General features: G+C 44.7%; 7 protein-coding genes, 1 long non-coding RNA gene and 1 other non-coding gene across 21 annotated transcripts; 6 read left to right on the top strand and 3 right to left on the bottom strand.

The window, feature by feature from the left end:
- Positions 1–100,868: 100,868 nt before the first annotated feature.
- TAF1B (TATA-box binding protein associated factor, RNA polymerase I subunit B) lies at positions 100,869–145,070 on the top strand. Of its 3 annotated transcripts, none has more exons than XM_048936205.1 (15): positions 100,869–101,036; positions 101,678–101,776; positions 102,100–102,187; positions 104,024–104,121; positions 104,434–104,529; positions 104,955–105,087; positions 108,275–108,431; positions 113,908–114,007; positions 132,125–132,272; positions 134,187–134,364; positions 134,663–134,709; positions 137,410–137,500; positions 137,949–138,019; positions 140,319–140,544; positions 144,420–145,070. In XM_048936205.1, the coding sequence occupies exons 1-15, from the start codon at positions 101,019–101,021 to the stop codon at positions 144,610–144,612; spliced, it is 1,743 nt and encodes a 580-aa protein (XP_048792162.1). In that variant the 5' UTR covers positions 100,869–101,018; the 3' UTR covers positions 144,613–145,070. The 3 variants fall into 3 exon arrangements, with proteins under 3 accessions (XP_048792162.1, XP_048792163.1, XP_048792161.1); XM_048936206.1 differs by lacking the exon at positions 144,420–145,070 and adding an exon at positions 143,876–144,401 and having other exon boundaries at positions 134,663–134,715; XM_048936204.1 differs by having other exon boundaries at positions 100,929–101,036; positions 134,663–134,715.
- A 6,517-nt stretch (positions 145,071–151,587) lies between these two features.
- GRHL1 (grainyhead like transcription factor 1) lies at positions 151,588–441,925 on the top strand. Of its 5 annotated transcripts, XR_007375442.1 has the most exons (17): positions 152,081–152,205; positions 154,613–154,799; positions 157,708–157,778; positions 159,231–159,621; positions 160,382–160,458; positions 161,246–161,402; positions 161,873–161,984; positions 162,952–163,046; positions 174,125–174,283; positions 179,094–179,181; positions 181,325–181,464; positions 182,857–182,894; positions 182,996–183,084; positions 184,831–184,916; positions 186,605–186,669; positions 187,894–188,184; positions 441,916–441,925. XR_007375442.1 is itself a non-coding variant. In XM_048937595.1 (16 exons), the coding sequence occupies exons 1-16, from the start codon at positions 151,695–151,697 to the stop codon at positions 188,006–188,008; spliced, it is 1,854 nt and encodes a 617-aa protein (XP_048793552.1). In that variant the 5' UTR covers positions 151,588–151,694; the 3' UTR covers positions 188,009–189,018. The 5 variants fall into 5 exon arrangements, 4 of the variants coding, with proteins under 4 accessions (XP_048793552.1, XP_048793550.1, XP_048793551.1 ...); XM_048937595.1 differs by lacking the exons at positions 152,081–152,205; positions 441,916–441,925 and adding an exon at positions 151,588–151,714 and having other exon boundaries at positions 179,094–179,145; positions 187,894–189,018; XM_048937593.1 differs by lacking the exons at positions 152,081–152,205; positions 441,916–441,925 and adding an exon at positions 151,588–151,714 and having other exon boundaries at positions 187,894–189,018.
- Positions 191,733–200,830, top strand: KLF11 (KLF transcription factor 11). The gene is made up of 4 exons (XM_048937596.1): positions 191,733–191,863; positions 193,196–193,450; positions 194,986–195,979; positions 197,810–200,830. Exons 1-4 carry the CDS (start codon positions 191,816–191,818, stop codon positions 198,112–198,114), a joined length of 1,602 nt encoding a protein of 533 aa, XP_048793553.1. The 5' UTR covers positions 191,733–191,815; the 3' UTR covers positions 198,115–200,830.
- LOC125690218 (cystin-1-like) lies at positions 202,625–209,811 on the bottom strand. The gene is made up of 3 exons (XM_048938393.1): positions 209,647–209,811; positions 207,148–207,200; positions 202,625–203,431 (listed from the first exon to the last, which is right to left on the bottom strand). Exons 1-3 carry the CDS (start codon positions 209,809–209,811, stop codon positions 203,326–203,328), a joined length of 324 nt encoding a protein of 107 aa, XP_048794350.1. The 3' UTR covers positions 202,625–203,325.
- RRM2 (ribonucleotide reductase regulatory subunit M2) lies at positions 221,858–226,779 on the top strand. Its single transcript, XM_048937601.1, has 10 exons — positions 221,858–221,990; positions 222,084–222,161; positions 222,294–222,431; positions 222,570–222,686; positions 223,258–223,391; positions 224,041–224,135; positions 224,847–224,980; positions 225,410–225,514; positions 225,649–225,762; positions 226,157–226,779. Exons 1-10 carry the CDS (start codon positions 221,898–221,900, stop codon positions 226,307–226,309), a joined length of 1,161 nt encoding a protein of 386 aa, XP_048793558.1. The 5' UTR covers positions 221,858–221,897; the 3' UTR covers positions 226,310–226,779.
- On the top strand, positions 263,463–263,534 carry TRNAM-CAU (transfer RNA methionine (anticodon CAU)). The gene has a single exon. It is a non-coding gene; the product is annotated as a tRNA-Met (tRNA).
- Positions 420,822–472,793, top strand: HPCAL1 (hippocalcin like 1). Of its 4 annotated transcripts, none has more exons than XM_048937610.1 (5): positions 420,822–421,071; positions 434,749–434,795; positions 468,762–469,161; positions 470,358–470,463; positions 471,567–472,793. In XM_048937610.1, exons 3-5 carry the CDS (start codon positions 468,784–468,786, stop codon positions 471,662–471,664), a joined length of 582 nt encoding a protein of 193 aa, XP_048793567.1. In that variant the 5' UTR covers positions 420,822–421,071; positions 434,749–434,795; positions 468,762–468,783; the 3' UTR covers positions 471,665–472,793. The 4 variants fall into 4 exon arrangements, with proteins under 4 accessions (XP_048793567.1, XP_048793566.1, XP_048793569.1 ...); XM_048937609.1 differs by having other exon boundaries at positions 468,759–469,161; XM_048937612.1 differs by lacking the exon at positions 434,749–434,795.
- Positions 472,794–481,316: 8,523 nt separating this feature from the next.
- Positions 481,317–490,136, bottom strand: ODC1 (ornithine decarboxylase 1). Of its 3 annotated transcripts, none has more exons than XM_048937597.1 (11): positions 489,908–490,136; positions 488,138–488,283; positions 487,798–487,971; positions 487,483–487,655; positions 487,079–487,213; positions 486,850–486,931; positions 486,452–486,535; positions 484,982–485,144; positions 484,781–484,893; positions 483,861–484,075; positions 481,317–481,962 (listed from the first exon to the last, which is right to left on the bottom strand). In XM_048937597.1, exons 2-11 carry the CDS (start codon positions 488,249–488,251, stop codon positions 481,821–481,823), a joined length of 1,395 nt encoding a protein of 464 aa, XP_048793554.1. In that variant the 5' UTR covers positions 488,252–488,283; positions 489,908–490,136; the 3' UTR covers positions 481,317–481,820. The 3 variants fall into 3 exon arrangements, with proteins under 3 accessions (XP_048793554.1, XP_048793555.1, XP_048793556.1); XM_048937598.1 differs by lacking the exon at positions 489,908–490,136 and adding an exon at positions 489,731–489,856; XM_048937599.1 differs by lacking the exon at positions 489,908–490,136 and adding an exon at positions 489,560–489,675.
- Positions 490,137–498,874: 8,738 nt separating this feature from the next.
- On the bottom strand, positions 498,875–539,916 carry LOC125689884 (uncharacterized). Of its 2 annotated transcripts, none has more exons than XR_007375444.1 (5): positions 539,805–539,916; positions 510,290–510,386; positions 508,548–509,038; positions 500,859–500,908; positions 498,875–500,498 (listed from the first exon to the last, which is right to left on the bottom strand). It is a non-coding gene; the product is annotated as an uncharacterized LOC125689884 (long non-coding RNA). The 2 variants fall into 2 exon arrangements; XR_007375443.1 differs by having other exon boundaries at positions 498,875–499,203.
- Between the last annotated feature and the right edge of the window lie 1,423 nt (positions 539,917–541,339).

The following is a 541,339-nucleotide window of genomic DNA, read 5'->3' as shown; positions in this document are numbered from 1 at the left end:
AAACAAGTCACTTCAGGGAGGGCAAGCCTCTAAAGGAAGTTGTTGAGTGTGTAGGCTTATAATGGGTGCAGTTTTTCTGCAAACTGTGTCCTCATGGGAGAAGAAAAATCACAACATGTCTGGGTTAGGAAGGTGAGCGTCAGTGTGGGGTGGTGGCATTGAATTTCGTGTCTACTGCTGTTCACCATTTGTCTGGTTTAGCTTGCTGCATGTTAAGTGTATCTGTGCTGAGAGTCATTTGTCTTTGCTGCTGAAGGATGATGCTGATGGTTATTGATACCTGCTGCTGGGGTAAATGCTGCTGTAGCCTGATAGACTGGAGCAGCTATTGATCATGGGTGGTAGTAAAATCTCAGTATTTGACACTTGCTTTTTCATACCATTGCAGTTGTTAATGTTAAATTCCACCTCTCTCTCTGGATGTGAAATTACTGTCACGTTATTGCATATAACTGTGTTTCTCTGCATCTTTTCCTTCTGTGTTGTGTGGTACAGAGGAGTGGAAGAAACTCTGGGGAGTGCAGTCAAATCTCTTTTATCCAAGTGAGCTGCCTACCTCCCTGCCGCAGGCCTGGGAGGATGCTGGCTGAACACAGAGCAGTTCCTCTTTGTGCTGTTTGGATAAGAACATAGGCCTGGCAGTGCTGGCCCCAAGCAGGTCCAAGGAACCTCTTGCAGAGTGGCTCTTAAGCCTTAGGGCCAGTCTAGGCTGCAGCTGCCAGGAGAGAGCTGTGAAGGAGTCCCAGAGGGGATTCCTCTCCTGAAATGCCATGCATGGGTCTAGCGAGGCCTAGGGACAAAACTTTTGTAGATATCCCTTGTGCCTCTTTTTGTTTTGCCTGTCCCAAAAACTGTGACTTGCAAGGGGAATGGCAGAGGAGCCAGCTGGGGCTAAATGACATCCATGAAAGTTGAGGTGTGTCTTTTTTTTATGGAAATGAAACAAACAGTCTTGTAATGGATTCTGTTCAGTTAAATGCAACTTGTTCTGCCAAAACATAATAAAGCGCCCGCTTTTGCATGAACAAACAGGAGTGGCAGAAGTCACAGAGACTGCCAAGTAAATGTTATCCTCCTGAAGCTTCTCCTATTGGGAGGTAACAATAGGACCCCTAGAATTAAGATAAATGCAGCTAATTTCCTCGTAATGGTGATTTGATTATTCTTTCTTTACAAGTAACTAGTTCCCTTTTCTAATTATATAGCTTGCTTTTATCCAAGAAAAATTACCCAATTTACGAGAGTGAACCATTAAAGTCACTCATCTGTGAAGAGCTTATTGTAGTGCCAGCTTCAGAAAACATCTATATTGCAAGGGATACGTATAGATTTTTGTATCTTCTGCTGTTTTGCTAACGGTCGTGACAAATGAGAAAGCAGATAGCAGGAATGGATGTGCAAGTGGAAATGAAATCACGGGGCTGGGAGCATAGACCCTTACACCCATGTAGCGTGTCTTTAAAGCAGGGAGAAGGTCTTGGAGGGAAAGGGGGTACGGAGGAACAAGACAGAAATGTGTGATGTTATGCTGGTGGTTGGCGACCCTGCACATAGCATGGGGGTTGAAACTAGACGACCATTATGGTCCTTTTCAATCCAGGCCATTCTGTGATTCTATGATTCCTTCTCTGGCAGCTGCTCTAGGGCTCTCCAAAGGGGGGATGGGACTTCACCCAACCCGACTGCACAGCGGGATGGGAGTGTTGGTGTGTAGCCAGGAGCATGGTGAGTTTGGGAGAGAGCTCAGGTTCCGCTGGTAGGCTGCTGCTGGCTGCTCTGATTAGTCTGGTTGTCCAAAACTGTGTAGTGAGGGATGTAAGTGACATAGCTGGTGCAGAGATGTACACCCTCCTACTAATGATATTAAATCAAACAACAGTTGCAAAATGTAGACAAGCATTTGATCCAAAAGCATCCATTCTCTGTATAAGTAAAACATAATCCTTTGCTCTATGATATTATCATATTAATGGTGATAGATATTGAAGGTCAAGAATTTGTCTGAATTGGGAAGCTGACTGTTAAAGAAATCAAAAAGAAGCATCTGTACAGTTATGTAAGCTGGGGTAATTCCCCATGTGAAAACTGTTCTAGAAAAAAGCCACTTTTATTCTGAAATGCTTCTGCTAAGGGATCAATAACAGCAGAACTGCAATTATCAGATTATTCTCAGTGTTGGCAAACCATAAGAACAAAGGATATAAGGGAGAGGACAGAAAAGATGGGGTAGGAAAGAAGGTAGAGAAGCAATGCCTGTGGGACAACTATCCAGACTCCTGTGAACTCTGCAAGCCAAAATAAAGGTTGTAGAAAGAATCAGAACAGAAGTTTGTTTCAAGGTAAGATACTTCTTTCAAACTCTGTTTTGAAGTGTTCCTGTGTTAGCTTCCCATGCCAATAGGATGTGTGCATACCGAACTTTTTCTTACAATCTGTAATGGAAAGAGTCTTGGTTATGAATTTATTTAGGACTCAATACAGCCTTCTTTGTATGCAGATCAGAAATCTGAAGACTATGACAAAGCATGTTAGGTCCCTACCTAGTTGTGATTGCATGCCCAGTACACAATAGTGATTTATATGCAGAATGAAATAATTTTTCAGTTGAAAAAGGGGATGACATGTGCATGTATGTGTGTATGCATATATGCATATTTTAGGCTTAAAGCTCTTTGATAAGCCAAGAACAGGACACTATGTCTGCATCTTTAATAATTGAGCTTCTTGTAGTGTTTAGCATACAACATCTTTGCTTTACTGAAATATTTTATCACGGTCATATACTGTGATTATAAGCAAGCTGCTTAATGATGACCCATGCTAATGCAAATTGTATCACTTAACTACTTGCATTAATATTGTAGGAAGCCTCAGATACATGGAATGAGCATCCATGGAGTAGCAAGCAAGAGAAAAGATTGAGACTAGTGAAAGAGGTCTCTAGGCAATGAGTTGTCTCCTACATTAGTGGGATGAGCTTACCTATGGGAAGTTTTCCCTTCTGGAGAAACCTAAGTGAGAGATACTCCCTCCACCCCTTTCTTCTCTTCCCATTCTGCTGCTAATGAGAGAGTAAAGCTTTCAGTTGAGGTAAACAGCTATGCCTACAATATGTAGCCCCTAAACATCAAGGTAACACATCCTGGTTTGCTGTGTTAGATAATGCTTTTTCTGTAGTGGGAGATACTTCTGAATAGAGAGACTTAAATGTGAGACTCATTCATGGATGAGTAGATGAGGGGTTTAGTGTGAGGGTACTACATGTTCACTATGGCAAACAGGGATACTGGGAGGAGTTTTTAGAACTAATTTCCATGTACTTAAACACTGGAGACTTTCAAACAGAATACACAACTGTAATTAAATTCTGATATTTATTTTGTTCTGTTTCTTTATAGGATTCCTCCTAGTGCAGCTAAATTGTTCTTGTTCTTCTCAAATTATTCTTGTTTGTGTAACTTTCAGTAAAGTGTTTTTCAGCGGTTAATACTTACTGATACACAGCTAGCATGCTCCCTCCTTGTTCTTACCAACAGGGAGTTCTGTGAATTCGTTTAATTTATGTAAGTTTGAGCACCATGTTTTTTATAAAACTGCCTATGCTTAGAAGTTATGCATGGATCATCAAAATGGTAAGATAATTAAGAGGAAAGCTTTAGTATAAAAGATTTCGTTAACTATATCAAGTGTTCCATAAATCTGTTTTTCTAACATCGTAGCAATCTTAGCTACTTTATTCAAAACTTTCCAAGTTTGATATTTTTTATTTCCTTTGGTTAATTTTAAATATAGAGTGATTTTCTTATATTTTCCTTATCTCCAGCATAAGAAACTTCTCAAAGCTGAAGTTTTATTGATCGTTACTTTTCCAGCAGCCCCTCCTTGTGTTTCAGCAGATAACACTGCATCAGAGCCAGAGCTGTTCCTGGCTTCATTCCAAACATTTCCCTGAAAATGAATACACAAACTGCCCATCCTTCCTAGACTATGGACTCAGTGTGCATAATACAGAAGAAACGTCTGGTTTTGTAATGTGATGCCAAAAACAAAGCTTTCATTACTCCTTGTGAATAGGTATTTCTTCTTAGTGTGCATAACTTAACAAATATGTCGTTGCTGTTATTGTGGCTGTCATACTATTCCATTCTGGAATCTGGAATATTATAAAAATGAAATACCATATGAGAAGTGAACCTTGACAGACATTTTCCTAGAACATGTCTGAAGCGACCTTTCTGGGAACAAATGAATAAAATTCATCCTTCTCAAAGCAACGGTCAATTTGTTCTTAAGAGCCATCAAATCTGTGGCTTGTACACATATTTTGTCCAGTGAAAAAGCATAATTTTCCTTTCTTCTTTTAGATGGAAAATGGCAATCAGTTATACCTCTCAAGTCTGGAAGGCCTTTCTGCTTGAAATGCTCTTCGAGTCTGGGTCATGACACAAAGTGCTGCGCGTTGGCGTTGGTGTAATGGGTTTTCTTTTTTGACCAGCACCCTGTTGTCTTCAGGTTTTTAAACTGTAAGACAGTTAAACCATTTTAAACAACTCATCCTGACTCCAAATATTTTTGTAAGAAAATAGTCCTTTGGTGAAGTTGACTAGATTGGCAGGTAGCCATCAATGAGGGCAGAAAACCGTTATGTACGTAGGAGAATATTGTAACCGTCTCTGCTAGGTAGCTGCCCAGGTACCATGCTGGCAGCAGTCTATGTAGACATGATGTGAAATAACAAAGACTTCACCTGGCCAGCAGTTGTTTGAGAAGTAATTAGTTCTCCAGTTTCATGAGTTTACAAAGGAGCTAAGAACCCATTTTGGAGTCTTGTGGAATAATTAGAATTTCCGCATCGAATTTTTGTTGAATATGTATTAACCCTTACAGATTAATAGGATGATGTATCCTGGAATATAAATGCTGTTTTACAGGATTTTGCTACGACACTCCCCAAAAAGACATGTGGGTTTCTCCCTTGTAGGTACAGTTCCAAGTTCCTGAAATTTTGAGCATGGAGGCCCTAGCATCTCTTTGTTGCCTGCGGAAGGCATTTCCAGAGGACAATTCTTCCCATCCCACTGAGACTCTGGAAAAGTCTCTTTCCAGATCCTTTAGCAGCTGCACTCCTAACAAGATGAAACTGGCTGAACGTAAGGCAAAGGCTAGCAATATGAGAGCAGTTTGATAAATATTCATCATGGCTGAAGTTTCCTCCTCATGGACCAAAACAGAGACTATATACTATTTGAGTGGAGGCTGAGTTCACTCAGGAGGTGCCCAAGTGGTGGTCAGGCCCTCACTGACACTGTATGTAGAGCTGAATTTCATATTGTTTAAAGCATCGTTTGTCAGGACCCTGATTTCTCTAGATTTTCTCCCTTTGTATCACACATACTTTCATTCAAAATCATACTTCCTTCAGGTGGAGAGGAATATTCTGCATTGCTGATGCAGTTGACTTTATGATTGTTGGCGCACAGCAGTTTAATAGGTTTGAGCAAACAGTAGTTGCAGAGCCCAGTAGATACAATGATTGTCATCAGGAGTCATTTAGTGCTTTCTTTTACAGGGCACAAACTCCCTGTGACTCACACTAACAGGATAAGGTCAGATTTTCATGTGGCGTAAATCAGAGGAAAACGTTGCCTGTGGTAATGTGTGCGTTTTCTGTATTAAATTAATTAAAGATTTTTTTCTTGTGTGCTCCTTGTAAGATTTATATAATCTGAGTCAGTCCAACCCTGCATCTGAAATTCTTCTGTTGTACTTTTCTGGACACTTTCTGTTTCACATGAATCTCTGTGATGGGAAACTTGGAACAGAACACCAACTGCAAGGTGAGACTGTATTGATTTAGACAGTGGTTTAATGCTTTCTTTTTTTCTCTGTCCAATACTTTCTCATACTTTGTCAGCTCTTTAGAGTGTTTCTGAACATTGTGCAAATGTTCTTATTTTGCTGACCACATCAATACTCAAATATTTTTTCCAAGGCTGTAGTTGATAACATGAAGTTTTCCTCGTTTTTTGTGTTGCCCACTCAACCAGTGTCTGTTAGATCTGTATGCAGTTTTTCACAGCCTTATCTCAGGCTTCTGTTTTGACTGTCAAATAACATCATGTCACTTGTGAATTCACCCTGCTCAATCACTTTTCCAGATCATTAGTCGAGACATTGAGCAGCACTCTGCATCTTTAGGCACTGTGCAGTTAATCTTTGGCCTCAGTGAAAGTAAAGCACATATTCCCACTTTTCTGTCTGCATTGGTGACAGCAGCAGACATTAATATGGCTGATAAGGCAACTAAAAAAAAATCTTTTCCTGTAGATCACAGCATTGGGTGAAGTTTGAGCCAGTTTGGATAAAAGATCACACTGTGAGCAGCTGTGTTGGCCTCAGAATCTCAGAGTGGTTCCAAGAAATCTGTAGGGGTTGCAGGAGTGGAGCCCACAGGTGAGTGTTTCCTCCTGCACACAGAGTCACGCAGTTGCTGTATCTGTAATCTAACCACCAAGGTGCCTCCAATGGGCAGATGAAGTCTTGAATGGGAGGTGAAGTGTGGGCTAAGGTGATAGATGCATGTTCTGTTCTCTAAGTACGCACAAGCCTCCCTGATGCATGGAGATGGTACAAAGTGGACCAGCCTGTGCTGGGATCAATGGCATTCTGTGCCATTTTTTCCTTTCTCCTGCCAGTCTTTCTGGCTGTTACCAGAAAGGGATATTTCTGCACATTGCTTGTCATTACTGTGGTTCATTCAACAAGCATGGAGGAGTATGGAAGTCTCACAATCCCTAGAAATTCAGCTCTTTTTTTGGATAATGTTACATTCCCAGAGATTCAACCTAGGATGACTAAGACTTGGCATCTCTCACATTCCCAAATGATTGCCTGGCCCCATGTCAGATATGGGCCTTCCACCGTTCTTGTGCTGCTGAAATATCAATGCTGTTCCATTGCAAAAGAGCTACTTAATGTCCATGTTTAAGCATAAGAGCGTTATGTGAGACATTCCCTTACTTAATTCATGTCATCCCTCAGATGTTCACAAGCAGCTTGTGGAAGGTATGGGTTGGGGTGTGAGGAGAAACGTGTGAGTGCATGGGGAAAATGGGATCAGATATCAAAATATCAGGAAAGAATTCCCTGCTGAGAAACTGGAGAAAAAAAGAGTCATTTCATTAGTTGGAACTAGATGGGTATGTCTAGTCCAATTTGGCAAGGAAGATCCACTTTTCAACACTTCACTAAGGCAGCTTCTGCAGGAGCCATTCGGGCAGGCCTCTCTTCTCTCAGGTTTGTCATTAATTACAAACAGTAGAATTATACTCTGGATGCCTTTGGGAAGGCAGTAAGAGGGACACTGGAAAGCCCTGTGCCGGCTCAGCGAAGCACAAGAGGAGATTCTGCACTCACGTCCAGGTGGGGGAATGCCTGGTTGACAGCTTCTGCTTCAAATAGCACAACCTTGTGATTCACTCAGACTGCTGTGCAAGTGTAGCCTAAACCTGTATGCTAGCCTGCATCTCCCTCCTTCTTTTTGCCAAAGCAGCCACAGCATCTCTTGAACTTGAACTTGTTTTTTTCAACAAAAAATGCCTGGCATCTTAGAGCATCCCAAAAAGACCTCAGTAGGACTTTCAGTGCTGACACATTCACTTTATTACTGGTAAAAATGAATCTTCTTATACCTCCTGGCATCACACTTCAGTTTCTCAGCCCTGCATCTCATCAGTAAGGAATTTTAACATTTTTTAGCTAGAAATATGAGGTGCTCCTATTTTGCTGCTAAATGATGGCCTTCACAAGGCCAATGATAGCAGAAATTCTGGTGTTAATCACTAAGTACATGACCTTATACTTTGTGATCTTCAGTTTTATCCTGCTTGTGTTACCTTTAGCCTGCCTGTTTAAAAAAAAATGATCTTCCTTTGCAATGACAGAGACTTAGAATGTAATGTGCTCTAGTTTCACTAGTATGTTTTCATTTTCTTGTGCCAAGGTCATTAATGAAAGTATTAAAGAAGACCTGTTGCAAGGTCCCAAGCTTGAAGAAGACCTAATTAGGTGTGCAGAGTGTGTTTGGAAGATAAACAAGGGATGCAGCACAAATCCTGCCAAGCAGCCTAATCCCAGTGACTTCTGTAGAGTTATCCTGGTTACTCGAAAGCTTCTCCTTCAGTTCAGTCTTTTGTTCTGTGCATAGATAGCAAAATAGTGCCCTCTGCCAAGGCCTAAGTAACTTTTTAAGGACAATTAAATAATTTGGAAGAAGCATGTTTAGACAGATAATACCACTGTTGAGGTGGAGATGGGACACAAATACTAGTGTCTTACTGCTGAGCGCATTTTGCAGCAACTTAGTAAGGACATAAACATAGAGAGCGTCCTGTGCAGATGTGGGAAGAGGCAGTGGATATAACAGCAGTCAGATAAGGAGCCCTCACAGAAATGCTGTGTGCTCTCAGGGGCACAGAATCAGAAATGGATTGTGCTCCTGGTGTGACTCAAACAGCCGCTTGTGAAAAATAGATATGCCTCTGTATAAGGCATTAGTCAAGCTTATTACATGTCTACTTGTGTTTGGGGTACTATTATCATGATTCATGTGCACATTTTACCTTATTCTATGTGAAGAATTAATCATACTTTCTGTGAAATTGAAAGATATTTTTTAGTGATTTTTGGTAAATAACGAGGAGTACATCGAGGTAAACATCGAGCAAAAATCAGCATTAAGCATTTGCAAAATGTTAGGAGTATCAAAGGCAGAGGGCTCCAGGGTGGTTATCTACCCCTGCACAACCCCAAGAGCTGTTTTGCTGCAGTGTATGAGCCCTTTTCCTGCCCTCCTCTTCTCCTGATTGTACTGATGCTTTGCACAAAAGAGAAGAATACGAAGTTGCTTTCCATCCTGTAGGGATCAGCTCAGTGCAGTTACCCTTTTGTCTTTTCCTCAAGTTTGCATCACCATACTCATATTCTTTCTAGACATAAACAAATCTGAAGTTACAAGGATTTTATCTTCCCAGCTTTTGCTGGCCCCCTGGGCCTGTTGTATTAAGGCAGTGCCTTGCTCTTCTGGCCATTTTTTAAAAATACCATGGATGTTTAGATATCCAGGGAAGGAGCAGAAGGCTAGAGGGCTGTTACCTGAGAGAGATTTTGGTGTGTGTGCGTGTCTCTGTTGGGTTGATGGCTGCTTTAAGTACAAGGTAGCAAGGTGCAAGAGAGTTAAATTAGTAAGTGGGCAGCTTTAGGGCTGTTGTCACTTTGAAGGATGTCATTGTCAAGCACATTGCCAGCAGTCAAGATCAGATTTTTTTTAATGATCTTGGGACAGAGTATGAAAATACATTCTGTTCCCCCAGAATATGTCCCCACACCAAAGACGAGCACATGTCCACCCAGTGTGAGCATCACCAGAGAGGTGGTCAGCACACAGCCTCCATGCTATCAGAGACCACCAGATTTGGCGTAAGCTCCTGTAAGTCCAGCAGGCCAGCATGAAGTACTGCAAAATGACAGGAAAGCTGCAGAGAAATCCCCTACAGCAACTCTCAGAATTGCTTTCTTTTGGCAAGTGTCTGCAATGCCTGAGCTCAGCAATTTCCCTCATCACAATAATTGATGCTGGCTCAAAGCTGAGGGCGTTAATTTAATTGTAAGCCAACAACATGTCTCTAGAAGTTGTTTTTTTGTTGTTGTTTTTTTGGGTTTTTTTTTCCCCTTGTTCAGTAAGCACTGTTAGGATAAAATAACTTTTCCCTTCAACTGATGTGGTTTTGCTTTAGCTGTCTCTGGCCTTTGGCCAACAAGGCAAGGGAGGTGATTCTACTCTGCTCTGCTCTGGTGAGACACCATGTGCAGTGCTGTATACAGCTCTGGGGCCCTCAGCACAAGAAGGACATGGTCCAGAAAGGGCTGGAGCACCTTTCCTGTGAATACAAGCTGAGAAAGTTGGGGTTATTTAGCTTGATGACAATGAGGCTCTGGGGAGACCTTATTGCAGTGTTTCAGTACTTTAAGGCTTGCAAGAAGACTGGAGAGAGACTTTTTACAAGGGCATATAGGGATAGGACAAGGCATAACGGCTTTAAACTGAAAGAGATTAGGTTTAGATTAGATATAAAGAAAAAAATGTCTTATTGCTCTTATTGCTGAGCACATTTTGCAGCAACTTAGTAAGGACATAAACATACAGAGCGTCCTGTGCAGATGTGGGAAGAGGCAGTGGATATAACAGCAGTCAGATAAGGAGCCCTCACAGAAATGCTGTGATGTGAGGAGGGAGGTGAGGTACTGGAACTGGTCACCCAGAGAAGCTGTAGGTGCCCATCTCTAGAAGGGACCAAGACCGTGTTGGATAGGCCCTGGGCAGCCTGATCTGGTGAGGGTTAATCAGCCTACGGCAGGGGTTGGAACTAGATGGGCTTTAAGGTTCCTTTCAGCCCAAGTCATCCTATGATTCTGTAGATTTCTTTGACTGATGTAATTCTCCGTCATCTAGGCAATCAGCTAAGTGAAGGAGGAAGCAACAAACATTGTGGTGGATGTGGAAGGACATTTTGGGGGGATGCAGAAGATTTCTTGTTGTCTGTGATCTTACTCGTTTTGAGGAGTTCTTTTTGTAGGCTCTGAACATTTGCTGTTTAATATATCATGTGACACCTTCTGGAATGATCCTTTCCCCTGTCTGCAGAGTGATGCCCAGCAGGGACTCAGAGAACCTGAGCAGTCAGGTCTTCAGACACAATGTGCAGTAGCAGGCCGTCTTTGCTTTTATTGATGCCTTGTTACCATTCTTGCACCCTAGCTCTATTTTCTTTATTTTTATTACCATTACTGGCTTTTTTTTTTTTTTCTGCATTGAGCACCAACTAGTGATGGAAACAAGAAGCAGTCTTTTCAAGAGGCCATAAACTCCAGACTTCAGTGTAGAGTGGCAGTGACAAATCAGCTTGCCTCCAGCTGGAATGCTGCAGAACAGCCCTCAGCTGTTTGCCACAGCACCCAACAGGCAGGTAGCAGCAAAAAATGGGTAGCTGGCAAATTAAGCTGGAGCATCAGTAAAAAAATAAGGGGCCATTTGAGAAGAAAGATACACCTCACAGAGTCACAGAATGGTCAGGGTTGGAAGGATCCTCAAGGATCATGAATCTCCAACCCCTCTGCTGCATGCAGGGCCACCAACCTCCACATTTAATACCAGACCAGGCTGCCCAGGGCCCCATCCAACCTGGCCTTGAACACCTCCAGGGACGGGGCATCTACAGCCTCTCTGGGCAGCCTGTTCCAGCACTTCACCACTCTCTCTGTAAAGAACTTCCACCTGACATTCAACCTAAATCTCCCCTCCCTCAACTTAAAACTATTTCCCCTTGTCCTGCAGTTATCTACCCTTTCAAAGAGTTGATTCCCCTCCTGTTTGTAGGCTCCCTTTAGGTATTGAAAGGCTGCAATGAGGTCACCTTGCAGCCTTCTTTTCTCCAGGCTGAACAAGCCCAGCTCCCTCAGCCTGTCCTTATAGGGGAGGTGCTCCAGTCCCCTGATCATCTTTGTGGCTCCTCTGGACCTCTCCAACAGCTTCCTGTCTTTTTTGTACTGGGGGCTCCAGACCTGGATGCAGTACTCCAGACTCCAGGGCCTCACAAGAGCAGAGTAGAGGGGGACAATCACCTCCCTGTCCCTGCTGGCCACCCCTCTTCTGATGGAGCCCAGGATACCATTTGCCTTCCGAGCCGCAAGAGCACATTGCTGGCTCATGTTAAGCTTTTCATCCATCAGGACCCTCAGGTCCTTTTCTGCAGGGCTGCTCTCAAGGACCACTCCTTCCAGTCTGTATGGATGCCTGAGATTCCTCCTGCCCAAGTGCAAAACTGTACTTCACTGTGTTGAACCTCACAGGTTCAGCCAGGCCCACCTTTCAGGCTGTTGAGGTCAAAACCTAATTTTATGCTGAATGGATTAGACTCCTCCAGCCATTTACCAGTCTGCCTCCAGACAGAGTTTAAACCTCGGTCAGTTTGGAATAAGTTACTTATTAGTTGAAGCAAGCCTAGTTAACAGTAGTTTACAAGCTCTCCCACAGGCATCCTTGGTGAAGACAAGGACAACATCCTTTCTTCAGTGACACTGATCTCTCTCTCAGTTCATAAGACCGAAAGGGAGGATGTGGATGTGCTTGTGCCTCCATTGCTTGAGCAGACATAAAGCTACATCTGAATATGCAGTGCTGCCCTTTTTCATTCCTGTGTTCATATTGAAGCTGTAGTTTCCACTGTTGTGACAGTCTTTAGGCTTAAGTGCAGAGCACAAGGGAAGGAATTACCATTCCCCACTGGACACCATTGTTGTTTATTGTGTATTGAGTATTAATCTCAGTGTTGTTAAACTCTGTGAGTTTGTGTACCATATATAACTCCTATGCCTCTGACATCACTCCAGCTGGAGTCAGGCATGGAAAGAGAAAGAAAGCAAGCTCGCTCTCTTGGCTCATCTATTACTGTAGGAGATCACTTTTGTTCCATTTCCCCACATTCTTTGCATTCTTTTGCAGTTAGGTCTGGGTCTGGAGCCAGCACCAGCCAGACTGTGAGCCTCCTGCAAAGCCACAGGCCTGAGGCACACAGACAAACCTTAAAATGTTCATCTGCAGGAGATGGGGAGTGTGCCCTTTGCAGCATCTCTCTTTTTGCACTCAGGGATTGAGGATCTGTATTTGCAAAGGAGAGGGTGCCTCGGGGACAAATATTTTCTGTTCAAGTCTATTCCCTTTCAGTTTCTCCTCTCAGGTAAAAATGGCTGGACCAGCAGTAGATTTGGACCCTGAATGCAAGACGTTGTATGACCTACCTTCCTATGTGAATTTTACCATACATATTCTCCAATGTCTGAGCAGAAGTTTCCTACCATACTTAAAGGAATATTTGCCACACATTTGAAGGTATGCTGTATATAGCACATATATACACATAAGGGGCTCATTCCCATTCAGGTTGGAAGCTTTCACTGCCAAATATTCAAGAGCATTTTAGTTCATATGGTAATGTAGGTATAGATATACAAGGGTGGATCTGCTTTCTGCAAGCATTTGCCTTTGAAGCATGTATACTAAGGGGACATTTCTTTTGAAGTTCCCGGTGAGGACAGCTTGAGAAGGCACAGCAACCTGCTCCAGGACAGCTTTTTAACTGAGAGAAGAAGTATGGCCAGAGCACTGCATCCTACCATTAGGGAAAATAAAGCTGGGAATGTTGCTTTTTTCCTGCTCAAAGAAAGCAAAGGGAAACAGAAGCCTCCCAGCCTTTCATAGCAACCTAATTGAACAGAGAAATGAAGGACATCAAGTAATCTGGACTTTATAGCTGAAATCTAATCTCTGTCAAAGCATTTCTAGGATGTGCATCATGCCTGTTAAAGCCATTATAATTCTGGTAGCAGAACTTGCACGCTAATTTGCACTGCCTTTGCCACAAAGTACCTTGGCGGTTTTTCTTCTTGTCCTCATTTTGCAGCGAGGCTGAATCCATGTTAAAACTGTAATTGCAGCAGTGAAAGTGTGTCTGCCTCGCCTGGATGTGTTGGTTTGCACTTAGGAGACATATAAACAGCTCAAAGGCAGTTATGTGAGGTGGAGCTGTTTGTGTTTTCAGGCATTGCTGTGCAACAGGCTCTGATGACCTGCCTGTGATATCTTTGGGAAGCTCCTATCACTTTGTCATCATGACTGTGCTTGGCATATCAGAGGGAGTAACGCTGTGCGCCTGTGATTACTCCTCTGTTTGTTTATTTAGTCACTTCCATACCTCAGTCTCAGCCCAGTCCTTCCCAGAGCTACAGGAGCTGCTGAGTGAGGACTCGAACAACTTTCTGATGAAGCAGCGTTGGGAGCATGAAAGAGGGCCGCGTTTGTGAGCACAGGAAATCTTTGCTCGCTCTTTGGCTGCAGAGCCGAGGAGGCTGTTTGCTGCAGCCCTGCTCTCATCAGCTGCCTCTGTGGAGATGTCAGCTATGTGCTGCTAATGTCCTCCAGCCCAGAGAAGTATCACATTTCTCTCACAGAATTTGTCAGGCTTTGTCTGATTCAAGAATTAGATTTAACCCCTGCTTCAAGCACTGTCTGAGAGCTTCTTAAAACTGCATGTTAAGCATCCAAGTTTTATTCCTACACTTCATTTAATATCTTTTTCCTTTTTTTTTTTCCTTTTTATTGCATTATCTTGCTTTTGTTTAAAGTCCACCTCACTGCCTAGCTTTTTATGCATACCAGCACAGTATCTAAATGATTTAGATTGTGGTATGACACATATTTAAGATATTTAATTGCAAGCCAAGGATTGCTTTATAACTCATCATTTTTACTAGCATCGTTGGGAACCCTGAAGAACTCTCTGAGTCTTAGGCCTGAAACACTGCTTAGTTCCTTTTTATGTTGCAGAAGATCTGCTTTGACCTGCAGAACTGAAGTTCCCAAATGTTAAAACTCCCTCAGTCTGTGAAAAAAATAGAGGTCACGTTAGCAGACATTACACAGTTCAGACCCTCAGTTGGGCTACAGAGGTTGGGAAGGCTCTGGAGGTGAGGTGTGTGAGGAGCAGCTGAGGCCCCTCAGTGCGCTCAGCCCAGAGCAGAGGAGCTAAGGGGAGGCCTGATGGCGGCTGCAGCTCCTCACAGGGAGCGGAGGGCAGCGCTGAGCTCTGTTCTGTGTGACAGCGACAGGGCCGAGGGAACGGCATGGAGCTGTGCCAGGGGAGGGCAGCTGGGGGTGAGGGAAAGGGTCTGCACCAGAGGGCAAAGGGCATGGAACAGGCTGCATTGGGCTGTGGGCATGGCCCCGAGTGCTGGAGTTCAAGGGCACCGCTCTCAGACACAGGGGTCTGGATTTGGGGTGGTGCTCTATGGAGCTGGGGATTGGACTGGGTGATCCTTGTGGGTCCCTCCTGACTTGGATGTCCTATGATTCTGTGACTCAATTCCTTGTTATTACCTGAACAGCATCCCTGAAGGCTGTGGGAGCCAGGCAGTTGGTATCTCTGAGCAGGCAGAAGGCCTCTGACACCAGGAGAGAGAGATATATAGAATAGGAGAGAGAGCCTATTCAAGCTGAAAGCAAAGCACGTTTCACCCTCCTGATACTTTTAGCAGGTCCTTTCCTAGGGCCCAAAGTGTTATTTACAACAGAGGAAATATTACAGTCGAAGCAGTCCCCGGGGAGCACTTCCCTGCCTGCTCTAGCTGGAGGAAATCTGGCCCACCTTGCATGTGACCCCAGCACTGCTTCCAACCTGCGCATAGGCCTGGGCCGGCAGGGATGCCAAAACCAGCACTCAGCTGCTGCTTTATCCTGTGCAAAGCTGCAGTGTTTCTAAATGCACACTGTCTCCCAGACACCAATTTGTGGACTGTCAGCTGGATGCTGAAATGCTTTTGAAGGCCATGCTGACCCTTTTCCAACGCAGAGGTCACAAATTGCTCTTGACATACCTTAGAGAAATAAGAAAAGCAATCCTCTGTGACAAGAGGGGGGTGGCACTGCCTGTTGGTACGGATACACTTGTCTAGTACAACACTGATTGTTTTCCACACTGGAAAATCAGAGCTCTGCATTGTTGGGACATCCTGGAAAGCTGTGGCTGCACTTGCACCTGGGACTGCTTATTGCCTCAGCAGTCTGCAAGAGCCGCATTCAATGGGAAAACAGTTATCTGTGTCACTCCAGACTATAGGTATGCTGTGTTCTTAGCTAAAATTGTTCAGAGTTGTGCTTGTCAGCATTTTATCAGCACAGCTATGTGAAGGCAACTAACATTTCAGAAGAGCTGAGAATCCATGATTCTTGGGCTTCTGGAACTCAGTTCTGAGTTTCAATTGATATAATTAACCATGATATTGTTATGAAAGCTGTGTAACATTTTTTAAGGAAGAAGGTGTCTTCCATCCTTCCTAAGATCATCAGTGCACTATCAGGCTTATGTGAAGACAAGAGGGGTCTCTGGCACTTCGGATTTTGGAGGCTGGTGGAGCCCACTGGCTGCAGGGGGTCTCTGGGCAAGATCTGCTGAGGATGCCACTGGCAGGTCAGGGATAACATAAGGCAAATATCAGGCATTTAACTCCTAAAATATTCTTGTAGAATAGTGCCCAGCTCTACAATCAGCACAGAGGAGAGGAAAACAACAGAAAAACTTGAGAAAAGACTGAGAACTCTTCAAGGTAATGGTTTAAATTCTGCCCTTATATAATTTGTTGAAGTCACCCAATATGAATTAGGTCCAGCAAACTCATTCATTTGCTTGTTCTATAAATAGTTTCCTCTCTCCAGCAGCATAAGTCTAGGGCTTAATAGTGGTTTGGCAATTTCCAGTTCTTACAGAGAAAAAGCTGCAGGGTTTGCCAGTTCTTGGCAAGGGAGGAGCAGAGGCGTGGTGAAACACCCTGCGACTCATTTCCATCTGAGCACACGGTGACTTAATGCTTGAACTTAACCCATCTGTGGGATTCAGCGTAGCTGATTGTTCATAAAACATCATAAAACCTAAAGCTCAGCAGAGGCTTCTTTCCCCAGCAGTGTGACTCAGCGCTGGAGCCTCCACAGCTCATGCTCATGCTTTGGCAGGACACCCCAGCTTCAGGCACACCTTTCACTGTGTGGCTTTTTCAGACTTCTGAGGAACAGGGGGAAGGCACCCTAAATGTGGTGGGCTTTGGCTTTTGTGATTGTCACTTATGACTTACTTTCCCTGCCCAGTTCTGTGTTGCAAATTGGGATTACAGAGTTAAAGAAGGCTATGCTGGAGTAATTTGAGAAGCCAGGCAGGAAAGAGAAAACAATAGCTTGGGTAAAAAGCAGCCCCAGTCATAATTGGATGACCAGGCTTAGAGGCTGGGGAGGGTGTTCTGAGCTCCAGTCCTGTGAAGGCAGGACAGACGTGGGGGAATAAAACCACACGAGTTTAACCCCGCAGCAAGGGAGGGAGCAGTGGAGGGCTGCTGGGCTGCAGCGGTGAGATGCTGGCAGACTGGGGAGGTTGTGATGGAGACGGAGGAGTCGGCTGTGAGCAATGCTGGCTGCTCCTGCGGCTTCCGAGGATGAGTGAATGGGATTTGCCAGGTCTGGGAAGAGAGTGGATGCATTTAGGTAAGGGAATATGGAGAAGTATATGTGTGCCTGGGGGGAGGGAGGAGGAGGTTACACCTTGACTGTCACCCTTTGATTTTTGTGAGGATGAGTGAAAGAGATTTCTTCTGTGATAGCTGCATCTGATTCATAGCAACCAACTGCTGTCACAGGCACATGGCAGAAAGCAAACCTTTCTCTGGGAGAGATGAAGTAGCTGCAGTTGGTTGCAGCATAGCATTAGCCTTGGCAAACCCCTCAGGAGAGAAGGGACACAAACCACTCTGCTCTCTGTCCAAAAGGCAGGACAGTGTATGTGGCCTAGCAGTCACAACAGGTCTGAGTTCTGATTTTCTGCTTGCTGTCATCACTCTTCAGTTCAAAAATCATACCAACGTATCAGAGTCAACTCTGTCCCTGCTGTGAGCATCCTCTGCTTGGAGGGCAGTAGGCTGGTTCCAGCTGCAGACCTGCTTCATGTCACTGGCACAACTGCATGCAAAGCCAGCACACGCACAGGGCTGTGCCTCTGCTGTGTTGCATGAGAGAGGCTGCAGCGCTGATGCTTCCAGCCACGGTCACAGGGACAACTTGCTCAAGTAGCACCACCTTGCCTCCAGCCCCTTTCTTTCAGAAGCATACCCCACTCAAACAAGGGAGGAATACCATAAAATCATGGAACCATTCCCTAACCCTGACCCTCCATGCCATTGCCTCCTCTGCTCCCTGTGAGGACTGTAGGCATCCAGACCTGTAGATGATCAAATGAGGAGAAAGAAACTCAGAAAAAAAATTAAATCTCAAGATGCTCCTTATATACCCTTACACAGGAAATCTCCTAATATAGACTTCCATGGATGTCCCCAGCTAGGACAAGAGTAGGGTTTCCATCTCAGAAAGTCACAGAGCTAACACTTCTTTCCCATAATTCTCTCTGAAATTGTCTGTGTCTTTATGTACTGGTAAGGACCAGGTGGTGTACATAAATGGCACAATGGGACATGATTTAGTAATGGAACTCCATAGATCAAGTTGATGGCTACATCTGGTGATCTTGAAGGTCTGTTCCAGCCTAAATGACTCCATGATTCTCCTGGCTCCTTCGTGCTTTCAAACATACTGTACCACTGAGTTTCAGCCCTCCTGTTCTTTTGCCCTAGGATTTCACCTTCTTTTAATAGTGTTCCATGGCAGGACATTGTCATGGTCATCTAGAATGCAGGTCCCTGTGTATCCTGGGGTACCTTCACAGGATCACTGGAAATGGGATTCACTGGCTTCTCAGCTGGCCCTGATTTTGCCTGTGATGTTGTGCCTGCTGTGGATACTCTGTGATCACCCATATTCTGTGTGAGGCTGTGCACAAAGAGCAGATCTTCCCCAAAGACTGTGTCTACATGGTGGAGACCTTGGCCAGGCATTTCCGCCTCATGCTGAAAGTAGAACCCCTGTTCTTCAATGTGTAAAACCATAAAGAGAGAGGTATTTTCCATTCATAAAGCCATCCAAGATGCTTCAACATCTGACTTCTCTCATTTTCATTCATTGTGCAGTCACCTTTTTATTTTTCTTTTTTTTAAGAAGGAGGATGGAAGTTGTTAACTAACAAATGTGTTAAATATTTCAGCAAGAAAAGTGGTTTAACAGGCACTCCTGGTTTCATGCACTAGTTACTTGCGATAGCTTAGGTGAAAAGTGTTGTTTGAGGGAAAAATGTGATGCATTTTTGCCAAGACAAAATTTCTCTCAGCCCAAATGATTGCATTTACTTGGTTATGGCCTTCATCAGGAGAGCAGTGAGAGTTTTTTAATTTGAGTTTTATATAGCAGGGGGTTTGGAACTAGATGAGGTCCAAAGGGTCTTAAGGGTCTTAAAGGTCCCTTCCAACTCAAACCATGCTATGATTCTGTGGTATCAGTGACCTAATGACAGACCAGGTCCTCAGACTTTAATGGCTGCCTGGCACTGTTTTGCAGAAGTTGTACTGTTAATGTTTCTATAATAGCCATATTTTTATGTGTAATTTCATGTTGCTACATGAACAGTCCCTTGAATGTGGAATGAAAGCTGGTTCTCCCAAAGACAGTGCTGAACTTCACAAACACGTGGGATTTGGTTCTCCTTTGGAGTATATTGCATCTGTTACACTGACTTCATGCCTGTAATTGATACGTCCGTATGGAAGTTAATGGTTGTTTGGGCTGTGCTTCGACGCAAGTTGTTCTACTTAGATACGGAGCACAGTCTATAGGAATATAGTTGACAGGATGTGATCTGTAGTTTGATAAATTGCCAATGTGCTCGTGAGTCTGATGCAATGTGCTTGTGATGAGGGACAGCTGATTTGGGGATTGGAAATGAGCTGTTACAGAAGATATCATCAAACCAGCCTTAGCCTGCATCGCTAACTTCTAACCTCTGATTCAGCGGGAAGAGGCGATCTCTCTTCTCTTGTATTTTAGTATTTAAAATGATTGCATTAGTGTAATAATGAGTGGAGAAAAAGAAAAAGAGAAAGAAAAAGCAATCTGTTTCTGTATTCTTTTTCAACCATAGATCAAATGGTATTTTGGGAATACTACAGTCCTATAAAGCAAGTGAATTTACATCAAATAATTTTGTTTCAAGTTGCGGAGCAAAAAGGGTAAAATGGAAATGTTTGATTTCTCATCTTTACCAAAATTTTTTCTTGACAATACGCAGAGGGAAATTAGAATCGTAGAAACACTGAATAATTAAGGTTGGAAAAGTCCACTATGATCACTAGTCCAACCATCACCCCATCCCCACCGTGCCCACTGACCGCGTCCCTCAGTGCCACATCTCCACGGTTCTTGAACGCTTCCAGGGACGGTGACTCCATCACCTCCCTGGGCAGCCTGTGCCACTGCCTCATCACTCTTTCTGAGAAGAAACGTTTCCTAATATCCAACCTGAGCCTCCCCTGGCTCAGCTTAAGGTGATTCCTCTTGTCCTGTCACAGTTACCTGGGAGAAGAGGCCAAACTCCACCTATTCAAACACAGTGGGCTTATTTCCCTCTCCCACACTGCAGCACAGATGAGGGCCAGCTCACATCTGCATATGAAGCCAGAGTGCCACAATTACAGATCTGTTGCTGCAGTTACACTGGTGCAGTCTCCCATGTGAATCTTCTTATTACAGGATAAAGAGATTTTTTTTCTTTCTCTTCAGAAACAACTGTGCTGAAATTGGCCACTACTTATATCAGAAGAGAAATGCTCCCATGGGGAATAAGGTTACCAGCATGATTAACTTCACACCTTCCTTTATCCTGGCATAGTTCCCCTCATCTGTGCTTTTGTCAGATTTGAGGCAGTGTTAGTCTCTCTTTCAGCCTGTTTCAACATCTGTTGGGAGTCTGCTGCTGATGAGCTGCCCAAGCAGAGTCCTACAGCTGGCATTGTAGCACCAGTATCCTCTCTGCTGTTCATCATGGTGGGCAAAAGCCAAAAGTCACTGATGTTATCATGTCCCTTGGGTCTCAAGGCAGTTGACTTTCTCCAGTGAATGTCTCCTTCCAGTTTTTCATCTTTTTTTGATACCTTTCACTTCCTAGCCCTGGCTCACCCCACTAAGTCATCACTTCAATGTATTAGAAGATCTTCTCCCATGGATTGGGTTAGTTTTAGTTTTATCAGTGCTGATTTCTATGGGACATGACTTTGTGCCCAGAACTTGCTCAGATCCCTGCACAAAGCTGTGCCAAGGCTGGCCAAAAAGCCACGGGCCTGTGGTATCCCGTTCTGCATGCTGGAGACATTTCTCCTACTTTATTGGTCATGTCTTGCTGCACCTCAGAAACCAGAACATCCCTTCTCCATTTCCCAATCTGACTGGCAAAAAGATGTGCAACTTCCAGGTACAAGAGTCAGCAGTTTCTGAGCCAGGAAGGCTTTTTTTCTTCAGCAAATCCACCCCAGCTGTGGGAAACAGCGTGCCATTGTCAGCTCTCGTATTGCGAGTTGGTGCTCTCTTACCCTGTTTGAAGGCAAATTGAAATAAAAAGGATATTTTTCATGTGGTTATTAAATACATGCCTTCTTGGCATTAATCCATTCCAAAGATTAAGTCCTGTGTTTTTATTTTACTGCATGCAAACCTTTGAAAAATACACTAAGTGTTTTAAAGCCCTTCTTTAACTACTGAAAACAATATAAGTAAAGGTAAACCAAGAAAGCCAGCTGGAAAGATTTGTGATGTACCCTTGCTGCTGTGAAGACTCATGGTGTCCTGGGTGGCATCAGGCCAAGCACTGCCAGCAACAGGTCAAGGGAGGTCTACTCAGCACTGGTGAGGCCCATCTGTGGCTGGTTCTGGGCTGCCCAATACAAGAGAGACCTGGATATAATGAGAAGAGTTCAGCAAAGGGCGGCCAAGATGGTGAAGGTTTTGGAGCACCTGTTTTATGAGGAGAGGCTGAAAAAGCTGGAGAAGAGGAGGCTCGGGGGGATCTCATCAGTGTCCATAAAGACCTGAGAGGAGAGTGCAGAGAGGATGGGGCCAGGACAAGAGGCAGTGGGTACAAACTGGAGCATGGAAGGTTCCTTCTGGGCACCAGGAGCACTTCCATGCAGTGCAGGTGACAGAGCACAGGCTGCCCAGTGGCTGCAGGGTCTGCTCCTTGCACTGGTCCATATACTGGTATATATATACTGGTACATGCACCATACCTCCTTCAAGTTTCTTATGCCACAAGATACATTTCCAGCTTTATGCACCACACACCAAGGCAGCTTCTGTGATCAAACTTGTGCTCTTTTCTCAGTCTTCAGTAATGTTAAAATTCTGTAAGAACTAAAATCCTGCAATGTGAGTCTGTAAATGGAGCCGAAAGGTCTTGCTGAGTGAGATCCACTCTGCAAACGTGGTGATGAATATTTATGGTGTAATACACATTCTTTAGCTGCAATTTTCCAGGAGCCAGCTCAGCATTGTGCAGCGAGCTATCCAGGATCTCAGCGGTGTGTCACACGTTACCCCTTTCTGCTCCAAATGCAAAGGAACTTCTTTCACCCCATCTTTTCTGATAGTGCAGGGACAGGAATTGACCTAAAGGCTGAGCATGTAGCACTCCTCCTGGAGAGAGGCATCCCATCTGGTGGGTGTTGGTGGCATCTGCAGAAGATTGGGATTGCAAATGGAATGTGAAAAGATGTACCTTTCCCTACAGTTTGTGTCCATTCCCTTTCCCTTGAGGGATCCTTATGCACTAGACTTGCTTCCTCAGTACTTTTTAGTCTCTGTTGACCTGATATGCTTGGCATGCAGAGGTGATGCTGCTGATATGAGTCACTCCTGTGGGATGAGGCAGTGCTGCTGATGGGTTCCCCACATGCTGGGGCATCTTCAACTGGTGTTCCCCATGGGGTTTGTGATCCAGAGTGGTGCAGCTGATCATTCCTCTTTCTACACCTCCCTCCTGCAGTAGACTGCTACACTATTCTTCATTGATTAACCCCAAACTGTACTTGCTCTCAGTTTGCTCACAGGTCATTGCTCTGTGTGCTCAATATACCTTTTTACCTGTGTTACCTCCTCCTCAAGTGCGTGTCTCCAGGTACAAGCAGATTTTCCTCCTGCACAGCAGTGTGCTTACACAGACAGCACATATCTAGGGGGGCAGTGCTCAGGCAGACCACCAAAGCATTAGTTTTTATTTATATTTAAATGTATATTTTGCATTTTTATCTCTTTACAAAGGCATAGTGTAGGCAACACTGAACCAAATAACCATTGTTTGTGAACAAGGCTGCAAACAGAAATAAAATAATTTGCTCCATCTAAATGGAGCTGAGCGCTTTGTAATACCTAAATGTAAAGGTTTCTGGGCTTGTAGGACAGACTGAGATCCCCATGTGTCCACGTGGGAATGCTCTGGGGCTTAATATTTCCCACTGAACTCAGGATCCAGCCTGCTATCAAGTGTGGGGTAAGTCTATGCCCAAGAACTGAGCTCGTCGTTCTCATGTCAGTGGAGAAGGTGGTTGGGGTTTGATCTGGTTTTGGCAGTGCTGATGTCATCTTTGCACAGACAGAGTAGCTTTGCAGTTTGAGGCATCCAGTGCCCTGCTCTGCATAGGCCCCATCACGTGCACCGGCAGCAGCAGAAGGGCTGTACAGTGGCACTGCAAGAATTGCCTGTACTGGAATTCCCAAGTCCATGGATGCATGGACAAGCTCTGGACTCTGCTGCTTTGGATTCAGTCTGCTGGATTCAGGTTTCTCACAGCTTACTGGTGAGTTACCTTGCTGCACTAGGGTTTCCCATAGGTGGGGTACTGTCTGCCTATGCCGCTCTAATTTAAGATCAGTTCTTATTTGCTCTCCCAAAGATAGCAGAAGCAACCATACAGCTATAAAATGAGTTTTTCAGAAGTTTCCCATCACTGCCAACAGCAATTTATCTCTATGAGCGTTGCCACTTTTGCATTCCTGATGCTGTTTAGCTGCCATTTGCCAGTGGTACTTTCAAAATAGGTTGACTTGACAGAAATTTGTGAGGATGCATATTCCCACAGACATATGTCTTCCAGTGCACAAACAAGGTAGGAGATGTTTTGAAGATTCTTTGAATGAAATAGATAGTGTCATGGACTCGGTGGAGATCCAGTTATGGGGTGCAAGTGATCTACAAAATAGCCCCATTCTTCCCAAACCATTCAGGCATCACCTGATAGATTTTATTACAGTGCTACAGAAGATGAAGCAGCACTCATTAGCCCATAACCCGGTGATTTAAGTGGAGAAGCACCCTGTGAAATACCAGATCTAGTTCTGAAACAGAAATACCTCCATTCAGCTGAGAGCAGTGTTGCTGCTGCCTGAAATCTTCAGCTTTTTTACGCATGCCGTGACATTTCCCTTCCTCTAATGGTGTTAATCCTACTCCAGGATTGCCTTGGTTGTTGCTGGGATGCTCTTCTGCCCAGATTTTTGCTACAGTTGAATAAATGAATACTTTGTAGTAAGCAAAATCTGCCATTTGGGTGTATTTTTTTTCCTGTGTGGTTCATCCCAAATTCCAGAGCCACTTTTGTCCTTCTCTCTTTTGTGCATCCCTTTCCCTGTAGCCAATCTGCATTTAGTCGGATGAGTGGGAACTGTGGGCACGCAGCAGTACATGATCCCCTAATTACATAATTAAATTGCCATTATATATATGACTTAGGAATACGTCTGAACAAGTTGCTATGAATCATACATTTTTCTGAAACTGCCCTATTTAGCTTTTATTAATCATTTCACTGTTCCTACATTGTGAAGGAAAGCTTCTCCTTGCTTTAAAGACAATAAAAATGCAAGGGTGAAACGCTTTTTGATCTCAGATATTCCCATGAAAAAGATAAACCACACCACGTGCAGCTAAGATCAGAATCTGGCAGATTATCTCTGTATTCCTGTGATAATAAAATATTTCTGTAGTCCCAAACTACTGAACTATCACCATTAGCATGCAAGTGGATAGGCATTGTTTTAATTCAACATACATTTTGTTGGGGTTTTTTTTGTTTTGTTTTGGTACAGATCTTCAGAGGTAGTGGTTTTCAAAAGCAAAAACAATACTTACATTGGTTGGTGTCTTCTCCTACCTGTGGCTAATTGATCCCTTCTTGTCTCTGGTAGGATCCTGCTATGAGCAAAACCAGTTTTGTGCTTATCAAGAGGTATGTCTGATTGGAGAGCAAGGATCCTGCCAAAAATATGGTAGAACTTTGGCTACAGAGAAATACAAGTCAGTGGCAAAGGGAAAAAAGGTCAATGTTTGCTTATTTCCTCTGTGCAAATCTCTGTCTTCACAGGAGTTAATTTCGCTTTCATTAAGTAACTCTGAGCAGAGCTTGGAACTCAAGTGTCTGAGCTTCTCCATCCTGGTCCAAGTGAATAAAAGGGATGGCCATCTTGCTGCATCTGGGGAGCAGGCATGAGTCAAAAGTGACACATCCTTCCAGATTAAAGAAATCTGCCTGGGAACAAGCCACATTACTGTGCAGGCAGCACTTGGCGAGTCAGCATCATGATGTCCTCATCCTGGGAGCTGCCTTGTCCTGGCCACCAGTGACAATGCCTCCCCTGTGCCTCAGTGGTGGGAGTGTTGCTGACGTTCCCCACAAAGCCCATACCAACAGGCAATGAGTGGTGGAGAACAGAACTCTCTTTACTGAGCATTTTGGCTATTCACAGTTTTTCTGTTGCTTTTGCACTATTTCTTCTGTGTCAAGTGACAAGATTGTGGTAGCACATAAATGACATCTTAGTACCGTGCAGTAACTGAAGTCCTGCTATGCAGTTCAGAGGCAAGTTTGCAAAATCACTGGTGAAGCAAAGGGACTGACTGCCATATGAAGGAACTGCAGGGACAGTCCTGCCCTGCAGAGGGGCAAGGTCCTGAATGCACATTTTGACGAGCTTTCCCCACACTGCAGCATGGAATCTGCATGAAATGAATAACAGATGCTGTGTGATTTCTTCTGATTTCACCAAGCAGAGAGAAGCAGTGGTTTGGAAGGGGAGGGGAGGGAGCTGTTGTGCAGATTAACGCAATTGCATTCATACATGTAGGGATTTTCTTAGTGCAGCCTGTGATTGTTCTGCAGCTTTTCTTAATTGTCTGGAAGATTCACCAATGTCAGTTCTATTTCCTTTTTAGTACAGGCATCTAGCATGAACTCACTTTCAGTTAAGGGCTCCCCAGTCCAGTAAACACAGGGAACTGCTGGAGAGAGCCCAGTGAAGGGGCACAAAGATGGTGAGGGCCTGGAGCATCTCCTGGATGAGGAGAGGCTGAGGGACCTGGGATTGTGAAACCTGGGGAAGAGAAGGCTGAAGGGGATCTTATCAGTGCCTGTAAATATCTAAAGGGAGGCAAGTGGATGAGGCTGGGCTCTTTTCAGTGGTGCCCCATGACAGAACAAGGGGCAATGGGCCCAAAGCTGAACTCAGGAAGTTCCATAGGAACACGAGGAAGAACTTCACTGTGAGAACATGTGAGAACTTCACCCTGCGACAGGCTGCCCAGAGAGGTGGTGGAGTTGCCTTCTCTGGAGATATTCAAAACCCACTAAACACATGCCTGGGCAACTTCTGTAGAGAACTGCTTTAGTAGGGGGCTGGAGTAGATGGTCTCCAGAAGTCCTTTTGAGCCCCTGGGATTCTGTGTCATTGAGACTGCATTAACTGCACAATGGCTTGATTTATAAAAGATCTGCTAGAGAGCACAACTAGAGGTGGTGTGAAAAGGGATGACAATATTTTCCTCTTCCCCAGCATGTGGTTACAATCTCTTGGTTGTAGGGTTGTAAGCATTAAACCCAAACACAATGCCCCAACTTTCAGACTGTCTTTACCAGGTATCAAAACCAGAAAATGTTCTTAGCTAACTCAAACTGGCCATAGAGGATACATACGTTGGTCCTTCTATTTATTTCCATGGAAACTGCAACTGATAAAGAGCACAATAAGACTGTATGATAAAGCAAATTCTCAGCTAAAGGCTATTTTTCGATATAGTCACCACCATTAGCTCTGCATTTTTGTCAGTGATGAATACGAGCCTGCATGCCACACTCATAACAGTCTGCACCAGCAGAGGACATCCACTATTTCACAGTATTTTACCACCTTTTGCTTCACTCTGCTCACACCCACTTTTGGTCTCGGTAAATGTTCAGCAAGCATCAATGAATGTCAGTAGGTGCAATATTTTTCTGCATGGGAGAATTCAAAGGCACACATTTTCTTCATAAACTCTTCCATGTCAGACAGCATTGTGTCAGAGTGCCCCTCTGCTGCCATGTGCACATGGCAACATGCAATGGGATATTGGTGGGAAGGCTCAAGCTTCCCACCCGCCACTGACGTCATGGGCCAGCATAATAAACTAGGAGGCGTTACTTTTGGAACAGCCTCCATAGATGTCCCTTGAGAACTGTAATACATTTACAATACGGGGGTTTTGCCCAAGCTATTTCTTCTGTACAGTTTTACAAATGATTTCAAAAGCGAGTCCATGATGTAGTTCTAAATGTGTACAGAATCACAGAAAACACTGTAACACCAACTGGCTCTGTAAGAAAGACGTTCATCTGCATCAGCAAAGCCTACAGCACAGTCACGTTTGAACAGAAGGGCCTTGATAGTTTTCTCTTTGTGGTGTGAAAGATAATGACTAATGCCATCTATTGGCAAACGTTATTGAATTATTATTATTATTATTTTGATAACTCCTTCAGTGGAGACCATGCAGGTGCCAGTCAAGGAGTGCGCCACGTCAGTGTGCCGAGATCATGAATTTAAAAATATTAAAAAAAAATATGTCTCTGGGTCTGTGCAGCTTTTGAGTAATTCAGAGAGGGTGTAAATGAGAAGAAATGACAGAAAATAAGAGCTAACATTCTCATTACTGCATAATTTTCAATTTTTAGAGCATTGGGTTGCCTCCTGAAAAAAGGATTCAAACAAGATGTGCAAGGAGGTGTGGTTGAAAGTGTATGGCATGAAGCTAAGTGCCCAAATCCTGATGTCAGAGGATTACTCTGAAATGCAGAACCTGGTTCCTGTAGCCTGTAGCAGGAAAACAGCCAAGCAGCCAGCCAAAGTCTCCAGCATCAGACAGCTCCAAACCTCAGAAAACTCAAGTCAAAATTACACTAATTCAAAAGGGATTTGTAGTCCACAATTTATTCTAGTCAATCGTTTCTTTAATTATTTCAAAGTATGTCTTTCTATTTTTGTCACTACAAGCAACCAAAACAAATCAATTTGTGTGCTGAATTCAATAATTTCCCATTGAATCAAATTAGTTTTAAGCACAAATCTCATTTTTAACTCCCAGCACAGCTAAAACACCTGCCTTGGTGCCAGTAATGGCTCCTTTTGCTTAATATGCACAGATGTCCTGGAATGAAAAAAGGATCAGGATTTGGGGAAACTTAATTCGTAGGTTCAAATAACAGTACTTTTACTTTTTTTTTTTACTTTTTTTTTTTTTTTCCATAACTGTAAATAATAGAAGTAACTCATGAAAGCATTTATGAGGCACTGGCACTGGCTGCCCAGAGAGGTGGTGGATCCCTTGTCCTGGGGGCATTCAGGGTCAGGCTGGATGTGGCTCTGAGCACTCGATGGAGCTGTGGGTGTCTCTGCTCATTGCAGGGCAGTTGGACTAGCTGGCCTTCAAGGCTTCCTTCCAACTCAACGCATCTCAGGCAACCTGTGCCAGTGCCTCAACACCCTTACTGCAAAAAATCTTTTTCCTTACGTATGGTCTAAATCTCCCCTCTTTTAGTTTGAAACCATTTCCCCTTATGCTATCACACCAGGCCTTGCTAAAGAGTCTGTCCCCTTTTTTCTTACAGCACTCCTTCAGATACTGTAAGGCCACTCTGAGGTCTGCCCAGAGCCTTCTCCTCTCCAGGCTGAACAGCCCTGGCTCTCTCAGCCTGTACTTAAGGGGAAACTGTTCCATCACGTGGATCATTGTTGTGGCCCTCCTCTGGACACACTCCACCAGGTCCATGTCTTTAGTACTGGTTTTCTTCACTTGGTGTGGCAGCAAGGATGGCGCACTGAGGTGGAAAATATTTAGAAGGGTTGTTCATAAAGATGTCAGCAAGTTCAGCAAATCCCCAGGCTTCTGTATGGGACACTTGCTAGCACTCTGCTGTCCCTGAAAGCCCTCTACAAGGTCTGTCACTGCTCTGCTGCACTGCCATACACGTGGGAGAATGGCTGTTTTGCTTGGATACAAAAAGAGAGAAGTTTCATTAAATCTGCTACCTGGGCAGCAAGCCTGCTGCTTTTTGAAACCTCACATATGCGACCAGCTCAGCCTCACAAGAGGCAGAGATGGAAGAAATCCAGCCTGAGGGATAACATGCTACAGGCAAACAAAAGGAAAGGAAAAAGATTACTTCTGTGTAAACTCATGCTAGGTATAAGACAGATGGTTTTCAGGGCCAAGAGCCAATAGTTATTGAAAGCTGGCCAGCATTGCAAGAAATCTTATTTATTTATCTAGTCTTAAAAAAAAAGTAATAGAAATAAACTCAACAATGTTCTTATTGCTCTAGTCATTATGTGAGGGTCTTAGAAGAGCAAGCAGCAGAAGGGCTCACATCCCTTCAACCACTGATCATTCAGGCATCCCACTTCCTATGGCTGAACCCTGCAGGAGTGGCCAGAAGATGTTCTGCTTATCACCACTCACCCCAGGTCAGGCAATGACCCAGGTTACTCCTGAGAGCAAGGACCTCTGCAAACCCAGGTTCCATGGAGGCTGTGGCTGTGTTTCTGCAACTGCTCACAATGCTCAGCGCTGGATCGAGGGTGACTGAGGAAGAGAGCAACGGAGATTATCTGATCCAAAGTGGTGACCTGCTCTTGTGTAGGTACTGTTTGTGCCATAACATCCTCACCAAACTGTGCAAGGTGTGCTAAGGCCCTCAAGACAAGTTTGCATACTAAAAAACATATATATGAAATCTATTCATCTCATGCTGTTAATCTCTTTAAAGTGTTGCCATATGCGGTCTGAAACACTGGTCTGGCACAGCACTGCACCACAACCAAAGGCAAGGATTGCCTGGGGGCAAGGTGACGAGGCAAGAAGTGGCAACAGGACTGCGCCTGGCGTAACGCAGTGCATGCAAGAGAGGGGACTGCTTTGTGTGGAGGTGTCTCCTACCTACATCATAGGCATGGGCCTGCAGAGGATCACACCTGGCTACAGCTGCCAGTCCCCCAGCTCAGAGGAGGTGAGGCCCTGGCACAGCTGCCCAGAGAGCTGTGGGTGCTCCATCCCTGCAGGCACTCAATGCCAGGTTGGGTGGGCCCTGGGCAGCCTGAGCTGGTGGGCATCCAGCCCATGGCAGGGGTTGGGTGGGTGGGCTGAGAGGTCCCTTCCAACCCAAGCCAACCATCCTGTGATTCTATGATCTCAGATATTTTTTTTTATTTTTTTATTTTTTAACAAAAGAGAGGTCTGGCTGTGTGATCCAATCACGTTGTTATTTACAATCCTCGGCTCCAAGTCACAGAATTTCCTCAAAGCAATCTACCTAGGGGTGGAATTTGGGTAGGCCAGAGAGTCTGTTAGCTTGCAGAGTTTTCATTCCTTCTGTTCAGTATAGTGAAAGTTATTTTGTAACACCTTAAGGGCGTTATTTAAGAGAAAGCCTCCTTGAAGAAGCTCTCTGTATTTATGTGCGCTTAGTGGTCTCAGATGAGGAGACAGCAGCAGGCATCTCCTGCTCCACACACAGATAAAATAACTGAAGTGTTGGAGATGCGAGTGACGAGGACCACAGCCTGCAGCCACAGCTGGAGCACAGGAACTGGCCAAGGATGCTGCAGAGGAAACCATGGGCCTTCACAAGAGCTGCAAAGAGAATTCATTAATGCTTTCTGAGTTCTGTCTAGAGGTCAGGCCACACATGTCTCCTTGAAGACACTCAAGACCAGGCCGGATGGGGCTCTGAGCAACCTGCTGTAGCTGTAGGTGCCCCTGTTCATTGCAGGGCAGTTGCACTAGATGGCCTTTTAAGGTCCCTTCTAACTGAAATGATTCTGTGATTCTATGATTACCACTACAGCTAAACGCTAAGCTGCAGCTATGTGTATGGATATGCACAGCAAGGAACACCGTAAGTCAAGGTTTCTTATCTGTTCTTTTTATAATTTATTTTTATTTTTCCATTTTCCCAGAAATGACCAACTGTTCCTAAATTCAAGGGGCGAGATTCAAAATTCACTGTATTGAATTGAGTGATTCCAGCATGCCAGGCTTCCACATTGTTCATCTTCCCTTGCTTTTTTTTAATAGAGAAACCCAAGAGCTGCTCTAGCAAAGGAGATGTCCCTGGCACTGTGCTGACCCTTGCAATGACAAGACTAAGCAAAGCTATACCCTTGTGATCTAGTTATAAGCTGCATAATTAGTTCTTGCCATAGTGTTCAATGCGAGGGCAATAGGGCTCCCTGTGTCCCTGTAGCACAATGTGAGTGTTGTCCACTCAGTCCCACCATAACATTTCCAATTCCTTTAGCCCACTTAAAAACATGAGGCACTGAAGGCAGAGTCCAGCCATAATCCAGTCCAGCCACAGTGAATCTCAGCCAGCTGGCTCATAAAACTGCAGTTCAGAGGTCAGAAAGTCTTGTTAGAAATAAATTAAGGTTATGGAAAGAGGGAGGTAAAGGAGAAGGAAGAAACCAAGCATGAAACATGAACTGCAAGAATGATTTTTCTTTTCTACCAAGCACACACTAATGTGTGCAAAGGAATGGAGGAGACCTCTTGGAAATCTGCATAATTTTGAGGGAATATAGAGCAGGAAATATTTTTTCTCTGTCTGTGTGCTTTATCACACAAGCCCATTTCAATTATCCTTGGATAGATTTTTATACTTCACAAATGTGCTTGATATTCAAATAATTTGGTCAACGTTTGAGTAAATGCATTTTCCTCCTAGAATCTGCCCCCATTCCCCAAGCTAATTCCTGGCTCACGCTGCAGGAAAAGTCACCCAACTCATACAATAGGATTTTTGCTTTCTGAGCTTATGACTGCCAGTTCATTTCAGTTTGGCCATGTGGCAATTCCCTGCAAGCCATGTGATCAATGCACATCTTCAAATGGTGCTTTGCCTATGGATGCTTTAGCAAAAACAAACAAACAAACAAGCAAACAAACTGTGGAAACACAAATGAAAAGAGAAAAAACATAGGAAAATGTAGAAATTTCCTAATGGAAAAGGATAGTGCTTCTCTGTGGTCAGAGGAAGGAAGGAGGGAAGGGCTCAGTCCCACTCTGTTGCATCAAAATGAAACAAGCAATCCAACAAACTGTAAGCAAGGGGTCCTACCAAGTCTCTTCCATAGAAAGCCTAGTGATGGAAAGAAGAATCCACGCTTCCTCCTCTTCAGAATGAAGATATGGTTGTGGTGTGCCAGCTAAAGAGTTGATTTTTTGCGAATGAGTTGGGAATATGAAAAGCCTGGTGCAAAAGTACTGCCTTAACAAGTCATTCCTCTTGCTCCTGGTGCAGACTGACTGTGGTGTGCCGCTGGGAGGCCAAGGTGCCACAACATGCAAATAATTATCACTCATATAAATAGTGTTTATGTTTCTTTGCACATAGTTTTAAATAAACTGCATTGAGTTTACTGATCCTTCCTACAGTTGCTTTTTTTGGGACGTGCTTTTCCTCTGTTATAATCATTTTATGGTAGTTAAACACACTGAAGGCCTTAAAGGTTAGGCCAAGTTCCAAAGACACTGCAAATCTAAGTGAAGTTTGATGGATACTTTGATGAAGTCTAATGATAAGCAGTAACTACTGTGAGTGAATCAAAGCTATTAATTTATATTGAGTTTAGTACAGTACATTGAGTTTAGACCTAATCAGAGGATCCACAGAAGGTATTGGGGGCCAATGCCACTTGTTTTCCTCTCTGTCCTGCTTGCATTGAACTGGATGAGGATCCTGGCAACGCCTTTGTGTCAGTTTGAACTTTCCAGCCCCCACTGGTACTAATTTACATATCAGAAAGCAATTTCTTTGTATTAAAAGGGACATTAAGGCAATGTTGTTGAAAATTGTTCTGTGCACTAAAATCTATGTAATTTGTTACTCTTAAGCAATTCTGCTCAACTTCCATTACTACAGACTGACAGCAACAAACCATTCTATCTTCCAGGCCTGTCAAATCAAGTATTTTTTAGAGCACTCTTATAACCTCATTTCTGAAAGTGACTGTGACAAACAGGAGGCTGCATTAGCCTCAGTGTCAATAGCAATCTGATTTTCTTCTCAGAAATTTCATTAGCCAGAAATAGATTAGAAAGTGACATGTGTACAGCATAAGAAGTTCAAAACCATTGAGAAATTAAATACTCTTTCCTTTGACAAAGCAGAGCACTTTCTTGTACATGCCCCAGCAGAAGCACTCCCATCCTCTGGCACTGCCTTAGTGGTGGCATTAATGCTGCCAGTCCTGCACTTTCTCCTTTTGCCTTGCCAAGCACATTGGATGGTCATGGTGCGTTGCACTGATAGCTTGATCAAGATGACTACAAATTTCTTCCAGAGTCATTTATTGTAAGATGCAGTTCACAAAGTCACAGAGTGATTGAGGTGGACAGCAACCTTTGGGTCTGTTGGGCCCAGCTCTGCTCCAACATGGACTCCCAGAGCAGGGTGCCCAGCACTGTGTCTAGGGGCATTTGGAGGACCCCAAGGAGCAGACCCCACAGCCACTGGGCTTCCTGTGCTCCATCACCTGCGCAGCACAGAATGCTCCTATTATTCAGAGGGAACCTCCTGTGCTCCATTTTGTGCCCATTGCTCCTCATGGCCATCTTCTCCAGGCTGAGCAGTCCCACCTCCCTCAGCCTCTCCTCAAAGGGGAGGTGCTCTATTCCCTCCATCATCTTGGTACCCTCCTTGGTACTCTCTCCATTATGTCCAGTTTGTCTTAGGGGATGGTCTACCTTGATTGGGTCAAGTATTATCTTTGTATTTGACTGCTTTCAAATGCCTTTCTTTTGGGAAGTCTCTGTTTGATATGTGATACAGATCCTTCTGTCCTGCTCAATATCTGCTGCATTTGAAATTTTATCAACAGTGATTTTGTGTCTTAAAGATAATGGAGAGGTGCCAAGCTCCTGCTGATCTTCCTAAGGTCCCATAGATAACAAATCTCTCTGATGAAGAAAATACATTTTGAGCTATTTATGACTCACTTCTTCATTCCCTTAATGTTTTATTAATATTGTATATTGATAATTTCTAATCAAAGTGCCAATATGAGTTTTAACAAAAAAAAAAATTGCAATGATCTGTTATGTCTTGGCAGTTATGAATCAAGCATATAATCTCCTCAAAGAATGAAATCTCTTTCTGGCAGCTCTCACCTTTCATGACTGTAATTCTACTCTTGTCTTTTACCAGCTTTTTAACTTTTTTTTTTTTCACCTGAAACCACAACTCACTCTCATCTCTCTCACCCTCCACCTCCAACTCAGTTGATGGGAAGTGCTAACCTGCTAGTTTTAAATTTGCCTCTACAACAACTCTCTCTTGGACTTCACAATTTGCTCAGTGGGCTGAAGCTCATTCAACAATCAATACCAGCAAAGTCCCACCTTTTTTTTTTGTCATCTGTCCTGCCAGCTGTGACTTACAGCTGTGATTCTACGTAGTTTGTTTCCTTTATGCATTTCCTTAAAGCCCCACTGCTTTAAAGTTTTCACATAAAACCACATGGTACAGGACATCCCCTTGGCCAGTTTAGATCAGCTGTCATGGTTCTGTTCCCTGCCAGCTGCTTACGTTCCCTCAGCCCCTCACTGGCAGAGCAGCACGAGGAGCTGAAACAGCCTTGGCTCTGTGCAGCACTGATTAGCAACAACTGAAGCACTGCTGTGCTATCAACACTGTTTTTCTCCTAAAACCAAAACACAGCATCATACCAGTTACTATGCTTTCCATCCAGCTGAAACCAGGACAATTTCCTACAACCGTTCCTTGTGTTCCAGATCATTTATGAAGATGTTGCTGCGTGATCCATATGATTCATATGATCTAAGCCCTGGGAGAGATACCTGTGGGATTTTGCTGATAATCCCACGTTTGAGAATGCTGTCTGCCTATTCCTACTTCATTTTTTCCAGACTTTTAATGGTGCTTTGCTCATGCAGTGTCCTTCCTTGTGAGTATGAGACAAAATGCACCTGTTCTGTGCTCCATAGAGACAAGAAATGGGTCAGCTATAAGGGCTATTACTCCTGCATTACACAGGCCACACTTCCTGCAGCAGAACATCACCGTGGGATAGAACAGCAGAGTGTACAAAGCTGGAGATCTTGAAGGATTTGGCATTTAACTGTTTGAATAGAACAAGATAACCATGAGATGCTTATGTCTGCTTGCTGGGGCTCTTCTGGCCCTCTTCTTGAATCTAAGGGCACTTGGTAGAAGAATGTTTAAATGCACATTGAACTCTTGCAGGCTGAGTCTGATCCCAACAGTGGGATGGGTGCCTGGGAAATTGCTGGGGCACCAAAGTTCCCAGTCAGAGAGGTTGTCCTTAATTTTTTCTTGATATGTCCAATTTTCTTCACACAGGTTGACTCACAGTGCATCTGTGGCCTTCTAAGAATGTGGAGAATATGTTCTATGAATACCTCTCACTAACAAACATAATCATTCGCCTGCAGTGAACAGTGAACAGTTCAGAAGTCTCTGAGTAAGTAATTCCATTATCTGGTGGTGACAGTGGATCATATTTATGAATGAAATCCTATTTGCTGATATGATACCTTCTGTTCCAGTCAGGCTCACATTCTGATCTAAGAAATTTACTGATGAGCACTAGCACAGAAATAAAGCAATCGTGACTATTAGAAAGTGATCAGATATTTCTCCTGTAAGAATAACATTATTTTAAATAATATAACAATGCAATGAAGACAGGACATTGAATTTTGTGATAATACATAGGCCTTTGTGAAGCAATTGGACTTAACTGTGCTGACACCCAAGCAGCGGGCAGATCTCTGCTCCAGCAGCCCTACCTGGCAGGCCTGTGGGGCTATGCCATGCCTTGTGGGTCAGGGCCCATAGTAGCCCAGCTCATGCGGATGTGCTGGCTTTTAGAGACCACCTAGCATCCCTACTGGAGAACAATTCCTGCCATCTGTGATATGTAAAACCATAGGATAGGTTAGACTGGAAGAGACATCAAAGCCCGAACAGCCCCAGCCTCCTGCCACGGGCTGGTTGCCACCCAGCAGATCGGGCTGCCCAGCACAGTGCCTTGAACATCTCCAGGGATGGGGTACCCACAGCTTCTCTAGGCACATCTGCTACTTGACCCCAAGTTTTCATCCCTAGAGCCCTCCAGATCCTTATTGCTAAAGTAGCTGACCTCCCTCACTCCAAATGGCAGACAGCTTCTCACTGCTCACCCTTTGGGATGGGAGAAACAAAACTCAGAGGACTTGGCCATTGGCCAGTTGTCCATATGTGTGGTTTGGCCAGCCAAACGGTGGGTGCTTTGTCACCAGCCAAGAGCCTGACTTTGGGTCCCCGTGCCTGATGGGCCACTTGGCTGCTCCCCTTGGCCTCTGGAGGGTCCGCATGGCTCCCACTCCCTCAGCAGCTGGGGGCCAAGCCCTCGCCCCATGGACCATATGCTGCACAGATTTTGTCCTAGTTTCTCTCTCTGGTGCTGCCTGATTGCTCTCTGTGAGAAGGCTGGATCTGCTCATGAATTTGTTGTGGTCCTTCTGGCAGAGGGAGGGTAAGATTTAATTTTTAAGAGTCCCATGGGATATATATCCTTGCAGAGGGATGCTAAGAAACAAAATGAAATTCATAATCTACTGCTGACAAACCTATAAGCTTTTCAGTAGAAAATAGCACTGCAGAGACAGTACAAACTTACACCTCCCCACCCCTTTTTTTGTATCCAAGAATTCCACAAAAATGGGCTATTTTTTTTCCTCCTTAATTTATCTTGCTGATTCTGAATAGTGAAAGAGCCTAGATCTTGGGAGGGGAAGAGGGGGGGAGGAATGTGCAAAGGAATAGATGACCCTTCATGAACAAAGCATTTTATTTTCAGGCAAATATCTGCAGTAAAGAGGAGGAGGGAACTGATACATAGGCAAACTTGTTTCAGCTTGGTATTTTTCATAAGACAGTAGCAGCTCTTAAGCACTGTTGATATGTAAATGGTGCTCTGCTGATGGTAAGTGCTATTTACCTCCCTGAAACCAAAGGGTTCTAACGTGAACTCGAGCAAAGAGCATGCATGAACTCCAACTTGGGCTTCAGGGCTGGGGATTTGCTCTGCTGTCAGGCAAGTGCAGGGAGCTCTGGCCGAGCTAAGAAGCAGGAATGTAGAAAAATAAAGTTTTCATTTGTGCGTTGGAGAACAGTCAGTGAGAAATTCCAACCTGCAGCTCCAGCCATTCAAAGGAAAACATTATATAAATATTTTTATCTAACAAGTCTGTAGCAAAAAGAATTCTTAGTTGATAGTTGAGCCTGTTTAAAATAAACTGAATTTCCCAATGCAGGATGGTTTGTGATCCCTACTACTCAGTACATCGTCCAGAGAAGGTAGATTCCCCTTATGACACAGCCAGAGGCAGCCAGATGCAAAGCATACGCAGAGTTTTCAAGCTGCAGAAGGCAGGCTGTGTAAAAATGTGTTCTGCAGGGAGAGAGGAGTTCAGATTCTAAGAGGCTGCAGACGTGAAGGATTTACTGCACTGACCTTCACCTCGTGATGCACCTGGCAGCTATGAACGCTGTGTGGGTGAATGGGCTAATTGTTTCCCCAAGGGAGGGCAATGCAAACACCTGGCTAAGGAGAAACATGGGGAAATGCCAGGGCTGAGCCCTGCCCAGCATGGGGTGGTTTTCTCCTCAGCTGCTCTGAGCACATGAAACAAATTTCCATCTTGAAACTTTCTCCTGGCTGTTGAGAGGGCGAGGTGGCTGTTGTCTCTGTAACCTTTGCTGATGAAAGCATTCAGCCAGTGCATGCTCTTCTTCACAGCTTTAGCTTTTCATATCCTGTCTTGGAAACTGCTTTGGGAATATCTGAAAAGTCACAGTTTTTCATTCCTTTATGACAAGCTGTTTTTTATTTTCAACACCAAAAAGATCTTTGTGCATGAACAATTTGCTCAGCAACTACCACTGCCAGGTGGTTCTGAGGAGGCTACCTTCAATAGAAAGCTATAGGGTAAGTGGGTGTAATAATCCTACAGCTGCTGAAAGTAAATTAAGTTAACTCCTAGTTGACACTGTGTGATATGCTGGGAAGGAGTCTGCACTAATTTCTCCTTCTCATTTTCCCCTGACTGCTGTTGGAGAATGGAGGTTAGACTGTGTGGGTCCTTGGTTTGTTCTAGGAAAGCAATTTTGGGGTTCTTCTTGGGCTTTTGATGAATACCGCACATCAAAGGCTCCCTTGTGATCCCAAGTTTTGAAAGGGCACTGAAGCTGTGAGTTCTGCTTCATAACAGCAGTTCAAAGCAGGGATCAAAAATGATGCCATGGATTTGAGTTCATTCCAAAAAAAGACCACTAGAACATGGAGCCTGAAGAGATCTCAGGATTTTCACTTAGAGGGTGGTGATGCAGTGGAACAGGTTGCCCAAGGAGGTTGTGGACGCCCCATCCCTGGAGGCATTCAAGGCCAGGCTGGATGTGGCTCTGGGCAGCCTGGTCTGCTGGTTGGCAACCCTGCACATAGCAGGGGGGTTGAAAGTTGATGACCATTGTGGTCCTTTTCAATCCGGGCCATTCTATGATTCTATGCTTTTTGGTCCACCATCCTCCTCCAAGGCAGGATCAGCTCTGCTTAACAGAGTATTGCCAAACATTTGAAAAGATTATTTGGGGCCAATTCTGCCCAATAAGGAACCAGACTTGGTTTGGATATACCATTGCTGATGTACAAGTTTAGAGTACATCTTAACTATCCACACTTCAGCACGGTGCGGTAAGAAACTGCTTTGGCAACCATCTCACTTGTTAAGGCAGAATGGTTACTTTGCTGTTAGGTTCAGATAAGGGCCCTCAGGTTGGTAATAATTTCCCAAGCACCATTTTTAGCGGTTTGTGCAAACACTGTGCCCTAGGGTGAGCAATGCTGACATGAATATAAATGTTCTGTGGAGGACTCTGGATGTTGTCACTAAAATGCTGCTGCTCAGACCTGAGCTGTGACCTTCATGTCCAGGAGGTGCCAGTGATGTCTGCTGCAGTGGCTGTGAAGCTACCCTGGGGTTGGCCTTTCAGGGGTGATCTGTGTCAGACAGAGCCTGGGAGCAAAGTCTGCTTCCAGCTGCCTCTGTTTCACCTTGCCCCCGTTTACATCTATCTCATTCTTGTCCCTCCCTTTATAGTATAATATTGCAGGTCAGCTGGCAAGACTTCAGATATTTCTTTAAGGAAAAGAAATATGTAGAACTAGAGAATCACAAAGATTGGAAAAGACCTTGAAGACCTTGACCTCTAGTCCAGCCTCCACCTCATCCCTACCTGCCCACTGACCACATCCTTCAGTGCCACATCTCCATGGCTCTTGAACACTTCCAGGGATGGTGACTCCACCACTTCCCTGGGCAGCCTGTGCCAGTGCCTCACCAGTTTTCTGAGAAGAAATGTTTCCTAATATCCAACCTGAACCTCCGCAGGTGCAACTTACAGCCATCATCTCTTGTCCTATCTCTGTTTCCTGGTAAAAGAGGCCAATCCCCATCTCATCACAACCTCCTTTCAGGTAGTTGTAGGGAGTTGTAAGGTCTCCTGAGGCTCCTCTTCTTCAGACTGAACAATCCCAGTTCCCTCAGCTGCTCCCCATAAAACTTGTGTTCCAGATCCCTCACAGCCTTGTTGCCCTTCTCTGGACATGCTCCAGAACTTCAGTACCTTCCTTATAAAGCATTGAATGTAAAGCCATGAGTGCAAAATCCCCTAGAAAGGATGCCAACTTATCACTGCACTGCTCAGAAAACAGTAGCATTCATATCACTGTGCTGCTGTATCTGCTGTCTGGCTCTCAGAGATGTTCTTGTGGAAATGGAAGTGGATCTCCCAAGTGGCACATAGCTGCTTCTCCAGGCAGTGTTCCACCACACTCCAGCACAGGAGCACCCAGCATGTAACCCTTGTGATCTGGAAATCAGGCTGCTCTCAAAGCAGCTGCATGCTTTCATCTGAGACTGTATGTGTGATTGATAATCTATGGCTTAAGGAGTCACACTAATGACTTATGATTCATCTCTGATGTATATGGAAGCACTCACACCCATGCAATGATGGGCTGGCTCGGTGACTCATGCATGATTGAATGTGTGTGCTATGTTCCCATGTGTGTCACTCAGCAAAACCCCAGGCTGTACCAATGTACCAAAGGGTCCCCACACCTGCAGCAGGAGCAGAGAGGTGGGGTGTCCTTGCCAGCACCCTGACCCTTGGCTTTGTTATGCAGGTAAGGGCTGCAGGCACAGCCTCATGGGGTTCTGATGTTGCAGTTACTCTTCTCCAACAAATAATCACTATGGCAACCTCGCTGTGTTGTATAATGTCTTCCTATTTATTCTAACGCACAAACTGCGACTGCTTCAAACACATTCTTAAGCCATTAGAGACTTTAGAAGAGAAAGAGTGGGCAGCAGCCGGTGCAGAGAAACGTGACCAGCCCAGAGCATGGTCTGAGCCTTGCAAGCCTTTGTTTACATGCAAGTTTCATATCCAAACTGTAGCCAGGAAATTGTTTTTGTGGATGCTGTGGCTTTCTGTCCAGATAGGTGGGCAGGTGTGTGGTGCCACATATGGGGAGGCAGAACGCTGAGCTGTCAGCCTCCCTCGTGGATACTGCACTATGCCAGGGCCAGGGCAGGTGGGTCTGCTGAAGTGAAACAGAATGCATTGCAGTTAAAAGAAATTAGTTCAGCAGGAGGGCTGAACTAAGGACAAAACAAAACAAACAGGAGAGAGCATGACTGCATCTCCCACGACCTACAGGGTTTGCCGCTAGACGCAGCCCCCGCTGCCCAGGGCCCATCAGGCTGCCAAGATGTCTGCATCTCCCCTTGTTTTTTGAGGGCCTAAAATGATCAGAATCATTCCATCATAGAATCACAGAATCGTAGGATCACAGTGTGGTTGAGTTGGAATGGAGCTCACAGCCCACCCAGCCCCAGTCCCTGCTCTGGGCTGTTGGCTACCCACCAGATCAGGCTGCCCAGGGCCCATCCAACCCAGCCTTGAGCACATCCAGGTATGGGCTGTCCATCACTAAGGAGCTTGGTGGTGTTTTTTTCAGCTGCTTATTGTTTTTACGACATTCTTATATGGGAATCTGAAGGAAGGATTCACCACAAGAATTTTCTGCAAATGGAACTCCTGAAGAGGCACCACTTACATGGTGCCTGCTTACATCCTGAATCACCAGCTTTCAGCCTTCATTTTCTGCTTGAAAGAACTGTTTGTGATGGGAGAAATGGTAACTGTGGTATTTATCAAATACCAGTGTTTCCTCAGTGCTTAGAGGTCCCTGCCCTGCCTTATCTCCTGGTACCATCTAAGTAATAGCCCTGGAAAGGGACATCTCACATCAGCTTCTGATCCAGCATTGATTGAAAACTGATCTTTTCCAGCCTGGCCAGCCTGCAAATCTCTAGATCTCAAATCTCTTTCTGGACCTGCCGCACAGGATGAATTAGGCAAAAGAATTTGTATTGCCTATGCCTGACCTTCCTTGTACGCAAAGTGAGGATAAGAGAAATTAATTTGTTGGGGCTTATGAGATTTGTTATAATCATCCTTTGAGATCTGACTAACAGGTCAAAGTTCAAGCATTTACTGCTTTTTAGCTCAGGTTGCTCTTTGTGAGTACAGCTGCAGTACTGTGCTGGGAAGCTGTTTGTGAGGGCTGGTGGAGATCCCTGGATGTGCCCTGGTAGGAAGTGAGGAGCTGTTGAAGGAAGCTGCTCACAGCACATGGGGAAGAGGCTTTCCTGCAGAGGTGACTCAGCCCCAGGGCAAAGGGTGGCTGCATCCAAAAATAACCAGCCCCCAAAACAGGCCCTCACTATGGCGTGCAGAGCAGCACCACCTGAGAAGGCAGAGGACTCATCTCTGAGTTTCTTCTCCTCTTTAATCACCCCGCTGGTTTCTTACCTGCACTGAATTCCACTAGACCTCTGTTAGTGTTTTTGGAGCACTCTTTAACCTGGCCTTTGGAAAAACACCCTGCCCATCTTCATCTCTGTGTCCCCAGGCAGTTCAGAGCAAACCCATGAAGGAATTTAACCCCAAGTGTCAGTTTCTATCTCCTCCTGTTTTTGAATGTGAATTGATAAACATGTGTTTGCTCCCAGGTTCAAGCAGTTCTCACTAATCAGATTCTTATGTTTAGGATCATTATACCCAACTCAGAATATCCTGCTCTGTGTTGTTCTTTGAATAATGTCAATAACAAGCATTTGTTCTTTAGTTTTCTATAACATAATTGCTGCTGGAGGGCAATAGTAAGTGAGGGTAGGCATAACAGAAATATTATCTGGAGTGATTAATCCCTAACAAATTAAAAGCAAAATTTCAACTACTGTTGAATGGAGAAGCAGATACCCTTAAAATCCAGATATTTTCTGTAGAGAAGGGTAGCAGTGTTACAAAGCTGGCATTTCAATTATCCTTTACAAGGGGAAATGGAGTAGAATCACGGAGTCATAGAATCATTAAGATTGGAAAAGAACTGTAAAATCATCTAGTCCAACCACCGTGCCCACTGACCACGTCCCTCTGCTCCACATCTCCACGGCTCTTGAGCACCTCCAGGGATGGTGACTCTACCACCTCCCTGGCAGCCTGTGCCAGCGCCTCACCACTCTTTCTGAGAAAAAATGTCTCCTAATATTCATCTTAAACCTCCTCTAGCACAATTTAAGGTCGTTCCCTCTCATCTTATCACAGTTACCTGAGAAAAAAGTGTGACTACCACCTCACTACAACCTCCTTTCAGGGAGCTGTGGAATGACGAGGTCTCCCCTGATCCTTCTGTAATAATAATAATACTCAGGATTGCCACCAGCATGAGATTATGGGAGGTGAGGAGAGTCAGACCTAACCTTTCATGCAGAGAACCTGGCATTTTACCTGTATCTATCTAGTGAAGGAAAGAAGAAAGAAAAGGAAGGAAGGAAATCTTCAGACAACGGAAAGCAAGGCCCAACTCAGCCCAAAAGAGTCCCCACCTCAATCTCTCCTGCAGCTGTGTCCTCACTCAGCACCCTCTGCAGGACTGAGCTATGCTCAGGTGAACCTGAGCTCTGATCCAGGCCACCACAGCTTCACAATCCATAACAGCACAACTTCTAACATTTACAAAAGCTTACAAACAGGACAAAATCTCATAAAAAATGGCAGAAAAGCTGATCAGCTCAGCCAGTGGGGTTTACACCATGCAGCTGCTTATGGACAGTTGTCTCTCATCTGATGTCTAATCATAGCAATTGCCTGCTGCACTGCAAATGCCCATTTAGAAAGGGACTGTAAGAGATGATTTCAGCATCAGATTAAGTGTAAACATGCTTTGCACACATTAACGTTTTATAAGTAGTTAAGTAGAGAAAAACACATACCAAGTATTTCCAGGCATCTTTCAAGTGAAGGCCTGTGCACTTTGAATTTTGCTGGAGATAATTTCATGAGCATCCCATTTTAACAAGGCATTTATCTGAGGGACATGTTTAGTGGACATAGTGGGGATGGGTTGACAGTTGCACTAGATGATCTTGGCGGTCTTTTCCAACAGTAATGATTCTATGATTATCAATTGGGAATAGCTAGTAATGACCTCAGTGAAAAAAAGATTGGCTTTGGTACTGCTCAGAGTTTAATGCTGAAACACATCTCTGCCTGACCCACACGATAAGTTTTGAACTCTTCCCTGACCTAGGATTGGTGGATTGTATTCTTGCCATTGATTTGACTTTTGTTTTGGTCATGCTTTCAGAGGGCCAGACAAGAGCCTTTCCTAACTTTCTTTAAGACAGATGCACCCTCATTGGATGGGAAGTGCTTGGTCTGAGATATCATTAGCTCATCCCACGTCTCATGCTGAGATGATTCCATAATGCAGTAGATAAAGTTAGATGGGGGACCAGAGAATGAACTGGAGAAGCCCAGTTGCTTGATTGGGGCACAATAAAGCAAGGATGGAGCCAGCCCTCATGCTGGAAATCCAGACAGCACCTTTGATTTCAGCAGTTTTATGTCAAATTCAAATAGCCAAAGCAGGTCTGCAGGTTGCTGCTGGAGGGCTTGTATGGACTGTGAGTGCTTACAACTCCATTGCAAGGTCTCAATAACTGTCCTGCAGAGGTCTGGCAGCAAAGCCCTGCAGGAGGCCACAGTCCATTCAGCGATGGTTTTGCAGATAAAAGCCCCTGTAAAATAACAAGTTAACTGTTCCATCACTGGCAATTCTTGAGATGCAAGGTGGAAGGGTCAAGTAAAGACCCTTCTGAGCTGCTTCTCCAAAACAATGTTAATCACACTGTAAAGCCACTCCTAGCCTGGGCTCAGTTTTCCACACTTTAATAACTGCTCTCCTACCGTGGTCGAATATGGGATTTTCCAGGCAGTGCAGCAGCATTGTGCTTTCTCAGGAATTTCTGACAAATAAGCTCAAAAGGAGTGAGGCCACATTCCCAGATAAACAAGAGGATTGTGGAGCAAAATGGTTTGTGGAGGAGATACCATCAATCTGGGTTAGTCTGCCTCGAATCCTATGCACCGAGAGCTGTGACCTGTTGGGGTTTTCCTGGCGCTACCACAGGGTAACAGCATGGCTGAGGTGGGCAGAAACCCCTGGGTCCATCAGGCTCAGCCCCTGCTCCAGCAAGGACACCCAGAGCAGGGTGCCCAGCACCACATCTAGGCAGCTTTTGGAGATCTCTTTCTGTAGACTCCATGTATTTTTCTTAGCTTCAGTACCTCAAAATAAAGTCAGCCCAAAGGGGGTGAATGCCCACTTTTGGGAAGAGACCGCAGTGCAAATTTCTGTCATATCAGACACCAGAGAACACACAGCGAGGCTGCTTATGGAGAAGGCCACCCAAAGGACAGCCCTGTGCAGCATCTTCCCAGAGCTGGGAATACATTCAATACATGCTCATCTCACACCAAAGTCACTCTGGACTTACCCTGAGAAACCTCTAGGATCTAACCCAAAGATCTAAACTCCTTTTCCTATGAAGTTTTTCATTTTGTTTCAATAAGTTTTCTCTGTATTTATCAGAAAAGCTCAGATCCCAGACTCAGCTGACTGCAAACAGAGTAATTCCTGGAAGTATCACTTCAAATTGCACGTTCTAAAAGCTGTTCTTGGAAACATATAATTCTGATATTGTGAAACTGTGAGGCATACAGGGCTCTGCATATACAGTGATGTTCATGCTGGAAATTTACCAGATGTCTTGTTATGAATGGTGCTTAGCATGCTATCTGGGGGAGGGCGGTGAAAGAAGAATGAAATCCTCTGATATTTCAAAAGCAGAGAAAGAACAAAAGCATGATATAGTCACACAAACAATTCTGACATCACACTTTGCTCATCTACTGACATAAAACGTATTCAGCGCAAATTTCCTTCTCTTCTAGCTGGTGCTCCGCCCATGGGCCAGCTCTGACTTTATAAATTGCAGTCACCAACCCTTGTCATGCAGATTGAATGAAGTGACAAATTTTTAGTCTCCCAGCTTTCCAAAGCTCTTGCATCAATGACACATATGGTAAGGCCAGTCCCTAGGACAGCAGTGCATTTACCTGCAGCTTAGCCTCTAGTATAGTCCCTATATTCTATATTCCCTAGTATTTTTGCAGTTATGAGAAGAAGATGAGGTCTAGATAAGCAGCAAATATGTGCTAAAATCAGTAAGCACCATGATTTGCAAACAAACACGACATTAATACCTAGCAGTTGTTTGAAAGGAAATAGTTCTGAGCAGCTTTCAGCCAAACCCTCTTTACTCTATAACTACTCTGCAGCAGCAGTTTACACAAAATGCATACTGATTCTGTACTTGCAAAGCTTTGACAGCATCCTAGGAGGGGAACCAGATATCTCTGCATCTCCCCAAGCCAAGAATGTGGATTTTCTTGCTGTTCATCCCCAATTCTCCCACATTATCTCGTGACTCAGCTGCCTGATGCAAAGGATTGTAATTACAGCTTTGCTGATGAGCTATGCCAGTTTGTGTGCCGTGGTTTCTAGGGCTTCATATGCAATTTTGATAAACGTTTGTATTTTGCAAATTCACTTTTGTAAATATGTATAGGCACTGTTCTGTCCTGTTTTGGTCGACAGCAAACTGTACATGAGTGTACATGAGCGTACAGTGTGCCCAGGCAGGAACGCCAGCTGGACTGAAGGCTGTCTTTAAGGGTTTCTTCCCTTTGGGATATTCTATAACTCTGTGATTCCATTTCATGGGTTTTCCTGCTGATAAACCCCAGCTGCCTGAACATGAAAGTCACAGGGAAGCCAGGGCACAAACCAGAAAGAGGCCCAACCAAGACTCGGCTCTCCTCTTAAAAACACTCTGTTGTTTGCTTAGTATAGCCAACAACCTCGAGGCAGAGAGGATCTCCACGCAGCCACCTCTGGACACCTCCTGGCTCCCAGCAGCTCACTGGAAGCAGCCCCATCCAGGTGCTGCCCACCAGGGGCTTCCTGCTGCGCCCATGAAGCCATAAGCAGACAGGAGAGGGAGGTTCCTCCTGCTTGTGCCTGCAATCAAAATAACTTCCCTCAGACCATGCCAGCTCAGCAGGAGGAAAGGCCTGGGGGCCTGGAATGGTTTCTGCTTCCTGTTTTTCCTCTTTGCAGGGTAAACGAGGTTCTGAAGTCTCCCGACACAGCCCTGAACCAAAGCCATCCTTGAACTTTTGGGAAGTTTGGGTTCAGCTCTGGATGCAGACATTGCAGCTTTGGTGCATTGTTATCTATATTTATCCCCACGAGGCACAGCAGTGGTACCTGTGAGCTAACGCTACGTGTTACACAGGCAGGAGGGATCACAGCTTGCCAACAACTTGTGCAATTATTACTTTTGCTATTGTTTGCCATTGTGCATTATATAAGCAAGTGTGTATGTGCACATGAGGTCTGTCACTGGCAAGCAGCAGCTTTGCCATTGGGTGTGCTAAGGAAGGAGCAGCTCCCTCCTGCCTCCTCTCTCTGATGCTGCTTCTGGCACAGGTGAGACACCAGTGATACATTTTAGCATCCAAACAAGTCCTTTGCCCTGAAAATCTTGTGTTTACTGAACTCCCATAAGTCTTCTGTCTCTAGTTTTAGGTGGTTGATTTAGAGGATACAAGTCTTTATAATGGTGTAAATCAGATTTAGCAGCCTGGTTTGAGACATTGGACAAAACTAGGAGGTTTTCTGTTAGTATTTGCCATTTTCCCAAGCAATGCTGCAAGTCTGATCATTCAGTCATGTACTGTAACTTCCCAGACAAAATTCCCATGGCTTTCAGCTAGCCTTTTGCTCCCAGCGATCATTGAATACTGATTATGGAAACATCAATGAAGAAATCAAATCACTATAATTATCCCCAGAACCTCGTGGAATAGGACCTCACTGATGAACCCACCCTCATTTTTCGAGCACTTTAGCCTGAGATGGCATTTTTTTTATTAGAAATTAAGGCCCAAGTAGCCCTTTTTATTTTGTTTTACTTTATTTTGTTTTATGAAGTGGCTGTGGGCTGAAGTGGTGAGGTTTGTGTATTTGCACTGCTAAGCAATCGCTACCACCTGTGCCATTGAGTGCACTCACATTTGTCCCATCGGGTGCTGCTGACGAGGAACATGAGACCCACAGAGTGGTGTGGGGCCTCCTGCTCACTGAGTCCCCAGGTGCAATCTCAGCAGCATTAAAGCAATGGCAATGCTCAGATCTTCACAGCACGTTCCTGCTGAGAAACATTGTCCTGAACTAAAAGGAAGTGGGGAGCTGGAGACACCATCCATGGCCCCCCCGACTAAGAAGGGCTTTCTACCTATTAAAGCACAAGTATCATCCCATTAAAGCAGAAGAGATTTCCTCCATCCACTAATGTGCTATTACTTATTAATGTAAAAACACCACTATTCTGTTTAGTGAGTTATATGTCTTCCTGCAACCTGTTTTTATCTGTCTCACAGGGTTTATATGTACTCTATGTTCTGTTGCCTGGGACCAAAGCTGATGCTGAAGGTGCAGTTGTGAGCAGTGCAACCCACAGGTGAGCACTGTGCTGCAGGGTAGGGCCGTGCAGGGCCAGGTCTGGACATCTCACCAATGCAACATGGATGAACAATGGAACCTGCACAGAGGACAACCAAAAATCACTTCTGGAAGCCTTAGGACAAATTATCTAGATCTTCCTCTCTTTTCACTGCACGCCCCATGTTGGTGTTGGATGTCCTTAGACAAACTACTGCTTTGGACATTGTGTTGAGGGACATGGTTTAATGAGAACTATTGGTGAGAGGTGGATGGTTGGACTGGGTGATCTTGTAGGTCTTTTCCAACCTTGGTGTTTCTGTGATTCTGTGCTGGTGAGCCCGTGCAGTGACCAAAGGCTCAGGAGATGGATGCTGTTCTCCATCCATGGCTCAACAGCTGCTGCAATCCAGGCTGATCCTCTCAGTCACTTACTCATCTCTATTAATTTCAACTCAAATGTCAGCTCTCCTCCCACTAAACATGCATGTTCTGGGATGTTCCTATACATCCCATTATATCTCTTGCCAGCATAAGGCAAGCAAAAGGAGTTTATGCATAAATGCAGACGGAGACATAAACATAAATACAGAAGCAGCAAAAAAAGTGAATATACTCAAGAAAAGGTGTTTAGATATAATTATCTATCTTAACTGCACTCTGGTGCAAGGTGGCATTTCCTCCTGGGCACAGGCTGGACCAAGCTCTGAGCAACCTGACTGAGTTGTAGATGTCCCTGTTCATTGCAGGGGAGTTGGATTAAATGGCCTTTAAAGTTCCCTTCCAACTCAAATGACTTTACGATTCTAAAGAAGGGGTAAGAGGGGCTCTTTTTTTCTTGTGCTTTGCGTGTTTACATGTGCTCATTTGGTATTCTGATTAATTACCCCTTGTGAAAAGGGGCTCATCCTCCCATCATTACTGGATCTAATAGCATCGGAAACAGAGAAGCTGCCTTCTGTGTAAGGGCATTAGGCAAGTGGATAATGGCTTTTAGCTTTCTGTTTCCCACATGCTCTGTCCCTGTGGGGTTGTCATGAATCGTGTTCTCCAGAGCTGCTATCAGGCCAATCCTTGCTGTCAGATGCGTGCAGTGCTCAAAAGCAACCCCCTTCCCCTCCCATAAATGCGCACCTCTGCTTGGCTGCCTTCCAGCCTCAGGGAAGTTTAGCAACAACTGAAAATAGCTGCTGAAGAATTCTGTGGGGCACTTCAGAAAGTTCATCATTACATTGATACATCCTCCTATAATGATGTATTCCTCCGTATGAATGATGCTAGCATCACTCTTCTTCGGACTTTTGGAATAAGTCTGTTCAAACAATCCTGCTCAGCTCTGGTAAAAATGGGGAAAAGTCAGGAAGGTTTCAATATTTGCACTGGTCATTGCAGAAAATGGTGTGAGGAGGTGGCCAGAAGAACTCTCTCCTGGTGCCAGGGAGCACAGAAACCCTGCTGCCGTGGAGGGCCAGCCTGATCCTGCAGACAGGAGTCTGCAGGGAAGCACATGTGTGCCAAGAGCCTGTGAGATGGAGAGAATGGTCTGGAAAAGGGAGCAGGAGGTGGTAGCCACCATATTCTGCCCGTGACAACCGTATTGCGTCTCTGAGGGGGAACTGCTTGAGTGACAGTCATGTCTGGAGCACAGCATTTTGGCAGCCATGCCATGCATTAGAGCAGATGCTGTGTCCATTCCATGCTTGCCCTTAACTGTGACACTGGAAGGAGCTGCTCGTGCCCTGATGTAGGTGCACACACAGGTTAAATGGAAACAGCTTGCTGAGGAATGGGAGTTTGTCCCTGATGTGTCATAGGAACACAGCAGCCTCCAGCCTCTCCTTTGCCTCTGCAGATTTGCTGTTTGTTTCCTGTTCTCCTCCAAACTTTTTCCACAGTCCTATTTCAACAACTGTGATTCCAAATTAACCAGGGTTTTGTCCTGTAAGTGCTCCTCGTTATTCCATAGCGATCGTAATCATTCACCTCACAAAGGTGATGTGAGGGTTAATTAGCCTGAACATGCCATTTATTTTGGAAATGGAGAATGTAAGAGCTAAATATCATTAACTGGAGTAATTGGAATGAGGCACCACTCTAGTAATTGGAACAAGGTACCAATTTCTTTCAAGTAACCAAGATAAACTGGATGATTTCTTGATCTATTGGCTGTGACTGCAGCAGAATTGGGATCCATGGTGGCAGTGCACTGCTGTGGCAGGAGCTCTACAGCCACATGTGGATGCTTCTGCCACCTCCCAGCTGGGTGCCACAGATTTCTAGAGGGCTGGAAATGGAGAAGACAACTGGCATCTGCTCCTTTCATGGTGCAGTGTTCCTAAAGTCCTTGCCAAGACAGAGCCATTTTCCTTTACCTACTCACTAATGAAGTGATTCTGCTGAAATAGTTCATTTAGAAATCTATTTTCCCCACTACTACTGTAAATGTTGAAGCTCCCCATTCCCACAGGTCTTCTCCATCAGCCTGAGCGGGCTGCAGCTGGCACAGGTGGGCTTCCCTTCCACCTGGGCTGATATTGCTGGCTCACCTGGGATGGGATGCCACCTCTGTGCATCGTGCCCTGTGTATAATCAATGAATATAAAGATGCTATAATTATGAAATAAACCAGAGTTTGGCTAAGCAGGTTATAATAACAAGAAGATAATAGATAGAATGCTTACCTGTGTCCTGGGCTCACTGCAGAACCCCAGAGGAGGGATCTCCAGAAGATTCCCCGCTGGCAGTCAGCTCTTACATGGCTCTAGGAGAGGTGCAGCCAGGCTCCACCTCTTCCTGCAGCACAGGTGAGTTGCCTCCACCTGTGCTCCCTTGGCTGACTCAGTGCTCGCCTCAGGTGATCAATCAGAGGTTCAGGCTGTGACTCAGCAGTTCCCATACACCCTGCAATGGCTGCATGGAATCATAGGAACCAAATCACAAATCCTCTTGAATGGAGACAGAAATACCTGTTTCATGCTGTTTTTAAAATGTTCAGTCATCAAATGACTCCTTTCCCAGTTCCTTCCTCTCTTTGGGTGATTTTCAGGCAGAGTACACTGTGCTGTAAACAACATGTTTTTCGGCATCAGCTGACTCCATAAATGGTTGTTCTGGCTGTACTCTGGCAGGTTTTATTGTGTAATTAGGCTGACAATGTGCTACTGCTCTGCCCCAGACCTTCCAAATTCCTCTAACAGAATTTACACATCTGAAAATAAAATAAAATAAACAACAAAACAAAACTAAAAACCTGAGGAAGTGCTTTCTGTACTGGAAATGTTGATTCATTGCCATGCCTCAGTTTGCAAGGTCACTCTCTGAACATTGCAGCCTTGGTCAGCTGCTGCTCGAGCATCTCATTAGCCATTTACCTGACCTTGAAGGTCTTTTCATGCACATCCAAGTGCTGAGGGCTGTCACTCAGCAAGACCAATGTGCAACACAGCTTCCCCTTTCCAGCCTGAGCAGGGATACGGCTGCTTTGCACCCCTTAGTCCTCAACGTGCCACAAAGACAGAGATGAGCTAAAGAATGCCGGTGTGTGGGCATCTCAACGTGAGTGCACCGGCTGGGTCTTTGCTCCTCTTTGTGTCCAGATGTCAGCTATTGTAGCTGAGGGCTGCTTCACCCATCTGTAGCATAAAGCCCAGAGGCACTTTATTTCAGCATGGCCATTCCCTACTGGCATTTGAACATGTGTCTGTGCTTGGGGGATGAGTGCTTTTAGCTGCACTGCTGCAGTCAGGGTTCCACCAACCTCGGGTATTGCTGGAAAGGTCCAGCATGAAACAGGAAGTTATGCCTACCTTTCCTCAGCAATAGGTGCTAGAATGACCATCACAGAAAACTAAAATTTCTTTTAAAAATGGAGAAAAAACAAATTTTCACCTTGCAAAACGTTTCTCCTACCTGTTGCCAGTGCAGGAAAAGTAGCACAGAGGAAGATAGAGACCTCCTCACCTGAGGGAGTGCAGACCTGGCATTAGTCTTTCCAATAGCAACTTTGTCTGAGGAGAGGAAATTGTTGGATATCTTTGTCACCATTAAAATGATCAAGCTGCTTCTCTTTTCTTAAAGAGCATCTCAGTCTCTCTCAGCAGCCTGTGGATGTGCAGGTCTGTGCACACCACCCATAATCTTCCTCACTGGGGGCTGTGGGGTGGGCAGAAGGATGCCCCAGAGTCTGAAGCTGGGATGTCCCCACGGATCAGTGCTTGCCACTGAGCTCCTGGGGGATGGGGGCACCTGGCAATGCCAGCAAATCCCCTTTGATGGAGAACAAAGTGCCTTTAAAGGTAGAAAACAAATCCACAGGCAAAGCACAACATCACGTCCTGTGAGATTCCGACTTAGCTGTTGACTTAATCATGACTTCAGGATGGGAACAGATCTACTAAGAAACAGCTTATTGCTTGTTATTACTGCTTCCCCACACACCTTGGGTGATGATCTTTCCTGACACTTTATTCTGGTGTTTACCTGCACGTATGCACAGATCTCACTGCAGCATCCCAACCACTTCTGGTAGGCACAAACTTGGGGGCTGCAGAAACATCCAGCAGCACCTGGAGCAGCCCAGCACCTTGTGACATTTCCTGATCCCATGAAATGAGACACGGAAGGGGACCGAGCTTTACCAGGGAAAAATTGGCACAAAACCACTGCTCAGAGCTGAATCTGAAAACCCAGCCATTTTTCAGCTCAAGTCAGTGGGAGTTGATACTTAGATAGGAACAGAAAATTACCAACGAAAACGTGCTGTTGAAAAGAAGCTGGAAAAAGAGAAAGTCATAACATTTTATTCAGGCAATTATTTCTACTTCTTTGAAATACCTCTACGAAAACATGCAGAAAACTAAACTAGCCAAACTAGACTGTAAATGTTCTTCAAAATTCTGTTCTTTTAGTAAACCTATTTAAGATGTGATCACCATTACTTTTCCTGTGAAGGCACAGTAGCTGTTACATGCGTGTTCCACCTTTTGCAGTGTATTTTTTCCCAAAATGACAAATGAATCTGAACGTGTGCACACAGCTATTCCCCTGCAGGTGTTAATGGTCATCATTAGGAAGGGTCCTCCAGCTGCAGCTGATCAATGCTTGATGGGTTGGTCCAAACCAGCAGAAGGGGTACCAACTGTCTTTAGGAATTAAAACCAGCTGCCAACAAGGATCTAATGAAGGTATTAGGCCACCTGGCTAGAGCAGAGAGAAATCGTGCAGATTTGGTTGGAAAAGAAATGCTACTGAAAGCTACATCATCTGTGGCTTCCCAGTATGCAGCTGGGGCTTCACGTGAGCCTGAGATGGGGGATGTAGAAGCTGCACCTCTTCAGATGTTACTATGTGTTGCAGTGTTTCACTGCTGTGCATTTTTCTGTTCCTCTCCAAATCCTGCACAACTGGCCTTTGGGTAACCAGGTAACTGCTGCACCGGAGTTTCTGAACTGATGTGTTGAAAATATTCCAAAAGGAGCCTTTCTGCAGTCCAGACAGTGGATTGTGATGCTTACTGCACAGTGCAATGCTTATTGGCACTGCTGAGGGGTGAGCTTAGCAGCTTGCCTGTGCCTCTTTCACACTTGGGTGATGATCTGTCAGAGCCCATGCCAGTGACGCTGCATCCCACTGCACTGCACTGTACTTCACGCCTGAGTGTATTGATGCTGCTGTTAGCATCAACCAAACTCCCTGCTGTGCTGCCTTGTGCTGGCTTCCACTGGCTCCCAAAGGAGATGCAATGACCCCAGGGGTCGTGCTGTGTCCTCACCTTCTTCATTATTGTGTAATGTTTATTATATGGCTGTTTTTTTCCTTCAGTAAAAGCCAAAGTTTGCGGTTGTGCTCAGCAACAAATGAGAATTTTTTCATGGTGATTTTCCTCTTCCTTCTGAGGACTGCCTGTCCCCCCCATGTTCCCCTGCACACAGGGACAGGCTCCTGAGCCTTACCAAAAGGTAAGGCTTCAGCTTTGCTTTTGGCTGCCCTGCTCAGTAGCCATGGAAACGAGGATGACTTTGCCATCCTTTCCTAGGGAGGGCTCGGCACTCGCTGCCATGTGTTCTGTTCTGCACAAATCTGGCAAAATGGATCCACAAAGGCATGAACCCTCTCCTTTCCAACAAGGAAAGAATGCATACTGCACGCTGATGTATTATGGTGTTTGGTAGAGCTGAGTACAACAGAAGTGATGCCGTGTTAAACACCTCCCCATCCTTTCCTCACTATTCACTGAAAGCAAAATCAATTTACATGGAATTTTCTTCTACGCTGCTTCTCCAAGCAGGATTTTGCACGCACCGTGCTCCTTTCCCTGCACTGACTGTGGAGCTCAGCACACAGCAGCACCCAAGGCCTCATTCAGTTTGATGATGGTTCAGAGCCCACAGAAACACACTGGAGGAGGTTTCCCCTGCCCAAAGCTCTACCTGATGGCGGGTCTCTGTCAGGCTGGCTGTGTGATGCCTCCTGCATTGTTATTTTGCAAAGCAGTCCAGCGTGCTCCCCTGAGCCCTGGAAATGAAACAAAAGCATCCCAACTATCTTTCTTGGCAGTTCTCGTTCCTCTGCAGCATTTGTGGTGATACTGAGTATGAGAAACCCTCATGCTACCCTTATGGGAACCAGTCAAAGGGGCAGATGATGAGAAAAGCTTTAGATGCATTTGGAGAGGGTGACATTTGGTTTCAAGGCTGAACCATTTTACCAAAATCTCAGCATCCAGTGCAATGTTATTAGTAGTTTTTGCTCCAGGTGCTGGAGAGCTTCATTGCAAGTCATTCCCACCACCTTCAAGTAGAAAATGGTAAAGAGATGTCTTCTGGTGGTGAGTAAGGACCAGCATGGCAGGGCTGGTGTGGTCTTGGGGGTATGCCACAGCATCACAGGGTCACAGCACAGCTGAGGTAGGCAGGGACCTCTGGGTTCCTGTAGCCCAACCCTGCCCCATCAGGGACACCCAGAGTAGGGTGCCCAGCACTGTGGCCAGGCAATATGAAGCACATGTGCTTTCCTTATTTGTTTTTTTCTGGTGATGGATTGGAGGGTCCATTTTGACTCTCAGTCTGCTTTCTTTCTACACGGAGAACTTTTCAGTTTATAAACAGTAAGAAATGTGCTTCAACTCGCAAGCTGCTGAGAAGACAATCCATCCCAAAATGAAATCTCCATTTCAGATCTTGCACAAGTTACAGAGAAAAGCATCTTGAAATGTTTTCCTCATCCTGCCAGTGCTGAGAGTGGCTTTCCTGCCTCTGAGGAGTAGGCAACAACCCTGACACAGCTTTACAAAGATGCTTGAGCTGTGGAGATGAAAAGTGCTATTTTGCCTTTGTTTTGACTTCTTGTTGTATTCACTTGCAAAACTCCTGTAATTATTTTGCTTTGTTTGTTTGTTTTATCAAGCAAAGGAACGACACCAAAGCCTAAATTTAGTGCCCTGTGTTTGTGAGCAATCTGCAATTAGCAAACAATGAATCTGTGTGTGTGATGGCAGCACAGAAAGGCGCTGCGCTAGGTAGGTGGTATTTTTTTCTCCTAAGTAAACAACTTGTAGGAAAATACAGCCAGGCTGCACGTTTCTGTCTGCTCCTTTCCTGCTGTGCACATGTCTGTTGATGCTGGGATATCGATGTGGGCTGTGTCTGAAGCGCTTCCCAGGTTTCAGCAAGCTGCTTCCACACAGAAAGCACTGAGCATTGTCACTCTCTTAAAGTATTCCCACTCTCTTTAACATGATGGTTGTGTTATCCCTACTGAACTGATTGTGTTTATGTGCGGCACCAGGTTTCCTCCCTTGCTCTGCTTCCCACAGGATGGATGGATGCCCCACTGTCTCTCTTCCCATTCCTCTGCCCTTTTCTGAGGATGTGTCCAGTGCTGAGTTCAGGTTTTGTTATTAGAGGTGGCTGCTGTGGTGCAGTCGCTTGGGAAGGGCTGGAATCTGCATTTAGCTCTGAGGAAGGAGATCTGCTGCCATCTGCACCTGGGGAAAGAAAGAGCTCCTCATCTGGAGGCAGGACAAACTCTCTGCCTGCAGCATGAGGCTCAGCTTGTGCTGGGTAGGAGTGGTGCAGTGATTTCATCATCTGGCAAAGTGGCTTTAACAACAGGATTCATTTGGATCGTGTGCAACTGGATCTAAGTATGACAGAGAATGGCCATGCACATGCAGAAAGACATTTTTCTCTAGTTTAGACATCAAGATCCCTGGGCTATTTATGCATGTGAATAGATACTGAAAAGCAGCACAACTCAGACTCACTGCAGAGCGGGATGAAACTTCAGGAAATTGGACACCAGGTACAGTCAGCCCTTTGTCAAGCCCAAGGCGCAGGGTGGCTAAAAGAAGAAAAAGAAAGAAAAGAAACCTGGAATGCCGTTTCCTTACTGCAGACAAAACACCCTGCGTAAAGTACAGGACTTCCCCAAGAGCAAAGTCTGGGACTGGGAGGGATTCGATAGCTGCTGACACTGTGAGCTAGCAGTGCTGCCACACTGACTCACCTCATCTGTTCAGTTAGCTAAGCATTCAGCTAATTGATTTTTCTAGAGATGAATGCTCTTGGGATGCAGCCAGCTGCTGCTCCAGATCCACGCAGGGGTGGCACACAGCTGTTGGGATGGCTCTGGTAGTCCCGCTTGCCCTACTCGTGCCCTGAGCATACTATGCTCCCCATCCAGATGCCTGCCTGCTGTTCTGGGGCTAAGTCTTGGATTAGCACAGATCTGCAGGGCCAGACAACAGCTGGGGCTGCCTTGTTAGCATGTTCATCCCCATAATGTGCTGATGCAAGGGCTGCCGTGTGCCTGTATGAATGGCCTCAGTTCCACTAGGTATCATGGGCATGAGGTGCTCGAGCTGCACAGATGGGTTCCTCACTCTGCGTCACCCCTCAAGCACATTGACACTGAGGGCACTTAATTCCCCTCCCTGTTTATTTTTCATGAGTCATTCCATAAGTGAGGACCCAAGGGAAATGCCCAGCTGGGGGGCTTCAGAGTGACTTCAGCCCTGCTCATCTGCAGGAGAAGCCTGCCAGAATTGATACAGGTAGACCTGATGGCAGTCTGTGGATCATAGAATCATAGAATGGCCTGGATGGAAAAGGACCACAATAATCATCTAGTTTCAATCCTCCTGCTATGTGCAGAATCATCAACCACCAGACCAGGCTGCCCAGAGCCACATCCAGCCTGGCCTTGAATGCCTCCAGGGATGGGGCATCCGCAACCTCCTTGGGCAACCTGTTCCAGTGTGTCACCACCCTGTAAGTGAAAAACTTCCTCCTGATATCTAACCTAGACAACCCCTGTCTCAGTTTGAAACCATTCCCCCTTGTCCTATCACTATCCACCCTTGTAAACAGCCGTTCCCACTCCAGTTGATATGCTCCCTTCAAGACAAGCTGATGCCACCAGCAGTGCAGTTGTTGGCTTCCTTGGACAAATACAAACAGGTGTGAGGGATCCTTCTGCATCAGGTGCCATCCTTCCACGTGTCTTTGTGAGGAGGCTTTGCATGCCAGAGGGGAGGAGATCAACCCATGCTGAGTTCCCGTGTCTCTTCTTCCTACGGCTGGCAATAGTGCCCACCATATGAAGAATCCCATAGGATCCTTCCATCCATTCCCAGATGCCTTGGGTGAGCCTGGCATGCAGGCAACCGGCGTGGGTAAGCCAGGCCCTCCTCCCCGACCTCTTCCCCTCTGTTCCTTCCTGTTGCTCAGAGCACGCTGCTGAGTCAGAGCCACTAATTTGGCCAGCGAGCAGGAAATTCTCAGCTTTGAGGGTGAGCTCAGGGTGTTGTGCTAAGCACAAGCAATTTATTTTGCTTTGCTGGCGATTTCAGCTGTGAGGCTGGGCACTGCGCCGGGCCTCCTCCCTGCACTGCTCACTATCGGCTCGCTGCTGTCACAGCACTGATAGCACGTTGCAGATACCATCACACCGGTCTCAGTGATGAAGTATTGCAGCACCGTGATGAAGTGGGAGTCGGATTATTAAGAACAGGTCATGAGAATTTTCCATGCCTGTTTTCACAGTAACTAATTATAAATACTCCATCCCATTCTCAGGACTCTGAATTGTAATTATATTAGAAATTATTGAGAAATGTTTAATGTGACACAAGAGAAAAAGTAAAGGGGGAAAAAAGCAGCATTCCTTCATCCAGCGACATTACAGTGGTTAACAGGATGTTCCTTTCAAATCCATTTTGTTGTAGAGGTTTCATTAGCAAAGAAAGTCTATTGAGACTATGTAAAGGGATGTAAGCATTGCTCTTAATTGCTTTTGCTCTGAGGGTTACACAGAGATACTTTCATGGGGCTGCAAATGACATTTCCCCTATAATGTGGAGGATGCCTTGTCGTCGTCTAAATGAAAAGCACAATTCTGTCGCCTGTCTTCATAAACGGTCCTTTCAGAAGGAGAGCTTGCATAGTCAAGCCCACAGATGGAAGAGCAAAACTGGATTCTCTAAGAGCCTCTCTAGGAGAGTGATGCTGGGACTTTCTAAGCTCTCAGCACAGAACAAGCTGCGTTGGCTGCGCCTGTTTTGACCAACAATGCAGTATTTCAGTATGCCACGGTTTTGCCCGATACACATTAACCTCCCTGCTCCATGTGGTACAAACCCCTAACAATCCACAGAGCCCACATGTTAGTTTATATTCATAACTAATAGCTGAAGTTTTTCTACAAAAATATTCCAACAAATATTTCCATTTTCAGCATCTGAAACCAGGAGATGTCGATCTAACTGTTTATAAACACCTAAAGAAGAAGCTGTGGAGCTTCCCATTTGATCACAAAAACATTCAGGGTTGGGATTCCAGACCTCTTGTGTGCAAAAAACCACCTGATGCCTCCCCAGCTCCTCCCTGTGCTCACGGAGCCATGCACCCTGGAGTGGAGGAGATATGGGAAGCAGCCTTGCAGGTGAAGGGACATGGAGGTGTCCGCGCAGGAAGGAGCTTGGCGTTGCCGGGGAGCAGGCAGTGCAGCTTAGGGTTGCTTTCTGGGGCCAGTGGTGGATGTCAGGACATGTGACTGCAGCCTGTTGAGCTGTTGGCCACCTACATGTTTCCATAGAGGTTTGGAGCAGGGATTCATTTAAGGTGAAGAATTACTGTGCATGGGAAAAAAAGAAGAAAAAAAAAAAAAAAAAAGCTTAACTAATAGGCAGTGTAATTAAATAGTGGGTAATTGACATTTTCATTTCCTGTACTCTGCCCTAGGAGGATAATGACAGGTTAGGCCATATCAAAGCGTTTCTGAATACCCCCAGTGACATGACAAGAGACATTACCTACAGAAATGTCTGCAAAGTGCTGGGGCCGGAAACAAGGTTAGGCACTGCGTGCTTTAGGCCTTGTTCTGCTGAGGCACAGCATGAGCACATTTACACAGCAGGCGGTTCCCATGCCATCCTTGTTTCCATATCCTTGCAGAAATACCAGGCAGCCCCTGCTCCTCTCCGTTATAAGAACAGTCCCATTCACAGAATGTCTCTTTCTGTGAAGAACTCCTCAGAACGAGGAGCAGGGGCTAAACAATGTGTTTTTCATAGGCAATGCAGAACAGATAGAAATAGGGTCAACTTCTCCATCAGTTTTATCCGGTGATAAAACAGGGCTGTGTGTAACATAACTGGCCAGTGAGGCAACAGTTATTTATAGAGCACCGTAGATGAGCATCACACTTCACGAGGGCTAAATCTCTTATGGGAAATGGAATTTGTTCCCTAAAGAAATCATATTTCAGAGCACTCCTATGAGAACAGTCTGGCCAGCAGCCTGTGGCCACGGCAAGCAAAACAAGTGCAGTCACCTCAGCTCTCCTCCCTCTGTGCCATGCCCTATCACTGTGGTGCTGATGCTGACCTGTGGTCCTGACATCTAAATACCATGCAAGAAGATAGAGAAGGAGCTCTCCTACCACAGCAGGCTAACAGATCTGTGTTTGCTACTGCATTCTTTGTCCTTCCACTGCATTATTCCAGCTCAGCAAGAATCACAAGAACAATTTATAATTCAAGAGAATGGCTGGGACATTTCCCCTCTTGTGGGAAAAATAAGCAAAAGTGTTGACTGTAGGTTCCTACTGACTCCTACTCACTTTGTGCCAGGTGCACTGGGAGTTGGAGTGCAGGTTAATAATAAATAAGGGCATGAATGCTGCATTAAGAGCATACAAGTTATTTTAGTTCTGTTTAGCTTACTGTGGAATAATGCAGCACCAGGGCTCTGTCTGTTCACTGTTACATGGATGGCAGCAAAGGACAAGCCTCCTTCAGGGTGGAAATGGATGGCTTGATGTTCGTAATGGGATGCTGATTATGTGCAAGTGTCACACAGGGTTGGTGGGAGTCACAGATGCTATGGGGGTCCCATGTTCAGTGGCCCAATGCAATGTGCCCAAGGAGAGGGGTACAAGCCCAAATGCCTTTCCCACCTCTGCAGCACTGTTGTACTTCAGTCTCTCCATCCCTGCTGGCAGCATCCAAAATAAGGGCAGATCTTGATTTTTTCTGGTCCTATAAGGGTTTGGCACTGAGCAATCCTTGGTGCCATGCGAAGCCAAGCAGCCACTCTTCATATGCTTGAATCCCAGGAGATAGTTAAGCAGCAAATGGTTGACCTGTTGGTACATCCACAACTCAGTCCTGCACTGACCACAGCTCAATGAATAACATTCCCACCAAAGTTTGCAGATACAGGTTTGGAAAGTGTCGTTGCTGCAGACATCCCTAGCAACGCTAAATCCTGCTTTTCATCACACCCTGCTGGCTTTTCAATGAATGCTTTGTATGGCACAGGAGCCCATGGCTTTGACCATTGCTCGTATATAATTTTCTGCTGCTGTTAAGGCAGCTTGTGCTGTGCTTGTTTGATAGCTCCTGCCTGTACACAGCACTGACTATTGCATCTATAAGGGCTGTTCAGGAGCAGGTCTGAAAAAAGTTCTGCAGAGCTGCAGGTATCTGCCAGGGGTTGCTGGCCCTGGCACACTGGCTGGCTGCATGCTGGTGGCCTGGCAGTGCCCCTGCTGCTCAAGTCTGGGTTTCCAGCACAGAGTAGAACATGCTGATGGATGAGGATTCCACCTCCCTCTTGATGTCTCCCCCTACCCAGTGTCCCTGCCTAAATGGGTCTCTGGGACAGGGAGCAGGACAAGCAGGACAAATTATCTGTGAAAAATCTATTAAAATAATGTTCTTGATAGCTGGCACATTTGCATGTGTAATGGCCAAGGTGTTTTCCCTGGATTATGCCACCACAAATTCAGGAATGGCCACGAGGCATGTCTGCCATGAGCTATAGTGAGCAATACTGGAAAGTGCTGGGTGGAGCAGGGAGGGGACAGCTGTTATGTGCACATGGTCATTACACATGTAAACACAATATTAAAAATAGAGCTGGCTGAATATTGCCAAGTATTTCTCGGACTACCCATTGGAATTAAAGAGAGACATAGGTTTGGCCAGGTCCCTGCCATTTTGTTCTGTGCTCCTGTGAACAGTGTGCAAGAAAATGCCTGCAGAAAATGGGTAATAAACTCGTGTGTGTGAGTATTTACATGAGAAAGTTGTGTGCCGTGTGGGGCAGGACAGCATTCAGCACAGCAGCAGAACAGGATTCCTGAAACCTCTTGCCAGGGATTTGCATCTCTGCCTCAATGCTGCAGGAGCTGCTGAGATGCGACTGCAGTACATGAAGACAAATGGTGCTGAAGAGCACCCAGGGGAGAGATCTATGGCAGGTGAAGAGTGAAGATCAGCAAAGGGACTCCAAACAAAAATGGAACCCTGAGATTTCACCCCCTGTCATGAGAAGCTTGCCAGCGCAGAGACAAAATCCAAAAAGTGGGAACTTTCTGACTTTAACTTATCAGACAGGAATGAGAAGTGAAAAGAGGCCAAACCCAAGGACCCTCCGGCTGAAAGGCTGAAATTGGTCCTGAACATGCAGAAGGGCTGAAGAGCCCCAGGAATGGCATGAAGGCCTGGAAAAAAGTCCTAATCCACGAGCAGATCAGACGGTTTGCTTTATGTTAAAGACTGAGAGATGATGTGACGAGGCTGTAAAGACAATTTCATAGACAGATAGCAGCGCATACTAAAAAGGCTTCACAACCAACACTTCAGCTTCTGCACAGATCTAAAATCTTTTTCATGCAAGCGGTGACAAGATGTAAACTTCTGTTCTGGTTGCCGGAACCAAGGGAAACAAAGCCAAACCCATCCCTTCCGTGCTCACACACACATAGAGGAGAACGGCTCGGATGGCTCGCACACAGCGTGCGATGCATCCTACAAGGTGTTTCTATTATTAGAAGCTGGCCTCGGCTTTGGGAATAACACACACAGATTGATAAAGCCGGTAGCGGGTCAGGCTCACTGGGACCGCAGGGGAGGCCGGTTTCTATGGCGATGGAGAGCAGCGCGATGGGAGGCATGGCGTGGGCAGCTGCAGCGGCTGCATCGCTCCCAGCACAGCGGTGAGTTGCTTTGGAGACAGGTGTGAGGTCTGAGAGAGTCATTTCAGGGGGAGGGAGGGGAGATGGGGGACTGGGAGGCCCAGCTGGGCTGGGTGTGGGCTCATGAGGGTGTAAAGAACCGAGGTGGTGTCAAACTGAAGCATTTCAGTTATTAAAAAGCTTTATGTGTGTTAAACACCAAAGTTATGAGTGTGCACTTTTGTTATGTGACCTGATAGAAGTCAACAGAGTCAGGCAAATGATGGGTCTAGTGTCACCGACACCCTTGAGAAGCTGGAAGGGGAGGGAAGCTGGTGGGACACCACGGTGCAAGTGTCTCAGTGAGCCTTTGGGCAGTGCAGTGCAGGAGGGAGACTGTGTGCAGTGCTGCTTGGGACCTGGAGCACTCATATATAGCACCATTGAACCACAGAATCATAGAATCATACAACAATTTGGGCTGAAGGGAGTCTTCAAAACCATCCAGGCAGAGACACCTTCCACTAGAGCTGGTTGCCTAAAGCCCCATCCAACCTGGACTTGAATGCTTCCACAGAGGGGACATCTCCTTCTGCACATGTGAAGGCAGCATCCAGGTGATGCAGAGCTCATAGTGAAAAGTTAACAAATTAAAGAAGTCAAGAAAGCACAAGTGATCAGAGGGATAAACATGACGTTTAAAAATCTGTAGGTCTAAGAACATGAGCTGGTCAAACCTCCAGGAGCTGCTTGTCCCAGCTGGACAGGCCCATGGGAGGATGTCAGCAGGAGGGACTGGTGTACGGCTTGTCTTTTCTTCCCGAGGCCAAACACAACACAAGCAAATTGGGGGTTGGACTCGATGATCTCTGGAGGTCCCTTCCAACCGCTACAATTCTGTGATTCTGTGAAATATTCAATCAGAAGTCTTCCTCTCTATTCAGAAAGGGTAACTTTGCACAGTAGAAATCATAAAAGGCAAATATGGTGACACAACTCATAAGGTGGAGGTGCGTTGTCTGACAATATGAGTTCAGTTGGTGTCTGAGGAAATAGTGGGACCATGTCCTTTAAAGAAAGGACAATGCTCTGTTTGAAAAACAAAAGTGTAAATGAGTGTCCCCTATTTACCCAAGCCTAAAGAGATCCTACCTTACCAAGGTTTGTACTTGAAGAAGTCAAAGGCTTTGCCAAGTCCAGAACCATAAGAGACATCTGAACTACAGTGTGCAGAGACGGGCTTATGGATCTCTACCAACACCTGCATGGCACTTCAGATGTTAGGGAGACCTGGGTGCCAATGTTTGAAGCTTGCTGTTAGGCACAAGCATGGACAGAAGTGTTCATGAGGAGAAAGGATGCCTGTCCTGCACTAACCAGGAGGCTGGGGGTGCTGGGGATTGCATGGGATGAGGGGTGGAGGCCAGGGACAAGGTTGCATACAGCCCAGAGGCACCAAATCGGAGCAGCGAGGCCAGACCTAGGCTCACCCCGTGCTCTTTATAGCTGCATACACACTAGCAGAGGGCCAAAGGCTGCAGCAGAGCTCCACCTCCACAAGGCAGCGTGGGAGTAGGAGGGGGAAGTGGGGGGGGGGGTGGCTGCTCCTTGCCCCCTGCCGGGCAACCAAGTGCCTCGTCAGTCAGCAGCAGTGCTGACACTGATCTGCAGCTTCCCCTGGCCTCGCATTAGTATCACCTTGCACACACAACCATTACAGCCGTTGCATTAGTGATAGATGAGTAATCTTAGATCCTCCTCCTGAATCACAGGGCTGGGCAGTGAGAACGAAGAGAAGGGATTGCTTTTTACCATAAAGGGATCAAAGGGTCCCTTCTCCATCCGTCCTGGAACGTTGTGCACTAACCTATTAGTAACTGGGCTTTGAGGAGCAGAAAAAGGCTTAAAAAAGTAATTCCATTATGAGAACTACAACTATAAATACAAGGTTTATTGTGCTCATGGGAATGCCATTCATATCCCTGCAAAGATAATATGGCATTCTCCAGTGAGGGTTGTTAATTTTTTTACTGGAAAAGTAGTTGTTTAATTGAAAAATGAAGAATTATAAAGATTTAACTAATTTAAACCTCTGAGCAAATTCACTGTACGATAGCTTGTGTATGCGCCTTTCTTGGCTAGCTGTGCTGAGGATGTGCTGTTGGTTTATCCCTGTGAAGCTGCTAACACTTATTTTTCTCCCTCACTTATAATGGGAAGGAAAAGGATTTGAAAAGTAGGCAGGTCCTCTGTTTTGAGCAGTTTCCTTGTAGTGTTTCAAGCACACATTGCAAATGAATCCTTTCTGCAGCAAGTTGTGTCTCAGGGAGCTGAGAGGAAATAACTGGATTATGATACAATCCCGGAGAATTTGTTGTAACGGTTACAAGGCAACTCTTTACCCATCAAAAAGGAGCTTCCTGGGAAAGTAAAGTTAAAATGATATTGCTCATGACCCTGAAAAGTTTCTGAGAGAGGAAATTAAAGGCGAATTCAGGTTTATGAGCAGTCATGGCTGTTAGTCATCTATCAGCACTGCTTCTTGTGAGTAAGCGAGAATGACTGTGGCTCTGCTTTATTCTGTGCTTTGTTTTCACAGACAGCCTTTTTTCTTGCAGAAGAGCGTGGATTTTGTATAGAGGATGGTTCTGAATGTCAAGACTGACGTTTTCTCAACCTGAACACAGCACTGCACACCGGCCCTGCTCTGCTTCCCACCGGTCCTGCTACACCACATCCCAGGTGCCACACACAAGCCAGAGACACGACCCAAGGACGAAGTAATGGGAGCTGACCTGCGGTGTGCAATGTGATCAGGGCAGCGCAGAGCAGCGTCGGGTGAATTTAAGACAGAGGGGTACGAGCAGAGCTCACCGTGCCCCGGGTTGCACCAGCCTTCCTGAGCCCTCCCTGCTGTTCCTCGAAAAACTCCTGGTCACATACTGGCATGAACTGATCCCATTCAATTCTTGGTGTTTAGCATGCTCACAGGCTGCAGTGATTCATAGAAAGCTCCTTGTTCTGGCCCTGGAATGAGCGTAAGTGTTTCAGAGCCTTTTTTTCATGCAGCTATGCTGCAGTCTCCTAAAAATGCGTGTGCAGGCAGATCGTTCTGCAAATCCTGTGGCAACGGGCGGCTGGCTGGCAGCGTGACAATGTGCAGGGCTTCTGCATGGAGAAATACCACGCTCACAGGGAGAAAACTTCCTAGGAATAGTAGTATTCAGCACCCACTATTGAGATACCATAGAAATCCAGCAAGATCTGACTGCTCAGAATTATTATTCACATACAGTGGAATATGTATTTTTTTAAGCAGCATTGTAAATTAATTCTAGCAAAATGTAATTTGTAATTTAAATGTAAATCAGAATTGACTAAGAATATAATTAAGCTCTGAATGCCTCAGTGGCATTTGCTAACCAGACTGTTTTGTGGTGCTTTTTTCACCAAGATGTTAAAGTTCATCCCGAACACCTGCAAATATATGATCTGTATACATGTGCAATAAATACGTAAATAATAACAAAAGCTCAGGTTATGCGCTGTTGAATTCTGGATTGATGCATATGACACATTTGATGTATTTCTGCCAAAGTGAAGGCTGCTTTGTACTCAGGATTAGATGATGGCTCACTTTTCCCATGCACTTTTTCAGCCGACTTTACATACGAAGGTACCTGGGCCCAAAGCCTGCTGCCAGACATGTGGCTCTGGTTCCCTTTGACAAGCAGAACTGAAATCATTGCTGACAGCTGAAATGAAGATTTTAATAATTACTCAAACTCTTTTTTGTATAGACCCAAGAGGAGCACATCCTACGATGAGTGGTGTGTCAGTCACATCAAAGTAAATGAAAGCTGAGGCTTTGCAGCACTGGAAGGATGTTCGGTAACTTTGAGCATGCTGCAGCCAAGTGGGTTTTCTTCATACAAATAGTGGGTATAGGTGCAGTGGAAACTTGCCCTTTCATGAAGGTGAGGACATACATACCTTAGCATTATGCAGAGTGTAAATGGTGTTAAACAGTGCTTAAATGTAACAAAGAAGGAAAATAGGGAACAAAGTGTTTCACCAGAGCATTAGAGGAATTAAGAGGAGTTCTCCTACCCCACACTTACCTACTGGTTTCACAACCAGAATGCTCCCTTCAGGTTTTGTAGCTGACCGCATGCTCCCTGAGCCCTTCAGCTCTGCTTTCATTTGGCTGCTAAGAAAAGAAAATGGTGCAGCTGTTACACACAGACAAGTCCCCATTCAGTTCTCCTCTTGCTCTGCGTGAGGGAAGCACAACCTCCATCACCTGGCCCTTGATGTGGAGAGCTCAGGCACTGCTGCCAGTAGAATGCCATCTTCTTTAAAGGATACAAAACAGTGAGAATAAGAAAGTCAAGTTAGGAGATTCTGGTGCTGCAGGGGTGGCAGGAGATTGGATAGGAGATGTACAGCCAAAGGGCCCTGGAGATGGGGTCTCCAGCTTTGGCTCTGATTCTCGTTCCTCGGGTTGCAAAAGCAAAGTCTCTTGACCAAGGCCATCATCTTGTGTCACTGATACATTCGGGCATCTGCTTGTTTTATCTCTGTCTCCAGAGCTGGATGCACTGGCTGGAAGGTTGTCAGCTCCTATGCATTGATCTGAAAATGTTCAGTTTTGAGCCTCAAACTTCAGTTTCTGCAGTTGCTTCAAGGAAAGCTTGGTTAAACTCATCTAGGATTTCCTAAAAACTTCCCCTACACTCTGAGTCATTCTGCATGATGAGGTGTGTTGGCTGGGGGGTCTGCTGCTGCCCCAAGTGGACTGGCCACTACAGCTGGGGCAAGGGGTAGAGCAAGGCAGCCACTGCTTTCCTTAGCTCAGTTTGGAAACCTTCAAGATGGAGGATTTCCAAGGACAGACCTCTCTCTCTCTGGATACCCAATCCCAGCTCTGTGGTACCCTCCTGGTGAAAGATAAATTCTGCCCACTCCGAGCTGGCAGTCTGTCTCCTTGTCCTACCAGCTGCCACTGCTGTGCAGGTTTTAAGACTGCTGACCTCTGAGATGGAGGTATCCTGGTGGGTATATGGGCCACTTCCACTGCTGCAGAGAAAGAGGAGACCTTCTACCAAGATAACTCAGCAGAGGCCATCAGTCACCTCATCGTGCACGCCTTGTCTTCATCAAATCTGCTGATTGGATATTTGTCACTATCCCACCAAATTTGACTCAGTGCAGCACATCTGCTGTGGTTTAACCTGGCAGGTGGCAAAGCACCACGCAGTCATTCTCTCACACACCCCCTCCCCAGTGGGATGGGGGAGAGAATCGGGAAAAATGTAGAACTCATGGGTAGAGATAAAAACTATTTACTAAGATAGGGAAAATGAAAAGTATAGTAGTTATTACTCTCTCTATATATGAACATATATAGCAAGTGATGCACAAACAATTGCTTACCAACCCCCAGTCAAAGCCCAACTAGCCCCTCAAGCACCAGAAGAGAGAGATGAACCCCCATCTCCTTCAAAACTCTTTCAGCAGGATGTCATATGGTATGGAATATCCCTTTGGCCACTTTGTCAGCTGTCCTAATTCTGCTCTCTCCCAGCTCCTTCGGCCCTCCACTGCAAATGGCCCCAGCTCTGTACAACACTGCTTAGCAGCAGCTATAAACATTGGTGTTGCCAACATTGTTTTTTCCTAACCAAAACGTAGCATCACACTCTGAAGAAAACAATTCCATCCCAGCTGAAACCAAGACGCATCTTATAATTTCTAAGAGGCTGTGACTTGATGATCTTTTGCTTGACAACTACAAAAAGTGCAGATGAATACTCATCCAGGCTATAGAAGTACTGAAGAAGGGGGAGTGCACTAGAAGACTGAAGGTTGGTTTTCCCACAAATTTGCAAGACATCTTCGTAGTGTACAGTGCCTAACTCTCTAAGTGCTGTATTTAAATTAAAAATATATATATATATATACACAAAATGTTATTGTTCATATGCAAAAACTCTTACGTGCAAATTCTAAATAATTTATTGCCATCAAAATCTTATCAGCTTATCTTAACCCTGGTACACGTTCAGTCCTGCGCACATTCAAATATCTTGTTTTTCTGCTGAAGCCACCTTCCATCCTTTGCCACCAGTAGTTCTCTACCAGTCCTGTCTTTCAAGAGCACAGCTCACTGCAGAGATTAATATTACTGACTGAATGAGGCAGGCAAAGGGCAGAAAGAATAATTTTTTCACTTCTATGAAATGTGTGATGAAAACTTTTCCATTGAAGACAGTCACCACTACACAGGAAAAAGGCTGGGAGATAGGATGTTTGGGCAATGGGGCTTGCATTATACACCAGAAGTCCCTGTTCATTGCAGGCCAGTTGGACTAGATGAGCTCTATGGGTCCCTTCCAACTCAACAATTCTGTGATTCTATGAGCTGCCAAATCAAAATTCACCTTTGGTGTACTTGCTAAACCATGTATCACCAACAGTTAATGTAAACTTAAACCTAAACGTGTCTTCTTACCAACCAGACCCTTAAGTCAGACAGAAAAACCCACTGCACTATTCTTAAATGAAATGATTTGTTTGAGTCCTTCAGTAGGGGACAAATTTTAAGACAGAGCTGTAAAAACATGTGAATGAGTGATTGTTTTCAACAGAACTGACTTAAGGAGCCCAAAGGCCTTTCTTTAATCTCATATCCTCTGTTTCAGTGGAAATATTATAATCAGAAGGATTTTAAAAGTGATTTGGGTTAATTCCCTACTTGGGAAAGGGGATTTTATGCAGTTATATCTCATGGAATAAAAAAAAGTAGAAATGTTGTCATTTGGGATATTTAAAATTGAATGGGCCAGAACTACCAAAACACAATCTAGACAGGAATCCAGCACTGGAAGGAGAAAATCAGCATGCAGCCAGACAGCCTTTTCAGCCCTCGTTCCTGCTCTGCCCGTGTTTTTCCCAGTGGTCTATTTATCTGAGCACACCGACTCCTCTCAAGATAAACAGAAAGGATTAATCTTTTGACAAAGAGACTCTGAGAGGCGGGGAACCACGAAGAAGGAAGAGGGGAGTAATGCAATTATTTTTGCGCTTTATAAATAATTTGTAACTGAAATAAGTAAAATTATACACAGCAGCATTTAGATATATTTTCCTCTCTACCCCAAGGGAATTAAATTGCAAGCACAGAGAAAGAGATACAGTGAAATTAATTCCTAGTGAGTAGTATTTGGAAGAACACTGTGCCTTTGGGCAAGAGGGAATGGGCTCATGCTGAGACAGAGGAGGTTCAGGTTGGGCATCAGGAAAAATCTCCCCTCAGAATGAGTGGTGAGGCACTGGCATAGGCTGCCCAGGGAGGTGGTGGAATTGCCATCCATGAAGTATTCAAGAAATGTAGAGATGTGGCACTGAGGGACGTGGTCTAGAGCAGCCACAGGCGTGGTCTGGTGGCTGGACTAGATGATCTGAGTGATCTTTCCAACCTTACTGGTTCTATGATTCTTGTGTACCTGCTCCTTCTCCCAGGACATGGCCCATTGGATGGACATGGCAGACTCCTCCCGCGTGGTCCTAGTGGCTTGCAGTGTGCTGGCAAACAGGAGCAGCTCAGATCTGTTAACTGGTTTTACTGTGAATAGTGATTTCCTTGTTGACCTGCTCAAGTCTGTGCACCACCTGGTGCAGAAATGCAAGGAGAAGGAAAAGCACAATGCTGAAAGTACACCAAAAGCTTATGAATATGCAGTGTGTTGGTACAGAAAATCATTTGCATTCTAGCAGGGCATTTTCCCCCTCTTCATTAGTGCGTGAGCTTCCAAGGCCTTGTTTCTAATGACGTGCTCCTTTCTGCTCCTCATGCAATCACAGTGCAGCTGAGGCTGATAGTGCTGTCTGGGTCCATTGTGTGCAGCCCTGCTCCAGCAGGGACATAAAGAGCAGGGTGCCCAGCACTACGTCCAGGGGCTTCTGGACCTCAGCCACCATTCAGATATCTTCTGAGTTCTCCAGCACATCACTACACATTTGCCCAAATGAGCTTCCATCAGACTTTACCAGGGAAGAAGACAGGGCACAGTGGGCAGCAGTGTTCCATGAGAGAGCTTCCCCATTTGGGTGGACACAACCTTTTGGCAAGGGGAAACTGCCTGGGGGAGAAATCAAGTATAACTGTGGTCAAAGGCATGACACTGTAGGTGATATAAAATTTTCAGTCTGTACCAACGTCACCAGCAGCCAAGTTTATAACAGCTTGATAGGCGACAATTCACGTTTACCTTTGTGGTCAGAAATAAATTACTAACTATAAACTATTTATAACACTAACATATTTTACAATGCATAAACATAAACAATAATTCACAAATACTAAAGATAGCATTTCACAGTGATTAAAAACGAGTTAATCCCTTTTACACAAGGAGCGAATTTGTTCACATAGGGGAAAGAATGCTGAGCTGCTGCAGAGCCTGTTTCTGTTGGTTCAGCTTCAACTCTAAGAAGTGCTGAAGAAAGAGGGGAGGTGGAACTGTTCAGAGGAACTGTGGTACCCCAGGGATGCTGTGCTGGGGCAGTTGGCTGTACGATGGGGTGATGTGTGCTTGCCCTGCACCCAATGTTTTTCATCTGCTTGGTCCTGTGGCTGGAGCTTCTATGACCATGTGGGCAGATGAAGAAACCAGTTCAGCTGAAAGCTGAAGCTTACTGGTTTTGGCCAAAGTTTGCTGTGCTTTTGGCAGTTGTGGCTGTTGCAGTTACAAAGCCAAGAAACTAATGGAAATACTAAATTCCAAATTATGCCTTTTTTTAGAAGTTTGCAGAGGGATATCTGATAACTTCACAGGGAATCAATAGGGTCTTGAGAAAGGTATTTAAATGGAATATAACACTGAGATGGAGAAAGAACTATGTTTGGAAAAACACACCAGTCAGACTCCCTGGGGACGTTCTTTGTTTCTTTTTCCTTTCTAATTTCAGAATATCAAATGCTACATAATCCCATAGTATATGCAGTGTGCAATAATATGCATTGATAATAAGCAACCTGTACAGTGCTTGACATCTTCACTAATTAATCTCTCAGCACCCCTGTGGGCTAAGCATGGTTACTCTTGCAGAAGCTGAAAGGTTAAAAGAGCTACTGCAGGGTGGGAACAGCAGAGGGCTGAGAGATCCAGCCCTGCACCTTCCCCCTGGTGGCCTTACACACCATGGACTATCACACAGGGGTAACAGGTAAGCAAAGTGTGAAGTTTTTCATTTGACACTTCTTTGGAACAGTAAGATGTTACTTATCATTTTGCCCTCTGGGAGAAAGATGACCCTAAAGTCAAATAAAAGACCCTAAAGTGACAACAAGCCATTCCCCTGCTCTATTCTATCATTAATATTACGCATTTGAATCAGGATGTGAACACTGTTGGTTCATATCCTGATTCAAATGCGTAATATTAATGATATCAGGATATGAACCACCAGCGTTCACATCCCACTCCAAAGCCTGGAGACCTGCTCTGGATGGGGTGCTCTGGGTTGTGCCCAATGTTAGAGAAGGTCTGAGCCCAGTTCACAGGGCTGGCCAGGGGGTGGCTCTGCACCTTCCATCCTGCTGGGCGCATCTCCACGTGTCTTCAGATATCTGTCAGTTGTGCTTGATGACAGATGGTGTTTGGTGGTCTTAGTCAAAACCTGATTGATGTGGGTAGACAAATTCAAGATTGTATTCTATGGGTGCCATTTGTACTTCTGATTTGGTGAATCGAAGGATTTAATATCACCACAATTGGAACAGCATAACTGAAATTTCCAACCAGAATGGTTTTACTTAAACTTTCCCTTCATAGTTATATTTGCAATTCAACCACCTGCCACAGAGCTGCTGCATACGGCCACTTGTCACCACCTGGGCTACCCGAGCAGGCCATGCAGCAGAACTGCAGCTCTGCACTGGGAGCTCCATGCCGTCGAACCAACCCACATGCTGTAGTTTTGACCAGCTTCCATTTTCTGGCTGATTTTGAAGAGTGGTGGGACTGAAGGACGCCCCGTTCCTTCGGATAATCAGCCAAAATATGTGCAGCAGAGGCAGAATTAAGGTGAGTAATGCATTCTTTTTTTCTGCCCTGGAGCGGGACCTACTCTGTCTGGGAGCAGAAGGTAGTTATAACCTACTGCTAATGATGCCGAATCCATCCATCGTGGTCGCCTCCTTCCCTCTGGCATGCAGGAAGTAGAGGACAAGGAAGTTGGAGCAGATAAGCACTGTGAGGTCTCCAGTTGAGCAAAACACTGAAATATCAGCATTTCAGTCTTGCTGAATTCAGCAAGTTTGCACAAGGCCTCATACACACAGCATCAGCAAAATGCTACTTTATTAAGATAACCAGGCCTGAGGGAAAAAAATATACAAAGTTCTTTCCCTTACTATATGTGTGTATTTGACTGATTACATGTGCAATCCCCCAGTGCCCTTTGGTTCCGCCTGTGCTCTCGTGCCCAGGCAACAGTGCCATGGTTCTGAGGACCCAACAGGTCTGGGCCTCATTTCATGTGAGATGGGCTGAGCTGACCGAGCTCTGCTCCAATAACACAACTTCTGCACGAGGTTTTATCATCAGCTTTTTATTAATTCTTGCTCTGTTTCAAATAATAAGGCTTCTCATTTTCTAGCCCACATGTTGAGTATCTGATGGACAGCCAGTGTTTTTCTTAACTACAGCCCACCAAATCTATCCTCAGGGTTACACTGCTCCAGGCAGCAGCTGAATCCCAGGAATTAGCTTAATCTGTTACCTTTGGTTTCGTTTTCCACAAAACATCTGTAGAGAAGACAAATAAGGACAAAGCAATGCGGTGATACAACCAGCACACAAGCAAAACTAAAAATAACGCGGCAAACCGTTCTCACTGGGCAGTATAAATATTCCCTTCAGGTTAAAAATATATCTTGGAGGATATAGAACCCTTAAAAAACATAATAGATTCCAGACAATGACACTTCCTCCCAGCCAGCCCAGGAGCGGGTGTTTGCCAGTAAAGGATGTGCTCTGCTCTGCTGAGGAAGCGGCGGTGGCCATCTCACCATGGAGACTTCAGTCCTGGCTATAAAAAGATCAGCTTATCTCCTGGCAAATGTCCTTACATGGGGAGTAACAGCAACCAACAGCAAAGGGGGGCTGGCACTGAGGTGTTCTGTTTGAAATTGGCAGAGGCGATTTTACACATTTCTCCCTCTTCCATTGGACACAGCCAAGATTGGACTTTCCTACTGTGTTAGGCTCTGCCACATCTCTGGATGATCCAAAGAGAAAAACAGCATGGGCTGAGGTGTCTGTCGCCTGCAATGAGGGACAGGCAGTGCTTAGGGAGAGGTAGAACTGGAGTGCCTGGTGCTGTTGCTGCAGGTGTCCCTGTTCATTGCAGGGAAGTTGCACTAGATGGCCTGTAAGTGTCCCTTCCAGCTCAAACAATTCTAGGATTCTATGATTAACCAAAAGGAAGCATCACTGCCCTTGGCTTTATTTTTCAGAAAATACAGAAGAAAGGATGTCTTTTTTCTATACGTAATAATAATAAAGTAAAAAATAATAGAAATATACAGAGTGAATAATTTAGAAGCATTTGGGATTGTTGAAAATAATTTGGAAAGTGCTTTAAGCTAATTTCATGAATCACAACAGAGCTGTAGCGGGTAGGAACACTCTTGCATCTCATTTCACCATCTTTGAGCACTGGGTTTGTCAGTGTGATCTCTCTCTGCAGCCTGCTCTGCACAACATGGCAGCCCCATGGTGCCTACCCTACCAGCCCTCCCCACACGTGGGTCTTGCTGTCCTGTGCTGGCATCATCACACAGCCCTGGTGTTCATCTGGATGTGCTTTAAAGTCAGCTCAGTACCAGCACCTTCATTGGAGCATAAGGGAATGATTTCCACCCCACATTTTTCCTTTTGTCTTAGACTTTCCTGCACGCCCTGGCACTGATTTCCTCAAAACTCACTGGCTTGGATGCCCTAGTGACCACAACTGGCTGCTGAGTTGGACTTTGGAATCAAAGGGTCACAGTGCTGCTGAAGCTGGCAGGGCCCTCTGGGTCCATCGAGCCCAACCCTGCTCCAGCAGGGACACCCAGAGCAGGATGCACCTCATTTGTGGGCTTCTGCAGAGCTCCAAGGAGGAGACCCCACAGCTCTAGGCAGCCTGTGCTCCATCACCTGCACTGCACAGAAATGCTCCCTGTGCTCAGAGAGAGGTTCCCTCTGTGTTCCTCCTGTGTTCCAATTTGTGCCCAGTGCCTCTTGTCCTGGTACTGGGCACCACTGACAGAGTCTGGCTCTGTCCTCTGCTCACTCTGTTCATGCATCTCTGGACATGGATAGGATTACCAGAGCCTCCTCTTCTCCAGGAGCCGTGCAGTCCCAGCTCTCTCAGCCTTTCCCCATAGGAAAGGTGCTCCAGTCCCCTTATCCCTGTGGGTCGCTTCCAACTCAGGATATCCTGTTCTATTAAAATCCCAGCCCTTCTCCTGCTCACTTTGCTGTTGCCCCCGGCTCAGAATACTTCTGATAACTTTGGCTGCTTCCAGTAACTTCTGCAACAGCAGCACTTGCCCGCCTGTGAGTCCTGGAGAGCTGAGCACCTCCAGAGGGAGCATTTGCCCCATCGTAGAGCTGCCACCCAAAGCAAACCTCCTCTCTCAGCTCAGCTTTCAGTAGTTAATAACAAGCAAAACGAATCCTACTTTAGCTTGCAGTTGCCACTACAGTGATACACCAGTCTATACACATCCTTCATACCAGTGATTTGCTGTTAATCTTCGAATGATATTTTACTACTCTAATTCCATCAAGTGTTACCCCTAGCTTCCTTTTTTCAGATGGAACTGTGTTCCTGGCATTTTGTGATTTACAGGAATAACTTTTTCACATTTATTATATGACATTTTACAGCTTGGTCTTCAGTAGAAGCGCTGTTGTTTTTGTTCCTTCATTTCTGCGTGTTCATTTTAGGTGCAAAAAAAGAAGACAAAATCCAGCCTAAGTCCTTCTGCACCCTGAGCTTCTAATTTCTGAAGCACAGAAGGCAAGTGAGCTGGACTTCTGTAGTTCTCTTTTTAGCAAGCTAGCTTAACTGAGGGAATGGTGGGAGTACCCACTTTCTAAAGAAGAGAAAGTTGGATGTTATACGGTAGGTCATCCTTTGCTATAGTAGCTGCTATCCAACAGAACATTAACAACAAAACTACAGAAACCAAGCTTTTGTATATTATTCCAAGACATATGGAAATTTTAATATGCTCTTCAATGTAGTAGAGAAAATACCTTGGCACAGCTGTCCAGAGAGCTGTGGGTGCCCCGTCCCCAGAGGCATGCAAGGCCAGGTTGGGTGGGCGCTGGGCAGCCTGAGCTGGTGGGGGGCAACCAGCCCATGGCAGGGGTTGGGGGGGTGGGCTGTGAGGTCCTTTCCAGCAAACCATCCTTTGATGCTATGATTCTGTTTGGGAGATGCAGTGATCTGCAGTCAGCTCTGGGGGACTCGTGCAAGGCAGTGTCACACCATGTCACACCACTTGTAAGAGCTCTCTGACGCTCCAAGAGAAAAATGCATTAAAATATCCCCGGGGTGTTGCTACAGAACAAACAGCAACCCTTCTTCCCTTCCTATTCCTGCAATCTGCACATTCACAGGTTTCTCTCGCTATCACGAAAAATCATAGATCTTTCTTATGGTTTCCAGTTTTGTTTTGTAGTCTAACTGGAAGAGATATAAGGGGCTCTGAGCACCTGATGGAGCTGTAGATGTCCCTGTTTGTTGCAGGGGAGTTGGACCAGATGGCCAAAGGTCCCTTCCAACTCAAGTATTTCTCTGATCCTATGATATCCTTCTTCAGACGCAGTTTGTTGTAGCAGGGTTGTTCAGAAATACCAGCTACACAAATGTTCTACAAATGTTGGTACAGAAATTCTGAGGCTTCTTCCACTGTTTTTTGAAGAAATCCTGAAGTTCCTACAGAAAGACATTTCCAGGCAACTGGAAAAAACAATACAATCTTGTAACTGGAAGACAAAATGCTGACCAAAGCCTCAGCTCTGCCTCCATGGCTGCTGTCATCGTGTTTCTTAACTGCAATGGAAGCAGCACAGCTGCCCCTTCAGCAGGGCTAGGATCTACATAACTTAGGAAATGTACCTAATTATTAACTTATATTTGTACTGAAGCTACTTCTGATAACATTGACATTGTTTTAAATCCTATTCTGATGACTTAGAAAATAGAAATCCCCGTGGATTTGGACACTTGTCCAGTAGGTGCACAGTGTGAGTAAATTATAACCTGCTGTCTCACCAGCGGTGCCTCTGCCCCGACCACTGCTCTGCAGCCCGTGCTGCACGCACCAATTTTCTGAACAAAGTGAATAAAGTGGCATAAGCCTCTCAGTGTGTTTCCACTGACTCCCATACTCAAATTAAACATGCAAATGAGAGCATTAAAAGGGATGACTTATTCATGTTCTTAGGCAAAGCATACATATTAAATCAATGTACGTGTCTCAAAGAAGGCATTAAATGCTGACTCTTGGAAAGCATTGTGTAGGAAACTGTAGTACAAACTGTTCACTTAATATTTTTTATTGTTTAATATGAAACTTGGGAAGGCAGAGTGTATTGATTCTATCATCTTAAATATATGACAACTTATAGTAACTCCTCATTTCTGAATGTATATTTAATGAAGCACACAGCATTTAAAGCAGGCATTAAGAGTGTAAGTTCCATCCTTTTAACATTTTAGGAGTACATGTCAGGCTAACAACTGAGCAAGGGAACAGCTCCTGCAGCACAGCACGTCGGGCAGCAAGTTGTGGCTGCTGTGAAGCGGCGGCATGGGATTGCATTCACAGAGCTTCAGAAGTGCAGAAGAGAACATTTATAAGGGTGACAGTTAGACTGGCTTAAACTTGTGTCTTTTTTTCTGAATCCAGCTTTTTTTTTGTTCACTGTTCTGCTGAAAATTATTTGCAGACGCGCTTTAAGTTCTCCTTATTTCAGGAGGGAAGGCAGGAAAAGCCATCAGTCAGCAATATTTTCTGTGAAATCACAAGGCATGAACCAGGGGGAATTAAGGCCCTGGCACAGCTGCCCAGAGAGCTGTGGGTGCCCCATCCCCACTGCTGCTCGGGTTGGGTGGACACCAGGCAAGCTGAGCTGGTAGGGTGCAGCCAGCCCATGGCAGGGGTTGCGTGGGTGATCTGTGAGGTCCCTTCTAAACCAACCATCCTTTGATTCTATCATTCTGTTTCAGGGCTGTAGCGATCTGTAGTTAGTGTCTCCACATTCCTATCAAGGAAAGGCAGAAAATATGTTGAGCTAACAAAGCCAACAGATAGCTCAAAGGTGGAGATAGGAAGAATGGTTTCTGCACATTCAGCTCCTGGAAAGCTTTTGCAGGGGAAAATTGAAGTGGTTGAACTGCATTTGTATATGGAGTGCAAAACTGCTGGGGTTAAGACTGGAAGAGACTCAAGTTACCTCGCCCCAGGTTGAAAGTTAGGAAAGGAAGATGCAAGAAGTGGGAAGAAAAAACAACAGTGTAACAAAGAGAGGAATCTGGAAAGCAAGGAGAAAACACAGGGGCACTAGTGGGAGGTAAGGGTGGCAATGGGTTGATGGCTAGATTAGATGATCCTAGAGGTCTTTTCCAACCTTAATGCTTCTATGATTCCATAGGTGACCAGGCAAACACAAGGCAGTGAGATTACTGTACTCATCTGGGAGCTGAGTGAGGCCGGGTTCCTGCAGCACGGCCACTGTGTAAGTCTTTGCAGTGGGTATTGGAGCCAAAAGTGTTAGTGTGGGTATACAGGGGTTGGCAGGCACCTGGTGACACGGCCTCTCTTTCTTCCAGAGGAGGGAAGGCATATTGCAATATTGCTAGGCAGGCAATGGGACCAATGAGAGACCTCTTGTTCCTACACACAGGTCAGAAAAAAAAAAGTATCAGTAATAAAGCTGAGGGTAGAATTGGTGCAAGAGCACAGATGTCAGTAGGTCTGGACCACTGGGAGAATTTTCTAACAAGATATGTACAAAGCCGGATGGAGGCAGTGCTAATTTAGACAGAGTGAGGGTGTTAGGGAAGAGGTGGCTGCAGAAAATAGAGCCTTGATCAAGCACATCGTAGTGGATTTTGATTAACCTGATTGGAAATATAAACACATCCGTGCTGTGTGTTCTGGGTTTTCATGTTTGGCTTTTTAAATTTCAAAGCAACAAATCCAACTGAACTGATGAAGTTGGGGACTTGACTGTAGAGGAGATTCCTGAAGTCAAAGACATAAAAAAAATGTATTTCAAGTTTGCATTTCAGAAAGGAGAACAAGCTCACAGAGAAGAACTACAGACCTAACTGATGACAATCCACCTTGAGAAGGATATGAGGAGTACACACAGGGCCTGTAATGGAAAAAAAGGGGGCTGATTAACGTGGAAAAGTACATCTTGCAGGTCAGAAAGTGTAGAGAGAAAGTGAGAACTGCCACAAGCTGAGCCGTGTTAGACCTAGCAAAGGAAATTAAAAACACGTTGTAAAATGTTCTCTAGCCATATAAATAAACAGAGAAAAAAAAACGATTTTGAGGCTGCTCTGTAGGTTGGGTGAGGATTAAAGATAACCTAGGCACGGGCCAAAAGCTAAATGAAAACTGCTTTAGTTTTCAATAAATGCTATGGCACATAGGGCAAAGATAGCATGGCTTGCGGAACAAGTGAGCATCTGAAGCAGAGACAGATATCAAAGAGCTTTTCAGATGGAGAGGACATCTTCTATCCAAACCGTGAAAGGATCAGCACATGAACCAGCCAAGTCACAGAATCACAGAATCACAGAATCACCCGGGTTGGAATGGACCCCAAGGATCATGTAGTTCCAACCCCCCTGCCTAGCAGGGCCACCAACATACATATTCAGATCAGGTTGCCCAGGACCCCGTCCAACCTGGCCTTAAACACGTCCAAGGACGGGGCATCCACAACCTCCCTGGGCAGCCCGTTCCAGGGCCTAACCACTCTCCTAGTAAAGAACTTCCCCCTAACATCTAACCTAAATCTTCCCTCCTTCAACTTAAAACCATTTCCCCTAGTCCTGCTGTTGTCAGCCCTTTTGAAGAGTTTACTCCCCTCCTGGGTGTAGGTTCCCTTCAGGTATTGATAGGCTGCAATGAGGTCACCCCGCAGCCTTCTCTTCTCCAGGCTGAACAAGCCCAACTCCCTCAGCCTGTCCTCATAGGGGAGGTGCTCCAGCCCCCTGATCATCTTAGTCGCCCTCCTCTGGACCCTTTCCAAAATCTCAATGTCTTTCTTGTACTGAGGGCTCCACACCTGGACACAGTACTCCAGATGGGGCCTCACAAGAGCCGAGTAGAGAGGGACAATCACCTCCCTGTCCCTGCTGGCCACCCCTCTCCTGATGGAGCCCAGGATCCCATTTGCCTTTCGAGCAGCCAGAGCGCACTGCTGGCTCATATTCAGTCTCTCGTCCATCAGGACCCCCAGGTCCTTCTCTGCCGAGCTGCTCTCAAGGACCACTCCTCCCAGCCTGTACAGGTGCCTGGGGTCCACACAGTTCACATAGTAGGTGCATTGACTCAATAGCGCACAACGAGAGAAGAACAAGAGTAGTTTCTGTATTGCAGAAATTGTGAAAATTCTGATATAGCTAAATACCATTGGGTTGATTTCAACCAATGAAGAGGCAAACACAAAGCACCACTTAGCACAGTCTGACCAAAGGTAGTTTACACAACGCTAACCTGATATCTTTCTTAGCAGGAAAATCCCCTAACTTTTTCTTATTTTATTTTCACTAAAACTTTTCACATTATGTCTCTTTGGAAACTGTTAATTAAATGAGAATATATCCATTGTGGGTGAAGAATTGGCTAAAGTGGAAATGGCTGATAAATAATGGTTTAGAAAAAGGCTATTTAGGCAGCTACTGAAGATTTAAACTTGGAATCCACTTAACTATTCTTATTAGTGAGCTTAACACACAAGTATGCCCGTATTAACCGCATTTACCGCTGATAAAGACAGAAAAATCAGAATACAGTTCAGAAAACCTGAGGTACTTAAAGGATCTTGAGAAGAAAAGGATGGACTTCACAGAATGGCTTGGATTGGAAGGGACTTCAGGGATCATCAAGTTCCAACCCCTGCCATAGGCAGGGCCACCAACCTCCAGATCTGGTACTAGATGAGGTTGCTCTGGGCCCCATCCAACCTGGCCTTGAACACCTCCAGGGATGGGGCATCCACAACCTCTCTGGGCAGCCTGTTCCAGCACCTCACCACTCTCTCTGTAAAGAACTTCCCCATGATATCCAATCTAAACCTTCCCTCCTTAAGCTTAAAACCACTCCCCCTTGGCTATCTACCCTTGCAAAAAGTTGATTTCCCTCCTTTTTGTAATCCCTTTTCAAACACTATAAGGCCGCTATAAGGTTTCCTCGTATCCTTCTCCACGTAGAACAAGCCCATCTCCCTCAGCCTGTCCTTGTAGGGAAGGTGCTCCAGCCCTCTGATTATCTTTGTGACCCTCCTCTGGACCCTCTCACACTGCTCCACACCTTTCCTGCATTGGTAACCCCAGACCTGGACACAGTACTCCAGATGGGGCCTCATGAATAGAGTAGAGAGGAACAATCACCTCCTTGTTCCTGCTGGCCATCCCTCATAGAATCATAGAATCATAGAATCATAGAATCATAGAATCATAGAATCATAGAATCATAGAATCATAGAATTGCTCAGGTTGGAAAAGACCTTAAAGATCATCAAGTCCAACCATGACCTAACCGTACTACCCTAACTCTCACAACCCTCTGCTAAATCATGTCCCTGAGCACCACATCCAAATGGTTTTTAAACACATCCAGGGATGGTGACTCAACCACCTCCCTGGGGAGCCTATTCCAGTGCTTAACAACCCTTTCTGTAAAGAAGTGTTTCCTGATATCCAACCTAAACTTACCCTGGCACAACTTATGGCCATTTCCCCTCGTCCTGTCACCACTGAGAAGAGACCAGCCCAGCTCTTGCTGTAAGCACCTTTCAGATACTGGGAGAGATCAATAAGGTTTCCCCTCAGCCTCCTTTTCCCCAGCTTATCAGCCCCAGTTCCTTCAGTCTCTCCTTGCAGACCATATTCTCCAAGCCTTTCCCAAGCCTTGTTGCCCTTCCATGGACATGTTCCAGCATCACAATGTCCTTTCTGTACTGAAGTGGCCAAAACTGAACACAGTACTCAAGGTGAGGCCTCGCCAATCCCAAGTACAGAGGCAGGATGACTTCCCAAGTGCTGCTCACCACTCCACTCCTGATACAAGCCAGGATGCCACTGGCATTCTTGGCCACCTGGGCACACTGCTAGCTCATATTCAGCCAACTGTCCATCAGTAACCCAAGATCCCTTTCCATCAGGCAGCTTTCCAGCCACCCTTCCCCAAACCTGTAGGTTTGCCTGGGGTGCCTGTATGGTTGCCCTTCATCTGATGGAGCCCAGGATACCATTACAGGATATACCAGTGTAGGATAGGGTCACGTATATTAAAAAAAAATGGCTTCTCCATAAGCTTGGAGTTAATCTTCTGACAGACAAAAGACCTGAGAATACTTGTGTCTTTAAAGCAGGCAGCTGTGGTAAAGGAAAATGCAATTCTGGTGTTTGTAACCTTAGGCTTCCTCTGTAGTCAGTGGGGAGAAAGAGGGCACTGTGATTTCCCATTTTAACAGAGACAAATGACCTGTGTAAGAGACTTATCTTAAACCTCCCTAAACTTTAAATGCCTCACTTAGCTTAGATGGACCTCCTTGAGAGATGCTGGCATGAAAGCCCTGCTCTGCACCCCATTTTGTCTTGTAGTGCTGCTGACTTCTGTTTGAAGCAGTCTATGGGAAGTAAGCACAGCTATGAAAGTCAGACACCTCAAATTTCAATTATTTCGGAAAGGACAGTGTGTCTCAACTCTACCTTTTGCAGCCTGCCTTTTGAAACTGCTGCTTGCAGTGAGCTCAGCTGCAGCAAAGTGCTGCTGTGGGCAGAGGCCTTCCTACAGCAATGTTCACTGGGTATCACCACAGATTCACAGTGGGAATTGCTGCCTCGTGCTCTGCCAATACTTGCAGCGACATCACCAGAGGATACAATGCTGAAGGTTGTATTTTTTGGTGCAATCTGTGAGCCTACTGGATTGCAGGATAACAAAGCCCGAGGTGCTGCTCTCAGCTCGAAGTCCACAGTTGGACACACAATGAAGATGGTGTCCCAGGTGCCTCAGGAGGTCATCCTTGGAGGTACTGTCCTGCGTATGGCTTGCAAAAATGCAAGATGCCGATGTGGAATTCCAGCAAAATGCTATTTCTCCTCTTGATTTTGGTTTATTTTCTGCTCTGTGCATTACAGTGCTGCATTTCTCACCCAGACTGTTGCTAGGAGACACAACGTGCTTCAGCATCACCTGGCTCCTGCATAGTGTGCTTGCACCTCCCATGCTCTATCAGAAACCTGACGGGAAACACTGCATTTCCTTATGCCTGCAGTAACTATAAGGAGCCATCCATGTGCCTGTGTAGGTGAGCGCACACTCTGCATGCTGCACAAGTCTTCATGCCAAAGTACAGAAGCAGTCGTCCCCCTGGCCATTGGGTTTGCTTCTGCTGACAGGCAGGGTGGAAATTACTCCATAGTATGGAAGAAAGCCACTCTCTATGTAGATTTCCCAGGGAGAAGCAATCAACCAAGGGAAAGAGGATGCAAAGTGGGAGTGCCTCCAGCCTTTCCCTCGTGAAATAGGGCCCCTGCTTTCACTGGGTGCTGCAGGGTGAGGTCAGGTATTAGGGAAATGTGTGGCACACCCCCTGGCAGGGTGAAAGTCCCATGGGGAATGCTCTGGGAAGTGTGAATTCTGGCTGTTGCAATAGGGTTTCCACTGCAAGCACCTGTGTGCACACCGTGTGATGAGGGGAGGGATTCTGTCACGCTCATCAGGCCCAGTGAGACCGACAGGGACAATTAGACACTGAGGGGAAAGATAAGGATCACTAATCAACTTGCAAATCATCTAATCAAACCACGCTCTTCACATCCCACTGTTCCAGTGGATTTATAACTGTAATTATCCTATTTAAATTTTTTCCCCAATCAATTCTACATGAGTATTTATCTTTGTGCACTAAACATATTGTCCTCCATAGATCCGAGGACTTTTTTATAGTCGTGCTTCTCAAGCAGGAACCTTGCATGGCAGCTCTTAACCTTGATGCATGTACAGAGGCAGAACAGTACTTCTGGGACACTGCTTTCGGCTGACATGCAGCATTTGATGGTACACAAACATATACTTTGCATTTATCTATAGAGTGTTTTTATTAGGGATTCTGTAGGAAATCTGAATCTTAGTGGATGATGTAGCTGAACTATTAAAGATTTGCAGAATTTTTTTTAGAACAGTTTGATTCTCAGAGCAACTCAGATCCTTACATCTTTGGTTTGACAGCAGGACTTGCCTCTTCACATCAGCTACACCCAATACATCACATATTGCAGGAAGAGCAGTCTCCTTAGGAAATACTTACATTCCCTAACATTATACATTTCAAGTGAAGTTTTTGAAGAGCTTTCTCCTTTCCATAAAACCCCAGTAGAAGTGCAGCGGCCACTTTTATGCCTCTGGTAGTATTCTGAAAAGCCTCTTTAGAGCCACTGACACCAAAAGTATCCAGGAGTCCTTGACTTACATTCCCCAGATGGGAGTCCCTCCACATCCACATCCACAGCATGGTGGAAACAACCATATGCAAGGACCTTATCCCTCTTCCCTTCCACTCCTGAAGGGGAGAGTGTGTTGGGAATGTGCTTCTCCAGTGAGGAGGTGCTAAGGGAGCTGAGACTGCCCAGCCTGAGAAGGGGAGGCTGTGAGGGATCCCATCCCGTGTCCATAAATACCTGAGAGGAGAGTGCAGAGAGAGCAAAGCCAGACTCAGTGCCCAGGGCCAGGACAAGAGGCAGTGGGCACAAACTGGAGCACAGGAGGTTCCCTCTGAGCACCAGGAGCGCATCTGTGCAGTGCAGGTAACGGAGCACAGGCAGCTTGGAGGATGTGTGATCACCTTCATGGAGCTTTTCAGAAGTCCCCAGATGCAGTGCTGGGCACCCTGCTCTGGGTGTCCCTGCGGGAGCAAGGCTGGGCCCGATGCACCCAGAGTGCCATCTAACCCCAACCTCTCTGTGATTCTGTGTAAAGCTGCAGCTTCTGGCGCAGATCTCTTCCGATAGGCTCTTTTAGATTTCTCGAGCTGTCAAATCAAATTCTTGGCAAGAAATTCAGAAGCTTCAAGGTCAAAAAAGTGATGGGACCCACTGCATTTGTGAATTATCCATGGAGAAAAATGTAGTCTTGCCCATGGTACCGAGCCAACGTGCTAAAGACAAAAATATAATTAAAAAATTATTTGTATAAGTAAAACTTACCCTAAATAATATTAATGACAGTGCTATTATCGGGATTGCAGAGTGTGTAAAGCCAGGGAAAATTTTAGTCATCTCAAAGCATAAATCTTTGGAGCAGGAAAAGGGATAGACCTTTGCCAGCTGTAAAAGAAACTGCATCTTCATGCTTCACTACTCAACTTGCTGTGGCAAATCCCACCAGATAAACCCTTTTACTGACCTAGGAATTTCAATCCCCTGCCATGGATTCCTCCATTGCAGTGAGAAGCAAAGCAGGGCTCATCACAGCAAGTGTATGTCACTCAGGAAATTGGAGAGCTTCAGTAAAAAGGAAACAAATCCCACCTCCTAAATCAAGAAGAATTTGTGGCCATTGATGCTTTCCATATGTGGTGATGCTGTGTGCTGAGCCAACAACATCTCTACATCTGCAGTCTCAGAGCTTAGAGGTGGCTGTAACACATCAAGTTCAGCCCTGTGTTGCTACTGGAATAACAGACTTCAACCAGTTGCCAAAATTAAAAATATAACAAGCCCCCTCTCTAAAATGTATTTATATATTTCAAATGGGAGGGGGAGATGACAAACCGTTGGTAAAAGCAGCAATTCATTGAATAAATAAATAAATAAGCTGCCTAAATTCCAGAAGAAGCGTTGAATGACATTTATTGAAACTGAAGCAGTTCCTTCAGTCATACATACAGCACATTTAAGGCAGTTCTGGGAAAGTTCAGGGAAAGTTGACCGGGAAGGAAAAGATCCCCAAAGAGATGCACAAGAGAAGAGAGCACCTTTCCAAGCCTGGCTTTATTGCTTGGTTTGGAGTTAATCCAGACTGGCTCCAGTAGAACAGTTTTTTCTGTCTGGGCTCCTCTGCCACAGTTTTACAAGCAGTGTGCTCAGAATTATAAAATAAATGTGCAGCTAAACAGCCCAGAGCTCTTGTTCTGGAGCAGCACAGCTCCCTGCTCCATAGGTTTTGTCGTGTCTGGATACGGCTGGCAGAGGCAGATCCACACAGCAGACAAGACTGGCCAGAAGGTATAGGAAATTTTTCACTCAGAGGGCAGTGAGGCCCTGGCACAGCTGCCCAGAGAGCTGTGGGTGCCCCATCCCCACAGCCGCTCAAGGCCGGGCTGGGGGGTCCTGAGCTGGTGAGGGGCAGCCAGCCCATGGCAGGAGGTGGGGTGGGTGGGCTCTGAGGTCCCTTCCAACCCAACTGTCCTGCGATTCTGTGATTCTGATTCAATGATACTATGATTCCATGATTCTATGGAGCGCTGATTTCGGGGCCGTGCCATCCAAACATCCCCACAGCACTCTCCAGGGTCAGCCGTGGGATGCTGGGCACACTGTGCCCTGCTGCTCATCGGCAGCTACATCACATTGAGCTCCTGCGCTGACAATGGGGCTATTAAATCTGCTCAGCAGTAACGTTTTGTAACTCTGGCCAGATGCAAGAGTAACAGTCTTTGCTCATCTCTCTGCACCAGATGGAAATACATCCTCCAGGTCCCGGCTGTCAGTGAGTTTGGCCAAGCTTTTCCCTAGCAGAACTGCTGTGGCCCCTCCTTGATGACTGCAGCAGGAAAACTGCGTGCAAGCTGGAAAGCATTAAAACTTCTGACACTTCCAAACTTTGAAAGCAAAACAATGAAATGAGTAAAAGTGGAAATCCTGGACTGATGAGAACTCTGGGAAGCCAAATATATTGCAGAAATGGATGCTTATAGCTCTGTGCTGAAGCAGAAGATACAACACCACATTTAAAATGTGTGATAAATTATCTACAGTGAGCCTCCATAGCACTACACCAATAAATCAGAGTTACATTTAATGGGATACTGGTGTGAAGGCAATATTGGGATTCAGATACAGAAAAAGCTAAGATGACAGTAGGGGATTACATTTCCACTCATGGTGCATTAATCAGTGATTTGGATATCCACCTGCATGCCAATAGGCCCCTGAGCTATTCATACATCAGAACACTGAACACTGAACACAGGGCTGCATATGTCTCTCCAAAAGTAATGCCTCCTATTTATTTCCCATCCACTATATCAGTGGATGTATATAGTGGAAACTACAACAGATACAATGAGCACAATAACTCTGTTTGGTAGAGCAAGTTCTCAACTACAAAAAACACTATTTTTCAACCACCATTAGGTCTGCATTTTTGCCAGTGATGAACAGGAGCCTGCAGTTCATACTCGTAACAATCTGCACCAGTGGAGTGACCCACTGACTGTTGCCACTGCAGAAACGCACCACTCACTGCCTCGCTGCGCTCACACCACTGCCTCACTGCGCTCACACCACTGCCTCACTGCACTCACACCACTGCCTCACTGTGCTCACACCACTGCCTCACTGCACTCACACCACTGCCTCACTGTGCTCACACCCACTGCTTGTTCTCCATAAATGCTCACAGGTGTCGATGGATGTCAGCGGGTGCCATTTCTTTGCATGGAGGAATTCATTGATACACCTTTTCTTCATACACACATCCATGCCCGACACCATTGTGTCAGAGAGCCCCTCTGCTGCCATCAGTCACACAGCAATGTGTAATGGGATATTGATGGGAAGGTTCAGCCTCTACTTCCATACTACCAACAACTGCCTCTGAAGTCATGGGCAAACATCATATAATAGGAGGCATTGCTTTTGGAGCTGCCCTCATAAAATATATAATGTAGTTAATATATATATACATAATAAAACATCTTAGTTTTTAATATTTTTTATTAAAACACAAAAAAGAGAGCAAGAAAACTCAAAACTAGTGGGATATGTGATTCTGTTTGGTGAAACAAATGCCTCAGGCTGGTTCTGGCAGTGGCTGCAATTTTCAGTGAGTTCTCAGGATGTTCATCAGAGATATTTGATGAAATTTTATTTTTCCTGTGCTTCACCCTTGAAAACAGTTGTTCACAAATGCATGTACTGCCAAAAATCCATGACATGAGTGAGGCATTACTGTGAATGAGGGATATGTCTCTCTGCTAGGATAGGGCTTATAAAAGTAAGGAGACACAGGCAGATTCTTGAGTTGAATGTCTGATTGCAACTCCATACACTCCATTTGAAAATTTGAGGGTAATGTACAGTTACTGCTAGTAAATGCCAAGTTCTGCAAGATGCTTCTTTTGTATTGTTACATAAAGATGTAAAGCATTTTTAAAACTCTGCTATTGTAAAGGGAGTGTTATAGACGATAGGAATTTAGGACTTGACTTCATTAGGAAGTGAAAGTCAGCCCTAATTCATCCATCCCAATAACTCAGCTTCTAGCAATAAACAGGGTTGCCACTTCTGTAGAGAAGTGGCTGGGTGTACAGACCCAAAGCGAGATGTCTGCCACCGTGTGCATGCTGTACGTCAGCCGTTCCAGCACAAGCCTGTGTCTGTGCAGCAATTAAGGAATGTGAATTGGCAGTGGCCATCTCTCACATCTCTCGGCTTTTCTGCAGCTTTCCCTTGTTGCTCAGCCATTTCCCACTGCCATACAAGTAGGCAAGCTGGGTGCTGTGGCACAGGACTACAACCTGCCCACAGGCTGGGTCCATGTGAGATGGAGCGGGCCCACAAGCAGCAGTGACTCCAGAAGCTGCAGTGTATTATTAGCCCTGTCAGTATTATAGCAGGATGTGTGTTTCTACGTCATGCTGCAATGCTTCACTCACAGATGCCCCCACCACCACCGTTAGCCCTGGGGCCAGGCTTTTTTTTCTGTATGGAAGGAATGATGTATGCTTCTTATTTTGCTTGTAGGGATGGGGCGAAACCAGGAGTAGATGCACACATACAGATGATGCTGTGCTGCTTCCAGTTCTCTGAATTACTTCTTTTCCTTCTTTTTCTTTTTCAAGCAAGCCCTCTGATCTCTCTTTGCCTTTTGCTTCAGCAGTGTCAGCACCAAGATTCCCTGGTTGTTATTTATACAGAGCCCAAAAGCCTGGGCTGTATTTCCAGCCCTGCAGCAGCCGATGGCCTGCAGCCAGCCTTGGAGCTCCATTCCAAGCTGAAGCTGCTGCGTGCAGCTGCACGGCCTGTGCAAAGCACAGCTATGTCAAAAGCTTGAAAATGACTCCACTGTTTGTGGGTTTTGGCTATGTTGACTTATTTGTAGTTTAGCAATAAAGTATATAAATACATAGAAGCATAGATTGTACTGGAAGGAAATCTGCATGAAACAGAAGGCGACATAACGAGTTGAGTATCTGTGTAATACAGCAGTGAAATCAGACTGATGCTATGGCCTAGAAAGCTGGTCTTTATTCTTTGGAGAAGTCAAAGCTCCTCTTGATTTAAAACGTACAGTGCATATCCATATCTGTGCTTTAAGAACAATAATATATGGCTGCATAAAGGAATTTTTTAGTGGTTTGCAAAAATGTGCACTGTTTCAGCAGCTCAGTGCTATGGGAGAAAGGTATGTTTATGACACTGCCTGCGTTTGGCATCTAACCCAAATACGATCCAAATAATGGAAATTAGGAGCCTGGCTGTATTGCAGAAGTTGAGCAAATTGAAATGGGAGGACTGGGGGACTCTTTCTGAGCTGAAAGCTGTTCCCAACATCAAAGTTTGGTGCCTCCACTGCAGAAACCCAAGCAGCAAGGCAGTACAAGTGAATTTGGACAGTCACACCACTGAGATCCTAAAGTCACCTGATATGACGTGAGGATGGCACTGCCTTGTCAGCCTCCTGCCATCCGTGTACACTGCCAGGTTTTCCCCAGCACTGGGACAGTGATGGCTGTCACTTCTTCTTATAGCCATGGATGCCCTCTCCATACAGCAACATCTGGGAAAAGAGCACAAGCAATAAGAGAAAGTTATGCAAAGTGTCATCAGCTGTTCCCAAAGGGTTGAAGAGCGAAAATCTGGAGTCAAGTGATGATTGTCTCCTTCAGATGTTTCACATTATGTGTTTAGGGTCTAAAAGCTACTGATAAAAGTGACCAGGAGAGACAGCAGTAGAGGACAGGAAGTGTGGACAGAAAAGATAAACTGGTTGGGTGTGTGTGTGTCACCAATGGCAGATCCCTGCCAGATCACCCGGTACTGACCAACGTGATTGTATCTCCAGAGACCTTCAGGCTCAGAATCTCATCTCTCTTCTTCTGGGGGTTGGTCTTGATGATCTCTAGAGGTCCCTTTCAACCCCTACAATTCTGTGATTCTGTGATTCTAGGCATGATCAACCAGGACTGAATGAAATCAGTCATTAATGTCATGATTCATTGATTGACAGTTGGAAAAAAAATAAAAGTAAAAAAAAAAAGGACAAATTTATTTTTCTGTATCTTTGTGCCTCAGATGAAGACTAAGAAAAACTGTTTGCATTTTCTGATTCTAGTGGGAGGAAGGGCCTTTGTGACACTTCTATGAGCGAGGATAGGAGAATATTTAAGCTGTGTATCAGCCATTTCTCGAGTCCTGCTTTTTAATGCAAGATATTCTCAGGAAGTGATGGTTGAGAGCTGTGAGAACTGCAACTAGTTATTAAATATACATATGCACATTAATAGTTAATTTTGCTTCTCCCCAGTCTCCTCACATATTACTTCAGCTTCCCAAATGATGAAGCCTTTGGAGCAGGGAAGCCATAACAGCATTTCAATGTTGGTCTGGAAAGTGCCCAACAAACCCAGAGAGAAGCTCCAGAGCAGCTCTGGCAACATGGGAATTCTAGCACCCATCTCCACAGGTGGCAGCAGGTGCTAAGCCCAGGATCATAGGTGCCATCTCTTTTTAGAGCCATCACATATCTGTGTGTGATTGATTTCCCTCAATGGTTGTGTCCTGTCCAAAGGGAGATGAAAATGCAGCACTGCAGGGTTCAGACTCCTTGGTCTGGCTGCAGGTCTCTGATCCAACTGCCAGGCTGGAGATTCTCTGCTGCCCAGCAGAGTGCACTTTTTCCATCTCAAGGATAATTCCAAGCCAGACTGTTTTGTTTCCCAATGTGCAGTTACAGAGCTGCTCAGCCAGGTATGTTTTCCTGTGTGGGTGGACGTAATCTATGCCTTTGCCAGCACCTTCTTAACTCTTTTGAAGCTAAGGGTCACATAGGAGTATTTTCTGTTGCTGTCCACCTATGCTTCAAAGTTATTTGAAGCTGGCTTTGTGAATGGATTATTTTAACATGCCTTATTATATACTCTTGAAAGAACCTTCTGCAAGTTTATAAATCACTCAGTTAATTAATCAACAGCATGGCATTTTTTTTCCTCATTGATCTGTGAGTAAATAAGTGGAAAGTGATTTTCACCTTAGATGTTAGTTCTGCAACAGTATTCATCTTGTCTGCAGACCCGTGTTTGCCAGGCAGATGGGTGCACGGGGCTACAGAAGAGAAGCAAATATAGATGCTTTCTTGCTACCTTACCAAAGCACAAGAGATGGCAGGCCAGTGGACCACACACCTCTGAAGGTCCCTTCCAGAAGAACTGTTCTATTCTAAATGCCAAGAATTATCTTCCTGAAATTTGCAAACACATGTGCCAGCCCTTAAACATCAGGTAACCCGCCCCATTCCTTTGGAAATGGAACTGTGGGGTTTGATTTGCCTCTTCATATTTCAAACTTCTTGTCCTTCTATGCTTGTATGGCAGAACTGTGGAACCAACAGAATTCCTTGCCTGTAGTCTCTGATGACAAAGTTCTCATCCTACATACGTTTCCCATTCCCATTCCCAGTCTTTGCAGCAGTCCTCCTCTCTACCCCCATCCCCTGGTGTGCTCCTCTGCCTGCTCCAAGTCTCTGTGTAACCTCAAAGTGGGGAGAATGCCATGGGCTTCCTTGTTTCACCTTCACTGGTCGGTCAGGTTTGACTTTTTGACAGGTTGAAGCATATGTTCTTTTCAGCTTTTTAGTTTGAAGATTTTTTCATTGTGGATTTTGAAAAGACACATTTCACACGAGATTTTTTCTTAAGCTTTTGTCATCACTTCTTTTTTTCTGTATCAGAAAACATACAACAAAGGGAAAACCATTCCCCTGCCACCACTGGCCAGCTCATTTATTCAAACCCTCACATATCTACCTCTGCCTTATCTCCTCTCCCCACTTCCCCACCTCCTGAGACGGAAATGCTGATCAGATGGGTTCACTCATCTGGGTTGAACTTTGCAGGGCTTCTCCCAATTTGGAGATCAGCTCCAGTCCCAGTAAAGTGCTATGAGCTACAAGGAAAAAAACAACCCGTCAACAAAATGTAGGCAAGACCACAAAGTACAGTGTGTCTGTAGGAGGAATATATTCTTAGGCTGGGGAAATACTGACTTTTCACAACATTGAAGCAGGTAATCTGGAGGAGGATGGAATTTTCTTCCTAGCACTCCCTAGTACAAATAAACAGTGCTGAGAAAACAAACTTGTTTAGGTGAGAGAGGGCTGAATTAAACAGCGGTATCCATTTGTGGTCACCTAAAGCTGCTTCTGTGCAGATCGCTTATCTTTGTTTACTGTTGTAAATTGCCTAAATGGTGTGAGCAATGCTGGGGATGGGTGGATGCTGTTTACGCCTTTGTCTGAGATTGCTTGCCCTTGTCATACAGACATGGATAAGATGAAAACAAGATTCCTAGCCTGAATGTAAGAGCTCCCTTTTCTTCCTTTCCTATGACTGTGTAGTACACTTCGAGTACATTAGGATTTACAACCATTAGAATTAATTAAATGATTCCTTCACTAACTTGAATATACTCTTGAATTAGCTTATAGTGTCTTACTTGCATGGCTAAGATGAGAAAAATGGAATAAATACTGGGAAAGAACCACTAATTTGGGCATGTGGTGTTTTTACCACACACTATTTTCATGTGAGAAAATAAGCATCTATTCAGCTATCATCAAAAAGCTCAAAGAAAACAAAACCGAAATCCCTAGGTGAAATCAAGCCCCAAACCCACGTTCTGTGAGGCCACATGAATTCACTCAGAATGTTCAGAGTGTGATCAGACCACTGCACAGAAGTGACTCTGTTACACACATAGGTGCAGGCTTTTCCTCACGGTGTGGGTGGGATCCCACGAGTTCTCTACACTCCGCAGATCTGCACCCCACCTTCCCAGCTTCCAGGACTCTTCTGAGGAGAGCTTACTTGAAGAGGTGCTGCAGGCAGGTAGCGTGGAGAGGGAAGTAGAGCTCATTATTTTTAAGCCTCTGTAGCCAACATGAAATCTTTTCAGTTAACCTGTGCGCAGGTCAACACAAGAAGTGGGGACATTAGAAACATCCATTAATTAGAAGCTTTTAATGTACCGGTAGTAAAGAAGGAGGGAAAAAATGAATAAACAAAGACAACAGGGAAAGAAATCCTTGATGCAATAGTAAGCAATCACTGCAGAAGGATGTGCCGTGGGATTACACACTGATCTGACTAAGGGAACTCGTGGTGTGTGGATCTACAAATGCATCTGTGAGTGGTGACAAGGATGCTTCAGTTTCCCAAGGGTGAGCTAAGGCTAAATACATTCAGCTCTGATAATTGCTACAGTACACAAACACACCCCTAGCCCAAGTCAGTGGCCAAGGGCATGATGCAAAAGCCACAGAAATGAGTGAAAATTTTTTCATTGTTTTTTTCCTAAAGGGCTCTGGAAGGGATCTTACTGAATGGTATGGAAACAACCAGATGGTTTTATATTTAAAACCAGGAAAACAACTATTCACGATGAATACTTTTAATGGCTTTAGAAGACAAGCAGGTGGACAATTTTCAATCACAATTAAATCACTGTCCTCAAGTCGTAACTGTGCTGTTTAAAAACTAGAGTCGTAAGATGAAGTATACCAATAAACTGCAAAAGAATGTGACTCATCCCTAATTCTCCTCTTGTCATCCTTATTGCAAAGAATGACTTAAAAATTCATGTCAGTGTTTTTCTTCTGATTATAACACTCAATCCCTCTGTTACTGCAAAATGCATCCCCCTTAAGTTATACCATTAAAACAGGACTGGGCTTGAATTCACTGTACTAAAATGAATCCTCACAGAGTCTCAGTTACATCTCAGCTCTGGTCAGAGCCTGTCTGCTGTGCTTGCAGAACTGACATCCAAACCAAAGACTTTGACACTGTAGGTGCAAAGCTTTTCCCTGCTACCTACAGGTTTTAAGGATAATGTGTAGGGGTAAGGGAAAGAGGAACCATCATGGCTCTGCCCCCTTTCCACAGTGTATTTAATAACCATCCCACCACAAATACTGCAGTGTGCAGATGAGCTCAAAACACCGTTGAACCTTGCTGAGGTGTAATAAGTCACAGGTTCTCCCCAAGCTGGTGTGAAGCTGTTTGCGTCCAGTGGCACAATGCAATTTACAGGCTTAATCAAGCTATGAATAGTAATGGGGATCTTTTCTTGCTTCAGAGAGGACAGATAAAACAGATGGTAAGAAAAGGAGAGCAAAAGCCGCTGGGGAAATGAGATTGTAAGCCAAAGCAAAACTATGCCTCTATTTTATTATGTTTTTCATTATTGTCATAATAGGGGTCATAACTGCTTTTTATAGCCCTTCTCTTTAAAAAGTCATCCTAGAAACTTTATTGAATTTTTCACTGTTTTTTTTTTTTTAGTTAGAGCAAAAGGTTTGTACTTTTAAGCTCTCATTTTAAGCTCTCCAACCCTGCATAAGCACATACAATAACAACTCTTATAAAAGTTGCATATAAAGGTTGAGAATAGAAAATTGACAAAGCGTTGTGGTTTTTATTTCTTTTTCCAGGACCACGTGTAGGTCATTTCTTTTTCCAGGTACATTTCTTTTTCCAGGACCATGTGTAGGTCAGAAGGATACCTACCAAACCTTTGTCACCTTGAACATGCTTGTCAGCACTGAAGAGTGCTGCATCCAGGGGAAGGTGCTCCTACCAGTTCTTCTGGATTCTCATGAACTCTGCCGTGTTCTCCTCTTGGCAGAGGCAGCTTGGGAAGTCCAGATTAGAGTCCAAAGCTTGGGAGCGTTCTGAAAACAGAAGTTTGTATTCTGCTGGCTTCTATTTCACCTGGATTTGTCTGTCCTTCACCTCAGTGTATTCTAATGTAGAATGAAGTATCATGTTTTAGAACAAACAGTGGAAAACTGCTGTGGGTCCACGCATGGTGGCCTCTTGGAAAGCACGATGGAATGAAATATCATAGGAAAAGGTGCAGGTCTTCTCTGAAATTCCTACTTTTTCAAACCAGAAAACAAGCTGGTGGTTTCTTGCCATAACTTAGTTCAGTATCTTTTTACAAATTTTCTCCTGCTACCACATAACATCTGACATGATTTCATTTAAACTAGTCTGAATTGACCACTAAGGATAGCAAAAGATAGATATCTTCTGTTTGGCAAAACAGTGTTTGAAAAAGAAGGAAAACTAAACTCTGTTAATCACAAAGCTTATGTTGGGTTTGTCTGCTAAGAGTAGGCCTGAGAAGAATGACTTCTCAGGTTGCTTTCTCATGCTGCTGGCTTTGTAGCATGTTGTGGGATATTAATGATTGTTTGCTTAACAAGAACTCTGAATGTGGTATCTCTTCTGAAATGTAATTTAACTTGGAGCTCCACTAGTGTGTAACTAATTAGAAAAGCTTCTGGAGCTGAAACATAAATTACTGGAAGATGGGTAAAAGCATGTCAGTCTGCTTAGTATGCAGGTCTTGCTCTGAAACTCTGCTGTGTTGTGACTCAATAACCAGGCTGATCACCAGTCGATCACCATCGCTCCCACTTATCTCAGCAGTGGCTTCTCTGGCACCTGGAGAATGGTTCGAGCATCATGGTTCTTTTTTTGTTTTTGTTTCTTGTCTGATCTATTCTAGATATTTAGAGAGATTTTTTTTTAAATTGTGCTTAAGACACCATCTCATGACACTATGTGCTGAAAATAAAGTTTCTGCTGCATCAGGTTAGATATTAGGAAAAAATTCTTCTCCAAAAGAGTGGTCAGGAGCTGGAACAGACTGCCCAGGGAGCTGGGGGAGTCACTGTCCCCGGAGGTCTTCAAGAAACATTATACTGAGGGACGTGGTTTAGTGGGGAATATAGGTGATAGGTTGGACTGCATAATCTTAAAGGTCTTTTCCAACCTTAGTGATTCTATTCTAAATGTGATGGAAGAGAAAAAGAAATGCTTTACAGGTCCTATTGCAAACTCTGTGCCAAGACTGCTTATTATTATTAAAGGGTGGTGACACACTGGAACAGGTTGCCCAAGGAGGTTGTGGATGCCCCATCCCTGGAGGCATTCAAGGCCAGGCTGGATGTGGCTCTGGGCAGCCTGGTCTGCTGGTTGGCGACCCTGCACATAGCAGGGGGTTGAAACCAGGTGATCGTTGTGGTCCTTTTCAACCCAGGCCATTCTATGATTCTATGATAATTTCTCTGCAGGAACAATGACCACTGAATTTTTTCAGTTATGGATTACGTCCACCAGTGATTTCATCTTTGCTGTACATTATGTTACATGTGGCAAGTTTTCAGACCTGGCAGTCATAATTCTTGATGCTAATAGCTGAATGCTGGACTAAATATGCCTACAGCAGATATCTATAGAGAACAATCCCAAAACTTATCAGCACTTTTGAGTACTTAATTACTTACATGGTGAAATATGCCCCATGAACAACATAAAAAAACCCTTCAAACCCTACTATGGCTTTGCAAAATATGATGGACACATTACTTTGCTTCCTCGGTTTTGCTGCTTTCTGCACTTCTCCATCTCTTACATCCCTGCCTCCCACTGCCCATGTATATTTATTTCTTTGCTGTCCAGCATTAATCAGCAGAAGAGAGGTGTGATGCAATGTGCATTTATTGCGTGTGTGCAGATATGCATCCTGTTGGGTTTGGATTCCTCACCGTGAGCAGCTGTTCCCAGCAGTGTTATTCACAGCCCCTTCAAGAATCCCAGCTCCACAAGGTGGCTCTCGATTACTTTGAAATTGCCACTGTGTTTGTAGATGAATTGCATCTCCAGAGCTCCACAGATGCACAGTGATATAGTGGAAAGCGAGATTTCCTTTAGCATGCTGCATATTCTTCTTTCAGTAAAGCTGGAAACGATGCAAAATCTAATACAATTAAAAGTATTAAAATGTTTTGTGTTAGCTATTTAATAAAATCTGAAATAGGAGAAAACAAAGGCATTGTACATGCCTGTGATGTACGATGGAATATTCGAACACTCACTGCTTACTCTGTGCCTTTGTGGCTGCTAAGACCACTTTAGAAGTGGCCTACCCCTGCCCTGTTGCTCTGTAGAATGTGATGAACACAGTCACCCATTTAGGGGGAAGGGGGTGTGTGAAATCTCTACTGGTATGGACAGAAAGAAGGCAGGTGCTCCTCAGGAAAGACAACTTGCCTTTGAAGGCTGGGACCCACAGTGAGATCTTTCCTTCCTTCCAGACAGGACTCTGGAATTCCCAAGGCAGACCTCACAGCTAAGTTCACAACTGACCACAATTTAGCATGGCTTCGGATCACATGAGGTGGCTGAACCTGAAGAGCTTTGCTTCTTAGATCAGCTCATGCAAACATGAAGCCCTTCCCTGAGGTGTGCATCTCCAAGGCAGATGGTTCAATGGCTGCAGATAAACATCAGCTCTCCTTTGTGTGGGGTCACATATAAAGCTGGAGCAAACCCATGGCCCTGCAAAGTAACTCTGTGAGATGGGCTGGGCTGCATCTGAGTACGTAGAACTTCATACTCAGCACATGACCGGATATGTCTGCCCTCACTTGTGTTAGTAGTATTGGTAGTATTGCTGCTTTCACCACTCAAAAATTCAACTTCATGCTGCTCACATCTTAAGTACAGCACAAGAAAACCTGAGTAATCTCTGAAAAAAAATGTTACGTGCTTTCTGTTGTTTGGGACATTCAAGGTCACATGTTCAGGTTTTCCACATCAGGGCTAGAAACACATTTAAAAAATAACATTTGAAAGCTGAAGCTGTACAATAAACACTAAATATCACAAGGCAATTCTGGGTGTGCCTGAGCAGTAATGTTAAAATCATTCTTCTTGTCTCTTCCTTCAAAGCTCCACTCAGCTCAGCCCCTCCCTGGTTATCCTCCCTGCCAGGCTGCCTGCAACCTCTACACTCCATCAGCGTTCCCACCTCTGTCCATTCCTGTGTTTGCTTCTTGCACAACTGCTCTCCCCACAGCTTTGTCTCCGCTGCACTTCTGCTTAGCACAGCTTTTCCCCTTGACCCTTTTATATTGTGATCACTTTTAGAGATTGGTTAGACTAAATCCATACAGTTCAGATAAAAGCACCTCTGTCTTGTTTTTCTAATTTCCCTATGTTTTCTGTTTCCTTTTTCGAAGGTACAAAAACCAAATTGCGTGTGCTAATAACAATGTATATCTGCTATAAAGTAGAATCTGGTAGAATGTGCCCAGTGTAAATCTTTACAATCTTTAGAGCAGCCGGGGTTGTGTTTCTGCTCCAGCTCTTTGTAGTAGGTGTCTGATAATGGGTAAAGTCTATATAGGACTCCTGGGAGAATCTGTGATGCAGAATTTTTATCCTGGAGCCAATAAAATTTCATAAGCAATATCCTGAAGGATAGGCCAAAGGACACGTCTTTCGGTTCAAGATGTAGTTTTTGTGCCTTCACGTACAGAAAGTCTGCACTCGAGAGCCAGAAATGTGGTATCAGCAGTGGAATCCAGTTCATTAAAAATTCAATTCAATGGAAACAACAGGACATATTATTTATCTAAGCCTTGAATCAATCTGACTACTATGCATAATGATTTTAATTAGAAAAGTGAGCTGAAGCAGGAAGACAGTCTGTCTCCTGGCTTTGAAATTATCATATGCCTATCTGTATGCTTGGGTAACTTGTAATTAGGGACAAAGGTTACACATAATTTTATATGCTGAAAAACCGGTTTTAAGCATGTCATCTCAAAAAAAAAAAATATTAAGAAATAGATATAAGTCTTGCTACCCCTATTACACTTTGAATTTTTGCTACCAGATTACTAGTTAGTTGATGGTCTTAGAAAATACTAATGGAAGATTTGCACCCATATAAAGCCTGAATACGTAACTAGAACCACCAACACTAGTCTTTGTACAACTTTTTGTCTGAAGTTTGGTAGCTTTTCGTATCTTCACCTCACCTGCATGGAAAACACAGCTCAGAAAAGCTGAGCAGGTTGTCCAAAAGCACAGAACCAGTGCTTACCCACTTAAAAACTTCACTAGGCTGTCAAACCAGTATGCTCAGAATTTCACCAATATCGGTCCCCATGCAGTCCCTCAAACTTTTCTTCTTTTGTTCTCTGCAGCTCCTACCACTGACAATGAAGTGCTCTGGTTTTGATGAATTAGCAATGTTCTGTCACTACGCTTCCTTCAACACTGTTTTGCCCAGGTGTAATTAGCAAGCAGAAGTCCTACCGCTGAGGCCCTGCCTCATCCAAGCAGTCATTCCATGCTTAATTTAAGCAAGTTCTTTGGTTGAGTTAAATCCATGGAGCGGCCTGCTCATTCACACAGTGACTCCAAACCCAAGCCCAGCTCCTAGCAGGAGGAAGGCCACCTCTTCTAACCAGGACACAGCCCTTCCTGGTTTACCATATACAGAGCTGCTCTGCTTTTTTTTCAAGATGGCATTTCATCTTAGAAACTCATTACAAAGAGATCAAACTCTATCACACGAAAAGGTCTTGCTTTCCCAGAACTGTATTTTCGCAAACAAAAATTATGGAAATTAATATAACAAGTAGGATCTGTTTCATCAGAGTGTTAGCCGCATTTCTGTGAGGCTGACGATCACCTTTTTACCATGTCAGGAATTATATGCATAATTCCCTCTAATGGGTGTTACAAATGTTCATCCCACACTGAAAAAAGATCACAGTTGGTATGAGTAATAACTTTTTTTTCATGAACATAAACAGTTCCCCTCTAGCTCTGTACATATCCTCCAACATCAATGTAACCACAGCTGTCAAGGGAGCCTCACCTCTTTCCGTGTATATTTTAGCTTTAATTTTTTCCCATGCTTTCACTCAGTGGAATTTTTTTTTTTTTTTTTTTTTAAAGGGGTCTAAACCTAAACCTGTTCTCCAATTTTGTGGGCAAATTCATTGCAATAACAGATCTCTGTGTTTAGACATCATTATTAGTATAGCAGAAATTAGAGACCTACATCAAGATCTGGAGGTTTGGTGTTTTGTTTTGTTGTTTTGTTGTTTTTTTTTAACTGAAAGCGAATTTCAGATCATCGTTTCCCTCATTCAAGGATCCGCAAGTGCTTTACGTAGTTAAATGAGTTTTGCTCTCCTTTTGCGAGGGCAGCAATAGTCCCCCTCCAACATCTTTGGCAGGGTGTCAGGTGGGGCACTGGCATGGCCAGGGTGATCTGAGGATGCTCAGCAGAGAGGCATGGTGGTGGAGGGGCACACATCCCCTCTGGGACCATGTGCCTTCAGAGGTGAAGCCCCTTGGTGAAGCTCCCTGTGATCCATCAGGGGTGAAGCCTCCATGTGACTAACCTCTGTGATGCTCCTGCGTCCCCTCAGAGGTGAAACCTCATTGCTCCCATAGTGAAGCTCCCACGTCTCCCCAAAAATGAAACATCCATGCCCTCTTTGTGAAGTTCCCCATGTTTCCCCAGAAATTAGACTTGATATTAGGAAACATTTGTTCACAGAAAGAGCGGTGAGGCAGTGGCACAGGCTGCCCGGGGAGGTGGTGGAGTCACCATCCCTGGTGGCGCTCAAGGGATGTGGAGATGTGGCACTGAGGACGCGGTCAGTGGGCACGGTGGGGATGGGTTGTGGTTGCACGAGATCATCTCAGTGGTCTCTACCAACGTGAGCGATTCTGTGACTCTATGAAGCCCCCACGTCCACTCAGTGAAGAAGCCCCACGTGCCCCCCTCCCGTCTCCGTCCCGGCCCAGCGCTGACGGGCCGGGGAGGCCGCGTGCCCCGAGAGGCCGCCCGAGGCCGCCGGGCAGGGCCGGAACGCAAGCGCCGGGGCTGCCGTTTCCGGGCCGACCGACGGCGCGGGCGCTCGGCACGGCTGCGGCGGTGGGATCCCCGGAGCGGCCGCCCGGCGCTCAGCAGCATGGACGAGGAGGACGCGGTGCGGAGCGGGCGGCTCCGGGAGCGGCCGGTTTCGCCGAGCTGGAACGCGGCCGCGTGGGCGGCGCTGCCCCGCGGGGCGTTCGGTGGCCGCGGGCGGGGGGCGGGCTGCGGGCTCCGGCGCTGGGGCGGGAGAGGCCCCGGCGGCGTTCCCGGCTCGGTGTCGGGGTTGGGGCCCGGCCTGAGCGCGGAGCTGCCCGGCAGGCCCGTGGGGCTGTGGAAGCGCTCCCCTTCCTGCTGCTTCTGTGGGTTTCCCTCTTCTCTCCTCCCCCCTCGGATTTCCCCAGGCACGGCTCTCCGTGCGTTGTGTAGGCTTCTTCCACGTGTTTTGCGCCGTTCTGGAGATTCGTTCTTTCACCTCCAGGCCTCTATCCCCCTTCCTATTTCTGATGGGTGGATTACTGGGGCACTGACTTAGTTACCAGCTTCCCGTTATACTGAAGTTCGCGTGCTGGCGCTTGCCAGCTTGCACGTTGTTGTCTGGGACGAGCTAACAGCAAACACTGCCACTACCCGTTGTCTGCATCAACTCACCTCAGGGACATGCGTTTGCTGTAGCTAATCCTGAAAGCTGTGCAGTAGCCTGGCTGGGGGTTATCTGCTGTACTTGAGCCTGTGAAACTGTTTGTTTTCTCCTTTCAGGGAGGTTTTGATGAGCGCTGTGCACAGTGTTCAGAAGTAAACTGGGGTCTCACTGATGGAGGCAGATTTTACTGCAGAACTTGCCACAATGTTATTGAGGTAAAAAGCGGAGCTGTTGGCCTTCAGATTGCTTTACTTTGATTATGCCTGGTTTTTAGGTTATAAAAATGCTATATGGCGTGACCTGGGTGTCCTAACACTACTGCCTGGATATTGCTGTGCTGCAGCACGGCACCACTGTGACACGCTGACAAGTGACAGCTGTATGTCCAGGACCGTAATAGCCAATTTTTGCTAATTCTGAATGAAATATTTGTCTGTTTTAAGAAAACAGAACAAGTAATTCCATTACGTTTTATTATGGGGCGATTGATGCAAATTAGGTCTGGCATTTTTCTTGCTAAGATGTTACTGTTCTGCAGAGAACTCGAGAAGTTGTAAGCACCGATGTTATCCCTAATGCAAGAATCCAGACAATCTCCAAAGGCTCTAGAAGTCAGAAAAAAACTGGTACGTACAGAAAACTCTGTGTTCTGCATGAGTGGATGCACTGATTCACTGAGCACATTGTCTTCAACTGTGGATGAAAGCAGATATCTAAAAAGGACCAAGAACAGGAATGTAATGCATCCCCAGACACTGACAGAGCCTTAAGCAGCCCCAGCCTCAGTGAGTTCCAGAGACACAGGTGGCCTCCATGAAGTTTGTGGATGTTGTGCATTAGGCTTGGTGTTTCTGCCACTTGGATTTGTGCAGGCTGCGGCTCACTGAAGATGGTGCATAGTGTTCATCCAGATGTGGTGATCCCTCTGTTCCTTCTTTGTGGTGACTGTCACAAAAGAGCAGTGTGTGTGTCTAAATGAAATGTGGCAATGGTCCCACTCTCAAAATGTGTGCCCAGCTTGCCCTGTGCGCACTTGACCCTGCAACCTACACAGAGATTTAAGTGGATGGGATTTTGTGCAGTTAGAATAGCTAGTCTGAAGTAGTTTGGTAATACATATTTTATCCCAAGTCACTCTGCATTAATTTCATGATTCGAAAGAGCAGTGGCCGTTATATATGGTGATATGCTATGCGTGTTATAGTAGAGTTGCTGCTGGAGCTGTGTGTGTGTACTCTCATGGCTGGAGAGTTGTTTTGCTGTTGTGGCCACTTTCAAAAAGCAAAAATGCATTACAGTGCTACATGAAGCACGGAGCTATCTTTGTCTCTGATAGGCTGACCTATCTTCACTGTACTGCAGTGGCAGGAGATGACTGCATTCCTTTGAAAAGAGCAATTGTGGGAAGTTGAAGGGAGGAGTGAAGAAGGGCCTTAACACCTCCACCTGCCTTTCTCCTGCATTGCTCCAAAAGTCAGTGCTGAGACTTCGTGCCTTTTACTTTTCATGTTGGGCTTGTCATCAGCAATCCCCCCATGCTTCTTAGCTTCATACGGTCCCTTCTGCAAGTGCAGTTGCACGAGGCTATGACAGTTTATTTTCATACGTGTGTAGGGTTAAGCTGTATCTGTGGTTAACGGGTAAAGCCAGCATCCTTAATGCTGGGGATTAACTTGGGGCAGATAACTTTTAAGATGATGAGATGCAAGGTGTGATTGGAAGGAAAAATAATGAATAACAGCGATGGAGTGAAAACAAAGAGAGTTGGGAGCTACAGAGACTTTTTTTTAAGACCAAGAGCATGTGGAAAGGATTTGTAAATATGGTATGGCGAGAGGTATGGCGGAAAGTAAATGTAATGCTGTCTGAGGAAATAGTGAATAGATTAGAGCAGGCCTTAGGAAATTCATCATATGCTGAGGTATGATAAAAGCTCTGAATGTCTGAGAAACTTTCAGTTAAACCTGTATGATCCCATGAGAGACACTGGTGAAGAACACGGTGATTTATATATATATATATGTATATGTATATATATATATATATATATATATATATATATATATATTTTAATATCTGCCTGATGAAGTACTGCAATGCAGTGTGTTTCAGCTTTTCATGCTCAAGATAGGGAAGAAAAGACATCTCATTTTTTCAACAGCAGGTCCTACTTTAAAATCGGTCACTAGGCAACTCTCTCCTCATTTACAAATGCTGTGTTAGAAATGATAGTGAAATATATTAGTATTTGGAAATGTGGTTAGAACATCACTTGTTCAGTAATATTTCTTCTTTCTGAAGCCTGTGAGTAAGTGGAAATTAATGGAATATTCAGTGTAATGGTCTTTGCTCTCGTATCTGAACTTATTTCATAGAGATATGTCTCTGTCCTGGTACAAGATAACAGAATATTAAGTGAAAATACCATGCTTAAGGTTTAAAAAACACTTTCTTTTTAATAGATGAAGGCTGGGAGTGGTATGTTTGTGAAGGCTTTCAGCTGGTACTAAAGCAACAAGCTGAAGCTTTGGAAGCATTAGGAGTGTGCCCACAAATGAAGGTATGTAGAGATCCTACAAACTGTGAGTTGTGCACACTGTGAGTGTGCAGCAGGGGTGTTATTTAAGGATACTGTAATTTTTTGGGTAAATCAAGTCTCTCTCTTAAAAAATATATATATACTGAGTGCATGTAATCAAACTTAATTTTCCTCATAGTTATAAAACGTGAATTAAAAACTGGAGGTAATGAAATCAGAGCTGGAATATTGTTGAGGTTCCTGAGTTAGCAATTCTGTTAGGTTCTGTTTTCTCAGAACGTAACGTTGTCTCTGTAAACCTTGTACGAATCGCTGTCCATTTGTATTTACCAGGATGAAATTCTGTGCAATTTTTGGAGGCGTTACCTTCAGAAGAGCCAACAGGCATATTGCAACAGACCAGCTGGTGAAACTATCAAGGCATTATCAGTAAGTGAAAAGCTCAGATCCTATGAGATGTTGGTTATCTTTCTTAAAGAGTAACAACAAAAAACTTTCTTTAAGCTGCATACCTAACTCACATTAATCTCACTTCAGTGAGAATGTCTTCTAAATGGAATACCACAGTCCCTGAAGTTGCCCAGTCTCCTGAAGTTACTTATTTCATTAAGCTTTGCTTCTATAAATTACCTCCTCTCTGGTCATTGTAGGCAATTGGGATGTAACAGAATCACAAAGAAAATTTTTTTTCAAGGTTTCTTTACATACTGGTGGTTCATAGAGCAGGTAAATATGTGAACAGCTTGGGTTTCAACTTCATGTACTAGATCTTCTATCTGTTGTGCTTTATTTGGTTTATTCAGATTAAACAGTTACTAACAGTAGATAATACTATGTCATATTTACAAAAACAGGTATGTGATAGCAGTACAGATATGGACAGTGAACCAGAGCAACCTAGCCTGCTTCATTTTTTATCTGTCTCTGAAAGTGACGGGGATCTACAGACAGATTGCAGCTATGCCTCATCAGTTGGCAAGGTCTCAGGTAGGAGCAATGAAGTGAAGTATCTGGAAACCATTCTTGTAATGACTTGGGTGTATTTGTGTGGAATTAATTGGAAGGACTTTTTGATGTGTAGCTGGAAAGTGTAGAGTTTTCAATCCTATTTGCTACGGAGGTATTTTATATTCTATCTGTAGCAGAAGACTTTTTTTTTCCCCTCTAAAGTTGAATGTGATCTAGAAATACAGAGGGAAGTTGTATTTTTTAGCCGTGTTGCCCCATGCATCCTGTCTGGAACGTAGAAAGAAAAAGCTATTTTGTCTGCAAAGCTACGTGTTCCTAACAAGTCCTGACTTCTTTGTTTAAAAAAAAGTTGATTCTCTTGTTTCCTTTATGTTCTTCATGTTATGTGTTGTTTTTTTTTCTCTGTCCCATATGTATTTTTCTTTTTTTTTTTTTTAACAGTGTTTTTGGTACTTCTGTATCCCTTGTCCTGCATTATGTTTACTACCCTTATAGCCTTTTTCATCCAAAATCTTGTATCATTCCTTCAGATTCTCCTTTCTGTTCACAAATGAGCTTGAAAACATCGACAGAATTCTAAACATTTTGATTAAAAAAAGAAAAGACTCCATAAAATTGGAGTCTTTGGTGTTAGTGGGCAAGTATAATCTCAGGCAGTGCTGTGATGTCTGATGATGGAAATACAACTCAAAGCATATTTGAACGTTTTTGCTTGCACTTTGAGTTTCTGATTGTTCTTTTAAGCTTGATTCTTTGTCTTTTCCTTCTTTGTCTGTTTCAGTGTTTACTGTTCCCACGTTAAAAGGTCCTCTTTATGTTCTACTTCTGTTTTTCTGCGATATTGTCCATCTACCATCCAAGTAATATAATTTTGTCCTTCTATATTTTTATTTCATACAATCCAGAAATGAAAACAGAATGAGAAACTTGAGCTACAGCAATTAGAAATATTAAGAAACTAAAAGTCTTGAACAGGATTAGAAAGGGGGAAATAGGGCAAAAATAGCAACATAAACTTTTGAGAACATAATGCAAGCACTTTTCATTCTAATATACTAAAATGTTAAGATTTGCAGGTAAAAAGTCTCTGTGTGTTCATACACAGCAGATTCAGGGCATTTTACAAATACGTTTTACAAATTCTTTCCTTAAGTAGGAAAGAACACAGTGAAAAAATTCTAGTGCAAATACTCAGTTGAATTCTTCCCTTTTAGATGTCTAAAGGAGCTCCTTTCTTTTTTAGGAGTTGTGCCTCCTATATGTATCTAAAAGTCAGCATTAAGACAGGCCGTAATGTAATGTGTTCTCCTTGGTCTGTTGTTGTGGAGAACAGATTAACCTTTAAGTAGTCCTACCTATTTCACTAAAAGCCTTTGAAGTAGATAAGAGCTCAGTGACAGTAAAAGCATATTTTGGAGCAATCAAAGAAGCACAGCGATTATTTACTATATTGAAATTTGATACAAATAATACTAGATGTGTTCTGGTAGACCATAAATGGTGGTGAAGATTGATTCATTTCCTCCTAGTGCCATTTCTACTGAGTTGTTATTGCTACAGACTGGAAACCTCAACACTCTCCTAAGAGGCTGCTCCAACATGCAATTGTTGTGGGTTTTTTTTGTTTTATTATTTTTTGGTTATTTTTGTATGGGGATAATAGCAAATTCCACTGAGTGTAGTGCTGAGATATTGCTAGGGAAGCCTATTAAACTCTTAAATTATTAGATGTGTGTAATTGTATGTTGTCATGTCTTGCGTAAGCTACAAGAAATAAAAGGAAATTGTGTGCTATCATTAAAGCCACAAATATAATGAGGATTATTCTAAATTGAGTTGAATGTGAAATTAATAATGAAGCTTCAGTCGTGAAGCTGCCTAAGCACATGTATCCATGTAAAAGGTGAAACTGTTGACTAAAAGGATTAACTGAAGGCTGCTGCCTTTATTCCCCAGCACACCTATGCGCAACAGCCATCTCAGGATCCTCTCATGTAGTCTGTGTCCCCTGCGTGCCGTCTCCTCTTTTGAGGAGCCAGTAGGTGGCATCAAAGACTAATTCTGACCCAGAAACACAACGCTTGCAGTTCTGCCTGCCAGTGTGTCAGTGGGTGCCAGACCTCTGCCCGCTGCCACCTCACAGACCTGGGTTTCACCTACCGCCTTAACCACGGCGCTGCCCAGCTCCCCGCTCAGGCTGCTCGCTGTGACCCTGCAGCTCCCAGGTTGGGAGCTGTGTGTCAGTCTTCACACTTTCTGCCCAGTCTGGGGAACTGTGGAGAAGGCACTACAGAGTCAGAGTTGATGTTTTGTGTTGGCGTGCTTTAGAAACAAAACATTTTCGTTTATCCTGGCGTATTCATGATGTAGGGAAGAAGAACTTTTCAGTTTTTGTTCCTCCTTCCCTGAACTCCGAGGTTTCACTGCTGAAAAGGTTCTTAATTCAAAGTCTATCCCATAAATTAAGTTTCTCATTGCTGCTTCTCTCTGGTGATTCATCTCAGTGAGAGTATAGGAAGGTTTGGTTGTTTTGTGGTTCGTTTTGGTTTTCTTTAACCTTCTTTACCATTTGATACTTCTGTGTTCTCAAGTTCTTTTTTTTTTTTTTATTGAATTTAAATGAAAAATATCCAACAACCTACTTTATGGCAGATGGATACACACCTTAACTTCAGTAAAGTCTCTGCAGTGTAGATTGTGTTCTTGTCAAAGCTCTGACAGTGCAGAAGCTTAAAACTATGTTTTAATCCCCATCTCCAAGGTGTTGGTTTAAGCACATAGAATTTTTCCCCATTTCTCCACTGCTTCCTTATCTGTCAAATGGAAAATAGTATTTCCAGCTCACGACTGTGGTTAAACTCAGACTTCTGAAAAGCTGGAAAGTGTTGCTCCCACCAAAAGGTCCAGAGACCAAAGGGTTCTGTTTTTATGGGTTCCTGAATGAGGTCTCTTTTCATGTGATTCAATGTTTCAATTGAGATAGCTGTTTAGGGGACAGGTTATTACATAATGGCAAATGAATAAACTAGAGTGAAGCTGAAGTACCTTGACTATCAGACAACTGCAGAGTAATGATTTGGAAATGTTATTAGTTGCTGAACAAGAGTACTTGTATGTTCCTTTGTCTTGTTTTCTGTACCCTATGGATTGTGTGTATGTTGTATCAATTACTTTTTTTCTCTTCTGTTTTTAACATAAACCAAAGAAAGCACCTCTGTATGCTCTGGGTCAGTAGATGGTAGCTTGTACGTAAGGAAGAACCGAAAGGACAAATTGAGGATGTCAATGCCAATGACCCTTTCGTTTTGTTACATGGCATTACTCTGGCTGAAAGAACCGATGACGTTATCTGAGCTCTTAAGGTATGAATGGTCTCTGCTGAGATGGCTGTTGCTTTTGTAACTAATATATATATTTTTAGTGGGATCTTTACTGTTACCTTGTTACTAATTTGTTCAGTGAGTTACCTTATGTTTAATATCCATAACTATGCGGTGACACAAGAATTTGTGCAGCTGCTTCAAGAGAACGTTCTCTTCCGTTGTTTGCACTGAAACTCAAAGACCTGCAAGGCAGAAGGTTTAGCAGCTAAAGAAGCTTTTAGTCCTTCTCCTTTGAAATTTCTTTAGATTCACTGGAGCAATAGGCATGGTTGCATTTTTGCTATTTTTGCTGTTGTCAGCAAGCCAAAACTAAATGAGTAAATGTTCCCTGGGACTTGCGTCAGTGTCATCATGCAAACAATGCCAGCAGTATACAGAGATCTGGAAGGTAACTAAGTAGCTTCACGTAATGGAGTGGGGCTCAGAAATTGATATAGTGAGTTCTTCTTTGTCTTTATGACTTTGTATCTGTAATCATCAGAGTTCAGAATAAAGAGCTTTTAATAGGGTAGATATAAAACAATGTAACGATATAGTTTGATGCTAAATATGGGGATTGTCAAGCTATTACTGACAATGTAGTTCTTTTCTCCCCCCTATGATTTGGGTACGAATATATTCCTTGTTTTCTTAAGGGATTAAGCTGTCAACTTTTTTCTGTTGTTAGCAATAAATATTTTAAATCAGACCAAAGCAGCTTACATTCAGAAATGCTTAGGGCTGCTCTGTAAAACCTTTCGTATGCTGATATTTTTTTTAACCGTCGTTGAAATAGTGTCCATTTCTAGAAATATGGGGAAAATGTCTTTTTCTTCTTGCCAAAATGATCAGGTAATTGTAGGCGGGCAGATCAAATTGCACTTGGACAGAATAAGGAAAAACTGATTCAAGATTCAGTTGATAAGATAGGCTTCAGTTGTTGAATTTTTTTTTCCAAGTATATAACCTGTGGACTAGAAGGCAAGGCAATACTTGTGATGGATGTAACTTGTATTGCTGCTGAAGGTTTAATGCAAGGTGAGTTTATCCCAGTCCCTGATGTGCCTCTCTGGATGCCAAACCCCCTGCACTTGCTAGCTTTGTACAAGCTTTCTGAGAGCGATGAAAAGTACTTTTGTGGCAGGAGAGGTTTGTATGTCTTGAACTAACTATAGCAATTAATACTGGGTACACTAAACTGGTTAAACTAATGTTTAATCCTTTGATTTAAGTTCAGGGGATGGCTGTTGCCTTCATCAATCACAAACTGTTGCATGTTTGCATAACTGTATATGCTGTTGTGTAAAAGATGCTTCTAAAATGTTCAGCAACATGCCATGGCATTCAGAATTCAGAGTAAGTATCCTGCAGTACAGAAGTAAATACTGAGTAGGTTAATAAACAGCGGAAATCAAAACCAACTTTCAGTAAGAAGGCAAAAACAAAAAGCTATGAAAGTCAGTTTAGGTCAGAATAGAATGCAGTAGTGAGATGGACTGTGTTGATTCCATATTAATGGTGTATTGTTGTGTTTGAGTCTTCAAAATCTGGAGACTGCAAAAACAATCCAGGAAAATTCAGAACCTGGAGAGCATCCTTTGTCTTTGTAAAAAAATAAAAATCAGGTACCAAATACAGCAGAGAAAAGCATAATCAGAAACTAATAACTGGAAACTGAATTAAGATGATTTGAAAGAATGTATCATTTAATTAGGGACGTTGTATGGGTTTAATAGACACTATATAAGGCCATGAATCCAGTGGGGGATCGGAATGATTCAGTGACTTTAAATGCACTGAACATAAGTGAATTAAATGCAAAAAGTGATGTTTAAAAGACTGCCGTTTGTATTGCAGAGTTTTACGATAGTTGTAGGAGACTGTAATTACATTATCATGTTTCCCTCCCTACCCTTAAGTTCCTTTCACAAGCTTGATGAAGAAGGGCAGAGAATTCTAAACTGCGTGAACTATCATCAAACTCTTGTTTTCTGACGGCTGAATATTTAAGCTCAAAATTCAGACAACGTTAACATTTTTGCATGTGTTGAGATACAGATCAAAATAGCGACAGAGCAGAGATGGAAACATGAAATATTCAGCGTTACCTTTAAAATCTTTGTAAGCAAATTGTGTTATTTAAACCATCTGAATTACAGTTGTGCTTCAAAGTTCTGCCTTGTTTTTTGTCCTCAGTTGGTTTTCTCCCTGCCTGCAGTCAGCTGACTCCCGCTCCTCCCTTGTGACACATGCTTAGGCACCACACTGCGGCAGCCTGCCAAGTTTTAAAGGATTTACTACACCAAAAATACACTCCTCCTTGCTACTTGACACACTTAGCAGAAAAACACTACAATTACCTCCTCTGAAAGAGACGTTTTTGGTTTAAAAATAACATTTTAACAACCTTCTGCTCTAGTCTGCGTAATAGTAAATCCTTTTCCACTGTGAGTCATCTCACAACGCTCTCTCTACATGCAGTGCATTCTGTAACTAATTAATAAAATGGGGGTTTTGTGGAGGGAGAAGAAGATCGAGGTGCTAGGCTTCGAGAGGCTGACAACTACTGCTTCTCAAATGAGGTTATACCCGGCTACTCCGGCAAGACTGAACTTGTAATCAGTTTGTGGCATTGCTGTGTGGCTTTAACAGATGCATCGTTTCCTTGTAGTATGCAGGATTTTCTTTGCACTTAGCCCTGACTAATGTATGCTGCTGCTGTAATTAAAAGCACATATGCTGTGTGCTGTATGGGCCATTCAGGCACTTCACTGATACAACTTTGTGCTGTGAGTGTTTTGATCACCCATCTGTTAAATGAGAGGGCTGGAAGAAGAGCAGGCAGTTAAACTATTTTCAATTCCATTCCAAATCCAGGCTTTTAGAGTAAGTGTTAAAATCCTGAATCATTGGCATGTTGCATTCATAGCAGAGTATTTATGCTGTTTCAGGGATTTTTGAAACATAGAAGCAGCTTTCCACCTGAGAGAAGAGCATGTTTTTTGCACAGAGACAGTAATTTCAGGCTAGGATAGGTGTCGTCATTGTTTTTTCAGCAGTTGCAATGCTTTGACGTGGTAAAGCCAAGTTAGTGAGAACTTTTAAGAGCAAAAAACCAAAAACACACAACCACCACTTTTGTAGGCGTTGTTTGTCTTTTGTGCATAGATACTGCTTGTTTTCTCTTGTGCTGGGCACTAGCATTCACCTAGCTGTTGATACATTAGCTGAAAGCAGAGCAGAAAACTAAATTTGCAGAAGAAAGTTTCAGTGGGCGTTTTAGTGCCGTGTAATTTGCTTCAACATGATCCCTTACCACGTTGTGCTGGCAGTAATGTCAGCAGTCTGGAAATCTGTCTGTTTTAAGTCAAACCCTAGAAAACAAAAGACTGTTTTCAGTCTAATCCTCAGTAGAAGAGACACAAGTGCTTTTGTCAGCAGGGAGGAGACAGGAGTGTGATGCAGAGGGCAGTGGGGAGGGTGGGATTTCCCATTTGGGAGGCAGCAAGCTGTTACGGGTGGTTTAGCTGCAATCGAGGCCACACCACACCCTGTGCCTTGATTGTTTGTCCTCCAGCTGGTGCTGTGCTTGCTCAGGAGTTGCTGCTCTCAGTTTCTTGGAGCCACCTTTCAGATCTGGCAGCTAATTTTGTGAGTGCTCCTTACCAGAAGTCAGGCAGCACTTGCAATCAGCTGAGCCGCTTGTGTGCTTCCCTCTTCCTGGCACTGCTAAGCCAGTTGTGGCACTTGTGAGCAGCCTGTTAGCCTCTGATTGTTAGATGACAGCAGATAAACCCTTCTTTCCTTCTGATAGTAGGGTCACAGGGACGCTTTTGCTGCTTCTGTGAGTTAAATTTGTAGAAGAGAATGGTAAGCTCCAGGAGCACACAGCCAGAACAGGAGGAGGGAAGTACAGCCAATTATGGTTTTGGTTGTTTCAGTCCATCTTGTCGAACCATTCCTCAGGCTGAAATTGTTCAGTTTATTGCAATTTGGTTGCACAGAGCTGCCGGGCAGCTGCTCAGCACATCGGGCAGGGTGGCAAGCACACAGCGGGTGCTGGGTCTGCCTGGTAACCTCAGCAAGCATGTGGGGCAGCACACATTGCCAGTTGCAGTAACTGGCTCTTAAAACAGAATTTTAATCAGTTTTCCTACACGTACTCTGTAATACCCAGCTAGGGGTGATGGAGGTGCTGTAGTGGAAAAGAAGAGGTGGGTTTGTGCCCTGCTGTGTGTGAGGGGAGAAGTGAGCGCTCTGTCAGGGAAGGCATTCTTCTGCCTTGGTCTTGTTTTGTTCTCCAGACACGATGTGAGTGGCAGTGACAGATGGCTGTGTGCTATGAGGAACTTGGTCAGCTGCTAGGAGGGGACCTCTCCGGTGATCAGGGCGTGCAGGTCCTGTCCTCTGCTGGGAGCAGATGCAGAGCCTGGCTTTACCAATACTGTAGGAGTTTGTAGACCTTGCCAGTCTGTGTAGCAAGATCAGAGGGATGTTGTGCAGAAAGAAGGCACAGCTGGCACAGGGGAGAAAATTGTTTTCAGATCTGATACCATTTAAAGAACGGTCTGATCTGTTTGAAGTGCTAACTTAGTCCGATCTAAATTATTACTCAAATTCTGAAGAAAAGTAATCCAGGAAGGCAGTTCTGAGCCCTATGAAGGCTGTTAGTAGGCTTTAATCTGGAACGAGAGCAGTGCCCATTCTGTCATGAAGATCCAGGCTTGTTCAGTGCTTGCTTTGCCTGTTGTGGGCATCAGTATTGGATAAGCCTAGGGTTTGGAGGTGCTGGTGTCTTGTTATTGGTAGATGTTGCTGAATCCCACAATAAGGATCTGGAAGAAAAAAAAAATCCAAAATACTACTGTAAACTACAAGTCAGTTTTTAGTGAAAAATGCATTGTTTGGGTGCAAATTCAAAATAAATGATTTTGGATTTTATTAGCATGCAAAATAATTGCTCACTGAAATTGTATTTTTTTTGTATTTTTTTTTACCTTAATCAGACTACAGAATGTAATTATCAGAGTTGTGGTTCTGGGTGTGTGCTCATAATTCTCTGACTCCCCCCCTCCCCCCCATTGCCTCACTCACAACAGAAGGTGTTTCATCTTCATTTTGTAAAATTTACTTATAGCATTAACGTTTAGAAAGAAAGACAAGAAAGAAAGCAGTTTCAAAAACACAGGAGCTGAAGAATGTGCAGAACAAACTGTATGCAAGCCTGCTGATTGTAAGCATGCTGTGGTAACATCACCATTCGTCAGTCATAGCTGAGCTTGAATTTAAAGGCCCGTTAAAAGGATGGAACTGATGTTCATCCTGTGGAGCATTTAGGGGTGTGGAATTCAGATAGTATTGCTTAGGCAGTATAATACAGATGTTGTTTTGAACCAGAAATTGATACATGGATTAATTGTAGAACAAACATGCTTTTGTTGTGCTAACTGCTGTTTGTGTTCGCTTTTTTACGCAGGTTTGTTGTTGAAGGTCATATTCCATATTTCAATGCTTATCAGCACTTTCCAGAGAAGATGAAGTTATATGGCCTTGATCTTAGGATCTTTTGTGTGGAGGTAATTTTTTTTTTCTTTGAATAATAGATTAAAAAAAAAAACCAACCAGCTAATTTATCTTGTGGTATTTTAATTTTTGATTAATGCACTAATAAATTGATTAAATCTATTCTTACACTGTAGAATTCAGGTTTCACATTATTGGAGTCTGTGCAGAACACAGTTCACTCAGAGACCTTCCGTGCTTTAATTGTTAACCAGTCTAATTAGGCTGATTACCTAAGTTAAAACAAGTTCAGTAAGTACTTGTTGAGAAAAAAGTATTCTGAACTGCTGTTGGAATGTTCAGAAATAGGATTTGGTTTTGTGTCTGAGGGCTATGTGATATTTGTGTAAAACTACCAAAAAACCTTTGTCTTCATCCTTTGGATTTGTGCCTCTCAACGTGGTTACACAGAACTTGAGTTTTGGCCCCAGCTAAATCAAAAACAAACAAAAATCCCAATTGAAGTTTTTGCGTGAGCTGTAGCTTGTACCACACCTCAGAATATGAGGTCTGGTTTGCAGAAAGGAGATCACAGTTGCCCAGGGAGGATCCCAGACGTTTTTGACTACGTGATTGGGTTGAAAATTGCAGAAGAAAACATCAAGGTGTTTCCTAGATCTTATGTTTCAGAACGATCTTACTTCTCATTGCAACACAGAGATTGCCAATCGTTTATCCACCTGTATCCAGTTTTGACATCTGAGTTTTGAGATATTCAGGAGACCAGGTGGTTGTCCTGGAGCAGGAAGTCAGATTGTGCAATACTCTATCCTCAAAGCACAGCCTATGTTTTTTTCTCCTTGGTGTTCTGTATATGGTATTCTGTAGACAGTTGTGCTCCATGTCTTCTCTGATAGTGACAGGACAAGAGGGAATGGCTTTAAACTAGCAGAAGGGAGATTTAAGTTAGATGTTAAGAGGAAGTAATCTACTCAGAGCGCGGTGAGGCTCTGGCACAGCTGCCCAAGAGCTGTGGGTGCCCCATCCCTGCAGGCACTCAAGGCCGGGTTGGGTGGGCCCTGGGCAACCTGAGCTGATGGGGGGCAGCCAGCCCATGGCAGGGGTTGGGTGGGCGGGCTGTGAGGTCCCTTCCAACCCAACCATTCTCTGATTCTGTGGAAAAACTTTTTATCAAATTATGGTCATTAAAGCATCTTACACGCCCTCTTACATGCCTTGTTTTTCATGTCATTATTTGTTGCATTTCAAGTCTGGTGAATGCAAACTGATAATATTTTCAAAAACAGCTGTTTCACTAGGTTATTCGGTAGTTGTTTGGGTTTTTTTAATTATTTTCTTAACCATTTTGTTAGTAAATTTAATTGTTTCCTGTGCTGGCTGACTGCAACCCAAATTTTAATCAAGTAGTAGCTACATGGTTGCTTAAGATACAAAATCATAGTAAGCTACTGTCTTATCAGTTAAACATAGATGAATTATAACTCAGTAAGAGTCACCATAGGTATAAGTGCTCTCAGTGGCTTAAAAAACTATTTTCAGTAACAATTTTCCAGGTATCCAGCATAAAGATTCCAGAATTTGTGCAAGGTTGAAGTTATTACAGCTTTAAAAAATAAATGCAATAGTTACTACAAGGTGAGTTGCATCTACTTTCTATCTACACAGTTGTGTGTGTGTGTCCAACATTTTTTACTCTTACTGTTATTCAGTTGGTGGAACTGAATGCATGTAGCTTTCCTTAGCATTTCCAGCCAATCAGTGTCAGTGCTGTGTGTAACGCAGGGAGTGAGTCTATATCACTGATGGCATTTCGTTGTCTTGCTTGCAATTTAGAAGTTGGAGGTGCTGAAAGAACGTCGTATCTGTCATGGGAAGAGAGGCTGAGGGAGCTGAGTTTTTTTTTTATCCCTGAGCAGGGGCTTCATTGCAGTAAAATGAGTAAGTGCTCAATAGGAAGGAGCGCAGATGGAGTCAGACTCCTTTCACTGAACATCAGAAACAGTGGGCAAGACTCAGTGGGCACATTTTGGAAAAACAGGAGCTTTAATTTAAACATAAGATTTTCTAATTTATTTATTTATTTTTACATACTGCAAGGGTGACTGAACACTGGAACAGGCTGCCCAAAATTACTGTGAAGCCTCCATCTCTGGAAATGCTCAAAGCCTGAGTGGACATGGTCCTGAGCAACCTGCTGTAGTTGGCCCTGCTTTGAGCAGGGGATGGGCTCAGTGATCTCCAGGGATCCCTTCTGATCTCCAGTGTGCTGTGATCTTCATGGTGTAGCATGCCTTGTATTCTCTGTCACATCTTCAGTGTAGGTGGCAATTAAATTATGCAGGATTTAGTAATGGAACAGCTAATAAGAAGGGTGTTTTCTGTATTTTTGCATTCTGTACAGGGTGAGCTTTGCTTAAAACCATCCATGAAGGTTTTTTTTGGACACCTTTAGACAAATGTGTCAGGCTATAAGAGGAGATAAGCACTATGTGACGAGTATTTTATGAAGGATAAAAGTTCTTCATTCAAGAGCTTTGTGTAAAATGGGAAATGAGTTATTTATTTTCCATACGTATTCATTTTTCCCAATGCTCTCCTTTTTAAGCCTTCATTTCATCGCACATCCTGTGCTTACCCCTTCCTCTATTAAAATCATGCGTGTTAAAAGTTAGCATTTGAGAAGTGGGTTTTATCTAAAAGTACGTTCATGGGGCAAACAGCAGCAGTAGCAGGATGCTTCTGAGTTCTTAATTTGGAATTTCTAAATTCCCAAGACAGCAGAAGAAAAGGAAATGTTCATCTTCTGCTGTGGGGGGGGAAAAGCTTTTTGCTAAAGCAGACTAATAGCAGTCTCCATAATACTTGTTTTTTTTCTTTCTTGATGACTTTTTTTATAGAGGAGATCAAGGTTTTTTCTTCCTATTTGCAATTCAGTTAACTACAGTTAATCCCTCTTAATCTGAAGGCATTTGCCAGTAGTTAATGCATCTTTGATGAACAGTCATCTCTTTTAGGTGGAAATCATTTTTGTTTCCTTATTGCAGAGGTTATTTACCTTTAAAAGCCTGCTAGTGTAGGACTTAAAACTAGCTTGTGTATCAGTAGTAGTCCATATAAAGCTCTGTGGCAAATTTGATTTCAGCTTTTTTTTTTTTTTTTGATAGCATTTGTCCTCTGGTGAAGCACCACACCAATTTTTTTTTTTTTTTCCTCCATTCCTGCCTGATTGCAGGTTGATATTTTATTATTATTTTGTGTGTCTGGGAATGATTTTTGGTTTGATTCTCAGGTTATTGACGCGCACGCAAACTTACATGTCTATAGGTAAGCAGATGACTCCCATGACTGTTGTGCAACTTGATTTACCAAAGTATTGAAGATAACAGACACGTCAGTTTGTAGTGTGTGCTGTGTGGAACAGGATAGGTGTAGCCTCATAAATAGCTTTCAGGTCCGGTTGTTCTGAAGAGCTCCTGGAATGGCCTTCATTTTAGACGCACGAGTATCCAGGCATGGCGAGGAGCCAGATGTGTGACCTTGGTGAAGTTCCCTTCCTTCAGTCTCACCTGTGGCATTCAAATAGCTCTTTTCTTCCTGAACCTGTTAAGAACAGGGTTTTTTCCTAAGGGGTGAAGGACTAGGAGAGCATGGATGGTCAGTGAATGTTGGTCAGTCCTGTTCAGAGGGCCACTGAACACTTCACTTTACAGAATAGTGTTGATACGCTTTGTGGCCTAGGACTCTTCAAATCAGTTTATTTTCTGGTTGGTTTTAAATTTATTCTTAATTGTCTTCACCTGCTTTCAGCCTTGATTTCTTCATCATTGCTTCCTGTACTATACTGAGTTGCTGTGATTTGTTCTGTGTCAGTAATTCTGGGCAGTACTCCATTGTGTTCGGTTTAATAAAAATTTTGATTTGTATTTATGGTCTGATGTTGGCTTTGATAGGAAAAAGAAGAGCTTGAAAAGCGGTGCATATATTTGGTGCCCTAAGAAAAGGTGTCATTCATCCCGAGTCTTCCTTTCCCTCAAGTATGGAGTGCTGGTGTTGGAATAGGCGCCATAGTGTATTCTCAAGTGTGGTGGAAGACTCTTCAGCTCTTCTCAGAATGTGCTTCTTCGGTGCAGAGAGTTTTATTCTGTGATTCTATGATTATTTTTTTTGAGTTAGAGGAGTGCATATCTTGCACACCTGCACGCACACATCCTCTCTAGCTTCGATTATTATGTTTCTGTCTGCTTTTGATTGTGAAAGGCTTGCTGTAAGCAATGGCAGGCAAACTTCTCTACACGGAAACTCTTTGAGTCTTGCTTTCTTCTTTTATAGCAGTCCATAGATTGCATTGTCTTGCTGTTCTTATGATTTTATTTACTTTTATTTTTTTAATTCTTAGCAGTACTTTTGTATCTATGTGTGTCCATTATATTAAAGACAGTTGTGTTTTGCTTCTTTGTTTTGCATGTGTTTTTTTTTTTTTTTTCAGTGGAGCAGCTGTTTTTGTGTTTGAGGTGTTATCATGAGTCCCCCAGTGGATTTCTGCTGCCTTTTTATTTATTGGCTCCCCTTGTATCAGCTAGCTTTCCATAAACAAGGAGAATGCTCTTTTCAGAGAAGCAGCACCTGTAGATCTCCTTGTTGGAGCTGAAGCTTCCGCTGGCTCTCTCCTTGTATGACCTTATGAAGGTTATTTGACTGACAGGGTATTTTTAGCTCCCATTTTTCCCATTGTCATTGTACTGTTTTCTTCAGAATCCATGCCAGGCTAATCATTGTAGAGTTCCTGCATCTTCCCGTTTACATTTTTTAATATTAATTTTCTGTGTCCTTTGATCTTCAGAATTTCTTAAGATATTTAAAAAAACAACATTTGTGTTTCAGAGAACTCCTGAGCTCCTCGGTTATTTCCTTGAAGCTTCTTGTGTGTAAATTTCCTAGGCCTATCCTTTGTGAAATACTTCATTTTATCAGATACTGCTTTACTTTTTTACAGGCATAAATTTTCTCTGCCTTCCATATTATTTTAACAAGATGGATTCTTGTTCTTCTTCCAGATACAGAACAAACTTTCTATTTATTCCTATTTGTTTCATGGCTTGCCTATTTACCTTGAAATTAAAGGTTCTTTTGGTGATGGTGGATATTTTTTTTTGTCTACCTTCTTTGCTTTGTATGGTTTAGTTGCCTTCACCTTTCATTTCATTGCAGAATATCTACAATGCTGTTTCTTGCCTCTTTTATCCAGGAGATTGTTGTTGAGTTGTGCACCTCCTGTTACATTCTCCCATTATCTAAAAAACCAAGAGCTGTCAGGCAGTGACCAACCGATGCTGCGTTTGGAGAGGCCTAAAGTACATCCTTTTAAGGCAGGAGCTGGGGATTTTGGTATATTTTACTGTTATAACTGAGAACAAGCTTTAAATTTGGAATTTGTATCCTTGTGCTGCTCAGTGTTGGACCCCTTTGCTTCCAAGTTTGTGATGATTCCATAATGATAATCTCTTGTCTTACAGTGTGGCTACGTGTTGCTGACTTTTACCGTGATGGCAGATGTCAAACCTCAGATTTTGCCCTTATTTCTAATTATTGTGATTATAGGCAAAATTATAATGGGAATGCAGTTGTTAATACTTGTAACCTGTAGACATTTTTTGCCTTGTGACCATCTAATAATTTAGTTGCTCAGTAAGAGCTGTTTTGAATAAAATAGGGTTGCACCACACATTTGAATCAACTCAGCATTGTTCAAGCATAGTAAAATCAGTTTTGTTTTGTAAATTTAGCTGATGAGTTTAAGAAGTTTAATACGCCTCCTGGTTTTGATTTCCCTGTGAATATTGGGGGCAGAAGAACTGACGATTAGCCTGGAGGAAAGTATAAAATAGGAGGATTTCTCATGGGTTAAGAAAAGAAAATTGCTAAAAACTTTGATGGTTACCTTCTGTATGCAACAAAAACTAGAATTTGGCTGTAGTCTTGAGGCTTTAAGGATAATGGCTCAATCTTAGAACTCATTTAACATTTATTCCTCATTAATTTCTAATAATCTTTGTCAAAGTGTAAAGGAGTTAGTGTAATTTATGCTATTAGGATTGATTGAATAAAGAAGGTATGCTATGACCAGAGGTAGAATCACCATTACAGGTTTCTTAAAAACTAGTTTTTTGTGTTTATGGTACTGAATGGAGAACGTTGATCACTTAGATATCGAACTTAGTCTATTGCTCAGCTTATTAATGCTGGAAACAGTTGTTTGCATTTACTTGTAACATACTTTGAGCTCCTTCTGTTTTCTTTCTTGAAATCGGGAGTGTATCACACATTGGTGAAATATTTTCCTGTGTTTGAAGTGCCTAAACCTAGACAGATAGCATCTGCTTTTGGAGGCTTTGGAAAGCAAGTACCTCTCTCACTTACATTCTCATTAGGTAGAATAAATGTAGTTTCTTGATGTACATCACATGGAACATAGGAGAGAAACTGTTACTAGAGCATTCATTCTTCTCTCTTTGCAGACACTCAGCCCATCTCCTCAAGGGCTGGACAAGCTTGTGGAGCTGGTGTGCTTATTTTGCTCATGTGGGTCGTTCTTCCCACGTGTGCTAAGAACAAAGATCAAGTTATTTTTCATTGTTCTTTTAAATACAGTAAAAAGAAGTGGGTTACTTCTCACATAGCAAAGTAGCTGAGCAGTATTGTCACACGGGAGATGAGGTCTGTACTCAAACCCCAAGAGCACAGAGAATGATGCATTGTCTGTGAGCACTCTTAGTGGGAATGGCTGCAGAGCACACTGCTGCACCTGCCGTGCTTGGAGCCAGGGGGTTGATGTTCTGGGTGAACTGTAGTGGTGGCATAAACTCATACAAAGCCAAACTGACCACTGAAGAGCCTTAGAAATCTCATGGTGATCATTTTTAATATCATTAGGAACTAAGGGTATTTATCCAGCCCTTCAGGCTAATTCCTCCACGCTCGTTTTGTTCCTTGATTTGTACCCTAAGCTGGATGTAGCATAACCGAGCAAATGATATTTCATACTTTGGGATTGTTTGATATCAAAGATGCTATTTCTGGATCTACAATTTCATCAGCTTAAAAGCAGATGGATTAACATTTGCTTCATTACAGAGTTTCTGTATGTTAATAGAAGTTTATAAACTTGACAGTGTTTCTTAAGTGCTCGTGTTTCTTTAGTTGTGGGTGTAGATTGAGTCTCCTAATTATAGTACTCTTCTAGGAGGGGTAGATGAAGTGAATCACTGTTTTAGGGCTTTATGATTTCTGTCCCAATGTCTAAGGAGGAGTGAAATTCCTCTGCCTACTTCTGTATTCTGAGTATTTTATGAGGTCACTCAACAGAAATTCTTGCTGAGGAAATCACAGGGGTTGGAAGGGGCCTACGGAGATCTAATCCAACCCCCTGCTAAAGCAGATTTCCTGCAGTAGGTTACACAGAAAAGCATCCAGACAAGTTTTTAGTGTCTCCAGAGAACGAGACTCCACAGCCTCTCTGGGCAGCCTGTTCTGGTGCTTCGCTATCCTTATCATCCTCAGGCACCTCTCCCATTCCCCAAGACCTTTCAAAGGTGATAGAAAGCTTCTTGGCAGCTCAGCACTTTTGGGTGCATGCCATTGGGACCCATAGATTTGTGTGTCTCAGATTTGCCTAGATGATCTCTGATCGGATCCTCCTCAACAAAGAAGTCTTCCTTTCTACAGACTCTCTCTTATCTCCAGGGTCTGGGATTCCTCAAGGGCAGTCCTAACAGCAAAGACTGAAGCAGAGAAGGCATTCAGTAACTGTGCCTTCCTTCTCAGTGTCCTCTGTTAACAAGACATCCACTTCATTCAGCAGCAGACCAACAATTTTCATAGTCTTCCTTTTGCTATTGACATACTTACAGAAGCCTTCCTTGTTGTCCTTGACCTTCCTAGTCAGTTTTATTTCCAAGGCGGTCTTAGCCTTCCTCACTGTATCCCTGCGTGCCTTGACATCATTCCTATGTTACTTCCAAGAGACCAGACCTCTTTTCTGCTGTCCATGGACTTTCTTCTTCCATATGAATTTTTCCATGAGCTGCTAGCTCGTTCATGTGGGTCTCCTCCCACCTTTACCTGATTTCTTACTCTTAGGGATGCACCAATCTTGAGCTTGGAGGAAGTGATGCTTGGATGTCAGCCAACTCTCTTGGACCCCATTACCTTCCAACGCTGAAACTCATGGGATGCCTCCAAGTAGGTCCTTGAAGAAGTCAGGGTTGGCTCTCCTGAAATCTTGGTTGGCAATGCTATGTATTGCCTTGCTTCTTCCATGCAAGGTCACAGAATCACAGAATGGCCAGGGTTGGAAGGGACCTCAAGGATCATGAATCTCCAACCCCCCTGCCACATGCAGGGCCACTAACCTCCACATTCAGTACTAGACCAGGCTGCCCAGGGCCCCATCCAATCTGGCCTTGAACACCTCCAGGGACAGGGCACTTGATTTCATCATTGATGTCATTGATAAAGATCCTGAATTCTACTGACTCGTAGTCACTGCATCCAAGGATGCCCTCAGCCTTCATGTACCCAACCAGACCTTTCCTGTTTTTAAGGAGGTCCAGCAGCACTCCTTTCCACCACTTGTGTCAGAAGGTTACCTTCCATGCACTGCAGGAAACTCCAGGACCATGTGTGCCTGATAATGTTGCTCTTCTGGTAAATATCAAAGTGATCGAAGTCCCTCATGAGAACGAGACCCTGTGATTGTGAGCCTACTTTCTGCTGTCTGTAGTAGGCCTACCATTTGGTGACTGATTTGGCATTGTTAATTTGATGGGTGATAACAGTGCATTCTCTAAGTTGACATTGACATCTGAATTAATTTGACATTGCCATTTGGAAGTTTATTGATTAAAATGAGAATGTTGATAAATTAAGCCATTGTCTACTCTGAAGATGGTTTTTAAAATAAAACAGTCTGCTGAGCATTTTTAGAGAGTTAGACTTGTAGAAAAATTGTGTTATGGAGGCAAGTAACTTCTTCTGTGTTGCAAACAGCTTTGAATGAGTTGGGAAAAAAACAACAAAACCTGCTGCCTTCTTAACCAGATTTCTTATGCAAGAAAACTGCTCCCTTCTGCATCTACTGAAATACATAATCTTTCAGCTTGATTGTTACGAGAATATAGATAAAGCAAATACAGTTCTTCTTCAGCTTCTAAGGTTTTCATCCTATCCAGCAGTTGATGGATTTTGAGCTGATGTTATTTTGAGACTACTGGGAGAGAAGAGTAGGAAATAAAGACATTATGTGGGAAGGAGAAAAACTTAAAAAGACAGATACAGTACAAGCTTTGGTTTTTTTGTGTGGCATCATTATAGTGGGTAAAGATCACAGTGGGCAAGCATTGCATTTAATTTTTGCTCTTCTTTAAGAAAAGACTGATTCATTGACCCACAAGCTTCAATTAAATAGAAATGTATTTTTTTCACCAATATCTGCTTTGTGTCCAAGTACACCCATAAGGTGTATCTGAATCAACAGAAATGCCCATTAAGTCTGTCTAATAGGAAGTGATTTTTTTTCAAGTAGAAATGTTTTAATGTTCTCTGGAAGCTGATATGATCAATGTTATGTTCATGTACCAACCTTAATTTAAATATCTGCATGATCTTAATTATACGGGTTTCTACAATTTCTTCATGGTGTTTTCAAGCATGCAGCTGTTTTAGTCCAGCTATATTAGAATTATTTTCTAGTAATTCCTGACTTCTAATAAGGAACTGTAGAATGAAGCATTGTTAATGTATAAATCCATCATACTCCTCACGCTATGGAATTCTGGTTGGATTGATTTGTTGGTTGCTTTTTGTTTTTTTTTTGCTGCTGTTGGTTTTGGGGTGTTTTCTGATTTGTTTGGTTGGTTTCTTTTGTTGTTTTTTTTTCTTCTTTTTGTTTTGGTTGTTTTGTTTTTCTTACCCTCTCTCTCAAAAAAAAAAAAAAAATCGATTTGTGGAGTGACAAGGATGATCAAAAGCAGATACAGGTTTCCTAGGCAAGAAACAATTCAGTGTATCTATTTACCTTTCAAGTTAAAGAATGGTGATGGTTTATTTTGTTCAGACGGCAGCCATTCTGATTCTCTCCCAGTATCGCTTCTTGGGAAGCACCAGACAAAATTTGCTGGTCTGCTGGTTCAGAATCAAACAGCAGAGAATTTTTCTTTGTGTATCTTGTGGATAATTGGTGGAACTTATTGCTGTCAGACATTCTGGGTGCTAGTAGGGTCAGAGAGTGACTGGACAAGGCCCACAGAAGAAAAGGCATGCAGAACTATAAGTGTTGGCTCAGCCACAAACTGTGTGAAGCTGGACAAAAAATTGGGAAGGTGTCCTTGTGGCTTACTTGGCTCTTAAATTCCTTCCCACTCATCTCTCTCGCTTGCTGCTGGACACAAGGCTAAACAGATCTTGGATAGAAGTGGTACAGCCACTTTTTGTTGCTGTTCTGGGATTAAAGTTAGGGTTTCAATTTGTGGGTTTTGTGCTCTGGAGAAACTTTTTTGGGATGGTGAAACTTTGTGAGATAATTAATGAAAACCAGCTACTTTTCTTCCCAACGCTAGGAGCAGGAAAGAACAATGGCACAAAGTCTGACCTAAAAATGTGGCAAGGTAGAAGTGAAAAAGATAAGGTAAAAGAGAAAAAGTGAGGGTAAATAGTGGGTCTTCTGGGAGACAGGTGTTTTTACACGTTACTGGTAATACTTCTAAACAACCTTCTGTTTGTTTCTTTTTGGTTTTTAAGATAAGCATAGGTCTTGGATTTGTGAACAGATTACACTAATACAGTCTTACTTTCACGTCTTTGAATTGTGACTAAGATTATAAAGTTGAGTGTGCAGATTTTAGGAATTACTGAAGGTATTTGCAAAGTGTGTTAGGGTGTAGCTATTAATCATTTAATCGCTTACTGTTTCTATAACAAGATAGCGTTGCAGTTTAATGCACAAAGTCATGAGCTGCTTGTCTGTCTTTTCCTTTTCTTCATCTAACGTGGGAGTTTAAGCCTGCTTTAGCACGTGCTAGGTAAAGCCAGCACAGCTGCAGAGCATTTGCTCTGTTTTGTGCTTGGGTGCCCATCAGGTGCTGTGGTGGCTGTTCTGCTCAGGCTGGGGGTAACGGGGCACTGCTGCTCCCTTACTGTTGGGACCCCCGGATGGAGAGACTTCCCCAAGGCACCACTGTGCACCTGGGGTACTGCCATGAGTAACCCTCAAGATTTCCTAAACCCTGTGGAGCTGTCACCTTGTTTAATAAGTTTTTCTTTCACGCTGCCTATTCAAAAGGATTTCGTACCACTTCATAATCTGATCCTGGCTAATACCCATGACTTCAAGTCATCACACATCTCTGAGGAAACCACTGCCCTTGGGATTGTTTTGCAGCCTGGATTTTGGTGCACTGTGTGTTTATATTTTAGTTTGAGTCTGAGTCAAACTGAGGAATTGCTGATGAAATCGATGAATTAACTCATGAATGCAGGTCAGTACGTTCGTTCTGTTTTCTTCCAGAGTGTTCAGTCATAATGACAGCAGCTTTCTGCTTCTGGGATGTGCACCTCCTAGGCTTGTTTGTAGCTGAGCTAAAACTATTTACTGAGGTCCTTTTGCAAAATCCCATTTTGTCTGATGTGGAAGGATCCCCATTCTCCCAGTTGAAATTTGAATGAGCCCTCTGATTTTTGTTTTTAATGGCAGCTCTTGAAGGAATTCAAATTGACACAGAAGCCAGTCATTCTTGTTTATTTTTAAAAATCTTCTAAGAGGTGGAGAATTCCAGCCATACAAATTCTGCTAATCAGCCATGCTGCTTTTGCTTTCCAAAACAAGCAGCAATTCCTGCTTTGGTCTGCAGTGCTTTTGCCATACTCTGTAATCTTAATTTGGGGGGTTCCTTCTCTCTGTTATTTGTTCCCTTTCTTTCTTTCTTTGTAATTTTGTATTCTTGTTCACTTTTAGCAGGTGCATGTACTACTCGTTCACAAAAAAGAGAATAGTGCAGAATGGAAAGAATCAAGGGCGAGGCTTTTATTTAAAAAAAAAAAAGCTGAGGAGGAAGTTCACTGCTGAAAGGGTTATTGTAATCAAGTTTATCACGGGAGCTTGCTGTTGTGTAACAGAAACTCTAGCTTGTCCATACCTGCCTTCAAGCATTACTTAATGAAGAAAGAAAACAAACCTACTAAAATATTTATGAAATTCAATAAAATCTGTTCCTGAAGTCCTGTAGCTCAATATGTTTATGACAGTTCAGTTCCCTGCTGGATTGCTCTCTCCATTTATAGAAAGACCACATTTTTTAGAAGAATATTGGTTGCTCAGATTTAACTTGAGCATGAGCAGAGCAGCATTCATGCACGTCTCCCTGTTGGTTTAATAATATTGAAACTCATTTATTCAAAAACCACTTTAGCCAGGAACTGCCTAATGAACAAGGCAAAAGTAGGATATTAAAAAGCCTGCAATAGAGCCAAACAACTTTTTTTTTTCAGTAAAGGTACACTGTTGGGGGTTAGACTAGATGATCTCCAGCCCCTATGTTTGTGTGGTTTCATGATCTGTGCTGAATGCTCAGTTAGCTCTTTCTCTTGCATGTAGGTTGCTGGCTCATCATTCACGTACCGTTCCTTGATTAAAAACTGCCTGCGTCAATCCCATGCAGTCAAATATCCTAGCACGCCTAGAATTAATTCTCTCAATGTGTAAACATTGTTTATTGAGCCCTCTTCTAAAATGGATCTTTTCTCTACAACAATCCTCAGTACCAACTTCAAGCATATCCTATGTCTCTTGCCTTTCCTAGCAGAACTCTTGCACGCGATGTATTTTTCAGCAGTTGCACGAATGGAGCTGTAGCAGTTTCACCTGCCTTTGTTCTTCCTGTCATTGGGTTCCCTTTTAATAATTCCAGGCACACCCTTTGCTGTTACATCAGCATCTGTATATGATTCATGGATATCAGTGTTTGAAGAACTGCATCTGCTCCTTTCATCCACACTAAAATGGTGGTACCAAGCCATGCTCAGTGCCAATTGAACCTGGTCCTCTGCTTCCGATGATGACCTAGGGAGGGATGGGGGAGCAGTGGTTCTCCCCGGAATCCTTACACGTGCACCAGCAATTTGAGACTGAGACAGTTTTGTACAGCAGTGGTAATGGTCCCCATCCTCTAAATGGCCTTTGTCTCTGGTATATACCCTGTACTCCAGCAAAGAAACTGTTCATACAGAATTTAGCTTTACTCTGCGTGGAGTCTAACTGCAACACAGCTCTCTACCTTAGTTTGGCCATCTCACTTAGGTGGGAAAAGAATGTTATCTATTTCTGAAGGTTTTATTAGTGGTAAAACATTAAAGTGCACTTAATTTGCGTGTGATGGTTATTGCAGTAATTTCATGCTGCTGCAGGTGGGGTGATGATGAGGCAGATAGATGTTATGCAGAAGGGGGAAAAAAAGACACAAAAAATATCCATCAGTAAGATTTGTTGGTGCGTATTTGAGTGGGGCAGCCAGATTAGTACAAGTGCACAAGAATAGTGGATTGGTGAGGGCAGGACCCCAGCATGGGGAAATGAACTTCAGTCATCTTAGGAGTTTGGGCTTTCCGATCACATTAGGTATCACATAACAATTAGGTCACAAGGTCATTCAGCATTAAATACTAGTTTGGGTGTACATTTCACAGCTGATTTGTTTATTGCCTTTATTGGCAGTTCTTTGTGCAACCTCGTGGGCTGTATCCTACCCAAGGAGGGGAGGACAGCTTTCTGCTCCAGAGAACGAATGCAGCTTAGCTGAAGTAGCTGAGTAGCAGAAGCAAAGCACAGTGTGCCAGGCTCTGCAGAGCACTTGATTGACTGCTGTGATAGCTCATTTTACCTTAGCTAGTTCTAAAGCTAGCTTGGTTCCTGGCAGCGTATGTCTCAACGCAGGCTTTGTTCAGAGGTGTTTACACACATTAGAGTACCCTCTTGGAGTACCCATTTGTAGTACTCTGATGGGCTTATTAACTTCTAACTAAATATCTTCTGTTTTATGGACGTGCCTTGCTTTAGTGAACCGGCTTCTGGGTTCTGTTGCATACACTCTTATCCAAGCTTCATAACTGGGTGTTTTCCAAATCTTCAGGTTAAACCCCTTTCTTAGTCCATTTCTTGAGAAATTTGACACAGTTTTTCAAATTCAGGCTAGACTGACTCGGTCTTCTTGAAAGTGATGAGGTTTGCTGATATTCAGATAATTCCAAGCGTATGTAGACTACATTTCAGAGATCCCCAACAACCTATAAAAAGCCAATAATTAAAAGGGAAGTAGATTCCAGAATTAAATGGCTGTTAAAGGAATCTCGTAGAAGGATGTCTGCTACTGAATGCAAGCAGCACAGGTGAAGGTAGAGCCTCAGAAAACATGCAGGTATGGGAAGGAAAGAATCTTTGGGAAATTTGTGATTAAATGGATGATGAAGGGAACTGTACTAGGGAAAAGTACTGGAAAGGAGTGCAATAGGGAAAAAGAAAAAGATATAAAAGATTTGAAACAGCTCTTCAATTCTTTTCAGAAAGATAGAACATATTCACAATAATATAAACAGAACTGTGAATATGTAAGTAATTACTCCTGGTTTCTTGTCCTGATACAGGAGGCGAAAACTGTCTATACAGTCATCTAAGAAGAAAGTCAGTTAGACCACATTTGAAACAAGAAGCTGTGGAGCCTGCAAGTGAATCTAGAAAGTCAGCCACTTGTATACTGTTTTCTACTTGTTGATCAGCAACATCCTGATACTGTCCAAACAAGTAGGAGAGGCTGCAATCTTGGCTCACCCAAAACAATTACCTGCTGCTGTGATCTGATTATCATGTTAATAGTTTGGCTCACCTGCTTCTGAAAACCGGGTGGTTCTTTTCTAACATGGGTGAAAAATTTCATGTAATTTTGAACGATAAATGCAACTAATTTAAATAGTGTAATGAGTGTATATTATAATGAAAATCTTATACTAGATACATCTTTACCAACTAAACATTATGTATTCTTCTTCCTATGCAAAGCTGGAGTTGGGCAGAGAGAAAAAAGAAAACCATAAAGTAGTAGTAATCTTCCACGCTGCTTTCTGTAGAAGACCTGAAGTTACCTTGTTTGTCATGTGTGAGAATGAGGTACAAAAGATTTTCAAGACAATGCTGTTAAGAGAAGTTCTCAGTAACCTCTGTACCCATTCTGGACGAGTTATGGGCTCTGTCAGCATTGTTGATCAGTCTTGAAGAAATTCCAGCTTGCGAAACACCTGAAAGGGCTATCAGATGGCATGACTTTAAAAGGGTTTTCTGTCAGTCTTCCTGAAATTATTAAGTGCCCTCAAGGGTTTGTAACTGAGTTTTATATGTGGAGTGTTTCCCAGGTTCTCGAAACAAAGTGAGAGCTTAGTAATTCCATGTGCTGATGGACTGGGGAGTTGTCCTAATATTTAACACAGAAACACAACTGCAAATAAGTAATGCAAAATCTTTTAATTTGTGATTGGGTATGTGAAAGTTGTACTTCGAGAATGTGTGGTGTGTGGTCTAATACCCTCTTGTCCAAGGACTCCCACCTTGGGGTTTAACCAGGAGTGCTGGAGGCTGTGCTTTCACTGAAAGGAAGCCCCAGCTCTGAAACTTGCTTTCCTGGTTGATTTGTTGTTTTGGGTTGTTTTTGTTGGTTTTTTTTTGCAGCTTGTTTTATCACTTTGTTCGTTTGTTTTTGGTGGAAAAGATGCATAGCTAGGTAGAAAGTGATAAAATTTATCAATTTGGAGGCTACCTGGGTGTAGGCCTGGGCAACTTGCTCTAGGTTGGACCCAGTTGGTCCACAATTGAACCAGATGACTTCCTTGGCTCCCTTTGAGCCTCAGCTATGGTGTTGGTCTGTGGCTCTGACGGCTGCTGCTTTGCTGTATTTTGCTTTTTCCTAGTATCGTTCTGGTATTTACTGTGCTTGTTGTGTGGAATTTGGGTGTTCTGTTTGTTTTAACCCTCCCAGTTCATACAAGATTTTGCAGCATAAGGGATTTTCTGTATGAAATCAGACCTCCTTCAGAATTAGGCAGGTGTATGTGGTGACAGATAAGAATTTCCAGGGCTAGAAATGCTCTCTGGTCTCTTCAGTCCTAACCTTCAAGCCTTCCAGCTCTTTGCTGTGATGTGTCTTGCTGGGATGTGATCTGTTAGGTTCAGCTTACACCTACAGCCCAAAGCTCAGGCGATGGCTGTGTGTTCCTGGAAGCACAGGGTTCCATTCATCTGACTTTGTTGTAACTCAGCTCTGCATTGTAGAGGCACGAGTTGTGCAGTTGTGCATGTGGAGCTTGAGAGCTGAGCCTTGGGAAGCAGTAATTGATTTGGTTGGTCTCTGTGGTGGATTAGTGTGTCCTAGAGCCACGTGTCCCAGTTGTGTTCACATCTCTTTATGAACATAAATTGATAACTGTCTGTTTGTTTACACCCTTTTAAAATGAACCAAATGGCTCTTGATGTCCCTGGGACCTGGAACCTAGGGCTGCCTCCTTAGCCTGATGTGGTGAGAAAAGCTCATAAAAAGTGATAGGACCTCAAATTAAGAGCTATGCACCTTAAAGCAGCTCTTGGTTAATTTAGGCTTCGGATAACCTCACTGTTCAGTGTTTGAGAATGGGAATGCTTCAAATGGCTGAATTCTCGGTGTCTTTATTGTCATCTGTGCTGTGCTATTAAGGAGCTACTAATTCAGCTGCTGTTCATCCAATGCATTTCCTTTGTATCTAATTAGGAGCATTACTTATGCGATGCTTTTATTTGAATCGCCTGGGACTTTCATTTTTTTTCCAAATACACTGGAGAAAGGCGAAATCGGCTTCAGGTTTTGTTTTGGTATTCAATTAACGGCTGCTCTTTTAAGAGGAAGGGAAGCACGGTGAGCCGGAGCTTTTGCAGAGGTCCGGCAATGCGTGTTTTTCTTGTTTCTCAAGATAGTCATGTAGAAGCCTAAGCCACTTTTTAACACCGTTTAGAAAATCTAATGAACAACTTCCTAACTGTTACAAGAAGTTGGCATGTGCAATAGTGACAGCAGGGTTATTCGTTTACTTAAGCATTTATTAATGCAATTAAGCAAGTCTTAACTGCAGTCTGGGGGGAGAGCACTTAAAAAAAAAGTATGGTAACACTCCAAAACTATAAAATGTGAACATTGGCTACATAGCTTATATTAAAAGAAAGGAAACCAAATGATTGGATAAAAAGACATTACTTCAGTCTTACTGTTGTCATAAACATGATTGCTCTGATCTCAGTCTGGTCTATAAAATCCAGAATTCATATAAAACCCTGAATTCATTATTGATCAAGGAAGTTCTGAATCTGTGTGCGACGTGTAAGCCTCTGCTAAATTCCAATTAAAGGAAAGTACTTAGTTGCTCTGAAAGTAATGCCTCCTATTTATTTCTGTGGAAATTGCAGTGGAGCATAGTAACACAGATAAAGTAGATGCTCAGTTACAAAATACTATTTTTCAACATAGTCATCACTATTAGCTATTAAATTCCATTTAATGATAAGAAATATATATATTGTTTTCTTCAGTGCAGGTAGTGAACCACTGGAATAGCAGGTCAGCCACGCAGTTGTAGGTAGTTGTCATCTTTGGAAATGCTCAGAATCCAACGGGACACGGTCCTGGCCAACCTGCTGTAGCTGAGCTGAGCAGGGTGCTGGGATCAGAGTCTCCCTCCCAGCCTCACCCATTCTGATTCTGTTATCTCTTACCTCTTGAGATATTTCACCTTCTATTTAATTATTGTTTTTAAATGCATTTTCAGTCTTGGAGTGTCTGGAAATGTATTGATCCCTTCACTAAGAGGGCAGTGGCTTGGCAGCAGTCTGAACAGCAATGTTTTATTGGTATTATATGCATTTTATGGGCTTTAAAAGTAGCCAGTGTTTCTCTTTGCAGTACTGCAGTCTGGCTCCATTCTCGCACATGTGTTCAGTCATGCAGAGTGCTGGAAGAATGCAGTGTTTCTGTATTAAAATAGAAAATTCATTATTAAAATTAATAACAAATAGACCAACACAAATACATAACACTCTTAACTCTGTTTTGCAGTCATGGCCTGTATATGAAGAAGTCTACAACAAAATGGTCGAACTTGCAGCTTTTTTAGACCTGCCTCGTTTTCCAGATATAACAGACAACTGCTTTCTGCATCCAAATGTGTTGTGCATGAAGTACTTGATGGAAGCTAATTTACCTGGTAAATATTTTCCTTAACCTGAACCAATAAGTTTTTCTTCAGTTTATTAAATCCCAGCAAAAAGACTTAAATTACTCCTCTTAAAAGTGCCTCCTCTTTTCCTTTTAGTTTATACATGCTTAAGCTTGAACTGAAAGGTAATTTCTATAGGAAGTGCCTCCATCAAACATCCAAGTAGGTACTGAAGGCCCAGATATGCAGTGCTCTCTGGTGCTAACTCTCTGAGGCTGTTGAGTGGATGCTTTGCTTCACATCTTTCAGTAGTGATGTGAACTAAGAGGTCCTAGTGGAAGTCACCTGGTTTAGTAACTCTAGATCAGGGATTCATGAAGTTCAGCACTGAATGGAAGCATAATATGCAATATTGAACACGTGTTCTGGATACTGTGTATCAGCAATAATTTTAGTACTAACGAGTGATGCTGTGTGAGAAAACAGCTTGTCTCGGTTGGTTGGTTGGTCTGGTTTAGGTTTGACAGAACGTACTGCGTAAGTATGAAGTATTTTTCTTTATTCTAAAATGAAGTATTGAATATTGACCTACCAAAGAAAGACCAATGACTGCCAGTCCATGAGCAGCATCTGCTGAAATGCCCTGCTCTTGTCTCTGGAGATGACTTCTGCAGACAAATAGCCTGTAAATGGAGATTTTTTTCCTAAAAAGCATTCTGACAATTAATAGTTTGGGGATTTCATTTTAGAAAAGAGAGGCTAAAAATTTGGCATTTCCAGGTAAATTACAGAGAAATAAGGTTCTCAGTACCCTTTGGAAGTTAGTAGAAGAGAAGAATCTATTGTCCTTTACTCTTTCCTTGCTTACTGAACTTTTTGTCACATAGAAGTATCTTTTTGTTTTGGTTGTTACTTTCTGTGTGTGAATGGTTTGTGTTTCTCTTTTATAAATGGAAAAAAAGATGATTGTTGCTGTTTCAACTCCTAAAATGAATTGGCGTTGCTTCTCAGGACAGTGAATAACAGTGAAAATGTAGGCTAAATGATTGAAAGTACAAGAAAGTGTATCAGCAGCTGTCACAAGAAGGTTTGTTTTGGAAGTGCTTTTATACTTTTCAGATTTTACTTACCTTCCACTGTTATGTATGAGAGGATTAAATACTGGTTTGTAGTGAGCTCTTTGTAAGCAGCAAGAGAATACAAAGTAGAGATGGATTAAGATTGTACTTAGTCATACGTTGCTAACCTTTGTGGAATCCAACGGTGATGTAATCGCCACCTGTATTTCTTGCTGAACAGGAATGGTGAGAAATTTGGGGGATTTGTATCTGTGAAAAATAAGCGTGGAGTAACACAGGGCTGTATGGACAGCGTGCTGCTGCTTTCGGAGCCGCAGCTGTATAGGTTTGCTACAAACCATGGCAGCAGGTGCAATTAGCTCTTACAGGGTCAGCTCCAGGTTGAACGTCTGCTTTGTGCCCGGTGCCCAGAAGCTTCTTTAAGCAGCCCCTGGTTCTCCTGGTGCTGCTATGGCCTGGCTCCGATCCCACATTTGTTTAAAGCTGACAGACAGAAAAAAAAGGGGGTTGACAGATTTTTGGCTTTGGGTTTGTTGTTTTTTTAAAAATTAGAGTTTAAGGGTTATTAGGTATATAGATTTAAGATTTACTTTCCCGGAACAAAGGATGACATAATGCCATCTTTTGAATAACATTAGACAATATTTTAAAAGTTTATTCTTTTTTCCTGTGAATGTATGTCAATCATTTTTATTTTAATTACAACAAAGATTACCTACCATCTATGAAAACATCTCGAAATGCTGCTCAGCCTGAGAAAGACGGCTAATTGTTCCAAAAGACAGGAGCAGTGTTTTCCTCTAATGACCACTATTTTGCACTGCAGAAGTATTTTTAGCTTCTTTCAACGTACTCCTCTTATATTCTGCTTTGTATTGACTAGATGAATTGCACAACTGGACTTGTCGCGTGGTCAAAAAGACTTCCATGGGAGAGGCGGATTTCCTGACTCTCACGCCTGGAAATAAATCAACAAGGAAAGTGAAATATGATGTCCTTGCAGCAGCAGTTATTGTGGTGGTTCTAAAGTTACTGTTTTTATTAGATGATCACTACGAGTGGTAAGTATGTAGGCAGCTCTCTAACAAAGCCCAAACTTTCCTGTAGTGTAAATAACTCTTTGATGAGCCTTTCTTCAATAATGTTGAAATTGTAGTATTTTGTTCAGTAGGATGAAATGTGAACTTGAGGGCATTTTAGACTTTGAATGTTACTTATTCTTACAAATCAGCAGTTTGAAGCTGAAACCTGGAAGGAGAACTGGGGTGTGTTTTTGTCAGCCGCATTTGAAATTCATGTGAAAATTGCAGCATTTGGGTCTATGAAAGGATCTGAGCTTTATTCCTTTCTTTCTTCCAGGTTGCTCTCAGACTTCTCTTCAGAAAGAAAGAAAAATAACAAAGAAGGTGAAGGTACATAAATATTGTAGTAGAAGCAGCCTTAGGATTTTCTAAACCAAATAACTTTGTAATCAGGCTTGGAAAGCCTTAATCCTACTGACTGTTGAAGAGTGATTTTGTAATTTATTCTTTTCAGGCAGTTCTTTAAAGACAATGGGATTTTATTCACATAAAATTGTTTCGGCTTACTTGCTTAATTCTGAGAGTGATACCTAAGAATAATACAAGGATAGGGAAGTTTGTACATACTTTACTGGATATGTTTCTGCTTTTCCCTGCTCTCCTCTCCTTTTTGTGCATGTTAGGTGAAGGTGAATGGTTACCTCGTAAAGTGGGAATGCACTTTGATCATAAATAGCAGATACTTATTAGGGGCATCCAACCACATTTATGATAAAATCCAAACTTGTTTAGTCTTGTTAAATAAAATGTCTTAGTGTGTAACATATTTGAGATGTAATCTATTTTCTTCTTCCAAATAATCCTGAGAGAGTGTGGAAAAGCTAGCAGCAATTAAGATAGAAAAGATAATGGTGTGAACGTAGTTCTTTGAGGGCAGAAAGACCAAATCAAAGATTAGAAATCCTCAGGAAGATCCTCTGTGACCTTATCCAGATCACAGCTGAAGACAAGATCAAAGATGTGTTGCAGTGATTTATGTTTTAAGCCTCACATCCTTTTTTTTTTTTTTTTTTTTGGTTCATTTTTGCCCTTCTGTTACATTTATGTCAATAACAAAAATGACCATTAGTCATACATGAATGCATCATCATCTCTGTATCTAGAGACAGTCCCCACTGACAACTAAAACGTGTAATTCTCATTTTAAGTGGATATTCCAACTTACTTCAGATCTTATTATTTCGTTTTTATTTCCCTTGAAAACTTCTGCAGCAGTGACCCGAGTAGAAGTTGCACAACTGCTTGCAAGCTGAGGCTCAAAGCTATTAATGTCTTAATAGGGTTTCTCTCTTATTAATAAGTCTCGTTGCCTTTAGCAATTAACAGCTCACTCTTTGCCCACTTTTTCTCCTTTGAAATCTGCTGGTGCAAAACAATTCATGTGCTGTGTTCTGTTGTCCCCATTCTTCAGCTGTTGGAGTGGCAGCAGGCAGCTGATGTGAGAGTGTTCTGTTTGGGCACTGATCAGTGCCAGAGCTCAGCACTGCCCCGGCACTTTTGCAAGCTTAGTGTGCTCAGATAAATAATGGCTGATGCTGCATTGTAAAGATCCAGGGTGTGCTAACTGTACTTTCAGTACAACTATCCTCTCTCTAGAATTTTTTTTTTCACTATATAAAATATTTCAGCTCCTACAGTTTTTCAAGACAGCCTGGAAGCTGTGCAGTAGGTGGTTGTAGCTTCCTCGTGTGTGTGTGAGTATACGTTCTGCAGACTGCACACATACACGATGCTGTTTACGCTCAAGTAAAATGTGATTGAGGCATGTGTGTATGTGTGAGTGCATTGCAGAGCTGTGTGTTTGCCAGTTGACTCAGCCATGTGAATGCAGGACTAGCAGTACCAGCCAGGTGAACGTTAGTGTCATGTCCCTGACAGCAGGCTTCCTTGCAACAGATGTTGAATAATTTGTATTAAAGTAAATACAAAAATTCTTTTCTTCCCATGGACCAACCTCCCAGCACCCTCTGTGTAGGGAGTTTGAAACAGAATTTTATCCATTGCATTTTAATAACTACTGAAGGATCTTTCTTACCTTTGTTTGTCCATTTGAGGCCACCTATAGCTCTAGTTTGTAAGGCCTCTCATGGCAGGATAACTTGCATAGCAAAAACACAGAAAATGTACAGAACTTTGCTTATAAGAACAACATATTCACCTTCAGAACAGTTTGCCAGCTAGCTCTTTAGAAATGAACGTGATGCAAGCATCCATGCGGTGCAGCTGGGGTGATGGGGAAATGCAAAGCCTGGTTAATTCACGATGCAGATAATACACCTACGGATAATAAGAGTTGGTTATTTAAATGTACCCTGTGCCATAGTTCTGTTTGCAGTTCTTACACTTATTGTACCCTGTTGATCTACTTCAATCCTGTGCCTCTTTGGAGTATCAATGGTAAACGCGCTGCTGGAAGGCCTTGTGCCTTAACATTTTTGCATGCACTGGTATGTATTTGTTCGCATATCAGTGTGTGAGAATCCTGTGCTCAAAATATGTGGGACACTGATACGCAGTGAATACAATTGTCTGAATAATGCTTCTTGCCTTGCATCATCTCATGGGCAGCAGGATGGATGGTGGGGGATTGACACAGTTTCACCTCCTACATCTGAGCTTCAGAACTTGTTTAAAACTAAGCTTCTACAGTTTCATTAATTCCTTGAAGTCAGATTTCAAACAGAGGAAGGCCAGTTAGTGTTGTGGAGATTTAGTTCAGGTAGTAATTACACTTAACTTTCAGAAAGGAGGGAGAAGGACTGACTTGTCTAAAACTAGGAAACATATTCTGAGCAGAGGCGTTTCATCCCACCTGTTATGCTGTTCCTTTCCTGCATTTCTGCTTTTCATTTTCTCTATCTTACAGAAATGTTGGATTCAGTATGTTTTCTATAAGCAGATGGAATTTAAGATTTGCCTGCAGACGGGAGATGCGGAGTCCAACTGCATGATGACCACATTCTGTGTATCACATTTCTTTCACTGCTTCACAACCTAAAATTAAAACATGAATGTTTTATTCAGGTGGTCCATATTTCGAGTTCAAAAAGTGGTACAAGGTTATAAAATGTACCTTGGATGTGGAGCAAAAAAAACTGGATGAAGAAAAAGCCAAGTAAGAGATTTTTAAGTACTTGGTAGTGATAATAATAATATTAAGGTAGATGATTTTAAGTGAAATCCTGACCCCTACAGAAGATAAAAAAGTTTAGAATTTGCTCCATGTTTCCATTCAGCACTCTTAGGTGAACAAAGCGATTTCATCCATATCTTAATTTTCTAATTACAGACATGATATTTATCCAACATATTAATTAAACACTTTCTGTGACAAAGTAGCTTATACAACTGAACAATTAACTGATTACAGTAAATCTGGGCTTACGTGCCTCCATTTATCTATGCAGAAAGAGACTGCCCTATGTGTTGGAGGTGGCTTTTAACGGTGTTAACAACAGATGATTTTGTTCTTATTTTAATAGCTCCATTTAATCAAGAAATTATTATTTTACATGGTTTCTCCAGCTCTTTTTCGTAACAGTTTTTATTTCTCTTTCTTGTAGGTATCTGTGGAAATGTGAGAAGCCGCTGTTTTATTCAGTCAAGAAGAAATCTAAAATCCTTAGGAGAAGACGTGAGTACACTCCGCCTCTTTCTGCCAGCACAGAAGTCTGCTCCAACTTTTCCCATCATAGAAATTCTGACTGTAATAATATTTACATCTTAAAATACTTTCCCTTCAGTCTTTCATCTCTGGGCAAAATGAATGTAATACTATTTTACAACCCATGGCTGGAATTCTTCAATCAGACGTTTTCCTCCTGCTTAACTGAAATTGCAGCCTTCATAGTGACCTACTTAACGCAATCTCAGAATTGGCACTTTGTCCTCATCTCACTCATCTGTCAGCTGCCTTTAACTGTGCTCTTCATCATTTTTTGTTGTCCATTTTAATACATATGGAAGTACCTGTAAGAAATTAGGGAATGACTTGGTTTGGAAGAGACCTTAAAGATCATCTAGTCCAAACTCACTGCAATGGGCAGGGCTGCACCCACCAGACCAGGCTGCCCAGTGATTGGGTTTTACTTTTCTTTTTAAAACAAAGAAGCAAAAATCCACCAAACAGAAACAAACAAAACCAACAGAAACTGCAACACAAAAGCAGGAATTTTATTTGCCTAAATAAAAGCTGAGTTTCTTCAATCAGTATTTGATAGTAATAAGCAACAGGAACTTGGAGAGAGATGTTAGTGTGGCAAGTGATGTTTTTCTCCTTATATACTCTCCAGTTTCTGGAAGTGACTGATATAGGAGCTTCGAAGCTGATTATATACTCCTGCTTAGTTTGAGTAACTCATGTTAGACTTACTGTGCAAGAGTGCATTGGGTTTTTAGTCATGTTTTTATGCTTCGAAATTCTGTAGGGGTGATGATGCTGCAGTTAAGTCGCATTCTGTGTAAAAACATTCTTAGGTCTGTTTTTTATTCTGAAATGGTTTCCTCTGGAGCCCTTTAGTTCCCCTATCAATAAGAAAAATGAAAAATCAGTTGTTGTTCATTAATTCTGTGCCACTTTAGATTCTCCTTCTGGATCTTTTCTTTGAGATAGGAAAGGACTAACTGGATTACTGAGCTATTGCAGGCAGGAATCCCACATCATGTCATTTCAACAAGGCAAAATTCATCTGAAAACAAATTTCAAACAGTAGAGACAAAGAATGCCTATACAAAGAATGCCCTAAACCACTCTTGTTCTGGTGCTAATGCAGTTTGTACTTTTGGCTTGTTATTTCTGGACAGTTTTCCTATTCTTGTTCTTTACCTGTGATAGCTTTTTGCCCTTTCTATCATTTGACATATGTGTATATTTAAGATACAGGTTACGAAAACCTTCCTCAGCTTTGATTTTTGTGGTTGATTTTATTGAAACCATCATCTTTACTCTTGAAAGATAGGCATCCCTTTCCCTGGATCACTTCAAGATATCTTCCTTGCCTTTTTCCAATTTATGAATGATTGTTAGATACAGGTCATAAAAAGAAGCTGGAGCTCTAGGAAGGCTGTTTTCTAGCTGGCTTTTTATGCTGGGGAAGCAAGGCTTGGTGGCTTTGTGTGTGGTTTGGTGTTGTGTGTGCTGATCTGTCACCTCACCATCTTTCCCTTCTGTCCATCAGCATCAGTTAAGTATGAAAGTTTGTCATTCTGACTCACATTTGACATGGAGGGGTTAGGAGTCCCAAGGGTGTTCCCAGGGGCTTCTGAAAGGGTGGGAGTGAAAAATAGAGAAACCCTATAAAATCCTTATTAAGAAGAAGAAAAACTTTGATTGTTTTTTCTTAACTCATGTATTATAATTTCTTTTTAGTATTTCTCTAGCTGTGGAGAAAGGTGGTGTGGCTTTTGGTTTGTTCTGTCTGTTTTTAAATTCTGCTTCCAATTGAAATCTGCACTGCCAAAATCTTCAGCTTAAGTTTGTATTTGAAACTTTGTGAATGCTGATAGGTGAGGAACTACTCATTGTATCTGGGCTGAGTGATAGCACGTGGCCAGATAAATACAGCAGGAGGCATCCAGGCGTATGTGTTCTGTAGGAACAAAATTATCAGCAGTATCAGATGGATTTTTCTGGCTTTATTCAGGGAATGCTTTTGTGGTACTCCAATACTATTGGCATTGGGTACTGTGGCATTTTGAATGGTTTTTCAAAATTTTCTTCAAAAATATATGACAAAAATGAATGCTAAATACAGTGGGAGAAAGCACAGAACTTTAAGCTTTCTCAGGATTCCTTGCAGGGGATTAAAAAAAAAAAGTAAAGGACGCAAATACCGTATTATTTCTTTGCAAATCAGCTCAGAAAAATGTTCCAAAACTTAATGTTTCTGCCTTGTGGGATTATTATCTTTTTTGTCTCATTTCTATTTGTACAGAAATGGTTGAGAACTTGCAAAATCAGTTTGGCAAGTTGTCTGGTTCGGTGCGACCTGCAGGAAGGCCAAATCCGTCAAGTTTTCAGTTAAGCTGGTCTGAAGAAAACACAGATGGGTCTTGTTTTCATGGGCATAGCCTGAAGGGAATTTTGCAAGAAAAACATGGTTTACTTACAGCCATCAACACAGACTATTGGCTTTGTACAGATAAACTGTGTAATGAGAAGTAAGTATTACATTTCTGTTAATTGCATTTTGTAAAATCCTCTCGATGGTGGAGCACAGTGTGTGTATATACATAGATCTCTCTTTTTTCCTTTACAAATGACATGTGGGGTGTGTACACAGCTATGTGTTCACGTACAGTTGAAATCATTTGTAGAAGGGGGTGTGTGCAGAGTGCTTGGGCTTGGATTGGGAGTAGGCATTGTAATACAAAGAGTGATTAAAGAGAGCTTTTGAGAAGAGAGGAGATGAGACTGTCAACAACTAGAGTCACATGGCAAGAGCAGCAGCTAGGTAGAAATATTCACTCCACTTCCTTCTTCACAGTACTTCAGGAGCTATTACATTTAAGAGAATGAGAAAACATCCATTCCTCTCTCCTCTAAGTCACAAAAAAGTGTTGAAAATTTAGTTTTAAATCACCGTGCTGCTTTTCTCGTGGCTTTAATCCACATTAGCAGTTAGATTTCAAGACAGCAGTTAATGCCTCCAAAGTCTACTTCAGAATGAAGTAATTGGGTGAGAAATGGGCTCAAACGCTATTACATGAGTTATCTTTGCAAGCAGCCTGGAAAAGCAACATAAGAAATCTGGGAACAGGAAAGCTCTTGTGCTCTTGAAGTTGTTTAGTGGCTTTCTGTACTAGAGAAATGTGCCCAAATCCTGACTTCACAGGTGTTACAGAATTTTTTTTCACCTAAGCGCTTATCAGAACAATCGTGCCATTTCTTAGTACAGTTATTTACTTCCAAGGACCTAAACAGCAAGGACAGTGATAGGCCAGGTGATGTAGCCTTCCTTCTGAAGGTTGAGGTACCTTAATGTGAAATGAGTTTTCATTTGTGTGCTGTTGAATAAGCGTTGAATGACATCCTAAGTCTTTATCTGAACGTGCGTCTAAACGTCACGCTTAGGAGAGCAGTAGTCCCTACAAAATCTCAGTGATACATTCCTGATTTTTAAAAGATTAAATATTACCCTTGAAAATAACTGCCTTTTACATGTGTGCAGCCTTTTGTTGTTTTTTAGTGGATTTATTTGCTTATCTTTATTTTCCTTTTCACATTGCCTTTCACATATCCACCGTGACAGAAATGGGTTGGAATAATGTAAACACAGTGTTGTATTACAAGAGCCTTGGTTGTATGGATTCATTCTTTTGTATGAATAAGAAGCTTTTTCTGCCTTTTTTTTTTAAGGGAGGGGATGTAATAATCCTTTTACCACAGATTTGCGTAAATCTTACAGACCCACTGAATGAGAGGATATTTCAGTGTGTGTTTGCGTGAATAATCTTTTCATGCAAAGTCTGTTTTTAAGCCTACATTTTCATATGTAATGTATTAAAATGATGATGGCGAACTGTCTTAGCCTTCACGAAACGAGATTTGAATTTAAACTCTTACCGGTTAAATTTCCCATTGTATCATTTGCAATGCAAGTAATTAATTATACATCTGACACTCACTTAACTTTGGAGAATGACATCTACTCCCTCAGACATGAGGTTCTATCCCATGCAAGCGTATGTATGTATAACAGAACTAAAAACAGACTTACAGGCTCTCTAAAAATCAGCGTGGTTTAACTGGGACTGCTGGAGTGCTTCAGTGGTAGGACTGAAGTATTTCAGTGGGCAAAACTGAGAGCGGTTATCTGGTTGGTAACGTGTTTCTTTTATTTAAAACTTTTATTTTTAAGCTGAGTTCTAAATCAGGTATATAGCTGTGTATGATGCTCCAAAAGTAACACCTCCTATTTATTTCTATGGAAACTCCAACAGATACAAAGAATGCAAATAACGCTATTTGAACCGATTCTCAGCTCCAAACCCTGGTTTTCAAAATAGTCACCACCACCAGCCATGTATTTTCACCAGCAAAGAACAAGAGGCTGCATGCCACGTTCATAAAACTCTACGCCAGTGGAGCTGACTCACTGTTTCATAGCTGCTATGACAGCATTGTTACTAGGAAAATGTTGCCCATGCGGTCCATCTTTCATTGGCCCAAGCAGATGGTCAGTGGTACCACTCCAACCAAGACTGGTGATGTGCTTCATGGTCTTCGAACTGGTGTGGGGCCTGGAGTTACTGCGTTGCAAGAAAAAGGTTGCCTTCTTTGGTTTGACTCTGGTAGTTTGAACTTTCTGCTCATCAGCCTTGCGATGTAGCAGTCAGAGGTGATGGTTTGTCCAAGTTCCAGGAAACCCAGAAGGATCACTGCTTTCCTATCCCAATAGACAGTGCACATCACTTGACCTGCTGAGAGATGTGTCTTTAACTTTTTCCTCATATGGAAAATTCATATTGCCACTCCATGGACTGCCATTTTGACTCTGGCACATTGTGTTGACACTACATCTCCTCACTAGTAATTGTGTGAGGCAGGAAACTGTCGACTTCAGCCTCATATTGGTCCCATAGGTCCTGAGAAACTTTCATACTATGTTCTTTATGTTCTTTTGTGAGCATTTATACCCTCCTGGTGTAAATTCTGCAATATTCCATCATTGCCACTTATTGTTTCCAGAGCATTGAAGCCAACGTTAAGCTTGGAACACATTTCCCTGGTCAGAATCCACCAGATGAGCTGTTTGTTAGAGACGCTCTTCGTTTCATGGTGTGACAGCTGTTCACGGCCTTCCAGAGCAGGGCTTGTCTTTCTTGTCACTGTTGCTACTGCTGAAACATACCAGCATTCACTGTACTCACATCCGGTGTTTGATCTCCCTTGTTATTTTGAGATGATAAAGTAGTGTGTGTGAGGAATGTTAAGAAAAACAGATGAATCTTTCCCTTACTTTCCAGAGATTAAAATGTATTGGAAATTTTGTAGCTCTTTAGAGATGCTCGTAGTGTAAATAGCACAAAATGGGACAGTGGTGTGTTTATGGTTGTGTTTTGGGACTCTTGTGAAAAGTGTAACTCCGATTAATCAGATAGGTGCTTTATAATGTTGATGTAATTACACGTTGCCTGAAAATATCCAGTACAATTTCCCTGCCCTCCCAGTGAAAACTGAGCTCAGACAACTAGACTGCCCTAAAAGCTGTAGTTGCTGAAACTCAGGGTTAAGACTGGAGCGTCACAAAAGATTTGAATTCCTGTTAGCCAAAAAATGCAGGTTTGGTTCAACCAACAGCACCTATAAATGAAGCTCAAACTTAACAAACACTTAGTGTGGGTTGTGGAGTCAGCTGGTTTCTTCTGACACTGCTGAAATGAGCGGTTTAACTTGGGTTTTGCAAGCTGGTGGCTTTCAGGTAGTGTGAGGACTGTGCAGGACAGGCTTTGGTGTGAGTGACCTACATTCAGATTTCTAATCTGCCAGGCTTCAGGAGGATTTAAACTGCGACTTTGCATCCTGAAGTGCGACTCCCATGGCTTTCGTGGCACTCCAGAATAGTGTATCTGTTCCTCCAGTTTGAGGTAAAATGTAAATGGGTGTTGGGCCAGAGGGAGTGAGCAAATGACTCTATAGTCTAGTAATTAGCACACTTGCCCATAAATTGGGACAGACGGGTTCCAGTCCTTGTTCTGGTGAATATTTAAGACCGCTGCTCTGAATCAGACAGAGGGGCAATGGAAGCTCTGCTTCTCCACATCCCAGGGCAACACCTTGTAAGTGAGAGGATGCATAGGGTTTAGGCAGGGAACAGCATCTGAGTCTTCATATGAATATAAAGGGTTTTTTAATTGAAGCAGCTGGGTTTTTTTAGGACAGAACTGACATGGTAGATCAGAATTGGGGTTTAGACACCTGATGAAATGTTGATATTTTCCTCTAATTGCAACTGTGTATGTAAATGTTTGCAAAATGCTAACTAAATACACTTGTAACTCAGGGCTTTCTTTTTTCCTTTCTTTCTTTTCAGATTGTGCGGTCATCTGGCTCACTACAGAGAAGAGGACTTTCCCAAGAGCTACCATTTTGTACTGAGACTTTTCTCCTTTCTTCTGAGGATACAGCCTTCCTCCATCCATGAAGAGGTGTGTGTGATAGAACACAAACTTTTTAACAAAAAACTCTATAAAAAGCCAAAATACAGCAGGAGCCTAAGGAAGTAAAAGACCTAAATATTGTAGTATTAAAGCTGTGTGAATTGGTTTGATCCCAAACCGTGCTATTCAAACTGATAGTGATCCTTTTGCCTGCATAGAAATCTTCTGTTAAGGTTTTAGTGCTGACATCTACTACTGCAGTTATCTGTGGTGTCATGTTATCCATAATTTAAGTTGCTGGTTTCCAGCTGTGAGCTACCCAGGAAACTGTTTACCAAGATTTATTTCCTCACTTTGTAGCAGGGCCGACAGGAAGCTATGAAATTACCATTTTTTCACATAATTGTACATGCTTTGAATGTACTGGATGGCATGTTGGCATCTAATTGCATTGCAAGGCTTTGCAATTAAAATGCTTTTTATTTTTTTACTGACTTGTATGACAGCAACTTCATTTCTAGAAAGTAATGTTTACTTTGTTTTGAAAGAGTGTGTTAATAAATAAAAGGAGCAGGTGGACAATGTTTTCTGTGCAGTGAGCTGTTCAGCTTTCGTTTCTTAGCTGTCTGTTGTGGCAATTCTGGCACTGCTTTCAACATTTCCTTGCATCCCGAGTATCTCCTTGTCTCTTCTTAAGCCTGGGCCTCTTGTTGAAGTGTACACCTTTTGGGTCCGTGTTCCACTCCGGGCTCCACAGCTCCTATAGCTTCTTTTATACCTGGAACCCTCCATCCTGTTTTCTGCACAGCGGTGCCTTCCAGGTCCTCCTGACACTCTTCTTTCACAGCACTGCTCTCTTTTGAGTTGTACTTCATTTCTTCTGATCACTTTGTATCATAGCACCTTCGCCAGTTGTGCCTCAGCCATTCTCCCAGTTTCTCATGCTCAATCTTATTTATGCACCATGTTTTTATTCTGTCCCAGACAACAAGTAAATGAAGTTGGGTGCTACCACTACATGAAAGGCACCATAACATATGTGTATGTTGAACAGAGATGTTGAGTAGATATACAGATGAGTAATACTGCTTTCAGTGGAATGAAATAAAATTCAGTAGCTCCATCTGTCAGTACGAAGTACAGAAGTTGCCAAATGCACTTGATCAGTAACACAATCAGCAGCTGTCCCTAGGTGGTTATGGACAAAATTGTCTGTGGACTTTTTAAGTGATCGCTTCCTTCCTGAAGGAGGCTTGGGCTGTGGTGAGGTGTAATCAGAGAAGGCAATCTGTTCAGACTGAGTATGGTGGAAGGGGTTTCAGATCTCTAGCAGTGGAGCTGCTGTCTAAAAATTGGGAACAAGCGAATGAATGATAGGATGTACCACCCTGCCTGTCTGAAAGTAAGTGGTAAAGCAGTATTTAAGCAGAGGTGGAGCAGGCAGGGATGTGTAGCAGGGAGGGAGGGAGGCAGGCTACCGGAGGTAAGCTATTTAGTAATACTGACAAGCAGGGGGGCTTCACAAACTCCGTAGAGGCAGGGGTAGGACATAGTGTACTGATTTAAGGTTTGGGGGAAAGTTTTTACTTTTCTTAACATTTTAAATAGCTCTTGGGATTTAGATGCAGCGGTCCCTTAATGTGGTTGTGATGCTCAGATGGGAAAGTACTGTTTTAGCAATGCAGAGGCAAATTTTGTGATGGAAAGAGCAGAGTGAGCTGTTACTTGTGTTAAGTGTTTCCTAAGCGGTGTGGTCAGTGTGTCTAACCACACAGCCGTGTCGTGTGTGTGTACCAACTGAATTGGACGTTGTTCTGGTGTCTGTATTTTAGAATTAGCTATTTGTTGTTATGTTTGACCTCACCTGAGTGAATTGCTGAAGTCTGTCAATATTGTGAAGAGCCATCTTTCGTTCTTCTCTGTATTTCTATCAGTTAGAAACCTACAGTAGCATTAATGCTTTCAACAGTGCTTGCTCCAACCACTGATCATATCTCATTTGCTTTACTGTAGTGTTGTTGAAGTTTGGAATTAGCTGTCTAAAAGACACTTTATTTTACATAAGGGATTAATTTAATTCAGAAGTCGTTATTTGAAAGACTTACACACTTAATTACAGGTACATGCTTATTTTAAAACTACTGTAGTAGTAAAATCTCAGCTTCATAAATTGAAAATCCTGTACTCGTTACATCGTTACAAATGTAACAAAGCTCCCTTAGATGTTAGAATAAATTAAAGTTGTACTTTAATAAACTGGAATAAAGCTTCCAATTAAGCATCAGGAGCCATGTGCCTCCTGGACACATAGGTTAAGAGTCAGATTTAAAAATAAAGGGTGTGCCTCTCAAATACTGAATGTTAGTTCTACCCAGTTTAATCAATCGATGCTCACGCCGGAGTAATGGTGTTTAAGAAGCTGATGCACCACAGGAGTGCCTTATCTTCAGCGGAGTGTAGCTGAGCTCTCCTGGGACAGCTGCTTTGGGTCCATTGAGTGTAACCCTGGGGAGGAGGCGTTGAGCAGCTGCAGGCAGTGGCTGCAGGGCAGGGTGGCTGCCACAGCCCATTCCAGCCGCCTCTTCCTCCTGCCTGGAAGTACGGCTCCTTTCTGTAGCTCTTTGCTGACAGTTCTCCTTGGGCTTTCTGACATGTATGTTTTTGTATTTCTTCCCTTGGAATTTCAGGTCTCCAAGTGAGGAGGTTTGGTTTGTTTTTTTTTTTAACGCTAGATGTCAAATGTTCTTACATAGATTAAAGCTAAGTGGGGTTTTTTTTAAGCTTAGATTAAATGCTATTTTCTATCATTCAGAGTACAAACGCAACCATACTTTCAGACTTTTCTTAAATAAAGCAACCTTTCTATTGATTCTGTGGAAAACTATCAGACGTAATTTTCTTTGGAAGTTAGTGCCAATAGTATTGGAATTTTTCCTGACTACTTTTTCACTGCCTCTCTGTGTTTGCATTCTTAGACCAACTTAATCTGTCATGTACTTTTTTCTTTCTCAAGTTGTACCATTTTCCAGACATGAAGCAGAGATGTTTGGCTTTCTCCTCTTTTGCTGAGGGCCCTGAACTTGATTTAACAAGAGAGTGAGCATCAGCAAAGTCCCGTGCCTGTAGGCAGCACTAGTCTAATTTATTGTCAATAATGTGTTATACGGGCTCTGCTGTAATTACATCTTTCCTAACCTATTTGTAGCACGTCCCTTGAAACAGCTGTGTTTGGAAGATTTGGCAGAGCTTCACGCAGTGTTGCAGGCAACACAATGAGTAACTCACTTGCTTGTAACTTCCTGGGAAGCTTAGTGTTCCTTCCCCTGAATGCTTAATGCAGAGTTTTCTTCCTGGCTGGATAAATAAGACTCCTGCTGAAATGTTATTTTAGACTATGGGATGTAGTCAAAAGGATGCTTTTGTAGAGGTCCTGGACCCACAGGCCTTTTGGGAAAGGTAAAGACTTACCAAATGTGAAGTCCTGGATAGATGTCTGCTTCATGACTAATCCATCCCTTTCCTATTCGGGCTGAGATGTTGTGTGCTGCACCAGAGGTATGGGAGAGTCAGAATAACTTTGTTCGAGGAATTTCACATTTTGGTCCAAAAGGAAATGGGCTTCCCAGTATATTATGTAGATTGGCCAAAGCAGCACGTCTCAGTGCTCTGTCTTCGCACTAAGAGCAGAATGCTTACTTTCACCATCTCCTCCAGGGTTACTGGTCTCATTGCTGCGAAGCTGCTTTGCTCCTGGCCTGGTTGTGTGCGGGAAGGCATGAAGGGGATGCCAAGGTGTGGGAGCAGGCATAAATGAAAGAGCTTTCCTCAGCACTGCATGTGCTAAACAAGAGACTGAGTAAGGTTTGGCAGAACACGGGATGATGAGTGCTCATGTCCTCACAAGAGGTTACAGCTGTGCTTGTACAACTGCTACTGGCAGTACTTTGAGAGCCAGAGTGCTCCTCCCTGCTGCCCGGCAGCTGCAGCCTGCCTCCAGCAGTACCTCGGGTGCTTTGGAAAGAAAATACAAGCCAGTTCTCCTGATAATCTCACGTTGCTGCTCTGTACTGGGAAAGCATTCCTTATCTGCTCAGAGACCTCCTTGCTGTCCTAGTGGTGGCTTTGCTCATCAGTGGCAGATGCTGCCATCGCCTAGTGAGAACATCAGCCTCTGTGTCTATGTTGTGACCAAAAAACTGGAACAGGGAATGCTTTTGTGCTGCCTTTTCCTGGAGGACATCTGCATGGGCCGTGTGCTTGAGCACTGCCTGCCCCCAACAGGGCTCCTGAGGGCTGTGGGTAGGGGCTGCAGAGAGGCTGGTTGCTGAGGTTCTCAGCAGGACTCTGCATCTCATCAGCTCAGTGAGGTGTGCCATTTCAATACAAGACTGCAACAAAACACTTTGTTTACTGAAGGGTGGCTCATCTCTGTGATCTCTGTGGTGTTTGTAACTCCTGCCTGTGCAGCTGAGTGCTTTCTGTGCTGTGGAGCAAAGCAGATTAGGCAGAGAACAGCATGCAGGGAAAGAACTGCACGCGCTGTTCTGTAGCTACAGCACTGTCACCCCACGTACAAGGAAGCCTAATCCAAAGGAAATGCTGTTAGAGATGAAAAATGTTCAGTGAGGCTGGTTATCATGGTAAAGGTGTTGTTGATACAAAGTTCTAGACTTTGGGTTCACTTCTTTTTATATGTAGGCTGTGGTAAAATTGATTGATTTTTGTCATTGTCAAAGGAGTAACAGGAGTAACAGGAGTAACATCTCCTGAACAGTCTGCGGTCTCTGAACAGTTTCTACGTTATCTTTAGGGCTAAATACAGAATGAAAAGGGGAAATCTGATTTTTAAAGAGTGCTTGCAAGATGTAACTGAAACGCAGTCTGATTCACTTTCTTTTTTATTGCACACAATTGGTCTTCATTAATTTCTTTACAGTTTTTCTCCACTTTTTCCCTAGAAGGCATTCCAGCATCCCTTGCCACTGTCACTTGTCTGCTTCTTTCTTCCCATTGTGTCTGCTTTTACCTCACTTCCTATTGAGCTCCTGAACTTCTGCCTGGGCTTTTCTCCTTTTTTCAGCCCTTTGGTGCCTTCAGGTTAATGCTGCAGGAGTCAGTGTGATCACTTGAGGCTTACTTTTCTGTCTCTATGGTCGGAAACCACCTGGCCTAATGCAGATGTACTGTGTAATGAAGTACAGAAAATTCAATACTTATTACAGCCAGTTCTGCAGCTTGGCCCTAACATCTTAGCGGTTCAAATTAAATAGAAAAAGATCTTGTTTTGACCACTTGTTTCAAAAATACTGTTACAAATTTGATGCAACTTGTTTGTTACACAGGTGTGAACGGCTGGTGCACGTAGATGGTAATTATCTTGTGTGAAATTTTAAAACCTTGTTGGGTAAGTCAGAACAGTAGCTAATCCTCATGCAGAATAATTCCTAGTTTCTCTAGATGATGATGTCAAAGACAGAATCGGAAAAGAAATCAGCGCGCTGAGATGGTGCTTGACCAGGGGGTGGCAAACAGTACGTGGCTCCTGATGGGTTCTTTATGTGCTCTGAGTGGGATTCACTTAAAAGGAAGTGGAAGTGTGAAGGAGGGAAGGAGAACAACAAAGGCAGGACTGAGGAAGAGTTGTAAAGGAAAGGGATAAGAGTGGAGGAGAGCAGTGACGTTGAGTGACATTGAAAGGCCTGAATAAGGGAAGAAGTTGAAGTGAACACCAACCAGCACACGGCAAGGAAAGTCCTGCCAGTGTGCTGCTGCATCACGCCGGCATGGCTTTGTGCCCAAGCTCTCCTAAATCCCTTTGTGGTGCTTGCCTGATTTTATCCACTGATGATGCAATCAGGTGAATGACATCACAGAAATACACCTACCTGTGGTGTTACAGTCTAGATTGTGACCGGCAGATTAGTCAGTGGTGTCACAATCCATGTTTGTATCATTGTCTCCTGAATGTGGAAGTGATTGCTGCATCGACAGCTGAAGTTTTCATCAGTGAATCAGGCAGTTAGGAAGAGCAGTCCTTTCACAGAGGCAACAGCTTTGACTTATCTGGAATAGAACCTCGGTGTATTTTAGCAAAGCACAAGTGCCAAGTGTGGTATGCTACTGAGATTTCAGCAATTCGGGTGTGATGTAAAGAGGTGACTGAGCTTCAACACGTGCAGAACCTGGCCCGCTGGGAGCTGCGTGCTGTATTTGGTTGTTCATGAAAAGTGTGCACGCGTGCCAGATGATGGTGTGTACACATCCCAGAGCTCCAAGAACAGAAGTGGAGAGTGTAAGGAACAAATGGCACCAGAGGAAGGTGGCAGTGCTTTCCAACAGTTCTGCCACAGAGAGCCACCAAGCTGAGTTCATTTCAGTTCAGAGCACGGCCCTCCACCGATCTGCCTTTTGCCTGCCGATGGCGACGTGTGCAGATCCAAGCAAAGCGTTCTGCTTCTTGGACGCCAGCTGTAATCTGGTCCAACGATGTTACCCAAGGTCCACAATTAGCCCCTGGGTGAAAGTTTGTTCCCTCTTTTCTGCGTGTGCCTGGGCTGGCCTGAAAGCCCTGCTGTTGCTTTGTGTGCCCTGTACCGAGCGGGAAGAGCTGCTGACCCAGGAGAGCTCCGTTACTGTGCCCGCTTTTGTCTGCAGCATCCGGGCATGTGACAGACGGCACTGCTGCTGCTCGGGGTTCGATTCAACTCATTACCTGAACGGCAGCCTCCCACCCGTATTTCCCAGGGAGAGACCCACATTCTTCCGATTGCTGCGCGTGGCGTCGCCCCTCCACGCTCCGTGCCCCATAGCAGGTGCAGCGAACAGCGGGCGGCCGTTTTTTGCCTCGGCGCAGCAGCTGACCCGGCCGGACCCGGAGCTCCCGCCCGCGCGGGGCGAAGCGTTACCCGCAGCCCCGTCCCTCTCCGCTCCGACAGCCGCTTCAGCGCCGCGACCCCGCGCGGCCGCGGGCCCCGCCCTCTCCTGCCCGACCGCCCAATGGGGCGCGGCGGCCCCGCCCCTTCGCCGCCGGCAGCCAATGGGAGGCGTCCCTCGGCGGCCGTCCACCTGCGGCTGCGGGAGCCACCTGAGCGGGCGAGAAAAGCCGCCAGAACCCGTCGGTGCGGCGGGCTGCGCGCTGCTCTCTCCGTTCGCCCCCGCGTCCTCCCGACCCGCCGGGCCAGTTCCGACGCCCGCTGCCTCCGCCAGACATGACACAAGACTACGACAAGTGAGCTGCGCGGGGCGGGGAGGGCTGGAGCCGCGTCCGGTCCGACCGGCGCCGCCTACGGGGGTCGGGGGGTGGCGGAGCCGGGGAAGAGCTGTTGCGCGGGGGGTTCTAGGGGCCGTCCCTCCGTCGCCTCGGGGGGGCGGCGCGACGCGGCGGGAGGGGGGCGGTGGCGCGACCCCTGCGGCCATCCCGCCCCTCTCCCTCCGCCCTTATCATCGGCGGCGAGCGGCGGGGCAGGGCCGCTTTGAAACTCGACACCGCCGCCGGGCGTGGGGCAGCGCCGCCGCCGTCCGCCTCCCGCCCCCTACCGCGCCTTAAAGGCGGGCGGCGGCCCCGGGCCGGCACTGCTCGGTGCGGTGCGGCGGGGCGGGAGCCGCCGCCTGAGCCCCTGACGGCTCGCCCCGCCTGGGCTCCGCGCGCGGCGGAGGGCGCTGGAGCGGCCCCATGGATTTCTACGAGGCGCACCCCTCCGGCAAGGTGGATTTCGGCAGGTAACGGCCGCGCCTCGGGGGGCCGGGGCTGCTGTCGCGTCGGGCAGAGAGCGGCGTTCCTGCTGTTGGCCACATCCGTGTGTGCTCGGAGCTTATCGGCGATAGCTCGACCGGCAGGGAGCCGCGCGTCCGTCGCTGTGACCGGCGCTAACGCGGTGGCCCCGAAGTCACCGGCGTCTGGAACGGGGCTCTGGTTTCTGTGTCGGGCTGCATCGGGCCCTGGGCGAGCCGGTCTGGCCGCGGTGGCCCGGTTGGACGAGATGGCCCTTAGCGGTCCGTTCCGACTCCGAGGATTCTGTGACTCCTTGAGAAGGCGTTGGGCTCTCTGCGGAGCTCGGCGCCTCTCTGTGGAACGCCGGCTCTACAGCCCTTCGCCTGGGCGCCGTGGCACCTCTTCTATTTGCGGTGCCGCTCCGCAGATGAGGACGGAACGACGTCCGGGCAGCCCTGAGCGACTTACCGTGCCGTGCCGGGGACACCTGCGGCTCGGGAGCAGCTGCGCGTGCTGCCGTGTCCAAACCAGCGCCGTGAGAAGGACGAGCTGCTTTATTCTCGTTGATACGTTCGCGTTTACCTAAAAGAACTGTGGTTCTGTTGTGGCACTGCCAAGCTCTGTTCTTTCCCCCTCTTTGAAGGGGTCGGTTGCCTTCAGGGCAACGAGTGTGTGGCAATTGGCACGGAAACGCGTCGTTCTGGGATCTGGAGCTCGTGGCTGTGGCAGCGCTGAGCCTTGGGTTCCCTCTGATTCCCAGTGATGCCGTGGCCCTCAGACGTGGCCCTGTGTGCGCGCTGCTGCTGTCAGCTTTTCTTTGCAAGCGACTTTGCTTGAGGACTTCCCCATTTGCTACAGGTGTTTGAGTTTTCTTTCATTGTGAAGTGTAAGAACAGGAACTTGTGCTGTATTCCTAAAGAAAGCTCACCTTGTCTTCTGTTGTCCAGTCTGTGGTAGAATGTGGATGTCCCAGGTACTGGCAGAATCTGTGTTTCAGTGGGAGGGTGTCAGGGTAAAGCCGCACAAACACCTCGAGAAGTGTTGGGAGAGATTGGCTTCTCTGTTTGCTTTTTCCCCTGCTCTGATGCTGCTTTATAGGTACAAAGTGCTCATATAAACCCTGGCAACTTCCCCTCGCTCCAGCTGCTGAAGCCCAGCCGGGTGTCCCATTGAGGCTGGTGAGACCACTTGTGTAACCAATGGGACGCATCATTTACAAAGTGCTTGGCAATCTTTTTGGTGGAAGGTGGTGATAAATGCAGGATCCTGTTAAGCTGATTATAGTGATTAGAGTATTTCACAACTTTGTGTTTCACAACTTTTTGTATTTGTATTATATTTTGGTCTCTGAATGCATCCCAGTAAAGAGCAGATAAAAAGAATCCTGTTCTGGGGAAGGGGTACGGTGGTGGTGAGGGTGGGGTGGCTTTGGTGGTGGTGGCCTTTTCTTTTTTGTTTGCTTTTTTTAAACAGTAACTATTACCAATCCATTAAACATTCAAGTTTTTAATTATTTTAGAAGATGAAAAAATGTCCCCTGTTCGACCCAATCTAGGAAATGGATGTTGTGCTTGCACTAGGAAGAAAACTGAGCTTGATTAAAAGCCAGCTCTGACCTTTTTCTTGGGCTGACCTTAAAGCTGGAGCACTTGTCCCACCAACAAAACCAGAGCATGTGCTGTGGCCTGAGCTGGTGGGGCAGCATGCTCTGCATAGGTCCCATTTTCACTTCTTGGCAGCAATCACAAAACAGAGTAGGTCCAGGTTCTCAATGTGCTACATCAGCAGGTCTGTAGTGTGTTGGTTTGTTTTTGTTTTTTTTTTTTTTTTCCCCCCAGTTGATGCTGTTTAAAACTAGGGTCACAGATGCTTCAGTGATAAGCAGGCAGTAGATCTTCACTTGCCAGAAGCAGTGAGTGCTGCACTGACTTGGTTTCCCCATGCAGTCTGTAGCTCGCTGGCAGCTGCTGGCTGCTGCCTTCGCAAAGCTCTGGGAGAAAGATGTTAGGTTAATTTGCACTTCCTAGTCCCACATGGGAGCTAGAGCAGGTCATGGCTCGCTAGCGTTATGTAGGTGTGCTGGAGGTTTGGTAGGTGGCAGGTCAGTGAGCACGTATGGCTTGTGGGTTGGATTCAGAGTGTTGGCGGGTCAGTGGTGCTCTGAGGCAGTGCTGTGATTGTGTGCAGGCTGGTGTAACCCAGCTGAGTTTGGTCCAAGTAATCCCGATGTATGCAGAGCGTGAGTGAGATCAGAATTAGGTTTCTGGGCTTTTTGTGTTGACTAATCCTTGCCGTGCACTGAATCAGAACCTGAACCCTGTGAAACTGGGGCAGGTAACACTGAAGAACTTGAAGAATGTTTTTCATGTGTTCTAACAGGTGTGGGTTTTTTCTTTTTCTTTTTCATGATTCAAGTAAAAGACCCGTGTTGGTTCTTCAGAATGACTCTCTCTACTCCCAGAGACGTCCTTACACCAGTGAAGATGAGGCCTGGAAATCCTTTCTTGAAAACCCCCTTACAGCAGCCACCAAAGCTATGATGAGCATCAATGGCGATGAGGACAGCGCAGCCGCCCTCGGACTGCTGTATGATTACTACAAGGTGGGTTGGCAGGGGTGGGCTCTGACACTGCCTGTGCAAAGGATTTTTGTAGAAGCCATGAATGGGGAATTGAATCTGTATGTTTTACAAATTTAATTTAAAAAAAAAATTAAGTTTTTCCTGAAAATTGATTTCTCTTTAACAAAGTAAGTTTGTCTAGATCTTGCAGTGGGGGGGTCAAAAGCCTCAGTAGTAGGGCTTTGCCTTTTGGTTGACTCTGGGTTCTGGAGGAGACAATGTATCGTTCGTAATAGTGGAGAATGAGACTTCAGAGCTGTCTGTCTTGAGTACAAATACGCATTTCTTTTTGCTTTGTGATGCCTGTTCTGGTGGGACTGACAGCTGGCTTTTGCTGGGGCTGTTATGTTCTGCTGTGGCATCAATTGAAGCTACAGATAACAGATTTCTGTTGTGTGTGGGGTTGTCATTCCAAAGAGCTTATTGCCTGTGTCCCTCTAACTTTTGGTGAGCTTCTGCTGCCATAATCTATTAGTCCTCAGACAACCATGGTCATCTTCTGTAGCATTCAGGGTCTTCTCAGAGGCATTTACCCTACTATATTCTCACGGATAACCTGATTGGCCTGGAACATGCTTCATTTCTTCCCTACATATTAGACATGTAAGATGGGGTGGTTTTATTCACCCCAGAGTTCAAGTGAGTGGAGAGCAGCAGGCAGTTGCATGCAGAGGGTGACCTGCTTGTGCACAGCGGCCTGGCTCAGCGCGTGGAGATGCCTGTCTGCTCTTTGCTGAGCAGGCAAGGACGCCAGAAGGCTGCCTTGGTTCTGCTGCCTGATGTTGTGGTTAGTGCCTCTGAAGAGTCGTGAGCGTGCCTGCCAGCCTTGGTATGTTCCTCAAATCATGGGAGAGGTTGCTTTATTTGTATGGTCTAGTATTAAATGTGGACGTTGGTGGCCCTGCATGTGGCAGAGGGATTGGAGATTCATGATCCTTGAGGTCCCTTCCGATCCTGGCCATTCTGTGATTCTGTATTGTGTTCTTGCTTAGAAAAGAGAATTGCATATGCCTTAAATATCAAAATATTCTTGTAATGTTTAATATGGAGATTAGTGCTCTACGCGCACGACAAAATGCCACAAACTCATTGGTGTGAATGTTATCCAGCCAGTTTTGTGAGAAAGTTTTTGTGCTTCTGCTTTGTGCTTGTGCTTTTTATGCTCTTGAGGAGGGGGGAAAAAACTCACAATAATCCCCCCCCCCCCCCCCCCCGAGTTCCCCCCCAAATACCAGAACAACTTTAATCCACAAAGTCTACTTTGATATCAAAATCTGTATGTTACAAAGAGAGTGTCAGCATTGCTTCACGCTTAGCAAAGCAGTAGGGATTTGCTCCACATTCGTGTCTAGTTGTCTAGTTTTGGGTTTCTTCATGTTTGGATACCAGTAGGTGTGTAGAAAAATCAGTGGAAAAACAGGTATTTGGCAGACTTGTGTGAGGCAGAATGGCTGGAGGTTGAAAGATTTATTGTTATGAAGTAATGCTGGAGGGACAGCGTCTAGGCATTCCGAATACGCCTCCTCTTCTTTGCAATATTAAAAGCAGCTGATGAGATCACCTTTGAATGTCTTATATTTAAAATAAAAACTAACAAACCACTGGAAAGCAAACATTCACAAAAAAGATCTAAATGCACAAAAAAAGCAAACAACTGGGCTTAAATTGACTTCCATTTGACTAATGGGCTGCTGTGATAGTTCTGTTGGTGCCTCACAGGAAATAAATGCTTGGTCAAAACCTGGATTCTGCAGGTCTAGACTTTTGTCCAAAGGCAATTTGGAAGAGCTTTGTTTTTACAATAAATAGTTATCATCAGTACTCTTCATTCAGAGGTTCTCAAAATTCTGCAGTTGACTGTGGCATAACCAATTCTGGTGTTGGTAGAGATTTCATGTTATGTGGAACAGCTGGGGTTTAGGCTTTAGTCGGGGCTATTAAGAGAAGTATGCTTTTCATGCAGTTATGTCACCAGCATTAGAGTTAATTAGCAGTAAAGTGGTGATTCTTCACATTGCACCTGAGCTAGCAAACACAAGCAGCGACCAAACGCGCTTGTAATACAGGCTTCAGGAAGGGAAAAAGTTGGGTTTGCTCCCCCTTGCACAGGAAGATGTTTGTTTTAATCATTCAGGTGGTACACTGAGGGTTGCAAAGGCCCTGACCGCCATGTGTATGTTTGTGGAGGGACTTATGTGGGTTTAACCATGCAGCAGAGGGGGCGAGCCAGCCTGTTCTGCCCTGTGGCTGTTCGGCTGTGCTCAGGGTCAGCCTGTCACCAATGGCTGTGGGGTGAGTTGCACTGAAAACCACCACAAAATGAGCATGTGTCCAAGGCTCTGCTTTCTGCTCCGAAATGTCCCCATAGTTTCTCTGAGCAGAGGCTGTGGGGGCAATCTCTTTGGGGCAGGGCTGGGGATGCCTGCCCCATTGGAAGGTGCTGCTGAGCCAAGAAATGAGTTTGCTGCTACTGGGAGCACCATTTGAGCCCCCCACATTCCAGGTCCTCAAGGAAGAAGCGAAGCCTTAGGTGGTTTTGGGAACTTAAGGATTTACCTTCTGGTCCACTTCAGCTCTGTGCTGGTGTCCAGCTCCTGAGTGCCACTTTTCCTTTGGTTTTAGCACAATCTAATGCTGGCTGGGTTGCTGACAGCAGCATCTGCTGAGCAGCACATGGGATGGGCCTGGTGTTCCAAAGCAGCTGTGTTTCCATCAGTCAGGCTGTAATGTAGTAATGACTGGTATCAAAGAGTGATGCTTTCTTAATTTGACCAAACAAGGGGAAGAGCTTTAATGGCTGTGTTTGAAGGTGCTCTTTTTTTTTTTTTTTTTTTTTTAAATATATATATGGAAGGAAGAATGCAATTATAGCTCGTGCTGTATTTCCCAGGTTCCAAGGGAGAGGAGATCTTCAACAGCTAAACCAGAGGTAGAACATCCTGACCAAGATCATAGCAAAAGGTATCAGTTTTTAGTACTGTGTGTCTGCTTATCCCCCTTTCCACCAAAGCTTCTGAAGGAACGTTACCTTGTCTGCACTAGGAATGGGAAGGGAGCGCACCAAGTTGTGGAGAGCTGAGACCCTAACTGCTTTTCATTGCCATCCGTCTGCTTTCTGTCTACTTGTCTCATGATCTGCTTGGCAAAAGCTGCTTTCCTGAAATTTGGGCACCATCTGGTAACACAGGTTCCCTTCCCAAGGCTCACAGAGGTGACTGATGACCCTTTTGTTTTTGCATGTGGTTTCCTCAGCTCTGCACTGGGAGTGTTGGTGTCGGGCAACAGCAGTGTTGCTCCCTTATGCATGGACTGATAGGGAGGGATTTCGGAGTGCTTGGGATTTAGTTTGGTTTTGTGCTGGTTGTGGACTTCTCTTGTATCCTCTGAAACTGCTTTCTTTCTTCATCTTCCCGCTTTCTCTGTCTTGTGCCTCTCTACTTGAAGCAGATGATACTGGTTAGGTAAATACTGTGCACGTGAAGTTCATTCAAGCTTCCTCTCCCACCATCCTTTCCTTTGGACCGATTAGAAGATAAGAACGTCTTCAGGACCTGTGGTGAGGCTTTGTGATCTGGCTGAGCTGATAGAATGACTTTTTGTTGAGAAGAGCAGTCTAGTTCCCAGCCATGTGTTCCCGCTGCTCCCCTAGCATGAGATGTAGTCTTCTACTGACCCATAACCTAGCAGGAGAAAAAAGTGATTAGCTTGCTGTCAGTTGAACAAGCCAAACTGGCTCACCAAGAGGATGGGGGAGTGTCTGATTGGTGCTTTGGAGAGGGCAGGACCACATTGTTGGGAGGGAGAAAGGAAGGGAGGGCTGACTCTTAGTGGCTGCTAGCTGTGAGGTCAGCTCACCACAGATGTAAATGGCATCCTGGCAGCAATGAGAGTGTGAAGCTACGTAAACCATTCCGGGGAGTTTTGATGTGGATTTTCTTGAGGGGCTGTATGTGAAAGAGGGCTGTAATTTCCCTTTGAACTCTTCTTCAGTGGCAGACAATCCTATGGCAAAGGAACTGCTACTTTACTCTCAATCCCCCTTCATCCCCCAGAGAGCAGTTTCATGCAGCCTGGTGTGAGGCTGCACGTGCTGATGTGAGGTGAGAGAAGCCTCAGTGCTTGGGTTTGGACTGCTGTTTTCCAGACAGTGAGAATCTGGGCAGTGAATCCTCCCTCACTCTTTGCTCCAGGGTAATTCATCTCCAGGGTGGAGTTGTTAGCAGTGGGTGAGGATTTCTTTTTCTTTTTTTCTTTTTTTCTCCATTTTTCAGGTTAGGGTGGAGCCGTTCTTTGCAAACACCAGAGTTTGTATCAGCTGTCCTTGTCCAAAAGACTGGAAAGTATTTCTGGTTATTGTGGAATGAGAAAACGAGCTGTAAAATTAATGTGCTTTTTCCTCCTTGTTTTTTAAAGGAACAGCATCCCAAACGTGACAGAGCAGTCACTGATTTCCACTGGAGAAAACAGAGTCCAAGTTCTGAAAAATGTACCTTTCAATATTGTCCTTCCTCATACGCCCCAGATGGGCATGGACAAGAGAGGCCACCTCACAACCCCTGACACCACGGTCACTGTCTCGATTGCGACGATGCCCACGCATTCCATCAAAACGGAGACGCAGCCCCACGGCTTTGCAGTGGGCATCCCTCCGAGCGTCTACCACCCCGAGCCCCCCGAGCGGGTGGTGGTGTTCGACAGGAACCTCACTCCTGACCAGTTCAATTCCAACACCCAGCCACAGAACTCCCAGAGGCGAACGCCGGACTCTACCTTTTCAGAGACCTTCAAGGAAGGCGTGCAAGAGGTACCGAGAGGAGCTCTGTGTGTGTTTTGATCTATCTGTAGAATCCAGTTCTGTCTTTATCATTTTTGTTATGTAGGGCAGGAATGTGCCTAGTGATTTAGAAATAGGAAATCTTCTCGGAGGGGTGCATAGGTATTACCTCGTATGTAAAACCCATACAACATGAAATCATTATCAAAAGCAAATGACTAATCCTGTGGATGACAGAGCTGTTGGCTTGCAGAGTGTGGAAATAGTTATCTTGATCCACAGTACTGGGCTCGGTTTTGCAAGAAAGAGTTCAATGCTCGGCAGGGCCTGTGCAGATACCAAGCTGAAGGGACTGCTTATAAGCTCCATCACTGCTAGTTTCTAGGTGTAGTGTATGGAAAACAGCAGTAAGGGCCTTGACTGTGAGGTAAAGTTGGATGAAAATCCACGTGTTTTGTTTTGTCTTACCAACCGACAAGAGATTTGTCTTGATTTGTTTTGATTTTATTTATTTTAAAGACATGCACTGAGGACATAGCTGTGCTCTTTCTTTGAGATTTGGAGAAGCTTTAAAACGTTGCCATAATCTGACTAAGAAGATGTGTGAGACGTTGTGCTTATCTGGCACCCAAAAGTTTTTGATTGAAATCCTGCTCCAGCATCCTGTTTTCACAGACCAGGCATCAATTGTTACCTGGTGATCAGTTCTGTCTGTGATAACACCTATCTGTATAATCGTGAATTTTGTTGTTGCTGCTGTGTTAGTTGTTTTGTTTTTTGTCTACCCCAGGTTTTCTTTCCTGCTGAATTGAATCTACGGATGGCCAACATGAACTCAGAAGATTATGTTTTTGACAGTATTTCTGGGTAATGCTTCAAGCCTCCCTCTCAGTCCTTTCCTTATTGCTTTCCTTGTTGTTTTCTTAGCATTGGTTTGGCCAAGCTCACTCCCTTCTGCACCGAATCTCTGTCAGGCACTGGGGACTGTAGAATTCAGAAGCACACACAGTACTTGCTTGTTTCATAGTTCAAAATTGTGCCTACATCTTTAATTAAAAATACCTGTGGGATTGGAAACAGCACCCTGTTTCAGTTGCTGTCCTTGTAAGGACTTCCTATTCTATAAGGAGGTGCAGCGCTGTCTTGTCAGTTTGGCAATGATCTCAGCTGGCTTCCATGCACTTCCTTGCCTTCTTGCTTTCCTCTCTCCCTGCTGGAAACCTGCAGCAGAAGTAGGAAGCATGAAACTTTTGTGTACTTTGGTGAAGGAGAATAACATAGTTGTTAGGTTAGTTGCAGTTGATCAAGAGAGAAGAGGAGACTGTGGCCACTGAAGAGCTTGTTAGCTTGTGAATCAATTGCTAGTAGTTTCCTTTTCCATGAGAGCAGCTTACTGCTCTGAGATGGAATAAGGAGTTTCCAGACTTGCCTCCTGCTGTGACTTGGGATTTAGCTTGCAAAGAATTTCTCTTTAAATCTTCATTCATGAAGGACATAGTTTAAGAAGGGGCTCATCCTGTTTTCCAGCCTCCTTGCCTGTTGATGGCTTAGTGAGTCAACTAATGACTTTGGAATTTCTCCAAATTAAACGTAGAACATTTAATCAGCTTTCCAGGAAAGTGCCTTACCAATCACTGCCATCTTTGCTTTGCAGGAATAACTTTGAATATACTCTGGAAGCCTCCAAGTCCCTCCGACAGAAGCCTGGGGACAGCACGATGACTTACCTAAATAAGGGTCAGTTTTATCCAATCACACTCAAAGAAGTCAGCAGCAGTGAAGGAATCCATCACCCCATCAGTAAAGTCCGTGTGAGTGGCAGTTCTTGTGGTTTCTTGGGAAAGAGGGGTGTGTGTGTTGGTAGCCTTAAACTCTCCCAAAGCGCTGTAATCTAAACCAGAGTATCAGCACTAAGGGCAGCTTACCAGCTCTGTTACGTCAATGTTCGTTCCTTTGCTGTCCACCTACTTCCAGGCCAACCTATCTTGGCTTAGTCTGCTAAGAAGCGTTGTCAGCACTTGTGTAAAAGTGATGCAACACCTGGAATGAGATTCATGAACTCCAGTTAGGAGGGCAGTTCTGCTCATCTGTTTATGACCCAGAAAACGCTGCTGTCTGCCTTCCTGTTGCGTGTCAGGTGTACTGCACTGCATTACTTTGGAAAGCCTAATGCGGAAAACTTGATACCAAGGAGAACTTCCAAAACAAATGTACTCTGTGGCCTTTTCTCTCTTGTGTGTTTGTGTTTTATTTTCTTTAATCTTCTGCCCTCTCCTTTTAGAGTGTCATTATGGTAGTGTTTGCTGAAGACAAAACAAGAGAAGATCAGCTCCGGCACTGGAAATACTGGCACTCAAGACAACACACAGCCAAACAAAGATGCATTGACATAGGTAAAGGAACACTTCTTGCTGATGTCAAACTCCAAACTTAATTCGTTGGCATGGATTTTCTGCTAAAGCTTTGTTACTTGCATTATGCCTTCAATTCTGTAACTTTTCTGAAGGACTGGAGGGTGCTTCTAATTGAGTTAATGTGGTTTTTAGGATTCCTTACAGAGACTGGGTTTCTGGAAGGTTCTTTTTGGTTCATGAATGAGTTGAGTTTGAAGACCTGTGTTGGGTGATCTGATGACTCTCTCCAGATTACAGTTGCTTTTGGCATGGATCTTGGTAGCTGTAGCTAGATTACATCTTACAGACTCTGTGGCTGTCCTAGATGTTGTATTTCTTCAAAGGGTAAAGATCCTTGTAGAGAAGTACCTCAACTCTAGTGAGATTTGCTCACAACTGGCCTTTGGTTCATGGACAAAAAAGGAAAATGCTGCAAATTTCCTCTTGCCTCTAGATAAGGCTGTGGTTGGCCACCTTCCAAACTTCTCTGGCAGAAAGCTGGGTTGTTCTGAGTCTTCCTTCTGTGAATAAAAGCAGGGATTAATCACTTGGCACTTATAGCAGACATACATGCAAATCTTTGTTTGTTATTGGATGAGTTTTATTGAGAGCTTTTACCATTGCTGTCCAGAGTTTCCCCTATGTAGCAGCTTATGACTCAGGACGTGCAATATCAATGATGTCTGCCTTTCTCACTGGAGTTTCTAGTTAGGATTTTCTGTGAGTGCCCCGTTTTCCAACCTGCGTAGGGTTTTGGTTTTATGTTGGTTATTTTTTTTTGTTTGGTTGGTTTTTGGTCTGAGAGTCATTTCCTGACTTCTAGTGATCCATTCTTAAATACAATTCACCTTCCTTTGCCCCCAAGGTGTTGCTGAGGAGGTGCAGCTTTTTGCTGCTGTGTATGTGTTAAGAACTCCCGGCGGTATCACCTCTTCTTCTCCCTCACCCTTCATTTTTGTTCTAATAGCTGACTACAAGGAGAGCTTCAACACCATCAGTAACATTGAAGAGATCGCATACAATGCCATCTCCTTCACTTGGGACATCAACGAGGAAGCAAAGGTATGTGACCATGGTTTTATTTCCTGTCCTTTCAGGAGATTCACGGCGTGGGGGGAGGAGAAGGGTGTGTGGCCTACCCAGTGATTAGCATGTAACAAGTTTGTTTACGCTCTTATATTAGGCAAAACCTCCTGGCTGTTTCTTAAGAGGGTTTCTATGTGCAACTGCGGAGAGCTTTGCAACTGCTCTAAGATTCTTGGCAGAATTGTCTGCTGAAAGACAAGTACTGACAAAAGGAAGCACTGAACTTTTCCAGAGCAGATGAAATGGTACCAGGGGTGGGATTGAGTGTAACTGGACTCGGGGGCAGTCCATGCCCTTGGTAGGAAGCAGGGAAGATGATTTCTCAGGAGTTAAGGCTGTGATGATGGGCTCGTATTGAAGGAGTAGCTGCTGTTGTTGAGCTAACAGCATGTGTTGCTGAGAGCACAGATTCCAATGCACCGTGACCTATTTAAAGTTAGAGCAGCCTCCCAGTGAACTTTGTTTTCATCTTTATGCCAAACTTTGGGCACTACAGTAGATGTGTACAGGCAGCTTTCCTAGTTTGTAGAGAACTGTGGCTGTATGAAGCCGTTCCATTATTTGGAAGGGACTCATGTCTTCTGGCTGGCATGATAGCAGGTAAGAGAGAATGCAGTATCCTCAGTTTCCAAGTCATTTTGTGCACTTTGTTGCTGGAGTTGAGTACAGAAGTCGTCTTTGGAGAATTTCTTTACTGCCTGGGCTGACAGTACAGGGTTTTCTTCAAAATGTCAAAATGTGGGAAATGTATCCTTTGTTTTTAGTGGACTGACTGTTCTCTTGCTAGTATCTTGTGCTAGTTGCCATCATTGTGAGGAGAGCTGCTGGGGGCAGGGGTGCCGTGTGTAGGGAAAGCCCTACTACGGGGCACCTTGGAGCTCTTGGCAGCAAATGCAAAGGTCTTTCTAGAGCTGTGTGTGCTGCTGTGCTCTGCAAGAGGCACGAAATGTTGCTGCACTGAGCTTGTTGCTATTGCAAGCTTTACTCTATGCTGCACAAGAGCATAACAAGAGCAGGGCATAGAACTGATGCTGGGTGGCCATCCTGAGGAAAGCTATCCTGTCCCACCAGCTGACAGCCTAGTAATTATCTTCTGATTTTACCCCTCAGGGCAGTCCTAGCAAACTGGCAATGAGCAGATCAATGTAGATGCTCAGCATTCGGTGTTTTCTCTGTGATCAGAGGAGCAAACTGTTCAACAGCTCCACTGTGTCATCCTTGGCATGTCCAGGCAGAGTCTCTGGTTTTAGTGGGCACAGCAGTATTCATCGAGGTGAACCAAAAGATGAACCAAACCTTTTAAACAGGTTTGTCAGCACGTAACTGATGAATTTGAGTGTATCTATTTTGAAGCTGGTGCAGGTGTTTATTGCCCAGCTGCTCTACAGGCACCTGAATGAGTAGCTTAGTTATTGCAGGCTCATAGTGAAATTGCCAATAACACCTTGAAAATGTCTGAGGATCCTCAAAGTTGCATTTCATGTCATGGCTAATATTTATGGGATTAATTGGTATGGGAACTATGGCTCTGTAAGACAAATTTCCTTCCTTCCAGCACAATATCCGTGTGCTTTCTGTGCTGGTTTGTGTGAATATGGAGAAGGCACCATTGATACCTCCTGGAATCTGGATCTTAAGACAAATACTCTGGACCCAAGTCTCATTTTTAACAAGCGTTCTGTGTGTTTAAATGTCTATTCAGCTTTTTTCCCTTAGCGGATGCATTTTGTCAGTGGTTGGATTTCTCATCCATGAGCTGCAGCTCTTTCTCAACTCCTCTGATCTTATCAAGAGATGCCTGAGCCAATTTCAACAATCTTTATTGCATGGTTCATTTACCTTGCATACACGTGTGCTCTTTCTCGCACTCTCCCAATCTCCTTTCTTTTTTTTCTTCCTCAAACAACAGTCTTAAAGCATATGAGGAACAGAGAATAAAGTGAGCTGAATTTCTGATGCTGCAGAAAGTCTTTTGCAGTAATAAATACTGTCTTGTGTTTAATAACAGCAGTGTTGCATAGAGAGTATGTTTAACCAGCCTTGATTATTAGAAACTTGTTTCCTGAGCCCTGGAGTTACCTGGGCTAGAGCCAGAAGATTCTTTTGGAGTTGCTGATTCTCTCCTTTCCTTCTTGCTCTTGATTCCAGTTTGCTGTAGGAAGGATCTGGTCCTGTACAGCACAGTACAGTGGTGCAGGGCTGTGCATCTGAGGTTTCTGATGCAATTACTCATATAGGGACCCAGGACTCTGGGTGCATGTCAAAAAGTCCTAAGGCAGAAATGTGTATCTTCTCAAGAAATTGTCCCTAGCAGCTCTGGGACCAGAGTCTTACAAGAATTTGCCTTTTTTTCTTGTGCTAACCCTTGCTGTGTGGGGCTCTGCAGGAGCATCAGGTCTCTACCACCGCTTTATCCATGCTCTCTGTCACCTTGCTCCTTAGGAGAATGGTTTGCTGATCCCCTGAGGACACTGACGAGTTGGTAATGCACAACTTCCTGGTGAAAAAAACACTGTTTTCAAGTAGTAATAACTGTGTTCACTCTGTATGAAGGAAGATGTGCAGATGCGTTGCTGGAGGCTGGAAGCACTCATCAGTGAGTGTTTCTCACCAGGAAAGAGTATTTCCCAGTTCGGAAAGCTAAGTGCGATTCCAGGGCACTGGACATGAGCTGCAGCAGGCAGGTCCTGCTTGAAGCAATTGAAGTTATGTACCTGGCTGCATCTGTGTACTCTTAAGTCATCCCATGTGTGCGGGGACAGGAGTATTTCACATACAACAGGCTTTTCCCACTCTGGGATCTCAGTCTCTGGATTTCAAGGATGTTCTGTACTTCTTTTTAGTGGCTCCTCTCTGCCCTCTTCTGTTCCTTCAGGACAGCACAGAAGTCGCTGGAAATGGCCAGCCTGTGGAATAGCAGTGCAGTAAGTGCTCTGTGGCTTTTGCAAATGTGTTTGAACTGGAAAAGGGCCCGGGATCTGAAGTTTCCCTGCTCTGAGGCGGTGAAGGGAGCTGAGGGTGTGGAGAAGATGACCAGGTTTCAAAAGGGGATATAGCTGACAAAGTGGTGAACTGTTGAATTGGGTATTTAGGAAAGTCAGCACAGCTTCTGGGGAGCAGTCCCAGTTGGGTGGAAGCGTAGTCTGATGAGTCTGACAAAGATGTGTAGCTGATACACTCGCTGCTTGCACGCAACAGGTAATGCTGGAGTTACCCTGAGGCTTTCGGAGACTTCAAACAGCTTCCCACCCTATCCTGGGCCTCTGCCTCTCTGGCCAGACAGGGCAGAGTTATTTTTCTGCTAACAGCTTTTAGGTGTCTGAACACAAGCCTGTTGCCTTTTTCTTCTGTCCCTTTGTTAAGGATGGGGTGTCTAGAGCTGGAATGGAGCTTTCTGTGGAGGTGTCTGCCATTCCCCATTGATTGGACAGTCTTTGAAGTCAGCTTCTTAAGTTAGGGAAGAGGAATCCTGTCCTTGCTGCTCTTTTTGTTGCTCTTTTTTTGTGTCTTTGACTCCATCTGGCAGCCAGGAAAAGTAGTTGTAGATCCAGACTGTAAGTTTTTGAGACTGAGAACCATCTCTTCTCAAGATTACACAGCGTGCCTGATTCTCCTTTTGGTTGGTACCCAGCAGCAGTCTTGCCCAGGGAGGTGGTGGAGTTTCTGTCCCTGGAGATTTTCCTGAAAAAGTTGTATGTAGCACTTAGAATCACAGAATCATAGAATGGCCTGGGTTGAAAAGGACCACAATGATCATCCAGTTTCAACCCCCTGCTATGTGCAGGGTCACCAACCAGCAGACCAGGCTGCCCAGAGCCACATCCAGCCTGGCCTTGAATGCCTCCAGGGATAGGGCATCCACAGCCTCCTTGGGCAACCTGTTCCAGTGAACACTTAGGGATGTTGTCTGTGGGCTTGGTGCTGGGTTGATCGTTGGACTGGTTGATCTTAGTGGTCTTCTCCAATCTTAATGATTCTAGAGAATTGTCAATGTGTGTGTGGGTAAATGTACAGCACAGTACAGTGGTGCAGGGCTGTGCATCTGAGCATTTCCTGCAAGTCCTTCGCTTGCACTTCATTTCCTGCTGCTCTGTCCTTCACATTGGCCATTCTGTTCTGTTAGCCGTTAGGCTGTGCAACATTTTCTCTCCCTTAACCTTGGCCTGGAGACATGGCCTGCTCTCAAGGCAGTGACAGTTGAACAATCTGGACAGATCGGTTTCCCCAGGGTTAACTGGCTTTGCTGGATCCAGCTTGGCTCGGGTGCTGTCTGAGCTCCTGCCCTGTGTCTGCCCCAGGCAAGGCAGCGTGCTGTGCTCTGGGCTGGGGGCTCTGCAGAGGGGCTCAGCCGCACAGTTGAGCACTGATCTGGCTCGCTCCAGGCTCTGCTCCTAACCTGTTTGGCTGAAAGCCCAAGAGCTGTAACTCGGCAGAAGAGCACTGGGCAGAGCACAGTAAAGCAAGCAGGTGTCTTCGTGGCAGTCGTGTCTTTGACAGGTTATGTGAACCGCAGGTCCCTGCTGGTGTTGGAGGCAGCCTTCCATGCTTGCCGTGGCTCCTTCTGAAAGTCAGTGGCTCCTGAGCAGGGCCCTGTGGAGGGCTTCTGTCTGCTGGTTTTAGGCTGGATGGTAGGACTGCAGCCAAAAGTGATGTCACTGCACATTAAGGGCCCTATTGTCCTCCCACTCCTTCCCTCCAAAAACAAAAAAAGGCATTGTAAGCAGTCTCTGTGTGTGAAAGACCCTTTCTACTGAAATGAGGTACTTAGTCAGGGTGTAACAGCAACTTTAGGGCTGGAGAACTGTGGTAAAGCTTTTGGCTCTTTTCACTAAAGGGTAGATGCTGTGCTTTCTCTAAAGTGACGCTCTGAATTACAATTAAAAATTACAAATCTGATTAAACTGCTTTTTTTTTTTCTTTTTTTGTCCACGAAATGTGGAAAAGTCTATAAGGTAATTGGAAGCTAATTGGAGTCAGCCTTTAAAAATAGTAGTTTGCTCACTGAGGATGGTCTTTCAGCAGGTCCTCGTGCACGTCAACTGCAGCTCTTGGGCAAGTTTCTGTTAGGTTGAGCCCACTTCTTGGAGAGGGTGGGTCTTTTGCTGTAACATGCAGTAAGGCAGGGGTGTACTCTGCTGGTTTATTTTAAGAGTTTATTCTAGCACAATCTTCACTTAGTGTTCACCACAGAAAAAAAATTCAACTTTTTTGATTGATGAATATTGCATGTATTTATATGGATGCCATTATAATGAAACAGCAGTCATATGCCTCATTAAAGAAGGTGTTGCCACCTTCAGCAGCATTGGGGAGGTACAGGTTTGGTTAGTTGGAAATGAAACTATGAAATGTGTTGAGTCAGACATACTTAAAGGAAAGGTATTGGTTTGAAGCCAAGGCTGCAGACCACAAGTACTTTGGTGCACAAGTACATACAGCTTTAGGAGCAGGGATGTAGGAAAGTCACAGCCAGCCTTGCCTGCCTGCCTGCCTGCTAACACAGCTCTCCGTTCTCTGTGCTGAAACCAAGTGTCTGTTGCTCTTTATTTTAAACACTGCACATCAGGAGCAGTTCTTCAGCTAAGAGTCGTTCCTCCAGAACTTGGCATCTTGCACTCCACCATCTTTCCAACATGGAGCTCACAGCATGTCTCTTAACGCCAAAGCAGAAACCTTTCTGCAGTAGTTTTTTCTGTGGACAGAACTGGGTGGTGATGATTTTAACTCCATTCCTTTCATACCTGATTGCAAAACTTCCTCTTCAGCCATCTTTTGCCATAGTAGACTTCATTCTTCCAGATTTTTTTAAAAACATATTGCTTTATTTTTTTTTATTTTTATTCTTTCCTTTGCCAAACTGCTGCTTTTATTTTCTTTCCACCCACTCCAATGAGAGCAACACCTGGGCTGCATCTTTATCTTGTCAGAGTATGGGGTGAGGGGAGTACTGTAGGAATGGGAACCTCTATCCCTGGTTTTCCCATGTGTTGTGAGTATTTCCTTGCTCCAGAACATGTTGGAATAGCAATCAGTGTTGCTCTTTGTGAGCAGGAATATGTATTTTCCTTTCATTACTATGCAATTTCATTCTGTTGACGGAACAAGCTTGCAAGGAGGATGTTCTTTCATCTGGGACCGGGTGATGTTTCCCACTCCGCCTTGCTTGGCAGGGTGTGGGACCCACACTGTGTGTTGTGCCAGTGGCTGGGATTGGGCTTTGGAGGCTTTGAGCACAAGCAAATTCCTTGGACTCCCAGCAGGACGGCGCTGGGTCTCAGGGAGCCGCAGCGGATGCGGCCCTATCGCAGATCTGCCAGACAACCCTTATTTGGAGCGTCCGATCCTGAAGGCAGGAGGTGGCTGGGGAGCCCACAGGTGCATGAGTTGCCCAATTTTTATCTCTGTCTTGGCTCTCACCCTGCTGATGCAAAACCTGTGGTGCATGTGGGAGGTGAAGAAACAAATGTGAGAGCAGCAAGATTAGCGACCTCTCAGGTGATCGGTACCAAGCGTTTCTTTTTTCTCTTCCTCCTTCTTTGAAAGGCAGAGCAGCCTTCCCAGCACTGCTTTCCTGGGCTGTACTTTCATGGATGTGTGCAGGCAGAGACCCATGCTTGCCCTGCTTGTGCTGCCAGCTGCCTGGCCACGGCCCAGCTCCACTCCTGGAAGCCACATGGCCACGTTAGCATGGCACTCTGCCTCTTGGGGCTGCACTGGTGTCATTTATAAGGCTCCGGGGCTAGGAAAGGTTTGTATCCAGCTCAACAGGATTGAGCACTTTAAGGTCTATCCTGCATACATCCATGTGCTTGTCTCTCTAGGAAAGACCCCTTTGTCTTTCTCATTCACATGTGTATTTAGCAAAGCCTTTAGAGAACCCATGTGCTTTCGGCCATCAGCACTTAAATATTGACCTTTGAGCTTCTGGGTAATTTTTCTTTGGTGGATGGCTGATAAATGAGCTGTCTGTGGAATTTGGGCCTAAGGCTGTTCCTCCAGCTATTCAGCAAGAGTACAGTGACCATGTGGTTGCATGCATCTGTGGGTCACTGTGCAAAGCAGCTCTCAGGCCTGGAACTGACATTCCCAGAGCTCCTGCTGGCAGGCAGGTTCAAATCCGCTGGTCCAAACCACACTCTTTTATTTAGGTTAGATGCATCCTTTGCCTTATTTGTTCCCCTGGTTTTTAATCTTGTGTGGAAGCCTCAAAGGTTCCTCTTCAGGTTAGTTCAGTTGAGGGGTTCCGTGGCTCTCTGTTCTACAAAAAGTGAAATTGACACAGAGATAAAGTCAACTGTACAGCAACTTCCCTGCTGCCTTCCCCAGCCAGAGACCACAGGAATGAGCTTGCTGCACCGAGAGAAAGCGGAGTGCAATGCAGCATGGTCCCAGTGGGTCCTGTTGGGTGAGGTCTGTGAGGCCCCAGGCTGGTTCTGGGAGCAGGGAGTCTGGTGAGGCATCTGCAGCAAGACTGTGCCTTGGTGTGATGGAAATGGGATACAATGGAATCCCCTTGCCTGCTGCATTTTGGGCAGAACGCTGGAACTAGTGGGCCATCAGCACTTAAGGTCAAGAAGAATGGTTTATACTGCCTTCCTGAGGAAGCAGCTTAACCTGTCCCTATTGGGTATGTTGTAGACTCCGGGCTTTGTGTTTTCTCCACATACAGTGAACCAAAGTCTCAAGCATCCAGATAGGTTCAAGTTCAGTATAACATTAAAATAAGAGGCTTTTGCCTACCTAAATGTGCTAGAGAAAAGCTGATTTTTTATTATTTATTTTTTTCTGAATTCAGAAAAGAAATGGCCAATGGACTTGGATTATTGAGCAGTGATTTTATCTTCTGATTACAAAAACATAATGGAGCGTAAATAGGAGTTGAATGCAATTTAGCTATGTTCTGCTTAAAAAAGCTAAGTTGCAGGGAGGAAGGCAATCAGACGAGGATGGTCCCAGGCCCATCTGTCTAGGGCTATATTCAGAAGGAAATCCGTGGCATGAGTGGAGGTCTGTTATGTGACCTTAGTGCAGGTTCTACCACATGTGGTGCTGGGAACTGGGCAGAGCTGATTCCCATCCACACAGCCTGCCTTTACCTGGGCCAGCCCCAGGATCCCTTTCAGCTTTGCAGCGGGTAAGAGGAGGCTGTGCAAAGTGACATCTCATCTAAAGCTTCTGCATATGCAACCTTTGGACTAAGCAAAATTGCTGGTGCTTCTTGTGTGACCGAAGAGCTCCCCGCGTCCAAGATAAACCAGGGAGAGGAGATGTAGGTATGCAGGCCTTCATGTTATAAAGACATCTTTCATCTCGCTGACAGCGAGGTTCCTGCAGTGCTTTGATTGCCCTTTAATTACGCCTGTTTTTCCTGGTTTGTTTGAAAGGCAGATCTTGTTAGGAAAAAGGTGCTGCGTGGAAAGAACCTGGCTGTCTGTGCTGCCCTTCCTTGAGGGCGTGCAGCAGAGCAGATTAGGTTTTTCTGCAGAGTTAAAGCTGAAGATCATTTCTTGCAGATCTGACCATAGGCACAGTGTGTTCCTTCGTAGCTGTGAGCAGTCAGGTGGTTAGATGGCTCATGAAGCCAAGAAGGTCAATGCTCTTCCTATGCCACCTTCCAGCTTGATCTCAAAGCAGCTGTTTTCATCCCTGTGTCTCCGTTTGTTCCTTCTGCAGGACTGGGCTGCTGCTCACCTGTCCTGTGGCTGCACGGTGCTGACCGTGGCCATGGGAGGTCTGGAGTGCACTGAGGTGAATGTCACCGAATGTGGAGTTATAGCATCGTGTCCTGGCTTGCAGGCTTTGTTGTTTGGTGTTCCATCTCAAACACTGCTGTGCAGAGCTATTTGTCAGCTTTCATTAATAACAACAACAGAAAATGAAGTCTGGCAAAGCCTGGAAATATGATTCAGTATACACCACGGGTTTAACTGCCAAGCAAGCAAAATAAAACTCGGGAACAGGTTTCTGATCCTTTTCCAGATCTTTAAAGAAAATCTGCGTAACTTTTGAGGGCTTGACTCACGCTCGTAAGTGCTTGGGCTTGACAGCACTCTATTTTTAAGTGCCGGCTTTATGTTGAATCTTGGGAGGTGAGATGAAAATGTGTTTTTTTTTTTTATTTTTTTTCAAAGTAACAGCAAATCTTAATATAGCTGAGAATGCGGAACTGCCCTTAGGAAAATAGGTTGGACACATGAAAAGGAATCTTGCTCAGCAGGCTGAAGACGTGGAGCAACTTCTGCGGTTACATTTTTCTTTCTTCTGGCAGTTGTGGGGTGGGGATGGAGCTGGCTCACAGAGCTGGTTCACTCACCCAGCCCTGCGTTTCTCTCTGAGCACAGTCACATCTTCCTGAGCAAAGCACTGGGCTGAGGCTGTGATAGCTCAACCTAGAAAAGCAGTTCTCTGAAGTGCCCCTTTTGTGGAATTTGAAGCAACTTCAAACTTACAATGGGGCTCAGAGTTGCAGGATGGGTTGGGAGAAGCAGATGGATCCATTTTAACTGAGGTGGTTTGGTACAAATGGGCAAAGGCGCAAGAAAGTTTGGGTTGTCGTCTCCCGCCTAGAGTCCTGAAGACTTAAATGGCATTGAAATGAAGTCAACTCTTCAAAGCCAGAACTAATCAAATGAGGAGAATTTCAAGTAGGAGGATAATCTTTGTCATCTGACAGCCGATCCCAGGTTCCCATGAGATCCCCACACAGTTGTGCTGCAGCAGCACGTAGCTCTTGTGCCAAGGCTGCCGCCTTTTGCCTGGAGTGCTGTGCGTGCTTTGCATGGCTGGTAAGGCTGGGCCTGGGGGCCTCTTCCAGTGGAGTGCCCCGTACTTAGACCTGAATTTGCCAGAGAAGATGTGACACCATTTTGTGGGTGCTCGATCTCTTGGGGTGCAGCAGTGTGGGACTTCAGGAGGGGTTTTGCAGGAATGTTGGGGCTGTGGGAGACGTGGAGCAGCTGCTGGTGCCTGTTTCCTTGCAGCATGCAGTCATCTTTCCCATGCAGACAGAAGAGCTGCATGTGAATATTCATCATGGGTCTGTATATTTAAAATTGAAAAGATGTAAAAGTATGCAGACAGCAGAGTTAAGGCTCTCTTACAAACAAGACCAGTGCTCAGGGAGCACAATTACCCAGGCTGCGCATGCGGCTGATTACACAGTCCCAGAGCAGCTGAGAGCATCTCTTCAGGCTCCTTGGAGCAATTGCTCACCCTGGTAGTGCTGCCAGCACCCTCCCTCTGCCCATTCCGGGCCCTGGAGCTCAACATGCAGGTGGTTGTGGATTGCTGATGTTTACTGGAAATACTTTCCACATGTCTCAGTTTCTCTGTAGGAGTGAGACCTGGCGGGGTGTTGGCAAAGTCCTGCAGAAGGGGCTGTAGCTGTTTGCTGGGCTGTTGTGCCAGGGGTTGTGCTCAGCAGTGCTCGACTGGGCAGCCAGCCTCCCTGTTTGGTTTTTCTTTTTAGATTTTTATTGCACTGTTTTATATGAGAATAAGAACTCGTATCCTAATCTGTTGATAGGTATTGCATTTCCATTTCCCCATTGTGTCAGAACTTGAGAAGGCTGTTGCAGAACCTGTGCAAAGAAGCCTTTGATAAGCACTTTGCAAAATCACGGTTCCTGATCAAACCCATCCACTACTTGCAAATGAGCAAGGGATTTTGCAATGCTGAGAGGCTCCGGAAGGTGGCACTAACTCTCTGTACATATCTCCAGCAACTTCTGAGATGTGCCAATAATGAGCATTGTGTCTGAAGAGAGGCCTGGTGTAAATGTCTGGGAAAGGTGGATGGAGATCTCATAAAGCTTGAGAATTTACTGAAATTGACTCTTACTGAAGTGACTTTGCCCCTGTTGTGATTTGGATAAAGAATTAGGATTGCAGTGATGTCTCTCATGCATTTTTACCTGAAATCTCTGAAGATAGAGAGCGCTGCATGTAGGGGTGGAGAGCAGCATCTAGATCTCCACTTGTCATGCAGTCTGTTGCTCAGTGGCCAGTGAGCAATCTGTGACACTGCTGATGAGTACTGTTTTCTTCTTCTGCAGGTTTTCATCTCTGTGAACTGCCTCAGCACAGATTTTTCCTCTCAGAAAGGAGTTAAAGGCCTGCCCCTGAATCTTCAGATCGACACCTACAGCTACAACAACAGGAGTAACAAACCTGTGCACCGTGCCTACTGCCAGATTAAAGTCTTCTGTGACAAGGTAAGGTTGGGTCAATGTGCAGATGATACTTTGGGAAAGGCTGCTCCTCAGCTTAGGGGGCTTTTGTTTGAACAGTGCAATTGATATGGACAAGTGAAGGTGTTCATTTTTGCCTAAGTTGCACCATGTCATCCCTTGTAAATATCTTTGTGTTTTCTTATTATGCTTTTCTTTTGTTGTCAAGTTGACCCTTCTTTGAGCATAAAATGGAGCTGCTCTCGTTGTGCCCTTATGGGATACAGCAGTGTAGTCTGTTTACAGGGTGGATAGATGCTGTAATTTGACTGCTCTGCCTCATGCATTTAACACCTCAAGAACTAACACCTTTCCCAGTCATGGATCACCTGAAAGAGTGAGGGAAGCTACAGGAGCTGAGCTGAAAGCAGTTGTAAGAGCTTCTCTGGGTTTGTGAAGAAAGACTTCTCAGTTTTTTTAACCTGCTCCCATCTGAACAATCTTTCAAGGGAGAAATGGTAGCAGGCGATATGCAGTGTTACTGTTTCCAGAGCGACCAAGAGCTCTCCTGGCTGGCAGGAGTGCTGCATGACTTCCCCAGTCCCTCTGTCCATCACTGGGAGCCATACTGAACTTCTGCCTTGCTGGCACCATACTTGGCTGGGGCCTCTCTTCACATCTAGCCCCTCTTCATCAGAAGGACTGTTTGCGAGCGAGATCTCGCACACCTCTGCAGTCCCAGGTCTGAGAATAGGTTCACACCCTCCCTCTGGAGGCCTGAGCTATCAGGCATTGATCTCATCATGTGCAGTCTTTGCTTGGCATGCTGCTGGAATATGAGTGTCCCATTTCATTTTTTTTCTGCCCCACCACCTCCCCATATCTATGGAGCCCTCTAATCTGCCTCTGCTAATAGCGCCCTAGTAATAACCTGCCATGTTTTATTGTTCATTTTTGGTTTTAAACAGAATCATGGAATCATTAACATTGGAAAAGACCACTAAGATAATCTCATCCCCCCACTGATCCATCCCCAGCATGGCCCTTAGCCACGTCCTTCAGTGCCCCATCTCCACGGTTCTTGAACACCTCCAGGGACGGTGACTCCACCACCTCCCTGGGCAGCCTGTGCCAATGACTGACCACTCTTTCTGAGAAGAAATGTTTCCTCATATTCAACCTGATGAAGTAACTGGTAATGAAGGCCTCTCTGCTTTCCTGCATATTAGGAGAAGCTGCTTGCAGTTATCAGTATAAAGTTGTTTATTTGTCTTCCTTCGTGTGCCTCTTGGGAAGAGTTTTGTTTTCCTTCCTGGGAAGACTGTTGTGATGATGATGAACTTATGAGAGAATTAATGAATGTTCTCAGGGCTACTTCCTCTGCAGATAACTGTGTCATCTGCATGTATCACTGTCCTTACTGTGTTTGTTGCCACCTTTTACCTGCAGGTGTGCTGTTACCCATTTTCTTCTTGGGGAACCAATTCTACACTGTGAAGATCTTTTTTTGGGGGGGAAGAAAAAAAAACAGCACAAAATAGCCTTGCTGTGGCCAACCAACTGCTCTGTAGACCCCCTAATTCCACCTAAGGCCTGCCTGACCTTACATCAAACCTAGGTACTGGCATGGCAGTGCTCTGCTGTTTTATGTGTATGAATTCATAGATTTTCTATGGAAGGCCAAGCAGTTGTGTTAATGCTGTGCGATCGCCTTTGCACAGGAAGGGAGGAACCTGTGGGGCAGGGGAAGCTGCTGCTGCTTGGTTCTGGTTTTTGGTTGCTGCCTGTGAGATGAAGTTTCTTCTGGTGTTTCTGCTCTTCGTGTTCCGTGTGGAAGGAGCCCAAAGGTGCCCACCATGCTTGGATTGCATCTTATCTCCCATGTGGCTTCAGGAGCTGAACAGAGATTGCTGCCATTCTGTAGTGCATCATAGTGCAGGCTTCCTTCAGGCTTGTCACGGAAGTGCTTGGGCTACCAGGGATGGGGGTGGTCTGTCAGAGAGAGAACTCTGGGACACAGCTGAGTGCTGCATGACAATTAAATGCATGCTCTCACAAACTATTGCTGACGGTGTCCTTTGGGAGCTGCCATTGCTGTGCAGTGAGAGGGTTTTTGTGGGGTACTGAAACCAGTGAGATGTTGAAAGAAGAGGTCATGGAGGTGATGCAGCTGGCTGAAGAACAGGCTGTGCTGGTGCAGAGTGCTTGAGAGGGAATAATGCTTTCTGCCTCTGTCCCAGCCCAGTAAATCCCCCCCCCACCCCGCCTCCTCCAGAATTTCTAATGCTTCTGCAGTGAGCAGCTTCCCCTCCTATTAGATCTCTTCTTCTCTGACCTACTTCATGAACCCAGAAGCAAGGAGATGAGAGATGCCAAGGGCCAGCCCCGAGGACCTGTTAGAAGTGTTATTTCTGCAACCCCCCCTGCATGCCATGGGTCACAGCTTGAGCCTCCAGCTGGCTTTCAACAGTGATGTGCTGTCATTAGACCCCTTTGGCTCAGCATCCCTTGTGCTCTCACGTCTCCACGTCCCTTTGCCCTAGTTTCCATGAACAAGAGAGTAGCAGAAGTCCCTTGTAGTGACATTTCTCCATCAGGCAAGCATCCTCACTACATTGTCAGATGTGGGGACATGCCAGGCACGTGGGCAGGATGCCCAGCTGTTGGCTGGAGTGAGCCTGTCCCACAGGGAAGCTCCTCTGCATTGCGCGCAGGCTGCCAGAGCCCTACCTAAACAAGAGGGGCTGGGGACATCTCAGAGCATGTCTGTTGTACCCAGCACGTGGGCAGGAGCCAGGCAGCCCAGCAGTGTCCTGAAGACTGTGCCATTTTGACCGTGTCACAGCTTTGCACCTGTGCAGCTGTTGTTTATCATGTAAGTTGTGTTTTGCTGCAGGAGGGAGGAATGATGGCTCTCCAGAGCACAGCTTCCCTTTGACAGCCCAAGAACCCATTACATGAGGGAGGAGAAACAACACAGAAAAATCCTGCAGCCTTTAACATGTTGGCAAGAGTGTGAAATGTTGCATTTCAGCATTTCAGGCTGGTGAGGAAAGTTGGGAAGATCTTTTTCTTGTGAGCATACTTACTCCATAACTGCAGAATATGGGATTCCAGTATCTTTGTTGGTTTGTTTGTTTTTTTTTTTTTTTTCCTTCCCCTTGCTCTTAGTAACAAGCTGACAAACAGAAGAGCCTGTCATTTAAGCAGCTGAGGTGATGCAGGGACCCAGGGAGAACCCAGCTGACTGTGTATAACAGAGCTCTGTGACCGTGCAGTAAGGGAGAGGTCAAAGGAGGTTTCCTCAAAATGCATACAAATCCTGTCAGTGGATCTGTATGTTCTTGGCACTGAAGACCGTGCTGTTCTATAGCATAAAGTCTGAGGAGCAGAACTTCAGTAATTGCACATGAAAGGTGCAGAACACAGGGCTGGAGCCAAATCTTTCTGCCACCAACTTCTGCTGTTGAGCTGAGATGCTGCAACCCCTCTGGTGACAGAAGGCACAAAGAGGAAGTGGGTCCATCTGGAGTTGGGGTGGGTGTCCTCACTGTCCTGGTGGAGCCTTTGTTGTTGTTATGGGGCCAGCTGCAGCCAGCAGCAGGCTTGTCTTTATCAGCAACTTTCTTGGCTTTTTTTCCACAACAGCTGTCATGAAACTACTTGTGTCCCTGCTGCCAGCGGGGCGAAGAGGAGGTATGTGTTGGTGCACATCAAACGTGGAGGTGAATCTTCCCTTTAGTTGCTAGTGCAGACATGCCTGCTGCAACCTTGCAGGTGTTAGTGTGGTGTTGCACATAGAGTGTGGGTTTACTGCGTGGTTAGGAGGGCTGTTGCCTTTCTCACATGCGTGTATTAGGTACTGTTAGGTACTATTTCACACCTTACTGCCGTGTGTTTTTTGATACTGTCTGCTATAGCTAATCTGTTCTTCCTCTGCTCTGCACAGCGATGTGGGAGTGTTACTGGCAGCTCTGCAGGGCTAGAAAGAAGCAGTGATGGCATTCTGTAATTCCTCTGTGGCCAGATAACTGTTACTCTGTTTTACAGGAGGGCAGAGCTTGTGCACTCCATCTGGGGCAGTGGTCTGATGGCAGCACCCCAACTGAGTCTTGGGTAGCTACTTTGGGCCGGTCGCTTCCTGCAGCTGGCTGTGTGACATCCCTGCCCTAACCCACAGTCACGTGGGATTGTGTTCAGAGCTGGAGGAATGGAAGTGATTCTCTGTTGTAGCTGTCTGCATCTACCTTGACTTTGCGTCCCCACTGCTGCTTGGGGTGAAGTGCCAGGAGCTATGTGGGCAGCAACCCAGCTTGGTCTCTGTGGCTTCCACCACAGCCCAGTGCTGATGCAAGGGAAAGAAAGAAATAATGCCTATATTAAAGCAGTGAATGTCTACAGCTTTAGACTGTAGAGGCTTCCATAGCTGCTGCTGACTCCACATGCAGCATGCAGGAAGGTATCTTGGTGATCCGAGCGTGGCTTGACGTTATAGATCAATGCTCACTAATTATCTTATGAACTCTTAAATTGGGAGGAATTGAAAGTTTCTAGTGTTTCAAACACTTCAGGTGTATCTTGTTGTGCTTCATACAGTTGTTATTTCTATCTGACTTGAAAGAAAAGGAAGTAATGGCACCTTCTGTGTGGTTGCTGGAGTTCATTAGATGATAGGATTTGAAAGTAAATGCTGGGAGATCTCAGTGTTGGCATACAGGTGGAGTTGCATCTCAGGTACCCTGGATCTGACCTCTGCAAGCACAGCTCTGGAAGAATCTGTTCCTGCTTTTGCAGCTAAAAAAAACAACGAACTGAGAAACCTTCCTCACTTCTACTTCCCTTAATCTCTTGGCAGGGAGCAGAAAGGAAGATCAGGGATGAAGAAAGAAAGCAAAGCAAAAGAAAAGGCAAGTGCACTGACCCCAGCTCTCAGTTGAATGCCTGTAAGTAGAAATTATTCCACGAGTATTTTAAATATTAGATCTCATTTTGTTTACGAATAGTTTATGCAGTAGTACTCTTGAGTCAACTCCTCTGTGGAGTTGGTTTTGTTTTAAGCTGTTGTTTACGGATCATTAATTGCATTTAACAAGTTACTGAGTCATTTAGGACTTTATGTAATTTTTCCTGTCCAAGACAGGATCCTGGTGCACATTTACCAGCAGTTGAAGTGACGAGGTGTGTGTGATGTTTGGATGCTTGCTGCAGCCCCTGTAGATTCAGGTGTCCACAAGAACTGGAGCTGTTCTTAACATTTCCAACTTGATCTTAAACTTAAGCTTTAGCGTATGTTGGAAGGTGCTTACAGCTGTGCAGCAAGATGGTGGCAGGCTTGAATCTGTGCCTTCCAGCCCTGTGCTCATTCTTCCAGAGCGAAGCCATCCTTATTTAGCATTTTCAGTAGAAATTGTTTCCATATGTATGAGTGATGTGAAGATCTGTGTTCTCAGTGCACAAAAGGCTGCACAGCTGCCTCCTGCTAAGTATCTTCCCCTTGGCTGCTGCAGGTGAGGTTTATGTATCTTGACTGCAACAGATCCTATGTTTTGGTGGCTTGTTATTGGCTAACAGAGCTGCTCAGAGAACACATCTCCCAATGCTCCCTTTAATGGGGCAGGTGTGTGCTCTCCTTTGCTTATCAGAGCTGTGCTGTGAGCAGTCCGACTAGTTGGACAGGCAGGCATCTCACAGCTTGTTGGGCAGGATTTTCCTGACACAGCAGGTATGGGCTGCTGGAGCAGCTTCAGAAGAAGGTAATGCTCTGAGGGAACCCTTTTGCTCAAGGGCCAGCGTTGAAGGGATCTGTTTTGATTTGTTTTCCCCTACGTAAAAGGCAGCTTTAGCACACTGCTAGCATTTCACAAATGTGGTTGCCTCATTGGCTGTCAAAAGACTGCTGGAAGGTGAAAACTCAGTTTCAATACCAATTTCCAGGATCTTGTGATTGTACAGAAGCTTTCTAGTGAGAATTAACCTGGAGAGACCTTGATTTTCCTGGAAAGTGCAATGTGTTGCTGTTGAGTTTTTATGTTAGGAGTTTTTAATTGCTCTAAGACAAAAGCTGTTGTACCCACCTCTGGGATTACTGATACCGTATGCAAGCGGACTTAGCAACAGCAGAAATGTTGACTTTTGGTCAAAACAATTATTTTACAGGGATTGAGCAGTCTTTGAAAATTCAGTTTTACAAGGCAAAAAAGGTTTATTTCTGATTGGACACATGAGAGGTGAAGTGCTTTGCTATACACTCAAAGTGTAAGAGTTTCCACGTGGTAGTTAAGTGGAAATCTGTGGTTCTGACATGACCAGATATCAGAATCTGGTCATATCAGAACAGCAATTTGAGGCACCTCCTGCCTCACTCTGTCACAAATGGGCTTTTGTGAATGAACGCTGTGCTTTGTGTCACTGAACTGGTGTGTGGTGAGAGCTGAAGTCCTCTGTGGGAGATGGTGCTGGTGGGGGATGACGTGGGGTCTGGCAGCCTGGGGGTGACCAGGGCGAATGATGAGATGAAGAATATAAATTGAGAAGTATGAAATGCAACTCGTGAGCAGATTTGTGCATCTCTTTAGAGCAAACATGCTGCTTAATACAGACTTTGGAGAGGTGCCCAGCTGTGTGGGTGGCAGTCTGTTTCCTTCTTTCTCTTCTTTCCACCGTTCTGGTGTGGGAAATTCAGCAGCCCACTGTGGGGGATTGGTTAAGCAGAAGGGCAGGGGAGGCTTTAAACAGCTTTTGTTCTCTGTTCCACTTGATATATGGAAGACCTAGGTTTTTCTGTTGGGGTTAGTGGTCAGACCACCCTGCAGCCTAGCTTAATACTCAGATGGAGTCAGACAGTTCACTTAAATGGAATTCATTCTCTGCCGTCCTGCTGGAGTCCAGGCCCCCTTGCCCAAGACAACCCAGGTTCAAACTCCTCTATTACAGAAGCTTCTCCCTTTGACCCTGACTGTTGGGTACTCTTGTTCAGCAGCCTGTGTGTGCCTTTTAAATGATGTGGGAGAGCTTTGGCCTCCTCACTGCCTGCACCGTTCTCGCTGTCTGTGCTGTCCTCTGACCCAGCCTTTGGTCTCTCTCCAGTTTCTGATGTCAAAGTGCCAATGCTTCCCTCGCATAAGCGGACGGACATCACTATCTTCAAGCCCTTCATGGATTTAGACACTCAGCCAGTCCTCTTCATTCCTGATGTTCACTTTGCAAATCTGCAGCGTGGTGCTCACGTAAGTAAAGCCGTGGGTGTGGGAGTGATGAGTGCTGTGGGGTGTATTTGCAAGAAGTCTAGGATGCTGTGTGTTTCTGTTAAATATGAAATACCAGACTGTCTGCGCTGATGCTGTAAACAAACAGGCTGAGTCTTACATGAGCAAGAGACATTGCTCCTAGACGTGTTGGCTGGACTTAACTGGGGATGTTTTCTGAATAAATTATTTTCCTGTGAGCTACTGTTGTGAAGAACCTGAAATGATTTTTCCAAAGCATTTCCAGCTGAGAGTTCACAGAAGGAACTGCAGGCTGGTTTTCTCTTGTAAAGTCTGCTGGCTTTCTGCTGTGCTGCTGTAGACTTCAGGCTTCTGCAGCCTGCTGCTGCAGAGTGAAAAGCTGTTTTGTGGAGCTGGCAAGCGTGTCAGCTGTGTGATCTGCTGCCAGATCACCCTGCCTCAGCATTCCTGGAAAGTCCCAGCTGACAGGAAGCTGGAAGGGAAAAAATGAGTGCAACCAAATTTCAGAATCTTCAGTCTTCCTGTGTTTAGAGTTCTGGCATGCTCTAATAGAATATCAATGCTACTTTTTTAAGACAGTGACCTCAATTCCTAACGGAGAATCGAAATAAACTTGTCTCTATAAGCTGTAGTTTTAAGTACTGTTGGAAGACTACGTTAGCCTAGACAGAGAACTAGTTAGCTCTTATGCATTTCCATCCCTAGCATTTGAGATCCTTCAATTTCTCTGTAGGGAAAGTGATAAAGAAGGTACTTAACTGCCTTTTGAAAGATTGAGTCTAAGTGTTGTTCGATACAGAGTTGAAAGATAAAGAGGAAATGAATTCCTGTTCTGGATAAAGCTTCCACAACCCTAAGCAAAAGTACTGTCTGTTTATTAAAATGAAGGTGATGTTTTTTTGCTTGGATCAAAGGATCTTACTTGTAGTAGTGAAGGTGCGTCTGGCTGCCTTCTTGACAGCCTCTGTTTCCCCTGTAGCCTGTACTGCTGTGTTTATCAGTCAGTTGAGCAAGAGAGCTGGCTGCCTATCCCCTGCATTTCCTACTGTGGGTTTAGGGGTTCTCTCTGCTAGAACAAAAACGTGTCACTGTTGGACCTTTGCTTGTGTGGAATACAGCAGAATTGCTCAGTGGCAATGACTCTTTGATGTAAGCAGAACTATTGCAGAGTTGCTGTTTGCAGTTAGTGCTTGAAGGGATGGGAAGTGTATTGCTGGCAGGACCGTGTAATGCCAGCCAAATGGTATGTCTTCGTGTGGCTTTGTTTTGTGGAGTTCAGACTACTACGTAGTTTTCTCAGAGGACAGAATATGCTCTTAGGCTCTCACTAGCTAGTCAAATCACCATATGTTTTTCTGCATATTTCAAGACAATATTTCTTTGTTTTAAAAGGTGCTTCCTGTTGCTTCTGAAGAGCTAGAAGGTGAAAGGTAAGAGCTGTGCTTTTTCAGACTCCTGAAACTTTGCCCTTGGAAAGGAGGTAAGCCCCTGTAATTGGGCTGTGGCTGACATCTTGCTCTGTCAATGACAGTTCCAACCTGAAGAGAGGAGGTTACATTGGTGAAGAGGACTTCATTGCTACTCCAAACAAAATGGCCAGAATAGAAGAACCAAAAAGAGGTATTACTTTCTCCTTCCAAAGACTGCATTATCGGAGTGCTTGTCCATCAGGATAAAGAGAAGCCCCTGAGATTGTTTCATTTTGTAGTATGCTTTATCCTGACCTTCTTGTTTTGACTAATAATGGAAAGTACACGTGTGGCAGATTGTAATTCAGTTTCACAAATCTTTTTGCCGTGGGAGAATTTTGGGGCTTTTCTGCCAGCTCACACACTGCCTGCTTTTGAATTTTGTGTAAGGAAAGGTGCAGAGATATTGAGCAGTTTTACCAGTTTTTTGAGCAGAAAGTTTACCAGATAATCAATTACAAAATACCAGAAACTCTTTTGTGGGGGTTTGACATTTCAGTGCCAAGAGCTGCTTCTGGATATTGTTGCATCTTCCATGGTGCTGGAAGATGGGCTGTTCACCACTAGGAAGCAAAACGAGAGCATATTTGGTTGATTTTAAACCTGTTTTATATCTTTGAACTTTGTGGAATTGGACATTAATGTGGTGTCGTGGCAGAAAATGAGAGATCCTTTTTGGAGGAGGCATAGAGGAGGATTGCCTGCCTGATGAAAGCTGTGTATGGAAAGACCATGACAAGTCTTAAAGGATTAAAAGATGAAGATTGAAGTTGCGAGGTTTAACCTTTTCCACCTCACAAGTTTGACCCAAATGTGGCTGTACTTTAGTAGTCTGTGTAAACTAATTGGAAATGATGGATTTTATAAAAGGAAGTGTGACCTCTTGGTATCTCTTGACTGTGTGCAATAAAATGAGATCCATGGCAATATCTCTATGTTGACTGCTCTAATGTCCTACCTGTGCTGTTACTGAGAGTGTTCACGCTCTCTTCATTTAAAAATCTACAGTTCTTGTTTTGAATCTTCCTCTAGCAGAGGAAATCAAGGTGTTGTGCTGTCCTTAGCTCACCTTGGTCAACTTAGACCAGTAATTGTGCTGTATTGCAGGCGTGTCAAAGGCGTGTAGTTAATGAACCCTTGTAAACAATCCAGCTTGCAATACCTAGTCATTAGAAGATGGATTAAAGGCAGCAAAGCTGTTCAAGTCCAAGCTATTTTGCTCTTATGCCTTATTCCTCAGCCTTAATGCAGTTTTTAATGAGGCTGATGCTACATACAATGACTCTGCTGGCTTGAGAACGCTAGAGATACTTACCTAATTGGGTTTGTTATTCTTTGGTTCCCATCCTAGCAGGAAAGAGAGCCTGTAGTGTGTCAGCTGAGCTGGAGTGGGGATTCCTCAAATATGGCGTGGAGAGGGGAAGCAGAGGAGATGGTGTAGGAGGAGGGGGGTGTGTACAGATAAATAATTATAAAATGAGGAGCTGACCAAGTTGGCTTCACCTGCTGTGATGGTGGCTGTCAAACTGGTTAACTGAAAAATCTTACGGTAGGTAACTTGTGGGACATGAGGGGATGCTGGATTCTCGAAACTCCCATGTTTTGCATTCCTCCTTTCTGTGTTTTAATCTTTCAAAAAATAGAGAAAATATCAGCTGGTGAAAAATCTGAATTTTGAGAATGAAGGTGTTTGACATGTAAGCATGCAGTTTTTCTGGGCATGAAGGGTGCCTTTTGAGCTAACCTAGCTGTACAGCTTCAGTGTACGGTAGGTGTATGTATGTACCTCTCTTCATGAGACCCTTAGTCCACACTGCTCCGTATTTGGCCACTGTCATATATACAGCTCTTTGATGAGGATCAACTGCAGTTAACTCCTCTCTGATTTGCTTTTCAGTGTTGCTTTATGTCCGAAAAGAGTCAGAGGAAGTCTTTGATGCACTGATGTTAAAGACACCATCTCTGAAAGGCCTAATGGAAGCTGTAAGTATGAAGGCTGATTTGTAGTCCTTGCCTCCTGCTTGAGGAAAGAGCAAGTGGCCCAGTCAGTGTGTGAAGGACAATCGTAGGATTTAGAATGCTGGTTGCAGTTTGTGTCCATGTATCTCTGCTGCTTCTGGAAAAGATGCAGAAGGCCAATGCTCTTTCAGTAAAGGGGAAATTAATGTAAATAATGCTTTAGTTTATTGTTGAAGGGGGTTTTGGAAGCTTCCTGTTATGTGTCTTATTCCACACGCATGAGATCTGGGTGTAAGAAGGTGGTTCTTAACAGTCTTTGAAAATCTCAGCTTAAGAGTCACAAGCTGCTAGGCAGTGCTCTGGGCTTGTTATTTATGCGGGCTCTTTTGTGGGCACGCAGCAGCAGCAAGCAGTTTGTAGGTCTTTTCCTTGAGGGAAAAAAAAGGCAGTGGGTTCCCACTTGGAATGACTTTTGTGGCAGAGATAAGAGCTGAATTAGGAGGTGAAGCAATTTCCAGAGCGTGTTCAATGGCTTGGGTTTATTTCTGTGTGAAAGCTCCATTTGGGGGCCTTCCTTCCCCTCTGCTAGGGAGGAGCTCTTTCTGAGCCCCTGCTTAGAACAGGGCAATGTGCTTGGACAGTTTTATGTGTCTGTGCACACAAGCGTGAAATTATTCTCTGGTGCTTGACTTCCAAAATAGCCTTCCACTTACTCCTGCTGCTGTAGTGCTGCAAGAGAAGTACAGAGCTTAACTCTGGGGAATGATGTCATGCTTGGCACTAGCTCAGAATTGCCATTTCTAGCCGTCATTCTGTGACTAATGCCTCGTGGAAGCTTGGAAGACAGAGGCCTTGGGGCTGTACAGCCAGGTATTGCCTTCTCTTTGGGACCAGGGGATGGCTCTATAACATGAGACCCTTTCCTGCCTGAGATGTTTTGGAGTGTGATGTTCTTGGTCTGTTCTCCTCTCCAAATCTGGATGAGGAATATCAGGCAGAAGAGGAATTTTACTGATGGCTAATTGTGGGAGCAGCTTGAGCTGCTGTGTGCTGGGGCACAGAGGCTTTGCCAGCACACAGGCTGGAGAGTGGCTGACAGGTAGAGGGAGTGAAGGCTGTGGGGTCCTCCCTTACCCAGGGGCCCTGAAGTAAAACTGAACCTCTGCTGTTTCACTGGGACTTCCCATAACAGGGAATCAAAAGCTTGTAAATACAGTTTGGAGAACCCATCACATGCTGTTGTGCCCTGAAAGAGCACATTGGTTTGGTGCTTGCTGTTGATTCAATAGAGCAATTTGCCAAAGTAAATCAGACGTGGTTGCCTTTGTGTATTTGTATGATGACAAGCCATGCTTTGAGGCTGTGGACACTCAAATGGCTAAGGCAGAAATTTGTGATCATTTTGTCTTCAGCACAGTTGTTTGTTTTGTTGCTCTTTCTTCCTTTATCGGCCACTGTGATGAGTAGTTTTTAACCTCATCTCTCTGATACTGACTTTACAAATGGCTTTCAATACAGTGAGAGACCAGAGAGCCCAGGGAGGGTGCAGTGTTGTTGTTCTCTCTGTGCAGGCTCCTTGTTGAGTCAGCAGGGAGTTGCTAGATCGAGAATCGGTGCCCAGGTTTAGATCACAGTTGAGTGTTTTGCACTGAAGTGAGAGGCAGTCTTAGCAGCCTCCTTGCTTTACGGATGTTTTCTTTCTTTTGTTCTAGATATCTGACAAGTACGATGTTCCTTTTGATAAAATAGGAAAAATCTTCAAAAAATGTAAAAAAGGGTGAGTATGTATCCTTGGGGCAGCTCTGAGAACATGAGCTCCTCTCTTTCAAACCTGTAGGCAAATCTGCTGCAACTCTTTCTGTGCACTGCATGTATGCAAATGTCACAAGTGTGTGTGTGTGTGTGTTCAGGCCCTGAACTAATCCTGTTGCAATGTAACCCATAGAGCAGTAAAGCATAAGGGTCCTGTAGAGCTAAACACTTGGACTGACTTACTCTATAAATGCCAGTAACTGCACTTGCATTGGTCTTGGAATTGACTGCTATTTGAATCAGACTTGATCATGCCAGATCAGAGTTCAGTTTGTTTAAAGGCTCCAAGTGACAAAGAACCTACTTGAACCCATGCTAAATTATTTGAATGGTTAACTGTGCTCACTGTCTGTATTTGGCTAGAATTACTAAAGCTGGGTGGCTTGTTGTTATTTTGTGTGTGTGCTACATTGAGAAGACCCCCACTTGTGAAATACCTGTTCCCTGCAAAGGCCACGATCCTTGAGTTCGCACTTGAGTTTATGAACGTGCCTTTATTTTTCCTTTTAATCTTTTAGTAATTTTCTTGGTCCTTCTCCAAAATCACTTCAGTTTCTTAGCTTCTTCCCCAAAGCCCCTCTGCCCAGAAAAATTAATTTACCAGAAGAATTTAATCGCCTTTGGAATGTAATTTCAAATAGTAGTGGTGCTTTTCTAGCAGCATTGCCACGCCAGAATAACTGTGAGAGTTTGGAATTGATGGCAGCTGCATCACTGCTGAGGACAGTTCTGTGTGTTTCAGTGTGTGAAATGCCTGTATGCACACACACACACACAAACACACAGCTATTCTCACAAATAAAAGAAGTGGCCACATGTCAGTGTTTTTTTGCTGTGAACTCTGCAGGGGTTATTTGTAACTGCTGATTAGTTATAACTGTCAGACAAGCCAGTTCACAGCCCCAGGGCTGCTAAAGTTCAGCATCTGATGGGATTTGTGCCATTTCTGAGATCTCCTTCCCTCCCAGTTCAGGAGCTACACTTCGTGCTTTCCTTCAGCTGAGAAGTGTGGCTGCAACCCTTGTTGGCAGCTCTGGGTGACAGCAGCTAGATTTGCTATGGCAGGTGGAGATTCAGTGCAGATGGGCAGGAATCAGCTTACCTCTGGACAGTCTCAGATTTGAGTCTGCCTTTGCTGTCTTTGGCATGTAGAACTCTAATATTTCCCCAACTTATCTTATTTTTCCAGAATTCTGGTCAACATGGATGATAACATTGTGAAACACTATTCTAATGAAGATACCTTCCAGCTGCAGATTGAAGAAGTTGGAGGATCTTACAAGCTGACTCTCACTGAGATCTAAGATCACGGATCCTCTGTGGATTTTAAGCACAGATCTCGAGTGATCATTTTCCCATCATATAGTGTGTCGGGTAAAACACTAATCACCTTCTCCAGGAGCAAGTCAGGTGTTGACTTGTTCTGGGGATCAGAGAGGTGTTTTTGCTTGATACCTTTGTCTGTTCTTTCTAGAGAACTGTAATGCTCATGACCTTATTTGCACTTGAAACCAGTGAGCAAAGAACAGCAATTAAATAGAGCATGTATAAAAGACTAGTAGGTAAGGGAGGGGAAACCCTTGGAAGGTGGCCTTTTAGAGTGGTGATGTCTTATTTATCTATTCGGTACCCACGATTGAGCCTGTTATCAGCTAATAGCGTTTTACTGGACTGTTTTCTGTTAGGTAGAGCTGCAAAACTACTGACTGAAACTGGTAGGAATTGCGTGCAGGTTGGAGAAAAGTCATCATAATGTTTACTCTTTATCAGGGCAGGTTGTTGAAATCACTTGTGTCATGGGGGGGAATGTAATACTGCCTTGCTTATGAAGAACTCGCCTTAGTAACTGTGTGAACTCTCATCAGATGAAGCTATATTGTATATAAGTGCAATATATTTTTGAAGGTTTGTAAATGTGTACATACAAGTGATATATAATATATATAAAATATGGTGTTTGTGTATATACCATGAATATATGCAAAGAAGCCCATCTAAAAGGATGCCATATACAGAGAAAACAGATATTTAACGTAGCTATTTAAAAAAGGACAAAGCCTTAACATGCACCAAAGGTGAGCACACATTGGTACGTTCGTAGAGTGCGCAGAGACCTTGTTCAGCATGCATTCTCCTGTGTGGAGGGAAGGGTAGCAGCTCTCCTCAACCTCTCTGGACAGCAAGGCACTGGCAGCTCCGTCTCCTGACTGTCCTGGCTCTGAGCAGGGTGGTCTGCGCTGAGGCAGAGAGGCTGTGCCCAAGAAACGCTGAGCACATTCAGGTTCCTTGAAACCTCACTTGGAGGGGTCAGGAAGTCTCCTGCAGGGTGGATTTCTGTCTGACAGTATGCTTAGGGTTCCCCCAGCCCTCTGCCAAGCCCTGTGGCAGTGGCTCGGTCTGGGGAAGTCCAGTGCTTGGCAAGGTGTTGGGTGGTGCAGCAGGGAACCGGGGCCCTGGACCAACGAGGGCAGCTGGTAGCAGCAGTCAGTCTGGTCCCAGCTGCCAGAAACCTCCAAAAAACCTCCAAAACCAGCCACTGCAGTAAGCTCTATAGTGCTTACTCATTGTGCCTTTGTGCTTAGGAAGGGAAAGTGCCTCTGGTTAGCAGCAAGGAAGAGGTACACAGTAGGAGCTCCAGCCACCTGCACTGCAGGCTGGGATGCGAGCGGGTAGGAAGTTCTGGGACTGGTGCTGATGGCAGTGGTCTGTGTTAATGGGAGGTTTGCAGCACAAAGTTGGGGGGGTTGGACGTGCATTGCCCTGGGTTGACCCGGGTAGGCTGGAGAAGCAGGCTGGCAAAGTAGGACGTGATTCTGCTGAATGGTTTGTGTGTCCCCTGAGCCATCAGTGAGTGGTAACCCAGTGCTGTCCAGCTGCATCATGCTGCTGTTTGGAAAAGGGACGTAGATGCCACACTGAGTTTCACAAACAGAAGCACAGGCTGCAGAATGCCTGAGCCTCGCCTGGTGTCCCACTGGGCTCTCAGGGAGCCTCAGCCACAGCACCGTGCCCTGCTCAGGGCTGGCCCTTGCCACTGTTGTGCTGCCAGGAGCCCAGGGCTGAGGGAGCAGAGTCTCCAAACGTGTTGATGTGTGCTCCCACTCCTTGTGCTGGGCTTACGTTGCAGAAATTCAGGTTGCAGATGGAGAAGGTTGCCCAGGGAGGGCTGTGGCCTTTGTCATCAGAGCTCTCCAGAGCCAGGCTGGATAACGTACCCTGGTGGCTGTGGGTACAGTTAGTCCTGTCCTGGTGCTGGGGTGAGGTTTCCAACCTGAAATCCCTCCCCGCCATATATTTTATTGTTTTATGACTTAGGTGGACTGTGGTATTTTGGGATTTATGCTCGGGCTGACCCTGGGCAGGCTCTCAGAGCGTCCCATTCCCCCTCCTTTCCTCTCAGCACCACGTGCCCACCTGCTAACATCCTGCTTGGGCCCTGAGTGAGCTGGCATGGCCCTGCCCTCCATTGGGCTTCCCTTGCGAGTTATGGGCACTGCTGCAAGGGGGTTTTTTAAACCTGGTATATAGAATCCCTAGCTGTTGACACATTTGTATCAAAAATGGAAGTTCTAGTACAGAATCTCAGTCTGGGGTCAGGGGAGTAGTTTAGGGTCTCTGTAGGGGTAGGGTTGACACAACTGTTATTTCTTTTTTACTGTGTAATGAAGTATGTGAACTAAATCTGCCGGTTGTTTTCCTCTAAGGCTCTCTGGGACACGGGTCTTCTCTCTGTAGCAGCAACCTCATATATGTGTTATGGAACTGATTTTTTTGGTTTTGCCTGCTGTTTTTTAATTGAAAACGTATTTTAAACCAAGCTATTAAATTTTATATGTTCATTTCTAACGCTGAGTCCTCTGTGCAGTGAGCACGGCTGCCTTTCCTGGCCTCTGCGACAGCGACAGGGCCCGAGGGAACGGCGCGGGGCTGGCGGGGCGGCGAAGGGGGGGTTAGGGACGGGCTGCCTAGGGCCCGAGCGGCTGCACTGTAAGGCGTTTGAACGGCGCTCTCAGAGCTGGGCTTTGGGTTCAGGGCGGTGCTGCGCGGAGCCGGGGCTGTCCTTGCCGACTCGGGACGCCGTATGAGTCACTGCCAGCAGCGCGCAGTGCGGCGCTCCGCTCTCGCAGTCCGGGCTTGAGCTGCGGCGTGGGGCTGGGAGCCTCGTGTCCCCGCGTGCGCCCGGCCCTCCCTCCCCGTCGGCAGCCTTCTGGAGCCCCGGCTTGCAGGGACGGGCCCCGTTTAGGTGTGACGCGGCGTGGGTGGGCGGGCTGCAGGGCAGGGCCGGGCGCGGAGCACAGCTCGTGCTTTATCCGTTCATCGCCGGCCCATAACGGGGCTGCCCCGGGGCAGCACGTGGGTGGGTGTGCGCGGGGACCGCTCCTCCCGTAAGCGTATATGTAATGAGGAAACGGGCGTTCTACGTGAGCGGGTAGGGGCAGGAGAACGGCTTTAACCTAAAAGGGGGAGATTTAAGTTAAAAGGGAGGAGGAAACGCCGCACTCGGAGCGCGGTGGGAGCCCCATCCCGAGGCGGTGCATCCGAGCCGGAGCCGTGCAGCCGGAGCCGTGCCCGCAGCCCTGCCCGCCGCACGCGGACGGCCCTCCCCTCCCCCCCGCCGTCCCGCCGTCCACGTGCAGCGCGGCACGCACTCGGGGGGAGGGGAGTTCCTGCCCGGCCCCGCCCCCTCCCCGCCCCGCCACACCCCCGGGCATTCCCGGCCGCCACCCCGCCCCCCGTTCCGCCCCCCGCCCGACCTTTCCCCCAGTTTCCAGCTCCTCTCCCCCGCCCCCTGGCGCGCCGCCTTCCCGCCCGCCGCCGCGGGCCGCGCCCACGCGCCGCCCCCCCCTCCGGCAGCGCCCCTGCACGCCGCGATCACGCCGCCCGCCGCCTCCCATTGGCCGCGCGCGGTTCGCGCCGGGCGCCGATTGGCGGAGAGCCTCCGCCCCGCCCGCGCCGTCTGGCGCGCGGAGCTCTCGGCGGCTCGCGGCGCGCGGGACCGTCGGTGCCGGCCCCGCGGGCGGGGAAGAAGGGGCGGGGACGGTGCCCGCCGCCGTGCTGCGCCCTGCCGTCCGCCGCGCCGCCTCCCGCCTTCCCGCTCGCGTCGACGCGCCATGCACGGCTCGGGTTCGCCCTGCCCGGAGATGGGAGATGCGGCCGCGGTGAGCGACGCGGGGACCGTTACCCCGAGGGGGGCGGCCGGGGCCGGTGCCTAACGGGATTGGGGCGGGGGGCCGTCGGGGCCGTTAGCTGCGGGGATGGGGCGCTCGGGGCCGGGATCTGAGGGGCTCCGTCCTGGCAGCGCGGCGGCCCCCTTACCCGGCTGCCGCCGACGCCGCGCCGGGCGGGGTGAGACGGGGACACGCGTCCCGGCCGCGAGCCGCTGCGCGGATCTCCGGCGCTGACGAGCTGCCCGTGCCCGTAGCGGCGGCGATGTCGCGCATCCGTACGTCCGTGACGCCGCGGAGCCCCGCTCCGTGAGTCAGTCCCAGAACTGCGGGCCACGAGAGCCCCGATGACATCACCCAGGAAGCGCGGTTCCCTCGGCTCCGGAGGCCGTGGCAGCGGCGTGGCACTGCCTGCTTTTTTTAGTTCCCCTTTTCTTTTTGCGGCAGGGCTGCAGCGCTCGTCCTGCGCCTCCAGTCCCGGTGCCGGCAGGGCGCGGAGCAGCCGCGATGCCGTGTGCTGCCGGAGCTCTGCCACGCTCGGGTTTCCTGTGCGGGAAGGCTGGGTGTTGCCTCGCGTGTGGCTGCGCACCCCTATCCGTGCCGCTCACCGATAGCGTTCCTGCCCGTTGCCTTCGTGCTGCTCTTTGGGATACCCGGCACCTGTGCTGTACCGTACGTTTCTTAGCACAGTTTTTCGAAGTGCTGCATACGAAGAAGCCCTGCTGTGCTCCGGAAGCTCCTTGCCTTCCTTTTTCCCCACTAGCTAAAAATAAAATGGAAATGCTTTGCACAGCATGGTACCCCCAGGCTCAGAGCATCGTGCTGTCAGCCTCAAGTGTGTTTTCCATGCGCTCCGGCAATGAGATTAGTGCTAATGAGCAGCCATCTTCTGGGGCCAGGAGACAGCCTTGTCTAAACAAGGTTGGAAGTTCATCCCTTCTTTCTGCTTGTATACAGACAAGGAACGTGTTTATTCAGAGCAGTGCTATCCAGGAAAAGAACTCTGGAAACCTGAGCTCCACGTTAAACCTATCGATTCCTTTTCTGTGAGGGTGGCTTTTTGGTCTTGCTTGGTTGATTTTATTTATTTATTATTTATTTATTTGTGATCTTTTTTGTTTTCCCCCTTTTTTTTTCCTTTAGAAGGGTAACAGGGTGGGGAGACGAGCTGGCAGGGGGAGGGTGAGAAAGGAGCTGATGGGTAAAAGTCCTGCTGCAGGCATGGGATCTGTTTCAGATGACCTTCATGGTGAGCAGACAGCATGTGGGTGGTGTCAGCTTTGTATTCTGACTCGTGCTAATAGCCAGTAATCCGATTACATCCAGGTTGACATTGTGGATATCTATGAGTCCATCCGGGAGCGGCAGCGCCACGACAGCGAGCGTTCCACCTGCAGCACCTTGGAGCAGAATGACATCGAAGCCGTTGAGGCACTTGTTTGTATGAGCTCCTGGGGGCAAAGATTGCAGAAAGGTGACATATTAAAGATAAGGCCTCTCACGCCCTTCTCGGATTCTGGAGATTTCACAATGCACGCTGAGGCTACTTCTGAATTACCAAAGGATTATTTATCTACGCTGGTAAGGAAGGCGTGACTGCAAAATAAGCGTGTGTGACACCTGGCTGGTACATCTCTGCCGTGTTTTGGCTTAGCTGAGGAAGATACCTCGCTTGTGTGACCGTGCATAGAACAGTGGCAGTGTGACTCGTGCTGTGTGTGTACATGCAAATCAGCAGCGTGGGGTTTCCTGCTGTTTCTGGGATGGCGAATGTAGGAGTTTGGTCTCCTGTTAAATCTTGGTATAAAAGCTCCTGCTGTCAGGAGCAGCACAGAGGAAGGCTGTTTCGGTGGTTGGATGTTTGAGAGAATCACAGAGGGGCTGAGGTGGGCAGGGCCATCTGGGTGCATCAAGCACAGTCCTGCTGCAGCAGGGACACCCAGAGCGGGGTGCACAGCACCGCATCTGAGGGTCCCCGAGGAGGAGATCCCGCAGCTCTGGGCAGCCTGTGCTCCATCACCTGCACTGCACAGAAGTGCTGCCTGGTTCTTGGAGCATTTGGAGTACAAAAGGCAGATTGAGCCTCAGTGATTCAGTGCTGACTTATCTGGAAGGCCTTTAGGAGGAAGGTTCTTGACGACATTTGGCTTCACGCTGATCTCTAGTACAGCTTACCATTATGAAACAGCAAATTTAATTGGTTTTTATGCTGTGTGTTTCTACACGCAGTTTATTTTTCCAGAGCATTGGCCTTCTCTGACTGATTAATGTCAGTTGAATCACAATTTTTTTTTTGTTTCAACCTATGTTGCAATAGAAGTAGATTTAAAAAAAATAAAAAATAAAAGACTTGTCATTTGTGTTTTAGAAGGCTAAGACCTATTTCAGCCAGCTGGCTTTTAGTATGAAGTTACGTCACAAAAAGAGAATAGGAGAGGCAGATAGGCTGGGATGATACAGCAACTGGCTGGTAGGCCTCTTCTGTTATACTCCTGCCACTCAGTTCTGGAACTCTGGAGCTGCCCAGCAGACAGGCATGGGTTGGGATTTCAGTGTTAAGAGGGGCAGGAGAGGTGGCAGCAGCAGGAAGGCACAGGGGTGGGTGGGTGCGTGGGCTATAGGGAAGAGCAGTTCCATTTGTGTTTGTCTTGGGAATAGCCACCAGCTGCTGGAGAGGTCATTATTTGAAGATCTTAAATAATTAAAGTATCATTTATTATTAAATTAAAGATAAAAATATCGAAGTCTTACTGGAATATTGAAGTTCACGTGGTACAGTTCTGCTATCATTGCTCTGTCTCTGTGATCAGCAGAGCGCTCATAGCCTCTTATATCTGCACCCATTGCTGGGAGAAGAAATGAGGGAGTTTCTGTAGTGCACTGAGTAGACACGCACCATCTTACGTGGGTTTGCAATCTGCCCCATCGCCTTCCTTTTATTAATTAGCACCCTTCTGAGCCTCTTCTGAATGACCATCAGATGAGGCAATGCAAGCTTTAATTGCTTTCCCCAAGCAGCGGTTTCTGAGGTTCTGAGGAGCAGGTGTGATTTGATTTTTGCACTAAGGACTGTGCTCCGGGTAGCAGCGCTGTATAACAGTGCTTTCTTTCCGCAGTGCATGACCCCCCCGCACAGCCCCGACCTTGTGGAGATGTCTGCCGCCGTGCTGCTCCCCTCGCAGGTCACTTACTCCAAGCCCAGGACCGTCATGGCAAGCACGGCTGCCTGCTTGGTCACATCCACTACCGACTCGACTCCCGCGGCCAAGCCATCCATCCTGAGCGTGGAGAGGCAGTGTGAGCAGAGGGCGGCCCTTGCGGAGGCCTCTGCCCCTCAGCCTTGCCGGGCCATGGCGACGAGCGTCATACGGCACACGGGTGACAGCTCTGCTTACCACCAGGGTCCTGCTGCGCGAGAGAAAGCAAAGGCAGCTTCGGGCTGCGGCACTTCTGGAGGCCGGAGTGGAGCAGAGGACCGAAGACATTCCAGCCTGCCGCAGGACACGTGTGCTGCCGATGCTTTAGTTAACAAAGCCTCTCCGGTACGCCAGCCGTGTGCTGGTGACCGCAGTGATGTTGTGCCCAGCCAGGGACAGCTTCCTGTCCGACCTGTATCTCCACAGACCCACTTACCAAAGAGTTGCGAGGACGACTTGCAAAAAAGAGCTACCCCAGTGCCACCCGTCCCCGTGTCAAGCCCCCAGGTTCTGTGTCAAATGATCCCTTTGAATGGCCAGAGCGGTGTGATTAATGCCTACGTCAAGCCTTCAGCTCCAACCGTCTCAGCTCCGATGAAACCCATTTTACCGCAGACAGCTCCGCTCTCTCAGCCTGTGCTCGTGGGATCTTCCGTGCCTCAGGGGGCCGTCATGTTGGTGCTTCCACAGACTGCTGTCGCGCCGACGCCGCAGTGCCCACAAACAGTAATGACTGTTGGGAACACCAAGCTGCTGCCCCTTGCTCCTGCCCCCGTGTTCATCGCTTCTGGTCAAAGCTGCGCCCCCCAGATGGACTTCTCGAGACGGAGGAATTATGTTTGCACCTTCCCCGGGTGCAAGAAAACCTATTTCAAGAGCTCCCACCTCAAAGCCCACCTTCGTACCCACACTGGTGTGTAACGTGGGGTGAGCTGTCATTGGGGTGTTGAAGGGTGCGTGGCAGCGGGTGGGAAAGGGAAGGGGCAGGTGGTCAGGGGTCTTGTGCTCATCTTGGAGAGGAGAAGAATGCTCATTCTCCATGGGCAAGCAAACAAAACAGACTTTGTTCTGAGACCTCAGCCGACCCTGTAGCGTTGGTTGAGTTTCACATGCTTTAGTCGGAGCAAAGCTTTGCCCTCTGTGTGCATGTGTTTAGATTTGAGTGGAATTCTGCCAGCTGGACTGGATTGCAGTGAATTGTGCAAGTCTTTATTTTGAGTATGGAGGGGTCTGGTGTAAGCAGTCCATAGTACAGGTAGTTGTTCTTAATTTGTACGTGAATGAAGGAAAAGAGACATTCCAGTACTACTAATACTACTATGTTTAGAATTCCTGGAGTTTTGGCTAGGCTAAATAGGTGTGCGTTAAGATTTTGGGTTGGAGTGTTAGGAAGCAGAGCTGCAGGAATATAATTGGTTTTATGTTAAGTAATTGTAAATTAGTTACAATTAATATGATTTGTTCCATAACATCTGGTTAGTGTAGAGGCAGTGTAAACGTGTTCTACCTATTCTCTTTTTAACTCTCAGATCCTGTTAAGTCAAAACTAAGTGTTGAGTTCTTGGAAGGGACTATTTCTGATGTTGAGGAACAAGCATATCGGGTGATTGATAAAGAAGAGTTCATTTAAATGTTTGTCTAAATTTTTTTTCCTTTGCTTATTTCTGCCACCCTCTGTGGTTCCAAGGCAGGATGTGCATTAGTTTGCCAGCTTGTCTGCCCAATTCCTATGAGAACAGAGCTTAAGCCCCGTATGAAGCTGATAATCTCCGTAAACTGGAGCTCAGAGACAGAATGATGGTTCTGCTTCTGGTCTGTGGCAGCAAACCTCTCCCTTGGCACGTACCACCACGGACCCACGAGGGAAGCTGTGTCTGCTGTGATGTTAAGATGAGCACCCGTGGCTGGGGAAGCACACAGTCCCATCACTTGCCACCCTGCTGTGCAGCATCAGTGGGCAGAGCAGCAGCAGCTTGCTTTTCCTGCTTCATCCCACTCACTGAGCAGCTAGGTGGGCATCATGCACACCGAGCTTCACTTGCCTTCTGCAGTAAGAACACAGCTGCTGTGGTGCATCTTTTCTGCTGGACTTCTTGCTCCGCTCCAAAGAGTTCCCCAGATTTGTGGTGAAGGGTAGATGTTTATCTTGTTTATCCTGAGGTCTATGAGGGCTGCAGGCAGCAGGGCACATTGTTTAGGATGGGTGTGATGTTAAGCAGTCACCCAGCATGAGAAACTTCTGTTGAAAGCCTTCCTGGCTGCTATCTTTCCCTGGCATCCAGAGCTCCTGTAGGAGTCTGGGTCTCCGGGCACGTGGGCCGTCAGAGCACAGTGCTCCCTGATGTGCTGCATCGGCGTGTGGTCACTTCAGCAGGACTGGGAGCGTGAACCCCATGTTTTCTTGTTGCCCACAGCATTTGCTAGTGATGCATAGTGGTTGTAGGGCTGTGGCCGCATAGGAGGGATGGGCTCAGGGATTTGCTTTTGGTTAAGTCTGTAGTTAACATAGCTTCTCTTTAAACAAATGGACTCTATTAAAGAATGTTTGAAGAGATGTGAGGAAATAAGGGGAAAGGAGACCTTCGCTTTTTCTCTGCAAGTCAAATTCAGCTTGTACTCGAGCTAGCGGTGGCTGCACAGATGGGCAGTTTTGGAAGCTGTCGGATTCTGCAAAGTAGGGTATGACACAGCTCTTTGGTAAAACAGAGCTTAATGAAAGTTATCTTTCTTTTACGTTCTGCAGGAGAAAAGCCCTTCAGCTGCAACTGGGAAGGCTGCGACAAGAAGTTTGCCCGCTCAGATGAACTGTCACGCCACCGCAGAACTCACACGGGAGAGAAGAAGTTTGCCTGCCCCGTGTGTGAGCGTCGCTTCATGCGCAGCGATCACTTGACGAAGCACACGCGGCGCCACATGGCCACCAAGAAGATCCCCAGCTGGCAGACAGAGGTGGGCAAACTGAACAGAATTGCCACAGCGGAGAAACCGAAAAGCAGCAGTGCTCTGAGTATGCTCATCCCCGTGCCACCGTCTGTCTGTCAGGGCTAGTGGGACAAGGCACCTTCTCTGAAACTGTCTGTAAACCGTGAAGAGCTCTGCTGGCTACAACAGGACTGACAGCATGCCCCTCTTCACCCCTCGGCGTGTTTGTTTGTACATACTTCAGTTCCCTTCATTTTAGGTCTTCTGTTAATAATGCTAGGTGAGAAATCTATCCTGTTTCCTCATCCTATTTGTTTGTTCAATATTTGGGCAGATGCAATCACCAGCACTTCAGGAAAGCGGGACTCTTTTGAAATGATGTTGGCAATAGGTTTAAACGAGTCATTGCTTGCTGTTAATATTTTGATGGACAGTGAAACAGGGTGATTTTTAATTTTTTATACTAGTGTTTTCTATACCAAATATATTTTGTATTTATTCCTTTGGATCTTCGTATGCAGGCTTACTTGACCTGCGTTAGTAGAGGTGTGCAGGATGAAACCCAGGGCTTTGGAAACTACTTTCCTGTGAGCCTAAGCAAATGCATTCAGAGCATTCTGTATGTAATGTTTGAAAATTTGGTGTTTGGGATTTTCACACTTCTGGGTTCTGATCCTCCAACAGACTGGTGCTGTTAGAGCCTCCTTGTGCAGGTGACATTGGAGGTTGGAGAGTCTGAGGTCTAAGCCTGTCATTGTTCATAAACAAAACAAAAGCCAGCTAAAAACCAACCCAACAAAACCATCCTAGAATGACTTTCAGAAAAGAAGTGTTGAAATCCTCAGCACCCCATCAGTTCATATTCTTTGCAAGTGGAAGCTGTTGTGACTTTTAGTAAAGCTTGACACACTGGGTGTTCCTGGGTCCCCACTCTGCCTGAGCAGAGCACTGGGAGCCAGGCTGCTCTGCTGGATGTAGAAGCACAAACACTGTTCAGAAGCTTTGACACTAGAAACGATGCTTTACTTTCAGCCCTACTAAATCAGCGTATTAAAGTCTACTGAAAAATCGCAAAAATGGCAAGATAACCTGTGAGTGATTAGCTGGGTCTCTGTTTGCATATATATTTTTTTTAATACAGCAGAAATATAAAATTAAGTTTACGCATTGTGGATGCTTATGCACCTTATAGAAAATTGTTCCAGACTTTTGATGACCTGTATCAAAGCACCAGGAGAAATGCTAGTCATGTCTTAACAAACAGCCACCTTTGTCAACGCAAGGATGCTCTTCACGTGGCCTTATACTTCTCCACAGTACTTTGTATCGCATCACCCTTTTCTATTAAACGAGATACTCTCCCCGTTGGTTGGATTTTCTTTCACACCCCATGTAAATGTGACTGAGGAGTGGAACGGCTGGCTGCAGGGCACTGTGCTGTGCTGGCCTGCTGTGAGCAATGAGATGCAACACCCCTCCTGTGGCCAGTTTGTACAGGAGGGTACCTGTGTGCTGTGTGCTGAGAAGTGCCAGCTGCTGTTTCGCTGGCTGAAGCTCACCTGTTGTGAAGTATTTCTATAGTGTTCACCCTCCAGGGCTCCTATCTTCAACCATTCCTATACTGAGCTCATTTGAGTGCTGGAGAGCACTTTTTTTAATTTATTTTTTACCTGGATGTGAAAATGCAGGTACATAGGAATGCGCTGCATCCTGCACGGCTTTGTTCTAAACACGTGGTCTTGTTTCTCAGCATGGGCAAAGTGCTGCTCTCATTTAAGCAGACTTGCTGATCTCAGCACTCCCCTGAAATCAGCAGAGGCCTTTTTCAGTTGAAAGCTGAATCTGTCATTATTTTTACACTTCGCTCTATAGTTATAATTACTGGTAACAAGCTTCCAGCCTGCACAAGAGCGTTGTGCTGGGTGTATTGAAGTGCTGTGCCTCACCTTTAAAACGCCCACACCCTGCTTGTGTGCTGCACCATCATCCCACGGGCAGCACACATGTTGGGGAGTGTGTGCACATGCAGCTTTGTGCTTCCCCCTTGTAGTGAATGTTTGCACTTTGTGTGGTGTAGAAAGAAAGACTTTGCTCTGTTTTGCTCAGAAGTTCCCTAGATTAGGAAGTTTGACTTTTGGTTGCCACTGTAACACACTTATAACCTGGGAGAAGGTTGGCCTGTCTCAGTCTGCCGGCCCATTTAGTCCTGAGCAAAGCCATCTGGGGACTCACATCTCCCTCCCTCTTAGTTTTTTTGTGGCCAGTGGTGATTCCTGCAGCTCCTGGGAGGTGTGGAAGCCCATGTGTGGCCTCCCACCTCCTGCGTCCTGTGAGTGTTCCCAAACAGCTGGGCCATGCTGTGGCTGCTGGCTCTGTTTGCTCTGCTCCTTCCTGCTGTATAAGCGTTATTTATGGATTACACGTGATGGGGGGCACTGCTCTCACTCACTGCCTGAATGACACCCTCCAGTCTCTTCGAGTCTGCATTTTAAAGAAGTGGAATTCTGGTTTTGTATCTGTTTTTTAGCTTCTACTGAAGGAATTGTGTGACGTGACTGTTTTTAAATCATTAAAAGGTGTGAATTTTCAGATTTCCTATAAATATCTGCTCCAGAACTATGTAAAAAAAAATAATATGGATTATGTTATCTATTAAGCCAGTGGAAGACTCACTGGTTTACCTACCATCAAATGAAAGACCTTTTTGGTTCTTCTGTATTTACGTGTACATCATCACCGTGGTGTGGGGTTTCCGCATGCTGCCTGAAAACAGGAGTCTCGGGGCTCAGAACTGTGTTCTCCTAGCATGGCTTCTAGAAGCAGCATGAAAGGTGCAAATAAAGAAGAGATAAGAATGTGACTCAAGTATGGCTGCGTTAGCCCTGCTTCTTCCCATTCCTGTGCGCTCTGGGTGTGACCCGCAGGTCTCAGCTGGGAAGGATGTGGCCGGGAGGATGCCAGCACACTAACTCCTTGTTTACACTTTCAAGCATCTCTGCCGTTCCTTTCCCTCTGGCTGGTTCCCGGATTGCAGCAGTATTTATTTCTAGCAGGGCTGTGTTTCTAAATGGCAGGTTCTGGTTTCCACTACATCAGTGCCATGGGAATGGGGTGGGCGCATAAGGGAAGTGGAATTGGGAGAAAAGAGGAAGGGGTGTAATGAAACCGACTTTGTCACAGCTGCTCGCAGCAAGGTGACCCACTCCCAAGGTCAGAGCCCCCGGAGCTAGCTGGGAGCGAGGCCTCAGGGCAGAACAGCTGGGTACTCACACTTTGGCATACAGCTCACCCTTAGGCTACAGCTCAGGCTCCTGCTTCAGCGGTTGAGACTGTGCTGAGAGTGCAGGAGGTGGCATTTGGTGGCTTCCCCTCATGGCTGTGCAGACTCCTGCATGGCAGCATCTGACACGTGGGGCTGCTGGGTGCATCTCCCAGTTCCATCTGTGAGCCCATATGGCTGCTGCCTTCCAATCATGGCTGGCGAGGCAGCTTGAGGCAGGCAGGTTGTGGCCACGAAAAGGCAAACTCACACATGCAGGAACAGCAAATGATGACTCAGAAAATGGCAGCGCATGGGCTGAGGAGGCTGCAAGATGGCTGAGGAGGATGCCGTGACACCTCAACTGCACTCAGCCATTGCAGTGCGCTCTGTGGGATCGCTCCTCCGCGGGGTGTGTTGGCACTGAAGCAGTTTCTTTCATGATCAGTTTCTTCCTCCAGCAAACGCAGCCTCCTTCAGTTTCTGCCTCAGTCCTGGAGCGTGGGAGAAGGAAATTGGGTAATGCTCACTTCCTGATGCGTACAGATGGCCACGAGCGCATCTCATGAATGCAGACAGCCTCAGCAGGCCAGAGCATGCCCTTTCCTGGAAGAGCTTTTTTTTAGATGAGAAGAATACTTCAGATTTCATTTTCTCCCTTGTGATCTCTCTTGAGTTCACAGCAGCTCTTTGTTTCTCAGCGCAGAGCCTGAGAAACCATTGCACAGCTTGCAGCCGCTTCTTCCGACCCCACCTTTCCTTCTCCCGGGAGCATGGACTGTCCCAGCTCACTGCACTCCCCTCCTCCTGCAGCTCCTCCTCTCGTGGTAGCACTGAGGTTTGCCGTGAATGAAACCTGCCGCCCCCAATCCTGGGAGCAGACGCGTGGTTGTTCCTTCACTGTCCTACCAGCTTCTTTCACGGAGAAGCTCAGGGGTTTGCTGCATTGCAAGAGAAATTTCCTGCAGCCTAACAGGAATACACTCCATTTAGAAATATTTGTGCCTTCTAAAATTACTCAATTTCTGCAGAATTGTTGAAGTACAGACTTTATTTTAGGAGAGACTGAAATGGGTTGTAAGGATACACCTGGCCTAGTTAGCGACTGCAGCCACAGAGAGAGGCTGGAAGTGACATGAAAGCTGGGCAGGGCACAGAGCCCCAAGGCCACCTGCAGAGCTGCAGTCAGGAGGCCTCCAGTGTTTTCCCGGCACACATCTGTTCTGCTTGCCACAGGAGGTCTTTGAGAGCTGCCAAAAGCTAACACAAGCGGCAGGAGATCCAATGGATGTGCTGCAGAGCAGTGGCTCGGCAGCCATGGGTCTAAACCTAAATATTTCTGCTCCCCACAAAAAGTGCTGGCGTTCAAAACAGGATTTTTTCCAGGAGACTCTGCTTCAAAACCACTGTTGCCTTTATTGAAAGGTACATAGAATACAGATGCATATATTTCTCTTTCACAAATACCTGCAATGACGAAGACATCATAATACAGCATCTTAAGATGTGTCCTGCTGTTTCCTCTTGCATTCACACTGTATTTCATCTGATATCTTGAATACTTCAGCTAAAGATAGAAATTAGGTATTTTTCTACTTCTGTTAAGAAGCAGCTACTCATGATACATTAAGATGCAGATAAAACAAAGGCAGAAACCCTACAACACAAGGTTTCCCTATTGGGGAGCACAGAAAACATTATTTTCTTCAGAGATCCACAGCCTTTCTGTTTTACTTTGGATCAGCTAAGGATATAACACAGTGATTTTTCTGCCACGGAGCAGAAATGCATCAGAGCTTGCTGCATTTCACAGCACACTCCCAAACTCAGATCTTTATCGAATGATTTTGCTGCACTTTATTACTGCCAGGACAAAGCAAAGGTCTTCTTCCCTAAAGCACCACATCTCAAAAAGCTAGTAAATCTGGTAAAAAGGCCATTTCAAGAGGAGCTTTGAGATACTGATTCACAAGGTGTGCTTTTTCTGGTCTTTCTCCTTGCACTCCTCCTCACCATCCCAGGCATTGCATTCTCCTGCTGGCAGCTCTGCTGCTCCAGCCATGCCCCGTGTGTGGAGCTCAGCAGCCGTACTCCCGCTCGATGCTGGCCATCAGTTCCTCTTCTGAGCCATGGTACAAGATGGCCGGGCACCCCACTGACTGCTTGCTGCCCTGTGATGGGCACCTGCAGGTGGAGGGAGCAGGTTATTGAATCATAGAATCACAGAATCACAGAATGGCCTGGGTTGAAAAGGACCACAATGATCATCTAGTTTCAACCCCCCTGCTATGTGCAGGGTCACCAACCAGCAGACCAGGCTGCCCAGAGCCACATCCAGCCTGGCCTTGAATGCCTCCTATTCTAGTCAGTGAGATTGTTACAGTGAAATCTGTACAGTACTCAAACTCCTGTGCTCCATAATGCTTGGTAAGCTACGGCCATGGCCCAGCCAATACGCTGCATATCCTTTAACACCAGCTGCTAGTTACAAGGTTTCATCCAGAAAGGAGCTTTTTGTTATTATCCGACCACCATGTGCATGCCCTGTGGCCTTTGTCCTTTTTAAGGGAGGTGGATGTTGCCAATAAGAATGATCACATTGGTATTTTTGTGCTTCTGCTTTTGAGAGATGAAAGGTAAAAGGTAATGCTATAAAACACCAAGCCCCAAAAAGCGAGGTACTGATGGAGAACATGTGCAAGGTTCTTCCATGGGAACCTCTGCAGCACTACGGGGCTTGGCTGGCTTTCCTTTGTGTTCCAACCAAAGTAAGAGCTCAACTCCCTCCAACTGCTCCTATGGTTTAGTTATTTCTCTCTCACACAAGTGATGTCTGATGTACCATCGGTAGGGGACTGGCCCAGGTGTTATTGGCACTGTAGAAATCACATCCAACAGCACATATCTGGCTCTGCCATTATTTAGCAACCACTGACCCACTGCTTCTCTAAGGATGAGGCCCAGCACAGCTGGGTTGAACTTGGTCATTAGCATCCCCACATCTTGCCTGTGTGCTGACTTCCAGGCAGGAGAGAAAGTCTCCAGGTAAAATTCAGGTTCAGTGACACACAGAGGGGCTTTCAAACAGACAGAAGCAACCCACTATCATGCAAAAGGAAAGCAAGCTGCTGCTTGGGTCCTTTCTGCTGTTGTGGCAGTTATCCATCACTTAATGTGGAAAAACTGAAATAAACCAAAAACAGAGATATCCCACCTGCATAAAAGAAGAAACCCCTCCAGAAGGAAGCCTGCAGCTGTGCATGCTGCATCACTGAGCCTTTTCAGGGCCAGGCCAGACAGGACCCTGCACTGAGGTGGCTTTGAGCAGGAGGTCAGTCCGAGGTCTCCAAGGCCCCCCAGCCTGAGCCTTCATCTCAAGGAATTAAGCTGGGGCTGAGAAACGAGAGCAATGGGGGTGCCACACGGCTGCCAGGACTGGACATTGGACCTGCAGCATCACGGTGCTGCCTGCTGAGTCCTGCTGAGAGCTGCTGGACTTGGTGACTTGAAAATTGGAGGTTGGGATGTTGGGAGGGAATTGTTCAAACCCAGCAGCCCTCAGGGAGCCAGAGGCATGAGAAGCAATGGGGGAGGACAGCATGGGAAACACAACCCATCAAGATCACTGCAGAGACTTTTGAGTAAAATACTGGAGTTACTAACAGCTTAGAAAGCAGCAGTAAGAGTGATCAGAGAGGCTAAAGCAGTTTAGAAAAGGAGAAAGCAAGGAATGTGCTCCATTTCAGCCACTAGACTCTCTGTGTTCAAATATGGTTAAGGGAAGGGGGAATACTTTTAATGGAAAGACAGTGAACTTTGCAATGAGGAGAAGGAAACACAAAGGGCAGGATTAGCTCAAAAGTGAGCTATGGGGTCTGCTGACAGTGTCCTTCATGAGTGGTAACCTCCTAGGTAGGAACCCCAGGATCACAGAATGGTGATGGGAGGGACCTCTGGTGGTCATCTGGCCAAGTTAAGCAAGTCAGCCCCAGTTAAGAGCCTGAAAATCACAGAATATCTCCAGTGAGAAAGGATTCACATGGATCCCCAGGTCCAACCCCTGGCTCCACACAGGAGCACCCAAGATCCAAACCCTGTTTCTGAGAGTGATACCCAAACGTTCCTTGAACTCCGGCACTCGGGGCCATACCCACTGCCCTGGGCAGCCTGCTCCATGCCCACCGCCCTCTGGGGCAGAGCCTTTCCCTAACCCCTGAATGAGTCCAATCAGAATGAGATGGGATGAATCTAGGCCACTGTTTTTTATCTTTCTGCTGAGGATGGGAAAGTACAGGATTAATCATTAAAATGCCCTCTGCAAGACCTAGCAGCTGAAAAAATGGGTCAAAGCCACGCTTGGATAACACTGCACATGACACAGGGGTTGAAAGCAATTATAAGATTGTTGTGACATTCCTGAGCCATGTCATTCAATTGGTGGACTGCCACTGGTCGTGTGGGAAAAAAAGAGGTAATGTGATACAGCAAAGAACACATACAGATCCCGCTTGGAGGGTGTTCATTAGTGTCTGATTTAGGGGGTTATTTGGTGTCACATTTCCAGCCTCTATCTCATTGGGCTGCTCTTCTAGGTGACAGCAGGAGGTGCTGGCACCCTGCTCTGGGTGTCCCTGCTGGAGCAGGGGCTGGGCCCGATGGACCCAGAGAGTTCTGCCACCCCCACCATGCTGTGGTTCTGTGAAGTCTCCTTACCTCTTTTTTTTCCTCCCTGCCTTTTTCTCCCTGATTTTCAGATTAACACATACCTCAAGGGCAGAGGGGCTGTGTGACAACCCAGCACTGAAAAGAGTCTCTCCTTAGTGCAAGGAGATGGTTTTCCAGTCCTTTTAGTTTCTTCTCAGTTTCTCTAACACATGCATGAAACTGCTCCCACTGCTGCTGGCAGACCTGGGGACACAGTCAACATTGCTGTTCGTGAAAGTAAGAGTTAGGGTTTTGGTTGTTGGATGCCCAGAGCAGCAGGTCTTCACCAGGCATCCATACAGACTGGAAGGAGCAGTCCTTGAGAGCAGCCCTGTGGAGAAGGACCTGGGGGTCCTGATGGATGAAAAGCTTAACATGAGCCAGCAATGTGCTCTTGCAGCTCGGAAGGCAAATGGTATCCTGGGCTCCATCAGAAGAGGGGTGGCCAGCAGGGACAGGGAGGTGATTGTCCCCCTCTACTCTGCTCTTGTGAGGCCCTGGAGTCTGGAGTACTGCATCCAGGTCTGGAGCCCCCAGTACAAAAAAGGCAGGGAGCTGTTGGAGAGGGTCCAGAGGAGCCACAAAGATGATCAGGGGGCTGGAGCACCTCCCCTATGAGTACAGGTTGAGGGAGCTGGGCTTGTTCAGCCTGGAGAAAAGAAGGCTGCATTGTGACCTCATTCCAGTACCTAAAGGGAGCCTACAAACAGGAGGGGAATCAATTCTTTGAAAGGGTTGATGACTGCAGGACAAGGGGAAATGGCTTTAAGTTGAGGGAGGGGAGATTTAGGTTGGATGTCAGGTGGAAGTTCTTTACAGAGAGAGTGGTGAGGTGCTGGAACAGGCTGCTCAGAGAGGTTGTGGATGCCCCGTGCCTGGAGGTGTTCAAGGCCAGGTTGGATGGGGCCCTGGGCAGCCTGGTCTGGTATTAAATGGGGAGGTTGGTGGCCCTGCATGCAGCAGGGGAGTTGGAGATTCATGATCATTGAGGTCCCTTCCAACCCTGACCATTCTGTGATTCTGAGATCTGTGTCTCTAACTGCTGCAGCATGGGAGCCTCTCATGGATTTTTAGGGTTCCCGGGGAGGAAGGACTTGTGATCCACTCCACCCACGCTGCACAGCCCATGGAAGGCCCAGGTGGCCATGATGGCAACAAAACACACAGCAGGGGAAAGGGAGGCAGGGGCTACTCACTCATTGCTGATGTTGTTGTTCTCTGGGTCTGAGGGGCGTCGTGGAGACGAGGCCTTGAAAAGAATAAACGTCAAATGTTTCAGTTACAACAATACAAAGCTGTCTTTGTGTCTCATCGGCCACGTTTGCACCCACCTCTGGGAGGATGGTACACGGGCCAGAGCACCTCCTAGGAATGAAAATACCTGCTAATGAAAATACCTGCTGATGAAGGAAGTGACAAAGAGAACCCCCTGCAGGCAGGCTGGGTGCTGCAGGAAGAACCAAACTTCCATATTTCTCCTCTTTACTGTACTGCCCCACAGAAAGTGGAGGGGGACAAAGGCAGATTCTGGCTTGAGACAGACTCAGACTCAGTCAGCTTGGTGACTGCTTTCTCTAAGCTGAAGCTGGTGGTTCACACGAGCTATCCTGCTGCTCCCAACAGCACCAACAGAGGTTAAACAGGCACAGTGCAGAGCCAGTGTAAGGACCCAGCCCCTAGAAAGCAGGAACAAAGCAGCTCCTTTCTGTGCCCAGAAGAATGCTCAGCCCTGCAGCTTTGTCTCGGCAATTCCCACCCTGAGAACCCATTCCCAGCACTTCTGGGCAAAGGATGGGCTTGGAAGACAGGCGGTTGCCTCTTTTTCCCTTTGTGGCTGACTCCTCTGTGTTACGAGCTGTACGTGGTGTGTGGGTGGAAGACAGAATCAATTAGTCATCAGGATGGAGCAGCTTTGGTTAGCAAAATTTGCTTCCCTCTGCAAAACCAGCTCCCACCTTCTCTGAGGGATCTGTCAGCAGCAGTACCTATTTCCCAAAGGAGCACTGCCGGCATTTCACTTGGAGCTTTGAGATCTGTGGGGAAGTGAAAGAAAATGGCCCCCCAGCCCCTCCTGAGCCCCAAAGCCCCCAGTGCTGGGCCAGGCACAGTGGGGCTGTGGTGACACTGTGACTGCAGGCACACCCCAAAACCAAGAGTTATTTGGGGTCCACAGGCTGGCCCAAGTCAAAACGGTGACAGGGGTCATTCCAGCCGTGCCTGTGCAGTGAGCAGCAGCACCCTCCAGCGACATAAGAAATGCCACGGGTGGCCGGGCCAGTGAATGCTGCCAAAACCAACTCCTGGTGAACACAGAGCTTGAGCTGCCACGGGCAGGGATCCTATCCTGCTGATGTGCAGAGGGGTGGGAGGCAGCATCCTGCAGGGAAGGCAGGCAGTGCCACGCTTCTCCAGGCTTCCAGAGCTAACAGCAGCCCCTGACTGTCTTGTGCAAGCCTGGTGCTTGCTCTTGGTCAGGGATATGCCAGGGATGGGCAGGAGGTGGTGCCAGGGATCTGCTAGGGATGTGCCCGGGATGGTGTCAAGGATGTGTTAGGGATGTGTTAAGGATGTGGCAGGGATGAGCCAGCAATTGCGTCAGGGACGGTGCTGGGGATGTGTCAGTGATGTGCCAGGGATGTGCCAGGTCAAAGAGGGGCTGTGCTCAGCTGAGTGGTGCTGTGGGGAAAACAGCAAAGGAGGGGTGGCTTTGGGAGCACAGCTGCAGCACAGCTGCGAGGGTGTGACCGAGGGGACTGACACTGGCCAAGGGGATGGCGCAGCTCACTGCTGAATTTTAAAGACATGCAGCACTGAACGGAGAGACAATGCTGGTCCTGCAGGCAGTGAGTGCACCTCTGCCTAATGAGCCACTGCGCTCTGTGCTGCAACGGTCCTGGCAAAAGCACGGGTGGGTTTTTCCTGTGCTGAGCAATATTTATCTCTGTTGGTAAACCGCAGAATCACGGGATGTTTTATGATGAAAAAGATTCAGAAGATGAGTCCAAGCACTGCCCTGCACTGCCGGGTCCATTGCTGCACCACGTCCTGATGCACCACGGCCACACGCCTCCGAAATACCTCCAGGAACGCATTACTTCAATGCATTACACCACGCCCGCGACTTCTGTGCGTCTGCTCGGGGCAGCATTTGCCCGACGAACAGCACGCGACCCCATAGCTGTGCTCGGACCGACGGTGCTGCCCGGCTCCGCTGCATCGCCACGGAACGGACCCGCACGACCACGGCACAGCCCGAGTCGGTACGGACTTGCACGGATCAACCCCGGGCTTCACACAGCATCACCCAAAACCAAACCCTGTGTCTGAGAGCGGCGCCCAAACGCTCCTTGAACTCCGGCACTCGGGGCCGTGCCCACAGCCCTGGGCAGCCCGTTCCGTGCCCACCGCCCTCTGGTGCACAGCCTGTCCCTGTCCCCCAGCTGCCCCTCCCTGACAGCCCCACGCCACAGAGACTCGGCTGTTATTTTTGGGCAGGGAAATAAATAAATAAACAGATCTCCTCTTTCCCCAGAAGAACATCCGGAAAACCGGAACGGTTCGGCGAGAACGGCGAGAACGGCGAACCGAGCGCGGTGACAGAGCGGTCGCTGAGCTTCGAGGCGGCGCCGCGCTCCGGCCCCGGGCTCCCCCCGCCCCCAGCGCGGACCGAACCGGCCCGGCCTCGCGGCACTCACCTCCGGCGCGGGCTGGGCGGGGCCGGGCGGGGCCGCTTCCAGCGCCGTCCCCGGCGCCCGCCGCTCCTCCGCGGCTGGGAGCGGACCCGCCACCGCCTCCGCCTGCGCCGTCCCGCGCGGGGCGCCGCCGGCACGGCCCCACCGCCGGCTGCTGCCGCTGCCCATGGCCGCCGCGCCCGAGCCGGGGCCGGAGCCGGGGCCGCCGCCAAGGGCCGCCTCGCCGCGGGGCGGCCCTGAGCCGGGCCGGGGGGGGCCGAGCCCAAGGGTGGCGAGGGGCGAAGATGCGGGAAAGAGGCGGCGGTGGGCCGCCTGGTGACTTTTTTTTACAGCAGACTAGTCGCTGTTCAAAGCAGCTTGGCCGCTCTCCAGGAGCGAGGGCGGAGGTATGCGGTGAGCCCGGAGCGGTGCCGGGGGACGGTGCTGCACCGAGGCAGGCGGGCTCCTCGCCTCCGTCTGGGGAAGGAGATGTACCTCGTGTCTGAAACACTGCCAACCTCTGCTGGGCAGCGCTCTTCAAACCCAGCAGTCATTTCTTCTAATAAATAATGAGCCACGCGGACATATATATATGTATACACAGACATCTCCATATACAGGTATGTACATAGGAATACCCCAAAATTGCCCAACCCTTCGCATTTCTTGATACACTCGACTTGTTACTGTGTGACTGCTATGAAAGGAGGTCGTGGTGAGGTGGCCTCTTCTCCCAGTAGCAGCTATAGGACAAGAGGTAATAGCCTGACATTAGACCGAGGAAGCTTCAGGTTGAATATTAGGAAACATTTCTTAAGAAATTTTGTCAGAAAGATCGGTGAGGCATGGCACACCATGCTGCCCAGGGAGGCGGAGGAGTCACCAACCCTGGAGGTGCTCAAGAACTGTGGACATGTGGCACTGAGGGACGTGGTCAGTGGGCACAGTGGGGCTGGGCTGACGGTTGGACTCTATGATCTTGGACATCTTTCCCTACCTTAATGATTCCGTGACTCTGTGATTCTATGACCCACTGAAACCACCAGCACTGGATTGCCTCATTGTGGCATCTGGCTGTTCTTTATGGCACTTCCAAGACCAATGGCCAAGGTGGAGTCAAGAAACACAATTGCTTGGACAAAATCTTGCTATCTGATCTCATTTTCGGGTTGCTCATTTCCTGACCATGACAGTATAGAGGCTGGCTGTCCCAACCCATGTCAAGAAGTGTTGGTGGCAATGTGAGGGCAAGGAGGGTGTGGGTGATGGGGCATGGCAACGGCTGCCACGGAACCAATGTCATCACCTTCATTGCTGGAGGGCCAGAGAGCAAGGAAGGAGCTCACTCGCAGGATAAGAGGAATAACAGGATCCTTTCTCTGTAAGAACCCAAACAGAGCCTGCAGAGTTCTATTTTCTCAGGCTTCTGTTCCCACCAGAACTTCTCTAGGGCAGTTACAGACAGTACATTGAGGAAGCTGATCTTGTGACAATAAACACTGCACCATGTGTTTAAGTTTTGCCTTCTTTCCTGATACTTGCTGGGTTTTCTGTGAATCTTCAACAGAGACAGATGCATTCCTGTGTTATAGGAGCTCTAGAAAGCCATATCAATGACAAAAAGGATTAAAATTCAAAGTTGAAATATGTATCACGTCAGGGCAGTCTCTCCCTTTTGCTCGCTGGTGGTTTCTCCTGTGGCATGCCAAGGTGCAAGCCCACAGATTTTGGCATGTCTTTCATGGATTTGTTTGAAGAATGAATGTCACTGAGAAGGCAGTGTGATTCCAAACCAGCTTTCCTGGCTTCTGCTATATTCTAAAAAGAAAGAAAAACTATAAGGTGTGGTCTCTACAGAGGGAGCAGAGAAGGCTGAATCTTTCCCATGGCAAACTGCTGTGGCGGCATCACACCTCAGTGAGCAGGATTAGTTATTAATCTGCCTTTTAGCATTAACTGGCGCGCAGCAGAAGGGCTGTGTGCATTGCTCACATCGCAGTGCCTCTATCACACAACACTACTGCTGCCCTCACTTCCAAAGCCTTTTCCCAGCTGTTGCCTGCAGCTGCGTTTTCTGGCCCCAAACATCCTACAAAACGTAATGGTGATGACTCTTTGGGGTTGGTGTGGGGTCACATCCTGTGCCTCTGACCCTGTCCCAGTGTGACATGGAAGGAGCTTCAAGGCCATGCTGGATGTGGCTCTGGGCAGCCTGGTCTAGTGGTTGGCAACCTTACACATAGCAAGGGGGTTGAAACTAAATGCTCTTTGAGGTCCTTTTCAACCCAGGCCATTCTATGATTATGTAATTATGTGATTCTATGATTCTATGATTCTGTGATCCGGGCTGGGGAGCACAGGACCAGCAATTTCTGCCCAAGGGTGGCTTTACTGCTCCAGGGAAAACAGCCATGAGATGGAGGCCAGTGAACCCCAGGGAGCCGTCCTGCACAGGATGGAGCCTGGGATGTGGTGGGGAAACCACGGGTGGAGGAGGGACTGAGGCTGCCCCTATGAAATTGGTGGAGCTGGGCCTTGGCCCAGTGCTGGAGTTTGACTCATCCAATTTGCAAAAGAACTGCTGAGAACACATCTTTAAATCTAAAAGCCTGTTTTTTAAGAGTGTTCTTTCAACACATCTTGGATTTTACTGCACCCTAAGCATTGTCAGCAAAAGGGTTTTTTCATTCTGCAACCCAGGTGTGAAGGGAAAGGCAGGGGAGCTGAAGAGCTCTGTGGAGACACTGTGGGTGTATGAAAGCAACCAGCAGGAGATGAACCTTAGAGGTGAACCTCCCCTTCCCAACAGAAACCATGTTCTCTTTCTAGTCTTCTGAGCTTGTTTCTCCCCTTCAGTGTGGGCAAGGCTGAAGTCTATGAAGGCTGGCTGATTGTAGAAAGCCTAAAATCCCCAGTCTAAGGCAGGCTGTGGGATTTCAGCTAGCAAGGCTCTATGTCCCATACTTCAGCAGGGCCAAATGTGCTGTTAGGTCTGCTGGGTCTGGACCTCAGGTCCCTCAGCTGGGTGACCACGTCACTCTCAACCTCTGCGCCCATACTTGAGCTCTGTATGAATACCTGCTGGAAGAAAAGATTTGGCAATACCTTTATTTATTTAACAGGCTTCCTAGAGAGGTGCTTGGTGCTCCACGCCTGTTGAGGCTAATGCCCTCAATAATATGCTTTAACTCTTGATTAGCCCTGAAATGATCAGGAAGTTGGACTTGGTGATCTTTGAAGATACCTTCAAAGCTGTTCCATTCTACTCTACTCTACTCTACTCTACTCTACTCTACTCTACTCTACTCTACTCTACTCTACTCTACTCTACTCTACTCTACTTTACCCTACCCTACCCTACCCTACCCTACCCTACCCTACCCTATCCTATACTACCTTTTGAGTATGCCTGGTTTCAGACCTTTGGTTACCAACCAGCTGCCTCCCTAGCCGTGATTCCTGGGTGGAACATGTGCTGCTGTCTCCTCCAGGAGCACCCACAGCACCGATTCACCTGTTGCAGTTGCGAGCAAGCCCTGCCTTAGCTGCACCTCATCCTAACACCACTAAAACATGTTGACATCTTGTGCAGTGGGACAAGCCGCAGCCTTGAACAAAGCTGTGTGGCACCAGACAGCATTGAGTGGGCTAGCAAGTGGTACCAGGCTTGGTTTCCCAAGGCAGAAGCTGTTACGCTTCTTGGACAGCATCTGATTTGTTTCTCCAGTTGCACAGAGGAAAAAATAGCCAAGGTTAATATTTTACCAGCAGGCAATAAAGCTGACCTGGAATTCAGACATCTACATGAGCTGACAGGGCTGTCACCTGGCAGCAGGGCTATGCAGGCTGTCCCTGTATGCCCCCGGCCCGCTGCAGGCTGCAGCCAGGGCAGTGTCCCACACATGAGCTGGTTAGAGGCATGCCCTGGAATAATGTCAGGGGCTCCAGTCCTGGAATAACTTGCTGAGAGGCTGTAACGTGATCATGCCTGATCTCTTTGTGGTATGGACGAACTGTTTTGGTGCTAGAAAGCCTGTGTCTGCTAGACAGACTCAGGGATTATAGGGGTTTGTAACAGATGCCAAAGCTGGCTCTGATAGAATGAGGTGGAGGAGCACCACTAAGTGGTGAGGCAGGGCAGGAGCTCCCAGGTCTTTATCTGGGAAGGGCGGTGTGAATGGGATTGCTGGGAACATCAGCTGTGAACAAACCCTCCTTTAATCTATCTCAGCTTTAAAGTGCAAAATGATGTGCTTCTACCTGGGGGGAAGTGTTGGCATTTTTCTAGTTGAAAGAACCTGTACAACTTTTGGTATTTCACATTTGAAGAGTCTAATAGTAGGGAAGATTTTAAAAGCATTTCCTTTCTAAAAGTCAACCCATACAGCATGTAGCTAATGTACAATATGCCTTTCAGCATGCAGCTAACTACATCAAGCTGTGCTGTTCTGGAACACAGGGCTGAGGTTTTGGAGCACAGGGATTTGCACTGCACTTACTCTTTTGCTGCTGGGAGGTTACAAAAGGGAAGGAGGAGAGGGAGGACCACTCCCCTGACTTCCCCAAAATATGGGTCAGAGATCCAAAGCTTAGACTGTAAACTCAGTGATCGCATCTTCTCTGAATGGCAGATCTGGATACAGAGTAGCTTGACTGGGAATGGAGATGGGAAAATCAGTAGTGCTGGCAAGGAATGTTTTCTCTTTTCCAGTTCATGAAGGGGCAGAGACTCCAGCAGAATGGATGAACCTCCCCATGGAAGCATGCAGGTGTTCCAGATGCCCTGGAGGTGGCTTGCCTGGCCTTCAGCCACATCTTCAAAAAGCGTGAGGTCTCTATAGGCCACAGAATCACAGAATAATAAAATAATTCAGGTTGTATGGGACATCCATAGGTCTCAGTCCAACCCTCTAAGCAGGGCCGTCTAGCACACAGCTCAGGGCCTCACACAGTGTTGAGTATCTTCAAGGATGGAGACTCTGGGGAACTTGCTCCAGCACTTAACCATTTTCTTAGTAAAACGATTTTTTTCCCATGCACACAGCCAGAATTTCTCTTGTTCCAGCTTGTGACCGTTGCCTTCTGTCCTGTTGCTGAGCATCTCTGAGTCACAGATGTCACAAATACAGCAGAGCATTGACAACAGCTTATATTTGGGCAATCAAATTCTATTTGGGGTTTATTTTAGTGAATGAACATGCAACTTGTCTGCATGGGGGAAGAAAGTAGCATCTGGCTCAGCTTCTGACCTGTGTAAACAATTGGAAAAAATGATGACATTTGCTTATTTACTTTTCCCACAGATAAATGAGCTCACAGCTTTCATTAGGCTACTGAAAACTTAGTATTCTTTGCTCAGGATTATTCCAAACATTCGCATGTCCACCAGTTATTGTTTGTAGTGTAGATGGAGCTAGACTAGCACCGAACAGCAAGAGGCTAAATTCCCATCAAACATGAGGAAAAGTTCTTCACCCTGAGGGTGGTGAAGCACTGAGCAGGTTGCTTAAAGAGGCTGGGGCTCTCCGTCCCGTCAGAACTTGCCTGGCCCAGGGCAAACTGCTCTGACTTGGCAGCAGGCCCTGCGGGCAGGTAACTGTGATGAGGCCCATCCCATCCAAATGTTTGGGTTTGCCAGGGTGTTGTGTCAGCTGGAGGAACACGGAGCTGTTGGTCCTGCTGGCAAAGACCATCCCAGTGGGAAAAGGAGAAAGGGGAAGAGGCTGGAATGGTCAGAATGCCCACCTGTGGCCTGGAGGTCGAGCCCCGTGCAGCCTAGCCAAGGGGCTCAGAGACTTTGGGGGAGAGGCCACCAGGCCGCCCTGCCACTGCCATGGTTTGTGTGTAGCCCTCCAGTTTTGGTGAGGGTGAGAGACCGGAGCAGTAGAGAGGCAGCCAGGTTGTGTCAGAAAGCCTCTGGGTCATGCACAAGCCCTGGCCAGCCTTATTTACCGCACAGATGGATCCTCTGAAGCTACATTTGTTTGCAAAGAAGGCTGAAGTCCAGTTCTCTGGGTGGCATTGCTGGCTGGGTCCCAACCAGTGACCAGCATCACACCAGGCCAATGGGATCACAGGCTGTAAATGCTTATCTGCACATCATGCTGTCATTAATGGATGAAAACAAAGCAGCTTGGCAGAGTAAGTCACCCCTCGAGTAGTTGGCCCTGGATGTTCTGCTACTGAGCACACTGAATATGGTGAACCAAGGCTTGTTGCCTCTGCTTGTATGGAGATTTAAGCATCGAAGGGGTGGTGCACAGGAGGGAAATGTCTGTTGTGAAGCCAAAGGAAAGCTGATGGTAGGTATGTGTGTATGTATTCAGTCTTAGTGGATTTGACAGCTCTGTTTGTCTGAAGATGGAAAATCTGAGCAGAAGAATTGGAAAAGCAGAGTACCTCATGGGGGCAGGCCCCAGGGAGCAAAGATGCTCTGCTTTGAGAAGTAATTTGAAACAGATCTATGGGATCTGTGATATTACTTATTCATTTCCTTTAATCTCACATGGTATTCTTCTGCTGTTACTCTGCTTTTCTACAGGCCTGAGCTGTTCATTACCATCACACCAAGCATGACTGTAAATGACCAGCTGCAGCCTTGATTGTACCTTCTGCGTACAATAAATACCGCCTGGACATCACCTCTGCAAAAATTTCCCCTTTTCTTCCCCTGGAGCTCTTGTCAGCTCCAGGATGATAGGAAATATCTGTATCAGTTCCCAGCAACACTTCAGTGGTGCTTGCTTGCAGACAAATTTGTGTTTCCCAAAGATGGGAAGAAATTCCCAGAAGAAGAAGGTCAACAGCCTCGGGTACTTCTAGAGATCAGCACTCAAATGGAATCCACCAGTGATCAAAAGGAAGCATGGTTTAGTCCAAGAGATAAGCAAGGGTAGCCTTTGGAAAAGCAACATATTCTGGTGGGCTTGGCAATCTACCTACAGTAACACCACCAGCTCAGCTTGTGCTTATTGAAATGAAGTATTACATGTTAGCTGGAATCAGCAACAAAAGATGGGTGATAGAAAATGTATCAGCTTTTAGCCCAAAATGCACCAAATCATTTTTTTTTCCTCCATCCCTATGTTCAGATAGCCATCTGAGCTGGGCTCATGTTGAATACATGAAGAACATCCCTTTGTTACTTTTTCTCAGCTGTGTAGTGCTCAGAGACAGTTAGTTAAAGCAGATGACTTCATGTCACTGAGTCATGAGCAAGTCAAACTTTTGCCTACTGCCTGCTTCTTCTGAGGCATGTCGGGGCTTCTACAGGAGCACACTTACATAGGAATAATAGGTTGCTTAATAACAGGGATTTTGGTGCTGAGCTTTGTAAAATGTCCCTTACACAGATTGGGTGTTAAAGTTCTGGAGACACTGACACTGTTTATTACAAAACGAAGCTGTAAACACAAGATTTCCCTGTGAAAGCATTGTGTAACTATTAGTTAATTAAGCTTCCCCGCCTCTGTTCAGGTGGATGTGGTTACCTCTGCTCTGCGAAGGACAGAACAGAGCACAGCAGAGGGTTTGTTGGCTGTTATAAATTACTCCCATATCCTCAGGAGAACCAGTGCTGAACGTCCTGATAATGGGGGTAGGTTTTTGAAGTATTTAATTAGAAGGTTCTTTCTTATTTTAAAACCACAGCTAAAAGGGCCATGGAAGAGTCCCTTGGACACTTCTATTGGCTGACAACATGTTGATGCATGTTAGTGACTTGATAGGGAGCTCTTGCTTTGTGGGGTCTGCTGGAGGATGTCCTTGGTGCTTCAGTGCAGCATGGGCACAGTGAGTCTCTCCAACAGCATGCCATTGTGGGTTTGGCAGGATAGCTGCAAGGCTTTCAAAGCCTGAGTGCCTGGGTGGTGTTTCTGATGGCATCCACGATGTGTCCTCTGGTAGAGGAATGAACAGAGCTACTAACCACTGACCCTTGCAAACCTGCCAGAGGTAAAAAATAAAATAAAATAGGAAAGAAAAAAGGCAGCAGAGCAGGGCCACACTATTTCTAGCATCTCAGAGCTCTGAGCAAGAGATGGACAGGTGAGGAATTCATTGCACTGGGGCAGGCTGCGGTATCATGCAGGTCTGTGTGGTCTGCCTGCTGTGGAGCGGGGTGTGGGGCTGCACGCCAGCATGCCCATTAGTGTGCTAACTGTTGCCGTTTAATCTCCAGCATCTTGTTTGACGCCTTGGTGTCATAATGATGGCAATAATAAATGGTGTGCTACAAAGCTGTGTGCGTGGACTCGCTTTGTGCTGACAGTGGTGCTTTGCTCCCGGCACAGCTTGGTGCCAGCCTGCTTCCAGCTGAGTCAGTTGGAGCAGGCAAAGCCCCGACTCAACAGCTGGCACCGTTTCAGGGGCCATTGTGCTGGGTGCAGCAGAGCTCAACGCGCCCTTCTGCTCTGAGGGTCCCCAGGGGGCAGTTATCTCAGAGGTGTGGGTCTCAGTCTCCTGGGACGGCAGGTTTTGGGGCTTTTGCAGAACTATTGAAGCAGCACAGAGACTGCTTGAGGTTGTGACCTGCGCCATCTGCTGCTCCTGAGACAGAGAAGTCCTCAGTTAGGACTGCAGGGTCACACCGGGAGCAGGGCACGTTCTTGCAGTGCTTTGCATTCCTCTGCAGGGGGTTACTCACACGTCCTGTAACCCATTAACGTCAACCCATCGAGTGTTGTGCCGAGGTTACCTCGATCTGGTCGCCCTCAGGAATGTTGTAATGACTTCTAGAGTGTGTTGCTGATACAGGTGTAGCCTGAAATTGTCCTTTTCAAACATCAGGGGAACAAAGCTCTTCCAATAAGGGTGCTGAGGCACTGGCACAGGTTGCCCAGAGAGGTGTTGGATGCCCCATCCCTCGGGACACCTGAGCTGAGGCTAGATGGGGCTCTGAGCACCTGATGGATCTGTGGATGTCCCTGTTCATTGCAGGGGAGTTGGACCAGATGGCCTTCAAGGGTCCCTTCCAACTGAAACGGTTCTCTGATTCTGTGACTTTTAACGCCTATCATCCGGAGGGACATGAGCACTTCTCAGTGCTTTGATTTGTTACTTAACTTTCTTCAGCTTTTTTGCAGCGTCCAGATTTCTGTATGAATTTCATACACGAGTTTCATAACCTTTATTTTAATCATGCTAGAAATGTCATGCACTGTGCTACAAACACAGGCTGGTAGTGAGAGGCATCCCGCTGAGATTTCTATTGTGCTCCCAGCAAGCAGAATACATGGCTCTTCCCAGCACAGTGCATAACCACAGCAGCCAAGGTCTGCTGGGGAAAGAAGGATAAGGTTTCTTCTTCCTTTTCTTTTTCTAATTTTTTTTTTTTTTTAAAGTTTGCTTTTACACCACTTCCAGAAGAACTTCCTATAAGGAGGTTATTTAAGTTTCAAATGACACTTTTCTTGAGAGCGCTGCAAGTGGGAGACTCTTTGCCCTTCCCTTGGTGAACAAAACACAGCTGGTAAAATGCTGAGCTGTGACCAGGGAGCTTTCCTGGATCAGAAAGCTGTTTGCCTGAGCTCACTGCTTAAAGGTCTTCAGGTCCAAAAAACTCCAAACCCACCCCAAAGCCCAACCTCACCATATTTTTGCTCTCTAAACTCCAATCGTCAGTCTTTTCTCTTCACAGTGCTAAATGTAAATCAACCATGACAGGTTGTACAATGTTACAGCAGCTTGAACAGGTGTGAACAAACAGTGAGAAGAATCTAGCTAAAAGCATGCTCCTGAAACATCACTGCTGGAGGCACGTGGAAAGGAGATAAGTGAAAGAACAACAAAACATTTGTCCAGTTTGGTGAGAGGAGTCACTGCTGTCTATCACACCTGTAAATACTGATATTTATGAGTACCTCTCAAATAATGAGCACTAAACACTTTACCTTTAGGAGTCAGGAATTGATGCCATGGGCCTATTTGGATTGCTCAAAGGCTGTGAGGTCTCCTGCTTGGAGATCTTCAGAAACCACCTGGACGATGTGCTGGGCACCCAGGTCTGGGTGTTCCTGCTGGAGCAGGGGTGAGTGCCAGGAAAACCAGTATTTATTACTCAGAGGAGTATCCAGGCTGGATGCAACCTGGCATAGGAATTACAGCAAAAGGGAAGGCTTCTGCTGGGGGTGTTGGCTGCAGCCACCTGGTTTTAGGGCTGAGGAAGGCTGTATCTCCCCCAGCAGCTCACTGCCTCTTGGTGCTGCAGCTGCAGGGTTATGTCCCTGGAGATGATGTAGCCCATCCTTCTTGGAGACCATGAGTAGGCAATGGCCAAGTCATGTGGTTCTTGTTCAGATAAAAACATCTCCATGAAACCAGAGGAGGGTCCAGCATTTGCAGGTGTGTGATGTCCTTTGAACAGAATTAAAAAATCATTAAAGTGGAAAAGACCTCTAAGATCATCTCGTGCAACCACCAACCCATCCCCACCATACCCACTGACCACATCCCTCAGTTCCACATCTCCAGTTCTTGAACACCTCCAGGGATGGTGACTCCACCACCTCCCTGGGCAGTCCGTGCCAGTGCCTCACCAGTCTTTCTGAGAAGAAGTGTTTCCTAATATCCAGCCTGAATAGAATCATAGGATCATTAAGGTTGGAAATGAATACTAAGATTATCTAATCCAACTCTGTGAGGTCCTTCTGGGTTTATGGCATCCCAGGTACTGCAGCACAGGGAGAAAAGGACAGGGCCAGAACTACTTAATAGAGGTTTCTTTGCCACAACATGGGGTTATTTTCTCTGTTGGTTTGGGACTCTTCTATAACGGGAGGTCTTTCAAAGTGCTCCAGATGTGCTCCCACTGCTTCCCAGCTGAACACATTTTCGGGATGTGGAGAGGCGTTTTGTGTAAGCGGTGGGACAGGACAGAAGCTGGGAGTTACCAGCAGGACATTCACCCTAAGATTGCTCATTTGCTTCCCAGCTCGGAGCCGTTCGGAGGCCGCGGGCTCCCTCTCCCGTCCCCGCCGGGTTACGGCCGCCGGGGGGCGGATGGCGGTCACACAGCGCTGGGCTGTATCTTGCAGTAGTGCGGCTCGTAGTTGTTCTGCAGACACAACAGGCTGGATTTTGGGGGCCAAAAGCCGATGCTGCAGCAGCAGTTGATGAGGTGCACCAGAGCTGTGCTGTGCCGCAGCTCTGCTTAGCGTGAGCAACCTTTGGTGCTCGGGAAGGAGGGAGCTGGAGTTGCCTTCCGGCACACACAGCTTCATGTGAGTAAATGCAGAGGAATGTAACCCAAAGGAACGTTCAGTATTCGTTTTTTGATTGTGATTGACGGGCTCTGTGAGTGGGGACGGCCAGTAATTTTCCACCTGCGCCAAGAGGGAGTTGAGATGCACGCTTGCTCTAGTTAGGCCATATCTCCTATGTCGGTTCTGCTTAAGAAGCTGACGGTAGAAGTGGTATGGAGGAGTGATGCTCTTTAAGTGCCTGGTCTCACTGGCCCAGCTGCCATGCACACAGGGATGCTGAGGAAGGCACCCAGATCAACGTTGCTGTCGTGAACTGCTTTGACGATAACAGGGGAGTGGAATTGGAGGCATTACCTCCACGTACCGCCTGCCTGGTGACCAGGCTGGTAAGGACACTGTTCTCACTTCCAGATTGATGGACCACGGTGACAAATACCATGCTCAGCCTGGGGCAGTCTGCCATACAGTCAGTTTGGGCTGCTGCTCTGGGGCTGCTGGGCAAATGCCTGCGGTGTTCCATATTTTTTTACCCTCAGTAAGTCTGCAGATGACACCAAGCTGGGAAGAAACGTCGATCTGCCTGGGGATAGGAAGGGCCTACGGAGGGATCTGGACAGGCTGGATCACTGGGCTGAGGCCAGCGGGATGAAGACCAACAAGACCAGGTGCCGGGTCCTGTGCTTTGGCCACAACAACCCCAGGTCGCGCTGCAGGCTTGGGGCTGAGCGGCTGGAAAGTTGCATGGAGAAGAAGGATTCCCCTCCCCACAGCCCTGGACAGGGCAAACGCCGCAGTTCCGGCCATGGCCGGCCGTAGGGGCGGGGCCTCCTCAGTTTCCCGCGTTTTTGCTCCCCAAGGCTGCCCAAGTGCCGGGCGGCTCCTTCCTCCCGCCTTCGCCACTAGAATGGAAGGCGGGGTCCCGGCCGGCATTCCAGCCAATACGCGTTGGGGGGTGGGCGGCCGCGGGCTCGGCGTGCGTTGTGATTGGCAGCCGAGTGTTCTGGCGCCAAGTTCGAAGAGGATATAAAGAAGCGCGCGGCCAACCCCTGCTTACTCTCTTCCCGCGCTGCCGCCATGCTGTCCACTCGCGTCCCGCTCGCCGCCCTCCAGGAGCAGCCCCGGCTGTCCCCCCTGAAGAACTTAGCGCTGAGCGACAAGGAGAACACGGTGAGCGTCCTCCCTTTCTCCCTTCTTCCTTTTCTCCTGCCGCTCGCCCGGTATGACGGAGATCTCACCGCTCCCGCGCCTCTCTCCTCCCAGCCGCCCGCGCTCAACAGCAGCCGCGTCCTGGCGAGCAAGACAGCGCGCAAGATCTTCCGGGAGAGCGAAGAGAAGCCGGTGAGTGCTCGCGGCCCCGCGCCCCCCGCCGCCACCTTCCCCTGAGAACCGCTTTCCCCCCGCGCTGCCCCCGCTCCCTCGCCGCCTCCCTGCGGCGCGGTGCCGTCCCGAGCCGCTCTGTGCTCCCCGCAGGTGGCGCTGGGCGCGGAGCAAGAGGAGGAACCGCTGCTGCGGGAGAACCCCCGGCGGTTCGTCATTTTCCCCATCCAGTACCATGACATCTGGCGGATGTACAAGAAGGCCGAGGCTTCCTTCTGGACGGCGGAGGAGGTGAGGTGTCTCGCGGCTCCGGTGCATCTCCGCCGGCTTTTTCACGGCGCGCTCTTGCGTCGCTCCCCTCGGCCGTGCCTCAGTGCGGGGCGGCCCTGGGCCCAGGCACACATCTCAGCGGCCCTTATTCGTGTGTAGGTGGATCTGTCCAAAGATCTGCAGCATTGGGAGTCCCTGAAGCCTGAGGAGAAGTACTTCATCTCTCATGTCCTTGCCTTCTTTGCTGCCAGCGATGGCATCGTAAACGAGAACTTGGTGAGTGTGTGGAAAGAGCCTGATGGGAGCATCACTGCCCTTAGTAATGTGTTCAGCTTGCCTGGAGAGGTGGTAGATGCCTGTCCTTGGAGACACCCAAGGTCAGGCTGGATGGGGCTCTGTGCGTTTGATGGAGCTGTAGGTGTCCCTTCTCATTGCAGGGAGATAGCTTTTAAGGGTCCTTTCCCTTAAAAGGTCCCTGGGCTCTGGAATGGACTGCCCAGTGAAGTGGTGGAATTGCAGTCCCTGGCAGTGTTCAGAGGTGTCTGGATGAGGAGCTACAAAATAGGGTTTAATGCTTGTGGTAGTAATGGTAGTAGGAGGACAGATTAGATGATCTTGCAGGTCCTTTCCAATCTTGTGATTCTATGATTCCAATGCAAATGATTCTATGGGTCTGTGACTTGTAACTGTGAGGGGCTACTACTGCTCTTTATGTTGAAGCCCATGCACCTGGAGTTAATCTACAGAGTTCTGTGGGCTGAGCAGTGGTGGTTGCAGGCAGCATCAATGCCTCTGACCTGCAGCTTGGTTATAAACATGTTCACAAATGCTCATTTGTTTCCTCTAGGTGGAGCGGTTCAGTCAAGAAGTGCAAATCACAGAAGCACGTTGTTTCTATGGCTTCCAGATTGCCATGGAAAATATACATTCAGAAATGTACAGTCTTCTCATTGACACGTACATTAAAGATTCTAGAGAGAGGTTGGTATTGCCTTGTAATGAGAGGTTTGAAGCTCTTAATTGTTGAGATGTGTTGCCTATAAGTTACTGCGAAGTGGAAACTGGTTTTTGGGTTTCAACAAGACATAAAATACTGCTAAAAGGGTGCTTAGGTGCAACTTTAGTAAAAAATATCTGCTCTTATGTGTGAAACTTCACTCAAGTGAAATGAAACTACAGTCACAACACTGGAACTAAGGAATGTAATTATAAAAGACAGAAGACAAGATTGTGTATAAAACTACAGTAAGCCCTCATGGTGGGTCCACCGAACCTAACAGGTGGCTTTATAGTATTGTTTTTGAGTCTTAGCACTTTGATCACTGAAGACTGGAAGCTGATTAGTTTGTAGTTTAGAAAGCCTTGTTCAAGTATCACACTTTGTAAAACAGTATTCTCCTGGATGTTGTCATAGGAATTCATGTGAACTGGTGTTGGCCTGACAGGGAAAGTGTTGTAAACAGAGTAGATGGACATAAATGGAGCTCAACTGGTGCAAAATAAAATGGAAAGATGCTGAAGTATTGGGGTGAGGCTGCAGACCACTTGTAAGAGAACAAGACCATCTATGGCTATGAATGTTGAGTTTGTTGTACTCATGTCTCATACTGATGAGTTTTCTGCTTTTCAGGGAATTCCTTTTTAATGCTATTGAAACATTACCATGTGTTAAGAAGAAGGCTGACTGGGCCATACGCTGGATTGGGGACAAGAAAGCAACATATGGTGAGTACATCTATTGGAAGCAAAGTGAAATTCCTCCCCTAGCAGAAGAGGAACCACTATTTCTCTAGACTTCACAGGGATTGTTTTTGTCACAAGATGGATGAATAAATGCTCTTCAGTGTAATTATGGAGATAAAGAAAATTTTAATCTTGCAAATGGGTTTGAATGTTTGTAAAACTGTTGGTGTTCTGAATGATGATAATGTATGTGGCAGTCACCATTCCTTTGGCTGCCTGCTGCTGAGCAAACTGCTGAAGTGACCAGAACAGTGTTGGCCATTCTCTACCAGGGGACTCTTGACAGTTGTAGGCTGTGGCTCCTTGGTGATTCTTGATGCCTCATTTCAAAGGTGGGATCACAGAGGTTATTATTTTATTAGTAATAAAGCATCCTTTGTGGCCAGTGTCCCTTTTAATGGAGGGATGAACAGATAGTGACTTCAATTTGCTGCTGAAGTGACTACTTTGTGCAGGTTCACCTAGGAGAAGGATTTTTGGCTTCAGCTACTCTATTTTTGCTATTTATGATGCTTTCAAACTTAACTTAGTAACTGGAAACCTCTACTATAATAATTTTCAGGATGAGCTGTAGCATACTTCAATAGAAACTTCTTCATTCCTCTTTGGAGGACTGCTTGCTGCTCGTATCACAACTTCTGAGTATTAATCCTAGTATGTTTTTATGATTGATATCAATCTGTCTTTTAACAGGAGAACGTGTAGTAGCATTTGCAGCAGTGGAAGGAATCTTCTTTTCTGGCTCTTTTGCATCAATTTTTTGGCTGAAGAAAAGAGGCTTAATGCCTGGACTCACTTTTTCTAATGAGCTCATCAGTAGAGATGAGGTAAGAATCAAGTTCCAGCAGTTAAGATGGTAATGTGCCACATAGCTTGTTAGAGCCTCTATTTTACAGCAGGAATACATTTAGAAATGGGTGGTCTGTGAAGCTCACTAAAAAGGTTTAAATATGTGGCACTGTGGATGGATCTTACAGCAGCGAATGAATGCAAGCACCATTTCACAACTGAAGTAGTGTCAAGTTTCTCACCAGCTCTTGCTCTCAGTGTACCTTGCTGTGGGAACACGTGCAGTTGGTATGGCCTGAATTCACGTGTGCTTCTTTCTGGTTAGGCAGAAAGCTTTGTGTAGATAGCAGCTCTGTAGCAAGTACCAAGATGGTGCTTAGACTTCAGGCTCTATGTTCTGTGCTACTGAGCGGAGCAGTTCTTTTAAATCTGTATTCCTGAAAGACCTTTCTGATATTTCCTTCAAGGGTTTGCACTGTGACTTTGCCTGCCTCATGTTCAAGCACTTGATACGCAAACCGTCGGAGGAAAGAGTAAAGGAAATCATCATGAATGCAGTTCTCATAGAACAGGTAATTGTCTGCTCCTGTTTGGGAACTTGATCACAATTAAGTGCAAAGCTATGGAGCTGTTGGGTATAACATTACCCCAGACAGCTCAGAATGAATGCCGGCTTCTGTACACGATGTGCTTCTATTATCTGCAGGAATTCTTGACGGAGGCACTGCCTGTTAAGTTGATTGGCATGAACTGCACTTTAATGAAACAGTACATAGAGTTTGTAGCAGACCGGCTGATGCTGGAACTGGGATTTAGAAAGGTAAGGCTAATACACAGACTCTGTCATGGGGGGAAAAGATCATATTAAGTTTAATTTCTTCCAGAAACCCAAAGCCTAAAATGGCAGCAGCATTATTGATATAAACTCAGTTAGTAGTCCCACAGTTAAAAACTGTTTGGACAGCCAGAGGAAAAAAAAAATCAAAGGATGCTGATGAAAACAATGTAGGAGTTGCTGTGCTTCTCCACCAAATAAGCTGTGGTTTAAAGACAGACATGAACATAGTAGAAAAGGCTTGGGATCAAAACTGGTTTACTTAGCTAATAAGCCCACTAATAGCATCATTGCACACCTCTTCTTTACCACTTTTAGTGTTTTCTTGTATTGAAGATTTGGGAATTGTAGTGACTATAGAATTGCCTTTGCATTTCAGATATACAAGGTGGAGAATCCTTTTGATTTCATGGAGAACATCTCTCTGGAAGGCAAGACCAATTTCTTTGAGAAGCGAGTAGGTGAATATCAGAGGATGGGAGTCATGTCAAAGCCCACAGACAACTCTTTCACCCTGGATGCAGAATTTTAAAAGGACTGAGACATGAGTTAGTGTGCATGCTCCCCTCTTTGTAAGGAAACGTCAGGCATATTGAGTCAGCATGCCTTGATTTTTGTTTTAAAATGCCATTCTTGAGCAGTGTGGTGATATTGGTACTTCTAAGGATGCTAGTGTAGCTCTGACAGCAAGATTCCTTTTTATTAGGTTTTGCCAAGGGCGTTAATTAGAATGCTTAGGTGAAACATGTTACTCTTATGAAATGTGGGCATCATCCTTCTGCTAGATGGGGGGTAATGGGCAACTTACCACTGGCTTCTCTAACTGCATAAAGAAGCAGTTGAGAATTTCTGATCTTAAACTCACTGAATACCCTGGAGGCAACAGCATTGACATCACTGCTTTCTTAGCAGGTTCTAAGTTTACTTTTTTAACTATTATTTTAATAGTTTGTACATAAATCAGGCACTTTATTTTTCAAAATAAAGAATTGTCTTGAAATACTCTAATGGGTAAAATGCAAGTCTTGAGAATTTTGGAGCCTTAAATGTTGTGACTTGTGCTTCTCCTGGTGTGTAAGATAAATGAATGGTGCTACAAAACAGTGATATTTAAGTCTGTTGAGCATAAAGGAACTTGGCGTGGCAGGTGAACAAATGGATCAGTTGTTACTCTGTGTATTGAAAAATAACATGCCACTGGCTTGTGGGCTTATTTGCTTTTTTTGATGTCTGGTAACATTATTTAGTAATAAAGAGCTGGTTGGATTTGAAGCTGTTCTGGCTTCAGTACTCCAATGGGCAAAGCTGCGTGTTGATTTCCTTCTGCATTGTGGACTTCCTGAGGAAATGCAAGTTCTGCAGGAAAGAACTCCTACTGTCTGGTTGGCAGATGCTGAATTAAATGATTGTGCCTAACTAGAAGTCTACAGCTGTAAGTAGGTGGTGGTTCAGGGTAAAGCCAGTGAATTGGCTGGGGCAACATCCTCTGATTCTGCATCTTATTGTTAGGTTGGTTTTAATGTTTAGTATTGAATGAAGAGAACACAGAATGCTACTCAATGACAAGAAGTATGCTTAATACAGCTATGGTAATGGCGTGTGGAATGTGGAGGAATTTCCTACGGTGTCAGGTTGCACTGTTGTGAATGAGTTGCAGTGAAACCACATTAATTCCTGCTGAGACTGAAAGTAACTGAAGTACAGACTTCCATGATAGGACACCTCAGTAACAAGGTCTGCCCTGCAGGCGTGCCTTCTGTCGCCTTTTTGGTTGGTACTTTACAGAACTTACAGCATTTCCATAAACTGAAAAAGTGAGTTGGTGTCTTCCTGCCAAAGCGTTCCCTCTTTGAAGTTATATATAATGTACACATTGTTTCTTTGAGAGATGCTGTCTTGGCAGAGAATGAGCCGATTTGCTGGTCTTTGCTCTTTCCCTTGAGCTCACTGAGGCTGATGGTGTGTGACTGCTCTTCCCCTGAGCCTGAAGCATCAGGACACATGTGTTTCTAAGGCTATATTAGGGAACAAAATGAAATTATTTTTAAAACCCAGCCCCAAAGCCTGGCATGCAAGGCAGAAGATAGAAGACTTTTAACAGATGGCTCTAAAACGCCCTTGTAGCACTGATGTTGGTAACAGGTCAGTGATTACCACAGGCTGAGAACATATTGGTAACTCAGGTAGGGGCATGTTACATCGACTGGCCAGGCACACCGTTTTGAAGCACTGAAACTCAATGCTTGTTTTTAAAGTTATTAAGCAGCTTTCCTGCTAAATACCAGCGTATTTCTTCAGCAAATTGGATTTTGTGCTCTATCGTTGCTTGTCTCAGTTAAAGCTTTGATCAAATTGATTTAAAGCATCAGAACTCATGGTGTTATTTGGAGCGTGAGACTAGCGGGAGGTGAATATGAAATGTTTAGCTGTGTCATAGTTATCTTTTCCTAATTGATTCTTATGTACTTAGAGGATCACTAGATTGAAATGATTGGAATGGAAGGCTTTAATTTGTTATCCCTAATTCAGGAGATAGTATGTTGAAAATTCAGTTCTACTTCCTATCAGGGCAATTTGAAATGGATGTGTGGCCAAGCAAGATTCCTGTAATGGCAGACAGGAGGAAAGTCTTTTAGCTAAGTGTGCTTATAGGGTAATAGATACCATAGACATAGAATCATGGGTGTGTTAGAGATGGATTAGATAAGAATTAGAAGTGATTCAATGAGAGAACAAGGCTTGCTGTGGCTGGTATTAATCTTATTCTGGTGTCGCTGGTGTGTAAATGCCTGCTTAGTTTTGGTTATGAACTCACCATAATGCAAATAGCTTCTTGCTATGTAGCCTGGGGAAAAGCTATGCATATAATATTCTTTATTTCTATGCTTTATGCTCTGTACTGTGAAGGTGGTGGAGCTGGAACAGGCTGCCCAGAAAGGTTGTGGATACCCCATCCCTGGAGGTGTTCAAGGCCAGGTGGGGCCCTGGGCAGCCTGGTCTGGTATTAAATGGGGAGGTTGGTGGCCCTGCCTGTGGCAGGGGGGTTGGAGATTCATGATCCTTGAGGTCCCTTCCAACCCTGACCATTCTGTGATACAATCCTGCCTTTATTTCCCAGTTTTCACAAGGAGAATTGCACGTTTTAGTCTTGGTTAGTTGTACATAGATCATGTCCAAGTCTTGATAAAGTACTTAGTTACTGGAAAATGCTTACTTCCTAATTCAATGGAGGTGTCATTTGTTTGACACTTGATCCTCTTAAACACTGAGAATGAAATCTGACAGTTAAAAAAAAAAAAAGACGAATAGACAAGAAATAAAGGAAAAACATACTCTGAAATGCATACAGGAGCTGAGTTTGAAGAACTAGTAGATATTTGAAGTGAACTGATGAAAGTGCTGATTTCTTTACACATTTCTGAATGAGAACAGCTGTCTGCTGGGGGTTCTGGCACAGTAATTGCTGCGAGTGGAAGGCGATTAGGATAGTAGAGGAAAAATACTGAGGGGTAAGTGAAAGCAGTTGTGCCTGGTGCAATGCTCTGCCTGTCAGTTAATTTATGCAGAACTGATCCCTAACTATTCCCCCACGTGTTTTACTGTTGTTAATTTTAACAGCTTTTAATAGCACCAGACAAAATGGAAGAACAGTGACTGAGCATTTCTTTTCTAAAATTTATTTCCAACTGTGACTGTAATGGGGAAAAAAAACAACAACAAAAACAAAACAAAACCAAAAAAAAACAACCCAACATGGCTTCAGGTAAGAAAGCTCCCAGGTAAGAAAACTCTTTACTGGTGCATTTTTTTTCTTTTGAATTACATGTCAGACATAAAATCTTAAGCAACATGGAGGAGTAAGGGCAGCAGCCACTTCTGTCTTGTGCTCAGGAAGCAACTGCAACATTAGAATGTAGCGACAAAGAAAATCCCCAGATTTCTCAAATTTCCTGGAGTGATTACAGCAATTTGTGCCCAGAAGAGGTCAGAGAACAGTTTCTGCTGCTCGTGCCTGCAGCAGGGCACAGCCAGCCTGCAGATCTGAAGGAATATTCACAATCTGGTGCAATACCCAAAGGGTAACCGCTTCCTCTACACCAGTGAGAAGTCAAACTTTGCCCGGCGGAAAGCAGTAAATGAGCAGAGTTCTTCTGTCAAAGCCTACTTCTCAGTCAGGAACAGCCCCTTTTATTTTAAGCTGTTGATTACATCTTAACACTTTGGCCTCTTTTTTTGCCTAATTAATTGTAAGAAGTAAATGCTTTTGTCAGAAGAGATTTGAGAGTTAGAGTTCAGTCTCATGCCCTGCTTGCTGATGCAAAGCTATTGTTTTTCGTTAGGGATTTGCCCGTGGGAGGGAGAATTACTGATATCCAATGATATATCAGACAGTCGTTTGATTTCTGAAGAAAAACAGCCTTCAAATGCAGAATGACCAAAAGATTAAGCTAACAAAATGTGTGGTAGGTCTTTGTGCCACAGACATCCATTTTTAAGAATTTTTATTGCTTCTGCCTGAGCCTGCAGAGTAACTGGGAAATTTATCCCTTTGGAGAGTATTGTGTACTTAAAGGATGAGATTTTTTGCTGGTGACATCTTCAGCAACGATTTCACTGATCCTCAGACAAGGTGGGGCTCTTGGTTAAATGGAAGATAAGTATGGGATGGGATAAAACAGGAACACCAGTTCTCAATCCCACATGCAAGCATCAGCTGAGAAATACCTGCTACTGTCACCAACCAGAGTGAGCAGCAAACCCAGGGCGCTGCTGGTCACCAGAGCTGTCTGACTCTTGATCATAGCCTGCATAACCACCACTATGTGCTTCTGAATCTACAGGGGGGAGATGCTCTAAGAGAGGGCTGCACGTGGCAGAAGAAAGGGCTGTGTCAGAATCCCCTCCTGCTGTGGATGCTTATATTCTGAAAGCAGGAATTCTGAGATGCATCAAAGGGAGAATGGATTTAAAATGAATACCTTTTCTTCCCCGTGCTGTTATTCACTGCTTTGAGACTTCAGATATCAAGAGATAAATACCTTAATGGAATGGCTTTGTAATAATTAGTAACCCAGTGACCAAAGCCACCTTCTTCTTCTTTCCATGTAATGTAGTGTGCTGCTCATGCCACAGGCAGCACTGCTTTGCTTGACAGTGAATGACGGGGAGGTGCTTATGCCATACAGCACTTGGCTGATGCTGAACACCTGTGTCTGCAGTTTTTTCTCCTGACCATGGAGTGTTCTGTGTTGAATGCACACTTGTTGGATACCCCCGATGCTTCTCAGGCAGGGGGGGGAGCATCCCAGACCAGTTCCTGCTGTCAGTTATCAGTAAGTAATTTGTACTTCCAAGTTTTGTAGGATTTGACTTGGTGTGAGAGATTCAGTTCTTGTGTATCTGCAGCTTGGGGGAGCTGAGCTTCCAAAAAAAATGGTCTTCTCAGTTGTTCCCGTTCTTGGGACTATAGGGGGTGCTGCTGTTCCTGTTACACCCTCCAGAACTGTTGAGGGCTGCTGGTAAAATCCAGGATGGGCCTTGTGGTCTTTACTTCCTCTAGTGCAGTATACTAGAGTTAAACCCTTTTTCCCCCTAGGAGCTCATTGTAGTAACTGGGCCAGCTGGGTAGTGAAGTCTGCTAAGGGAATTGATTAAAGGCTGAACTCTTACTGAGAGAAAGGGGGGTTGCAGGTATTTCTGTAGCTGGACAAGTCTTCAGGCAAGCCAGTTCTTGCAGTGCACACATACCCTGTTTCTTTCTTGTGACTTTCTCACTCGCTTTGTGCTGTTTTATGTAATGTTTAGTTTTTCTGTTATCCAGAAGCTTTCAGTATGTGTATTTGTGTCAATGCTTCAGAACTCATGTCCATCCTCCCACCCTGAATCACTGCTCTGCAAGACACTGACATGTGTTTTCCAGCCCAAGACACAACTGAACAGCAGGCTCAGGTTGCCACGCACTTCAGTTTTAGCTGGGTTCTGTACACAGCACTGACAGCCAGATTCCATGCACCTCTCTCCTGGTATTTAATTAAATGATTTATCTCCTCTATGAATTTACTTTTGGAGTAGTGTGGGGCAGGGAGGCAGGGAGTTGTCATTAGGTAACTTCAGCTCACTGCCTAAGAACAACACTGGAGATGAGCATGGCAAACAGAGATGCTGGCAGGGCTAAGTGTTCTTATTTGCAGATGACTGTTTTGGTTGTGAATTTCTGTGATGCCACTTAAATGCTATCTCAGCTATAAGGAGGGCTAAATACAATTCAGTTCTAAAAGGAATTGAAGTATTCATTGTGTATTGAATTCTGTAGCAGCTTCAAACAAAACATGTTCAAGGCTTAACAGTAACTTTACAGTTTCAATTACTGCTTCTGGAAACTGTATGTTCTATTGATATAATATCACATTTGCACTAGATAGTGCTGTAAATGTATGTAGATAGAGGGGAAAAAAACAAGACTGGATTTATTGCTGTGTATGAACTAAAACTGGTATGGAGGACATAACAGAGTTCGTTCTTAATGCTCTTCTATAAAATGCTTATCCCTCTTTAAATTGAGAAGCTGTTTACTATGTCGAGTAGGCTAACTTCATGAGAAGGTTTTAATCTTGCTGCTTTTTCATTACTTAACTATGATACTGCACTTTCCACCACTAAATCCCAGCTTTACTTGTGAAAGAACAGAATGGCTGGGATACATTGAGAATCACAGAATCATAGAATCACCAAGGTTGGAAAAGACCTTCAAGATCATCCAGTCCAACTGTTCACCTATTCCCAGTAGCTCCCACATTTTAAATTGATTAAAGCAAAAATAGTGTTTCAAATGAAATGTTAAATATTGTTGTATAGATATTTAGGCAGCAGATGGATTTCACTGCTTACGTCTCTAAATAAGACAAGAAAAAGGATTTTAATATGCTCATAAACTTGAGCAGAGCTGTTAGAGCTGTTCAGGCTCTGGGGAGGAGGGGGGGTTTGCCCTGCTTAGGAGAGAAGTTGTTTGCAACGATGAAGAAATTCTGCTCGAAGAGAGCTGTCTAGAGATGGGCTTCTCCATTACCAATGTAGAACTGGTCCCTGGGGTTGTGATGACATGAGCCTGTGGAGGTTTGTTGGATGGATGCTGCTGTGCCTGGGGGATTGCACATCTGGTTGGGGATCTCCTCCACATCTGAGCCTCCTGCAGCAGCTGTCCCCTCACTGCTGCAGGTGGGGGGGGTTGGGCTTTCTTCTAGCTCCTACCCCTGTGCATGCACTCTGCTAACTCAAACATTATTTCTCTTTGAGTTAGGATCTGCCATAGTAGTTAATCCAAGGTTTAAGGAGAAGAAGACAAGATTTAAGGAGAAGGCTGACAATCTTTTTGTCTCTGTCTTCCTTGGAAAGGAAGTCTCAGCACACAGCCTTCAGACTTTTGGTTTGGTAAGAGTGGATTGGGGAAGCAATATCCCTCTCACTGTGAGGAACCTGAACATCCGCAAGTCTATGGGTTCTGATGAGATGCATCCCAGAGCCTTAAGGGAATTGGGGAGTGCCTGCCAAGCTACTCTCTATGATATTTCAAAAGTTGTGGCAATCAGGTGAAGTCCTTAGTGACTGGTAAAAAAAGGAAACATATCCATCTTTAAAAAGGGTAAAAAAAGATGACTCTGGGAACTACTGACCTATCAGACTCACCTCTGCTGGGAAAGATCATAGAACAGATCCTGCTGGAAGCTATGCTAAGGCACATGGAAGACAGGGGCTGATAAGAGAGAACAGCATGGCTTCACTAAGGGCAAATCCTGCTTGACCAACCTGGTGGCTTTTTGTGATGGTGTCACTGCATCAAAGGACAAAGGAAAAACTACTGATGTCATCTATCTGTGATATCATCATCATATGTGATTCAGTAAGGCCTTTGACATGGTACCCCACAAGATCCTTCCCTCCAGACTGGAAAGATATGGATTCGATGGGTGGACTCTTTGGATGAAGAATTGGCTGCAGGGTCGAGTCCAGACGGTGGTGAATCTCTCAATGTCTGGGAAGAGATTGATAGCAAGCAGTGTCCCCCAGGGGTCGCTGCTGGGGCCGATAGTCTAATATCTTCATTAGTGACATTGACTGTGGTCGAGTGCACCCTCAGCAAGTTAGCTGATGACACCAAGCTGTGAAATGTGGTTGACTCACTAGAGGGAAGGGGTGCTATTCAGTGGGTCCTAGACAGGCTTGAGCAGTGGGCAAAGGTAAACCTCACGAGGTTCAACAAATCCAAATGCAAGGTCTTGCAACTGGGTTGAGGCAACCCCCATTACCAAGGATTGAGAGCAGCCCTGCTGAAAAAAGACCTGGGGGTAATGATGGATGGCAAGCTGGACATGAGCCAGCAATGTGCCCTCACAGCCCAGAAAGCCAACTGTACTCTGGGCTGCTTCAAAAGATGTGTGACTAGCAGGTTGAGGGAAGTGATCCTGCCTCTCTACTCTGCACTGGTGAGACCTCACCTGGAGTACTGCATCCAGATGTGGAGTCCACAGTACAGGAGAAATATGGATCTGGTGGAGTGTGTCCAGAGAAGGGCCACAAAAATGATCCTGGGGATGGAATGCATCTCCTATGAGGTCACACTGAGAGAGCTGGGGCTGTCCAGCCCTGAGAAGGCTGTGAGCTGACTTGAGGGTGGCCTTTCCTTATCTAAAGGGGAGCTACAAGAAAGAAGGGGACAGACACTTTAGCAGGGTCTGCTGTGATAGAACAAGGGGAAATGGCTTCAAGCTCAGTGAGGGGGTAGATTTAGGTTAGGTATAGGGAAAAGTCTTTTGCAGTGAGGGTGGGGAGGCACTGGATCAGGTTGCCCAGAGCTGTGGTTGATGCCCTGTCTCTGGAGATTTTCAAGGCGAGGCTGGATCAGGCCGTAGACAACCTAATCTAGCTATGGTTTCCCTGTTCACCTCAGGGGAGTTGGACTAGATGGCTCTAGGAGGTGCCTTACAACTCGAAGGATTCTATGATCGTGCTTTGTGATGCTCTGTGTCTGCCTGCAGGTTCCCTGTAGCAAGCATTGCATTTGGCTATCAGTAGGGGGCTGCTGTGTAAGGATCTTAGCTGATCACCCTACCCTGCCTGCTCTCCTTTAGTGCTGGATGAGCGTCACATCTGGGTGAGAGCTGGGCTGCTGGAGCTTCCCTTCTGGAAAGACATGGAATGTATTCCTATACTTGAATACAAGACATCCTGTTTACTTGCTGAGTGCAGGATTAGAGTACGTGCACAAATCATGCTCTGCACAAGATTTCACAGCAGGCTGTGTAGTCTGTATTGCTGGGATTTTTTGGGGGGCTGTCTGTTCTGCAATATGAGTGCTTCTCCTGCAGCCAGTGCAAACATGCCACATACAGTGCACTCACAGATCTGTCACCATGCAACACAACTGAAAATGGGAATGCTTATAAATGATCGACTTACTAATACTTCCTTTTGCTCGTTGTTCTGCCCTTTCCTAGGCATCACAAGTCAATTCTGTAGCTCCTGGGGAGACCAAATTCCCATGGTGCTGTCTTGAGACCCCTCAGAAAGGGAGAACCTGATGCCTGTTAATTTAGAGTTTTCCTGCATCTATTAGGGTTATGCCTCTCTTTTCAGCCTTCTGTGGAATAAAATGAATCCAAACAGGAAGGTGGATTTGATATTAGAAATCCTGGGGTGAATGGGAGGGTGCAGCAATGAGAAGGTAGCAGAGGTGAGTTCTTCATTTTGTCATCTAAAACCTCCTCTCAGGATGGTGTCAGTATAGCAAAAGCTTGCATCAGGTTCAATTGCACAGTAAGTCTGGGGTGAGGTGTTAATGGTGGGTTTAGCAGGTCTGAACATACACGCCTGCCCTCTCCCTGCTGCTAACTGAAGCACTAGCTTGTATTTAACCCAGGTGGAAGGCAGCTCTTGTTTTGAGTGGCTTCACCTGGAGAGCACATTTGACTTACTGAGAAAACTATGTATTGCTGAGCTTGGTGGCTCGCTTAAAGCACTGAACTATGAATGGAGCTGTCAAAATTGAGGGCTCACCATGGAGCAGCTCATGGGACAGGTGTGATAGAGCGCTGCTGTCCTGCACAACTCCTGTGCCTTGCTCTTTATGCTGCTCCCATGGTGGGGTAGAGCAGGCCCTCGTTAGCAGCATCTGTCTCAGCACAGCTAATCAGCAGCTTGGTGCTGCTTTGTGGCTGCTCAGGTCTGGGGAAAGCTTTCCAGCAACTATGGTGTTTGGAGCTGCTGCAAGCAGCCTGCTTTGAAAATGCTTCTACAGCCTTAAGGGTGCTCCTTTCACCATTTCATTGGGACAATTTACGCCTTGCTTCCCACATGTTAAAAGCATAAAACGTCTATCTGGTGTTAGCTCATCCCATGTGTGCTGACTGGCAGAGCCAACCAGAAGCCCTATGGAAACAGTGGAGAACAGTGCAGTGCTGCAGGTGCTGGGCTTGTAGCTACCAGTTGTTGGCAAAGCTGGGGCTGCAGGCTGCCTCTCAAATACTTACCAGAAAATTTACTTGGAATTTGTGACTATCAACTATTACATGGTACAATTAAAAATAGAGTTCTTGCCGGTAATCTGTCTTTGTTTTCACAGCGTGCAGCATGCTTTTCAGAAGAGCTGTACGTTTATGTTTTCCCCAAATTCTGCTGCAGCAGTTTTGCTAATCAGGGCCTTTTGTGCTTCCAAACATCAGGTTCTTAAGTAGAACAGAGATGCGAGAGGCTCACCAAGAGGGACAAGCAGGCTGTGGTGAGCTGTGAGCAACTTGGTGCTGTCTTTGCTGGAGTGAGTGGCGCTGCTCAGCGGGCCCTGTAATGAGGGTGAGGGCAGGCTGCGAGGCCCTTACAAACCTGCTCTAATTAATGAGCTGCCTTCATGCTTCCCTGCAGCGCGGGGTGCCACCCTGCTGGTTCAGGCCTAAGGCTTCGCTGATCCTGTGCCAGGCCTCCCCAGAGGCAAGTTAAAAACGTCATGTTCTTGTTTAGAGGAGAACAAACCCTTTCTCATGAGGGCCCTGAGAGCCTGGCGGTAAAGGGCCGACTGAACTGATGCAGCTTTTGCTCTGGACCTACGGACAAGCACCTTGTCCCATGGGGAGCTTCAGGCAGTGGAGGTTCGTGCTGTGGCAGTGCCTGCAGCCCCAGGGCACCAGGCTTTGAGACAGCACCAACTTAAAGGAAAACTAAAGCACATATGATAGGTGAAAAAGGCCTTCTAAGCTACTGACCCCATAAGAAAGGCCTGGAAGTGAGGGAGCTGGGATTGTTCAGTCTGGAGAAGAGGAGGCTTGAGGGAGGTCCTGTCACTCTCTATGATCACCTAAAAGGAGGTTGTGGTGAGATGGGGTTGGCCTCTTCTCCCAGGTAACTGTGACAGGATGACAAATAATGGTTTTAAGCTATACCAGGGGAAGTTAAGATTGGATATTAAGGGAAATTTCTTCTCCGAGAGTGGTGAGGCAGTGGCATGGACTGCCCAGGGAGGTGGTGGAGTCACTGTCCCTGGAAGTGTTCAAGAGCCATGGAGATGTGGCACTGAGGGATGTGGTCAGTGGGCACGGTGGGGATGGTTGGTGCTTGGGCTAGACGGTCTCACACGCTTTTTCCAACATTAATAATTCTATGATTCCTCATTAGCATCTAACTAGTAATGGTCTATTTGTCCCTGTTGTCCCTAATCCTGCTGGATACAGATATGGATGAGTGGTAAAGCTCTTCTGCATGAGGGATGGATGCTTTATCACTCTCTTTGAGGTAATACATGTCGTAATAAGTATTCTCAAGTAGAAAGTAGTGTTTTTCTCTGCATGTAGCTATTTATTTTGATGATGTTTCAGTAACTGTGAAATGCCAGGTACTCTTTCAAAACAATAGTTTCTTTAATTATTTATACCTTCAGGATCAAAAAAGCTTTTATTTTGCCTGGTTACAGTAACAGCTAGGTGAGTCAGAAGTGTAATTACTAGTGCTATCAGAGGAACTTTGATATTTCTAACAGGAAGTTTAATTATAAACCGAATCACCATTGTGTCCTTTGTTACCCAGGCCCATGCTTCCCAATGATATTTTTAGGCTCGTTGTGCATTACAGGTCTGTGGTTCCCTCTACAGAGCAAAGGGTTCCTAATGCGTGGTACTGTTGGTGGCTCTGCTTGCCCATTGGAGAAGAGTGTCAGACATGGGAGCAGAGGGTTGGCAAGATGTTAGATGTCCTTACTGTGCTTCCAGCGTGGCAATGCCCTGCCTCTGCAGGGTGCTTCTGTTGCACTCACAACAAAGTGTTTTGGGTACAGATTCCTGAAACTAGATTGTTTTCTCTTTGAAACACATAACCATCATAACGCCTGCGCCCTGACTCCCTGGTATCTTCTTGACCTTATCTCCAAGTGCCCAATTATGAGAATAGTCACGACTTTTCTTTCAGTGCTGCCTGCAAGATGAGTAATTTCCCACAGGGCAGCCACATTTCCTTGTTGTTGATCTTGATTAGGACAGGTGTATGACAAATAATGCTGCCCTTAAAGCTTATTGAATAATCTCCCCAAGCAGTTGTTAATTATTACATAAAGCCATTACCCTCAGTTTTCCATTGACGTGGTGCTGAAGATGTTTAATTTTAATTATCAAATTGTCAAAGGGATATTTATTCATCTTGGACAAAGAGCTGCTGGCACAGAACTGGCATGTGGCAGCATGACAAGCAAGTGTCACGTGTGTTGTCCTGGGATTAATTTCATTTCACTAATGTTTCCATGCCTATGGCAGAGAAATCTGTACCTGGAGTGGTAACCCCAGGCTCTGGTTAATGAAGGGGAAGGGGCAGCTTGTGGCAGCTCATCAGGCTGGCACAGATATCAGCTTCCAGTGGGACAGATAGAAGATGTCTGCCAAGTGCCCGTTTCTCTCTTTGAATGGTGCAGGTGATGCTGGTGATTAACTCTGATGTTGACATTCACATCTAGTCAGATGAACTCTAGCCTTATGGAGATGCTGTGTAGGATTCCTGATGCATTTGGAGCCTGTGAGCTTGGGATGTCTCACGTTGGTCCCTAGCCCCTTGCTGGGGTCCTGTCTATTCTCCATTTTGCACTTCCTTATTGTTCTGTCCTTTGCCAAACCTGTTCTGAGCAGGTGCTCAGTTCTCTGTCTAATCCCTGGGGTTACGACTGCCAAAGAACCCAAGGAGGGCAGCTTACAGCCATGTGCAGCACTGTGAGCAGGAGCGCTGCAAGCCAGCGTGGCTAAATCCAGGAGTGCCCATCTGTCAGTGCTGCTCTCAGCAGACACAGCTGATTGCTGCGTTCTGAATGGCTGCCTGCTGTCCCAGGCTGGGAGCCTTATTTCAGCAGAGGCAGATAAAGAGGAGCAATGAAGGCATTCATGCAACAGCCATTTTGATAGGAACGAGAGCATCATCATATCTACTGAAACCCAGTAGTACACAGTGCATCGCATCACTTCACCTGTCAAGTTTGCTGGTGCCTGTCTCCTGAATTTGCTTCTTTTGTTCTTGATCTCTTCTGTTGTGGCTTTTGTTTTGCATTTTTATTTCTGCTTTGCATGACCTGTTTTCCTTCTCTCCCTGTGCTTGCTCCCTCCTGCCTTGCCCTGATGTTCTGCCTGATGTGGCATCAAGGTGGTTGGAATAGTGCAGACACATTGTGTCTGTGCTGATTTTTCCATGGAATGCTTGCATCTGCAAAGTGGCTGAAAAGGAAAGGTAAAAAGGAGCTGGATGTTCCTGCACAGGTGACAGTGGGCAGCCCAGGGTTCATGTGGAGTGGATTCCTGGGATGTCTGCAGTTTCCCATGATTGTGCCTGAGCTGTGTGTCTGCACACAGCCTTTCTCCTGCACCAGTGCACAAGGAACAGGGCAAAATTTAGGTCATGCTTAATCTGTACTGAAGATTAATATGTCCATGTCATGGATGTGAGGAGCATGTAATGAAATCAGATTAAAACAGTAGTTATTGTGGACATTATTTACACATCAGCATATCTATTTGTGAAGACAGGGAGGTTGCTCCAGAAGTATTCCTTCCTATTTCTTTTCCATGAATTTCTATTACCATGAAAACGTCAACAGGTACAAAGACCACAATAAGACTATTTAATAGAGCAAATTCTCAGCTACAAAACATTGTTTTTCAACATGCTCACCATCACTGGCTGTGAATTTTCACCAGTGGTGAACAAAAGCCTGTATGCTGTGCTCGTAAAACGTCTGCACTGCCATGTGGAATGTGGCTTGTCTCTTGTGTTGCTGTCACCAGTGCTGAATTGTAGATGTTTGGTTTCCATAAGCGTTCAGCAAGCATTGAGAAGAGACATTACTTTCAGAGCAGCCCTTGCACATAGCCATTTAGGTATTCTGTAATTATTATTAACCCATTACATGGAGTCACTGAGCAGAACCTTCATACAAACAATTCCTGAAGTCTAAAAGTGAGCTGTTGCTCACGTGAAACTGTATTTTTTTTTTTTCTGCAGTAAAAATGTAGTCCTGTCAGTCATCCTCTGCTTTTGCTGTTTTTCTGATTCCTCGCTCATTTTGATGACAAGTACTCAAACGGAGAATTCCCTTTGTTGCTTGGCTGCTAATGTGTTTGACAGATCCTCAGAGGAAAGAAACCAGAATTTATGGTATTTTTCCCCCCTTTCTGCTGAAAGGGCCAGCGCTGAGGGCAAAGCCTGCCTCTGTAATTCCATCAGCTGTTCAGAGCTGCACTCCCATAACCAGGCTTCCTTTGTGCTTTTCTTCACCAGCTGGAGCTGGTGCAGCTGGGACCATGTGCTAGTAAGCCTGGTGTGTTACATGGGTGCAAGCTGTGGAACAGCCTCCTCCACGAGGTGTGATGGGGTTTGGGAAACCTTGTCCTCAACTACTTGACATGGAGAGGGAGCAGTGATCTGCAGACATTAAGGATCTGAAATGTGAGATGCAAGGATCTACTATCAGGCTGTTCCTTGCAGTGACTTTTTGGAAGGGTGAAGAAATAATGAAGATTTTGGTAAGCTGATGCTTAAGCTTTTGAAGAAACAGGATGGTGATATTCAGCCTTCCCTTGATGGGAGTGAGAAAACCAATAGAACACATCTTTAATTCTGCAGGAGAGAAGAAATGTTCTTCCCTCATAGCCTTAAGGAACAAAACTCTGAGGTTCCCTCCAGGTGCACAGGGTTGGATGCAGCAGTTGTTTGGTTTTGGTGGGTTATCCCACTCCTCCCTTCCTCAGTTTGCCTGCTCTTATTATAGGGTGCAGACCACGTGTTCCAAGGGATTTTGTCTTCCGCAGGTCAATGCTGTTCACTCTTAGGGTAAATAACCTGCTGTAGGGAGTAGGACAAGAGCCTCTGAATGGGAACATGGACTCTTCAGCTTTCTAAGGTTTGCAATGTGGATTTTGTAGCTTGGCTTCTTGGAAATAGAAAGAAGCCCGGAGGGACCCTGGAGTTAATTTAAGTGACTGAATTAAGAAGCTAGCTTGAATGCCTGAGGCAACTGAAAGAATCGGACCAGACTTTTCTGTTCCTGATAAAGCTTCCAGTTTCTGCTCTGCAGGGCACCTCCTCCCTCACCTATGGCAGATAGGAACATTTAAGGTATGTGTTCCTTTACTTGGTGCTTGCTTTATTTAGAGCCTTCCATATGTTCAATCAGTGCTCTGTCACACCGTTATCCTTGGACAACCATGCTCAGCCAGAATCATTAAGATTGGAAAAGGTCTGTAAGATCATCTAGTCCAACTGCCCACCCTGATGAACAGAAGCAATTGGGTTTAGGTGCAGTAAATAATAAAATAACAGCAACAAAATGAATAATAATAAAAAAAGCACTTGAATGTGTGATCAATAGTGAGATGCTTTAAAAGGCAGAAGTCAAGTTACCCTGGAGGACAAACATCCCACAATCTTCATCTATATTTTACTGAATTTTCCTTTGAGATTTGCACAGAAGCCAGCTACAGTGAATGAGATATGCAGAGCAAACAGACACAGGTCATGTTTTATTCAGCTTAAGGAAAGGCAAAATTTGAATTACACAGACTCAAATTCTGAATCTGAACCTGGGAGCTGCAGGTTCTAAGGATGGTGTGATTTAATAGTTATTGACATTTACTGATATTTCAGTGCTTTCAGACCACAGGCAGCAGTTTTAATTGCATTTCAAAACTAATTCAGATTTTACGAGTCATCTTCATCAGGAAATAGTCAAATCCCATAGTGGGGGGACCTTAATGTTTTGATTGTTTTGGGTAGATGTAGATATTATATAGTGTGTATATATATATATATACTTATATATCTGTTTTTGAAATAAGCTATTTAAAGTGTGAGTGATCAGAAAGATTTTTTAAAAGACATAAATACAGCTATTATTTGGCTTCATGGAAGTAGAATATGTTATTATAGTTTCTAGCAATGCAGTTTCTGTTTTAGCTTCTGCCTCTTAATGATTGGTTTTCATTTCTGTAGACAGTTTGTTGAGCACTTTCCCTTAAGATGCTTGCTGATTTCCCTGTTATGCTCCAGAACTTGAGATTCATGGAGACTTGGGTGGTCCAGGGGTTTCCTCAAGTTGCACCTGATCAGGGGGCTCACAGGAGCAAGGTTTGTGTGTGCCTGTCACTGAATGCTGTCACTGAATGTTATGCTTGCCTCTTTACGTGGAGGTGTTGTGCTGGAGGAAGCAATTAAACTCCATTAGAAACTGATGGTCAAGCTGCTCACAACTTATGTATTTAGTTATATAGAATCATAAGATTGTACACCTCAAATTGCTGTTTTAATTCCAAGCCCACTGGTATCCATTCAGCATTTTCAATGAAGAGAAATTTCTAACGCCTATTTAAAGCCGTAACTTCACGCCTCTGAGTCTGAAATGCGATACCAGCCTTTTACCTTTTGTGATTTCTCCCAGAAGGGTCGCGCAAATCTTTCCTTCCTCTTGCTTTTGAAACTGCTGCTCTCGTGAAAGCAGTGCAAGTGGAGCCTCATTGACTTTTATTCTCACTGTCTTCTTTAAACCCTTGTACGTGTACAGTGAGTGGAGCCTGCATTTCATTTAGGGCTTATTTGGGCTTATAGAGGGAACTGCTTTAGTAAGAGCTTTATCTGAAGTTACAGGCCATAGCTACATCCCAAACAACCAGTTAACCTTCCATGGCTTTAGTTTTGCATGTTGCAGGCTGCTTTCAAGGTACCCACTATCAGTGCTGTGTGCACCCCACTCTCCTCTGAGCAACATTATGGGGGTTGGTCTCCTATGGCCTGTCTGGGTATATCAAGGGGGCATTTCTAAATATGTTGTGACCTCGCTGGACTTTCTGTGGTTGATGACTGAACTGCACACTGGCCTGAAATTGCACCAGGAGTGTTTCAGCTTGGATATGAGGGAAACAATTATTCTCAGAAGGACTGGTGAGGTGTTGGAACAGCCTGCCTGAGGGAGGTGGTGAAATCACCATCCCTGGAGGTGTTCAAAAAACGTGGAGATTGTGGCACTGAGGGACGTGGTTAGTGGGCATGGTGGGAATGGGTCAGTGTTTGGACTAGGTGACCTTCGAGGTCTTTTCCAATCTTAACAATTCTGTCATTCCACGATATCTTAAGTTTTGTCATTCCAGGGGAGACCATGCCTCTCCATGTGGCAGCTCTGGCTGGAATCACCCCAGGTGGATATATGTTTGCCTTCTCTTCAGGCCCACCAGGCTTTTGTGTGTTTTCAGTGAGTCTCTGCCTCACATTTCCTCTGGGAATTTGTTTATACACTTTGCATCAGTGTCATCCTTACCTTCTCATGGATTTGGGACCTCTCATTTTGGACGCAGGTTGGAGCAGCAGTAAGTAGTGGATGGAGCTGGGGAGAAGGCTGTAGGTTTATGCTGCTGGGGGGAGATGTTGAGTCTGTGCCATCCATAGCCTTTCATGCAGAAACAGTCTCTGACTGCTATACGTGTGGTTTCCTTTTCCAGCTTTTGCAAGCTTCTTTTTATGCCTTTCAAGCAAAACTTAGATCCTGATAAGTATGCTGGAGTTCAGACAGGTGCATTTAGCACTGCTGGCTGCAGGGAAGAAACGATATTGTTATTTAAAAAGTAACAGGACAAAAAGAATGAAAGAAACACACAAACTGCTCTACTAGTTCGGATTAAAACCCTGACAAAAGACTTTTGCTTTTTGTCTGAGCTACTTGCTGGAAGGACTCTGTAGGGAGAGGAAGAAAAAGTTGCTGGTAATATGATTCTGAAACAGCAGTCCCGACTTGTTAAAATTTCACACTGCACTAAGCCTGAGTAAATCACACATCATTTCCTAATTAAAAACTGACTTTTTTTTTTTTTTTTTTCTGCAGTGGCAGCACCTGGCACAGACAGGCAGTGTGCTCCAGGCTGCTGCAGCCCCTGTACCATCGGCCACATCTGCCTGCCGCCTGGCCCTGCTTCCTTCTAGGAGGCAGCCTTGTCAGAGACAGGTTAAACACACAGCCAGTTTTTATTGCTGCCAAGGGCAAGTTGGATGACTGATGATTAAAAAAATGACAAACAGAAAAGTGCATTTTCTGTGTGGTAAGCCATGATTTTGAATTGAAGACTGGGGCATAACTGGACTGCTACAAGAATGCTGAAGAAATTGATGGGCTTTCTGGTTTTAAGGTATTTTACCTGTGCCACTTGCTTTAGTGAAGACCTGGATTTAATATCTATGAAGTGTCTTTGTGGGCATATCTGACATGGAAATGTTTAGAAGTGTGTTTTCTGTGCAACTCTAGTCCATGGATGGGGATAGACAATTTACAGTACTGTGGAACAGTGCTCACAACCTTTCCAAGTAGATTTTAGGTGTTTGTGTCTTAGGTCCTTGGAAAGCATTTCAAATAGTGACTGCTTTGTGCAATTTTGCTGCGTTTTTTTATCTTGTTCACAAAGTAATGAGTGTTGCTTTAGCTATCTTGCTGTGACCAGCAAGCCACTTGGGGCAGAATTAGCAGTGGTATGAGCTAGTAGATGTCTAACAGAGACATTTTTCAGTGCACAACAAAAGATAAAGGTGTAAGTGGACCAAGCACAGTACAAGCAGCTGGAGCCTTCTATGAGGTCTGCCTCTCTCAGGGACCTTTGTATCCCAGAGCTGCATGTGCTGCCTGACAGTGCTCGGTCAATTTCTTTCCAATAAATAAGTCAATGAGTGGACATGTTCCTGTCTGGATGCCCAGCTGTGTAACCTGCTGTAGGGAACCTGCTTTAGCAGAGGGATTGGACTCTGTGATCTCCAGATGTCCCTTCCAACCCTTGCAGTTCTATCAGGTTTGGCCACTGCTGATGTTGAGAAATCGGCCGGTGCCTTTCCTTACTGACCTGCAGCACAGTAAGCAAAAGGAGCAACTCTTCCATTCCCCTGGATGCTTCTGAGCATCTGGTGTGTTTTTTTGGTCAGCCAGGCAAAGGCCATCCTCAGATGTTCAAGAAGCATTTTGATGTTGTACTGAGGGACATGGTTTAGTGGAAAATACTGGTGACAGGTGGGCAGTTGGTCTGGATAGTCTCAAAGGTCTTTTCCAACCTTGGAGATTTATAATTCTGTGTGTTGGAGTTCTTTTTGGAGTATGCCATCCTGGTGTAGTCTTGAGTTCTTTTTGGAGTATGGTGAGGACTGCTCAGTCTTTGGAAATGCTAATTTCCAAGGTGACTCAGAGCAGACATAGTTCTGCTCTCCTCCAGGCCAGACCAGCTAAGTCTTTTCTGCTTTGTGGCTCTTTATATTTATTTATTTATTTATTTATTTATTTATTTACATCTTTAAAAAGGATTACCAAGACTCTTCTCAGCTCCCTCTTCCCTAACCTGCCTACGCCCCCCCAGCTAAGCCAGTCTTTCCTCAAAGGGCTGATCCCTGGGTCACCAGTCATTCTGTCTATCCGCATCTGAAAACCACTGCTTACAGCTACATGCGAATATCCTGCGGAGAGCTTAGAGCTGAGAAACCCTGACAATTGCTTGGCGCTTTTCATCTCCTGCACTCCTAGGTGTCAGCTTGTGCTTGGCTGTTTGTTCATATTGCGCTGTGAGCCTGCAGACCACTTGTGTGGCACTGCTGACTCGTGGTGCATGGTAATGCTCTGTTTCTTTTCTGTTCGTTTGCCGCCTACCATCTCCTTCTCATGCTGTATTTTTCCACTGTCCTTTTGAATTGTGTCCAATTTGTTTCTAGCTTAACTTTAGAATTTATTTTTCTTGCTTTGCTTTTTTTTTCTCATCTAAAAATATAAGTTACATAGCCTGAAAATATATAGTTATGCTTCATGTAAGGAAAGAATAACACCTTACACGTCACATTTACCTTTCAACAGAAACAGATAACTGCCTGTCTTCTCAGAGGTTGCATGATATTGCTGTTAACCATGTGGAATATTCCATCAAAACGGTGCCAATTTCCTTCTGCAGCCTCTCAGAATAGCTGCCTTACAATACTGGGTAATTAAGTTGCATTTCTGCTGTCCTTTTAACCAAGGGTATCATAACCTTGCTTTAAACTGCGCATTCACAAGGAAAGCTTATACCTGTGTCTTGGCCCAGCAGGGTCCCAGGCAGGTGCTGTCCCACAGAGCACAGGCCAGGAATACTGTTCTTGCTGGGGGGAGAGGAAAAAGGGGTAAGGGGGAGGAAGAGCCATAGGAAACTCAGACGAACAAACTTGGGCTGTGCATCATGCGAGAGGGAGAAGCGTATCACATGGTGGTGTCTTTCTGGTGCAGTGTTTGGACTGCTCCAGCGGTGGTGACATCTCTGCTGGCATGGGGTGCAGCTGTGTATGGCTGGCAAAGGAGCTGCTGGGGTGTTCTTGGAGAGGAATTGTGTTAACTGGGGCTTTGTTCCAGGGAAGGCACCAAAGCAACTATCACAGAAACAGAACTGTAGGGGCTGGAAGGGACCTTGGGAGATCAAGTCCAACTCCCCTGCTAAAGCAGGTTCCCTACAGTAGGTTGCAAAGGGAAGTCTCCAGGTGGGTGGGTCTTTAATATCTCCAAAGGAGACTCCACAACATCTCTGGGCAGCCTGTTCCAGTGCTCTGTCACCCACGCATCGAATTCGTTTTTCCTTGTGTTTCTTGTACCTCATTCATTATTTTGAGGTTGTGCGAATGCTGCCTCACTCCTGCCTCAGTTTCTCAAGCAAGTGCATTTCCTGGTGGTGTGGAGAGACCCAAGTGCTATAAACATCCACAGTACTACAAACAGAGTTGGGATTCAAGGGATGTCTGTTCAGCAGAGTATGGGGCTTGACAGGATGCAAAGAAATGGTAGTTTTAATTACGAATGAATTTATAATGTAATTTGCACTTAATGTGTCTGGCATAATATTTTTCTATGGGAACCTCTAGGATGGTATGTTGAACAAACTGAGTGCAGCTTTTGCAAAGTTGCATTAAGTTGCTCTAAACAATTGCATTAGTAATTCAGCAAACTCCTGACCTTTGCTCGGTGAATAAATTAGGACTGTAAAATGATCATGTACACAGAGATGCTTTTTGCTTGACATTTAGGTACCGTTAATGACCATGATGAAAGAACAAAATTCTAACAAACACTGCCTACTTCAATAACTGGAACAGTAATGATTCAAATTTAATTGTGTATTTACAAGCTAATCATTCATGTGAAGCTTCCTAATGAAAGCCACATTGCCAGGCACCAAATTAAAAGTAGCAGAGTCCCTTTTCTGTAAGGGACACTGCAAATAAAGGAGGATTTTATAGCCAGGTTTCCGGGCTCCCCACTGAGCCACCGAATTCCAGATCAGATCGATGAGGTCTGCTTCCCTGCCTCTGGGTTCAGATTCAATTCTGTCTGCAGCTGCTCACAATGGCTGGATTTGGGCTGGGAGTGCTCTTGGCTGCATGACCGGTCAAATGGCAGAGCTTGAGATCATGCATCATCTCGGAGGTCACTCAGTTGAGGTCAGGGACTCTTTCAGATTGCTTTACTACCTATCGACCCACAGAGAAGTACTCGGTGTTTGCTGATTGAATTTTATTTCATTTATTTAGATGGATGAAAGGTGGAAAAGATGCTTCGCATTCAGAACCCATCTCTTCAACACCTCCTCTCGTAAAAAGCTAAGCTGTTACACAGGGTAGGATTTCAGGGAAAGATGTTTTATCCAGATCATCCCTCTAGAGCTCATATAACTCCAGCAGGATACGGTGATTTTTCTTGCTGAATCTGCTTAGTTTCAATTAGGAACTCATTTGCTGCTGGAAAAAGCTGATAATGTTAATTATAAGGACGTGAACAAAAAAGGGAGGAAGCAAGCTCACCTGTTTATCGTAGCAGATAAAAGGGTGAAGTAGATGGAGAGAGAAGTGCTTGTGTCAGTAAATAACTTCATTGCCTGTAAAAATTCACAAGCTGGTGATACTTAATTGGTTTTGAAAGGTAAGTTGGAAGCCCAGGGGAGAATGAGCTTTCTCCTGTGGATGTGGGTGGAGCTGAGACTTGTGTATGCCATTACTTGACCAGCTACCCTGTGACAGGGAATCCTTCCTCAGCTCCCCCTCAAAGATGAGAGCTAACATCTTTTATGAGCCATGCGCCATGGCTAACATCAACGTCTCAGCCAAAATGCAGTTGAGCTCCTCCAATGAGGTTGAGGCTGTCTTTGGGGATGGTGCCTCTGTATGCAGACTCTGGTCCCATTGGAAGTCACTGCCATCATTTAGTGCTGGCTGTCGCATTGGATTTTGCTGAATGAGTCTTGTTCTGGACTTTGCTTTTCCCTGGCCTAAGTTAGGTCTGTGCCCAGACTCCCCTGGGGTTTACTTGACGGGAAGTCATTCAGGAGTTGTGACCGGGTCCCACTGCCTTGGAAGGAAATGACTCCAGCTCCTGCCAATCTAAACATCAGCTTGAGTTTAAAGGCTTGTTACAGACAGCAGGGTGAAGTGAGGAGTTTTTGTCCAAAATGGTGATGCTTTGTGGAACAGAGGACTATGGATATGCAAGTTTGTGAGGGGTTTTGGTGACTTGCAGGGAGGTATGTCTGCACCTGAACACTGTGGTGTAGAGGCAGTGTTTGGGGAGCTCAGCCACCGTCATAGAAGCCCAATTCTGGCACGTGGAGTGTACACCACAGAGAGCTGCAGAAATGAATGGTTGTTTACTGTTAGATGCAAACAAAACATCACTTGTGAAAGATTTCATATAAGGGCAATTACAAAGTTTTTTTCTGCAAATTTGGAGCCTGGTAACTGTCAGACAGCCACCCCTTCCAGATTGGCTTTATTTGTAAACTTCTCCCATTCCTGAACTGTAAAGCTCCTTGCTGCTTTGGCTGCATGTGGCCGTCACCTTTCGATTGTTCAGTCAATATGCAGCAAAAGCATGGCCTTCCTGTGCTGGCTGCTAACAAGCACGGAGGATGATCTTGCAAGGTCTCCTCATTGAATTGTGCTTACAACACAGCAGTCAACCACCTGGCTGCATTAGCTATAAATTGTCCCTGTGTCTTTTTGTGTGACACTCTGTGGAATGTCCCACGGATATGGAAGTACGTGTGGTAAAGCAGTGCCCTTGTATCTGCAGTGTGAAAGAACAGCTCTCAGGTGAAAGAATCCTAGCTGGATAAATGAACTCTGAAACGTCCTTCATAAAAAAAGTCTGGCTGGGTTGAATAGGAATGAAAGTAATGGTGAAACTAACATAACATTCTGCAATGATTTTATGTTTTGTATGCGTTTGCTACCTCATTCTAAAGAGGAAACGATTCTCAGCTAAAATCTGAAGGCTGTATGGATTAGATGTGGTGCATAACAGTTTGCCCAAGGAGGTTGTGGATGGATGTGGAATCCCTGGAAGCATTCAAGGTTGGGCTGGATGTGGCTCTGGGCAGCCTGGTCTGGGGGCTGGTGACCCTGCACATAGCAGGGGGGTTGAAACTAGATGAGCATTATGGTCCTTTTCAACTCAGGCTGTTCTGTGATGTAGGCTACTGGCAGCTCTCCTGCAGAATCCTGGAGGCGTGAAGCAGAGCTGGACACTTCCCCAACCTGCAAGGATGTGTTTTAAAGCAGCTCTGGGTGTGAGGAGCAGGTTTGATCTGAGTTGATTGCTTCCTAATCCCTTCAAATACTACAGTTTATTTGTTGTGAACTGTAGTGACTCTCCTAATGCACAAAGCTGAACATCCGTAAGGGCTCCAGGGTGTGATATCTGTTGGGGTTTAGGCTTCTAGGAGAGGGAGGGATTCTGTTATCTCACTGTGCCTCTCATGTTCTTGGTACACACAGGGTGGAGGCTGGTATAAAAATGCAGATGGCAAGTTTCTGTCCATAGTATGACTTGGTTTTAGTCAACTTTTCACTTAAATATACCAAGAGTTGACTCCCTAAAACTGGTTTTCATCGCTTATCCAACTAAATATCTGGAAAATCCAGCATGTGCCAGGTTCTATCAGAACAAGCTACACAGAAATTGTTTAGTTTTCCTAATATAATGTGAACTAGATTGAAACACCTGAATGCTTACTTAAAAGCTTATACTTTAGCTTTGTGATAACAAAGACTCCTGCTCTAATTTTAGCAAGTGGAGCCCACAGTAGGCACTGTCACTTCCTTGCAGCCTCTGGGTCACGCTGCCCAATTTGTACCAAGGTGGCCTTCCAGAAGCATCCAAATATTTGAAAATCCCCACAAATGTTCTATTTCATAGCACAGTTGCTTTTCATTAAATATTCTTTCCTAAGGTAGCACTGATGAGGGGAAAAGGCTTCTCCAGTGTTGCTTGTAATTAAATACAGTGTCAGGCACAGCTCTTGCAAATTGCAATCCCAGTCCTTTAATCTAGTCTGGCCTTAAACCTGTTTTAGCAGAAATCAATGAAAGCCAAAACAAACAGTGACTAATTAACAGCATCTAACACAACTATGTTGGTGTGCTGCATCTGAGACTCTTGTGGCCCCAGATCTCGGCAGGGACTGCTGATGTGCTCCCAGCTGTCCTTGTGCATGTCTTTGTTGTCCTACCAGCTGTGCCCATCTACTTGCATGTGTGATTATCCAGCAGCCTAATGTGGTCACAGTGAGTTGGTTTAGAGGGAAAAAAAACCACATACCAGAACACTGTAATTATTATTATTTTTTTTTAAGCTAATACTGCTTCATTACTTGACTAAACCACTTTAGGGACTGCTGACAGGAGCTCTCATGCCAATGGATTGGAGGCAACCAGTCATCTTCAGAGGGGTAAAGGGAGGGCTGAGGGCGATGTTCATGGAGGTGGCTATGGCTGGATTGAGAGGCAGAGAGGCTGGAGACCTCTCCACAGTCTCGCCATGTCACCGAGATCTGTGGGCAGCATGGACAGAAGCAGCTTTGCTCCTTGATGCCTGCTGCCGTGGGTGTGGATTGCTGCTGGTGTCTGCCAGCTCTGATGTAATGAGGCTGTGCTCTGAGGCAGGATTTGACCTTCCTACTGCCTGCTCTGCTCACTGAGGGAGCGGCAGAAGTAATCTGATGAGCAGCTGGGACTGATAATCTGCTGTCAGAGCTATTAGAGCCAGAAGAGGACAATGCTAAATCTCTTTAAAAGCTGGTTGTGGAAAACCTGAGTGTTCATCCCTTTCTATGTATTTGTCAATATCTAAGCCTTCCTTCCTCACCTCACCAGCTTTCCCATGTCTTTACTCGAGCCAAATGCCTCCTTTGTTTACAGAAAATGCCATTGTCTTACCTGGGTTTGGAAGAAGGCATGAAAGCATTTGTTGTGTGGATGCTGCTCCCTGAGACAAGCAGGTTACCAACCACAGGAACTCTCCAGCTTTCTGCTGTGACTGCCATCCTTCATTCTGCTTTAGACACTCAGAAATGCATAGATCTGAACATCTCAATGAGACCCTCCCATATGTACCTATTGTGAATGTGCTTTCTGTTACTCACGTGTGTCTCAAGGAGAATCTAGATGCTGCTCTGCCTTTGTTTTTGGATGAATCAGTCTTTTCCACTGTTTGAATAAGCCTTATCCACATTTGCTTTGGGAAGCTGCTGTGGGGTTATCTGAGCAGAGCAGCCACGCCATTACTGCTTTATCTAGGAGTGAGATTTAAAAACAGGATTTAGGTAATAAATATAGGCTTTGTGCTAGTTATTAAAGCAAATAGAGTAGCAAAGATAAGCCTGCTGCATTTATTCATGGATAAGAAGGTAATACAGAGGAACCCAGCAGTACTTTGTCAGACGCATTCTGCCCCTTTTGTGGGTAATGCTTAACTGTGATTGCCTGGAGGGACTCAGGCCCCATTTGTGATGTGCTTCAGAGAAGTGGAAGAAGGTTTGTGGCATCTTTGAGCTGCAGTCAGGAGCTCAGACTCAAGGTGCTGCATGATGATTGGCTGTTCTTTATCCACTGGTATAGAATCATAGAATCACAAGGTTGGAAAAGACCTATAAGATCATCTAGTCCTGGTATCTGGTTATATGTTTGATTTTAGCCGTGGCAAATGTAAGCTACTTCAGATTAGTTTAGAGATCAGAAGTCTACAGTTGCCCCCACGTTTCCCAGAGGCTTGGAATGCACACACTGCCCATCTCTGGGTGTGGAAGGATCAAGTCCATGGCCATAATGTTTGGTATAAGGTGAGAAATGACAGGTCAACCTAGCAAAACCGCAGTGCAAGACAGAACTGATGTGATGGGGGTTAGAAACTTCAAAAGGTAATCTATGTTTGCCTGAAATATCATAGAATCCTTAAGAATTGAAATGCACCTGTGAGGGCCATCTAGTCCAACTCCCCTGCAGTGAACAGGGACACCACAGCTAGATCAGATTGCCCAGGGCCTGATCCAGCCTTGCTCTGAAAGCCTCTGGGGATGGGGCATCCACCACATCTCTGGGCAACCTGTTCCAGTGCCTCACCGCCCTCAGTGTAAGAGACTTTTTCCTTATATCTAAACTACATCTACCTTCTCTTTAAGTTTGAAGCCATTTCCCCTCCCCTTTACATACTGAAAGGCTGCTATCAAGTCACCTTGGAGCCTTCTCTTCTCCAGGCTGAACAGCCCTGGCTCTCTCAGCTGTTTCTCACAGGAGAGGTGTTCCATCCCATGGATCACTTTGTGGCCTTTCTCTGGATGCTCTCCAACAGATCCCTGTCTGTCCTGTACTGGGGACTCCACATCTGGATGCGGTATTCCAGGTGATGTCTCACCAGTGCAGAGTAGAAGGGCAGGATCACCTCCATTTGAAATTCCAAGATTTCTAAGAATCAACTGGTGGGTGCTAGTAAAAATCTGAAAAGTATAAAGTGTTACAGATCATTTGTGTGGCAATTCCTGTGATCTCCTCTGTGGCAGCACCTTGGGGCTCTGTCATAAGCATCGCTGTGTGAGATGCTGTATAAGTGAAGAATAGAAAGAAGACCTTGCAATGAAGGTATCAACATGAGTTTCCTTTGCAAAGATAAGGAGAATGTGAGACGTGCTTGGTAGTCTTTTGTATTTCATGCAGATGCTGAAATAAGCAGTGCTTCATTGCTGGCATAGAAACAGTGAGCTGTCAGTCACTATTTGATTTAGTGCTGCTTTCAAGAGTTCATTTCAACACTCACATGCATATGTATATTTTTGCTGAAGTGGGCTGTTAAACTGATATTCTTAAGGTCAGTGATTTGAGTTTAATAAGATAGCACTGTAAAAGAAAGGCGCTTAACTGAAACAGTTTATTTTTTTGCTATGCTTTATGTCCCATGTCCCAATAACTCAAGTCTGCCCAGTTTCATCTTATTAAGAAATTGGGGTAAGGAAAAAAAATAAAAAAGGCAGCATGAAAGAGATCTCCTTTGCTTGGGAAGCAGAGGTAAAGGTTGTTTTGGAAAGTAAACATGTGAAATTCTGTCTTGGACTGAAATTTCCTCTTATAGCCAAAACAAGTTCAGAGCATTGTCTAAGCTTATTACAAACTTCTCTGGTCTCAACTCTTATTACAGTGCTTCCAGCAGAGGGAAGATCAGTAAAGCAGGATAGCTATAACAGCTAGGTGAGATGGTTTTGGCAAAAGACACAGTCTCAGCACTGTGAGCTTTTGAAAGCAGCTGCTCTGATCTCTGTAAGTACACAAAATGCTTGAGGGATATTCAGCCTTTGGCTTTGATGGAAACAGATGGAAGATGTGTAGGAAAAACAACCAGGATGTCTGGGATGGGTGCTCCCTAAATGCCCACTCCAAAGGGCAGGCATGAGGGGAAGGAAGCCTCTCCTCTGCTGCCAGCACCACCTGCTGATTTGTATACTTCAGAGTCCCTACCTAGAGGTGTCCTCACAGACCTGTCAAAGGTTGGTTTTTTGTCTCTCTTATGGCAATTTCAGTGCTTTTACTATGCTTTTTAATAAGCTAAACTTTGGCTGGAGGAAGGGAGATGGTTAAAGATGGTTTCTGAAAGAGAAGATGGCTCCTCTAGCACTGTGGTCAGGGGAGGAAAAGGACAGATGTGGCCAGATTACAGGGTAGCACAACAGAGTACTGCTTTTGTTGCTGTGTCATGTCCTTCTAGAGGGATGTGAGCCTAAAAGCTTTGCTTTGGGTTCTCATGAACTCTGAAGGTGTGAAGAGTTTGTATTTGGTACCTATAACGAAGGAGTCCAAATAATTAATGCAAGTTCTTCTGTTGCCTTCATCTTATCATCTTGTTACTGCCAGCTGATGCTGAAGATTAGATGTAAATACGATGAAAAACTAGTTGGACTTATTTGGAAAGATCAGTTCTGATGGAAGTCGGTGCATTACATTGACCTGTTGCTAGTTATCACTTGCCCTTTCCTGCATTTCAATGTGCTGGTGCTTAGGGCTGTTTAATTGATCTCCAGTTGCTATTCAGTGCTTATGTATCATTCATTTATGCCTATTAAAAATATTTCTCACAGCTAAGGACTGGCAGGCTGGAGAACTGGGCTGATATGAAAAGAGAGAATGATGGAGAAAATAATGGAAGAAAACACAGATGCTAAGCATGTAAGTCCTTTTCTGCAGTGAAGATGGAAAGCCGGTTTTTCACTCCTTTTTTAGTGCTGCTCATCAAGTTGAAATGAAGGACTGGAAGCAGAGAAAAGAACAACTGAATTGAAGAAATGCTTTCACGTAATTGCAATTTGACCTTGTGCCAGTGGAGCTCACTCATGAACTAGTGGATTGTCTGAAATGACTTCTCTGAATCACTGGAATCATATCTAAAATGGCAGCTTGATTTTCTTCTTTGTACTATGCCTGTTGTCAGCTTTCCTTGGACTCTGCAGCTAAGCCTTAGTGCTGTGTCTGTGTGCAGGACATGATGTCCTGCTGCCATCACTAAGCTGCCCACGGTTGGTTGGGATGGATTCAGACTTTCTGTTACCAAAAAGCACAACAGAAATAGGATGAGGCGTGCTCCTGTGGCTGATGCAACAGTGGGGTATATGTGAAGAGTGGCTGGGGCTCTCTGGTTTGTGGAGAAACTTGTTGGGACCAAGGAGTAGAAATACCAATTGGAGGCACAGAAGGTCATTTCGGTGTTCTTTGCCCATTCTCCTAATCCAAAAGCAGGGGAAATTCAGTGAAAACGGGAGATAATAAATAAAACATTAATGGAGGGGGAAGGGGTTTGTTAGCTCTGTTTACTGTCTGTCTGCAAGACTTCACTGAGGATGGGATCTTAGTGCAGTCTAAAATAACAGATAACCACACAGGCGTAGAAAGCCCTGGTTTCAGGGCAGACAAAGGTGATATAAAACGGTATATCTTATTTCATAGCAAATGTCAGCAAGGACAGATGCTTCCCTCGTTGCACACTGTCTGACAGGCACTGATCTGAGTTGGCTCTTGAATCTACATGTGATCCCTCAAGACACTTTTAAACCCATAGGAAGCAGAGCAATTGTTTGGGGACTTATTTTGTGAGCTGGATGGATGAAAGAAGATTTCTGTGGTACCAGATCCCTCTCTCCTGGCTTAAGAGAGAGGATGTGCAGGGGGACGTCCCTTTCCTGGGATGCTCGGGACGCATTGAAGAGCATGGGGCACAATTGTCCGAAGCTGGCTGAAAGCTTTTCTGAGCAGAACGTCCTTTGCCAATTCAGCCTCTGTGTGTGGAGGAACCACACCAATAGCCTCGAGTGGGAGTTTGGCTGTGGCAGACTGAGCTGTGGGAAGGAAGCTCTGCTGCAGCCTGTCCCTCCACCAGCCCATCTCACAGCAGACAGCCCCTGAGGGCACCTGTAACAGATGGCTAAGCAGCAGCCTTGTTGGAATTCGGTTAAAAATCAGTGCCATTTTGTAGAAAATCAGGCTTTCTTAGATGGGGAATGGTTTTCTTTTTCTTGTCCTCTCCTCGTATTTCACATATTTCTGTTGGAAAAGAGAAGATGATACAAAAATTATTTTTTTTCTTAAGGAAAAATATTTCCTTTCTGAAGTATAGAGGAAAGTAAGTGTTTCCACTAACTTCATTGAATGATGTGATCCTGAAAACTTTTAATGTTTTCTCAGTCTGTCACAGTCTTTATTTATTTGAGCCAGGGAAGAGGAATTTTAGTCCTTTAGTTCTTCAGTTCTTTAGTCCTGATGAATCTGCCAGTGTGGTTCCCACTATTTTCTCTCCTTGATAGAAGCAATTGGTGTGTTGCTTTCTACCCTAGGAAGCCTCAACTGCCACAAAAGGCCACAGTCTGATGGGATGTCAAACTGCATAGCACTTGTTAAGCTCCCATGGCTGGCAGCATCTGTGCATTTGCAATGACAATTCTAAATCCATCCAGGATACAAAAGTACTCTAAAATTGTAGCCTTTGTGTGTGTATGTGCTATATGTTTTATTTATAAAGCTTTTAGAGATAGCAGTTTGTTCTCTAATTTATTTTGGGTTGGTGAGGAGGAGGAAATCTCATCAGCAAGATAGGGAATTTGCAATCTGAATGTAAAAGGAATATGGAAAAAAGAGGAATAATAATTAAAAAAAAAGTCCAGAGTTCTGGGACACGTTTGCATGAATAATAAAGCTTCCAAAATGATAATGGATTGTGTGTCATCCATTTGTGGAACTGTAGAAGCTGCTATGATAAATAAAACGATACGTCAGATTTTAAACAGCATGGGGCCTGCGTGTGTCACTCATCAGGTACAATTAAATAGAATAATTGGCTGCCTGCTAAATGAAAAGCTGCACTATTCTGGTTGCATTCTCAGCTTTCAATTGCATAAGGGACAGCTGCTCTGGACGTCCTTTTCAGGGCTGGCCCATGTTTGATGGGGGGTTGTGAAACTGAAGATGGGTGGATGTTTGCAAAACCCTGTGAGGAGTCAAAGCTCTGCTCTTCTGGTTCAGTGTTCAAAACTTCCATTATGTTTTTGTAGGGGCTTGACCATGACTGGCACTGCTGGTTACTTTTCCCCACTGGCTGCAGGAAGTACTTGCAGCAGCACACCTGCAATTGTTTCTGAGCCTCAAAACCACTTCACAGCAGAAGCGTGTGTTGAGTCTCTCCAGCCTGGCCATAGCTCTTGGAGGATGTCTGAGTTCAGCAGAGGAAGAAGCTCCCACAGGCACCACTGCTGGGAATGCAGCAGAACAACTTATTATTCAGCTCTGGCCTGTTTCTTTTGCTACTTTTTGTTTCCAATTATTTCCATGTGTTGGCACTAAAATAAGAACTTTTAATTGCCATCTACTCATTAGCTCATTATGAGCACCATCTTAGAAGCGATAATGGACAGGTGCATACTAACTATTCCAGGTAGCACTGTCTGCAAATGCTTTACTGGAGGCAACAAAGACTTCCAGGAAATTATTTGCAAATGGCTTTTGGGATCCTAGTTGCTGTATATTGAAGGAGGTATTTCTCCTTCCCTCCCCTTCCCTCCTCCACCCTTCTGACCATGTGTTTGTTGCTTTTAAGTTTTCCTGCAGGCTTTCAGCACCTCCTGTCCCGAGTCTGTCTTTAGGCCAGGTTTGTGTAACACAAAGGCTTCCTACTTCACAAAGAACAAGTGAAAAATAATGGTAAGACCATAAATCTGCTTTTGTCATTTCAGGACTTTGAAGTAAACTTTTTTGCTTCAGGAGCATGTCTCCTTGCTTTCATCTAATGGCAGCTTCCACTTGCTGTCAGATATGTAGTAAACCACCACTCAAGGTGGATATTGACAAGAGGGTATTGACACTCATATGTTACCAGTGAGACTATTAAAATATGAAGAAATCTAATACACTCGCTTTTCATGCCTGTGCTATTCTGCAAAGTGCAGAAACAGACATAAGATGCTGAGTTCTTTGTTCAGAAGCCAGGCTGACTGTGGACAGGACAGTCAATTAGTGTTATTCTCCTCTCTTGCCTGTCCTTTCTAGGCTGCAAGCTTCCCGGAGGGCTAGTTTCTTATGTCCACCAGTGTACGCTTACAGTGCTCTTAGACCCTACCAGGACACAAACCCACAACAGCTGTGTGTAAGTGAACTGCTGCCAGAGGTTAGGCTGATGGTATCAATGACAGTAACCTTCATTGTACGAGCCTTCCTCCCAACAAGGCTTCCTACCATTTAAATATACTGTTGACAGGAAAGCTATTTAGTTCAGTACCCTGCCTGAGCGTTATGAAGGGTAGAAAAATGGTTGGGAGCACTGAGTCGGTGCAGATCCTCTGGTCTTTTTGCCAGTGTACCTGGAAACATGCTGCTGGTGCCCAAAAGCTGGCAGCAGTGTTGAGCTTTACTAGGCTGTGAGAAGCATCCTGATCTCACAGTAGGAGGTCTCTCTTGGATCTGTTTCCACAGCTGATTCTGGAGTTATGATTGGCTGACCAGCAATGCCAGCAGTTTTGCTAGCAATGCTTATCAACCCAAGATCTGGCTTTAAGAGTACAAATGCAAACATCTTCAATGTAGACAAAGCCATTAGCTTTAAAGGTCAACACTGAAGCCTTCTGTATACACTGTACAGAGGCTATCTGTGTTAGAAAGTCCTTGTAAAATTAGAGGGTAAAAAAACATGACCATTAGCACAGGAGCAGACGGACTGCATTCAGCAAAACAGAGCTGAGACTTGTCTGAGCCCAGCCATTGTGTGCTGTTGGGCTGCTCTCTGTCTGCCAGCCCTGTGTCTCCTTCTTCTCATGTGCAGGACACAGGATGACTTGCCTTGAGCCCTCTCAGGCTCTGCTCTGCCTAGAGTCCATGTTGTTTGTGTGCAGCAGTTCAGGAATGTGTTGGTAGCCGTGGGCTGACTTGACTGTGGCAATTGCTCTTTAAAGGAGGCTTCTTTTGGTCCTGCTCAGGCTCATTAGGGGTTGCTGAATGTGAGCACATCTGTGTGCTGGGGAGAGCTCAAAGTGACCAGGGTCTCCCGGTTCAACTTACGGGAAAATGGGGATGAGCTCATTGGGCTGATCCTGGCTGCCCACTGTGCTGGCTGAGGCAGCATCATCTTTCTGTGGATGGCCACAATGTGAGCTGTTCCATACAAGAATTTAATTAATTTTTCTACAGAAACAAAAGTTAGATTTGTAGTCTGTGTGTAATCATCTGTCTTCATGCTTGTTACTCCATGAACAGTGAACTCAGTTCCAGCAGATGCTTGCAGAGGCAGAGTTGTCTCAAAGATGTGATGTTCTAATAGGTAGATAAGGAAAGAAGCTACAATTGCAGCCCAGATATCCTGGATTGCATCAAGAGAAGCATGACCAGCAGGTTGAGGAAGGTGATTCTGCTCTTCTGCTCTGCTGTAGTGAGACCTATGAAGATAAGAGCACAATGAGAGTCCTACAGGATAACCAAGAGGGATATTCAGTGAGCTCACGTTAGAATGCCAGGCAGCATCTCTTAACACCAGTTTGTGCTTTTGTGCTGTTCTCAGCAAACAGTACTCCTGAGCTAAACTTAGCGTGGTTTGGGCAGATGGAACCCAACTACAGTCTAACAGCTGTGGGTATGAAGTTCATCTATCAACATTTTTGTGAGGAAGTGAAAACTGGTGGAGTGAATTTTTGCCAGCCTCATGGGGTTTTTCAGCCTCATGTTTATTGTGTTTAGTTGTGAGACTTCATATTAAGAGCCCTAAAAGCCAGTTTTACTTGATAATTGATAGAGCAAGGTCTTCACTGTAATTATGAAAGAAGATTTAAGTACTTTAACCATTTTGATACTTTAAAATGTTATGTCCTGTTACTCTGTGATTTTGATAAACCTGATCAGTCATTGGAAAACTGAATTGTTTATGAACGTATCTGAACTTGAAAAAAGGCCCTCTTTTTTTTTTTTTTTTGCTTCAAGAAAGGCTGGAGGCAGGGAGGAAAATCATGAAATATTAACAAACACTGCTTTTAATGCTGATACAATTGCCCCCACACAGCTCTGTACACTGCACTTTGAAAGCCTTGTGGTGCACTGGGAATTACCATGTGCTTTGTGAGAGGGGAAGCCAAATGAGCCTGCTTTTCTTCTTGACATTGCCAATGATCTTCAGAAATGGATGCCATGGAATACGGATTTGGGGCGTCCTCATTGCAGACTAAATAAACAGGGATTGGAGCTTTATCGGGGGACATGGACTGATGACCAAGGAGATCATGGCCAGAAAAACTGGCAGGGTCTTCCAACATAGGCAGAGTCCTTTGTGCTGGGGCTGCCGGGCAAATGTGTCTGCAGCTGTGTGCAAATGCTGAATTTCCCTTTGGTTATCTGTGGGCAGACTGTCCTGGGTGCAAATCCATCTTTAAAGGCAGAGCTGTACTAAGGGGAATTTTGGCCAGAAATCATTCAGAGATAAGTATTTTTGTTAAATGTTAGTTGTAGTTAGCATAATAATGTCTTTGTGACAAGGCATTGGCTCGATTTATGAATAAATGAAAGCTGTTGCATTAAGCAAAGAGGAAAATAAGAGAGAAGCAAAGAAACACAACGCTCATCATACCTTTCAGCTGTCAGAAATGTTTTCTTCTGGTTTGGATGAAGGGAAATTTGAAGCAGTGTTTATTCATGAGGCTCTGCATAGCCCGGTGTGGTTTTTTACTTGCACGTCCTGCAGCAGGAATGTCAGAGAACATGGCACATATTTTATTTGATGGAGATCAAACCGAGTCATATTTGAAACACTGTATGAAGATGAAGGTGTTCAGAATTAAAGAGCTGGATTAGGTATGGGTCTTCATGTCACGTTATTTCTCTGAATGTTTTCATGTCAGCAGAAAAAACAAGAACAAGGCTTTCTGACCTTGAAAAGAAATGCCTGAGGGAAAGACTCCTCATGCAATTTTTAATACTTTTCCTAGCAACTTTTTTTTAACTGCTGTAGCACGATACAGGTTTGAACTAATGAATGTCACGCTCATATGGGGCAGATCCAAAAATGAAAGACCTTGAGTGACTTAACGCTATTATTGCACTGTATGATGATGTTATCAACATTACCTACATTTCTGACTTTCAAGTGTCTTGGTATCTTACAGTTAGCTTTTCTCCTGAACAAGAGACACACTCAGTACTTAGTTTCAAAGCAATCATATATATATATATTTTTTTTTAATATGTAGAAGAGATAATTACATACAGATTATTTTTTAACTTTCATTAGCCCATCTGCTTCATTTAAAGTGGTATTTACTAAAGGCTGCTTTTAGCTCAACTCCTCCTCCCATATACTGGGAAAAGAGGGCATCGCTTCCAAGTCCTTTCAAAGATTGTTTTGCTTGCAGGTCTTTGAAAGACATGAATGGGATTGTGGTTGTGGTAAAACCTTGGCTGCATTTTAGCAAGGCACCTCAATTATACTGCTGGTTCTCTCTTGATGGGACTGAAGTACTTATATCCAGTGTCCTTGGGCAGAAGAATGGGTTAAATCATTTTACAATGGCACAACTCCCTGTGCTAAAAAAATTTAAACCGTAGGACTGGGCTTTGGCACTCAGAGCAGCACTATGACACAATAATCTTGGGTAATCTCTGCTCCCTCCAAAATAGTGTCTCCATTTAGAGTGCCCGGGTAGGAATGGTTCCTGAGCAGTGTGAAATCCTGAGATACGTCCTCTGGAGCTTCCTGGCCAGTCCATCCAGGGCAGCACTGTCTCTGACACAGCTTCCCAAGATGCAATTAGCATTTGGTAGGTGGAGATGACAGAGCTTCAGCCGTGCTTCCTGGCACTGCAGGTATTCCAGCCTGACCATAGTAGAACAAACTGAGGGCCAAAAGTGCCACTCACATTGCTATAACTTCTCTGCCATCAAGGCAGGTGTTAGGGACAGAGTTTGGGTCCCCATTGCAGTCAGTGATAAAAATTTCCCCTAATTTCAGTGAAAGCAGTTTTCCTTCTTCCTGGTTTGGGCAGCAGCTGGAGGATGTTAGACATTGTCTTCCAAATCCAGCAGATTCACTCTGCATGGTAGTGAGTTGGGACCAGGAAGATTTAGTCCTGATTTCACTACTGGACGTTGAAATTAAGGTACGGTACTTATTTCTGTATCAGTTTTTCCAGTAAAAATATTTGTCAGTGTTGAGATTCAGCCATAGTTACTAATTATAGAGTTTTCCCTACTCGTGCTAAGTTTTTCTTCCACTGCCTCATTTCTTTCACAAAGGTTCCATTAGCTGTGGCTCTTTTCAGTCTTTTGTATTTCTCTGGCTGTTCTTGTCTCGAAGGTGTGCAGAACTTCTCTTTACTAAAGTTAATTTCTTATCTCCAAATCCATTTCTCTGCTGCTTCTCTGGTTAGCAAAGCTTTTCATGGTTTTTAGTCAGAACTTCAAAAGCTGTAGGGGTACATGTCTTGGCTGAGAGGTGCTTAGAAAAAAGAAGGGTTTTGCAGGAACGAATCTCTCAATGCAGCACTCTCAGGTCAAAAGTCACTCTGGTTCACCAAGGTAGAAGCACATATCAGTTGTGGGGAGCTATTTTGGTGAGGAGCTGTGTGACTCCTGGGTGCTTGTATTAACAGAAGTGTTGGCTTGCAGAGTGCAGTGAAGTGTCTCATCTAATTCAGGTGCTTGTTTGGCATGGTTTCAGGGCTTTTTGTTTTGAGTTTGCTTCAAGTTTAACTTGCACTTCTACAGTGATGTGAATAAATCACACAACCACAGATTTGCACTACAGAAGAACAAGTTCTGAAGACTTTTGTCTCTTTAACAGGCATGCATATGTCAAGAGACAATAACACCCGCAACACCACAGGTTTCACAGTCATGAACATACTCTGGCCTTGGGAGAAGAGATGTTTAACCTAGCTTAGCAAGCAAAAACAGAAAGAATCACCTCCATGTAGGGGGTGTGGGCAGGGCTGGGCTGCCTATGTTCATAAAGTTGCAGAGTAGTTGAGGTTGGAACGGACATCTGCAAGTCTTTTGGTCCAAGCCCCCGTCTCTTCCGTATGTTGTAGATCCTTCTGTACGTTGTGGATCCTTCCATGAATAATTCCTTTGTGGTCTCTTATGGTATAACCTGACAAACAAGGAGAGGGAGTTGTTGGATATGCATGGGCTTTTGGTGCTTGGAGCATTATTCCAAGGAGATGGGATTTAGCAGAAAGCTGCACCTGGATCTTTGTGGCCCAGTGGCACTGCTGTTGGAGCCTGGCTTAAGGTCTGCAGCCTGCAGCCATGCAGCAGGTCCCTCCTGCTACACAGCCTCCTGTGGCTCCAGTAGAAGCCAGAGAGAGTCTCATTCCCACAGCAGAGTGGCGCAGCGGAAGCGTGCTGGGCCCATAACCCAGAGGTCGATGGATCGAAACCATCCTCTGCTATGTTCTCATTTTTACTTTGGAATGAACCATGTCTTCCATGTCATTCACATGAACCATGTGAATGGCTGTGAGCAACCTGGTCTAGAGGGAAGCGTCCCTGCCTATACGAGGGGGTTGGAGCTAGATAATTTTACAGGTCCCTACCATCCCAAATCGTTGCATGATTCTGTCATGGAGAAATGAAAAGGCCTTGGATTTTTCTCGGCAACACATCACGTAAGAGCTAGTGAGTGTTGTCAAACTGCACCAACAGCCTTGTTTTCTTTGTGTGTCTGCTTGATGAGATGTCCCTGCGAGGTCTGGCAGAGTCAGGAGATTTTCCACTGACTGTGGCCTAAAGGTATTGCAATTGGAACTGGAAAAGTGAAGGAAAACAATAAATCAACTATGTAAAACAACAGGTTGTTTTTTTTTTTCACTTGGCAAGGCAGTTTTTATGATGTGAGTCTCCAGCTTTGTGTTCCATTCTATTTCCCTTTGCTGTGCCTTTCCTGCACCGTCTTGCTTTAGTCCAGCATAAGCAATGTTCCAGGCTGGGGTAGGTTGTCACGGTTTAAGCAGAACTGAGACAAGAACTGAAGGTTGAGGCTGATGAGGCAGAGCTAGAAGAGGTGCCTGTTTGCCTTGGACGTCACCACCAAGGACATGTCCCAGTCCCATGTTCTGATGGGAGCCTTGCAAACATTTTCTTGGTCCTCACTGACCGCACCAGGGTTTTGTGTTTTTACTTCAGTCCTCCCCATGACCTGCAACTCAGAGGGGTCTGTCCATGGGTACAGAGGTTCTGTTGCTTTGTTGTCTTCAAACAAAAAGCTCTTCAAAGATAAAACAGAAATTTAAGGGGAAAAAAAGCAAAAAATCTAGTACTATTACATCTTTCCTCTTTCTAAAGCTTTCCCTGAATAGCTCTGGCAAAGGTTTAATTTTGAAATGTGCAAGCTACTGTTTTGAGTAGAAAGTATAACCCAGCAACGACAAAAAATGTCCAATAATTCTGTTTTAAAATAGACACAGAGAATGGTTATGCCTGGATTATTTTAGACAATATTTTTCACACATTTTGCAGTGACAGAAGAAAATACAGCCTGTAATTCTATGATGATTTTTTTTCATCAGAACATTTCTCATTTATTGCAGATTTCTCAGAAGAAATACAGCCTTCATTAAATTGAAAGACTGGGCTAGAAATAAATAATATTGTCAGAAATGAAGAAAAATTCAATAGTTAAAGGACTTCCCTAGCAGAAAGAATGTTTTACGGAATACAAAATAGTACCTACTTTCTTTTTTATAAAAAAGGAAAAATATTAGGTAAATATTAGGTACTCTGATATAAAAATATCCCTATATTTGCAAATGTATTTTCTTCATTAGATCCACCGTGCTAGGAATTTGGTTCTCTGTCCCAGCTATGCTCTCTCATGCCTCACCATTCTAGTCCAGAACTCATGCTGCTAGTAGTAAAGTAGCACTGGAGGTCTCAAGAATCATGATATTAAATTTTACAATATACTTCATACTTGAATAATCTTCTGTGGATGGAATATCAGCCTTTGATTTGTCCTACAGAGTAGGTCAATAGAGCAGTTGCTCTAAAGGAAGAGAAGAGAAACTTATCACTGAGTAGTTACTAATTTTTTGGGGGTGCAAGTACCTCAGTTTTGTACATTTTGTGTAAGCAAGAAGAATGTCCAACAAGCATCTGCATCTCCTAGGTGCATGGTAAATTACGTTTTTCAGAGAAGCAAAACTAATAAGGAAAAGAGATGGTATTTTGCTCATTAATGAAAGGAAGATTGGTAAAACAAAACAAGAAGTGGTTCTGGTTAAGAAAATTTCTGTAAACAAATCAATATTTAATAAAGGTGAAAGGGGCATTGATGGATTACCTGGATACAAGGAAATGCAGGCAGCTATTGAGGCACAATGAAAACATGAGTTAATGAATAAGGAGCTGGCTGCCCTATTCAGGGAACACTCGTAGATGGAAACCTGATTAAATAGCAGATCCAAAAATATCTATTATCAGTCTACAGCAGTGAACAGCAAAGATATGATTTGTTCTTGCCCGAGAGTTAGTCAAGATTTGTATCTATGAACTCAGAGATACTACTTTTGCTGATATTATTTGTCCATAATTAAAACACTGAGTGATAATTTATTAAGATTGGTCATTAGCACAGTCAGCACGAATTGCACAGGATGTGTTCTTAGCTGGGAATGAGATTCTCACTATGTTTCTAGAAGAAAATTTCTCTATTCCTCAAAAAAAAGCAACCATAGAAACAAAGGTGTCTGCTGTATTCGAGTTAAGTCGTCATTTCCTCTGTGTGAAACCAGCTTGCAACAGGCTGCCTTGCACCCTGTGTGCTCCAGGTCCCCAAGCAAGCTGCAGAAAAGCTGTTTTGAACAGTGAAGAGCTATGGGAATTTATTCCACTACCAAAAAGTCTGTCTTGGAACAACTTCACCGAGCGGCGGACTTTTTGGAGTATCTGTGCATAGAGGACAGCTGGTCTTGTGCTTAACTATCTTCTGCTTAACCAATCTCCATGTTTTCCTAGAGTTCACACGTTCCACTGGAAACTTGCAGGGGCAAGTCCGTATGTGTATGTGCATGTGGAGAGAGAAGTGGTGTTTAACATTCTCCAGCCTTCAGCTTCATGTTACAGTAAAGCAAATCCCCAAATCATTTATCACTGGGCTTCCGCCTAGATTCCCAGAGTTTTGATTTAATCTTCAAATATTTTAATCATTTCCTTGGCAAGTGACACTGAAATTGGACAGATGGTTTAAACTTAGCTCTCTTCCCTGGAGAAAAGCTGCTCAATTAAAACAACTGCAGCTTTCACACATTCAATTCATTCTTATCAGCCTGCCCCAATTAATTCTCTTAAGTGCAGCGTTACATAACATGGGATCCTCTCTCCCTCGTTTACTTTTCCATCTTGTTTCCTGTGTGTTTGCTTACCTGCATGGTATCACAGGCACTCAAAACAAAGACCTGCTGTTCTCCCCGCAGTGATGTGGGAGAGGTGTGGGCGATGCCCAAGTCATGTCTAGTAGGGATGTAGACAGCCATACTTACACTTTCACCCCTTGATTTTATCCTTCTCCACAGAGGAACGATCTCTCAAATCCTTAAAACAGCAAAATTAATTTTCTATTACATCGATTTCTGCAGTGCTAGAGACAATCCCTTCCTGCCTCTCGTGCTGGAATTGCTTGGCTTATGTGGGACTTACAGCATGTGGAGGTGTGCTGCTGCATGTGTTGGGGGTGTGCAGTTTGTTTTGCTGCAGAAAGGAAAAAGAATCAGATATATGCTCAACGAGACAGAGTAAATGGTCATGAGAAATCCCACTGGAGGCTGGGAGATCTAATACTGTTAGCCTCTCCTTTTGCAGCGCTGTCTGCATTGTTACACTGTGCTGCAGTTTTAAGAATGTCATTTTGGATGTAAAAGGCCTCAAAACCTATCAGTGAAAGCACGTAACTTGGGAGAAATTCAAAATTCCTGAAAACTGTGGGATATAATGGCGTTTCATAGTTTGTTTCTGGAACATCTGTGCTGGAAAATGAGTGACTTGGAGGTCGTGGCTGACATTTCCTCCATTAATCATAGAATCATAGAATCATAGAATCATAGAATCATAGAATCACTAAGGTTGGAAAAGACCTAAAAGATCACCCAGTCCAACCGTTCACCTATTACCAATAGCTCCTACTAAACCATGTCCCTCAACGCAACATCCAGTCTTTCCTTGAACACCCCCAGGGTCGGTGATTAAGGAGTATTGCAACCAGCCCACAGAAGATGAAGTCACTTTTATGAGGATACTGTTGTGGCTGCAGAAGCTTTGACCAGTTTGGGGAAGATTCATGCCACAGTTTTTTTTGAGCAGTGTAAGGAAAAGGCTCTGCCCCAGAGGGTGGTGAGCATGGCCCCAAGTGCCGTGGCGCATTCAGGGAGCTCTGGGGCACCAAACAGGGTTTGGGTTTGGGTAGTCCTGTGTGGAGCCAGGGACTGGACTCGGCAATCCTTGTGGATCTTTTCCAACTTGAGATTTTCTATGATTCCATGACTCCATGGTTCATGTCTTGGATGGATTCATTTAATCTATGTTCAGGCTGTAATGGAAATGGTCAGTGCTGGTCTCTGGGATCTGCCAGGGAGGAGAAACCATCCCCTTTGGATGCTGGACCTAAATTTACCTGTTGTAAAAGGGATGCCCAAGTAGGATGGATGTCTTACTGGGCGGGGGCTTCTTCCACCATACTTGTCAGGCTATGGCTGAGCCCTTCTGCAAACGTGGCCTGAGCAGATGACCATGCAGCCAATGGAGACTGCCTTAAAATACTGACTTCAGCCATGCTGGCTCTGCTCCAGGTGTTACAGATGGGGTGTCATGTATTCATTATCTCCTACTGCTCCAGGTGTGATATATAAGGCAATAAAACCTTATATATGAAGGACTTTGGAACTGGTCCTGCTTTGAGCAGGAGATTGGAGTGGGGACTGCAGTGAAGTCTCTTCCAGGTTAAATTTGTTTTGTGACTCTGCAGACAGAAAATATTAAATTCAAAGGCCCCTTTAACATTTGCATCAACAAGGACAATCATTGGGAAATGCCAAACAAACTCCACTGGATTTTTCCTCTAAAGAAGTAAACAGAGTAAGACAATCTGTTTTCCATATTTACTTAAAGGCCTTAGTGGAGTAGTGTTCTGTTTTGGTTTTGTTTTCTGAACGATTCCTTTGGCTGCTGACTGCTGAGCCGTTGGCTGTATGGAAAGAAGAAAAAAAAAATCTATTAACATCTGGAATTTTCTGTGAATTCCACTGTAATTACAATTTTGCTAGTTTCCTGGAGAAACGCTCTTTTTCTTTCTCTGAAGCACTATTTAATTTAATGTCAGTGGAGCGTATATTTGAATGTTGAGCAGAAGATGAATATTCTGTTTGAAATTGAAGCAGTATTTGTGGGCCCACTAAAAAGCAGCAATTCGTGTAGCTCTTTTACTCAATCTCTATTCCAAAATGAAAAACTTGTCTATTAATCCTGGGAGCTACAAACAGAAAGAATTTATTGACAGGGCAGGATTTTTTTTTTTTTTTAACTGCTGTTTGTTTTTCCAGTACTACATCCAAGGCAGCGATTTAATTGGGAAAGTAATGGCAGACTGCTTACTTGGAGAACTATTCCACTGCTTCGTCCTCCAGGAATTCTTCTGGGTATTCGGGGAAATTTCAGGATCTCTTAATTCCTGATATTTCCAAATTTATTTCTATGTATTGCGTGCTACATCGTTTATATCCCTAAATGGCACTTGAAGAAAAACCAGACCAGAACTCCATCTGTAGGTTTTTCTGGGACTTTTGCAAATAGATGTTATCTGGAGGGCTCTACTCACCGATCCTCCACAAATCCAAGTATGCATACGATATTTATTTGTAATAAAAAGTCTGATTCCATTACTTCTAGGTAATATGCCAGCACAATAAGTATCTTTATCTCTAAAAATAAGGAATTGTAAAAATATAGATGTCTTACTTCTATCATTCTTATAGATTATTATAACAGCAGCAAGTCAAAACACCCACTTTTGTTTTTCAGTCTACTCACCTATAGAGAAATTGCATTCTGGCTAATGAGTAGTATTGAGAAATTAATGTTATTTAAATTCAACAAAGACTCCAGTGTCCCCTGTGACAAAGTGTTTTGAAAGTATAAAGCATTTTTTCTGCCATGAGGATAACGAATTCACAAATATTTGTAAATAAGTGAAAGAAAATGGAAACTCCCATAAGACCCTGATTGTTTCATTCTAAGCAGCCAACTCCAAACGCCCCTAATTTGTGGAAATTAATTATAAAACACAACCATATGTCCCTGTAATTACAGGAAAATAGATGGAAGCTGAGGAGCTGGGCTGCAACCATATATGAATAAATCTCCTCAGAGTTACCAACTCTAGTCTGTTCTTCAGGGAACTCAATCAAGTCACGCCCTTGGGGACTCCCTGAGTAGGATCCAGCCATGCTGTTCAGCATCAGCATACCACAAAACTAGCTTCCATTAATAAGCTGCTGAGACTAGCTCAGAAGTAGAGGCATGAGAGCTGGAAGTGTGTCAAACCAAGACTGTTAGCGTGACTGTTAGCTCTGAAGCCCAAATCATCTCCTTTACATGGGGGCAGTGAGGATTACCCCCAGGATGGTTTACCCCTGGCCCTGCTGCCTGGTAGCAGGACAGACTGGGAGGGGCATGCACAGGATGCATCAAATCTGTTCTAAAGTGTTTGGGCTGAGGAGGGGAAGCTCAGCACTGTCTTGGTATGGGGATGGCATTGAGGAGAAGGCAGCTGCTCAGGCCGTTGCTGCCAGCAGGCCCTGGCACTTGTTACTTCATTAACCAGGGAGATGCTGCTTCTCTTCTGCACTGATGAGGCAAGAACAAAGCTCGGTATGACTCTTGGTGAAGGTCAGATAGAGGGGGACCCTACCTGGAGCGACCTGAAGGTTTATCACAGTGTGACAGCAATTTTCTTTAACTGACTGTGCTGGGAGAGCAGCAAGGATGTGATCTTCAAAGTCCGAGACAACGAGAAGGCCTAATGACTAATCCTGGCCTCAACAAAGGTGTGTGTGAAACTCTTTCAAACTTTTATTTGATCTCTGGGAGATGATCCCTGGCTATTGAACTTCTGTCATCATCCTGCCCTCCCTATGACACTGCTGCCAGTCTTTACAGCTTTGAGCTCTTGGCTAAAAGTGCCTGGCAAGGAGAAAGGGATAGGAGGAAGCCTGCGTTACTCACGGTGGCATCAGTATTGCAGCATCCTCTACAGACTGTCATCATCCTGCACAGAGCCTTTGTTATTAGAGGTGAGTCCCTGTGACATGCTGTGATTTAAAGATTATTGCACAGACTGACATTGCCGTGTGCATCTTTCACGCGGCTATCCATCCATCTCTCACAGAGGCAGCTCAATAAATGGATGTGCGTGAATGTGAACATATACAAGTCTTACACCCAATAATTTTATTTAAAAAGCTGTGTATCAAGCTCAGCTGCCTTGCTGTTCTTTGCTGCTTGGGGCTTTTTTTTTTAAAGTGTATAGTAATGGAAATAATGTGCACCTTACTGATTCGATTAATGGTTAAATATTCATTCACGTTCTTAAGACTTTGACTGTAATTACATGACTGCTGTCAGCCGCCTTTCCTTTCCAGCACACAGGCTAAACAGATGTGACACCAGGTGTGCCTGCCATGCACAGACCTGAGGCTCAGAATTGAGTCTGTAAAGTGTCCTAGAAAATGTGCCGGGAACAAAGGAAACTTGTGGTCCTGTCGTGCTTGACTAGCAGAAATTCAGCTGAGGAAATACTTGGTGTAAGCATCAAAAAGCACGAGCAGATTGTTTTGTTTCTTCTCAGGAATGCCTGCTAACCTCATGACAGCCCAGTTTCAACTTTTTATTCCGCTGGACCCCTTTGACACCTTGCATCCAGAGATCAGGACATTTCATCTCGTGTGTCGATAGCAGTTTGGTTTTCTTTGGTGTCAAATTGAAAAATTCAGCTGACAGATCCAATACTTATGACTCAAATATGCCATAAATGTGAGCTGAACAGTTATTTCAGGTGACTTGTCAAGATATTGAAGTTCTCGGGTCAATTTATGAAAAGGCTGTTAATATATATAAGCGGGAAACTATCGTTGACGAGGCAGTATACCTTTAAATAGGATGCAGAAGGGCAAAGACTGATGTGTTTGGAAATATTTTATGATGAGTAGAGCAAGCTGAATGCTAAATGCATAGCCCTTGTTTTGTGAGTGTTTTTTTGTTTATTTTATACATTTTATTTTGAGAAGTATCGTAGGGAGTCCGCAATCCCAGAGGAATGCCTGCTTATGTTTGCCAGCAGTCAATCTTGATTTTTGTATTTAATCCTACAGCTCAGTTTCTCCATTTAATTATAAAAACCATTTGTTTAGAGATTGGGCACAGTACTATGCAAACCCAATAGCTCAAGAGCAGCCCACTGAAAGAGTAAGTATTGTAAGGAATTCCAACATCGTATAATTTGCATCTGTCATTAATTATGTTGGAAAAAAGTTGGAATTTTTAAATGTTTTGTGGAACAGAAAAGCTGAAACATTTCTAGTTGCAAACAAAAGACAGATTTCTTGAAGTGCAACATTTCAGTGGTGTCAAACTGTGCCATGAATGCCAGGCAATTTCATCTAATAAGTTGAAAACCATATTCTGTCCTGTTCCATTCTGTTCTATTGCAAATGCTATTATATTTCAATGAAAAGAATGAAGGGGGGCTTGAAATGTAACAGGACCACAGATTTTGATTTTGAATTATTCAGAAACATTTTCCAAGGAAAATATCCAATGGGACCTCTTCCTGGGAAGCAGCACTTCTTTACATGGTGACGTCCTCCACCTGGTTTAACAACAGCAGATGAAATACAGCATGTTTCTAGGCTGCTTCTGCCAACTACAGGGGGAAGGAAATAGTTTTTTGTAAGAACTAGTTTTCAAAGCTATACAGAAAGCAAAAGGGACTTTGTGGGATTGCTGTATGCGCTGAAGTACCTGACTTGGGTATTAATGAGAGTTGATCTCAACTTGATACTGGGAAATCCTGCTAGCTGCTGCCCTGCCCCTTTGGGAGGCATATGTGAAAAATGTGAAAACATGCAGTCAGTGCAATCAGCACAGAGTGCCAGTGGGCACAGACTATTACTAACTTTGAAGGTGGACCTTCCATTCCGCTCTTCCAGTCTAAAAGATCTTAAGGGCATTTATCTCTGGCTCTGTTCTCTCTGAGTGTGTAGGCATGCGCCAGCATTTGTCTGTGGAGTTTAAAATGAGAGAGCTATTCAAGTGTTTTAATTGTAACATAAGTCGTGTGGAATTTGGAATATTGTCTTTTTAATGAATTGCATTCAGGAAGACTAATTAGTATTCTGATGAAGTGCTGTTTGTGTGTGTGCCTATCTGCCACGCAATATACCGCAACCAAAGAACAGCGCTCACATCTGTCCAAGATATTAATCATTCTTCAATGGGTGAAAATACCTCATCTTAATTGCTGTGCTGTTTTACACATCCCACTAATTAATATTCATTAAGCACCCAGAGAGTGTTTGGTGCTGTGTGGCGCAGAGCTTCCAGGCTGGTCTTGCATGCCTCCCACGAAAAAGGCCACACATAGTGGTGGCCCCCCAAAGCAGGCTGTGGGTCCAGGTGGGGAAGGGAACTGAAGCTCCCTGCTTAGAGAAGAGAAGGACTAAGAGGTGTTTTTGTGGACCTGGTGAATTCTTGTTAGCTGAGCATGTAAATGTGGTTGAAAGGCAGGAGCCCTCTTTGTGGGATATTAGGATGCAGCAGTGTAATCTTGGGGGGCATTTTGAACAGGCTGGAGAAGCACTGTGTCACGATGAATGTATGTGGAGAAGTCCATCACACACAGTAATAAATGACAAATTCTAAACACTCCAGTGCAGCACTGCAGGAGAAGTTCCTATTTCCAGCTTTCCCGTCAGCCACCCAGGACTGCCTCCAGAGATACGGGGTTCTTCAGAGCAGCTCCTCCTTCCATGTAGGCACTCATTAATGACTGACATCAGATGAAATAATTGGATTTCATTGATATTTGTAAATAACCACTGCTTATCAGTTTTCCTGGAAGGTGATGATAGTAAGGGACAAGCACTCTGGTCACGTGCCATCAGCTGAGCAAGTGCAATCATTTCAAAGTAGATCAGACTTGTTCAGAAGGAGAGACTGCAGTGTGGGTGGATTGCATGGGTCTTATAACAACATAGGAAAGCCTTGTCTGGAAGGGGGTCTTGAGGGGTCTGGAGCGGCTGAGGGAGCTGGGATTGTTCAGTCTGGAGAAAAGGAGGCTCAGGGGAGACCGCATTGCACTCTACAACTTCCTGAAGGGAGGCTGTGGTGAGGAGGGGTTTGGCCTCTTCTCCCAGGCAACGAGCAGAACACGGGGTAATGGCCACAAGTTGTATCAGAGGAGGTTTAGGTTGGACATGAGGAAGAACTTTTTCTCTCAGAGAGTGGTCAGGCACTGGAATGGCTGCCCAGGGAGGTGGTGGAGTCGCCGTCCCTGGCAGTGTTCAAGAGGCGTCTGGATGAGGAGCTGCATGATATGGTTTAGTGCTTGTGGTGGCAATGGTGATGAGGAGACGGTTGGACTGGATGATCTTATAGGTTGTTTCCAACCTTGTGATTCTATGATTCCATGATTCTATGATTCTATGATTCTATGAAGGGGACCTAGAGAGGTCATCAGGTCCCACCTTTCATGGGAAAAGGGAGCCTGGGTGAGATTATCCATTATCCCTGTCCAATGGCACCTTGACAGCCTTTAGCAGTGGGGATTTTATCATGTCCCTATGAAGGTTGTTCCTAAGATGGATTGTGTTTGCTGTAAAAATAATTATTTCTTATATCAAGGTAAAACCTCTCCTGGTGTACCTTGTACCCACTGCCCCTTACCTTTTCTCTGAGGCTCCTTGTGAAGGGAGAACTTCTGTCCTATTTGTAACCATCCTTTGAGTACTGTGATGTTTTAGTCTCAAATTCAGAATTAATAATGGGGATAATTTTTATACACTGAAGGTGAAGATCAGTTTTTATTCTTTTAAAAGCTGTTTGCTTGGCAGGGAACTACCCCCATCAATGAACAGTTTAAAAGCTCAGATCAAAAGTGTGGCAAACCTCTCACTCACCTTGCTTTAGACTGCTCTACAATTGCTGCTGTGCTACTGGGGACAGATGTAGGGCACTGCTGCAGCAGCATTGTCTCTGGAGGGGATCAGCTGAAGCATGTTGCATGGTGCAGCACAGCCTTCGGCTTTGGCTTTGGACTTGAGCTCCTGCATTAACAGGGCAGCAGGTTAGTATCCCCCTGCACAAGCACTGTGCTCATTTGCTTCTGAAGGAGAATATTAATATTAATACAGCATTTATTTATCTTGTGCTCTTGACATACAAAAAAGTGAGAGAGGAATATATAGAGGTCAAAGTTAGTCAGCCTTGCCATTTCAGAGAGAACAGCAGTATTTACCTGGAAGGAGATGAAGAAAGAATAGCTGTCTTCTGTGAGCTCAATATTTCCGTAAAGGGTATTTCTGACGTATACTTTTTATCACCCAGGGTGATTTCTAGGCGTTGCCATATGTATCTACACACACACACGTGTACGTAGCAGTATGACTCTAGATGCTATCTTGTTTGATTTGCAGTTCTACATTCATGCACAGAGGAAAAATTTTTCTTCTACTTACTTGACCAAGAGACCAAGTAACAATCACTAGTAGGAGTATACACCTAACTGACTGAAAGATCCTAAAATGATAAATCTCCCCCCCACCCATAGGAATGGGACATTTAATCATTTAATTTTGGCTGAACAATCTTCAACAAATTTTGGTTCCTAATGAAGCATTTGTAGGATATAAATCAATTTTTGCATCTCCTTTTGGTGGAGATGTAGAATTCATTTCCTGCTGGAAAGGCTACTAGAATAATGCACAGGTGGCTTGAGAGCTAGCATAAATATATTATGCCTTGGTATGTCTCATCTATTATGTAAATATGCAGTATGCTCTGCAGAGAAGGAGTGGAGTGATGCTATATTGGGGTCACACGCTGTCTAGCAGAGGTTTGTGATGGTGTCCAACCATGCAAATCAAGCATTGTGACCGTAGGAGCTGTGGTTTCCAAGGGGATGTGCTCCCCAAGGGAGGTGAGGATACAAACCTTGTCTCCTCATTTTGTTTTCATGGCAAATGACCCATTTACCATTTACAGTCCCTGGAGGTTTTCAAGAAAAGGGTTGATGTGGCACTGAGGAAAATGGTGAGTGGGCACGGTGCTGATGGGCTGATGGTTGGACTGGATGACCTGAGTGGTCTTTTTCAACATCAGTGACTCTGCGATTCTGTAATTCAGTGGTGCTTGCGAGTGGTGAGTGAAATGCATAGGAAAGGATGCAAGAGCTCTGCTACTGCCAGGGCTGTCATGGCTTTGGATGGCTGTTGTTCTTGGAAAGACCCTTTGTCCCTTGCTTTTCTATGGAAGCCCTCACCTGCTAACCTTGGAGGAGTAAGGAATCTTTGGAGTGCCACAATTCTGCACCCAGATTAGCATCTGGGCATTTGAGAGAGCAGAGAGCTAGCAGCTCACCCATCATGTGACCTTCCAGGTGCTTTTGTGAGAAGGCTTTAAGTGGCCTTTCTCAGCTTGATGGGTGTATTTTGGGATAGAGATTCTCATGGTTGAGGGAACCGGACCCAAAGAAATTCTAGCTCCTGCCTGAAGGGTTTGAAGAGAAGGTCTGTGATAATTGTCCTAAGACTGTTGCTTCAGAGGGACTGTCCTCAAGTCCACTATCTTACAGCTGTTTTACATGTCCATAGCAGATGGTTTCCCAGTCATTTTAGATAGACATAGCAATAAACCAGGCACTTTCATAACAGTTTCTTTTTGCACAGTGCTTAAGAACACTACACAACACTGCTCAGTGTGATCCTCTCTTCTCTCCTTTCCTTTCCCTCTGCTTCGCATTCAGCTATGTGCAAGGAAAACAGCTGAGGGAAATCTGCTGCTGCTGCTCACTTCAGTGTGATCTGTAAAACAGCTCGGAGCCCAGCATTTGTTACACAAATTGGGACTGAGTGCTCAAGCAAAAATGAAATGCAAACAAAATGCAGCACACTGTTGCACTCTGTGCCTTTCCATGAAACTCAAGCCAGGCTGGAGAAGAGATGTTTGCTTCTGCTTTCCCTGGGAAAGCACGAGTTGCTAGATGCTTTCCTTGTTGATGGAGCGGAAGAGCCCAGGTGAGGCTTATGCCCACAGGTGGCAAAGTACATCCCGCAAGGGCAGAGGTTGGCATCATTAGAGCTGGCTCCTGGCATTTCTCCTCTGTTTGCATTTGACAAGGTGCTATAGATTAAGCTGCGTATGTGCCTAAAGCTCTGAATGGATCCATAAATAAATATTCCTTTGCATTAAAAAAAAAAGACAAAGCTTCCAGACATCAAGAATTGCTGACATGAGTGGAGATGCTCTGAATACATGCGAGAAGGGCAGGATGGGGTCATGTGATGAACAGATGGGGGATTGTTATTACAGTGCCCTTATCTCCTTTATTCTTAACAAAAAAAAAGTTTCCAACAAGCATCTCTTCTCTTGCATGCCATGGAAACAGTTGTATCTGCCAGAACAAACACTGTGCAACCTAATGACCATTCTCTTGAAAATATCCCTATAAAAAATTCAGCACCTGTGAGCAGTTTATGAAGTCCTGGAACAGTCTGACCTAAAAAGTCACATCAAAATAGCGTTTTTGCCTATTCACTTTGACTGAAAGGCTGACGCACAGTTGGGAACTGGGTAAATTTTCAGCTCATTTAGCTTATGACTGAACCCCCAAATAGTCAAATGACTGTTTGAGTCAAATGACACAAGCCATGAGCATCTTTGGACAGGTTTAATGTTGGTGAAGAGAAATCCTTGCTCTTTCATGGCTGGCATCAGCTGGAGTTTTTTGGGGGGAAAACTCCCTGGAAATGCCATTCACAGTGAAACTCCTGCTTTCATTTTGCAGCACTCTGCCCTTGTGGTTGGGTAGTAGAAACACAAAGTAAGCAGTGCAGGAAGAAGAGGGAGCTTACTGGTTTCTGGTGGATTGCATCCAAAAAGGGCCACGTGGGTACATGTTACAACAGCCCCTGTGGCTGCCTATCTGTGGGCAGAAACAACAGGTGATACAGAGCAAAAAGCACAGAATCACAGAACATCCAGGCAGAAGGGACCCACCAGGATTGCCAGGTCCAACTCCTGGCTCCACATTGGGCCACCCAAAGTTCAAACTGTATTTCTGACAGTGTTGCATGATATTTGCAGAAGGTGGCTGACTACCTTATGCAGCTCTTCACTTGCTGCTTTTGTGCCTGCTTTTGATCAGCTTTTTCTCTGTGAAATGCTCTGCTTAAGTACTGTTGTACTGGAAAGCTCATGTTGGGATATAAGAATTTATTGTGGTAGGATAAAGATTGTTCTTTAAGTCCCTGTTGATTAAGTTGTCATTTAAAGAAAGACGAGAATATAATATTATCAGTAATCCCCTTATTCCTTTTTTACATTTATGCCCTGATCTTCTTGGAACTGTCTGGAAACACTAACATTCAGGAGGGAATCTGTCCTTGTGATACTTTTGCAAGTTTGTACAGACATGGTTGATGTATAAAAAAGATACCATTCCCTCTTCAGTTTTCAATGGGAAAGGCATCTAAACATTGTCTCTCAGTGAGCTTTTGCATTTTGAAAATGCTGGTGTTTGGAGAGGAGTGTGTGCAAGTGCAGTTTTCAAATTAACCTGTATCTTTCAACAGGACAGAGAGCAAGATTTATTCATGAGTTTATAATAATCATTCATGCTTCTCATCAGTGCTTCTCTGGTGGCCTTCTTTCATCCATCTGCAGACAACAGTTGAGCAGAAAGTGCTATTACTGCACACTAGCTTTCTATTAATAATGCATATGTTAAAAGTACTTTTCCTAGGCTCTGCATGCTTTTTCTGTACAGAAGAAGGGTGATGACAAATACGGTTTATATTTGCCCTTCTAAACCTTCATTCTGTCCAGTGTCTGGGAATTGCCAGTGCTCCCCATGCAGCCTGATGGGTGTGGGGATGGTGATGCTTGCTCATCTGCCACTGGTCTCAAAGCATCTCTCAGTCTTTTTGTGAGAGTTTTGGAGGGAATGGATAGGACTTGAATAATTTAGTTGTACACAGGAGGAAAAAGCAGCTGATGGAGCCAGCAGGCAAGCCTTTCACTGAGCCCTACTGCTACCAGCAGACATTGGTGTTAAAGGAGTGAATAGTAAAGCAATGAGTGCACTTTAATCATGGCTGATGGCCCCACCTGTGTTGATGCTTTTTTTTTTTTTTGGTCCCCATTTCAGGGCATCCCTACAGCTCAGAATCTCTGTGTTATCACATTTTCTTTTGCGATATGGTTGGCTTAGAAAAAGATTTTGTTGCCACAGAAAGTTGCAACTTTGGAGAAAAACAAAACAAGAAATATTTCAAATAAAAGCAGTTCATTTCCAGACCTAACAAGGATGAGAAAATCCAATCCCCCACTAAGGAACAGGCTAGATTTGTTTCCCCAAATGTAGCACTTTCTCTGGAGAGAATGTGGGGAGATGTGCGGCGTATTGAGGGGTATCAGGACTGCAGCAGGTCCAGACTGTAACTTTCACATGGCATAGCAGTGCTGTCATGGTGACTGGGAGAGGTTTCTGAAGAGCAAATGTCGCTCCTGCCTTCAAGAAGGGAAAGAATAAAGGTCCAGGGGGCTGCGAGCCACTGAGCCTCACATCAATCCTAGCAAAGGTAAAGGAGAAATTGCTCCTGGAAAGCAGTTAGAATTTTTTCCAAATCTAAAGGTCCCTGCCAACCTCGACTGCTCAGAGACTCTGATATTTCAGTTGTGAACATTTGCTTATGTCTGATAAGTAAAAAAAATGCTTTCAGGGAAATTATGGCTTTAGGCAAAAAAAGATGGAATAGAGATAAGGCACTTAAAGTGCCCCCAACATATTGCTCCCGTACTCATGTGCCAGTTTCTAGCATTTTTTTAAATTGCCACCTGGCAGATAGCAGTATTTGTCAGAAGGGCTTTTTGTGTTGTTTACACTGTGGTAAATGGAAGTCTGACATACCTCCACATGCAATGGAATGTGTTATTTCCCAGACAAAATGCCTGTCCTGGTTATTTTCGGAAAGCAGCACATGGCAGGCATCTATATGCAAAGCTTAGGAGACAAAGGAATTTTTCTGACTGTTTGTCAAGAACCACCTTGCTTCTACCACATTATAAATGAACAAACTTGTCACCGGGCTGAGAGAAACTGCTTGATGTTCCTGGGAACTTATTACTGGCAGCTCTTGCTTCACCAATCTGACCCTCCCTTATTAGAGATTTCTTGTGTATCTGCGGCATGCCGTGCTGAACGCCTGCCTTGATTGCTTCTCTGTGTGCTGCTATGGAAAGCTAGGAGCTGAATGCCATTTTTCTCCTTCCAGCTTGCATCTGAGAGATGGGTAGCTGTATAAACACGATAGTTGCTTAATAGATTGACTTTGCTGTTTCCACCTGTATGAGGTGTCTTTTTACTCCCCCTCCACCTTACTGCAGTCTATAGTAGTTTCCAATATAACATGGATCACTGGTAGTCATGTTTTAATTCTCAGTGTCAGTTGTTACATCACCCAGCCTGGGAAGCATCGAAGCACTTGCTCTTTACTATTTTATTTTATTTTATTTTATTTTATTTTATTTTATTTTATTTTATTTTATTTTATTTTATTTTATTTTACTTTATTCCATTCCATTCCATTCCATTCCATTCCATTCCATTCCATTTTTTCTCCTGCAGTTGTTCATGAAACCATACAAGTTATAAGGATTATGCACCAACTACATTAGCTGTAGAGGCATTATTTCTTAAGCCCCAGTCTTGCCAGAATAATTATCGGAGGAGTATTGGCACCTTCCTGTTGCCTCCTTTGAAATACAGGTGTGCAGTGTTAGCAGAAGACGACCTTCGTGTTTATTAGTCTGCAGAGGACAAGTCTCACATTTTCAGTTCAGTGAGGCTGACTCACATATCTGCAAGATGCCTCATGCTGCCCAGAGTGGAGCAGCAACAACCGCACGGGTCAGTGGAGAATAGAAACAGGATATTAGAAGAGCCCAAGTCCAGTCTTTGAAGGTGAAAGGGGCTGTTCAGCACTCAGCTCTCGGCCTCAGTTAGCCTCGGAGATGATTAGATCACCTTTGGAAATGGAATGCAGGTGTTGAAAGAGCAGATATGTTGTTGAAAATATGTCTGTTGGTGTTTAAAGGAGATTCCTCCTATTCTTAGCTGCAAAGTGTACAGGTCAACCAAGTCAATACACCCTTATACATTCAGTGTTGTGCTCACTGCTCCAGTGCAAATGAATTTTCTTAATTATTTTCATGGATACATTCTGAAGATGAAACTCAGGCATCTCTAGTTTTGAAAATTTGCCCCAGCTCATTGTAATATGAGGAGTCTCCCATTCTCCTTTTAAAAGGCTAAATTATATTTTAAGCCAATTAATCTTCCTTCTCATTTCTCAAAAAACCTACCCCAGATGCTATTTCAAAATCCATCCCACCATTCAAAGCCTGCTTTCACCTTTAAACATCACATTTCTGCTTTCAAACTGTTACATACACAACCTTTATGAAGGCCACACAGTGCCTTGCACTTGAGGGCAGCAGAGCCAGCTGGTGCATCTTGCAAATACCATCAATACACCTACAACTGTTTGATGAGATTTTGTACTGCATATTTTTTCTCTGTTATTGATCAGAAGGCACAATAACCTCTGAACAGTTCAGTAAAACTCACTATTATTGGTACTGGAAAGGGGAGACTTTCAGACAGTGTGATGGGCATCCACATGTCTGGATCATTTTGGAAGTCGGTGAGAGTGGAGGACTGACTATCTCTGCAATCCCTTTGGTCATGGCTCTCTGTTTCAAAAGCTGTCCTGGCTCCACTGGACCATGCTCACGTGAATATCCTCGGAAAGCTATTTGGCTATTTGTGTCCCTGACTTCTCCAGAGGCTCTAGCCAGCCAATAGAGTCCTCTGGGCATTGTTTCTGTCTACTTTCCTGGCAGCAAAGTGCATCAAGAAACATCTGATGGGTAAAGCCACTTTTTGCTTCTGCCCCTTGGCCATGCTGTAATGTGTCTCACTCCAGGAATGGTCGGTAGGTGGCTGTGGGAGGAGAAGCCTTTGGTCTGCATGGAGCAGACCACTCTGTTTCATCCTTGTGGTGCATGGCAGGACACGAAAGCAAGGCCAGGGAGAGGGCAGTGGCCTGGAATGGCTGTTGACAACTGCTGCCTTCACCTACTTCTGAGGCGCTTGTGGGGCACCAAGAGCAGCGGGTTGCACAGCGTGGTGGTTGGTTGCCCTTCCTGGAGCGCCTTGCTCTCCAGGCTGAAAGAAAGAGTGCAAGCAGATAACTGATCTCTCTCTAAAACCAAGTCACCTAGAAGGACTGACCCATCCCATGAATTTCCTATGATTAATACTGCTGTTTCCATAGAGATCCTCAATTTCACATCTCGGTGATGCTTGAAAAATCAGAAATTGCTAGATTGCATTGTGCATTGCAGACCTTTCATCACTTGGTAAAACTGAATGCTGCTATTGAGATTCTGTATATTACAAGGGGACAATCTCAGCTGTGAACTTCTCATGGTCTGACTGGCACAGAGCAATTTCCAGGACACTGATGCTTGTGATGAAGCAGCTTCTGTCTCTTTCCCCAGAAGGGTCTGCAGTTTGTTAGTTTGGCATACTGGCACCTTGGTACCACTCTCTGCACCCCATAAGCAGGAAACTGTCTAATTCTGTGCTGATGGCACTCTGACATAGCACCCCCCGATTTGGTGATACATCATGGGGTTTCCTGACTCCACCAAATCCATGGCATCTTCTGGGGAAGACTGGGAGCTTATGAAGGGGGTTCACAGGATGCCTGCAGGTTAAAACCACACCTTGACCTATGGCTGGTGGGTGATCCTGCCAGCTGCCCTGCATGCTCGGTGGCCATGTCACCAGCCAACACTGATAGCTATGCTGGCACACTGAAGGTCTCAGTCAGATAAACTGGCCAGGCCCTTGGGAAAAATCCCATAAGATGATAAACTTCTCCTCTATTAATAAATGCCAGGTGACAGCTAGGTAGCTAGACAGAAGCTTGTTAAATGTGTTGCTTAGGTTTCCTCTTACAGCTTCTTCTTTATCTTGCAAAAGCAACCATGAACTGAAGGTTAAGGCACCCAATGAAATTTCTTTGTTCATTTTCCTTGGTTTAGGGTGAATGCTAACCTGGAAACGCTCAGATTTAATTAATTAGAAGTGCCGTGTAGGGTGTGGGAGAGCTGGAACTGGAGCACTCTGGAGCCCAAGCCAGCTCCTTGCTCTGCCCAGGCTCCCACCTCTGAGCAGCAGGCAGATGGGATCCCCTTCTCCACCATCTCCCTGCTCTCCCTTATCGGCTGCAGGCCAGGGGACATCTCTGCATGCCCAGGGCTCTGAGTGGAAGCAGCTATCTCTCTTCCCAGCTTAGCTCCTAAGCCCATGGAGATGGAAGGAAATTTCTGATGTGGGCAAGGGTTTTAGACCAAGCATAAGACCAGAAGTTCTGACAGCTGGGAGGAAAGAAAGGTACATTTTCCCAAATCCTGTGAAGTGCTGTGGCACTCTGCATCCTCTGCCTTTACTGCAGCTGGCACCAGACTTAATTTTCTCTCTGGTATAGAGAAAAATGGGAACTTCAGTAGGAAAATGAACATTCTGGTCTTTGTTTTTCCTTGGTATGGAAAATTCTGAAATCCTGAGAGAAACTTTTATGTGTTTTTTTTTTCTTCTTCTCTCTGAATTAACAGAGGAAAGGTTTCATTTCTTTTCCCTGTTGCTAATATGTATTTCAGAACTTCTTACAGTAGTTAATTACAGTCTCTATAGACATAACCTTCCTTTTGCTTAAATGTCATTTATTTTCAGAATTTTAATTTGTGTTCCACATATTAAAGATATATCAGGAGGCAAAAATGCTTTTGATCTGTGTGCAGTGTAGCTTCCTCCCTACTAAACAGCAATTCAAGACATTCAGCAAGATTATTTAAAATTAAAGAAAGCGTTTTTTTTCATTTATTTTATAATATTCTTAGCGTTATTTTCTACCAACCACAAGTTCTTTATTACTTCAGCCTATGTGAGAGCTAAAACAACTGCCACAACATTAATAGGGCACAAGATACGGTAGAAATACATGGTGGTGTTGGAGCACGAGATGTCCAGTGTTTGGAGGCTTTCCTGTAATTGGACAGCTCTTCTCTCCTGCCTGAACTCCTGTGGTTTTTCCAGTCCTTGCTGTCAGATTTCAGGACCTTGGTGCACGCTGGAGCACAAGCGCAGATTTATTGAGTGTATTACCAAGCTGAAACAGAACCTGTCAGAAAATGTTTGTGCTGTGGCATTTATGAAACATGGATAATCTTAAAACCTCATGAATTGTCTTGCCATCCTCAGTGCTTTAGTGAAACACATCTTCAATTTAATTGATATGCTGCTGTATTTACCATATGCTCTCCTTATAAACTAGTCTGTCATCACCATAACGTCCTATAATTGCATGATCTAGTGATACAGCAGCATTCTGGAAATGCCAAGTAATAACTAAGTTTTATAGGGAAGCAAATCTTTGCATTCACAGAGACCACGGTCTGCCATTTGAGTAACTCAAATATTTGGAGCTGAAAAATGGAGCAGCGTGTGATGATATTCTTTATGATACCTCAGGGAGAAATTTTAAATTATGTTTTGCCTGCGACATAGCAAGTATTAGAGCTGGTTGGGAAAAGAATCTTTCCCCCACCATGAAATTTCTGTCTCAAACTTTTCTTTAGCTGAAATGTGTACGTAGTCAACTATTTTTTTCACTGAAAAATGTCATCAGGAGAATCTCTACTGTGAATGATGACACCGATCATGAACAAGGCAGCTCTGGACCTAAACAGTGCCTTGAGCTGAATGAAAGGATTATGATGTACATGCATCTGTTGCATGCACAGGTAAGTGTGTAAAGATTTTTGCACATTTAGGATGGAAAATTTGTTATTATTTGTTATTATTTTTGTACACTGAAATTACCATGTGTAGTCCTGCAGCCTAACAGTCAGCAAGGAAGGGATGAGGTCCATCAGTAAAACTAAGGAGTAACTTGTGTATTTCTACTTCTTTTCATGTTAATGAACCTTGTTGATTCTGCTAACCTGAGATATCCATCACAGGAGGCAATGGTGGTGATCGACATATTCTCATTATGCCAGCATGGCACCTAAGGGCACAACAGGGAGATGGCTTCCTTGTGGAGTGGTTTCCAAGCTAAATCACATTCCAGAGGGCCCATCTTTCCCCACTGACCAGAAGGAATTATTTAGGAGAAATATCTAACGAGTTGAGCTTGTCAAATCAGGCTGTGCTGGCTGACTGGGATGAAAATCTTTTTCTTCCTTTTTCCTCAATTCTGCAGTTCTCCCTAGCAAGCTGATTGAAAGGTCATTGCATCTGAGAAGCAGCTGTGAATCCCATTCTCAGGGAAGGAGGGGAAGAATCTCACCCATTGTCTTTGACTGCCCTGCAAGTGCTGTCACAGTGTCCTCTTCCTCTGCTGCAACAGTGAGCATTTTAGAGAAAGAGAGATGTCCTGGTAATGGATTTCTTATCTTTAATAATAATAATAATATCTTCGTATGATAATATAACACAGGGCTTATGCTGTCCTTCGGAGAGGACAATAACTTGCCTCATGAGTACAAAGGACCTTTTAGGGTAGCTAGATGGGTAACCTGGGGACAATCAGCAGTTATGTTCTGTGTGGAGTCCAGTCACATGTGGAAGCATGGGAGCTATGCTCTAGAGGCTAAATGCAAGTGCTGGGAAGGAGGCTGGAATCCACAACCTCCGTGCAGTGTTGGCTGAGAGACAGGCAGATTTCCAACATCCCACTGAGTGAATGAGACAGTGATGCAGAGATGAGAGAAATAGGATGTAAAGGAATCTGTGGAGTGAGAAGAAGGTTGCACAGGAAGGTTTGGCCATACCTTACAATGGCACTGAGAAGTGAAAGCCACTCTAGAAGCTGTAGGAAAGCTGATGGGCACAGAAGAACCTGGACTGATGTGTGCTCCACGGTGAAGATAGCCAATGTTCCTTTAAGTGAACCTCAGAGGAGACCATGAGGGACATAAACAGTGTAACAGATACAGATAAGGGAGAGCAATTATTGCATGTCTGCAGTGCTAAATGATTGAGGACACGGTTTCCAAGTCTTTTTATACCAGTGCTAGAAGTCTGAAAACATAAGATGAAAGAACTAAAACAATGCTGTCATCCCCTGATGCTGTGGGGATTTCAGGGATGTGATGGAAGGAGAGGAAAAAAAAGAAGTTGAAACAGAGATTCTCAAGCTGTAAGGCTTAACAGAAATGTTAGAATTAAATGTATAAGTGAAGGAGTGGTATACTATGTGGAGGTATATGTGGTATACAAAGTGAAACACCATGAAATTAGTGTTGCAAAAGAAGCCAACCATCTGGATTTGGTCTACAGTAGTGCACAGGGTCTAACCTGGGAGTCATTAGTGGGAGAAAGAATCTATACAGCAACCACAACACAAATAACACTGTGGTGGCAGAGAACAGATCAAATTAATGCAGCATGTAGATATGAAATCCAGAAACTGGGAGCAACATTAAAAGGAGGTAATTAGTTAAAGAAGACACACAGAACAATCTGAAATAAATAGTCTGAGAAGCTAAAGGCCCAGGTGAAATATGTGCTACAAATAAAAAAGAAACCGAAGTAGTCCAATAAAGCACAGCATGGTCTTTTATACAGCACTTCTATAAGTTCAGGGTGACTTTCTGAAGGAAAAGATGAGTGTTTAAAAAGAACAGAGCCATTTTACAAAAAAAGTGTAGTAGCAAGGCCCATAGAGTATGTGAGTCTGAATGCAAAGCAGGAAAATAAGAGGTTTGAAAAAAGAATTTGGAGAACACCTCAGGAAGGATGCTCAAGAGCAAAAATTTCATTAAGTATGTCAAAAGGTACCAAGAGAAGAATTAGTGGGAAAGTATACTTGGGCCTCAGGGATAGGAAGGCATAGCTGAATGGCTAAATGAATTCCTGATGAAGTGACTGCTGAGAATGCTGGAGACATTCCCACATCAGATGCACTCTTTAGGACCCTTGCGTCAGAGGAGTGAAATCAATGTCAAGTTAATACATTGCAAATATTAGATCAAATAGATGAGTTATAAACTGCTGGCCAAGGTCTGTTTATAAACTACCATCTTGCCAGATAACTTCTGAACTGCCTGTTTAATTCCCAGCCACCCAAGAAGCTGTAAAGATGCTCTTGGATATGACAAACCAGTGAGACTGACTTCCATTCCTTGTAAGATGGTGGACTCCATAACAAAGAGTACGTTTTCTGAGTACTCCTCAGTAATCAGAACAGGGAAGGGAGTTCCGCTGCTTTCTGGAAAGGGAACTTCTGCTCCACCATCCTGCTTTGGAAAGTAGCAGAAAGTATGTGGATAGTGGGGATTGTCACGTCCTGCCCAGGAAGGGAGGGAGAGGTGATTGATTTGCAAATCCTCCCCTGGTTAGATTAAGGTGAAACTCACACTCAAGGTCACCCACAGATGAGCTTTTCTAATGCTGCTGAGGGCAGGCCATCCATCAAATCTTGAGAGAGCCCTTTCTGGATTCCTTCAGTCCATTACAGAGATCTCCTTGCCCCCAGGGCTTGGGGAGGATGATTGTTCCCATTCTTCTGCCTTAGTTTTTCCTGTCTCCTTCAGCTAGTTTGTAGGGCCAGCGCATCCCACAAATGATCTTGTAACTGAACTGCATATAACTTCAATGAGATCCTGGGTCAAGGTGGGTCATTCTATTAGGGGTGGCTATTAATAACATAGGAGAAGGCTGTTGCCTGATTGATAGATGTTTATCTATCATATATCAGCTGGAGACAAGAATCCTTCTGCACATTTTCTGTGAAATGATTTACAGTTGGGATCTCAATACAAATTGGATTTTTCCTTTCCAAGAGAGCCAGGTCTCCAGCCCAATAAGCAGCCCCTTGAGGCTTCTGGTTCTTAACTTCTGGTCTGCTGAACGATTGGTAGTCAAGAGTACTCCAAGCTCCCAGTATCCTCATACTTCATCTTCTGATTACAAAACTCAATCTCTGCCAGCCAGAAATACCCTACTTAAATATTCTGTCTCAGCACACTCTGTGGCTTTTCCTTTTCCCAGCTACATTCTCCACTCCTTAGCAAGGGTTGTAATTCTTTCTACATTGGGATGGTGCCAATTGTCCCCAGTGATCTGCAGTGTGGAAGGGCTTGCCTTATATATCTTCAACTTCTCAATAACAGCAGAACAGTCAAGCACTATCATTTCCCAGGCAGTCACTGCTGATACCTCTCTTGCCTTATAGCCTTTGTGGTGTATAGCTGAGAGGTAGCCTCCAGACCTTTCAACACTGATGGGATCCTGCTGACTACACCAAATTAAGATGTCAGGTCCCACCCCTGAAGGAAGGAAGGGGTGGCCAGAATCACAGATCCCTCTGGTTAGATTAAGGTGAAGCTGATACTCAAGGTCCAAACACAATCATCAGTTTTAATGAGAATTTCTGTACTACAATTATCCTCAAAGTATTGGCATTCTTACAATTATATTTATTTAAGCTGTGAAGCTAAATTATGTGATTTTATAAGAACTCAAATTAAGTCTTGCTTTACTTAATAACTTTATGAGGGAAAAAGAAAGAAGAGAGAGAGATGGACAGGGAAAGAGATCACTGGTTTGGGTTCCAGCCTTGGTTCCTAGTCTGTGAGAGCACTCATCCAGAAGTTCCAAAGTACTGAAGTCTCAAAGCTCCCCTGAACTTCTCTTGGGCATTTTTTTACACTGATGTTGTTTCATGATTCATGATGTTGTTAACAAATGAGCTGTAAATAAGTTCGCAGTCAAAACTTCTGCAGCAGACAGGAGTTTTGGACAGAACAAGGCTGTCTGTCATCACAAGTCTCCCTGCTCCAACCATATCTTCAGCCTTCAGCCAGTTGTCATGGTGATGGCCTTATCTTGCAAGAGTTTGAGACAATTCCAGGTATACAACAGATGAAGTGTTTTTTGATGGTCTGCTGCAAGGCTCCAGTGCGTATCATGCACTTAGGTTGGATAGATACTTGGATGACCACCATATGTTGTTCTGAGGAGGTAATTCCTGTTACGGACTGAAAACTGGTTAGCCAACAGGAAGAAGAGGCCAGGTCTTTGTAGCCGTTATTCAAGTGGGAGAAGGTTTAGCACTGGGCAGCAAAAAGGGCAGGGATAAAGTGAAGGTAGAGCTACCATTAACCAGATCTATCAGCAAATAGCTGACACTCAGTGGGGTAGGTAGTATGAAATCCCTAACACAGCATTTGTGAATGCTGAGGGTTGTGTGAGCAAAATGAATCAGAGAAAGCTGCAAGACCTGCATGTTGTCCCTAAGCATCATATCCTACTGGAGCCACTGTTCTGACCCAGCTGGGCCCCTCTGCTCCTTTGCAATGCCTGAAGACAGGGACACGAGGAATAAGGCATTTCTGGGTCTATCTGGGCTTTTGCACTCTTTGTCAGTCACTGAGCTGGACACCTCCTGGCTAGGGAGAGAATATGGTGGAGAAAAGAGCCCAGAGTGGAGCTCCCAAGCTGGAGATGTTGCTGTGTTGGAGCACTGGATGTCTCACCCCCTTGCCACAGTTCAGGCCTGGGGCACTGCATCTGTGTAGAGGAGGGTGCCAGAAGCCTTATTTACCATAGTGAAACAAGAATGAATTTGTTCTAGAAATATTAGCAAGATGGAGGACTGTGGGGTGGGGGAATGCAAGTGCAGCTCCCTTCAGGGTTATAAACAGGGCTCTGTGGTGCTACAGGTGGATAGACAACAAATTACAGATCTGCCCAGCCTCTGCTGGATGCACAAAGCAGGAGTGTGGAGTATCTGGAATGCTTGTATTTGTATAACACTGTGTGTCTAACAGAGATTCATTCAAAAAAGGCCATTTGTGTGCATGCTGTGTGCCATGAACTGCATATTCTGTTCATTTACCTCTCAGACCGGCAGTGCTGGGTGAGGAGCTCACACAGCTCACCTTTAACAATGGCTAATGACAAATTTATAAGCTTGCGGCACTCAGTTTTCTCATCTGAGGGGGAAACAATAAGGATGAACTTCATCCTGACATTTAATCTATTACCTTGTTTGCAGCAGTTCAGAGGCTAGACTAATAAATCTGAGCATGCTCATGAGGGACTTTTGGCTGATATCATTTATTTGGTATGTGTGCTGGCATCCTTGGAGATAGAGCTTCAGGTTTTAATGGAAGGTCCAAGGAAATCATGTACAGTTATGCTCCTGGTAATGTACTGAATTCTTCCAGCTGGAAATAAATCATCTATTTTTCTTCATTTAAAGCAAGTGGAGAAGGAGAGGTGTGAGATACTAGTCAGAAGAGTGCAGAAACCTTATTATAATAAGGTGTAGAAATTAATGATGATGTAGTTTTTAAAAGTTTGGTAGATGTTGGTTTCATGTGTCAAGGAGACATGCAAGTGGTTTCAGGACATGCACAACGTCATGCTAGAAATGACCCTTTTAGCATCACTGTTTGGCAGAGAAGGGATAATTTTTGTTACTACTTTTAAATAGTTAAAAGTATGACAGCAAGAATTGGTATGCACTATATAGTGCTTAAGATTCAGCTTCTGAAATGGATTCCTGTTGTTTTTTACCATATGAGCACAGTGTCTAGAGGTAGCTTTTTTGATATTGAGCAGATAACTGTGGGTTGTGTGTGAAACTCATTTCTTTTGCTATGTACTGTAAATACACCCATTGGACTTCTAATTGGAAAAACTCTGAGCACCTTGTCCCTTGGCAACGACTGCATCCTGCTCTTCAGCGAGCTCCTTTCTTAATGGTATCGCAACAAACTGCATAGGAGTCTGCAATAAAAGGAGTTAATGTGTTTGCAGAAGGTGTGAGGCTATGTGCTTGGTATCAGAAAAAGGGTCAGCCTGAAGTAGGAACTGCTGTACCATTTTGTTTCCAAATACTTGTTAATGACTTATGGACAAACAAACAAGTCAATGTTCTGTGTGTTCGCACTCAAATTAGCAGAGGAAAAGGCCTAAGCTACCAATTAATTGTACATATTCCAATAAATCAGCTTCTTTACCAGTAATGAGATATTTTTGTTTATATTCACTGAAGAATTGTGTTCTTAAACAATTTCTTAAAGGAAGTACTGCAGTGGTTTTACAGAAGAAGAAACAATCCAAGTAAACAGAACAGTTCTGCAGCCCTAAGCCTGACATCTGGTATAACTGAAGCCACTGAAACTCAGACCAGAGCACCATCAGGATCACTTCACCTTGTCAAGACCCTCTATGAGAACTAAATGCAAATGGGATTTGATTTAGCTTGTGGCCTTATCTGTTGTGTAAGGACATTAAACATCCAACTTTGGGCTTTCAGCTCTGTCCCCCACCTACCCCACCACCTTCCTCCCCTGTGTGGAATGGGCACAACAGAGCTCCACGAATGCACATCAGCACTGCTCCTGACATGCAGCACTGCATTCCAAATTCGTGGAAAATAGTAGCTACGTGCAGAATGTAAACCAGCCCTGGCCACGGTCAGCCCTGAGGTCCTGATCTCTCAATCATTTGTATCAGTATGTTGTCTAAACCATGTCCGTATGAACTGATTTTCCTCCCATCGAAGCCTGCTCATGGGAGGGTGATTCATAGCCCTTTGTATTTCATCCTGATGCCAGGTTGGGATGCAGAGAGGTCCATGGGTTTTGCTGCTCACAGCCTGTGGAGCTTCCCAATGACTGATGGCTCTCGGGTCAGGACCCTGATTTTAACAGCACTCTGGGATGAAAAGATCGTGTCAAATGGAAAGCTGTCAGCTGTGGCTGTAGGTTCTCACTCTTGCAGAAAGGAGCTGGTATTAATAGCTCTGCTGTGTACATCACCTGCACTTAAGGTTTTGTACAACATAATCTGAATAGTGCTAAATGCTATTAGGGAAGATATCAGGGAGAGAGAGGAAATGGTAGGAAATGCTCCTAAATGTAATGATTAATGCAGTGCAGAAGTTTTAAGGTGGTTTGAGGGACTCTGTGTGGCTGGGAAATGCATCTCGGTATTGCCAAGTGTTGTTAGGTGTTTGAAAGATGAACTGCCTAATTAACGCTGCTGGACACAAGGGTCAGAGCATTTTAGTAATGGTCTGAATTGCCTTAATGGCATTAAAAGACAAAGATCTCTAAGAAGACCTCTTCCTCAAAGATGATCTCTTAAAATGAAGGAGTTCAGCTCCTGATCCCATATTAGGATAGTTCAGTAAAACTTCTTCTTTCAAAGAGACAGTTCATCTAAAACCATGAATAATGCTTTGGAGATTCAAAATATTTATCATTTTTCAAGGCAGAAGGGAAGTTACACGTTAAGTGTTTTTTTTCAGTTGACCTTACAGTTCTTTTGTCACAAAGATCAAGATAAGCATTTTATTGCAATTCTGAGACAGATGTGTGCTGTGAATCTTTAAGTAAGTCAGATTAAGAACAGCCCTCAAACTAACCCTGGAGCTTGTCCTTTAGAGCCATTTAAATCAGTGGAATTAGAAGCTGCTTTGTCCATGTGAGAGCATATTACAATACATTTTCTGACATCTACTCTTTCTTCCAGAGCCTCCTCTCCTCTCCTCTCCTCTCCTCTCCTCTCCTCTCCTCTCCTCTCCTCTCCTCTCCTCTCCTCTCCTCTCCTCTCCTCTCCTCTCCTCTCCTCTCCTCTCCTCTCCTCTCCTCTCCTCTCCTCTCCTCTCCTCTCCTCTCCTCTCCTCTCCTCTCCTCTCCTCTCCTCTCCTCTCCTCTCCTCTCCTCTCCTCTCCTCTCCTCTCCTCTCCTCTCCTCTCCTCTCCTCTCCTCTCCTCTCCTCTCCTCTCCTCTCCTCTCCCTAGTGTATTCATATGAAGGATGCATTCTCAGGTATTTCTCCAGACTCACATTTCCCAACTCTCCAGTGTACTCCTTGGTTGAATTTGGCATACAGGTTACCTAAGACCCACTTCTCACCCAAACCTCTGGCACCTGTTGCTGAGCTCTTCTATCTTCATTTCCTATAGAGTAATGGGGAAAAATGTAAGTATAGCTCCCTTGAGATCACACTACAGTGAGTGCTTAACACTAGAGCATCCTGCAAGCTGCCCAGAGTGCTGCAATTGCTCTTCATGTCTGCCTCTGGTGCTGATGGGTCCCATGATTGCTGGAGCACAGAAATGTCAGTGATTTCATGTCTTTGGTGGCTTCTGACAGCGATGACCCTTCGAGCAGCTGGTGCCCAGGAAAGAGACGTGTGAGATGGCTGTCTGGGTTTGGGATGTGAATGTCTTTTCTATCACACGATGGTTTGAAAATGTCAGCTGTAATTGAAACTTAATCTTCTAACAAGTTTTAGCTGGCTGCTATTTGCAGACAATGCGAGTGTTGCATTTTAGTAAATGGCATCTGAATTGAAAGGTTCTGTCGATTCATCCCATCTTTTTTTTTTATCCAAAAGGACACTGGGAGCTAGGGTTTGGGTCCTAGATTATCACTAATGAGGCACTTCCTGTTTTCCAAATATTATATTTTTAAAAATAGGCTGTATAGCAAGAAAACAACACTCCGAAACTGTGAGCTGCCCCAGCAGGACCTGCAGTACTGCTGCTATTTGGGAACTGGCAGAGCTGAAGTGTTCAAGCTAAAAGGTGAATCTAAACCTGTATTTGCAGCTAGCAGCTAGTGGGTGGGTAGTATATAAAAGCAAGAAGCAAGTAAATTTAGGTCAATACAGCCAGCATTTATCCAACACCTAGCTATGAGAGAAATAAAACGTGTTTCAAGATGAAAGCCTACAACCAGAAGAGGCTGTGATACCTTGCTTAAGGGGTTTTGGGAAGCCTTTGATCATACATGCTTATTGATAAGGACAGAGACACCTCCTTTCCCTTCCTCCATCCCTGCAAACTGAACCTGACCTGTTTGGGGAGCCATGAGGGTTTGGTTTGCTCCAGGTCTGTCAGACCCCAGCAGGTGTGGATGCAGCCCACTTCCTGCAGCAGGTCTTCACAAATGTAATGGTTTGGGCTCTGTCACCAGTTCTGCAGCCAGTCATGAGCAAGAGCTGTTCAAATACGGGGGACTTTCTGTGAAGTTGAACAGGCTTTGTGTGAAATTTCCACTCACTGTGGTTACAGTGGTAGATGAAGCGGGTGTCTCAGCATGCATGGTTTCTTCTCACGTTGCAAACACGTGGAGGATGCACACATTCAGGGTGCACAGAGCCACCACAGAGCCAAAAAAAAAAAAGGAAGAAATCAGCAGAGCTATCAGTGGATCTGGTTTCTGTGGTCCCAGATCCTCAGTAATGGAATCTGAGCTCTGCAGCCTGTCCTCTCCACTGTGTGAAGTTTGCTTAGAAAGAATCCATCTCAAAAAGAAAAGCATGTCAGAGATGGAGACTTTGGAGTTAGGCTTTCAAATCTTCTCTTTATAATGTGGTCTCTGAATTGTGCCCATGGAAAAATGTACATGCACACATTGGACTGCAGTTAACACTTGGAGTATGAGCCCTGTTTTGAGCTTGAAAACTCAGCTGCATTCAAGCCTCCCTTAATATGTTGTGTTTTATAGTTTATTTAACCAGAGAGGAAAAGACAACAACCCGAACTGTCACTCTACATTAGAAATCCGTGAGATGCTGACGTCCTGGATATTGTGTACATTGTCACTTCATTTTGGAAAACAGCTCTGGTCCAACATGATAAGTTTCAGAGAAGAGTGTTTATCTGAAACGTGAAACCACATCCATATCAGGATGTACTGAACAGATCAGACTTTGAGCACCAAAAGGAGATGACTGAGGGGTGATGTCAGATGGTCAGAGAGGAAGGAAACAGAGGACAGTTATTCACTACCTTTCATAATACAGGTGTCATCAGAATATAAGGCATTAGTAGAAGGAAATTTCAAATGAGTAACAGAAAGAACTTATCATACATACGTGTGATTAAACTATAGAACTCATGATAAAACAATGTGGAGGTAAAAAGCGAAGAGAGGCTGGAAGATATGGTCAGCTGTGTCAATGAAGCGTGAAAGTCAGGTGTATCCCCCAACTCAAGACATCTCCATACTGCTGATTGCAAGGAGCCAGGAAGGGGTGGGAGGGATGAGCATCATATACTTCCCACATTCCTTATGCATTTTCATTGCTGCCTATTGCTGGTTAGCATTAGGGACTTATATGGCAGCTTTGCACTTGATAGTAAGATTTGGCTTTAATTGTATTTTGAGTAGCATCCATGGAAGGGCTTCTCTGGTCATCTTAGCAAGGATCCCACCACTCTGAACCCCATCCAAATCTCAGACAAGTCCATCCATCTGCTTTCCAGGGCTGCTTTCCAGGCACATCTCCATGCTCAGCCTTGGGTCTTCCTGGTTAATAATGCATTTCCTCAGCTGTACAAAGGTGTGCCTGTCCCTAGGAAGTTCTTGTAGTCTACGCCTGGGCAGAGTCACCTGAACTTCACCCCTGTGAAGGAAGATGGCCTTGGCTCTTCTGCTGCCCACCTCTACCCCTGAGGAGAGCTGGGTCTTGCAAGGACTATGTTGTCCACTTATTGCTGGTGGCATCTTTCTCCTTGACCTGCTGGCTTGTGGAGTGTCAGGACTGTGTCCCTGCCCCATGCATCCTTTGTACATCTTCAGCAGCATCCACACATCTCCACTAACTGTAAAGAAGACTCCACAGGGTATTTACGGCTGCTAGAATGCTCTATTCCTCTCCCAGATGCCTAAAATTGCAATGGAGCTTTGCCTAAATGAGACTGACTGGAGTCTGTCCAATGTGTCTGCTCTAATGGGTGGTTTTATTGCCTCAGCTACAATTGTTTTGGAATGTGCTTTGTTTATAGCAATAATTGATCATGTCTTTGTTAGCAGTGAATTAGTGGCAGCTGGAAGATCTAAACTCTAATTTTCCTTCAAATAGGAAGACATAACTTTCATTGCTCATATATGAGATTATTTTTTTTTTCCTTCTTCTTTTCCTTTTTTTTCCCCTCTTCTTTCCATGATTTTGGAAATGTTTTTCTAAATGTGCAACTCACAACTGGGGCTCATCTTTTTGGTATAAAAAGATTGCTTGATATTGCCCTTTGTTAGAGAGAATCTAACAGAATGCTTTACAAATATTAATCCAACATAATCCAGCTTTCATAAGGAACCTAAAAAGGAGCATTTCTGGGTTCCACAAGAATAGAAATGTCTGAGCTCATTACCATTAGCTAGGGCAATTTGGTATGCACAGAGAATACATGGACGAGGGGACCAGGAGGCATGATCTACCTTAAGCATACCCACTTGGGCTCAGCAAGGTCTGCAAGATAGGTGGAATTTCTGTGAGATGAATGAAAACCTCTGAATAACAAGACCCTGACATTTGGAATGGAATGTTTTAATACTGGCTTCCAATTGTCACAGAAAGCAAAATTAGCAGTCCAGCTAAGTACTGCGGCATTTTAAAAGCCCACTCCAGGCTGTGTGTGGAGCTGCTGCAATTCTCTGGCAACCACAGGCTCTGGCAGCAAGCAGGGCCCTTGGTTAAGCACCTTGTCCACCTCTGACTGCCTGCATGATGATGGGTGATCCATCTCTCAGGAGAGATGCATTGTGCTGTTGATTTCTCTGTTTCTCTGCACTCCTTAGAGAAGGCAACAAGGAATGGTGGGATGGGACTGGGGCAACCATCTCCATGGGCTCTGGGGTAGCTGTTTGGCTTTCCTCTCTTTGTTTTGCTGCTTAGGAACATAGCTAAACAACAAAAAATAATGGCTGCAGAACTCTGCTGTGAAGATTAGAGTATATGCAGAGGGCTTAGGCAGAGAATGTGATTTAAACTACAGCCAGGTTGCAGAGCACTGGCTGATTTTTCTAGTAATGAGGGATATTCACTTTGATTCAGGAAAGTCAGCTGAAACCTGATTTTAAGTTTGAATTGATTCCTCCTCCTATGCTCTCATAAAAGAAACTTGTTTTGCTGGGCTGGAGCAGGAAATGAGCAGAAGCCAATAACAACACAAACCAACCTGCAGTTTCCATCAGCTATGGGCAATGAGCAGGTGTCATGTACTTCCTGCTCTTTGATCCCTTTACTCTGAATACTTCACAGAAAAAAAAAAAAAAAAAAAAGTAAAAAAAAGCTAAAAAGCTGCTGAAGACTTGAGCTGTGTTACATAGTATGCCAGGACACAATGCTGCTATGCTCTTCTCTGCTTGAAGTCAAATACTGGGCAGAGCAGCTGTTCCAGTGCCCATTACTCCGAGTTCAAAAACATTGTGTTGGCTCGTTTGTCATCTTACACTCTCATCATACTTTTGTTTGCAGAGACAGGAGTTAACAAGCTTGATGGAGATTATTTTTTATTTTATTCATAAAGCCATAGATTCAAACGCATCACTCAAAGTTACTGAAAAAAGTCTTTTCCAACGCAGAGATTTTGCAGGTTCTGGGCAGTCCCCTCCACTGTCTGTTTTCATGTGCTTCATGGACAGCTTCTCCAGAAACCAGGGCTGTTGTTTCAGGCACCTCTCTCTGTGTCTCAAAGCCTCAAAAGGCCCAAGCTTTGGTGCCTCTCCTGGCTGGAGGCCCAGGCCACAGGTAACTGTGCTCCCCAGCAATGTAAGGTGAGGAACAACTTGCAGCTGTCAGCATCCAGCCTCATGCACTGAGCTCTTTTGAAATGGGGCTCTTATTTTTTAGTAACCTTTTAAGAAGAGTCGAGGGCTCTTGGAAGGCTTAGAGACAAGATCCATTTGAAAATTGGTATTTTGTTACAAAACATCTGAACTAAAATTTCTGCCACCTCTGTTCACAAGTCCCCAGAGAGCTGGCCATGTGCTCCTGTAATTATTGATCCCAGCTGGAAGAGCTTAGTGCCTCCGGTGGGGGTATTTACACAGCTAGATGAGGACAGCCTCAGACCTTTGGTGCCCATCAGGGAAAGGAAGAGCCTTGGGATGCTAGAGAGCATCGGTCTGGGTTCTGAATGGTTATGCTGAGATGTTCTCCTCCTACTGTTCACCATTTGAAACCTGGTGTGGCTGGTTGGGAAGACTTGTTGAGCTGTCCTGCTTGCTTCAAAGGTATCAATGTCCTTAATTACTCTGCAGTGGGTTCTTCCTCACCTTTGCAGTTGGGACTAGATTAAATGAAAGAAACAGTACTTTAACCTTGAAAAACTAGAGACTATTGCTGATTTTGAAAAATGAGTCCTTTGCATTTCATTGATAGACTTTAAATTCAAGTTTAACAAAGGTGAGAGGAAGAGCTCTGAAAAATGCATCCATCCATGACAAAACATATAGAGTCCCTTGGAAGCTGGAGGCTAGTGTCTGTAGGCTGGAGTCCCACTGTGTGGTGGTGTATAGGCAATGCCAAAGAATTTTGTCTGTACTGGCAGGTCAGAGAACAGACTTAAGCCTTTCAGAGTGGGTGCTGATGTTCTGAAGCCACATCTGTTCTTTAAAAACTTCACTACTGTTAAATTTCTCCAATTCTAGAGGCAGCAGGGCTGCATTGCTGGAGTCTGGAAATGCTCTGCTGCCTCTGACAGCACTGTTTGAGTGCTGCTGTTGGAGCATCCTGCTGTTTGTGTTGAAGGGAGAGGGGTTAAGATGTGTTGGGCTTTCGCTGTCAGGGTATGGTGTTCCCATCTCCTTTGTTGCTCCAGCACACTGTGAGATGGCTGCTTGCTGACCACCGGGTGAGATTCTAGTAGCTTGAATCTTGTCTAGACAGAGAAAATGGGCAGGGTACAATGTTGCTCTGAAGCTCACAGGTGAAACAAAAATGTGTTGGCTGTGTGGGCACATCTGTGAAAGTGCTTGTGCTTGAATCATGCTCTAATTGCAATGTGTAACATCAGGCCAAGGCTTGTTGTGGCTAACTCTAGGATCTCAGCGCGCTCATGTCCTGTGGCAGTAGGCACCTGCATATAGGCACTGGAATTAAGAGTGGGAATTCTCTTTCTGAGCTGATTTTGACTTTAGGGACAGGTCCTTCCAGCATCTCGTGCTGGACAGTCCAAGTCCCTGTTGCTCCCTGTTGCTATGAAGGGAGCTCATGGTGACTGCTGTAGGAGGCAGTGCCTGGGCAGCTGGGTCTCAGCACTGTGGGATTCCTGTTCCCCTGCACCACCTGGGACCTTGCTGGACCAAGGGATGCTGTTGTTCCCTGTTGTAGCTTTGCCTTTCAGCAGCTCAGGAGTTTGAACTTCTTATATGAGTGAATGATAGTAACAAAAACAGACAACAAAGGAGTGAAATGGCAGGATTTATGTGATACGTGTGAAAAGTCCCTGGAGTGTGTCCCTTAAAAACATTTCATATCCTACGCAGAGAAAGCCAGGCATCTTTCCAGACAGCTTGCTTTGGAAAAGCTGTGCTGCTGCTTACATGGCAAGTGGCACAGGGTTTCTAGCACACCACTATAGCATGTGTTCTATTTTAAAGCTGGCCCAATGACCCCTTGTCCAGGTGGACTGGGGTGATGCCACCTCTTTCCTGGATGTTCTCTTGTTCCCTGTATGGAAACCTTTCCCAGTAGGTCTTGCCCTGTGGTGCTGCAATGGCACAGCCCTCTGGCCCTGAGGCCTGCCCCATCCTCATAACAAAAACTGTGCAGCAGTGTGGGTGCTGTGCCTTGCTTGCATGATGCAGCAGCATCACCCTGACCTGGGGTGCTGCAAAACACTACATGGGACATGGCTACTGCTGTGACTGGGACTGCAACCAACGTATTGCAGTCAGAGCTTTGTGTTCATCAGCATTAGATCCTTTGTACCCCAAATCTGAATACAGGCTTCTACTTTGGCGCTTGTAAGATGCTTCTTAATTAGCTGCTTAATGCCCCTCTGCAACACCCATTAATTTAGGATCTTGTATCTGGCTCGTGTCAGGCTACCCCTGTGACTGGGAACTGTGCATTTGCTTTGTCTTATTTGAAAAGTTATCTTTGTAAGGAAATGTAGGGTTTCCTCTATTCCTGAGTGTATTTCTCAAAAAGTAACACCATTGTTTATATACTTCGTGCTGCATTTCCCACCATGATCTTATCAAGCCTCAGGCTGGAGGGAAAGGAAGCAGCCACAGGCAGCAGAGCAGCACAACCCAGCAATAGAGCCTCACTTTGAAAAATATCCTGGCTCTTGGTAGGGTTTTGGCTATTTGCAGCGCTGTGTAATGAGTTGCCAGAGGTGGTTGTGGTCACTTTTAAGCACGGTTGGTTTCCAAAGCATCAGGAGCTCTCTTACTTACTTTTCCTGAACATCCATCATAGAAGTTCCTGGAAAATGTGGTTTGTGCCTGTACTAGAGTTGTGTTTCAGCATAAAATTGGAGCATGGAACACTGAGGTGAAATGGTGAACAAGGATAACATTGTGGCTGAGCTGTTGAGCCTGAAGGATGCTTTGCTGAATCACAGCTCTGGGGCACTTTGGGCTGTTCTGCATGTAGATCTAGGAAGAATACCACTTCACACTTCTCACCAAATAAGAGGAGATAAGCAAACAGAAAGTCAAAGTTGATTTTCAGACCTACATCAAAATGTTTTCTTCCAACTGTGGATAAAAAAAAGCCCAGGAAATTCCAATTGAACTTTCTTACTTTACTGACCATTTTTCACAGAAGCTCCCTCATGTCTTCATCTCAGAAGGTACAGCTTGTCAGAGAGATTTTTGGCAGGGCACCAGGCTAGCCAAGCTTGGTACCTCTACTGCCAAACAGCAGTGTGTGCCTCCCTGCAATACGGAGTGCTGTTACTGGGTGTCTGATGCAGGTCTGTACACAGTCTTGCATTTTCGTTCTTTCTGAGCATTTAGATCACCAGTATTATAGTTTCCTATTCATTTTCTACAATGAAATGCAGGAATCTTTTTGCTGTTACAAGGTATCTTTTCAGGGTCAGTGATAGGATTTTTTTTTTTTAATTAATATAGCACTTCATTTTGGCTTTCCTAACAATTTAAAAGCAACTAATGAGAATCTGCTTTGCTGGATGTGATAGGTAGGCTCTGTTCTTGAGAAATGGATTTCAACTTGTGTTCAGCCATTTGTGTCTCTAAGAAAGAAAATAATATACTTTTCTACTAAATTCAGGATTTTTGTTTGTTTGTTTTTGTTCTGAGCCAGGAGTAGTTTTGGGTACTCTCTATGGATACATTTGTACTGGTTAATGACAGAGCTGAGGGCTGATTGCAGGGTGTGAGGCCAAGGAGTGTGGGCTGGCTCATGTCATTCTGCTCCCTCTGAAGCAGGCTGCTTGCATCTCCACGCAACAGTACTTGGCCCTGGGTCTGCACTGGGACTCATGGGGAGAGATTTTGGCCATAAAAACATGATTATTACTTTTTATTGTGTTTTTCCAGTTCTACATGTCTGAAGGCAAATGAGTGAAGAGTTGCAGTGGGCTGCAGCAGTGGTTTCTTCACATGATTCCGGTGATGTGTTTTGCTTATACTTTGCACAAGGGCATACGAGGTTGCAAAACCACTTGGGAGAGTGCTGGAGTGGAACAGAGGGAAGCAACCACAGCACAGTCTGATCTAGTGAGACTAATGGTCACGTTAGGGGAAAAATCCTGCTGTGACCCAGCCTCAGTGTGCATGGCCAAGCCCTGAGCAGGCAGCTGCTGGGAAAGGTCCAGGGTAGAATCAGAAGTGAGCTGCCCTGTGGTAGCAAAGCTGTGCTGAGTAGTTGAGATTTAGAGCTGGACTTTCTCCCCATCTTCTTTACTTAAGATGCCAATGTATCCTGTATGCAAAGGAATTTGCCAGGGGGTTCACCTTGCTGCAGCCTGCACTTGTGTCCATGCTCTGTGGTTTGTGGTTGAGATGAATGCTTTGGCAATTGCCCTTCAGGGCTGCTAGAACCCTGGGAGCCATCTTATAGCCACACGAGAGCCATCTCAACAGGATGTGCTCTCCAGCTTCCAGGACCCCCAGGATGCATCCCTCTTGCCAATGAGATCCTTACTTCTGTGGCTGATGGGCTCTGGGTGAACCCAGTCTGGAGAAGGGCTGCTGTCTCACCTTTCTCTAGCAACTGTGATGGGATGAGCTCCCCTCCCACTAATAAGCAGCAGCTGCAGAGAGAGGGAGTAAAGACATGGCTGGGGCAGCCCAGAGGCATTGGCAGAGCTCTGCTCTTGCTATGGGTGTAGGGCTACAGCCTTCTAGGTGGATTTTTCCCAGTGCAAACCAATGCCAAAGCAGTGCTGCAAGTGGCAAGGGCTTGGATGCAGTGCAGCTGTAAGGAATAACTAAGCTGTGTATGTAAATCTATTATTTTTGCAGATATTGTGGCTTCTGCTTTGTCTCCATTATCTGAGAAGGCAACTCCTGGCATTCTAATAAAACTATGGAGTTAATTTTAATTACTGACATCTGCAGCTTGGGTTGCTATAGAAACACAGAGAACTACCACTTCTACAAGTTTCATCTGTAACTTGCTGTCTGGAAATGTATGGGGTCTGATTCTTCGCTCCCATCTCACAGTAGCAAAGCAGGGATGGCTGCTGCATCAGTCAACTGTAAATGCTGCACAGTGAGTGTAGCTGAGAGGAAAATCTCCATCTTATCTGTGCCATTTCTCTAATTGTCAAATAAAATCAGTATGTTCCCAGTTTCCTAATGACTTTAAAAACAGTCCCCAGTCAGTTGATGAAGGAAACTAGAGCACAAAATCGTTGATACTAGAGTTGAAAAGCAGCTATTAGGTCATGCAGTCCCCGTGCAAAATTGTTCCTATGCTATTTTTTCCTACTACTTTTCACTGTCTAATTATAAATGCAGCTGCATTTGTAGTAAAATCCCCTTCAGTTTTAGTTTTAGGGCCAGAATATTGTACCTAGAGCACGAGTTATTGGACAAAAGAGGTTATCCAAGTGTTTCCGTTCTGAACTCCCTTTTCAGTTTGTGGCTACCCTTGTAGTCTGCGGTTTTTAAGTTTTTATTCTTTTGTCTGGGAATTAATACATAGATCGCTCTGAAAGTAATGCTTCCTATTTATTCCCATGGAAACTACAACAGATGCAAAGAGAGCAATATACAATAACACAATTGTATAGAGCAAATTCTCAGGTACAAAACACTACTTCTCAGTATAGTAACCTTTATAAGCTCTATATTTTTGCCAGTAATGAACGAGAGCCTGCATGCTGTGCTTGTAAAATCAGCACCAGCACAGGTGACTCCCTGTCACCACTGCTGAACGTACCACCCATTGCCTCGCTGTGCTCACATCCGTTGTTTGGTCTCTGTAACATTTAGCAAGTGTCCATGAATGTCAGTGGGTGCAGTAGACTTTTGGAGTAGCCCTTGTTCATCAGTATCTGCTTTTCACAAACCTACTGTGCTGAGTGCTAAAGAGATCATTGAGATAGGTGAAGAGGTCTAGCTTGTTTAGGGCCTTTAGCAACATAGATACTTGGCATGATTTTTAACAGTATTGCACTTGTGAAAGGCCAAAGGAATACGTGCTGTTAATGAGTGTAACTCTGCTAACTTCGATAAAATTTCAGTGCTAACTCTAAAACTTGGTTCATCACCCTGGTTGCAGAAATAAGCCTTTTTTTTTTTTTTTTATTATTGTTATTTTTTTTTTTTATAGCTGTTAGGCAGATGAACCAGTCAAGTCCCAGCTTTCCAAAGTTACAAGTACTTTTTAAAAAGGATTGCAAGTAGGATTAGAATTGTCTTCAGCTTTCTCGTAATAAATATATTACAGGTTTCTGCTACATCTATAATGTTTCATCACAGCACTGTTGTGCTCGAGTACAATTCCTACTGATTTCAACTGATTGTCCCATTTTCGATAGCCAAGTGCAAGCTTTCTCTCATACTGACCTGAAGAACTATATGTCAATTATGCTTCACTTATATTTCTATGCAGGAACATAGACCTGGTTTTACATCACTAGCAATGCTTTTATCGTGATCTTGTGAACCATTTAGAAATGCAGTTAGCTCTACTTCCATTGAGGTTTGGAAGCTCTTTCCTAGCAAGGCAGTATTTGGTGGTACTGTATAACATGACTGCAAAGTGGTCTTGAGATAAAGGAAGAATCACAGATCAGCTGTCTGTGGCAAAGTAATTTAAATATGATACGTGTTTCACAGTTTTTAATCCTTGTATGGTCTGGGATAATGAGCAGATAGTTTGAAAATGAGGTAGAAAATGCACCCTGATTTTTCATAAGCCTTCAATTATTTTATTTTTTTTTTTATTGCTAAGGTCTCATCTTGTAGGAGTCACTCTCATGCCGGGTTTTCAGAGCTTTACTTGGGAGAAAGTGAATCTTCAGCTTGGTGAAGCTGTCAGGGAACATCTGGCAAGTGTGGGAGGACAGGATGAAGACCAATGCTGATGGGATCGCTTAACCACACCATAGTGCTGGCTTCTAATGTCCTTACGCACCACATTGATTAGTTCCGTGTTTGGACACCCGTGGTTGTATTCAGTGGATTTCAGTAGTAGCTGAAAAGCCCTAGGACATCCTGTTTAGCCTCCAGCTGCCTCTCCAGGTATTCAAGGATCTTCTGTATGTTCTGAGTCAGGCGTGCCATCTCATTAACATGATACACCTTTCCTCAAGTGTCTAATTTGTTACGATGGGCAGTAGCTGCCTGGGAAAGCTGAAGATCTGTGCCCTTGGAAGTGCTCAGCAATCAGTTGATGAGGCCCTGTGTAGCTTGCTTTCTCTACCCTGTATCTAAGCAGAAGGCCTGAACTAGGTGGCCTCCAGAGGTCCCCTCTACCAAGGGGCATTTTTATGATTCAGTAACTCCAATGGAGAGAGAGAGAGAGAGTAGTTCCTACTGCAGACTTGAGAAAGTGGCTTAGTTAGTCAAACATACATATGGGATTGTACTCTACCCCAGGATGGGCTGGATTCTTCTCAACGCTCTACTGACTGCATGTGCTGAATTGACTCAGGAGCACAGTCACCTCCAACCCTGTGGGGCAAAGGGTCATAAACGCTGACTTTGTTCCTTGATTTATTTAGACTTCAAATTGTAGGATGTATAACTGATGCTGTGGACAGAAACTTTAGAGGTCTCTGGGACATTGAAGACCAGGGAAACAGCCTGAGTGGGTGTTCAGGGGAGACAGAGCAGGGTCTCAGGATTACCTCAAAGAGAGAATAAGTCTTGTTTTGTGTTTTACATTGTGTACTACTCTGAACTGGTGGTAGAGGTATTCAGAGCAATGCATGGCAATTAATTAAAGTTCAGTTATATCTGGGACTTCCCTTTAGTTTGTCAAAATAGGCAGAAAGTCTTAATAAATGAAAAAATTGGGTCTGACACCTCTCTACTGCTACAGTTGGAGGACTGATAAAAAACACAGACTCCGTGGTAACTTCTGTGGAAAGCCTTCATAAGGCTGACAACTCACATATGAGCTGATGAATGACTCAAATAAGAGCTTAGCTCTCGATCTTGCAGCTGTCACCCACGAGGAATGTGATTTCAGGCGTGTTCTTTGTGATCAAGAAATCTATAGCGTGCTCCGGTTCTGAGCTGTTGGCAGACCATAGGGAGATGTAAGCACGCCTCCCCAGAAAGACACTGCTGGCTTTTGAGGGGATGTGTTTTCAGGAAAGGGGTGATGGGGCAGGCACCAGGCAGATTCATTTTTGTGCTGCCTGCAGGCTCTACTTCTGCCTCAGGGTCTGAATGGCAGCTTTTCCTGAGGAGCCAGGAATGACAGAAGGAGATGCCAAGTATTGCCTTGACTGAGTTGAGTTGTCATGGCTGGGAAAGGCTCCCACAGCTTTGCTTTCTACAGCTCAAGGTCCACAGCCTGTCTGTTGGCTTCTTCGGGGAATCTTTTTTTACCTGAGCAGTGTCTGCCTGTGCACTACTGTAGTCTAAGATTGCCTAACTGCCAAAGCTCAGTGCTTGCTATCTGCTTGAGTGTGAGATGGCTTGAGGCTTCCTCTGGTGATGAAGGAGAACTGTGCAGGGATTGGACACGGTTCACTTCTCAGCTTCTTCAAGTGGTCTGAGGTTGCGATGGCTGCTCCTCCCCTCTGACAAGATGAGTGATCTCATCAGCTTATTTGGGTTTCTGAGTGTTCCTCTAGGTATCTTGAAGACAAAGCTCTTTGTTGTCTACTTCTTGACTTTCTTTTCATAGAATCACGGAATGGTTTGTGTTGAAAGAAACCTTTAAAGATAAATTGATCAATTCCATTCCCTCCCTACTTGCCATGGGTAGGGACACCTTCCACTAGACCAGGTTGCTCAACATCCTACCTAACCTGAGCATGAACGCATCCATGAATGGAACTTCTTTGGGCCATTGTCTTACTACCAACATAGTGAAGTTTCTAAATAAGTTTGTAAATGTATACAGTCTTCCTCACTGGGATATCAAAGGCTGTTATGATTATAGCTACTTGTACAACTTGAGGTTTTTGTTGTCAGAACTGTGGGGTAATAGAGGTGAACTTCTACCTGTAGAACCAGATGTGGTTGTTTTCCAGCAGAACAAATCACACAGCTGTAGCATGTTCTTTCCCTTCAGTTTTGCTGTTTTCTAGTCTCTTAAATTGCTTGCTCCAGGCCTGCTTAAAGTGAAGATGTCAAACTAAACGAAGCTGCTTTTGCCTGCATGGTTTTTCATACGAATACTATTTTCACACAGCCTGAGTTATTTCTGGATAGAATTTACAACTGGTTTTTGCTCCGCTCTCATCTGTGCTATTATGAAGCCAGCCAACTTTTTCACATGACCACAAAGATGGTAAGAGGCAGGCTAGGTTTTGTAGTACTTGCAAAAGAAAGATCATCACAGGAAGTTCATAATGAAATACTAAATTAGCATGGTTTTTTTGCTAATCAAGCACTTTCATTGCAACACCCTTAAAGTGAACATGTAAAAAATATTCGCTTAAGTGAGGAAGTTGACTAGCAAACAAGCAAGAAAAACATGATCCTGAATTCTATAACTAGAGGGGGGAAAAAATCCTGAGCAATTTCTCAGTCTGATTACAAAAAAAAAAAAAAAAAAGCCTTTTTCAGTCTTAGGATAAATAACAGCTGTCTGTAACAAATGGTGTGTGATGCACAGCGACAAGAATAGGTCATGAATTGCACTGAATTGTGCTACGTAACCATACCTCAGTGGACGTAGCTATGCTAGCAATGGAAGATTGCGTGGGGTGTGATTTCACGTGCTTTGACTGCTTCATGCTTTGTTCTGTTGTTCTCAGGACCAGCTCCCCAGGCTGCCTGCTCTTCCGCACCCAAAATTCTTAATCAAAGGGAGAAGAAATATCAGCACTGCCCCTCGCTCCCTTTGAGGAGTTGCTGCCGCCATGAGGCCTCCCCTTAGCTCCTCTGCTCTGGGCTGCACAAGCCCAGGGGACCTCAGCCACAACACATTTATTGCCCTCCATACCCTTCCCTATCTTTGTAGCACCCCCCTTTGGACACACTTGTATGCCATTTGTGTACTTTGACCCCCACCCTGCACCCGGTACAGGAGGTGAAGCATGGAGCACAGTGGGACAACGCTTCCCCTCACCTATGGGCAATGCTGGGCGCAGCACACCCCAGGGTATGGCTGGACCTTTTGAGGGCTGTATGTGAAATTTGCAGTCAACTCTTTCTCCAGAAGGATCTTCAAATGGAGGCATTCCATATTCTTTTCTTGTACCGAGTGAGGCCAGATTGTATGCCTGGTTGAGGTCTCCAGACCAGTGTGTTGTCGGCAACTGCGAGACCCCCCCCCCCCCCACAGGATGTGAGACGTGATAGGCCCTCTCCCTGCTCTATGATTGATGTGTGGCACGTGCCCTTAGGGGTGTAGACGAAGCACATAGGTTATATAAGCTAGAGTTCACGTGTAATAAACGCCATTTTGCTGTTCATCATATTCGTGTGTACGTGCAGTCATTTGGTCCTGGCCTGGTTTTAGGTCAGTACCGTAGGAGGCAATGCAACACCAGTACTCCTGTCTGCCCTGATGGGCATCAGAAAGTGCAGAGCAGCAGTGTAAAATTCTCTTCTTTGGTAGAATATGGGCTATACTTAAAGAGTTTAGTTACTGCAGTAGTTTTGTTTACCTACTGGATTTATCCCTCCCGAAAACCAAGACACAGAGCAGATAGAAAAATGTCCCCATGTTTCTTCCTTCCTACCCAGGTAGGGGTCTTCTCCAGGGAGGTGTCATTGCCCCTATCACCTTCTCACTGTGCCCTCTCTCTCATACCAAAGAGACAGAGTTCTGCAGTTGTCATGCATCAGAAACTTCTTTCCTTCTCTCTTTGAGTTTTGTGTTTGCAGCTTCTCTTTGCACTTCATGGTACATTTTGTGCTCATTTCCGTGCCGAGATGACTCGTGATAGAACGTCATGTTTCCCAGTGAGTGATGAAAGTAACTGAATAATTGTAATGCTTCTGAATGCCACATTCTCTCAAGCAGGTTTCTGTTTTGTGTGCAGGTTCCAAGTAGACTCTAATCTGGATTTTTTTTTTCTTAATTCATGCTAGAATCTCTTCAGCCTTTTCATTGAGCCTTAAGTTTGAATTGTGATACGCTTTAAAAATTCAGCTTCAGTTGCTTATTTTTTTCTGCTTTCCCCCTGGAGCTTATAATGCTTCAGATATGTTTGAGTGATGATTTATTTAGTAATAGTACACCTTCATATTTAAAATGTCATGCGTGCATTTTAGGATATTATATAAAAACCAATATATTCTTAAACTACATTCCATGTGTAAGAAGCCTTCTGTCTCTGTTTTCCCTCTGTATGGGAGCTATTCAATACAGTGTCTCTATTCTTTTCGTGGTTTACACGATGCTTAAGAAGTTCATAGAAGAAGAAGCTGTCCGTGTTTTGTAAGATTCTATCATTTAATTCTGTACCAGTAAATACTCTCAAAAATAGGTGTAAAGTAGCATGGGAGATGAATTCAAGTTAGATTCTTTCTCACAGTTGTACTTGACAGCTTTGAAACGTTCAGCCCATCATTTCACATTTCTGAACTAATGAGAAACTTCTAAATTGAGTTTGTCCAAAGCAATTCCACTGAGTCAGTGCCTTTAATGTATCTTGAATGGCTTGTCAGGAAAGTAGGGGCACAGGCAGGCAGCAGTCTGAGGGGTATTGCACCATTTACTTTGAACATCCACCTGTCAGTGTCTGGGCCAGTCATAAGGTCTTTGTGTCATGAAGAAAGAATCAGCCTTCTCTAGGCAGTGATTAAAAAAAATATAAAATACAGACTGAGTTTCTGCCCAGCCGTGTCGTAGAATAAGGCTGGAAAAGACCTCTAAGATCACCCAGTCCAACCACCCACCTACCATCAATATTGTCCACTAAACCATGTCCCTAATCCTACATCTATGCATTTCTTGAACACCTCCAGGGACAGTGACTCCACCGTTTCCCTGGGCAGTCTCTTCCAGTGCCTGACTGCTGTTTCAGAAGAGAAGTTTTTCTTCATATCCAACTTGAACCTCCCCTGTCCTGTGCTTGCAAGGGAGAGAATGCTGGAGGAAAATACACTACAGCCACCTCTGCTGTCTTCTGCCTTCTCACTTTGTCCTTTCTTCTTGGGAGACTCTGCTTTGTTCAGGCTCTGCAGGTGGAGAGGATGCTGTTCAGGCTTATGCTTATCTACTTACTTTTATTTCTGTATCCTTTTTGAGAATTTTTAAGCATTGCTCCCATTACTGAATCCATTACACCTTACTCCTATTCTGAATCCAAGTAAAACCTGTGTTTTACTGAAATTCACCATTTTAGACAGGACGTCACAAAATTGAGAATTAATATAAACCTTGCTTGCTAAACCTTCTTCTTCCCTTTTTCTCTTTCATGTTCCTTAATTTCTTCTATTTTTTTTTTTTTCATCCTCCATCCTCCCTTTTCTTTTGCTTGCCTGTCTTGCTTTTTGTTGGATGCGAGCAATCACAGATGAACATCAAACAGATTTATGAGTTCTAGTAACTGTTTTTTATCTCTGGAGATTTAAAACATTGTCAGAATATCCTGATAATACACTGATTGAAATTCCCCTCTGGAGTCTCAATTTAATACATACTGTTGTTTCCACTGTACCTCTCTGCAGACAGACATTTAGTGATGTTTTTGTTTAACCTCTGGAGAAGACACAAAATGGAAAACAAGCGGGTAACAAGCATTTCCAAATCCCAGTGCTATAAATCTGTTTTGTTTCCCTTCTGTTTGCGAAAGTAGGAAATTATTTATTTTATTATCTGATATCACACCAATAACAAGGGGAGTTTGTTCTATGTAGCCCAATTATGAAAAATTGCCTGGGATAAAATGACTCACAATGGACCTGTTTTTCATGGCCCTGTTATAAAGAAATATTTACCTGCTTGAAATTAGGAGAATTTACATTTGTGCTTGCAGCCAAAAAGCATTCAATCAGAAAAAAATACTGTCAGATGAAATGTTTGTCAGTCCCAGTTGTTTAGATCGTTTTGCTCACACATGAAGTCTGGTTTGACCCCCAGGCATCAAAGTTTGCCAGTGTTGGCCAGTGGAGGATGTTGGGCCATTGGGATGGGTTAGAGGACCCCCTGAAGTTCTCTCCAAACTGCTTTTCTGAAAGGCTGCATGTTGGCTTGTTCATGCTGAGCCACATGTAGGAGGAAAGCATTAGTGATATATGTCAGCAACAAGCTTGGTTCCTGACTTATTTTATTCAGTCATAGCCGTCTCCAGAGGATCAGATGCCCCTTTGTGCAGAAAGTCAAAATGCAAGTAGGTGGTAGAGGTAGAGGTCAAATTGAGATTTTACAGAGGATTAGAATTTTTCTGTGTTATCACCAGAAATAGCTAGTACCTTGATGCCTGTTTGAAAAGTACAGCCTGATAAGCCTTCAGCTACACCTCCTGCAAGCTTCAGGGCTGCATTTTGTCCATCCTGCTGGCTGCTGGGTGGACACTTGTGGCCATGTTGGCTGGGCATCCTGTGCAGGTGCCCCAAATCTGCAGCCTGTGCCATCATTTAGGGCCTGACCTGAAGCTTGTTGAGCTGAAGAATACTTCAACAGTCCAGAAAGGCTTTATTGAGATTTAGCGCTCAGTCACTGAGGGAACAGTATGTTTGTTTTCTTCATCGTATGAATGTGACACGTGGGGTAAGGTTCTTATTTTAGATGAAGGACAAGTGCATGGGTTTTCTATTTACCTGATGGCACACACAATCAGCCCTGAGGGTGCTGTACATTATCTTCCATTTCCCATCCTCACCCAACAGCCTCAGTGCCTCTGCACCTGTTTCAGCAGTGAGCTTGAAGAGGGAGCAAGCCCTGCACATTGTTGGGGTCTTGCTAACAGGTAAAGCAAGTTCTGCATGGTGTTTTTTCTCCTCTTTGTCAGTTAGCATGCTCTTGGGAGAAAAAGTGCTTTACTTCCAGCTTAAGTGGTTAACACTGATGATTAATAGCAGAGGAATATGACTGTGGTTTACCAGGATGGGCTTCTGGCTTGATTAGTAATGGAGAGGGCTTTGGCAGAAGATTAGCAGTGGGAATCATACATACATATCTGCCTGTTCATACATGCTATATTTATATATGTCTGTGTGTGCACATGTTGCTGGAAGGTTACACTAAAAATGTCTGTAATGGTCTTATTTGAAATCAGAAAATTGCCTTTTTGTCTCCTTTGTATCTTCAAGAACAGCGATGGATAAATCTTACCCTCCTGAAAAATTTATGTTTACTCTGGGGATTTCTTTGGCCTTGGGGGATCACATTTAGAAATGTACTTTTATAAGAAAAGTGAGACAGATGTGCTGAGCCTTGCTCAAGCTCCTGGCCTGAGCTGATCCTTTTCCCTCGGCTTACTGCTATAAGCTGAGACTTCCTGTTCCATGCAAGCCAGCATTTGCCTGTCCTTATGGAAAAAAGCCTGGATGATCAATGCAGCCAGGTTGGACTGCTTTGCTATGTGCTGTGGTTTGCTATACATGTTATGGTATCTCTTTGAGATTCAACTGATGTGAGATGAGGAATTCAGTTTCTGGTAGCCACAGGGATCGGTGGATCCTGTCCCTGGAGGCATTCAGGGTCAGGCTACGAGCTGTAAGTATCCCTGTTCACTGCAGAGAGTTGGACCAGATGACCCTTGAAGGTCCCTTATATCTCAAACAATTCTGTGGATTATGCTGCCGTGGGCAGGTCAATGTCTTCTTCCATACTGCACCTGCATGAGCTCATAACAAGGCCATTAGAGACACAAATGGAGATTATTTTCCCTTTTTTGGTGCATGAGAAAAAACTTCTCTAAGGAAAGTTACCATCTCCTGTAATAAAGGCTCTCTCCAACCCAAGGTGTTGGAATAACAGTCTGACAACTTCAGCTACCAGGGTATTTTGAATAGGAGTTCTTGTGTGCTACCTCCCATCACTTTGGTTTTCAAAGACAATGGGACCTCACAGTTTCTGTGTCCTTTTTTTTTTTTTTTTTTCCTTTTTTGTGTTTTTCCATCTTTTGCCCTCTTTTCCCCACAGAAGTTCAATTCTGATGGAGGGATCTTAAAGATGATGTATTTGTACGGGTATCATGACAGTTGCTCTCTAGATGAGGAAAGACGTCAATTAATGTCTCTGCACAGTGACAGATTGCAGTGTGAGCACAGATATATTTGTTGCTTGGAGCCAGGTTGGCCTTACTGTCCTTTCTTCTGCTGGTGTGACCAGGATATTTGGGTGCTGCTGGGAGCATGGTGGTGGTGAGCTTGTTGGAGAGTACTGAGAGGTGGGGAACTTCGCTATAGAAGCTTCTTACTGAACAGCTAATGGGTGAATTTTACTCTCTCAAAAAAAAAAAAAGTTAATTTAAAAAAAAGTTTATATATAATAACAAGAATATTGTATGTTTGTAGCTAAGCTATTAACAAGAAATGCACAAAGCTGTTTTTTTCTTGGAAACCACAAACTATTAGGTGCTGCATTAATTATTAACCTACTCTTTTCCCTTCAAAAAGGGCTTAATAAGAGAGGAGAGTGTGCTCCCTTCTTTGCTTTACTCAGGTGGCCAAAAAAAGCCAGAAGCAGCATGTGAAAAGCTTCATGTTTCCATCAAGGGACAGCTCCATTTCCATCTAGATGCTTTGGTGCTTTGGCTGAAGACAGGGAGAAGTTGTGCTGACTTTCCAGTGGGGTAGAGAGCTCTGAAACCTGCATTTTTCCTAGCAGGATAATACACAGGGAAAGGGGGACCTGCTCTGGTTCTCCATTTGGGGTGACTTTTGGATGCTTCTAGGTTGGCTGAGCAGCATTGGGTGGGTGCCATCCTGGTGGGACACGACTGTGGTCCCAAGTGTCAGCCCCATCCTATCCACCTTCTCTGAAGAGTGGTGAATCTGGCTGGCTCTGGGTCATGACTTACAAAATGAGTAACCCATGCAGTGAAAAAGAAATGCACTCTGCCTCTTTATGCAGAGGAGCAGATATACTCCCAAATGGCCCTTCGAAATGCTCTTGTGACACTGCCAAGGTCTGTTAAGTAGAGCTGTCAGAAAAGGGTGAAATGCGAGGTGAGGATTATCGTGTTTGAATGGCAAGGGTTTCATGCACAGTGCCTGGGACACTGCAATCCACTCCTGGGAGTATATGTATGGAGGTAAATTGTTGCTTGGTTTATGAAACTCCTATTCAGTAATGCTTCAGATGGCACAGGAATCCTCCAGCTGTATGGTTCTGAACTGCCTTTGGTGGAAAAACAAGTCACTGAGAGAAAATTGTCTGTATGAAAGTGAACCCTTTTATATTGACTCCAAAACTGCTGTTGCTCTTTCCCTAGACTACTGCTTTCTTGGTACCTAAGAGTTTGTGTATGAGAAGTTTTAGCTTTTCATGGCGTCATGCCCCTGGCATAAGGTTGTGCTGTCCTAATAATCACAGCAGTTGCATAGACCTACTATGTTTATTTTTATCTAGATAGTTGGATACTGTTGTCATGAAACTCATGCAAGGTGTAGCCAGCAAGCTTCTAACCCTGCAGCTCCACAGCTGGCTCCCAATAAGCCATTTCAGTGCTGCTGCTCAAAGGGCTTTCTTGGCCACTGGTGTCAGTGGTGCAGCTGCTGAGTGGGACAGTCTGGTGAGCTGGCTCAAAACTGCCTTGAAGTCCAGTTTCCTTGCAAACAGGACTGGTTGGCCCCATGGGCTGTGACTGGCAGCACTGTGCAACAGAAGTAGGGGGCATACCCAACAGGGTCAAAGCAGCCATAGCAACTATGCCACCATCCTACCCTGGCTTATTCTGCCTGTGACACCACACTTGATGTATTTCTCTAGACTTTGTTGTCTTAGTTCTGCCCTGCCACAGCTGCAGCATTAATATCAAACTTGCTTGTGTTAGGGCAGGCTGGGCTGCAGGTCATGCTGAGGCTGCAATTACAGCTGAGCTATGTGGGCACACCACTGCTGCTGTCCGCTCTTTGCATCTGTGCTCACTGTCTTTCCTGGCTCTTCCTATTTTTCCCCATGCGTTTTCTGCATTAAGTACTCATTATTCCTGGCTATGATGTCTGGGGAGATGGCTTTGTCAGGTCGGAAGGTTGTTGTTTCTCATTTGAATATATGTAAAGATCAAATCCAGATACAAATAAAACAATTAGAACGTTCTTGGTTCCTCAAGCAGGAGAAGCACAGGCTTAAACAAATACAAAAAGCAGTGCATCCTGACCCTGATTGGGTTTGACCAGGAGTTTGTCCAAGGCAGCGTTCTTTTGAAGATCAGCGGGCTGACACATTGGAAGCCTTGCACAGAGTGCTGTGGCCATGCTCTCCAATGTTCCCACAAACAGCTCTGTGTATGAGCAGTGCTGGTTGTGATGAGTGCAGCCTGATTCCTGTCTGGCTCGTTTCCTCCTTTGTGTAAATTTTGCTTTCCACAAATCCTCATGAGTTTCCAAAGTTTGTTTTCTGTGAGAATCTGTGTGATCAGAGCTGGGTTATTTGCCTAAGAGAAGCAAACGCAGCTGGAGCAAGTTCATTTTTCAAATCAGAATGAATATTTGTGAAAATAATTTTGGTCATGCTCCCTCTGGTCTGCCTTTTCTGGCTGATCCTTTTGCAGAACTATGGAAAAATTACTTTTCATTCCTTCGATAGGGCTACTACATGCCTGAGCTTCTAATTGTGATAAAAGATGTCCTTTGACAAGCCTGCCAATTTAAGTCAGCCTCAGCTTATTGAAATGAAAGAAAAGAATTGAACTTCAGCTCTCCCAGAGAATCATTTTTCTCATATCCCAAGCACACGTTAACTCTGGGTCTCTGTGGAATACAATAGGAGAGAGGTGATTGAATTGAAGTTTCAAGCACAGAAGCGGATCTCTGGCCAATTACATTTTGCCGGGGTTGAAACTGGACGAGTCAAAAATAGGTATCAAGCTGCAAACCAAAGCAGTATGAATCAAACGTCTTCTGAGATGAAATGCTTCTTTGAAAGGACGAGGGAACTGATGCTGTACTTTTGTCTTTAATACCTGTCTGCTCGTCATGCCTTCTGCCTGACTTTGTCTCCTTTTTCTACCATAATCCCTATTGTATGGCTGTTTAGAATTCAGCGATAATACTGAGCATTTGATGTCAGTGGGAAAACGTCAGAGCACTTTTCCTTATAATTACTAGGCTTGATGATGGTGTGCTGAGCAGCTCATAGAAATGTCCAACACATGTGCTGCTTCAGGATCTCATGAGATCAGCCCCAAGCAGTTGCCAGCATAGAATATGAGAGCAGAGGTTGCATGTCACACGTCCCACTGGTTGCAGTAAGACCAAGTTTTGTGACCAACAGATACCAAGCTGCTGCTGACTCTTTGTTGCACTCCCATTCCTGCTGGAAGAGGACTTATGCTCTATGCTAACTGCGTTGAGCCATGACTTCCTTCAAACATTTGATTTGGTGTTTAACTACGTCTGCTTCCCTTCCCCATCATACGTCCCCTCAGGCATGCTGTGCACCTCTGCACAAGGAGCACATGCACTGTTTGTGGGCAGTCTGTAGGTGGTCATGGAACCCGTGGGTATAGCTGTTAGCTTCAAGATGCCAATGCCTGCATTAATCATCAGATTGACTCCCTTGTGCTTCATTTTGTAAGAAAGTCTGAATTGCTTAATTTGTATCATTATTTGCAATCCTATTTATATCAAGTTTTCTTACATAAATTATTTCTTCTGATGCAAAGTAAATGACTCAGTTTTCGCAGACATTTGTGTCTGGTGCCATCTGTGTTTCTGTTATCTCAGAAACTGTCATTCTTTGATTCCATTCATGCACACAACACAAATGTGAAATATGTGATGCAAGGAGTCATCATTGGGTCGAAAGTACCAAGATACAGACAACCTCAGTATGCTGAGATAACGTGTTCTAAAAAAAATGACTCGATGCCTTGCAGAAATGTCTGTAGCTTCAGAGAGTGTATTTCTGCTCTGTATTCTTAGGCAATGGACAATTCAGATAGTACAGGCTGTCTGGAAATACTGTTTGTTTATTCAGATAATTGAGATACAAGGCTGATATGTCAGGCCAATTTAAACACTGGTTGAAAAATTGATTTCAAGGTTAATGTTCCAGGAACATTAATTGATTTTGGAGGGACCTGAAGCAGAGGGCCCAGTGTTCACACTATGGGCAGTTCAAGGAGGTTTGCTTTCATGTGGCACTATTCTCTTCTCTTGGATACAAATGCCATTAGTAGCTGAAGCCCACCTTCTGGTTTCGCTTGATCGATAAGGAGGCTGGTGTGCATGGTTCAATATCACCCAGTGAATCAAAGCATGGTTAACTAGAGGCCATTAGGAGATTTTGGTCTAAAAATGGACCCTTGATCTGAACTAAGATGTTCCTGTAATGCACCTTAATATTTCTTGTGATGACAACTGGAAGAAAATTTTCTGTCAAAATGATTTCTTCATGGAATATAGGAATTCAGACCAAATTAAATTATTTAGCAAAAGTGTCTCTTTTCCACAGGAGTGATTCCTCTTTTCTGTCAAAAGTTTTAAATTTATACTGAAAATCTTCAAGCCATACCTCTTCCAGCAGTCCTAACCCAGGATGTCGGGCAGCTCTGTGGGGGTGTGGAGAGACCAAGGCTGGGTTGGATGTCAGGATTAGGCCTGGGCTTGGATGTAGCAAAGCTGCAAAGTAGCTCAGGCAAGGACGCATGGTAAGAGTCTGGCTCCAGGGCTGCCCAGAGAAGAGGAGTGACCTTGGGCCAGCTTCTGCAGTCCTTTTACTAAGGCCTCTGGCTGCCCTATGGCTCATCCAGCCCATAGCAAGGGGAAAAGTGCTAAGAAGCAAGGGGAAAAGTGCTTAGCACCCTAACACAGTGATACTATTTCAAAAATCAATTGTAAAAATCAAATACTGTGCTTACACAGAGAAGTGAGGTGAGATTTTCAAAATGATGACAGGGTACTGGGGTTCTCACTTGGTAGCTTTCTACATTATTACCTTAATCTGGACAGATTTTAACTGCAGTGGAACAGATGTTGCATTCTAATATGCTTTCTTAAGCAAAGGTCCCACTTTGGGAATCTTTGGAAATACTGGAGACTACAGCCTTGACAGGTGGAGTTTCTTTGGGGATGTAGTAGTAAAATAGGATGGTAGCAGGCTCAACTTTTTCTGTAGTTTTGAACTGAAACAGTAAGAAGAGTGGGCTGATAGGCTCCAAAGAAGGTGGCAAGGATGTGATTTGGATTTACTGCTTTCTGTGGATTGAGTTACTGTTACTGTTTTAGATGGAAAATTACTTGCCTGGGGCATACAGAGAATCTTAAAAGTCAGGGATCGATGGGAGTAATTGCTCACACATTTGGTTAACTGAGATGTTTCCCATGATTTCTAAAAAGGAAAATAAAACTGATCTTCTGTACCACTTTAGTTAGCTGGGAAAGCAGTTGATTGAGACTGGTTGCAAAAAAACAGGGAATTAACAGGGCAGAAAAAGGAAAGTGCCAAAATGCTGAAGTGGTAGTCAGAACCCAATATGCAGAATCCTTTCAAAAATAACGCTTACTGTAATATTTGCAATTAAGTTGTGAGAAGTAGAAATGATGGACAAAGAAATAGGATGTGGTGTTCTCCTAAACTAGCTCAACTCCCCTGCATTAGATCACAAGTCTTTACCATCAGCTATTAGCAGGAATAATCAGGATAAATGAAGCGTGTTTATTTCTTTCTATCTCTTAATTAGTTACGATGCCTCCTTTCCTAAAGACACTGCAGGATCCAAAACAGCCTCTGAGGTAGGAAACGTGTTATCTCATATCCTGGATCCCTGGAGCAGGATGCTGAGCAGATTCATTCAGTGCAGTGTTAAATGTGGCACATCCTTGTTTATTCTGTTGGCTTTTACAGTGCTGGTGGGCACACACACACAAATTTTTCTAACACTTAGGAAGAGCTGATGGAGAACCTTCAGTCTGAAGTCTTAGGAAAAAGTGCTGGCTTTGGATATCATCAGAACAAGGGATCTCCTCTTCCCCGTGCAGGGAATGATCAGTGGAGTGGCAGCACTCCATTGGGTGTGTGGAAAAACCTCAGGGAAAAGGCAGGTACATCTATATGGCTTTTTTAAAAGGAGCAGCACATTTGGTTCTGAGTAGACATCCCATAGAATGGGCCATTCCTGGCTCCATCCGGAAAGGCAGAGCTGTGCAGTCAATATCTTTAACAGCTCAAGAGGATTAAAATGAACTTATTGGATTTGTCACTTTCAGAGCTTTAGCCAGAAGTCACATTTAATTTCCAAGCTCTCAATGCTTGTAACCTAATTTCTACATCTGTACAGGGTGTGTGCTCCCTGTTGAGGGGGGGAGCATCAGGCTCAGGAAGACCCACTGTCATTTGAAACATCACTCAAGCTCCTGAGGCCAAAAAACAGGACAGGGCAGTGCATCAGACCAGCTGGGTGCTACCAGGACGGCCAGCACCCCACACTGTTTGGCACGACCTGCTCTCCTTGTTTCATTTGCTTTCACAAGTGAAGGTTGAGCTGCTGTCTCATCTGTTGCCCAATGTTCCTACCTCAGGTAACGTTGTCTGTGCTTGCAGAAGTGTGGGCTCCCTGCCTCACCTGAGGTTTACCATCACCCTGATCTCAGCCCTGCCATGTCTCCCAGCTCCATTTGCATGCCCATGCCCCCATATATTTATTCCCTTGAGAATTAAGCCTTTTGAATTCATGGAAGTACTTCTGTTCTCCACAGTTACCTCTTAGCCAAGTCGTACAGATTTAATTCTTCAACTCCTTCCAGCCCCTCAAGTCCTTGATCTTTAAATGCTTATTGTTATTACACATTCCAATTTCATTTTGTATTGGAGTCGTGTTTTGAGACCTCAGGGATGGTGAAGATTTCTCTGGTCTTGCAGGTAGACATCATGGTCAGCACAGATGACACTTGGTGATTCCCCCCTGAGCCCAACAGTGTGTGTGAATGGGTCAAAGCTAAAGAAAAGCTTGAACTAGATTATCCCCACACAGGGTGTTTTTTGAGATCTAATGAGTGTTCTCAGCTCCTGATGACATTGGGATCAACATCTAAGGCTGCCATTGCTCCATGTGCTGATGCTGGGAAGTGCTTTAGTGAAAGTTTTGAACCATCTTTTCCCATGTTGTGCCATATCTTATGGGCTTTTGAAATCTTCAGCCCCAGAGCCATGTTATTTGTTTGGGGTTCGGGTCTTGTTTCTAGTTCTTGGAGTTGTGTTAAACATCTTGAAAGTAGTGATGAATGCTCCAAGATGAGTGCTTGGCTTCAGAAACTCTCCCTGGTTTGAAACCAACCTCTGAGGCTTCCCAGAGAACAAGAAAACAATAGGGGTTTCCTTGTCGATGCTCCCCAAGTTGCTGGGCAGTTGGCAGTTCCAGCCAATATAGCGAGGATGGGATCACTTAATGTGTAGCAAGAGGCACGTGTATGAGAACAGGGAGGAAATGGAGTGAGCACTTCTTTTTCCATATTTCTTTCCTTCCATCTTTTAATTTATTAAATATTAATATTTTATTGCATCTAGAAATCAACATTAGGTAGAAGAAATAGAATCAATTTTTAATAAATATGAGCAATAAATAAAACATTTCATAAATTATGCATAGCAAAAGATTACTGAAAGATTAAATAATGATCTTGTATAAATACTCAAGCTATTATTTATTAACAGCTTTTTTTCAGTACCGCATTCATGACTCTCAGGGAAAGTACAGTTTCACCTGAAAGTAAGCCAGGACAGAGAGGAGCTACAAAGTTTCTATCTTTGCTTTCAGATCAAATGTCTCAGCTCCATGAGGAAAGAATATATTTCCTTCCCCTCATCTCAGCCCTGGAAACTCCATGGGCCCCCAACTCCAGCTTCTCCCTTTTCCCTCCTCAGAACCTGACAGCGTCTGGTTTCTGAGGGCTAACCCTAGCTTTCCTGTTATTCCCTCCCAAAACATGTAACATGGAAAAATTCAAGAAAGCCTAATGAAAAAGCCCTGACAGTCAATGTATTACCCGGGATCTGTTTTTAGCTCTACAGATACGCTACTTCTTCTGATACCACCTTTTCATGCCCAAGGAGGCAGGTGGTGGCAACAAACAATTTATGTCAGATGTGGTTCCCCCTGGGCCGTGCTGTCACAAGGCAGTAGATTCACTAATGTATGATCAATGTGTTTGCTGACCAATGTCAGCAATGACAACTGAACTTCTTTCCCTCTGCAACATTTTGGCTTTCAGCAAATGCAGTTCAGCAGAAAACCAAAACCGAAAACGCTTTGTCTTCTGAAAAGTCAGTTTTATATCAGATTTATAAATGTATTAATGAATATCTGATACACGGTCAATTTTCCTAAAAAATTAGTTCTAACATATGTAGGCTGCGTGTTTCCAGCAGTGACCAAAGGAGTGGGAGTAAAACATCCAATTGATTTTTTTTATTATTATGATTTTTATTTTTTTTTTACTTCTTTCAGGAGAAATTGTGTATCAAGATACTGTGTATCCTTTTAACGATTTTTCCGTATTCAAACTGCTCAACTGCGTGCCTCCTTCCTTGTCTCGCTGTGGTGCTCAGCACTGGCAGAACAGTCTGCAGCAGCAGATTGAGACCCATTTGGGGCCTCCTGGAAAGTTGCTGTGTCTGCTGGCAGTCTGGCACCTCCTTTCCTTCAGAATTAGCCCCGGTGATAAATATAACTACTAATTATATTTTAACCTACATCTTTTTTTTTTTTCTCCTTTCCCTTTATGTATTCCTCATTAGAATGTTTAATTGCTAGTAGGAGACTTAAAGGTTTTCTTTTTTTTTTTCTCTAATATATAGTCTAAGATTAAGCTCCCAGTGATCAGTGACAGAACCTTGATATTTCAGTAAAAATGAAAAGTTAAATAATGCAAGGGCAGCTGGTGATCAAACCTGAGCTGCCCATTGGCAAAGGACAGCAAGCCAGGCACTGTGTGCTGCTCAGATGAAAGCTTGTCCTCCTGCCCCAAGGAGGGCTCTACTTCAGTCCTATTCCAAACAGAATACAGAGGGCGTGATCCCACTCTGCCCATTCTCATGTACACTTCAGTTCCAGTGTGATGCAAATGAGTGTACAGGTCAGTTTCTTCTTCCAAATAACTGTGATAGGATAAGAGGGAATGGCTCTGGACCAAGTCCCTCAGTGCCACACCTACCCTTTTCTTGAAAACCTCCAGGATGGTGACTACCCCTTCCCCAGGCAGTCTGTTCCAGTGCCTCCCCACTCTCCGAGAAGAATTTTTTCCTAATGTCCTAACTGAACACTGGCACAACTTAAGGCTATTACCTCTCTTGCCCTATTACAGTTACATGGGAGAAGATGCTGGCCCCTACTTTGCCTCAGTTCCTTGCGGGGAGCTGTAGAGAACAAATAAAGTCTGCCTTGAACCCCCTCTTCTCCAGACTAAACTATCCCAGTTAAAGCCACAGTCCAGCAGCTCACACCAGGAAGCTTCAGTGCAACTACTTCAAGGGGCACAGAAGGTGAAGGTGCACCACTATGCATGGTGGGTTTTTTTTTCTTCAGTGCTATTCACGCACAGCACAGATCCATCCCCAGCAGGTGCCTGACAGCACAGAATGTATGTGATGGATACAGCAATAGCATTTTACTTGAGTCTGCCTGTGGATTTCTTCATCCTATAAGATTTAGTATCTGCTGTGTGAGCAAGCCAAATGCAAGTCTTAAGAACCATCTTCTTGATCTTGAGACAGCCTTTGTCTGTACCTCAGTGTGAATTTTGTCAATTAGATTTACATTTATTATGGCTGAGTCCCAGCTCCTATGAAGTGTAGAAAGGACTGGACAGCCTCCTCCACCCATCTGGACTGCTTTGTGTGCCTTCTCTTACCTTGGGAGATGTAGAAGATGAAGGGAGCTCAGCACTTGAAACCTAGTTTTTGGATAGAAATGGTGTCATATCCTGACCTGATTCTTGTGGTCAGGGCAACTCAGAATCTGTATTTCTTAAGGAGATTGCCCTTAGCACCTCCTCCTTCATACAACTGTGTAAGAACCAAGAGAGCAAAGTGAGAGAGAACAAGTGTGGGCTCTGAAGCACATCTCAGGCTATACAAAGATCTGGGCTCAGCTTCACAACACCAGGATTACTCCAGAGCCAACAAGAGGTGGCACGCATATGAGGTTGGACTCCAAGCTTCACAGGGTGATGCTCCCCTCCACCTTTTGATAGGGTTTCCATTCAGGGAAAACAGGTCTTTCTTTGTAACACAGACACAGTTCAATTTCCTAATCTGCCTTCTGGGCTGCTTTATGTGCCATTTAATTAGGGAGGGTTTCAGAGGATGTGAGGTTGGGAAAATTGAAAGAACCTGACGGTTTGCAAGCCCCATTCAGTTTTAAGGGAGCTTGACAGGGGTTTACCTTGACAGCTGGAGGTTTCCTCTGGGAATGGTGGTGTTATTAGGTTGTAAACGTATGTTGCAGGTGACATTTAGAGGAGAAATGGAAGGGAAGGTACTTAAAAACCCTCTTGCAATTTTTGCTTTTTCCCAGTTACATGTGAAAGAATTGTATATTGATGCAAAGGGAGATGCAGGGGAAATAATAAAGCTGGCACCTCCGCATTGATCATTTAGATTATCAAGTTTTGGCAGCACAAGGTATCATCTTGCAGTGCATATAATATAATAGCGAATTCCCCAAAGAGGGATCTTTCGGTAGGAAGTACCGAAAAATGCAAAAGCTGAGATAATAACATTTCCTAAGACTTTACCTTCTTACCGGCTAAAACAGAAGTTAAAAGGGTGCTGTGGGAGAGCATAAACAAGTGCGTTTATTTGTGCCTGTGAAGATTCAAAGAGAGTGGAGGCAGTAGCTGTGTGTGAGAGCTGCTTCAAAACATAGGATGAAATGTTACCCTTAGTGAAGGCAATGGGCTCTCTGACGAGAACTGGACAAGAACGTTGCTGCTGGTGCTAATTAGATCACTAGAGAGAGAGGGAATTGTGTTTGCCTTTACTTGCCGGCCTGTTCCAACAGGAAAGCAAATTTCCCCTAGTACTCAGGGTCCAATGGTAGTAACTTCTTTTACTGTTCAAAAGATTTATTTTAAGATTACTGGCTATGGTAACTTTGCAAAACAGTGCAATTCTTGATGAGTGTTCTATTTTAAAAGCAAGGAAGTAAACAAAAAAATGCACATGAGTGTAGTTTAGGTTTGAGTCTCAGTGAACAACACTGGATGTAGAAAGCTCAAGAATGAAACAAACTTGACAAATTTTGCATGAAAGGATTGAATTATTCATACACTGAGTCAGTAAATGAGGTTGCAGTGCCAGGAGTGCACTGGCCCTCACGCAATAAATATAATCAGTGGGTGTTACCATTTTTGCTGGGTTTGTTCAAGGGTAAACAACTCAGCAGCATTCTAAAACTAAAGCTTTTGTGATGAGATGCTAAAGCTTGCCCTACTGGTAGCTACCAAACAGTCATGCAGTGATCTGGAAAGCGTTCAGAGGTGATGGATTGTTATGACACATTATTTTCTGTGGCTCAGGGAACTGATACTGGGAAAGATCCAATGTTTTCCAGAAACCAGGGATATTAAGTGCACCCATACACTTCTCTGATTGTGTACACAGCATAGGTGTGACTAGGCTATGCATGCATTTGAGAGCTTTTGAGTGTCTCTATTTGATGGAAAACCATGGCCAGAAATCCCTTATGTCTAAGCCTGGGGATCCAACCAGTTTTAGTGACTGGTCATGGAAAGTTATCATCAGGGAAGTGGTTCCAAGCACACAGGTGAATAGAGCAGTGTTGTGCCTGGTGAAGGGGCAGGGTGGTATGCTGTCATTTAGTTAATGCTACTATTGCTTTGCCAGGCAGTGCTAATAGGAAGGAGATGAGCCTTTTTTGTTTTCCTTCCTTTTGTTTGTAGGTCTAGCCTTGGTGACTTGCATAAACTTCACTTTGTGATGGTTCAAGTGTCCACTGGATGCGAGCAGCAGAGAGGAGTAGAGGAGTGGTCTGTTTCTAATGAATCAGCATATTTTGGTTTCTGTTTGTCTTTCTTGTTTTCCTTTGTTTTGAATTCTTTTTTTTTTTTTTTTTTTTTTGGGATGCCATCACAGAATCTTCATTCAGGTCCGGATCAGGAATGTCTGTGTCCCACCACAGGGAGTTCAGCCTGGCTCATGCCATCGTGCCATGGTTCCATGGTTTCCCCTTGGTGATTAGCAGTTGTATGAGAGGAGCAAATTAGGGAAACTAAAGGTATCTGATATATTCAGATAGGCTATGGCTGTGGAGGTAGGTGCCAGGGCTGCTGGTGCAGGTGCAGGATTTTTCACCAGAAGCTCAATTCTTGAGGGGAAAACTACAATAGATATCAGTGAGCAGGAAATGTGATTATTTGTATTTGCATTTTGGAATGAAAACTTAGAGAGTTCTGTAGGCAATTCTCATTTCTGGATCTTCTGAATAGTTATAGCTGTATTTATACAGTGACACAGAGGGCTTGCGTATTGGAAGGCAAAACGTGTGCAAATACACATTGCTGTTCCCATTTGAGACCACTAAGTCCATTAGATAACACTGTTGCTGCAATAAGCCCTCATCAGCCAGCTGTGATTTAAGGAGCTTTACTCTCCTTTTGCTGTAACTACAGCTGGTGGGTGGAAGCCTTGCCTTTCCCTGGAAGAGTGCGTGGGAATGGTGAGTTGATCCAGCAGTGCTGACATATGCAGCTGGAATCCCAGCTAACGGTGGTGTTTGTGTGCTTGCTGTGCTTTGCCTGCATCATCATGGTGGTGATTTCTTCCATTTCCTTTTTTTTAAGGTAAAACATTAAATGTTTTTGTGCTGTGAGCGGCAACTTCTCTGGCTGTTCTATTTGTAGCACTGAGGTGGACACCCTTAAATTACAAAATAGTCAAAGTTTACAAGTGGAAGGACTTACAGTGTGCTAAGAGAAAGGCACTTTGTTGGTAACAGTTTTGAAGAGCCTACCACTCGTCTGAGTTACATGGAGAAAAATATATTGCTGCTGCAAAACATGGAAGGTTAAAAGGTTCTTTTTCTCTAGAAATCAGATTCGCATAAGGGGATATTATGCTTCAGCTGGCTGTGCCAAGTTTTTGTCCTCAGATTCCTTTTACTGAGAGACGAAGCATTAGCTGGGCCTGGATCTGAGCCTGGAGACGTTGCCAGTCTGATCCAGGAACAGCAGCAGATACAATGGGATGACACCAACTCAGCTGTTTGCAGGCACCTGAGCTGGTCTTTAGATGGGGTTGATTGGGAGCCTGTGTGTGGATGGGATGCCCCTATGGAGTACCCCCACAATGGTTTGTGGGAGCCCAGTGAGTGAATCACTGAGTGAATTTTGATTCTGTTTGCATATTGGCATCAGCTCATGTTGGTTTTCACCAGTTTGGGGTGGTCTGTTTGCTTTCTTTTCCCTTAAATCTTCTTACCTTAAGAAAGAAAAAAAAAAAGCTGAAATACGAACATCTTGGAAGAGGTTTTAAATGAAGAGGGAATTAATAGCTGAGTAAGTCCATGAATAATTATACGTAGCAATTCCAACACGCAGCTACCCTTGGGAATTAGGTAACACCATCTGTGGGAGGGAGAGAGGGCTGAGGGGAACAGAAGACAGACACACAGTCAGGCAGGAATTTAGACAGTGGATGAGACAGTTCTGCTGAAATCAGGTAGTATCAGTCAAAATACTTCCAAAAGCTCCAGTGAAGTCAGTTGGTGTGATTCACAGTTGATGAAGACAGAGCTGAGGCCGAGGTGCCAGCCCATCCTCTCTGCTAATGCACTGCTCAGCTGAAGGCAGCACATGTTGCACACCTGTTTTTTGCCTTTAAGCATCAGGAATACACTTAGGAGCGGCTATATGAAAGTGTCTCATTTTTCTGGCAATGAGTATACAGGCAGGAAAAATAGAAAGGGAGAGGAGGTATGGAACGTGTTATTTTGAAAAGCTTCTCAAACACCTTAGATGTCTGCAGCTTACATGCGAGTACTTATCTTTTATTCTACTGGGTTTGGTAAATGTTGACCTGAAATGGCTGTGCTTCCAACTCCAAAGAAGTGCTCAATAGTGGTGAAGCATGCACTTCAATTATCTGCCTCAGAGGAAGCTGAAGAAATAGCTCTGGGTACAAAACCAACGTCGCACCATCAGTGACAGTGATTGCAAGTGGTAAGTAGAATGAAAGGACATAAAAATCCTGAAGAAAAGGATGGAAACTCAGGAGCTGTGCAGAGCTCTTCAAAATGCTTCCAAGCTTTTCAAAAGTGCTTCAGGAGACTGACAGTTTCAACAAACATGCTGTGTTTGGTTTTTATTTTTTTATTATTCAGAAGCTGTGATCAACACTGGAGAAATACAAAAGATGCTCCATCTTTAATGTTGTTCATAGATAGACTGGCCAGGCTGAAGAAGTAGGCATAAGAGCTAATTTGTTTGTTAACCTTGGCTTCGACGTGAGGCTGATACATCATTCTTCTTCTGAACCCCCATCATCACAACATCCAAGCGTCCCTGAAGCAAGCTTTAGTGAATGCATCTGCAAAGCAGCACTCTAATCATCCACTGCACATGGGGAGCTGAAAGGAAGAGACTCAGTGATTTAACAAAGGTCATGGAGACAGCTGATTTAAATCCTGGTACTGAAGCTTAGGTTGACTAAGAACTGTTAATGATCTACGTTATCATGTTAGCTCAACTGAGAAGTACGCTTCAGAGTGAATCTCCTGTTTGTTCCCACCTCTGGGGACTTGGCTGCAGTTGATGGATAATGCTGGATCACATGAACTGCCCTTCTTTTGCATTGACCTAACCCAGGAGTGGGTTTCCAGTCCTCAGAAACAAAATAAAACCCCTCAAATGTGAATGTGCTCTTCCTGTGCTTGCACTGCTTGCTAATGAAGATAGCCCCAGTGGCCCACAGTGCCAACTCCGTAAGTGCAAGCTGTCTTTGAGGATGAAAAGCAATCCAGACATAATGAAATCACTGTGAAATACACCAGTTCTGCCTCAACTAACAGCTGGTTGTTGGAAGCACAGCATGTTCCACGCCTTTGATCTTGCTGAGGGATCACCAGCAAGCAAGTCCATGTTCAGTGAGTGCCAGGGCTGCTCCTGGCAGAGCGTGGGTTTCGTGTTAACAGTGATGCAGAGCCAGTGATCTGGTGAATTTGCTCGAGCAGAGCCTAAACCACAAAGCACATAAATGAAATTAGCGTATGTTTCCTGGATAAATGCCGTTTAATCAATATGGAAACCAAAGCTCTGCCAATTTAATGGGATTCATAAAGCTGATTTGCTTTGTGTAGCTTGGAGCTGAAGTCAGGATGTCTGGGCTTTAGTATGTTTTTGACAGTGAATATGTGGTCAAAAGAAACCAAACCAAATTCAATTGATACATTTTTGAGTATTTTTGCAAGTTGTACCCAGATATGATATGCTAGACACACACAGCATGACAGATCTCTGAGAAAGGCAAAGGGTAGTATTTCCCCATCTCCTTGACACTGCTTATGTTGTATAATTCTTAGATCCTTTTGAATGGTAAATAACAAACCTTGATTACAGAATCAGACTGTGATGTTGCAGTGCTGTTAGATACCATCATAGAGCATGATGCAGCTCTAATTTACAAAGTCTGTGAGCAAGTTGTGGGGGCGTAAGGGAGCACAATCAGCTGCCATTGGACTGGATTTGAAATCTTCCAGGAGCAGAGGCTTTACTTGTCTAGCTCACCAAGTTTTCTCCTTTTATAATGGGACTTTGTGATCAGGGAAATGGCTGATGTGCTTTTGCTAGGCAGCAACTACAAAGAAATGTAATAGGCTGCCTAGGGCCAAAGTGACAGTTTGCTCTGGCTAAAATGCCAGCGTAACAAAGGGATCAACATTTCCAAAGTCAGACTGTGAAATTAAGGTCTCATGATGTCCTTGGCAAGTTTCCTGATGACTTCAAGAAAACTGAATTTCACCCAAATCTTTCAGTACAAATGGGAACTTCTTGAGCAAAGAGTGTTTAATACTGTCTGTGCCTGTGCTGAGTGGACTTTTAGATCATGAGATTATGTTCTTTATTTGTCTGTCAGCAGCTGCATAATTTATGTTCACACCTTCAATTTTATTGTGACTTAAGCCTGTCTATGCAGCAGTGTTAATAGCACTGATGGGAGCAAGGCCATAATAAGTACATTTGCCCAAAAGGCTCCTCATGGTACCTATAGCCATAGCTGATGTGCAAGGCAGCACTCAGAGCTTTTCTTTTCTCTTCTTTCTCCTTTTCCTTTTCTTTGCTACCACTAACAGCAGTTTCGGACTTCGTTCCCACAGTATGTTCTCAACAAATTGTCCTCAAGTGGTAGTCCTATTGAATTTCTATGAGAATTTAACATTAAGACATTAGATTTTTCTGTCCTCTCTGTTGCTTTCTTGTCCCTGCACAGAGGTGAGTTTGCAGTCAGATCCAGTGCACAAACAAATTGTTGCTTTACCCCTGAATAAGTGTACACACCGCCTGACTAGAGGAGAGGACAGATGTGCCCATTTGTTTTTGCTTTAGGTTTTGCTGCCAGTCAAAGCTAATCTAGTTTGCAGAAGCCTGCTGATGCAAAGGTGTGCATGACTGTAGGGCCTGAAAGTTATTACTCCAGCATTTCCAGCACTACCTCTGGAATCATCTTGAATTACAAGCTGTCTTTTGTATGTGATGAGTAGCATATTCCACAGAACCTTTTCAAGTGAGGGAGCATTCCTTTACGTATTGACAAATGGGTAGGAAGGAAGTGCAAAAATGTTGTCTAGAACTTCTTGAAGTTATCCTTAGTTACAAGTGTTATAATAACGTGACAAGAAAGCACAAAATATTTAGTCAGTGCTCATGTCCAAGTACCACAGCATGTTAAAGCTCTTGGGATTGCCCAGTGAGAATATACTTAAGGAAGTGACAAATGATGGAGGCAACACACTCTCACTGTGGAGTTCGTGTAGTGTTTTCATTAGGTACATAGCAAATGGCTTCTCTGCAGAATCCTGAATGGGTATGGAATTGCACTGTGAGTTACTCTCAAGGTGTCTTGCCATTTCAGAATCACAGAATCATAGGGGATGGAAGGGACCTCTGGACATCCTCTAGTCCAACCCCCTACTAAAGCAGTTCCCTATAGTAGGTTACACAGGAAAGCATCCAGGTGGGCTTTGAATCCTTCCAGAGAAGGAGTCTCCACAACCTCTTTGGGCAGCCTGTACCAGTCACTGTCACTTCACAGTGAATAAGTTTTTCCTCCAGTCTTCACCAGTGAGCATGTGTGTATATGAGTAAATCATACTTTGATAGTTATTGCCATTTAACTCAGAGAGGGTTTCTCTGCTGTCATATCTGGAGCAAGGAGGATAAACTGTAAAGTTCAGTGAGTTACAGGATGTCCTGTGGCATAACAAGCCAGAAACCACCAGACTGATGTGCTCCTCCCACCTGCATTCACAGTGATTCACCTCTCAAGGGTTGTAGGGGAAGAGCACTGCTCACCATAGCAATGGTCTTGTATGTTGATAGTTCCCATCTGTCACCAAGTGGTACACAGGAACAAATCTGCATGCATTTCATCCGCAAGTTGGGCTGTGAGGGTTAACACAGGCGTGCTGCAAGACATTTCTAACAGAAGTAAATTGCTTTTCTGAAGTCAGAAAGATTGTTTTTGAAGATTTCAAGCATAAAATGCCAAGGATTTTATCCTCCCCGCTAGTTCTTGCAATACCAGCACAAGGCCAGACAAAGTTTAGGTAGAATGATTAAGATGATTCATTGGTAAAGGCATTGGCAACCACCTAATTTTGCATCTCCCTCCTGCAAGTTTCAAATTATGTATTCTGAGACATTCACATCACTAATTAGTCTTACAAATATTGTGTAAATTAAAAGCTTACAAAATTATATTATTTACTTACAATGGTATTCATATTTCCTTTAAGCTTCTTGAAAATTAGCCTGCATTTTGAGGAGAAATTGTGAAATTGTACTTATTTTCACTTGAAAAATAGGATCCTTTAAAAACATTGATTGCCTCATTTTCATTCAAAAATGGCTCTCTCTGTGAATGAAAGCCAGTTTTAAATGGAGTGTTCTGAAACATTAGAGTAATTATTGACACGAGAAAATAAATATTCGCATATTGAAATGCAAACATAAAAGAGGAACATTCATTCCTTCCCATGAAATAATTTAGCACATTCTTGCATGCTAATTGGCTGCACCAGCCCATGGTAAGACCACACACACTGAGATTCATCTCTGCAGAAGGGTTTTTAAAACCTCCAGCTCCGTAGCAAACTCAGAAGTGCAGGGTGTGGAGTGAGGGAGGGGTGGGTTCATGAAGACAGCGTGTACACAGGGTGTATTTTTGCCTCTGTGCAGGAGCTCTGGAGCATGTGTTCAGTGGGCTGCAAAATCACTCAACAAAAACATTTTCCTTCTTACATTTTGGGAAGCAACATTACTCCCTTCTAGTCTGAATGCGGAAACTGTGCTTATCCTACTGAAATTGTACTTTTTAGACCTTTGAAATGCATGAATCATATCCACATATGGGGTTTCTGCCTCAGCACAGCGTTTCACTTCATTAATAGCTCAGTTATCTTGCTAGCGTGTAGACTTTTTTCAATGTTAAAGCGGGTCAGGAGTCAGTGTTCTTCTGTCAACCCATTGGAGGTCTGTGCTCTGCCTGAGTCATTCACTCATTCACTCCCAGGATGGCATAGACCCAGGACAGAGGGGGTCAAGAATGGAATTAATCACAGATCAGCTGGAGCTGTCCCTTACTCAGCCAAAGGAAAGGATGCCATACGGAGGTGCTCCTGCAGGTCCCCTGCAGCCAGAGAGGGCTTTACTGTTACTATTACCTAAGACCAATATGCAGTGGTTCTTTGCTAAAAAATTGCTTTGTTATGGTTTGTGCGTTTTTTTTTAGAAGAGGATTCAGTAGGAAATGTTCTGTCTGGTCAAAACAAAGCCATCTTGCAGAACTGTGCAAACCTTGATTTAAACTTCTGGGGTCCAGAGCACGGTTTCTGCTGGAGACAGGGAAAGCCTTGTGGTGAGGGATTTCTGACTCAAGTTTATGCTTTAACCTGTTGATGACTGTCACCTGTTGATGATCTGAATCTAAATCTTCCATGTATTGGACTGTTTGTCCCAGTGTGGAAGATGTCCATTGAAGTTAATAACTGCTAAATCTAAGGTCTAGAATTCATTTGACCAGGGTGTTTTAAATCAATTTAAAAAAAAAACCAACAACTTTAGTACAAAGGTAGCTTTTCATCACTTTATGTCACAAAAAATTCAATGTCAGGATACTCCACAACAGAACATACTGAGACACTTGTCTCCTAGGAGAGAGATTTTCTACTGTATCTTCCTATTCCTGCTGGACCCCTGGCAAACTGGCCTGTTAGCTCTGCAGTCCAGTAACCTCATTGGCAGTTGCAGCTGAGTTGCCTGCAGTGGCATACAGCAAGCACCAGCATTAGTCTTACAGACACGCTTGGAAAAACACCTTGAAAGTTCCAGGGGCCTTCCCTAAAACTTTTGCAGCTCACAGAGCTGGGAAGACAAAACCCAGATAAGTTACATATATATATATATGTACATATATTTTGCAATCACTTGGCAATATTACTATGGTGTATCACCCAGGGACACCAGCAGTGGTGGTCTGTCTTCTCCAGCTGGCTCCTGTAGCCCTCAGTCTCTCAAAAGAACTGCTTAGCAACTCAACAGATGGTTGTCACACAATTAATTAGGCACAGACATGGGAAGATGGGGGTCTGGCAGGAGCCAGCACTGCCAGCATTTCCTCTCATGAGCACTTGTTTAACAACAACTCAAGTTGTTTTCTCACGAGATGAGAACTGGTGTGGCTGTGGGTAGGCTGGGTTTGGGCAGTCTTGCAGTAAAACTTTTCACATGTTTTAAACACTCTGTTTGGGACAAGCTGAAACCGCTTGAAGTCCCCAGGCGTGGGTGGGTTGGCAGGGCCCTTACTTTGTTGACACATTGGATTATATAAGCAGCCGGCAGCTTCCTTGAGTGTGCATGGGTGTGTGTGTGCATGTGTAGGAGAAGAATAGTGATGGTCCAGACCAGAGACCGTGATGCATATGCATCCCATAATAACTGCCATACGCTGAACTGTCATGTTTAACTGTATGAGACGGGGGGGCGGAGGAGGGAGGCACAGCTTGATTTTTACCTCCAGCAAAATTCCACACTGGTGTGTGTGGGTGGACCTGCCATTTAGTTGAATGCAACAGGGTTGTACTCGTTTCCCTCGGTTCCTGGGTGGTATCTCACTGGCTGGTCCTGGTGATAACGCTGAATGGGAATAGGTTTAATACCAACTGAACCAGAAAATAAGCTTCAGAAATTGTGCTTCTTATCCACATCAGTGGGATTTTAAAGTAAGCACAGGAGGCAATTCCCATCTGAGTGACTAAAGGCGAGGGAGAGCCTACTAAGCTGTGTCTCCATGCCCATGGGGTATGGAGTGTCTGGGTTAGACTCAGCACCTGAACCTGATGATGGACACAATACTTAGAGGTGCTTTGTCAGATGAGGCCTCACATATTACAGGGTCACAGATTGTGGGTGCCCCATTTTAGGCAACTGGGCCTTGTTTTCATTGCAGGTATGGGCACAGCCTGAGTTGGAGGTGAGAGGATGTTCAGCCAGGGACTTGGCACTGCCAAGCAGTGGTCTCAGCACTGATGGAAATGAGAGGCTGCTGTGGAGAATTCTGCCCTTAAACTTCTTGGGCTCAAATACTTTGAGCTTAAGTGAGGATTTTTTTTCACCTACCTGCCAGGTTCATTGTGATTAAATGGTTTTGAAGGTGTTTAAGGGATTAGAGCATTTTCAAGGTGAAAACCACCAGGCTTCATTACTTTTCTGACAAAATCTTTGAGGATCAAGTGTGAGAATAACATGGGATTTTGCTGCAATGCTCTAAGAAGCAAAACAAAGCAACGAGTCAAAAGCCTGGAAATTTAAGATGAATGTAATATTTGGAAAGTACCTTGTGGGGAAACCACTCAGATCTTCTGTGGCAGTGAAAGAAACCTAAGGGATGATGTCCCCACACGTCCCCACGGACATGATCATATGGATGGGTAATGCATTCTCAGGTAACAGTATGTCCTGGTAGAGCAGCTCTCTTTTGGCTCCTGTTTCATGGCCAGTGGATGTGCATCTAGAATCTGAGTTTCAGAGCTGGGATCAATCACAGATGTAGTTCACAACAGGGGTACCCACCCCTGAAAACCAAGCCCTTGGCAGCTGAGCCCAGTGTACCTGGGGTTTGCTGGTGACTGCAATGAGTCTTGGATGTGAATCTGTCTAAGGTAAACTAAAAAAATGTGCTTACCTGAGAACTGCCTCTGTTTGGCAATCTCAGCACTGGAGCATGAAATCATCATGGCAGAACCCTCCTGGAAGATAAAGGTATGCCTTTTTCTTGCCATTTTTAGATTGACTGAGATAGATAGAAACCTCCTGAGAGTAATTCATCATGTACTAGGAGAAACATCTCAAACAGTTGATCATATTGCCCGATTTTCTCTCTACTACTGTGGAAGAAGCCTAGATGAACAGTTCAGGCTGCAGAAGCAGCTTTTTAGTACAGAACTATCTCAGATGAGCATCTGAAATCCTGGCCCTGAGACTGTTCATGTTGATAAGAGGTTCATTTAGATAACAGGTAGCAGAAGAATCTTCAGCAAGTTTAAGATCTTTGCCAGCACTCTCAGACTGTCCTTGAGTGTATTACTGGCCCACTGATAAATGTTTTGCTTGGATTCATATTGATCACTGTGACAATTCTTGGGCTCCGTGAAACACAGAAAGCAGAAGATGATTTGAAGGCCTTCTACAAGCTTGTGTAGAGGAACCTTACTTGTATAGCTTGACTTTCTGTTTGTAAAATATCTACAGTATTTGTTCACAAGAGAGGAGGAACTTGGGAGAAGAAAAGTTCTGTGTGGTGATATTACTCATACACATTTCTCATGGACTTCTTAATTTAAAAAAAGCTACTAAAGGTATTTTAGGTTACTCATCTCAGGAGGTGTGGGGAGGAGGTGTACAGCTATCCGGGTTACAGGCCCCTCACACAGTGACAGTGCCAGTATCTGGAAAAACAAGTTTAAAATCTCCTCTTCTACTTTGCCCTGCCACACAAGTCAGAGAAACACCAAAGTTTTTTGGCTTCCCTCCTGCTGGTCTGCACTTGTTATAACTGTGATTTTTATGGAGGTGGCTGGTTATAGAGATTTTTTTGTCATTCTTTCTAATTCAAGCCAACAATAAAGCCTTGAGAGAGACTCAGTCTTGAGTTGATTGAAGAAATTGTATTTATTCATAATCAGCCCTAAGGTCTTCTTCAGCTTTCTCAACCCCTCATTATGAAATAGGCATTGTGAGAAACTCAGAGTCTAGGAAAGCCCCCATAATTGTTTTATACTAAAGAGATGTACAGCAGACATTTGCTAGCTTACATACCCCACATCATATTCAGAAGAGATGCTACATCCCTCTGCAACTCAGTGTCGTTTTAGATTGTGGTTGGTATTGATTATATTTCACATCATGTTCTACTTTAATAATCCTCTTTCTTTGGGATCTTGTGATTATACAATAGCAGAGTTTATCCAGTCCTTTTTTTTTTTTTTTTTTTTTTTTCAGCACAGAACAGGGATTTTCTTGTCATATTACACTGTGCTTAAGAGAGCTGAGCAAATGGATCTCATCTCCATAACATTAATTTTTCTGCACATTGAGGAAACAAAGCAACAATAAATCTGCACATCCGAGTTTTTGTTTAGTTTGATTTTTTTCTTCTGTTTAGATATCCCAATTTATGTAGGAATTCCTGGGCAGGGGGAGGAGTGATGCAGCCAAAGGTCTCTAGTTAACTATGAGTCATAATATATTTAGCAAGGGATAATGCAAATGCTGAAAAAATAGAGGAAGGGAGAAGAGGGAGAAAAGTGCTTTTCCTGATAGGAAAGCTATTAATCATTTAGCTCAAGAGACATTATGGTTTGTACACCCTCCCTGGACTTTCCTTTGTAAGGAAGAGCTCTGGAAGATTCAGGGTAAGAGAAGAGGGGATCATTAGGAGGATGCTAAAGGCTTGGAAGGTGGTGGACCTGTTTGAAGTCTAGATATCAAACTGAATGCACATGTGTGTCTGAGGGAGCAATGCTTGGGAGCAGAGCACCCTTTCCCATTCAGTGCAAAACTTGTTTTCCAGACCTTTTCTGATGAGAAAAGTTGCTGCTCCTGATTCTTCAAGCAAACCTTTCCTTACTGGAGGGAAAGGAAGGTGGCAGCTGCTGCCTGGGTGCATGCCAGGAACTGAATCAGGGACCAATGGAGCTGAAAGCATCAGTGCTTAGAGGCTGTGCTAATTGTGTTTTCCTGTCTCATTCCCTGTGGTACAGACGAGGCCAGACACACACAACCCAGCCCAAGCACTGCACTGGCCACACATCGCCATCCTAGAAGCGATGTGACTGCAAGGACACTGTGTGCACTTGGTCTGCTCCGTGTCCCTGTGCTGCCCCCACTGGCCATGTCTGCTGGGCTGAAGGTCACCCTGACTCTGCCTGCACTGCCCGTGTGATTTTTTTTCTTCTTTTTCCTTTACTGTAATTGTATTTCCATATAATACCTTTGCCATATCTAACTTGTCTGCTATCCAAACAATGGATCCTAGAAGCCCCAAAGGACAAGGAGGCAGAGCTGTGGTGCAGGCCTGGGAACAGTGTCAGTCCCTTAGTCACCCTAGGACAGGTCACCCAGGAGTGTGAGCCACAGTCTGGGATTGATGGCATGCCTCTTCTTAGGAGTGCGGCATCTGTGTACTCTCCCCAGCCAGGGCTGAGCTCAGCATGCAGGCAGCTTGATCCTGCATCCCTTATCTGCTCTGTCAGGTGGTCATGTACCCACTGGGGGATGTCTTCTGAGGAAATCCAGCAGCAAAGCTCGGGCCTCTGTGTCCCAGAGGAGCAGTCAATGCTTGCTTGCTTGCTCTTCTGGGCATCTCTTGAGTATGAGGGGTGTACGGGGACACATGCTGTATTTTTCTGGGGCATAGCAGGGAAACTGAGTGCCCAAGGGAGGTGCTGCTGCTTCTAGAATTGTTGCTGTATCTCACAATAGGGTTAACAGGACACAGACTCGTTTCCAAGGGCTAAGAGCTGAGAATAAACTCCTGAAAAGATCTGCAGATGAGGCTTAATGTGGTTGTGGATGCTGTGATTAATAATGCAGGAGAGAGAGACGGAGCTGAGACATCTGAAGGAAAGCTACTGAGACAGGCTTATGGCTGTGTGAGCAGAGTCACCATCCGATTGCTGCCCAGCTGTGGGCCAGCACCACTGCCCTGCTTTGCACTGCAGGATGGCCATGAGGGGCTCAACAAGAACAGTCTCAGTGTCCTAAAGCAGGTATCTTAAAAAAAAAAATCATGTCATGACATTCACATTACTCTAAATATTTCTTCTGCTGTCCTGCGTATGTATATCCTACATATATTTCCATTTTGCCATTTTTCTAGTTTTCTTGTTTGCCCAGTATTGCTTTCACGTTCTCTGCTCTGCAGATGTTCTTCAGCCCATTGCTGATGCCTTTCTCTCATTCCTCTCCTGCCTCCAGGCACAAACTGCTTAGCTGTGCTTGGTATAGAGGAGTCTCCATTGAGACTCAATAGGTTGAAGGTGGTTCTGGTGTCTCCTGTAAGCTTAGACCACAAAGTGAGGAGTTGAAGAGGGAGATTTTCTTGCTGCTATGCTGCTCCATGAAATGCCATTATGTTATCTGTCCATTCCATTGCTTACATTTGTCCTTTCTTCAGCCCTGCTGCCTTTCAGATATTTCCTCCTAATCCTTGTTAGAGCAACCTCTCTGAGCTGCTTTGAGTAATGGTGACTTCATTTTCATCTCAATTATTAAAATTTTTCTAAATAATCTACCAACTCTGCTTCCTTGAAGCATTAAAAACTTCTTCATGTCTTCTTGAAATTCTTTGATGCTGTGTAATGATGATATTTATCAAACTGGTGTAAACAGAGTAAAACTGAGATTAAACCAACAGTTAATCTGCAATTACAGTAAAAGCAAAATTTGCCGTTCTCTTTGGCTGACACTGAAGACAACATTTGGACAAAAGCTAAGCTATGTTAGGCAATCCTTACATCCCTCCTGAGCCAAAGAGATCTGCACCAGCACAGATCAGAAGGCGGAACAGAGTGGCAGCTTTGAGGAGCTGCTTTAATTACTCAGGGATTACACAGCTGTGCTGAAATAACAGGGGATGGATGTCCACAGAAATGATCCTGGATTGCTTTCAGTATAGCTTGTTCAGAAGTCAGATAGGCAGCGTCTTTTTTTCTTGGCTTCAGAATGGAAAAACTGCAGTTTGAAGGAGGTGCCACCTCAGTGTAGCAGAACCTGATTAATTGGGAAAGGCACATCTGTCCTTCATTTCTGTCTCTCTTACAACAAGTCCCTGATGTCTTTATGGAGACCTGAACAATGGAAACGTATATTCATTTCTTTGCTTCCTTTTCTCTTTCCCACCTCCCTCTGCTGTTGCATCCAGCCCTGACTTCATTGGGCACCTCAGTGGCCTCTTACTGAACCCAGCAGTTTGGGCCCAGCTTGTTTGGGTGTGCCCTGTGTCCTGCAGAGGACACTTGGTCCCCAACTGTCTTGGAACTGCCAAGTGTCTCTAGTTGCACGGTGATGATTGGAGACAAGCCCACCCAAAATGGGTCATATCACCACTCTCGTTTATTGCTGTGCAGGGGTTTGATATTCTTTGGAGAAAAGGGGATATATGAAAATAGCTTGCATGGGGGGGTGATAATTCACCTGGGGACAACACCTCCGCAACTGTCGTAGATCTGAGCCAACAGCCTGACATGGGCTTCATTCCATGGAGTGGCTGGGGATGGGACTTGCAAGAAGACAAGTTCAGCTCAAACTTTAAATATGACTGTGGATGTTATAGGAAAACATATTTTTTAAAAGCATGAACATTTCCTTACTTATTTCAGCGTTGTGATCTTTGAGGACAGGAAGATTAATCTAATTTCTGGGACACAGAGACAAGAGCTAGATGTTATTCCCAGCAGCCAAGGATGAAATATCAGGAGCTATCAACAGCTGAACAGAGCTTGAAGAGATGATGGAAGACCTGTGGTAGGATATGGGCAGCCTAGGCAGAACGATATGAATTGGTTCTGCACTTCTGAGATGGCTAGAAAGCTTGGAGACATTAGGACCTTGGAGACATTAGGACACTGCTGGAATGAGTTTGTCTGCATACTTTGCTTTGTCAAACACAAGGATGTAAAAAGACTGTATCCCACCTGAAAGCTGCCTTGTTTCAGAGTCACATCCAGCATTACTGCAAGCATCTTAAAACTGTGAAGAAGTGAATGAAGTCTGTAGCAACAAAGCAATTGTTAAGGGAGAACTATTGTTACTGAATAGAATCTGCATTTGTGGAACGGAGTTAGGAGGCTCTTTCTTTAAATAAATTAAGAGGAGCTGTTCACAGGAGACTGCATACAGAGCACAAGCAAGCTAGGCTGGGAGTTCATGGTAATACTAAATACCTTGCAGTACATGAGCTGTTTTTCACCAGGGAGACTAGAATCCCTGATCAGTATTAAGAGTCTGTTGTCCTTAGGAAAATACAGAGCAAACACAGATAGCAGGTAGCCAGCCCTGGAAAATGTTTGTTTATTCTGATACAGTGAGAGATTTATACATAATTTGTGGACCTGTACTTAATCAAATCACATGAACATGTAGGCAAACATGTGTGGCCATGCTTGTGTCTTTCATCAAATGTGGTTGATAAAGAATTAGTGTAAGGATTTGCATTGTTGGAGGGTATCGTGAGCCAAACCTCTATCGTCACAGTGAGCAGAGTTCCAGTAATTGTGTTTTAAGGAGTAATAATTGACATTTCAGGTACAAGAAGTGAAGAGCCTGGCTCAATTGTAGAGTATATACCTCTAGAGAATGACACAGAAACGTCATGAATACTAAGGACTGTGAACAAAACCTACTCCCATAACTGACAGCAAATGTTTGGCATCTTTCACCTTTCAGGGGACAGCAGATCAACACAGCTTTCACAATGTTCTCCATTTGTGATGACTTCATTCTTCCATTTATAGTCTTCCATGGTGACGGAGCCCACAAACTCTGTTCCACAAACTCTGTTCCATGTTCTTTGACTCCACCTATGGGCAGCATGGATGGTGAATGCTTCCTGATGGCATCCTCACCCAATTGCAGGAAGCCTGCTGCTTAGCAGCTGGAGGTGAAGCACAGATCTTCCTTCATGGCATGAAACTGGCTGCACGGAATGTGAGGGAGGACACAAGCACCTCATGCAGTGCATGGCAGGACTGTTCAGCCTTCCCCATTGTCCTGTAAACAAATCTACTCCCAGAGTAGAGAACCTGAATGAGACCTAGGGCAGCTTTTGACACAGTCATACTTTATGCTCTACCATATCTCTGCTGGCAAGGCACCCAGCAGCTTGGTTTGGCAGCGAGAGTCTCAATTGCTGTGCTGGAGAAAGCCAGAGCTGTCACAGAAGTTGATGGTTTTCCTTGGTATTTGGGTTTCCTTGGCTAGTGACAGGCAAGTGCTTGACAATGTGCTGCGCCTGCTCCAGTGCTCTGCTCTTTGCTGCTTTGGCTCTCTGTGGAGCAGCCAAACCCACTCCCAGCATAAACCAGGAGGGTACCATTGCTGGGCAATCAGGCATAGACAAAAACAGTCATCTGTGCTATCTACAGGTCTAGAACCAGAACAAGGCTCCAAACCCTTGGCAGCCTGAGATTGCTGGTAATAGTGAGGCTAGAAAAGCCCTGGCTTAACCTGAAAAGCTGTGCTAAACACCAGCAAGATCATATATGTCTCTGAATCAGAGCCTAATTCTTGTTGTTGTTCTCTCGCAGGCATGAGGATCTCAGTGATGCTCTGGGCTTCCACTCTTGACAATTTAGATGTCGGATGAAATTTTCATGAGCATCCATTATAGATTTACAGTAGGAAACCAAACATATATTCAGGCATCGAGATCCACTGGCACACTCACACTGTCAAAATTCTGCCTTCAGAATAGGAAGACTGTATCCAGAGTGCCTAGTGCAGCAGCCTCTGTTCTGTGCTAACAACTACTCTGTTCTGGTAGCAGTTCTAATAAGCATTATAGACCTATGTAAGCTGCAACTATACCAGGGCTCTTCTAACAGATTGAGAGTACAGATTATTGATTTCCAGCATCTACCTGCATTGCTTGATTTATTGGTAGAGAAGTCTGTGTGAATTCTGAGCCTGAATCCAAATTAAAAAACAGAATTATGTCCGCATCCCGAGTGGTCCCAGAAGAGCTGGAAGAACACTGTCAGTGCAGCAGTCCTGACATGAATTGTCCAGAACAGCTAACTTGCCTGAGTATAGTATCTTCAGCTAGAGTTGTATTTATCAGCCAGCTCCAGTCTTCAAGGACTTGGTTCTTAAAGAATCCTGAATTGATCAGTTGCCCACCTAAACAGAATTTAAATTCCAGATGGGCTCCTTTATTCAAATGACAGAGGATCATTATATGCTAGGATTATTACCATGTCCCCCATATATGCCTCCAAGTGAATCAGTGGAATAGTGATCACATTTATAAGAAAATTTGCTCCTACAAACTCCTCTAATTTAATGCCATAGTCAGGGATCCAGATTGAGTTACATTCCTACACCTACCTGAAGATATGCAGACTTCCAGCCTCACCACCAGACACATTCATATTTCATGTATAATATTCTTCCTTGATTCCTATTTGTTTTAACTTCCATTGCTGAAGGTTTATTGTTGTAAGATATATACTCATGAGGGGCCTGAGTTCAGGGACAGAACTCCAAGCAAACGCAGAGTGTTGTAGGATATAGGAATGTTCTTTTAACAGGCAATTCTTCCATCACAGTTGCTGTGTTTCAGTAGAGTGGAATGCTCTGCTGCAGTCTGTGCGTTTCTGATAAGCTGGAGAACTAAATTCTGACTAAATGTGGTCGTAAATGATTCCATGACACTTCTACAATTGCTCTCTGCTAATGTAGCTTTCTGCTCAAGCTCCAGCCTGTGAATACTATTCTCCATCCACAGCACTTGCAATTGCAGATGTAAAGAAGATTGTTCAGTTACTGCTCTCACTTGCTGTGTAGGGCTATCGGTCCTGTTAAATCACTGCTTAATATTTCTAAGTGCAGATTCAAGCCAACTGCATTCACATAATCTGTACACAGGTTTCATCACTCATCCTTACTAATGCCCTTGGCTCTAACAATATGATTTTTTACTTTTCTAACCACTGCTGAAAATTCTTTCAGCATATGAGGTCTGGGCATGTGGATGACACCCTAAAACTCATTTTCCCATGTGACCTTTTGGGCTGGAAAACATCTTGCTGAAATGAAAAATTAATGCATGGCTGAACCTCCAACATATTTTCTGTGACACCAAAGTATATTATTGAGTTGATTTTCTTGACCTCTTTTCATAGGTAGTCTTCACAAAAGCATGACACTGTAACAGTGTAATTTTCCTCTTGCCAAATCAAACCTGTGGCTGAATTGTGTTGCTTTTATCTACTGCTCGTTTTCCCTGATATTTCACTCCTGGGCTCTCTGGGGGAAACAGCTAGGAATAGAAGTTGCAGTTTGCAAAGACAAGAGCTTAGAGGCAAGAACTAAAAACATGGCTGACCTTCCGACTGAGTATTGCATCCTGAGGCTTGTGGATTTATCAGTTATATCTGTGAAGGCCGATGTGATCTGCAAAGCCAACACATTCATGTGCTATCGTCACAACTTTTTGTTGTGTAATTGTCTCAGTTGTGAAGACACCCCCCTGCCAGCATTGACTTTTAGCCAATTTCCCTTTGCTTTTGTATTCCCAGGCCCTTCTGGTCTTATTTATTCCTTTCTGATAGGTAGAGTGGGAGAGAGATGAAAAAGAGTATATTCCAGAATAGTGTACAGTAGGTGTCCCATGATGAATCATCCTTCCTGCCTATCTACCTCTCCTAAAGTGAGTCATTAGGAGAAGAACACGAGCCCTCTTAAGAGCTAGGCTTTTCTTAGTAAGCCAATCACTTGCTCTCATGTATAAAATCCATTCTTTTTAAGCTGTTATTGTGCCAACATGAAATAATTGCTGAGATATTTCAGGTTTTCGTCTAGTGCAAATATAAGAAAGATCCATAGTGTTGATGCCCTGAAAGGAGGCTTATGACTTAGAAAAGAAACCATCAATTTATTCAATAGCCCAAGCTTCGTTTGGTTGTTTATTTCTTAAGAAGCATTCTGTTTTGTCCATAGTTGCACATGTGAAAAATAACTGATGACTGGCCTTCCACTGAGATCCTGGTGGGGAGGACTTCTGGTCACACTGACAGCTTCCTAATAGCATTTGTGTCCAAATAAAGCGGCAGAGGGTGTTGTACCTGTCTCTGAGTGGCAGCATTTGTGCTGCTTTCCTTACTGCTCAGAAAAATCTAGAGCTATGTTCCTGTCCTCTGAGAGCCTGGCTGTGCCACCATAGCAGCTAGTGATATGATGTCTTGAATGCAATGAGCCTTTCACAGCATTTTAGATGCCAGAATGGCAGATCCTTACACAGTCAATAGAGAAAAAGCATCACAGTTCTTATATTCCCTAGCTGAGGTCATGGATGTGGCCCCGTTGTGGAATTACTTCCACCTTTTCTCCTTGTTTCTTTTGGACTTTCATGTAAAAGTCAATGATTCCCTGCTGTTCTTATGTCTTCTTCAAAATGCAATCACAAATATATGGTATCTTGAAAAATATTTGAAGCAAGGGAAGGTTTACAGTTCAAAGAGCATCAGTGGTAAATAAACAAACTGTTGTGAAATAACTGACTTGAAAGGTGAGAACAGACCTTGTAGAGAGTGAGGAACTGCATGGTGGCACCTTTAAGACTTTGCCTTCCCTTTCTTTCTTTCTCTAGCTGTTACAATAATCAGAAGCTAAATCCATTTTCATAAATACATCATGGTATCATGTGCAATGCATTCATTACAGTGAAATGACATACTCTTGAAGGAACTCAGACGAGAAATGAGAATTCTTAATGAGCTGATCCCTTTCATTCCACAAGTCCCAGCCATGATGGCTCTGAGCATTGCGGTGTGGCTGCAGGAGATCAGTACTGCACAGATGAGCTAGCAAGGCTGAAGATCTGGGTAAAATTTTACTTCAAGCCTTGTTTTATTTATTTATTATTTATTACTCCACCAACAGCCTCCTGTTTAATTTTGTTCTCCCTGCAGGTAAAGCTTGAAATGCCCCACTGAATGGTGAAGTTGTACAATGATGGCATTCTGTAGCAAGTATGTTAAATGGGAAGCTTTCAGTGTGTTTATTGAGCTTTTCATGATAAAGGTATCTGATGCATCCAAAAACTGTTTTAGCTCTTCATCCTTCTTCAAGATAGTCTTACTGAACTTTAAAGAAAACTGTGTGATGTTTATTTTTTTGTCAAATTTCTGTGGTAATACTGCATGCTACTGCAGCAGGCAGTGAGGGGAATATTAAAATGTTTTTCCAGTCCACTGCCCAAAATCTCTAAATCCCAGAGGTATTGCCAGCTTTTGGCAGAGTAGAGGCTGGCGTGAAAAGCTGTGGACATTCCACCTACAGCAACAGAGCTCTAGAAAAGGAATTTGAAGGCTGGAAACTGCACACGTGGAGGAGCAGATACGGGTCACCATACGGGTCCTCAGTCATTGGCTCCATCGTCGCTGTTTGTAGCAAGAGTCAGAGCCAAGCTCTCCATGATGCGTCTCCTTTTCCACATCCATCTTTGCTAACTCCTCTATGTTTCTCTTTCTACAGAGGGAACAGTGCACTTCTGCTTAACAATGTGGCACTGTGGTTTAGTGAGCATAGTGGTGGTGGTTGGACTAGATGATTTTAGCGGTCTTTTCCAACCTAAATAATTCTCTGATCTCTTCCATAGGGCAGCAGAACTCACTTTTCCTGCTCTTGAAAAGACTTGGGAGTTGGCTCTGGCCAAAAGCCTGGCTTGCATTTACATTGCAGCCCTGTTTTGTTTGCTTGGCTTTCACGCTTCTATGACCCACCCACAACAACAGAGCAGTACCAGCCTGGTTATTAGGAACCATATTGTACAGCTGTATCCACATTTTTCAAGGTTTTATCACTTGTGGAATTCTTCCAAAGAAACATGGAAAAAAGAACAACAACAACAGAAAACCCACAAGCCACATGATAGGATCACGCATCAGTAGATCTAACCTTCATTGGAGTTTGTTGTTCAGTTTATGATTATTCTGTATACAGGACAGATTATAAAATGTTCCCTTGACATCTCGATGACAATCTGGTTTGAAGTAAAGAAAGATTTTAATGGAAAAATATCCAAACACCTCTTGAAAACATCTTTGACTCTTGTCCAAAATCCGTGGGGTAGAAAATGTTGCTATTTGCAGTTTTTGGATACCATAATCTGGTTGATTTCTTTTTATAACCAAAATAATTGTATGTCTGATTTGCCAAGAATTTAAAAAATTCCAGGCAGCTCTCAGTATTTATGTCACCATAGCACCAGTTGTCCTGGCAGGGGTTGGAGATTTTTACAGTGCATGCTGTACAAGCAAAGCCTTCAAAAAGGATCTGCGTTAGAACTTGATTCTTTATTTCTGCAACCCATTTCTGCCATTCATTTCATTCACAATGAGAAAATGATAGGTACTGAGACAGATACCAACACTCAATTAGTGAAGACTAGTATTAGATCACCAGCTGAAAGTACATCTTGTCCTGTTACACTAAGGTAAAGCTAACAGGATCTTTCTGCTGGGATTATATGCGGAGATAGGATGGTTCCTGACGATAGCTGCTGATATAAATATAACACTTCTCAAGTACAAATGTAGAAGCAGTGTGATTCCTTAGGAGAAGAACCACTGTCATGCAAAGTTGAACCAGTTGGTGGATGCTGGGGTAATGAGAGATGACAACATCTAGGCAGGAGATTAAATGTTTTGTTGAGGCAGTTCAATGTTAGATTCATAGCAAGCTTTGGAACTCTCTCCATTTATCCACATCTTCCACAAGCTTCACTTTGAAAAAAGAAATATGCTACAAAAGTAGTACTTCAGCACCTCGATATCAGTGCAAGGAGGACCCAGCAAAAGGGCATGCTGATACCCCTCTTTGTCCCAGCTGGACTTCTCACCATCAGTCAATGAAATGACACAGATGAATTCCCTGGTGCCTGTAGAGTGCAAAATGTCATCATAGTGCTGTATTTTATCCGGTTGCTGTGGTTTGGTTCTCTCCCTTCAAGTCTTCTTAAAGATGCCAACCAGCACATGAAGGGCAAAATACCATCCCCTTTTCCCCAGTACCATGGCCTAATTTCTAACATAGTGTTTTTGGCAACTTTCAGTGCCAGACTCCTTGTTTGGTATTACTGAAATCTTTCCATTTGAATTAATTTGGTTGATGTTTAACTTTGCCTCATATGCTTAAGAAACAGCTGAGCAGAACGCTTGTTACCTTGGGCAACACAAGGCTGACTGCTGGTAATTTGGTTTTATTTGTTGGCAATTTGTTCCTAAACAGAACTAGACAAACAATTAGTAGGAGACAATTCATCCATTTAATTTATCCCTTTCATTTTTTTTCTTTCTATTTTCAGGTTCCTTTTTATACAATCTTGGATTAGATTCTCAGTTGGTCTAAATTGCTGATGGAACTATATAGATTAAACTCACCTAGACTAGACTTTCTGACTTTTACTAATACATTAATTGCCCAGGAAAGTTCAGTGTCCACAACAGCAAACATCTGTATCTACGAGCCGATTAGGATCTCTTCCTTTCATTTCCAGCTGTGACTCTCCCTTATTTTCTCACGTTGCATGTGAATGGTCAGTTGAATCATGCAGCATTGTTTCTGCTCCTGGCTGGATGTCTGCAGCTGTGCAAGCCAGAGGGCTGAATCTTCTGGTGCCAGTTGTAGTATATGGACATTTCTTGCATATTCCTTTTGTGCAGGAGCACATACCTGGTCTCCGGTCACATCCTTCCTGCAGAGATGCTATGGCATCAGGAAAATGTGATGCTCAGTTTTCCCTGATGAGATAGTGCAGAGATGGCAACCCTTTGGCTTGTCTGGGCTGCATTGGGTGAAGTGGGACTGTCTTGGGCTGCATATACATAAGGTTGCTCCAAAAGTAATGCCTCTTATTCATTCTCATAGAAACAGCAACAGATACAATGAGCATATTAACACTGTTTGATTGAACAAATTCTCAGCTACAAAGCACTATTTTTCAACATAGTCGTCACTGTTAGCTTTGCATTTTTGCTGGTGATGAACAAGAGCCTGCTTTCTGCACTCACAACAACCTGTACCAGAGGAGGTGACCCACTGTCACTGTTACCACTGCTGAAGTGCACCACCCACCACCTCACTGTGCTCACATCCACTGTTTGGTCTCTACAAACATTCAATTAAGTGTTGATGAACGTCAATGAATGCCATTTTTTCCACACTGAGTAATTCATTTCCACACATCTGTGTCAGATGCCGTTGTGTCAGAGTGCCCCTCTGCTGCCATCTGTCACACAGCAACAAAACGTAATGGGGTACTGGTGGGAAGGTTCAACTTCTGCTGCCATTACCACCAACACCTGCCTCTGAAGTCATGGACCAACATCCTAAAGTAGGAGGCATTGCTTTTGGAGCAGCCCTCATAAAAGATATAATATAGTCAATGTATATAAAGTAACAAAACTTAGTTTAATTTTTAGTGCTTTTTATTAAAAATGTATACAAAAGAGAGCTATAAAAACACAGAACTGGTGGGTTATGTGACCCTGTTCTTGTGAAACCAATGCATCAGGCTGGTTCAATGTCTGTGGATGCAATTCTCAGTGAGCTCTCAGGGTGTTCAGTAGAGACTTTTGATGAAATTTTACTTCTCCTGTACTTCATCCTTCAATATAGTTGTTCACAACGTATGTACAGCCAAAAGTGATGACACAAATAAGGCGCAGTTGTGAAGTGAGGGATACGTCTCTCTGGCAAGAGAGGTCTTACAAAAGTCTGGTAAAGAGACATGGTCAGATTTTTAATTGCAACTCCATACATTCAGTTTGAAAATTCACAAGTAAGATATTTATACTGACTGAAAATGGAGTCACAAATAAACTTAAAAATTGATGATTTTTTTGTCAATCTCGAAACCTATTCTCAAATTCCATTAAGAAAACAGAAAGCAGGACTTCATTTTCTTTGCTGTTCACAGGACTGTTTTTAGCCAGTGTATCAAAGTCCATAAACTTATGTGCTGTTGCTTGATCTGGCACTGCACTGCACCCCGTGCCCTGGATTCAGCCCAGATGAGGTTAATGGTGCACTGATGTCCACTGGTGCTGAGGGGCTGGGCTCCTGGACAGGAAGAGCTGCCATTCCCCTTCTCCTCGCGCACAGCAGCCATTGCTTGCTCAATAGAACACAAAGAAATAGAAATGAAGCTGGAGAAAATCTCAACTTCAACTGTTCAACTAAACCCTATTTATTAAAAATAAATGAGAAAAAAAATATTAAAAGTTTACTTACCGAAATTCTCTAAATCTCCTTCAGAACTGCCAGTCATTAACCATTTACCTGGGACTTAACAACACTATTTACTAATCAATAGTGAGAACCATGGTAACCTTGGCTCTATAGAGAGGTATGCTAAAGAAACACCAGAGAACCATGCTAAAGAAACACCAATTCCTAATCTTTCATACCTGGTTCTTTTCTGCAAGATTTCAGAGAAAGGTAAATTTTCTGTTTTCCATGTTAATAATCTCCTTTAAAGAATAAATTTGCTTTTCACCACCTTATTATTTTTTTTTTTATTATTTTTTCCCTTTCTCTTTTAACAGCTGTGGTGTGGCAGGACGGGCACAGTACAGATGGAGCAGAAGAATGATGCAAGGTGCGGTGACTGTAGGGTCATTGGGCTGCACCTGTATCTCTGTAGCATTATGGCCTAGGAATCCAACCTAGTACAGCATAAAAACACTACATTTATTCTTCCAGGAGTCTATAGGTTCTCCTCCAACCCATTTATTTCTTAGGAAGAAAGTATAAAAATAAAAGATCAGGCCGTCTGCCCCACTAGTAAAGCCTCTACTGTAGGTTTAGGGTTGTCATTCAGCATCGGAAATGGCTTTAGAGGCATTTGCTTTTATTTCAACGAAAATTTCTGTGAAAAACATCTGCTTATCATTGTGTCTCTGAGTCACATACCAGTTTTCATTAGCTGAGAGTTTTGATGGAAAATTTTCAACCAGCCTTAATCATACCTACCAGCAGGTCTATAAGGATCTGCCTGAGAGTTTGTGCCAGACCGTCATTTTAATACCAGGAAACTGACTGAAATGCTAACTAAAAATAGAATAATAAAATGTTCAAGTACAAGTGCTGTAAGGACTGGGCAGAAAGGCTTTTGCAAAGAAAATCATGGCTTAGTAGTCTATCTAAAATTCCATCAGCATATTAATGAAGTGAGAGCTGAAGCAGGACTGGGTGATGTCATTTGTTTGGCGGTCCAAGAACCATTTGACAAAATCCTTCATGATTTTACCATTAAAATTACAGGCAATTGGAAGAATGCCAGCTGAAGGGTATTTTGGCTGAAATTACAAAGGCTTAACTGAGATTAATTGCTTGAATTTCCCAATTGTCTTAGGTGAAATGCAATTATGAAGGCAATAGGTTGAATCTTGCTCCCAGGTTTGTCAAGAAAGTGGATGGCTGGTAAAAGGCCACCTTACAGGAGTTTCTGGTCCCTCTCTGATGCCCTGGCAGGAAGTGTGCTCACCTAGGCTATAGGGGAGGGGAAGATATGAATGGGAAGAAACTGCTGTTCAGACACAGAGTTCTGGGAGTTTCTTCTTCCACCCTGTTTAGGAGGAGGTGTCTGATGAGGCAGAAAAAAACCTGATCTTTAAATGCAGATGAACCCCCCACAGTGATAGCTGAAATGGAGGGGAGGTCAGTGGGGATGCTGTATCACCTGACACATCTGCTGCTGATAGACCTGCTAGGAGATGGAGAGTTGTGAGCAAGGTTTGAACCCTTAGGCTTTACTAAGGAGTAGCAAATACAGCATGGAAGCTTGATGAGGTCCAACAGGGTGGGAGGCAGGTAAAATTACTGCAGATGAAGTTGTCAAGTAAACTCTATCTTAAGACTTTAAGAAGAAATTGTAAAATGGGCTTAACAGTGCTCTTTCTCACAAATGTGGTGAGCCTGTGGAAATTGCTGCCTCCATCTATGGCTGGGCTTGAATCATGTCAAAACATGTCTGCGAATAATAACATGCCATTACAAATCCAAGTCTTACAGGGACACAAGTAACTCCTTTTAGGAATGTGGTTTAGTGTAGAAAATTGGCTGCAGGTGGGTGGCTGGGCTAGATGATCATAGACGTCTTTTCCAACCTTAATGATTGTATGATTCTCCCATGCGTCTGAGCGGGGTGACTTTATACCATAAAATAACCTCTCAGAAATGGAAATAGGGAAGAAAATTTAATTCTGTCTTAATTCCTGCAACTTTTCTTTTTGGTATCTGGGTGCTGACAGCAACCTTCAGAATCCAGCCCGAGGGAGCTACAGCTGAAGTTTTGATTCATCAGGGAAATGATCAGTGTTTGTGGGCTGGTATTTGCTTATTGAGGTGTGTAGCCATTTCCCACAAGCCCACTATCAACTATCCCTATGGGCTGAGTGTAAATGGTAGAAAATGCTAAAGTGAGGCCTATCAAGACTGAGGTGCTTATCTATACCTGACTTTTGGTAACTCAAGGAGCATACAGACCCATGTAGAAGGAAATGCCTGCAAGTGTGACATGCAGGGACCTGCCATTTGAGCCAGCTGGAAGAAAGACCTAGGAATGGTTACTGATTATATGCTGCCACAGCAGTGGGGCATAAAAATAACATTTTTAAATCTCTCCATGTGTTTACATGGGAGAAATGGATACTCACCTCCACCCTAAATGGATTTATCAGAGAAATGTCTCAAAGCCCAATCTCAAACTACATGTAACCTAAGGTTAGGGTGGATGTAAGCGAGGCAGGTGAAGGGGAAAAAATGATAATAGGTTTTGTAGCTCCCTGGAAAATGGCCTAGTAAAAGCCCAGCAAGGCCTAGAGTTGGTCAAGAGGTCTACCAAATTCCTGAGAGGCCCTTGTTTGGCCCAAACACTGGGCTTCAAAGGCAGGATCTTTGCTCTGAATGCGGACAGTCTTCTACTGCTAGTTTAGGCAGTTCCCTTGCAGTTGGTCATCTTGTTCTCTAGCTCCTAACTCTCTGCCTTCATTGCACAGAGGAGCCCCAGTTCCTGACCTAATGGAAAAATGTCAAGCTGTGAAGCTATGTGAAGCTTCAGCTTCAGATACAACACAAAAATAACTTTTTCTCTGATCCAGTAACTGAAGAGTTACTTTCTCGCCTTCCCAGTTAGCTAGCTGATTAACATGGGTAACATTTTTTGGAATTAAGTTCTAAATGTTGGTCTGTTCATTCATAATGTAGCTCATTTTGCTGCCAAACGTTGCTAGAGATGTTTGGCAATGATCTGGCTGTCTAGAAAAACTTGATTCTTTTTTTCTTTAAAAGAAAGAAAACAAGTATTTGTGAGTTTTAAATGAGCACATACAAGTAGCAGTGTTTTTGCAGTGTTACAATGAAAAAATCATACTTTTGATAGAAGTGGTTGTTCTTATATATACATTTTTTTCAACCAGTCCTAATTAGCCTATCAACAAGGATGAGCTAATTATCAGAAGTCATTTCATCCTACAAAAGTAGGATAAGAAAATAAATTAGCAGTGCCACTGAAATTAATGTAACAGGGGAATTTGATAGAGGAAAAGTCTGGAAGAACATTTTATTATGTCAGTAAGCCAGGAATCTTGATAACACATTTTTATTTTTTTTTTGAGATTTTAGATATTTAACAACAGTGTGAACTTTTATTACTTTTAATGTGTTGTGCTTAGACTTTTGCCAGTGAGTGAATCTGATCCCTCAGCTCAAGCTAAAATACTTATCTCCCACAGCACTCAGTTCTCCAGTAGCTCACTTTACAACTTACTGCTGAATTAAAAGCAAACTGCAGTGTGAACTATGCTCATAGATTAATGTACTGAGACTGGATATGTTATGACATTTCTGAATATTTAGCCCTTACATATGTGAATTCAAAGTATAGGTTTTACATAATTAGATGTAATTATTTTCTCTCTACCTGGTACCTGCTGTTTCCAGTGCTCTGCTATCTATAGGACATTGGTGAGGATAACTCACCCTCGGCTGTAATTTATAACAGAATATGGAACAAAAGTATGTCTGGATATGTGATTGAACTGTGTTTGGAAAGTAAAAAAGCAATAACAACAACGAAGTGTATCAATCAGAGAACTGACTGAAATTATGTGTCATTAATTTGGATTTTAAATGATGGTAGCTTCTATAAATGCAAGGTCTATTCTGCAGAGAGATATATAGAAACACCTGAATTCAACTCTGTTACTTGAAGATGCAAATACAATCATCAAGATATAGCTGCATACTTTTTTTAACCTACTTTTTCAAGAAGGCACAGATTTGGGGGAAAAGATTGTCTTCTTGTTTCATTTCTTTCATTTCTAGAAAGCTAGAATGTTTAACTTTCTAACTTGCAGCCCCTTTGCATGGCAGTGATCTGCAAGATGAACAGAGATGAAATAGTTGATCACTGTGTCCTTGTTATAAAAATTCAAAAGCATGGGGAAAAGTAGAAAGAGTGAAATACTGCAAAAGAGTGAAAACAAAACACCCACAAAGCAACAGCATTAAAGCTCGAGAAATAGATGATGTCCCTGTCTCTAATTTTGAGAGAAGTGGAATTGATGGATGAACCAGGGCGTGAATAAGGAATTAGCTGGACGATCTCACTCAGAGAGTTACAGACATGGCTTGATATCCAAATGGGGGCCAGTAACGAATGATATTGGGACTGGCACTATTCAACTTCTTTGTTGTGACATGGACGGTGGGATTGAATGCACTCATTAGCAAGTTTGCTGACACGAGGCTGTGTAGCACTGTTGATATGCTGGAAGGAAGGGATACTGTCCGGAAGGACCTTGACAGGACTATGAGCTGGGGCTGTGTGAACCTCATGAAGTTCAACGTGGCCAAAGATAGGGTCCTGCACCTGAGTTGTATCAATCCCAAGCACAAATACGGTACGGGTGGAGAATGAATTGAGAGTAGCTCTGAGGGGAAGAACTTTGTATTGAGAAGCTCAGCATGAACTGGTAACATGCAATTGCATCCCAGAAGGCCAACCATATCCTAGACTGCATTAAAAGAAGTATGGTCAGTCAGCAGGGAGAGGGAGGTGATTCTTCCCTTCTGCTCCACTCTTGTGAGACCCCTCCAGTAGTACTGAATTCAGTTCTGGGGCCCCCAGTGTAAGAAGGACATGACCTGTGGGATCAAGTCTGGAGGAGGGCACAAAGATGCTCAGAGGGCTGGAACACCTCTCCTACAGAGAGAGGCTGTGGGTGCTGGGCTTGTTCAGCCTGGAGAAGAGGAAGGTCTCCCGGGAGACTTTATAGTGGCTTTCCAATATCTAAATGGCAGCTTCAGGAAATATAGGGAGGGCTATCAAGGGATATAGGGAGAGGACAAGGAGTAAGTAACAGTTTTAAACTAAAAGAGGGAAATTTAGGTTGGATACAAGGAAAACGTTCTTAACCATGAGAGTGATGAGGCCCTGACACAGGCTGCCCAGAGAAGCTGTGGATGCCCCATCCCTAGAAGTGTTCAAGGCCAGGTAAGGTGGGCAACCTCATATAGAGGAATGTGTCCTTTCTCATGGCAGAAGGCTTGGAGCTGAATGTTCTTCAAGGTTCCTTAACCCAAACCAGTCTATGTTTCTATAAAAAGGCAGAACACATACAATAATGCTCCTTTTTTAAAAGTAATGAATGATGCCTGTTTACATTCATGCTATACTAGGAAGAAATAAATTTGCATGAAGTAAATTCTCACATAATCATGGTCCAAATTCCTACATTATGTTGTTCATTCTTAAAATTTTATTCAGAGCTTCACCTAAGTACCAGGTGTCTGAAAAACTGTGTCTGAGAAATCAGTAACTGTTGGCTCTTTATGGCTGTGAGGGAGAATCTCCAAGGTGATGTTTAATTTATATGGCAGCTACCCCCATAATGTCTAAACATTAACTTAGTCTTTCATAGTTTCACCCACAGAAGTAGCACTTTGTGGTAGAACTTGCATTCACTTTCTCCTTTGTTTAAGAGTTTTGACTGCTGGATTTGTTGTCTGTGAAAACATTAGTAGTTTCCAGTTCCTCTGTGGAAGAAATGATGTGATGGATGCACATGCAGCAGCAAAATACCCTGGCCAAGATTTCACCCAAGAAGTTCTGGCCCCCATCCATTTTAGATGAATGGTTTGTTTCCAGTAAATAAATGCAATCTGGAAGCCATCTGTCCTCTTAAAATGAGCCTTTATTAGCTCCTGGGTCCAAGTGACTCTTTGGTATTAGAAAAAAACATCCCTTAGTAAACTCCTTCAAGCAATGAAGTTTCCCAATGTTTAGAATCTTAGAGAGATATAAGTGAGACATGGAAACCATGGAAAAAGAATGCAAGCAGAAAGATGTCTTGTTTACACACGTATGTGTATGGCAGCTTGATGGCTGTCTATCTGATTAGCATAGCATGTGTGGTCTGGCTGTACATGGCACTGTTGGCCTAGCAGGGTATATTGCTGCTGTACCACATGAGGTCTAATACACATGCACAGGTGATCCCAGCTTGCCTGGATACTGCCTGGCGAGGAGGTCAGGCAGGACAGATCTGTACATAAGTAGGATAGGAGAAAAATACCTCAGGCTTTGGAGGCATGAATGCAAGGGAAGACCCTCACCAGACTGCGTTGCATGATGTGATGTGGTTGGAGCCCACATGCCAGGATCCAGGTACATCCACAGCATTGCTGCCCAAATCAGAGAAAGGTGGGCACAGAAACCCCCCTGGGAAAAGGGTTACTTGGGAGTTGCTGGCTCTTGCATCTGTATGTTTAAGGTTTAGCAAGGCATTTAAAGAAATTAAGTAATATAAAACATAAACCAGGGGTGTGTTTTATTCCTGAGTGCTTGGTTTTTACTTTTTTTTTTTTTTTACCTAAGAATACACATCACTCTGTCTTACCGTTTCCTCCAGTTTTGCTGTGAAATCTATCTGATATAGCACAAGAAGAATCTGACAGAAATGTCAAAGTTCAAGTTAGACTCAGGTGCTGTTTTTTAGGGATCTAGGGAGGAGTAAACGTATTCTGCCTGTCATTGGAGAGTAAGTTCTGATGCTTGTGCTGACAGGTGCTGACTTTTGAACGGGAGTAGATGGCAGAGAGACATTCAGCAGATCTCATTAAACCTTGAGTCATCACAGTAGCAATGAAGGAAATGTGTTGAAGTCCAGCTCTGTCACACTTGGAAGAAGTTCTGCTAGGGTTGCTTGGAGCCCTGGAGAAAAAAAGTGAATTGTTACTATTTATTTTATTCAGTTCTGTGTCTTTTCAGGAGTGTCAGTGAGGAGGTTAGCATCTCTAATGCACACTCATCTGTGCCTTCTCCTTCATTCAGAATGGGAAGGTTTTGTGGCCATTAACAGCTGAAGGGTGCAGGAGACAGGAGATGCAAGTTGCTAAACTATGCCGTGCTGGATAGGAAGATGCCTTGTGCAGTGATCGATGGTTTAGACCTCATCCTCTGTTATCTTCTCTTTTCTCTCTTTTCTATTCTTTTTTTTCTCGTTTATCTTTCTTTCCATTTCCCATTCTTCCCCTTTCTTTTCCCTTTCTTTTCTCTTGCACTTTCACTAAAGCCATGTGTGGTCAACAAGTTACTACCTCTGCTCTTTCTCTGCATTATGAACACAAGAAAATCAAATTGTTTAAAAGTCTCATTTTCCAAGTGACACACTGTGAATGCTTGGAAAATGCTAATTGCTGAATGATAAAAAGGGTTTGCATAAATTATATGGTGTTTTTTTTTCCCTAGGAAAATCTAGCTTTTGTTCAAATCTTCTTTATTTTCTTTGAAGCTGCAAACCACTAGGCACGTATTTGGATAGTGCATATAGATATTGTACTTATAACCAAAATATAATGATTAAAACAGCACTTACTAAACAAAACTTGAAGCTTTTGATATAAAAACCATTCGGATCACACACATGCACAAGCACCAATTCTCAATGTGGTAGGATAATGAGCAATCTAAGGCACACAGTAAAGTGCAGATAATGAGACTCCTACTTATTCACATTTCATTAGGAGTATAAAGGATCTAAATCAGCTCTGTTGCTACTCATTCTATAAAGCATTGTCATCACTTTCATTTTAAAAAGATCTTAGTTCACTATAATTACTGTATAAAAGCCCCAGATATTGTTTCCAACAGATCAGGTTTACTTTCCTGAACAAAAATTGGTTTGGGCATCATAATGAGCTACATATCACCTAGTCAGGTTTATTCACCCCCTACAATGGCTCATCTTACCCTGAAGATAAAGGAACTGCTGGCTGACCTCGTGCTTAAGAGTTCATGGGCAGGGAGCCACTTTTGGAGGATGGTTGACCTACACCTTGGAGAGACAGCATCTGTTAGCATCAGGCAAAATACAACCGTTCAGATAGGTGTCTCCATGGCTGAGCAGTTCTTGGGGATGGGAAGGCCCCATGAAGTGCTGGGAGTGTGAGGAAAAGGAGGTCTTCACCTCCCTCAGATGTTACTTTGTGTGCTGAGACACTTGTGCCCAGCAGAGTGCCTGTGATACCACTTTTGTGCATTGTGATGCACTGCGGGCCTGATCCAGAACTGCCTGGTTGGTGCCTTAAGTCAATGCCTTGCAGTGCAGCTCAGTTACAGGGAGCCCAAGGCAGATAGAGGATCTCTTGGTAGCACTCAAAATTCAGGGAAGGTTTAGTTCAGCAAGGCTCTGTGTCAGGAGGTCTCAGCAGCACTCTCAGATAAAAAACAGCGCTGACAGCTCGGTATGTCCTGGAAATTAACTAGCCAGGCCTTGTGAATCTAACCCATGCACCTTACCAATAAGAGAAAGCAGAATGCTACATGTAAGGGAGTGATTATCACATCGTATACATTTTTAATTAATGAAGTACACAAGAGGTCAAGCACACAGCTATGAGCAACATTGGGAGTTCAGTTCATGCTGTGTGTATTTAACTTCTTTGAAGGTCTTTTCCAAATGAACTATTCTGTTGAGTTTTGAGCTGCCAGGAATCAAATATTGATCAGTGTGACTTCTCAATGCAGTATCCCTAATGTCGTCTGTCAACTCCTGTTAGTTCCTGTTATGGTTTAGTAGCTTGTGGTACTAATAGGAATGGGAGGGTGGTTGGACTAGATGATCTTGCAGGTCGTTTCCAACCTTGCGATTCTGTGATTCTGTGATTCCTCAATGAATTACAGACGCATGCTACTATTTGAGACAATTAGGAAAACATTATTCTCAGAAAGAGTGGTGAGGCACTGGCACAGGCTGCCCAGGGAGGTGGTGGAGTCACCATCCATGGTGGTGTTCAAGAACCATGGAGATGTGGCACTGAGGGACGTGGTCCCTGGGCACAGTGGGGCTGATGGTTGTATTAGATGATCTTAGTGGTCTCTTCCAAACGTAACGATTCTGTGAATTATCTGTTGTGTACACCTACATCAGCTGCTGAGATTTAAAAAAAATAGGCATCCTAGTTTTATGTTCACAAAGGTTACAGAAAGTAACTTGCTGTGTCTCTGGTGTCCATTTCCCTTTTGTACAGGGAAGTCACAGCCATTCTGGTTTTGCCATCCTAAAGAAATCAAATGGAAATAACCCAGAGGATGAAATAGTTGCTGTGTGAGATGCTCTGGTACAAGATCAGAATCCAGGAGCTCCATGTCCTGCGTAGATTCTCTCGTGATGCAGAATGGGGCACGTAAGGGCTTGAGTGATTGTTACATTAGATGTCATAATATCTAATGCAACAAATATTTGTACCCTTCTACTGAGCACTTATGTTGGCCCCTTTGCTGACTCTTTTCTGCTGTGAGTATTAATGGTTTGTCCCAGAAGCTTGTTCTTCCTATGTCATGATTGCCTATCTTCACTTTCAGGCTCTGTAATATTTACATAAATGTAACCTTGTTGTTTCATTTCCATCTTTCATCAGACCCATACTTCTCAAGTCTTCTGAGTATAAAAATCTAGAGCAGACTCTTCTGAACGCTGCTACCTGACATTTAATAACTTTTATATACTTTCCTGGCTAGATATGCTCTACTTAAAAGCAGGATACCTCTCGCTTATTTTCATTCAGCATGATAGCCAATTAATACTGGTTCATTGGTACTGTTCATCTTGAACCCGCATGAACGGCATGAATTACTGAGCTTCACTGCATCTATGTGAGAGACATACTCGAAGAGTGGCAACTTTACTTCTGCATGAAGGTCATTCAAAGCAGTGAGTGAAGGAGAGCATTGCCCAGTGTCTCACAGAAGATCCTTGGCTGCTGAAATTCACTAAATTGATCAGTAGAACACTGTGCAGAGAGATGAATTCACAACTTTTCTTGGAAATCGTTCATCATAGCTGAATAATTGCTTTACAATACAGAAGAAATGCGTAAGAAATTATATAAGGACCACTTTGGTATAGCATTATTTAACCATCTCATTATTAAGAAATAGGACATTTTGGGATTTTAATGGCATAATGTGGGAGAGGGAAAAGGCTTTTTCTTTACATTACTACCAGTCCATTTTAAAATTTAATTTAATTTTGTTTTGTTTTGACTGGATTAAAAATTCATCCTTGTATCAGTGCATCCAAGTAGAACATGAAAATATTTGGGTCATGATCCTTGCAACATACCTTCATAGACTTCACTGACCCTACAAGACAGGTTGGATGAGCTGGCAGCTTTAGTCAAAGAAGCTTTGGTAAAATGCTGTTGATTCTTCAAAATATGCTGTGAATGAAACTGATGGTCAGAGTCCAGCTTATTCAAGAATACAGACATTTCCTTTAATGTGTGTCTTTAGAGAAATTAGCATCAGAGAGCGTTAAAAATCCTTTATGAACACACTTTTTGGATATTGAAGAGCTGTATCTAAATATTTCTTTTTTTTTCTTTTTTCTCCAGGGAGGAAAACAGGAGTCCTTCCTCCTATGCTTTGCCATTTAACCCTGTAAACCTCTGTAAAAACAGACACAAAATGCTGATGGATCTACATGGGAGGATTTTTTTCTTTCCCTCCTGCTTTGTACCACTCATAATGGCTTCTCCAAATGTTGCCATCAGATTTGTTCTATATTCCTGTCTTCAAAGCCAAGTTTCAATCATGAAACAAATGTTTGCATCCAGTCAAATAAGGAAAAAGCAGCTTGATTTTTGCAACACTGCTTCCACTGAGCTTATTACATCAACGTTCAGTGCAGTTTCTGAGCAGTCTCCAATGGCAGCATGCCAGATGGAGTTCTCTTCTTCCAAGCTGCAGGCTGGCTGATCAGGTTGGTAGGGATGTGTTAAGGGGGTCTCAGAAAGGAAAATGCTGCTGATTGCTGCTGTTCCCCTTCCCTGTAAGCTCCCAGCTCTCCCATTCAGACTCAGATGTTCACTCACTTTTGACACCCCAGGACTGCATACTGCCAATGTGTCTTACACTGTCTAGTCATGCTGAGATCAGATTGACTCATACAATATCAATATGCCTTGACTTCTTGCATATCTATGCTGGAAATTGGTATGAACAGATATAGGAGCAGAACGTGCTGCAAATTATAGTGATGATCCTGGGTATGCACTAAAAGCATTTCAGTGTGTTTTTCTGAGGCTTACTCTATCCTGGTCCTGCACACTCAACACCTGCAATGCTGCTTCTTGTTCAGTTTTGTCCAAAACTGGTCCAGCTTGGCACTCAAGATCAGTATCAGTGCAGTAAGTGGAAGTGACTGAGAAACTCCATTCGAAGGCACACTTGTGATACAAGCTAAAACATTACAGCACAATGCACTGACATGGGCAGAAATTTCAAGAGGGAAAATTCTGGTCCAAGGGAAACTAATGGCAAAAAATGATGATGGCTTCAGAAGCCCAAGGATTTTTCTGAGGTTGCTCTTCAGAGGGAAGAAAGGAATAACTCAGGGCCAGGAATGCAAGAAAAATTAAATGAGAAGACACTGATATTTCGGAGAAGTAGATGGATAACAACAGCAAAACTGAGTGGAAGAGCTCCCAGGGTAGTTATGCTTTTATTTGCTGGTTTGACTTATAAAATAGATGTCAAGGAGAAATGATAACTGGCAAGCTAGGAAGCAGACTCTTTGGAAAGCTAGCTTACTATTCTTTTGTGCTCAGCAAAACCCCATTGAAAAGAGAAGAGCTGATCCACTGGATTTTGTGTCAAATGCAAACTCGGTATTTAGACAACGGACTTTAGAAATGCTGTCTACACATGAGTTACAGTAATGACCAGTGCTTGGCATGATGTGCGTGCTTCTTAGTCCCTTAGGATTTTCAGAGAAACACACTTCCCAAATTACCTTCTCATGCCTCCCCTGGTTTCCAGGCATCACAGTAAGCAGGAAAACAGCAAGTCATTATCATCTGTTTGGGTGGAGAAATGATGTGTGATGATACTTACACCATGCCCATGAAATTCAGAATGAACCATCCCTATGCTCTGAAAAGACTACAGTAAAGCAAAGGAAAAAATGCAACCAGATATTTAAACAAATGTACATTACAGCTTCATAGCCTTTATAGTCTGTTTAGAAGCTTCTTGCCAGACATAACATGTTTAATTTCCATACCAATGTCAGCTTTAGATAACATCTCTTCTGCTTGATGCCCTGAGATGATATTAATTGCTGTCTGAATGCTCATCTCTATTCAGCTGTTTGGAGACAAGGCAGTGTATCATTCAGAGATTTTCAATCAATTCACATAAATACAAACTAAATGTTATTGCAGGAAACCTCTATAGCAGGCATGGATGTGGGTTTAAAGTGTGCTGGGAAGATAGTACAGTTGTCCCTTCTACTGTGCGAGACTGAGTATGGATCAGAATCTGAAGTAAATTTACATGCTTATTGTTATTCTGAGTACTTACATAGTTGGTAAGTCATGTTAATTCATTGGTAGACAATGAATGAAAAAACATAATTTCCATTTTTACCATTTAAAGATAGTATCAATACTTCTCTTTTTAGCTTATTCTAGTTATTACCTATTAATCTCTGCTTTTCCTAGTAAGTTATAATTGCTCTTTTCAAATCCTTACTTGCTTATCAGCTAATTTTTAAGAGTGAGTAATGCTAGCAAGGTCAGATTCCAGCAAATTCTTTACTGAAGCTTTCAATTCGACTTATGTTTTCTTCTGATGGATTGATTATTATGCTTGCATACCTAGTGAAAACTTCAAAGCCTGCTGCTTCTTTCTGAAAGAAATTACAAACAGAAATATCCAAACAACAATGAAAATCATTGCTTCGTATTCCATTTCTCTGACTTCACTTGATCTTTCTTGCTTATGCTAAATAATGGCTTTTTACCAAGGATTAGGAAAAATGTTTTCTAGGTCTGAATATATTCTTTTATAGTCATCTGATGACTCCAATTCTGAAATCTTGAAGTGCATCTTAGCCTTAAAAGGTGCACTGATTAGAGTGCTCTTTCTTTTGTTTGCAGTCAGCCTGTGTTTTGTTCCCTGAACTTCAAAGAGTTGGTTTTATTGTGTCCTGGCTTCTTCTGGGTCTGGATTTTGATCTTGCTGATAATGGCGTAAATAGGAAAAATTTGCCTGAAATCATTGTGTCCTGTCAACAAAAATAAGATCTGACTTGGATTTTATTAAAAGAACTATATTTGCTCTGGGCCTCACACTCCAATTCTCCATCTGACTGCTCCCAGATCCCCTTGAGGAGTGTCCATCTAGCAAACTGCCTGTGAGGGCTAAAGCTTAGCTCTAAGTCTTATATTTTTTGCGCTCATAGCTTTTGTTTCTAGGCTTGCTCTCTCACCTTTCCATGCCTCTTAGGTTTTTCACTATCACATCTCAATAGGAACTGCTGAGTCACAGCCTGAACCTCTGATTGATCACCTGAGGCGAGCACTGAGTCAGCCAAGGGAGCACAGGTGGAGGCAACTCACCTGTGCTGCAGGAAGAGGTGGAGCCTGGCTGCACCTCTCCTAGAGCCATGTAAGAGCTGACTGCCAGCGGGGAATCTTCTGGAGATCCCTCCTCTGGGGTTCTGCAGTGAGCCCAGGACACAGGTAAGCATTCTATCTATTCTCTTTTTGTTATTATAACCTGCTTAGCCAAACTCTGGTTTATTTCATAATTATAGCATCTTTATATTCATTTATTATACAACATCTTGTTTGTCCCTTCATCACACATATCTCTGACTTGAGCTACTCAGCTCCTTCAGCTGTTTGATTCTCTAGAAATGACTCTGGACTGCATCCATCCTTCTCTTGTAGCACTGAGCCTTCTTACTGTGACTAATCAGGACATTATCCATCACATGAAAAGATGGCTTGCAATCTGTGCTTCCCCATGGATCGTAGCAGAGGACAAATAATATTCCAGAGGCAGTGATAGACTTTCTTCTTGTTCACTCTACTTTTATCTTTTTGACATCCTGCAGGAAGAAACAACACCAGGGTTTTTATGAAGGCGAAATGACCTTTGTTAAGCTTCACAGGCAAGTGAGATAACATCTGTATAAAGCCTTTTTCTTGATATTATTTTGTATTTGTGAACTTGGTGCCCATAAGCACTATGTGACCAGCTTATACCATGGGGCTTAGGTGTTTCATGATTTTGTTCTCCTGACTGCTTTGTGAACAACTTCAACCTGTAATGCAAGTAGATCTCTGCTGAATTTGATGTGGCCTTAACCTTTGGCAGAGCTCAATGAGATTTTGGTGAGACTTTTTTGAAGTATCTGGGTAAAAATGTGGCAATGGCCAGGGAAGGTTCAGGCTGAATGTTAGGAAAAATTTATTCTTAGAAAGAAGGATGAGGCACTGGCACAGGCTGCCCAGGGAGGTGGTGGAGTCACCGTCCCTGGAGGTGCTCAAGAGCCATAGAGATGTGGTCTGTGGGGATGAGTGATGGTTGGACTGGATGATCTTAATGGTCTTTTCCAACCTTAATGATTCTGTGTTTCTCCTGTGAATCTTTATTTATCATGACGATAACCAAATAATCTTCTCCTAGGAAGAACAGCACTATGCTTTGTTACAGAAACACTGGTCTCAAAATTCTCCCCTCACCTCAGAGTCCACCTGCTCAGCACCCCCCAGCACAGCTGACTTCCTGCTGGCCAGTCACTGCAAGTGTCTGTGCAGAAAGACCACATCAATATAAACTTTTTTGTTGTTGTTGACTCTTCATGATATTTCTCAACTGAAAATGAGAAGGAATGTCTGTCTCTGTGAGACTAAGTAGCAAGAGGAAGAGACAGATGAAAACTTAGGAGAAACTGAGCCCAGAACAATGTGGAACAAAGCATTTATTTCCTGGAGACACTTCTCTAATGAAAAAGTGTTATGAGAAAAATTCCATCATCTAGAGAATGAGAAATCATTCAGAGAAAATGGATTAATGCAGTTTTCCTATGTTTTTTTAAAAGAAGCGAGCAGTGGAAACATTTCATTATCTCCATGAGAGATTCAAATGCATTTGTGTGTGCTGCAGGGATAATGGCATTTCCTGGGACCCTGAAGGTATTTGGTCTCATCCCATGCCTTGCTATCGGTAGAAGCTTTCAATTATCCAAGCACAAGGGAAACGTTTTCTAAATAAAAATCAGGCCAATTCTGTGGAGAAACCTTGCAAGATTTTTTTTACTTATTAATGGTATTCAGCTTTGACATTCAGCTGTCGGCCTTGTGAGGCAGCAGATGCTTGGGACATGTTTTCACCTGCTGATGCTGGAGGTGAGAAAGAGCTTTGAAAGGACTGCTGGCAAAACTAGTGTCTGAGTTTTGAAGTTCTGTATGTACCCTGAATATTACCCCATGCAGCTTGAAATCTCAAAGAAAAGTGAAAAATGCTATCGTTATTGACCAATGGGACTGTATTTACAAGTTTTGTGTTCTCATTTTCCTGGAAAAATGGCAGTAAAAATCACAGAATCTCAGAATGGTTTAGGTTGGAAAGGATCTTAAAGCCTGCCCAGCCCTGACCCTGGCCATGGGCTGGTTGCCACCCACCAGATCAAGCTGCTCAGGGTGCATCCAACTCAGCTTTGATTGCCTGCAGGGAAGCTCTTGGAAAACCCTCTAAGGGAAGTTCTGTTATCACTGAAGGAGATGGGAGTCCTCCCAGTGCGTTACCTTCATGGTGGGATGGTATCTTCTCTAACATCTGTGGTGTGAAAGCCTGGTGTTGTAGTCCCTCAAGATCTATTTTATATACCTCTCTGCAGTGTGGACTGAATGCCCAGAGAACTGCACATCCTCCCACTGGATGCAGAGGGCCTGCTCTGCAGAGCAGACTGGGTGCCTAACATTGAAATGGTGGATGGGTGAGGAGCCCTGCTTTCACCAGCTGGTGAACAAATCAAATCTTCAAGAACTGTTCTTGGGGGAGCTTCGCAGGGGTGAAAAAACCTGTGCTATTTGGAAGCTTAAGAACTTGCATATCTTCTTTTGAAAATTCACTGATTTCCAGTCAGTGCTACATGGGTATAACAGATCTGTTGTTGAACTCTTTCAAATTAGTCTGGTTTAGAATTCCACCCATGAAGCAGAAGATAATACTTCATCTCAGTGAATTTATCCCAAATTCCATTAATATTAGGACCCCCTCTGCATGGTTATTTGCCTTGCTATGAGCCGATCTCTGGTGTATTGATTGTTTCTAGACTGGGAAGCACAACATAAATCAGAGAAAATTCCAAAAGGAATTAATGTTTGAATTTTCTGGAGAAGTGAGGAGAATTCTCTATGCTTATTCTTATGTGTTTTGTCAGACTAACTTGACACTGGGGACCCTTCCCAAAAAACAAACAAAAAAAACACAACCCAAACCACAAAAAACTGAACTAATTCCATTGCACTAATTCCAATTGTTGACGCCTCAGCCATAAACTGAACAAATTCAGAGAGAAAATGTTCCTTACTTCCCACAGCAGCAGCGGAGGAGTCAGGCAGGGTCAGAGCACGGTGGGATTCTTTATAAGGATAAGATCACCTGGGGTTCTCTACACAAAGCTGTGAAAGGTGCATATGAGGGGATATTGATTTGTGCTATGCAAAGCTGTTGCCCATAATTTGCTTCCTGATACTGACCAACACAGTGATTCAATAGGACTTGGGTGATCAGAGGGCAAATTGTTCAGTCTTTTATGAAGCAGAAATATGAGTCCCACTGACTTCTGATAAGGATTCAGTTCTAAGTTTGCAATCTGTAATATGAGAGGAGTACAGAGTAAATATTCACATCTAAACTTTTCCTCAGTCATTCCGAATTCCCTCCAGAAAACTGGAGAGGAAAAATCATTTTTTTAATGTGAGAGAAATGAGGATCTTTCCTTCTGAGGAAGACCACCCCAGATGAATGATTCCTATTGCTGATTATAGCCTCCCCACAGCTAACTGGGGTGTAGAGGCAGTCATGCCCAGATGACAGACTCCTGAATATCTTGTATTTTTTTGAAACTGGTGACTGGGTTACCTGAGGAACATAGCAAGACTGGGGACATCTGGTTTGAGGATGAAAGGAAGAAGAATTTTTCATAGCTGTTCCTAACCATACGTATCCTATGCGTAATATCCTTCCTTGGCTTTCTAATTTGTAACAACTCCAGGCCTCTAACAGGAAGTCTTCATTAAGGGAAATGAAGTAGTCCTAAGCTGTAGGAAGGACAGAAGCAAAGTGCAGAGTAACAGTGTCCTTTGCAACTCCCTTTATTGCCATATATCATTTTCTGTTAGCACTTTGGAGATCACAGAATCACTGAATCATTTGGTTTGGAAGGGACCAACTGGTCCAACTCTCCTGCAGTGAACAGGGACACCCACAGCTCCATCAGGTGCTCAGAGCCCTGTCCAGCCTGACCTTGAGTGTCCCCAGGGATGGCCATCCACCACCTTTCTGGGCAACCTGTGCCAATGCCTCACCACCACTATCATAAAAAAAAACTTACATCCAATCGAAATCTCCCCTCTTTTACTTTGAAACTGTTCCCTTTTTCCTATCATGATAGACTCTATGAAAGAATTTGTACCTTTCCTTCTTATGACCCCTCCTTTAGATACTGATGTTGTTCTTTCTTAAATACACAACTTTAATACACTAATGAAGAGGATTTCAAGCATGTTATTTTTCATACAGCATGCATAGAGGCTCACCACCGCATCTTGGTGAGGAAAGCAGCTATGGTAGGATTTCCTGCAGCATCACCAGTGCTGCCATAAGCACAGGTTTCATCTCATTGGCTTTGCCTGCATCCATCTGTGTTGCTGTCTGAGTACCAAGCACTGTGCTCAGCCCCAGCAGGGACAGCTGAGGTCAAGCTCTTTGTGGTCTCTGAATGCGAGGCAGCATCGTCTAAATGCAGAAAGCTGAGGCTAGGAGCCATTTCATCTTCAATTCCTACTGGATCTCCTCTGACTTTACTCAGTGCCTGAGAGTCTGTCCAGTAAGAACCAGATTTCCTGATCTGCATGATTACTGGGTAAGAAAAGACCTTTTCTGAAACTGCTCATCTTTCTGTTGTCTGTATGTGAGCCAACAGCTGATCTGCAATCCTCATTTATGTATCTGAACACTATGTTGCATGAACTCAGACCTGACTTGTGTTAGTTTCCCCTCTAAGGAACAAAAGGTTTTGCTGTACTACAGTGCTAATTCTGCAGCACTTCTTTTCGGAGGAGATGAAAGAAGAGGAGAATAACAGTGATCAGAAAAGGAAAATGGAAAGCATTGTTGCTAACAACAGAAAAACAACTTCACCTCTGCACCCAGGGCTGTCAGCACGCTCCTGTGCTCCCTACCCCTCCCAGACCAGGGAGTGGTTTCCCCCCCCCACACACTTTATATTTTCTTTATTATTTTATTTTTTCCCCAGGAGGGCTATAGAAATCAATCCAAGTGAGAAAAGGAAGAGAGCTAACAAAATGATGAAGAGACATTGGCAATAGTCAAAAGGTAGGAGAGAAAGTGTGGGAGTGAATGCTGGAATGATGAAAAGGGAGATCTTGCCTTTTGGAAACAGGGCAGTGCTGATAAATAGCCCTGCGTAAGACCGTGGTGAGAAGAGGAAAGAACAGTGTGGAGATGGATAGCACAGATCAAATGCAGAAGGAAATCAATGCAAATGAAGAATGAATAAGGAGAGTAAGGAAAGAAAACTGAGTTTGGATAAGTTAATTTTATTTATACTCTTTTTAAATATACAGAAGTCTTTCCCGGGAGACATTGTACATCACAGCTGAAAACAAAAAAGAAAACAGGGATGTTGATCAGATAAGGATGACAACTCCCACTGCTTGCTTTCAGTCCTCAGGACAAACATATGCAAACAGCTGTAAGCCTGGAAATCCTGCTGCAGAAATCCACTCCTGCCAGAAGCCCTGCAGGTGCAGCAACCAGACTGCAGCACCAATAAACAACTCTGCCAGGCCTGCGGGGTGTGTGTCCTGCTCCATCTTGTGCCACTGCCTCCTAATCCAGTTAGGCCTATAGAAATGTTTCACAGGAAGATGAGGGAAGATATAAACAAAAGAAGCCCCTTCTTTAAGAGAAAGTGATGGCTTATGGATGGGTATGTTTCTCCCAGTTCCCCAGCTCTTTCCTCCTCCTGCTCTGTCCCTATTGTACTGTTGCTTTTCCCTTGAATTGGATATGCTAAACTGCTGCTACCTTTATTTTTAAACATTGATATGAAGCATCCTGCCTCTATCACAGTTGCTTAGTTTATGCTTTTCCTAGGACCCTTCAAATTAGCCTGAGCAGGTCCGGCTGGGGCTTAGCAGCAATTACTCTGAGTGAAGGAGTGATTGCTTCCTCAATCTTCCGTCAAACCAAATCAAGCTGGGCAGGGGAAAGAGAGGCTATTTTCTCATCAGGTAACAGTGGTTGGCTGAAGATAAGTGGAAACAATCAAAACTAAGCTATAGCTTTTCTGCTTCCTGAACAGAAAGTGGTCTTTCCTACCAATTTTTATTAAGTTGCAGGAGTTCTGCTCCATGCAATTATCTCCTTCCTTACTTGTTTCACAGAGACTGTGGGCATCTGCACATCCCATGAATAAGGGAAATAGTGGCAGGGAAGGGAGTGGGATGTTACACCCACTTTCCTCTGGAAAAAGGGGCAGAATTTTGCAAGCATTGATAGGTTTAGAAAACAGGAAAACTAAATACCACCTGTAAAAGAAGGCAAGGCAAGTTTAGAAGCACAACTTCATAATTAAATGGCCCTGATCTTGCCAGCTGCTCTCCATTATGTATGCCATTGGGCAAACACCATCAGCAGATGATGAACTTCTCTGAGGTATGTCCCTGTTGGCTTTCCTGTAGTATCGAGCTGATGGCTGTGGGGGTGCAACCTGATGGCAGTGTGTTAAAGCAACTGTTCTTGCCCTGGGTAAGAAGCATGCAGTGTAGGCTGGTAAGTTGTAGCTGACTCTGCACAATGAAGTAGAATCCCCATAGCTCTGAGCAGAGACTGCATGGTATTGATGGCACTCCAGCATGCTTTGCTGCTAGCCTGGAAGATGTTGGGTAGGGCAGGTCACCACCCAGGTTCTGTTGACTTCAGTGTGTGGTCATCCTTGTGGCATATTAAATAGTGTGTGTTCCATTAATTATAAGTCAAGCCCCCAAAAGGTTCATGTTTAACCACTAGATTCTCCTCCTCTCCATATTCTACTGTTTTGTTGAAGAGGCTGTCTCCGTACCTTTTGACTCAGGCTGGTGAGCTGATGCTGGGAAGAGTGCAACTCCTAACTATAATTACTTTTTGGTGTGACTGATTAATGCCTTGCCAGAGTGATGGGGAGCTCAGATTTGCTGTGATAAGGATGAGAGCATATTGTCAAGATCCTTGCACTTGGCTTCAGTCTTGTCTCTCACGGTAATCGTGTGTTACAGTCAAGTTGTTGCTAAAGTTCTCCGTGGAGGAGAGGAGAGTTGGAGGCTTGGCGTCCTGGATTTGGGCAGGTGTGCTCAGCATAGACAAACCGCACAAAGAGGATGGTCTGTAGGTCGTTGTGAAGTAAAGTGTGAAATCAAGCAAGTGCCAGCACTACGCCTGGCAGAAACCTGCTATTCTGGAATTCCCAGATGCTCATTTTGTGGGACAGAATTCTCTGAAAATATCCTCACAGTCCGTGCTGATGCCATATTGATGCAGGCGGGAAGGACTCTGCTGTTTAGCTTCATAGCTCAGCATATCGAGTGTGGTGTAGGCTACACAGACCGGGGAGACAGACATGGTCTTATTTTGTTCCTTCTCTTTTTTTTCTTTTTTTCTTTTTTTTTTTTTTTTTTTCCCACTTATGAAAGAGGATTCTTTACCTGGCTTAGCTGCAGTTATTGCCTTTGCTTTTCACTGTCCCTCGTGTCTTATGCCTTTCTCTGTAAGAAGCCATGAAGACAACCAGCTAATGCTGTCTTTTAATTTCATAAACCATAGAATCATAGAATAGCTTTGGTTGGAAGGGACCTCAAGGATCATGAAGCTCCAACTGCCCTGCTGCAGGCAGGGCCTCCAACCTCAATGTTTAATACTAGACCAGGCTGCCCAGGGCCCCATCCAACTTGGCCTTGAACCACGGATATTCTTGTATCCATCCACTCCTTTGGACCATGCTGTAGATATTTTGTACCTAGCCACATTTCTTCAATTTCTTATGGTTCCTCTAGTCTTTATTTTTGTCTTCTTCAGTGAGGACGGGCAGCAAGCCCTTCTGGTGTATCTGGGTTTGTGCTGCACAAAACTTCTTTGTGACAGTCTCTACTTTCACTTCATTGTATCATGTACGCTGTTTACCTGATTTTTCTCCCAGTTGCGGTTTGTACTGCATTCCTTCAGGTTGCTGGTTTGTGTGTGAAGAGAAAGAGCTGTGTACGTTATTCTAGACACTGGTTATCACTGTTTTTCTGACTGCGGATGGTTGAATAGGAGATTTCCTTAGAGATTGCTTCAGCAAACTTTCAATGTGGTCTGTGGTGACACTGAAGAAGATGCAGACAACATAATGAGCTCTAACAGTGTTGCTGCAGCTTCTGCTGTTGCAATTAAGTAGTCTCAGTTTGTTATTCACTGTAAACAAGGTGAGCTAGGTGCGGATAAGACTCAAGTAAGCCTAACTTCTAATTGGTTTGCATAAGCGCACCGAGTTCTTATTGTTGGAAATATCCAAATAATACATTATCATATAGGCTCCTACCATTTAGGAGGAACTGAAGCTGCTGACAGTGAATCTAATCGCCTGAAGACTGATAACTGTGGATGTGGATACAGTTAGATATTACAAATGTTGGCTTCAGAGGTGATGCTAAAGGCTGAGATGCAAAGCCCTGAGCTTTTGCAAACAGTCTGTGGTATGAGACTCCATCAGAAGAGGGGTGGCCACCAGGGACAGGGAGGTGATTGTCCTTCTCTACTCTGCTCTTGTGAGGCACCATCTGGAGTACTGCATTCAGGTCTGGAGCCCCCAGTACAAGAAAGACGGGGAGCTTTTGAAGAAGGTCCAAAGGAGAGCCACAAAGATGATCAAAAGGCTGAATCACCTTCCCGTTGAAGACAGGCTGAGAGGGCTGGGCTTGTTCAGCCTGGAGAAAAGATGGCTGTGGGGTGACCTCATTGCAGCCTTCTAGTACCTAAAGGGAGCCTACAAACAGGAGGGGAATCAACTCTTTGAAAGGGTAGATAATGGCGGGGAAAGGGGAAATGGTTTGAAGTTGAAGGAAGGAAGATTTAGGTTGGATGTTAGGGGGAAGATCTTAACTATGAGAGTAGTGAGGTGCTGGAACAGGCTGCCCAGAGAGGTTGTGGATGCCTCGTCCCTGCTCTGCTGCTGTACTCTTTGGAAGTACCCTGCTCAGGTACCTGTTCTTCTGGAGGTACAACAAACCAACGGGGTGGAAAACTCATGTCATTTTCCTTGTGAAGGTCAAGAAAAGTCACTCCTGAGAAACTGCAGAATGGGCAATAATGAAAAGAATAAAAGTAATGAAAAGAAAAACAAGCAAGTAGAGCAGGTGCTTATGAAACAAGAATGCTTTACCCTATGCCATCAGAAGAACCAAACATCTTTTGTCTAATAATGCAGTGACAAACTGGCACTGGTAGGAAATGGTGTTTCCTTCCCCGTTGCTTGATGTGGGGATGGGGGGAGTGGGGGAGGGGAGGTACAGGGTAAGATGACCTGGTGGGGGAAGGTCTTGAGCCCACACAGTGCAGTGGTCTTCACCTTATATCACTGTTTGCTCCACTCAGCATCTGGGTTTCCAAAAATTGGAAGCTGTAGTCAAAGTACTGAAAGAGGCTGCACAAAGATATCGAGTAACTGTGCTGGCTAAGCATAGATACGTAGTGCAGGAACATCTGCTGCTGTGGATTGCCGGCTGGGATTCTGTCTGGTGCACTGCAGCTGGGCTGCTTACAGATGAGAGTTACAGTACAGACAGGTGTACAGTAGGACTGTGTGGGTGCAGCTGTTGTTCATTGTTTGGTTCTGCTACAACCCATCATTTCTGCCAGGCACTAAAGCTAACAGCAGAGAAACAAAGTAAAAAATGTGGCTGGCGTATTTCCTAATCCCTCCCTCTGCCTGTAACTCATTTTGACTGTAATTTGGGACAGTATTTCTTGTTGAAAATCTGCTCTGTTGTTTGCTTTAGGGCTTTGACCCGTTACTTGAAAAGCAGGAACCTTGGTACACTACTTGTTTGTACATGGCAGGCAGTTGATGAAGAGTTCTCCAAACAAAACTCTTGTTCCTCCATAGACAAATGAAGAAGTCCACTTAAATCCTTTCCTGCTGTACCTCTTCTTCTTCTTCTTCTTCTTTTTTTTGACAAAGTTTCTTTAAAATATAGAATTTATTAAAATCATTGAATGATTACGCTTGGAAAAGACCACTAAGATCATGTGGTCCAATGTCAGCTCATCACCCTATAAAATGCAGTGGGTCCTCCCCTCTCCTTTTTCTTTTTTTTTTCCTGGAAGCATTATGCAAATTCTGCCTAGACATTATTTTTTTTTTCTCAGTTTCTCCAATTTTTTTCACCACTTCTGTCCATAGATTGCTGCACTCTACAGCAACTGTTGCATTTCACTCCAGGTGGTTGCAACAAGTGCCTGAAAGCCTATAGGAGAAATATTTGTGCTTCAGTGAACTTGATTGCTGTTCAAACATCAACCAACCACGCTGTTTGTTTTAAGACACTATTGTTAGCATGACGCCATTAGCTACAAATGTGCCTGTTATGTTCTCAGAAATCTGAACGATCATCAAGGGGAGGTCATGAACTCTGGAGAAATTTATCTTCTTCATGTAGAATAGGGAGAGAAAACTGGTTTGGCAGGGAGAGCCGCAGTACCCCAGGTGATGTCGGGATGTGGCTCTGGGCAGCCTGGTCTGGTAGTTGGTGACCCTGCACGTAGCAGGGGGGGTTGAAACTAGATGATCATTGTGGTCCTTTTCAACCCAGGCCGTTTTATGATTTATGATTTTATGAAATCGTAAGGAAAATATCCTGTCTTAAGAAGAGATGGGGTCAGGGGTATCCATCTTGTGAAAATTTGGCTGTAAATGGTTAAAGGTAGGAAGGAGCAAGCTTCCTTTGTTCCTGCTCTTTACTGAAAACAGTTGCAGTGCAAGACAATAAACATGACTGAAAAAGGCAGGAATACTTTCATTAAAGCTATTTTTGTTAGAACTTATTTTTCTGAAAATCCTGACCTGTACAGTTGGTGGGTGGTAGAAAACCAAAAAGGCTTCTCCCCATCTCACCAAAGCACTACCTAACACACTCAGTGTTTTGGAAAGCAGTAGTGGTGGGGATGTCAATGTGGTCATAATACACATCACCCAGATGGGTCTGTTTAAACATGATTATATTGCATGCATCGCTGGAGCAGTCACACATGTTCTGATTCTGCTCTGGATGTGTTCATGCTCTGCAGCTCCTCATAATATTTGGGACTGTGTTAAGTGGTGGGACTGACGTTCATCACACGCTGCTTGTTAGTCTGTTCCTTTCTATGCCAAGATAATTAGATGCAGGAGGTTTTCACATACATGTCACATACATAACTAGAGGTCATTGGAAAGCCTTTTACAGGTTGAAATGAATGATTACAGTTTCTTTTTTTCTTCTTTCCAGAAAATACTGTAGCCTAAATGAAGTTCTGTTGCAGTCTGTGTTATAGCAAAAAATAACTGTGCTGTAGACACAGTTGAAAGACATCCCTAGTTGACTACAGTAAAGCACCTGCATAAATCTATCCAGATTATTTACTGAGATACTGTGCAGCCTCAGAAGGAGATTTGTTATGATCTTTCAGCATCACTTTATCTGGGCTGTCTATTCTTTACAGTCTTGCAGTTTTTCCTCTGCTGTTGTATGTATCTGTGTAAACTGCTACACTATGGAGTGCCTGGAATGATAATGCCATGAATAAATTAACAGAGTTTTCATGAAAATACGCAAGGAGAGGTTTTTATGGCAAACTTGCTCTGCACTTACAAAAAAATGACATAGAACATGGTATGGCTGGAGAAAACAAGGTGCTGGTAGTGTAGCCAGCAAGCCCAGTTTGGATCTAGTTTTGTTTTTTGGGGGGGTTGAGAGGTGGGTACAAAAGCTGTGCTGTGGAGGTGGTTTGGCTTGGCAACATGTGTTGTCATCATATAGGCCCGTGCTAGGCATATCACTGCTCTGTGTAAGGCATTTCTTCTTACCCCTCAAACTTTGTCAAATATGACAAATTTAGAGCTGAGTCCAAACTAACCATTTTGCTTCGTTTCTATGAAGGCACGGATTTCATTGCCTCAAAAGAAATGTAAAAGAAACTGAACTTCATTTTGGAAATATATAATCTACATGTCTTAAAGACCCTTCTTCTCTTTAGGACCAAGTGCCACACTTATCCCTTTTTTTTTCATTTCCCAGCTGAGCATGTCACTGAAACAGTCTGAATGAGGTGGTGTTCTCACTTTTTTTTGCCAAATATTTAATCCAACCTTGACTTTCGTAGAGCACCCATATGTTAATGATACTGACTTTGCATTTCTGTGAGTCTATTGCATTAAGTAACACGTTATGGGATTTTGAAGGTTCTTGCTTTAAGATGTCTCCCCAGAACTCCATCTCTGGCTTGGAGCTGATCAACGAATGTTAGTGGTATAGGTGGAAGGAATCCAAATGTTTTATCTGATCTTCTTGGTTCACCTGAATAGTTAACTATCTGTTCTGCAGCATTTAAAGGATTTTCACAGTTCACTTCTAAGCATACCCAGTCCCTTTTTTTTTTTTTAATCTTTATACAGCAGTAGTAATAAATTGTCAGATCAATAAAAGGGGATTTTGAAAAAGGGTGAAAATAAATGTCATACTTCATAATTTCTTTCAAGACACCACTATCTTTATTATTGTCTGTCACACCTACGCTTTGCTAAAAATAAGCACAGGTTAGAAGCTGGAGTAAAATTCATTTTCTGAAATGTCCTTTCCATGTGATCTCAAAGAAATATCTGAGACTGATATGCATCACTGCTGTGCCAAGTTATGTATCTTCAGAATCTCGGAGGAGATGAATCTTGTCCAGGCTTCCAGCCCGAAGGGATCGTGACATTGTCACTCACTGTGAAAACGTCTGTAAACCTTTCATGAACTCATATCCTCCCAGCAGAGGAACAGTTGCCTGATTGTGAATTTTGGGGGTGAAATTTCTAGCGTCTCTCTTGGATTTCCATCTATACAAATACCTGCTGGGGAGGAAGAGAGGAGTATAGAAGAGAAAACCGGATTCTTTTCAGTAGTGCCCAGTGACAGGACAAGAGGCAATGGGTGTGAGTTAAAACACATAAAATTCCACCTGAACGTATTTGTTTTGTAAGGTAAGGGTGGTGAAACATTGGAGCACATTGTCCTGGCAGGTCATGGAGTCACCGTCAGTGAAGGTACTCAAAACCTGACTGGACACTTCCCTGGACAACCTGCTCTGAAAAGGTGGGGTTGGAAGAGATGGTCTCCAGCAGAGTCTCAGTTGTAATGGCTGAGCACCTAGGAAATGTGTATGCATTGCAGTGCTTTAGTACACTGACATGTATAACACATTTCAGCATCTCTAAAGTTGTGTTATTGCTGCCTTGGAAGAAAAGTTCACATCTGCCTGGGAGTCTCACAATTGCTCGTGGAATTTTTTTCCTATGAAAGATGCTGTGTATCTACCTTAAAGCTCACATTGCTCATACTTGAATAGACAAATATAAAGAAAGAAGAGGAATTCTTGCTGAGCTGCAAGCTTTATTGTGAGTAATAGTATCCTGCAGTGGTTAATGAAAGTAGAGGCAAGCCTCTTCCTGTCATGAATTACCAGGTTGAACCCTTCATCTGTAAAGAGTAAAGTTGTAAAGAGAACCTGCAGAGGTTATATTAGAGTTATAAATTGAAATCCCTCATGTGACAGCTTGGTGTCTTTCAGTTTACAAGGGCATCTAATTTATTGCATCAGGATGACATTCCTTTGAATGGCTGTGATCCAGCTGTTGAGAAGTAGTGCAAATGTGTGCTTTAAAATGTTGTATGAAAGGTCTCACCTAATTTAAGTGCTCTCTTGATATTAGTTCTGTCTTTTAGGAAGGATAGGTTACTGTTTGTATGTGGATGACTTTCTAAGTACCCTTGCTATACTTCTTCACAGGGTATTTTACATGTGGTGGGGTAAATTAAAGTCTGATCAGTCTAAAGGAAAAACGAAGGCTACAGAAATAGCACTTACTGGTCCCTCCTTTATGGGTTCATGCCTGCAGTCTCTCTAGGGACACTCCTGTGTTTTATAGCCTCAAGGGACAGTTCCAAACCAGACCCTGCTTTTGCAAGTACTGGGATGATGGGGATGCAGGGTGTGACTTGGAAATGCCTAGGGAACTCTAACCAGGAGAGAGGAAGTCAGAAATGGGGAAGCGAGTGGGGGTTCAGGGACAGAGAGACTGCATGGGGAGGATGCACCAAAGTGAACCTTTGCCACCCGTGCTGTCAGATTATTTGTTGTAAGGAGAGGCTGGATTTCAGCATGCATTAAAGCACAATAGACCTGTCCACCTCAACAAAGAGCTCTGCTGTCTTAGATAGAGGAAGCTGAGGGAATTTGGCATGTAGCAAAAGAGGGACTTTGAGATGTCAGTGCTCCCTGAGGGTGGACAAACAGTGCTTCTTCTTTGATCTTTTCAGTGGTTTAAGCTCACACTTTCTAAAAACTTGTTTGCACCTTCAGTAACACCGAGTTTAGTTTCCTCCAGTCACTGGTAACCATGTCTCATCCTTAAACACATGGGTTTCTTAAAATGGAAATGGATGCTCCTTAGCTTCACTACCCGATCTGCAGGGCTGGTAATCATTTATTGGTGTGCCATCTTTAAACTATCAGATGTTTGTCCTGCTTATGACTTGTCCTGTGATGTATTTAGAAAGTGCAGTCATATTTCTTCTCACTTACGGCTAGTAAAACAAGCTGCCATTTTTTGTTTTTCTGTGTAACAAGTTGTGGTTTCTTGCTCACTCTAGTTAACCTCTTTTTACAACAGCCCTGCTTTTAATCCCTCTCCCTTGTGTGCTGTGGGCAGAATTAAGCATAAAATTGCAGATTAGGTCTCATTTTCTGTTAATGCAGCTTTCTCATTCTTGCAGGAAATGTCTGATGGCTTCCTAAATGTCCCTTGGACTCTGTTGAGATTAGTGGGGGAATGCAGAACAGGTGTCATAAGGCTGACATCAATAGCATAACAAAACAAAGACAAGTTTTGAAGAAAAGAAGAAAATGAATGGAATGAGGTATGAAATAAGGATGGATCGTGCTAGATTAATCCAGCCTATCCTTGGTAAATGAGACCAAGCACTGTGAATATGTGAAATTGAGTAGCAGGGAAAATTGCTAGAGAAGCAGAGGAGTCTGGTGCTGCTTGGGGACTGTATGAGGAACAGGCTCATGGGGAGACAGCTGCAGTGAGGATGGAAGGTTTGGCAGCAGGCATTTGCTGGAGGGCTTTCCCAGGTGTTTCCCTCTGGGAAATCACATGTTCATACTTTCATAACAACCTTGGCACAAAAATGAGTGTGTTAATGAACTGGGCTTTTTGGCACCACTAATAAGTAAGAATGAAAGATCGTAGAGGAACAGACCTTAGGAATGAGTAAGGCAGGTGGGTGAAACAGGACCATACAAAAGTCAGGACTGCACTTTATGAGCATGTAAATATGCACGGAAGATTAAAGAGCCTAGACCTGCTGGTGGTGTCACCCTACCAACACACCACTAAGATAACTGGAAGTTCTGATGGGGTGTAGGCAGTCTCACTGGCAGGTAGTAAGTTGTGTTGCTCTGGTTTCTGACTGTAATACTTCTGACTGTAATACTTCACATTTCCTGTCTTTAAAAGATCTATTCCTTCTTGGGAGGTTATTCATACTTGTTAATATTTCCCAGCAAGGTGGTGTCTGGTCCTTACTTTAAGTCATTCTCAGGATGGTGCATCAACCGAAGTATCTTCTGCAAAGCATCACCCAACAAAGTAGCTTGGGGAATTTTCATTTGCACTATAAAGTCATCCTGAGAAAACCTGGACATTTAGTAGAGGAAGGAGAGCTTGGAAAATAGTGTGTAAGCGCAGGTATTCTTCTTTTGATCTTAGATCAGATTCTCCTGCACTGCTCACCTGAAAAACATTCAGGCTGTGATTTCAGGTGGGAAACATGATAGGAAGAATGTGAACCCTCTTCGGGCATGCACATGTCATGTTCTTACTGGATTAGAAGGATGGACCATTAATGGCTGCGAAAGCAGCAGAGACTTGCCATGAGTAGCTGCTAGCACTTTGATTTTAGCACTGGTTACGGTGTGTAGGACAGGACAAGACTTGCAGCGATGATGGGTAGAGACAGGACTTTAGGCAAAGGTTTAAGCAGAGCTGCAGAAGTGTCTGAGCAGTTCTGACTGAGCAATCCATGGGTGGCTGAGCCGCCAGTTCACCTGCCATGATTCAGGGGATGGCAGCAGGTGCTTCGCGATGGATTCCTCCGTGATCCAGGGAACAGCATTGGAGGGAAAGGGAAAGGAAAGGCTTACGTGCTGAATGAGAACCAAGGCACAGCAGGGAAGGGATTCTGGCAGTATTCCACCATGGCTGGTGCTATAAGGCTGAGGAGTGTGATTAGGGTCAGGTACAGATCAGGGAATGACTGATGTGCCCCTGAGAAAAGAAATACTTATTTCTGAATGACTCAGCCTGTAATATTGTTGCCCGGGGCTGTTTTGTTACAGTTTGTGTTTATGCAGCGCATTTGTATGCAGGGGTGATCTTAACAGCCACCAAGAGGCAAAGATACACCTGTAATGGTTTTTTTTTCCAGGATGAGTCAATCTTCCCAAAAGCCCATATCTGGGATGACTATCAGCATGACTATTTGGTACCTGAAGGTGTCATTAACTCATCACCTTGTACCATACTCTTATTTCTGGATGTATGCGGGACAGTCTGCAGGATCTTCTGTCTTAGAATGAAGAGGGTATGAAACAAACAGGATATAGACTGGAATCGAAGTGTCATTTTACAGTCAATAAAATGGCAGTCACACCTAAGTGATGACCATGGCACTGTCTTGTTTCAGCACCTGACGTCTCCTGACAGGAGAAGAAATGCACTTGCCTGTAAGTTAAGAAATCATATTCAGACCTGTTAAAACAGGAATAATACAGTTTGTGCAAATTTTACATATTGAAGTATGCAACAGGGACACATGGTGATTCTGTTATCCTTTAAGATCTAAACTCTTACATCTTTTTACCAAGAAATGTGTAAATACAAAAGCTAATGATCTGCAGATACAATGAAAGGATGCCATGGATTTTTCCACTATTTCTGTATAGGTCACTTGATGTGAAAATAAATTTTAAATGGATTTCCCTACATTCACCACAGCTCAAGTCACACATCTTAGCAGGAAAAAAACCTCAGGATGATGAAAGAGAATTCATTTTATTACTTCTTGAGCATATAGAAAAGTTAAGGCAAGGCACATTCTGTTGAAAGGTTGTTAAATGTTTTCTATTAAAAATAGTTTTAGGTGAAACTTATTCCTTGCAATATTAAGTTCTTCAGGGATCTTTTCCCTTTCTTAACCACATCCAAAACAATAGGCATGATGGACAGATATGTTATTGCTAAGTGCTATTACCTTTTTCACAGTATCCTGAGTATGTTCCTGTTATAGAAATATAGAATAAAACTGAGTTCTTGTGTTGAAATTTGACATGAAAATGGCATTGAATCAAAAATGATTGGAAAAATATTCATTTAATAAGCCACTTATTCATGTTTTCATTTCAACTGTGTTCATATGTTTCAGGAATCTTTGGATTAGGAGTCATTTGGCATTTTTATCTTCAGCTTCTAGCAGTCTCCACTTCCTGGAGCTGATCGAAGTTACTGCTTTCATTTCTGTTTGAAATTCAGCAATGAAGAGACTTTTTGGTATGATAACAGTCTTGGACAGATTATAAAAAACTGTAAAATATTGATTCTGCAAATTCTGAGTGTCAAATTTGTTTGAATTGTCCTTTTAAAGAGCCTAGGTACTGATTCAATGTACTAAATGCCATTTTAAATAATAAATTGATGATCTGAACAATTGTACACCTTAACGTAACTGCATGTTTGATGATGGTAGATAAGTATGTATGGCAGTAAAATGCATGCTCTATTAAGGGGAGTTCTTTAAACACTTTTAAACAGCACCTCCTGTTTCTACCCTATCTCTTGCCCAGAGAAGTGGTTGATGCCCCATCCCTGGAGACTTTCAAGGTGAGACTGGATCGGATCCTGGGCAACCTGATCCAGCTGTGGTGTCCCTGTTCATACAGGGAAGCTGGACTGGAAGACTTTTACAGGTCCCTTCCAACTCTAAGGATTCTATGATTCTACCCAAGAGATGTAAAGGTGCTAATAGTGAGCAATCCTTTTAAGCACTACTTTCATTGGTAGTGCCAGATTCTCTCATTTCTAGCTCTTGCCTTCACCCAGTGCCTCTTTTTCTATCTACTACAATGTTGCTCCTTAAGCAGACAAAATTTTTTATTGAAGTGATATCTCAGAGTATTTCCTTTCCTTCTGAAGCCCAACTGGAATTTTCTTAAATGCCCCTTATTATCAGGGCAAATAATAATCCTCCATGTCCTTTTCCATATGATATGACAGAACAATACCAAGCTGATAGCACAAGTTGTTCCTTCAAGTCAGCACGAGAGTCAAGTGAAGGAGATAAATTATTTAGTGCACTTCAGATTTACTCATGCAAGTAAGAAAGCTCAAAGCTTTTGATCCAAGGCTCAGAAATGCAGTAGCAGTTAGAGGGTTCTGCTGCCAACCTTTCTCTCCTAAAATCACCTTCTTGTTCCTCCCTGTATTCAGTGCTGCATATAACATGAATTGCCTGGCAATAAAACACTGCATGCAAGGCTAGAAGTAGAACACAATGTGCATTACACTCTTACTGTGCACTTATGGAGATCTTTAAGGGAGCACTTAGATTCCTTCCTCTTGGAGGTAGTCTGGAGGAGATGCATGTTCAAATCCCACAGCTCCTCCATTTAAAAGGGGAAAGACCCTTGAAAATACTTATATTCAGTCTTACTAGTGTTGTCTTACATTCTTTCCAAAGTTATAGATTTTGGGGACAGGAAAAATCAGGTTTCTGGATCTCAATAGAAATTGAGACATTGCAGGGAGTAGAGATCACCTTCCTGGAGTCCAGGCTTGAAGCAAATGCAGGGCAGTTAAATAAATCCCTAATAAAAGTTGGAATACGATACAAACTAAGATTCTCTCTCCCATATGGATTCCAAGGAGGTTGGTTCAGAAATCCCCCCAGTTGAGGGAAAGAGCAGGATTTTGAAGTCAAAGCAGAGATCCAGTAGAAAGGGAAAACAATGTCCAGAAACTATATAACAGACTGTTTGCTTACTCTTGCTAAAAAGTGAAGTGATTCATCCTCTGATTAGTTCAGAAGAGGCATTCATTTTGAGGAGCCCTGGGATGAAACCCTTCAAGATCAGGGACATGAAGTGTATGGAGCTTGATGAGTGATCAAGGAGACAGCAGCTTAACTAAGGAGGAAAATGAGATATGGTGCCTTGGACCCAAAGACATTAAAGCAGTTATGTGGTCCCGAATTCCCAAATCTCATACCAATAGCATTTGCTGACAATTTAATCACAGAAAACAAAGGTAGTTGGGCAGCTACATCCCTTCTGAAGGTGTGGGCCAAAGTTTTTATTACCTCTTCACTACCTTACTTGGATGACATTCTAGTTTAATTCCAGTCTCATTTCAATTTAAGAGGCACAGAATCACAGCTGTAACTGCTGACATTTACTCTTCTTCACAGGGACACCAAGTACAGGGGCCAAATTCAGCACTGCAGCTAAGCCCAAAGTTTGTCAACTTCTGAAGTTTTCCAAGCCCCAAGTTAAACACATGAGCATAGGCTGTGAGAAGGGGAAAATTCAGTGATGTGTGACAGAACCGGGTAGGATGAGCACTTGACTGCCCACCTAAGCTTGACTGGTCCAAGGCATGCTTGTTCAGTGATGCTGAGATGTACAGCAGCTTGGCCGCCTTTGTGGAAAAGAAGGCATATTCAGTCTCCAGAGGTGGTGCCTCAGTACTTTTTGTAACATTTAAATCATTTTAAAAGGTCTTTAAGAAGTTATAGTAAGCCCTTGAGTTCTTCCACAGGCCACAAATTAATTAACTTGCTCCTTAAATTCCAGCAAGCTAAGTGGAAATGCTTTAGAGGTTCCTCCCTTGGAAAACGTAAAACATCCTCTGATTAACTCCCCACTTTGTGATAATGATGGCCTGTGTTGCTTTAAAGAGCTTGATGTGATTTTTAAAATTTATTAAACTATCAGAGGAGGCTTCTAGTTAGTGCTGGAGATTAAACTTGTGCTCTACTTGAAGTTAGAGGGAAAGGAATTAGTTGGCCACCAACAAGGATAGGCCCTTCTTCTATAAGAGAAGGAGCATCCAGCTCTGCCTGCTGGCTGAGGTGGTCACAGAAGTCTGCAATAAAAAGCAACATAATGCTTCAGGCTGCAAATGGGGAAGAGCCCAAACAACTGCTCTCATACCCTCAAGACAGCACTGTTTTTCATCTCTTTGGCTTTTGTTTCTAAGGTATGTTCTGCTTCGTGAATCCTCTGGCTGGCAGGTTTGAAGTGAGATCTCCTTACAGATGACAGTAAAGGAAAATAAATCTGTTTCTTAGGTAGCTGCTAAATGCAAAGGTCAGATGAAATCTTAAAGGACTTGAGAGACTACAGTGAGAGAACATGATCCTTGGGTCTGATAAAAACCATGTACTGCCCAGTCCCAGAGCAAAGAAATCATACTGGAGACAAAAGAGTCAGAAAGGAGTGAGATTTCTTGCAGAAAGCCCAGTTCCAACTGGCCAGCTGAGGTGGGTTCTTTGCAGGCTCCTGGGAGTGGGTCCTGTGGGGCAGGGACAACATAGTCACAGAAATGGGGAAGTGTGACATTTCCCTGGTTCTGATGCTGAAATCTCTTCAAACGGGGCTTTGGAACAACTCCTTGAGGGTATATTGCAGTAGGGAATTGCCAGCAGGTGCAGGACTGGTGTATCTGTGCCAAAATACACGCCGTCACTGAAATAGGCAGCCAAAAGCCGTATCTGATCCTAATGCCAAGGAGTGGCTTCCCACAAGAACTGGAGGTGCTGGCATAGCTGGTGCAGTTCAGAAATCAACTTTTCACAGCACAGAACTCCCTGTTCTTGGATCCCCACGGCTAGCAAGAAATCCCCATGGCCTTCAGTGTTTGTGATCATTCAAACATTTCCCACACCTGGGGTTTCTAGTGCATTTTTACTGAATTCTCAACATGAAAACTTTCCCACTAAGTTCATTGACATTTTTCCTTTGTAAATCCTGAAATCCTTCAGGACTGAGAAATACTACACCTCTAAACTGGTGGTGTTTATTTTATGTCAGCACCTGTAAGCTCTGTAAGTGGGTGATGATGCCACAGAACGAGGTGCAGCACAGTTATGACTGGCTGAACTTGATAAGCAATGGGCTACCCTACGACTCCTTAAGCACTTAGTGCTTGTGTTGCTCCACAAGATGCACACAAGTTCCCCTGCGACGTGAGAAGACTCATGCCTGCTGTCTGAGCTGCAGTTGCCTTCTGCCCCATCACTGTTTATTTCTCAGCAGAGTCCAGGGCGAGATGTCCCTACTCTGCTCTCTGCCTTCTCTTGTTGGATCCTCATCCCAGATCCTGGCTTTCTCTCAGCATGCAGCTGCATGGATGGCTTGGGTCCAAAACTATGCCAACTCACAGAGATGCAGTATTTTCCTGAGGTTCCAAATCTTGGCAATAATTTTCAACCTTTCAAACAATGGGTGGACCTTCAGCAGTAAATCTTAGCTGCCTAACAATAGCTCTGTTTTACTTAGTTACCTTGTTTAGCCTAGGCAAGGCAAATCTTGATCTTGGCTTGTTAACTGTTTGTAAGTGTTTGCACAGTGTATAGTGAGCAAGCACCTCTGCAAACTGTACTGCTGGTTGCACTGTTAGTGTACAGCCTTTAAGGTACAGTTCTAAAAAGGACATGTTTCCTGTGTCACTGGCTGCTCAGTGCTATGTCTCATTCCTGCATTGGGGTAAACTTTTTGTTTAGTGCTTTACTCAACCAAATTTCAACTGGAATGACTTTCTGTTTATTTCATATGCCACAATAGTTACAATTTGCTGATGATCTGGCTCATAAGGGTTGAGCAAGAGGAAAAAATTCTACCTGATCCTCACTAATATTTATATATTGAAGTATATAGGGGAAGTAAAATGTGCAGCTGCCTAGAGTGAAGGATTTTTGTGTTAGGGATTTGAGGGGATGGATGAAATTAAAATCAATTGAAGCCTGAAAGATGTTCCCATAGGGTAAATAAAACAAGTGTTTGAGCAGTAGGTTATGAAAGTCTGGAAGATGGCCAGATCAGCAAAGCATTTTATCTTTACTGGATGGTTGTTTCTTTGTTACAGCTGTTTCATAAAATCATAAAATGATTTGTATTGGAAGGGCTCTTAAGCTCATCCAGTTTCACCACCATGCTATGTACAGGGACATCTTTCACCAGAATATGTTGCTCGAGGCCCCATCCTACTTGCCTTGAATGCCTCCAGGGATGGGCTACCCACAGCTTCTCTGGGCAGCCCATGCCAGGGCCTCACCTCCTTTTGAGTAGAGAATTTCCCTTTAACATCTAATCTGAACTTCCCCTCTTTTAGTTTAAAACCATTCCCCTTTGCCCTATCACCATCAGGCCACGGAAAAGGTCTGCCTCCATCATGTTTATAAACTCCCTTTAAGGACTGGATGCTATGAGATCTTGTCGGAGCTTTCTCAGGCTGAACAAGCCCAAATCCCTTGGTCAGTCTTTGTAGGGGTCTTTTGCTGAGCATCTCTGTGGCCCTTCTCTGGACTTGCTCTGACTGCTCCACATCTTTCCTGTGCTGGGGGCCGCAGACCTGGATGCAGTACTGCAGATGGGGCCTCATGAGGACAGAGCAGAGGTGGACAATCCCTCCCTTTCCCTGCTGCCCACTCCCCTTTTGATGCAGCCCAGGTTGCTGTTGGCAACGTGTTGGTGCACGTTGCAAGGTCATGGTGAGCTTCTCGACAGCCAGCACCCCCAGGTCTGCCTCCTCAGGGCTGCTCTCAGATTTAAATGCTCTCATCCATTATCCAAGTAAAATAAAGTAAAAATTCTTTCGTGCTCTGAAGTCAAGATGTCCTGTTATATTTTTCCTTCAAAGAAGATATTGTGAAAAGTTATGAAGTAGAAAACATCTCTTTACTGCTGTATCAGCTCCCCTTATTTCATAACATAGGGCAGTATACAAATTCTGTGTTTCAATGAGTGTATTATCTATGAAGATAACAAAAGCCCAAGTAGCTGAAAGCAAACTACTCAACCTCTTTATAAAAGGAAAACTCGCAAAGTAAGCGTGCTACAAAAAAGGCGGTTGTACAGTCTCAGAAAGTAGGTTAGGATACCCAAGAGACAATTTAAATGAGCTAGGAAGGAAAAACAGATGTGGGACTATTGTAAGACGTTCCTCTCTGTTAATATCGTAGGAATGAGTAAATCCATGGGAGAAAAAACTCACACTTCATATATACTGTTTCACATTGTGCTGGCTTTTTAACACCTCGGTGAATCATCTGCATCTAAACTCTGCAGGAGGAGGGGATGCCAGGAGGAGGCTAACATTTGTGATCTGTGTAACAATATTATATCTAAGTTTACGGGGGAGGACTGGATTTTGTTTTCCGTGAGTAAATGTAGGGCAATGCTTGGACGTCTTTGTTTTTGTCATGCATCATATCTATCTGTGCCTAACTGTTATTGTTGCTGTCAACAAGCATGAATAAAAGTCTGTCCTGACTGGGATGTCACTGTTTAGAAACATATACAAGAGGAGTTAGCATGATTAATTGGGAGGGTGAAGGACAGGAGTGATTCATGGCACCAGCTGTATGAGGAATGTAACAGCAGCTCTGCGGCTGGGAAAGGCTCTTTCTCTAAGCACCATACCTGCGGCTCCAGCAGTGGTGTTTGATGTAGAAGCTCATATGGAGCCAACAGCAGTCCAAATTTGGCAAGTGATGCACTGCAAAATATAAGGCACAAGTTTTGGCTCTTCCTAGTCATAGGCAAATCTTGATGCCTGAGATTGCTAATGGAGAGGGCTGCAGCCAGCCTTGGTGCAGCTGGGGCTCGGAGCATCTTGGTGGGTCTGACTTCTGCATGCTCGTATTTGGGCCTCCTGCAAAGAGTCGAGCCTCAAATCTTTTCAGTCAGTAAGCTGCTAAATTCCTTCCTAATGTAGAAAGAATTCTCCATTTCAAGCACTGTAAATTACCGAGAGGCAGAATAGCCAGTGGACTTAGAGCAGCTTTTATGCCTCTGTTCAATTACGCTCCAGTTGCTCCTTCAGCTGAGTACTTGCTGTAGGGGAAAAAGCTACTTATGCCATTCTTATACCTTCATAGCATCCCCAGGTGAACAATGCTGTTAAGATATACTCACTATTACCTTCTATCTTGTTTATGACATGGGTCACTCACCTGAAAATAAAACCCTATTTGTTGCTAAAATTAGAAGCCTTTGTGTGAAGTCAAAATTATTTTTAGAGTGGTTTGTAGCTACTTTACTTATTTCATTTGGGATTCAGTTCAGTAATGTCCAAAGCAGTAACTGAATGCTGATGAACCTTACGCAGCAGAACTGCGATTCTAACTTTATTACAGTCTATAGCAAATATGTCAGGGACTGGGGTAGAGCCAGGATTATAAAAATGAAATAGCAACAATACACAGATATTCCCAGTTTTAACTGTCTGGTAACATCACTAGAACAAAAGATAGGGTGTATCTATGCAAGTTTGCATAGACTATACAAATCCACAAAATAGAACTCCAAACCTCAAAAAAATTATAGCATCATAGAATCACAAAGCTGGAAATGACCTGCAAGATCATCTAGTCCAACTTCCTCCCACTACCATTGCTACCACAAGCCTCTAAACTGTATCTCGTAGCTCTTCATCCAGATGCCTCTTGAACACTGCCAGGGACATGAGAATCCTGAAGAAAAGAACATGTTTAAAAGCAGAGAAGGTGCCCTGTCCAGCAACAATTAAAGGCAGACAGGATGACTTTTCATTCCTCAGGATTTCCAGAATCAAGTGCTGCTTATAGTTATTGAAAGAGAAGAAAAAAACCTGAGCAGACTGTGTGTACTGAAGGAACCTGGATTCCTGTGGATTTGTCTGCCTGTTGAGCACTGACACCAATGGTTGCCTTCTTTCTTGGGAATAGAGACCTCATACAATGGTCACGTAGTTGGTGCTCAATGTGTGGGCTTGGGCTACTGCTTTTCCATTTGCCAAGGCACTTACAGTACACTTTCTTTCCATGTTACTTGCTCAGCCCCATGTACTCATTAAGCTTGAGGAACTAAATTATCACTGAGTCTTGCTTTTCATCTGCCAACATGTGGTTGAGATGAGCCAAAGGCTTCACAAGTTATTAGGAGAAGATGAGAAGACAGCGTGACTACTTTAAGCCTTGTTCCCATAGAAACATGTCTAAAAAGTGTATTAATCTTCAAATGGCAGGAACAGAGACCTGTAGGGGATGGCTCCCTGCTTCTGAGAGCTTAGCTGTGGGCAGGGTGAGATGTGGGAGCTGCTTGGTTTGTGTCTTCTTGTGCTGGATTCAATTCTTTGTCTGAAGTTCATAACTGGGCAGTGGGGAGGAAGACTGCTTGATTGCCCGTTCTGGCTGCCGATTCCAGGTGAGATGGGAACGCTTTTTAGGAAAAGTGCACATGTACCCAGGGAAGGCTTATGTTCAGTGTGGTCTCCTGGAGAGAAAGAAAGAAGACAAAGGCACTGGGAGATTTGAGAAAAGCATGATCCCAGCTGGACTTCAAAAAAGAGGGAAAGTCGGTTTTCCTTAGGGCTCAGAGGAGCTGCACAGGGCTGGCTGCAAACTGGGAGCACTCTGGAATTGACTAAAGGTCAGCCCAGCAGGTGGGTGCAAGGCATGGGTGGCAAGAAGGAGATCTGTTCCCATCCATTTCATTGAATCTTACCTGGCATATTTGAGATTCTCTACAGAAAAGCTTATTTTCTGAGTAAAGCTCAGCCTTAGAAAGCTAAGACTTCTTCAGTGGTTTTGAGTGTTCACACTGGATCCAACACCTATTTTTTGTGATAAACCAGCTGTCAGAGGCTCAGAAGTTTGCCACCACACAGATTCATGACAGCTTGCAGGTCTGCTGTAGCAAAAGCTGCTTAGTCATTATGCATGGCTGCCCTGAGAGGAGAGAGGACAGCTTTACTGCATTTTGGTGACAAGGAGCAGGCAGGATGCCATAGCACGGCAGTGCAACTTTTGCAGCCAAAGTTCTCCTAAGGAATCTTAACTTGTTCTGCACACTAAGGATGGCCTTGGAATTCCTGGCCAGCTGCACGTCTTGTGTCAGCATGCAGAGTGACAGCCTGGCAGTGAGCAGCTGGAGATGCAGGCTGTCAGTTCTGCAGACAAGACCCTACTGGCTCTACACCACTGTGCAGTGTCCTCGCCAGTCATTTGATAATATAGCATAAGTGGAGTAGGGAAAGAAAGGGAAATGAAATACATATGAAATCCCTCAAAGGAACACTCCATTTTGGGCTAACTCCATTGCTTTTGCTGAATATCTCTTTCTAAACCATATCTCCTACTAAACAATTCTGGGATCACATCCTATTCAGCAGAGCTCCTCTTTTTCACATCTTACATAGAATTTCAGCCCTTAGGTAGACTGTACTTAATATAAGTTGGCATTTCTGTGTAAATCCAAGCTGACATTCCTGTATGTGAGTGCTTACCGTGGTCATCTGGTCTCCTTTTGAAATTAATCTTTGTCCTTAGTGAGCAGAGAAACTGAAACCTTGGAATTATGGAAATGAGATGCAGAAAAATAATTAAATGATAATAGGTATGGGTCTGGTTCATGGTTTGATGAGACTCCTGTTCCTACTTCGACACTATGATTCTGCTGCAAACACTCCTTGTCATCCCACTGGGACTGTGTTGTGGCCTGGTGATGATCCAAGCTGGCAGGGTGGAAGTGCCAGCCATTTTTACCCTTCTTAGTGGCAATCTCGCATCCAAGATGATGAATAGATCTTCTGTATGTGTATATGGAGATGTGGTCAAGGGGTGAGGAGTTAGTGTGCTGTTGAAGGCCTGATAATGCTGAGCCAATTAAAGATAATTTAGGGTACTTAGATTCTGATTCAGTAATTGCAGGCTGAGAACACTCTTTGCAGAAAATGAATATATTCTCTTTCTCAACTGCTTGGACTCTTGTTACAGAAATTTGTTTTATATTTAAGGCACCTTTCTGAAGCAGTGGTCTTTCTTTTCCCCTCTGTCACTTGAACATGTTAGCTGCACATTTATTTGGGTAAGACAAGCCTAAGGGCAATTACTTCTTTATGTTGAAGTTCTCATAGCTTATTTTCTATTTGTCTCTTTGGAATTCTAAGGGTTTTTTATTGTAACCAGTCTAAACTTGAAGATCCAATGAAATCAAGCAATTTAAATGTACTTAGAGCAGGATGGGGTCAAAAGTTTTGGCCTAGATTGTGCTGCTGGGTTTTTTTAGCTTACTTCCCTCTGTTCTGTCTTCTAAAAGATTAGAGTGGAAATCTTCAGGTTTTCAGAATTGTATTTTATGTGCATAATTCTTTTTTTAATGTCAACAGTTGTTTGTGGGTGTAGCTCATAGTTTTTTGGAAAACGAGCTCCCTCTCTTCCATCAGAAAATGTCTTTATTATTGCATATGCTGAATTCAGTAAATTGCACCTTCTGTGGTAACGTAGGCTGAAGTGAGATCTTTCCCAGACTAACCCAACTACCTTTCTGCACAAGGGACGGTTATTTCACATTTGTTAAATGTACTTTCTCTTCTCTCCCATGTTTCTGAAATTACATCTATACACATATTGACATTTTACAGAGCTCACAATTCTTTCTATTTTTCTCTCCACATTAGTATTTTGGGTTCAGCACAATGCTCTTCATCTAATGGGTGCTCTTTGCTATCTGAACCAATTGCTTTGAAATTGAACATCCCTTACGACATGGTTAGTGGTCATGATGGTAATGGGATGATGGGTGGAGCAGCCAATCTTAGTGATCTTCTCCAACTCCAATGATTCTGTTTCTAAAGATCACGGAATTACAGGAAACAATCACTTCTGAACAAAACCAGGCATGAGTTCAACTTTGATGCTCCTGAACTGGCCAGCATTTCTGTTTAGAGGCTGACTTCTGCATTGCAGAAATTAGAATTACAGGATCACAGAATCCCTAGAGTTGGAAGGGACCTCTGAGGGCACCTAGTCCAACTCCCCTGCAATGAACAGGGACACCACAGCTAGATCAGCTTGCCCAGGGCCTGATCCAACCTCACCTTCCAAGTCTCCCGAGATGAGGCATTAACCACAACTCTGGGCAACCTGTTCCAGAGCCTCACCACCTCACATAATTCTTCACTTATATCTTAGTACCTCAGGGTTCCCCCTAACTGTGTCAGCATCAATGTAACTTTAATAGCAATTCCCTCCATGTTATCCTCCTCTGTTTTGGACTCATCCACAATTTTATGAACATCCAATAGCAATAAATGAAATGGGCCATGTAAGACTTGCTCATATTCCATTTACGTGCATCCAGTGGAATTGCCTCTTCAGTTATTAAAGGTATTAAAGTGCAAACCTGGATGGACAGCCATTCCTGCATTATGTCATGCTGACAATCTGTCATCCACGCTAAAACAGGAACAAAATGTCCTCTGCTCCACAATATGAATGTTTTGGAGAAACCAGATGGTTTCTAGAGGATATTTTTTGAAGAGCTAAGCCAAAGGCCAGTAAGTGAAATTTGGGGCTGTAGGAAACCAGTACTGCGAATTCGAAAATGTTGTTGAGACAACTTCTGAAGAAAAATATTTGAAATACTGATTTTAGAAGCCAGGCCACTGGAAAGGAGTGCTGGATACTTTGGTATCCATAAGGAACTCATGAGGAATAGGTCTCTGCTCTCCACAGCTGTTCCAGTTTTAAATGGAAATCACAGTCTCTAACACTGTAACCACTGGAAAGTTTCAGGGTACCATTGTAGTAGCTTTAAACTCTATTAGATCAAGAATTTTTCTCCTGCGAGGATGAGAACAGAATATCAGAACAATATGCATTTTTTAATTTGTTAGAAGAAATTTTAGCTTGCTGTAGCGATGAGTTTTCTTGTTCTTTTCTATTTCCATTTTCTTTTCTCCCTTCAAAACAAATGAAGCATTTCTAGAGGCACAGAATGAGCTTAGAAAATGAAGGCTGATTTAATTAGCCCCCGTATTCACTTGATTGTAGGTGCTTGACTGGTGTATCTCAGGGTCTGCTTATCATCCTGTAATTGTTCCATTTCTCACTTTCTTATACGAAGTTGAATGAGAAGAAAGCATTTTCTTCCATTGCTGCCACAGTGAATAAATTCTGAGGGAAAGAGCAATAAAAACTTCAAAGAAATAGATGGCAGAAATATCTTAGTTCTGCAAATGCATACAACATTGTGTTATTATTATTCCTGAAACAAATTCAGGCATTAAATTTGTGAGGTCCAGGGACGGTGTTCCCTGACTTCTAGCAGTAAAAATTTGAAAGCATCATAAATTATCTGATGGGAATGAAGGAAAAAAATATGTGCTAGAGAGAAAATAGCAGGAGACTATAGAAAGCCATGTCCAGAGGGGGAAAGATGGGCTCGCAATTAGGCAGCGTGTTGAGACTCCAATCTAAAATCAGTTCTTGGCACTGTCACAGTCCTTTTTAAGCCTGGGAAAATTAATTGGTTTCCATCCCTCACTTTCTAGTCCATAAAATGTCTTCAAATACCCAGCAGGAATTCAGGCACTATTGTTACAGGCTCTCTGTAAAAACTGAGATATTTGGGATTTAGACTGAGATTTTAACAATATAGAAACCTTACCCAATCCATAATTCTTACAGCACTGTTGCCTCAAATAGTGCCAGGAGACAGCCTCATCTTTTCCTATATACTTCAGGAATTTTATTTGGACACCCGTTCTCTAGTGAGAACCAACAAAGGCCCAAATTTACAGTTCTAATTTTAGTTCATCTCTCTTACAAAGTCAGGATTTTCTGTTTCTTTTTTTTTTTCTCTTTATTTTGTTTTTAATGGGAGTTCTTCCCATGATATGTCAATGGTGAGAGGAGTCAGATGTGATACACAGTGTGAAGGATGCAATATTAGCAGCCCAGTTATCCTAGTAGCTCATAACTGCAGAGCAATTAATAAACCCTGACAGCAGCTGGCTGGGATGGGAAAGAGAAGGATGTGGTGAGGACACAATTATGTCAAAAACAAACAAGCAAACAGAAAAAAAATAACCAAAACACAGAAAAGATGAAACAATCAAATACACAACAATGAAAAAGAAGCCCACCAGCATTCTTGTTCTCCTTTAGGCAATCCCACAGCACTTGATACTCTAGTGCCTTTCTTCTGTAAGTAGCTTGCATTAAAAAGACTTGCAAACTGAAAATTACTACAGTTTGCAAAAAAAATGTGATAAAATGAGATGACAAAGATTGAATCAATTGTCTACTGCAATAGCATGGGGTGGTTTAGATCTGTCCATGGGATGGAAGATTAGGATGTTATTTCTTCTCAGAAAGAGCGGTGAGGCAGTGGCACAGGCTGCCCAGGGAGGTGGTGGAGTCACCATCCCTGGAGGTGCTCAAGAACCGTGGAGATGGGGCACTGAAGGACACGGTCAGTGGGCACGGTGAGGATGAGCTAATGATTGGACGAAATGGTCTTATTTATATAAAATGCATAAATGTGTGGGTGTGCGTGTATGTAGGTACACCATTAGGTACCAAGCAAGAGTTTTGGAATAGAGAAAAGTCCTAGATTAGACTTTGGTATCATGGCAGTGTTAGGAAAGATGTGAGAGAGCTGAGTGGACAGAGTTATGTAAGTATTAGAGAGCAGGGTCCAGATTTCAAAGGATTTTGGCTACCAAAAAAAAAAAAAAAAAAAAAGGATGCTGTGAAAAGTATGGGTCTGCCTTCCTCTGCCCTTTCCCCTAATGACTTTGCTGTTATTCTGAGATGTCAGGCACAGGCACTGAACTTTTCTCCTTTTATTCTCTGTTTTCACTGAATTTTCAATAGCTTTTTGCCTTTTGTACCTGAAGTTCTTTTTTAATCATAGGTAAAGCTTTCTCGACCTGTGGAAAGAAGCTGACAGGGAGTGAAGGAGCAAGAGAGCAGACGTCCTGCTGATAGGTTGAGGCTGAGCCTTTCACTAATGGCACGGCATGACTGCCTGAGCCCACGTATCCCCTCTGCCAGGTACTCCCATTAGTGGCTACAGGTCACCAAAGCTAGGAAGTCACATCCTCCTCCTCTCCCTAGAATAACAACAGCAGCAGTGGACTGAAGGAAGAGGTCATGTCAAGGATCATGGGTTGTGAATTTAGGTGATGCTACCAAATGAAAGAGTTAGTCCAGACATTGTGCAAAAGCTGCATAGCTGCTGATGTTTTACAGCACTGCTATTCTTTGTTATCTGCTGTCACCTGGAAAAACTCCTCATACATATCAGCTGAAGCTACTGCCAAACTGGGACAAGTTCTTGGATCCAAATAGTCCTACCAAGGCAGCTCAGTCCCATTCCTACCTTGAAGTGACTGGTTTCAGCCACAGTTTCCAACTGGAAAAGTTACTGTCTGTATCTTGGTGTGCTTCTTGAGATGGTGGCATCTTGGCAGAGTTGAGGACAATGTCCCTTCAATGCAAAGTTTTGTTGTATCATTCAGTGGAGAGTTAAAATAGTTTTCTGATTAAGGGGTTTGCTTTGTGGTCTAAGTGTTTCTGACCTAAGAAAGCAGGGGCACAACTTACTAGCATTTCTAGCCACAGACATCTCTAGACTTCACTTAGAAATGGGAATTACTTAAAGACAGACTGTGAATACTGATTTAGTGATGTTATAATTACTGTACCAGACAAGGTGGCTCATTTTAGGAAGGGGAAAGTAGTTGTTACTAACACAGCATCTCTTAAAAAAGACTTTAATTAAGTCAAGAGGCAAAATATAATAACAATATACTTAATGTAGGCATGCTATATCAATGATTCCCAGACTGACTGAGATATTAAGTTGGTCATTGCTTCTGCATCAGTGTAATTGTTGATTTCAGCACTTGACAAAATAAGGCCTGGGTCATAAAACAGGTGAATTCCCATACAGCAAACTAAGGAAAGTTTTCAGCACTTTTTAAAAAAATTTTATTTTATTTTATTTTATTGAGTTACATTCACAGCAAGTGGATTAAGACCACGTGCATTTGTATAATGAGAGATAGAAGATCTTCAAACTAATGGAAATGACCTACATTCTACCTCAGTTCTTTGCAATGCAATTAAGTACTGGCCACACCTATTCAAATCTACAATGCTCTTCATTAACAGAGTGTGCTATTTGTAAGTGCCATTCCTCACAGCAGCCTCAATGGCCTTTTCCTTATCCTGTGGATGTCCCTTAGTGGTGGCCCTGTGTGCTGCCCTTCCCTGAACCCCAGTGATGACCCTAACCTCTGTGCTTCCCTGGGCTGGCTCTGCTCCCACCCCAGCTTGGAGCCTTCTCCTGCAAGGAAAGATAGATTGACCTTCTAATCCATCTCAGGATGACCTTTCCTCCTGCTCTACATCCCTGCAAGGCAGCAGGGCTTCTTTTCAGGTGGGGTGCAGTAACAATCTCGGAAGCAGCAAGTCAAATATTTTCATGACCTTCTGTGTGTAAGCAACAGGTTTCATGAGCTGGCAATGCCCTTCTCAGGAGCACTGAAATCACATATCCAAACAAAGATGACAGGGGACACTAATAATGAAATGACAAAGCAGAGGGTAGATGGTTCTAGGTGAATGTAGTGGGTCTGAGGTTAAGCATTCAAAGGATTATGTATTTTGTTCTGAATATTGCAAGCACACTCATTTTTGGATTATAGAAGTGCTAAAATAGATCAACTTGTAGTCCAATTAGTAGCCATGTATATTAATTTAAACGAGCCTTTCTGATTGTATTGATCACTGTTTCTAACTCCCTTGAGCTTTTTTTCACTTTAGGAAATGATTATCTTTTATTGCTGACTATTGTTTTGCTGTAAAACCAAACCGTGAGAATTTTCTTACAGTTTGAAGGGAAAAGGTTAGTGGCTCTGTGCCCATGACCAAGGTTTACTCCTACTTACAGGAACTTTCAGTTTGATATGTTGTAATGAGTAAGGGCCCAATACCAGCTGCTGAGATTTCCTTGTATTAACATGATGCAGAATAGATATGATTACTTCAAAAGCTGTGGTCAATGATAATTGTTTTATGTCATGTTGGGTCTCCTGTGTGCTTTCCTCGCTGAATTTCATCCCTTTATTGTCTCAGCTACTGGAAGCCATAATCATTTTGTCTGCAGTACCTCCATCCCTGCAAGCAACTGATCTGTGCTCAATTTAGAAAGCTGAGGTGTGCTGGCTTGACCTCTAGCCACGTCTTTGGAGCAGATGGTCCACCTGGGCTGGCTCATGGACATCCCCACTGCTTTCATGTCACAGTTAAAGCCCCTGCTTTGTCCTGCTCTAGCATCAGGTGGGAACACCAAGAGCTAATGCTTAAACTTGTACTGTGGGTTCTGAAGGAAAGAATGGGCTATCGGGTACCTCTTGCTCTGTAGGCTTGTGCTGCCAAACACTTAAGACCCTGAACTGAAATCAAGCAGTTCCTACCTCTGCTGTAGATTTTTCTTTCCAAGTCAGATAGGCCCATGTCAGTAAAGATAGTTTTAGGAGCTCAACTCCACTAGGAATGTTATTTATTTCTGGTTTATGACAGTATGATTCAAGCATTTGAATTTAGGTCTTCTTTTGGGCTGGATATAAGGAAAAACATATTCTTCAAAAGAGTGGTGAGGCACTCGCACAGGCTGCCCAGGGAGTCACCATCCCTGGAGGTGTTCAAGGAATGCAGAATTGTGGCGCTGAGAGATGTGGTCAGTGGGCAGAGTGGGCATGGGTTGGTGGTCTGGATGATCTTAGAGGTCTTTTCCAAACTTATCATAGAATCATAGAATCATAGAATCACCAAGGTTGGAAAAGACCTAAAAGATCATCCAGTCCAACCGTTCACCTATTCCCAATAGCTCCCACTAAACCATGTCCCTCAACACAACATCCAGCCTAATGATTCTATGACTCTTAATTTCTGATGTGTGGCTCCTTTATCTTTTATTTCCAGAATCTGATAAGTCTGTTCCCCAAAGAGCAAACCCTGTGCACGTTAAATACTTTATATAATAGGACAAAGCTGCTAGCAATTTTGAAACTATTAATTTTCAGTAGAACTGTGGCACGGATATAGTAAATGAGAGTTGAGAATCCCCATCTGCTTATACAGCTTCACTGGGAATTTAAAGAGTCTGGTAGTACAGACTAGACTGTAACTCCCGATTATTTTGTTTGTAATGGTCCTTTTGACTGAAAGATATTTTGTGACTATTATTTGCAATCGTTCTATACTTCAGAGCCACCCTGCTATTCCTGACTGTCATTAATGGGGAAAAGCAGGCCCTTGGAATTCAAATGAGATGCAGAGAGCATCGTTCAGTGGGCTGATTCCACTTCTGTTGGCAATCTATCAGATATGCTGCCAGTGGGAGTCTGATTCCGCAAGATGAAGAGTCAAACCCGCTGGCCCTGCCGCAGCCCACGCTGTTTTTCAACCAGGCATGGAGATGAGTTACTAAACATCCATTCTCAGCCACAGCTGGTGGCGGGGATGGTCATGGCTGCCTGAAATTCTCTCCAAGGTAAGAATGTCTCATTGGCAACGGGATTGCTGCTAAAGGCTCCCGGACTGATGACTGCAACATCATCAACATTTTAATCAAAAAGATCCTCTGATAAACAATTGCCTCCACCTGTCACATTTCTGTAGCCTGTGTTGGTTTCGTTTGGATTTTTTTGTTGTTGTTTTATTTTTGTTTTTTATTCCTTGGGCTTAGTAACCTTTTCTGGTTTGCTGATTTCTTCCAACCAGATTAACTTCCACTTAACTGTGAAATTACAGGGAGGTATTTGGCTTGCTTGTAGTCCAGAAAGTAGATTCCCAGGGCTTGTGCATTTGGGTGTGCTGTCTAGGAACAGCCTCACAGGTGGAGATGCTCTATTGGGACTCACAGGCAAAGCCACGGTGTGAAGAACAGGACCAAAGAATGAATTCCTGGAGTCAGGAGTTAATTTATCTTTTGCCTGGAATATAAAGCAATGCGAGGGCCATGATGGACGGATGGGGAAGTCCAGGGACCTGCAGGTGTACTGAAAGGAAAATAAAGGAGATGACTTACAGATGAGTCAGCAGAAGGTGCCTTTCCCACAACAGTGCAAGAGGAACATCAGACTGCTCGAAAGCTCCTGGATGGACAGTGAGGCATATAGCAGCAAATACAACCTGCTCTTAAAAACTCCCATGTGTTTTCTTTTCATAGTTAGGTAAAAGACACGTCAATGGGAAAACAGACACCAGCAATGCTGTTCTTGGATTTTTGATGTTACACTTGAATGCTGTGTCCCATCAGGAAGGCTGAACGTAACATGGGAGATGTGTAAAGTTAATTGATAACAGTGTAAAGAGAACAGCAAAGAAAGATTCGAGCAATGCGTTAGAAAGAAACTCACACCACTGTGAAAGCAAGGTTGTGGCAAAGCAGAGGGAGGAAATGTTTTTCTTATGTCTCCATTCTGCCAACCACCGAATTATTAACAGCTGAACTATTTCTGATGGTGGACGGTCTTGTTCATCTGAATTGGTTTCAGCCGAGCAGCTCTTGTTTTTCAGAGCAAAGTGCAGAGATCAGCGCTCAGCCGTCTGTCTCCATGACAGCAAAACACTCAGTTTGTGGGAAGGGGAACGCTTGGGCAGATTTAAATCGAGAACCTTTTGGCTTATGGAAACTTGAGGAAAAAATCTGGGTTTGTTGCTGGTAGTTGTCTTAGTTATTCTCTTAAAGGGAAGGAGATGTCTGCAGGGCAGCAGGGAGTGCTTGGGCAATGAGGTCCCACCAGCACAATGTGGCTGGAGGAGAGGGAACTGTGCCTCTTTCCACACAGTGCTTGAGAACTGATGACGCCACGGGCTGAATAGGAACCTGGTGATGTTAGTGCTAGAAATAAGGTGTTTAGGCAGAAAAAGAAAGAGATCGAGTCACTCAATCCTCTTTGTACCTTCCTTTCCACTTGGCATCCTGAACTTGCTGTGTGCATCATGCCCTTTCATCAGTCACATCCTTCTACGACTGTCTGCACTCCATCCCTGAGTGGCTGTGCCCAGGTAGGTAGCAGGCAGCATTGTGTTTCTATTGCATCACATTCCTTCAAAGCTGCTGCCAGATTGGAAATTTAAATAGAGCCTGTGTGTAGGTTTCCAGTCAAGCTGTAGAGGTGTCATCTGAATGCTAAATCTAGGGGGTTGGAGTCTGACCCTTAGAGAAGCTGAAATGCATTTTATGAGATGGAGTCAGACAGTGGTCAAATATACTTAAATTTTTAATGACTTCTTTGATAAGTGAGTCCTTTATTGCTAGTCTAGCAATCAGGCTAATAGATGGAGCTTTCAGATCGCTTTCTGCCATCACTTGCCAATGCCAAATGCCCAAGAACAGGTTCTGTTTCTTCCAGTACCAGAATTAACTGAATTAAATACAAACAAATGTAAGCCTTGCTCGTTTCTCCATAGGAAGCATTTCCTATTTAATTTCTGAGATATTACCAGTGTTTGCCTGGCTGTTCAGGTGCTTACTCTTGCCCTGATGACAATGCAGCCCTTCCCAGAAATGCTGTGGTTTGCAGAGTACGGGAACAGTGAGCATGTGTCAACGTGTTCCCACCTTCTTTGCACTGTAACCTATGGCAGACATCCAGAGAGGTTTCGTAATTGGGAATTTTATGCATGCTCACCATTTCATCCAGTATAGGACCTGGAGAGCATTAAACAAATGCTGGCTTCAGAAACAATCATCTCATCTGTCTTCCCTGTCCCACCGAGACTCTGCAGTTCTTCTGATCCACTGGCTTGTCCCATCTGAAGCCTTTGTCATCCTCTGCACCTCTCCCAGCTGCAGGCTATGGAGAGGGACACTCAAGTCATGCGCCATGTGCCAGAAGGAGACATTCCCTGCAGGGCTGCAGTCCCACAAGGGCAATTGCTTTTCTGTTCTTTACTTCTCTTCTTTATCTTTGTTTCTACTTGTAACATCAAATCTGTTGGGTTTTTTTTTCCAAAAACTATCCCATCTCTTGAGCATATGGAAAAAGATAATTTAAAATTCATCGTTGTGTAGGATTATTTCCATGTGAGTCACTTTGCATTTATCCATAAATTAACCACCAACTTGCTGCCCAGGTGCTACTGATGTCCTCTTCAAACTCCTCTGTCATCTTCAGATTTCTCTGTTCTAAGTAGCTCTGTATCACCAGTAACATTTTTCACGCCATTAATCAAATTCTTTACATCTCATTGCATCTACTGTAACTTCAGGATCTTGTTGCTGGGTGGTAATGGTTTGCTCAGAAAATGCTGTAATAGAAGTAAAGCAAGAACTGTTCTTCTCGTATTTATTTATTCACAGTGAATTTAATTTGTCATTCTAGAAAAATATGTTGCTTTAAGAAACAGAAGACATTTATTTAAAACAGACATTTTTCATAAACAAACTTAAAATTAAACAATAAAGAAACTGATGATCTGTTTTAAGACATGAAACTATGACAAGTGCATTAAGATATAATATCTGAAAATCTACGTTGACATAAATGAAACATAATATTTAAGAATGACATTGCTTATTTCCAAAGTTTGCAAAAGAAAGAGCACTAAGCTCATAAAAGTCACTAGACAAACATCCAAACCTGTTTTTTGTCAAAATAATAAGACAGTTTTACAACTATTTCATCTCAGTGGGAATGCAGTGGGGTTTTTGTTTCAGCTCATCTAGTTCTGCTCAATGATGAGTTAATTGAAAGCTGAAAAATTGTTTGGAAATGGGAAAAGCAAGGTGTGATTTTCTGCAGTAACACAGAAGTAAAAGTGAGATTAGAGTCTGGCTCCTCTAGTTTTATTGTTTCATGGACACTGTGGTTAGTAATGGCTAGTTCTATTCCCTTGTCTTAGAAAACTGTGCTTGTAAATAAATCAGACATTTCTTCAATAGCAATCACCACAAGGATTTTAATAATTTAGTATTTAAAGAGTACATAACCAAAATAGTCACATATTAAATGTTTCACGCTTGTATGTGTGTTTTTAGGCAAATACAGCTTGACTCGATTTGCCTAGGGAAAAGTCACAACTAATGGGAAAATATGACCTACACTTATCCAGATGTACAAATGCAGTCCCCCAATTCTCAGGAAGTACCTTGTGTACCTTCATCTTTGTTCAGGTTGCAAAATGTTGCATCATAACGGGTGCCAGGAAATAAGAATTAATTTTTTGTTTGTTTGTTTGTTTTTGGTTCAAGTAAAATATGTAAAGTGTGATTAAAATTGATTTGTTTCTATCTGCAGTTGGCAGAATTTCTTGAAATGGTAAAAATTGCAAGCGATCCAAGTCAGCTCTTTAGGAGCTCTGTGTTGCTGTATGTGTGTACTTCAGCCAGCAGCTCTGTGTGCACTTCTGCATGGCCAAGGCAATCAGACTAATTTTGTAATATTACTTCTATGTCTGCAAGCAAGGTATCAGAGTTACGCAGTCATGCATGTTAAGTGAAATGGAATGCTTAGATCTGGATGAATCAAGCAATGTATTTGGGTCCTATGCAATTTATCAACCATTACAGGCATGCATTAGCATTTATAATAGAGTCTTCCAGATTGGGAAGTGAAAAAGGATTCCTTTCTTGACAACATCTCCAGTGTACAATCAGTAGCATGGCTGAAGCTCGCAGGCTCCTCTGAGTCCACCTGGTCCAGCTCCTGCTCCAGCAGGGACACCCAGAGCCACCCAGAGTGTGCCAGCACCATGTCCAGAGGCTTTAGGAGACCTCCAGGGAGGAGACTCCGGTTATTGATGGGCATCCCACTAAAAGATGCCTTTTGGGGACCCTACATCAGTGAGCCTGCCCTGCCCTCTGCTCCGGGGCCATGTCCAATAGTGGGAGAACTCTACAGCTGTCCTAAGGGTGAGAGGTGGCCCGCTGCTCTGAACTCACTCAGAAAGCTTCGTAATTTAGGGAGAGTCCCTCTTGACTCTTCTGGCATCAGTCAGAGTCATGTCCAGGGCAGATTTGTATAGCCCCAAGGACTGCAAAGGAGCAGCCACAGACTCAGTCTTGTTTATGCATATGCCAGTCTTTTAACTCTGATGTAAAGGAAATGGTTATCACTCATGTTGATGATGGCCTCCCCCTTTACCTACCTTCTCTGTGCTATGAATTAGCTTTCTTGCTTCTTCTCTGATGAGCTAAACAGGGTGGCCCTCTCAAAAGAGGATTCAATTAACATGCAAATCTCCAACTGTATAGAAAATAGCTGACACCTCTGCCTAGACCTTTGTGAACTCGATTCACAAAGCACTGTAAGCAAAATAATTGCTTCTTTTTGAAGGCAGTAATAGCTGAGTACATTACATGTGGTGTTCAGGAAGAAATTATCAGTGTGCTATCAGACAAAAAAAATCAGGAATTAATGGGCAATGCACCATTTTATGTCAAGGAAAAACAAAACAAGGTCATGTCATTTCTGCACGTAATTGCAGTAATGTAAGGCCTAATTCTGCAGGACCACGAAATTCACTCACTGAAGAGGAGCCCTGATCATGAGGGTAATTCAAAAGTGGGCTTCTTTTGAAATAATGGTTGTGAATAGCACTCCTAACTAGGTTTAAGTTAGTGTAACTCAGAGCTGCGGTAGGAATTGAGCTGCAGCTCAACACACATCAGATTCAATCATAAGATGCACATGTAGATAATGACATTTAAAAGTTTCAGGGAGACAGCCAGCTTGCTTTTATCCTGTGTAGCTTTTTAAAGCTAGCTATAAAAGATCACCTCAACAGGGAGACGGATCTCAGTGCTGATTTGAGGCAGAGCTTTGGAGTGGATGTTCCCAATCAGTGATCTACTACAATCAGGCAGATTTCTTTTGGCTGCGGTATTTTTGTGGTTCCAGACCAAGGAGGCAGAGCCAGTCTAAAAGCAGATAAAAATCACAGAATCACAGAATTGTAGGGGTTGAAAGGGACCTCCAGAGATCATTGATTCCAACCCCCCTGCCAAAGCAGGTTAAGTGCAGTATATGAAATAAATTGCTTTTTAGAAAGAAAAATATATAGAAAGCTGTGTTGGAAATGGAGCATGTTAGATGCTGAAATATGTACTGAACTTGTCTGAACAACATGTAAGTAAAAGGGTTATCGGCATCAAGACAGGGTTTGTATGGGTAGCGTGTCTCTGCAAGCTAGTGCAGTACTCATGGGGGAGCTTAAGCAGTCAGACCACTGTCAGAATTGATCCTTCAAAACATGAGATGAGGAGGAGAAAAAAGACGTCTTTTAGAACAGTAATGGCATGTGAGAAAATAAGAGAAAAGAACAGGTTCACTTGCTGTTCGCTGCCTGCCTTCATGCCTTGTAGTAGGTCAGCATGCCCATCGACTGAGGTCTGCCCACGCAAGGCTCTTTGATGGAATTAATCATAGGATGACAGGATGATTGGGTTGGAAGGGACCTCACAGCCCACCCACCCTAACCCCTGCCATGAGCTGGTTGCCCAGGGCCCTCCCAACCCTGCTTTGAGCTCCTCCAGGGATGAAGCTACTGGGAAAGTCATGTTTGCTTGTGCCAGGTGTTTTTAGATGCACTCAAATGAAGGAAGAAGGATCTCCATTTTCAGGATCCACTTACGGTCTAAGTACTGCTTGCTCTTCCATGTCCTCCACTCACGACTTGGGGTCTGGTGGCAGCAGCTCCACTGTTGGGGCAGCTAAAACTGCAGCTTCTTGAACCATGAGACCCCAAGTCAAGGCATTTGGATACTAGCATAAGTAAACAGCAGCACATGGGTGGTAGTTCATTACTTAAAATATTAGAGAAAGAGGAGTTGATACAGTTGTGAAACATTTGCCACCACAGGCTTGAATTTCAGCAGTGAACATCTCCATGTGCATGCCACTCTGCACCTGGGATTATTGACAGAATTTTAATTTGTATGTTAAATACAGTGCGCTCAGAGTAATGGTGTGATATTGCAGCAATCTGCTTATCTTTCATTATCAGCACCAGAATCAGAGAATACTTTATGCTGGCATCTGTATGAATTGTAAGATGTTTTCTTCGTTCATCACAATAATTTTATTCTCTCCTTTCACGTGCATGTGCAACTTATCAGCAGGGTTTCACCATTTCTCTCTTATTGTTTGAGATTAAATTTTTTTGAATTTTATTTTCCCTTCCAAATAAGACTGACCATGCAGTCTGATATTGCTTCTTTTCTGAGAGTATTAGATTTCTCAACAGATAAAATATGGATGCTATTAGATGGCATTGACTTTTTTAAAGCCGTAAGTAGTAACTGACACAATCAGTAACACAGACCATTTTAAGCAACCTTTCATCTTGTTCTGATATTCCTAATAATTTTTTAGCTCAGTCTGATACGGAAATTAATTTTACATAATGGAAGAAGACATTTATGGAGTTCTGAAAGAACATAACTTCTTCTGGGTTACTGAGGAGAGTAGCTCTATTGTCTTTTTGAAGTTTGTGTCATTCTTCCTGGTAAATGACTAATGATGCTATTGGGCCTACGGGGGTTTTGTGCAGTGGAAGAACTGGTTAATCTGGAGAACAGTTATTACGGTCACTCTACGCAACTTCTGCAGTTCTATGAGGGCCTGCAAAAGGAAAGGGTAGCTAATTCTGAGGTCCTTGGCTACTTGAAGGTGGTATTGGCATGGGATGCTCTGGGCAAAAGCAACACCCTGACTTACAGCACTGACACCTCTTAGGGGAAGGCTGTCGTGCTAGAATGGCCAAGGGGCTGACGTGCTCCAGTGAGGCTAGGACAACAGCTGGAGAAAGTGTGTGTGGCTTGTTCAGAGTTGAATACGGGGGTCTGCTTGTGACAAAGAGGAGTGAGGCAGCCTGCAGCCTTAGGGTCAGGACAAGACCTGCAATTATTGCTGTGCTGGTAACAGAGAAGTAATTTCGTTGATTCGTATTGTTGTAACACTCAAAGGACAAAGCCTGGGGCTCTGCTGTGTTGAGTGCTAGGTAAATATGTAATTGCCATGAGCAAATGGGAGCAAACATCAGCTTTGCTTTGAGGTGAGAACCCCTTTCTAATTAAGGGTAAGCCAAAGCCTCTAACAGGACTAAATTACTTGGGTCATGTTCTGCAGTGTGATGCAAGGTAATGCAGAGATATATTTTGGGCATAATTAAGCAAGGGATTCCTGAGTTATAACGTGTGATCATGAAAAGCCTTCTTTCAGCTTGTAACTCAATCTTGCATTTTTCATTTTTCTGAAGTTTGAATTGGGTATTTAGGCACTCAAAATGTCCTCTAGGAACAAAACTTGGCAATTTTTCTGACATTTAATGGAGTTAAAGCTTAGAATCATAGAATTATTAAGGTTAGAATAGACTTCTAAGATCACCAAGTCCAACCACAACTCATCCTCACCATGGCCCCTAACCATGTCCCTCAGTACCACAACTCCATGGTTCTTGAACACCTCCAAAGACAGAGTTCTTCCAAGTAGGTGGGCCTTCTGCTTGGCTGTGAGGTGGCTGTGCCTGGCTGGCTGCACAATGGCAGAAGCTAATGTCTCATCATAGAATCATAGAGTCATAGAATGGCCTCGGTTGAAAAGGACCACAATGATCATCGAGTTTCAACTCTCCTGCTATTTGCAGGGTCGCCAACGACCAGACCAGGCTGCTCAGAGAAGTAGGTCTCAGACCTACCGATGTGAACATACAGATGTAAGGATAGCAGCAGAGCAGGAGAGCAAGTGAGATTTTCTTGGTGGCAGAGGAAAATCATGGGTGAGGGGAGCAGAAGAATTAAGCTTGTGTAGTCTCTCATTTTGTGTGCTACTAAATATGAAAACTACTATGGATAATCTGTATTTCAACAAGGTTTATGTTTTCTCAATGCCTTAGAAGAGTTCTAGAAGAGAAGGAAATTTTAAGTACCACAGCTATATAGACTTAGAGTTACTCAATAATTTCCATTCTCATTTGGTTTTGAGTTGCTTGTGCCTTGTGAAATAAGATTGAATCCAAGTGGATTATGTATTTCATTGCTTGTCTCAGATGTTTGTCCGTTTGCAAGGTTCAGCAAAATTCAGCAAAAGAGCTTCAGCCTAATCTGATCCAGCAAATTTGGAAGAAGTCTGACACAAACAAGTTTAATTTCCTTAAGTAAGAATTCTTGGAGTTCTTTTGCCCAAACTGCAGTGCTTCATCTTTGAGCAGGAACTGAAACTCAAAAGGACTTGATTTGGACCTGGATCAATTACCTGTTTTCCCTCTCACCAAACTCTGACAAAGAAACCTCTGAAAAAAACCCCCACTATTTCATATACTCTTTAGATATCTGGTAAAGTAGGTACATTCTTGGATGATTTCCTCTTCAAACCTAAGGCTCAAGCCCAACCTAGTCTCTGGAGTTCTTCCTTCATGATTGAGCATTCGAGCCAAGAGCAAAGAAATGCTACACCCTCAGCAGAAGCATATGGATGCATGAAGGAGAGTTGTGAAGAACAGATGAAGATAAGGCAAACTAGTGAGTAGAGAACAGATGTAACGACAGACAGAGGTGATCTGGGCATTAGAAATATGAACAAGTTAAGAAGCATGGAAGGACCTGAGACACAAAGCATGAGGAGATGGTGGGTCTGTAACCAACAGGGCATGTGACCTCCCAAGATCAAGTTCAGGACGAGTGGGTTTCCTAGCATGTTCCACAACAAATGGACTGGAAATAACAAGTAAAACATGAATCTCTACGTATATCAGAGGGAAGAGTCTTGCTGTCTCTGCTCCACTAGATTAATTTGAAGGGATTCACAGATCAAAACAGTATAATCTGGGTGAGGACTGGTGAAATCCTAGAGACACCTGAGGAGCTCCATAAATACAAGTGGCAACAAGCCAGTGCATCAGAGGGAAGCAGAAAAGCTTTGAGAAATTTCAGTGGGAAGTCTCCTCAATTGCCACTGCTGGACAGGGCTTCCTCCAAGGACCTCAACCAGGACGCTGAACTAAGAAGCTAAGGCCATGGTGACGGTGTTTAAGTAACACCATCAAAACACTGGCAGGCATGTTAAGAGTACTTTGATATCTGATACAATACCAGCCAAGGACTGAGTTGCTTTGCCAAATTTCATCACTGCAACTGGGACAAATTGGCAGAGAACACCACACCACAGGAAATGTGATAGTTCAGCAGAGAGAAGTGCAGGAGACAGCACATTGAACGTAATACCTTTCGCATCAACACTGCCATGCAGAAAATAGAGAGCACTGCATGTCTCAAAGCCAAACTTGAAGCAGTCCACTCAAGTGATATGGTGAACTCTGACACTTACTGCTGTCTGAGATAAGGACTTGTCACAGAGAGGAGAGACAACCTGTGTCACACGGACAGGTCAGTGAAGGGCTGTCGATGTTTGAGCAGAGTCTATGTAGGGATGCAATGAAAAGTCTAGATCCAGGCAGGCACTGAGCTCATTTGTGCCAAGGGGTGCGGATTCCAGGACGCATCAGACCTACAGCTTGAGCATAGGCTGGGAGTGATTTCTGGGCTGGGAGCAATGGAAGAATAAGGAAGAGCTGGGGGATGGATGTAGCTGAGTCATGAAGGGAGGAGGATGGGGGTGTGTGGGGTGTTTTGCACTTCCATTCAGAGATATGTGAACAACAGCATTTCAGTTATGAATGACTGATGTGGGCTTGTTTGGAAGAAGCAGCTTTGTACCTCTGCAAAACATAAGTTGAAGGTAATATTTGCAAGAGGAATCTGTTTCCAATATCAGATGAGTGCTCTTTCGCCATCTCTGATGAGGGATGCCTTGCTGGGACTAAGGGGTGCACCCTCATGGGGAATGAGACTGGGAGACCAGTGGCAGGTGGGGCACATCCCCAGGAGCATCACAAGAGGCTGTTTGAGTGCAGTGGTGACAGTTGTACCAGGAATCATAGAATCACCAAGGTTGGAAAAGACTTCCAAGATAATCCAGTCTAACCATCCACCTATCAGTATTTTCCACTAAACCATGTCCCCCAGTAAAATATCTAAATGTTTCTTGAACATCTCCAGGAATGGTGACTCTGCCACCTCCCCGAGCAGCCTATTCTAGCACCTGACCACTCTTTCAAAGAAGAATTTTTTTCCTAACATCCAACCTGGATCTTCCTTGGTGCAACTTAAGGTCATTCCCTCTCATCCTATCACTAGTTAGATGTGAAAAGAGCTGAGCCTCTCCAACCACAAGTTGTAGGGAGTGATAAATTCTTCCCTGAGCCTCCTCTTTTCCAGATTGAACAATCCCAGTTCCCTCAGTTGCTCCTCATAAGATTTATGCTCCAGACCCCTCACAGCTTCGTTGCCCTTCCCTGAACCCTGAGCTCCGGGGCCTCAATGTCTTTCTTGTTGTGAGGGGCCGTAACTCAACTGTAACTCAAGATGTGGCCTCAGTAGTGCTGAGTACAGAGGGACGATCATTTTTCTGCTCCTCCTGGCAATGCTATTTCTGACACAAGCCAGGATGCCATTGGCCTTCTTGGCCACCTGGGCACACTACTGGCTCATGTTCAGCTCAACACTGACCAAGACTCCCACGTCAGTTTCTTCTACCCAGTCTTCCAGCCACTCTGCCCCAAACCTGTAACATTGCCTGGGGTTGTTGTGGTCAAAGCGCTGGACCCGGCACCTGGTCTTGTTGAACTTCATCCCATTGGCTTCAGGATCCCTTCATAGGGCCTTCCTATCCCCAGTGAGATCAACACTTCCTCCTAACTCAGTGTTATCTGATAACTTACTGAGGGTGCCAATAAAGATACTGAACAGAACAGGCCCCAGTACCAACCCCCGGGGAGCACTACTTGTGATCAGTTGCCAGCTGGATTTAACTCCACTCACCACTTCTCTCTGGGTCCAGTCCTCCAACCAGTTCTTTACCCAACAAAGAATGTACCTGTCCAAGCCACAGGCTGCCAGCTTCTCCAGAAGAATACTATGAGAGACAGTGTTGAAGGCTTTGCTGAAGTCTAGGTAGACTACATCAACAGCCTTTCCCTCATCGACCAGGCGGGTCACTAGATCATAGGAGATCGGATTGGTCAATCAGGACCTGCATTTCATGAATCTGTGCTGGCTGGACGTGATCCCCTGGTTGTCCCTCACATGCTTTGTGATCTCCCTCAAAATGATCTGTTCCATAACTTTTCCTGGCACCGAGGTCAGGCTGACAGACCTGTAGTCCCTTGGATCTTCCTTACAACCCTTCTTGTAGACGGAAGTCACATTAGCAAGCTTTTAAGCCTCTGAGACCTGCTCAGTGCTCCTCTAAGCCCTGAGCTTGGCACTGAGATGGAGAGCCATGCCATGGCCCCACTGTCAGCAAGTGTTTGTCCGTAAGGCAGCTAGAAAATAAATGTGAAGGATTTGCAAGGGTAAATTTAAATAATTGGGTTTACTCATTTGGAAATTTTTCCTAGAGCCCAGTTTGACTTCTGCATGCTTTTAGCATGTGTATATCTTATAAGTGCCAGGAGAAATTCTCTACGCAGATCATGAAGTAGAACTTTGGATGGCCTCTCAGGGAAATGTGGGGATATTTAAAACAGGACTGAAGAATTACTCCTGTGGGGCATTGCTTTTCTGGCAGAGAGATGGCCTCCTTGGCTACTTTGATCGTTGCATCAACATGAAAAATTATTTCAGAGTCTTACTTTTAAAGCAGAGTAGACTTCAAAATTCTCAAATCTTGGATTTAGCAGAAGTGTAACATTCAACAATTACATGTAAATAATATACTATCACATATTGCATATTGAGGGCTTCTTCATCCATGATTTGCACCTAAAACAAGGCACAGGTCTGTGGACCATCCCTTGCAAGCTCAGTTCCCCAGTCCACAGACTGGGGCTGCCCTGAGAGTTTCCTTTCCATGGACAAAGATGGAGAGTTGATACCCACCCCTATCCAAGCACTTGAGCAATATTTGGGTTCCTCTGCAACAAACAGAATCTAAAATGCATAGCATGCATCACAATAGGCTTTTTCTTGCCCTGCAAAACCCTCATAAAAGAAGCTGCCCTTGAAACACTTTCAACAGAAGAAGAATGTGCTCAGCACGCAGGGGCAGCTTCAGCTGCGTGCATAAAGTCCTCCTGGAAACAGCTTTAAGGGACAGCCTTTCAGTTACTGTTAATGATTTACCTAGGATAGGTAGCTCTGTAACTCTACTACAGCTCTCAGTATGTGTAACAGAAGATAAATTATGAGCTTCAGAATCTGAGTCAGTGCAAGCTGGTAACATCTGAGAGGGTTTGCAAACCGGTTCTGGTGGTGGCTGCCGCATGTTTCTATAAATGCTGGGTTCAGTGCTGAAACCATCAACACCATGTAGGTCTACTGCAACACCATGTATCCACAGTTAAAACCACAAGCATGACTTTGGAGCTGAAACTGACTTTTTCCTCTTCTTTCAGGTTCATCGTTTTTTGTATCGCTCATTTAATTCTTTGGTCACTCTCCAGGAGTTCCTATGGGGCATTTTGTCTCTTCCTTTTTCTGGGGGAAGGCTACACAGGGATTTTCCAGCTGTGCTCTAGTGCTGTGCAAATATGAACTTTAAAAAAATCCATCTTTTTAAAAGGTGAGAGCCTGGCATCCCTGCAAGGAGCTGTGGGAAATGATGGATGAGGATTGGAAGCCTGTTACGAACGCGGGTGGTTCTGCAACTTGATCTATTTGTTTTGTACTTAATTGTTGCTTAGCTTTAAATGAATCTAAATGCCAGAGCTGTCAATCTAGAGCAGAAATGGTGCAAAATCTGGGAATCCAACTGCAAAATTCACGTTGCTCGAGGCAACCTGCAGTCATGGTCAGAGGAAAAGGTATCCTGTCTTGCTGCTCCTACAACGCACTTAGCTCTTTGGGTGATGTATGTGCTGCTGTCTGCTCTAAGTGTTGGCGATGCTTTCTGTGTAGAAAATGCCATCGGTGTGACAGATATTCTCTGCCAACACATTGAAATGGAAAACCTGCTGCAATCCTAATGGAAATATCCTGGGAGATTCTCAGTTGTGTTGAATGAAGGAAGAATAGATCAAATATTTTTTTTTCTAAGCTCAGAGCTCCACCAGAACAGGACACAGCTGTGAATCTCTTAAAGGCAGCACACATTCTCTGCCAAGTTAGAAGGCAATTATTCTTTGTAAATCTGGCTTTTTAAATTCAAGCAGATGATTGTCTCATGCATCCTTTCCCTAAGCAGGAAGGCTCTCTGAGTCCCACCTCTGGGTACCTTGAGTACTGGGTGCCCTGCTTATCAGGGGAGCTGCACCATGGGGTGATGACAATCCTGTCAGCCCCACATACCCTCGTATAACAGTGGATGTAAGGGTGTGTTTAGATTTGAAGTGTTGTAACCAAAAAAATTCCTGGCTTGTTGTACCTGACGTCTGTGCCAAAAATAAAAAATTAAGAAAAGAAAAAAAAAAAAAAAGAACGTTCCTAAAAAGTGACTGTCTATCTAACAGGCAGCAAAGAGCTGTAAGGAAGGCAGGAGAATTACCTTGTTCTTATATCATGGTTGCATCAGAGTTGTGCTCACTTAGCTTGGTTACAGTCATCCCCTAACAGCCCTGCTTTGCTACATCACCCTGTCTGAATGTCACAATGGCCCCTGCCCTTCCCAGTGACCTGCCATCACTGCTGGGCACTCAGCAGGAGTAGAGAAGCAGCACACGTCTGGTGCCATTGTGTGCAACGGCTGCATTACAACATGTGGGAGTTGGGTTGTGTACAGGGCTGTAAGGAGCTCACTGTGACTTGTGTAAGGTTTGTCTTGATGTTTTGCCATTTTTTTTTCCAGATAGGTATAATGTCTTTCATTCTTTGTAATGTGTTTTTTGAGGCTGTACTGATTGCACCACTACCATGGTGTGTCTTCTCTGGCTGCCATTTGGTGGATTTAGTAAGGCCCTCAAAAATCAATAAACACCATGAGAAGGGGAGAGGAATTAGCATAAATTGTCATCTCCCACGCTGAGGTGGGACCGTGTCATTATACATAATTCATTTACTCTCCGTGGTAATAAAACAAAACAGGTAATCAAGATATTTCTCCTTATCAAGCTGTCTTAAGCCCAGCAGCAGAAATGACCCAAGGGATTGGATGTGGTTTGAAACGGATCCAGCAGCAAGTTCTGGCTTGGCTGCCTGGGGGCACTGGGTAGGACTGGGGCAGCCTGGGGATAAATGACACTTGTTGCACACTTTTTCAAGTGAAAAGGTATGTTCTAGGTATTAAGAAGTATAGAAAATTCTGCTGGCAGGTGGGAAAGTCCTGTTTTACCTCTACTGGCATTGTAGAAGGGACCTCTAGGGTCTTAGTCCTGCTCCTGCAGTACAACTGGCCTCAAAGCTAGGTGTTTGTCTGGGACCATTACTGCTGATACTTAAGTTCTGCAAAAACTGGGAACAAACGCTTGGATATTCTTTTCTCATCTCCTGAATGTGTCTTGCAGGGGTGCTCCAGGCATGGCTGGAAGTCACCTGACTTGGACAAGAGTGTCTCGTTTATCTTCCAACATCTTCAGTGCAGTGCTGGAAAGCTGAGCTGCATTTAAACCCTACAAATACGGGAAATTGTAGCTGTGAATCCTCTGATAAATCACAGCAAAACAAGGCTGGAAAGATTCACCGGGGCTCATTTAATCTTTTCTCCAGCCTTAAGGCAGGTTGTGCTACTTTATCATCTCTGACCACCACTTGTCTGACCTGTTGGTAGCTTGATGGAAATGTCAATCCCCTCCAGCCATCAAGTCTGGTGGTTTAATGCCCTTACCTATAGAAATTTGTTTCCCTGTGCAGGCTCTGATTCCTACTTGCTTTAATTTAAGCTCATTGCTTCTGTTCACTGCAGGCATCCTCTTCTGCTTAAAACAACACATTACCACTTGGAGGAGGATGTTTCCCTTCCAGTTTCTCATCCTTCCAGCAGCCAGCCCCTGCTCTCAGCTTACTTCCCACCACCCTAGCCCTTCTCCCCAACTCTGCAGTCACCTTGATGGGTGTGCAGAGGTAATTTCACATTTCACGAGCTTTTCTCCTGCTTTATCTGACTTGTAACATCTGGCATTTCCACAAAAACCATGGCACTGTTGATTCTTGCTGTTGTGCAGTCCACAGCCATTTTTTTGGCAAAGCTGTTGCAGCTGAACCCAGTCTGTGTTTGCACAGCTGACCGTCCCTGTCTGCCCGACCTGCAGCTTTACTGAGCTTCAACTTTTTCTCCAGTTCTCTTCCCCAGCTGCTCATAGCATGTATCTTCTTTTAAGCATTTTTTAAGTTCAAGGAATGGCATGGGCTTGTAGGAAAGCCTTTCACTTTGAAGGATGCTTATGCTCTTAATAAACAAAGTATAAAGGAAGTCATTGCTCTCCACTATGGAAACAGCACTTGTTTAGAGCAGTGTGCTATGACTACACCCAATAACTTCATACAGGGAATGAATGTCACCTCAAGAGAGAGGTCATAGAAATGTGAGCTGACAGAGAACAGGAGGGTTAATGAACACTGGCCATCATAAAACTGGCTTGAGATCTTTAATTAGCACAGATGATTCCAACTTGTCTTGACATCTTCTTGCCTTGTCAATCCAGAAAACCTAAAAGCATTCTAGAGATTATCCAGCCTGGCCCTCCATCCAGAACTAGCTATGAAATTGCTCCCAGGCAGCCACAGAGCTTCTGTGGCAAAGCAAAGTGTCACTGGCAGCACGGTGCTGCTGCCAAAGGTGACAGGGCAATTGTGTCAAGAGACAGCTGGGAGAGTGCAGATGCTCCTGCTTGCTTGTCCTGAATCACTGAATCAGATAATGGCTTAAGCTGGAGGGGACCTTAAAAGTCATCTAGTTTCAACCTCCTGCCATGGGCTGGGGTGCCAACCACCAGATCAGGCTGCTCAGGATCCCATCCACCCTGGCCTTGAATGCCTCCAGGGATGGGGCACCCACAGCTTCTCCGGGCAGCCTGTGCCAGGGCCTCACTGTTTTCCGAGTGAAATGTTTTTTAATATCCAGCGTAAGCCTAATTCTTTTAGTTTAAAGCCACCCCCTGTTGTCTCATCACTATTAGACTGTGTAAAAAGTCAGTCACCCTTCTGCTTGTAAGTTCCTTTTAAGGACTGAAAGGCTGCAATGAAGTCTCAGAGCCTTCTCCTCTACAAGTTGAATTAACCCAACTTCCTCAACCTTTCTTTGTAAGAGAGGTTCTTCAGCCCTTTGATTGTCTTCCTGGCCCCCCTCTGGACCATCTCCAACAGCTCTGCATCTGGGGGCCCCAGACCTGGATTGCAGTGCTCCAGATGGGGCCCACCAAGGACAATCCCCTCCCTCTCCCTCTTGGCTACTCCTCTTTTAGTGCAGCCCAGGGCACTGTTGGCTTTCTGGGATGCAAGAGCACACAGCTTTTCATCCATTAGGACCTCAAGTCCTTCTTTGCAAGGCTGCTCTCTCTTGAGTTCCTCTCCCAGTCTGTACTTCTATTTGGGATTGCTTTGACACAGGTGCAACACCTTGCGCTTGGCCTTGTTAAACCTCATTAGATTCTCATCTTATTACTCCTGGTGTAACTTCTATTCATTGCCCCTTTCCTTCTCCATGAGGTTCATCTGTCCTATTTGTGGCTACTCTTGAGTACTGGAATGCTCTGATGATGTCCCCCTGAGCCTTCTCCTGTGTGAAAATATCCAACTTACAGAATCACAGGATTGTAGGGGCTGGAAGGCACCTCTGGAGGTCACCTAGCCCAACCCCTTGCTAAAGCAGGTTCCCTACAGTAGGTCACACAGGAAAGCATCCATTCTTGAATGTCTCAAACCTCTGTGTTTGCTTGCCGGTGGCTCAGGGTTTCAAACTTCCCAAGCAAAATACAGGATAGAAATATAAGTACTTTGAAAAGGCCTGTGCTCTCAAGTAACACATGAATTCCAGCATATGGAGCTTTAAGAAAGCCCAAACACAACAAGTTTGTGAAACAGATTTTGTTGGGACAGTTGTAACACAGTAGATGCGATAACAGAGGATAGGAGGTGAGGACACTTAAAGCAGTGTCACAACAACGTCATGGCAAGGCACTGGCACAGACAGCCCAGGGGGGTAGTGAAGTCACCATCCCTGGAGGTGTTCAAGAAACATGTAGATGTTGCACTGAGGGACGTGGTCTAGAACAGTCACAGACATGAGTGGACTAGACGATCTTAGCGGTCTTTTCCAACCTTGCTGATTCTATGATTCCATCATTCTATGATAACAAAATATTTTGGAAAATATCACTTCCCATTTGCAGCTGGAGCATGAATGCTAACCTGAAATAATTCCAGTCATGTCAATGCTTTCTATATTAAGAGGTGCTATTTTTGACTTCTGCTTGTTCCTTCCATCCAAATGCAGGGTCTGCCTTTACTCCCTGAGCTGGATCTGTCCCTGAGGAGCTCTGCAGAAGGCTCTGCTGTGCTGCCGAGTGTGAATTTGACCTACTGTGCTTGGCCGTCCTACTAATACGTCTGTCTTGGGTCCAAGTGTTCTCCCCATTTGTGCTATAATTATCCTAAAACTAGATTTTTCTAAATTCCATTCCCTCATAGCTTTTTATAGTTCTGGGATTTAATTATTCAGAGCCATGGAAGTTCTCAGCAGTGCTTTTTCCTGGCATTTATGGGGAGAGTGCATTTGTCTAATGCAGTGCACTTCAGGCAGAGACGAAGGAATGGCTTAGCGTTCAACATGCTGTGTTTGGTGCGTTCTTCTCTGAGAGCATCTTGTTGAATCTTTGGGTGGCACTGGTGGTCTCTGTGCCCAGTAATGGTTGCGTCTACTCCTTGCTGTTCGTGTGCTTTACCATCACTGAGATGGGAATGAAGTGAAGCAGGGCTGCAGGGGAGGACGGGGAAGATCAGCAATGCCAGTGGGTGGCAGGGGGCTCCAAGCAGGACCCGCTCCCCTGCACATGGCTTTGCAGAAGCAGTGCAGCAGCAGCAGCAGCAGCAGATGAGGCTGAGCCTCTCCTGCCTCCCACATCCTGCTCTGGTGAGAGCAGCGTGTGTACTTTAATTAGCGATGATACATGAGGGAGACAGGAGATGAAGCAACATTCAAATTAAGTAGCTGCAGAGCTGATGAGAAGGCAAATAAGAGTTCCCATACCTGGGGGATTATTTTTAGTCATGGCCAGCCCCATGCTCTCCCCAGGCATTTGCCCAGCTGGGGGTGTCAAGGCATACTCTTGCCCCATCACTGCACACACCCCTTGCTTGTGCCACGAGGGTGTGACTTGCAGCATTGCACTTGTGCCCTGTGTTCTCTGTATGACAGTTTTGCTTGCTTTTGTAAATGATGGAGTATTTAAGCATTGGGTAACGGCTGCAATATGGCTTAAAGTGTGTTTCAAATGGGTAAACACCAATTATTCACATCCCCTTTGCTGTGATGTCACTAAAGGCTGTTCCCAACAGAAGCCCAAGGCAATGCCACGTTGATTTGTACTGCTGGTGGGAGGGCACGTCTGCGAGGCAGACATGTGCTCTGTGCAAAGTTAATCACCCAGCGCTGCAGTGCTTTATGCAGAAGGTGACCCTGGGCAGCACTTGTTAGGAACTCATCTGGTGACCTTTATTACTTCTTAATCTGCCAGCAAGAGGGAGCAGAAAAGATTACTTTGAAGGTCTCTACTGGAATTAACACAGCTCAGATCCTCCAGCTTGGGACAAGCAAGCAGACTTGTTAAACTTGCTGGAGTATCACTTTAATGCTCAGGACGGCAGAACTGGGACATCCATGTGATGACATGGAGGATCTGGTGATGATTTAAATGTGCAGTCAGTGCCCTTATTTAATTATTAGCGGGCACTTGTCAAACACCCAACAATGTGATTGTCCTATATAAGTATTTTCTCCAGGCATAAAACATCTTTTTAAAACAAAAATTACTTTTTTCTTTTTGAAAAAAGTTATTAATTAATACTTTTATTGTCCTCCCCTGTGATTTGCTTTTCCTTAATTACCAACAGGAGCAATACAAGAGCACTCCATTGCTGGTGCCAAAATTAACCTGACTTCCTCCACATTGCAGTGAATGATTCACATGGATTTGCCTTTAGATATGGACCCCAATTCCATGAGAAATGGCACTTTGCTGTGAACCTCTGATCTGGGGGTGGATCTGTGCAGCTGGGAGAAAGGTTTCCAAAAGCAGTAGCTTTCTGGGCAAGAGATGCAGCCCATCATCCTGCCACTGCCCTGCTGGCTCTGGGCAGCATCCCAGAACACACAGCATGGCACAGAACTGAAATAGCATCTTGTTGGCTCAAACATACCAGAAATCACTGTCAGGTTTCCTCCTCATCCTCTTGCTCAGCAACATAAAAAAAAAAAAAAAAAAGCAGTTTCAGCAAAACTGGAAGTCACAGTGGGGAAACATCAGTTTTACTATATTATTATTTACTGTCCTGATTGAATTAAAATGCTTTGTTTTGTTTTGCTTTTTTTTTTTTTTCACAGCTGTTTAATGCCGGCCTAAATCATTGATTTCCATTTAGATACACTGGTATTCTTCATGGTTAATTGCTGGCTTTTTTGTTTTCCCGAAACAAAGAAAATAAACAAGCAAGTTATTTTCTGCTGTGTAGAAATGCTCAGCTTTTCTTACTCTTTCCACCTCTCTCAATGAAAGTTTGATGTTTTGGACCACCAACACTAAGTAAATTCCGTTACATCTCCTGTCAATGAGTCCTGATGTGGGCGCTGAAACAGGTACTGTTTCCTGTGCATGCACCCGTGAGAGAGCTATGCTCTGGTAGGTGCAGCTGGAAATAAGCACACACGGGCGATGGAGCAGAGGAAATTCTGTTGTTTCTTTTCAGTAGGTGTAGTTAAGACACCACCATCCCACCTCCCTCGCTTTGTTTGATGGCACATCTCAGCGTGACCAAGCACTGCAGTGCCAAACTAACATAAAGCACCACAGAGAAAAACTGTGCTTTTACATTTTCCCTATGTAGCAGGTTTTACCCATTCTGTGCAAGAAGCCTTTGTATTAATACCTTATCTGAAGCATCTAACTTTAGTGTCTAGCATAGCAACTGCAGCCTTGGAGGCAAAATGAAGTCCTTTTCAGATTCCCGTGTAAAAGACTGGTAGACAACAGTCGATGAAATGAAAATGTGCTGTTTTAATTCGTAAGCTCTTCCCCTCTATTTTTTTTTTTTCTGTTTTCTCACTCAGTCCTGCTAGCTGAGAGGAAGATCACACAGCCAGATGTCTTCTTTATTGTTTAATCGTTGCTCTCTCTGACTTAAAGAAGACACCAAGTGTTCTTATATGCATAAATGTGCCCGATGCCTTGGCTGTCCATATGCTAAGTCACACGTAGGCACTGTGGCTATCTCCAGAGCAACTTTAATACAGCTGTAGGTAGGAAAGTCTGCTTTTGTCTTAGTACAGCTGTACAGCTTACATCTGCTGTTCCCAGCCTCACTGCTGGTCATCACGGCTCTCACTATTCATTTTTCTTCAGAGGAGAGGAAAGCAACTAAAACAAACTCTTGCTAAGGGGAAGAAGAGCAATGACACAGTGATGGAATATTGCAACTATTTTTAATTTCACACTGATGGAGTATTGTAACTGGTTTTTCTTTTGCATCTATCTGCTTTTACTGGCACAGCAGCAGGCATAGCAAGTATGTTGGAGAGGAAAAACCATGCAAAAACTCCATTACATATTGTGATGTAACTACATTTTCTGAACTTGCAGTTGTTCCGTATTACATCATTCAAACCAGACAAAGAAACTCTCAAGGGCATGGCAAATATCACCATCTCATCTCTCCTCACCCTTCAAGGTCTTGAAAACAGGCCAGGAAGATACTGCAGAGAACAAGCTTCCTTTAGCAGTGGAACACACTATAAAATCTGACCTGCTCTTTTCCACCTTCAGATTCTGTAATCCAGATGACTGGCAAAGCCCCTTGCCTATTTACTTTGGTAGTACATTAAATACTGGCTCTGCCTATCAAAGCAATTCTCTTGCCTACAAATGGCATTTCTCAAGCAGCCCAGGCTGGGAATGCAGTGGAAAGGAGCACTGATGGATGAGACTGATGCCTGCAACAACCTGAGCCCCAGCATCTGGTAGCAAAAATTGTGAGGCTCAATAGATGGGCCCTGTTTGCAGTGGAAGCAAATCCTGGCTCTTGTAGCTCCCATCTGGCCTGAAAATGGTTGGAACAGTCAGCTGCCTTCAGAGAAGGAGCTCTGATAATCACAATTATCAGGAGATCCAGAGGGAAGGATCTTGAAATCCTTGACAGCAGTTTCCTCTGATAGTTTTTGGGTAGAAGTAAGAGGAGTTGAAATCCCCAGAAACATACAGGGCTCCAGGTCTGATGAACTGCTCAAAAAAGGTAAATATTGCTTTAACACCTACCCAGAATCAATCACACCAAACCCAGCAAGGCGGGTAATAGCTGGAGATTAGCAATAGCCTTAATGCTACCACCAGAGCTCATGTTATTATGGCAGATATTTAAAGAATAGCAGTGTGCCACACATCTCGACTTTCGTCTCCACCTAATCCCTTGGTGATTAAGCACTGGACAGCAGAAGGAATTTTGCATGGTAATTTCAGATTCAGCAGAGCTGGAATCATCCAGATGAATCTAATTCAATCCCTCATTGTTTGTCTTCTGATTATAGAAACAGAATGAAAAGCAGAAAGAAAATCAACTGAAAGGTGAGATGCCAAAGCAGCCATGGCACCATGGTTGGTAAAGACCCGCACTAGGTGAGTGCAGGGTCTTTAAGCCAATCTACTAGATTGGCTTAATAAACAAGGAGAAATGGTTTTAAACTAAAAGAGAGATTTCAATTGGATAGAAAGGAAGACGTTTTTTACAGTAAGGGTGATGAGGCACTGGCACAGGTTGCCCAGAGAGGTGGTGGATGCCCCATCCCTGGAGACACTCAAGGTCAGGCTGGATGGGGCTCTGAGGACCTGGTGGAGCTGTCAGCATCCCTGTTCGTTGCAGGGGAGTTGGACCAGATGGCCTTTAAATGTTCCTTCCAACTCAAATGATTTTATGATTCTAACATAAAACATTAAACAAAGAACTTCATGTAAGGCAGACACATCCAATGGGCCCAGTCTTGCATAACAGGACATGAAGTTCTTACGTAAGTGGGCTCAAGTATGTTTAAGCATTGATGGGAGAAACCGACTATGAACATACTAACTTTAATTTCCAAACACAGGGTTTGCTGTCCATGTATGTGGGTTTGCAGCTTCTCCTCATCACACAGGGAGCTGTGTGCAGCCAGCAGCTCTGGGAGGCTGTCCTTCCTTTCCTGGTGTTTCCCAGGAGACTGTTGTCAGTCAGATATTGCTCCTTATCAGGAATTAGTGCTTAACATCCTCCAAAGTCTTGGTGATGACTGTTTGACTAACATCTTGTTTCGGGTGACAACTGGAAGGCTGCGATCATTGAAAAAAAGAAGTTGAGTATAAAAGAGTAATGCTTCATTTGGTTCTTGCTATGTGTTCCCCAATAACATCTGAAAGCAAAATTATTTCAAGTATTTCTGCAGTTAATCACAGGTTAATATACTGAATACTAGAGGGATCAAAGAGAGGAAATGACTTTTGTTGAACTGAGCAGCCACGGGTGCTTCTCAAAGTAGTTACCTACTGACAGCAAAATGCCCTGGGTCTCCCAGCATGGAGAGCTCCTGACTGAAACATCCTAGCGCTCTGCCACGTGAGTTCAGAGCCACATCTATCAGCACGCATCTCCATTCTCAGCACCCCATGGATCAGCCCAAGTGTGCTCACAGTCCCCGAGCCCCAGAGGTGTGCCCTGACAGCCAGAAGGGCCAATTGTATCCCAGGCTACACCGGGCCCAGAACTGCCACTGGGCAAGGGAAGGGGTTGTCTCACTCTGCTCTGTGCTGTGTGGCCTCACCGCCTGCACTGTGCACAGGCTGAGGGCCACGGTGTAAGAGGGACATAAAGCTATGAGAGAGCGTCCAAAGGAGGGCTGTGAGGATGGGGCTGACGGTGAGGCTTGACGCCAAGCACACCGGGTGAGGGGCTGTGCGACTGCCTGCCCCGTGTGAGCCACAGCCCCAGCACCTGGCAGCACTCACCCAGGGTGTGCAGGGAAACCGAGGGGATTACTCATGTGTAACCACCCCCCGCGAGGAGGAGCGGGCTGCAGGCGTGTGAAGTTGGCAGTGACAGTGGTTGCATACAGTTTTCCATTCTGTGTTCCTGTTCGAGTTGCTTCTAGTTTTAACAGTGCAGGTTTGCCAGTTTCCCAGCTTGTTTTTGCCTTGGGCTGACTTTTTTTTTAAATATATGTATTATTTTTTAAGTTGGCAAAATGGTTTAACTACTCTGAAAGGGGCTGGAGAAAGTGGTTATTGCTGAGTAACACTTTCAGCTTTGCATCAATAGTTTCAGTGTATTCCATCTTTGCAATAGAGGTGAAGGGTGGCTTTTTTTTTTTTTTTAATTTTCTGTCCTCACAGAAATCTGCAGACGAGGTATAGAGATAAGCTTTGAAAATCTGCAGCTTGGAGGCAGTGGGCTTTTTGTGCCTTCCAAGGTTTGTTGCTGAAATCTCTCAATATCTTTTTTTTTTTTTCCTGGTGTGGCCCTGATTGCAGCTCTGCTCGGTTCTTATCTCGTGCCCGCACTGAATATGCTCGCCTGCGCTCCTACGAGGGAAGGCAGAGTGAAAGCTGCCGATAAGGCACAACGGGAACGGCGTTCAATTCTCCATACGTTCCTGACTCGAAAGTGTACCGGGCAGGAGATGAGGGAAAAACAGAAATCCCAAAGGAAGGATTCATTCCCCCGTGCGCTCTGCAGGCCGTAGCTATGAAGAAGGCTTCCCATGACCTCTCTCGAGAAGCAGCTTAGCACCGAGCCCTCAATCCCCTCCATTTTGTGGCGGGGTGCGCCGTGAAGGCAGCTGTCCCCGGCCAGCGGCACCGCACCCGTAGGGATCCACCTGCCCGGCAGAGTGTGACACGGCTGGGACGGGGAGGAGGGGACGCGCTGGCTGCGGCGGCAGAACTCGTTGTAGGGCCTGCGGCGGAGCGCTTCCTTGTTCGCACTGGGGTTAAAAGGAAAAAAAAAAAAAAAAAAGGAAAAAAAAACAAAAAATAGATTAAAAAAATAATTAAAAAAAAGAGAATTACAAAAATAGAAAAACAGAGAGATAAACTTTTCCCCGCCGCCCCGCACTTCCTGCCCCGCGGCGGCCGGGCGATACCAAGTGGCGGCGGGCGGGCGGGCGGCCCCGGCGGGGCGCGGCGCTGCGCAGGGCTGCGGGGTACTGCCGCGCTCCGCCCCCCGGCGCCGCCGCTGCCCCGCGGGGAAGTTGCGCTCCTTGCCTCGCTTTCCCGCTCGCTCCCTCGGCGGCGGCTCCTTCCTCCCCCTCCCTCCAATGCGCCTCCCGCTCATTTCCTCTTTTCCTCCCCGCTCGCCGCCGCTCCGCAGGCGTGCGGCTCGCCCGGGCTCCGCCGCGGAGTTGTAGCTGCCGGGAGGCCGCCGCGGGACCGCTCCGCAGCCGGGTGAGGGGCGCGGGCTGCGGGCGGGACGGGGGGCGGCGGGGGCAGCGCCGGGGATGCGCGGCCGCCGCCGGCCGTGGCGCTGCGTTTTCGGTGCGCGGTGCCGAGCGCCGTGCGGCTGCTGGGAAGGACGGACGCGGGGATCCGCGCGTTCCGCGTGCGTTAGGGGGATCTTAGACCCGGCGAAGTTCGCGCCGCACGAGTCAGTCGGCTCCCTAAAATCTTACTTCCTACTGCCGCCTCCCGAACCGGCCCTGGCGGAACGCCGTTGCTGAACGACTCCGCTTCGGTTGCCTCCCCGCCCCCTCCCCCCCCGGAGCCGGGGGCAGCGGCCGATGTCCGCGCGGTGCCCCGCGCCGGCTTTGCGGGCGCTCCGGGAAGCGGAGGGAGCAGCGACCGCAGCGGGCGGGGGCTCACGGGCGGACTGCCGGGCGGGGAAGTTTCGGCTCAGTTTGGGAGAAGGCGGCTGGGTAGTTTGTGTGCGTATGAGAAAACGCCGGTTTTATTTCCGCAGGAATATTGCTAGGCGAGTGGTGGAGCCGAAGGCTGTACTGTAGTCCCATTCACAAATGTAAATGTGGCAGAGAGACGGAGTTTTCTTTGCGGGGAAAACAAACGGAGGAGGCAATTGTTCCGTCCCCGACGCGTTTTCTCAATGGGAGCCGTTTTGTTGTGGCTGTGGGTACAAACGCTCCCGGCGCCTCTCGGCACAGCCCGGCGGGCGTTCGGGCAGCAGCCGCCTTGGGTGGGTCCCGCGGCATCGCGCGGTGCCGAGGTTGCTGCGTGTGCCCACGCACGGGGACCGCATCGCCGCCGGTGCTGAACCCCGGGGCCCTTCCCTTCTCCGCACGCGAGCGGATCGCACAGTAGCTGCGTGCCTCGGCTGTCATCTGGTGCGGTGAGGCTCGCGGAAAGGCAGTCTGCGCGCATCTTTGCCTACGCGAGATGGGGAGATGCCAGCCGGCAGCGCTGCCTCTCGACCACACTTGCTTTCTTCTGGTCTTCGCTTCTTGCCTACAGTGTAATGGTTTTGTCTGGCTTAAAGTGTAGGAAACTGTGTAGTGGAGGAAAAAAAAACGAACCGCTTGCTGCTCTCGAATGGATGTCGCAATGCTGGCAGCAGTGTTAGTCTGCTGTCAGCTACCCTGGCAAAAAAAAGCGCTTTTTGTTGGCGTGGCTTCATCTTCTTGGGGAGCAGTGCTGGGTGGGGAGAGCTGTGCCAGCTGCAGGGGCTCTCTGTTACAGCTGGGTGCAGGGCTGGCACCGGGTTCAAGAGACAGGCACAGACTGCTGGTTCAGGCTGATGTAGCCTGAGCAACAGTCAGCTCGGGGACTGTGACTGCAGAAGAAAAAAAACACAAAAACAAAACCCAAAGAAATCCAACTTGATCTGTGATTCGGAATGGTTGTGATTAAAAAATATTTGTGCAGCATCATTTACTGTATTTTTGAAGTTGCGCGATACTTTCTGATGTATTGATTACCTTGATTTGACAGGGATGGGAATGCTGGTAAACCAAGTGGGCAGTTGAGTTAGAATTCTACTGTAGGGATTTTTTCTTGCTCTCAGTGACACGAGACTGTAAGGATTGAGACTGTGCTGTGTGTGTGTGTGTGTGTGTGTGTGTGTGTGAGATGCGCTGATGCTCGTGGGAAGGGGATCTCTCTCTTGCAGAGCTGCTGCTCCTTCATTCAAACCTGACTCCTAGGTCGGCTTCAGTAACAAATGCCAACAATTTCCAGCAAGTGGAACAAAAACTGACTATTTTTCCTGAAATGTTCTCTTTCCCTTGTTCCTGGTGTGCTTCCCATAGTGGTTGTACATGGAATCGGTTTCTTTGTTCACTGTATGTTAGGAAACAGTTGCAGTGCCCAAGTTGAGTACCTTCATGAGGCTTAACTCAGAGCGAAGCTGCTTTCTGTTGGCAAGGGGTAGCCCATGCTGGCTGCATCACTGCATCATGTGGAATCCCACGCTATGAGTTTTGGGAGGCTTTGCTCTTGCAAAATGCTTGGGGTTTAGCTTTAATGAGCAGAAAATGTTTTAAATCAATGCCTGAAATTTCCATCGTTCCATTAATCCTCTGCCATCCCAGAGAGTATAAGGAGTGCAAACAATTATCTCCACTTTATCAGCCTTCTGGTGAGTAAAAGCCGTCACGGGTTGGTTGTACTTTGTTAATCTGCTAATTAACCCATTGATTTCTGCTTTGCCTGACTTTTCCGTATAAATATCTGCCTGTTGTCACACTCCAGAGGCAGTGATCCCATGAGCCTTAAATGGTGGGACTGCATTCTCCATGAAGGAGCTCCAGGTTCTTTTAGCAGCTGGGAGAGTGAATTCTTCAGCTGAACCTTCTGGAAACGGTTCTTTTCTGGAAGTCCAGTGCAAATGGCTGGATATATAATAGGATGGGCTGCACAATGAATGATGCACTCCCTTGCACTGTCCGTGCTGCAATTAGGAGGCAGGAGCCAGGAGGCTGCATCCAACTTGTAATGTGAGAGATATTGCATGTCTCCTGGGCTGCACAGCACAAAATGTGCCACTGACAGTAAAAGATGCTGCTTATAATTAGGGGGTTTATAGGGACTTGCGAATAACCAGTGCAGAAGTAATGGCAAATGGTTCTTTGTGCTGTTCCAGCATTGCTTGTTCTGTAGGTGTGTTTCTCTTTAAAGTCAAAGAAAGAAGCAAGGAGTTTAAAGAATTTGTGTTAGTTGAGCTCTGTAGAAACTGACATTGGCAACATTCGGTGCAAAAGATACCCTCTACAACCCGATCAGCTTTTCTCTTCACTTGCACGCTTAAACATTTTTCCTGATGACTGAACTACCTGTATAGAGCAACACGGTCTACTTGATATCTGTCTGGCAAAAAAGCAGGACGACAACCTAGGCATAGCTATAGTTACGTACAGCTAACACACCGTCCTTTGAGACCTGCCAGTTTTGTTGATGACTTCTACAGACACGATTTTAGGAGGCCATCTTTTCTTTTCTGCCTAGACTTTCGTAAGGAAATGAATACACTTTATGCAACTGAGAGAAAAAAATGATGTCTGCTAGGATTTCAGTGGCTGTGATCTTAACCTCATCAGAAAGGTGTCTGGCTGATGGTAAACCTTCAAAACTCCAGCTGGATTAGAAAGCACTGGGTTTGGCTGGCAGGGACAGCTGGAGACCTCAAGGGCGGGAGGCCAAGTCCCAAAAGGCTGCTTTGGCCTCAGAGATGCTCACTAGAAGCAAGGCATACTGAAATCCTGATGCTTGTGCCAGGAGGATTGGCTAAGCTGAAGCAGCTGGTTTTGCAATTAAACTGAATTTCTGTTTCAGACAATGTGTTTATCATAAGGAATTACCCGATATGCTAGTCAGAGTAGCAGAGGTGTTTGTTTCCAATTCTGCAGCCATGCAGCATGCCAGCATTGGGAACGTGCTTCCCACAAGTGGAAGTGCAGGAAGCATCTCACAGAGAGCAGTGGGGTAAAAGGGAGGTGTGTGTGCACTTGTGTGTGCTGGTGTGCAAATACCAAACTTGTGTTTTGAAGGAATTATGAACCTTGCTCCTGGCTGTGATCATAGAATCAGAGTCATTAAAGTGAAAAAGACCACTAAGATCACGTTGTCCAAATACAAACCCATCTCTACTCTGCCCGCTGACCACATCCCTCCGTGCCACATCTCCTTGTTCTTTGAACACCTCCAGTGACAGTGACCCCACAGCCTCCCTGGGCAGCCTGTGCCAGTGCCCCATCAGTTTTTCTGGGAAGAAATGTTTCCTAATATCCAACCTGAACCACCTCTGACACAACATGAGGCCATTCCCTCTCATCCTGTCACTGTTACCTGGGTGAAGAGGCTGACCCCCACCTCACCACAAGCTCCTTTCAGGGGGTGATGGATAGTGTACAGCTTGGGCATGGGCTTGGGAAACAGATCTTTATGATGCTTGGGAATTGGCACGTGGCTCCTACAACATCATTTTGCATAGGTGAGGGTGGCTGTGGTGGGAGGTAAAAAAAAAAAACAGAAAAAGCCTTCTGGTGGCCATGCCTTCTGTGTTTCTAATTCACCTCTCTGAATGTGCCTTGTGCAGAATGGATGCTTTTTGCTGTGCTGAGGTAGTAGGATTTTTTCTAGGTTTCTCTAAAGGGCACTGTGAGCAGGATTCTCTCTTCTTGGCAGCTCTTCTGTTGTGTGAAGGGAGAGAGCTTGCTGCTACTGATCCTGCTGTGCTAGCTGCTGTCAGAGCAGTTAGCACTGGTGGGGCAGTGTTTGCCTTTCCCCTTTATCCAGGCTTTTTTTAAACAAGTAAATAGTTTCTCAGAGAGTATCATTTTGCATTTCTTAGAACAAAGCTTCTCAAGGGGCAAGGGCAGCAGTCTGCAAGCTGGCAGCAGGGGTGAGCAGGGAGGATGCTGGGTGTGCATCTCCAGCAGCATGGAGCTCAGTTATTAAACCGTGTGATTGAAAGCAAACATACAGAAAGCAAGAGTACTTCATGGTGCTTAGGAAAGGGCCTCGGAGCAACATCTGTTAAGTCTATTAGAAGACACTGGAAAAACCTTCATTCCCTCCACCAGAGCTGAAGAGAGCACTGCAACTTAAAACTTTGGCTTGGAAGCAGCTGCTTGGAAAGAGCTGTCTGGCTCACTGCATCGTGGCTGCTGCATCTCGAAACGCTCCCAAAGCGCAGCCCTGAGCAAGCTCCTGCTGCTGCCTCTTTTGCTCCTGCTGTTGCCTCCAGCTTGCAGAGCAAGTGTCTTCTGAAATGATTTGTCCGTTTTGTGTCAGTGCTTGGTTTAATTTCCTCTTGCTGCTTTTTGTCCTTCTAATGCTCTTGTGAAGAGATGGCTACAGTTACTGTACAGTAGAGAGAAGAAAGTGGAATCAGCATAAAAGCTCTCAGTGATTAGGCACTGCTTTGATTTCCACTGCACTGAGCTGTATTGTTCTTGAGCTGAAGTGTGTGAGGTTTGTGGTTGGAAATGCAGATACTTCAGTCACCTTTTGTGACCAGTCTGAAAGCCATATCGACATAAATGAGCAGGAGTTTCTACATCAGCCCTCTCTCCTGTCTTTGTGCAATAACACCTCGGTGGCTGCATCCTGCAGTGGAGCAAGGCCCGAAGGGGTGATGAGCCAAACCTAGCACTGCAAAGAGCCCAGTACTTCAAAGCCCACAGCAAACACAAGGAGACTTGTTCCTCTCAGATTAGGCTTGATTTGGAGCAAACCCACTGAGATGGAAAGGCGTTGTCAGCTCCTTTACCTTGGCTTTCTTAGGGACTGTGGCTGGATCCATGCTCAGGCTGTGGGAAGCCATTCTGCCAGGCCGAGCTGGGGCTTGCTTTGATTGTCAGAGGATACATCAGAAGCTTATTATGGTTTTATTTTATTTTTTTTAATGGAAATTGGGTTTCCTTCCAGCTGAGGGTAATTGGAGCTGTGGTAATGGTTTAAAAGCAAGTAAGAGTGAGCTCTGAAGCCTCCTGCCACAGCTTTCTGTTCTCCTCATGTCATGGTTCTTAAAATGGCGTTTGTTCCTGAACCTCACCATTATGTGCCCTTACAAGAGCTGCCTTTCCCTCAGGAGACACACAGGGTGAGGGAGGACTGCTCTTCAGCTTGAACCTCCCCCCAGCCCTCCTCTCCTGCTCTGCAGGGCTGTCTTGATGCTGCAGACAAGCATGCACGGCCAGGCCCCAGTCCTGGTGGCACTGAAGAACCTGTCCTTTTGTCATGGCTGACATCTACTGAGGTCCTATTGGATCCTCAGAAGACACCAACAGGGGCACCGTGCCAAAACGGATCGCTGCAGGCAGGTTTTGTCACATTCAAGCCTTTTAGCATCACTAAAGGTGCCTTCTCCACTCTTGGCTCTCTTGACACTTGCCTGTGTCTTTCATCGCCTCCAGCTGGGACTGTCAGCAAGCTGTTTGCAGGGCATGCTGCTGCTTGCCAGAAGGCTTGTCTTCTCAGTGAAATGCGCCATTACAAGCTGAGAGCACCAGCAACAAGTACATTTATCAGGTGCTGATTTTTATGGGAGTAATTCAGAAAGACAGCTTTGATTTTGCCATTTCCAGAGCCCTAGCTTGCTACAGGACACAGTCAAGAGTCCAAACTAACTTGAATTACTAAATCTAGATAAGAGGAGTTCTCTCAGGGGAGATCTTATCGCTCTCTACAAATGCCCCCTGAAAGGAGGTTCTGGTAAGGAGAGGGTGAGCCTCTTTTTCCAGGTAATAGCGATAGAGCAAGAGGTAATGGCCTCAAGCTGTGCCAGTGGAGGTTCAGACTTGGTATTAGGAAACATTTCTTCTCCAAAATAGTGGTCAGTCATTGGCACAGGCTGCCCAAGGAGGTGGTGGAGTCACCGTCCATGGAGGTGTTCAAGAACTGTGGAGATGTGGCACTGAGGGATGCGGTCTGTGGGCACGGTGGGGATGGGCTGGAGGTTGGACTTGATGATCTTCAAGGACTTTTCCAACCTCGGTGATTCTATGATCTTCTGCCTTGACAGTTGGTGTGGCCCTTGTCTCCCTGTTTCTGGGTGCTTCACAACTAAGGCCCATCTGTAGTGGGAGTTTGGGCTTTGGCTGCTTCTTGTTGTCCAGCCTTGTTTTTAGCTGCGTGTCCCATGGCTGGCACTGGGGTCTTATGGGTCTCTTTCTTGACCCCACTGACACTTCGTGGTGAGGCACATTTGTTTAAAAAAAATAAAAAATAAAAATAAAATAAAATAAAATAAAATAAAATAAAATAAAATAAAGAAATTCTTCATTATTTGCTCAAGGGGGTTTCATTAAAGCTTTGCAAAACCAGTTCTACTGTTCTTTTGCAGGTTGAGCTGTATGCATATAGGCTTAGCAGACTAATATTAAAGTCTCCTCAGGGACTTTGAACAAGCACGTGTGCTAGTGTAACAGCAATTGTATGGAAAGACAACACATCCTGGCTTGACGTATCACCAGAGGTAGGACTGTGTCTATCACTCTCCATGTGAGCTTGCTGTTCATCTTCTGACCTGTGCCTGGAGAGACTGTGACAGGAGCAGGAATGTGGCTCACTGTCACCTGGGTGTGTGACAGCGTTTGTGCCATGCCCATTAGTCTGTTTCATGTGCCAAATTTGGCTTCCACATGGCTTCCACAGAAGCACCCTTAGTGCCACCCTGCTACAGAAAGAAGGGACTTCCAGTGGTGTCACTTGAATGTCCCCATTGCTCCAGAGAGTGGTGTCACCAGTACCTTGTGCCACATACAGATTGCAAGGGCTGAAAGCAAGCAAGGAAGCCCATCAGCCTCAACTTTGGCTGATATTTTACAGTCTGTAAAGCAGAGATTGAACTGTACAGGCACTTTTGCTTTTAATGCTGCTTCCCCAGCTCTCTGGAGGGTTAGTAGGAAACTAGAGCCTTGTTTTTTTGCTTTGCTTTCAAGATGTTTTCCCCTTTGTAATTATAAAGTCAAGAATGTGTTATTTTTTTAATGAATAAATGATCTGTCCAGGAACACTAGTTTGTGATGAACTCATTTTAAATTCAGCAGCGTATTCCACAGCCAGAGAGTGCAGAGAATCCACGTTTTCATGTGGCATAAAATAGTCTTAATATACAGAGAGGGTTAAGGTTACTTGCAGCAGCTTCCTGATGCCATAACAGCACTGATCACTGTAGTTTTATTTTTTAGTACGTTCATGCTTCAGTCAGTCCTTGGAAACTGAATTCTTTCAACTACTGCTCTGTTGTGTCCTTCCACCTGATAACCTTAGCAGATGCAAATTTGCAATCTCCTGTTAATAAAAAGCAGTTGACACTATGCCCTCTGTATCTGCTAAATTAAGATTTGCTAGGCAGCTACCTCCCTTCCCACGACCTCCCCTTGTTGCTCCATTCCTCCCCAGTCTGTGTCGTGTAACTTGAATATAATGTTTAGTTTAGAGCATCCTGTGAAGCAAGGAAATGCAAATGAAAAGGAGGACTGAAAGGGGAAGAGAGAGATAAACTTCCTGGGCAGTGAATGTACAGTGACATAATTTTGTTAATTGTACTGGGAAAAAGTTGAGAAGAGGAAATAGAGTAAATAACGGGCACTGTTCTGGCCTCAGCTGCCTGTATCCTTCTAAATGGCTGATCGTGTGAGTCTGAGCCTGACCTGGCAGCGTGTGGCATCAGTCACTAGTCTTTCTGGAAAAAAAAGAAACCCTGCAGTTCAGTAAGGGAAAAATACTTAATTGCAAATAATTCACCTTGTTCTGACACTTTAAATTAGAATTAATAAAATCTAATGTGTTTAGTCACAGTGGAGTACTAAATTTCCATACCTTCCTTCCCTTCTTTTACACACGCACAGCTTCTGTCGGAATGGAGTGCAGTATGTACACTTACATGTTTTACTTTGGGAATCAGGTATGTGATAATATCAACTTACCCAGCTTGGCGTCCAGTATGAAGCCCTGGCTCTGAGAAAGCCTTCCTCACCATTGTTTGCTTGCCCTCAAATTTGTAAAGCTTCCTTATGTCATTATGCTTTCCTTTTAGTTGTTTATGTAGAACTCAAGTTTGGGCTGTGTTTAATAAGCCAAATAGCTTTGCTTATGTGAAACTGGGCTGCAAATATTGATTACTCGCTTAACTTGGGTGGAGATGTTTGTATGGCATCCTCACTGTCCTGATGTGGGTACAGTCATCCCCGGTGGCCCGTGTTTCTCAGCCAGCTTGTGAGAGTCCCTGGCAGGATGTACGTAAGCCAAATGTGACACATAATACAGAAAAAAAATGCAGTCTTCAGCTTTGGCTGAAGTGAGCAAAGCTCCTCTGAAGCCAGGAGAATTGTGGCTGTGAGATGGATCCAGTGCCATGCAGCCTGTGGCGTTTGTTGGCATGCAAGTTTTCCCTTTGCTTGGGTATTTTTCTGTTTCTGTTGGTTCCCTGTTGTTTTCCTGAGCCTGGCATGGATAATTGTTTGTGTTGTGACAGCATCAGCCAAAGATAAGATTCTTGTACCACACACTTCAGGCTGTTCTTCACTTTAACCGCTCCAGTGAAGCTGTCTTCAATAAATAAACCTTTGGGGATGCTCAGAGTGCTTTTTGGAGATGGCGCAACACTTACTCTAGACTTTATCTTCTACCAGTTTAGGTGCAAGCTCTTTGAATACCTGGGAAATGTATCTACTCTGATAATAGCACATCGGTGTGGCAGGTATGCAACAGAGCGTGATGGCATGGCTTATTTCCTAAAATTTCACCCTGAAAATGGAGGGATTGGATCTAGAGTTTTGGGTTGTCTGGCCCTGTTTGCCCCAGTGCATGTGTCCAGGTTGATGTGTGCAAATTGAGGTGTGTTTTCTGTTCATAGTGACTGCTGAAGCAGGTCTAGGACCTATGGACTCTGCTACTGGGGCTAGGATGAGAGGCCTGAAGTTACACCGAGGGAGGTTCAGGTTGGATGTTAGGAAACATTTCTTCTTAGAAAGAGTGGTGAGGCACTGGCACAGGCTGCCCAGGGGGGTGGTAGAGTCACCGTCCCTGGAGGTGCTCAAGGTCCTTGGAGATGTGGCACTGAGGGATGTGGTCAGTGAGCATGGATGGATTGAACTAGATGATCTGAGTGGTCTTTTCCATCCTTAATGATTCTATGACTCTATCTATGATTCTGTGATGGAGTTGCAGCTGGGTCAGTGACCTGAGGGAGTGAAATTCAATCCCTGACTTAACCAGATGCTTCTGTGATACTCCTTGAGAACCTGTACATCTGCTTCCCATTCAGTGCTTGGATTATTGTGCACTTCTGGGGGTGTTGTAGGCATATTGCTGAGGTGAAGTGGTTGTAGGAGAGGTACCATGGGCAGCATTCAAAGCAGAGAAAGTAGGGACGGCGCTTGAATCTGGTGAAACACAAGGCATCTGTCTAAGCACTACTAGCCGCTCAGGGGACATACAGCTTGAGATGTACCTGCACTACAGTCAGAGCAGGATGCTGAATAGAAGACTTGAATTAGCTTTTAAATTAGCCTAGATCTGTAGCTGTAGCAGCCTAGAGCATGGTGAGGGCTGCAAAACCTGCCCAGGAACCAGAAAGAATTAACCTGCAGGCTAGCTGGGAGCCACAGGCGTGCCAAGTGATGCAAGTGATCTGCTGGATTTAGGCAAGCTGGAAATGAGCCTGGGGAGTGAAAATCCTCTGACAGACAGGGGAATGCCTGATGCCTCTTCCCTCGTTGAAAGGCCTTGAGGAAAACAAAGCAACCTGGAGGATGCATCCCTCTGAGAGTTTCTTTGTGCCATGGGTAAGAAAAAGAGGGAAAAAAGCCCACATTTTTGTGAAACTGCAGATTCCAGATGAAATTGTAGTGAGGAAGTGTTGCTAACAAAGCGCAGGCAGCATCTAGCGTTGGTGTTTATTTCCAAAGCTGCACACAGGGATTGCAGACAAGTTGCACTGTTCTCAAGCACGGCAGTGTCACTAACAGTATTCATTTGACCTAGTGCAGTTACGAAAGCTGGACTTTGGAAGTGTGGGAGGGCCTTACTGGTAGTCGGCATTGAGGCTGATCAAGAGAAATATCAGCTTGAGGGAAATAAGTGGAGGCTGGGATGGAGCAGGGTGAAATGGCGGCCCTTTGAGAATGAGAAGCACCAACACTTGAGGCTTCTCCGTTGTGTACAGAGAAACTACATCTAATGTCTGTGACATGGCGCAATGGAATGGGGTTGAAATCATCTCGGAAAATGAGACCGAAAAAGCATTTGTCACCTTCATTTCTCTTACCCGTCAGTGAAGCTCTTTTTCCGAGGAAGGTCTTTACAAATTGTTCTTTGAACGCATCTCTTCCTTAAGTTTTCTGCTAACAGCACTGAAAATAGTAGATTGATGCACTCTCCTCTTCCTGCCCAGCCTCCAAAAGTTACTGACATCTCTTCCTTTAATTCTGCTTTGTAATTGAATTTCTGCCATAAGTTGCTTCTGCTAATTCAATTATACCTTACTTTTAATTGGCAGTGGATTTGAATACTTCTTGTGCTGTTAACATGGAGATTAACATGTGCTGGCCAGTTACCCTCTACTCCTCAGGCTGGAGCAAAAGTTTTGGATAATTATAAGAATATAGGCAAGGTTTGTTTTGTTTTGTTTTTTTTTCCTAAAAGTTTTGGAATGCAGAAATATAGTTGAGGGCTGGGAAATGGCTTTTTGTTTTATTAAGCATATAACTACAGCCAAATAAAGCCAAATACAGCCAAATCATCTTGATGTGCTGTTCTGTAAGGTCTCCTGAATGTGACACGCATGGGGAAGGCACGATAATTTGTACCAGTGGCATAGAGCAGAGATGAGAAGTGCTTCTGGTTTGCATTTCCTCTTTTGCTGGTGACCCAATTTGGTTCTGACGTTGTCTTTCCATTGGGTTGCATTGGTCAGCAGCCTGAAGCGCTTAACATCCGTTCCTGTAAAAAACGAGAATAATGGGTTTTCTTCTAAGAAGATGTTGAGGCTAAAATTCTCGGTTTAAATGCCTGCGTTGCTGCCAGTTCACAACTGTGAGTTCCTGCCTGGTGATCTTGGGAGTAATAGAAACTTTAGTAGAGTCCTGATCTTCCTTCCTGTGAGCAGTAGACTGATGGAGTTCACATCTGCACCAAAGAGGGAAGATGCTGGCATAAAATAGGATGAGAACCAATCGGGGAGAGCTCACATAAAGGGTGTGGGCTTCTTTCCCTTCTTTATTTTTCTTTCCAAATTCTCTGGGCCTTGGGAAAGGGTTTGTATAACACAGTCCCCAGCTGCTGGGAAGATGTGCGCAGCAGGGTTGGGTCTTTGGTCAGAGCCGCTCAGCCGGCATTGCAGGCAGTCGGGGCAGAGGGCACCTCGTGGCAACTGTCTTCTTCTGATGGTTTGTGTATCAGCCTGATTTCAGCTGCCTGCTTGACTTTGGTGTGTTTCAGTTTCTCCTTGGTGATTATTTCTGAAAACATGTAGAAAATTATGGAGGTTTCCGTTATGATGTAAAAGGAAAAATATAGTGCTGAATGTTTTAAATGGGAGGAGATGGAATTACAGTACAGTCTGACTTTTATTACAGTATTTTCCTGGAAGTTAATAAATTATTTCCCACCTAAGCATCTTCCGGGTGCTTATGAGTAATAGGCAGCGTGGATTAATCTGGAACAGATTGTGTCAGACATGCTGATTTCCTTTGATAGCAGGGCGACCAGTTGTGTGCAAGAGAGCAGATGATACCATGTGCTTTGATCTTAGCTGTCTTTTGCTACTGGTGTTCTCAGAAGGAAGCTGGAGAAGAAGAATTTTGGTGAAACTCTTTCCTTATGGATGGTGCAAAGATGTGCTAACTGTACTCCAGGCTTCTGTCCAGTACATGGCCAAGTCGTGTGTGGTCAGTCTCCATAGGCTGTTGGTAGGGGGTTGCAGAGATGGGCCTGACTGCTTGGTCAGTCAATTTATCAGCATTGTAACTGATGCTTTTGATAAAATACTGGTTGAGATTCAACAGGTAGTGTCACAGTGGGGAAAATGGCTAGTGCTTGGGAGGAGGGAGATTCCAAATCTTTGGACACAATCAGAATCTGTATTTGGAAGGTTTGTTGTCTGTACTGGAGGTGTTGACCTAGGCTTGTGGTTACCTCTGGTGAATGAATTGGTAGTAGGGATACTTCAGGGTGTGGTGGAAGGGTTTGAATGTAATCACAAAAGGAGGAATTCCCCCTTGTAGGGTGCTGGAAGCGACTGTTGGATGGCTTGTTGCTATCTGGGATCTCTGTGGCTGGGTTTTTTTGTTGGAAGGACCAACTACGTTACTTTGGGATGGAGCACTGCGAGGGTTTCGTTGCAGAGCTGTGGGATTGCAGCATCTGGAGGCATTGGGCTGGAGGCAAGGAGCAACAGGGCGAACTGTGAGCAGTTCTGTGGGAGGATGGAAACTGGAGCGAGTTAGTTTCCCAATTTCCTTATCATTTTCGATTTCCTAACCACAGACTTTGAGAGATTACGAATCGCAGGACCAGGTGAGCTCTCTCCTTGTGCTCTTGTCTGTGACTCTTTAAGTGCTGATGAACCTTGGCATTTGGAGCTGGCAGATACTGAAAAGATGCATATTATTATATTCTTTTTTTGAGCGTCATGCTCAACTGATGGAGAACTGATTTCTGCCCTTTGAAAGCAATGCTTAATGGCTCCAGAAATCCCGAACAGGCTTTGTTATATTCCAGTGCTGTTTCTCCTGTTTTTGGATGTTGGCATAGCAGTATTCTAAGGCATAAATCAAGCAAACCTTTCCACCACGGCGTTTTGATGCAATTTGAAATTGATTCTTGCTTATTTTGGAAGTGTGTTTTACAAAAAGGTGTAGGGATGGTTTCAGCAGATTTTTGAATGCCAGAAGAGATCACTGTGCAAATTCAAGAGAAATCTGTGTGTTTTTCAACATGGGTTTTGATTTCTCTTTCAGGACAAATAATCAAAAGCAAATGCAGAGGATGAAGTAGTAGTTGTCGCTCAACTTAGAGCAAGAGCTGTAGCAGAGCTTTCATGTGTTTAGACAAATTCTGATTTGAACTGGGAAAATTTGTTTGTGGAGAGGAGGCCAAAAAGAAGGAAGGCTGTCCCTTAGAAGAAAGCTGTGATGTAAAGCATGTTTGTTTTGTTTTCTCCTTTAGGCAATTGAGCTCTGTGGACTTTTCCTGAAGAGGTTCCAAGATAGGTGGTGAGTACTTCCCAGATCCTGCTTCTTTTGAGCTATGCATTACGTGGGAATGATAGGGCAGCTGGTGCAGGAACGTGCATTGTCTCAGCTTGTGGCACGTGTTGAGAGCTGGCAGGCTGATCTTTGAACACGAAGTTGCCATCAAAATGGGAGGCTTTACCTTTGCACCAGAGTGAGCTTGCTGAGACTCGATAAAGTTAAATGAATTTTATATTTTCTTAAGTATTTGACTTAAATCATGGAAAGTCTGTAGCTGGATTTTGCACAGAAAGCCTGTGCAGCCCGGCAGGCAGTGTTTTCTGTGTCGAGGAATAGCCTTGTCCTTTTTCTCCCTTTTGTTCTGACCATCTGTGTTAATCTGAAGGAATGCAATTTCCAGTGGTTCAGATGATCTGCATAACTCGTGCTAATCTCTGCCGCGTGTGACCGGTTCTGCCCTGGCGGGTACCCAAAGCTTCCGTGTATTTCATTTGTCTGCACTTCATTAGTTTCTTATTTGTAAGTAAATGAAACATGAAATCAGAGAAGAGCTACAGGAACACAGAGTTGATCAGAAACACTGACAGCCGGGGAGCCAGCTCAGGCACTGGGCACTTCTCTGCTCCTCCTTGCAGCCAGCCTCTGCCAGCACTGCCCCCGCAATGCTGCTCTGCAGCACCCTTTGCTGTTTGCATTTGTTGTTTCTAGAGAAATCCACACCCTGTTTCCTCTTTCAATTCTAGATTCTTTCCAATGAGATTAACGAAATTATATCATTATGCATTAATTGCTCAGGAAGTTTATTCTTTAGTTGCATTTCCCTAGTGCACAGGATACAAGCTATTAGAGGTCTTGTGTGTTCAGACTGACTAATGAACCACAGCTGAGTGTCCAAAGCCTTTCATGGACTTCTCCATCTTTTAAATAAATGTATTTTCAATAGGTAAGGTGCCTTTCCCCACGGATGATGCCAGGCTGGCTTGCTGTGTCTGTACAGAGTATGGTTGAGATGTGGCAGGGGGGAATGGTATGCTATACTGAGTTCATGTCCACCTTAAGTATGTGTTCGTTTTGGCCAGAAAACAATTACTTTTATTTATTACTCCTTTAAATTTATTTGTCTCCAATTACATCTTTAATCAACAAATTATCCCTTACTTAATAAACGATGTTTTGGTACTTTTGGTATTTTTTTTAAGGGGAGCTCAGTTAATCCCTAACATTCCTACTGAGGCATACATCCGTATAACACGAGTCTTACAGGGCCAAGTTATGAATCCCCTGCGCCTTTTGCAAATGTTCATGTGAGTAATAGCTTACGAACTTCTCCTGTCCCCCACCCCTGCAGCTGCCATGAATCTTCATTATAAACCTGTGTGCTGTTTGCACTAATAATTACTATATTGAGACCTGAATCATCAGTTGATCTTTTTGAGATGTTGAAAGATGAATTAAACTTTCTTCCTGAGGGCAGAGTGGAGCATGGGGCTGCTGGCTGTAACACTGTCTTAAAGGCTATATAATTTCCTACTGCCAGTTTCAATTGAACTTGCATTGGGTTTTCTTTTGCTGCCACTTAAGGTGACACTTATACTGGTGATAGGTACAAAACTTGCTAATACTCCAAAATAGACCTAGCATAATTACTGTTTTTTCTCCTGCATTATCCCTTTGGATAGTGCTCTCAAAAGCATGAAAGCCCTGTGGTCTTCGTGAAACGTGGACTTTTATAAAACAGAATTTGAAGCTTTGGGGTGTTTGTGCATTACAGTTTTGCTGCTGTTATGGTCTGTGCTTCTCTTTGCCTTTAAAGTTCAGATATGTTATTTATTCTGATTCGGGAATTTAAATGGTCCGTGGCAATATTAAGGTAATTCTAGGACATGCAGCAGTTTCTGTTTGGAAGCTTATGGCATGTGGTGAGAGATGGGCAGACAGATAGGCTTGAAGTGCTGCGACCACTGGGCAACTTTCAAAATACAACATGTGGTCTGTGGTGTGGGGGTGGCTTCAGAGCAAGGGGAGCACCATGACAAACATGAAAGTGCCTGGCAGTAGCTTGGATCTCACTCGCAGTGAGTACTCTTGGTCTGGAGAGTGCACACAGTAGCCACTGAGGTGGGTGTTGGGAGCTTCATCTTCAGCTGGGTGCTTGAGTGTAGTGGCCTCAGCCAGGATGGGGTGTTGGAGCATGTGCTTCAGTGCTCTCCTGATGGGGTACTGCAGGCTCTGATGGAGCAAGCTCTTTAGCTGCAGTGCTGCCTGTAAGCAGATAAGCAGCTCTGGGCACAGGCACTGTCCCAGCCAGGGACTGCATGTGTTGGGAGCATGTTGAACTGGGGCCACTCTGTGCAAGACAGCCAAATTGGAGCTCTGGTGGTTCTGCTAGGAGGCTGTGTATCCTGGGTGCCAGCTGGATAGCGGTACCCCAGCGGTGACATTGGGTGTCTTCTGCATGGGGGTCTTCTCCATCTGGGGCATGAATTCAGTGGCTAGAGCTATATGCTTTTCTTCAGGGTGGCAGCAAATGGAAAACAAAGATATGTGCAGGAGAGGGAAGGTGGGATGTGGAATGGGGTGAGGAACAGATAAAACTGCCTGTCATTTGCATGGGCATGGGACTCTATGGCTGAAATGGGGCTGTGAGCAATAGTCCAGGATGGGACATCAAGATCAGCACCTGTGAGGACATCAAGACTTCAATCTTAAAGTAGAGAATTGAGTTTTTGCCACCAAAGATCTGTCCTATTCAAATAGCTTAGAGAAACATTTTATGAGGCACTGGCATAGGTTTTCCAGAGAGGTGGTGGATGCCCCATCCATAGAAACACCCAAGGTCAGGCTGGACGGTGCTCTGAGCAACCTGATGGAGCTGTAGGTATCCCTGTTCATTGCAGGGGAGTTTGACTAGATGGTCTGTAAGGTTTCCTTCCAACTCAAATGATTATTTCATTCTGTGATTTTCAATCTGGAAATTGAGCTGAAACCTGTGCAAGCTTTATTTCTGGGGGAAGGTGGCACCCCTTGAATGGAGATCTCACAGGGCATTGGAAATTGGGCTTGTGGAGATGCCTGGGGACTGCCTGCATCTTGTCATGGAAATCTGAGTGCTCTTGCAATTGGTACTTGGGTATTTTGGGCAATACTCCTGTCATATAGATCAGGGCTGGGGTGATCCCTGTGCTGTTGGTGTGCAAGATCTCCAGCACAGGGACTTCCTCCTTCACCTGGGAAGAGAAGGAGGAGGAAGTCAAGGAGGCTAGGGGGAATTGAGGCTATTATCCCTCATTTATGGACATCCTCTGTGCTACTGCCCTGGAAAGCCCCCTGGCTTCTCCTGCTGGGGAAAGGGATACCTTTCACTGGCGTTACCTTATTCTCTTACCTTTCCCCACAGTTTGATAAAACCTTCTGCAGCAGGCTGTGAGGGCCAGATGTCTGCGATACGCAGTGATATATTGCAGCAGGGAAGAACAAATGTGCAGTGAATTGGAAAACTTGTCTTAAAAAAGCACAAATGGGGAGCACAATAGCAAGTGAAGTACCTTTGTGTGAGTCGCTTATGTAACAACATAATTGAGAAGAATTTATTATGGCTTAAAATGTGTCACCAATCAAAGCTTACGTTTTTCTCCTCTTCCTGCAACCAGCCTTAAAAAGTGATATTTGAAACTTTCTGTTCTTGTAGGTTCTGTTATAAATGGATCTTATTAGCATTTCCACTGTTGAGGCATTTCTGTGTTGTATTGCTTCTAATGTGTACGGTTTGCTCATTCAAGGATATTAAGGAGGAAAAAAACAACAACAATGAATGTGCAGCACTGCTATTCATCTGTTTTTGTTTTTATGAATGAATCAGAAGATTCTGAGCTCTCACAGGCTTCCTGATTGCCCAGTTTGCAAGAACTTTGAAAATTTAAAGATTTTACTTGATTCTTTACAGCAACAGGGAAAAAAATTAAAAGCAGGCTTAATGAGTTAGCCAGGATTTCAGAACTGGAGGATAGTGGGGCGCAGCCTTAAAAAGTGGCATTATTATTTTATGCATGTTATATACATGTTATTATAGAGTTACCCCTTAATAGCTCTGTCTTCCTCTCTGTGTGCTGTGCCTCCTACAACCACCCCTCACCTTCTTCACTTCGTATAAATGTCACTGTTCAGCAAGGGAAAAGGAGCATCTCCTCATGCAAGTATCTCATGTTGATTCACTGCTATACAAACGTTCATCCTCTAATAGTGCAGGATTACAAAGCATTATCATCCTCAGATTGACTCAGGTAGTGCTATTTTTATTTAATCTGTATTAAGGTATCATTGCGAATCTTTGGTCTTGCAGCATGGGGATAATACGATTTACTATTTTTATAAAAAATCAACATGGCTGTGCAAATCCTGCCCATACCAAGAGCTGCAAAGATTAGTCATGAGCTCAGCACATCTTTTTTTTTTTTTTTTTTTCCTTTTCTACATTTCTTTCTTTAAAGTGCATCATTAATTCTTTAATTTTCTTGTGACCTCAATCATGTTGTCCAAGCTTGGAATAAAATACGACAGCATGTTGGCATGTAGCCCTTGCTGGGAGAAGCCTTGCTTGCTGAGATTGGAAAGGAGCTATCCATTCAGACCTGGCCACTTTGTTCTTCTCAGGGAGGAGGTGTCTGATGTAGGAAGGACAGGTGGTAGAATAGGATCCGTGCTCTCATGGTTGACCAACCAATTCCAGCAATTACTTCTTGTGGGTGCCATTCTTGTGCTGCCCTCATCCCTTTGCCTTGCTGGCTTTGGGGCCAGCTCTGCCCCATCTGTAAAACACACTGAAATTTGGCATCTCCGTTTATCATCCTGCTGCAGCTTTTGCCCTGATAAAGCCAAGAGAAAGGCATGTCCTATGGTTGAGGTTAGCCTGAGGGTGCAGTCAGTGCTATCTACAGGCAGCACATCCGTCCAGCTGGGTTCCCGCTGGTCAGGCAGACAGCACCCAAACCACTGCAGAGCTGCTCTGTTTTCCTGTGTTTTGCTGTGTTTGGCCTTTATTGAAAGGAGAAAGCAATAAGAAGCAAGGCCTGGTTTTTCTGAACTGGAACAAATATTCACACTCTGGAGTTGATCAAAATTAGTTTCTTCATTTCTGGTTAAGAGCACAGCAGGCAAACACTGGGAAAAGCTACTGTGAGCTGGCACTGTTGTCTCCAACTCTGAAAGGATGTAACCATATAGGTATGCAGAGGGATTCAGGACATTAAAAAAACAGAACCATCTGGGTTGGAAAAGCGTTTCAAGATCAAATCCAACCGTCAACCTGACCTACTGAGTGCCATCACTGAGCCACGTCCCTTTGTGCCCTAGTGCCATGTGCAAGTATTTCTGCCCCCTTCAAGCTTTCTTCTTCAAAGAAGGAGAACATTTACATCTTCCTCGTTAGTCATATACAGAAATGCCTGTCCTTTCAATAACTACATAACTGTTACTTCACACATTTCTAAAATGATGGTCACTGTGGCTGTAGTGTTTCGTAGTGCTGACTGGGCAGTGCAGTGTGCCTGTTGGAAGGTGTGTTTGACAGCTGTAGGTCATGAGGATGCTGAAAGTTTTCTGTTGGAGCCCTTCTTCCAAAGCCTTTCGGCTCTGTTCCTGCTAATGGTGAGCTGTTGAGGCAAGTATCGGAACCAGCTGGTAAAATCTGACCTGTTCTGTGGCATGTAGGGTTGGTGAATGTAAGCTACCAGATTGGCTGTAATAAAATAAAGTGAATAATTTTGACTTGGGGTACATACTGGATTTAAGAACAGCTAGGCATGAAGGCAGGAAGACATTTCTCAACACTGATTGAAAGATTTTTTGAAGACCCTCCCATCTTGAAGTTTTGACCTACCTAATGTAATTATCCCTTTAAAAGAAGAACATCCCCCAACTTGTTTTACTTATTTTACTTTTAGCCTGTGTTTGGCATTTGGGACTACCATTATTTCATGAAGCAGCAGCATTAAGGCATGTATTAATCTGCATCCATCATCTTTCATTGTCTGTTGTGTACTGCTGCTACCTATACTTACCCATAGAATAGGTAATTATATATCATCATTTATACTTGAGTCATGAAGGCAGTTTGTTTTTAGGTCTCCTTGTAAGTTAAAATATCTTCTTTCTGAATTATGATGAAATATTTTAACTCTAATAAGGAGTACAATGGCTATGTTAATGCAAGAGTATGAAAATAGAAACTTCAGCATGCAGCAGCTCCAATGGATTGTTTTCGGAATGCACTGCGGGTATCTTCACTGAGTTTGTGTGTTTTCTAAGTATTTTGAATCCGAGGAAAAGAGCTTTTTCCTTTTGTTTTGCTTGGGTTTGTGTTCTAGTTGTTTTTGTTTGAAGATGGACCAGATATATTTGATAAACTCCGCTCCTCACTCAGAATGTTGTATAAGAGGATTGAATAGTCCCTCTTCCCCACTATAAGGAGAGTGGGAGATGAATTTACCTGTAAAATGACAACTGAATTGAGGACTGAGGGATGATAGCGTGTACAGAAGATGTTCCAGAGCTGGCAGGTACTAACTGTTGAATTTTGTGGAGTACCTGGAAAATGACTGCAGATTGTCCTCTTGAGCCATAGGCAGGATCTCAAAGGAAAAGAGTTTGATTTTTCATTTTTCCAGGCTGTCTGCTTCTTCAACGATTTCCAGACTGCTCCAAGCTCTGTGGTTGCACTCACTTCCAGCCAAATGCTTTTTCTGCACCCTAACTTAGTAAGACAGTTGTCTTTATCATGTTCTTCATCCTTCACGTGATGATGAGGGAATCGTTCTGTTTTTAGCTAATCACAGGTCAATTTGACTTTTATTTCTCATCGCATCTCAAGCTTCCTTCCCTTCAGCCTCCCATGCTCTGTAAGGTGCTTGGGGTGATGATGGCTCTGCCTGCAGCCCAGGGCACTGCATGGCATGGTGCAAGCAGGGATAGGTCCTCCTCTGTGGTACTGCCTGTTCCTCCACATCCAAGCAGGATCCAGGGCTTATTAGGTCTAAATGCAAGTGAAGACCTGTAAGAATTGTTTTAATAATGGGAATGTCAGCAGACTCCTGAGTACAATGATGCTGCGGGATGCTTTCATAAATCTGAGGTTATGGGATGACAGTTGTAATGCATGGCATTGGTAGGATGTGAAACTGCAGTCATTAAGCAAAAATGGGCTTTTAAACTAATGGCAGATGCCCAAAAACAGTTTTGCAGTGAAACCAATTCCCTTAGGCCACTGTTCTTCAAATTATGCGGGTCCTGTTGACTTTTAAAAACAGGAAAATATTTTGGTTTTGGTGCTGTAGCAGTGCTTTACATTCTTCCCAGAGGTCAGGCTGCTAAGCTTTTGCTAGTTTTTAAGCTGGAGGTGTTAGAAAATGATGAATGGCAACAATTCTGGATAATGCATTCCTCATCATTCCCCCAAATTAAGCCACCTGCGATACCAAGTGTTCACACCTGTTCCTGGCTGGATTTTCAAGCCAGTGTGGGCGTGTTTTCTCTATCCAAACTCAGCCGTGTTTAACCCAGTAGGTAATTCTGTACAATGCCTCCACTACACAGAATTTTATCCAAATATCTCCATCAAAATCTCATTTCAGCTCCTGCTGCTTCAGAATGATACACAATAAAGCAGCGTGTCGCCCTGTCTGCTCTGAAGCCATCATTCCCAGCCTAAAGCAGGAGGTGTTAGGATGCAGGTATTGCTTTCTCCTTTGCACCAGAGGGTCCCAATGGAGGAGTGCTCCCTACCAAATGAAGCACATTGGCCAGTTCCTTCAAGAGGCGTTGGAGGAGTGTTTGGTGGTTGCAGAAGGCAGACTCTTTATCAGCCATCTGCTTTCACAACTTTTCCTTTCCCCTACCCAGCCTTGGCCTCTTCCTGGAAATAACATGTTTGGGCTCCATATCCCTTCACCCTTTGTTCTTCAGCTTGATCAGAACTTGTCATCTTTTTGTTGTTTTTTTTCCTTCTATTGCATGGAATAGAGGAGAAGGGAGAATAACTCTGACTGTGAGAGTATGCAGAGCAGAATCTGGTTCTTCATATCTCTTCATATCCTATACAGCTAGAAGCCCACTGAAATTTCTGCATCTCCTTGTGAACCCAGGCTCAGCCTTGGGCTGGCCTTTCTTGCTTGTTGCTGAGAAACTCCAGATGCTTATATTTTTAAACATACAAACATACATATATATATATTTACAAATATGCATATTTATATATATAACTTTAAGGAAACAATTCCATTAGATACATATATGAAATCCACAGAGACCAGCTGTATTTTACTTGGAAGCTCTCCATGCTGGAAGATGACCATTTAACATGGGATGTTAGGTTTCTCTAGGAGCCCTGCAAGACTGAGTAGAGGTTGGGAGGGAGGGACAAGAAGTACCCTGAGACACTGGGTGCAGATTTCAGCGCCGTGCGAGTTGTCTCCTGAATGCCACATGCAGTCCAGGCTCTCTGTAGGTTTTGACATAGTGCTTCTTTCCACCACTTTGGTTCTGACTCTTGCTTTGTGGTCTGCCCTAGCCAAAAATGTGTTTTCTGTGCGTAGAGCTTTCTGGAAGAAGAGAGATAACTGCTGTGACTTAGGCGATATTTTCTCCTTTCTGAGGAGTCAGGAGAGGAGAGTGGAAGAAGAAAGGTTAAATTAACAAGAACATGAACATTTGAGCAGATGGCTGACCTTTCTAACACCAAGAACCATTTAATTTTAGAAATTTGCAGGCTATTTTAGGTTTGTCATGTTCTTTGCAACCAGCTGAGTGCAGGTCTGCGATATGATTTATTAGCCCACCACCGGGCTTTGTTGCCTAATTTCCCTTCTGTTTGCACCACTGAACTCTGGGTGGAATAAGCAAAAGGGAGAAGCACATGTCTGCATTATAAGAGCATTGATTCAAAGCCCTGGATGCTGAGGGAGGAGGGACGGTGCTCATCATGCTGCAGGGAGCCCATTCCTGCAGACCCAGGTGCTCAGTCTCACTTGCTGCCCTGAGCCGTCCTCCCCAGCATGATGAGGGATGTGGAACAGTTAACTGTGGTCAGGGAGGAGACAGATGATCATCCTGCCCCAAATCACTTAAACGTCTTAAGGGTCTACCCTTGTCTGCCTGGCCGAGCCAACTAATCTTACAGCGAGCTGCACAAGTGGGCTTGGAGCTATATATGGGACCCAGAGAGAAAGGGCACAAAGCAACCAATTTTTTGTCCTACCTCTCCCCAAAAAACTGCTCAATGTACATCCCGTTGCTGCTTAAGGAAAACCAGTGCAGATCAGCTGTTCTCCAATTCATGCTTTTTTGTGAGTTGACAGCAAATTGCACTTTGGAAAGTTGTTTGGCAGTTTGGAAGAGCACACATCTGCACAGCAGCCAGCCACAGGTGATGTCCTTAGTGGGCTCCTGGATAGCCGCTGGGATAAGTGCTGCTCAGGGTCCTGCCTGGGGTTTGGTGACATCGGTCAAGGTGGAGGAATGACCAGGGGACACCCTAGGAGTGGTGTGTAAGGGATGTGCCATGTCGGCCTATCAGAAGTGGAAAACAGAGCAAAGGATCTCTACCCAAGCGGCGCACGTTTCTCTTACAGCAGCCGAGCATTTCGCTGCAGTTGGCTTTTCTTAATTACTGCTAATGCTTCTGCAGGCTGTGCTGCTGCAGAGATGGGATGTGCCTGGCCCTGAGTCAGGGTGAGGAGACCGGCCATCTGCAAGGCTGACTTTTTTTTTTCATTTATCGTCCCTAAATGCAAACGTGATGCTATGAGAATGTCTGTTGAACCCATTGCTTCACCCCACCAAAGCTACCATTTTCTGACTGTTTTGGAAAGTTGTGTTTGGCAAATGGCTGTTTACTTCATTCCTCTGCTGTCACTGTCTCCTGTCCGTGAGATGCAGATCTGTGTGTGCAAGCTTAGCTGCAGCTCAGTTTGGAGAATTCTTTGAAGCACTGTGGCTTTCTGCACTCTGTTTTTTTTAGCATCACTTCTCTCATCACAGAAATGGGCAGCTGTCCTCCCTTCCCCCATGTGGTTAAGCTTTTAACGCCCTTCCTATAACACAGGGTTATGAGATGCTCTATGCGAAGGCAGCAACCCATGTCGGTACCCCAGGTGCTGCAGGCACAGATGCTCAGCTTCCAAGGGAGGCTTCTCTGGAATTACTTCCGATGAGATAGGTTTCTCAGGACCACTTGGGAGGATTAGCTTTTGTCTGTCTGCCTATCTATCCGTCCATCTATTTATTTTGAAGAAAAGTGATTTTCTTCGTCTTGTTGCCCTTATTAAAAGCGTACTGTTCACTATTTGGAGCAGCATCCTCAGTTTTTCTTTTCTATGTTAAATGCTCCTTCACAATAGAACTCCTGGCAAATACCACCTGGAAGGTAAGAAGGAGGTGTCTCTCCATGTTGAAGGGTGTTAGGGTATTAGGAGCTGCTAAACTTCAAACTGGCCCTGGCAGGGTGAGCTGAAGGGAAGATGAAGTGCCTTTCACATGGTGACTGCTCTGTAACCCAGCATTGGCTACCACAGCCCAACAGTGGGAGTTTGTGGAAGAAAGTGGAGCACAGAGACTGGAGTTATAAGGGGAAACACAATTACTGAAGCAAAAGAGCAAGCGGTCATTCATAATCTATAAAGATTGATGCTGGTTGCTCTCGGGTTTGCCTCCGTTGCCTGAAGATTTCCTCATTAGAAGTGGTTTCTGTAAATGGCATCTCTTGGAGAGATCTGAAGGGGTTGGGCTGGAGTTGCATCTGGGCGGTCGATCAACTTTCATCTATGAGCCTTTTTTTCCCCTCAGAGTTGGTTCTTTCTGTAGCAGATGTAAAACAAAGAGTCAGATTTGACTCGAATCACTATGCCCTCTTATAATTTTGCAGTCTGAATGAATTCCAAAACAATTACATTTATGCTAAGTGGGCAATAAATGATTAATCTGCCAGCAGGCAGCCAGTGCATGAGTGTCTTTGAAATAAATTTTGAGCCTTTTTGCTGCTGTTCTTTCCCTGCAAGTGTGATGCAAAGATAAAACACTGTCAGTGAAACAAATCATGGTTTGTAGCCTGGTTCTCTTCCAGTACACTTTTCTTCAGCATCATGCTTTTTTGCACTAGAAAGCATATAATGAAAGGGGTATGAAGTATGCCCCGAGCCAGAAGAACATTCAATCTCCTATTTTATTTTGGGCATGTGCTTCAATTATCATGGGGTCGGATGGATTTATTTGTGCACTTAGATACATGTTTCATCTGAGTCAATAAAGATGCCAAGAGCCTTTGTTGATGGGAGGTCACAAGTGCTCTTCATTGTTAGCTGCTGGTATCGTGCAGAACATGTGAAGATCCTCGTCAGTCATCTCTGTACAGCCTGGAATAGCCCTTAGAACAGGATAGCTGCTTACATCTTGACTTTGCCCTCAGCAGGTCTCCAGCGGAGAGCACTGCCCAGTGCTTGGTGATGGGCACAGCTGGATGTAGGAAGGTGGCTAAACGCTCTGCAGTGCAATGATTTGTGAGACAGAAGGCAAGGCAGAACTAACTGTAAGGCTGCAGAAAAGGCTTCAGTTTGGTTTCTTAGGCATTTTGGAAACTTGTACGTTTTTAACATTTTTGCAGCTCCAAGTCACAGCGCTACTTATTGCATTGCATCAGAACAACTGACTCAGAAAAGCCTCATGTCTGCTCACGCTAGAGACTTGCATATGTGCTAGCTCTGGTTTTAATTGTCATTCTGTTGGAGATGTCCCCCGAGCATTTGGCAGGTTGAAGGTTAAGCTGTTTTTCATTACTTGGAATAGCAGTGATACATTCAGCCTACACCCAGTCGAGCTGGCTGGGAGGTGATGAGCAGCAGAGGAGCTGGGCATAAGTCACCCAGTTACTCATATAGCTTCTTACCCTTTCTTCAAGTTATTCTGGTTGCTATTCTTCCAGCAACACCCATCTTGTTTTCCTGGTAAGCTGGACAAGAATAGGTTTGTGTGGTGGGAGCAGTGCTGTTGTGCAGGCTGTGACTCCCAATGACCTGCAGCCACGTGGTCAGTGCCAGTGGTGTGGTTGAGCACTGTCTTGGTGCAGCACTTGTTGCAAAGAAGTTGGTGCTGCTCTGTGGCAGAACTACAGCTCTTTGTTAGGGATATTTTCTGTTTCCCTGAAGGCAGCCCTGTGCTCTGATGGTGATGCTTCAGTGCTGGAGGTTTTACATCCATTTCATGCTGTGGTTTTTGGTTTAATCCCAAGAAGAGGCAGCTCTCTCAGGTAAATGAGTCGCCTTTCTCTTGATTGCGTGTGGCAGAGGAAAGGAGTCCTGACAGTGTTAATCAATGATGCAATTGGCTTCTGCTCAGGTTCCAAAGTTGGGGAAATGAGCTCCAGGCAGACACCTGTGTGACATTAGGGTTATTCGGGGCAAAGCTTGTTTGTAGTCTTAGCCTATTTGCTACCAAATTTGGGTAAGTAAACGTGAGCCAGACTGCTCTTACTCCACAACAGCTAGGCTGGGTTTGGTCTGCCTTTTGTGCCTGTCCGCGAAGAGATCGGATTAGTGGCAGCCAGAAATAAACACCTCCTCTGGGCTGCCAGGTGTGGGAGCCTCTGCAGCTCCTGCCAAAGGGATCAGGCAGGGGATGCACTGCCGAGGTCAGAGACGGGATGTGAAGGCGCTGAGGAGAGCACCAATAGCAATCCTGTCTGTGGGTGCCGAGGGATGAAGCCGCAGGTGGCAATTAATCTCATTTAATCTTATTTTTTAAGATAGGTTTTTCTCCTTGCATCAAGAGACTCTTTCAACAACCTGTTGTGTCAGTTGCTCTGTGAGCGGGTGGTGGTCAGCACTGCTGGAAGAGCAGCTTTTAGTAGCCATGCTGGTGGCACAGTCAGCTCACTGCTGCTGCGGGGGGCAGGGTAGACTTCCAATCCAGAAGCCAAGGGGGTCCTCTTTGGGTGCTTGCTGTGTTGGGAGGTGCCTCACTTCCCTCCCTGGTAGGAAACTGCCCCACTTTCAGGGTGAACTTACAGGCTGTTATAAAGGTTTGGGGTTTTTTTTGTCAGCTTTGTGGGTTTTTTCTTTCCACCTGCTGTTAGCCATCCTGATGCAGCGACAGCATCTCTCTTCTGGTGCTTTCAGTTTTAGAAGTATCAGCCAAGTTTGCTTCTTTTTTTTTTATTTGTATCGCTGAAGAACATTTTGGTCTTTGCTCTTTATTTTCATTGGAGTGATCTAATTCAGCTTGACTTTGGCAATTTCTCTTTACCCCTTGGCTTCCTGGCCTCCGGGACACAGCTGTCTTTGCTGCGTTCCTTTGTGTTCCTCGTAGGCAATCTGATGAGTCTCAAGTATCCCTGTTTTGGTGAGTATTTAGTTAGTCAGATTGAGAATTGTTCCCAGCTAGTCTCCCCTACTTTGCTTGGGATACCAGCTTGTTTCTTTTCTTTTCACATTTTCATCTTTACTGTAAGAACACGTGAAGCTCCTTACAATTCTACCCAGCTTACTTCCCTACTAAGTTCCTTGGACTCCTCTAAGCTTATTAAAATTGAAAATGTTAATGACAGTGTTTCCAGTCAAGGTTTCCTTTTGCTTACTTAACCCATTGCTCCATGCTTGTGTGAGTTACTTTCTGTGAGCACTTGCAGCTACTTACAGTGTCTGAATTAGCATCACCCTGTTCTACTTCAGCAGCTGGAGGGCTAAACCCACTGCCTGCTGCTTCCAAGAATACCTGTGGTCAGTTCTTAACATTATGTTCTTTGCTTTAACATTTGGGACAGTTGCAGTTCCCCAGTATGTGACCCCTGCTGGCACCTTTATCTCCCTGTGGGCCTTGTGTTCTGCTGTGCAGTCTCACATGAGCACTGTGGGGCTTTCACGTCTCTCCTGCTCCCCTCTCCTGGGCTGCTTCTCCTCTAACGTCCACTTCTGCTTCCTGGCTTTTCCATTGCTGGCTCTTCTGCTGTATTGCCCTGGCTCCCAGTATCAGTATGTTAATGCCTGCTCTTGTTTCTTACTCATCATCTGCCTAATTATCCACCATCCTATCTGACTGCCGCTGTTGATGTTAATGTGCTCTTTGTTCTCCAGAGTTTAGATGACACTATGTGCTTTTTTGTCCACATTTACCAATCTCCCCGTCTGTTTATTAAAACCAGATGTGGGAATTAACTGATTTTCCTGATTATCCTCTCTCTAGAGGGTTTTTTTTTTCCTTTAGTTTAAAAATCTCAGCCGTGCCTGCTGTGATCACAGACGGCCGTACCTCCTCCACTGAGAAACATCCTTTTTCCATGCACGCTTTCTGGGGGCAGAACATCCTAAAACTTCCCTTGCAGTATCAGTTCTTGAACCATATGGATGACATTAACTTGTAATGGCTTTTCCTTCCTTTTGTGGGGTTGAAAGCAGGCTCCTGGGGATGGTGTGAGGAGGCTCAGCCTGGTCTCCACAGGCTCCCTGTAGCCCAGAGGGATGTGGGCACCTCCAGGGAGCATCTAAAACAGGCTCCTGCTTTCTCCGCTTCATCTCCTTGGGCTGCTCCCCCCTGCTGGCACAGGGGCTGTCCTGTTCTGAGCCAAATTTAGCTTTGTTCTTGAGCCCCTGGGTGAGTTCTCTGCACACTGAGGACACTTCATATCTTACCAGAAAACCAAAAGGAAACACCTCAAGCAATGAGGAGCTCAAATACTCTAACAACAAGGACTAAATATAGTGGTGAAAGTGAAAACAGAGAACTGAAAATAGTATGGCTAGAGACATGAGATGGAAAAGGAGATGGAGAAGCAGGACGCAAGGGAGGAAAGCCAGCCCCAGCAGGAGCTGCAGTCCAAAGCAGCTGAAGGATTCCTTGCTGCACACTCATCTCGCAGCATCTCTCTGAGCAGGAGGAATGAGTCCAGATTGCTGTGTCTACAGTGAGTTCTTGTTTTATTTTCCATCAAGAGGGTAGACTCCAAATCAGATTTCTGCTCTTAGTTGCTTTACATTTTTAGCCTGCGATTGGATTGCAAATGCACACTGCATATTTACATTTCTGGAAGCAGGCTCTGCTGCTGTCTTCTTAACCAGAATCCAAGTTAATTTGCTGAGCTTCTAGATGGGAGCCATTTGTTCCTCTATTACAAATTCGCAGGAATGCTTAATTTAATCTAGATTTTCTAGCTGAGGAGTTGGCCTAATCTAACATTCAAGCGTTTTCCTTGCTTCCCATTCTGCTTCTTTTTTCTTTCCCCCCCCCCCCCCCCCCCGAGCCAAATTAGCACTTGTACAGAATGAAGCAAATTGATTTTGCAGTGCAAGCCGCCAATCCGTCATCCATCCTGCTCAGCTCTTGGGGAGCAGATTGCCTTTCCATCTCCTGCAGAAAGGCTCCTGAGAAGAAAGCTGGGCATGAGGTGTAGCCGGAAGAGCCTCTTAGCAGCATTTTGCTTGGTTTGTTGAGGCCTTTTACATTTTGCTATGTTCTTTGTTTTAAACTCTTCAAGGATCACCTGACTGAGCTCGTACATGTGCTAAATAAAAACATTGTAAAACGGCTGTTGCAGGTAGATAAGTTTATTTGCAGGGGAAGGCTCATAACTTTCCTTAGCAACGTTCAGCCTCCAGCCTCCAGTGAATCGAGTGATTTGTGATTGTATTATAGCCGTTTCTTTAATGAAATTTTAAACTACATGCCTCTTTACAGTCACTTCTGCCCAGGGTTCCTGGATATCCATGCGAACACTGAGTATATGATTTCCGAGGCGTGCAGTGCATGCTGAAGAAGCAGATGCAGAGCAGGCAGGTGAGGTTAGCTCGTGAGCTGGGCCCTTTCTTTGCTAATGCATTTTCCATAACAGTTGAGATTGCGGTAGGAAAAAATGATGCGTCACGTCTTTGCTACTTTGGTTTCAGAGTGAGTGTATTGAAGCAGCTTGAGGTCAGCTTTATTCTTTCTTTTTCTGTGTTATAAATTCCCAGTGCTTCCAGTAGCCAAACCTCATCCCCAAAAAAGCCCAGGAGTGCTGCACACAGAGACGGCATCCCTGAGCCTTGCAGGTGCCACATGTCTGGAGCAACAAGCTTGCTTGTGAGCACATCCTGAGCAGACTGGGTCAGCAGCCTGCAGCATGTAGCAGTCTGCAGTTGCCCTACCTGGTCCTGCACAGGTGGGCACAGGCTTGGCACCACAGCTCACCCTCGGGACCGGCAATCAAAGGGTCAAAGCAGGACCTGGGCCAGCTTCTCAGCACCGCTAGCAACTGTGAAACACCCTGAGACAAAGGCAATGTGGTGGATGTGGTACAATAAAAGATTATTTAAAAGATTATTTATTTGGTTCCCAGTACTCAGGTTAACAGGCAGTAACCCAAGCAGGGAGGGATTTATTTGTTAGGAATACAAGCAATGTAGGAGTGGTTTAGATCCTTATCTTGGACTGTTTGGATAAGGTACTGACTCATTAGAGAGAATTGGTTTTGTTTACTTACAGGCAGTGAGATGACATAATGAGCCAGTGCAGAGAAGCAATCGAATATTTGAAATTATATGAAGGATTCTATAAAGCATATTTTATTGGAGCATTGTTTTCCTTACTCTAGAATGAGTAGAAAGGAGAAAGAAGTAGCATTTGTCACAGAAACAGGAGTATCTGTGACCTAGCCATAGGATAAGCTCATTATTTTGAAACTGCTGCCTGGAAGTTTTTTTCTCCCCATCATGCTGCACATGCACACCTCCTTATGACCCTTCAGGAGTTTCTCAGGATCTTCTCCTGGTTTAGCCTGAATGCAACACCAAAAACAAGTTTGTGCCCTGCTCTCTCTGCTTTCTCTGCACACAACTTGTGAAAACGCCGCCACACCGCTTGGCCAAGCTGCCCCGTGCAGCCAGAACTGGTTCAGGCTACCCAGCAAATCCTATTAAGTCAGGAGTGTCAGTACAGTGTATAAAACTTAGGTTCAGAGAGGGCTATTTATAGCTGCAGTAAGAGTATTGTGTACACGGGTTTTTCTTTCACTCCTAATCTGAGACCTTGGCAGGTTTGCCATCCCCTTTACCTGTGCAGCAGCTCAGGTGCCAGACCTCCAGAAACACTGCTGTTCAGCTGGAAGTCCTTTAAAGGCCATCCTTTAAAGCCACTTGAGGGCCTGTGTGGATGTTCTGCCTGCCTTTGTTCAGCATCTCTCTTCTCCTGGCTCACTTGCTTCCTGGTGAGCCAATGGTTTGGCTCTTGGGGTGTGAAGTGCCTACAGCCAACAGTGCTCCGCTGGAGGAGAGGTGGGATGTGTGGGAGTGATTTACTTAAATTTCTCAAGCTCTTCTCTGTTATGAGAGAGCTTTCTGAAACACAGGACTAAGAACAACCCAGGTTTGGAACAACCTTGAAAGTTCGTCAGATCTGATCTTTCCTGGGTAAAGAGCCTAAATGAACTTATCTAAGACTCAGTCCAATCGCCTCTTGACCTCCATTGATGAGTATTCTATTATGTCCCTACGTAGTAGTTGTCTTAGGGTAAGATGTGGTTGTGTGTGTAGGACTTGCATTTGGAAGGACCAAATAGAGCAGAGCTGCAGAGGAGGGTAGAAAGATTTGCTTGCTTTTCACGGGAAGACCAATTTAAGCATCCTGTCTCTGATGTCAGTTTGTGGTTATGGGGTGGGACAGCTGGCTGAGTAGATAGAAAGGACTTGCCTCATAGCAGTTGCCAGCCTGGTTTTATCCAGCAGTGGAGCAAAGACCTTTGTAAGCATCATTTCAGTTGGCTTTCAGCTCAGACTTTGGCATTGTACAAGCGCACTAATGGTATGTCAAAGAACTGCTGCTAGTGATTGTGTTTTAAGATATCACATTGTTCCTTGAGCACAAACAGTAGTGACCAGCAGTACTACTATGTGGGCAGACACTTCGTGCCCAGGCGGGGGTCCCCCTCTGCACCACCAGCCCCAGGATGCTGCCACAGAGTGCAAACAGATGCGTTGGTAAAGTGTGTGAGCTTTCTGCACGCTTATTGCATTACATTGAGCTACATGATTACAGGGATTGTTTATTTTATGGCTTTTTTTATATTCTTATTGGGAGCCATTTGTCAGTCTGCATTGAAATCTGATTAGCTGAGAATTGCTAGCTTTCTGGTATATGTTGACCTATAAAGTGAAGGATGCAGCAATAAACACAGTCCATTAAGCTGCTGCTGGAGTAGTCTGTAGGTTTCACTGAAGGTGGGAAAGGAAAGAGCTTGATGTGTGAGTGCCAAGACTCTTAAATGCATGGGCATTCAAGGAACAGGAAGCACAGGGGCACATCATGGAGCTTCCAGAAAGTATGCCTTTTTATTGCCACAGATCAAATCATTTCCGTTTTTAAGCAAGGTGGTATCTGGCTTCTTGGCTGACCTTGGCAGTGCATGCTGTGCTGCATTTCCAGAGGGTGCTGCACAGGCACTGTGCAGAAGCCGATAAAATACCTGCAAGGTGACTAATGACACCTGAAGCCTTGCCATGATATTTGTTTTAAGTCATTCCATCTCCAGTACAGCAAATGCCGTGGGCAGCTATAGTCAGTGTCCTCTTAGTTTGCTTCTAATTACTGTACAAAGTTTTTCGGTTGGTTGTTTTTCATTTTTATATATAACTTGCAAGAAAACCTTTGGAAAGAAGACATGTTGCAGTTCTGAAGAACTTTGCTCTCCATGGTGGTGCATTCAGAACATGCTTCCAACATCATGTGGGGTGAGGAGGTTTGAGGCAGAAGACTGTGCTGCTCGTGTCTCTATCTGTTGGCTGGGGGGCACAGCTGTGCACAGCTGATCCATTTCCTTCTGGGTACCATGGAGCACTGACCTGCTTGGAAAACCCAGCTGGCTCAGAGGGCCAATAGGGTTGGTCTGGAATAAAGCAAAGAGTGTTCATTAGCTAATGTCATCTGCTGCCCTAGAGCCTTTCTGCAAGTCTACCAGCTTGGCTTTTACCACAGGTTTGTTGATTTGGGCTGGGAGAAGATATTCACAAGTCACCTCTGCTGCTTAAAATGTACAGGAATATTTGCCAGTTATAACAAAAGATTCTTGAATTACTAAAGGTACCTGCAAGGCTGTGCTAGGTCTATTTTTTGTCCTAGTGTGGAGCACCACTCATCGGCTGAGGTGTCCTGTCTTAGCTTCTACCTTTTTATGCTCTTAGATATAAGTTTATACTAATAAGTAGTGGTACCCATTAATTTTGTATTCTTAAATATACATAATTTGACAAGTTATTATTGTTGAGGCTCTGGAAGCAAAGCCTGTGAGTCTGATGACCATTTGGAGTACGTGAAGGTGCCCAGTCCTTCTCTGAGTGCTCATACAATGGCATAGCTACTGTGTATCCCCTGTCCCAGAGGTAAAAATCAGTAGTGAGATACTAGAAATGATTCTGATGCCTTCTTTCAGTGTCACGTAGTTCAGATTTATGTTTCAGGGGAGGGTCAGGTGGGATTAGGGAAAGGGTCTGCACCAGAAGGCAGTGAGCATGGAACATGGCTGCCCAGGGCAGTGAGAGCTGGAGTTCAAGGAGTGTTTGGACACTGCTCTCAGACACAGGGTTTGGATTTTGGGTGGTGCTGTGTGCAGATGGAGATTGGACTCAGTGATCCTTGAGGGTCCCTGCCAACTTGGGATATTCTGTCGTTTCAAATGTTTGCTTTTATTTTACCTTAGAGGGAAGCTCAGCAGTGTACCAGCAGTTCCCATGGTGGGTGTGTGACCCATTCCCCTGGCTCTGAGATACAGCTGACAGTAAAGGCCTTGACCGCTCTAGGAACCTTCAGCCTGTGCCTCTGAGATGAAAGCCTGGGGCCCCTGGGGGGGGCTTGCCCTGTGCCTTTTGCCAGGTGGAAGCCAGGTGCTAGTTTCCACAGCACCACAGCCTGCAGTGCTCTCTGCAGCTCCTCATTGGAGACGTAGCACTGTGTTTCAAGAAGCTCCTGTTTTTGCCAGGATAGAGGTGGACATTCTATGTCAGGTGATGTAGGCAGAAGCGATGTTATGGTTTCTTCCAATTTCTGACTATAGGAAGAACACAAAGCATGAACAGGGTGAGAGTGAACGAGTGGCTTGTGTGTGCACGTTTGGCTTTGTGCTTTTAAAAAAAAAAAAAAGAAGGATCTAAAAATAAGCTCCCCACAAGCCTGCACTTCCTGATGCACTTCCAGCAGCCAGGGCAGCTCAAGCCATGGGGCCGTAGGGCTGCTATGCCAGCCTGGGGACAGACGGGAGGAGTGAGCAGGACAGCAGGCATCCTCCTGAGCTGTGCTGGGGTCAAACAGGTCAGGAGCAGAGCAACAGCAAGGAGATCAGAGGTACATAGAATAAACCAAAAATCAAACTGCAGCCTCCGTTGGACTTGTAGTGGGCACGCAGATGCCAATAACATTCTCAGACCAGGGAGCTAAATGAGAGTTTTCTCCATGCGTTGCTCTGCCTTGCTTCTCTCAAATCCAACAGCCAGTGATTTAGAAAGATTGCTCTGAAACCCCTTCTAAGCTTAATCAGCATTTCTCATCCTAACTCAGTTTCTACTGGTGTATATATCATCTGTATGTTTAGGTGGCGCTTTTCTACTTCACAGCTTGCTGGTTCTTTGTGGGCTGTCTGCCTCCTATAGGCATCCCCACTGTCCGTTGCATTCTGCAGCACTTTGTGCTGAACAAGACAGTGAGGTGGCTTTGTTCAGAGATCCACCATCTCATTTTTATGAATGGTTCTGAAGTCTTTCCATCTTGTTTCCCCCTCGAAAGTTCAAGAGAGTGTGGCTTTGTGTGCTGCCCAGCCCTGTGCTTCACAGGGGTGCATCTACCCATGCTGGGGATACCCCAGGCTGGGCACCAGCACATGGGGAGATGGTCCCTTGGTGACTTGGTTGGGGACATTGGGATGGCTTGGACACTTGAATTTGGTTGGAATTGCAGTCCTGAGGTGGGTTTTTATGGAAGGTGAGTTATTCATAGAATCATAGAATTCTTAGAGTTGGAAGGGACCTCTGAGGGCCATCTAGTCCAAATCCCCTGCGATGAACAGGGACACCACAGCTAGATCAGGTTGTCCAGGGCCTGATCCAGCATGGCCATGAAAGTCTCCAGGGACGGGGCATCAAACACATCACTGGGCAACCTGTTCCAGTGCCTCACCACCCTCAGTTTAAACTAAGACTTTTTCCTTATATCTAACCTAAATCTCTTTTTTCCTGTTTGGAAAGAACCAGTTGCAGCATAGGGATGCTCTTAGGGTATCCAGTGATTTTAACTCACGCTGAACTTGTGTGACTAATTGCAGTCCAATCTGGTGTACAAAGCCAGTGCTACATTCACGTGAGGCACTTGCATGACAGGAGGAGAACAAAGTAGTTTTCACATTTGGTTTCTCTGGAGGCTTTTATCCAGCCAGTTGGACCAGTCCTCTTGTTAGTCAGTTGTTGTCCTGATATTTTGGGGTGTGTTGCTCTTTTCGTTATTAAAGAAAAGGCTACGTAATAGCTCTGTGCCTCTTAAATGCCCTGTAATTAGTCTGAGGAACAGGCTATTGAACTGTCCTGGCTAAAGCTGTGAAAAAGAATAATTTTAACTCCTGCTATATGAAAAGTCTTTTTTTTTTATGCTGTTATGATGACTGCCCATTTGTGTTGTAGCATCTGTTCCGGTATATGAATGTAGAAGGAAATGAGCTGGCTCAGCAGAAACTGAAACCCAGACTAATCTCATGCTATAATAAGAGCTTAATAGCATCATTGTCCGTAGGCACTTCAGCAGCAAACTAAGCAAACAAAAATAAATCAGCGTTAGAAAACAGATCTCAGTGAAAGCATCAGCGCTGTTTGGGGGCCCACTGTGGTGGGGCGGCTGGTTCCTGCCAAAGCTCTTTATCAGCTTTTGGAGGCTCGCTGCCGTCTGTCCCGCAGTGTCCTCCCGTTCCTTCACCCCACGCTTCCCCGCTTACATAACTGACTTAGGCATTACCTTCCCTGCTCTCCTTGACGTGTCTTTAGCCCTATTGCATCACTTGGCCTCTCTGCTTCGATGAACTTCCCCAGTAAAGCCACTGCTTCGTAGGGAAGGAAGGAGTGGTGCCAGGCAGAAGCAGCAGGTTTATATTATGGCATGTTTAATTTTGCAGATCTGTTTGGTTGCCTAAAATCAGTAGTATATTGAGAATAGTATTTCTAATTTAAAAAAAAAAAAAAGGTCCCTGGAGCATTTGAATTCTTGAAGCTTTCTCCTGACAGAAACTGAAAGTGGATTTTTTTGGTGTTATTATCAGGCTGAGAAATGTAGAGATTAGCAGAGTGTAAACAAGAGGATGCACAGTTATCCTCAAGTGCACTAATGATCTGAGTAGCCAATTTGTTTAGTGGGAGAGTTGTGACTGAGCCTAAAATTTGGCACTTATGCTTTGAATTTGTTAAATAAAACTAAATAAAGTGTGGAAGTGGAGTTTCTAGGCATGAAGCTGCAGCTTTGCCCTGTCACAGAATGGCTTAGGTTGAAGGCAAACTTAACAATCACTGAGATGCCCAGGGCCCACCCAACCTGGCCTTGAGCGTCTCCAGGGTTGGAGCGCCCACAGCCCTGTCAGCCTGCTTCTGTCTCATACATAAGGACCATGGTCTGTGCCCATGCGCCAGCTCTCTCCATGGGCTGCTGTATTGTGCTTTAGCTCATTTCTGTGACATCAGGTGCCAAAATCTGTACTTGCTGGATGCCAGAGGCTGTGATGATTCGTAGCTGCTATTTATACTGTGCATGAAAAGGTTTTGACACCGCTGCTTGATGAAGGTAAGCAGAATTCCAGTATCCGGAGAGAGATAAGCGTTCTTTGAGTTTAAGACACGACCATCTGGTATTGTTAGTCTGGGTGAGCATAACTGTACATTGTGAGCTGAGAGGCAATGGTAGGAAAGAAGTCCACAGCCTCTTGAAGCAGGGGAAGTGGATATTGCATTCAGCTGTGCTATCTGTTGCCATTTATCAGGCAGCCTCTCTTCATCCCTGGCTCCTTCCCTGTACCTGCCAGGATGGATTTGGAGGCAGCCTGTAGCCAAGTGATGGCAGCGAGCGCTCAGCACCTCACCACACCGTGGGCTATTTCTACGTATGCATTTTACAAAGCAGCACGCCCAAACGTGTGGGTTTTCAAAGTTTGGTTCAGGAGGCAGCACTGCTGGAGCTGAGCCACTCTGTTGGCCTCTAGCTTCTCCTGGCCCAAGTGTGGTGCCCACATGCAGGTAGTGCTGCTGGGTTTTTGGTGAACAATTGGACCTGAGGGTACTCCTGCAGAGGGTGTGAAGTGAGGTTGCTTTTGTTGCTTTTGAGGAGGGTGTGTGCCTTTGCTACCACAACTCAGCCACGGGGAGAAGCAGCAGAGGGCACATTTTGGCTGTCTGCTCTTTTCCTGAGTGCAAGCTCCATGCATGTCTAAGGGTGTGAGAACCCGCTGAGCTGTGACAGCAGCTCTGGTCACACTGCAGCCTGCTAGCAGTGCTCAGTAGTGTATTTCCAACAATCTTTGTCTCTTTTGCTGCTCTGGTAAAGACCAATTTTAATTTTCTAAGCGAACCATTCTGCCTAATGGCCTCTCAGGTTTTTACAGCTGTTCCTCTGCTGGGCCAGATCTCAGACTCCCTTCAGAAGGAAAAATCAAAGCAACAGCTGGATGGCATATAGAGTACAAATACGTGGATGCAAGAAGCTGCACTTGCTGAAAATGTTTTCCAGTACACGTATCCAATTCCACAGCAAACAGAGAGCGATTGTGGTCTCCCATCGTTAAGGCTGTGGTTAGATTTGTTTGTTTGCTTTTGTACAAGGCTGAGTGGGTGTTTTTTTTATGAAACAAATGCAGCACTATTCCCCGCCTGAGTGGGGTGGGTGGCAGACGTGTCCCTCCTGATCACTTGGAGCAGAGACTGACAACTCCCTACATGCCCTGCAGAGGAGATGGCTGTGCTGGTGGAGATGTTCCAGAAGCAAACTGGAACATTTCTTTCTTACGTTGTTTTTCCACTGAGCTTCTCATCTCTTCCATTTGACCTCACTTGTTATCGGTGTAGATGCATCTGGGAGTGCAGGAGCAAATATCTGATGCCACAGAGTTGCCATTTGTCATTAACATAAAAGAAAGTCAGGATGTGGTTTCAAGATGATTAACCCTAAGGTGGAGGTCAGAGAAATGGCACAGGATTCAGGGGAGCTCTGTGCCACTGCATTAATGCACCCTTATCTATAAGGAGGGGAGAGGATGCTCCATCGTGAGCACGGGGAGCAGCCTTGGTACAGCCAAGCACAGATTGACCCAAAGCAGCCCTGGAAAAGCCAAATCCCCTTCTTGGATGGGTTCCCAGCACAGATAAGGGAACGCAGTGTCACTGTGCAAGTAGGGGCAAGGGCCTGGTCCAAGATGGTGTGGGTGGTCCTGGTGGCCAGAGGCACAGAGAAAGGAAAAAAGATGTCTGGGAGGGGATGGGAAGCCAGTCAGGAAGGACACGCAGGGAACAGTGGTGTGGGAGTGATGCTCTCTGAGATCCTCTGTGTTTGTAATAGGGGCAGATCGCCCATAGGACTATTAAAACACTGTATTGCAGGATCACACATAGCACTGTGTGGAACCCATTGGCACTCAGGCACCTTCATGTCATTCACTCTAGCCATGAATTTGGCATTGCCATGGGCTGTTCCTTGCTGTGCTTTGTCTGACTTCAGCAGAACACAGCTGCTTCTCAGCTGAGTGCTCACAGTATTGCCTTAATATGAATTACTAGAGATAAGCTGGCAGCTTTATAGCAAATGTACGTTTACCGAGCACATTTTGTTGTCCATTGAACCCAGAACCTGGCAGATAATTGCTATGACAAATAGTTTGGGCTCCTTCACTCCTTTGTAAAAGAAAGGAGGAGCTGATCTCTTAATCTCTCTCAGTTTTGGAACAAGTGCAGTTTCGATGGCTATCTCGGCAGGTTGAAACCACAGACGTCTGTTCCAAGCCAGTGGGTAATTGCTTTGTGCAGAGCCATTCATGAACTAATTTTTTCCTCCAGGAAGCTGAAGTTTGTTTGTTCAATAGCATTTCAAAGTAGTGCCATTCCTTACCAGAGAGCATGTGTGCGCAGTTCTGCTCTTTCTGACCTGCCTATGTCTTTGGTTTTGTTTCTTGAGTATGATTTGGAATATATTTTCCCCACATTGCATCTTAATGTCTCTAGCCTGCTGTTTTCCAAACCTGTGGTTTCCTTCCTAGTCTCCCTCATTTTCCATTATTAAATCATCCAGCCCACTGCAAACTCCTGAGATGTAGATTTAAACAACTTAGCCGCAGCGCACATTTTCCTGTACTGGGCTTGCAGGCAGACTGTGCTCCTCCAGTACACTGAGTGTGTTGAAAAACAGCAAGCAAGGCTTTCTTCACAAGAACTAATGCTCAAGGTAGAGAATATGGCAGGAAAGAAGTGCAGCAACTGAGTAATTGCATTTAAAATGAGTAAATCACAGGGTCACAGAGGGGTTGAGGTTGGAGGAATCTTGGGTCCATCAGGCCCAGCCCTGCTCCAGCAGGGGCACCCAGAGCAGGGTGCCCAGCATCACATCTGGGGGCTTCTGGAGAGCGCCAAGGAAGAGTGGTGCTGGGGCCCTGCCATTTCTTTCAATGGCAACCCTTTTGGTGTTCAGCAGCGCATTGGAGCAGTGCTATTTAAAGCTGTGGGCTGTAGGATATAGGAAGCACTTCCTCCACGTTGATCTCTATCCAAATTCTGCAGACGCTTTTGTCTGCTTCCTTGCAGTCCCCACCCTCCTTGGAGTCACTCCAAAGCCCAGGGCAGTGCGCTATTGTTTGGCAGGGTCATCCTTAGCTGGGTCTCCTTTCCTTTTCCAAAACAAAGTACTGCTGCACCAAAATGCCCAAGACTGGAGGCATGGGCTGGAGAATCAGAAGAAATGTCCATCTGTCTGCTCTTGCCTTGCCACTCCTTGTGCAATTGGAGACACCGGTGTTGCAGAGAGGAAGTACAAGGGCTGGCCTTCCTCAGGGAGCACCATGGATGTTTGCTGCTGCTTTTGTTGTAGCTGTGAATCTGTGGGGGATAGGGAGGTCTCCAGAACAGCTTTGTTCTGTCTTCTCTACCATAGAGGGTTAAGAAGCTGAAGTAAAGTTTTCACAAGGACGCGAGCGCCTGAAATTCTTTTAAAGTATTGCCTATTCTTATGTGGCGCCAACTATTTCCAGCAGCTTTGAAGCTGGCTCCCCTGGCCGTGGAGGTTGTGTGTTCCCTTTTCAATAAGCACAAAGTGTGCTTCATGGGCTCCAAGGCTAAGGGAAGTGGCCTTCTTCATGAATGCTGACAAGTGATGTCGGCACATGCTGGGAGAGCACACCACGCCAGAACCTTCCATTTAGCACCTTGTTCTCCATCAGTGTACCCCTCCTTTTAATCACCAGCACATCCTTTAAACACTTTTTTTCTGTTTCTCCATAGAGGAAAGAACTAAATGATAAATTATGGCATTGGTGTTGCGCAAATGGTCCGCTGACGAAAAAGTCTTGTTGACATGGTTTCTCACACAGGATTCCTTCTCTCCACGCAGAAAAGTTGCTGCACATTTCTAGGAAAACAGTTGTGTCATCCTTGAGAAAGGGATATTAAAAAAAGTGGGAGCCTGGTTGTTAGCATGGATCTTGGTTTGTGAAAGGTGAGAAACAGGTAAAATGTTGAGTGGGATTTTCTGTTGCTCTGTTAGAAGTAGGGCTGCCCAGTGGTTGATACCAGACACAGCCTGGAGTTTCTTCGGTGAATGGGAGGAATGATAAAGGAAAAGAGAAAAGAGCAGCTGAGGACTGTGCCTGGACCCTCAGAGGTCAGCTGAGGGCAGTACCTTGGCACAGCCAGACCTAGAAGACCTTATCTGTCTGCAGCCTGGCACGGTAAAGCCTTACTGGTTACGTTCTTTTTCCTTCACTAAAACAAAGTTCATAAAGATAGCGCTATCTGAAAGTGAGATCTTAAGGTGGTGTCACAAGTGGGGCTTTTTCTCCCCCCCCCAACAATATCCACCATCCACATAACCATTCAGAGCAGACCCCGTTTTCCTGTTTTTCCAGCCGAGCCCTTCACCGATGGGGCACTGAGATGACAGGGCCAGGCTGTGCCCCATGTGTAGTCTCAGGGGGAGGTCAGCTCTCCTCATTTCATGCCTGTTGGGGGCTTCCTGCCTCAAACCCAGCTCATCTCCTTCCTGTCACCGTACCCATTTAGGGAGGAAAATACACCCATTTGGCCACCACTGGCATCACTTAGAAATAAATTCAGTTAGATTTGATTTTCCGCTTGCCGTCTTTTGCAGCCTGCTGACAGATGCAACTCCAGGCAGCCCTCCCCGCAGCGATTGGGAAAGCACATTTGATGTGGGTATTGCTGAGATAGAGCCCCGGGGTGGAGGTTAATGAGAAAAGTGATGTCTGGGCTGGGGATGGCACGGTTTGCTCCTGAGATGATTTGCGTTCAAGTATTGAATGCCGCACAGAAATGCCAGAGGAGGGAATAGATTGTCCCACAGCTGCTCTTTGTTCCCCTAAAAATGTCATCATGCGCCTGGATGTGTCTGCAGCTGTCCTCTGCAATCTGGTTTCAGTACAAGGTGCTGAAGCTATGATCTCAAGGCACTAAAGTTGTGCTGACCCTGACCTGTTCATAAAGCTCCCATCATGGCACTGCCCTTTCCTGCAAGCTGGGTGCTGCAGACATGGCTTCCCTGTAAGGAATAGTAACCTCTTACCTTCTGGCTCCTTGCTTATAAAAAATAAAATAAGATCTGACATTAGCACAGCCACCTGCACAAAGACTGAGCAATGCCCTCCTCCAGTGCAGAGCTTGGGCTGGTTTCCAGCACCACCATATTGGTGGGATGCTCTTCTCACACAGTTATTTTACAAAGCTGTTGTTTTACAGAGTTTTCTACACCTGTGCAGAAGAAAAAACAGTGCAAAACACTCTGTTTGCTTATAGGTCTTCAATTTAGGCATTTGTTTCATTCAGCAAACAGGAAAATAAAGGTGTGAAGAAGTAATTAGATTACTATCATTAGTAGTTGCACTGAAGGGGAAAGGAAGCAGTGTTTTGAGGAGAATTTTGTTTGTGGTTTGGTGAAATCTATTTTTGCAGGTGAATTAAGTGGTGGCTTCTGTCCTTTATTAAAATGGTGATACATAAAAACAAGCAGTGGTATAGAGAAGGTCTGTGTAGAAAGCTAGGTGAATAAAATAGAGATGTAGTTTTGTTCTGTTTGAGACTTTGGCAACAAAATATTGAGTAGCAGTAGAAATTGTTAGCAATAATTGTGTATTTGGTCAATGAAAATGTTAGTTGCAAACCATCTTCCTGTTTTCTTTCTCCCTTGGTGTCTCATTAAGCATCTAAACAAATGGCAGTTCAATTTTTGAGGTTGCTGGTTGGCCTCCAAACCCACATTTTTGATCATCTTACTAAGCACACCTTTGTTAAGTAAGGTTTCCCTTCAGTTCCTCACCAGTCTTTGAAAACCATCCCAGCCCTCCTCCCTGCCTGAGACAGCCCCTCTGGGATCCCCTGGTTCCTCAAAGCCCCCAGTCTCAGCACCATACGTGCAGCTGGGAAAACAGTCATGTCACATCTCTTTTTTTTCCCACTTAGACATTATTAGCTGTGGTAGTGGTCTCACAGAACAGCCTCTGAGGGCTGCTTATCAGCTGTCACTGTCTCTTCTCCAAGTGTCTTTGTCCCCAGACTCTTCATCTTCCCCACGTGAATGGCGCTGGTGCTGTGGGCTCTGCTCAGGTGCAGTTGGCTGGCACTTGATGCTGCCACGTTTTGGTAATTCTTGTGATGCAGAAGAAATGATTCGGTTCAGTTTCCTTTTCCCCAAGGCTGTGATTATTCTGCAGAGAAGGCAGATATGTAAAAAGTGGGAAGATGGCATTTGTTGCTCAAATCAGTACATGTCTATCCTTTAGTGCAAGCAGACATGACTTTTAAGAAGTCAGTAGGCCACTGAACATCCTGTAACGCTTTAGGGACTTTGTAATGGTGGCTCAGCACACCAGAAGGGAAAAAGAGACCAGTCTGTTGCCGCTGTGTGACTGTAGCTGGGCACTGCTCAGTTTTTTGTTCCTGAAATCTCAGATGTAATAAAACTGAATCACAGAACCACAGAGTGGTTGGGTTGGAAGGGACTTCAGGCTGCCCAGGGTCCACCCCACCCGGCCTTGAGTACCCACTGCTCTCTGGGCAGCTGTGCCAGGGCCTCACTGCCCTTTGAGCAAAGAACTTCCTCCTAACGTCCAACCTAAATCTGTGCTCCTTTAACCTAAAGCTGTTCCCCCTCGTCCTATCACTGTCAGACCATGTAAGAAGTCAGTCTCCCTCCTGCTTATAAGCTCCCTTTAGGTACTGGAAGGCCGCAGTGAGGTGCACCTTGAGCCTTTTCTTCAAGCTGAACCTGTGCTGCTTTCTGTCCTTTCCTTCCCTCTGCCCTTTGGGAAGCACACAGAGTTTCTGTGGTTTGTGCTCACGGAAGATTATTTGGAACCACATATCACAATGGTACCTTGAATTAAAATGACATGAGTTTTTCCTCGTGCAACCCAACCTGCTTGGAAAAAAAGACCTTGTATACTAAGACATTGTGCTGACATGTTTTCCTTGCCGTGTAATACTGTGTAAACAAACCAAACATTTTTTTAAAGCCTTGCCAACCCTGCACAGCATCCAGCAGCAGAATGAGGCTGCCTGCTTCTCCCTCGCTTTCATTAAAAAATAAGAAAAGGGCAAAGGGAGGAGATGAGGAACATCCACTCATGGTTTGCTTTTCCTGTCTCAAATGACAGGCTGCATCCCTGCCTGATCTGCTCCCACCCAAATTAACCTAATTTCCTAATTTGCTCAAAATATTTCTATGCTTTTCTTATTGCATTGGGAATATTTGCCCTTTACAGTAATAAGCTCTCCTCTCTGAGTTGGAAAACGTTGTAGAGAGCTCCCTGAGGAGCTGTCAGATTTTCTGGCCCTTGTGCAGGTCTCCAGTGCCCTGTTTTCCTCATTTGCAGCAGTTGGTGCATTCAGGATGGGTTTGGGAAGGTTGGCAGGGCAATGGGGCAGGGGAAGCCCCACAGCCAAATTGTGCAGGGTGCAGGCTGGCTGCTTGCACCCCAAATGGCTTTCAGCTCTGTGCATCGATGCTCAGTGCCTGCAGACTAATTAATTTCCTGAGTTAATCAGGAATACAATCCTGAAGAAAGTGGCAAATAGGAGGAATCCAGAGCCCTCTAAGTGAATTTCTGAGGTTTCAGACATTGTGTTTGGCTCCATGAAATCCATGTGCCATCTTGGGGCATTCCCCTGACATTGCTCTTGGCAGTATTGGAGCAGTGTAATTCTGTCTTTCTTTGGAGAGCCGGGAATGGATGCTCAGCTACACCTGTTGGTCGTTCCCAGCCATAGAATTGGTATTTTTATGATACTTTTCTGGTGCCTGAGTGCATGCTTATGGTGCAGCTTTCCCAGGAGTGTAGCCCTGGGGACATCTGCATCTTTCTGCATGGTGCTCAGTGTACACGCTGATATGATTCCCAGTTTTCTGCAGCAGAGACTGAGGCTGATACAGGTGGGAATCACTTCCTTCCAAGCACTTTTTTATTGAGCTCTTGAAAAAAGTTTAACTTAGAATCATAGAATCATGGAATCCCTAGAGCTGGAAGGGACTTCTGGTCCAACTCACCAGCTTGACAACAAGTTTCAGGTAAGCAGTATGAAATCAAAGCAGGGTTAATCCTTGAACATAAAGAAAAGAGCCCATTTCTTTATTTGTGTTGTTTGCTCTGGACTTGCTGGGTTTCACTTGGCTCTTTCTCCATGCAGAAGAACCTGCAGCTCCTGCAGCCAGAGCTCGCATCCCTGCTCTGAAGGCTGCAGGGGATACTTAGCATTAGGACTGAGTTTGTCCAACTGGTTCTGTTATTAACTGAGAGATGCGGAGAGGCTCCTTGTTGCTGTTAACTTTGTCACGAGGTGTCACTTTGGAGGATGAGGATGCTGCCATGCCATAGGAGTTCACACAAACCCGATATCTACAGCAGTGTACTTGTGTATCCTGTGACTTCTCTGGTGCAGTGTTCGTTGCTGAGAATACTGCTGTTAAACCATGTAAGAGAATCTGCTCTTCACTGCAAAGTCTATGATCTTCCCCAAGCCTGTGTAATTGGACATTTCTCCTTGCAGCCTAGGTCAGACCTGATGCCCATCTCCCAGAAAAGCATGCTCATTATGGGCCATCTTTACAGTCCTGGTTTGCAGCACTATTTGCTATGTGACCTTCCTGGGTGGAAGGGACCAAAGCTTTTATTTGGGCTTCCTGCCCTTTTTTTACAAGGATCAAGCTGCAATAAAAGCCAACTTCAGATCCAGCTGGGTTTTTGAGGGGGTGGCTGTTGCTGAATTGCCCCCTGGAGCACATCTCCATTGCCCCATGAAGCACATCTCTGTGGCTGCCATCTGCACCTGGCTGCAGGAAATGGGATGCAGAGGCTGTGATGAAGGCACAGGCTGGCTGAGGTTGGTGAGGACCTCTGGACATCACCTCATCTGACCTCCCATCATAGTGCAGAGACATAGTTCAGAGAAGGGTGCCCAGCACCACAGCCAGGTCTTTTGGAGACCTCCAAGGAGGAGACCCCACAGCCTCTTCGGAACCTGTGCCAATCTTTGTCACCACTGCTGTAAAATAACATTTCCAAGCAGAGCCTCTCTTAACAAAATGCTCACAGTATCCCCGTGGGCTAATTCTTTTCTCTCCTCTTCTGCACCCCAGGGCACCAGTGACAGATCCGATGCTTTGGCTGTTTTAATAGAAAGTCTTCCACCCCCATGGGAGCCTTTCTTGCATTTTAGCTCACTTCAGAGCAGTGGAACAGCACTGGCTGCCTGCCTTACTCTGCTCCTTGGCTTCAGGCTCCCTTAGCCCCAGGGGCACCATGCTGCAGGTTTGGGACCATTGTGAATCTCAGTTCTGTTCTGTGAGACAAGTGGTGCCAGTTTTCCCCCTGCAAAGCATGCGGCAGAGGTAATATAGAGTATTTATTGTGTGCACTGTGCACTTTCTCTGCTAAAGATCGCTGCTGTCTCACATTCAGGCATTTGAGGTCTTTCCCCCTTTTATTAATGCTATATCCATACTCAAGGAGTTTTGCACAAGGAAGTGCCTCTCTAAGGTGCCATTCCTCTTGCAGTCTTAACTGATGCCATGGAAGCCTCCCTTCAGGAGCTCAGGTCAAAGACAATGCAGTGAAAAAGCCAGCCTGGTCCTGGTGTAAGCAGCGCCCTCTTCCACCATGTCAGTGTGTACAGCCGGCCCTGAGGCAAGGGATTCAGATAGCACAGGCTCTTTAAAAGAACAACAACATGCAAACATCCCAACTACCCGCAGCCCTCATCACAGCACTGACCTGAGCATCCCGAGCCCCCTCCCTGCAGTATCCATTAGCAGCTATCCTCCAAGTGCTCTCGCAGCTAAATTGGCCAACGAGTGATCTGCTGAAAGCAATCGAATGAAATGTCAGTGGGGTGCCAGCAGCAGGGGGCTCCTACCATGATTAATGAGGTATTTAGGCATCGCATTTTGGAGGAGCTACCTGAAACACAATGCACGGCGAAGGTGGCTTTGAGATGTGCTTTAAAAAATTAATGCTAACATCGGTTGTTTAATTATTCTCCACAAATTGGTTATAACAGCAGCAGGGTTACATTTGGGTTGAGCACATTATGAAGCCTTTCAGAAAGCTCGTATGCAGAAAAGGGTTGTGTTTAGATTGCTGCACATTACTTTTCTGACATAAAATCCAAAAGAGGAGGAAGGGTTGAAACAACCTGTAATTTGATGAACGCAAGGATGACGGGGATATAAAGCTTTTGAGGCTGAGATTAAATGAGCATCCATCCAAAGAATAGAGTACATCTTACTGCTATCAGAAGTGTTGACTCCAACAACTAAGCTCCTGCTGTTGAGGGACCTCCCTTTGTAAGGGAAAAGGAAAGTAATGGCACTAAACGTTTCCAAGCCTCCTTTTGCCATCAAGTTCCAGCAAGCAGAGCCATGCAGAGACCTGCAGAAAGCTGCCATGCAGTGGGCAGAAGTAGAGTTTCATGCCTGAAACACAGCTTTTATGGTGAAGAGTTGTGCTGGTGATAGCAGAGCTTGCTGCATTGAGCTGGGTTCTGTCTCCAAGCATTCAGCCACAGGACAGGATGTGCATTTTGTACTTTTCTGGGACAACACACAAAATAAGTGGAATGCAAATGAAATCAGGTTAAATTCAGCTCTCTGCTGCACAGCCCCTTATTTTTTTGCTGACCTGTAACATTCTTGCACGTTCTTATGCATCACTGGGATGTTTATCTCTGGGAATTGCTCAGCCCTGGTATATTTTGTGGTGTTGGTGTCTGCATGCCATGCCGCTCAGCGCTTGTTCTTTTGGCTCTGGATAAGTGTGATGGGGATGCAAAGCAGGGCAATGGCACACTGCTTTGGTTATTGTGCACTGTTACACTTTCTGACAGAAGGTGGTTAACAACTTTTTGCCTGTGGTAGGAAATACTGAGCTTACAGAAGAAGTGGTTGAGTTGAACAGAACAGCCTACCTACCCAATCCCTGCCATGGGTTGGCTGCCCCCCACCAGCTCAGGCTACCCAGGGCCCATCCCACCCTGCAGAGATGAGGCACCCACAGCTCTCTGGGCAGCTGTGCCAGGGCCTCAGCATCCTCTGGGCTCCTTCACTCCCATTGCTGTCCCTATACCAGTTCCAGCTCAGTCATTGCAGTGGATCAGCAGTTTTGGAGGGGTGGAGGTCAGGAATTGGACCTGGGCATCGCAAACTACTTTAAGGGAGTGTTAGCATATCACAGAGATAACACAGATGCTCTCTCATTGGCAGCAGCTGAGCCAGGCTCTGGGCAAGGATGGGGAAGCAGAACAGCAAGCTGCGCCCTGAAGTGCTGCAGGACCTGCGCGAGAACACCGAGTTCACGGACCATGAGCTGCAGGAGTGGTACAAGGGCTTCCTAAAAGATTGCCCAACAGGCCATTTGACTGTGGAGGAGTTTAAAAAAATCTACGCCAATTTTTTTCCTTACGGCGACGCATCGAAGTTCGCTGAGCACGTGTTCCGCACCTTCGACACCAACGGCGACGGGACCATCGACTTCAGGGAATTCATCATCGCGCTGAGCGTCACCTCGCGGGGCAAGCTGGAGCAGAAGCTCAAGTGGGCCTTCAGCATGTATGACCTGGATGGCAATGGGTACATCAGCCGCGGTGAAATGCTGGAAATAGTGCAGGTGAGCCACTGCCTCCGGCTTTACATTTATTGCTGTGACTTCTAGACTTGAGGCTGGAGATGGTGTGTGGTGCTGGGACCCATCATAATTCTCAAGGGGTGGCTTGGGGCCATGGTGGGACCTATGAGGTGCAAATGAGCAAAGGTCCCGAGAGATGAATGCAGCTCTATGCAACGGGCCTGCAGCCAAAGTCTTGCAGTGCTCCCTAGAGATTCCTCAGTGGGGTTTTGATGGGGTCAGAAAGACGTAAATGCAAATTTTACTCTCCTGATTGACCTCAAGTTCAACACCATGGGCTCTGAAACTCAAATCTGAGTCAACATGAGCTCAAAATTAGAAGACCATATCATATTCTCATCCCCTGTAGGCTGAGTCCCAGGTCAGTGGCATCCACCGTGATGGTGGGAAGCTCAGCATCCTGAAGCACGAGAAGGTACTTCTGAACATCAGGGAGCACTTCTTGCTGTGCGGGTGGCCAAGCACTGCAGCTGGTTGCCCAGAGAGGTGATGGAGCCTCCTCCTTGACTGATACTCAGAAACCACCCAGACTTAGAATAAAATAATCAGATTATCTGATTTCAAGACCATTGAGTCCAACCACCCACCTGACCTACCGAGTCCCATCACAGAGCCACGGTGCTGGGCGCCCTGCTCTGGGTGTCCCTGAATGAGCAGGGGTGGGAGCAGATGGGCCCAGAAGTCCTGCCCACCCAACCACCCTGCGACCCTGTGGTTCAGCCCCTAACTGCATCCAAACAAGCATCACACTTGGTGTCCCCAGTGCGTTTCAACTGGGTAAAGAGGTCCACCTTTATGTGCCTTCCTGTAAGTCTGAAAATGAATGTGAATGAGCAGCAGCCTCCCTCAGCCCCTTGCAGAAGGCAGATTCTCACACTGGCGCTTCACTCCTCTATCCTGACTCAGACCTCCTTGTACATTTATCTCAACCCTGATTTTCTCTTAACCTCACCCAGTGGCGTGGGCGCTTCTTTGAAGTGCGAATGAAGACAGGAAAGAAAAATAAAAAGAAGCTGCAGTCAGAAATTCCTATTTGTTTTGGTTTATAAAGTCCCTCATCTGCCTTCTGGGGTCAGCTGTCTTTTTATTGCTGCAGGCTTAAATTATTTTTCTCAGTCCTGAAGCTTTGCAGCTCGGGTCATGTTTTTCTTAAAGCTTTTTATTTTTTTAATACGCAGGCAATCTACAAAATGGTTTCATCAGTAATGAAAATGCCAGAAGATGAATCCACTCCAGAGAAGCGAACAGACAAGATCTTCAGACAGATGGACACAAACAATGACGGTACGATCCCCTTCATCCCGCCCAAGGGAGAGATGCTTGGTGGGAGTGAGGGTTTAGCTCTAGTGTTGAGGAGACCTATAACAATGTGGTTTTATGTCTAGAAAGGCTATTTTTTATTTCAGAGCATTTTAAGGCCAGGTTTTGGTGTCTGCTGCCACAGCCTCAGGGCACATTCCCAGTCCTGCTGTGTTTAACCCTTGACTTCAGCAAGAACATTGCTGGCAACTTCTTTGCTCTTTGCTTTAAAGTATTGCAAGGAAAGGGAAACACTTATAAACTTCCTAGTAGTCATGAGTGTTCTTTTTCAGACCAGCAAAAACTTTAGAAAACACTTTTTTGGGTGATATTAGCCTGAAGCTAGGATGGAAGTGTGCCATGGCTTCTTAGTCTCTTGTGTTGTTTCACCTGGCTTGGGTGCTGCACCCAAATGGAGATCTTTTCCCATTCCTGCAATGGACTGAGAGCATCCTGAAGGGAACCAGTGCTCCCAGCTGGTGACACCAGCACTGTGCGTCTGTGCCTCGAGGCCTGTGGCAGCAGCCAGCAGCACAGCGCCTGTGGGCAGCTTGGGCCATGAAATGGGTGTCCTTTGTGAATGGCTCATGCCTCAGTGTCTCAAATGGAAAAGCCCTGGGGGAGTGGGAGGGAGGTGAGGGGCTACAGAGACAGCAGGGCTGTGCTGCTCACCCCCGACTGTGCAAAGCAGAGATGTGGGGCATCAGGGTTAAAGCATCATAGCAATAGGAGCATCATATTCAAAGCACAACCATAGTCAGTACCGAGCCCTGTGTTTGCATTATTTGTGTAGCTCAGCTCCATGCAAACTGCTGATGACATTAGAATGGTTGATTTTTCTTTTGGCAGCGCTTTTTTAAGTAAGAAATGACAATTTTTATGCAGGATTGTTTTGCAGAAGAAAGATGCATCCAGGCTTAAGGGCTTGAGCAGGATTTGGCTGCCGTGCATCATGCTAAATTCCCCTAGATGCATTTGTGATAGATTAGATATATGTGCACTGCTTGTGAGAAGAGGGCTTTTATTAAGCTGCAGAGAGCAGCGGCGATGAATGACTTCTTTTCTGTTTTACATTTCCTCCCTTGAAGGCAAGCTGTCCCTGGAGGAGTTCATCAAAGGTGCCAAGAGCGATCCCTCCATCGTGCGGTTGTTACAGTGCGACCCCAGCAGCGCGAGCCAATTCTGATGAGAGCGGACAGTTTGCAAGGAGAATCTCAGCTTGTCTTACAAGCTTTGCTCGCAAATGGATGCCTTCTCAATCATTCCTCAACAGTTAGTGGATAAGATACCATTGCCAGATTGTGTGTGTCCGAGTGAAACAGCCCTCGCCCCTCACTAACACCAGTGCAGCTCTCCTTCGGCAGCTCCATTTCTGCTTTCCCGTAATGTTTTGATTCACTCTGCACGCCTAAGGGTAACTGAAAGGTGTTTACATGCAGATGCAAAGAGCTGAATCTCTGCTGGGGTGTCCCGTTCACTTCAGCTGCAGGGAAGGGGATGCCCCATAGGCTTGGGAGGACGCTAGGTAGGACTTTGGCCCAATGTAGCAGGTGGCAGGTAACTTATTTCGCTTCAGAAGTGACTATGTGAGAAAAAACATGTGGACTGAACAGAGTAGGAAGCTCAAATTAAAAATCAAAAACAAAGAAAAAAAAAATAGTAAAAAACAAAACAAAAAACAAAAAACGCAGCTTTCCTGGGCATGGTTCCAGTTTTCTTTTTGAGGAAAATTGCTTGCACTTATCTAATGGTCTTTACTTTCTTTTAATATATATATAAATTATATATATATGGTGAAGTAAAATTTTAAATATGTAGGTCATCTATTTAAGGCATAAAATAGACTCCAGCTTTGTTTCTTCTAGTTGTCCGTGATTTATTCCGATCTTGGAGATGATTGTTGGTTTGTTTATTTTATTTTTTTTTTTTGGTGGTATTTATGCATTAGCAAATTGCTGTTCCAAAAGAAATGCATGAGTAGCAGTTTGTGGGTAATTTCACTCTGTTTAATTCCCGAATGCAAATATTTGTTCATTTTTACTGTCGATCGTTCCGGCGTTACTGTATTAACGGGAGGCCCGAAAGGAGCAAATCCTCATTTTGTATTTCTCAGTGAAGTCCTACGTTCTGGTGGTCGCTGCGTCAAGTGGCTTCGAGTGACCTGAGGTGACGTGAGTCGCACCGCTGTCCTCCACCTCGCTGCACCTCTCCCCTTGCTGTCGATACGTTAATAGTCTCGTGCATTCCAGTGTTATTTAATATCTGCCTAATGCCAAGAAATATTCATTGAAATAAAAGACTACTTTTCTTGTCCATTCCCGTCTTCTTTTTACCCAAGTAAAAGGCTGGTGGATGTGGTGGAGTCACCGTGCCTAGAGGTGCTGAAGAGCTGTGGGGATGTGGCAGTGAGGGACGTGATGGGCATGGTGGGGGTGGGCTGGGTTGGACTTGATGATCTGAGTGGTCTCTTCCAACCTCAATGATTCTACGATTCTATGAAAGTAAAGCCAATCAGGAGTCTGCTTTTCCTGGGTAATCCAAGGGGGAAAAAACCCAGAAAAATATTGGGAAAACACAGGAACATGGTGCCTCCAAGGGGACTGAGTACTTAGATCATGGCTGCTCTGCGGGGTCTTAACATGAGCCAGGCATGTTTTTATTCAAGCACTGCAGAATGTCCCTTTTTTTATATACTGAGGATGGAAGAGTGAGCTTGGTGTAGCTTTCAGACATACATCAAGTCTTCTCCCATCATTTGACTACTTCTGTAAGCGGCCCTTCTTTTGTATGTTCCTGCCATCCCTCCTCTTCTGATTTCTGCTTCTGCCTTTGGTGAATAGCAAGTTTCAGCCACTGTTTGACAAAACCCCAACTGTTCTCACCAGAACCCAAACCATCTTCCAGTCCCAGGTTTGATACTTTTCCAGGCTTCAGTTTTCTCCTCACTACGCCCCTGGTAGAGTTTCCTCCTGACATCCAACCTAAATTCCCCTCTTAGTTTAAAACCACTTCTCTCTGTCCTGTCACTATCATACCATGCAAAAAGTCTCCATCTTGTTTATAAGGTCCCTTTAAGGCTGCAACGCAGTCTCCCAGGAGTCTTTTCTTTCCCAGGCTGAACAACCCCGGTGATCCCAGTGGATGGATGGAGCCATGCTGCTCATCAGCTTCAAGACATTGCCAGCTGGGGAGGGCTCTGCATTCTGCTTCTTAAATAGTGTCCAAGGGCTTAGTGGGAAACTTCAAAACTTCAACTTTTCCAGCAATTTAAGTGAGTATTTTTGCAAATTACATGTTTAGTAAAAAATCACCTAACTTAGTAAAAGTGGATTTTGGAACAACAACAAAAAAAAAGCCCACAAAGCCACAGGTCCATTTTTACCTGGCTGTATTAAGCCATGTAATTATTCTTTCATCATGGAGATATCCAGCATTCTGAAAGCTCCAGCTAGTTACTTTGTCAGCTCAGACTTCTCTGTATGAATTGCAGCTCCTGTTACACTAATTCCACGTTGTGTCATTGCCTTCTAAATAAAGTTCGTGCCTGCCTGCTTGTGGCTCAGCAGCAGCTGTGGGAGCAGAGGATGTGCTGGGCTGGGACCTGCCATGCTTCTGAAGGGTTACATCCCTCAGTGCCACTGCCACGCATCTTCTGAACACCTCCCTGGATGGAGCCACACGACACCTTGCGCAGCCCCTTCCTATGCTCAACCATCTCTCCATGAAGAAACTCTTCCCAGTGCCTAAGTTAAACATCCCCTGATCCAACCTGGGATATCTTTGGTGTCTTCTCTGCTTGGTCCCCAGTGCTGAGGGCTGCAGCGCCATCCTTCCCAGGCACATTTGGTAACCTTTCCTGCACCCCTCAGTGAGGCATTTCAGCACCTTCCTTGGCTTTACACTGCATCTGGCCCACAGCAGCCTGACGCTGGGCATTAATGGTAGGCCATGGTGCATTGCAGTGAACATGCACATGACAGAGAATCATGGAATCATCAGGATTGGAAAAGACTCTAAGATCACCTAGTCCAACCATCAGCCCCTTGTCCCTCAGTGCCATATCTACCCTTCTCTTGAATACCTCCAGGGACGGTGACTCCACCACCTGCCTGGGCAGCCTGTGCCAGTGCCTCGCCACTCTTTAGGAGAAGAAATGTTTTCTAATATCCAGCCTGAACCTCCCTTGATGCAATTTCAGGCCATTCCCTCTTGTACTAGGCATCCTGCACAGATGTTCCACCAGATTCTGGCGGTTCCTTGGGATCTGGCTCATCCCTCTTCTGCCCCAGCTCCTGGGATGGGTTTACGTTGCAGAAGACAGCAGAACCCTTGCAGTCCCACTCCTCCTCTTCCTTCTTTCCAGCACTTCCCTGGTCCCCTTTCAGAGTAACTCATGGCTTCCCTCCAGAGCTGGCAAGCAGGCACAGTGCTGGCAGCTCGCTCCTCGGGGAAAGGTGGGCACAGCACAGCTGCCATTTGCCATTAATAACCAGAAACAAAACACAAACACTGTGCACTCTTTCCTTGGAGAAAATAAAATAAACTCAGCCAATTCAGATGTCAGTGTTGCACAGCTACAGTTTTTCCTCTGTTACTTCCCTTCTGAATTATTAATATTTGCAAGCAGGCAGCTCTGGTGCTGCTGAGGGACGTGGGCTGATCTCAGAGCCACCTCTCTGCGGTGCCATCGGCTGACACCAGTCCCGCTGCCATTGTCCCTACAGGGCTAAGCAGTCCAACAGAGCACTACTCCCCTGCCATCTTTTCATCTGAACAGATTTACCTCCCTGAAGTGCTCTCTGTTCTGCTGCAGTGGTGGAAGGGCTGTAGATGGGCAGAGCAAGAACAGAGCAGGTTGGACAGGCCTCTGGCAGCAGGGTGCCCAGCACCACATCCACTGGCATCTGGAGAGCTTAAAGGAGGAGACCCAGCATCTCTGGTCAGGCTGTGCTGTCACCCACACTGCACAGAAGTGCTCCTGGTGCCCAGAGGGAGCCTCCTGTGCTTCTGTTTGTGCCCACTGCCTATTGCACTGCACCACCCCCACCATACGTGGCAGAGAACATCTGCACAGCAGTGCCAACTCAAAATGCCACAGGAAAGGTTTACAGCTGCCCATTAAAGGGAACAGCAGCAAACTGCTGGAACCTGGAGGTATTCACTCGAGTGTACTAAAAGAGCAGAAAGATGAGAGTGTAACCTCATGCTTATAGCAGCCCTTGGCAAACAGGATCCCAGATTATTGTATTTTTTAAATTACTGCAGGGAAGCACAGGAATGCCACAGCAGTCAGCCTGAGGTTGGAACCAGAAAACAAGAAATAAAAGCTACAGTGATGTGCAGACATTGCAGATCCTGGGATAAAAGTGATACATTTGGGAAAACATAGAATGGGTTGTTACAAATGGGAATGATGCCTCATAAATCTGTGAGCAGGCTTTGCAGTAATGCAGCCATAAACCAGCTGAAAAGGGGCAGAGGGAGAGACAGTGAGATAGGGGTTACCATTGGAATGGACCTGTCTGGGGCAAAGTGCTGCAGGAGGGCTTCTCAGTGCTGTGACTGAGCAATGGGAATGTCATAGGGTCACAGAAGGGTTTGGGTTGGAAGGGACCCAAACCCACCTCCTGTCATGGGCTGGCTGCTCCCCACCAGCTCAGGCTGCCCAGGATCCACCCGATCCAGCCTTGAGCACCTGCAGGGATGGGGCATCTGCTGCTCTCTGGGCAGCTGTGCCAGGGCCTTACCTCCCTTTGAATAAAGAACTTCCTCCTAACTTCTAATTTTAGTCTCCCCTCCTTTAGCCTAAAGCCATTCCCTTTATCTTACTACCTTCCTGATAAAGACCCCTCCCCATCTTTCCTGTATACCCCTACAGTCCTACAATCCGTATAACCTTGAGCCATAAACAGCCTCTCGCCGTTCATCCTTGTGGTACCGGGAGCAGACAAGCCTCAGTTCTCAGCCACACGGATCTCCGAGCCCAGGTGTTCACTCGGCGGCCACCGTTTGGAGGGCGTCTCAGAGACGGACTCAGCAGTGCGGCGAAGGGCAGCGAACGCCGCCTCCGCGCTGGGACTGCGAGCGGCTACTGCCCCCTGCAGCCATCCATCCCCTGCAGCCACGCATCCATCCACCCCCCCGCAGCCATCCATCCCCCTGCAGCCACGCATCCATCCACCCCCCCGCAGCCATCCATCCCCCTGCAGCCACGCATCCATCCATCCCCCCGCAGCCATCCATCCCCCTGCAGCCACCCCCTGCCCTGCAGCCATCCCCCCAGCAACCCCTCTCCTCTTCTCCCCTTCTCCCCTTCTCCCCCCCCCTCCCGCACCCTCCCGCCCCCCAGGCTCAGTTCATTTTCAGTAGAGTCAAACGCAGTGATTTAGGTAGCTAAGGAGGAATGTGAACGGAAGATATTTGTAATTCTGGTACAGAAGCCAAAGCAGAGCCAGGGAGACACCCACTGCCTTCAGAGTGCAAATACAGCAATGTCTGGAAACACCCGAGTTGCTCCTGTACAGTGAGTTACTCTTCTGGTACCGATCAGTGCTTATTTCAAGAGCAAATTAAATATAATTTCAATTGCAGTTATTGATGTCCTTTTTCTTCTTGACAATCAAATAACGTTCATTTGAGATCTTCATGCAATGCTTTCAGAATCTCAGAATCATAGAACGGCTTGGGTCAGGAAGGACCTCAAAGATCATCCGGTTCCACTCCCTGCTGCAGGTAGGGAGGCCACCCACCAAATCAGTCAAGCACAAGATCAGGTCACTTGAGGCCTATGCCACCCATAGAGGGATAAAGCACTCCCCACCCTCACCGGTGGGCTCCCACTTTTCCAGCTGCCAGGATGAGGGGTGCAGTTTTAGAGGATCAATTTCTCACTTCTTTTTTTTTAATATGAAACCCCATTTGCACCACAGAATGTCAGTTCACTTCCAGCACAAGCCATCTGTAGCTATAGGTGGGTTTATGGAAGGAGTCTGAATTTGTTTCACATCCCAGGTGGCTTCACCACTCAGAGAGGAATGAGGTGATGAGAAGTCATGCCCTCATAGGTTCCCTGACCAACCTGGTGCCCTTTTCCGATGGCATAATTGCACCAGTGGACAAGGAAAGAGCCAATTATGTAATATATCTGAGCTTCAGTAAGGCCTTTGACATGGACCCTCACATCATATTCTACTCTCTAAATTGGAGAGATGTAGATTTGATGGGTGGACCGTTGGATAGATGAGGAACTGGCTGCAGGATTGCACCCATAGAGTGGTGGTCTATATGCCTGGATGGGAGTCAGTGCTGGGACTGGTTCTCTGTAACATCTTCATTAATGTCACTGACCGTGGGATCAAGTGCACCCTCAGCAAGTTTGCAGATGTCACCAAGCTGTGAGATGCAGCTGACATGCCTGAGGGATGGGATGCCATCCACAAGGAGCTAGGCAGGCTGAGCAGTGGGCCCAGGTGAACCTCATGAGGTTCAACAAATTCAAATGCAAGGTCTTGCACCTGGGTTAAAGCAACCATCATTATCAAGGATTGAGAGCAGCCCTGCTAAAAAAGACCTGGGGGTAATGATGGATGGCAAGCTGGCCATGAGCCAGCCATGTGCCCTCACAGCCCAGAAAGCCAACCGTACTCTGGGCTGCTTCAAAAGATGTGTGACTAGCAGGTTGAGGGAAGTGATCCTGCCACTCTACTCTGCACTGGTGAGACCTCACCTGGAGTACTGCATCCGGATGTGGAGTCCACAGTACAGGAAAGACATAGACCTGTGCATCTAGAGGTGGGCCACAAAAATGATCCAAGGGATGGAACACCTCCCCTGTAAAGACAGGCTGAGAGAGCTGGGGCTGTTCAGTCTGGAGAAGAGAAGGCTCTGGAGAGACCTGAGAGCGGCCTTACAATATCTGAAGGGGGGCTGTGAGAAAGGGACAGATGCTTTAGCAGGGTCTGCTGTGATAGGACAAGGGGAAATGGCTTCAAACTAAAAGAGAAGAGATTTAGATTGGATATAAGGAAGAAGTTTTTTGCAACAAAGGTCGTGAGGCACTGGCACAGGTTGCCTGGAGAGGTGGTGGATGCCCCATCCCTGGAGACATTCGAGGTCAGACTGGAGGGGGTTCTGAACACCTGATGGAGCTGTGGGCATCCTTGTTCATTGCAGGGGAGTTGACTAGATAACCTTCAAATGTCCCTTCCAACTCAAATGATTCTGGATTCATCCTGGGGAGATCTTTGTATTCCGCTGTGGTATGATATACTTTTTCCTTTAGTGATCCCAAGAGACAGGCACTGTCACCAATGAGCAGTGACCATCTGAGCAGCAGTACCAGTCTGCACGTGTGCCAGCAAAGCCTACGTGTTCACAGTGAGATAGCACTGTACAGAGCATGATGAGCTAGAAGAGAGCTGGAAAACACAGGCTACTCTCTTGATCAATTAATGGGGCAAAACTGAGCAAAAGCTTTGATGGCATAAGTCTTGGGGAAGGGAAAGCAAAATAAACCATAACCGTTTGCTACTTTATTAGATCACTGCTGTGCTACATGATACTCCTACCAGTGCTAGCCATCAGCTAGCAAACCCCACTGGTTTTCACACAAAAGCTGTACAGGAAGGCTGGCTGCTCCCTTAAAGTGCTAGGTGTTCTCATCAGACACATCTTACGGAGCATGAGCTGAGGCTATGAAGTACCTGCTGTAAAGAAAGATGGTGAAGAAGAGCTGATGTCAGCTGTATCTCCTCTGGGGAACGCTTCTGAGTCCATCATAATGCTCATCACGTTGCCACGGTCCTGGCCTCCAGCTGAGAGAACCACATGGAATTTTGAGACAGAAGGCACTGGAAGAGCTGAAACAGCAAATTGAGTTAGCTGCAGCTCAAGGAACTAAGCGGCAGCCTGCCAAATTCCTCTCAGGCAGCTTCCTTCTTAGCTCCCACACCCTACTGTGCTGATGCTACCTGCTGGGAATGGCCTTCCCTGGCAGGGAGCAGAGGAAGCTGGATGGCAGTGGCTGCCCATCAGGGCAGAGCAGACCTTGGCACCAGTTGCTGTGCAGATGTAACCACCCAGGGTCTCAAAGCAGCTGTGCTCCCTTCTGGCCCAACCATCCCCACACAGACAGGCTTGCCCATGTCTCCTTCAGACACCTGCAGGCTCTTCCAGCAGTACTTCTGTATTCCTGCTAATTTTCTTCTTCACAGGTCAAACACAGTTGTCACAGAGCAGCATTTAGTTGTGAAATTGTTGCACTACAAAGTTTTGCTTTATGTTTGTTACTTTTGCTTTCATATTAAGAATCATCAAGTTCCTATTAATCCATAGAAGCTATAAGCAAACCCCTAGTTTGACTGCAAGGAGTTTGACATGAGATGTAAGCTATCACCATGTGCATGTTACTGCAGTTTGCAGCAAGGTGGTCCAGCAGCCAACAGACAGTTACTGCATACAGGAGAATAAATGCAAGCACTATTTCAGTCACAAGTTTGAAGCTAGGAACGAAGTAACTAAAAATAAGCACTTGCTGCTTCAGGAGAATGAGGAATGTGGAATCATTGCCTCTGTTTATCCAGCTCATTCAGCTGTGGGAGAGCTGAGGCTCCACTAAAAGCAGAGGGTGAAGATTAAACATTGTTTTACGCAGCTGCTTTAGCAGCAATGCAAGCCCTTGGATGACCTCTTAAATTTAAGCTAATTTGGAAGATCAACTTACTTCTTTCCCTCCACAGTACAGAGGCTTACTAAGGTATGCCTGCAGCTCAAGACTGTCAGGCAAACTGAACAGAGCTGGGACCTGTAGCACGTTAGAAATACTTTGCTATTTTGGCCCAAGTGGCAATAAACGAGCACCAGGTCAGCTGGAGGTTGGAATGATCTACCCCAGTAAGCATTCCTTGTGTTAGCTCCTATGGTTTACTTAGTTATTACATTTACTCTAAAAACTTTTGTTCAATATTTCCATAAGGTTAAGTAAAAGCTGTAATGGTATCACATGCATAATAGGCTGTGTCTCATCTGCAGTTCTGCATCCAGGCCTGGGGCCCCCAATGCAAGAAGGATGTGGAGATCTTGTAAGGGGTCCAGAGGAGGGCACTGAGATGATCAGAGGGCTGGAGCACCTCTCCTGTGAGGAAAGGTTGAGGGAACTGGGCTTGTTCAGCTTGGAGAAGAGAAGGCTCTGGGGAAACCTCATTGTGGCCTTCCAGTACTTGAAGGGAGTGTATAAAAAGGAGGGGGAACGGCTGTTTATGAGGGTGGGTAGTGATAGGACAAGGGGGAATGGTCTTAAACTGAGATGGGGAGGTTCAGGTCAGATACTGGGAGGAAATTTTTCACATAAAGAGTGGTGACACACTGGAACAGGTTGCCCAAGGAGGTTGTGGATGCCCCATCCCTGGAGGCATTCAAGGCCAGGCTGGATGTGGCTCTGGGCAGCCTGGTCTGCTGGTTGGTGACCCTGCACATAGCAGGAGGTTGAAACTAGATGATCTGGAACTAAATGAACTAAATTGTGGTCCTTTTCAACCCAGACCATTCTATGCTTCTATGATAGATGAGACATACAATCACTCAGCCATTTGACATGGGTCAGGTACTGCCTTGCTCTATAGTCAGCCCCACATAAGTTTCAGCCTCTTTTCTGCTTACTTGTTTTAACCCTTCTATATGTACCTTCTGTAACAAGCAACTTGTCAAATGCAGCCACAGAACCTGTGCTACATCTTCATTAATAAGCAGATATGCTTAGTCAGAAGCTTACAGGAATTGTAGACTAGTATAAAACCTGCACATTTGGCTTACACAGTGCAATGTTAGCCATATAGAAAGACACGCAACCCCCATGGAACTTCACTACTACAGTTGTCAGAACTTTTTCTAGTCACAAGCCCTGACAAGTTGCTTAATGGTAAGGGTTGAAGAAATGGCTCATGTAGTTTGTGACAGCTCTCCAGGAGAGGTGAATTTGCTGCAGATCAACCAGCACACGACCAGTTATTTCAATATACTTTTATTTTAAAACAGGTAGGTCACAGAACACTAAGCTTAGCCCATTCTGCCGTACACAAGCTACAAATACTTGTTTGACAGGTGAGGGTCAGACTTTAGTAGCATACATGAAAAGTGAATAAAAATCCATATAAAACAATATTCAAATAGTTTCCATAGGAACACAGATAAATGTGACCCATCTCCTAGTCATTTTTTGTTGCGTTTATGCCAAACCTAAACTTTTAAAAAACACTTAAAAATTCTAGCAAGAATTAAGTTAATGGTCCCCCAAATGCCCTAAATTCAATGACTAAACTTGCAGTTAGTTTCTAAGTATTTATTATTTATACATTAATACTAGCTGAAGCACAACTTGCTGGATACTCAATTCCACTTTCACAGGCACAGGAGAGGGGCAGACTAGCAACATCCTGCTCCTCCACTTCAGCTAGGAACTCCTGCTCCTTTATCTGTTGCATTAGTTGCCTAGAAAGAAAAACAGCAACAGTCAAAAGAGTATTTCACTACAACATCCTAGAACAGATAGATGAAATAGTTTAGTTACTACTATGTAGCTACCAGAGCATGAAATTGATGGTTTATAATCCAGACATTATTACTAGAACAAAATAGCAAAGCACAATAGAGTCTGCACATGTCATCTGCAGTCTTCAGTGTAAGTGCCAATATTAAGCTGTTTCACTGTTTCCAAGTAGGATCTCTATATCTGCAGACACAGATATCAGGACCTACGTTTTTATACCACACACCATACAGGTTTCATGACTGAAGAGGTCATTCCAGAATGAAATTCATTCTTCCTTTCCCACACCATCACGTTCTCAGATACCTTGAATTTCAAGTGAGGTTAACAGCAGGAATGTAAGGGAGTTGGCAAAGGAGAACCACAACTCCCTTCATCCTCAGACACTGTACCAAAACAAGCTCAGTACAAAAGAACTTCAGCTAGTAGTTTTTGACTGCTTATCTTACACTGCATGCAAAGAAAAGTTGTGTTACTGCATGGTTGCCCACACGATATGCACTCAGACATAGATCATCCCCTACACATTCTGCAGCTAGAGCTATAAATACAGCTGTACACTTAAACATGTAGAGCACATATCACAAAAGCTTTTGTCTGTGCTGAAAAGACATGCAGCACAACCTCACTAATTATATCTCCCTCAGATAAGGGTTAGCACATGTTAGTAGAATTTTCTTGCCAAAAAAAAAAAAACAACAAACCTCTAAGAAGGGGTGAAAAGAACTGTAGCCTTGGACAGTATGGCTCAGCTCAAATATTACTATCTTAACTGAAGTCTATAATGAAGAAGTTAACAATTCCACAGAGTCCCTTTAAGTTTCAGACAAGTCTGAAGTCTAATGGGAAGCCTAAGGCTTTACATGACACAGCAATGCTTCACTTGACTGGAGGTATCACTAAAGGTGGGGGAGGGAAAAGCCAAACAACAGTGCAAACTTTGTTTATAGGAAGGCAAGGCTAATAAGAGAATGGAGGAAGCCTCTTTTACAGCTAGAACTCTCCCAGATTTTAGAGTTTACAGTAAATCTCAGAACCACCTGATCCTGGCCAAACATGCTAATACTGCTGCCCAAATACTTTCTACCATTTTAATAGGCAAACTTCAGTAGAGATAAGGACTTCCTCTTGTATAAAAGTGGGCTTTTGTGTAAGTCCATTAACCTGCTTTGCAGATAAAAACATCCAGATTACTTTTAACTATTGTTTGAAGATGCAGTTTTGCAGTATTCTGGTACTTAAGTGACCTTGCTTTCCTCCTCTATTTTAGGGTTTCCTGTGGAGATCCAACAGACTGCAGTAAGCAACAGTCCAGAGCTCAATTTACGCCCACAAACAGCTCTCAAACAGAACATACTGTGAAGCTGCACAGTTAAGAACTGTTCCTCCACATTCCTGTCCCTTACAGTCAGGATTCACTTTCACTAGGCTTTCCATTTACAAGATAGCATAATATCAAAACGGTGATTGATTTGTCTCTGATCACTGGCCAGAGAAGCTAACTGTAAAGAATCTGTAACTACCCTGTGTTGTGCAAGACTGAAAGACAAGCTAGAAACCCAGGTTAGTGAATGGACTTGTAGCATTCTCTCTTTAAAAGTGCTTCTAGAGACAAATACACCAGAGCAAAAAATTAAATGGTAGTGTTATGATTTTCTAAAAACATGCAAAGACTACCACAGATGTCGCTTTTCACATTAAAATATGTTTTTCCAGACAATGCTGCAGCTCAGCCATGGCACTGTTTGATACAGCACAGTCACAACTGAGAGGCTTTTCACCAGTTTCTCTAATGAGAGCACTTGGAGGATCAAGTTATTACCATATTTAAGTTACTAACCATGCTGGTCGTGACATCACATAATGTATTGTTGGCCTCTGGAATCCATTGAAAGTAGAAGCTGCCGCAACAGTATAGGCACCCATGTTTTCAAACAGGATCCAGTCACCAACTTGCAGCTCTGGCATGTTACAACGCTCAACGATACGATCCAGGCCATCACACGTTGGTCCCCATATGCTGCAGGAGTAGCAGCTGTCATCTGGTTTAGGCCGCTATGGAGAAGAGTCTAATTAGTCTGACAACTGAAACAGCTTCCAGAAGTAATGTCATGACTGATGTATGCACAGCACTCTGCCTCTTCTCTAGGAGGAGGAAGAACCGGTTGCAGGTCCTTCTGCACCCTTGGCTCTGAATTAAGTTCCACTGCACACCTCCTGTCTTAACATCAGATTCTGGCTATGCAGAGGGAACAGTGAACACAAGAGACTGCTATGAGAAGGGCAGCTCCCCTATGAAGACAGGCTGAGAGAGCTGGGCTTGCTCAGCCTGGAGAAAAGAAGGCTGCGGGGTGACATCATTGCAGCCTTTCAGTACCTAAAGGGAGCCTACAAACAGGAGGGGAATCAACTCTTTGAAAGGGTAGATAACTGCAGGACAAGGGGAAATGGTCTGAAGTTGAGGGAGGGGAGATTTAGGTTGGATGTCAGGTAAAGTTCTTTACAGAGAGAGTGGTGAGGTGCTGGAACAGGCTGCCCAGAGAGGCTGTAGATGCCCTGTGCCTGGAGCTGTTCAAGGCCAGGTTGGATGGGGCCCTGGGCAGCTTGGTCTGGTATTAAATGGGGAGGTTGGTGGCCCTGCATGTAGCAGGGGGGTTGGAGCTTCATGATCCTTGAAGTCCCTCCCAACCCAGCTGTTTTGTGATTCTGAGGGATTTGTCTACAGCCAAACTACCAATGTGCAGTAGTTGTGAAACGTACCTTTTGCAGAACTGGTTTAACATGTGCATGATCATACAAGATGCAATTGAACGATCCATAGACACCATCATTCACGTAATACATGAGTGTTTTGTCATTCACATCATCTTCATCTGGAAGAAGCAGAGACACCAGTAAGAGAGTGCTTGAAAAGAGATGTCCAGCTAGGCTAGAGGGAAGACCAAGTCCAGATTTACATACCATCAGAACCTGTTTGCTCCTTTATTACAATTTTTTTTGCAATGATATTGACTGCCAGCGTGAAGGCTGATGCAACATAGTATCTTCCCGGTTCTGCAATGATAGTTACTTCAGAATCCAGAGGAAAGTACTTATCCAGTGCTGGGTTGATTACACTTGTGATCTAGGAAGTAACACCAGTTGCAAATATTACTACTTCAGCAGCTACCCAGATACTCTTTTTAGTCAGGGATGACTCCCATGCTCACAGTAATGTACTATTCAAACAGATTAGAATACAGAAGTGGCTTACTGTATCATTTGCCTTTGCTTTATTATATTTGGGGAAGACAAAAGCAGCTTAAAAACTTAAACATGAGCTGTTTGGTCACTTAAGTCTCAGTGAAGTCACCCTTCCTAGTCTCATTAAACCAGCATTAGTGCCCTATGTGTCAACACTCTTCAATTCCTGGTCTGTTTCTCATTCTAATAATAATGCAACATCCTCCAGTTTTCTGCATCCCAGAGAAGTCATCTCACAGGATTTTAAGACTACAGAAATCTTTGTCATCATCCCTGGCAGTGTTCAAGAGGCATCTGGATGACGTGCTGCGTGATATGGTTTAGTAGCTTGTGGTGGCAATGGTGATGAGGAGATGGTTGGACTGTATGATCTTATAGGTCGTTTCCAACCTTGTGATTCTATGATCTTGGAAACTGTTGCCTTCACAGCTGCCAAATTATCAGTGATAAAGCTGCCTCCAACCACTGCATGACTGCCTCATGCCACAGAGCCCACTCGCAGCATCTTTTGCACTTGATATTTCATACAAAGCCAGTACAACACTAGGAAAAGTCAGCTTTCATTAACAGGTATAACAAGCAAGGCAACATTAGGCCACATTACAAGCAGTTAATTCACTCTGTGGGACTTATTTGATGCCTCCTTGTGTAAACACATAAGACCATTTAGCATCACTTTAGACTAGCAAGTGTTCTGACAACACTGCCCTACTAAGTCCCCTTAACAGTAAGCCACCTTTTCTTCTGAAAGTAGGTATTTCTACGAAAGCAGACTGGAAAACTGATCAAACAAAAACCCATACACTCCTAACACTAGTTATAAACCAGATCACTTACTGATCTGGTGCTCAAAGCCACTCAGACCGTATGGGTGTTCAGGGTTTTCTTATCTCATGTGGGAGCAGCATCAATTCACAACATCTGAAGTAGACAATCAACTGGAAGAAGTTTATGGCAGTCAGAATTAACCTGCTATACAAGTTCAGCATCTCCACATACTTATGCATTCATTTAGCTCTATCTTGCAAGATAATCTAATTTTCCAAATACAGTCTCCTCTTCTCAACTCCATTTCTGACCAGACGTTCTGTTATGAGCGTGCCTTTATACCAACAGAAGAGCTATGTTTTAATACAGTCCAGCATTCAGAAAGACACCACAACCCAGAACTTCTTAGCAAAGCTATACCTCTTCAAATTTAAGCTTGACGTCTTCAGAGCCAGGGAAGCCACCTCCAATATCAAGCAGATACATACTGAAGCCAAGTTCAGCCTGAAGTGAAATCAAGTGGAATAGTGTTAAGAAAAGCCTTTGGTTTATCATTTTAGCTATAAACAAAGAAATAAATCAGTAAGTCATTCTATTAAGATTTGAGAACAGGGCTAATTCACTGGGGTCTTTTAATAGTCATCTCAGTTTGAGCTGCTAATTTTATTGAAGAACTGCTATAGTAAGCCACCAAGACCTCAGAAACGCTACCATGAAATGAGCAGCTCCAACTTCTAACCCTGTAACCGTTCTATAATTGATTCAGTTTTGCCACAACAGTTAAACAGGAATTCTGAGTTAAATAGAACTGTACTTACTCCCATATCAAACACACAGCGGGCATCGGAAATAGCCTGAACAAATGTCTCTGGGTCTGTACATCCACTTCCAACATGGAAGCTAGAAAGAGAAACAAAATATTAGCTGGTCTTTGGTAAGTCAGTAAGTTCACATAAAACATAAGTCACAATACACAAATGCTTATCTGTCGTCAACTACATCACTTAAATCTTATTCCACGTGGCTGCATTTTGAAATGGAACGCACCTAACTCCAACAATGACAAGGTCCAGCTCTTTTGCACGCTCCAGAAGCAGCCTGCTTGTCTTAAGAGTAGCTCCAAATTTAACACTGAGACGACAAACTGCTTTGGAGTCATCAGTTGTGATACGCAGCACTAACCTGGAAATAGGGAAGAAACCAAGTTTTAGAATAAGACATCATCAGGAAGGTAAGATTTTACAATGAGATCAACCTTAAACATACAAGCTTTCCCGTCTGCCTCCTCCTAACGTGCCAGTACACAGGCTTAGATTTCAGTGGCTGAAGTCGGCTTATTATCTCATAATTTCACATCATATCTTAAAAAAAGAACAAGTTGCAACTAACAGCAAGTGTTTCAGTAACTTGAGAACTCGAGCAGGAATTATGAAACAGCTAGGATAACTTACTTGGCTTTTGGATGGGCCCTTGCAATTTTCATTAGTTCTACTTCACTATCAAATGTCATCATCTGTACACCGCTGCTAGCAGCATGTTTGATTTGAGACAGTTGTTTGCAGGGATTTGCATATATTATTCGCTCAGGAGGTACCCCAACGCTCTGAACCAGCTGTATTTCCGTCTAGAGAGAACAGGTTACAGTAAGGATATATCAAATTCACGAGAACAGAAGTGACAGTGCGTGCTTATGCTTAATTGTACACAAACACTTCACAGCTGAGCATGTGCCAGCACCACAGATCAGAACACAGACAAGGTCTTACCTTACTGGCACAATCAAATCCTGCACCAACAGCAGCAAGAGTCTTCACTACAGCTTCACTATCGTTACATTTGACGGCGTAGAAGGGGGTTACTCGAGGAAGGGCTTTATGCCACCGCAAGTGCTTCTTTACTATGTCCCCGAGGTCAGCAACATAGAAGGCATCCTTATCATCCTAGAGCAAACACACATATTGAAGTTGCAAGCCACAGATAACAGAATAAGTTTGGTCAGCACTTGAGGAGGGAGTTGCCTTGCAGAAAATCCACAGAGGCAACTTCTTCCCCTAGTTTATAAACCTGCAGTGTCACGAAATGCAGTCATTTTCTTCTCATACTTACAGAAGATGACACTTCATTTATTTTTTGGTCAAGGATATCCTTGGCAGTAAAGCCCTCATCAAGGAAGGTGAATTCAAGTTCTTCTTTGCTGAAGCTACCCATGATTCCTGACATTCCAAGCTTAGGTGGAAGGACTTGAGTGTAAGCTGTTGATACAAAAAAATAAACAGCCCACAGACAAATGTTATTTGAAGTCATACAGTTCACATTCATTGTTTCAAATCCATGCAGTCATTACACGGTGGTCATAGAATAGATAGCTATGATTCCTATAGTGGTTACTGACAACCTTAATTAAACGGGTGACACATTAGGTTTAATCAGAACCAACAAGACTCTCTATAAAGCAGCCATGTCAGATTGAAGGCAAGCTACCTTCTGTTCAGCAAGTGAATGATGCACAGAATCTATCAAAACTAGTAATAGCAGATACTATTTAACTCCATGAAGTTTCCCTCATCTTTTCCTTTGCTTCCACACCAGTTACTGTTAATGTTATGGCTAGTACTGGTTTCAATGTAATTACCACTTTTCTTAAGCACTACAGTAACTCAGCAGCTCCTGGGAGAAAGTTTCCAAGTTATTTTTGACATAATCAGAACACACTGCTTACCTCTGAGCAGTAACAACTCTCAGTAATTCAAAGGAAATGGAATATCTGGCTCTATCAGTGGTTTGGACTTCCCTGCTCTATGCACAGCCTTCAAGCTACACGAGAAGAAAACCTGAGCTGTCAGGAATGGTAGATACAAACCAGCACAGCAGCTTCTGATTGCAGCCCGTGGGCATAAATTGAGTCTTGTGAGTAATTCCAATTAACACTTTATAACCAGATTTCACACAAGTCTGCAACAGCTCTCCAAAGCTAACAAGGAGCCAACTAGAATCAGAACAAGGAGCCCCTGAGAACCAGAACAAGAAGGCAAAAGGACATTCCTCTGCCACCCAAAACCCGAGCGCAGGGCAAGTTACACAGCTCACTCTAAGCGGGGAGCCACACACAGAAAGGCAGCTTGCTGAAGCACATCTATCTGTGCGCTGCTTTTTAAAGACCTCAGGGCCGCAAGGCTGCCAGTGAGTCACAGGGAAGATTGGGTTTCATGTAACCCCATCCAGCCCCGGGCCTTCCCTCAGCACTTTCCCACTTTATCGAGTCACGCAGATGAGAGCCAAGGCTTTCACGGCTTTAAGTTACCCGGTAACCTTCAGCTGCACCGCTGCTCACCGCTTACAAAAGCACGTTACCCTTTACAGCCTTGCTTTCAGCTAGCGATCCCTCGGGCCGTCCACCCCACACACGCCTTAAGCTTCAGGCGCTAAGCTCCGAGAAGCGACTTCAAACCTCTGACCTCCGACAACCGCACGTCCCCCAGCTGCTGCTAACGGGGACCACTTCGCGTTACTCGACCGTTTCTCACTTACGCGACGAACTGGAGCTTCGACGCAGACTAAGCTCTAACGAAGCCAAACGCGGCTCCCGACCTCCACCCACAACGTTCGCTCCTGCAGCGCCCGGCACGGCCGATCCCCCCACGTTCCGCGCACACGCCGACCCGGCGCTGCCGCCCGCCCCCCGCAGGGCCCGCCACGCACCTGCCGGCGCCACGCTGCCAACGCGGCCCCGAGCCGGGGATTCCCCGGGAGGAAGGAGGCGGAGGGAGGCCCCGCGCCCGCCGGCGGCGGCCGGCTTCCCGCCCGGCCCGTTGGCAGCGGCCCCGCAGACACGTGGCTTCGCGCCGGCCGGCTTCCGCCCCGCTCCCCGCTCCTCACCTCGGGCAGCTGCCGTCGGAGCCCTCCGGGTGCCCTGGCCCCCGCCTCCTCGGAGCCGAGCGCTGCGGAGCGGGCCGGGAGGCGCCCTGCCGCCGGAGGGGAGCGGCGGAGCGGCCGCGCGGAACTGCGGGCGGAGCGGGCGCCGCGGCTGACAAAGCTTCGCCACCGCCGCGGCGCTTCTATTTATAGGGCAGCCGGCGTCGCCATGGCGACGCACCAGCTCAAACCAGCCGCGATCGGCTGGGACCGGGCAGGGACCGCGGCCAGCGCTATTGTGACGTCAGCGGAGAGCACGAGCGCGGAGGCCCCGCCCACGGACCCCAACGCCCCGCCTGCTGCCCCTAACGCCCCGCCCACCGACCGTAACGCCCCGCCCACCGCGGGTGCGCTGAGCGCGTCAGGTCTCTGCGCAGCGGCCACCTCCGGGGCACGGGCTCGCAGGGGGCGCTGGCTCGCACGGGACGCGAATACTGCAGCGCAGGCTGGAGCAGTTTTTCTGCACCATGGCAAAGCAAATCGTGCAGAAGCCACGACTGCCTATCTTTATCCCCCCAGCAGGAGAGCAGCTGCTGGGGGAAAGTGGGGACCTGCTGCCCTCAGTCATCCTCGTGGTGGGGATTTCACTGCTGCTCTTGTGGTGGGAACCCATCTTCTGCAGCCACCCTCATGTGGGTCTGCTCTCAGCTGCTCTAATGCTGGGACCTGCCACCCACAGCCACTCTCACACTTGGGACCTTCTTCCTCAGCCACTGTCATGGCTCAGACCCACCGCTTCAGCCTCCCTCACGTCAGGGCTGCATGCAGCAGGGGCAGGAGGGACGTCCAGGTCACAGTGTCCTGGTCAGGCCTGAACGTGGCTGTAGACCCAGCAGCAGACCCTAGTGCCTCCACAGCTCCCTACATGGCTCCATCTGACTCATGCAAAGCACTGCATGGGCCAAAGATGCTTTCCAGAAGAGGGCACTGGAAAAGCATGTGTTGTCAGGAGACTGAGCCACATCATCCTGCTGTTCCCCTCCCTGGTTCTCCCCTTCTCACCTGCTGCCCACTCAGGGCTCTGGCTGCCGTGCAGGGACAGGACAGGGATTGCACACCAGCTGCTATCTTATACTTGCACGTGTCCTATACCCTGCATGGCAGCAACCCCACCGCTGTCCATCTCCACGTGTGCAACGTCCAGACCTGCTGTGAATTGTCCCCACCACTCAAAGAATGTCATGAGAGAAAACCTTTCCAGAATTCACTTTGCCACCTTTTGTGACACACTTCCCAGGTGTCTGAATGCAGCTTCTTAACCTTTGGCTGCTGCAAATGCTCTGTGGCTGGGCTTGGAGTCGGAGCAGCAAACTGAAATAGCTCCTTGCAGTGGCAAGGCCAAAGGAGGTTGAGCCACCAAAATCCTTGTAAAGCTGCAGAGGTGTCAACGGTTTTGCTTCCCAGGTTGCCTTGCTGAGGGGAAGGTAGCCCAGTGGGCTCCAAAGGAGTCACCCACAGGCATATGAAGTACCTAACTCTGACATTATAGAAAATATTTTGTGTCAGAGGCATTTGCAGTCTTAATGTTTACAGATTAGAGGTCAAAAAGGAATGAAAAAAAATCCAGCACTCACACACATCATTGAACAGACAGTACTGCAGTACCTCTGCCAGCCTCTGTATGAGCTCAGCCCCCACCAGAGGACCAGGCCATGAGCCTCAGCTCCAGTTCTTGCTATATATAACACAAAGATTCTGCCTCTATTGGATAGGCAGTGTATCATGGTAAGGCATGGGCTTTCTGAGTAAATTGTGTAAATTCTGATGGACCCATTTCATCTTGCTGCCACAGTCTCGAAACTCACTGGGAGCCAGGAGGAGTGAGAATAGTTCTGATAAGCGCTTGAGCGTTGCCTTGAAAAATGGAAGTCAGCCTGCTGCTGGGAGAGAAAACCATGGATGTGACCAGGTTGACTTTGTGTGCCCAGCCAGGTGCTTGTAGCAGCCAGTGAGGGGGAATGGCCAGTTCTGCAGCACAGCCCCAAAATATGGAGCTCATTGCTCATAGGAGGAATCGATAACATGCAGTGTAAAAGAGGATATATTGGATAATGCATCAAGTCTGTATCAGACCTTTAGTCCACCTTCAGGGACATGTAAGAGTTGCAGCCTCACCTACACAATGCCCACAGAGACATTTTACATCTCTCCCAGTGTCATTAACTGCAAATGGTCGTGAAGCAACATCTTCCCATTGAAACTTAGATTGTAATTGCAGTTTAATTCAGGAGTGTTTTAACACGGGGGAAGAGGTGTTATGATGGAAAGTGGCACACACAGCCCAACAGTCCTGCCTTTGGTCTGTGTTTCAGGTGTAGGTGGTGAGTGAGACAGATGGATGCCATTGCAGGAGGTTTGAAGCTGAGGTGTTGAAACAGAGTGAGGTGATTTGCTCAGTCCTTTCGTTAGCAAGATGGATGTAACTCCTGGCAGCAGCAGCTTTATGGAGGACAGAACTCATTTATCTCATTGTGAAGCCTGAAGGCTCATAATGGTCTGCAACTCAGTGTTGCAGTTGTCCTGTGTACAGGACCTGTCTGAAGTGAAAGGGAGCTCCGTGCATGAAGTATTAGAGCAGAAGGAAGGATCAGGGCCTCAGAGGTACAATTTTCATCATAATGTTTGAAGATTTACGTGTATAACTACGCAACTTAGGGTGAGACTGTGCCTCTAAGGCAAAACATATGAGCTCATATTAAAAAGTTATCATTATAATAACAATTTGCATTTCTATAGAACCTTTGATCTTAGGATCTCAAAGTGCTTAACAAACACAAATTAATTAATCCTCACAACTCTCCTGCAAGGTAGACATGTATTATAGAGAGATGCTAGCAGCTAGCTTTCCATTATAAGTCTCATTTTAACTACCTCCTTACTTTGCCAAAACTAAACCAATACATACAAAAATTTCACAAGCATGATCTTGTCTCCCTGGGTAGGATCTTTTTAGAAATTCTGGGGCAAATAGGATAAGATAGTTTAAGATAAGTAGGTTAAATGGGGAGACCAGGGATAAATATCCCTGAATGAACTAATGTACATACTCCAGTAGTCCAGAGGGGAGGGAAATGCAGAATTTGGGATAGACACTTGCTTCTCCATAATTTGACAGCATGGAGATTCCAAGGTGATAAATGGTTATTCATTACCTACAGTGCTAGTTATTAAATCAGTGGGCCAGATGAGTGCAGGAGGTGGCCTGCTTTTCTAAACGGAAGGGTAGCTCTCCAGGAGCTGCATTTAGCTACAAATATAAAATCACTGAGAACCATGTATTATCTCCTTCATGGAGCTACTCTTTAAAATAGAGGGAGAAGCCAGATGAGCAGACCCAGCATCCTAAGATCACCTCCAGGGAGAGCCTGAGCCTGGCAGTACATTTGCACAAGGGATGGAGAGCGAGAATGCATGCTTCCCCTAGAAACAATTCCTGCCAAAAACCTAAAAATAAAACCTGCCCAGGAAAATCCACCTTGGACTATTCAGAGCTACCCAGAAATGGGGCCCGGATTTGGAGGAGCAAGCAGGAGCCTTTCGTGCTCCCAACCAAGTGGCGTAGGTGGACAGCGGGGTGGAGACTTGTCCCTTGGCCGTGCGGTGGGGTTAGAAGTCTGTTCCTGCAGGTTTCTGCCAATAGCAAATTGCTGCCACTCCCAGGAGGAAGGAGGAGGACAAGGGATTATGACTCAAGTGTCTTTAGGGTGGTACAGCCTCCAGGGACTCTTAGCGAGCTGGTAGAGCCTTTGCCCTGGGCTCAGCCCTGATCAGCGTCCAGCCCCTGCAGAAGAAATGGGTGCAGAGCACAGGCTGTGCCTATTGCTCTGCTTATCAGCTGCAGGCTTGAAGCAGCCTCTAGACTGGAGGCAGTGACCAAGAGCCCACTGTGAGGGACAAAGTTGCTGATACTCTGCACCAGGACAACAGGCATTCAAATTGCAGGGATGCAGCTTTGTCCCACCACGCTCTGCTGCCTAGAGAGTGTGAGCTTTGGGTGACTTGCTTAACGTTGTGCTTAAAAAAATAAAGCAAAGTCCAGAAATGACTCATGGAGGTTTTGTAACATCTCTGTTAACGAGCTGGTGGTTGGAGTGTTTTTCAAGGGTGGTTAGTATATACAGCAGATAGCGTGTGCAGCGCTGAAAACGTTGTTCATCCTGGGTATGAAGTCATCTGGGAGATCCAGCAGGAACTGGCTATTAACAAACAAGGAGATTTTATTCAAAATGGAGGGCCAGGGAAATTCTGCTCCCAGCACAGAGTCCGTTGGATAAAGACAAAAAGAAAAATCCCCTTCACTAAAGCCATCAAAGCCTAAAATGAAAAGGGAAGAGGGCGGTTGAAAGAGAGCATTGGCCGCATTTCCCAGGCAGGCAAGTCCTGGGGCACAGGCAGACCTGAACCACCCGAGGTGTTCAGGTATGAATTATTTATGACTAAGGACAACAGAAGATGGGTACTGTTGGCTTTGCAGCAGTATACTATCTGATGCCAGCGCTTGGCTGTAACTGTGCTCTGCCATTAGCCAAACTCTTGATGTGTTATCTTCTGCTAAGTGTAAGCGGGTGACCTTGTCCTTATGTGGGTAGGTAACATCTGCCCCTTGCTTTCATTACATTCAGAGCTTTGCAGCAGGTACAGTGTGGCCCATTGCTATCAGCGTTGTCACTGTTATCAAGGGGGAGCAGAAGCATGCTGCAAGGCTGAAGTAGTTTTCGGGCTTCTGAGGAATGAAGACCTTGATTCCTCTGCTCTTACCCATGTAACATTGTACCTTACTCTCAAGCTGGTTCCAACAGAATGGGAACGGTGCTACTATCATGTCTTACTGAATTTTAAACAAGTCCTTCAGCAGCCACTAACTGCACATGCAAGGGCTATTTCATGCAGAAGTGGACAGAGCAAAAAGAACACAATAAAAATGAAACACATGGTTTACTTTCTATTAAACTTTTGGTTAGTGCGGCTGCACTGCTTGCATCTGGAAGGGTCTCACATGTACAATGATTTCAGGCTGTTCTAATGAATGCTTTGAATACAGCCTCAACCTGAGGATGAAACCCAAGAGAAATACTCTGAGTTTTAATCTATGAGCACCAACCAATTGAAGCAAACAGTAGGAGAGGATTACAGTGTAAGCAGCTTTGCTTGTCCTGTTAAACTGCACTGGCTGTTATCTAGCTGCTGTTTCTGTGTGTGACAATGACACACGTCAAATTGATTTCGGTCATATGACAAAGCCTTGGATTTATCTTCAGTTATTCTTTCAACTTCAGAGCCTGGTGACTGCAGGGCACACCTACAGGACAGGATAGTGAGATATTTCTCAGCCTGAGGGAGAAGTTCTCTCATTCCTGCTTTCCTAGTTCTCATGCCTGCTTGCACAATTGTGGAGGTTTCTTTCTGGTAGGTAGCTCAGCTCCACCATGCCTCCTTCACTCCTCCTCCTCCTCAAAAGGACATGGGAGAAAATAGCATGAAAAAAAGAGGTAAGGCCAGGCATATAGCTCACCAGTTACCATCGCAGGCAAAAAGGACTCAGCATAAGGAGACTAATTTATTAACAATTACTAAGAAACCAGAGCAGGTTTGCTGGCTGCAGTGTAAGTGGGTTTCATAACCTAAGTCCTGTGGGGGGCATTTTAGGAATTTGGACACCATTCTGTCTGTATAAATACAAAGCAGATACAAAGTTCTCTCTAGGTAGGTATGAGACTCCTTTATTTACATGTGCCTACATTTACATTTATATTAACCTTGACGTTAGTGTAACTGTCATGTTCTATTGAAAGCCCTACTAAGTCATATGGAAAATAAAGATGAGGTGATTGATAGTAACCAACATGGCTTCACCAAGGGCAAGTCATGCCTGCCAAACTTAGTGGCCTTTTATGATGGAGTTATAGCAACCAGTGGATAAAGAAAGAATAACTGATGTCATCTACCTGGACTTGTGCAAAGACACTGTTCTGCATGACATCCTGGTCGCCAAATTGGAGAAAAATGGATTTGAGGAAGGGACAACTCACTGAATAAGGAATTGGATGGATGGCTGCACTCAGAGTGTTGCAGTCAGTAGCTCAGTGCCCAAATGGATACCAGTGATTAGTGGCATTCCTCAGGATTTGGTGTTGGAAACAGTGTTATTAAACATCTTTGTAGGCAATGTGGACAGTGGGATTCAGTGCACCCTCAGCAATTGTAGATGACACCAAGCTGAGTGGTACAGTTGGCAGACTAGAGGGAAGGGATGCTATCCAGAGGGACCTGGACAGGTTTGAGAGGTGGGCCCATGCCAACCTCATGAAGTTCAGCAAGGCCAAGTGCAAGGTGCTTCATCTGGGTTGGGGCAACCTCAAGCACAGATACAGGTTGAGTGGAGAATGGCTTGAGAGCAGCCCTGAGGAGAAGGGGTACCTGAAGGGTACCTACAGGAAAACTGGGAAGGGACTTTTTAGAAGGGCATGTGGTGACAGGATAAGGGAAAATGGTTTTAAACTGAAAGAGGGTGGATTTAGAGTAGATATTAGGAACAAATTCTTTACTGTGAGGGTGGTGATACTCTGGAACAGGTTGCCCAGTGAGGTTGTGAATGCCCCTCTCCTGGAAGCATTCAAGGCCAGGCTGGATGGGGCTGTGAGCACCCTGGTCTGGTGGGAGGTGTGCCTGCCTGTAGCAGGGGATTGGAACGAGGTGATCTTAAAAGTCCCTTCCAACCCAAAGCACTCTATGATTCTAAGAATTGGATGAGTAACTCCATTATCACCTCTACTTTAAACATCATGTTTCTGAAGTATTTCCTATGTGACAGTCACAGTATTTAAAAAATACTTCGGACAGTGTCTCCTGGAAAAAGTGTCGTGAACTGTCATGAGTCTGTGGAGGGAATGATGTACCAGAAGTACCCGGGAAGGCCACCATAATAGGTTGGCTCATACTGTGGATGAAGTCACTGCTAACACTGCTGCCACCAGGAAAGGCAAAGAGCAGTAAGGCAATAAGGGAAACTCTGGTGATGTTAGCACTGTTTTCAGATGGGAGGAGATGAATTAAAGGAGGTTTCCACTACCAACGATGGTCATGCTTCATAAATGTTCATGGCCAGTGGCTGGTGTGCAGTGCAGGAAATAGAGCAGGTTGTCAACTGCCTGAATTTCTTTTTTGTGTCCCAGGATGCTGTGGGTCTGTGAAGGGAACATGTCAATAATGCTCTATTTCTACCTTATGTCCCAGCTGGCACACCCCAGGCCATGGACAAATACAGCAATACAGCAGTGGGACCTGGAAGACCAGGTTTCTCAGAGGAGGTGAAACATACAGTTTGGGTATGTAGGAAAGCAGAGCAGTGGAGTACGATGAATACACTTTTGTTTCTATGATTTACATTCTATTACATCATGCACAGGCAAGCAAAATTTGCTCTACCACAGACTGAGCATTAAATCTTGTCTATGCACAGAACCATGCTAGCCTGGCAGCACTGCTAATGGTGGAAACATGCTGTCATCATTATTCTGAAAAGTAAGAAGGGGAACAGCAGAACAGTGGGAATCAGGAGGAAAGGCTTTGTTTTGTGCTCTGTCGATGAAGGGGTAGCAGTCCTTCATTCACATCTAACTGAATCCACAATAAGGCACCAGAAGTCTCCTGGATGGACATCCTCTGTGGGAGTCACCAAGAGGATATGACTCTTCCAAAAAACGATTCATAACTGCTTCACATACCTTTCTCACTGCCTTCACTGACGTCAGAAGGATTCTAGATGCCTAAAGTTAGAGGGAACAGCTTGGCCTTTGTCTTTTTTTTCTCCAACAATAAAATGAGGATAATGATACTGACCTTTTTAAAGAGCTTCTGACATTCACAGTTGAAAAAAATAGACTTGTAAGAGGCTATTATTATTTATATATAATTTTGGATAGAGGTAGCAATGACGTTTCTGTAATATTTTACAATCCAAATGAAATACTGCCATAATAAAAATAATGACAAGGATGATCAACAGAATATACTTAGTTGTGGTACTTGGCAAAATAATAATTTGGTCTACATCTTTTCTTCTGTGTTTCTTACAGCAAGCAAATAAACGAACAACAGCAGCAGCAGGAACAATAACAACAAAACAGAGAAGAAAAGAACGATTAACAGACACCTCCTGCAAATCCTGAGAAATCAAAACTCCTCTGAATTCAACATGTCCAGCTCATAAAGAAAATACACAGGTGAAGTTATTTCAGGAAGAGATGTTTGGAGAACACTGTTATTACATTGGTAGAGAGCTGGAACTGAATATGAGATTTGTGTTCTGCGGCACAGGATGCTCACACTTGACTCTGGCCTTTTGGAGCAGCGAGGATTGCAAAGGTCTCACGGAATCAATTAGAGTGGGCTCTGCTTTGTGTTATGTCTCCTTCCCTTGCACACACAGATCTGGCACTAAGCACAAGCTGAAAGAAGGGGTTGGGAATGAGGACGTGTAAAAGGACATTAAGTTCTTTACTATGAAAGTGGTGAGGTGATGGAACAGGCTGCCCGGAGAGGTTGTGGGTGCCCCATCCCTGGTGGTGTTCAAGGCCAGATTGGATGGGGCCCTAGGCAGCCTGGTCTAGTATTAAATGGGGAGATTGGAGGCCTTGCATGTGGCAGGGGGTTGGAGATTCATGATCCTTGAGGTCCCTTCCAACCCAGGCCATTCTGTGTTTCTTTATTTCTGTGAAATGAGGTGTCAGACCAGTGGTCCACCCAAGCACTGCCTGAGGACAGCAGAAGGAGATGCTGTTTTAAGAAAGCATGTGACTGTGGCCATATTCTGTGATTCATATCCCTATTCAGGCCTGCAGCCCCATTCAGTCATTCTAACATCCATTCTGGGATCCATCACCATGAGGTCATCAAATCCCTTTTTGGCCCTGTAGATTCTGCCTGCCTCCCAAGCTTACTATGGCAGCAGGTGAAATGAGTCTCAATATTATTGGTCCACAGCCATTTATAGCACGGTTCCACTTTCCAATCCTTTTTAACATTCTTTTTTAGCCATCTTCATTCCCTGCTTTATAAGCAAGTGTAGCTAGTCTGAATTAGGTTATGAAGAGAGCCATGATGTTACCAAATCTTGACACACTTACATGGCAATGGATTCCACTAATGAGGTTTAATGTTGTGCATGATCACAAATGTTGCGGCTGGAGAGAAGGCATGACAAAAGCTGAGTGCCATGATGAAGGGTCTCATCCTTCTCTAAGACCATATGGCAGAAACCTCTTAGGAAACAGGAAACAGAGGAAGACCATGGATAAACTAAACATGAAATTTAATATACATATAACAGACTCAATAATACTCAGTGATCTCTGTTATATCTCTACCAGAAGGTATCAGAAAGGGTGCTGAGATTAAATTTTGCCAGAAAAGCTCTCATAAAAATCAGTGCCTTCAAGTCTAAGACTCTGATTTATCCCCTGACATCATCACTGAATCCTAGCTTAAACCTCACCCTAGGTTTCAGTTTATGTGCATGTGCCCTTATCCAGCCACAGCAAGACGGTGAAAGAGGCAGCAGAGACTTTGCAATGAGGCTTTCCAAAAATTTGCCAAATTAGCACTGCACCACCACTTTCCAAAAATTTTACTAACACAGCCACTATCACCTTTTCCAGATGTGGAGATGAAGACAAGTAAAAATGATGGTGGGGGGAGCATAAAGGAATAGACATTTCCACTTCAGTTTCATCAGCATCTTCTGTGTTAGAAAATTAATGGGGCCATGGGCTACTTTTCTGTCCTGAGGTCAAGTGAGGGCAAAATTACTCAAGTCTCTGAAATAGGCAGCCTGCATTAAGAAGGGAGGTCATTGCATAGGAGGTGATAAGGGAGAGAGAGAAAACACAAGCCTGGAAGGAGACTGTTAGTGACAGTCATCAAAAGTTGTTCCTGAACTCCTTTGGTTTGAGTCTTCCCACTCTCCTCTTGCTTGCCTCTACCAAAGATGGATCTCCTTGTCCCTTGGGGACAACTTTCCCACACTGCATCCTACCCTGTGCCCCAGGACAATGATTTCTAGTCACAGAATCAAAGCATATTTGGGGGGAGGGACTTCTGATTCCACTCAGCCCAGCCCCACTCCAGCAGGGACACCCAGAGCAGGGTGCCCAGCACCATGTCCAGGCAGCTTTTCAATATTTCCAACCAGGGCACCCCACAGCCTCCAGGCTGCCTGTGATTCATCACCCACACTGTGGGTGCTCCTGGTGCTCAAGAGGGAACTTGCTGTGTTCCAGTTTGTGCCCACTGCCTCTTGTCCTAGACACTGATGGGATCTCCCTAAGTCGCCTATTCTCCAGTTGTTCATCCCCAGGTGCAGGACTCTGTACTTCTTGCTTAACTTCGTGAGATTGCTGCCAGTCCACCTCTTCAGCCTGTTAAGGATCCTCTGGATGGCAGCATGGCCCCCTGGTGAATCAGCCACCACCCCTAGTTTTGTGACATCTGTGAATTTATTGTGGGAAGTGCCATAAAGGAATGTGCCACGGCTGAGAGGACTGTGAGCTGGGAGTGGCTGTGAAAAAGAAAAATATCATCCAGGAATGGCACAAGCTAGGTATCTCCCAGTCCTGTGTCTAGTTCATTCTGTCACTCTGCTATGCCATGCCCAATGTCCTTCATGTTACAACTGCCCCATCCCTGTTCATCTTCCCTACAAGCAAAGCTACCCCTAGCAGCAGCATCACATTCTTCTTCCTTGCCCTCTCCATGCTTTCACTGACATCCCTCCTGTCCAAGTATCTGTACAACCACCAGACATAGACCTGGTGCAGAAGAGCACTCAGCTCACACTGTTTTTGACCTTGAGCTCAAGACCTTTGCACAGTTCTGAATGCTGGTTTGAATCGGGTTCTTTGGATCTTTAGATTCTTACCTTCGTGATCATTGCGGAGAGATTTGAAGCCTTTTTTCCTGGACAATCACCTGCAAGAAAGAATCACAGCTGGTCATACAGAGGAGCCAGAGCAAACACATTCTGGTGGCATACCTAAAGCGAGCTTCTGAATGAACATCTTGAACTGCCTTCTTTCCACTGTTACCCGCTTGCCATCTGCTTTACAGCAGATTCCCCCTTGGCCTTGGCCTTGCAACCAGAAGTGCAGCAGAGGCCCTGAAGCACAACTGTGCACACCCAAGGTCAAGTGCACAACTTGGGCTGTAGCCCAGTGTTGGAAGTTCAGGGATTTTGTCGTTGGGGAATTCTGTTTCCTACTCACACATCTGCAGGAGCAGGGCCCTTCCAGTGCCGCGGAGATTAGGATCAGGTTCTGTGTGGTATCGCTTGCAGGCTCGCACCCAATTCCCATCACACCGTTGGGAGCTGTGCACTCACCAAAAGGAAATGCTTGTCTTGGAATGAGCTCATGCAGCTCCTGTTCTGCATGTGTCAGCAGTTTTGTGGATGCTCATGTATGCAGATTTATGAATTATCCCTTGGCAGATGGCAAGCTTCACCCTCCTCTATATACGCATGTATTTAAGGTGAATATAAAAGCACATTTATTATCGTAAGCTTTTCAATTATGTTCTTATTCATTTAGGTGGATAAGAAAATAGACTTTTACACGTGCATCAGCCCCGGCAAATCATTCTACTGGGCAGAAGCAATGAAAGGAGAATGGATTGGTGATCTTCTGAGGTTCCTCCAGCCCTGTAATCCTCTGAAAAGACCAGCGGCAAAGCTGGCCTCATAGTACATTCAATAATCATGTTGTTTCTATTATATAAACCCCTTATTGTATAAATCAGACAACTGTGGATTTTTTTTCATATTTGTTACAAAGGCAGCAAACATATGTTCTATCATCATACACAGATGGCTGTAGGTAAAGGCAAACATAATCGGCAGGTTGAAATCCTACCACTTACTGCTAATTCTGCAGCCATACCCAACTTGATAATTCACTTGCTTTCCTTACCACAGGCTATAAACATGTTTGTTCTAATGAGTATTTGTTTATTCATTAGCCTACACAGGCTGGAGCCACCTTTGGAGCCTGGCTTTGTCACACAGTGCTTGGAGCTGCTGATGCCTCTGCACAGACCCAGGCTGAGCCTCAGGTCCCACCATGACCCCGGCGGGGATGTGTGAGACCAGGAGGTGTCCTGGGGCCGCGGGGCACCCACTGGGTGCGTGCAGGGTGCTCAACCGCACCCCGGCTGCGCGCACGCAGAGCTCAGAACACACACCCAGGAGTGCCTCCCTGAGCCCATTAAACTGCTTAACAGGGGAAAAGAAAAGCCTTTAAACCATGATGCATTAATGACAGATTAATCCACCCAGAACAGTCATAAACAGCATATAAAATACAACACATCATTAAGTACAAATGGAGTATTAAGTAATAAGGAAGGAAATACAGGGTACTGCGTGTGGGACCAACTAGTGCCTCATCACCCCACACCATGGGAGCAAGTTTTGCCTCTGTCTTTGGAGGCTTCACACCACAAGGGTCCCTTGGCATGGAGAGAGAAGGCTCTAGGAAGGCCTCACTGCAGCTTTTTTCCATTGGAGGGGAGATTATAAGCATGAGAGGAAGCAATTTTTTGTGTAGTCTGATACAGACGAAAGAAGGAGAATGGCTTATAAGCTAAAAGGGGGAAGATTTAGGTTAATTTTTGGAAAAAAATTCTTTACTCAGAGGATGGTGGTGAGGCCCTGGCACAGCTGCCCAAAGAAGCGGTGGGTGCCCTATTCCCAGAGGAACTCAAGGTCAGCTTGGATGGGTCCAAGGCAGACTGATCTGATGGGGGGCAACCAGCTCATGGCAGGGGGTTGGAGCCAGGTGATCTTTAAGGTCTCTTCTAACCCAAGCCATTCTGTGGTTCTCCAATTCTCTGTGATTCTCTGATTCTATGAACGCAAGGCAAGGATGCCTATAATGAGATAGGCTGTTGAAAGACAGGTCATCTGAGCTGCTCAGTGACTACAGATGGGACTTTACTGCTCTGACTGCAGCTTCATGAACATCCCTTCCTACCACGGCACCCATTTGTATGGTCTTCTGTCCTGTCCCTCCAACTGCACCACTACAATTGATCCATGGTGAAAAAAATAAGTAGGTGAAAGGCCATTTCTTTTCTGCTTCTTTTCTTTTTGGTCAGGGAAAGAGGGAACAGTTTAGGGGCCCTGCTTCCAACATAGAAAGAACTTGAAGGAATTACACCTTGAAAAGAGAGAAAAGTGAGAGACTTGCAGAAACAATGTAGTGCAGAATTTATGAATGCAGAAAGCTGTGGGTGTGAGCAGCATGTTATCATGTAAATATATATTAGTAAATATATAGTACATGTAAATATACAAGTTGATAACACTCACAGATCTTTGCATTCATATGTGAATGTAGCTTACAGTGCTGAGGGATGGAAAGGCTCTGGGCTCTTTATTGTTTAGGAGTCACACAACTGAACACCTCTGGAGGGGATCACAGAGCAGGAAAGGTGGCTGTGTGCTTGTAGGGACCAAGAGCAGCAGCCATATCCCTAGATTGATACCCCAATCCTGTGTAAACACCACTATGCTATGAAAGCAGCATTAGCAGCTGCACTTATCTTGTGTACTTGCTGGATTTTCCTATCTCTCAGGAAGCCTGGCATTGCAGAAAAGCAAACCTGACCACATATTTTCTGTGATTCAACTGCAATTCTCTTTGGCCTTTCCCTTTTTTGTCCCACAATGGTGGAAAGAAGCTACAGACATTCAGAACTCCATCATTAAATCTCAGTCACTAAAAGTTTAATTGCTAACTTCATTCCATCTACAGGAACATCTCCTTTTCTCATCAGCACCTGTGTGAACCCCCCAGCATGATAGCACTGAGTCAGGTCCCAGGTGGTAGAATCTGCCTCCTAGATTTGGTGTTGCTGGTAATGATGCACTTGGCAGTGAGAACTCAGCTGAGTTTTGGGAAGTGAAGCCAAGCGTGCTGGAAAGGTGTTCGTGGATGACAGCACTTGTAAATGTAAATCCAAGCAAGCAGGGTGGTGAAGTCACTGAGACCTTTTGAGAATGAATACTCCCCAAACCCTACAGTGGTATTTTTAGAGCTGTATCCTAGATAAGAGCATAAGACCTCTGTGTGTTGGACTGGCTCTCATTACAGACATGTATTTACCCTTCCATAAGACAATTCTAGTTCTTTTTATTTATTTTTTTTTTCTTGTCAGTCTTCAGGCAACTAGGCAAGAGATCAAAAAGGCTACACCTTGTGGAATAAAAGAAATCCAACTCTTTTTATTTTGATCTGCAAAGATGTCTGTCCTTGGTTCTAGGTGCACTGGAAAATACTGTAAATGCAAGGTGGGATTTTCAGAAACATTCTGTATCACCTGTCAAGCTGCATCCGATGACATCTACTTGTGACTTTTTGCTTTCTGCTTGTGATACCATACGTCTCCTGTTTCAGAAGCAGACAGCCATCCAGCTCTTTCTCAAAACTGTGCTCATGCATCTTTCCCTTCCACAGCATTTCTGCTGGGGAAATTGAGTGTCTTTCAGAGGAAACCAATGGAGTAAGTTGATGTCTGAGCTATCCTGGCAATACTTTTGTGAAGATGACTGTTTCCAGAGGCCATCCATGGAACCAGCTGCCAAGAATGAGGCCTTCATGATGGCTGGTAGGCTCATCAGGAGCCCAGTTCCATTGTCACCTCCTGTCCTGCCAGTGCCACACTGTGCACGAGGATGGGACTGCTCGCCTGGCACTCAGCTGGTCAACATACAGCTCCCTGCAAGTATGGCCTTCCCTTGTACAGCTGCCTTGCCATGCCCTGGGAAAAATGGCAGTCAATGCTAGAGACCCCCCTGGCTTCCTCATCCTGCATCTCCAGCCCTCCCCACTTTGTCATGCCCTACCTGCTCAGCCACATCCCTCTGGCAGTGATTTGATGTTCTTCCTACTATTTGGCAAGCAGATTTTCAGAGTCGCAGAACTGAAGATTCATTGGGTTTGAATGGACCTCTGAAAATCATTGGTTCCAACCCCCTGCTAAAGCAGGTTGCCTGGAGTAGGTTACATAGGAAATCCTCTGGGTGGGTTTCGAATATCTCCAGAGAAGGAGACTCCACAACCTCTTTGGGCAGCCTGTTCCAGTGCTCTGTCACGCTCACAGTAAAGAAGTTCTTTCTTGTGTTTGTATGGGAATTCTTGTGTCCCATTTTGTGCCCGTCACCCCTTGTTCTGCCACTTTGCACAATCAAGAAGATCCTGGCCCCAACCATTTGACTCCTGTCTGTTAGATATGTATAGGCATTGATAAACTCCTCCTTCATCCTTTTCTTCCCCATGCTGAACAACCGCAGGTCTCTCAGCCTTTCCTCATCCAGGAGATGCTCCAGGACCCTTAACATCTTTGTGCACCTGCACTGGGCTCTCTCCAGAGGTTTCCTGTATTTCTTGAATTGAGGAGCTCAGAACTGGACACAGTACTTCAGATGTGGCCCCACTAGGGAAGAGTAGGACCTCCTGAGGTGTTTCCACAAAGGCCAGAAACCTATGCCACCAGCAGGCACAAGGGAACTTCTCAGCAGAATGCCAGTGGAGACAACAGGATGTCTCTGGCAGAGGCCCATCCTCTAAGCAGAGGGGAGGGAGTGACAAGGCTGAAAAACATGGCTATGAGGGCACTGACAGAGACAACAGCACTTTTAGTGACAACCATTGGGCCAAAAATAAACACTTGGAAGAACGGTGAAGGTAGGGAAAAAAGTAAATTCCACTTGGTAAGAAACAAGAATTCAGCAAGGACACATCCCTCTCACCATCCCTCAGTTTTCACAAAGTGTCCCACATGCTGGCTCTCCATCACCTAGAATCAGAGTCACAGAATATCCTCAGGTTGCGTGGAACCCACAAAAATCACCAAGTCCAACTCTCAGTTCCGCATAGGACCATCAAAAATCAGACCATAGTACTGAGCGTGCTGTCCAAACATTCCTTGAACTCTGACAGCTTGGAGCCATGACCACTGCCCTGGAGAGTCTGTTCTGTGCCCACCGCCCGCTGGTGAAGAACCTTTTCCTAACACCCAGCCTGACCAGCTTGGCCATCCCCTGATGCAACTCCATGCTTTCCCCTTTGGTCCTTTCCCCAAAATGATGGGCCCAACAGAAGGCAGAGAACGGGACTTATCCAGTGCAGATGGAAAAAGGATTGGGCTCTCCCACACACAGTCCCCTATTTAATTGATTGAGCCTTATTTGATTGATCCTCTTGACATGGAGGAGAAAACAACGCAGGATGAAAATTATGAATCAGCTGACAGGTGTGTGAATGCCAAAAGGGTGGGTTATGGTGAGTCACCATTACAACTTATTCCTCAGCTCTTCCCCAATCAATCTTTTTGTCTTTTGCATCTTGACAATGAGTCATTCTTCAGCATGCCCTTGTAGTGCTGCCATGCTGCCTGCCAGCCTCCCGCTGCTGTTCAGTTGTGGTGCCAACAGAGCTTAAGAAATGCTGCACCTGATTGCCACAGGAAGACTTCAAGACATGGAACAAATTGCGCCAGCAATAATGTAGGTAAATAATACAATGGCTCCAAGATGCGAGGGGCACAGACTTGAGAAGTATTTGGTGCAGTTCTAAAAATGCCCTTGAGCACAGCAGAAGGGATGCCAGCCAGTAACACCTCATCTCAATGAGCCTTGTGGTCCATGGGCATCCTGATGCACCTGCTGCTGGTGAGTCCTGCCAGCTGCGGCTTTCAGCAGAGTTCTTGTGTTCTGGCTAGTCTCTGGACTCTGCTCCAGTGCTGCCATGCAGATTGGTGTGTTTTGTTGATTTGGTCTTTCTACAAAGTGCTGCCACTTGCTTCTTTTGTCCATTCTTCAGCAAGGCTGCTCAGCATTGGCAACAGCACCAAGCAGATCTGAGACTGACAGCAGCCCTTCTTGTCGCATTACTCAACGTAATAGCACACTTGGTATAGACTTATCCAGATTGCAGCTAATTCAAGGCTTTCCATGAGCTAATTCAAGTCTTAGAATTTGGTGCTCCTGCCATGGCATGGGAAGAGACAGCGGTATTCTAGGTCAAAGCTCACACAGAACTCACATATCCCTCCCTGCTGGCCTGGTTTCCAAGGACACCCATAAAAGCAGAAGGGATCGTGAATATTCAGACATCATTTACCTGCAGTTTACTGTCCAATTCTGCCAGCTCAGAGCCAGCTCTGAGTCAACCTGGCCTTAAAAACAGCCCAACTCTGGGCCTGCCCCACTGTGTGGTTGCTTCCTTAATGGAGGAAATATCTTTGATCTTCAGACTGCAATTTGCTTCTGTCTTTCTTTGTAATTTGTTTCATTTCCATCATGCCATGTAGAGAGTGACAAACCTACTCAAGAGCTGTTTGTGTAACTCTTATCTTCAGACCCAGGCTGAGATCAGAAATCTAAAAGCGACCTCATCTGCTCTACAAGTGCCATGCACAGGCCAAAATAAATGTTTACTACACTCTTCCTCTGGCCAACGTGGCAAAGCCAACCTACCTGAGCCAGAGTAATCTGAATTACTTTCTGACCTATATTTTCTGCAGAATCATTTATTTCTTTGTCAGTGAAGATGGAAACATAAACACCAGGAATGAGAGGGGACACCCATTTCCCAGTGCTCTAGCAAGTTTACAGGAATAGCTGCAGGAAAAATGCTATTTTATTCTATGTGCAAACTGGCAAAATCAACTTCTTATTAGAGTGTCTTTGCATCAGTGATGGTCGTCATCACATTTCACTAAGCCACTCTGGTTTTTTTTGTCATTCCTGCTACAGCCATTCCTTATGTTAAGTATTTCCTTCTAAGTTCTCATCCTGCATGGAGGGACTTCTCCCTCCAGCTCAACAGCTCCTGTTCAATATATCTGGCTGCCATCCTCTTTTTCACCAGTTCTTTTCCACCCTGCTATGGTTAGTACTATCCTTTTTGGTACCGTAACAAAGACTTTACTGTAGTCCACGTAGGATATATCTACTGCAGTTATCTAATGTATCATTTTTAATGTATCATAAGTTGGCAAGTTATTTCTTTAGTGTTCACCTTTAGAAAAATCCCTGTAGTACTTTTTCATTTCCATTTACCCGCATGACTTTAATTAATCTTTTAGTCACACTTTCTTTCTAAAGCCTATACAATTCTTCATCAGACTGACTCAAACTTTCCAGGTGGCTTTTCATTCAAATGCACATGATGATTGCAATTCTCCAGCCAGAGTGTACCATTTGCTAGCCTGTTGCCTTCTCACTGGAACTGCAATTTCATGTGGCAGCACTTCAATATTGCCAGTGACCTTTGGTTTATTCACAGCAAACCCTTTGGATTATGCTTCTACTATGCATTGTCCTTTCCACATACATAGACACTCACTAAACACATTATCTTTGCCCATAGGTTTTAAGCCCATGTCCTTATGAGAAAATCAAGCAAGATACTTATTTCAATTTGGAGTCAAAATGATGCTATCTTTTATCTTTACTACTTTTCACTGCAAAGCAGAACAACTTAATTTGCCTTGTTCTCTTTTTATTTATAGAGTAAAATCATCTGCCGTTGGTTTCAATTCTACTTACAAGGTTGAAGCAGTTTGATTTTGACAGTTGTCCAGGCACCAGTTTCCTTGCTGTTCCATGCTGTCTTCGATGTTTTGCAAGCTTACTGCTAACTCCTTATACCATATATTCCACCTAGTCTGGCATCACAGTTGACAGATATGTGGCTCAGTCTGGACACCTGTTAAAACTGGCTGTCAAAAATAAGGCCCAGAAGAGTTTATGTGGCAAGTCAGTGTGCTTTGCTGTTTTCTGAAAGCATGAGACAGAAGAGCAGTTATTGTTATCAGTGCCAAGTTGTATAGACCTCCTTTTTTCCGTGCAGGGTAAGTCGTAATTTTTTAATATATCTTCTTGTTCTTCCTTTCAGCATGTTACTCACTACCTCCATTATTTCTTTCTCTCTGTCATGTCATTATTATCTACTTTTCTTCAGCTCTTCCTCTCTTGCTTCTTGGAGTCTTTCTCCTCCTTGCCTTTATTATTCACAGGTACATGCCAAATATATGGTCCTGGATAAGAAGGATAGATGCAACATCATTACATGGAAAAAACTATCCTATGTGGTTGGGTATGAGTCACAGCTGTGGAAATAGATTTAGAAACGGACTATGGACACAAGGCAATGAAGATGAAAATCACACCTTCATATCATTGGTCCAATCCTGTCCTTGACTTCAACTCTCTGTATATATGAAATATCCTTAGGTCTTCTCTTTCATTAATCAGATAGCATTACTAGCTTAACAGTTTTTGCCTGTTAAAGCATAGTGTATCCACAGTACCTTGCCATTTCGATTGTTTTCCATCTTTCTAAGATCACATCTCAGACTGTCTTAGTAGTGACCACTAGTTCTTCTCAAATGATGTGTCTTCTCTTTTATTATTTTCTTATTAGTCATATTAATGGTTATGATGTTGATGCATTCAATACAAGAAAGTAGAATTAAGATTTCACAATATCAATCATTTGCCGGGCTTAAACATTTAACTGTGGAAACACAGCGGTGTATAGTAATTCCTATAGGAAAGAAACACCATCAAAATCCAGCAGTTCTTGAACTACTGCAATAAGAGAGCAAGAACATGAGTGGGATCCTCATAAAATTATGGTAAATAATTGTTTTTCATTACAGACAGTTAGCTATAGCATCATGTCTATAAAGTATGAGAACACTACAGGTCCAACCAGGACAAAAGTTAGTGTAAGCATCAGTTCTTCTGACCTTCAATCAACTTCTGTGCTCCCATAATACATTGGCTTACGGAGACAGGTTCCACCCTGCTAAGGCAACAATTATGCCTCGAGATATTGGGGCAAGATTGAAGCAAAGGCTTTTATCTGCCATGAAGGCATTTTTTGGGGGGATGGTGGGCACTTGACAGGCGAGTGGGAGACAGTTCTAGGAAAAAAGGTGTGAATGAGTGGTGGTGCCAAGTCAGCAACAAGACACAAAGCCAAGGGAGTGGTTGAAGGGAACAGGTGAGTGTGAGGAAACAGGATCAGGCAAGAGTGTGTGCCAGTGTTAATCCCACTGACATGGATTGATAGTTGCCTTAGAATTTCGTATTTGGTGACAAACAAATTCTGCTGTGAAATGAAACAGAACAGAAACTCAGCTCTAAAACATCTGTTTTCATACTTTTCCAAACATAGCTTGGATATGCCAATGAGATCAATGGCTCCCAGCACCTAGAATACAATAAGAGATCTTACAAAACTGCAGGTGCTCAGTTTTGGTGGTCTGTCCTTATTAACTTACCTGTGGTCCTTGGCAATCCTTGGCCAGATTTCACATGTGTTTTAGTGCTGAGTGGCACAAGTGGACAATTCAAAAGCAGCAACTTCTCTTCAGCATGCTGTTAGAAAACAACAGTATTCACCAATCTGCTGCTTTAGGTACCTAAATAACTGTGAAATGGCCTCAGGCTTCATTTTAGGCATGAGTAATTGGGAAAAAATAAAAAGACAAGTTTTCTTCAGATTTATTTTTCTTACAAATGAGAAGTTTTCTGGGTTTAAAGTGATGTCCCAGCAGTATCTACTGGGAAGCTTCTGAGAAGCCTCATTCCCAAACAATCAAACTGAAGTGAACATTCTTACTTAGCTGCTCCTAGATATAAGTACACAGAATGGTTATGTTTTCCTTTAAATGTCAAAATGTACCTTGATACAGATACACTCCTCTCCTAGCACATCCTTGAGGACTGACCCACATTCACTTCCAAGTAGCACGAATTAGCACAAATCTTATTGTTTTAATGAGGACAAGAATGTGCCATCAGCAAACACATCCACCAGAATGGACATGTCCCTGTGGGACGAGAGAGAACAGGACAAGGGAGAATGGGAAAAGCCAGTGAAAATCTGAGTAATCAATGCAAGCTTTGACTACATGATCTCTTTGGGGTGATTTCAGGGGAGAATATGTGTTTCTACACTTCAACAAAACATCCCATCAGTTTCATCAAATGCAACGATTGAATACTAAACTTCAGAACACTAAAGCATCTCAAAATGACCAGTGTATACACATGGTTTTGGCAATACTACTAAATCTAGTGGGTCAGTGGGAAAGAGAAAAGGTGAATGAGTTCCCTGTTGAGTGTCAAGGTCAAGGAACAAGAAGTCAGCAGTTCTGTACTACCTGAACACCACGTGAGTGAAATCCATTTATTGGTTTTATATTAAGAGCTGTAGCAGAAGGATTTCCTGAGCTTTCCTACAGCATATCTCCAAGGATTTTCCAGACTGATCTGCAAAGGGCTTACAGGAAATTTTCAGTAGAATTGCACTTGAGTCAGACATCATATTTCCTTTACCTATCTGCCCCATTTTTCCCATTTCCCACTGTGGATGTACGTACTGCTGTGGTTCCCAGAGAGGCTAAAAAGCATAGCCTGTGGAGATGCTATGGATCTAAAAGCAGTTATAATCTATGCATCTTCCCTCTGTAATCACAAACCCCGAAGCAACATAATGCCCACAAAAGTGCTTTATTTGCATTGCTATATGAATACAACCTATGGCAGTTATTCAATTCCTGTAATCTGCCAGAAACATCAACACCTTGAAGGCAAGCTCAGATAGGAAATGGGTCATTGACTCACCCTTCTGGCTTGATAATAATAATACTTAGCACTTCTTTAATTCTTTACACACATTAAACAATAAATCAATCCTCACTACGTGACTGTAAAAGATAGACATCCCAGTTCTACAGATGAAAAATCTGAAGAAAAGGAGTTCAGTGTTTTGCCCAGCTAAGTTACCAATGGTTCAACAATTAGCATTCCTGCTCCCCATCCCATGTGAATTTGGGGGTTGAGAGAAGTCTCCCAAACATGAGTTAGAGAGACTGGGAGAAAGTGTCTTCCAAAACCATAGCACTGACGTAGCATTTATGATTTCAATAAATTAAGTACACTCTAAATAATGTCACCTGGCAACAAGTACTCACTGTCTTTATTTTATAGAGAGGGAAGTGGGGGCAGAACATTTCAATTAGTTATGCCATATCCTCGAGAGACTCAGTATCTAAACCAAAAGAGCTCATGGCCTCTTCCTTCCTTCTGGTGACTGAATTATGAAAGAAACCACCACCCACTACAAGCTTTTCTTCAAAACATCTGATCTTCTGAAGCGTTTCACTTGAGCTTGTTTCACAGTGGTTTACATAAGGGATGACCTCTGTTAGTGGCCGATGTGCCACACAGAAGACTCCTCTAGATGGGAGAGAGTGTGTGCATGTGTAGTTTGTACATATATTGAGCGCTTATTTAGAGTGCCTCCAGTGAGACATCAGCACCAGTGTTACAAAGCACCAGGAGGCCACTAGTTCTGGCTGTTCCATGCCCTGGGGCTCAGCTGCCCTTGCCTTCTGTGGTTGGTGCTTGCGTGAGGTTTTCTTGGGCAAAGCAGCCAGCTCAAGGCTCTCTGTTCTGGGTTTGGAGGAGATGTTGCCTATTTCCCTGTGGGATAACCTCACCCACTGAAGGACCCCCACGGCTACTAGTGGCAATTGTTTTGTACCACCCGAAAATGCAGCATCTTTCCCACAGAGAAGCAGCAGTCTCATGGACCCTAGCTCTCCTGGAGTTTCTTTTGTCTTGACTTGTTAAGTGATCCTGCTCTGGGCTTCTGGCAAGTCAGGCACTCGTGTTCCCGGCTTCAGTTGCGTAAAACATCAGTAGATGACTACTGAAAGAAGGTCTTCTGCTTGGAGCAACAAGTTTTTTTTTTTAGCAAGAAGGTAAAACTCTCATTGCTACTCACAGCAGCTGCTCAGAAGTGAGAAATAAGTGTTCAGAGAGCAGCTTCTAACACTTGTTCCTCTGAGATGAAGCTATCCTCGATTTGAATTCCCAGACCCAGGTTGGACTCCTCAATGTATGTATCTCTAAAATCTATAACATGATTCTGCACAAATGAATTTCTATAATTCAGTTAGTTCTCTAGCCCTTACACCACATGACTGAGTCTGTTTCAAGAAAGAGTTATACAGCTTGACCTGTGTTTTCTTCTAAAGTGACAACTTCAATTTCCTAGTTTTTGAGCATTGTCACATTTATCTTCCATTTGGCTGCCTTCTGATCACTCCTCCTTGCCTTGCTGCTGCTGTTTCCTGTGCACTTGATAGGTTTTTTACCAGCTTGTTGAACTGGAGATAATTGTGGTTGGTGGTTTCATGTCAAAGCTTGTATTTCACAGCAGTGTTCTTAAACAGCAGATAGTGCTTTGCAAAAATAGATTTGATATACAAGATCATCTGGTTAAGTGCATAACTTTTAAAATCAAAGGATGGAAGTCTCTTTATCTGCCCTGTTTGAGAAATGCCCTCATCTTGCATCTCTAGCATGGGTCTTGGTCTTTGTTTTTGGGCAGGAACTTTCCTCAGCACTTCCATTCATTGATCTTTCAGGGACAGAATAAAATATCTGATGCTTTCTGTATCCTCACATGACTTTCACGTATGTTTTTTTACCAAAAGTCTTTCACAATGATGTAAGAAATCTCCATCCTATTGTCTTTCAATAAAAGCTTTGAGAATCTCTGCTTACGTTAACAACAAAACTACAGCATGTGTGGTCTTTCTTTGTAGCTCTTGGGTCCCACATGTCAAAACACTGTCCTCTCTCCACAGTCTCTCATCTCAGTTTGGTGGTGCCTTCTGCTTAGGAAATTGCAGTTCATTTGGCAGAGGCCCATGTGGCAAGGCTCAGGAAGAGACTCCATTGCCCTCTGTCAATGTGACACTTTTGTCACGTTGGCCTTAGGGATTCCTGTGCCCTAATCCAATATAAGGGCACCACATGGGCCAAGGGCAGCAGGGACCCCGTGGGGCTGTCAGGGAAGGGCCATGTAGCCAGGCCCATCTCATCACCTCAGCCAGGAGCAGGGCAGCCTTCAGCACCAGGCACCTCCCTGGGAACAAGGACAGTGTGGCAGTAGCTCTGCCAACATAAGAAGTTGTGACCTCCAGTCAAAATTAATGGCTGTTACCTTTGTGCTCTATTCAATGCCTCATTGCTCATGAGCTCTATTCTCACGTGTCATCCAGCACCTCTTGCATAAGTCCTCTGTCAGATGATAATCACTGATATTGACCTCCACCTGTTATAATGAAAACTGCAATCCAGTACTGTAGAAGCAGTAGTTGCCAGAAATGTGGTTATTTGTTGCCTGCTTTGCTTCTTCTGGCACCTACTGCTTGACTACATACAACCAAATACAGGTTAAATTTTCTCTTTAGAGGTGTTCTTTAGATTTCCTAATTTTCCTTCTGGGATCCTTTATTCTAGGAATAGCTCATAGCCAAGAATTTTGCAGAATTTACATTTGGGGCCAAATTCTGGCTAAAAAGTAGGGAAGAACTTGCTCACACTTCCACCTGCCTCTCCTCGTGCCATTGCCATAACTTTTTTCATGGAACTGTCACTATCCAGCCACTGTACCATGGCTGTTTTCATCCCAGACCTGCTCCTTGTTGGGTCAATCCATTTCTAACAGGAACATGCTGATCCAAGAGCATTGTGACTGAGCGTTCAAGGCACTTGTGGGAAAGAACTCTCTTTTTTCCCAGCTTGACATTCACTGCTTCTTTTGAAAATGAGCTTGGTAATAGTCTAGGAAGGGTTTACCCTTCCTCCAGAAGGGTAGGTGGTCCTATCACACCCCAGAGTGGAGAACTGCCTACCACCCTGTGAGATCGAGGAGCAGAAATGAGTGAATTGTGGCTTTAGTCTCCTGGAGAAACATGTAGGGAGCCATGGAGGGGTGGGATACACACCTCCTCAGAGTGCTCAGCACTCTCCCTTATCAACACACAGCTGGGGCAGATGCTACCCCATGGCAGCTTCCTGATAGAACTCTCCCCACAGAAATGCAGCTTTTATGCCCAGGGTGGCAGAGAGGGCTCAGTATAGCTCTTCAGTCCTGTACTTTGAGCAGGAGACCACCCAAGATAACCACAATATCTACAAGCCCAGGGTTGCAAGAGAAGTAATGAGTGAATCCTGCACATGAGGAGGTAAAAGGGAGGGGAAAAAAGGGATGGAGAGATATGACAGTACAAATGACACATGGATTCACCATGTTGCATCATAAACAAAGTTCTTTTTTCTACCTGTTATATTACAGAGTATAAAACTCCTTTGTTTTGCTGAAGAGGGAATCTCCATTGCCGTTTCAATATGCTGCAGTGAACTATATTAATGTGCAATTAATTACAGCGATTAATCATCAGGCAGTGTTATCAGATGAACATCATGACATACACGAGCATATGCTAACCCCTGGTTCATGCTTTGGCAGGCTGAGGAAATGACTCCTGTGTTGATGAGCCAAGATCTCAGGCTGGGTGGCCTCCATCTCTGGGTGACCTTGATCTTCGTGCAGGCTGCCCGCAATTTGTTCAAACACACTGAGCATCTCACATCTCAGCAGTCTTAAAAACGATGTCATCTCACATAGCACTTCTTTCCAAAGAAAACCACATTATGGAAAAAAGTGCAGTTACAGCCAGCATCACTAAAGATAGTGCTGCAACACTCATACATACATATTTGGAAAGAAATGTTGAAATATGAGGCCTGACTACTGACACTGCATGACATGCAGTGATGTGTAAGGCTGAATGACCTCATGCAGCTAAATCAGCCTGAACACTGAACAGAGGACATTAACGTAGAGAACCATCCAACACGTCTGGCTACCTTAGGCAAGCTCTGCTCATTTTTCTGGCTGCAGGGCACTCGCTCCTTCAAACAGAAGCATTACTCCTCTTTGCTGGATCAAGGTGATACATGGGCAATTCAGCAGCCATGTGGGGCCAAGATCTGCAGAAGGGAGATGCCATCTGTGCACCGGTACACTAAGCAGTCATAGAATGACTTAGAATCATAGAACGGCTTGGATGGGAAAGAACCTCAAAGATTACCTAGTTCCAACCCCTCAGTGATCTTAACCTTCACCTTGTTTCCCTGACTAGGTAAGTGGGATCAAAGTGGCCAAGAAGGCCAATGGTATCCTGATGCGCGTAAAAAAAAGTATGGCCAGTAGGCTGAGGGAGGTGATCCTCCCCCTTACTCTTCCCTGGTGAGGCCGTATTTAGACTACTGTGTCTGGTTCTGGGCTCCCCAGTTTGAGAAAGACAAGGATCTCCTAGAAGGAATCCAGTGGAGGGACACAAAGGTGATAAAGGACCTTGAGCATCTCCTATATGAGGAAAGGCTGAGTAACCTGGATCTGTTCAACCTGGGGAAAAGAAGACTGAGAGGGGATCTGATAAATGTTTGTAAATATCTAAAGGGAGGTGGGAGGCAAATGGATAAGGCCAGGCTTTTCTTGGTGGTGTGCAACAACAGGACAAGGAGCAATGGCCTCAAACTTGAACGTAGGATGTTCAGAGTTAATATGTGGAAGAAATTCTTTTAGGGTAAGGGTGATAGAGCACTGGAACAGGCTAACCAGAGAGATTGTGGAATCTCCTTCTATGGAGATTGCAAGACCCATCTGGACACATGCCCATGTGACCTATTGTAAGGAACCTGCTTTAGCAGCGAGATTGGACTCAGTGATCTCTTAAAGTCTCTTCCAACCCTTGTGATTCTGTGAAAATGCCAAGGGATACTTCTTCTGCCTTCATGTGAAGAACAAACTTGCATTCCAAAGGAAGTCCATGTGTGCCAGATCAAGGATCCATCTATCTCAGGATCTTTTCCCTTCCTGGCAAAAAAGAGACACCAGGGAAGACTATAAGAGGACAAACTTGTAATATTGCTGCTCCAGGATGTTCTTCCTGCCTCCATGGATATCCTGGAGCAGAGGTTGTGGTTTTGTATTTAATAACTATCAATGGATATTTCTTCTGTTAATTTGAGCTGGCATACACACCTAGCACCTACCATTCTGGTGGCACTGGGTCCCACAGCTCTACCTCCTCCCCACGAGCACAACCGTCTCTGTTCCTTTGCACTGACCTTGTTATCTGGAAGCTTCCATTTGTGTTTCCTGATTCTTTTTCTGGCAAACACAGCAATCTCCTCCATGCTTTCCCGCCACTCATGATTCTGTGGACTTATACCACATTCTCCATCTGTTTTTTTCTCTTCATAGTCTATTCAGCCATGTCCTGGTTGGCAGGAGCCTTTCCCTACTTTTGATCTGCCCACTGGCCCTTTTCATACTTCTCCAGTCCTACTATCCATGTGCGAACTTTAGAAAAAGCCTTGCAGATGAAGAATCCAGCCTGGCTGCGGAGAGCTGCCAGCACAACAGCCAGCAGGAGTGCATCTAGAGCCAGAGGTGCAGGCAGACCTGTCACGCTAAGTGACAGTCACACAACTGACTCTTGACCCTTTCCCCTACTTACCCAGGCTCACATTTCACTCTTCAGAAGAGCAGTGCCATGGCTTCTTCTGCCCTCTATCCTCACCCATTCAATGCATATCATTACCTTCACCTGTGTCCTGCCTGGCAGCTCCTAGGCATGCTGTCGTTGAAGGAAGAACAAATGCTGCTGCTCAGTATCTCCAACACTGCAGCCTCTCTCCAGAGTTGAACCAACCAGGACCTCCATTTTACAGGAGAAGATTTTGTTTTGTTTCACATTCAGTGAATCAAACACTTCATTGCAGACAGCTCTCTGACAGTGTTAACCCAGAGTTTGACATCCATGTAGTTATGATTTATAAGAGCAGGAAACTTTCTTAGGAACATGACAAACATGAACGTGGGTCTGGAGCCATTTAGCGTTCCCCATGTGGAAAGGCTAAATAGTACAGAATCCTGTTGCCTGAAAAACACAGTGAGGTTTATGAAAGGATGATCTCAAGGAGGAGATGGATTGAGAGGAAGTATTGAGCAAGTATTTTTACTAGATGACAACTAAAGATCATCTGGATAAAGCATTTTGCAGCATGTCCTGAACAAATACATTACACATTGACTAACTGCATTGTGGAATTCATTTCCACAGTGGAACTTTAAGTCAGGTTCAAAGCAGGGATTTCAAATATGTAGTTCCTAAGTGGCTGAGACAAATTCAAAGAGGATAGAACCACCCATTCTACTGGGTCAATTGCCTCAAGCTCCAGAACAGAGATCCTTAACCACAGATTGCTCATAACTGATGTGTCCTATATACGTGCTTCTGACCTTCAACTCTATATCTGAGTGGTCACTTGCATCTAGATAGCTCTCAGGTCTTACAGTCAAAGCTAGTTCTTAATTTCTTATGAAGCACTCTGCTTTCAACAAAGCAGCATTTTAATGAATGCTAGCTTTAGTAAAAACACTGCAGAGAAAATTTCCTCTAGAACTTTGCTCCTTCTTGTCTTGCACTGGGGATCTTCAGGTGAACTGCTCCATACTCATCTCAGCCTCACTGGTACAACTTTGTTTGCATAATGAAAAACACAAACAAATAAATGCATACAGCTTTTTCCCAAAGCCAACAGGAGCTGTGTTTGCCAGCACTGGCTTCTTTGTTGTCTTTTCATGAACGTACACAAACAAATGAGTGATTGCATATACACAGACATGTTTATGGGCAGGTAAGCCACATTCATAATTAGACAGCCCAAGGGAAGTTAGGTTGGGTGGAGGAGAAACCTACACACCATGGGGGGATGGAAGGAGCCATCTCCAGAACTGCTTAGGGGAGCAGCCACAGAGATTTTAACACCATCTGCCTCTCTTTTCTCCTGGAGAACAGCAGAGATGTGAGTGAGGAGTCAGAAGCCAAAACACTGCTGAAAGCCCTGTGCTCTCAGCTAACCCCAATCCTCTCCTGCTTCCCTTCCAAACTGCCTTCCCACAGCTATCCTACATCCTCACCTTGGAAAAGACATGGTCTGGGAAGCTGAGGTCTGATGAGTGGGAGAAGGGAGACCATGAGTAGGTTTAGGCACCTGCAACTTCAGCTGGTTTCACACACCAAGGGGTGGGTTAATCCACTTAATGCTCTCCTGTCTGGCTTCTGAGAGTATTTATCCTCCTGGTTTATAAACCACACAATCACAGTGGACAATAAGGAAAACTTTATGAATTATGTAGAAGAGAATTAGTTTTGGTGACAAGTCAAATGAGCATACTTCAAACGGTGGAATTATACCAAATTTCCATGTCCTCTGTGTCTATATTAATAAACAGCCAGAAACACTAATGTAATCTCTGGTGTTGCTTGACCCAAGCCAGCAAGTGTTTTCTCAAGCTCTTCTTGGGTGCAGCCTAGCAGTTCACATGGGCAAGAGATCATTCCTAACAGATAGTCAGGATGTGGCTACTGTGGTTTGGAAACTATGAGAAACTAGCATGTGAGGTGGTGGTAGGGCCATACCAGCCAGCTCGCATGATAGAAGCCAGCCCTTGGCCTATTTAGGTTTTTTGAGTAGATTTGAGTACATTAAGCTTGGGTGCTCCAGCCTTGTTTGGCACTAAAGCCAATTCATTGTGCATCATTCCTCTTCTGCTGGCCATCCATCAAACAAGTGCCAGCAGTGTCAGTCATGCCTGCTGAGATGTGTTTGCTTATTGCTGTGCTGTACCAACCAATTTGTGTCATGGAAATCCTTGACCTTCCTTATTTAGCTTCTCTAAATGCTTCATTTACACTGGTGTGCACTGTTTTTTCCTGCTTGACACTAAGGTTCCTTGTTTCCACTTTGAGCTTCTTTGTGCAAAGATTTCCTGCCTTTTTGCTGAGTAGCTTTGACCTTCATTCAATAAATCAATAATCTTCCCAGAATTTAATAATGACAGCCCCTCTTGCTGCCTCTGCCTTTTGTTCCAGCTCTCACTTTTGGCATTAACTTGCTTGGAATGTTGATGGGATATGTAGTGACTGCATTGCTCTTGGACACAGATTAAATGATTCCTAAACCAGCATTTGACACAGCAGAGCTCCCTTGCATTACAGTCAGCTTGTCTCTTCCCCCAGGCAGGTTTGTGAGGCCAGGGCTGGGACAAGGTAGTCGGTGTACTCCAGTATCCAGCTCCAAGAGTGAAATGGCACTTTGGTGGAGGTTCTTTCCAGTGATAGACACCAGCTCCTTCAGTCTTTCCTAGTCTCCTTCAAAATCTGGACAAAGTACACAGATTTTGAAACATGTCCAAGAGAATCGCAGTTGGCCCTCTCAGATCAGCCTTCTGCTTTCCCAGTTTTCCCCCATTTTATTGGGAATCTGTTGACAGCTGCATCCTGCAGCTCTTCTGTAAGGCTGTCCACTCTCACTGGGCGCATGGTTTCCCTGAGCAGCCATATTTAGCAGCAGCTCTTCTCAACCCAATAACCTGAAAGCTGTGGTGACACATTCACTGATAAATCCATAGGGCAAGGCTGATTTCATTGCAGGGATATCCTGAGAGAGAGAGGCTCCTAGAGACAAAGCTGATTAAAGTAGAAGCCCTGTGCTGGCTCTGCAGAAAAAAGCCTGGTGATGGCTAGTCACCTTGGCTGGTTAACCCTGAAGGGCCATATGCTGAACTCCTGAACAGCCCACAAAGTGAGCAGCAAAAAAAGCTTGGCCAAGTTCCTGGGCTGAAGTCTGTTTCATCAGTTCCTCGCTGAAACCAACACATTTCCACAGGTCTGTATTTTCTGACTGGCCAGTCAACACCAAGAGGAAAATTCTTAACTGAAAAGAAAAACATAAAATTCTGAACATTTCTCAGGCTGTTCCTCTTCCTCCAGAAGAACAGATCTTTTCACCTCATACCAAGTTCAGAAGGACGTGTTTTGTTTTTTTTCAGAGCTTATGCATGGTATTCAAGTAGCAAATTCTCTTCTTTTAGTAGACTGCTTTCCACTTTGACTTAAAAGGGGAAATAGGCCCTCAGCCAAAGGTTAGATCTAAATTCAGATCTACAGAGTGGTGCTGTTTCCATCTTTGTTTGTATTTGGTCCTGTCTGGCTTCCTAGGGTGAAACTCCTCTTCCAGCTCCGCGCAGCAAATACCAGCTTTGCTCCTGGGTTCTCTGCTCTCCCTTTGGCATACTGCTTGCTGGAAATAAGCACATCTAGAGAGATCGGTCCAAACTGCCAAGAGAAACTGGCTATTTTTCTGAAGTTCGTGATACGGATCAACCACAGGTTGCTGCCTAGATTACTAGTTTGTGGTACTCATGAAATTAGACTAGGTGATCATAAAGGTGCCTCCTGGCTTTCAAATGTATCAGCCTAAATAATGCATTAATGAAGTAACATGGAACGAAGCCACATTTGTTCATGTGTAAGGCATGTTAATGATGTTCCTTTCAAAGATGAGTAGATGGAGCAGTGGATTGATGCACTGAATTTCACCTCTAGGGACTCTGACTTTGGTTACGAGACAAATGAGTTTGATAGCATCAAGTAAATATTCAATAGATATTCGCCTGCATCCCCAAAACCATCATGCAATTTGGCAGGAGCAGCAGTCTGTGCTCACGAGACGTCTAGAGGTGCTCAGGGCATTGGCAGTCCTTTGGGAGGAAGCATCTGACTGCACTGTGCTGGCTTTAGCCAGCACTCTCACCCTCTCGCTTCCCAGTGTGCTGGCAACACACTTCTCCCCAGAACCACTGGAAAGAAAGCATGAAATTAAAGCTGAATGATGTAGGGAAAGATACTTATTTGGGTTCACAAAGTGAGCTAATGCTGGAGACTGGCTGGACTAGACGCTGTATCGACTTTGATGCATTATGAGAATTGTGAAAACTTTCAGTGTTTCAAGGAAAAGATTTTTTCCAGGCACAAGATCAAAGTGAAATCTAAATAATATTGGTCTACAGAAGAGGGAACTTTCAAATGGCTGATCTTGACTGTTTATGTATCCAGAAATGTTGTGATAGGAACAGCCCTTTTTTATAAGGCCCAGTAACAACAGCCTAAATCAAGCATTAACCAGAAGTAGACAGCAAACTGACTATTTTTTTTTTTAAAGCCTTCTACTGGGGCTGCTTTTTAGGGAAGAAAAAAAAGAGTTCTGTTTTTAATAGCAGAAGAATAGTCATCCAGGAGGCGCCACTGTATCTTTGTCCCAAAGCATAACAATGTCAGATATAAAACAACAGCTCTGACACAGCTGATAAAACCGCATACAGCCACGTTCCGACACTGAGGCGCTAGGACACAGCTCAGTGTGAATCCTCTCCCTTGTGAGACAGTTCTTCGCCTCCTTGCAGAAAGAAATATTTGTGCTAACAAAAGAGAGAGATGCACATACGTGTGCACAAGGGGCAAGGAAGTTTCGTCTGCAAAGCGTGTCCCTGTTAGAAGGGACATTTTATTTTAGTGGTCTCTTGGAAACAGAACTGATGACCACAGGAGCCTGAATTTGCTCGTGAAACAGCAGCATTCACAGCCACAGGACAACAGGCACACCGTGTTTGGAAAGGCATGACAGCAGAAGTCTGGGCTCTCACTGGCTGACTGTGAGAATGAAGAGAGGAAAGGCATAAGGGTAAACACGTGAGGCCACGACGAGGAACACAGGGATGGCTAACTTCACCCTTCTAAAAGTCAAATATGCAATCTGTTCTAATTGCGTATTCTCCCTTTATTAGATGTGGCAGAGACAGGCACACTGAGAGCAAGCCATCCTGTCCTAAGACAGGTGCTTAAGGCAGGGACTGAGCTGCCCCAGAAAGGTGCCTCTTTTCCCTCCACAGCTCCTGGAGCCAAGGTGTCTCGTGGAGCCAAGCCGCCTAATTACCGAGTGGCTAAGACAAAGTGAGATGCATCACCCCCACAGCTAACTTACCTAATCATCATGACTCTTGTTACGTTTCCAGACGGAAAGAACAGCCAAATACTTTCAGTCTTGGATATGTTTATATGAAGGAACACAACAAGAAAGAACAAAAGTAAGGTCTCCCTCCAGGACACGGCTACAGTTTGTCTTTCTTTTGAACAGCTTTTGGTGAAAAGAGTAAAATGGCTGCTTCCCCAGATGGTGAGAACTTGGTTTTCAAGGTGAAGCTAAAAGCCAGCCTTTTGACTAGAGTCAACCTTGCCTGGGTGGCATTGCTATCTGAATGGCACTTTTCAGGCCCATTTATGAAGCCAAGAAAAAGAAACCTGAAGATCTGCTTCCTCCATTAATTGCAGACTACCATAGCTTCAGGCCAAATTCAATTGTTGCTGCAGAGAAGGGTATCCAAAAGTAGCACAGACTTTCTTCTTAGCCCATTAAGGAAGCACAGACTGTTCTGAGGGTGACTTTTTCAGCAACAAGGATCAAATCCATGGGAATGAGGAATATATACGTAAAAATATCTCCCAAATTCGAATGTATCCATAAAAATATGGTGCTTCTCTCTACTTACAGCCAAACCTGCAGGTTTTGAGTAGCAGGCATACCAGGCTTGGTCATCCATCAGCCTATTATTTTTAACTATGGTGCAAGTGATAACCAACCATCAGAACTCAATAAACCTACTTGGTAGCTGTGGCCATTATGGCTCAATGACTCTGTCTGGCTGTTTTACTCACAGACATTTACACCTCCAAATTGTTTAATGCTGAAAGTCTCAGACCTACTACAGAGAGCCGTTCTGCCTTGGGGTGGAAGAGTTGAATTGAACCCCTCTGAACGGGGCGCTGGACTTCACCAAACAGAAGGTCACCAGCAGAGCTGTGCCTAGGGACGAACACCCCTTTAGTGTGGGTACAGGTATTTCCTCATGGGCTCATTTATAAGAATAAAAGCCTGCATGCAAGCTATTCACAATGAGTGAATGTTTCCTGATGGAAGTCTTGGAATGCAAGTCAAGCAATGCCAGAATATTTCAAAAATTCTGTTTCCATGGCAAGAATGGTGTTGTAAAAATATTTGTGGATATATTTATATGAATATACATACAAATACATGCATGCATATTTGGCTAAAATAAGATTCATTCATAAGTCATGAGAGGCTGGAAAGAGTGTACCTCCATCTGCACACATACACGGGTATGTACAATTATGATTATCTGTATAAACAAAATAAAATTGTACCTGTGGCATAGATAAAATCTTCTATGCGATGGATTAGGATTTATGTAATCTAATAAAAGGATTTGTCAAAGGAAGTAAAGCAGAAAGACTGCTTCACAGTCTTTGAAGTGCTCTTTCACAAGGGAGTAACCTAAGTCACATTTATTCCAGTGTTTTTCTTCCACTAATTACTCCAGAGATTTTCTTTTAACAATAAATAGGAAACACTCTCACATACATCTGTGCAGGATATCTAGTTTACAAGCCTTTTTTCCAAGGTGGGAGCTTGTTCATTAGGCATCACATTAATGGAAAACAAATACTGAACGTGCTGCGGGAAGCAGCATTGCTGGCTTTCTAATTTAGCATCCATTCATTCCATACTGAAGTTCACTGGAGCAAATATCCCCAGGTGACTATCTGCATGAACCATGGAAGAATTCTAGCTACAACCATCCAGTAAAACTGCTATCAACCTCCCTGAAGTTTCCCTGCTAATTTTCATAAGCAGCTAATCAGGGTAAAATGCTAACCTCCTGAAGCCACTTGGCAGCAGGACTCAGTCTTGCAAGCCATCCATTAGAAATATACATGATAGTTTGTAAGGTCCTAAGATGATGCTCAGAACATTCTGATCTGGACAGAGATATGGAAAAGGTTGGATAGGATTTAGGCACTAGAAGCCACTGAAACTCTCCATGGGTCTGATATCACAGAAACATGGTGGGATGACTCACATAACTGAAATACCATGATCGATGGCTATGAGCTTTGTAGAAGGAATAGGTGAGACTATAGAGGTGGGGGAGGTGCCCTCTATATTAAGGAATTGATACACTGTGAGGAGTCATGGACAGGTTGAGAGCTTATGGTTTGAAATTAGGGACAGGACCAGCAAAGGGCATCTGGTGCTCAGTGTCTACAGGCCACCTGCTTAAGGAGAACTTCATGACAAAGCCTTCTTGCTTCAGCTACAAGAAGCATCATGCTTGCAGGCTCTCATCCTGATGGGAGGTTTCAATCACCTAGATATCTGTTGGGAAAACAACATGATATCCTGTAAGCAGTCCAGGAGACCGCTAGATTCCATTGACAACATTGTGGTTCAGCTTTTGGGCAGATCCACCAGAAGTGGTGGACCTGGTGCACACCAGTGATCATAAAAGAGGTTAAGATCGGAGGCAGCCTGGGCTGCAACAACCACATCCTGGTTGAGTTCATGATCTTGAAGTAAGCAAACCTGGCAGAGTGGAGTCAGGACCTTGAAACTCAGAAGAGCAAACTTCAGGTTTCTGGAGGGATTGTTGGACGAGATGGATCCAATTAAAGGATGCTTTTCTGTGAGTGTGAGAGTTCTCCATCCTCCAGAATAAGAAATCAGGCAGGCAAGGCAGGAAGGTCTGCCTCCTATGTGGAGGTCAGCACAGCTTCACCAAAGGCCATGCTTGACCTATCTGGTGGTCTTTTATGAAGGAATGACAGCCACAATGGACAAAGGAAGAGCAACTGTTGTCATCTACCTGAACTTGTGCAAGGCCTTTGACATGGTCCTGCACTGCATTCTTATCCCTAAATGGAGAGATATGGATTTGAAGGCTGAACTGTTACATGGATAAATAATTGGCTGGATGATTGTAGCTAGAAGGTTGCTATTGATGGCTCTCTGTTGAGGTGGAGGCTGATCATAAGTGGTGCCCTGCCAACACTGGGGGCTGGTGCTCTTCAATATATCAGTGGTATAGACAATGAGATCAAGGGTACCCTCAGAAAGTTTGCTGATGACACCAAGCTGAGTGGTGCAGGTGACAAAATAGAAGGTTGGGATGCCATCCAGAGGAACCTGGACATGCTCAAAAAGTAGGCACATAAGGATTTAATGTGGTTCAACAAAGCTAAGTGCAAGGCGTTGCACTGGGGTCAAGGCAATCCCAAAAATGAATATGGACTGGAAGAACACACCAAAAACAGGCCAGTGCAGAAGGACCTGGGAGTCTTGATGGATGAAGAGCTGGTGCTCTTGCATCCCAGAAGGCCAACAGTGTCCTGCATCAAAAGAGAGGTGGCCAGCATAGAGAGGGATGTTATTGTCCCTCTCTACTCTGCCCTTGTAAGTCACCATCTGGAGTACTGTGTCCAGGTCTGGAGCCCTCAGTACAGGAAGGATTTGGAGTTGTTGGTGCAGGTGTAGAGAAGGGCCATGAAGATGATCAAAGGGCTGGAGAACCTCTCCTATAAAGAAAGGCTGGGGGACCTGGGCTTGTTTAGTTTGGAGAAGAGAAGGCTTCAAGGAGACCTCATTGTGACATTCAGTACTTAAAGGGAGCTTACAGGAAGGATGGGAACCCACTTTTTATGTGGTCTGATAGTGATGAGGCAAGGGGGAACAACTTCAAACTAAAGGAGGAGAGATTTATACTAGGTGTTATGAATAAATCTTTTACTCAGAGGGTGGTGACACACTGGAACATGTTGCCCAGAGGAGATATGGATGCCCCATCTCTGGAGGTATTCAAGGCCAGGTTGGATGGGATCCTAGACAGCCTGATCTAGTAGCTGGTGACCCTGCCCATGGCAGGAGGTTGGAACTAGATGAACTTTAAGGTCCCCTTAACTAACCTAAACTGTTCTATGGTTCTATGATATCATAGAACACACAGAACACTCATGGACAAGTGCACTTAAGCAAAGCCTACTCATAGCAAAAGCATTAAGGTCAGTCCAGAGCATATCTTCACCTGCTTTTCCCACTGCTAGATAAAATTACAGGGGCTGGAGCAGATTCCTAGTGACTGTGAGACCTGGCTTCCAACATCACCAGCCTCAATGTGTGTAATCTTTCTGCACATGGAGGAGCCTGTCCTGGTCACCAGGCTATAACATTAACCTGGCATTCAGAGAAGAGGAAAGAGATAAAAAATTACATTTTTTATTCATATATATTAAAGATGGGCTATGTGCACCCTGGACTTCAAGATTCATAAGGTCAGAAGGTAACAAAGACAAAGAAGCTTTGCCATCAGAGGGCCGAGATAGACCAGGCTACACCTGAGATTGATCACTGAAATGGAAATACATTTGATACAAAGCTGGATGTGTTTCTAGACTGTATTTAGCTGATCTCCAAGCAGGATAATGAGACAGAGGTGAGCCTTAGCCAGCTGGTACTCTCTGCTGTCTAGAGATAGTGCAGCTTTGCATTTCAGATACCTGGACAGGCCTTATATTAGGCAGATTTTTAAAGTGTAATGATGATCTGAAAAGCAGGGAGGTTAAAATGGGATGATAGGTCTCTGAGTTGATTCCCTCACTGACTCAGATCAGGTATGCCCTGCTTGCAAAGGAAGATGAGGAATAGGTTCTCCCTCACCTTAATCTGGCAGCCAGGTCGGTTATTTTACACTCCAGTCATTAATTCTGCCTGATTCTGCCCTGGGAAAACAGACAGCTATTTCTCATATAGTTATGCTGTTGATGCAGTGAAGACCTAAATACAGCTTTCTACCTATTAGAAAGGGGCAGTCCTCCATCTTGAACATTAACAAAGACTTAGAAAATGTGTATTTATATACTGTGTATATATCAAGCAGCACTCTCAACTTCCAAAGAATTTGATTTTAAGAAATAGTTGTTTTCTTCAGCCACTTTTGCAAGAACACTAGAATTGTGCATTCATTTCAGAAAATCTGCTTCATCTTCAGCTGTGTGTTTTCTTCTCTGCAAAGGCTTTGCTCCCTTGCAGCATTTGGAGCACAGGCACCTATGGCCCAACAGACTGGGTAGAGGAAGGACTGAGACCAGGTTTAGAGTCCTGAGCTTGGAAACTTGGAAAGGAGGCAGAGGAGCTACATTTGAGCTACAACTGTAGCCAGCCACCTTCTTTTTGAAGTGTTCCTGAAACACTCAGGTTGACCTGACTGGCTGTCCTTGCCTGGCTTAAGCTCTTTTGATATATCCCATTAAATTCAGGTGTAATGATGGTGTTAGCTCATTCACTAAACTGCCCCAGGCTTTTGCTTGCAGGAAACAAACCAGGCTGGGCAGCTGGGTCCCACTGCACTGCTGGAGTGGTCCTGCCATGATGGGCCACTGCTGGCTGAGTCTGAGTCTGCTTTCACTCCATGACTACAAAAGGAGAGAAGCTAAACCAGGCAGGAAGAATATTCTGGCATCAGTTCCTGGCAGGCACCAGGGCCTTGTTTATTATTTCATGCACTTTCTTTCTTCTGCTCATACAGTCAGCTCAGATCACATTTTGTCTTCCAGAGATAAATTAGAACCCACAATGGGCTTCAGACCAACCTTGATGGAAGCTGCCTAAACACAGCATGAATTTGCCCCTCTACCTTTGCTCCGACTTAAGGAAACATGCATGCCCAGATTATTTCACCTGAGGTAGCCAAGCATTAATTAATTACATAAAAGCATTTGTGAACCTGTTAAAACTATCTATTAGATGAGCAGCTCTGCTATCTCTGCCATCACTCTAAACGTTTTAATTAATTTGGGGGAATTTACACATGGATGCTGCCTGCCAAATTCAACAAAACTTGCTTTATAAACTAATAATAGCTTCTGCTTTCACTGTGAAGGAGTTATGCAAGCTCTGTATGTTCATGTAAGTGGAGTGGGCGCCAGATTCTGCACAGAGCCAACTGCTGCTTGGTGATTTACCAACAAACCATCCTTCTCATCAATATTACTGCCACATTAATGTCAGCAGAGGTGCAGACAAATGATATCTGACAGGATCAAGTCCATCAAAAATAATCTTTTCTTTTCATAGAATCATAGAATTGTTTGAGTTGGAAGGGACCCTTAAAGGCCACCTAAGTCCAACTCCCCGGCAGTGAACAGGGACACCCACAGCTCCATCAGTGCTCAGAGCCCTGTCCTGTCTGTCCTTGGGTGTCTCCGTCAATGGGGCATCCACCACCCCTCTGGACAGCCTGTGCCAGTGCCTCAGCACCCTTACCACAAAGATTTTTTTTCCTTATATTCAGTCCAAATCTCCCCTCCTTTAGTCTGAAGCCATTTCTCCTTGCCCTATCACAACAGACCCCACTGCTAACAAATCTGTCCCCTTCTCATTTATAGCTCCACTTTAGATAGTAGATATTTTAATTTGTTGAAAGAAAAATCGTGATTTGCTCTCGAAGAGCTATTGGCAGGGCTGCACTGGCTGGTGCTACCCCCTTTTTCTGCTGCAGTTTTCACACCACAAACGGATAACACAATTGTAATAGCTGGGAATTAGTGGCCAATGCACAATTTTTAAAAGGAAAAAATGACTGCTTTGCTTGGCAGAAGTTAAGAGGATAACTCATTAGCTGAGTAGCCTGAAAAGCTAAATACAATCCTAATCATCTTTGGTGGATTAGCTCCACAGGTCAAGCAGCAAAGCTTGCACAGATGTGAGGAGGCCTTGCTGAACAGTTCCAGCCAGAAGAACCCATGCCCTCCTGCCCTGCTGCCACTTTTCTCCATGGCCACAGGAGGAGCCAGGTGGCACAAGAGCTCTTGCTGTAAATCCCTGCTGCCCACACTGCAGGCTGGCCGTGCCCTTCCACAGGTCCTACAGTCCTCCTGCCTGAATGTGATGGCCTTGTCCCCGCACGCAGAAGCCCAGTGGCTGCTAGGCCTGCATGTCCTGCAGCCTGTCCTCACCCTACCTTGCCTGATGCCATTCTAGGGAGTACTCAGGCATCAAGATAGGCCTCAAATTTTCCAAGATGTCAGAGCAATGCTGTGCTGCAATCTGGGTTAAACCTGCTGCAGCGGGTGCTGAAGTGCCCCTGCAAATGAGGTTTCTCCCCAGTTTAACTACATCACTCTGAATCCACCGAGATAAACCGATACAACTCTTCTTGTATAGACAAGACCGTAATCTCTCCATTTCATCTCTTCTTGCTATTGTTACTCCTGGCCCAGGCCTCCTGGCAGCCCAGAGCACTAATCACAGTCAGCTACGAGGACTCCTGGGGACAAGCAGAGAACTACCCTGCAAATTCATTCCCACTTGCCCCTGGCACAGCACTGGCACTCCAGATCCCTGAGGCAATATCAGTTTAGATGTTTCCAGCCTGCAAGACTCAAATTTAACATGCAAAATGTATCTCCTTAATTTAATCTCCTTCCCTCGATACTATCTACGCCCTGCTCCTTGGTGATCTTTTTGTCATTATACCTACAGTGGTTTTGACAAAGATCCCCCTTCTGTGGCATCCTGGAGTTCAGCACACCTCATCATTCTCCTGTGCTGTCAAATTGCACCTCCCATCTTTGACAGGCCCTGCAAGGACAACTGTTAGAGAAACCTGGGGATTCCCACTCACCATCAGGCCTCTTACAGTCACCGCCACAGCCTGCTTCTGTGTGAAGGTGGTTCTGTTGTGTTGGGCAGCTCTTTCCTTCCGGAACAACCACTTGTGCACGTCATTGTGCACAACTGAAAAGGCCCCAGCCACACCACACAAGTACTGTGTTAGTTTCCCCTTTTTCCCTTCTCTCTGGCCAGGTCCTCTTTATCCCCTGCACAGTAGGAGCTCCCACTCCAAGCTGCCCTTCCCCTGATGCCTCCCACAGCACTATTCCTGCTCCAAACAAAACATAGAATCATAGAATCATAGAATGGCCTGGGTGGAAAAGGACCACAATGATCATCCAGTTTCAAGCCCCTGCTATGTGCAGGGTCACCAACCACCAGACCAGGCTGCCCAGAGCCACATCCAGCCTGGCCTTGAATGCCTCCAGGGATGGGGCATCCACAGCCTCCTTGGGCAATCTGTTCCACTGCATCACCACCCTCTGAGTGAAAAACTTCCTCCTAATATCCAACCTAAACCTCCCCTGTCTCAGTTTAAAACCATTCCCCCTTGTCCAATCACTATCCACCCTCGTAAACAGTCATTCCCCTTCCTAACAAGGTTTGCAGAAATGTGAAAACAGGAGATGCAGGAGACAGTAGTTTGGAAACAGTTGTTTGGAAGTTCTGATGTGATGTCATCTACTCATCTGGGGATACTGCTCCTTTAGGAGAAGACAGAATTTGTCCCCCCTGGCTCAAGGTTTTGCACCCCCAAGCATGCTGGCACTGACAGAGCAGGTACAAATCTTCTCATTGAGCAATCCTCAGTGAGCCCCAAGATGCTGGAGTTCAAGGAGTGTTTGGACACTGCTTTCAGTCCTGTAGTCTGATTTTTGGGTGGTCCCAAGAATTTTTGTGGAACCAAGAGATGAACTTTGAGTGAATGATCCATATGGTCCTCAGGATATTGTACGATTCTATGATTCTGTGATTCTAGGCTTTGTTCTAACATCAGGCACAAATGTTCATCTTCAGTTGTGGCTCTTAATAATCCACTGAGACACACATAGCAGCTCTCAGGACTGTGCGTACCGTTTGTCACTTGCAGAACCTCTGGGCTCTCAGCAGGAAAGCTTTCGCAGTTGCTTAAAAGCTTGGAACAATACACGGCATGCGGTCTGCGGGCGCGTGTGTGTGCACGGAGTCACATCCCTTTCCTCACGCTGTTTCACTGCCTGCAGTTATTCCACTTACCATTATGAACTCGCTCTTCATCCAGGTAAATGTGCGCCTGTGCTTGACATACTGTGTCAGCGGGAAATACCAGAAGGGAAATTTGAGCAGACACATCTGCAGGATGTGCAAATCAGCGCAGAAACGAGGAATTTGGCAGGTCTCTCGGAAATGTTGATAGCGGTGTGGGTTTTTTTGGGGTTTTTTTTGTTGTTGTTGTTGTTACATCTCATGTCTTTTACTCATTCAACTGGGACACTATTTCCTATTTCATGACATTTCCACATTGCGTATCTGCTGGGAATGTAAACACATTCCAGGATTCATCTGCAGCTTTTTCGGGAGAGAAGTCACAAACATCTGCTTTCTAGTGTTACAGCCAGGCAGGCACAGCCTGCGTGGGGAAGTGTTCAGTGCAATGACGCAGCTTGGGGCAGCCCCATGCTGGCTGCAGGATGAGCCCCACAGCTGGCTGAGGCTCTACAGGGAGAAGAGCTACTCTGGGTCCAGTGCAAAGCCAGGGATTGCAAATGGAAAAAAGCGGGGGTGCTTGTTGACAGCACGGAGGGGGAAAAGGAATGTCACAACCTGCTCACCACCCAGGATGCAGGAAAAGGTGATAGTGGCCCCATGGGCCGAGATGCAATGTTTCCTGTAGGAATTAATGTAACTGACTGGGGAATTAATGCACGCAGGAACTTGTAAAATACACACTGTTTAAGTGCACAGAGGTGGTGTCTGGTGTGTGGAGGATGGGGATGTGGGGACAAGAACAGCAGAAGCCATGATAGCCTTTCACCATTGTCTCCTTTTAGAAGAATCATAGAATCATTTGAGTCAGAAGAGACATTTAAGTGTCATCTGGTCCAACACCCTTGCAATGAACAGGGACACCCACAGCTCCACCAGGTGCTCAGAGCCCCAGCCAGCCTCGAGTGTCTCCAGGAACAACTCTCTGGGCTACTTGTGTCAGTACCTCACTGCCCTTATCATAAAAAACTTGTACTGATAGCAGGGATTGCCATGACCCAGGTGCAACACCTTGCACTTGGATTTGTTGAATCTCATAAGGTTCTTCTTCATCTGAATAGATCTCAGTCAATCTGGTCAAGAGCAAGGAATGAAAAAATGAATCAGTGTTGGTGGTTAGCAGAGCAGGGTGTTTGCTGATTGCTGATGAGAATCCAAAACTTCAACAGGGTTTTGCTGTGCTGCCCAGTCTGCCTTCCACTCTGTAATGAATAAGTTCTCCACACAGAAAATCAGATGTCTCCAGGCCCTCATGTGGTTTTCCATGGGTCAGGAGAAGCACCAAAGGATCCACCATCCCTCACTGCTGACTCTCTTGAGGATCAGTGAGCCAAGAAGGGAAGGCAAGACAGGCACTCACAGAGAAGTGCAGACATTTCCTTCAAAATGTCCTTCCTACCCAGGACCATAATCCACGCCTGCATGCTGTAGCACACACAGGGCAGTGCACAGCCTGTGTAAGGACTTGTTCTTTCTGCTTTGTTTCAGTTTTCTCCATATATACAATCTCACTTGGACTCTCCTGCACTCACCCCAACTTCGTAAGATGCTGTCAAAGCTCTTTGTTGTCCTCTTCATAGTCAGTCTTTACACATACGCTGCCTTCCTTGATACTAAATTTCTGCTGTATTTTCTTCTTTTGCAGAGACATGTTCTTTCCAAGGCACTGCAATGCAGTGACGTGGTAAATTTGACCCTAAAGATACAACCAAAAGGGCCTCTGCATTGGCAAGAGTTCTGAGATTGCTACTCCTTCTGCAGCTCTGTTCCCCCATTCTCCCCATGACCTGGTTTGCCTCATGCTGCCCAGTCTCATGGAGAGTTTAATTCTAGGTAGTAGCAATGCAGTCTTGATGGATGCTGGCACTGAACTGGCTTGAAGAAGGCATGGAAAAAATGAGTGTAAATACTTTTAAAAATTTGTGAGGAGCCGATAGATGAAATTGCTGCTGTTTGCTGTTCTCTGGAAATCATTACTGCCCCTTGTCACTCTGGGTTAAGTACTTTATCTCTTCAGCCAGTAGAGTTTGCAGGCAAATGCCTTAAATTCAAGCTTCTATCAGTCCCTGCTTCAGAAAAAAAACAGCTGGGGATGGTGCCCATGGCCAAAGGAGCCTCTCAAAGCACCCCACAAATCATGCCTGTCAATGTGCCAGCCACCATCCAACAGGGCAGCACTATGCCCAAGGGCAATTGGAAAGCTTCGAGGAGCAGACCCTACAGCCTCCTTGGAGAAGAGTTCCATTGCTCCAGCTCTTTCTGTCAAGGGAACCTGCTACCTGCCACAAATGGTACATGAGAAGAAGAAGCTGCTCCAATAGTTGCTCTTTTTTAGACAACTTGACCCTACCTCTGTTACAGGAGCATTGTACCATGGATTTATTCCACCCTCTCCTACCCTCTTCATCTCCGGTTTTTCCCAGCTCCAATTCCGTCTGGCCACAGGTACATTTCTCTGAGAGATACAGCTAGGTTTTTTATCCAGATATGCTACAGACATCTGAATGGATTCAAATACCATGCAAGCAAACAAGCAACCACAGTGCACAACTCAGGAAAAATTCGTAAGCAATCTATCATTGAAGGAGATGGACTGTGGCAAAGGATTTTCCAGCTGTGTGCAGTCCACAAAATACCTCAAAGACAAAGCTATTGTCAGTGTGCATTTGCAGCTATGCACACAAGACTGTGACGAAGGTCTTTTTATTGTGTTTAATCCTAAAGTCACTCCCTGGAGAAGAATTTGGTTTTCCTATCCAAAACATGGTTATTAAACTACCAAGCACTTTATAGTTGGGAAAAGGAGTTCATCAGGAGTGCTCCTTAAAGCTTCTGAAGACCAAGAAAATGCAGAAAATTCTTTCTTCAGTAGCTGTAGGTACTGCTTATAGATTAAACTAGGAATATACACGCCAAAGTCATTTGGGGTTTCTCTTAAATCACTGAAGGCTGCTAAGATGCCAAATGCTTGCTTTGCTCCGGACATACGTTGATAGCCAACTGGCATAACATTAGGATTATGGGATAGAGATCAAGATATATAATCGTTAGCACCATGTGTCTCCAGCCTGTGATTCTAAAGGTAACATCAGTCCATACTTAATTAAAAAGCGATACGATTTCAAACTTGTAAGCCAGTGTTTTGGGTTGGGTGAGATTGCAGAAAGGGTACTTTCCAACTAAAGATTTCTTCCGCTCAGCAGATTTCTGTCCAGAATATTTTGTCTACTTTGCTATTTTTATGAGAGGCCACTGAACTGAAAATATGCTTTGGACAGAATAGAAGCATTTATATATACGAGAATGGTTAGAAATTGGTAACTTTATAGATTGCGACCTGGTGGATTCCTTGACATTACACAGGGTATCTCTTCATGTACAGCTTATTAACTCAGGTGGATAAAACTGAACTGCAGTAACATGGAGTGCTTCAGCAGCCATGGCACTGCCAAGGCTGTGTCACCCATGTCTCCTAGACTGCAGCAAAGCTTTAGAAGTTAAAGCTTCACTTTGAAATAAAACATATCTACATGCTAGATCTTTTTTTCCTGATGTCGCTACAGAAGAATGGGGGTTGTTGACAAATAATCCTAATAAAGAAGAGCAAAGTAATCGGGTTAATTCTGCTTCTTAAAAACTGCAGTTCTCAAGAGGCAGCAGGAGACCTCAGAAGAAACTGGAAGTCCCAGCAGGAGAGGGGCTCAATGTCTTAGCAGAGAACTGGCCACATCAAAGCAGTCTGTTGCAGAAGAAAGTTTAGTGAGTCAAGGACATTGCTCTTTACCCAGCGAACTCCTGAGCAGAAAGTGGGCATGGAACCACACATGTACACAGAATCACAGAATCATTAAGGTTGGAAAAGACCTCTAAGATCATGTAGTCCAACCACCCACCTACCACCTGGAGCTGGGCCCATTTGTAGGTAAACAATTAGTGGGTAGGAAATGTGGCACTTAGAATTTGCTAAAATGAGTGAAAAAAAAAGATCACATTGAAGCCTTCTCAGCAGAGGGGAAATGGATGAGAAGTCTCTCACAGTGCATCCAAACGCAAGGGCCTGAGGAGCATCTGCCTATAAGAGCTTTTTTGTAAATCCCAGGAGATGAATGCAGACATTGGGTCAGTGCCTGTCCTCAGAAGAGAGTCTCAGATGGCCTTGTGCAGAGGGTGTCACTTTTGCTGGCTCTGGAGCCTCCATCTTAGCCTACCACATCTCTACCCAGAGGTACTGGGCCTTCACTTTGGGCCGTGCAGGGCTCTGGGCCTTTGTACCAGGCTGCCTGGTGGGCTTGAAAGCCTGGGGTTTCTGAAGACAACTGCCTACTTTGCAGTCCTCTTCAACGTGGGGAAGCACATGACACTGAGGCAGGTTCATGGCAATAGGAGCAGCCCACACTATGGGCATTGGGATCCACAAAGCAAGTAAGGAAGTGAGCTCTTCTTAACACAGAGCAAAAGGAGGTTGTGCCCAGTAGCAGCTCAGTTCTGCAGGACTGGCTATTAGCAAGGTGATCCTCCAGCACTGTCTTCCTGACATGAAGCTTATCTCACCATTCCTCTTGCTGCTTTGGGTAAAACTGAAGAACAGAAATGAGGCTGCACCTGAGAAGGCCTTTGTCAGAAGTTGCTGCACATTTCTGTCACAAAAACTAAGGCTGCTTTCAAAAAGATGTCTGGTGCTCTTAGTACAACTCTTGCTGCTCCTAGAGCTTGATGTAGGCTACTGGGTTACCATACAAGCTGGCATAGAAATGTAAAGCAATAAAAAAGCTTAGCAGTCATAAGGCACTAAGCAGTAGAAAGAAAAGTGACTAATTAAAAGACTTTTTAACCTGTCATGGTTGCTTTATTTGAAACCATTTACTGAAAATGAGCATTTCCTCTCTAATTTGTGCTCCTTCACAGGGGATTATTGCCTCATTGCCATAGTTTGCACAGCTTACCCATGTCTGTGTGATGTGGCAGAGCATGTTTTCACGGCTGCAGCATCCATACCAGAGAGGCAATTTGCCAGGCATAGGGAAAGTGGAAGTTCAAACCTGAGCTCCCTGATCAGTCACAAGTTTAGCGCTGCCTGGAGCCACAGCCATCTCGCCTCCCCTCTTCTGGGCCACACCAGGGGACTCACAGCCATACAGCCCTGTACGGAGGAGTGTAGCCACTGAAAGGTCAAGAAATAACGTGACACGAGGACTAAAAGCTTGCTCTTAGTCGATGACTCAGGACTTGCGGTGGCTTGTTTAATAGCCCCAGAGGGAATGTTCCCACTCTTTAAAGGCTATTTCATCTGCACTTTGAGGATCGGAATGTGTGCCTGGACTTCCATCTTATCTGGGCTGCTGACTTGGTTTCACATCAGACAGCTTTCCACACAGCCTTTCGTATCAGGCACAGGAAACTTTTAGCCCTGATCGGGGTGGATCCAACACAAACCAAGTGCAGCCATCTAGGAGTTGGTTTGGATGGTGGCAGGAGATCTTCTCCATGCCATGTCAGTCTGCAAAAGACTAACATTTCCTCAGACACAGATCTTCACAAAAAAAATTTTCCATCCTCAGAGAGCTGCTGCACTCAGTGGAACGTTATCTGGTCTACTGAGCACTTTGGTTTGTGAATGTTCAGAGCTTTGAGAAAAACTAAGTTGCCTCTTTGTGAGTTCCTAGAGTTAGAGCCCTCTTTCTAAAACACCTGTGAGGGGACCTTCCTCTGAGTACCCTTCTGGGGCAAGTGGGAAAAACTGTAAATCTAAAAGCCCTGCCCTTACTATTCTTCCATAGTCAGGGGTTGTTCATTCATTGTAACTGTGACAATACAACATACAGAAAGCAAATAATTCTACACACAAGATACATTGTTTTGAGTTCTTAGTCAGCTCTCACCCAGAAGATAACAAACATTATCTGTCTGAATGGCAGCATTACAGAAAGGAAGAATAATGTACTTCTTTTGAAAAAACTATTTTGCACATTGGTAGCAAAAAGAATCCGCAGTGGAGTGTTGCTCCAGTGTGCCAAGAGCTGTGTTATTAAATGCCATGGAGTGGTTCTGCTCCAAAGGAATCCATGCAAATGGACAAGGAACAAGGAGAGATGCAAAGCAGGACTTGGCCACCTCATGGCCAAGCAGTAGGTGGTTGCAGGACAGAGATTTCCCGGCACCATACTGCTCTCAAAAGTCCTGGCTTTGTGCACCAGCAACTAAGTGGCAGCAGTAAGCCACAGAGCTCGACTTCATATTTGAAAGGCAAAAGACCCACACTCCATTACTTTTTTAGAGGAAGTAGTTTTTATTGGGACCTACTCTGAGAAACACAGCAGTATGGCAGCATCTATGCTGCAGCCATTTCTGCTCAGTTCTTAGGGAGGTCCGCTCCTGAAAACATTTTTATGGCTGTTGACCACAGTCCTTAAGTGTTCTTAGTCTACAGATTGCAGGGTCACAAGGTAGCACCTCACGTTACACCAGGCTCATTTCCAGGGTGCCAACAGGAAGCGAGTTAAGTATCACTGAAAAGTACTGGCCAACCTGTTTTTAGATGTGTATGCCTTATATCAGGTGTTGAATAGCAGCAGTTGCCTCTCCATGAACGAAATAAAGTAAGCTGTAAGAGTGTGAGGGTATATTAGGGCATCTGTGCAGCCCAAACATGTGAAAAAGCGATGGGTTTTCTTGTGGACGTAAATAGCAAGCCTAATTAATTGTTTCTCTCTCAGTAGGTACTCATGATACAACTTTCTGGCACGTCTGGAGTAAAAATGAGCTTATTATTAATTAACTACAATCAACATATTAATTATACTATGTGAGACCTATTCCTTTGCTCCTTTTAAATCAACTACAAAGTGTGACTGTAGTAGAATTTGGCAAACCAAATATATTTCTTAAGTAAGGTAAGATAATTGCTCTCTCTGCTTACAGAGTGCATACGGAGAGCAAACATGTGGAAGTGCTTACATGAGGATGAGGATGAAAGACAGGTCTTCAGCTCTCCAGCCAACAGCCCTCCACCTTAAATGACCTGTGAGCCTCATTACACCAGGCAGATTTATAGGGGTGAAGATGCCAAAGTAGCTTGTACAATAGCTAGCTAATACCAGCGTGACACTGGAGAGGCACCTCACGTGCTGCCTGTCCCAGCCTACAGCCAGCACAGCCCTGCTCCTCCAGGTTGCAGAATGATGACAACCCAGTAGAGGTGACTTAGGTTACCAGAGGACAAGTCTACAACTGCATGGCCAAGGTATCAGTCCCAAAGGGGACTGATGCAATTAAATTTTCCTCTCATTATCTACATTGCTTTGCACACAGAGTTGCTGAATACAATTGCTACTAGATAAAGAATGACAGTTGTAGTGTGCTGCTCCAAATTCTTTTCTAACACAGAGGCACAGAAAATAGCACCAGTGACAAGGAAGAGCAAAGAGAAAAAAAAAAAAAAAAAAAGAGAAAAAAAAGAAAGAAGAGAAAGAGAGATAAAAGGACTGCTGCATGAATATAGCCTGAATACCAAAAAAAGGCACCATTCATTCATCATAGACATTTTCCTAGCAGGATACAAATGATGTATAGAAACATAGAATCATAGAACGGCTTGGGTTGTAGGGGACCTTAAAGATCATCCACTTCCAACTCCCTGCTGTGGGCTGGGAGCCATTGGATTAGGCTGCCCAGGGCCTTGAGCACCTCCAGGAATGGGGCACCCACAGCTTCCTGGGCAGATGTGCCAGGGCCTCACTGCCCTCTGAGCAAAGCAGTCCCTTCTAACATCTAGTCTAAATCTCCCCTCTTTGACTTTAAAACCATTCCCCCTTGCCCTATCACTATCAGACACATAAGAAGCCAGTTTCTCTTTATAAGCTCCCTTTAAGTACTAGAAGGCCACAATGAGGTCTTCCAGAGCCTTCTCTTCTCCAAGCTAAACAAGCATAGCTGCCTCTACCTTTCTTTCAAGAACCAAAGACAGCACTGAATGCTGGACAGTTGGGTAAAATTCGTATTGTCCCCACTCTTGGCAGGAAAAAAAAGACATCCCCAGTTCAAACCCACTCTTTGCCTCATTCAGCACAGGGCTTTCCACTGAGATCTGCCATCACAAAACAAACTCTAAGGCACTCTGGTGTAGATAACCTGCAGCCTCTGCTACTCCCAGGAGCAGGAATCAGAGCCTAACATTCCCTATCTCCTCATCATTCAAGGGTTAGCATTGTTGGTTTTCTTTTCCTTCTATGGATTAATCATTATTTAAGTTACCTTAGAGAAAGCAGAAGTTCCAACATGAGGGATGAGGGTGCTTGTTGCAGTGTCTTTCTCCAGCTGCCCTGGGAGCACACTAATTCAGACCTGGTGGCTTGTGCAATGTCCTCATGGGTGGGAGGTGCAGTTTCTGACACTCTCGGGCAGAGGGATTAGTCAGGGTCAGGGTCTCCCACATCCCAACCACCCACCTTACCCGTGACAGCAAGTGACCATGTGTTGGCCTGTAATATCTGAGCCTAACCTTGCAAAGATCCTTTAACTCCTCAAACAAAGAACTTCTTTGTGGATGGCTGATCATCTGCTTTTCCCGAAAATGTTAAATAGGGCCTTGACTCCTTCAATTACTTGGCTTAGAGACAATGAGCTTTAGCAGGCTAAGCAAAGCTCTGCATGTGAAAACAACTGAACTGACATGTATTTAGTGTGTTGCTGGCTTCTCCTCCAGCAGCTTTAATCAATGTTCAGAGAGCAGGTAAAATGTGCTCTGCGTGCCCAGAACGAGGATGCCAGTGGCAGTTCCTAAAAGACACCCAGGCATAACTGTTGATAGGACAAAAAGGGAAGCAAATAGGAAATACAAATCACACAAATCCTTCCATCTGCTGATCTCTGCTGATGGCTCTTCGATGATCCTTGTGGCCGCATCGGGACTAAAGCATTTCCTTCATTTTAAATGCCAAGAGAATGAAGCTGGCAGAAATCTGGTGAAAGCCAAGCAGCAAATCTGCTATGTCAGGAAAAAAATCTCCAAACTTTCACTTCTTATTCAAGTTTCAGCTCATTTGGTCTTACCTGGTGAAAGCAGGGACTCAGGTGAAGCTACAAGACTGGTGATGCTGGTGGAACTGGGATTGTTCGGTCTGGAGAAGAGGAGGCTCAGGGGAGACCCTATCTCTACAACTGCCTGAAAGGAGCTTGTGGTGAGGTGGGGGTCAGTCTCTTCTCCTGCATAACTAGTGACAGGACAAGAACTAATGGCCTTAAGTTGTGCCAGGAGAGGTTCAGGTTGGATATAGGAAACATTTCTTCTCAGAAAGGGTGGTCGGATTGGCACAGGCTGCCCAGGGAGGTATTTAAGGAATGTGGAGATGTGGCACCGAGGGATGTGGTCAGTGGGCATGGTGGGGATGGACTGTGGTTGCACAAGATGATCTTAGTGGTCTTTCCAACCTTGATATTTTTGTAATTCTATGATTCTTTTGTAATTATGAGACAGACCACAGTGTTCCAGCCCTGCTTGTCTAATCCCGCCCATCTCCTTCACCCCCTGAGAGCACCACACAGGGTGAGCTCTGGGGTTCAGAAATCACCCAGTAGATGCCTCCTTGTATAGCCAATGGCAGCCTGATCTCACATCACAGAGCCTTTGTATTAAAAACATGTTCTTAATATTCAGACAAAATGGGGTGAAGACACTGGAAAAGCAGCAAGGCACACGTGGGACAAAAAATACAAGCAAATAAAAAAACACCCAGACCCATTCTTTCATTCTGAGGTTAGTGGACCGTGTCTGTCCAGCTTAGCTTTCT

The sequence above is a fragment of the Lagopus muta genome, chromosome 2 (assembly GCF_023343835.1).
Source record: "Lagopus muta isolate bLagMut1 chromosome 2, bLagMut1 primary, whole genome shotgun sequence".
Classification (NCBI taxonomy): Eukaryota; Metazoa; Chordata; class Aves; order Galliformes; family Phasianidae; genus Lagopus; species Lagopus muta.
This window is presented reverse-complemented; position numbering and strand designations above follow the sequence as displayed.

Coding starts and splice junctions, on each gene's coding strand:
- TAF1B (XM_048936204.1), top strand. Junction 101,777..102,099: donor CTTGCCACAATGTTATTGAG/GTAAAAAGCGGA, acceptor ACTGTTCTGCAG/AGAACTCGAGAAGTTGTAAG. Junction 108,432..113,907: donor ACGTTATCTGAGCTCTTAAG/GTATGAATGGTC, acceptor TTTTTTACGCAG/GTTTGTTGTTGAAGGTCATA.
- GRHL1 (XM_048937592.1), top strand. CDS start 152,159: ATGGATTTCTACGAGGCGCACCCCTCCGGCAAGGTGGATTTCGGCAG. Junction 159,622..160,381: donor TCAAGGAAGGCGTGCAAGAG/GTACCGAGAGGA, acceptor TGTCTACCCCAG/GTTTTCTTTCCTGCTGAATT. Junction 182,895..182,995: donor GAAGAGCTAGAAGGTGAAAG/GTAAGAGCTGTG, acceptor TGTCAATGACAG/TTCCAACCTGAAGAGAGGAG.
- KLF11 (XM_048937596.1), top strand. CDS start 191,816: ATGCACGGCTCGGGTTCGCCCTGCCCGGAGATGGGAGATGCGGCCGCG. Junction 193,451..194,985: donor AGGATTATTTATCTACGCTG/GTAAGGAAGGCG, acceptor TTCTTTCCGCAG/TGCATGACCCCCCCGCACAG. Junction 195,980..197,809: donor CCACCTTCGTACCCACACTG/GTGTGTAACGTG, acceptor TACGTTCTGCAG/GAGAAAAGCCCTTCAGCTGC.
- LOC125690218 (XM_048938393.1), bottom strand. CDS start 209,811: ATGGGCAGCGGCAGCAGCCGGCGGTGGGGCCGTGCCGGCGGCGCCCCG. Junction 207,201..209,646: donor CCGCCCAGCCCGCGCCGGAG/GTGAGTGCCGCG, acceptor ATTCTTTTCAAG/GCCTCGTCTCCACGACGCCC. Junction 203,432..207,147: donor AACAACAACATCAGCAATGA/GTGAGTAGCCCC, acceptor CTCCACCTGCAG/GTGCCCATCACAGGGCAGCA.
- RRM2 (XM_048937601.1), top strand. CDS start 221,898: ATGCTGTCCACTCGCGTCCCGCTCGCCGCCCTCCAGGAGCAGCCCCGG. Junction 222,687..223,257: donor GCATCGTAAACGAGAACTTG/GTGAGTGTGTGG, acceptor TGTTTCCTCTAG/GTGGAGCGGTTCAGTCAAGA. Junction 224,136..224,846: donor GGACAAGAAAGCAACATATG/GTGAGTACATCT, acceptor GTCTTTTAACAG/GAGAACGTGTAGTAGCATTT.
- HPCAL1 (XM_048937612.1), top strand. CDS start 468,784: ATGGGGAAGCAGAACAGCAAGCTGCGCCCTGAAGTGCTGCAGGACCTG. Junction 469,162..470,357: donor AAATGCTGGAAATAGTGCAG/GTGAGCCACTGC, acceptor TTTAATACGCAG/GCAATCTACAAAATGGTTTC. Junction 470,464..471,566: donor GATGGACACAAACAATGACG/GTACGATCCCCT, acceptor CCTCCCTTGAAG/GCAAGCTGTCCCTGGAGGAG.
- ODC1 (XM_048937597.1), bottom strand. CDS start 488,251: ATGTCAGGAATCATGGGTAGCTTCAGCAAAGAAGAACTTGAATTCACC. Junction 487,214..487,482: donor AGGGCCCATCCAAAAGCCAA/GTAAGTTATCCT, acceptor CCCTATTTCCAG/GTTAGTGCTGCGTATCACAA. Junction 485,145..486,451: donor TCAAGCTTAAATTTGAAGAG/GTATAGCTTTGC, acceptor GTTACTTCCTAG/ATCACAAGTGTAATCAACCC.